The following is a 566214-nucleotide window of genomic DNA, read 5'->3' on the forward strand; positions in this document are numbered from 1 at the left end:
CCTGCTGTACAGGATGTTGTGAGAATCACAGAACATAACAAACATGTTCTCACAAAACAAAAAGTTAGATAAATGCAAGATACTATTACAGATTATCAAACTTCAATAGCAGAGAAGCTCAGAATTCTCTCTGATTACTGGAGAGGCAATGGGACTCAGGAACAAGGTCAACCAGTCAGCTAGGGGCAGAGTTCACACCAGCAAGTAGGTCTATATCCTCCCTGCTATTGAGACAGCTGGGCACATAGATCTCAGTTAAAAACATGTGAGCCCATGCATGTGGGCAACAGAGAAAATGTCAGCTGACCTTGGAGTATAACAGGAAGTGTCCAAACCTCCCCTCACTGGGATTTGTGGATGCAGAGTCCCAAACTCAGAATCATTAAGTGGCTCTCATTCTAAGGCCAGAGGCAGAAGGGGAGAAGGAAGACATTGGCAACTTCTCTTCTCACCATCCCCAGGGTGGGACTCTGGGTAGCACCCCATGTAGAGTAGGAGGCCAGAAGAACCCCCGGTGAAAAAGCCCCACACTTGCTGGGCTGATTCCCAGTCCTTGAACATGGACTTACTTGAAGGCATTATACTGTGCAAATGAACACTGTTTTTGCAAATTTGTGGGACCTGCCAGCTCTCTCAGTTTAACTCGATCTCTGCAGTGACATCCAGACATGTTCTGCATTAAATTAGAGCTGGTAATTTCAGAGGGAAACAGCTCTGAAATGGCATGAAAGACAAAAATCTGTTCCTTGAAAAATGACACCATATGTGCCTGCATTGCTGCAGTTTGGGTAAAAGGCTTCCCCTCCCTTTGTTACTCCTCAAGCCGCCAATGTTAATGTCAGATTTGCAACAGAACCATATACTAATGGAACCCAAATTAGCTCTAAAATTAGCTCTTAACAAGAAACTGGAGGCTAGCTTAAGGCAAGCAGATTTCTGACTGTGAGAGACGGAAAGCATTTTAGCAAAGCAGCCGCATATTGATATTCTCGAGTCTCAAAAAAGATTCCTCTTTGCTCTGAGTAAATGGCCCAGGAAGAATTGTGCACAGCCTGTCGTCTGCTTAGGCATCAGGAACTAGCAGCTTAACCTGCAGTTTTATGAGAACCTTCCCCTAAACAAAGAAGCTATTGAGAGGATGGAGTGCGGGTGAGAAGGGAGTTAGATCTGGTTGGAGACTGGGTCCTGGGAGTGGCAAGCATCCAAATTTTCAGGCGTGTTCCATTCTCACTGCTTGTCTTATACTTTTAGAGAACATGGAAACTACAAAAAAAGAATGTATATGGATAAGCAAATGGATAGCAGAATTGTACTCTACCATCTTGAAAAAAACTAAGAACTAAGAAACCAAAATAAAATTGTAGTTGGGGACCAACAGGAAGATGGCATTAGTTCACTCGTTTAGGTGTAAGGCGGTTTGAATTAGGCACCCTCCCATCAGGAAAAGTGTATCCAAATCTCAGGGAGGAGGGGTCCATTTTCCCATCCACCCCAGAAAGCAATGCTCCCCTGTTATGCCAGGGAGCACCTCTGAACCTGACAATTGGGGTTTGTGAATTCAATTCAGCGTCAGGACTTGAATGTGCGTTGAGCTCCTGAAGTTGTGCATAGTGGGGTGGGGGAAGAGGGGTGCACAGTGAGAGCTCCAAGAAGGACTCAAGGACGAGCTTTGGGGCTATAGAAGAAGGAGCAATTCGTTCTGTGGTGAGGGTAATTGGGGATTCTGTTCAGAAGAGGGGGCTGGAAGATGGGTAGAATTGGACTGGAAGATGGGTAGAACTAAATTATAGGATATTTAAGCCAGTAGAGGCCAAAACTCTAGGTTTGTTTGTTAAGAAAAAAGATGGTGTCATGGAAAAGGCTGTTACCGGGGTCCTAATCCCAGATCAGCCTTTAAAATGGCTGTATATCGTCAACCCATTTGTTTAACTTTTCTGCATTCAGTTTCTCCAGCCAGTAAGCAAAACGTGTGTGTGTGTGTTGTAAAAGGCACAACACTGCACAAGTGCTGGTTATTAGTAATGATACACAGACCCCTCCACAGGGCTGTTATGAGACTTTTTGAAAGTGCTGTTCAAAAGAAAGATATAAAAAAAAAACCCTCAACAAACAACATTACCAAATGTTTTTGAGCACATATGAGATGAATGATCTACAGCTCCAGTCTTCAAATTGCTCATGAGACCTTCCAGCTAGATGGATATGGGAAGCATAAATTTAAATGTATTAAATATACCAAAAAAAAAAAAATTCAGGAATCTTCTGGCCCCAGAAAGAACTGCAGATGTTAACAAAGGTTTATTGAATTATCAGCAATTGAGGGAAAATTGAAGCCCAGAACACACTATATTAAGTTAACTAGAATTATAACTGGCAGAAACATATTTCTTATTAAATAAAAGAAGAGCCTTTTAAGTAAAACAAATATCAAGGTCTCTAATGATGATTATAAATCAGTTTTTAAGATGAGGTGCTTGCTATCATAATTGCTCATTTTTCCTGGCACTACTTGGCAAGACAAATCTCAGACACTCACAACTTCCCATGTCTGGACACATGGGTCCGTCTTCTCTGCTTAGCCCCACAGTCTAGGTCCTACAGTGCAAATGAACCAACGCTGATGGGCATGGGCTAGTATTTTGTCCTTTTCTCAATCTGACAAGAACTTCATAAAGTCATTTCTAATAAACCTTACTCATCAATAAAACAAGCTCCCCTTGAATATATTTCTCAAACTCAAGAGAAAGAAAGACTCTCCCAATGAAGAAACGACAACCTCTACAGTACATAAGGTGGAATATATTAATTTGTTTGGGCTGCCATAAAAAATACCACAGGGCATCCCTGGTGGTGCAAGGGGTTAAGCATGGCACTGTGAAGCTATCTGCAGCCTCTGCAGCAAGAGTTCGATACCGGTTGGCCAGGGAGCTACCTACATGGCGCGGCAGACCTCTACTGTCTCACCCACTGCTCCCCTCAGCAGCACATATCAGTATATCTGCCTGTTCTGCTCCTGACTCTGTCTCTGGTGAATCCTCCACCCCCTACACTTCTGGCCTGTACCCCAGTTCTTGTATGCATAAATAAATAAATAAATCTTTTTAAAAAAATACCACTGACTGGGAGGCTAAAATGATAGAAATTAGTTTTCTCACTGTTATGGAGGCTAGAAGTCCAAGATCAAGGTGTCACAGGGTTGTTTTCTGCTGAGGACTCTCTCCTTGTCTGTCTTCTCCTTATAACTTCACATGATCTCTCTATGTTCAAATCTCCTCTTCTTAAAAGGGCACCAGTCATGTTGGACTAGGGCCTGCCCATACATCCTCATTTTACTTTAATTACCTCTTTAAAGATTTTATTTCCAACACAGAGTCATGTTCTGAGGTACTTGGGGTTAGAACTTCAACATGAACTGGGGGGAGGTGAGGGGTGGGTAGGGTGGGAGGTCATGATTTATAAGAGGAAGACACTCAGTATCTCATAGAACTGCTGAGAAAACAAAAGCTCCTGGATATCCACAATGCCACACTCTTACCTCTTTCTGTGCAGCTGCCTGCATCTGTGATATGTGTTTTGCCCACCCATGGGACTGATGGCCCAGGAAGGGCACAAATGGCACCATGCAGTGGATTTCAGTTAAAGCAGTCCCCTGGGAATGAGTTGTGGGAGAGGAGGTGGGGCTTGTCTGTCAATGTCAAGGTCAGCCGTGCCAGTATCAGAACAGCAGCTGCTGGAGCAGTGGGAAGAGATGAGGAGCGGGGAGCCAGGCCGCTTTTTTGGGAACCATGTCAGCTCTCCTTCTGCTAAAGGAATTCCTCCTAAAGCCAGGAAATCAGGGAGCAGATCTCAAGTCCCTAGAGACCTGACCCCCTCCCCTAACCCCTGAGCCTAATAGACAACATCTGATGGGAAGACAGAGGTGGAAAACGTTGTCTCATTAGCAGAAGACTGTGCCCTTTCAGATATCCAAAGAAATCTGCACAGAAAAACAAGTGCATTCAAACACCACTTTACCCCACCCTGCAGATGGGGGAAATGAGCCCTGCAGTCTGACTTTCCTGTGGGAACAGTGGGTGTGTTTTGAGGCACACTCCAGAATGCCGGTAATTTTCCACCTGTGGACCTCCCTGATAGATACAAGTCTAAACAGGAGTGGCAAAGGGAACCACACAAGCACAGCTTCCAGACTAATGAAATAAGGTGACCTAGAGACACTTGGAACTGAACCAGTCAGAACAATGACCAGATTTACTGAGTAGCCTCCAATGTGTGGGCATCTACAAGTGCTTATACAATTTAATCCCTTCGCTCTGAGGTAAAGATCATTACCTTCATTATACAGAAGAGGAGACCCAAGTGCAGTTAGTAAACTTAAGTTAAAGTTAGTAAACTTTCTTCCCCAAGACTGTGAACTGTAAGTGCCAGCACTGGGGATTGGCCCAAAGCTCAGAGAGCTGTCCAGTTGGTGCTGTCTTCCTGTACACCCAGGCCTACCATACCTCAGGGCCCCTGGTCCCTGGAGTCAGCTCCAAAGGGCCCTCTCTTCCATCTCTGCCAAGTGTAGTCTCTTGAGGTCACTCAGGGCCCTCTTAAGAAAGCACATAGAAGGCCCTTAACAAAGAATTAAACTCAAGATTTATTAGGTCACAGTAGGTGACTGGGATGAATGCCAACACCCTGATTCTGAACCTAGATAATGGGAGGCCCATGAAAGCCCTCCCTTGCTTAGTGCTCAGCTTTAGTCCTGCAGGCTGAGGATGTTGCAGTGTCATTTCCATAAAGAGGGGAGGTTCCATGTTTCCTGCCCACCTAATGAAGGGTGGAGCTGGGAGGCAAGAAATAGACTTGGAGAAGACTTGGAGGAGGAGACATGTGGAGCAGAGAGACATGCAAAGGTGAGTGTGCTTGCTTCTCAGCTTTGGACTTGCACCAGGGACTTGGTGGACATGGAAGGAGACACATAGCGTTGAGTCGCTTGGAAGAGACATGGGTGAGAGACCTGTGGAGTGGCTGAAAATAACAGCCATTACCTCGATTTAATTTGTCATGACTATGTTTCTTTTGCCCCAGACTTGCCTGGCCCCCTCTGCCCCTTTCTTATGGTTCCCTGCCAGAAGTTGCCTTAGACTTATGGCAGTTTTCAGGCCTCAGCAGCCCTGCTTCAGGCCAACCCTGTGTGGCTGAGCATTTACCCATGCTGGATGGGTAATTTGGGGTATTTCATTAGGAAACTATTACCCTTTCTTATCTCTCTGTGCACACTATCCTATTAAAGTTCTTTTACACTAAGAGTTTGCTTTGTCTTTATGTGGCAGATGGCAGAACCCATTTAGAGTGTGCAAGTTTGGAGGTCCCAGGGTACCCCTCAGTCTACACACTAACAAAGGAACAAAGGAAATGAACAAAAAATATTCCCAGACCCTGAAGGAATGACCCTCTATAACTGGGACCTCTGTTCCCCCCACTTCATAATAATAGTGCTAAATCCAGATTCTTCCTTTGATTTCTTGTCTGAAGTAGCAATTTAAGAAAACAAAGTGAAGAACAGTTATGCTAACACCTTCGCTGTGCTCTTTTGGACAAATCATCCCGCCATCACATGCTTTGCTTCCTTAGCTGCCAAACTATTGCTGACCACCTATTTCCCTTAGGGAAAGAAGAAAGTGTTTACACCCAGCAGAGCTTGGAGCTGGTGAGGAAAGTATCAGATAAACACTATACACTCAAATGGAATCTAGGCCTGTTTTTACTTTCACTGCCAAACATTTCAAAAGTGTCTGCAGAGCTTTAAAAGCTTTTTTCGGATCCCTCAGTGCTTTGGGAAAGAAGGTACCAATGTGTTTTTAGAAAACAATGCAATTTCTCATTGGGAATTTGCAATCTCTGAATAGGGAAGGGAAAGTCAGATAATGAAGTCAATCTAGTCATTAATTTCTACTCTCTACACACAACTCCTCCTTCTTTGTAGTTGTCAATCAAAAGTTTATAGAAACACTGCTAGAAGGGGAAATCCTGCATCAGCATCTAATCCTCATGGAGAGCAAGTGTTTGTCTTTTTCCTTAATCAAAACTGGTTTCTTCCCTAAAGTCCTTCCTAAATAGCAGCGATTCCCAGCACCCCCACCCCTGTTTGAATGGGCCATTGATAATGCTGGGTCCTCAGGAATCCCTTTCATGCCTTATCTTTGTTTAAGGTATTCTTTTTTGGCTCAGGCCCTCTGGGGTTTCCTTTCCCAGTCACAGGTGAGTAATCCAAAATGGGCATTCAGGTCAGGGTGTAGCTGAGGAGTGAGCTGCCTAGCACCCTCTCTACCCCAGCACCTCCACCCACAGACAAGCACACTGCTCCCAATGGTTTGTCAGCAGGAAGGTACCTGCTCAAGAGCTAACTGGTAACCAAGGAGAAATGCTAATATTGTTACAGGGCAGGGAGAGGGGCACCCCAGAAACCCCAAACTTGCCTGCTCTAAGTAGGTTCTGTCATCCCCACATCAAGACAAAACATCAGACCTTTAATAGAAAGGAACTTTAATACAATTAGTGTTCAGTACAGAAAAGACAAAGAATATAGTTTCTAAATCAAGCACCCAAAGTTACCCATCCCCTCGCGGGTAAAAGTCCATCCAAATGGGATTGGCCCAGAGCAAGGCCCCAAAGCCTGCCACGAGTCTAAAAGCACCTTCTGGCAGGGACCCATAGAAAAGGGTCAGAAATGATCAGACAAGTATGGGAGGAAAAGAGCAAAATCAAAATCCAGATAAATCTGCCTTTGTTAACCTCCCCACGGGTCTCTCATCCACATCTGTTTCAACCAGTCCACGACCAAATGAGCAAGGGCAGCTTCTTCACATGTCTCTCCTGCTCCACATGCCTCCTCCAGGTCTCCTTCTGGCTCTCCATCCTGCTTCCTTCCATCCCCAGTTTCCTCTTCAGCTTCTTCTCTTCCCTGTTCAGCTCCATCCTCCCTTGGGGGGGGGGAGGGAACATGGAACCTCCTTTTTCTTGGGGAGCCACTCTGTTACAATATGAAGACTGTCCCTGAAGGAGATAGCTCTTGGTCCCCTCTAATACTCTTTGGCTTCTCCAAACTCCACTTGTTTCAACCCTGGCTTTTCCCTGTAGTAACCAATCACATGGGCTCCAATAGCCTTCACTTGAGTCCTACCCCATAGAGCCTCACCTCCAGGCCACATGTTTCACCAGCAGTCACCAACAGGGCTTCAATGTTGACCCTGAATTTATAGTCTCTAACCCAAAAGAGTGGGTCCTTTTCCCTCTAAGGAAAGAATTTACCAGTGAGCGCTAGCTATATTTGAACCAAGAAAGGGTTTATTAGGGAATCACGCACAAGCGGAACCAGTCCTGGAAAGGACAATGAGCCTGGCTTCTCCAAGGGAGTCAGGAGATCCGTAAAAGGTGTGTCCACCAGTGGGGAGGAGAGCAGGGTCATAGCTTGTGCTGGGTAGGGCTATGTCTGGGCATGCACAGGCCAGTTACATTTCAACTGTGAGTGCAGGCTCTTGGCCTTCACCCTCCAGGAAACTGTGAGATAATCATTCATTAGGATCTAATGCTTTTGTCTAGCACGTCACCTTTTGTCAGCGTGGTGGGCCAAATTGTTTGGACAGGGCTCGCCTCTCCATGATTTAGTCCACCTGTTCAAACAGCACTTGGGGCAACTCATCCTATCAACTCCCAATTTCTTTTTCCTAGACTGTCTTACTGACACATAAAATGCCTCGGGTCTGGTGTTCACACAAGTGCAGTGTGGAGGAGGGGGGAATCCATGCCCCGTGGTCAAATGTCTCCAACCGGAGATGGAAGCCAGCATGTGCCTTCTTTGTTCATCCTCCTCCAGACTCAGCAGGAATGTTGTTATGGTGGTTGTATATCTCAGATGACCATCTTATTTTATGCAAGAGGAGTTGTAGTTTATACTGTTAAAAAATAAAAAAATAAAAGACCAGCCCCCCCAATGGAGTCCTTTATGCCAGACCCCCACCTAGACTTAACACTAATTTCATTGCAGTTTCAACCTCTCCCCAAAATTGAATCCTAAACTAATCAATATGGAATTTCCCAACCAGCTTGATAAGAAACCCCTGTTTGCCCCTGAGAGAAGATGTTTTTGCCAGAAAAAAATCTTTTCTTTTGCTAATAACTTTAACTCACCCTTATTCAGTCTACGAATACATTGCATTTTGTGTAACCTCTAGAAGTATCTAGACAGGATATTGCCTGATTTAGGAATCACTTGTGAACTTTGTTTTTAAAAATATCAGGTTGTGGTCAACTTGAAATCATGTCTTTCTGTGGGTTCACTCTTATCTTCAGTTTCTTTCCCCTTATTTTTTAGCTCCTTGGGATTACAACCCCTGATAAGCAGATATAGTTAACACCTCAGGCTCTGCATTCTAAGGAACCCAGGGTAGACAGTCCTTAAAACAGATGTGGGAATTTTAAAGGGGATGTCTTTTTTTTTTTAAAGATTTATTTATTTATGCATACAAGAAATGGGGTACAGGCCAGTGGGGGAGGGGTGAGAGGATTCACCAGAGACAGAGCGGGGAACAAAATAGGCAGATTGACTGAAATACACTGCTGAGGGGAGCAGCAGGCAAGTCAGGAGGGGTCTGCTGCGCCATTCAGGTATCTCCCTGGGTGGGGATCGAACTTGTGCTGCAGTGGCTGTGGCTTGCTTCATAGGTTGCATCTTAACCCCTTGCGCCACAAGGGAGGCCCTTTAAAGGGGATGTCTTTAAGGAAGAGTTGTGGAAACTTAAATAAAGATATCATAATGATGTGGTCAGTGGATTGAGGGAGGATAATGTCAATCCAGATTTTGGTGGGGAGGAGACTGAAAGGGGAGAGATAGAAAGAAGCGTTCAGGCTTTCTTTTGCTTCCCTGTCACCTTGCCAGGTGCAAAGGGAAACATTCCATATCCCTCCAAGCATCTCTAGGCTGGTAAGTAATCAAATAAGCATCAGACAGATTGATAAGAGACAAAGTCCTATGGAATTTAATAATAGCATGTTTATCTCTTGTGTACATGGGAGAATCCCAGCATGACTGAGTAACTTGCCTGCATGCTTCTACACACTCTTAAATAGCTTACCTAGGACAAGAGAGGTTGGAGAAAAGGAAAGTTTAGTTGGCAAGTTTATGGAGAAAACAAAAGAATGCAAACTTAAATTCTGTCTTCTCCACAGAAACGATAAGGAGATTATCCTGGGAGAGGTTCTTACAGCAAGAATTTTATATATTAATATAAAAAACAACTTTCAGTCAGCTTTTGAGCCCTTCCAATGATATAAACCTCTTGCCAAAAAGACATTTTGGGATGGCAGATTTTTGCTTCCCTACAACCTCATGCCATCTAGCCTCCTTCACCTTCTGCCCTTACCTTGACCCAAGCTCTCTCTGCTTCATTGTGCTATGACATGCTTTTCCCCCACTTGTACATTCAACTTCCCAAGGTGTTTCACCCCAGAGAAACACCTGCTCCCTCTGAAGGAGGTTGCTTGAGTTATAAATGAGCCTCAACAAAGAAAGACATGCTCAGGAGAAAGGAAAGAGAGAAAAGATTTAACAAGCAGGGCAGAATGTTTCTCTGAGCATCACTGCAGGATGCAATCTTGGCTTCCCCTTGGGTCCCTCATGGGAACTCTGAAACCCACCCCAGGATGTCTGCAGTCATGCTGACCACTGCTTTATTCCTTTATTCCCTTGTCTCACCTTCTTTCTGGTATCAGATGTGTCACTGAGAAAAGGGTGGAGTGTAACCATGGCTGCAGGAATGGGCACCATTTTCCCTGTTCCAACTTCCATAAAGCCAATATCTCAGATATCTTGGATTACAATTCCCAGGACTGGAGGCTTAGAGTAGAAAAATTTAGGATTGAAGGTCTCACAAGGATAAAGAAAGTCTATGATGGATGGGGTAACAAGCTTCCACATACAAGCTGTATAAAACCTTACCCTTCCTGGAAATATAGGTAAAACACTACGTGATATGCACATCAAAGACATCTTTACAGACACATCACCCAAAGCAGTGATAGTGAAGGCAAAGATCAACAGCTGGGACTACATAAAATTAAAGAGCTTCTGCACAGCAAAAGAGACAATAACAAAAACAAAGAGAAACCCCACCAACTGGGAGAACATTTTTGCACACAACACTAATGATAAAGGACTGATCACAAAAATCTGCAAATAGCTGATGAGACTCAACAACAAAGAAAATAATCCTGTCAAAAAATGGGCAGAAGAGCTAAAAAGAAACTTCTCTGAAGAGGAAAGGCAAATGGCCAACAGGCATATGAAAAAATGTTCAACATCACTTGTAATCAGGGAAATGCAAATCAAAACTACCATGAGATTCCATCTTACACCAGTGAGAATGGCACATATTAAAAAAACTAGCAACAACAAATGTTGGCGAGGATGTGGAGAAAAAGTCCATGACCATCCCCATTGTTTTGCACATCTGTTCAATGCCCTTTTACACAGAGGAACCCTCAAGCATATGTACTGTGTTATTAAAGACAAACTGTTTCTTTTAACCAACATTGCTTAAAGAGTAAGACCCTACCTTGAAGGCAGGGCTCTCTCAAAATATGGGTGAGGCATACTGGGCATCCAAATGGCCTTCTAAACCCATTGAATTCTCTGTTTGATGCAACCCAGGCATCCTGTAGAGTTGTCAGATAAAATACAAGGTGCCCAGTTAAATTTCAATTTCAGACAAACAGTAAACACATTTTTTAGTGTTAGGTATATTCCATGCAATATAGCGAATATATTTATACTAAAAATTACTGCTATTTATCTGAAATTAAATTTAACTGGCTGTCCTTATTTTATTCTTAATCTGGGGCTCCTGGAACCCCTGTTGCAGTCACTCTGGCATCCAGCTCCTCCTCTGGGCCAATGGAGCCAGAGAGAGGTAGTCAGTTGACTTAAGGGAATTGGGAATTAGGGATTGGTGATTTCTTTCCCTGAAACTAATATGCAACTAGAAAAGAAAGATTCCTCTTTTTTTCTCTTGGAATTACTTTTAAGATAGGTTGAGAAATATATGCTTTGTCATAGTGTATATTGCGTACACCAGAGAAACTTGGAAGGAGCTTACCACCTATAAAACATGGTCATAAAACCTTTGCTTCTCACTGCCAAGATCACCCCCAGAGGCACAGGATGGGAAGAGACTGCTTCACAGTTTTGATACCTGAGGCCCAGAGAGGTCAGTGACTTGCTGACAGTTCCAGGAATGCACAATTCTCCTCCCTCCTGTGCAGCCAGCCTCATTCTCAGGCCACTGGGCTCCAAGTTAATTAGGCAGCAAAGAATACTTTGGAGAAAACTAAAAGTGAGAGAAAGTGCCCTGGAGGGAATGGTGTGAGGAGAGCAAACCAGAATGGCATGTTTTAATTGATCTTTGATTGTGCCAACAACTGCCAGCTCCCAGGGCAAGCAGCTGCTATTTCTGAGTCAGCACCCTCGGGTGAGGCTCAGCCTGCCCAGAGAATAGGCATTTCTGGTTTCTCCCCACTCCCTGCCCCCCACAAGCTCTTTGTGCAGGAAGTGGGTCTACGCATAGCAAAAAGTTTCTTCTGTTTTCTTAATTAGCCAAGCAACTTTGGAGCCTGGAGTAATGGGAGTACTTGTTCAGGGTAACCAATAGCTTCCTCTACCCTTCTACCCAGTTTATCCTGGAAGCCCCAGGAGACTCTACTCTGCTGATAAAGCTAGACAGAGCTCTGAAGATACTGCTGGAAGCTCAAAATACTTTGTGAAAGAGTTTGGAAACTTCTGCACTGCTTAGCAAGCTCTTTAGCATTAGTAGTTATTCAGGGTCACTCAGGGTGCATATGCCCAGATATAACCCTGGAGAAAAGAGACAGCCTCTGTCCTGGCACAGCATAACTCATCCTATACCTCTCTGGGTTCTTCTTGGGCTGGACTGATACTGGAAAAAAACAGGGGGTACCCAGGGACCAAACTATTAAGGGGAAAATAAAACATGTTTGCATGAAAGCAAAGTAATGAAACTCTAATGTTTGCAATGATTTTTAACCAGTGAGAGGCTCGAAGGGTATAGACAGGGAGAAGAGGAGTAGAGGAGAGGATTTCAAAACAGGGACTCCTGAGCAAACACTGAAATCAACCATCCCCTGAGGCAACTGCCCAGCCCAACATGCAGGGCCCAAAGCAGGGTGGCCAAAACCTAAGAACATTGCCACCAGGAGAACGAATCGAAAGCTCCTCTTGGCAGAAAACACAAGTGAGCTGTTGCACAGGGCCCAAGGGGCTAAAAAAGGAGCGAAACAAAGTTCAAAATGTAGTGGCCGAGTAGAATCAAATATTAGATCAAGATGGCTGCTGCAACAGTCTCTCAAGAGAGCAGGATTATCCCACCTGCCAAAATGCTAAGGTAGGATAAGCGAGGAAAGACCAGAGGAAGCTTCTGTTCACATGACTTGAGTCCTTTTTCCTATTCAGCATGGCTGCCCCACTCCTTCCCAGCAGCCCTGTACCCCATTCAGGAAGCCTCGTTCATGGCATGCTGGGAGTGGCAATGCAGGGCACCTGAGATGTCAGCCACCTGGCAATGGAGATGGGGAAGATGGCTCTCAGTTACATAGCCTTGGCAAGTGCTCCTCCCCACACTCGCTCAATGCAGTGAATCTGTTAGCAGACAGACTGAGGGGCACCCCGAGACCCCCAAGATAGTATGCTTTAAAGGGATTCTGCCATCTGTCACTTAAAGACAAAGCATAATCTTACTGTGAAAGAACTTTAATGGCATAGAGAAGGAAGAAGAGAAAGGATAATAGTTTCTCAATAAAACACCCAAAATTACCCAGCCCCTCATGGGTAAATGTCCAGCCAAACAGGGTGAGACTCAAATAGGGCCACTGAGGCCTGAAGTCTTGCCCAAGTCTAAAGTACCTTCTAGCAGGTAACCACCAGAAAGGGGCAAAAGGGACCAGGCAAGTCTGGGAGCGAAATTAAAGTACAAATAAAGATTGGGAGGGGCCTCCCCAGTGGTACAAGGGGTTAAGTACAGCACTATGAAGCAATCCGCAGCCTCTGTAGCACGAGTTCGATCCCCGTATGGTCAGGAAGATACCCATATGGAGCAGGACATCTCTCCTGTCGCGCCCGCTGCTCCCCTCAGCAGTGTATTTCAGTCAGTCTGCCTGTTCTGCTCCCCACTCTGTCTCTGGTGAATCCTCTCACCCTCCCGTACTTCTGGCCTGTACCCCAGCTCTTGGACACATAAATAAATAAATCTTTAAAAAACAAACAAGCAAACAAACAAACAAACAAAAAAACAAATAGAAATAGGGGCTGCCATTGTAAAGCTCCTGGCATGCCTCTTGCCCACATGTCTTTCGAGTGTCTCTACATGTCCCAACTCCATGTGTCTCCTTCCATGTCCCCCAAGTCCCTGGTGCAAGACCAAAACCAAGAAGCAAGAGAGACTTCTTCACATGCCTCTCTGCTCTATGTGTCTCTGTCTCTCTCCACTTGTCTCCAAGCGCCCTATATCTTCCCTTTGCTGTTCAGCTCTGCCCCTCATTAGGTGGAGCAGGGAAACTGGAACCTCTTCTTTTTGATGGAGATTCCTCTATTATAATCTTTTTATAACACAATCAAAACAGCAGCAGACTGATTAGCAAAGGAAAAACAATTTAATAATGTATATAAGGAGAATCCACATGGCCATAAATTCTTAAGAATAATGGAGTAGGGCCTCCCTGGTGGTTCAAAGAGTTAAGCGTTGCACTATGAAGCAATCCTCAGCCTCTGCAGCACAAGTTCCATCCCCTGCTGGCCAGGGAGCAACCCACATGGCACAGCAGACCTCTCCTGACTCGCCCGCTGCTCCCCTCAGCAGTGTACTTCGGTCAATCTGCCTGTTCTGTTCCCCACTCAGTCTCTGGTGAATCCTCTTACCCCCTGCATCTCTGGCCTGTACCTGAGCTCTTGTATGCATAAATAAATAAATCTTAAAAAAAAAAAAAAAAAGAATAATGGAGTGGACCAGGAATATTTATCCTGCTTTTTAAGACCTGGGGCCTTTAAGTGGGGACAGTCTAGATGAGGATGACCCCATCCTTACTCTGAGAGTAAAGGTGAGATTCTTAGGTAGAGAGGATTTCTTTACTAGAGCTGGATGAAACCACCAAACTACATTCTTCTAGGTTATAAAAAGGAGAATAGTGATTTGCTCTTCAATTGGGGAAAGGGCAGAAGCTTAGGACATATTAATCCCTTCTTCGATTTGGGAGGAGCTAAGATCTTAGGCAAGAACAGAAGCTTCTCCTAGGGTCCTCACTACTCTCAACCCAAAATATTTGCATTTTAAAGTAAACTCCTGAGGCTCACAGGGCCTTAACTGACCTCTAGTTCTCATACAATAGGCTTACCCTTTGTGAGGGTACTGACCCCACTTAGCAAAATCTGCCATTTTCATATTTGTTCATCTGTGTTTATTTTCTCCTTCATCAAAGAGTAAATTCTAGAGAGCAGACTGTGTCTGCCTTGTTTTCTGCTAGATCTCTGGTATGCCAGTGTATTATTTTCCTAGGGCTGCTGTTGATTTATAATAAGAAATATATATTTGGCCTTTAGTTTTTGTCTTGTTTCTGGCACATAAGCTCCTAAAATTTCCTATGTGATGAGAGTGATAAAGAGATCTCTTACTATGTTAAGAGGGTGAATTTTGGAAATCCCCTAGGTAACCTAAGGATGGGGGCTGGTTGTCAGGAGACCCAATGATGTGACTAGAGGGTTGGAACTTTCAGTCCTATCCTTTGACCTCCAAGGAGGAAAGGACCAGAAATTAATTGAATCAACCACACCTTTATAGAGAAACCTCCACAAAAATCCAAAGGACAGGATAGTGAACAGGTGGTGAACATGTGGAAGTTCAGGGAGAGAGCATGGAATTCCATATCCCTTCCCGCAACTTAACCTGTTCTTATAACTCAGGCTATTCCTGAGTTATATCCTTTTAAAATAAGCCAGTGATCTAGTAAGTAAGATGTTCCTCTGAATTTTGTGAGCCTCTCTAGCAAATTTATAGAATCCAAGAAGGGGGTTGTGAGAACCTCTAATCTATAGCCAGCTGGTCAGAAGCACAGGTCACTACCTGAGCTTGTGACTGATATCTGGGACTGCCCACGTAGGGGCAGTCTGGGACTAAGCCCTTCACCTGTAAAACCTGATGCTATCTCCAGGCAAATTGTGTCAGAATTGAATTAAATGGTAGGAAACCCAACTGGTATCCAAAGCACCATTTTTTGCATCTGTGGAAATAGTCCCACACCACACACATACTCCAAAACTTGGTGATCAGGACACCAAAAGAGAGACCATAACAAAGTACTATTAGCATGTGACTGAGGGATACCCAGGGACCCCACTCCAAAATGTGTCCAACCATCCACACACACTAAGACAGGGAAGCAAACTCTTAGTATGAAAGCTCTTTAATAGAATAGAACTGGTGTGGAAGGGTGTGTGTGGAAGCATTTCAAATCATAGCTTTCCAAGAAAACTCCAAAAATTACCCATCTCCATGTGGGCAAACGCCCAGTCAAAAGGGCTCGGTCCTAAACGGGGCAACTCAGGCCTGAAAACTTGCCACAAGTCTAAGGCATCGTCCAGAAGGGTACCAGAAAAAAGGGGTTAGGCAGTTGTCAGAGACCTGGGACGGAGAAACCCAAAATTCAAAATGTACCATATAATCCACCACAAAGTGAAGACAGTAGCTGCCATTTTCTCTGCCAAGGACCAGGAGCAGCCACCCCACATGTCTCTTCCCCACAGTGCCTCCCCTCTTTCTTCCACCCCAATATATGTCTACCTCACCCCTTCCCAGCTGTCCCCCATTCAGCATGGCCGGTTAGGGATTACAGTTCAAGGTGGATGCATGTGAGTGGGGCAGAGAAAATGGGGCCGTGTTCACTGTGCTGTGCTGTTCCTTTCACTGAGATGCTTTCTGTAACCAAACCGACTGGCTTAAAACAAGAGAAATCCAGCCTCTTGTGATTCTAGAGCATGAACAACCAAAATGAAGATCTTGGTAGGGCCACACTCCCTCCAAAGTCTCTAGGGAAGGTTCTTCTTTGTTTCTTCTAGCTTCTGGTAGCTCTAGGCCTTCCTCGTAGCAGTATAACTCCAATCCCTGCCTTCCTTTTCACCTGGCATTCTTCTGGGCCTGGGCCACTTCTTCTAAGAATCCCAGTAATATTGCAGCAGGATAAGCCCTATGCCAGTATGACCTCATCTTGACTTGATTACATTTGCAAAGACTATTTCCAAATAAGGTCACATTCACCTCCTATTGGAGGTTGGGACCTCAGCATATTGGGGGAGGAGGGATGCACAGGTCAACCCATCACATCCTGGCAGAGTGGATGCTCAAAAAATATTTTGAGAATTTATGGACAATTTCAGTGAGAATGAGTAGACTACAGTGAGCTGATTTCCAGAAGAGCAAATACAAGGGTATGGTACTGAAACTGCAAGTAGAAGTAAGCCAGTAAATATATAATGATACAACAGCTCATTGAAAAGAGAACATTCAGTTGTAAAACAGCTATTTGGTATTATGCAATTTTTTTAATCTTAAAAATGGAACTAAATTTTTTCCCCACTGATTTCAGTAAGTTGGCTGACAAGACAACCTACAGTTTATTTTACAAAGCTCTACACATCTGTCTTATCTTTGGCTCCTTACAGGGGAGTGTACGTGTGTGATGGCTGAATAATCAAAAGCTCTAAGGGAGGATATGAATTCCCCAGAAGGAATCCAGGCCAGGGTGGAGTCCAGGTCAGATGGAATCCTGGACCTGGGCCTCTGAAGGCAGCAACTACATCTGATGGACCTTGTTAAGGTCCATCATGGAGCTGCATGATACATGCTGGAGAATGAGGATGACAAGATTGCAGGAATTTTGTTGAGAAGAATCCAGTTAGCCAGGACTTGGGTAGTCAGACACGAGACTGATTCTGTACATCAATTCCACAAAATAAAATAAAAAAGACTACTTTAGCGCCAACATATTTTGAGAGTATAGCTTCAGTATTTTAAAGCTGGAAGAAGAGACCCAGGCCCTGTGTTATGTTCTGGGAAGAAGAAGAAAGAAAATCTTAGACTGGATGAAGTCCCAAGTGGCTCTAAGACAAAGCAGAACATCTTAAAAATGCCCCAAACTTTCCAGAGGGACTCAGAAGTGAGAATGTGAATCTTTCTAGCTATGACCCTGAAGGAAGCTTCATGGGGGTCCTTTGACTTAGGTCTGGAGGGAAAAAAATGCAAGATTCATAGGTAGAAATACATTCTGAGGAGAGGACATAACTTGAGCAAAGGACACTAGAAAGAGTAGGATGTGTTGTAATGGAATACTACTCAGTGATCAAAAAGGGAAACTCTTGCCATTTGTGGCAACATGGATGGAGCTGGAATGGATAATGCTAAGTGAAATAAGTCAGAAGGGAAAAAAAATCAGATGGTCTCACTCACGGGGGAATATGGGGAAACTGAACAGAAGATGAGGAAAAAGACAAAAGTTGCAGGCAAACCTTAGATCAGGGGAGGGGGAGGGAAGAACACTAGGGACTATGATGGTGGATTATGGGTGCTGTGGTGGTAGGAGAACTATGGGGACTACATCTGAGGGAAGAAATCAAATATTATACAAAAATGAACAGCAATGTAAGAAAATTTAAAAATAAATTAAAAAAAAAAAATAGGGTATGTTGGGCCTCCCCTGGTGGTGAAGTGGTTGAGTGCTGGGCTGCGAGGCTGCCTGCAGCAGCATCTGCAGTGCCGGTTCGATCCCTGGCTGCTGGCGAGGGTCCCACATGGCCCACAGACCTCTCCTGCTGTGCCCACTGCTCCCCTCAGCAGTGTACTTCGTCAGTCTGCCTGTTCTGTTCCCCGCTCTGGCTCTGGTGAATTCTCTCACCCACCCGCGCTTCTGACTGTACCCAGTGCTTGTATAAATAAATAAACAAATCTTTAAAAAAAAAAAATAGGGTATGTTGGTAATATGGAAAGTAGTAAGGACTTGGCCCAATTGGGACTGATTGGGATAATCAGCTCATTCTTCATGATTCGTTCATTCTACTTTCAATGGGAACACAACTGTCTTGCACTTCCAACCCCAGCTCAGGGACTGACTCCCAGAGAGATCTGTCCCTGGGCCTCTGGGCCAGTTCCTCAACTATAAATAAGAGGTTCTCCAGAGATAAGAGTGTGGCCTCAAGTTCCACAAAGGTGCTGCCCTGATAGGCTTGCATGCTGAACTGCATCATGAGACTTTAAGAATGGTTTTGTGCTTTATAAATATTCAAAAGTCACTAGTCCCCATAAATGAGTTCCTCCAACTACATAATTCTATTACTTTCTGCTGCAGGCTTGAGGATTCCTCTGGTTTGTTATTCAAATAAAACATGACTCATTTAGGATTTACCAGGCCCCTCTGATGGTCTGACTGTACTAAGTCATTTGACCTGTTTCCAGTGGAAAATCCATTTTTATTTATATCCTTAGGAGAAAGAGCCTGGTGCTGCTGAAATAGTCCTGGGAAGCAAGTCAGCAGATCTGACTCCTGCTGTAATAGCAAATATCATTCTATAAGTATAAATAAACAATGAATATATGTTGAATAAATGCTAAATAGCAACAAGTCTCCTCACCACTGTAACTTTTGTTTTACCAGCTCAAAAATTAGAACAATGGCTGAATGACCTGCCTCGCAGCAATTTTGGGAGGATCAAATGAGAGAATATGTTTGAAAGCTCTTACCAAACATGAAGATTGCACACCAATAATGTTCCAGGGGGTGCTGGAGGACTCAGGGCATAAGAAGGCAGCTCTCCTGGGTGACTGCAGTGCGGTGGTTTGATCTGAAACCTCAGGAAGTGTCTTCTTTTGCTGACAAGAATTTCTCAGTTTGGTTGACTAAAAGAATAAATAAAAAATTACAATAACAATCATTATTATTATTACTATAATAGAAGAATAAATATATGTATCACCCACTTTAAATGTCTCACCTCACTCTAAGTCCCAATTAGCCTTCCCAGCTACAAGGTATCTGAAACAAAAGCCTGTTTTGAAAAGTAGTGGAAACATTTGGCCAAGACCAACCCCAAGGAAGATAGAGGCAGAAAGGCATTTCTGATTTCCAAAGATGTTTACCAGTTCTTTGCTTTTTTTGTTAGCTAAAGGTGGGGCTTTAAAAATAATTTTTGAGTTCCCAATTACAGCCACATCATTAGGACAGTGAACAATGGCACAATTTCTGTGTCAGTTTAAGGAAGCAGTGGTTCTACCACTATTATTCACCGACAAGTCATCTATTTACCAAAATTTAACCAATGATTTCTGGCTCCCTTTAAGCCTACGTTTCTTTTTCTTTCTTTTTTTTTTTTTTAAGATTTATTTATTTATACAAGCACTGGGTATAGTCAGAAGCGTGGGAGGGTGAGAGAATTAACCAGAGTCAGAGCAGAGAGCAGAACAGGCAGACTGACGAAGTACACTGCTGAGGGGAGCAGCTGGCGGCAGGAGAGGTCTGCGGCCATGTGGGACCCTCACCCTGCAGCTGGGAATCGAACCGGTGCTGCAGAGGCTGCGGGCAGCTTCACAACCCAGCACTCAACCGCTGCGCCACCGGGAAGGCCCGCCCTACATTTCTTTGACACTGCGTTGCTGGAGATATTTCACAGATAATTCAAATAGTCTACTCTCCTCATTCAAGGGATTGAAACATCAAGAGCTTGCCGGCCCATTTGAGCGGGCTGTCAAAGTGGAATGCCAGAAAGACTGCCTCTACCCAGACACATCGTGGCTCCTATTATCTCATGGTATGCATGTTCCTAGCCTGCAGGAGGGCGCTCCAGTCGGGTCCATTCTGGAGGAAGTCAAGTATACAGGCAAAGTTCTGAGCTGGGAAAAGAGAACATCCTCAATTCTTATATGCCTCTGCTCCTGAGAGCTTTAGCTTGTTGCTTCCACTGTCTGTGCCTCAGCCCAAGTTGGAGGTTGGATCAGTTTAGCTTTGAAGTTCCTTTCATCTTCAGGGGCATAAACACCAGGGCAAGAGGGAAGCCGAGAACACAAAGAAGTTCTGTTTTTAGCAGGTTGAAAACCTCTGAGTTAGGTTTCCTTGGTGAAGGTATGGGGAAGGGAGGATAGGCCCTTACCCTTACTTCTCAGTCTTTTTTGGCATGTCTAATAATGAAATTGACCGAAGACAGATTAACAGGGTAAAGAAACCAACTTTTTAACACATGTGCTTGAAGTTATCACATGAACTTGGGACCCTGGGTCTGAACAGAGCTGCCTGCTTTTAAACACTGAGTCAGAGGGACATTAAGTTTGTGAGGAATTAACAGCACAAAGAAATTTTTTGATTTAGACCCCAATTTAGCAAGGAACTTAGCAATGTTTGTCTACACAGAAAAAAACGGTCCTGGCAACCCCTCTCCAGCAATGAGATGCCACCTCCTTCCTGGGAAAGAAAGTATACATCCTTCACTTTGGAGATTTATTTCCTGCTTTTATTAGGGCATCATTCATTCACTATTTCTTTAATTCAAAATAATCAATGTGCCTCTTGGTGCATCTTGGGGCTGTTTGCTCTGGGACTGTATAAAAGATTCAGCTGTATAAAAAATGCTGTGCAAATACTGAACCCATAACTCTGAGGTTGCCCAACATTGTTCTTTCCCTCTGCCCCTGCGAGAAACCTTATATATTCTTGCTGCAGTGACTTTACTCAAAACCCCTATTCCAACATGTGATGCTGGCCTCCAATCCCTGCCTCATCTCCTCCAAGAAGCCAATGAGCCTGTAGGCTCTGCTTGTTTTGAATAACGCACTGGGTATAACCAGAGCCATGCCTGTATTGGGGTACCCTGTGCTGGGTGTTTCAAATGAACCCCACTTTCCCAACAAGACCTTAACACGCCTAAGGACAGGCACCAGGTTCTGGGCCCAGCACCAAGCCTGGGACACAAGGGATACCCAGGAAATGTCTGCAGATGTTGCACAAGGTGACATCATGACAAGGCCCTGATTGGAGAAGGTCACTCCCACCTCTGCATGTCTCCTCACCCCCAGAGTGGAAGCAGTGCACAGGACAGAGAGGAGGTGGGTTCCCAAGACTAGCAGCAAGTCAGAGACAACTCAACAGTTCAGACAGGCTCGGCTCCCTCAAACCCACCCCCCAACCCCCATCTTCCTCCCAACTGCTCTGGGTGCTCTGCGCTGCCCTGTGAACACAGGATCTGCAGCTGCACTGAATTTCCTCAGGGCCTTGCTTAGATCCTCCCTCCTCTTCTCTCTTCAGAGCCTCCCTCTCCTCTGTCTCTGGCCCCAACAGTCGGTGAACTTGAGAACGTCCCTCTGCTCTCTGGACCACATGGGCTCCTAGAATTCTTCCTCCCTTTGCACAGATGTGCTGCTCAGCCCACCCAGCCCAAGCCCTGCTCTATCTTTGGCTCAAAGCTTGGGTCCGACCCGGCCATCATCCCCAGCATAAGTTGACACCCAGCAGTTGGAACAAAGGCAGTTCTTGGCTCCTCTGACTTGTCAACATCACAGACCACAGGGATCACCTCCCACCCAGCCCCCGCTTGCTGTTGAACAGCAGATGTCTTCGGGTCTGATGGCATCAGTGCCGTTGGGCAATAGTGATAGGTAGCTCGGCTGGCTTAGAGCACTGTCTAGCGCTGGTGATGCTGAGAGGAAACCCCAGACAGAGGCTGGGTAGAAGCTCTGCCAGCTCTGCCACTACTACCCGTGTGACTTGGGACAAATGCCCTTTCTCTCCGCCTTTCCGCCCACTCATAAGCATTTATTGAACATCTATAAGTCAAGCCCTCTGTTAAGTTTTGGGACTTCATAAACATCATCCTGACCATCTAAAACCTTGAAATCTATTTATGGAAACAGAAGAGTCAGGCAATAACTATATTTTCCTCCTTGGGCCTCAAATTCCTTTTCTGTAAAATGAAGACATTCCGGCCCCAACTCTATGATCTTCTCAATTCAACTGCTACTCTGCGGAGCTGCCATCACACTGGACTTTCTGGCCACCTGTGGGCCACAAACAGCAGGGAATCCACAGGGAGAGTTGGGGATAAAGGGTTCCTGGGATTGCATTGAGGGCAGGCTGCAGCGTGGCTTGTTGGGGCCAACAGACCACTACGGACTGGTTCTAGCTCACCGCATAGCTGTCCCTTCGGCTGCCTCAGCCAGAGTGACACCCTACAGCTGTCAAAGACTTCTCATGACTAGGGGACCCAAGAGGGGGTCAGAGGAAAGTCAAATTAAATGGTTGGTGTTGAGCCAGCACACACGCCAACTCCCAGATGCTGTGCCAGGGTGCGTGCGGGAGCAGTCAGGTCCCAGGCTGGGAACCCAGGGACTTGAAATAGGGAAGGGCTGAGAAAGAGGTTGAAACTGCTCCACAGAATTTCTGAGTACCTTGCGTAGGTACTCAGGGTGGTGTTAATGTTTCCTGGCTGGTGGCCAGGGTTGCTTGGAGAATTCCTTTCTCTCATGCTCACATCTTCCCCTCTCTTTCACGCACAGCCTCCACACCACACATCTTTCCTCTTCTCTGTTCCTCAAGTCAAAACCCAGGAAAGGGCAACAAAGACATCCAGGTGAAATCATCTAGATGCGGGGACGGGGGGGGCCTCCTTGGTGGCCTACGGGTTGAATCTCAGCGCTACCACTGTGATGGCGCACAGTGGTGGCCTGAGTTTGGTCCCCAGCCAGGAAGCTACCCACATGGTGCAGCAGACCTCTCCTGTCTCACCGCTGCTCCCCTCAGCAGTACATTTCAGTAGATCTGCCTGTTCTGCTCCCCACTCTGTCTCTGGTGAATCCTCTTGTTAGGGGGAAGTGATGTCCTGAGTTAATCCCATACAGGCTTTGTGGACTCCACCCCCACTCCAGACTAAAACCATCAGGACATTGGGGAAGACAAATCCCATCACCACCAAGGGGAGGGTGGCTGGGACTTGAGGGTGGAGTTGGGCAGCCAGGTTGGATATAAAAAACCAAACACGTGGGCCTTGGGCTCTCTCTCTGGCTCGCGATCGCTCGCCTCCCAGCTTCACCGCTCCTGGCTGGCGGCAGCTCTCAGAGAGCCATTTTGGGATTCCTGATCGGCGGATCGGGTAGGACTCATTTAAAACTTTGTCTCCCGCTTTTCTCCCAGAGCTGTACATTTCCTCATTTCCCCTTCCCTTGTAAATAAACCTTTTATGAACCTTTCACGTGTGCCTGCAGTAGAGCATTGATAAGTCCTTTTAAGCGCGCGGGTGAGGACCCACAGTCAGGCACCCCGTTTTGTATCGGGGTTGCTCTACAACACTCTCACCCTTCACACCTCTGACCCATACCCCAGTTTTTCTATACAAAAATAAATTTTTAAAAATCTTAAAAAGAATAATCTAGATGGTAAAACAAAAGTTACAGGTAAAACAAAAGCCTGAACAATGTCTTTACGATCAGAGGGCCAGAGTGTGGCTCGTCATCCTGTGCAGCCAGTCAGGCCTGCAACAGGGACGTGACCAGGTGAACTCCAGGGCTGGCCTATCAAGAGTCCTGTGATGAAAATGTATCTAGAGGTGCTCCTGTCACTAGATGTGCAGGGTGCCTGCTGCCCATTCTGTTCACAATGGAGCCATGCTGACTTTTTTCCTGGGAGCTCCCAGAGGTGATAGGGCATACAGAAGCTGGTGGGACCATTGTCTTGGCCTTGCACAGCAGTTGGCTATCAGCCCTGATCGCAGGATTGTGGGACACCTCTTCAAGAAACTTTTGGGGGTGTCTGACAGGCTGGTGTCAAAATATCCAGCTTGACCCACAGTCTGTCTCAAGATTGCATTGGTTTAGGTTTACTTTTAGCCTCATGTTCAACAGCACTGCTTTTTCTAGAACAGCTTTTGATTAGGCCTCAGACAATAACTTGCAGTTTCTTCCTGAAATTGCTGGATGAACAATGAGGGTAATAATTAAGAATAGAGTTAAGATGCTCTGTGGTTCTGAGGGCATGGCTGTTGGCAAGGATTCATTGAGGAAATCTGGGCTGATGGGAGGCAGGAAAGATAGAATTTAGGGACTGGTGGGCCCTAGGCTGCCGCGGACCAGCACAGCAGTAGACGATGAGGCCACCTCAGGGTTGAGAGAAGCGTGCAGGGTGGTCAGGGCGTCGGTGAAAGAAATGACAAACAGACACACTTCAAGAGTGAAAATCTTAGTGTAATTTTCTTTAAGTTTGTGACCAGTATATATATGTTTTCCAAAAGCACAGGAATGAATATCAAAGAAATCAGCTTGCTCATGGGCTCAGTCTATCACCATCAGGGAGGTGATCTACATAACAAACAATGACCATTATAGAAGAAAGAAGGAAGTTTAGAAAGACAGATAAGGGATTAAAGTTTGTAGTTCTAGAAAGACTGGATAAGATTTTTAGCATTCTTGTGGTCTTGGTGGTCGTTATCTTTTGATAAGCTTCTGCCTTTTCAGGGAACTTCTGCTGAACTTCCTCTGCTTCAGGGTGTTATGCTGTTCCCCCCCCCCCCCCCCCCCCCCCCCCCCCCCCCGTGCGCGCGCGCTGGTTGCCCAGCCGGACCTAGGGACCATGGTGAAAGCCATTCCTAAAGATCACTGCGGGGGGAGGTGCAGCAGGTATGTAGGGTTTTGCTGTTCTCCCCCTGCGCGCTGGTTGCCCAGCCAGACCTAGGGACTGTTAGCCCTAAAGGCCACTGCAGGGGGAGGTACAGCACTAGGCCATGCCGGACAGAAGCAGATAGAATGAGGTCCACAGGACCCTGTCTCTTTCTGGAGACACCTGGACAGTGCCACAGGCAGACACACCTGCCAGGAGGAGTGCTGCTCTCTCTCTCATCTGTTGGGTTTGCAAATCCTTTTCTTTTAATATTTTTGTAAAAGAAACCTCTCTGAATTCTGTTCAGAGATTTTAATTAGGTTCTAGTCAAGCTTTCTTTAAAAATAGGAAGCATGACAGTTACTGAATAATCAAACTTTTGTCAATGTCAACATCATCATTATCAAAATATGATCCAGGTGTTCAGGTGACAAATTTCTTTCTCATCTTGGGTGATTTAGCTGAGAAGCAAAAAACAAAACTGGTGTGGATGAAAATGTAAAAAAAAAAAAAATGCAGACATACTCCATGTGCACAAAATCCAGACACATATCATAGAGGAGTGAAAGGTGAGGTGCCTTATCCTCAGCCCCACCTGTGACTGTCTGACGAATTTCATTTGGGGCTGGCTGAAAAGAGAAAGGTGAATCTGAAGGGTCACGCCAAACTCTTTTGGGTCAAAATGACCAGACGCAGAGCCCTTGTGGATCAGTGGACCACAAAGTGACAAAGTGACATTTATGTTTGAATCCAGGCGACCCAGCACTTAGGTGGCTGTTTGATTATTGTTTTACTCTTATTAAAATCTCTTAATCTCTTATTAATTTACTCATTAAAATCTCTGTTGTGAAAGTCCCTGTATCACCCACTTACTGTCTCACCACCTGCGGCTGCTGTAATGAATGAGGACCGATGCCCATAGACAGCTCCAACATGTATATTTTTATGGGAAGGATGCTGTAGCACTATTCTGAAAGTTCTTTTCCCCAGAATTCCAGGAGCTGGAGCATCTATGAATCCTTCCTTAGAAGAGTAACATTTGTGAGTACAAAAAAAGCAGATACCTTGGGAAGATGAAATTTAATGTTCTGATCAAACGATTAAATATATGTGCAGATGGGCCTCCCCGGTGGCGCAGCGGTTGAGCGCTGGGTTGCGAAGCTGCCTGCAGCCTCTGCAGCCGGTTCGATCCCCGGCTGCTCCCCGGCCACCGGAGGAGGGTCCCACATGGCGCGCAGACCTCTCCTGCCGCCCGCTGCTCCCCTCAGCAGTGTACTTCGGTCCTTCTGCCTGCTCTGCTCCCAGCTCTGGCTCTGGTGAATTCTCTCACCCTCCCGCGCTTCTGACTGTACCCAGTGCATGTATAAACCAAACAAACAAACAAATAATAAATAAATAAGACATGCCTCTAGAAAATTAAAAAAAATAAATAAATAAAATAAATATATGTGCAGGGCAGAATGGGTCATTATGTCCCTCTAAGCCTGACTTAGTCTGCGAGGGCTGCTAGAACAAATACTGTAGACGGAGTAACTTACAAACAGCAGAAAAGTATTGCTTCACAGGCTGGAAGTCTGAGATCAGGGTGCCAGCACTTCCAGGTTGGAGACTAGTTGTATCCACATTTGGCAGGAAAGATTCAGGAGCTATGTGGGATCTCTTTGATGGGGACATTAATCCCATTCATGAGGGCTCAAGTCCTAATAGCTTCCCAAAGACCCCACCTATTAATACATTTCATTTAAGGGTTCGGATTTCAACCTGTGAATTGAATGATGGGGTGGAGGCACACATACTCAGACTACATCGAATCCCAGTTTACCTCCTCTGCTTTTCCCTGGGGCCTGGAACACCAAAGCTTGGCTCACTCAAGGGGGAGGGGGAGCAGAGATTCGGTATGCACATTAATGCACAGGATACGCCTAGGGGCTGGGGTGCCCCGAACTAGTTTGGCTTACCTTACAGGACCAAGCGACCTGTTTTTCCCACCAGCGCTCACCCCAGTCTCAGCCCAGGCAGAGCAGAACCCCAAGTGACTAAACACCTAGCCTGTCTAGGAGGCTGTGGACATGAGGCAGATCCTGGGACTTGGAGCAGTAGAGAAGAAAGTCTGAAGGGGCAGGTTTTGGAGGAGGCAGTCACTGAAAGGAAACAGCATCAAATGAGAGGGGCCTGGGACCCAGGAGGATCCAGGGATACCCCAAGTCGGGTAGAATAGCCACTTCCAGGACCCAGCCTCAGACCTCTACCTTCTTTGGAAGAGATAGCTCATACTTACAGGGCTGTAGTGTACATTTTCCGGACTCCACACTACATGGCTAGGCTACTGTTGTGTAACAAACTGAAACCTGCTCTCCCCTTCCACTCTTCAGGGAAAAGTTCTGGATTTGCTTTATGTGCATTTTTCCTTTCTCCAATAAAGGGAATCACATTGTCATCAGTTTTCTAAATCTGTGCCCAACTCTCTACTTTCCCTGTGTCTGATGGGGGCCAGCTATTCACAGGGACCTCACCACACACATAGGGTGGACTTTCTAAGTGGACATTTGTGAAGCCCTGGGTACTGGTTAGACAGAGAATGGTCAGAGAAATGCAAAATATCCCAAGCTCTAGCCCTGGGAATTTTCTCCAAATCTCTCCTCCCCCTACAGCACAGCCCCACCAAGCTTCAGCCTTCCCTATTTAGAGATGAAGTAACCCCCAAACCACTCATGGAGTTTTAACTCCACTGCCCCAGGTTGAGAAAGAGGAAGAGGCTTGGTGGGAAGGAATGCTTAGCGATTTGTCATGGGGAAGGAAAAAGCAGAATTTGAGCAGCTGCCTCTGCCACGTCTGGAGAAAAGGTGCTTTTAGACCCATGAATTAGGTGGACAGGCAAGCTAGAGGTGAACTGGTGGCCAGTGGAGATAAAATTCCTGGAAGGTCTGCTTCCTGCACCCTAGGGCCTGCTCACCAGGGGGCCTCGAGGCAAGCTAGAGGGGCTGCTAGCAACTGGGCCTGACACCTTTAGTGGAGTCAAGATAAGAGGAAGGAGAAATGCTGAAAGGAGATGAAGGATTAAAATAAGTTTATAGTGTGTATATGTGTTCTAGCCTGAGGAGAAGCAGCACAGGAGAAAAAATGTACCTAAGAGACAACCAAACAAATTCCAAGGGGAAGTGGAGTGGGGTTAGGGAGAGCTTACCATAAGCAGTGTTTTTTTGTAAAAAAACAAAAGCAAAAAAACCCTGGAATAAGCCACTGAAGCCTCTGGAAAAAAACCCCTCAAATTTCAAGGACTCTGGAATGGAGCCAGGGCAGGGGCCTAGCCGATATCAGCTTGGCTAGTGAATTGCACTTTCCAAAGCCTGGTCACAACACGCGACAGTGCTGGGAGCAGGGGCACCGCACCCATGTTACAGATGAGGGAACAGCTGTGCTGCACTCACTGCGGCCCTGTTCTTTCCAGCAAGGCAGAGGACTGCTGGTCCACTGGTCGCGCAGCAGATGATCTAGTGCTAGATGCAGTGAGTGCTGCAGGGAGAATGCCTTTGCTTCTGGAGATGCCCATTTGCTGTAATGGCCTGTACTGATGGAACTAAAGCTGTCAAATCTGTGATTTCAGGGATACTGTTGCCTAGGCGAAGGCTGTGTTTCAAAAGTGAGTATATTTAATGTTTGTTTCAATAATTTTTAAATAAATAATATTACCGGTAGTAGTTGATTTTGCTTAAATTTTTTAAATGCAAAGGTGGGAAAAAGTACTGATGGTGATGACGAGCAAGACAGCAACCCACTACATCACATTGACCATGTGCCGAGCACCTTCTTATATAGTAAATCATCTGTTCTCATGACAGCTTCATGGGGGTGGAAGCATTATTATCCTTGCTTGACACAGAGGCCGGGGGGAGACCCTGAGAGGTGCAGGGTATGGGACCACAGTACACAGCTCCCAAGTAGCAGTGACAGTGCCTTGCTGGAGCCCAGGTGCAGGGGCTCTGAGACAGCCTGGGGGTGGGGAAGGGGTTGACATGCCTGCCCCACTTCTCACAGAGAACAACAGGAAACACTGAATTTCACAACGGCATTGCTTCCCAATCAGGTCAAGCCAGTGGCAACAGCGGTGAGGTATTTTCGTGACCAGCTCCAGAGAGGCCCATCTTCTGCACTGGGCAGTGGGTACAGTACTCAATTGATGTGAGGGCCTCTGGCAGAATCCGGGCTAACTCAACTTTAGGCTGGCCTTCCTGCCTGGCTGCTAAATGCTTCCAGATGATTCTGGTTGGTGTTGCAAGGCTTTACGAGACCAGTTGTCTCTGTGTTGGAGGAGGGGAGGTTAGTCTGGAAAATGCCTGGAGAGAGGAAAACAGAGAAGCTCTGCGTTTAAAGGCTTGCAGGACCCATGTCGACTTGGAGAGGAAAGCAGAGGCTAATAGGTTCTAGGAATCACTTAGCTGAGAGCATAAAAAACAGTACTTATTATTTTTCTTAGCAATTGTCCAGCTCATTCTTTATTTCAACATAGTGTTTAAGAGCACAAACTGTAATTTCAGTTTCACTGTTCGTAAGGCAGGAAACACTTCTCTGGGCCTTAGTTTCTCCATCTGTAAAGTGAGAAGAATAATAATGCTTCTTCCGGAGAGTATTATGAAGACTGACTGATGTCAGTCTAAGCACAGTGTAGGACATGTGCTAAGTAGTTGTTACTGTTACTGTTCTACCTCTCTGAGGGGGGCCAGTTGGGTCTTAAGTCTATATTGACCTAAAATTTTAGAAATTCTTATTTTGATGTTGCATACAAGAACTGGGATACAGGCCAGAGGTGTTGGGGGTGAGAGGATTCATCAGAGACAGAGTGGGGGACAGAACAGGCAGACTGACTGAAATACACTGCTGAGGGGAGCAGCGGGCAAGAGAGGAGAGGTCTGCACCATGTGGTTCAGAGGGGGATGGAACTCGTGTTGCCAAGGCTGAGGATAGCCTCACAGTGCTGTGCTTAACCCCTTGTGCCACCAGGGAGGTCCACTCCCAAAGATATTTTTAAAAAGAGGCACATGGGCAATGCACTGACTCAGTAAAGAATAAAGTGGCTATTTCAAAGGGGTTCGAAGTTGCATTTGTGACCTCTGCCTCAAAGCCTATGCTCCCTTTTGTGTTCCCAAACAGTAAACCAGGCCTCTAAGAGTTTGGCTTTTGGAGGTTAGGGGGATGGGTGGAGGAATTCAAGAAAATGACACCTTCTTCCATTTCCAGGTTGGAATGATGGTTTAGGATTCTGAACTGGTTATGCCTTCTCCCCCACCCCCCAACAGACTGCATGCAGGCTTCTACTTCAGGGGCAGATTGGGCTCCACTAACTCAGTGCACAACTTAGCAAACGAACTGGATCCATTTGGCTGAGGCTTAGAGTCACACTCCCAGTTTCTCCTCCCTCGAGCACCAAGCAGATAGGTAGCTGGGAGACAGCTCAGGTGTGTTACTCCAACAGCAATCCTTCTACCTGGAAACATGAGGAGTGGGTAACGAGGGTTCACCTAACACCATGTTAGGGGAACACCAAATCGCAAACTTCAACATCAACTTAGACACTTAGTCTCCCTTATCCCCCACTCCCACCCCATACCTGCTCATCACCAAGTCCTGGCAGTATCATTTCCTAATGACATCATTTCACTTCATACTAAGATTATAACTCAGTGGCTATAGTGGCAGGAAGGCACAGGGCAGGTTCTCTATGGATCTGGGCAGATGGGTAAAGGAGAGTCCTGGAGCTCTCAGTAGCTTTTTCAGACTTTTAATGATCATGCTACACCATTTGTAGTGAGCAGGCAAGGAGGCTTGGGGACTGGGGGGCAAGGAGGCTGTTAGACCTCCCAGCCACCGGTGAATCTTTACTCTCCTGCCTCTCTGGTGTTCGTAGTGTTCTCCTAGTCTCTCCACCACTCCCTGCCACACTCTGCCACTCACCATCCTCTGCCACTGCCCTTATAGGCTCAGTCTCTCAGCTCAAGGGTGCCCACTTACACATGCACACACCATACTCCAGGTGTCCACCATCAGGCAGGCGTGCACTGGGCCCACGCTTCCAAATGCCTCCTGCATTCAAGGCTGCCACATTCAAGGCAATAACCACAGAGGCCAATGGCACAAAAGCCTGAGCAATCTTCATTTACTCTACAGTAGCCCAAGACACTATTATCTCTCTTGTACCCTCACAAGCCATCCACTTTTGCTGCCTCAAGTGTGTTCTCCACGCTGTAAGCCACAACTCCTTCTTGCATTTTTTTTTTAAAAAAACAGTTCCTTGCTGCTCTTTTGTGAAGGCTGAAAATCCACAATGTGGGCCTAATTCTCTGCTGGTCTAGCCCCACCTACTTACTCAGCCTCAGGCAGCAGGCATTCCTCTCATGCATAGCAGGAGCTCCAGCTATTGCAGAGACATCTCCATTGTTAGGGGAGGTTCCATGTTCCCTGCCCCCCTTAATGAGGAGCAGAGCTGAACTGCCAGGTGAAGCTGCATAACACTGAAGGCAGGTGGGCTCAATGGGCTTGCTTGACTCTTGGCTTTAGACTTGCACTAGAGACTTGGGGAACTTGGGGGAGACCCATGTATGAGAGGCTGGTCGGGAGAGTGACAATGGCAGCTGTTACTTTGATTTATACTTTGATTTTCTCCTTTCATGCCAGAATTATCTGGCCCCTTCTACCCCTTTCCTATGGTTACCTGCCAGAAGGTGCCTTAGACTTTGTAATGGCTGGAAGGACACGGAGCAGGATCTCTATGACCGAGCAGACAGGGTAAAGGAGGAGAGAGTCCTGGAGCTCCCAGTGGCTTTTCAGGCTTTTATCGGGATTTACCAGGTACACAGCAGGCAGGGGTGCTGGGGGGCCAGCAGACCTCCCAGCCCCCAGCAAGTCTTCACTCTGTCTGGGCTCTCCGGCCTTCTCTTGTGGCCTTGTTCTCTGCTCTTCTCGTGGTTCTGCTGCACTGCTTCCTCTGGCGTCCCCGTGACGCCACCCTTATAAACCCAGTCTCTCAGCCCAGGTGAAAATCCCATCTACATTTACCCACACCCTACTCCAGGTGCCCGCCATCAGGCATGCATTCAAGACTGCAGGAATCCATCATCATTCCTAATGGCGGGAGGGCAGAAAAGCCTGATATTTTTTACCTTACCCTACAGACTTACAGCAAGTTTTCAAGCCTTAGTGACCTATTTGGACCAACCCTGTTTGGCTGGGCATTTACTCATGAGGGGATGGGTAATTTGGGGTGTTTTATTGGGAAACTACTATCCTTTCTTCTCATCTTCATGAACATTAATTCCATTAAAGTTCTTTCACACTAAGTATGTTTTATCTTTGTGTGCATGAATGGCCAGGCCCCAACAGAGTACGCAAATTTGGGGGTCTGGGATACCCCCTGATTGCCTGATAATATAGTCACCCTGCTTTCTGTGATTTCTGGGAGGAGACTAACTTCATTCCAGTTCAGAAACCTTTCCCATTCTGTTCCCTCTGCTTGGAAAATCTGCCTTCCTGCTTCCCTCCCTCCCTTCATCTATTTTTCCTTGTCTTCCTCCTCCTTCTCCACCTCCCTCCCTTCCTCCAGCTAACTCTTGCTCATCCTTCACACTGTTACAGGGCAGGGAGAGGGGTACCCCAGACCCCACAAACCTGTGTGCTTTAAATAGTTTCTGCCATCTGCCGCATCAACTCAAAACATATGAGACTTTAAATGAAAAGGGAACTTTAATACAATCAGTAAACAATACAGGAAAGGCAAAGACTATAGTTTCTAAAGCAAGCACCCAGTTACCCATCCCCTTGTGGGGAAAAGCCCACCCAAGCAGGATTGGCCTAGAGCAAGGCCCCAAAGCCTGCCACAAGTCTAAAACATCTTCCAGTGGGGACCCACAGAAAAGGATCATAAACAACCAGACAAGTCTGGGAAGAAAAGAGCAAAATCAAAATCAAGACCAAAACCACCATTGTTACCTCCCCACAAGTCTCCCCCACATCTGTGTCACCCAGTCCACGACCACAAGGCAAGCGCAGCTTCTTCACGTGTCTCTTGGCTTCATGTGCCTCCTCCAGGTCTCCTTCTGGCTCTCCATCCTGCTTCCTTCCTTCCTCAGTCTCCTCTGCAGCTTCTTCTCCTCCCTGCTCAGCTCCACCCTCCTTTTGGGTGGGGCAGGAAACCTGGAACCTCCCCCTTTCTTCAGGACCGCCCTTTACAACACCTCAACTCAAATGTCATCTTTCCAGGGAAAGAGGTGAGATCAGATCAGTTTCCCTAAGTAAATTATTCAAGATCTTCTGAGCTTTTTCTTCACAGTACTCACAGAGTTGGTAATGAGCTAGGGAATGGTTCTTAGGCTTCATGAAGATAGATTAGCCTAACCCTCAGCACCTGGCACAGTCACCGGCACATAGATGATGTATTGGATTAGTTGAATAAGGGAGCAAATCAGTTGGAGAAAATGGCACGATCCTAGTGAATGATTGTGGAAATCAAATGCTCTGCTTCTGGAAAAGTGGAGTGACCTGAGGAGACAAGGGATAGGGTGTTTGTGTATGATTGTGTTGGGGGGAGAGGTAATATGGTTGGTCTGGATTCAGAGGCCAGCTCCACTGGGTCTGTGTGGAAATGTGGTTATGGCTTCATGAGGGACAAATGGGGTGGAGCAAAGGAGATGACTCCTGGTAGAACCTTTCTCAGATGGGATACGCACAGGATTTGAAACTTGGCTGGAACAACAGGAAATGTAGAAATTGGTACCAGCCACAGCAAAAAAATCACCCACAACATTTCTCTGCAGGGGTTGACTCTTTCAGGTTGCTGTATCTACAGATGAGTGGAGATGCTGTCATTATGTGGGATGCATACCATCTAAATCTCTTCAGTTTTAGGGAATCTCTGTGGCATGAGTCTTTCCAGGAGGCAGCCAACTTTGTTTCTACCTGTTTTCTAAGTCTGGTGCTCTAGCCTTCCTGGTGAATCCCAATGCTTCCCAATATCCTTGTATACATTCTTTTCTGCTTAAGTGAATCAGACTTAGTTTCCGTTGCTCTCAGTCAAGCACCATAAATGCTATAGTCTGGGGCCAGTAGGGCTGTGACATCTGGCTTGTCTGTGTAGCCAAGCATGTGGGTGCCAAGCATACAGATGCCAAGGAGTAGGCAGGACACTCTGGCAGCCTGGAGGTTAGGGGCTCCTCAGGAACAGAGAGGGAGGGTAGCCATTTTGAGCCTGAGTCTTTGGACCAGAGTGGGAGTTCCACAGATTTGTGGGGAGAGCCACATCAGAGAAATCATCCTGTTATTGAAATATCCTTGCAGGAGTCACCTAAAATACCCCTGATAGGTGACCTGGGAAACACCTTGATAGATGGAGGCCCAGAGAACCCAACTGGCTCATGGCCTGGTGGAAATGCAAAATCCTATCTCTTGGGCCTCTTGTACTTATGTTCTTCCTGAAGAGACTACACTATGTTCAAGATATTTTCCACTTCTAGAAACCTGAATCTACTATAAAGAATAAAATGTGGGAGGAAATAAGCAGAGAGTCAGAGTGCATTTACCACACTTCCTGATGCCTCAAATAACAGGATGTCTGAGCAGGACGGGCTTAGGGAACCAGCCAGTCTTGTGGTCTCAAACAACACTGGGCCTCCAAACAACCCGGGGAGCTAGTCAACAATGTGGGTTCCTACAGCTTTCCCCAGCCCCACAGCTGATCCATAAGGCCTAGACTGAAGTCTCAAGATTTGGGTTTTGTACTAGCTTTCCCAGGTGATCCTAATGTAAATTATTTATGAATAGTCAGTCTAGTTCTTTAGCCTATCTTAACAGAGGAAGAAACAGAGACTCAAAAAGACCTATCGGTCCTCCTGACCAATTGTTAAGTCAGACACTTAGCCCTGGCTTCCTGGCTCCCACTCTCTGGACTGGCAAGGGCTAGGATGGACACAGAAAATGTTTCTTTTCGAAGTCAGAGGCATAATTTTTTTAAGATTCTTTAAAATTTATTTATGCATAAGAGATCTGGGGTATAGGCCAGAGGTGCAGGGGTGAGAGGATTCACCAGAGACAAAGTGGGAAGCAGAACAGGAGAATCCACTGAAATACACAGCTGAGGGGAGCAGCAGACAAGACAGGATAGGTCTGCTGCACCATGTGGGTTAGCTCCCTGGCTGGGGATCGGACTCATGTTTCAGTGGTTGGCGGTGTCTTGATAGTGCTGAGACTTAACCCTTTGCACCACCAAGGAGGCCCCAGAGGCATAATTTTTGTCTCCTAATATGGCCCTATCTTTTTGATTATATGAGGGCCAGCAATTCACAAGGACATGCCAGAAATATGGATGGAGACCTGTTCTTGTCTTTGCCAAGAGGCTGTGGAGACCCTTGCTGAGAAGGAAACCCCACAGCAAAGGCAAAAACTGATAGGGCAAGAGCCTCAACCTGACACAGCAGCAGACCAGGCTCCAGTTCTGGGCATTCCAATGCCAGGTGTGACCGTGGACAAGTCACTCCCTTCTCTGAGTCTTGGTTATGTCCAGTTTATAAAATAGGGAAACCCTGCTGTCTGGAGTGCCTACCTCTCTGGCCTCTAGCATGAATGTGCTTTGTAAACTCCCAAGTGCTGCCCAAGCAGCAGGGGTTACAGGCACTGCAGATGGGACTAGAATATTGATTTCTACACAGGGTCCCTTAAGGACGTGTTGGGTCCATCTTGGAAACAGTAGAGGAAGCTAAGAAGTTGCCAGCAATGCTCTCGGGAGATTCTCAGAGCCTTGCGGGCTCACTGCCAGGTAGAGCCCTTCTGCTCACACAGTGCTCCTGTGTCAGGAACGTGCCATGGATGAGGGCCTCTCATAGCCAGCTGCACGCACGTTGGGGTGGGGGGGGGAGGATGTCACTGAATCAGGGCCCTCCTGCCTCTGGCCTGGCACGGGCAGGACCCTCTGTCCATTTCTTAAAGTGTCCTGATTCAGGAGCCTTAGGAAGTGTTCAGAGGACCCCAGAGGACCAAGAGAAGTCACATTCCACCCTTTCATGCCCTGGCCTGCTAAGGCTGTCAGAACAGGTTCAAGAGGGTGGATTAGCTCACCCAGAGTGTACCTTTCCTTCTCATCACATCATACCTCTCAGAACCATTTCCCCAGCTGGCAGGAATCCCAGTTCACTTTAAATTATTAGGATGCCAAGATTCTTACACCATTCTGCCCAAAACTTGCTTTGTCACTTTGCTTAATCCCTTTACCTCTTTGAGCCTGTTTTTTTTTTTTTTTTTAATCCATAAAATGGGGGAAATAATTCCTGTCCCTCCCTCTATAATAGTGTTGCTGTGTCAAGTGAGAGCCCTGGTACGGTGTGGGAGGGCCTTGTTGTCATTATCTTGTAGAAGACAAGGAGGCCTGGATAGGGAGAAAAGAGTGTGATGGGCACACAAATGTCCTTCAGTCCTGCCCTAGGGCTGTCCTGGGGCAGTGGGTTCTTTGCTTTACGTTGCCCCTCCTTTCCCCCTGCCAGGATAGGCCTGGCTCCTTCTGTGAGAAGACATGTCAGAATCGGGGCCCAGCTGGTAATGAGGGGACTATAAAAAAGTTTTTACTTAGAGACCAAAGCAGACAAGTCCTTGATACAGGTGTGAGGTCATCCAGGCTGGTGATGTTCAAACTTTTGTTTTTTTCTTCTTTACACACTCTTAAAGCAATACCCCACAGACACATCTGAAGGGTTCACCAAGACTCCAGGTAGTTGCACTGATGTCCTGGGCACATGGGGCAAATGAATCTGAGAGGAGACGGAATGTGATCACGGTCACACAATTAAGAGGTTTAAACAGTCAAAAAAAAAACAGTTAAAAAAAACCCATCTTACTCCAGGTCTCTAACCCTCAGAACAGGTGTCTCTGGCACAGGGTGCCATCAGAGGAAAGTAAGAGGCTCACAGAGGGAGCTTGGGGGAGTACATGGAGGGAACATGTGGGCACAGCTGTAACAGACAAATCATACTGGGGAGCAGGGGACTTTTCTTTTTCTGGCAGGAAGCTTTTGAGGCAGTGAACCCCTTGTTGAAATAAAGCAGGCCAGAAAAACTGGCCAGTGGAAATTCTTTCCATCCCCCTGGCTCTGCCTTCTCAGTTAGGGGCACTGACAGCTAGGCTCTGCCAGTGATCAACTGAAGACACACTCTCTACCAAAGGGACCCCAGTGTCTCCCACAGATGGCCATAGGGCATTGTACATGAACCAGAGAGTGATTTTTTGGTGGGAATTTTGGCCTGGTTTCCTGCCACAGAAGCTGCCAGTCTGGGGTCCAAGCAGGTCGAGTCAGACTTGCAGATCACTTGTGGGATGTGGGCTACATATCACCCACCCAGCCAAGGAGAAGACCCACAGGGGCTGAAGCCCAGGCACAGGGCTGGTCTTTAAGAGGTTAGAGACTCGTCCAAAGTCTCACCTTCATGATTACAGTACTGGAGTAGGAGGTACCCCTGTAATGTGTCCCAGCTGCCCCATAGAGGGTGGTGGGATGCACTGCAGGCTGCTCTGCAGGCTGTGGAGTAGTGGGATGGCAGGAAGGGGCAGGATTGGGCAGCGCCAGGAGCTACGTGGAAATCGAAGGCCCTGAGACATGCTGCATCCTGCACCCCAGAAAGTCCTGGGTGCCAGTTCACGGTAGTCAGGTGGCTCCTGTGTGGAGAACAGAGATGCGAGGCAGTAGATAGGCGCTCAGGTGGCAAGACGCACCCCACTGCAGGGTGGGTGCCAGGGAGCCCACAGAGAGGCTGCTGTGTAGGTCTGCCTGAAGAATGAAGGACTTTGCAGCCTCCATGCTGCTGTTCTAGGGAGTAGGTGTTGCTGCTAGTTGAAAGCAGGGCTGCTCTCTGAAAGTTACTGAGGTTCAGCAAAAGGCCCCTAGATCCCAGCTCTCCTAGGTGGAGAGATTGTTAGAAAGCAGACAGGCTATTTGGGGAGGGCCGGTGGGTAATTCTCTTGTGGGGAACTCCCAGCTAGCTTCTGGCCAAGCCCTGTTTCAGCTGGCAGGTGGCAGGGTGCCCAGGTCTCTGTTCAGGGCCCACTCCTTGGCCCAGCCCTTCCAAAGTCCAGCAGCTCCTGGCCAAGAGAGACTCAGAATGTTCCTGCTGAAGACTAGAGCCTATTGATTTTCACAGCTTTCTAGAGCAAAGCAGAGGCGTCCAGGGCTGTGAAGGGGGTTGAACCTCAGCCCCATTTCACCCAAGACCTCCACTTTCATCTTTCCTGCTTTGAGAATCTGCATGAGACCTCATTTAAATGAGAGACTGTGTTACTAACACAAGTCTGAGGGCCTCTTTCAAGTCTATGGTTCTCATTTCATGCACTCTTTGTCGTATATGAACTTGGGCAACTTGAAATCCTCTGTGTCTCCATGTCTTTCTATAAAATGAGAATAGTCATGTTACTGTGCAGACTGGGGACCCTTGGGGACACCCAAGCCTGCATGCTCTAAATGGGTTCTGCCTTCTACCACATAAAGACAAAGCAAACTCTCAGTGTGAAAGGGCTTTAATAGAGTAGTGTGCATAGAGAGAAGAGATCTAGTTTCCCAATGAAAGTTACTCATCCCCTCGTGGGTAAATGCCCAGCCAAACAGGGGTGGCCCAAAGGAAGGCTGCTAGGCCTGAAATCTTGCCACAAGTCTAAGGCACCTTATGTCAGGAAACCATAGAAAGGGGTAGAAGGGGCCAGGCAAGTCTGAGATGAAAGGAGCAAAATCAAAGAACAAATCCAGGTAACAGCTTCCTTATCAGCCTCCCATGGGTCTCTCACCCACATCTCTTCCAAGTGTCTCTACATGTCTCAATTCTATGTGTCTCCTTCCATGTCTCTCAAGTCCCTAGTGCAAGCCCAAGGCTGAGAAGCAAGAGGTACTTCTTCACATGCCTTTGCTCCATGCATCTCCTCCAGGCCTTCTCTCCAAATCCTCTTCAGCCTCCCCTTTCTTCTCAGCTCCACCCTTCATTAGGTGGGACAGGGAACCTGGAACGGCCCCTTTCTATGGAGATAACACTGTGACAGAAAGAGGAGGGTTGTTGTTGGGCTTAAGTGAATTAATGGGTCACATTAAAGAAAATGTGTTCTTAGGCCTCTCTGTGGTACAAGGGGTTAAGCACAGCACTGTGAAGCAATCTGCAGCCTCTGCAGCATGAGTTTGATCCCCAGGCAGCCAGGGAGATACCCACATGGTGCAGCAGACCTCTCCTGTCTCACCTGCTTCTCCCCTCAGCAGTGTATTTCAGTCAATATGCCTGTTCTATTCCCTGCTCTGTCTCTGGTGAATCCTCTCACCCCCCACACCTCTGGCCTGTCCCCCAGTTCTTGTATGCATAAATAAATATTTTAAAAAATGTGTTGGTTGATGTTGTCTTATCATTACCATTTTCTTAAGACAAGGAGAGTGAGGCCCAGAAAGAAGGGATTTGCCCAGGGAACCAGTGCACTTAGTAGTAGAGCAGGGGTTACTGCCAAGGTTCCTATCGAGATGGAGTCCTTTTTCTTAGACATTTTGAGGTTGATACTCCACAGAAATCTTTGAAATTGAAAAAATGAATGCCCATTTTCAGGTAGACCAGGTTGTGCAAGGGCCTCTGACACAGCCTCCATAATCCTCAGGAGGCAGAGGATGAGGAGGAGCAGGGGCATGAGAAGGAAGAAGAGGAGAGGAGAGAAAGGAACGTGGGAAGAGGAGAAAGTAGAAGAGGAGACTTGAGACCTCTTAACTCAGCCACTAAACAGAAGATGGCATCTTAGCTGGGGCTGCTGTGACAAACAACATTTATATTTCTTTTTTTAAAATTTTATGTATTTATATATATTTTACATCACTGTTCATTTTTAAACAATATTTGCTTTCCCCTACTCAGGTGTAGCCCCCATAGAATTCCCTTCCCCAATACACCTGTGCACCGTCACCTCAGTCCCCTGGGCTCCTCCCTCCCTCTGATCCCTCCCCCGCCTCCTCCCCTGCAGGATGTCTCTGGTTTATAATTGTCTGTTATTGTTTTGTTTTATTGTGTTTTGTATTGTTATTTTTCCCCCATGATGTCTTATTTGGTTCCCCTATATTCTTTTTTATTCTTTTTTTTTTTTTTAAGATTTATTTATTTATTTATACATGCACTGGGTACAGTCAGAAGCACGGGAGGGTGAGAAAATTCACCAGAGCCAGAGCAGGGAGCAGAGCAGGCAGAAGGACCGAAGTGCACTGCTGAGGGGAGCAGCGGGCGGCAGGAGAGGTCCGCAAGCCATGCGGGACCCTCCTCCAGTGGCCGGGGAGCAGCCGGGGATCGAACCGGCGCTGCAGAGGCTGCGGGCAGCTTCGCAACCCAGCGCTCAACCGCTGCGCCACCAGGGAGGCCCTGGTTCCCCTATATTCTTATGTATTATATTTCTGAAGACTCTGGAGACTTGGAAGTCCAGGACCAAGTCACCAACTTGGTCCAGTGAGGATCTTCTTTCTGGTTCATAGCTGGTGCCTTTTCCTTGTGCTCACATAGTGGAAGGGAAAGAAGCTCTCTGGAGTCTATTTTATAAGGAACTAATCCCATTCCTATGTGCTCCACCTTCATGAATCAAGCATCTTCCAAAGTCTCCACTTCTCAAAACTATCATACTTGGGGGTTAAGATTTCATCTGATGAATTTTGGGAGTGGCACTAACATTTAGACTTAAGCAGATGGTCTCACTGGGATTACCCTTGAAGGGATACCTTCATTAGGTAGAGAAACTAGACCTCGAAAATATTTCAAGAATTTTGTTTGGGGAATAATGACTACAGTTTGGCTTACCCAGAGTCTCAGCTTGATTTATGGTCAATTTCAGTGCAGTTAAAGCCTCATGAATCTCTTCCTTCAGTCTAAGCTGAGCCACAGCCCCTGGTGTTCCAGTTCAGGGCGGGGTAGCCGCAGCCAGCTTGACCCTCCTTGTCACCTGAGGAACAGTCAGTGCTTGTGCCCAGCAGTCAGAGTGTGGTTCTGAAGCCTGTCACTTTCTGACTGACTGGGCGAGCTATTTAAACGTAAGCTTCAGGTTAGCCATCCATACAATTGGGATTATAAATCTTGCTTTATAGTATCATTGGGATGATCAAATGAGATAATACAAATAAAGGGCTTGACCCAGGACCTGCAAAAGCTCATTCCTATTATTGTCAAGTGTGGCTTCCTGGCCATGCGTGTGCAATGGCAGCACCATCTTCTGTCCAAATGGGATCTACTTTAGATAAGATTTTTTGGTCTTCAAAGAAATAGTCCCAAAATAGTGGTAGTGCACAAAAGACAGAAATTAATTTCCTCTCACATAGAATCTGGTTAGGTGGTCAAGGGTGGAATGCAGCTCCCCAGAGTCTGGGAGCCAAACACTATCTTTTGCAAAGTCATATGTGGTCTTGACTTCATGGTTCAAGATGGCAGCATCTAAGTTCCAGTCAGCAGAATGTAGGGATGAAGAAGACAAAGGGTGCTTATAAACTATATCTTAAAGAAGGTTCATGGAAGTAGCTGTGCTACCATTTTGGCTGATATACCATTTGACCAGGATATAGTTGCATGACTACCTGTAACCACAGGGAAACTGAAAAATGCAATTTTTATTACGGGCACTCATGTATACAGTTAAACATTGATGGATAGGGACCTACAGAAGAGGAGAATGGAGTTTACACACTGTAGCAATCTCTGCCCCAAGACTCTTATCTTGTCCAGGCCAACTCAGCAGCTGGGAGTCAGGTATCTGAGCACTGAAAAAGCCAGTAAGGGAGCACGCTATTAGTCCTCAGCCACCCCCAGCGGCCCAGCTACAACTGAGAATATGAAACTGAAACTGGAACTCTGGAGTACAGGCCTCCTGCCATAGGTCAGAGTAAGTCCTGTCCTGATTAACCACCCCCAGTGCCTCCCCAGCCTTAAGTCTAAGAGCAGGAAAGAGCCTGGAGAGGCAGCTGACTGCCCCCTCCTGGCCAAAGGGGTGACACTGAGCAAAATGGAAGTTCCAAGGGCACAGTGGCAGAGCAGACAGGTGGGCTTAACAGGGTTTGATGGAGGTGCCCACAGAAGGACACACACTGAAAATGACTGGGGGGCCAGGCTACTAGCCAGTGCCACTATTCAAAGTCCAAACTGGACAGACGAATCTGCGCCATGGACTTCTATCGTTTTCCTGATAACAATTGCTCACCAGTGGCCACCTGGCCCCTGGTGGGTCTCAGGGAATACCCAGTCCTCTCCCTCCTGGCCTTCTTTCACCCCCACCAAAGTCTTTGAAAAGGAAAATACAGCAGCATCTCCCTGCTCTGGGGCTTTTGCAACAAGTCCCCAGATCCTTTCTACTTCAGGAGTTTCCCTGCTAGCAGCTACAAAAGGACAGTCAATCCACAGTCACAGATATCCCTCTCGTGTATGCAATGAAATAGCCTAGACTCAGGGCAGGACACCGAGTTTCTGGCCCAGAGCTGTCACTAACTCCAGTTAGGAATCCCCTCTTCTTTCACTGTCGCTTTCCTGGCTGTGCCTTGACGTCACCTCTTAGAAATAAATTTCCTTGGCTCCACTCGAGACTTACTGATTCTGTTTTATAACCAATTCCCCAGGAGATCATCTGTACTTAGTTTGTGAACCAAGGAGCTAGATGGCTTTTGATGTCAACTTGGCATGATCTGACTGTGACGGAGGGTCAGGTGCCATTGGAGATGTCACCTCCCCCTCCATTCCCAGGGCTGGAGGTCATCAAGCAGGCAGAATTACTGAGACTGCATTTCCCTCTCAAGACTTCTATTCTTGGGCCTCCCCAGTGGCGCAGCGGTTGAGCGCTGGGTTGCGAAGCTGCCCGCAGCCTCCGCGGCGCCGGTTCGATCCCCGGCTGCTCCCCGGCCACTAGAGGAGGGTCCCACATGGCGCGCAGACCTCTCCTGCCGTCCGCTGCTCCCCTCAGCAGTGTACTTCGGTCCTTCTGCCTGCTCTGCTCCCCGCTCTGGCTCTGGTGAATTCTCTCACCCTCCCGCGCTTCTGACTGTACCCAGTGCATGTATAAAAAAACAAACAAACAAATAAATAATAAATAAAAAACATGCCTCTTTAAAAAAAAAAAAAAAAGACTTCTATTCTTCCAAGAGGCTGGACTTGTCCCCTGCTGTTCCATTTGTTGTAAATGCCCTGCTGAGTGTCCTGCCTCCTGGTTCTACCTGTTAATCCTCTTCACTTGCCAAAGTTCCACTGAAATATGACCTCTTTTAGTACTTGTCTATAATTTTCCCAGTCAGAATTCCCTACTCCCTTCCCTGGGGTCTCACCAATGATCACATGTCCCTTGTAGTGCAGGCCCTGCCAGTGGCTGGAGTCCATCTGCCCCACAAACTGGGGAACCCTCAGGGCCAATAATCAAACCTTACCACAGCTTCCCTGCAACCTGGGTATAGACAGCACTAACCCTCTGAACTTGGATATCGAAAGAGAAAAGACAGAAAGGAAGGCAGGCCTGGTTAAAACATAAAGGAAAGGTAACAGAAAGAATCCAGACACAGACTTCTGGGCCAGGAAAAACTGTTCCAAGCCCTGTCCTAAGTAAACTGCATGGGCCCATCCCCCGGGACAGTTTCAAGGGTTTGTGCTTCTGAAAATACCCCCTTCTCTCTCTGGGATGCACTTGGATGAGTTTTCGGGTTTAAGCCCTAATGGCCAATAACTTCTGAATCCATCTGGCATTTCCTTCAGGGATTGCTGGCAAGAAAGGATGTAAGGATTTCTGTGTTTAGCACTTAGAAGGGGGCTCTGTCCCCAGCCCCTGGAAGGAGCAGCTTGAGCAGGGAGATGGACTCGCTGCTATGATTCAGCTTAGAGTCTTCCTCAGTTTCCATTTGCCTAAAGCATTCTTGGGCTAAGTCTTGTGCATGCCTCCAAAGGTGAGTGTAGGGCGGGTGGGGATGGGGGAGGGTTATTTAGACTCTGGCTACCCTGAGTCCCTCCCTCTGTGGCAGGTGCTCTACTAAGAAACCTACATGTTCACCTGCCTAACAACCCTACAAGTCACCCACTGCTATCCCTATTTTAGACCTGAAGTAACTACGGTTGGAGAGACAAATGACTTGACGGTATTATACAATCCAAAGGTTACAGAACAGGATTCAAAGTCAGTTCTCTCTGGCTCAAACTTTCTGTTCTTTTTACCCAATCTCTCCAAGAAAGAAATTTCCAGAAATTTCTTTCCTGTACCTGTGGCTGCAGGTCATCACTAGTGGTTTCCTACCTTGGGGCTGCCAATTTGGTGACTCTCCAGATTTCCCCCTTTAACACTGCCGTAGGAAAACAAGACCTCCCCCTAAGAGCTCTTAGTGTTCTATGGCTATGGTTTTCTTTTATTGTGCACTTAGCCTTTCGGGAAATAAACCCCCAAGGAGAACACTAGAAAATCTGTGGCATTCCCTGAGGTGGTGTCCACACTTCCATGCCTCTCGCAACCCAAGCATCTGGTCTTGTTCTCCCTTTAGCCGCCAGACCACATGCCCAGGCCCTTGGGTCACAGGAGTCCCTGCCTGCACATTCTTCAGGTGGTCCCAGCACCGTTTGCTTGACCACCTCATGTTGCTGGTATCAGGCAAGGCCCAGCCATGCTTTTCCAGGAATGCTCACTTTTAATTTTCCCTTGAGAAAATCAGGGGCCTCCCCAAGTAGGAAGGGACCCCTGCCCGTTCATGCCACCTCACATCTGTTGTCCACCTGGGGCTCCGAGGCCACGAAGGGAAGAAGACAAATTAGGTTGTGGGTAGGTTGAGAATTTTATTCCTACCTCATAGAACAAAGCTCTTCACTTCCTCCCCGAGTGGTGGTATCTGTAACCCTGGGTTAATCTTTCCACCTTCCTGGGCAAGAGGTGAGCTCTGGGGGTCCAGGGGTTTACCTGCCAATGGAAGCTCTGTGCCCAGTACAGAGTCTGGCACAAAGAAGAGAGTCAAATAATAAAGGGTGCAGAGGGAGAGGAAGCAAGAGACTGCACCTTGAAATAGGGAAGGCTGCGGCCACTCGGGGGCCTCTCAGCAGCCACTCCTACATCCCCATCAAAGCCCCTGTGATCATACCATGCCTCCCATTGGAACAAGGCTGAGGATCCTGTCAGCCTGCAAGGAAGCGCATGACGCTCTTCATGATGTCACCGAACTTTCACCAGTCCCCAGCGGCCTGCTGCTCTTTACCCCGCTTCAGCAAAGGCGCCCTTGAGTCTCCCTCAAGTCCGTTTCTCAGCCAGCACCAGGCCTTCTTTGCTTCTGATGGCAGGTCTCTCTCAAATTTGCGAGCCTTGATCAGACACATCAGCCCAAACCTTTGGCCAGAACACAGCAGGAGGAGGAGAGCGAGAGACCCCGGCAGAGCAGCAGTGCAGTAACGGAGCACCAGGCCAGGGCGCCCACAGCGTCCCCGCCAGCGGAAAGCAGCCCCAGTCAGGGGGTCCAGTAAACGAGAGTGCCCGGGGTGGCCGCCAAGCTGGTTCCCATCTGAGAGCAGAGTTTAGCAGCATGGAGACCCTGGACAAAGGACCATTCCTCCTGAGACCGAGGAGCTGTCACTGGAGCTGGAAGAGCAGCCGGCCCACTGCTATTTCTGAAGAAGCCCAGTGTGGTTACTCAGTGAGCTGTAATTAAGCTCATCTATAATTTGATAAGTGGGAGCAGCCTCACATTTTATGGAGTAATTAAGTCTCACTAAGAGAGCAGCGCAAGGTATTTCTGGGATCAGTGTCCCCTGAGGTTAGTCCCCATTCACACGCTCTCTCTTCTAACACATGTTCTTGGATGCTGAGGCCAGGACAGTCCTCAGCAACATCCTGGGAGCGCTCGCTGGCCCCTTCTCTCTCCATTCAGGTGCTCCATAAGGGACCAGGCTGCGGGCAGAACACACAGACACGACGACACGCCTGCCCTGAGACATGGGAAGGCTCAGTTTCTCTGTGCTGCTCTCAGCAAAACCATGGCCTAGGAGAAAGCTGAGTTAAATGCTCACCCCCATCACTCCTCAGGTTACACGGCCAGCCTCTGACTGACAGGAGTCCAGCCCCACCCAAGGGCCCTGGTGGGAAGAATGAAGTAATCTGGCATAAAGGAAGGGGACCAAAGGATCGACCTTGGTGGGCCTGGGCTCCTGGCTCTGTGCTCTCAGCAAGTTGCCTTGCCTCCCGAGCCATTTCGCATTGGTAGAAAGGGCACAGTGGTCCTGCCAAACCTATAAGCTGGCTCCGAGGATCAGGAGAGAGGAGTGCTCAAGCTTGGCTGGTTGTGAAGGGGCAGGGGCACGCACAGGTGTCAGCATCTCACCGAATGTGCTAAAGTTCTTGGTTGCTTGAGGGGACTCAGGTGGCCATTTAGCCTGGTATGAGCCATCAGGACTGAGGGCTGGGATAAGCACAGCGAAACTTTGGGTGGTGAGTACGGAAACCTTGCTCAATGAGGAACCTGGGCCCTTGATTCTGACGTGGTCATTTCCAAATACCCAGTGTTGTGGGTGGTTCTGGGTCATGGCCAAGTGCCAAAGGAATTAAATTAGTAGTGGCAGAGTTCAGCTCAGTCTTTATATAAATTTTCTCTAACCAAGGAAATACCCTCCTGGGAAGTAATGAGTTCTCCATCACTGCAGGATGTCAAGGCCCGGCCAGATTCCAGGAGGCCGGGAGTCTGTCTTGATGATGGCTCCCGTTTCCTTGATTGAGGTCCTGGGGTTCCTGGGAGCCTCTCCCAGCCCTTGTCCCAGGCCCTGGCCCCTGGTGCCTGGCCCAGCAGATGGTCACCCTACACCTGTGAAGCTGCCATTCACAAATCACCTTCCTTAATGCCTACACTCACCAGGAAGTCTTACTTGCTCTGGGCTCATTGGCTTGTTTGTTTAGTCTCCACCAGAGTCCTGGAGCCTGGGGCCCAGAGCCCTCCTGGTGTCCTCTTATCTGAACACTCCCAAGACCTGTGCTCATATATCCTGAAGCCCTTTGGCGCTATCTCCAGAACATCTCTGTCCAGGATGTTGGTATTCCTAGAGCATGCCCTTGGAGACATGCGCTGTCAGCCGAGAAGCCGAGAGAAGGCAGATTTCCCCTTGGAGGGACCCTGGGCTACCCCAGCACATTCTCTTCTAGGATGCAGCACCCAGAGCCCAAAGCGGGAAGAAAAGGAGGAGTGAGTGCATGTGGCAGCGCTCTGTGGTTATTACAGTGCATATGCTTACAGATTTTTCGCTCTCTTACATAATTGAGGTATTTTTTCCCCTCCTTATTTTAGATCTTAGTGCCATCTGCCCTGCTTTTCATGCCTCACTAGCTCAGGCTGGAGGTTAGATCTGGTTTGGCCCCTGGCTCTATCCCTCCCTTGGCATGAGACTTGGGGTAATCTGCTTCCTTATGTGGAAAGTGAGATAATAAACCCCCCTTGCGTTCCCCCCCACCACCCCAAGGACTGCTGTGAGGATCATGGAGAGGAGGAGGTGAACCGGCAGTGGGCCATGACCGGCGCGGCACAGATGTGCCTGGTTGTCGTCTGGCAGCCTGAGCCTGAAGCTACCCAAGCTAGGAGCCTCTGCTTCTCATGTCTGCACCCACACCAAAAGAGCATCACATGGGTTTGCAGAGTCAGGCCTTGTTTGAAATACAGGAAGTGAACAGCACTTAGAAGTGGGGACTCTTTGGCAGACCCCTGCCATGGGCAGCAGAGGCACAGTCTGAGCAGCTTGTGGTAGGTAGGACCAGGCTGCCTGTCACCTGCCCACACAGCCTCATGGTCCCAGGAGGAATGGTCGTGTGCTCTATAGCAAGGCACCAATGGGGCATCTTAGAAAAAGCCCTCTTCCAGCCTATAGTCATCAAAAGAGGGTTAGTGTCCACGAAGGCACCAGATCATTGGTCCCACACAGAGAGTACCACTGGTGAAGCCCTTGGTCAAGCTGAGCCTAGCCTGAATCCCCTTCTCCAATTTCAGGCTTTGCAGGCTTTCTCTCCTCTTGCCTGAAGCAGCAACTGAGGTCCTGAACTGAAAGTCATTTATTCAAGGTCACGCCATAGGGGTGACAGAGTGGGACTGGCAGGGATACTGAACCCTGTCCCACCTCATGGGTCCTGCGGAGGAACAGATTAGATAATAAGTGCTTGGTTCCTGTCCTGGGCCCAGTGTGCGTACCTGCTAAATACAGGGCACATCACGGATTCTGGGCCCTGCTGACCTGTACCTGTTCTCTGGGGATGGGAGTATACTGCAGGGGCCCAAGCCCAGGGCTGCAGGTCTAGGTGGCAATAGGAGAAGAGTCTTCAGGCCTCACTGACCAAGGAAATCCCTGCAGAGTGGGGTAGGGGTGCAGGAGACAGTGCTGCCCAAGGCAGTGCCTGTGAATGCCATTTGTTTCCAGCAGATTGCATGGTGAGAGCTGGGCGGCAGCCTCTGGACGGCCTCCTAACCTCACTTCTGCAAGGGGCAGTTCGTGCCAATGGACAAGCAGTGAGGGTCTAGGTGCCTGATGACCTGACCTGCCTCGTTCCCAGGTTGTGGCTACAGGGTGAGGTGATGGTAAGAGCAGCACCACTCAGGAGACCCAAGTCCACTTCAAATCTCAGTATGTCATCTGTGAAACAGGAACTCCCACCTCTGTTCCCATCTCTTACGAGAATTAGACTAGCCCCTGCACCCGTTTTCCATAGTCTCATATCTCACTTCCACATATCTCATTTTCCACATAAGGAAGATTACTCCAATTTTCTGGCATCATTAAGCTGCTAGAAAGTGAATGGTAAATGTGGGGTTTTAATTAGCATGGAGACTATCAGGAGGGAAGGTGCTCTGGGTTTTTCAATCACTGGTGTAAAAAAAAAAAAAATAGGACAGCCTGCTGCAAGCAACAGGACCTTGGCGGTCCTGTCATACTCCTGGAGACCCCAGCAGGTGAATGTGCGGCTTCTCCTGTGTCCAGTTTACTGCTGATTCTAACCAGCATGTGTGACCATCTTCCCCCTGCTTCCCCCCGTTCCCAGGTATCCACATACAGTGTAATTCCAAGTGTTGCATCCATTTTCCTTTAATAAAATTAAGCATGAAAACAAAATCTCCCAAGATATAAAAAGAAGATTTGAAAGGCAAACTGTGATACAAGAGGATCTTGTTATGTAAACACAATGGCTGTCAAAAGTCCTTCTCTAGGCTCTGGAATTTTAGCCCTGCCTGGCCACGCTATCATCCCTACAGACAGGGAGCTTGGAGAGAGCATCCCTAACTGAAGACGGAGGAGATACAGGCCCAAAAGGCAGACTATAATTGCTCATTGTGAGACCCCCCCCTCCTTATTCTTGGCACTGCTTGAGCCCTGTGGCCAGTTCCAGCTGCCCAGATTCTTATGCTATTTCTTGGTGCCAGGCTCCAAGTTTAAGTCAGAAGAGCAGGAATGCTGTTCCTAAAGGGGCCTTGCTTCTCTGTGCCCAGACTGTTTCTGAGGTGGGAATCACAAATTTTTTTCAGGACCTCAGGTTTGGGAGCAAGCTCTGAGTCAGGAGCAGAGCCAGGCTGGGGCTGCGGAGGAGGCAGGGCGCACTCTAGTGGCAGGCCTGTCCCTTGCAGGGAGAGGCAAAGGTGCTAGTTTTGTGGGGCTGGCACTGAGGACCCTGTCCTAGGCCTGCAGCCACCTGGAAGATGGTGGTACCTGGTTTTTGTGCAGCCATCCAGGCTCTGGGCATAGGCAAGGATGGTAGTCTTTAAACCCAAATGCAGGAAATGATAACATTCTCTGTCAGTGACCTGGCCTTAAAAATAAGGCCATAGCAGGAAGGAGAGTCATATAGAACAGATATGTGGGGGTGGTGTGTGTGTGTATGAGCACCATGTGAGTCAGATAGGGAACCTGAATCCAGTCCTGGGGCTGGGAGAGGTGGTGAAGGGCAAGTGTATATGTGTGTGTGTGTATGTGTGTGTGTGTGTAATATGTGAGCACCACATGAGACTGGCAGGGGACCTGGACCCACCCTGGGGTAGAAGGTGCCACAGTGCTAGGCCTTTACCCCGTAGTTCCTGCCCAGGATGTCTCACCAGCACAGGTCATACCCAAGACAACCTAAGCTGACCCAAACCAGGTGCTCTCTAATCTAAAGAGCACCTCCACACGTCTGTCTTAAGTCCAGTGAGAGGTTGAAGAACTCTCGAATGGAAATCTCTAGAATGTCCCCATACCCTCCGCACAGTCAGCTCTCAATCACTGGCTGTGGGCTGACCAGTAAAATGCAGCACCGTGGACATGCAGAGGCGCACAGTGTGGTGGTGTGTAGGGCTCAGGTGAGGACACAGGTCATGGCGGGGGGCAGAGGGGTGGTCTCATATAACTGGGTGCACACAGCCCTGCAACACAGAATGTTAAGTTTCTAAAGCAGTGGCAGGAACACATAACTTGGACCATACATAAGTAAAAACGGGGTTATTCACATATACTCTTTGGGCTGCAAATTCTTTGTGTACAAAAGAAAAAAAAGTACTTATGAGGCTCACTGAAGGATCAGGGAAAAAAGTTTAGAGCTGATGTTTTGGTTTAAAAATATAAGGGACTTAGATTCTATTTTATAATAAATCTGCTTTTAATATAAAGATGTTTTCCCACAAATCTTGGTAGGAAATCAACTCCAGATTGATGGATGCGCCGAGTTTGCCCTGAGGTTTAGGGGCCCTGCCTGCCACTCACTCACGCGGGCCAGGAGGGGCTAACCCCTCTGGTTATCACGAACACTGCACGAGGGTTAGTGCAACTGGAACTGGGGACAACCCCCAAGTGGATAATCAAAAGATGACTACACAAGCTGCGCTTTCTCATCCCCTGTCCCCTCCCTCTTCCGCCCCACTCCCCCCCCAACCACCCCCCCATCACCTGCTGTTCCACCCAGACTCAGAGAAGGCAGGAAACTTCACTGTATGTAGATCCGGTCAGAGACTGCCCCGGGGAAGTGGGTCATGACCTGCATTCGCAACCACCAGTAGTAGTCCATGGGGTGGTAGCGGGTGTAGGGGGTGGGGGCCATCAGGGCGTGGGTGACATCGTTGATGACGGGGGTCGTGTCGGTGGAGCCGCTGTTGCAGTAGGTCTCCATCTTGGCGATCTTCTCATCAAAGTACTTCCGGCCATAGTCACTGCGAACCACCTCGGGCAGCTCGTCCCACATCTTGCTGGCGATGACCTGGATGCGCTCCGGGCTGTAGAGGCTGGTGGCAGCGATGAAGTTGCCGGGTTCCACCACACAGACCTTCACGCCCAGTGGGAGCATCTCGTAGCGCAGGCAGTCGGAGAAAGCCTCCACCCCGAACTTGGTGATGCAGTATGGGGAACGCGCGGGGTTGGCCATGCGCCCCAGCATGCTGCTGATGTTGACCACGCGGCCTACAAAGGGAGACAGCAAGCACCTGCTCAGGAGCCGCTGCCAGGTGCGGCAGAGGCGGGGGTCTCCCATATCTGTTTTGCTGTATGCCAGACCGGGGCCTGGCCTTCTGAACCACGCAGGCTAGGAGACTAGCTCAGACCTATACATCAGAATGAGCATCCCTGATATTCCTGGTCAAGGCAGGGAAGAAGAAATGGAAGGCAGGACTGCACACCTGAGGGCACAGTATAATGGGCAACACACCGCTAAGTGGTGTCTGGGTTGTACGATCTCCCATTGCATTTTCACCAGAGGCCAATGTTATCACCTGGCAGGGATCTGTCTGCAGGCAGGGATGGGGGGCAGAGGTAGGGTTCTGAACCTGACTTCAGGCTAGGTCATGTGAGTAGAATCTCCAGCACTCGGAGACTGGTGGCCTCAGAGAGACTCCCATAGGTCCAGTCTGGGTGTTCAGGGGCTGACCACAGCTTCTCCTAGTCCTGGGGACAGCAGGGAGGGGTGCAGCCCAGGCAGATCTGGGACCTGCACCCTGGAAGTTGAGGCACAGCCCCATCCTGGGCACTTCTAGAAGCCTTTTAGCTCAGCATTGCTGAAGGGTTGGGGTTTTCTTCTGAAACCCTACAGCTGCTCTCTGGGTTCAGCCTGACATTGCTAGAACTCTGGGCCAGATAGTATGACTCCTCCCCATTGCCTTTTTTTTTTTTTTTTTTCCTTTTTTTGGCCACAACTGCTTGATGGTGTAAGGAGAAAATCTGAGCCACTCCTTAGGTGGTTTGCTTACCTTTGACTTCTAACATGGTTTGGGTGTCCTGTTTGTCTTTAAACTCTCTAATCTTAATTATCACTTTATTATTTTTTTTTACTTAAGACCACATTTATATACTTTTATATGGCATAGTAACCCAGAGAATAGATATATCCAAGTTTTCTTAACCACACCCCTGGGGATACATCATGTGTAGGTAAAGCTCTGTGCACAGGGTGATTGTTTCTCTAGGGTAGAGCACAGGATCCTGGAGTGGGATTGCTGCTGTCATCTTTAAGTCTTTGCCACATAGACTGCTGACCTCTTACCTGCTCTGCTTTTTGAAAACCATACATCCCTTTCTGTCTCTGCCTGGACACCACCCCTCTGCTACTCACCAGCAGCCTGAGAGACACCTGGGAGCCATGTGCTCAGCATCTGCTGAGATCGCTTTCCATTCTGAGCAAAGATGAAAAGGTGGGGGCAGGAAGAAAGTCTCTTTCCAACTCACCTTTGGCCCTTCGGATGAGGGGAAGAAAGAATTTCGTTGTCCTCACTGTGCCCCAGAGGTTGACTTCCGCCACCTCCTTGTAGGTCTCCATGCTGGTGAACTCCACCTCCCCAAAGGTTGAGATACCTGCGTTGTTAACCAGGCCCCACATGCCTAGGAAAGGACAGAACCACAGTGGCCACATGGGCTTGGCTATCACCCAGTAGCCTGCAGGCCCTTTCTCTCCCCATTTTCATCTCTTTTCCCCATGACTTGCCACCCTCTTGTCCAAGGCTCTCAGAACACTTTATAGAGTCACCAAGAGTAGCAGGAGATAGAGAAGCCTGCAGTACTGGCTGTAGCCTGCCCTTACGTAAGTCTAGAATGTCTAATCCTCATCGCACTTCTATGTGCATTAAAGTTCTAAGCCCATCATGATGTAGGCCTGCTGGGCACCCTCATCCTGGAGTCCCACCCCACCTCGTTCACTGCCACCCTACTCCACCCAGTCTCACCCCACACCCTGCAGCACTGGTCACCTGTTTATTCATTTCTACCTCTGAGTCTTTGCTCACATTCTCCCTCTAGCCAGGAGCCAGAGGAACCTCAGAAGTCTTCTAGGCCCAGTTCTCTCTGGAGGGCCAGAGAGGGGACCCAGATCCAAGGTCACGCAGCAAATGAGAGGCTCAGCCAAGTCTTGATTTCGAGTTGGGCACCAGTCTTGCTCCACCCTAAGGCCCTCCTAACAATGACTTGCATTTCTGATGTCCCCTTTTTGAACCATACACTGCTTGTTGGTTGGGTGTAAGCCCCAGGACCTGGTAGCCTGCTCACCAGTGTCCCAGGTGTATACACCTGGTCTCCACAGTGGAGAATACTCCTCAGCCACTGGGCGGAGTATAGGCTCAGGGCGTGTGTACTCTATTCCAAAATACATGGCTTGAAAGACCCAGCTAAGGGACAGATGGCTTTTGTAGGCTCAGAACACTGGTGCTGGAAAGCTCCCTGGAGTTCATTTAGTCTGATTACTAACCTTACAGCTAAGGAGACAGAGGTCCTGAGGGGGAAAGACTGGCTTCAGTTTATCCAGTGAGTCAGAGGCAGAGCTGAACTGGGAGACATTGGCAATGAGGAGCCAGCCCCTTGTCCTGAAGGGCCCTCTGAGTTCCCATATTGGGGGTGCAAGGACTGGCTAAGCTGGAACCTCAGGACAGAGCTAGGCCCTGCCCCTTTGTTGTGGAAACCCTCAGTGCTTAGTCTCTAGAGGCCAAGGAAGCCCTGTGTTCCTTCCCAAGGCAGTCTCAGGGCAGAGCTGCCCTCCCGGGGCTGTCCCCTGCCTGTGGGAACTCTGGCCTGGCTTCACTTTCCCAATTAATCATGGAAATGAGTTTGTGTAAATGACAGAGTAATTGGTCTCTAGCTGCTTTCCTTCCGTGTTACCCAAATTAAAGCTTCATCAACTGACCTCTGGTGCCTTCTCCTTCAATTATGGAGAATTAAAGACATTTATTAGGAAAAGGAAATTGCTAGTTAACAAAGTGCTCAGAAGTTCTCATTCCCACTCCCCATGGTGCTGAGCAGAAGCTTCCAGTTTTCAGTCTTACCAGTAACCTCACAGTGACACTAATGATGAGATCAGAGTCAGCACTGCATCCCCCAAAGATTACCCCAACCCTGCCTTGCAAACTGCCTGAGGAGCAGTACCCCTTTCTCCTTCCCAGGAATAGCAGGAGGCCTCACCCCTGTCATGACTGACACTTCCCCTCCACCTTCCATAGCAAGCCATCACTACTCTCTCTTTTATGCTACCTCAGCTCTTCCCTTGACCCTGGCTTCCTCCCTTCAACACTGTACACATTAGGTGCTCAATAAATGTTTGTTGGGTGAGGAAATATCTACAGATCCCATCTCTCCATTTCCTAAAGAACCTTCTCTCAACCATGTTGCCCCTTCACGCCACTCTCTGCTCCCCACCCTCTGTGGTCAGGCTTCCGAGGATACCAGCTACTTTCTTCAGTTTCCCATTTCCCTGCCGTTCTAAGTCCCAGCCCTTCCACTGCTCCGGGGTGTCCAGGTGCACAGGCTAAGGATGCAGTTCCCATCACCACTCTCCGCAGCCTCTCCACAGTATGAGCACCACGGATGGTTCTTGACACTCTCTCCTTCCTTGGCATTAAGGATACCTAAGCATCATCTCTAACCTCCCTGAACTTTTTCACTACTTACCTCCCTAATCACAGGAGTCCCCCACTATCATTTCTCAGACCATCTTCACTCAGATGATACTCGGTGCTTAAGCAGCCTCGTCCTCTCCATGTTCATGGAATTTTCCAACTGCTTTGTGTTTGATTCATATGAGATAGTACCCCATGACCTAAGATACACAGTCCTTTTTCCATCTAAAAATGAATTAAATCTGACACTGATATCCAAAAAAGTTCAGCTGCACTTGACCTGTGAAAGCACATAGCTCCTGGATTCTAGCTCTGCTGACTTGAGAAGTAGTAACAGTTTGTGGATGTGGTAGCTCCCTGGGGTCCTCAGCCAACATTCTGCATCTAAACACAATTTCCTCCTAGTCTGGGTGGCAGCTGTTTTCCTGTCACAGCCCCAACACCACCTCCATCCAACAATTCCCACGTGCCCCTCATGAGTCACGGCTCTCTCCTGACCATCGCCTCCTCTGGACGGTCACTTTCACCTGGATGCCCCTCAGGTCCCCAACTCACTCTAACCACGATGACACATCCAGTCCCCAGCTGTCCAAGCCCGGTCCTCCTCTGTTAATGGTTGCATTTTCCTCTTTGACTCCACCAGCAGCTTCACTTCTCCCCTGTCTAACCAGTCACTGGATACTATTCATATTGCAGAGAAAGATCAAGAGGAAATCTCCCTGGTCCTGAAATTTGCATCTATTAATTCACCTGATGCTCTTAAACAGCCTATAAAGTAAATGATAAATTGTCCCATAGCTGCATGAAACAAGTGTGGCTCAGTGAGGTTAAGTGCCTTACTCAATGTCACCCAGACAGCAGGTGGACAGGATGGAATTTGGAGGCATGTCTATGTGGGGACACAGCCCTTAGGCTGTGGTGTTGGGACTGGTGCAATGAAACAGCTGCCACCCAGACCTGTGCTGTTTTGGCTTCCTCTGCCGTGTCACTAGAATTGGTGTCTTCTTTCCTAATTCCATGAATTGCTTGAGTCCTTGTGACCTCCCTCCCGTTACTGGAGAAGCCTCTCCCCGCGCTGCCTGTCTTGGTCTCTCTCCTCCCCCTTCATCCTCATTTCAACCCCTCAGACTCTCCATTTGTCAGCCACCCCGTTCCTGCTCCTCTGGTTCCCTTCTGTAGAGGGGCATGAGACCTCCTTTTCCATGCATCTCAGCCACTTTCCCTCACCATCCTTAAGCCTGAACAGCCCATCTGGCCCCTCTCCACCCTTTGAATCTTCTCTTTGCATCGTGGCCCCTCACGATGCCCCTCACCCCAGCGGCTTCCTGGCTCTGCTCAGCTCCCTGCCCTTCAGCCTGAGAGTAATGTTTGTTGAAATTCTACCTGTGCTCCTGCACTGATCAGATCTAGGTGTGAACACTGGATGACTTGTATAGATTTCCCCACCTTGCAGATGTGCAATCTGAGGCCCACACAGGTAAAGGCAGAAGCCCCAGGTCACACACCTAATAAAAACCCAGAGTAAATCCAGTCTTCTCACTCCCATACTGAGGGTACCCAGATACAGGGTGTTCCCTGTCTGTGCCTTAATGTCCCAAGTCCTGTAGCTGTGCCCCTCAGGCCCTGCTCCAGCCTCCAACTTCCACTCAGCTGGTGTCTAACTGCAAATGCCTCTGCCAGGTCAAACCCTCCTGGTGCTCAGCACACTGCCAAGTATACAGCACATACTCAACACATGTTCACTGGCAGCTTCAGGATCAGGCCTTGCCCACAGCCTGCTAGCTGACCTACTCGCTCAGAGTCCTGGGGTTGCAGTGGGGAGGGCTGGTCACAGACTCCAGATGTCCAGTCCCTCAGCATCCTGTTGGGAGCAAAATGGCTGGTGGCAGATGGCTCACCCGCCCTATCAGACAATCCCCTTCATCTTACCCCCTGTTACTGTCTCCCTTGGCTTTGGCAGCAACGTTCTACAGGACTAGGGTGAAAGGCATCAAACTTGCCATGAAAATATGCCCTCCACTCGCCTCCTGGAAGTTTCCTGCCTGGTGGAGTGAGTCAAAGCCACCCCTTAGGGGCTCAAACTGGCCAGAAAGCTTTGGGACGCGCCACCTGGTGTTCAGGGGCAGCACTGCCTGAGAATGCTGTGAATTTGCAGTTTTACCAGGAAAAAAGGGGGAGGAAGGAGGGGAATCTGAGCACACACAGATCTGACGGATTTATTTTTCAGACTTAAGTTTTTTTCCACAAAATGCAGTGGTTAAGTAAAGTCATGGTGAGTGATTTATCAACCCTTGCTGGAACGCTTCACGTGGAAAAAAACAACTGGGAAAAGTTTGTGCATCAGGGATGGTGCTGGGTTTGAGTCCAGTCCAAGCGTGGGGGTGAGACTGGTTAAAGCCCCCCCATCCCTTGTGGGTTAAGGCCCCTCCTTTTCCTGGTTAGGCTCGCTGGGCAAACCAGGACAGGGAATGGCAGGGCTCTGCCGCTGTGGCAGGGGACAAGGATCAGGTCCTGAGTGGCCCCCAGCCCTGGTGCAGCCCAGTCTCAGGTCCCCTGTGCCGATTCCCTCCCACAGGCATTTTGTTTATTTTTATTTTTTTGTTGTTGTTTATTGGTATATTAATTTTTTTAATTTTAATTTTATTTTTATATTCCCCATACAATTACAACCCCCTTATTTTGACCCCAATCCCTCCTTTCCCCGTCCCCCACTCCCCATAGAGTGTCTCTGGTTCATAGTTGTTTGTTGATTTTGATATTTTCTTTCTTATAGTTATTCTTTTCCTGGTCCCTTATTTAAGTTTTCTAGATTCCTGCTATGAGTGAGACCAAAAGTACCACAACCCGCTGGGTGTGACGAAGTGGCATTAGGTGCCGACTGCAGCTGCTTTCCTGCCCGACAGTCTACGAGGGCAGTATCCCAGCTGCCCAGGGAAGGCAGGCGGGAGGAGCCTGTACCACTGGGGCGGGGGCAAGGCAGGCGTCACCTTCCAGGCTGGTCAGCATCACAGTGGAGTCCAGCCTGCCTTTGTCAATGGGATAGGAGCCGTGGCTCTGCCTGTTAATTACTGAACAGATATTTGGTGAATTCAGAAACTCAGAGGCCTCTCCTTAGAGAGCAGAGGGGCCTGGGAATGGCCTGCTGAGAAAGAGGGGGCACTGGGATGACAGTGACACATAGGTGACAGGATGGCAACTTCTCTGAGAGCACAGCACTGGCATTTCTGAGGTGCTGCTGGAGGACAACAGCATCTCACCTGACTGATAAATGCCAGCAGAGAGCTGAGCGCAGGCCCCAGGAAGCCAGCAGCCTCCCTTGGGAAGGCATGAGACCCTCTGTCTACTGGTCCTCTAACTTTAATGTTTCTTTAGTTTCTGGGCACTGTTCCCAACCCCTGTGGCAGTTGTCTCTTCCCCTTTTCTGATCCCTAGTTGCTCATATTTCCCCACAGTTCCTATTGCCCCTCCCCTCCTACTTTGACCTCCATCCCTAGGTACCTGACCCCCCCTAACCCCAGCATGCCTTCCAGTGTGTCCCATGGGCACTTCAGCGTCTTCCATCCCTCAACCTGCTCTTCCAGTGAGGAGCACCAGTGCCTTGCCTCTTCCTCTTTACCTCGTACGTTAGTTACCAAATGCAGCCAGCTTTGCCTCTCCATTCTCCTTCTTTTTCTCAACACCACTGCTCTACTTCAGGACTCCCATGCCTATGCTCCCCCTTGAAGTCCTCCCTCTAAACTGACACCCCAGTCCCCAGAGTGAGCTTTCACAAATCTATCCAGGTCATCCCCTAAAAATCCCCTCTAGGGGCTCCCACTGTCCCCCAGAGAGCAGCTGGCACCCCAGGCCATGGTCATCTCCCTCCACAACCTCATTTGCTGCCACCACCTCCCTGAGACTTGGCTCCCTGACTTGTCGCCAGTCCACTCTGTGGGTCCCATACCCATGTCCATGCTCTCCCCTTCTCCTGGGATGCACTTCCCAGCACTCTGCCACACTTTGCCCTAGCTGATTGGGCTCCCTCCATCTTGTGCTACTCCCTGAGAAGGGATATGTAAATCATCTGGCTCAGCTCCCCAAAGAAATGCGTGGTCCCCAGGGAAAGGGATTGTGCCCAGTCTGTGTGCCACACTCAGCCCAGAACCTGGCCCCAGTGGGCATTAGGTTGACTGAACTGACCTGTACCAGCGCATCCCCACTCAGCACTCCTTTAGATTCTGAAACCATCTCTGGCTTTCTGTACAATCTCTTACTGCCCAGGCATGTTTAATATAGCCACCTCCACCTGCTGTGCCGCCTTTTACAGAATACTGGTGTCTGGAGAGCAGCAGTTAGCAAGGGCCCCTGGGAATGGCCTGTGTACTATCCTTGTAGCCCAAGGTGGCCCCTACCATTTTCAGGGTCCTCCAGGGTCGAGCGGACTTCCTCCACGGCTCTCTCCACCTCCTGGCTATTGCAGACGTTGAGCTGGATGGTTTTCAATCGGTCACTCTTCAAGCTGTCCAGCTCCTTGACGCCTTCACCCTCTGTGTCCTGGGGAGGAGAGAGGAGCTGTTATACCCTGCTCCTTCACACTCTGCCTCCAGGGTGAGGATCAGGGCCAAAGTGGGGAGCTGGTAGATCCAAATAAAAATCTAAAATCCACACCCATTTCCACCTAGTACTTTCACTCCCGTTTCCACCTAGTACTTTTACTTCCGGGCATATACCTGAAAGAATTACAAGTAGGTTTTCAAAGAGGTATTTGCATTTCTTTTTGTACCATGTTTACAATAGCATTATTCACTTATGTTGTAGAAGCAACTCAAGTATGAATTAATAGATGAATGGTTTAGCCAAATGAGATATATAATACAATGGAATACTATTCAACCTCAAAAAGGGAAATTCTGTAATAGACTCTAACATAGATAAACCTTAAAGATATGCTATGTGGAATACACCAGTCACGAAAACACAAATTCTGTGTAATTCCATTTAAATGAGGTCCTTAGAGTAGTCAAATTCATAAAAACAGAAAATGTAATTTGTGGTTGAGGGGAGAACAGACATTTATCGCTTATTGTGTATAGAATTCCATGTTATAAGATTAAAAATATTATGGGTGTGAATGGAAGTGATGATTGTACAATATGAATACATTTAATACCATTGAACTTGAATTATATACTTAAAAATGGTTAAGATGGTAAATTTTATGTTACATGAATTTTACTGCACTTAAAGAACTCTACAGAATGAAACAATGACTATGTGTAAAGGGCAGTGGTGACAAAGATGACCCATTTCTTACCTTCATCAAGCAACCAGCAAACACAAGGAAGCCTTTTGAATGCAGATGCTTGGCCAAGGAGAACCCAAATCCAGAATCACAGCCTGTGATCAGAACAGCTTTGCTGCCAACCTATTTTAGAAGGTCAGACCCCATGTTAGGAACCGAGGATCCTGAAAGCATGGTGATTAGGCCTCCTCTGAGCAAGAGGAGCGCTGGCTCTCCCTGCCCATCTCTTTCTGGAGGAGTACCATAGTAAGTGGAAAATACTGGACTCAGAATCAGGAGATAAGAGTTCTAACCCAGATTCTGCCACCAACTAACAATGTGGCTTGGGGAAGTTACTTCCCCTTTCTGGACCTGTTTTCTCATCTGCAATCACCATCACCCCATCATCATTGTTGTTATTACCACTGTCATCTTTAAAGCAACAATTATTATTTATGTGAGAAGCATGCATTCTTATTTAATTCCCATAGTAACTGGGCATGCATTCTTATTTAATTCCTATAGTCACTCCATATAGTAAGCATGACTATTATACATATGTTACAAGGAAACATAATTTGAAAAAATTCCCGACATTGTTCATGACAAGAGCCAGAACTGAAATCAGAACTGAGAGATTCCAGAGTCTAGATTCATAATCTCTGACTTCATTTGATGGGGAGAGTGGAGGTCGTGGTTAAACAAATGGGAAAGTGACTCCAAGTCTCCTGTGAGCCCTGCTCTAAGAGTGGTTCAAGGCCTAGGGGTCCAGTGGGAAGGGCTCTGACTGCCTGGCTGGTTCCACGCCAGCTGGGCTGCTACTCACCGGGTCCACCACATCCGCAGCATCAGCATAGGTCCTATGGCTCACAGGGACAAAGGACGTGGAGCAACACAGCAGCGTGCGTCTGCAAGAAAAAGGGAGCCATGAGCAGAGGGGGACACTCCTTGACCTTGTTCCCTGGCAGAAGTAACTCAGAGCACTCTTAGCCCTAGTGAGCAGCAGCGGCTGCCCCCATCTGAGTTTCCTGAGAACTCCCTGCCAGTACTACTGGTGCTACTGGGAACCCGGCCTCTTCTCCCCTGGGTTGCCAGTCTAGGAGAAAGTGGACAAGCAGCTGCAGTGGTCCTTTACCACAGGGTAGGGAGAGCTTCCAGTGACAGAACTTTGTTAACAAAGCTTTCTGCAAATTCAATGTATTAACCCTTGTGCTTTATGCTACCTGCTGATAATTTTTTAAGTTAAATTTCTTATTTTGAAATAACTGTAGGTCCATATGCGGTTAAGAAATAATGCTGAGAGATGTCCTGTACCTTTTACCCAATATCCCTTATGGTAATATCTTGCAAAAACTATCGTACAATTCACAACCAGGATCTTGACACCCATACAGTCAAAACACAGAACACTTCCATCACAAAGATGTGGCCTTTCCTGGCCACACCTACTTCCTTCTCACCCCACATTCTCTTTCACCATGAATCTGATTTCCATCACTGTAATTTTGCCATTTCAAGAATATCACATAAATGGTACAGTGTAAGCTTAAGCTTTTAGGATTGCCTTGAAATCACTCAACATAATTTTCTGGAGATTCATCCACATTGTTTCATGTATCAGTAATTTGTCCCTTTTAATTGTTAAGTAGTACTCCAAGGCATGGGTGTACCACAGTTCAACCATTCATCTATTTAAGAACATCTGGGGAGTTTCCAGTTTGGCCCTATTACAAATAAAACTGCTATGAACATTCCTATATAGATTTTTGTACAAAGCTGTTTCTGTCTTTCTTGGATAAATACCCAGGAAAACAATTGCTGGGTCTCATGGAGGCAATATGTGTAGTTTTTAAAGAAACTGTCAAACTGTTTTTCCAGAATAGCAGCAGCATTCTCATACTTCTTATCATGAGTGGGTATTAAATTTTGCTTCTCTGCATTGATAGATAAGATCATGTCATTTTTCTTTTCTGGCCTGTTAATTTGATGGATTACAATGACTGATTTTCAAATAATGAACCATCTTTGCATTCCTGGAAGAAACCCATTTGTTCATAATCTATTATTCTTTTCATATAGCAGAATTCTATTTGCTAATATTTTCAAGATCTTTGCATCTTATATTCACAAAGGATATTAGTCTGTAGCCTTTTGTACTGTCTTCATCTCATTTTGGAATCAGGGTAATATTAACTTCATAGACTACTTGAGAAGTGTTACTACTTGTTGGGGATGAGAATTCTGGCTCCCCATTTGATCGCCACTGATACCTCACTGGCTGAGAGGCATTGGAGTGCCTCATTATTGCTCCCCGCATGTATGGGAGGGGGTGTGGTCAGTCTCATTACCGCCTGGTGGTAGAGAAAGTCATGACTCTCCAGTAGGCCTCCTCTGATGCTCCCCCTCACCCACACCAGGCAGGCAGAGTGCCTAATTACTGCTGGGAAGGAACAAAAGTCCTAGACTATTTTGACAGTACCCATGATGGGGCACTGGGGTGAAAGTGGACCTCTAGGCCTCAGTACTGGTAGGGCTGAGGCCACAGCTTTTTCTGTAGTTTCATCCAAGTGATTGTTGTCCACTTTTCTGTTGCTAGGCAATGCTCTTTTGACTAAAGAGAACAAGCTTTTGCCGGGGCTGTTTAATGCCTGATCTTAGTGGCATTTGTGGGGTTGCCAGCTTCAAATCTGTGTCACTTCTTGGCTCTTGAGGTCCCTGACTGATCTACCTTCTCCAAGTTTTAGAGCCTTTTGGTGCTGGTTTTATATAATACCCAGAGAATTTTAGATGTACTTTGCAGAAGAAATAGAGAAAAGTACATTTATCTTCTAGAAGTGGAAATCCTGTTAGTTTGTAAATGAATATTAAACCAGAAACAGTAAGTGGAGGAGGTAGGGGTGAGTGCACAGCTGTCAACGTGGATGTGGGGTAGAGGAGTGGGGAGGAAGATGGAGATTTGTACCATTTGAATTCTGTACCATGTGATATAATACCTAATACCTATAATAGGCCAATGTGTAACCTCCTGTCCTTTTGAGCTGCCACAGAAGAATCACTTTGGATGTTCAAGCCCTCTGCATGGATAGTCTCAAGTGGCAGAACGTGATGGCTAACATACCCAACACTAGTTAATGCTTTAACCAAAGAGAATCACTCAGCCTTCTCATTACCACAGGTGCTGCTTGCTAAAGGAACAAGGTGTCCCTGCTAGAGCTAGATTATATGTGCTTGTCCTCTGCCTCCCCCTTAGCACTATCTGGTATTTTTAAAGTAACAAAAATCTCACATCAAAAGAAAGTTTATTTCAGACATACTTGATGCCAGATTTTCTCTAATCCACCTCCTCGATTCCCAAATATATCCAGACTCCCAGTCTCGAACTTGACTGTCCCTGGGGGTATTATAGCAGGCTCTACCTCTCATACCCAGCTGTCAGTAGAATATTTCTATTTTTTCAGAGAGCACAAAGCTCCATCCCATTCACATCAAGCCCCAAGAAGTAGAACCCTGAACAAAGCATGTAAGTCAGGGCCAAGAACACCTGACTCCAGCTGTAAGGCTCCAGCAGGTCTGAGAATGTCCTGGCACTGTTGGGATCACCTACTGGTCTTTTCTCTCATTTTGGAGTTCCTGCAGGTGCTATGGGATCCCTTCCTGGGGGCTGTTTCAATTTGCAGGAGCTTGGGCTTGGGAAGGCTATAGCACCCCAGCTCTCAAGCTTTAGTTAAGAAGCACGTGGGGAGCTTGCTGAAAGGCAAACCCCCAGATCCCTCCAATGATATTCTGATTCAGTAGGAAGGGGCGGCCCCTGACACCTGCATGTTTGATAAGCATCTTGGCTGATCCAAGTGCCCGCAGTCCTGGGGAAGAGCGGGTGGCTGTAAGTCCAGAGAAGTTGTTTTCGGGTTCTCCTTCCTGGTTACTAGGGTCACATAGAATTTGCTTCAAAATAACCCAGTAGAGGGTCCTCCCTGGTGGCCCAAAGGGTTAAGCCCCGCACTATGAAGCAATCCGCAGCCTCTGCAGCACAAGTTCTATCCCTGGCCAGCCAGGGAGCAACCCACATGGCACAGCAGACCTCTCCTGTCTCGCCTGCTGCTCCCCTCAGCAGTGTGTTTCAGTCAGTCTGCCTGTTCTGTTCCCCACTCTGTCTCTGGTGAATCCTCTCACCCCTGCCCCCCCGCATCTCTGGCCTGTCCCCCAGCTCTTGTATGCATAAATAAATAAATCTTTCAAAAAAACAAAGAAACAAAATAACCCAGTAGAGGGAGGGGAAGGAAAGTGGGTGAGTGCTGCTCTGCAAAGCCAGGAAGCAGAGTGGGCTGTCAGGGGTTGAGGAGGGGCTGAGGCCATAACTGGTTCTCATCTGGACAGTTGCTGTGTGCTGGGTGACTGCTGCTCTGAGACAGGTACATGTGGAGGTGTTTGGTTTGGAGCACCACATCCTAATAAGGAGGACAGGCCGAGGGGCATCTTTCTGATGAAAGACCGAGATGCTACAAGGTGAGACCATGGGAGTGAACAATGAGAAAACGCTCAGATGGAATAAGAGAAGTCAGGGCAGATGGGTACTGAAATCCCATGGCGTTCCTGGAATAAGGGATTAACTTGTTCAATCTGAATGCAGAGGGCAGACCCAAGAATGAGGGGTAGCATATATGGGGAAAAAATACACCTGTTCCATATAAAGAAGAACTTTATAATAGCACTGTCCAAACACAAGAGGCTTGCTATGAGAGGCACTGGCCACCCCATACTGGAGATATTCTACAGAGGCTATAAAATCACTTGTCAAGGATGCTATGACAGGATGCACCTGTATGTGGGGACTGGAGTGTGAGGCTCTCTGCACCTGAGGTTCAAGCAAAATGATTGGGTCAAATTTTTCCCCACCCAAGACCTTCTGACTGGTCCAGGCTCAGTGATCACCCACAAATCCATCCTCTTCACACCCCTAGTGTCTATCCTGACCTCTGCTGGTGCCTTTGCCCAAAGGATGAATGTGCTGCGATTCACCTTGCCCACCCCCTTCCACCTAATGAGGTAATTTCTACAATTCTTTCAGAAAATTCTGAATCTCCTGTAACAGCCTTTCTTCCCTCTTAAGTGAGCCAGAAGCCTCACCGATGCCTCATTTCTCTTTAATTTGGTGATAAAAGCTTTGTAAAGGAATTTAATCAAATCCTTTCCTTCAGGATTATTTTCTCCTGTATAAAAAGTATTCTCCAGGAATCTCTATGAGCCACATTTGAGATAGATCTTGCCACTGCTGTCACTCACTAAAAAAAAAAAAAAAAAAAAATGCAGTAAGTCATTCTCTTCAAAAGCCCTTCAACAGAGCCAGGCTCTGTTTCCTCGTTGATGGAAAGTTGCCTCTGTTGGAGAGCCATCTTAAAACTCTTTACATGGTGTCATCTGGTAGTTGAAACCCATCTCCAATTAAGCTTCTGTAGCCCATGGAAATGCTTTTACGCAAATGCTGCTAAGAGCCTTAATCCATGTTCTTTTAAACATATTTATTTGCAAGAAAATATTCATTAAGTTTCTAGCTGCTGGGACTCTGCCTTTAACCTAACACTTAATTTCACTCCTCTCAAATACCAAAAAGCAAGCACTATTTTTTTTCTTGTTCTGGCTGCAAAAGAAGAAAATGACGTAGCAGGGCACACTGAATCCCTTTGGAAAAGGCAATTCTAGAAGCTCTCAAAGAAGAAAAGATGGCTGTTCAGTTTGTACTTAACACTTCCTCTAAATCACATAAACTGTTCAGTGAAGTCTCAGGGTACTTGAGTAAACTGATTTCGGTGTGAGATTTTAAGAGAGCAGTTATCCAGGTGATCAGAGTAACAAGTCCCATTGTGTGCCTCCTAATAGGATGCACTGAGAAGAGGCTTAGGAGACATGACAATAGTGGGACCCCAGTTTGTAGACAGGAAAAGGTCCACTATTACGCCATTTGGAAAAGCTGGAATCTAGCCTGTCAGTTACTTAACAGTATTCTATCAATGGTAATTTCCTGGTTTTGATTATTCCGTTACGGTTTTGTAAGACATTAGCATTTGGGGAAGTTAATTGAAGAGACTACGGAAACTTTGTATTGTTTTTGAAACTTTTGTTTTTATGTGTGGATTATTTCAAAATAAAGACTTAAAAAAAAAAAATAAAGCAGTGGGCCTCCCCAGTGGCGCAGCAGTTGAACGCTGGGTTGCGAAGCTGCCCGCAGCCTTTGCAGCGCTGGTTCCATCCCCTGCTGCTCCCCGGCCACCGGAGGAGGGTCCTGCATGGCGCGCAGACCTCTCCTGCTGCCCGCTGCTCCCCTCAGCAGTGTACTTCGGTCCTTCTGCCTGCTCTGCTCCCCGCTCTGGCTCTGGTGAATTCTCTCACCCTCCCGTGCTTCTGACTGTGCCCAGTGCTTGCATAAATAAATAAATAAATCTTTAATAAATAAATAAATAAATAAAATAAAGCAGTGATGAAAGATGTTCTTCTGTGCTTTGTGTTCCCTGGAAAGGTCTCTGTCTTCCTAGTTTCCTTTGCAAGTGGGCAGCAGGTGTGAGAGCCATCTTCGAGGGTGAGCTCCCATTAGTGCCTGCATCATTCATGTGTGACGAGCTCTGCTTGGCCCACAAAGTATGACCTTCAAGGCCACCCCAGGCTTCAGTTTCTTACCTCTTTTCAATCTCTCTATTGTAGAAATTCAAGGTTCTCCCCCGGAGCTGTGACAGGGGTCTGGAGAGGCGGAGAGTCAGCATGGTGGCACGAGAAGTAGAAAGCTTCACCTCCAAGTAGGTTCTGAAACACAAAATGCACCCTCAGCATCACCTTGCTGCTTTCAGGGCTTCTAGTTATGCGATCCTGGACTCAATCCTATGCCTCAATCCTGGACTCATCCTGGACTCAACTATGCCTAGTTGACTCAATCCTGGACAAGCTGTCACCCACCTAGACCAGGTCAGCAAGGGAATCCGGTCTTAACCCTCGGGGATCAGACTCTGAGTCCCATTTTCCTGTCTGTGTTCTCCATATCCAGCTAAACATCACTCTCAATTTGCCCACATGCTTCTGCAGGCAGCTTTGCCAGTCCCAGGCGACATGTCATTTACTCAGTTCTCCATCTCTCTCCCGCACTCCACCCAAACACAGGGTCTGGCTCTAAGGCTGAATTTATCAGTAGCTGTATATAGCATGGAGGCTGGAGCCATAAAATGAGGCACATGCTTTAATCATTCTAAATTAAAATACACACACAGAGTCTCTCTCACCACCCCCTCCAAGATTAAATAAATCTCATTGCAACAAGCCAATGTTTCACTTGGTGTCACCTTAAAGCGACTCAGCACTGTGACTGGTCATAGATCACGTGACATGCTTTAGTTGCACTCCTGCTCTGATGAACAGTGATTCCTTCTGGCTTAAGGGGAGGAAGGGGTTGGGGAAGGAGTTGAGCAGGGCTACTACAGGGCTGTTCTTTCATTGGTGAAGCCTAGCTGCTCTTTGCACAACTCTTGTGGTTTGCTTTCCTATCCATAGCAACAAGGCTCTGGTGGGAGGAGCTCTCACCCTGCCCCTTTGCTGCCACCCCAAACCTGACAATCAGTTACTGGCTCAGAATTTCTGTAATAAGTTCATTAACTAGCCAACCACTGCAGCTTTCACAGCAGGAGGCAGATAGAAGTCTTCACTCTGTTTTATCCTTCGGAATGAAAAATAAATAGGGATCTTTTTGGTTTGTATGATCTTTCCCTTGCTTCCACTCCAGCCCTGACATCACACTCTATTCCCAGCACTGTAGGCAGAAAGATCTCTGTATAACAGGCCAAGTTGTGTGACTCCTTTGCCTAAAAGCCCCCTCTCCAAGACTGTGGGAGCATACTTCTGCTTCCTGTCCTAGCCTCGTCTGACTCCACTCTGCCCTGGCACTCTGCACTGAAGCCACATTGACCTGAACGTTTCTCTGATGTGCTAGGCTCTTTCCTGCCTCAGGGCCTGGCCTTGCTCACTGGTTGGGTTCTTCCAATACTTCAGACTTCCAAGAAGATGTCCCTGATCCTCCATGCAACACACAATGGTTGCTCTTTATAAAATCACTCTTCAATCTAAAAGTATCTTGCCTCCGGGCCTCCCTGGTGGCGCAAAGGGTTAAGCACCACACTATGAAGCACAAGCTTGATCCCCAGTGGCCAGGGAGCAACCCGCATGGTGCAGCAGACCTCTCCTGTCTCTTCCGCTGCTTCCCTCAGCAGTGTACTTCAGTCAATCTGCCTGTTCTGTTCCCCGCTCTGTCTCTGGTGAATCCTCTCACCCCCATCTCTGGCCTGTACCCAGCTCTTGTATGCATAAATAAATAAATCTTTAAAGATATAAAAAATAAAAGTATCTTGGCTCTTTATTTCCCTTTCTAGATCATAAACTCTTGTGTCTCTTGTTCACAACTGAATTCTGTGCCTAGAAAAGTCTTACACTAAGGCACTCAGCAACTCCCTGCTGAGTAGGGATAAGCTGTGTGCTTGCCCCCCAATTTGGCCCTTTGTGGAAGGTATGGGCCCACTTTGGGCTCAGAGTCTTTAACAGGGGCCCCCTCCCCACCTAAGTACTGAGAGCTGGCAGAGCACATCCCTCTCCACCCCTCCCAATAGGACTGGAGTCTGAGGTCACCACCACTGGATTTCAAATTGGATTTCAAATCCAATTGTCTATAATTAAAGCCCTTTCCATCCCTTCCGCTCAATGCCTGTGGCAGAGAAAGCTCCAATATTATCTCCAAATAGAAGGCTGCCTTCAATTTTGTTTTCCTCTGGTCAGCAATACCTATAAGTGCTAGAGTCAAAATAGTTTAAAATCCCTGAAAACTCAGCCCCTTGATGCCCTGTAAATGATGCACACAATTTAGTCTCATAGGTGGAATAACAGAAATTCAGACTTATTTTTCTTTTTTTGAGTTTCTTCATTATATTGCTATTCCCACTCTAAACACAATGCTATAAGCGGGTGGGATTCACCAGCAGTTCAAGGTTGCCAGCCATCTTAATGCTTTGGGCTTTATTCTCTGAAAATATTGTTCTCAACTTGAAAAACCACTCACTTGCTTTTTGGTTTGGAAACAGACAAGGCTTTGGAAGGTGGGTGCTGCAAGGAGACAGGCACAGCCCCTATGGGTGGGGGACAGTAGCCCGTACCTTGAACACAGCTGGCCCAGGTGACTTGACACAGTAGGCTTGACTTCCAGAGGCCAAATTTATAAGGCACTGTCACAAAATCAAGATGCTCACATATCAATGTGTAATGTGGGAGAAACTTCTAACACTGGGACTCTCTGGGTCTGTTTCAAAGGGTGCCACCTCCTTTCCTGCAGGTAACCCATGGAAAGCCCCTCTCCAAAAAATAGAAGTGTTTGCATCCATGACCCAATGCTGAACACCCTTGTTACATTCTGACAGGATTATCTTGTAGAGGACATAGCTGGCTGCATTCCTGTGAGTCAAGCTCAAGGTGAAAGTCTTTTCTGTAAAGGGCAGATGTTTCCAGTACTGACATCCTCAGAAGAGGCAGGAATTCAGCAGGAAATAGGGACTCAGAAGAAAGGCCTTGGGTAGGAAAGAGAACTTCTCTGTTTCTAGATGGAAACTGGAGGGGCCTTGGTATTATCAAGTAGGAGGGCAGGGTCTTGTTCCAGTGAGGAGGGCAAGCTGAGTTTAGGCAGAGACCGCACACTGAGGAAGTTGAAGACCAACAAGTTGAGACTCTAAGGTGAGACAGCTTGCCTCCAAAGTGTTCTTCTTGGATATTTTGTTTGGCCAGCCTAGTGTTTTAAAAGGTAACTGAGTAGCTAAGTTATACCTGAACTTAGTCGTTTGTACTTACTATCTAAAGCCACCCACATCACCTTTGTAAACTACCTGGGAACTGTGAGCATTCCAGATCTCTAACCAGAGAGAAGAGTTAATATCCTTTGGCTATCTCCCTTCTGATCATTTAGTGCAGCCTTGCCTAAAGCTCCAGCCTAGCTCAGCTATGCATGCTAACTGCGCAGTTAATGGGGCCATGCAAAAGGGAAACCTGATAACTTTTAAAGCATGTGTGCAAAAAAAAAAAAAATCTATTATTCCTTAAAGATATAACTACTCTGGGCCAAAAGTCTAACAACATTATAGAGGACCATCAAATGACATAGCAGATGATGTTCTTACCACCATTCTATCCTTAATGCAGAGGCGACTCATAGGTCTGTGTGTAACAGAGACTTCCAATAACAGTCAAGGATTCGACTTTGTAGCCCATTTCAGTGAAGGTAAACCTAACTCAGACACTTTGATCAGTCTAAGACACATTTTAGTCACCTTATTCAATTTAGGTGATGGCCAGTTCTCAGAGAACATATCACATCATCACAAACATTCTCCGCAGTGGCCATCTTTTGGGTGGGATGAATGTGATTAAAAATGGTCAGTCTGGCTTTGTTTTGAAGGTAGAGCCCTCTATAATTTACTGATCAATGCAGAATATTAAAGAATCACAGATATTTCCAATATCTTTGGTTTAGATGTTTAAAAATGACATTAGTATAGCTGACAAATAAGCCATTCTATTCTTCTGTGCTTAACACATTTCAAATCAGAGTACACAGTCTGGGCCTCTTGGTCCTCACCTGACACCTCCAAATCTCCAACTTTTTCTCATCTACTCACTATCCCATTTGCCATACCATCTCTCAACAAGTCCTGTACTTCCCATTTCTGTACCTTGTTCATTCTGTACCTTGTTCATTCTGTACCCAATCTGATGAAATCCCAATTCAAATAAAACCTCTTCCAAGATGTCTTTCCTGATCAAGAAAATTAAAAATCAGTCTGCCACCCATTCACATTCACTGCCTTCAGTGCCTCTGTAGCTGCACTTAGGTAGGCACGGTAGTGCTAGAGGTGCTTCTGTTGTAACCACTCATAACCCTCATCTGACCAGATACCCACCTGGACTGTGAGCACCCCACAGTGAGGACCCACGTGTTCAATCATTGACTCCTAGCTCCTCCCAAAGGTCAATTCTGGTGTTTAACAGCAAGCATTCTATATCTGCGTTTTGAGAGAACATGCAAGCTACACAAATTCCAAAAGCAGGCTTCCTCGCCGCCGAGGGTACATTCCCGGCGCAGGCCTTGCTCCTACGCTTCGGTAAGCAGGACCCCTGCTGCGTCATAAAGGATCCCAGCAGGCGGCCCTCCGCAACGTGCGTCTCTGCAACACCTCACAGGGCTAGACGGTGACGCTGCATCAGCTGACTGTGAGCAGACTGGCCGACCCGCAGGGAAAAAAGCGTTGAGCTCCAAGTCCTACGCGGAGCGAGACCGCAAACCCGCCTCCGGGCCCGCCCCGTTCCCAGCGAGGCGCGGCCCCCGGGCGGCTGCGCGCAGAACGCGCTCCCGAGGCGCGCGCACAGGCCCGGCCCACGCCCTCGGGCGCGCTCCCGCGGCCAGGCAAGGGGCGGGCGGCCGGGCGCGCGGGCGCCGCCTCACCCTGCGCCCCGCCTGGCCGCGCGCCCGCGGCACCGCCTGTCGCCCGGCGGCTCGCGGGGACCGCCGCGGGGGGGAGCCGAGGGGCTCGGCCCGAACCGCACAGTCATTGGCTGCGGCGGCACCGCCCAGGCGAAGCCGCCCGGTCCTCCCGCGGGCGAACTGCCCGGCTCCGGGCCTTGCCATCGGGGGCCCAGCGATCCCGGCAGCCCCCGCCCGCCCGCAGCGCCGCCGCCTCGCTCCGTCCCGCGCCTGCCCGGCCGGGCAGCCCCGTTCGATGTTCCAGCAACTGCCGGCCCGGGCCGTGCGCAGGGGAGCCGGCCTGACCCGGTCCAGCGTCCTTTGGAGGCGCGGTGGGAGGGCGGCGGGAGGCACCCCAAGCCCCCGAGAACAGGGCTCGTGGGGGACACGGGGTAGGAAGAGGGATGCGGGGCAAAACGGGGGACATGCGTTGACGGGAGCCCAGAATCCGGGGGTGGAAGGCGGCTCTTGTGCTCTCGGTCCTGGCTCGGTCTCTGGCCACGAGGTGACCTTGGGCCGGTTCCTTCCCTTCTCGAGACCGAGGTCCCTCTGGAAACTGCCGCGGCAGTTTGAGGGGGGCGCTGCGTCCCGAAGGTTCCCCGAGGCGCCCCTGGCAGCGCGTCAGCCCGGGGCTCCCCCTGCCGGGCGCTTTATTCCGAATAACACCTGCTGGGCCGGTTCCCAGCCCGGACAGGCGGCCCCGGAGGGCACCGGGGAGATCACCTGGGGCTGAGACGGGTCTGGGGGGCAGGTTCGCGTTCCCGGCCGGCCCACAGGGCCCGGCCCACGGGCCTCCGGCGCCTTCCCGCCCGCCTCCGGGCGCGCCGCCTGAGGGGCCGCTCCGGACCGCACCGAGCCGAGCAGAGGCGCCGGCGCGCCCCGCCGGGGCTGCGGGGCTGCGGCCCCTTCCCGCTCCCCAGCCCCGGCCCGGGATGCGGCTGCGGAGGGCTCGCCGCCGCGCTCACCTTCACCCCTGGTGTCACTAGCACCGGCGCTCCCGACTGGGCGACCGAGTGGGGGCGCTGCCGCCGTTGCCTTAGAAGCCCCTCTACCGACTCCCGCGCTCGCAGGCTCCTCTCGGCCACCCCGGCGCGCCTCGACACCTCGGGCGCGCGCCAGGCCAGCGCGGGGCGGGGCCCGACGGCCGCGTCGCCCGGGTTGAGGGCGCACCCGCCTCTCCTCCCCGGCCCCGCGCGGCCCGGACTGGGCCGCCCCCCACGCCGTCGCCAGGGCCCGACCGGCACACCCCCCTGCGTGCTGCCCGGCTCGGTCCTAAGCCCAACCCACACCTACTCCGCCGCTGGCCTTTCCTGGGGCTGGCGGGGAAGGTTACCCCGCACAGGACCGAACCCAACGGGGAACGGCCGCACCCCAGGAAGTGAAAACCTTAGTAAGGACGGCCCCTCCCAGCTCCTTTGCATACTGGCTGTCTTTAGAGGTCCTCAGGGTTGGTAGGTTTTGCTCTCCATTTGTGTTTTGATCTGATGAAATTTAATGATTTGCTGCACGGGTCTTTAAAAGCAATTTAAGAAGAGTACCACTTCCCAGAGTTTCAATAATAGTATATAAGAGGCCAGTGGGACAGATCAGCCTGCCTTTCCCCGCCCTACCCCTCCTCCCCCAAGTTTCCAGGATGAGAAACCGGCTGAGAGAAGGGAGAAGGAAACGATGAGGACAAATTTGTGGCAGAGCTATGTTTAGGACTGATTGGAGAGGGCCAGGCAGATGAAAATGGAAGCACTAGCCTGGTGGAACTTGGGGTCTGAGACTGAATTACTTTATCTCCAGCTCCTGGCAAATAGAGGCTTAAAAACTGGGAGAGTCGGGCCTCCCTGGTGGCGCAGGGGTTAAAGTCTCAGCACTATCAAGCTATCACCAGCCACTGCAGTTCAATCCTGGGCCAGGGAGCTAGCCCACATGGCACAACAGACCTCTCCTGCCCCCCACTTAGCAGTGTATCTCAGTAGATCCGCCTGTTCTACTCTCCACTCTGATGAATCCTCTCATCACCCCACCCTCCACTCCCAGCTCCCCCCAACTTCTGGCCTACACCCCAGATCTTGTATGCGTATACATAAATAAAAATAAATCTTTTTTTAAAAGATTCATTTATTTATACATACAAGAGCTGGGGTACAGGCCAGAGATTGGGGGGGGGGTGAGAGGATTCACCAGAGACAGAATGGGGAGCAGAACAGGCAGACTGACCAAAATACACTGCTGAAGGGAGCAGGGGGCAAGACAGGAGAGGTCTGCTGCACCATTTGAGTTTCTCCCTGGCTGGCTGGGGATTGAACCCGTGCTGCAGAGGCTGCAGATTGCTTCATAGTGTGGTGCTTAACCCCTTGTTGGGGCCCAACCCCTTGTTGGACCACCAGGGAGGCCCAAAAATAAATCTTTATAAAAAAGCTGGGAGAATCATGAAGTGAGAATGTGCTTAGTTCTCTGTGCCGATTTCCCAGACAGACTCAAGCCAGAGTACTTGGTTGAGTGCTGTATTTCAGAATAGGCTCTGCACATTTTCCCAGTCAACACATCATTAACTGCCAGGCTACTCTTTGAGGGTTATGTGTTGCTGGAAAAGGGATTAATTAAAGGAAGAATGAATAGGTTCACCTAGGAAAACCATACACCACCCTGCCTGTGGGCTAAGAATTAAATGGACAAAAAGATCTACTATGTGAAATGATGTTTGATGTGTTCACTTGTATCAGACTCCTTCTGGGGCTGACCTTACATCTCCCCAGCCCATCTTCTGACTCCAGCTTTGCTGTGGCAACCAAATACAGGTATAACCTTGAGTATCTTACCTCAGCTGCATCTGACATTTTCCTACCTCAGGGTTTCTCTGTCACTACAGACTGGAAACCCATTCTGACATGCAGCCACCTGGAAATGCAAAGGCCCTAACACCGCATGGGGCAACCTTCCACCAAGGCAGGCAGGAGTTGGTGAAGAAGTATTTGGCTCTTTCATCTGGCAGGCAATTCCAAGACACATTCTACATAGCATTTGGAGACTAGAATCCTGCTTGCCCATGATAGTGCCCAACTTGTCAACTCAACAATATACTCGTGGGTCCTTTGTTCCTTTTGGCTCTTCCCCCATTCTCCATTCCCAAGACTCATCCCCAAAGTAAACTACCTGTAACTCCCTCTACACTCAGGCTCCTTTTGGGGGGAACTCAGCCAAGCCAATAATTAGCCCCCAAAAGGCATCTCAGCCCACATTTCAGGTCTTGTTCTTCCCAGACATTTCCCAAACCTGTAAACGAGGATTTGTTTGGTTTGCGCTTTTGCTCCTTTTATTTCCCAGTTACCCTGGCCTCTAAGACATCGCTAATAAGTTCCAAGAGACAGGCAGGAAGTATCAGACTCTGAGGAGACAGGACCAGGTAAAGACCTGGAACTAGGTAAGAGTCTAACAAAAGCATTTTCAGCCCAACTTAAACCTCTCCCTGCCCTCCAAGGTCCTGGTTGCTGACTTTGAAACTGGAGAAACTCCTAGCTCAGTAGTAAAATAGGGCCTTGGAGATAGCGTGGAACCCAGGTTGCTTCCAACACAGCTTGCGCCAAGATTCTGTCACCTGCTTGCCCACCCCTTTCCCTCAGCCCGTTGTGAAAAATAAAACCAGTTTTTCTGCCTGGATACAATGTCTCAGGCCCAGGACCCAGTCTTCAGCACCTAACACATTTCATCTTTCAACACAAAAGGGATGCTGCTGCAAGTTACCAGACTCAGTTCAGGAGGGACACGACCTATAGTCCCTATCTTCAAGGGGGCAAATGAGACATGAGCTAAAGGAATTACTAGAAGTAAGTCTTCCAAAAGAGGGACATGTGAGTGTAGTAGAGTTCCTATGAGGGCTCAGGACAGACTAGAGAAGACGAACATCCTGAAAGACTCTCGGTTAGCATGAAGCACCCTTAAAAGATGCCCCTGCCCAGAAAGCCCACAGTGCTGGTTCCCTTCACTCTATTACCTCTCAATTGCCTCAAACCTCACACTCCTCTTGAATCACACTCCTCTTGAATCCCAGCACAAGCTAATCATTCCCTCATCTTTGCAGGTCCCAATTTTTCTCCTAGATGTAGCCCTAACCCATCTCCCAATACTCCTGGTCTTCTCTGCCCTCGGTGGTTAAGTATCAGATGTCTAATGGTGCAGGTTAAACCCTGCCCTCAGCCAATCACCTCCAAGCCCTCCAGGAGCCCACACTGCAGTACTTGTGCTGAGTTCAGCTGGGAGATAGAGAATAATGACCCCGTTCTAAAGTCTTCTGTTTGTGTGGGCACCACTGAATTTTCTGTTTTAAAAAATGTAGGGGTGGAGGTGTTAATATTAACATATCCTTAATCTGCAGAATTTTAGAAGTATCATGTAGCTTTTTCTATAACTGACAGTGAAAGAAAGACAAAGATCAATATATTATTTTAAAATCAAGTTGTAGTGCTCAGAATCTAGTCTGTAGAAAAGAAGCTTGATCTTTGCATGACTGTCATAATGAATTCTGCCAGTGAATGAAACTGGGAGGTCCGACCTTGTCCCTGCCGTGGATGAGTAAGCGCAAGAAGTGCTTGGAGCTTAAGGGATGTAAGGGGACATATCAGGCCCCAAATTCCCTTTACCTTTCTACCTCTTGACTCTAACATTTAATTTAAATGACTGTTGAAGCCACAGAATTTGTGGTGGGGATTGGACCAGAAATTTAGATACTGTTCTTTTGAGTTCTTTGAAGAGGGAAGCATATGTGGAGATAAAAAACAAGTGTCCCTGTTACAGGGCCACCCCAATGGGAAATGGGATGGCCTGCGTGTGAGTCCTCACCCTAGTGCTTAAAAAAAACTCGGAATAAGACCTAAGGGCAGGAACATGTAGAAAGGTTAATAAAAGGTTTATTTACAAGGGAAATGAAAAGAGGGGAAGCAGAAGGAGGGAGAAAGAGATATATTAATTAGTCAATATGTCCTACTGGTATTGCTACCTGAGCTGGGCCTCCAAGTACATGCTGAAAGCAGGCAAAATCAAGCCCCTCTCCAGGACCATGTTTTTGTTTTACACCAAGCATGTCTGCTTAACTCTACTCTTAGTTCCCAGCAATCCCCCCCCTTCCGGAAGTCAAGAGTCGTAGCTGATTTATGGCATGATGGGAGTTGTAATCCTCAGCACCTCGGATCTCTGACATGGGGGTGGAGGAAGAGTCCATAAAACTTCAGTGGGTAGAGTTCATTCAGGACCTACTGTTTCCCCAGTATCCCCACCTCTGTCCATCCCACTCCCAGCTTCAGCAAGATATAAACTACATCCAGTGCACATGGATTGAGCCCTTATTATATTCCAGGCATAATGCGTTGTTTTTCAAATGCAATGATAACTCAATGCTTGGTCCCTGTCTTCCATGACACAATTTAGCAATTAATGATTAATCACTGTATGCCAGACACTATAAAAAATGTCTTATATATTTTATATAATCCCTGAAACAACACTAAAAGGAACATCCACTTTGCAGTTGAGGAAGTGGAGACTAAGAGAGGTCAAATAACTCATGAACAGCAATACAACTAGGAAATGGTAGAAACAGAAAAAAGTCTGGCCCCCTGGAAAGACTATTTTCAAAGGTTCTTGCTTTGAAAAAGAAAAGAAAAAGAATCCCAGTTATAAGTCTATTTGTAGTATATAATTTAAAATAACCATTTCGATAACTAGCTGGACATTATTAGTGTGGGTAACCTAGTAGAAATTGGAGTTGCTTAGGTTCTTAGAAATTTCTTTTAATGCATATAATACAGAGCCAAGATGCAGTGCCCTCAATTAGGAAAAGTGATTCTAGGCTCTAATTGACCACTTAAACTGAAAGACAAAATATGAGACAAGATTCTCAACCCTTATATCTGATTTAACTTCCTGAATTTCTGTTTTTCAAAGAATATTTTACATATTAAACTTTTTTTTTGAAAAAGGACACAAACCCATATGCTTATATCAATATCTTTCCAATTTTTTCCAATGAATGTGTATTATTTCTATCTTCTCCTTTTGCTACCAGGGACAGAGGTTACTATTTCTGTAGGAAAATGAATATTGCAAAGTTGCTGCTTCTTTGTATTGGGTTGCCAGCACCTCTTTTTCCAAAGGACTAATTACTCCTCCCCAATTTCTTCCCCTCACACAAGGTCCTTCCCGACATTTGAGGCTTATAGTTCTCAGCCTTCTCTCACCTTAGCGGTCTGAGTGGAAGCAGCAGCCTTTCCAGGCACTGTCAGCAGGCAGGATTCTCTTCAAGGAAGTCACAAGTCAGCTACACCTGAAATCCTCTTCATTCTCAGTAAAGCATGGTGTACTGCCCTGGAATCCTCCTACAGGTTCTGTATGTATTATTTCAAGGCTTGCCTTTAGCTGGGAAGGGAAATCCTCACACATGTGATAAGCAACGTCAACGACCCTAACATACAATATTCAGCGTTCTGGATATTTGTCATTAAGTAGACAAAGTTCAGCTTTGTAACTGTTTGTTTTAAGCTTAAAATGTCTGTGAGTTTGGCTCTCTGACAAGCAGATGCCATTGGTTAGAGAAACATAAGAAAAACGGATGCCAAAGGTCAGCTCCAGCTTCCTCCATCTTGAGCTTGCTCTCTGCCAGGTATGTGTGGTCATGAAGGAGCAGAGAAACCGGCCAGAGTGGAATGGGACTATCTGGAGCATAACCTTAGCATGACCTAGAATTAGGACCAGAGAACGATTTCAAGCTAGTTCAGTGACTTAGGACTGGGTCAGCTGCAAGAAGATGGGGACCAAACACTCCTTAAATACCACATGGAGAGAAGAAATAGTAGCTCTGGAAAATAGGAGATTCCTTTGGCATCTCATAGATGGAAAATCATGACCTGTTCTGGAATACTGATGACGGTGGTCAAGAGGTAAAAACTTCTAGTTACAAGTTAGCAAGTTGGGGCATGTTGTGCTCAGCTTAATGAAGACAGTTACACAGCTGTGTGGTATAAGTGAAAGCTTCTAGGAGTAGATCCTGATGACAGTTACCCTGTATGGTATAAGTAAATCCTGAAAGTTCTCATCACAAGGAAAAACACATTTTTTTTCTTTTTTGTATCTACATGAGATGATGGATGTTAGCTAAAGTGATTGTGCTAACCATTTTACAACACATGTAAGTCAAATGCTGTACACCTTAATCTTACACAGTATATACATATACATACATACATATATATATATATATTCACACTTAGAAAGAACCAGATTGGTGAAAATTAAAAGACTGCAGAGGAAATGACAAAGCAGCACCCTTATGCTCTGTTGGCAAAAGTGAAAATGGCCATCCTTTAAAAGAATGATTTGGCAGGATACAGATGCCCTTTGACTCAGCAATTTCATCTTAGGACTCGAGCCTACAAAAACACTAATGTGTTTTGACAAAGATTTGTGTACATGTCACTTAAAACATTATTTCTAATAGAAAAAACCTGAAAATAACTAAATAATGGAATGTTTACATTGATTACTGTGCACTTCTACCATAAACATTGTTCACTTCATGCAGAACCCTCTGATCCTGGCCCCAGGAAGGCACTAGATGCAGGGAAACAGGCAGGTTCATGTATTGGCTGTTTTCAAATAAATTTTGAGAAAAGGACAATTCGGCAATATTTTCTAAAAGCCAACCTGGCAGTTCCACTTCTAGTATGTATAACCTAGGTTTACTTGTAGAAGTGCCCAGTAGTGTATTAATTATATTCACTATAACACTATAAGCCTAAAAGCTGAAAATAATAAAAATACTCCCCAAACTTGGTGAATGGGTAACTAAATTACAGTTAACTCATGCAGTGAAATATATTTCCCAGCCATTAAATAGGATAGCCAATGTGAAAGATCTTCCATACATGTTTTTCAGGTAGTAAAGTAATTCTAAGATCTGATATGTATACAATGTGTGTATGTATGTGTGTGTGTTACTGTTACTTTTGCTGAGAAATTGCTAGAAGTAATTATAAGAAACTAAAGTTACTACCTCTGGTTAGTAAAAGCAGGTATTGATGGGTGACAATTTTCACTTTATATCTATGTTTACTTGAATTTGTTGTCAGAGTATTTCGTACTTTCATAATTAAAGCAGTAACAAAAAAGGCACTGAGTAAAATTTCTCAGATGCAGTTAATCTAGTATCAGTCAAGGTCAGCCTCTGAGAACCTGGCACATGCAGGCAGTGAACTAAGCACCAGGATGAACAGCCACAAATCTGAGAATCTTCATTCCAGTTCAGTGGGATTTTTTCAGCCATCTGTTGCCAGGTTTTGTCCTTCGTTTCCAAGTTGGCAGGAATCCTACGAAACCCAGGAGAAATGTTACACATTGAAGTGTGTTTTCTTCATGAGCTTTCCTAGCAAGCTGCCAGCCTGGGCTATAGGAGGGGTCAGAACTGCTGGTTGACACACAGCCCAGAGGGGTGGGGCCCTGACCTGGTGTAGTCTCTCCAATATGGGCAGTGGATCAGAGGCTTTTTCCATTTGTAAGAAAACAATTCAAAGTCAACCCTTCTCAGCAGTGAGTAAATATCAACATCCCCAATTCGGATAGAGGCCCAAAGAGGTGACCTCTACACAGGTAGGAAGGCCTCCACAGTTAGACCTTGACAATTGCTCTGAGCTCCAGGACTTCAGAGACCAGAGGGATCTATGTCTGTGCACTGCAGGCGTGGAGGCGACACTGTGCAAGAGTTTGTGAAATTAACAGCAGGGTCAGGATACCCTCCCCTCCCTCCTGTGCCACATCACATCTCCTCTGCAGAGTTGACCTTTCCTGGCCTTCATTCCTTTGGTTTGGAAGTCAGCTTTGAAGATGATCCATCCTCATGTAGAATCTGTACACCATCTCCAGGAAAACTCATCAAACAAAGAACTCCTGATGAATTGCTCCTTTTAACACTGAAAGCTTGTTCTAGAAAATTTAGAAAATAAAGATGAGCAGTCAAGCAAGATAAAAATTCTATTACCCCCCCTCCTTCCTTCTCTAATAGAACTCCCCATGAACACACCGCACCGGTGGCTCTTCTGGCCTCACTTGACATATCTAATCGAGTGTGCTCACTCTCTTTGCCTTTTTAGTCCTTCGCTTCCCACCTACCAGGGCAATTTGGGCTGGGCATTTCTGCCTTGGCACTCAGCGGTGGCTGCCACTTACCCTAGGCTTCTCTAAGCCACTCCTCAGTTTGCCTTATCCCCTGGGGCCATTGCCTGGGTGCTAACTTCATTTTTTTAAGTATTTTATTCTTCCTTAGGACTGGTCATTTCTGATCTAATCTATCTTTGAATTTTCCATAACTCCAATGTCTGAAGAGAGTTTCACAGTCTCAGAACTCTGTAATGACTATTTACACTGTAGTCATCAGCACTATTTCCATCCCTTTGACGATGAAGCCAAAGTCAAAAGAACTGAAGTGAAATGGCCTGTCATCAAGTAACTGGGCTGAATCTGAACCAACTTCCAGTGTTTCTCCCACAGACACACCTTCATATCCATAGTCATTGGTAAGCAGTGTGGTAGGAGACAAGTTATGTTAACTTCAAGCTCTGATTTTCTGATATTTTATATTTATAGAGCACTTTTCAAAATAATCTTTTTAAAACAATCTCTTTTTCCATGGGATTATCACTTTTATATCTTGACCCAGGCAGCCGGGTTGGATGGATAGATGGATGGATGGATGGATGGATGGATGGATGGATGGATGGATGGGATGTCAGCTTGATGAGGTGTGGGGTTCAGTGAGCAGGGTACTTGGATTACCTGGGAAAAGTTCTGGCAGAGTTCCCCTTTCAGCGACATGCAGTGAATTTACCTAGGAGAGGAAGATGTTTACACAGACACAGGCAGACGAAAGTTACATTTTAAAAGGACTGGGTTATTGGGCCTCCCCGGTGGCGCAGTTTGAGTGCTGGGTTGCGAAGCTGCCCGCAGCCTCTGTAGCGCCGGTTCGATTCCCGGCTGCTCCCCGGCCACCGGAGGAGGGTCCCACATGGCGCGCAGACCTCTCCTGACACCCCGCCTGCTCCCCTCAGCAGTGTACTTCGGTCCTTCTGCCTGCTCTGCTCCCCGCTCTGGCTCTGGTGAATTCTCTCCCGCGCTTCTGCCTGTACCCAGTGTTTGTATAAATAAATAAATCTTTAAAAAAATAAAAATAAAAGGACTGGGTTATTAAAAGGAGAATGGAAAAGACAGGCACATGCTTAGTCACAGGCAGACAGGAGAGCTGCGTTTTGCCAGTGCAGAAATAGTATTGATATACTGTTCTTTTGGGGAGGGGTTCATTCCTTTGTGGAATTGTTATCTACGGTTAAATCAATCACTTCTAGAGTGTGACTAGGTTGATGTGTTACAACAGGTGACTCTTTGCAATGGCCCTCAGTCTCTATATCTCCACATCTGCTCTGCACCTCTATAGCATTCTGATACTTGCTACAGCAGTTGACACCTAAAGATTTTTCATTTCTTCCTTTTTTTTTTTAAAGATTTATTTATTTATACATACAAGCACTGGGTACAGTCAGAAGCACGGGAGGGTGAGAGAATTCACCAGAGCCAGAGCAGGGAGCAGAACAGGCAGACCGACGAAGTACACTGCTGAGGGGAGCAGTGGGCGGCAGGAGAGGTCTGCGCGCCATGTGGGACCCTCCTCTGGTGGCCGGGGAGCAGCCGGGGATCGAACCGGCGCTGCAGAGGCTGAGGGCAGCTTCGCAAGCCAGTGCTCAACCGGGGAGGCCCTAAAGATTTTTCATTTCTATAGCTGGTTTAACAAAGATGTTCGTCATTTCTACCCCTACCTCCAGTTTCTGGTCTTGTGATGCCTCCGTTCAAAATTTTCTACTCTCAGCCTCCATCACATGGATCAGGAAGGAATGGAGGAGTGAATGAATGAATAGATAAACGACAAAAAGCATACTTGGGCCGCCTTTCACAGCACTTGCTCTATGAATTAAGTGTCCTTTCTTGAGCCACTCAGTTCGTCTTCGGGAAGTGTTGGGGTTTATAGGGTTAAAACTCAGTCTCTTCCTTGCCTTTCAGACTGTAGTGGGAAGTTTTGAACAGATAAGAGGAACTGAAGGGTTACCCTGGGAACTGCTGGAGACTTTTGGCAAAGAGGGAAACTAGGCCATAAAGGCCAACCTGTAACCATTAAAGGTTGATGTAAATTCTAAACATGCAGGGACTAATCTCAGTCTGACATGGTAGTAGATAGCAGCCAGCACAGACCTATTCCTAAACCTTAGAAAGCCCACAAGTTTGGAGTATAAAAAGTGCTTTAAACTTACCTCTGCACAGACATTCTTGTCTTTCCCCTGTTTTTCTAGCAGAATAATCAATAAATCTGCCTTTTCTACTTTTCATACTGTGTCTGGTGAATTCTTACACACACACACACACACACACACACACACACACCCTACCCCCAGTGCCCACGACCCTGGCTTCCCTTCACTGTGTTTCATCTCCCTGTCATGGCGGCAGGGAGGGGCTCTCAGGGGCAGAGGCGTGGGCATCTTTCACCCAGAGCCCAGAAGTGAGTGAGAGGACATGGGAGAGAGGAAAGCTGCTTCAGGCTTCTCAGGAAGGCAGACTTCGTGGGGTACGGCAGAACTTGGTGATTGCCTTCTGGTGTCTTCACCAGGCAGGCCTCCACATTTGCTTTCCTCCCAGCCCAGGGAGGGCATCCATCTTTCTCATCTTTCTCGCAGTGGCTATCCTCCCCTTCTGCATTCAGGAATGAAAGAGAGTCACAGCCTTCTTCTCCTGCATGCACCACCCACCTTTTTTCCATCCCTGGAAGGTCAAAGAATCAAAGTGCCAAAGTGGGGTCTTTGGGGGATGACAGTTTCTGGTTATCTTCTTGTATGTATGAAGTGTGCATATATAGTATATTTTGTCTACGTTAAATGCATGCAGTACATATGTGTAAATTTGTAAGTGTAGCTTGTCTGCAAATGAAGTGCATGAGTACGTGGTCTCTGTATTTTGGATGCATGTAGCACATGTGCATATAGCAGGTCACATGCATGCAATGTGGATGCATTGAACATATTGGACATACATGTAATGTGTGTTGTATGCAGTGTAGCATGTTTTATTGTGTTACAGCTATGCACATTGCTCATTAAGCACTGCACACTGAACTCAGTGCACATTTCACACAACCACCTGTATGACTCCTGGTTGGCCTCTCAGTGGTTGGCCACCTTTCTCACCCCAGCAGGTGGGGGGCTGCCTCCGTGCCTGTGGGAGGGCACTATCACCCACCCACACGCATACCACTTGATCCCAGGTCCTGGGTCCCTGTTAAATTCATTATTCTAAGACAGTTGCCTCAAGTCAGCTCTTGTTAGCCAGTTTTACATCCCAGTCCCCAGAACAAGCACCAGTTGCCAAAGCAACCAGCTGTATTTGCTTAAGAAGCTATGGCCTGTTCAGTACTGCACTCACTACCTTGTATTTGCTTTGCCTCCCTTCCCTTTTTCTGTTATTCTTACTTTCCTGGAATTCAATCCTTTTTCCAAGAAAAGATTTAGCATGCAAGCTTTGCCTTTGGCTTTGTTTTCTAGGGAAACTGGACTAATGCTGGGATCTTAATGATTTAACCTGTTCTGAAGAGAGAAGCTTTCTTCCTGGCCCCAGGACTGGGGAGGACTGAAAGTAAGTCCAAATAGGCTAGAGCGGAAAACAGAAGGCCCACATTTTATGGAAAGCTATAAAGGTCACAAGAGGGTGAAATGAAAGGCTTACTGGATAGACATTTAACAGGTTTGAAATACAGTCTCTCCCTGAAATGACAGCAGTTTTTCACACTGAAAACAGTTAGGTATGGTGCTTAGCTGAGGTGTCTTCAGGAGAGGGGAGGGCAAGAGTGTGGACCATATACTTATATGGCTCACAACAGGAAGCATATTTCTGCTCTTCTCATGATCACTGATGCTCCAGATCCTGCCAAGAGTTTGGCAAATTACCGTGCGTAGAGGTGAGGGACAGAGTAACATTGAAAGAAAGAAGGGTTGTACATTAGGCAAAAATTGGTGACCACTCATCCAGTTCCTGTAAAACTCCAAAATCGTAAATATTCTTTTCCATGTAAGTTTAGCACAAGACCCTTTGTAGTCAGAAGAGGAGGAGCTTCGTAGAGGAGACAAGAGCTCACCATGCCTGGCAGGAAAGGAAAAGGTAGATTTGTGGTTATAAGTTGACAGTCTTTAAAAGGGCTTTTGGAAGGGTGCTGGGAGACACATTGAAGGGAGTCACCATATTTTGCTAGCGAGGGGAGATTCATTTGTTCATCATGTTCAACCAGACTGACCAGAAAGTTCAAAGTCAAGTGATAGGCCCATCTATATATCACATTATTAATAAAACCAATGAAATCTTCTGGGACTCCAAATAAGTATTTGATAAAAATACAAGACCCTAAGGGAAATAATAGATCCTGAGCAAAACAAGTTCAGATTCGGTTTTCACTTAGCACAAGATTCTATATCATGGTCCTCAAATGAAGGAAATATCAACCAAGAGGGGTTCATGCCTGGTGCATGGTTCTGCAAGAAAGGAAAATAACAGTTTCTGGAAGACATAGGTACTAGAAAGATGGTTCTCAACCCTGGCTGCCCATTGGAGTCAACCAGGAAGCTTTAAAAAAAATTGCTGATACCTCGGTTCCACTGAGGGAAATCCTGATGTGATGGGTCCTGGGCATGGCCGGGTGGTGGGACAGTGTGAGGCTGCCCAAGTGATTCTAAAGAGCAGCTCTGGGTGGGAACTGGTGTTCTAGATGAAGGATACTTCTATTCCTTTTTTTTTTTTTTTTTTTTTTGTGGGACCCTTCCCGGCGGCCAGGGAATGAACCTGCGCTGCAGAGGCTGCCGGCAGCCTTGCAGCCCAGCGCTCAACCGCTGCACCACCAGGGGAGGCCCAGGATACTTCTATTCTTGAGCCCTTCTTTACTTATTTCCGTCTGTTACATTTCTCTCAGGCCTTAAGTCATTTTCCCTTGGCTGCAGGCCTTGGCAGCTAGTGCCTGAGCTCAGATGAATTGTGCTGATAGTTCAAGACTGGGTGTGGAAGACCCTCTAGCTCCCCGGCTAGGAGCACAGGACACACTCCCAGCTACAGCTTTCCTCTGCAATGCCAAGTAGAATGAATTCCCACTCTCCCTGCAACACATTGCTTACAAAATAACACCTGGGGAAGAATGCCTGAGTAGTCCAGAAAGCTCTATTGGAAGTAAAGACCTGCAAGAGGACAATTTGAGGTTCACCCAATCATTTCCTTTTTGGTTTATGTGGAGTCAAGAAAGAAGCCCTCAGCAAGGAGGATTGGGGGAAGATTCCTTGTGATAAGTCTGTGCCCACAGCCCAGTCTGCTGCAGTGGTGGGGGAACAGGCAGAACCATCAGCCACATCATTCTTAGAAAAGTGAGTCACTATTGTTTCAAGCCCAAGTCAGTGGTTTCTGCCCAGACCCATTTAGAAATGTGAAAGGCTCTTTCTAGAAGGGAATTGTAGTTTCTATAGAATTCTACATTCAGGACTGCTATGGCTATTACTTCTTTGGAGAACTGATTACCTTTAATAAAAAAAAAAGCAGGGGACCTCCCCGGTGGCGCAGCAGTTGAGCTCTGGGTTGCGAAGCTGCCCACAGCCTCTGCAGCGCCTGTTCGATCCCCGGCTGCTCCCCGGCCACCAGAGGAGGGTCCCACATGGCGCGCAGACCTCTCCTGCTGCCCGCTGCTCCCCTCAGCAGTGTGCTTCGGTCCTTCTGCCTGCTCTGCTCCCCGCTCTGGCTCTGGTGAATTCTCTCACCCTCCGGTGCTTCTGACTGTACCCAGTGCTTGTATAAATAAATAAATAAATCTTAAAAAAAAAAAGCAGGTTTTTTTTTTAAATCTAACTAGACATCAGCAGCTCACAAAATAAGTGTTTCTTTTTTTTTTTTTCCTTGAAAAAGAAACTAAATTGGGCCGTCAGATTGTAGCACTCTTAGATCTCGCACATCTGATGCAGGTAGAGATCATTTTTATTATCCAGAGGTGGTGCTGGCTAGGCAAACCATCAAACAAAGGCTATGATATTTCTTCATTTTTGAGCAAGTCCAAGTGCTACAGCCACACCTGAAAAAGCAGTGGTGATTAGAAGTTAGAGGACAGCCTGCCAGGAGCCTGGAGGAGAGCAGCAAGCCGGAGAATTACCATGAATCTGCTTCTTTTGTCTCTTGAAAGTCAGACAGACAAGGCCCTAAGAATAGCCTGGAGCACCCATCCCAAACCTTAACATGAAACAAAATCGACCCCCAGGTTCTAACTCAGTGGGTCTAGGGTGAGACCGGCGAATTTACCCACCTAACAAGTTTCTGGGTGATACAGATGCCACTGGTCTGAGATCACACTTTGAGACACCCTGACCTGGAGAAGAAGAAGCTATAAAAAGAAAACTATAAAAGAAGATCAGGCTGTCATGCTGGAAACCCCCTGCTGGAACTAGCCTCAAAGGGCTGCGTTCCCAGAAACCAGATTGGAACGGCCTTTTCTTAAAGCACAAAAAGCAGATGCCTTGTTCTTTTCAGTTAGGAGTGATTCAGACATCATGAGAAGCTTTTTATTTTGCCAAAATAAAATTATATTAATAACATCTTTTTTTGATGATGACCTAAAACACCATTTGTAGGCACTATGGTCCTGAGGTTTCTAAACTGCTTCTTGCATCATCCCCTGCTCCTAACCTTCAGCCCCCACTGGTGGCCTGATAGAATCTCAATAATGTCTTGGTGAACAGTAATGTGAGGTTTTATTAGCATTTAGAGTTAAGCAGAAGTCAACCCGTTTTACCACTAACCACATCCCTTCCTCTCTCTGGACCTTGGCTTCCCCACCAATAAAAGAAGAGTTTGGATGAGATAACAAGAATAATAAAGATAATGTTTAATATTTATCATTTAGTTGGCCCTTGCTCATGTAATATCTCAGTTAGTCCCTGTGAAATAGTTTTTATTGTCTTCACATTTTTCACAGAGAGAGACAATTAGAAAAGCATAGTCATTTTTGACATTTTCATCAATATAAAAAAAATGACCATGCGAAATCTACCACTGAAGACACACCCCTACATTACTCAGGGTCCCTCCTATAACAATTAAAGTGAAATATAAAATCCTCCTAAATATCAGTATTCGATAAATTATGACCTTCTGAAAGATGTAATATGTGTCATTTTACAAGACAAAATCAGCTTCTTAAACCTTCATGTTTATCTTTTGTTCCCACTGCCAGGAAGCTTAGATCTAATTATGCACTAAAGATTATAATAACCACTTAATTCTCAAATTCCTGTTAACATTATCATTTACATCTTCTAAACCCTAATACCTAAGTGGTTTCTTACATAGATTATCTGTGATTAAGGTGACTGTGTAATTTACCATCTAAATGGGGCTTTTTTCAGACTTAAAGGGAACAATATTAATAATCATGTCAGGATGCCAGGCATCAACCAGGACTGCCCCAGGAAAAACAGGCTGTATGGTCACCTACCTATGATTGGATATAGATTGGCAAAAATGACATACAAATTACTCTCAATTTGATCTTGTAGGCATAGCAGTTTGGGGTCTCATGAAATCTCTAAGTAAGGTCACTTAGAGCTGGAAATAGATTATATAGGAAACACAGCAACAAAAAGGACCAGCACATGTTTGCACGACGTGGAGGGAGAAGGCATGCCTCTCCCTTCAGACACTGCTGCACCACTTCATTTTCCAAAGCCTCTGTCTCCTACGCATCACAGACGTCATGTCCTATGGCCAGTGGCAGCTCTAAATACCTTAAAAGAGGGGCTTAGACAAGGCAATCTGTTCAGGGTAGGAGGACATGGTTTAGCTGGAAGTGTGTAGTCCATTACTAAAGATGAGAAACTATGTGCATTGTTCATATCAAAGACTGGGGTGGTGTTGGAAGATGGTGGGTTCTAGAATGTTACAGTTGCTCTGCAGTCCTGTTGGTCTTTGCAGGACCACGGAGGCCACCTGACGGTTGGAGCTGTCAAAAGACTGATCCCACGGGACCTCACCAAGAGGAAGATGCTGTCTCTTCCAAGAACCAGCACTAGAGGTCGCTCTTCTCCAACATCAGACAGTGCAAGGACAGAAAGGAGCTTCTGCTTAAATTGTACTGTGGGAGGCCCGCTACTGGCACTGATCAGAAGGTGGCAGTAACTGGCCAGCTCACGTCGTGGATGGAAAGTGCTGCTGGGGACAGACAAAGAAGCAGAGCCACCATGAGGGAGGCTCCAGTTTGCTGAGAGATGGTGGTAGACTGGATGCTGGGTGAGATATAGGCCCGTGGTGGAGAGGCCCATCTTCACAGTCCTTACTGCTCTCCCTGGAGTGGAGAGGATGTGTACTGTGTGGGGTATCAGAGGATCTGAGGAGCTCCCAGGTGAGAGAACTGGAAAAGACCAAACACAAGTGGAAAAACTTTCCACACGAAATGAAACTTCCAGGACCAACTAAAGCCTGTGTAGTCTGGGAGCACAGGAGCTCACGTATGTGTGTGAATTGGTAAGTGCCCACTTTTAACTGGTCGTTTATGTTCTGCAACTATAAACACTGTGTGAGGAGGTCCGGGCCTGGCTCCCAGAAAGGTCTCCAGCCTGGCTTGCCTCTGGTTCCTCTCTCTGATGTTCTTTGTTGCCAAGATTTTTTCAGACACCTGGTTTGTGTGTGTATGTGTGTGCACACACGCACATGCCTGCATGTAGGAAAAGGGAGGCAATTCCATAATTTTTAGTTTTCTGATTATAATCTATTTTAGCTGGAAGCCAAACAGTCTTGTTCTACATGCAGATGGGAAGACTGAGGTTTCCAGAGTTCAAATACCTGCTGGAGTTCATAAAGAGGCTGGACTAGAATCCAGGCTGGCTCACTCTGAAAGTAGCACTCCCACACTGCACCTGGCTGTTGTTTTCTCATGGAAGAGCTATTTACCTTCTTCAGCAAAAGATGCAGAACTGAAAAGAAAACTCTTGCCAAGCTGAAAAGTTTCAAACTAACCAAAGGCCTCAAAACAAAAACAAACAGAAGTGAACATTACCTAGGAACTCTGGAAGCAATCTCTCAGCCACTGAGGCAGGGCCAAACTTGCATCACAAGGCCTCAGACTTGGGTCAGTCACTCACTTCGATGGCATCCAGACCTAATGGCAAACAGGCAGGGCTGTTACACACCACTAGTGCTTCATGTGGCCCAAAGGAGTGCAACTATTTGCTTTTTCGGTTGGAGAACAGATAGGAGATGGTTCTGTTATAGGACAGGGAGAGGGGCAGCCCAAACCCCGCAAACCTGCCTATTCTACATGGGTTCTGCCATCCGCCGCATCAACACAAAACATATGAGACTTTAATGGGAAGGAACTTTAATAAAACTAGGAAACAATACAGGTAAGGCAAAGAGTCTAGTTTCTAAATGAAGCACCCAAAGTTACCCGTCCCCTCGTGGGTAAAAGTCCATCCAAATGGGATTGGCCCAGAGCAAGGCCCCAAAGCCTGCCACAAGTCTAAAGCATCTTCCAGTGGGGACCCACAGAAAAGGGTCACAAACAACCAGACAAGCCCGGAAGGAAAAGAGCAAAATCAACATCCAGATAAAAGCTGCCATGGTCACCTCCCCACGGGTCTCACCCACATCTGTGTCACCCAGTCCACGACCAAAAGACAAGCGCAGTTTCTTCACGTGTCTCTAGGCTCCATGCGCCTCCTCCAGGTCTCCTGGCTCCATCCTGCTTCCTTCCTCAGTCTCTTCTTCAGCTTCTCTTCTTCCTGCTCAGCTCCACCCTCCCTTGGGTGGGGCAGGGAACCTCCCCCTTTCCTGGGACCACCCTGTTACAATTCCACAGAAAGTGCAACATAGCCTGGCAGATCCATAAATATGGCAGCTCATCCTCTTCCCATTAGAAGGAAAGAGTACAATCCATTGCCTAGTAATGGACCCGACGTCCTCCTTCCACAGGCGGTCCCAGCCAGGCACTCTTGAGGGCTCAGAGTCCTGCTACTGTTTCACACAGTGAAGGTCTATATCCTCACAGCACCAGTGTTGACTAAATGTTGAATTTATTCCCCCAACTGAGCACTAGCTGTCTCTGTACCTAAAAGTATGAGCTACTGGAGGACAGGAACCATGTTAATTCATCTTAGAGGTGTGTCCCCTTCACCCCCCAAAGCCAGATACAGATGTGCTTCAGGGAACACACCTCAAATCTAGTTGGCTACTGAACTAAATTACATTCTAGCTACCTGTCTTAGAAGAAAGTGGTTTTTTGGAAGTCAGGGAGGATTCTTAGTTGCAGCAAATTGACATTTTGAAACAAAATAGCCAGTTAGAGATGTCTGTTTAATTTTTTTAAATGAAAGGCCCTTTTACCAGCACTTCTGCTAGTCTACCAAGAGAACATATTGTTACCATTTTTCTCTCAAAAATCATCATTTTCCCCGAAAAAGTATCTTCTTCATTGTGTTTCACCATCCTTAAGAAGCTGGATTGTGCCGGGAGGGAAGGTATATGGTGGGAACAGGGTGTTATTCAGCTCTTCTTGACCTTGAAAATCTTTAACATATCAAGAAATTTTTTAAAAATCCTGAGGTATTTATGTGTTTTCCTTGCTCATAGATATAAGCAAGATTTCTGTTATTGCCAAAATGATGCCCTTATCCAAACCTGTGGCTACAAAGATCATGTTATCAAAATCTTACCCCCCTTCCATCACCCCACCCCAAGAATGTCTCCCACTTATTTCTGGGACTTTCCCAAGTAACTATTTTTTTTTAATTATTTCTTTATTTATGCATACAAGAACTGGGGTGCAGGCCAGAGGTGTGGGGGGCAAGAGGATTCTTGTCAGAGAGAGTGGGGAGCAGAACAGGCGGATTGACTGAAATACACTGCTGAGGGGAGCAGCGGGTGAGTAAGGAGAGGTCTGCTGTACCATGTGGGTTGCTCCCTGGGCAGGGATGGAACTTGTGCTGCAGTGGCTGAGGAAAGCTTCATAGTGCTGCCTCTTAACCCCTTGTGCCACCAGGGAGGCCCTCTCCCAAATAATTGAAACTTGCTCAAGATCAGCTCTGACCGCCTTCTCTCTCCAGGTCCCATTCATGTTCCTGCCACCAAAGCCTTCTGAAGAGTCCCTTCAACAAGTGTCCTCCCTGCACATTCAAATTGCCAAGACTATCAGGGGTGCCATGGCTTCCTGGGTTCCCTGCCAGGTGCCATAATATCTGAGGAACAGGGAGAACACTCCTCTTCGAAAGGCTCAGAAACTGTCTCCAGGCCAGGCTGGGCCTGACCACACTGCCCCTTGGTCCTTTCTTTCTCTCCCCTCTATGCCCCCACCCAGCACACACATAACAGCTGCTGCCCTGGGGCCCCTCAGGACCGCCCACCTATCAGTTCATCACCCAAACCAGACAGGTCTCAGGGAGTGCGGGGCTGCCATCCCCACTTGCTCATTCAGTTTTGTGCCAAAATAAGCACAACCCAAGAAACGGTTCCTTTCTCGGGACTGTACCTAGAATATGGAGTTAAAAAAAAAAAATGACTATGAGCCAGCTTCTTACAGACAGTGGTGGGTAAACGTGGAGTCCACTCTGTAAACTTTGCACCCACAATTCTCTCCTTGCCTCATCCTAGACCTGTCTCTGCTACTGGAATCCTTTTCTTGCTGCATGACACTTCCCATTTGGTCATCCCAGACCTAATTTTTCCAGACCATTATCTTTCTGAAAACCTGCTCCCAGAAAAGGTGCCGCCTTAAGGCACACAAGCAGTGGGGCAGACAGCTGCACTCTCTTCCTTTCAGCTGTGAGGCCACCAGCACCCGTGGGCAATGTCAGGACCTCATGGTCAAAGGTGCAGGGAGAGAGCGTCCTTGCTCCATCTTGTGCTGGTGAATTTTGGGAAAGTGAATCACACTCTCTGAGCCTTTGTTTTCTCTTCCGTTAAATGAGACTACTACCTGCATTTCTCCATGGAAGTTGTGATGACTAATTAGATACCTTATTTGAAAGCACTATCTCATCCTTTTCCCACATAAAGCAGGCAGGTGTGAGGTGTTTTCAGGGCAATGGGTGGCAGTGATGGTGGGGGTGGCAAGGATAAAGGGATTTTGAAAGAAATCGATGAATGTACTTTGTTTTAACTACTGAAGTGTTTCTACTCTTACACTGCTGAAGTTGAAAAGTATTCAATGTAATGTCTCCCAATAGAGAATGCTAATCAGTGTTAAGTAAGCAAAAGCTGGACTTAATAATATATCAAGATGCTAAAAGTTTAGCTAAGAGGGAAACAGAAAGGGACCCAGGACAGGACAGGACTCAAGGGCAAAATTTTGCTGTTTCCACCGACTGGTAAGCAAGAGGTTAAAAATATATATATATCCCTGATAACTCTAGGCCTGGATACCTGTTGCCATAAATTTCCTTGACCCATTGGTTTTTATTACTAATTTTCCCCAGCTTGGGCATTCCTGAGTTATCTTTCTATAGTTTATCAAGTTTGGCTGCTTTGGAAAAAGGGAGTTACAGACTGAGAAGAAAAGAATCTCAGACCTTGAGACCAGAACAGTTCAAACTGGCGCCTCAGGCACACAGCCTCCTTGAGAGTTCACCCTGGAGATGGTCATGACCCGGCACAACCCCCGACCACTGAGCCGCAGCTGGTGGTGCCCACAACTAGCTATAGGACATGGACCTCAGCCGAGTCTACTCTCCTTGCTTTCTCAGCTAGTGACGTTCACTTCCTTTGTTCTCAAACGCTGGTCCTAAAACCTATAAAGGCTCCTACCCCTGACACCTCAGGGAGTCTCTCATGCTCCAGAGTCTTCCTTGCTCTTTCACTAATCACTAAATGCTGACTCCTTGTCAGTCTGTGGGGTCCTCCTTTCAGTCTTGCCCACAGGCTTGGGGCAGGGTTCCTTGCTCTGTCCCTGCAGTTCCCAGGGGGTGGAGCAGCAGACAGTGACCGGTTCACTCTAAGACCATCTGAGTCCAAGAGCCTCGCCCTTGTCTGGTGACAAGATTGCATATGAGCAACCTAGTTACCCATATATAAAGCTGAATTTGGAGGATACAAAATCCAGGGTGAATTTTCTTCTATGTTTTCTCAGCCCCGATATTGAACGGGTTGCCTGGCTTTGTTTCCACCCCCCTCGCGCTTAAAAGGTACTTATTAATACTCCACTACAGGCACACACGAAAGGTTAATAAAAGGTTTATTTACAAGGGAAAAGGAAATAAGGAATATGTACAACTCAGGGAGAAAATAGGGAAATAAAGTCTTTAATGCGTCCTACCCGATCCGCCAACCTGGAAACCCAAAAAGCACTCTCCGAGCTGGCCGGACGCTGCGAGCTGGCAAAGAGTCAAAATGGGGGGACCCTCCAAAGCCCACATGTCTGGCTTTATACCAACCTGGCTGCTTAACCCCACCCTCAGGTCCCAGCCACCTTCCCTTTGGTGGTGATGGGATTTGGAGTTCCCCGTGTCTTTGGCTTTGGCCTGGGGTGGAGGTGGAGTCCACAAAGCCTGTATGGAATTAGCTTTAGGACATCCTTTTCCCCCTAACAATACTTTCTATTAAAATTGATTGAATTGTTAGTATGAGAGGATTGTTTGATGATGAGGTGATTACCTCAAATAAATGTTTACACATTCCCGCAGCAGGAGACTGACATTGCTCCCAGACCTTATTTCCTTGTAACTTCCTCTGTGAGGACAGGCCCTCCCACCTTATGCCAGGCCACTCTCAGTATCCACGAGACATGTAACAGATATGCACCTGCTGGGTGCCACTTTTCAAAGCTCTCATCTGACCACCGTTATTATTTAAAAAAAAAAAATGTCAAATTGAAGGTTATGTGACAAGGGATCCTGCAGAGAATGCTTATCTTGGGGGAAGGTACATTTCTCTCCTGTTTTTTCCATCCCTTTCCTGCTTGAAATAGGACTTGTGTCTTTCTGTGGGTGGATTGTGGTAAGTACTAAGCTAATCATTTTTCCCTCTGAAATTCTTACCTTTTGTCATGGACCTTTTCAAGTTGAAGGTTGTCACTGACAAAGTGTTTCTCTTCCCCACCTGTGGAAGGACATGAGAGTGATCCGCACCCCCGACCCCCATGAGGTGCTAAGTCACCCTGTCTCAGAGGTGAGCTCCCTAGTGTGTCTCTCTGTTCTTTCTTGGTTCTCTGATTGGGGAACTAACAGAGCCTCAGGACTGGTGGTAGATGTGCCTCTGGATTCAAGGCATTCTGGGGGGACCCAGAACACCTGCTCCTGTTAGAGAGGGTATTCTCCCCAAAGTTTCCTTATCAACACAGTGGGGGATGATCTGGACCAGCCACTTCTCACTGACAATAATGTAATAACCCTGAACACACAGCACCCACCACTCTCCCTGCCCAAAAAACCCTAGTCCCACGCCCTGGTTATAGAAGCATTAATCACCGCCTGCTGCTGGGCATGTACTGAAGGTTGTATGTGTATTATCTCTTCCCTGAAGGACAGGTGCTGTCAGGCACTCAGTGGACAGCCATCATGTTTCAGTTTTCTGTTTTCCGTCCCAAGTAGTGAGACAGGAATCTCATTAGTGGGTCTTTGTACATAATTAGGAGCCTCAGTAAGGGTTCTTCATCTACAGATCCAGTCCTGTCCTCCATTTGCTGTCATATATTTGTAAACTCCTTAAAGGCAACAGAAACTTACCACTTTCTCTATGCCTACAGTGCCTTGCTCTTGCATACAAGATGCCTTCAATGAACACAATATTGGCTTATAAATGAACATATTGGGGAAAATCTAGCTTGATACGTGTTCCTATGGTAAAATTAATGAACCACAAGCTTATTGTGTATCAGATGGTTAAAAACATACATATGTGATGTGTGGTAAAGAAGACACACATATTCAGTGACTCAACTGTTCCAGCCACAGCTACTGACCCTAGAGAAACCCACACAGCTGCAAAAGGAGTCCTATTCAAGAATGTCCATCGAAGCATTGTCAGTAATAGAGAAAATTGGAGACAACCTGAATGTCCGTCAATAGGAGTCTGGATAAACACTTCGTAGAAAAGTCAGCAGCTTGCCAAAAAGCTGTTAAAATTAATCACTATAGATAAATACCAAACGCCTAAGTTATAGAAAAATACATGTAGTGTGCAACAATTTGTATGAAATTTAGAACATGCAAAACAATTATATTTTTTTCTGATTTGGGAATTCTACTGTGTTAAAACATGCATGGGAAAAATGAACATCAAGTTTGTAACAATGAACTCCAGGCAGAGAGGGAAAGTTTGATGGGGGTACATAGGGGATGTCAACTGTAGCTGTAATGTTATAATTGAGGCATTACATTATATTGCCAAAACAGAACAGCTCCTTAGGTGATTATTTCATTCAGTGCTTGCTATATATCTGATGTAGGTCACAATTTGAAAAGCCCTTTGTCAACAAGGAGAGAGGAAGGCTTTAAATGAAGCTTAGGTTACTTTAACAAAAGCAGCACATCCCAGACTAGAACAGTGACTTGTCTCTCAATTCTGCTGCATGATGGCACCAGACTCCCCAGAGACACCCCAGAGCCCCAGAACCCAAGAAGGTAGGGGAGGGGTGGATGCTAAGGACCCAGGAAACATCTCTTGTGAGGAAAGTCAAAGGAACAGAAAATACTTACTTAACTTGGAAGACAAAATATTCAAAGAAGCTAAGACCACAGCTTTCAAATGTTTCAAGTGGGGCAGAGAGCGGATGTTCTCTGTGCAATCTTACCCTAGAAAATGAGGAGAAACCGGGAGTCAGAGGAAGCAGATTCAACTCACCTCAGAGTCCCAGCTGCTGAACTGTGGACCCTGCCACTGGGTGAAGTCTGAGCTCTCTGTTTTGCTCCCATTTTCTGTTCCCCTTTCCTCACCCACCAACACTTCAACTCCTTCTACCGCATATCTTTTTTCTTTAAGCATTATTTTGTGTGTATATATCTGAACATTTATTGCTTTATCAAGGGATAACTTACCTATAGTAAAATGTATTCATATTAAGAGTTTTGACAATGTATTCACTCAGGAAGTCACCACCACTCAAGTTAGTATTTCAGGCCCATCTCCCCCATTCTCTGGCACCTTGTAGTCGCTGACTCGATTTCTGTCACAATTGTTTTGTCCTTTCTAGAATATCATGTAAATGGAATGAAACACTATGTGTCTTTGTGCTTGGTTCCTTTCACTTAGCATAATGATTTCGAGACTCATCTGGTTTTGTATCTGCCGTTTGTTCTTTTTTCGTTACTGAGTAGTTTCATTTTATGAGTTTATTACCATTTGTGGTATTTGCTACATAGATAATCATCTACTCACCAGTTGATGGAGATTGTGGTTATTTCCAAGTTGGGTCATAAGAATAAGCTGAAATGGATATCTGTGGAACAGGTAATTATGTGGAGATATGTTTTATTTCTCTTGGATAAAGACCTAGGAGTGGAATTGCTGTCACATGGTGTATATGTGTGTTTACCCTTACAAGAAATTGTCCGACAGCTTTCCAAGGTGGATCTGCTATCTTGCTCTGCTATCCCACAGCAATGTCTGAGGCCTCCTGTTGTTCCACATCCTCGCTCACACTTGGGAGGGTCAGTCTTTTTAATTTTAACTACTCTAGTGGATATAAAGTATTATCTCATTGCTGTTTTAATTTGGATTTTCTTAATAACTAATGAGATTGAGCATTTTTTTTTCATGTGCTTATTACTCATGAATATCTCTTCTTTGATGAAGTTCATATATTTTGCACATTTCTTTAACTGAGTTAACTTCTTATTGTTTAATTTTTTTAAATTTTATTTTATTGAGGCAGCATTTGTTGTATATGAATCAGAGGTATAGAATCACACACTCCAGGTGCATGCCACCACCCCACACTAGCCACCAAGTACCCACAGTCTTCTACCACAGTTGATTGGGTGTAGACCAAGATATTTTAAGCAAGTCACAAGAATGGTAAAACTCATAAAGGGAAAATAATGAATTAATTAGTCTAAATTAAAATGAAGTATTGCTATTCTTCAAAAGATTCCATATAAGACAGAGAAAGGGTAAGTCCTGAAGTAGGCTGAGATATGTGCAGATGTAATTAAAAAACTATATCTAGAATGTATTTTCATAGCAATAAGCAAAAAACAGATGGACTGAACAACTTAAAGGTAACAGAAGACACCCAAACAGCCATATAAAGGACTCTATGTCATTAACCATAAATAAATGAAAATTAAAAACACAGTGAAATACTATTACACACCACCAAATTGCCTAATGAAAGAGACAGAGGAAGTTAACTAACTTCATTAAGTTGGATGTTAACTAGACTTACTGTGATGATCATTTTGCAATGTAATCAAATATGAAAGGCATTATGTTGTACACCTGAAGCTAATGTGTTATACATCAGCTATACCTCAATAAACATAAAATGACAAATAAACAAGTAAATTAGAAGAAAAGACAAACATTGAAAGTAACAAATATTGGAGGGAATGTATTTCAACTGTATTGCTGAGAGTTTAACCTGGTACACCAGCTTAGAAAAATGTGTACACATGGTCAGGCCCTGTAGTTCAGCAATTCCTTTCCAAATTACATGTATATGACTGCTCTGGATCAGTTTATAGAAAATCAAAATTATGGGTTCCTAAAGTCAGGTATAACTTGTCCCAAAAGTACATGATCCAAATGCCTGTTGAGAGAGAGATATTCAACTCCCTTCTAATTTCCTTCTATTTAACAAGCAGTAAAAACTGGACAGCACTTAAATGTCCATCAAAAATAGGATGAATAACTACATTATGGCATAGTCATACAATTGAAAACTATACATTAATACAAATAAACAAATTATAGCAACTTGCTATGACATAGGGAGAAAAATCTAGACACAAAAGTATAAACCATGTAATTCAGTTTATGCAAATTTTAAAAACAGGCAAACCTAGTTTATGACTGTATGATTACCACAAGACTTTCATCAGACATGTTTGCAAATATTTTCCTCCCAATCTGTGACTTGCATTTTCATTTTCTTGACAATGTCTTTTGAAGAGCAATTGTTTTAATTTGATAAAGTGTGTTTAGGCCTAGTACCATTTCAAGCTAATTTTTATACATGTTGTGAGATAAGGATGGAGTTTCATTTCCCCCTCATGGACATTCATTTGTATTAGCATTATTTGTAAAAAAAAAAAAAAAAAAGTCTACCCTTTACCCATTGAATTATCTTAGGCAACTTAGTAAAACATCAACCCTATATGCATAGATCTATTTCAAGACTCCATTTTTTTCTTTGATTTATTCATCTATCCTTTCTACCACTATCAAACTATTTTGATTATTATAGCATTTTAGTAGAACTTAAAGTCCAATAATGTCAGTTTCCAACTTGTTCTTTTTCACAATTACTTTAATTATTCTCCACTGTTTGTAATTCCAAATAAAAATTTTAATTGGCTTATCAATTTTAACAACAAAATCTTTAGGGATTTTGATTGAGATTGTGTTGAACTTACAGAACTGACTATGTTGAGGTTTCTGATTATTCTTTGTGTGACATATCTTTTCCTACCCTTTTGATTTTAATCACTTATGTCTGTATTTGAAGGCTTTTGTTTCCCAAATACATAGCATATAGTTAGGTCTTACTTTTAAAATACAGTCCAACAACCATTGCATTTTAATTAGAATGTCTAGGCCATTTGTATTTAATAAGCTTATAGAATGGAGATAAAATGAAATGATAAAAACTACTCAGTCTAAAAGACAACAGGAAAAGGAGAACAAAGAACACAGAATACATGGAATAAGGAAAAAACAGTAAGTTGCTAGTGGATTTAAACCTTGATATCTTTTTATGTATTATCACTATGTAAAAAATTTTTGGTTGATAGATTTTTTTTTATTGCAGTATTTTAAAGATACCATTTTCTTGTTTCTGGCTTTCTTGTTTCATCTAGTTCATGAAAGAAGTCTGGTGTCACTTTTATCTTTGTTCTTCTGTGCTTGTTGTTTCTGTCTTTCTTTTCTGTGGTTTCCTATAAGATTTTCTCTTTATCATTCATTTTCAGTAGTTTGGTGTGCCTGATACGTGGGAGGTGTTTTTGTTTGTGTGTGTTAAACTTCCTTCTGACTTTCTCCACTTTTTAATTCTATGGTTGGTCCTCTGTTTTGTCTTTCACTAACTTTGGAAAATTCTGTTATTATTTCTTCAAGTACTTCTATCATTTTCTCTCTCTCTTGTTTTCTCTTGGGGATCCAGTGGCATGTATGCTAGATCAATTGACTTTCTACCAGAGCTTTTAGATACATGTTTTACACTTTCACCTTTTTTACTCTTTGTGTTTCAGTTTGCATCCTTTCTCTTGACCTATCTTTATGTCCACTGATTCTTCTCCAGGGTCCATTCTGCTGTCAAAGAAATTCTTTTCTGGCATTGTGTTTTTCATATCTGACATTTTAAATAAGTGATTAAATAAAAAACCTTTTTAATCACACATTTGGGGCTCTGTATTCAAGAGGAGAAACCATTTCCTCTTTCAGGGTGTTTGTTTTTATTCTGTCTATGCTGAGGTGGGCTGGAGAGTGGGGAGACAAATGCAGCTACATGAATCTCAGACACTATGTCTTGAATGTGTGTATAATTCTGCTATGATGGTTAGGCCAATGCAGTGGGAGAAGTTAGTTCAAAGGTAGAATTTTGAAATGGTAGTCTGTTGAAATACACTCTGAGCAACAAGCCAAATAAAAAAATGACATAAACTTCCTCTAAGTACTTGAACCTTTCTAAACAACATTCTGGGTATCATACTAAAATGCCAGTGCTACACCTCTATAGGCTGCCTGCCCAGATTAAGCAGGTCAGGGCTGTGCTACCTAGGCCCTCCAGGGGTGGATTCCTCTAAGGTCAGAAGTGCGGTCAAATTTTCCTTTAAAGGTCCCTGGGCTGTTCATCAATACAGAGTCCCAATACAAAGAGTTTTGTAAATGTGTGTCATCAATTTGTTTAGTCATCTGTCAACTGCATTTCCAGCCTGGATTTTTTGAGTTCTACCTAGAGTTTTAAAATAATATAGTCTGGGCTGCACAGGTAGCCAGATTTTGTTATTAGATAAACTACATTTGGCAAGTACAGTCTGGGATGCCTCCCTAAATCTCACCCCCACAGATGCACATCACATAAGTTATGGGTGTGTTCAAGAAGAATAGGACTGGCATGGTTTTAGAAGAATAACTCACCGGCTGTGGCACCACAGTTCAGTAGCAGAAGGGAAGGTTTTGGCCAGGGTAACAGTCCGCAACTGTGGAGTTTGTGCTTTGCAAAAAGGCCCGGTAGAGTTGGAGGATGGGACTGAAATCCAAGCTGTGTGTCTGATTAGGAGATGGGTCTTCACAGAAAGGGCAGCACAAAGTGCCCTGTGAGCTGCCAGAGGCTGCACCAGATCAGTGTTGGATCCAAAAAGATCAGACTCAGTGCTAAGGACAGCCTAAGAGAATATTGCTATTCAATCCTGAACCCAGATGCTGTATTCTCTCTTGTTCCCTACAGAAATTATTTATTGGGGAGGCTACCTGAGAAATTGCAGATAAGTGCCTTGAGATCCTGGGAGAAAAGGGCTGTATCAGTTGTTATCAATGAAACAAGGAGTGGGGGGTTGCCCCCAAGGGATATCTGGCAATATTTAGAGATGTTTTTATTATCACAACTGGGGACTGCTGTGGTAGTTAGAGGCCAGAGATGGTGCTAAACATCCTACAATATATGGAACATCTTCACATAATAGAACCATCTCATCCAATATAGCCAAAGTGCCACTGCTGAGAAACCCTGGGTTCCATAAGGTAAGCGGAATGACTTTCTTCCATTGGTGGATGTGCAGTTAACAATGAAATTGTTTAATATTTAAAAGAAACCAGCTAAAGTTTTCCCTTGAAGTAAAGAGTCTTCCTCTGCCCCAATCCTATCGCATTCCAACTGCATTTCCTTCCCTCCTGTCCCATTATCATGGGAAGACATGATGCTCAGAGGAATTTTTATACATGCTCATGTGAGTCTATATGAATGTGTCTGCATGTGTATGAGAGAGAGAAACAGAGGCAGGCTGAAAAAACAGAAACAGACAGAGATAGAAAGAGACAACCCTCTTTCCCAGACCTTGTTTTCACCTCAGGAAATGGAAGTGGAAAAAAATCATAAGGAATGTCCAATTGTTCCATGTATAAAGGCTCTAATGAAATCCTGCAGCTTTATGACTTTGGAAGATCTATAGGTAATTTCCTAAGTAATAAAGTGAAGGAAGAAAGCATTCCTTTGTAATCCTCCCTAAGACTCTAGGCAAAGGCTTTTGACAACAAAGGATTTTTAAAAATAATTCATGCAATAAACACTGAGTTTTGAATTAAACCTCCTGGGCTCCAGCTATAGCACAAGGCAGATGCAGTCTTGGCCTCTGAGTCCAAGGTGGAAGCCAGATCACAGGCTTTCCTGGTACTGGAGGTGGGCGTTCAGGTTGTCCTCTGTCTCTTGGGACAGAGAGAAGGCCATCCTGGGGCAGACTCTACCATGATGTTAAGTATGTATTTTACCCAGTAATGCCTTATAGGAGGAAAGATTATGACTTATTTCATGGCTGAGAGATTTAGACTGGGTAACGCTGGGTTAAACTTTTACAGGTACATACATTTCTGCCCTTGTGCTTGAATTTTTGTGATTTCTTTTGCTCACCTGATCCATGACAGGTAACTTGCTGTATGTCAGGTAAAGGCCATTAATAGCCAAAATGAGTGAAGCATTGCAAGGTCACAATGGAGATCATCATATTTGTGTCTTTGCTGATCAGAGCCTGAGTGTGAGATTGAGGAACACGAGTGCTTTTACAGGTGACTTTGCATAGGTCCATATTTGCAAAAACTGTTAACAAAAATCTGTGAGATGTTTGGTGCTTAGTGTCCTGGGGGTATATGAACCATGAACCACAAAAACTCTGGCTATTCTGACCCATGAAGGGAACAGCAGATTCTAGGACAAGGTACTAACTTTCAAATAGAAACTTTAGCCTGGACTCCTCTTCCTGTTTTCTTTATAACCTGCCTCTGAGCCAGCACTTAGCTAAAGGCGCTTAAAGCAAGACTAGAAAAACTGAAGAATTATACTGGAGTATTATTTATTGAAATTGCCCTTCAAGCAGGTGGGAAGGATAATGTGGAATTTCCAAAACACAGCATTTGTCCTTGTGATGAAAGCAATGCCCCTATTGAGAAGAAAGGAACTTTAATCTGTTCCTCGTATTGGTGTGTCTGCTAGCTTTTGTTTTGAGTTATTGACCTAGCTGTAGCATTGCAATGAGGAGCATAGCTCTTTTGGATCCAGAGGATCCTAACCAGACCTGGAACCATCTTGACAACATTTGAAGAAGACCAGCTAGTTCCCTGATGGGGACCAAGTCCACACTCTTTAAAAGCTGACTTTGCACAGGTGGAAAGTGTTTGTATAAATCAATGAGTAACGATGCTCCTGCTGGGATCACTTTGCTGGGCACTGCGAGTGGACACAAAGCCATGTCACTCTGGTGACAGATGGGAATTATTCTAGGGTCACCAGGAAACCCTGACCAGGAAAATGACTAACTGGGGAGCAGTTCCAACTCAGCTGCTGCCTGGTGTTGATAGCCAGGCTGAGTGGATTTATTGTAGCCCTCCCCCCACAGTGTCGGAGAAATACAAAGCCATCACCTCATCCTTATTTCCCCAGAATGCACTGGTCTACCAGGTTTTCTGTGTAGGAAAAAGTGTGTGCCACACGCACCCAGTTGTTCGTCCCAAGGATGTCCTCTTCTCTTGGGGTCCACCCTGGGTCCCATCCTCCACTTCATTCCTGTCTCAATGGAGAGGTTCTTGATGGTACAGTCTGGACTCACTCTCAATAGATCATTTTTAATAAATATTGTCTGTTAGAATGACTTCTATTCTATGTATTCCCCTTTTCAACATCAGGACAAAAAGAAAGAAAATAAGACTGGACAGCTCCTGTTTTCCCACTGAGTCTTCTGTGATTGTCTCTTCTCCTGAATGTCTCTCTGGTTGCTAACTTGCATCTCCTTTCAATTTTTTTTTAAAGAAATTTAACCTTTATGGGGTATTTTTCAAATGTATAAATTCTTCTAAGAAAAATGTTTTCTTTTTTATTATTTTATGATAAGTGATGTATTCTGGTTTCCTTAGTTAATTAAAAGTAAAAAGCAGGGTGCAGTAGAGTGAAGGGTAAGCAATGGTGAATTAGGTTTTTGCAGAGTGGAATGAGTGCCAAAGAGCTGGTGGGGCTGACAAGTGGCATAAAGGTGCCCTTCATCACAGAGATAAATGCCCACTGGCCCAGGAATCAATGAACCAAGGAAGGACCCAGGGGCAGGAGCAGGCCCAGAAAACTTCCTGCCCACGAGGTGGACCAGCAGATGAACAACAATGTATGGGCGCTGCCAAGTGACTGCTCCTTCACTTCCACCCTCTGTGTCTCACATGAGGCTCCTTCATTTGGCCCATTGTAACCAAAATCATGCAAGAAAGGAAATTCTGGAACATGCACTGAATCTAGCCAAGTTGACACCCTACAACGTCACTGCAGCAGGCACTTGCTATTTATTGAACGATTGCCTAAAGGAAGGAATGAACTGGCAACAGCAAGAGGCACTTAGCCATTTGGTCTCACTAGAATGAGAGCTCCAACGTGTGTGTGTGTGTGGGGGGGATTTTTGTCTGTTTCATTCACTGATGAATCCCTAACACCTAGAATGGTACCTGGTCCATGTAAGTACTTAACAATTTTTTGTAGAATGAATATTGAGTAGAGCCATCCCAACGTCAAAGGGACCTGCATGGAATCATTGACTCCATGACTCATGACACGACCCAGTGAAAACCTTTCTTTGGTATAGGGTGTGGGAAATGCTGTGAGGAGCTGATGTGTACATTTAATAAAATGGGACATAAAATGGAACAAAGGGAAAACCACGTTTCCTTCTCTCACGACGCATCTCAGAGAAGCAAAGTATAAAGCTCTTGTGATGACTCTGGAGAAAATATCATAAGTAAAAAGTCAGTGACAGAGAAACTTGGCTACTGAGAACAATAAATCCTGGTTGGGGGGGGGGGGCGGGAGGAGAAGAGGGAGAAGAAAAGTTAAAAGAGTTCAAATCACTCCCCTACTCCTCACCTCCTGGTCCATGTGGGGCCTACATAACAGAGTAAATCCCAGAGAGACTTTGACCTGTGGTGAAACTTGGACAGGACATGGATTTGGATACCCCAGTACCAGAAGACCATTTAATTAAAACCAGGTTGTACATTCCCTGAGGTAGTTTAGAAGGCCAGACTCCTCAAACTTGGTCCTGAGATGATCTAAGATTTAGTTAGCTCAAATTTTCCACTTCTTGATCAGAAGATCGTCTCTGAATTCTGACGCAATTGCAGCGTCTCCTTCACTTATTGATTTCCCTACTTCATTGAAATCTCATTTTTGTTTTAAAAAAAATACATGCCTTTCACCTCTGTGATTATCTATCAGAAGTATCAATTGCAAATTGTCATTCTCTTTGACTGATGGTATCATTGGCTTTTATGTGCTTTTCTGTGTTTTCTACATTTTTGCATTGAACATGAATTATTTGTCATCACTCATGCAAAGCAATTATTTTTTTTTCATTTTTGATTTATTTAATCATGCATATACGTGCCAGAGGCGAGGGAGGGTGAAAGGATTCACCAGAGACAAAGTGGGGAACAGAACAGGTGACTGACTGAAATACACTGCTGAGGGGAGCAGCGGGTGAGACAGGAGAGGTCTGCCGCACCATGTGGGATTCTTGCTGGCCGGCCGGGATCGAATCCAGGCTGCAGAGGCTGCGGACAGCTTCACAGCGCTGCGCTCAACCGCCTATGCCACTAGGGGAGGCTCCAAAGCAGTTATAAAAGTATTTTTATGTTTTATAACTAAAGGCAACAGCAGCATGAAAAGGAGAACTATTGTTTGCATGTTTTTTCAACAACTACTGCCAGTTGCATTTTATTCTCAACACAAGCAACCTACACTGAAGAGGACACCTCTAAGCTACAATATCATAGGTAAGTGAGATGCCTGTGGTATATCAACATTACAGTGTTTGAACTTGGGACTAGACTAGACTTTCTTCTATTCTTAGCACCCTGAGGAAGTCTATCATCCATCAAATGTTGTTGGTTTTCAACTTGAAATGACTTTTTTGAAATTTATGGCTTTTATAAACTAAAAGGCTACATTTTTTATCCACAAAATATGATCAGTAATATAAAATAAAAAGAGAGAAACCTAGTGTCTGCAAAATTGCAGAGCTAGGGGTTAAAGAAAATTTCTCAAGAAATGATGTAAGGTATAAGTGGACATGAAAAATGCAATTATTACCGTGTGATAATTGGGTAGTTGGCTTTAAATTAAGACCGGGGAGTATTTGAGGACAAGGATTTATAATCCATCCTCATTTTCATGACTGGGTAAAAGGTACTGACAATACAAAGGATCAAAATTTCTTTACCAAAATCTCCCTAAACAAAGCTCTGGAGATAGCTTCAGTAAAGTGGATAGAGAAGATCATTCTAGACTTTGGAAAGCTAAATTTTACAAGTTTCCTCCTCCTTAATTCTTAGGATAAGTGAGCCAACAAGAGGCAAGTTCTCTTCTGTCCCCAAGGCATAGCCCTGGCCTTTCTCAGCTTCTCCTCATTTCTCAGATTTCTTCCTTATTTGAGCCCCAAGTTCCCTTGGTTCAGCTGAGCAACGTCCAAGGCCCTTCTGAGGGGTAGAGACAAACGTGAGGACACTGACCAGGCATAGAGGGGTCCAGGCAGAGGGGGGTGAAATGAGCATCATGGACAGACTTGGGAGGGCATGAGGGGTGGAGACTGAGGGAGACCCTCCACTGTCTGAGAAACGCGTGGAAGAACAAGACCAACACTCTTGGAAGAATTATGGGGATACTGTATGCGTGTGTCAAGTTTGGGCTGCACTACAGGAGAGAGTGACCTCTTTTCTGACACACAAAAAATAGCCTGTCCAAAATCATCCAGGCACTTCTTTTTGCCCTCTCCAGATTGGTTCAGTGCACTCACTAAAATCCCAGGGCTAGTTCTGATATGTCCACTAGAGGCTATCATAGAAAGGCTGCTTTTCTCCTGGAGTCCAAGGGTGACAGGTCTCAACCAGGCACTCAGTCATGTATCTCTGGCAAGTCCTCCCCCTCAAGTAATCAGTTCTGCAATTTGGTGGAAGATTACTTGCATCCTGCAAATAAACCAGCCCATGGAATGAATCATGGAAGTTTCCCATTCTCAACTAGTTGTTTTGTACTGGAGAGATGAATCTTTGCTTTCACCAAGTACTCACCCGATCGAGTGCTGAACAAATTGGTGAGGGTCAGGCCGTGAGAGCCACACATAGATGAAATTCTTCTGGTGTCAAAACAAACACTAGGAGGACAAGATGCACTTGGAGATTGACTCAGTCTCTTCTCTCTTGCAGTGGGTTACTACAGTTCATCGGGAAAATCGGTTGGAATTTGCAAAATCTCCAAATCCTGCCTTGGGGAGTCTGTGCTTCTTGGCTTCCTTACAGCTCCTTTGTGACCAGAAGATAGGTTTAAAAATCATGCTTTGGTTGCACAACTGTTATTATTCCCATCAGAGTAACATAGTGCAGAAAAACAGAACCGGGGTTTTGCATTTCCTGTTTCAGATCAACAATTTCATCTGAAGGGAATAACAGATTCTATTTACTCACAAGTACATTCCCCTCCTGATGCTGAGGCTGGAGGGACTGCAGCAAACAGTTTTAAAATAGAAGCATCTCCCCAGCTGTACTCTCCACATGCCCTCCTTCCTCACCCTACATCTCTGAATTTCCTCTCCCATAACCAAGAAATGGTGAGTGAGTTCTAGTGTTTCCAAGGCGGCCTGCAGACCCTGGTGAGAGCTGACACTTTGGGGAATTGAGTGCAGCTTCAAACATTTAAAGAGGCAAGCACAGTACTGAAGAGACCCAAGGAATTAATGGTCCCCAAGCTAATCTGACCTTACCCTAACTTCCCTTATGACTCCCCTGAGCCACCCATCTTCCCACACACATTACCAAGGTAGTCAGAGTGTCAGAGTGTCAAGGAAGAAGATGAAGCTTTGATCTGTGTGCTCTGCCCGCTTTGATCTGGGCTGAGGAAGTGCTTTGCCAAGGTCAGCCATGAGCTAATGACAAAGCTTGGCTTAGAACCAGCCTGGTGAGACCCACAGACCTATGCCTTGTCCATAAACCCTAACATGAAAGGATTCTTTTTTTTTTTTAATAATTAGTTTCAAACAATATCTATCTATCTATATATATATATTTAAGATTTATTTATTTATACAAGAACTGGGATACAGGTCAGAGGTGTGGGAGGGTGAGAGAATTCACCAGAGAGAGCGGGGAGCAGAACAGGGAGACAGACTACACTGCTGAGGGGAGCAGCAGGTAAGGCAAGAGAGGTCTGCCATGCCATGTGGGTTTCTCCCTAGCAGAATTGAACCTGGAAGCAGCCGGGAATTGAACCCACGCTGCAGAGGCTGTGGACAGCTTCATAGCACAGCGCTCAACCTGCTGCGCCACCAGGGAGGCCCAGGATTATTTATCTTAGTGAGGTTTTAGCAGTTTCAATTTCTGGGTGTAAATAAGCATGACCTGTCAAGATATCAGAATTGAAATAAAACAAAAGACGATAAACCTTAGTTGGCTGTAATATCACTGAGAGGTCAGACTCCCTTGTCCCCAAGAGTCTCAGGGAATCTGAGTATGGTCAAGCCATATTGTGAACGTGTCCAGTTGCATGAATTCTTCCTTTCCTCTGCTGTCCACTCTGTGAAGATTGGCGGTGTAGTATATCCCTATTACTGTTTATCTCTAGTTCTCTGTAAAATCATAGATTCTCAGGAGAGGAAAGGGCCTTACAGAGATTGTAGAATACCCCCCTGTCTGGGTGCAAATTAGATAGCATATATTAGAAGTAGCAGCTGGTCTGAAGGAGGCAGCTCCTTGGTATTTATTTATTTGTTTGTTAAAGATTTTATTATTTATTTTTGTGTAGAAGAATTGGGGTATAGGACAGAGGGATTGAGAGGATTCACCAGAGACAGAGTGGGGAGCAGAACAGGCAGATCAACAAAAATACACTGCCAAGGAGAGCAGCAGGCGAGACAGAGAGGTCTGCTGTGGCATGTGGGTTAGCTCCCTGGCCAGGGATCGAACTCAGGTCTTAGCGGTGATAGTGCTGAGACTTAACCCATAAGACACCAGGGAGGCCCTCCCCAGTATTTAAACCCAGGTCTTTGTCTACAGATCCCTATGAGGCCTGAGGGTTTGGCAGTTATCTGGTTGATTCATCAGAATAGGTAACAATTAAGCTGTATAATTCAAGCTGGGATGTTCACTGTGCCACTTGATTTATTCTTTTTAACAGATACATCACAGGATCCTATAGTAGAACAGAGAAGTACACTCCATTTATCCAATTTTCAAATCTAAGGTCCTGTAGTCACTTCTCTGCTCAGCAGGATGTCCTAATGTAGCCATTTGTCCCTTGGACCATTTCCTCAGCCCACGCTGTCTCTGGACCAGAGATGTGCTTCTTTCCAGCCCAACACAGATGCTGTGGGAGGCCTGGTACAGGGACCTGGGCCGGCTCAACCCACCATTCCATCTGCTCATGGGGACAGTGCTGCTTTTGTACCATTGTTTTTTTTTTTTTTTTTTTTCTTACTGTCTTGATCTTAGTTTAGTTTTTTTTTTTTTTCTTTCACTTTTCCCCAGTTTCAAAACCAGTCCCTCAGGGCCTCAGTTGAAACCAGCCATACCCAAGAACATCCCTGCACCAGAAATTGTAATTATTCCCTAAACAGAACATGGACATCTTTTCAAATGACCCACTTGAAGTATGAGTGTCCTGGGAAATCCAGTGATTTCCCCTTCAAATGGAAGCACCAGCCTCTGGAAAATTCCACAGCTCAAGGCCCTGGTTAATGGAAAAGGGAGGCAAGGGCGAGTAGGTTGACACTTTAATCTTTAGGACATCAGTTGGGTTCTTTTGAATGAGTTAGGGTAAATCTTCAGGGAATGAGATTCTCAACCTGGAGTAGTTACTATGACAACATGAAGATCATCTCTGGCCTAACAATAGAGAAAAAAAGATTTGTTAAGTGGGAACCTCCTTCAGGCCCAGGAGTCTTTCTTGTCCTTCATAATAATATGATAGGCCTTCTCTTCATGACTGAAATTTTCCTATTTCAAGCAAATGACATCTTTCTTTCATATATATTGCTTTTAAAATTTGTTCATTCTCCTAAAATTGTGTTATACTATAATCTATACAGACCAATTAAAAGAAACAGAATATACCAGGAAAGCAGACATTCGATATTAAGGGGAACATGTATGTAAGTCATGTTTACTTGAGAGCCCATGACACCAAAGGTGAAAAGATTACTGGCCAACTAGGTCAATAGGCTTTGCCCTAGAGACCAGGGTTCCCGTGTGATCCCAAGATGCCCATAGTGCATCACCAAGCTCGGCTCCTGAGGTCCTAAGGGCTCCTAATCTAGGTCCTTCTCTTGAGTGGAGATGTTGGAAGTAAGGGGAAGATAAGATATCACTTGTAACCCCCCTAGGGGGCAGAACAGAGTTGTCCGGAGTTCCTCTTGACAGGATGTGGAATTCCTGAGTCTCAGGAGCTTGTCTGGTTAATGGCCTTGTCTATCTTCTGGCATAAATGCCTTTTGATGCTTCCCTACTCGGGGAAGGGAGGTTTATGGCAGGAGCCCAGAGTGGCCATTCAGAGGGGAAAAGAACTAGGATAGCAAAACCCACAAGGGCGAGTATTTTATCTTGTTATATCTTCCTGGTGCTGGCAAAATACCTGGCCCTTAGGAAGTGCTCAGTAAACATTTGTTAAATTAAGATGATTGATTCATGGTCGAGGATTTAGGCCTGGGGGTAGGGGAAGCAGAAGGAATTTTACCAGTATTAGTCAGAATTATCAAGGGAATCTCAGCAAGACTCAGAATCACAGACTCAATAGAGAAATTTCCGTTAATCCAAGACGCAGGTCCAAATGCAGCTCCCACCAAGGTAGTGACATGTGGTGTGAACTCAGTGATATTCGAACTGTCATCTCATGTCAAACTAGACGGTGACCTGAAGTAAGGCATTGCCACTGGGGATGAGCGGGGATAACATAGAAATTTAGAAGGCTAGATAGAATTTGGAGACTGAGTGTATACAGGTGTTGAAGAAAAGTGAGTCAGAGGTAGACAGGGTATAGAGACAATATTACATCACAGGATTGCTGTAAGGAATGGATGAATGAACTGGACAGAGTCTCTAGACTAGTCCTTGAGTGCTATACAGTGAGTTTTTAACAGAAACAGCTTTTCTCCCTCTCTCCTTCCTTCCCCATTTTCATAACTCTCAGAGTGCCCACCTGACTGGGTATTCATCTAGATCTCATAATGAAGAACCTCCCCCTGCCTCTATGGGGGCCCCCCTGGACAGATAGAAATAAAAATGTCTTCTCTCCAGGGCTACATTAGGAAAACTCTGAAAGCCATTCTCTCAGTCAGAATGTTCCCTTTGTTCCTCTGAGACAGAACCAACATCTCCGTGAGGGACAAAGAGGCAGCCTGACTCCAGCCAGTAGCCACATGGGCGGGGTGATAATTTCACAGTGGGGGCTGGGGCTGCAGCCCTGAGATGTCAAGACTTGGTGTGGTACAGATCACACAACAGGTGGAAGACCTTTTAAAATACTGAACACATGTAATTCCAATGTCAGCCTCAGACTTCCCTGAACGCACGCACACCGAGTTCTCCTGGGATATGTCAGGGCCTTGGGAAATTGGGAAGACCCAGACATGAGTCTGGCTGCGCCACTGATTCTTTCCCCCCAAATATGTTCAACTTTTTGTTTATTCAACAAACATTTGCCGAACTGTTACCTCGTGTCAGACACTGCTAGAAGCTGGGACATCAGAGAAATAAAGCAGTGTCCCTTCCCATGCACAACCTCGTAGGGAATACTGACAAAGCAGACCAGCATGCTGTACAGTGTCTTACAGTGAGCTGGTGTGAGCAGCCACGGGAGCACAGAGGGTCACAGAGCCCAGTCAGGGTTTCAGAGAACACTGCCTCCAAGACAAATAAGAACTGGCTGAATAAAGTGGGCAGGAAGGCCTTCCAAGTAAGGGAACAGCAAACAGGATGGTCAACGGCCAGCAAGACCAGGGCTCGGTGGCTCTCAACCCTGGCTGCACACTGGCAGAACCTTGAACAATTACTAATGCTCAGACCCTCATACAGATCAACATACAGAATCTTTGGAAGTGGGACTTTTTTATTTTTTTAAAAAGATTTATTTTATTTATTTATGCATACAAGAGCTGGGGTACAGGCCAGAGGTGGGGGGGTTAAAGGATTCAGAGTGGGGAGCAGAACAGGCAGATCCACTGAAATACACTGCTGAGGGCTGCAGCGGGCGAGACAGGAGAGGTCTGCTGTGCCATGTGGGTAGCTCCCTCACCAGGGATCGAATTTGTGCTGCAGTGGCTCATGATAGCTTCATAGTGCTGAGACTTAACCCCTTGTACCATGAGGAAGGCCCAGGAAGCAGTATTTTTAAAAACACCCCAGGAATATGAGTCCAGAGTTAAGGACCACTGGGCTAAGGAAGAGTTGCCAACACAAGAGTTGGAAAAGAAAAGCACAAAGATTACTCAACAGTCCATTATACCAAATACTTCTGAAACATTGCCTCTTAGGGCCTAAGCACTGTATGTGAGACCAAAGGATACATTGGTCTAGTCTTGAATGTGTAATGGATCTGCTATATAGTCTCCACCCAAATCTAAACATGAGAGAAAGCTGTGGTGCTCACTTACCTTGCCCCCTGCCCCCACACCTACTCACTGGCTGTAAGGACAGGAAGGACCACAGTGCAGGTTTTCGGATCCCATGCAGACCGGGTAAAGGAGGAGTCAGAGTCCTCAGTGGTTTTGCAGGTTTTTTATTGGGGGTTCACCAGGCATATGGTAGGCAGGGGTGCTGGCTGGGGGGCTGGGAGGCTGGCAGGCCTCCCAGCCCCCAGCAAGTCTTCACTCTATCTGAGCTCTCTGGAGTTCGTTCTGATGCTTCTCAGCTTCTCTTTCGGCTTCGGCTTCGGCTTCGGCTTCGGCTTCGGCTTCGGCTTCGGCTTCGGCTTCGGCTTCGGCTTCGGCTTCGGCTTCGGCTTCTACTGCTGCTGCTGGCGTCCCCGTGACGCCGCCCTTAAAAGCCCAGTCTTAGTCCAGGTGAGTCCCATCTACCTATGCCCACACCCTACCCCAGGTGCCCGCCATCAGGCATGCATTCAGGACCGCAAGGATCCATCATCTATCCTGATGGCGGGAGGGCAGAAAAGCCTGACATTTTTTACCTTACCCTACACTGGCCCTCCAGGAGATGTAGCTCATGAAAAACTACTTACCATCTTAATGGAGTTTGCTCTGGTTCTCAAATCACTCTTCATGACACTAATGAGGACCTACTTGTAAATAACTAATTTCAGAAAACTCAAAAGACGACTTCCAGACCCCAGACCCAACACAGTACCACTTTGGGCAAAGTAAATCACAGATCAATTATAAAAAGAAAGAGAAAGAAAAAAGACTTGGCCATTTTCTTTGAGACTTAGATGCTGTAGGGTAAGGAAAAATGTCAGGCTTTTCTGCCCTCCCGCCATCAGGATAGATGATGGATCCTTGAGGTCCTGAATGCATGCCTGATGGCGGGCACCTGGAATAGGTGTGGGCATAGGTAGATGGGACTCACCTGGGCTGAGACTGGGCTTTTAAGGGCAGCGTCACAGAGATGCCAGCAGAAGCCAAAACAGAAGCCGAAGAGAAGCTGAGAGAGAAGCTAGAGAAGCAGAAGCCGAGAGAAGACCGGAGAGCCCAGATAGAGTGGAGACTTGCTGGGGGCTGGGAGGCCTGCCAGCCTCCCGGCCCCTCAGCACCCCTGCCTGCCATGTAACTGGTAATCCCAATAAAAGACCTGCAAAAAAAACCACTGAGGTCTCTGATTCCTCCTTTACCCAGTCTGCTGGATCAGAAAACCTGCTCAGTGACCATTCCTGCCCCTACACATGCAGACATAGAAATCCATCGCCTTCTATTTATTGATCTGTCATACCCAGCATTGGGAAACTGCCTTTCTCCACATTCAGTCAGATTTTGTTAAAGAATTTTAACTCCCAAAATACACGTTAATGGAAATTATATTAAGTAGGGACCCTAAAGAACTTCTGGCAATTTCCTACCCATTTTGTGTCATGAACCCTCCTTAGCAATTTACTAAAAATGTCCATTGATGTATAAAATAAGCTATACAAAACGGCAAAGGAATTCAATTATATTGTAATAGAATTCTTCCCATGGAGATCCAGAAGTTCCATGTTATAAGCACCTGCTAGCCACCCCTCGCCAAAAGCTTGGGAAATTCTCTAAGGTCACACAGCTAAAGAAGAGCCAGGGCAGGGGCCCCATCTTCTGATTTTGGGACCTGGGCTTTTCCCATCAATGTATTATTTTAGAAAATAAGAAAAACAAAACAGAATTCTTACTACATCTACATTAAAAATCCTGAATTTTGTCCAGGTTGGAACACATGGAGGTAACCCTGCTGCCCTTGTATGTATTTAAAAGAACTGACCTAGGGCCTCCCCGGTGGCGCAGCGGTTGAGCGCTGGGCTGCGAAGCTGCACGCGGCCTCTGCAGCACCCGTCCCGGCTGCTCCCCGGCCTCCAGAGGAGGGTCCCACATGGCGCGCAGACCTCTCCTGCTGCCCGCTGCTCCCCTCAGCAGTGTACTTCGGTCCTCCTGCCTGCTCTGCTCCCCACTCCGGCTCTGGTGAATTCTCTCACCCTCCTGCGCTTCTGACTGTACCCAGTGCTTGTATGAATAAATAAATAAATCTTTAAAAAATAAAAAAATAAAAGAAGTAACCTAATGTAGGGTAAGGAAAAAGTATCAGGCTTTTCTGCCCTCCCACCATTAGGATAGATGAGGGAACCCTGTGGTCCTGAATGCATGCCTGATGGTGGGCACCTGAAGTGGGTACACCTGGGCTGAGAGACTGAGTTTATAAGGGCGGCATCACGGGGATGCCAGCAGAAGCCAAGAACAAATGGAAGCTGAGAGAAGAAGAGAAGCAGAGAGAACGCCAGAGAGCCCAGATACAGTGAGGATTTGCTGGGGGCTGGGAGGCCTGCACCCACCCCCAGCACCCCTGCCTGCCCTATGCCTGGTAAATCTAAATAAAAGACCTGCAAAAGCCACTGAGGGCTCCAGGACTCCTCCTTCACCCATCTGCTGGATGAGAAAACCTGCTCAGTGGCCTGTCCTGCCCTTACACCTAATTTGATACAGGATTGCAAAACCAACTATGTTTCCCAATAAAGCGTAAGGCCACCATAACTTGACTGAGAATTCACCTCCCACACTGGGAACGCTTAGCAGGTGCCCCAGGTGCTGGAATTTGATGGTTACAGGGCTGCATTGTGGACTGAATGAATGGGTTCTGTTTCTCTGCCTTCAGGCAGTCTTTGTGGAGGTGTCTAATCACTAGCCTCCTAACCTGCTAGGGAAAACCTGGCCCTCCTGCTTCCCTCAACATTTCTTGGAACTAACGAGCAATTCCTAAGCCAGTGGTGTCATCTTCTCTGCTGAGATGTATTTAACTTGAGGGCATTCACACCCGTCCTCTCTCATAGCTAAACCCTTTCATTTCTTTCTGTACCAAGAAGATAGAACATAATGGTTAGAATTGTGGGTTTATTTATTTTTTTAAGAGGCATGTATTTTTATTTATTTGTTTGTTTGTTTATACAAGCACTGGATATAGTCAGAAGCGCGGGAGGGTGAGAGAATTCACCAGAGCCAGAGCGGGCAGCAGAACAGGCAGAAGGACCGAAGTACACTGCTGAGGGGAGCAGCGGGCGGCAGGAGAGGTCTGCGCGCCATGTGGGACCCTCCTCCGGAGGCCGGGGAGCAGCCGGGGATCGAACCAGCACTGCAGAGGCTGCGGGCAGCTTCGCAACCCAGCGCTCAACCGCTGCGCCACCAGGGAGGCCCAGAATTGTGGGTTTAGAGTCACACATCAGGGTTGAAATCCTCTCTCTCACTTTAGAAAAGCTGCTTGACCACCTCTTCTCCCCTCAATTGTTCCATCTCTCTAATGGGGATAGTACGAATGTCTGCCTGGCAGGGCGCGGGACAAATGGAGCTAATGTATGAAAAGCTACCATTCAGGACCTGATAAGTAGTGTGGATTAGACAGGCACAATTGTAATTAATCCTAGATGAGTTAGAACCTGCATCTTCCCCCAGATATCCTGTATGGAATCAAGCTGGCATTAAGATAGAAGTAATTAGTGGAATGTCCTGTTCAAAGAAGCCCATTCATCATGATCAGAGCAGACCTCGTTGTCCAGCGTGTCTCAACAAGATTGGCACCTGATCTTGGTCACACAAAGAGAAAATCCTGAATCTTTATGCCAGACCCCCCTGATTCTACTTGCTTATCCTCTTCCTTCCCTCTGGCTTCTCTGGAAGCCTGGCTCCTCTCAAATCCAGCCTTTCAACCTGTGCTCTGGATCGCAACCTCTTTCTCTACTTCCAGGGTTGCTCTTACAGCCTCACCTCCCTCTCCTGTGTAGTCAGGGTTTCTCCTCTACTGATCCATCCCCATTGTGCACTCTCACTGCATCTCCCCTTGCCCTGATGTTTCCTTTCACTGACTTAATTTTTTTTCTGCTTTCCTTCAACTTTAAAAGAGAGTTTTATTTCCATGGCTTCTTCTCAATGCACTCAGATTGCATTTCTACCCCTACTCTCCACAGAGACTGCTGTTGTCAAGGTCACCAATAATCTCCATGTTGCTAAATCCGGGTTCCATTTCTTTGTTCTTATCTTCTTCAAACCTTCAGCAGAAGTTGATTATTTCCTCCCTCTTGATAGCCCACTGTCTTCTTTTCCTTCTGTTCCTTTATTAGCTTCTTTCCTCTACTCAACCTCTGTAGGTTAGAGAGTGTCAGGGATCTGTCCTGAGCTTCCTTTTCTTCCGTTACTGTATGTTCTCCCTAGGTAACCCCAATCAGTTCCATGGCCTTGAAGGCAATCTGTATGATTGTGATTTCAAAATCTCCACCTCTAGTCTTGACTCTGCCACAAATTAACTTGAATATCCAGCTCATTTCTTAATATTTTCACTTGGATATCTAGTAGCAACTCAGCTATAATCTTTCCAGGAAGAACTTTCCACTCCCAAACATGCTCCTCATCAGTCTTCCTGGTTTTAGTCATTAGCACAAGCATCCACCCAATTCTTCGACAAAAATATGTAGGAGTCAATCTTGAGCCCCCTCTGTCCTCATCTTCCATATTCAATCCATCAATAAATCTTGTCCACTTTATCTTCAAAGCATTTTCCAAATTCATCCACTTTTCTCCTTTTTCATTAGAATTACTCTAGTCTAAGATACTGTTGCCTGAAAGAATGTAATAGCTTCTCAATTAATCCTTCTGTAACCATTATGAAATCCATTCTTGGCAGGGCAACCTGATTGATCTTAGACGCTCTTGCTCAAAACCCACTAATGGTTGCTCATTGTACCTGAAATAAAAACCAAATTTCTAAAAGCAAAATATAGATTTTGCCAACCTCTCCAAGCTTTTTGTTCCTTGAAAATATATTCCTACCTTTGAAGCTTTCTTCCTGCAATGATATTCTTCCAACAATGCTCTTCCCATAATCCTTGAATGACTGCTTCCTTTTTACCATCCACACCTCAGCTGAAGTCTCAGTACTAGGAGTGGGCTTTCATGACCACCAAGCAGAGGTAGTCACCCAGTCACTTCCTATCACATCACCCTATTCTCCCATAGTTACTTTCTGGTGTGTGTATCTGAGTCTCCTCTGGAAAGCAAGCCCCACAACAGCCAGCACCTTGTCTTTCATCTTCACCACCGAAGCTGCAGGATTTAACACACCACCTAAACATGGCAGTGCTGGAGATCTGTTGTTGAAAGAGTGAATGAATGGATAAGTGAATTAGTAACAGAGCTGGGCTGAGAACTCAGGTCACCTGACTTCCAGTTCAGCGTTCTTTCCCCCCATGTCATGTCAAATTGCAGTTTTCACCAATTTGATTGTTTTCTTACTGTTCACCAGATGCTTGGCACTGTTGTCTCTCCAGTGGTTCCAACCCTTAGGAATAAAGGAAGGTTATAAGAGGACAGAAAGGAGATGTAGAGGGCACCTGAATAAATCATGAGTTGCATAGTAATCCTGCAATTAATGAGAATTAGACATCCTTTTATTCAATCATTCAACATCATGTAGTAAACACTTATTATAGGTCAGGCATTATACAATTTACTAGGGATAAAAAGACAAACTGACTCAAACAGACTCTGACTATCTTCAGGAGATGATGAGCCCTTATGGTGTTGGCTAAGGTGTGATGCACCTGAGAACAAAGTCATGTGTGTCATAAGAACGCAGCACAAAGAGGGAGGAACGCTGCCGGATGAGGAACCAGGGATGGAACTTTTGAGCTGAACCTTAAAGAATGAATATGTGTTATAAAGAACTCTTAGTCTGGGCTTTCACATGAAAAGTTATGTTAACTGACAAAAGAAATATCACTTCAGAAGGGCACACAGGAGGACAATGGTAGTCGAGAAAACCGCTTATTTATAAATAGAAAAGTTTTCATCAGTGAAAAACTTTTTTAAACGATGGGACAGTTCTCTATTTCTTGTTACAAAACGTCCTCCAAAACAATTTCATCTGCATTGAGGGCCTTAGATGAAACCCCTGAGGCAATCACCCACATCGTGGAAGATCCCCCAAGCAAAGAACTGTTCTGCTAAGCCAAAGGCCGACTCTGGAAGAAATGTGCTGTCAGGTAATTGTGAGTTGAAATTTTGTAGCAAGTAAAAGGATGATGCATGTATTGATCAAACTGTGTGAAATGATAGAGTGATGCGTTATTACTGGAAAACAAGTTTCAGAACACTGAAAAGTGATGCTATTATTGCTATTATGTTAGAATAACAAAAGAATAAATGCAGACATAACAATGGTTACCTCTGAAGTGTGGGATTATGAACATTTACACTTTCTTTCTTTTTTTTTTTTTTTTAGAAGCATGTATTATTTATTTATTTGTTTGTTTGTTTATACAAGCACTGGATACAGTCAGAAGCGCGGGAGGGTGAGAGAATTCACCAGAGCCAGAGCGGGGAGCAGAGCAGGCAGAAGGACCGAAGTACACTGCTGAGGGGAGCAGCGGGCGGCAGGAGAGGTCTGCGCGCCATGTGGGACCCTCCTCTGGTGGCCGGGGAGCAGCCGGGGATCGAACCGGCACCTCAGAGGCCGCGGGCAGCTTCGCAATCCAGCGTTCAACCGCTGAGCCACCGGGGAGGCCCCATTTACACTTTCTGAGTCCTACATTTTGGTGCTATTTTAATTGTTTACAACAAACATGTACTGTTTTGGAATTAAAAAAATAAAGACTTGTTTAGAACATAGGTCTGATTTGTTTAATAAACCATGTTTAAGAACATGTGTTTGGCTCCATAAATATGAAACAGGTGAAGAAAGGATTTCCCTAAATTATGTTTTTTGCCAACATTTTCAGGATAAAATAAACTGAGACCCAGGAAAGAAATGTGATTTCTTTTCCTACTATAATTCCTAGACTAGTCCCTCCAACTTCGCCGTTCTTGCTTCAATGTTGAGGAATAAAATTGATAGAGATGATAGATGTAGATATTGATAGGTCAATAGATTGGTAGAATTTGATCTCCAGCTTACATATTTGGAAACATTAGCAATATTGCTTTGTGGAAACTACTTTTAACAATTTCCTATGTTAAACTACTTTTAACAAAAAACTACATTTAGCAATTTCCTATGTTAGGCATTCACTCTTCTTGTTGTAGCCAATATTTATAATGCCTATAAATATTGTGATGCAAATTTCCCTCTGTTTAATATTTTGAGAATGAATTCTAGAGTAGAGGGAGGAATATTCTTTTTATGAGGCTGAGGGATTTATTGTGTACCTTTTTTTTAACTTTTTGAGACAAATATGATTCAGTAAAGAAGACAAAGACTCTTACAAGCTAGTACTTTTCCTAGGCAAACAGTTCAAATAAAAGTCTCTTGAATATTTCCTCTAGTTCCTTTTGTATGTCTTAGAATATTCAGTAAATTCTTTGGGTAGGTCCATTCTATTTAATTGACAAGTGTTTACTGAGCAGTTATTATGGGCTCTAGCTTCTAGGGGTACAACAGTAAATCACCAAAGCAAGTTCTCTACACTTGTGGAATTTGTATCCTTCTGGGGAACACACTATTAACAAGAAAAGATAGCAATAAAATAAAGATGTAATAAGGATAAAAAGAAGCAGGTAAAGTAATAGTGACAAGAGTACTATTTTTGACAGGTCAGGAAGGCCTTTTAAAAGAAGTGACATTTGAGCAGAGATATGTAGGGAGGGGAGGCACGGAAAACTGAGGGCAAAGCATTACAGGAGACAACAAGGGTCAGAATTCTGAACAGGAAAAGAAAGCCTTTCTAGTGATGCAGGAGTTAAAGTATGAGTTCGATCCCTGTCCAGGGAACTAACTCAAATGGTGCAGCAGACCTCTCCTGTCTCACCCACTGCTCCCCTCAGCAGTGTATTTCAGTGAATCCACCTGTTCTGCTCCTTGCATTGTCTCTGGTGAATCCTCTCACCCCCTGCACCTCTGGCCTATACCCCAGTTCTTCTACGCATAAATAAATTAAAACAATCTTTAAGAAAAAAAAAAGTTTCCTGAAAAGGTAAAGAACATGCCAAAAATTTCCTATGTTAAGCATTCACTCTTCTTGTTGTAGCCAATATTTATAATGCCTATAAATATTGTATGCAAATTTCCCTCTATTGTTTAATATTTTGAGAATGAATTCTATTTAGGAATCTAAGTAAACTGCAAAGGTACTCTTATCTATATGCCACTAAAAATACTTCCAGTTTATCACAAAAACATAGAACCCAATTCTATGCTAAGAATCAAAGCTTTTCTTTCCAGAGAGAGAGAGAGAGGAGTCTAAACCGAAAGTGCCTGAAAACAACCCAAAAGCCCAAAAATAGATGACTGGATCGAGAAGATGTGGTACATATACACCATGGAATATTACTCAGCATTCAAAAAAGATAAACACATGCAATTTGAGGCAACATGGATGGCGCTGGAAGGGATCATGCTCAGTGAAATAAGCCAAAAAGAAAAAGAAAAATACCGGATGGTCTCACTCATAGCAGGAATCTAGAAAACTTAAATAAGGGACCAGAAAAATGAATAACTATAAGAAAGTGAAAATCAAAATCAACAAAAAACTATGAACCAGAGACACTCTATGGGGGGTGGGGGACAGGGAGGGGAGGGATTGGGGTCAAAATAAGTGGGTTGCAATTGTATGGGGAATATAAAAATAAAATTTATTTTTAAATAAATAAATTAATTAATTAAAAGGGGGGAAAAAAAAGAAAGTGCCCCTGGGCTTAAATCCACACCCTCCCCCCAGTTTTACCCCAAGCAGTGCTACAGGCTGGAGATCATCAGAGATACACAGAGAGGAGCTGCAGAAAATACCTTTGGTGTGCTCAGCTTTTAACCCCACTGCTACACAGCTGCTATTTCCCTTATGCACCAACTCCGGTGGAAACTGTCCACTTCCCATGGCTCAGAGAAGGGGTGGCTGGCCCAGGACCCCATAGAAAATAGAAAACCAACTCAAAGTTCTAACTTTCACACTGGTGGCTGAGCTGCATCCAGGCCAGGTCCACATGGGGTAGAATTCATGCTCCATTTCAGGAAATGGGATTGTTGATTTTTCATTTACACAAAAATGAAAAAATAAATACCAGATATTAGAAAACATGTTGCAAGTCATCTTATTGGATACCAAAAGTGCATTATCCAAGCACATTAAATTTTAAAATCCACATAGCAAAAAAGATGTTTTGAATGAAATACATTTTGTCTTTCTTTCACACACACAATGTCTCATTGTTTTTTCTTCAGAAACAGCTGTGAAGGAAATCGGGGAGGGAGATGGACATAATATCCCATCTTTGTGTTTCATACAGAGCTAAGCTTTTAGGCCAGTTTTTCTGAACTGTAGGGGGTGTGGCATGCATTAAAATTAAACATCAATGACCTGATGAAGCTTATAAAATAGATTGGGAGAATGCAGTCACCAAGACAAGGCATCTCCAATTGGAGGATTTTGCACATGAAAACTGCCTTTATCTTGATTTTTTAAAAAAGGTATGTATTGTTTTAATTTTCACTTATGATAATGCTTAAGATAGAGGTAGTCTTGACTTTTGATGGCCCCTTTTCAGCAGAAAATATTAAGTAACAAGATTGAGGGCTTGTGCCAGTAGCTTCACAGATTTGGTCTCATTTTTCCTCAGATAACCTTAAAGGTGGATATTATTAGTTCTGTTTTTCAGATGCGGAAACTAAGGTTCAGATATTCAGATAAGCAACAGTTCTAAAATAAGATTGCCAACAAACGGCAGAGGTGGGGTGCCTGCCTAATATTGACTCATCTCAAAGTCTTCTTGCACTATGCATTCCCCTCTTGACTATATGAGACAAGAGAACATTACACACGATACTGTCCTAGATGCATTTTCAGGGAGTCTCAGGAAAATTAACTGAAAAGTGAACTGGTATTCATAATATGTGTGAATAGAAAGTACCTTTAAAATATGGCAATAAAATTATTTTCTTAGAATATGTATTTACTTGTTAGGTTCAATAGCTAAGTGGATTTTAAAAATCCACTTATTCAAATACATTTTATTTTATCATATGAAATCTAAACATTTAATCCTTAATGTTCCGCAGCTCCTAGGTCCATGCTAATTGCATGTGTTACGAATACAGCCTCATAAGGAACCTGAGCATAAGTTCTAGATTCACATCTTGCCAAGAAGCAACCGGGTTGAGCACAGTGATCACAAAGAGAATGTCAGCACAGGTTTTTCCGAGATGGAGGGAGTGCCATGAAGATTCAGTGCATGGCACTGTAAAACGCTGAGGCCAGGGCATTGGTTAGGAACAAGGCTGCCCTGCTCTAGCAGACAAGAGAGCAAAGCCTTGAAGTCTGTGAAAGAGCTATGCAAAATCTGCTGTCTATGTTAAAGCCAGTCTTTTCAGTTCTCACTAGTGACCAAGGATCCAGATAAAGATTTAAACCATGAATATCCAGGCTTTGCATCTCCATGGTGCATTCCTCAGAAAGGAAGAGATTAAATCCTAGTATTGCCTTCCTCTGCACATAGATAGCATCAACATACCTTTAAGTCTACACAAGTTAGAAACTCCTCTGTCAAAAATAATTATATTTTGAATATTGATGACTTACTCTTCTTACTGATATAAACTAAATTCAACCTGTGATTGTTGGAATAGTTCTTGTAGAGTATGATATGTTAGACTCATTCCGAGGTTCAGATCTTTACTTTGATTATCTAAATAAGCTCTTTGTCTAACTATCATTGAGGCTTTTATTTCAGTTAACAATAGGTATATGTTAATAATGTGATTTATTCTCAGAAGCTGTTCTAATCAGTGTTGGTTGAATTAGAATGAAAGGGGCAATGCAAACAAAAAAAATTACTGATGCTATCAACTCTTTGGCTCACAAAAAGTTTTAATAAGAATAAAACTACTGCAATAAAGAGGTATCTTTGGAAGAGATGCAATCAAGAGTATTGCTTTGCTCTGCAATCCTCCTACAGAGCTAAAGAACACATTTCAGCCCACAACAGAACATTCTGTAATAGGATATTTGTCAGAAGACATAGAACTGACTTTTGGTATAATTGCCATGTGATAAGATGAAACTCATCAGGTTACAGAGGTAGGTGTTTATTGAAAGTGTTGATGTTGACCTCAAGCAAATAAGCAGCCAGTTTTTTCACCAGCAAAATGGCTTTATTCAGAAAGAGCAATAAAAAGCAGTTAGGAAGTATGGTCTCATGGAAGAACATATGTGTACATCCCTAGAACAAAAAAAAATGGAAGTTTTTCTACACCACCAGGGAGGACAGCAATGCTGCATGCCCCTGGAAGATGTAAGGCCTGTCTCTTGCAGCTGGAATCTGGAGTGTACACCAATGGTGCTTGCACAAGAACTGTCTGCTAGCCTCCCAATCTCCCGTAAATAGGTGTCTGTAAATTGGTTTTCACAAAAGCCATCAAAGGTGGTGTGCAGAAACCAGCAAGGCTCAGGGACACTGCAGGATGGAGAACTGGATATTGAGCTCAAGTCCTAGCTCTCTGTCCCTTCTGGGTCTCAACTTACCCAGTCGTACACCTGGGGTGGTGGGGGGTTGGATAAATCACTCTAAGATCCCGTCGAGTTTTGGGGGGCTTTTGTAGTACGTGATAACGTCAATCTTCTAGACAAGGCACTGAACTTGGAGCATACTGGGGGCCAAGGTTAGAGATCTGCAGCCTAAGAAGTTCTTGAAAATGGATGTGAATATTTGTGGATTTAAGCTGGGTTTCTGCAAATCCCCCAAAAAGATTAAAAGGCAGGTGTCATTTACACAGTGGTAAGGTCTAACGGGGGAAAAAGCCTCAAAATTAAGGAAGGGGTCCCACAGCACACTTTGTTCAAGGTGGGGCTCAGTGACCACCCCCCCAGCCCTCCACCTCTCTATTCTCCCAGCTGACAGCTTTTACTCATTATGTAATTGTTCTTTTGAAAACAGTGCAACAAAGCCTCCAGAAGAAAAGCTATTGATTATGAAAGGTTATTTGGAGGTTTAGAAACTCATAATAAAGTGGTTATAATTATTCCTGTTATGACACATCCTTTTTAATGCTCAGATCTGAGAACATTTTGCTTGCATTGATTCAATCCTCTTCATCACAGGGAGAAAGGCAAAGAGCTGGAAATAGCTCTTGTGCAGCTACAGGCAAGGAGTCACAAGGAAGAGAACAGACTGAAAGCAAGTCAGTGAAAGAAGCAGTGAACCGCTCAGGAAGCTTCCTCCCTCCAACAGCACTGCAGCCCCCTACCCCTGCTCACTGACCCTCCTCAGCAGCCCCCTGCCCGCTGACCTTCCTTAGAGCAGCTTCCCAAGGGCACATTGGGCTGAAGTACCTGTGGCACAGTTATACGTTAGCTACTAGTCTTCCTCTGGTTAAATGCACTTCAACTATGAAAACTATCCCCCAATAGAACGTTAAGAAAAGAAATTCAGGAAACAATTATTCATCTCTACTCTGCCAAATAATAATAACTAGCATCTAATGGGCATATTGTCTCTATCAGACTCTGCTTTTTCACCTCATTTAATTCTCATAAAGCTTCCTGAGGCTGGTGTGATGACTAGTTCCACTCCACAGACAAGGAGACCGAGCATAAATTGAACACAGTTAGTGGCAAGGTCAGCATTCACACCCGGCTGGAGCGACCCTCGAGTCCCCTGCATGCTGTTCCCAAAGGAGGTTTCCAGGCCGCTCTGTGGAGCTAAATGGCCCAGTAAGAAGTGGAAGGAGTGGGTATGGGAGAATTTTATGAGACACGAACGCTATATCTCTCCCTCTCTCAGAGTTCTCTTTTCTCTCTCTCTCTCTCAGGGTTCATTTGACTGCTTCCATCTCCCCCTTGGTCTATTCCTCTGGCCCCACTTTATTTCTGTTCATTCAGCCTGCACCTGACGCCAAACAATGGTGATGTCAAGGAGAATCAGGCATGGTGCCCGTTCTGGAAAACGTACAATTAGGGGAGGGAAGGGAGGTTGCAAAATAAATGGAGCTAACTCCAGTCCCAGCAGAGTGTGCTGCGATGGACGCACAAGGTGTCAGGAGAGGCTGAGAGGGAGGAAGGCTTCACAGGGGCACTGACAGCTCAGGTGGCCCTGTAGGATGAGAGATGCAGGGGACTGATGGGGCGTAGCCCCGCAGGACTGGCCAGCCAAGAAATCTTTATCTGTTGACCCCATATCCCTAGGAGGCTCAGAATAACTCTAGCTGCTTCCCCCCCAATTTCAGGTAGGCCACCCAGCCCCAAGATGGTGACGGTACTAGTGCTGCTGCTTTCTGCCCTGGCTGGCCTCTTCGGGGTGGCGGAGGGACAAGCATTCCATCTTGGGAAGTGCCCGACTCCTCCAGTGCAGGAGGATTTTGACGTAAATAAGGTGAGGTAAAAGCTAAGCTCCCATTTATTTCTCTATCTCTCATTTGATAAACATGTTCCAAGGTTCAGTTTTATTACTCTGCTTTGATTACCAAAGCAAGCCTTAGGGTAGGTATGTATCTTATTTGGGGTACCCCTCCCCCAAAGCAGACACTGAGAAAAGAACTGGAAAGCAGAGAGCTTTTAGCAGATGATCCCATGAATGGGTGTGAGGGGAAACTGAGGCAGAGAAGACAGAAAAGCAATCAGGCAGGTTACTCAGGGTTCAATGCTGCTGGGAATCCTCAGAGGAAATGTATAGAATGTGCCTCAAATTCTCACCATGATGATGCAAGTGGGTGGTGGGAGCTCCTATGGTCCTGGCAAAGCCCTTTGACAGAGAAGCAGAACTGGGCTGGTGGAAGGAAGCTGGCAGTGTGCACGGAAATTGTTGCCAGTGGTTGAGGCAAACCCAGTGGCGTGCTGACAAGATGTGGGACAGACACCACCAGCAGCTGCTACAGTACTATTGTCCGTAATCTACAGATGAAGCAGCTGAATGTTAGCGAGAGCTTATATCTACCCCAGTCACACCTGCAAAACGGGATTCAAAACCAGGATTCCCAGCAGAACACCCATGGGTTTCTCAAACAGGGTCTAGGAGAGGACAGAACTCCCCAAGGGGCTTTCTTGTTAACTGCACTAAAAAGGATGTGAATATATCTAGCTCCCCCTTACGTGGTTTTTCTTCTGGGGATCTGGCCCAGTTTGAGGAAATAATATAAAGAGGCACTTTCTAGATACTATCACTTAGAGGTTTCCACTACTGTTGACTCATACCTAGAATATCCCTGTCAAGAGATAGTATCCTGGTGGTTCACAAGCTTTACAAGAAAAAAAAAAATATGCAGGGTTTTGAGAACCAATTCAGTTTTTGGGTCAAGATCTCAAAATACTTTGGAAATTATAATTTATCTGCATTTACAAATCCTTTGAAAACTAAGCAAGATGCTTAAAGTAATAGTTTTATTGAGATATAATTCACCTGTCTAAAGTAGTTTTCACTATCAGTGACTTTTACTATATTTACTATATTTATGGTGTTAAGAAGCCATCACCAAAATCAATTTTTGAAAATTTTCATCATTCCAAAAGAAACTCTATGCCCCTGAACAGTCACCGTCCATTTCCCCACAACACTCCTTACCCCAAGTAACCAACTTTGTGCTTTGATGAATTTACTGGGCATTTCATAGTATTGGAATCATGCAATATGTGGTCTTTTGTGACTGATTTCCTATTACAAAGCATAACATTTCAAGGTACACCCATGATATAGTATGTTTCAGTAATTCATTCCTTTTCATTGCCAAGTAATATTCTACTATGTGAATTAAGCTGCATTTTACCTGTTCATCATTTGGCTTATTTACAGATTTTGACTATTAGAAATAATGCTGCTGTTAGCATTCATGTACAGGGTTTTTCTGTGTTTGTTTTTATGGGATTTTCATGGATATATATTTCCATCTCTCTTGGGTTTATTCCTAGGAGTAGAATTGCTAGTTCATATGTTAGTGTCATGTTTAACATTTTGAGAAACTACCAAACTGCCCCGTTTTACATTCCCACCAACAGTGTATAATTCCAATTTCTCCATTGTTATCCACACTTACTATTATTATCTTTTTCATTATAGTCAATTATAGTAGGATACAAAGTAGTATCCCAGTGTGGTTTTGATTTGTGTTTTCCGCTAATGATGTTGAGCATATTTTCATGTGCTTATTGGCCATCTTCTTTGGAGAAATGTCTATTCAAGTCCTTTGCCCATTTTTTAATTGGGTTATTTATCTTTTAAATATCAAAATAAAAGAGATCTTTCTATATTTTAGATATAATTTCGCTTATCAAATATTTGACTTGTAAATATTTTCTCTCATTCTATGGCTTGCCTTTTCACTTTGTTGATAAGTCTTTTGAAGCATGAAAGTTTTTAATATTAATGAAATCCAATTTATCTATATTTTTCTTTTGCTGTTGTGTTGTTGGCATCATATCTAAAAATATGTTGGGTATTCCAAATTTATAAGGATTTACTCCCATATTTACTTCTGAGAGTTTTATACTTTTAGTTCTTACTTTTAAGCCTTTGATCCATTTTAAGTTAAATTTTGTCTGTAGTGTGACATAGGGACCCAACTTCATTCTTTTGTATGTGGATATCCAGTTGTCCTAGATTTATTTGTTGAGAAGACTATTCTTTCTCTATTGAATAGTCTTGGCATCCTTGTTGAAAATTAATTTACTATATATGTAAGACTTTATTTTTTGACTCTCAATGTTATTCTATTGATCTATATCTCCAAACTGATGCCAGTACTATATATTCTTGATTGCTGAAATTTAGAGTGTCTAAGTTCTCCCACTTTGTTCTTTAGTCTATCCTGGGTCCTTTGCATTCCCATATGAATTGGAACTATTTGTCAATTTTTGCAAAGAAATCAATTGGTGTTTTTGATAAAAATTGCATGAAATCTGCAAATCAATTTGGGGATTATTGTCATCTTAACAATTTCAAGTCTTCTGATCCCTGAACACAGGATATCTTTCCATTTAAATCTTTAATTTCTTTCAGTAATGTTTTATAGTTTCCAAAGTACGTTTTTGTTTCTTTCATTAAATTTATTCAAAAGTATTTTGTTCTTTTAATGTTATTGTAAATGTAATTTTCTTAGTTTGATTTGTAGATTGTTCATTTTAAGTATAGAAATATACTTTATATATGTATATGGTCATTATATTGACTTTATATCCTTTAACTTTGCTGAATTCATTATTTATAATGGTGTGTGTGTGAGAGAGAGAGAGTGTGAGTGTTCCTTAGGATTTTCTATGTAGAAAATCATGTCATCTGCAAATAAACACATTATTATTTTCTTTTCAGAATTCTTTTTGACTTTGCACTCTCTTTATATAGAGAAATTGAGATCCAAAAAGATGAAAAGACTTTCACAAAAATAATAAGAGACCATAGGCAACATGACATAAAAAGCATTTTCCATCCCTGAATTTCCTCTGTTCTGGAAAATTATGCTTCCTCAGCTTGAATTGTGGAATGCTAAAATCACATCAATAATAACAGAACCATTAGATAGCACTAAATAAAATGGAGCTTTTTATGAGCTTGCCTGTAAAACCAGTTGACTTTTAACATTATTCCTTGATCAATGAATGTTAGGTTCAGTCATTTTAATTGAAAACTGTGCTTTAGTAAATTAATGGAAAATGTAAGTCAGAAATGTGCACAGATAGTAAGCAGAGAGCCCTGTGTCAGAAGCTATACTGATGCTGTTTGCCACATGGTTTCCATTTAAATTCTGACTTTTTGCATCTCTTTGATTTCATTTTGTCAAGGAATACATTTTTAAATTGCTATATAATTTCAATAATATCTGATTAGGTAAATGCAATCACATGGTTCAAAATCCTGAAGGTACAAGAGAACTTACAATGAAAAATTTCTCTCTCACCCCTGTAAACCAGTCTCAGTTTTCCTCCCCAGTAAAACTGGTAAAGGCAGCTTATTGTGTGTCTCATGGGAGACATTGTGTAAGTATACAAACAAATATGTACATAGCTGTGAGAGACAGAATTAGGTTTATCACCTAATTCACAAAACCTTTTCTTTACATAGAAAAGGAATTTTGTAGATGCGATTGAAGTTATGTACCTTCAGGAAGCAAGAGTATTCCAGATTATCCATGTGAGCCCAATCTAGTCATTAAAAGCAGAGGAAACTTCCCCAGCCGTAGTTAGAGAAGTGGGATTATGGAGCAGAAGTCACCAATGCAATGGGAGAAGGATTTGAGCCACTTTTGCTGGCTCTGAAGATGGGGAACTCAGTAGGCAAGGAATGCAGGTTCCCCTAGAACCTGGAAGGGTGAGAAGGCAGTTCTCCTCTAGATTGTCTGGAAAGAAACAGTCCTATCAACACCTTGACTTTAGCAAATGAGCCTTATGTCAGATTCCCGACCTACAGAAAAAAAAAAAATAAACGTGTGTTGCTCTAAGCTTATGGTAATTTTATTTTATTTTAAAGATTTATTTACTTTTATATAAGAACTGGGGTCCAGGCAAGAGGCACAGGAGGGTGAGAGGATTCACCAGAGACAGAGTGGGGAACAGAACAGGCAGACTGACTGAAATACACTGCTGAGGGGAGCAGCAGGCAAGACAGGAGAGGTCTGCCGCACCATGTGGGTAGCTCCCTGGCTGGCTGGGAATTGAACTGCTCTGCAGAGGCTGCGGACAGCTTCACAGCACTGGGCTCAACCCACTGCGCCACTGGGGAGGCCCCTATGGTAATTTTATAGCAGCAATAGAAAGCCAACATAATAATCTTTTCCCATATTTTTTCAATAAAAGGATACTAAATATATACACTATTTTGCACCTGGCTCTTTTTCCATTAACTGTATGGCAGGGATAATTGCACATTGCTATTTTAAAAGGGGGCGGATAACATTCCCCTGTATGAATGTGCCATCATTTACCCCAGCCCCTACTAATGCTCACTTAGGCTGTTTCCTGTCTTTTACTATTGCAAACAGTGCCTCAATCAATAACCTTATACATGCATCATTTCTGACTATCAGGAGGATACATTTCCCAGAAGTGAAATTATAGGGCCAGAGGATATATATTTTTAGTTTTGCTAGATGTTGCCAAATTGTCCTCCACGAAGATTGCAAATTAGAGCGGTCTATGCTGCTGTCTGACGCACGAGAGCACCTGTCTCCCCTTGCCCTCACCCACAGTGTACAGTTCCTTTAAGATTGACTCCATACACAGAAGCTATAAACTGAGATCCAGGCCCCCCATGGAAGAATAATACAAATCTTCTAAATCCTGGTCACCTGCCAAAAACCTTAGTGCCCAACTCCCTGTGTGGGTTCACATGAGGAGAATTCAACCGACTCTTGAACCTCAGCTTCCCACAGTGAACATATCTGACTTTGAAAACATTCAAGGATGCCTTATAGAATCACCAAATGTTTGAGATGGGAGGCACCTAGATCAGTCCCTTCTTTTTACAGAGTTTAGAATTTCACACAGATTCTGGCTGAAGAGGACACCGACAGCACATCTAAATAAAGAGCACTTTAGGAATAGAATGTGGCTTTTGCCCAAGGCCCACACATCCGATTCATTTCTCCTCCTTTGAATCAATATCTTGCTCGGTGGCACTGGGAACAATGCAGCCCATTTTGCCTGGTTTCCCCAGGAAAGGGCTCTGCTCTGAAAGACAACAGTGGTAAAGAGATGGCGGGTGCCCCAGAGAGCTACAGGTTTTGCTCTGCTTATTGTTGTCTCTGCAGTATCTTGGAAGATGGTATGAAATTGAGAAGATCCCACTGAGCTTTGAGAAGGGAAGTTGCAACCAAGCCAACTACTCACTAATGGAAAACGGAAACATCAAAGTGATAAATCAGGAGATGAGGTGAGTGGCTGTGGTTTCAAAGGCAAAGCACGTCCTGGAGCCAGTCCCGCAGAGTGCTGTCCTGGGGTGACTGGGTGTCCTTGCAATCTAGTTCAGGGAGGACACACACAACGCCGAGTCTGGAATGCCTGCCCGCAACCTGTCCTGAATTGAAAGATTTTGGCAGACAGGATGGTGGGAGCTGGAAGTCACTCATTCATTTCCATGGCCACTTGCTGGGCTTCTGATAGTGTACCAAGGCCCATGAGAACACACAGAGGCTCAAACCTCAGGAGTCCTGCTCTCAGTGCAAGATAGATACTCTGAGGGCAGAGGATGGTGAGGACCATCTTGTCTGACCTCCAAATCAAGAAAAATTCCTTTCTATATCCTCTATTGACAGAGGCACCCAACTTTGCTTGAATCCTTTCAGAAACTAGGAGCTCATCACCTTACAGGACAGTTTACCCTTCTCCTGACCACTTTAACTATTAGAAAACTCCTTATTAACAAATAATCAGGGCCTCCCCGGTGGCGCAGTGGTTGAGCGCTGGGTTGCGAGGCTGCCCGCAGCCTCTGCAGTGCCTGTTCGATCCCTCGCTGCTTCCCGGCCACGGGAGGAGGGTCCCACATGGCACGCAGACCTCTCCTGCCGACCGCTGTTCCCCTCAGCAGTGTACTTCGGTCCTTCTGCCTGCTCTGCTCCCCGCTCTGGCTCTGGTGAATTCTCTCACCCTCCCGCGCTTCTGACTGTACCCAGTGCTTGTATAAATAAATAAATAAATCTTTAAAAAATAATAATAATAAAATCTAAATAAAATTCATTAAAAAAACAAATAATCAAATGCATTTGTAGTCACATTCTAGGCTATGTGAACAGGATAGCTTACAGATGTGTACTCTACAGAGAGTTTCTAATAATGACAGATTGCTATTTGATTCAAAAATTCATATTTTAGAAAACAAACATAAGCTTAAAAAAAGCCCCAGGAAAAACTCCTTCCCAGTCAACAACAAAGATAAGAGCATCAACGAGATAAGAGCAACAATAAACAATAGTAGCTAATATTAATTGACCATTTCCTATGTGCAAGGCTCCATACTGCCTGTGTATGTGTATACAAATGTGTGTACATATATGTATGTATTTGTGTGTAGTAAATGAGTGTGCATATATATATATAATATTCAGTTATTCCTGTAACAATTATGAGGTATGTACTATTATTTATCCCATTTTTATAAATGAGGAAACTAAGGTTTAGCGAGGGAAAGTAATTTGCCCGAAGGTCACACAGCTAGTAAAGGACAAAGTTGAGATTCAAACCCAGGGAGCAGTGAAGGGAAAGAGCAGAAGACAAATGAAAGAAAGGCTGGGACTGAGGAGTTGTTCTTCCTCTTTCCTATCATCTCCAAGAAAACAACCACAGCCCAGCGTGGAAGTTACTCTGGCTCAGAGAGGCTTTCTGCAGCCTCCCTATTCCCACTAGGCATCCTGTGAGTCAAAGTTCAGTGGGTTGACTCCCTGGCCTTGTGCAAACCATAGAAACAAAGTAAGGATCTTGAGGGCCTCTGAAGAAAAATGCAGTTCATTTCAGAGCCCCGTTCATTTCAATTGCAGGAGCTGAAAAGCAGACACCCAGAGATCTCGTAATTTTGTAGGCTTCAAAGTTGCAACGACTTCATTTCAAATATTTTGTCTCCTTTTAAGGCCAAGAGTCAGACAACCACACAGATCCCCCAAACCCATGAGGTTCCCCACCTTTCCTCTGTGCTTGGCCATATCTCCTCTTTAACTGTACCTGAGTACTAGGAGGCTCTTCCTGTAGGGCCACATATATTTAACAGCAAGAGCACTTGGAAAGCTTTGTCTAATTGGACAAACCTGGAGAAAGGTTTGTTAGTTCAGGAAAATGGCATCATTTATTTTTCCAGGAATGTTGAATTCACAGAATAAGAGGACAAGGCAGGCAGTCTGAGCAGAAGACTCAGCCAGCACCAGAGAATTTGAGGGCCCAGGCAGCTGGCACAGGCCTGGGAGCTAAAAGACTCAGATTTTGGAATTAGGCTGGCCAGTTTCATTTCCTGGTTCTGCCACTTACTAATGTTGTGATCTTAGTTTATTTGTGATAATTCTTTAAGCCTCAGTTTCCTTCTCTGTAAAGTGGCAATGATCCAAAACCCTCCATCCAGAGGATTATGTGAGTGATTAAATGGAGAAATACAGATAAAATACCTACAACAGTGTTTGGCATATAGCAACAATTTAATGAATGTTACCTATTGTTGTTATTCTGCTGCTACCCTTGAAAATACAAATGCATTTTCCCCATGAACAACTAATGAGTTTATGATCAGTCACTGGTCTTTTGAAAACTATTCTGGAGCAAAAGATGAAGGATGGGGGAAAGGGGGGGAAGGCTGTTGGGAAGAGATTGGTTTGTTGCTAAGCAACTGTCTGCACATAGAAACCGAATATCTTCCTGGCTGAGTTCCAGGTGACAGAGCAGGGCAGGATCTCCAGCCTTATTTAATGATAAACAGACCAGGCATCCCGGAGCAGGAGTGTACATTTCCCACCCTCCCTTACCTATTGCTTATTGTCTGCTTTCTGGGACATCCATCACCACAAACCATAGCCTACTGACTTTCTAACATGTGCTATCGCTCTAATGTTAGTTTATCTGTCCCCTTGATGACTGGCAAACAGTCAGCTCCTGTGTTGGCTTCCAAGAAAGGGCATCCTGATGTCTGGACCCCCTCCCTTCTCTGCATCCATCCCCTTCTCCCCCAGGTCTGTGGGATCCCTGGGACTTATCCAGATATGGAGCCAGCTCCCTTCAAAAGAGTGAACGTGTTTCATCCGGTCTAAGATCACCACTCTTAAGACAGACCATAATGTCATATACCACTGAAAAATAATATGACACCGCCAATTATAAGCATAAGGTGGTGTTCACTGTAAGGTACCCATCTCTTCACATGTAATGCCCCTGAGAATCACTGATTGATGGCAGTGTTCCCGCACTGCCTGCTTTGACCTGGCCTGTGTGCAAATCTCCTACATTCTGTCAGAAGATTGCTGAGCTAGAAGGGGTCTTAGAGCTTAGGCATAGGGCCCCCTTTATGGGACACATGATATGGGACAGGCCCAACAACAGGGGAAGCTTGCCCATCTGTGAACCCATTTTACTTTATTTTCAGTAATCAAGCCAGTCCTTGTTGCAGTTTTTTTTTTTTTCTTTTGGCCTGTTCTTAGGTTTAAAGAAGCAAATCTTCTTAGATTATTGGGTTGTTTTGTTTGTTTTTCCCTTCTTTCTATTCTCTCTTTGGAAACTGGGAGCAGGAAATGGTCTTGTAGGTCACTGCATACAATGCAAAAAACAACATCAAAGTGCAAGGACTTGCCATGTTATTCTATTTTGGAGCATTTCAGTTTTCACTTTTTCTGGCCCTTGGCTGTCTTCCTCCACTTGGTCTCAGAGATGGTCACAAAGGAAAGGTGAGGATTGGATTTAGGGATTATCCTGCCTTCAAGAGTGGCCCTAACCAGAACTCAAGATGTTGGCTTTAATAGTCCTTAGTGTCATAGATCTTGCCTTTCATTGATTTTTGGCTTTTAATGAATTCAAGAATTTTTTTTTTTGACTCATTATAGGCCTGATGGAAGTGTGAATCAAATTGAAAGTGAAGCCACCCAGGGCAACCTCACAGAACCCGCCAAGCTGGGAGTTAAGTATTTCTGGTGTAAGTATCCACTTTCCTTAGGAGGTTTCAAGGACAGGTGATTTACAAAATGAAGACTAGAGCCCTGGTTTGGAGCACCCCATCACATCTGAGTGTCACCCACAATGATTTGATACATAATTATTTGTTGAGTACCTACTACATGTCACATGTTGCCTGTTGAGCACACTAGAGTTGCAATAATGAACAAAACAGCTGGTCTTGGTCCCTGAGGAGCTCAGGTCCCAGTGACAAGTAGCCAGGTAGTTTACTATAAAACGACAGTAGGTGTTTCCATAGAGGAAGCAGAGATAGAAACACAGAGGACTGAACACTAAGATGCCTAATCCAGACTTGCTTTCAGCGGCAACTAAGGCCTGGAAAATTAATAGTTATTAGCACAACAATTAATATGTGCAAAAGTGTGCAAGCAAGAGTGAACGTAAGTTTGAGTCCTGGCTCTGCCTGCCACTTTCTAGTTCACATTTTTGGGGTCCCTGAGACATCTTAATCACAGTCATTTGTCCTCTGAGTTCTGGAGTAACTGAGGAATGGAGAAAGGCAACAGACCATATTGCTGTTATAGACACACCGGAGAATTCAGCTCAGAAATGTGAGATTTTTCTAGTACAAATCGTGCTTGGGAGTCCCTCTCCCCACCTAAGTGACAGACACTGAAGCTGGCAGCTGCAAGAGGAGTCACTACCCACATCCCTGCCCACAAGTAGCCCTTTGAGTGGGGACAGAGAGGGTGTTCTTATCTTATAGACCAAGAAAGGAATGCTAAGAGGAAAAGAGTTCTTCCTGCACATATGACCACAGGCACCAACTTCACTGCTCTACGCAGTGATGTGAAGATAAACTAGATAACATGCTCTGGGAACTGTAAAGGGCTTTGTGCATGTCCATTTATCTTGCTCTGTTTACAAATAAGAAAGTTAAAGTGCAGAAAAACTAATGATATAAGTAAGGTCATTAGATTAATTAGAGGCAGAATCGGGAGGAAAACCTAGGTCTCCAAACACTCAACTAAAGGAAGGCGGTGGGAGTGAAGACCCAGTATTATATGCACAGCCTTCAGAAGGAAGCTGGCAATCAGAACTAAAAGACAGGCAGGAGCTTTTAGCTGGGGAAGCAGAGGACGATGAGATTTTATTCTGGTTGAAGGAATCAGATGTCTGCATGGGGGCTTACAGGGTTTATGGGAGAGGATGTCCCAAGTGGAGAAATGACAAAGGTCTGAAGAAAGACGCCTAGAGCATGGGAGGGTCCCTGAAAGGGGGGGCGGGGAGACTGGAAGACTGGAGAGCATCAAACACCATGATAGAAAACCAAAGTGCCTTCCGGAAGCAAGAGGAGACTGAGTTTTCTCATAAAGGGACATGGCAGTTTTTTTGACTAAGAGGAAATATCTGGGTAAGTTTATGCTTGAGAGCTAGACCCTGTGGGAGGAAGACAGAATGTGCGTGCTTGGGCATGTGAGCAAGTGCCGCTACTGGAGAAGACAGAAGTCACATTTCTACCCAATCGCTCAAGGCTGAAGAACTCTCAATCCAGCTGGGAACACACCAAAACAGTTGAAATTCAAAGGTAGCAGACAAATGATGAATGTGTGCTCTCACGAGTGAGCTCGGTAGGCAGCAGGCGGGCACAGACAGTGCTAGCAAAGTCAATCAGGAACAATAGTCTGTGCCCTGCAGCCTTGTCCAGGTGTGTGTCCAGACAGCCTGCAAGTATCCTTCTGTTTTTGTATTTATAAGCAGGTGGGAAGTCAGAGATAGGAGGGCCGCTGGTAGATGGTCACCTGGAGTAGCCCTCTTGTTCGTCCTGAGAACCTGCTGGGTCCTGGACACCCAGCCAAGCTCTGACCCCTCACACGCTGCCTCTGTTGTTCCCAGCTTCTCAAAGCCATTCATGAGTGCTGAGGTCTGGTTTGACTTTGGCAAACTGATCATTTTTTAGTGGAGGGCATGGAGAGCTTGAAACCCACGAAAGCAAATCACCTGTGGCTGCATATGTGTCCAAGTCTTTTATTCTTAATGGGGTCTCCACACAGCTTTCTCCTGCTTGGCATCATCTTCTACTTAATTTTAACAAGTGGGTTCATTTTCTTTGCTTTGGACCACAGGCTGTGGAGGTCACGTTCACAGAGACAGTTTCTGAGTTCAGATGGAGAAAGCAAATGCCCTTCTCTCTTTTTAAGAAACCCTGTAATGTTGAGCTTTCAATACTATGCAGATGTCAGTAATGATTTCTTACAGGCCCTTTGTGAGGAAGACTTTATCACTTGTTACCACCCAATTTGGCACATTCTTACAAATGCAGGAGTTTTTGAAGGCGGTGCTGGAAGAAAAAATAAAGCAACATTAACTTCTGTCTCTTTCTTTAGGTAGGTTCTAGAGGCAGCTATGAGATTCTGACTCAAAAGGCCAGGGGTTCTGGCCATACATTCTTGATTCTCCTTAGCCAAGGGGTGCCTCATATGCAGTAGTGCTAAGTGTGGCCTTTTAGTCCGGGATGGGGGGGGGGTGCCATTAAACACTCCAGTGCCATTAAACACAATGGGCTTCTGGAACCAGACCTGCTGCCAGGGAGAGGGATCCATAGTGATGGCTCTGAATGCTGGCTGCACATTGGAATCACTGTAGTGCTTTCCAAAGTACCACTCCAGGTCAGAATCTGAAGGAAGGAGTGGGAAGCATAGAGGAAGACTATTACTTTTCAGAGTTCCCATATGATTCCCATGGAATGAAGAACCATTGATAAAGTAGGATCTCAGAACCTGGCTTCCGGGTCCTGGAGATGGCTGCCCTGGCCCTGCTCCCCCTTAATAATACTCCCCTCCTCTGGTTTCCAGTGATGCCCTTGACTCCGTACTGGGTCCTGGCCACCGACTATGAGAACTACGCCCTCGTCTACTCTTGTACCACCATCATCTGGCTTTTTCATATGGATTATGTTTGGATCTTGGGGAGAAATCCTTACCTCCCTCCAGAAACAGTGACCCATCTGAAAGATATCTTGGCCTCTAATAACATTGACATCGAGAAAATGACTATCACAGATCAGGTGAACTGCCCTGACTTCCTGTAAGTAGGCTCTAAAAGGGAGGCTACATCCTCTCCAAGTTCCTTCTTTTGCTTTGCTTTTCCCCACCCCGCCCCTCATAAAGATAAACCAGGCAACCATGGCAAACCACTGTAAATACCAGAAGAGAAATGTGATAGCAGAAGCCAAAGAACGTCTCCCAAACACTTAGCCACATGTTATCCTGTTACCTCACATGCCTAATAATAAACTTATTGCTGTGACCTGCTGTGTTCACAAAAGATTCTGAACTGGATTAATTAATGTGGGTTTTTTTTTTAATTTTTTTTTTAATAGAGGCATGTTTTATTTATTTATTTGTTTGTTTGTTTGTTTTGTTTATACATGCACTGGGTACAGTCAGAAGCACGGGAGGGTGAGAGAATTCACCAGAGCCAGAGCGGGGAGCAGAGCAGGCAGAAGGACCGAAGTACACTGCTGAGGGGAGCAGCGGGTGGCAGGAGAGGTCTACGCGCCATGTGGGACCCTCCTCCGGTGGCCGGGGAGCAGCTGGGGATTGAACCAGCGCCGCAGAGGCCGTGGGCAGCTTCGCAACCCAGCGCTCAACCGCTGTGCCACGGGGGAGGCCCTTAATGTGGGTTTTTAATCATTAGTTCATGTTTGGAAATCCTTAAGCAGTTATGTTGAAACAAAACTAAGCCCTGATTTAGATTAAGTGTAGCGGTAACAATCCTATTTCTAGAAAGGAAAAGCTGATTGCCAAGGTGCATGCTGAGTGACCTGAATCTAGGGGACCCTGCAGTAGGTAACCACCTTAGGGGAACCATGGGTTTTGGGGAGCAGTTTGAGTCTCTTTGAAGTATTTACTTTCAGAATAGGAGGTCTCCAGATTGAGGCTGAAGAATGGGACCAATTTGGAGTCTTCCTGGAGAGAAGAGAATCTATGAGGGAGAAGATTATGGGGCTAATCTTTAAAACAATAAGTATTTTTTTTGTCTTTCATTCAACTGATGTTCATTGAGGCCAAACTGCATTCCAAACATTAAAACATATAAAACCCTCATCCTCCCAAAGAAGTTCACAGACAAGTGAAAATGACTAAGAAATCAACTTGCCATTATAATCCCAGCTGAGAGTTAGAAGGTAGAAGTGTGTGGACTGAACCATGAGACCTTTGCGAAAGCCTGAAGCCTGCAAGACACAGGTAACCATGAGAGTCAAACAGTCACATCTTGGGGTGTTCTACCCTCAGGAAGGCAAGAGCCTCTTTGGGAATTTTTTTATATTGTGAATTTTAAAATCAAAAAGACCTCAGAATTATCACCTGGCAACTTCACTTAACTCACAGAGCATTATAATCTAGTAATGTTTTGGGAAATGAATCTAGTTTTGGGAAATGAATAGGAAATTAAGTCGTGTAATTATATTTTTGCTTTTTCAGTATGAATATAAAATACTCATTTTCTTGAACTCTTGAGACTCAATACTTTTTTCCTTTCTCTAGATTATATATATATCCATTTATATATATATCCATTTTTATATCAATTTATATATATATATATCCATTTTTGTACAATGTTTGCTTTCTCCTCTCAGGTGTAGTCCCTGTAAAATTTTCACCACCAATACATCCGTGAACCTTCACCAGAGACTCAATGCTTTATATTAAAGTTTACAGAAATCCCAAGGACCTTAATAGTATAGCTTTTTAATTTTACTAAATTTAACCTCAAAATGCAGCTTCCAGTCTGAAATTCTTTTTTTTTTTTAAAGATTTATTTTTATATATACAAGAACTGGGGTACAGGCCAGATGCGCAGGAGGGTGAGAGGATTCGCCAGAGACAAAGCAGGGAACAGAACAGTCAGACTGACGAAATAGACTGTTGAGGGGAGCAGCGGGTGAGACAGGAGAGGTCTGCTGCACCATGTGGGATTCTTGCTGGCCAGCCGGTATCGAACCCGTGCTACAGAGGCTGCGAACAGCTTCGCAGTGCAGCGCTTCCGCCTGCACCACCAGGGAGGCCCAGTCTGAAATTCTTAAAGGCTGAAAACGATGAGGCTAAGAAGGAGGCAAGGAGGAGGTAGATGTTGAAGGAGTGATCCTCTCTCCCTGGCTCGCCAGCTGTCACACCCGGTGTTTTATCTCACTGCCCAGGCACTGGAGGTCACTTTGCTCTGCTAAAATATAGTTATTTCCAAGGGCATTCAGCTGCTTTTCTGTCTCTCATAGGACAAAATATGTTGCGATTGAGTTCCTCCTAACAGCTGTCTGGTAACATCAAAAACAATGAAAGGAACTGCATTTTGCACATTTTGCAGCATCTTGCCCATCACAAAGACACAAATTTTTTGTAAATGAATTGCTGGCTGATTGGCTGGCTGGCTGGCTGGCTGGCTGGGGCAAACTGTGAAACAAGTATCAGCTGTGAGTGAACCCGAAAAAAACTTGGGCAACACCAGAAGACAGTATAGGGACTTAAGTAGCTAGAGAAAAATGGGGGAAAATAGCCAAAAAAAAAATCTGAAAGGAAGAAAAGAAGGGAAGTGGGATAAATTATAAACTACAGACAATAGTGTATAACAAATCCCCACCTACTTATCATCAACTCCAATGATCCACAACCCTTCACCAATCTTGTTTTGCTATCACCAACCACCCTCCATTTCTTCTTCTAGAATGTTTAAAGCAAATCCCAGCTATCACATCCTATTATTTTGCCCATAACTTCTTATGTCTAAATCTCTAGCAAATACATATACATTTTAAATAAACATTCAAGGTTACATTTCATATTGTGAAGGTGCTCAGAGTATATAATTTCCATGTAATTTATTTTTTCCACATAATTTAAAAATTTATGCAATCCAGTTGAAAGGGAAGATGTATGCACAAAAATACTCTTCATTGTTTTACTTAGAGCAGCCCTCAAATCAAACAGAGTTAAACTTGATATACATGGTCAAATCTCTAAACTTAAGGAAGTGAAGCCCTGCTGATGCCGCTGGATACCTGCCACAGGCTCGGTGCTCAGTCTGCTTCAAGACACTCATGTCCCTGATTGACATGCACTGTCCTGCTTGACGGCTCTGTCCTCCTGGTGCTCCTCCCAGGTCTGCTCTCTGCCTCTTCTCCCTTTGCTCCTTGCCAGGCATCCAGTCTACTGGTTCTCAATGAAGGCATGTCACATTTACTCAAATATATCCCAGGATGGTGATAAAGCAAAAGAAAGCAAAGATTGCAAAAAATCCCCAAGTAATTCAGATTTTGAGAACCACTGCTTTGTGGAAGAGAACTGGCTATGTATCCCTGCTAGGGTCTCCCATTTTGGTTCATCTCTACACCTTTGGTGCACATCATTCCCCTCACTGAAATCCTGTTTCAAAATCCAACCCCCCAAGTGTTCACAAGTACTTTTTCAGAGTGATTGGCAGTATCTAGAAAAGTTGAGGATAACACAATCTCTGGTCTAGTAATTGCATTCCCTGGCAAATATCCAAGTCATACTCCTACACGTAAAAGGAACCATGTACCAAAAAAAAAAGTACATTGCATTCCTGTCTGAGAAAATAGAAACAACCAAAATGCACCTCAACAGCAGGATTGATTTTAAAATTGTGGCACATGCACACACACACACACAGTAACTCTATGTCACAGTAAAAATGAACTCCAGTTATATGTATCAATATATATATAATTTACAAAATATACTCCAACATGCATAAATAAAAAAATGCATAAGGATAAAATTTAAAATGTGGGTACAGTAGGATATTATATATAAAATGGCATTATTTCAGAATATATACATATGTAATAAAAGTATAATGAAATTCAGGGACTGATAAACTAAACCCAAGACCCTGGTTACCTTTGGAGGTAGAAGGAAGGAGGTAGCAGTCGACTAGGGGAACACAGGGTGTTTCCACAATTAAACAATTACTAAGTTGTATTAATTTTTTGTGGCTGCTATAATAAGTTGCCACAAACTGGAGTTAGAAAAATCATAGAAATTTCTCCTCTGAGAGTTCTGCAGGCCTGAAGCTTAAAATCTATGTCAGGGCCTCCCTGGTGGCACAGGGGTTAAAGACAAAGTGCTATCAAGCTGTTGCCAACAGCTGCAACACAAGTTCAATCCCCAGCCAGGGAGCTCACCCTCATGGCACAGCAGACCTCTCCTGTTTGGGCCACTGCTCCCCTCAGCAGTGTATTTCAGCAGATCCACCTGTTCTGCTCCCCACTCTCTCTGGTGAGTCCTCTCACCCCCACACCTCTGGCCTACACCCTAGTTCTTGTATGCACAAATAAAAAAATCTTTAAAAAAAAAAATCGATGTCACTGGACCAGAATGAAAATTGTGTGTAGAATGTGCTCCTCTGGAAGCTCCAGGAGAGAATCTCTTCCTTACTTCTACCTTCCAGGGGTCTCTGACATTCTTCGGCTTGTGGTTGTATCACTCCCATCTTCAAATATCTTTCTGTTCTGTTTTCACAGGGCTTTTGTGTTTGTGTGTGTGTGTACGTGTGTGTCTGTGTGTGGGAAGTCTCCCTCTGCCTCCATTGAGATGACATTTAGGACTCACCTGAATAAATCAAGATAAACTTCTCATCTCAGGATCCTTAATTTAATAATATCTGCAAAAACTCATTCACTAAATTAACATTTAGAAGTTTCAGGGAGTAGGGTCTAATAACTTTAGAAGGACATTTAATTTTATTTTTTTATATTGTATTTCTTTATTGAGGTAACATTGATTTATAACACTGCACATGATTCAGAGGCATAGACTCATACCTCATCAGATGTAGTCACTGCTCCACACCCATCCGCAAAACACCCATAATCTTCCACCATAGTCCATTGGGCCCCTTCCCCAATTTGTCCCCACTCCTACCTTCCCCCCCTAGTAGATAAACTTTACAGTCATATTTCTGGGGTTTGTTTGGCTTAGTTTTGTCTGTCCATTTGTTTTGTTTCTCTATATTCCACATATGCTTGAAATCGTCCAGTATTTGTCTTCCTCCGGATTTATTTCACTTAACATAAACTTGAAGGACATTATTAGCCTACTACAGTAATGCTTTATTTTTTAAGCAGAATGGTGGGAAATAGCAGACAGGGACTCTTGCCCGTTACCTTGAATTACAGTTACCTGTTCATATATGTCTTATATTTGACACAGACCATAAAACTCTCATGAAAAGAGTGGTCTCCTGAAAGCTGAAGAGCAGTGAGGTGGAAGTAACTCAGAGGAAGGTGGGAAGCCTCAGAGTTGTGCTCGAAGGATGGAGCGTACGGATGTTTTGTTTCAGAAGTGGGGCAACTCTGAAGAAGATGAGATCTCAAGTATGACACCTGTATTGTGACTTGTCATTTTTAGAATTTTTTTGTGAGTCCCTTTTAAGATGTTAAACTATGAAGTTCAAAGAATGGCCCCTCATTCAAAAATTAATGAGTGATCTGAATATAAAAAATACAAAAATATTTCAAAACTGAGGAGATTAGATGCTACCTTCTAGCAGTAAAATTTCAAGCATTGAGGACAAGTGGGGGAAGAAAAATTCCAGTCATATATAGACAACCACCAGCTCTGCCTGCTTTTAATTCAAGCCTTCTGTCTCCAAACCAAGAGCTGTCAGCACTCTGTGTGTCAGCTCTGTCCCCAGAAGGTGACAAATGGGCTCAGGAACTCCCTGGCTGGCTTGGGCAGGGCTGGAGAAGCAGGGAGCCACTCCTTTGTCAGGGCAGTTTGGCTGTGACTAAGCAGGTGTTTGTTCTTTGTGTGTAGCCTGGCCTGAGCAGGAATGATGAGTCCAGGGCACGCACCACAGGCTCAGACTCCTTGCATCCTTCCTCCCAAATAAGGGAGTGTTTGGTAAGAACCAGGACTAACACTACTGATGGTTGCTATGGAAATCTACAAAATTGAGGCTGATATCTGTAGCATTCTACCTAAGGGCATTTGTCAACCAAACGTACTGTACATGGGGAACAGTCTAAATGTGTCATTTTTGCACTCATAGATTACTGATATGAATAACCTCTCTACCTTGGTAAGCCTAGAAGCTAAGGCTGTTGGCATTTGATTTGTAAAGTCTCAGCCCAGATGGCATCTCAACAAGCATCTACCTCAAAGTGATTTCTCCTGTTACCTCCTGCCACAACACTCATTTCTTTTTTACTCTTTTCACAGTCTGCAATTATCTTGTTGATTTATTTGCTTATAAATTTGTTGTTTCTTTCCCACTAGAAGTAGGGTCTCTGAAGACAGGAACCTTGCCTTTTTTTTCTTTGTATATTCCTATATCCTCAGAGCTTAGGATAGTGCCAATAAATTTTTATTGAATGAATGAGTGCAATGAGTGAAGAAATGATTGAATACAAAGGCTGAATAAATGACCTAGGACTCAGAGGATATCAGTCCTTGAATTGAAAGCAGAACTCAAATAAATATAAGTTTCTTATATTTCCTATATAGGAACATATATCTTATGTTTGTCAACATAGTCGATAAAGATTGCTTCCAAATTTACTATTTCCACTATGTTTCCACACTTCTCTGCTGGAATATCATCCTCTTCAAATGCACATTCACTTTCTTTTCTTTTTTTTTTTTTAAGATTTATTTATTTATTTATACAAGCACTGGGTACAGCCAGAAGTGTGGGAGGGTGAGAGAATTCACCAGAGCCAAAGCGGGGAGCAGAGCAGGCAGAAGGACCGAGGTACACTGCTGAGGGGAGCAGCGGGCAGCAAGAAAGGTCTGCGCGCCATGTGGGATCCTCCTCCGGGAGCATCTGGGAATCGAACCGGCGCTGTAGAGGCTTCGGGCAGCTTCGCAACCCAGCGCTCAACCGCTGCGCTACCGGGGAGGCCCGCACATTCACTTTCAAAATGGAGAAAGTGCAGTCCATAAAGTGAAATGACTTGAGGGCCTCCCTGGTGGCACAGGGGGTTGAGACGCAGCCTATGAAGTGGTCCGCAGCCTCTTCAGATGAGTGTGATCCCCTGGCTGGCCAGGGAGCTGTCCACATGCCAATAAAGTAGAGACAGGAATTGAATCTTTAATCAGAAGCTGGCAATCTTGAAGATGGGGGGGGGTTAACACCCTAAAGAAACTGCCTTGAAATTTCATTTCCAGCTGCCTTTCAATAGTGAGTTGACAAAGAGATTTCAGCAGTAAGCAGGGCTTCACCACCGCCAGAAGCTTGTGATGTCCAGCCCCTGGAGCTCCTTATCACCCTCCTGGACACCTGGCCTCAGGCTCATCCCACTGGGCTGAGGCTGGTCTTCAGATAGCACTGGCTGCCCGCACTCCTCCAGACATGTCCTTGGGCTGGAAAATTAACTCCTGGCAGACAGGCCATAAACAATATGTGTGTGCAGATTTCCTACTATAGCAGCTTAGTGTCTCACCTGATCTCCGCTCCCTCCCTAGCCCCTATCAGTACCAAGTTAGTGTTATATTTGACAAGTTGATAACGGCTACACCAGGGCTTCGGTGCAAGGAATAATCACTAAGGAGGCAGCCCTCGCTAGCCCTGATGGCTCGCAGGTTTTTCACGATGAGAAGAGGACGACCCGCCCCACAGTGCTGCCAGGTGTGGGAGATGGTCAACATGCAAGTGTCGGACTCAGGCTCTGGTTATTTTTCCCATGAGGGATTCAGTTTCACCTGGCTAAGGGACAACTCTACTGAGAAGCCCATTGACTTCAGGAGACCCTCGCAGCTCCTGAGCCATCTGGAAAAGGGCAGCACAGGCAGCATGAAAATAGGGATTTTTAATACCCACAAACCCTCCTCTCATGAGACCATGCCGCCTCCTTGTGATTTGAGGGGCAGATGCTGATTGCAATTACTTAACACATCAACTGAGAAACTTTACTGTTCTCTTAATAAGTCTGAATGATTTACCTGTGTCCACTTCTCATTTCCCTTTATATGTTATAGAAAGTGTTCCCCAGCTCATTTATTCAGCCTTTCTATTTCTTTCTTCTTGAAAATGTCACCTGCCCTAAAAGCTGTTTTGAATTGTAATAGAAAAGCATTACTGTCTGTCAGTGAAAGGAGAAAGGACTTCTTTCATTTCAAAAACCCTGAGGTGCCATATCTTTTCACAAGTAAGTTCACTGCTAGCCGACAGCAAAAGAAGGGTAGTCTACAAAGATAATTATTTACCTAAGAGTAAGCTATCTTAGGGAACTTTCTGAGCTCTCAAACTAACCTCATCTTTAACTGATACTATGTCACTAATTATATGTAGAATTGTACACTACTTCTACCACCACCTTAAAGAAAGTTCTCTCCTTTAAAGTCACAAACTGTCCTTCACTGTAACCACCATCTTCCAGGAAATTACCAAAATGACCAACACAAAGGGAAAGTGGAGAGGTACCCACTAATGTTCTACAGGCCTTTTAGAAAACATGGATTTGCCACATACATGAAAATCTACAAAAAAGTGAGATTGCAGACTCCAAGAGGATGGGCACTGTTCAAAAAGGAATGTCCCACCCATGTTACCGGGGCAAATCACAAGAGTCTATTATGTCACCCAGCATGCAGTTGGCATTGTTGTGAACAAACAGAAGTAAGATTCTTGCCAAGAGTATTTGTGTTGAGCATAGTAAGTACTCTAAGAGCCTAGATAGCTTCCTGAAACATGTGAAAGAAAAGGAACGAAAGGAAGCCAAAGAGAAAGGGACTTGGGTTCATCTGAAGCACCAGCCTGCTCTACCCAGAGAGGCTCACTGGCCGAGAACCACTGGATAGCAGCCTACGCTGCTGGAACCCGTTCCCCAGGAATTCATGCCTTGATCGGTGTGTGTGTGTGTGGGGGGAATAAGAGTTTTGGACTATAAGAAGAAATAATAAAATAAAGTTACAAAGTGCACCAGTGGGTGGCTTCCTAAGAGAATTTTCAATATCCTACATGTTAAATACAAAACTGGGGGAAAAAAATCACCAAGCAAGGAAATTAAAAATGAAGAATATTTATTATTTCAGAATAATAAAAGGAAACTACTCTGGTAGTGGAGCAACTTTATAAAAACAGAATCCATAAAACATCCTAGAAACACTATATTAAGTTACCAAATTCAATACAGTCAAGAAATAGCGTGGTAGTGTAAGGGCCGGACTGGGCACAGGTGCAGGTTTTCTGATCCCATGCAGACCGGGTAAAGGAGGAGTCAGAGTCCTCAGTAGTTTTGCAGGTTTTTTATTTGGGGTTCACCAGGCATACGGAAGGCAGGGGTGCTGGCTGGGGGGCTGGGAGGCTGGCAGACCTCCCAGCCCCCAGCAAGTCTTCACTCTATCTGGGCTCTCTGGTGTTCTCTGCTTCGGCTTCTCCTTCAGGTGCTGCTGCTGCTGCTGCTGCTGCTGCTGCTGCTGCTGCTGCTAGTGCTGCTGCTGCTGCTGCTACTAGCGTCCCCCCGTGACGCCCCCCTTAAAAGCACAGTCTTAGCTCAGCTGAATCCCATCTACCTATGCCCACACCCTATTCCAGGTGCCCGCCATCAGGCATGCATTCAGGACAAGGATCCATCATCTATCCTGATGGCGGAAGGGCAGAAAAGCCTGATATTTTCTTTACCCTACAGGTAGTTTCCTCACTAAGTGCAAAGCTTGATAACCTTTGTTTTCAGTTATCTACTCTGAGGACGAGTTTGACTCATTATTTGAATTATGCCTACATAATTCAACAGTTCACATATTAGCTTTGGCAGGAAGGCTACTATTCTTGTTCTTAGAGTTACTATCTCCAAAGATAAATCCAATCTATCACCTCTACATTATTGACCTAAATTATCTCCTTGACTCTTGGTTGGCCAGTCTATCTCCCTCACTAGATGGTAAGGGACTTAGGAGCAGAACCCTGTCTTATTTATTTTAGTATCACCTACTTTCAGCACAGAGGAATGAAGTTAACAAAGAATTGAGAGTAGCAGCTTCTGGCTCAAAAGTCAATCCTCCTTTGAGTATCTTTTTCTTTTATTGGTGCTGTCCTGTGTTCTTTTTGGCATTGTAAGGACTTTTCAAAATGATTTGACAAAAACACTTCAGACTTTGTATTTTAAATTATCTCATAACAGATTTGCAACATTTTATGAGTGATGGCATTGTTAGTTCCTTTGTGGTTAATGTTTTTATTTACTGTGAATCAAGACCTCAAAATCACTAAATATATTTTATTGAAATGGTATAGTATAAATATTATAAACTATAAATACTTATTTGTCAAAAATGGCACAATAAAGTATAGGTGACTGAAAACGAGTTGTTTCAAGCATCTGCCATTGGGATCCCCACAGACAACAGCCTTCAGAGTCCCCACATAATCTCAATATCTCATCCACAGCAGTGCTTCCAGCTGCCTGCTAACTGCTCCACCCCCAGCAAGCAGGTTTTGTTGCTCAGCCTTTATCATGAGTAACTGCAAACAATACCTATTTAAAGGGGGGTGCCTTAGTGTCCACATCAAATATCCTTGGAAATTCAACAATTAGACAAACAAACAAACAAAAAAGCACTGGATACCACCCCCCACAGATGCCAAAAAGGCAGTATTTTAGGTACATTGCTTGTAAGAGAATTGACCTAGAGTCTGCTTGAGGTGTTCTGTCTAAAGAAAAAGATAAACAAGAAAATGAACCATTACAGTGTAGGATTTGGAGACCGCAAAGGACTAAGAGCCTGGAATGAGGTTAGAATAGGGCATTATGGGAGCACAGAGCACAGTCACCTGATACTGGCCTGGAGGACTCAAAGGTTTTCCTCAGTATAAAATCCTGAGTTGCATTTGGAAGAACAAACTAGAGTCAGCCAGAAATAGAAGCTTACAGGCGAAGAAAGACTGCCACACAAGAGACCTCAAGTAATTCAGGGGCATCTGGGGTCCAGGGTCCTGTGGAGAAACAGTGTGATATGAAGTTGGCAAGGGTCAGATGATCTCATCAACAGTCAAGTTCAGCTTCCTATCTGAAGGTGAAGGAGTTGATCGAAGGGTTTAGAACTAAGAAGTAATTTAGCTTGCATGTAAAAAATTAATTCAAAATTCCAATTTATTAATTCAAGGTAGAAAAAGGTCCCTATAGAGAAGATCAGATGCTGAAGTCCTGGCTACAAGGAACTCCAGGGGCTGATGAGGAAGCTGGGTGAAGCCTAGGCAGCCGACTAAGGCAACCTCACTCACCACAGAAAGAAGATAAACATACTGCCTACCCAGACACTTTCCCCCTGAGAACTGCATTGTCCTGAGCCACTAATTACAAGCCATGACTCTGTTAGCAGGGCAGCACAGAGAGGAAGTGAGTGAGTGGGGAAGCGGGAGGGCTGGTGAGGTAGCCATTGCAAGGTGTGCTGGGATGAGGGCCTGCACTAAGGCAGTGGGGATGGAAAGAAGGCAGATTTAGGAGATTGTCAGAGGTAGCTTTAGGTAGACAGGAACCAACTAAATGTGAGGCGTGATGGGGTCGTAGGAGTCCAAGATGACGGGAGAGTCAAGAAAGGAAGAGTAATGGAGGGAAGGCATGTTTCAGTGGCAAGAGGCAAATTTTATGACCTGGCTTGCTGCAGGAGGCCTTGTTGCTCCAGCCAGATAGGATACTGACAAGCAGCTAAGAGAAAAGGCCTCACACCGTGGGGCTGAAGATCTGGCATCCCTTTGCTTTTTGTTCTTGGTCATAGAAAAAAAAAATTTATCAAAAAGTATATTAGGCAATAAATTATATGTATCAACATATTGTAAATAAATAACATAAAAAATTGTCTGTTTAGAAATTAGTTGTTGGGCAGTTTGGCCCACTTGACAATGGGTGATGGTTTATTAAACATGCCTGACAAGCATTACAATACAATAATTATAATAGGTCCTTCTTTTGCCTTCTCTTAAAGTTTCTTGGGAAAGTTTTTAATATAAAACTATTTAAGTTAAGAAATTTCTAGGTAAAAAAAGTTCTAATAGCTAAGCAACAGCTGGTCTCCGGCTGAAGGTCATGTAAATAAAATAGTCCTTTGATACTTAGGCTTTAGCTAATAGGGATGCACTAGTGGTTATTCACTGTTTTAAATAATTGTCTAAATAAAAAAATAAGTAGCTTTAATGTTAGGTTTGGTTTATTATCTATTAACCTTAAAAGCTGCCGTCTAGCTAAGACCTGTAGGGGCCAGTAGTCTATGAAAAACATAATATACTAATTGTTTTTACTTTACACATAATAATATATTTCCTTATTATTATTACTAATAATGAATAAATAAAGACCTACTAAGTCTCTCGGCAAAAAATACTAGCACCTCACCAAGTGTCAGTGTCTCCTCATTCTACCTCATTTCCCTCCCCCTCAGCCCTTAAGTTTCAGCCCTTTCGTTTTCGCCTAGGCCGTCTCATCCTTTCAGGAACCCCTGGCAAGACGTTTTGCCAGAGGCTGGTCCCCGACACTGGCTCCTGCTGCATTTAGGATCATCTCTTGCCACTGCCCTTTACACCTGCCGGGCTGACCCACCTGCAGCTCCTCAGGTGCCATCCTCAGGCCACACTGCTCTAGATGACAGGACACTCTTCTCTGTCCCCTGCTCACCAATTTAGTCAAGCCAGACTTCTCTGGCCCTTCCCTTGCTTTCCCTCCTACCCAGCTATTATGGGTTGAATTGTGTTCCATACCCCCCAACCCACCCAAAGATATTTCGAAGTCCTCACTGAGACAGGAAAGATCCTGGAACAGGGACAGGACAGGACTCAAGGACAAAATTTTGCTGTTCAGTTTTGCCAATCCCATGGACTGGTAAATAAGAGGTTAAAAAACCTGATGACTCTGGGCCCAGACATCTGCTGCCATTAATTTCCTAGAACAATTGTTTTTCTTACTACTCCTTTCCACTCCTAAGCTATCTTTCTACAGCTTATCAAGTTGGCTGCTATGACCAAGAGAGAGAGAGAGAGAGAGAGAGAGAGAGAGAGAGAGAGAGAGAGAGAGAGAGGAACTGTAGAATCAGAAGAAAAGAATCTCAGACCTTCAGACCAGACCCATTTGAACTGGCGCCTCAGGCACGCAGCCTCCTTGAGAGTTCACCTTGGAGATGGTCATGAGCCGGCACAACCCCCGACCACTAAGCCGCAGCTGGTGGTGCCCACAACTAGCTACAGGACATGGACCTCAGCTGAGTCTACTCTCCTTTCTTTCTCAGCTAGTGACGTTCACTTCCTTTGTTCTCAAACGCTGGTCCTAAAACCTATAAAGGCTCCTACCCCTGACACCTCGGAGAGTCTCTCATGCCCCAGAGTCTCCCCAGAGCTCTCTTTCCTTGCTCTTTCACCAATCAATAAATGCTGACTCCTTGCCTGTCTGTGGCGTCCTCTTTTCAGTCTTGCCCACAGGGTCTCAAGAGCCCTTCCCCAGGCTTGGGAGCACCCCCAACACCCATGTCCATTCCTCTGACTCCCAGTGGGTAGAACAGTGACAGCAGCCACTGCTTCATTCCTGGCCTCTCCGTCCATGTTGCTGGAGGCTGGGATCAGACTGAGGGTGACAGTCTGATCTCCCTTGTCTGGTGACAAAACCCTTGTCTGGTGACAAAACCCTCCATACCTGTGAGTGTAACTTTATTTGGAAATAAAATCTTTGCATGTTTAATCAAGTTAAGTGAGATTATTTAACCTGACTAGGGTCCTTAAAAGGAGGAAATGCCACATGAGACGGAAACATATGGGGCATGGAAACAGAAATTAGAGTGATGCAGCTGCAAACTAAGAATGTCAGAGACTGGCAGTCCCCACCAGAAGCTAGGAAGAAGCAAGGAAGGAAGAACACCACCCAGAATCTCAAAGGGAGCGTGGTCCTGCTGGTACCTTGATTTCAGACTTCTGCCCTCCAGAACTGTGAGAGAATACATTTCTGTTGTTTCAAGGCACTCCGTTGGTGATACTTTGTTACAGCAGCCACAGATAGCTAATACCCCAAGAGTTTCCATGTGTCCTGTTTCCATGCTTATAAGCACTGCATGTGTGTTTAGGCATCCAGCATATTGACTGGCAATTCTTTATTATAGTGTTCCTCATTAAACTATAAGTTTATCTTTAAGGTTGAGAATTGTGGCTTACCCATCTTTGTACATACAGCACTTTGGCACAGTGAACACTTATTAATTAGTATTTCTTGAAAGAGAAAAAAAAATGAACCAAAGTTCCAGATGAAATGTAGAGCGCTCCCAGGAGTTTGCCAAATGGCAGCAACTGAAAGAGGCAGGCAGGGATATCAGCAGCTAACGTGAGCCTCAAGAAAGAGTTTTTACCAAGGAGGGTGGTTCCAAATAGGGGGAGTGATGGATCAAGGAGAAAGCAACCACCTTCCCAGTCCTGGGCTCATGGGTGAACAGTCAGCCATGGTGTGCAGAGCTTCATGGAGGAAAAACCCAGAATTCTGTTAAGGTGAGAAATACGGGCAATGTTCTGGGCAGGTGTCGGGTGACTGGTGCTCGGTGGGTGGGTAGAGCACATGGTACACCTGATACGAAGCCACTCTTCTGAGCCTCTATAGTTCCCCATCGCTTGGCCACCTTTGGGTCTCCCAACCCTGTGAGCCTAGAAGGCCTGTGAGTTATATGAACCACACTGGCATGACAGCTCTTTTTCTTTCTGCTTGGTTGGGACCAGCCCGTGTGACTTTGGTTATCAAATATTCTGATTCTCTCCCTGCGAATAAGCAGTTTGTGAGGAACAGAGGCGAGTGCGCCCAGAAGACAGAGCTGAGGAGAAGCAGCTCTGAGGTGCCTGAAGATGACATTGGGGAAAGCCCAACCAGAGTAGCTGAAGGTGACTGAGTGGGAGGCCTGGTGAGGGGCAGGCCTGCGGTGTGAAGAACTTGCCTACCACAAGTGTCTGAAAGCTGGCAGAGCTGGGAGAAGATGCACTATTGACCCCTGAAAGTAATCACCCCAGGAGAGAGAGACTAGGCCTTTGTGCTAAATTCTTATTTTAACACGGCTTAATTTTATGCTATTCTAATCCTTCAAGAAATATCATCTCACTTTTAGTAAGTGTGCTAATTTGACTAACCAGATTTTATTTCTGCCCAGTTTGTATAAATGTTCTTTATTTCTCTGTCCCCTTATAGAGGGGAAGGGAATATGGAAACAAAAGCAATTAATGTTTTTATGGATACTCTTTGACCCGAAAACATTGAAGGGAATTTATCCTGCAGACTTAATTCATTGTTTCCCATTCGGAGGGATGTAGTTCAGCTATGGTTACCCATAAATCTCCACAATCCTGCACTGCAGACATTTCTAACACAAAAACATGTCTCTGGACTCTCTTCTGAAATGAGGCAAATGTAATTGCCTTTGCCAAGCACAGTGAATTTAAGCATGTTGGGGCTATTAGGGGAAAGGCAGTCAGTGACTTATAAAATTAAGACAAAATGTCAGCTAAGAGCTTATCTAGAGTTTGGTTTCCAAGTAGGTAAACCAATAATGACAGGCATTCAGAAAGAATGTTCTAGTCTGTTACCTACCAAAAAACAGTGCCACACTTAAAAATAATTGCCACACTTAAAAAAATTCTAGGGACCATGTTGATTTTCACTTTGACTTCATTTTTAATTCAAGTCTCTGGCTAGAAAACCTCATGTAAGCAAAAAAGTAAGAAGTGAGTTTTTTGTGCCCTAGAATGTTCTTCATGGGAGATATTTTTAAAAAGATTATTGGAAATGTTCAGCATTTCCTGCTTTATGCTTCACAGATGAGAATGTCTGCACAGAAAACACCAACCCACATGGCTCCTGCTGCTGGTTTCCCAAACTGAGATTTCCTCCTAAGTCTCGCTTACCTTGTGCTCTCCTGACTTCCAGTCCGTGGGGGAGAAACTGAGAGAGACATTCACAATTAGATACCACTGCTCTTGTGAGAGCTAGATGGCTTCTCCTGAGGGTTTCCCATCACCTTCCTTAGCCACGGGAGGTCAGAGAGAGCCTGAAATACCACCCAGAGCACAAGACCCTGAATAAGAACTCCTGACAGACATAACTAGGAAGCTAACCCTTGGGAAAACAGCAGTGCTGTGCTCTCAGAGCACAGAACCAAAGCTAGGAGAGACCTAATTACAATTAGGGTGTGTGTGTGTGTGTGTGTGTGTGTGTGTGTGTGTGTGAACAGAAAAAAAAATTTAAAAAGGGTTCTGAAACAAAAATGAAAAGAAAATACTTGCTGTAGTTTCATTTGTGAAAGCCAGCAGTATGTGTGACCTAGAAAAGGGCCTGGCACATGACAAGCCCGTAATAAAGACTTCTGACTGTTGGCAGGATCACATCCTCTATCAATGCCTTCTCAACCTTATTCAGCAGTTTTTAGTTCATTACTTCCTTTCCAGCATTATAGCTGTTAATACCTCACGCTGCCATGTAAAACAAGATATATTTAATCAGATCCTTTTCCAAGAAGTTGATGTTATATAGGGAGGAGGGGAATCTCAGAGCAATGGACTCATTTATTCACTGACTCAACCAACACCTATCAAGGGCTCCTATGCACACACATTGCAGTTATTAAGCTATGTCGGTGAGGAGGAAGAGGAGAAATGTGGCTGCTCCCACAATGCAGAGATGCACCATAGACGAGAAAGGCACATAGAAAATTATGAGACTATGAGAAAGAGGAATGCAAACTGTTTCCTGAGATCTGGGATGGGGGCTGGTGGGGAGGAGGGAGTGTGGAACCAAAGATTAACTGTGGCTGAGTGGAGTGGAGAAGGAGGTGACCTTTGAGCTGGGGTGATTAGGGGCAAGAATGGGGAATGACATTTCACACAGATTAAAAAGTCATGGAAGAATGAAGGCATATGGGATGCACTAGCACAATGAGAAGGGTAGCGTGACTGGTGTGAAGAAGACAATGGACAGGAAGTAGAGGTGAAAAGACAGGGAGCCCAGAAGGACAGACAGGGCTAGATGGTAAAGGCCCAAGTGAAGACTGAGCTCCTTGAGTAAGGGGATAAAAGGGGAGAAGGATCTAAGCATTTTCTGTGCATCTAACGCTGCAGCTGGCAAAGCAGAGTCTTCTTATGGACATACACTGCATTTATTAAGAATCATTACATAATCTAATTTTTTAACAAGTTTTGTTTGTTTTTTTTTAAATTTTTTTAAAGATATATTTATTTATTTATTTATTTATTTAAGCACTGGGTACAGTCAGAAGCGAGGGTGAGAGAATTCACCAGAGCCAGAGCGGGGAGCAGAGCAGGCAGAAGGACTGAAGTACACTGCTGGGGGGAGCAGCGGGTGGCAGGAGAGGTCTGTGCACCATGTGGGACCCTCCTCCAGTGGCGGGGGAGCAGCTGGGAATCGAACCGGCGCTGCAGAGGCTGCAGGCAGCTTCACAACCCAGTGCTCAACCGCTGCGCCACCGGGGAGGCCCCATAATCTAATTTTTTAAATATGAGAGCAGTGAGAAGACCATGAAGACAATTGGACAGTAAGGGAAATGAAGATTGGTCCCTAGACCATCTGGATACTGTTATAACCAGTCAAGTAAAGATAAAAAGATTGGATGTTTGAGAAGTTTTGAACTAGAACAAATGCAAGTGAATATAAACACAACTAAAGTAAAACATCTTCCTATTGCAAACAATAACTATATAGACTTCAAAATGTATTTGGGTTTTCCATGAATTGTGTATATTAATGTCACATATATTCTGATTTAAAGTCTATAATCCTTAGTCCATGATGAGTTCATAGAATAATGAAATGCAATAGAATTTAGCAAAACTAGCACAATAAAATTATAACGTATGGCACTGCTTACTTGCTCCTTGCAATAATTTACAAACCAGGCCAGTAGACTTATAGAAAATTTACAGTCACAAAAAAACTGAGTGAATTCTAGCAGGCACAAGATGAATGTGTAGCTTAGCCAAGAAAATAATTCACATATCCTACTTACCATTCCAAGACTCCTCACACTACTTATCCTAGCTTCTTAGTCTTCTTTCTCTCTTTCTTTCTCTCTTTGTTTCTCTCTCTCTTTCTCTCTTTCTCTTTCTTTCTTTCTTTCTTTTTCTTTCTCTCTCTCTCTCTTTTTTTTTTTGTCTGATAGTTTTTGAAAAAAGCAAGTACTTCTCCAGAGTCCCTCAATTTAAATAGTTTAAAAAGGGGGCCTCCCCAGTGGCGCAGCGGTTGAGCGCTGGGTTGCGAAACTGCGCGCGGCCTCTGCGGCGCCGGTTCGATCCCCGGCTGCTCCCCGGCCACTGGAGGAGGGTCCCACAAGGCGCGCAGACCTCTCCTGCCGCCCGCTGCTCCCCTCAGCAGTGTATTTCGGTCCTTCTGCCTGCTCTGCTTCCCGCTCTGGCTCTGGTGAATTCTCTCACCCTCCCGCACTTCTGACTGTACCCAGTGCATGTATAAACAAAACAAACAAACAAACCAGCAAACAATAAATAAAGCATGCCTCTATTAAAAAAAAAAAAAAAAAGATAAAAAGGGTTGGGAAACTTTCAGGAACTAATGAAACCTTTGTATACCCAACAGCTGTGTATATGTTCTGAATCTCCTCAGAAAAGTATTTTGGGCAATTTGGAGGTTTTATTGGTGAGGCTAAGGAATCCTTTTGGTAGAGAGCTTTGGAAAGAAGGGGACAGTGGAGAGTGCCACAATTGCACATTAGTAATTTTTAACAGAAAATTAATCTTTGTCCTTGACTTTCTTTTATCTTTTTGATTCTTTTTGTATTTTGTCATGACTACCATGAATTTCTACCATGTACTATAAAATCTCTGATTTTATTGCCTCAGGGAGGGATTACCTGAAAAGAAAAAGAACAATGTGCTATTCTTGGCAAACAAAGACTCCCGTGCTTCTGACTCCTTAGCTGTTAGGTCACAACCTTTGAATATTTTCTTCCAGAGGTTCTACTATTCACTTCTCTGCTCCTCGAATCCTGGTTGATGACCTCGGTAGGCTGGATGGGGTCAGCTGCGGAAGTCCTTTTTAGTTTGGGAATTCGGTTCTTGGTGAGAAACCAGGTGGTATTGGCTTCAGTAGCTTATTCCAGTAAATAACTGTCTCAGTCACATAGTGGGTTTACTATGTGACTGAGGAGACAATATTAAAATTGTCCCCTGTCCTCCTCTGTAGAGGTAGCATCACATCAGGCAACCTTGATGAAGCTTTAGAAAGGAAGCAGAAATAATTGTCAAATAATCCTTAGACATGTATATATTTTTAAACATATGACATGCCTTGAGCTCAACAGCTATCTACACAAACTGAAACCAGAATGGAAAATTCCATCCACAATCCGTCTTTGGAAGCCAGACCCTTGACACACAGGAAATGTAACATAAATACAGACAATTCAGTGTTTTGGCTGTTTGGTCCAGATGACTTCCCACAAGAGCAGATGTCATAGGAGGCAGAGAAAGAGAGCTCTCTTATGGACATACACTGAGGCATTTGGAAATCTTTGGGCCACCCTGAAGAATAAAGTGGTTCAATTATTCTAAAATAAGGGAACCTGTACTGAAACTCACAGCCTTGCAGTCAAATTAATATTACATTATTACTTTTTTTTTTGGCATAGAAGAAGTGGGGTGTAGACCATAGGTAAAGGGGGTGGGAGGACTTACCAGAGACAGAGTGGGGAGCAGAACTGGCAGATCTACTGAAATACACTGCTGAGGGGAGTAGTGGGCAAGACAGGAGAGGTCTGCTGCGCCATGTGGGTCAGCTCCCTGGTCATGGATCAAATGCAGGCCATAGTGGTGATTGCACTGAGACTTAACCCCTAGGCCACCAGGGAGGCCCCTCATTATTATTTTTTAATATTCAGAAGGTCCTCTTCACTTGCATTCACTCTTAGTGGGGCTAGGAGTGGCAGAAATAATACAAGAGGCAAAAGTTCAAATTTTGATGAAGGTAACATTTTTTTCAAGGTTCTTCAGAGAACTTTTCGTCACTTGCTGTTCCAATGGTTTTTATTTTATTAACTGTAATAAAACATGTTATGTCATACTGTTGTAGCCCTTTTCATTAGAGGGTCTTAAAGCAAGGCTGTGCTTAATTAAGGACTCATAGTTAAGATTCAGGGTGGTGACTGCCAGGCCCAAGCGGGAACAAAGCAAATCTGCCCAATAATTTAGAACATGAAGGGAAGTTTTGCATATTTCCTTTGGAACATGATTACCACCCCTGGCCTAGTCTTCTGCTGACAGGACAGGAGAGGCAATACAGGTGTGGGTCCTGTGGTAGACTCAGGAAGGTAGGCAACCACCCTATTTCCCCTTCAATGAAAGCTTCCTCTCCGTCCCAGGAGATGGGCAGGACTAGTCAGGGCATAATGTCAGATCCAGTGAGTAGTCCTGGCTCAGGCTGGGAGGGCAGCAGGGGACCTCTGGGTAGGAACAGAGTGGGGGCCAAGAGCGGCAGCGGAAGGCCCTAGAGAAATCCCTAGGGGACACATGCAACTCTGACAGGCAAAATTGTTGCCCTTCTGCCCTTCCTGTGCTCTTCCCTCCATATCTCCACTCAGCAGCCATGCCTTTACTGGGGCCCCACATGCTAGGAGCTCAGCTCAAGGCTAAGGGTCAGGCAATAAAAACAGAACAGTCTGCAGGAACCCTGAGCTTGTTCATGAGTAGCATAGTTCAAAGGGAGATGAGATTTGGGGCCTAAAAGCAGGGGACTTGAATGAGATTACTGCCACCTGGGTAAAAATAGAATAGGGCATGTCCCCCACCCCCATTCTTTTACCCACACTGCTACACCAATAGATGTTGCTGGAAACCAGGTATCAGCTCAATCTAGTCTTTTTTTTTTCTTTTTCCTAAGCAACCTTTACTGAAGTATATGTTATATCTGCAATGATCCTACCTCCAAACTTATATATAATAAAAATTATTATATACCATACAATAAAATGCACTGATTTTTAAATGAACAGTAAGGAAGAATATTCTGAATCAGAGCTTTCCAAAGATAAAATGAGCTGCACTGGGAGGAGGCAAGCTTCTGACCACTAGGATTACTGGAGGAGAACCTGGGTGGATAGCTATGTGGTGGGACTGACAAGTTTCATTCACACCAAGTCATCTATTAAGTCCACAGGAGGTTGAGCAGCTAAAGGTGGTAGTTCTGAGTAAACTAGTCTGCTCTGGCCTGTCACAGGAAAGGTGGCCTGGAAAGGGTCATGGGAACGTGCCTGGTGATGAGGGAGTTGGGAACTGTGGGTAGAAGTGGGAAGGAATGGGGAGTATAGGGTTGCCATAAGAAAGTACCACAAACTGGGCCGCTTTAAGCAACAGAAATTTAATGTTTCACTGTTCTGGGGGGTAGGCATCCAAAATCAAGATGTCAGCAGGGTTGATTCCTTCTGAGAGTTCTGGCAAAGAATCTGTTCATGCTTCTCTCAGATTTGAATAGCCCCAGGTGTTCCTTGGCTGGTAGCTGCATTACTACAGTCCCTTATCATCACATGACCATCTTCTTATAAGGCATACAGTCATATAACATTAGGAGCCCATCCTACTCCAGTATGACCTCATATTAACAAATTATATCTGTAATAACCCTATTTCCAAAAAAAAAAAAAAAAGGTGATATTGTGAGGTATAAAGGGTTAGGGCTGCAACATATTTATTTTGAAAGGAACACAATCCAATCCATAACAGATTGCTCCATGCCTGGACCTCCATATTTTCCATCTCTGCAACTCCTGGTACTGGCATTGCTTGGAGAAAAGTTGTGCAGTTGGACTGGACTGTTCTCCCTCTTCTGGTCTCGGCTTGACTTTGGATATAGCACGGTGCTGAGATTGTTTCCAGGGCTTCAAACTTCTGGCCTTTCCTGTACTCCAGAGAATCCATTACTCCTTGCAATATACCCAAACTGGACCCCCACATATCCTGACACCTAGAGCCTCAAGCTCTGCCTCTTCTCTCTGAGAGTCCTGAGTTCTTTCATTCACATCCAGGCATGGGATAAACTGGGGAGAAAATGTGTGTGAAGGGTTTGTTTTTGTTTTTCATCTTTGGGTCTCTTCTTACAAAGACCTGCATAGCTCCGAAGGTTTCTGGACTATTTCTCCCAGTGTTGGACAGGTGAATACCTTAAATGAATTTCCTAGATTTTTGGGGGGAGCAGGGGAGGAGATAAACCACAATTCTAGAAACTCCTGCCAGTGATACCTTGCAAGTGATTACCAATACATGCACTATGGTAAAAGGGCGAAGCACCAGGTTAGAAGCCAGAAGTTTCCAGTTCTCTGACCACATGCTGTGGACAGCTTGTGTGGCTGTAGCGCTCAGGTAACGTTTCCTCTGCGTCCTTCAGCTTCTCGCATGGTACAAGCCTATTTCAATATTGGTAATATTCTATGAGTTCATAAAGTTAATATTCTATGATTTCACAACAGGCCTCTAAGTACCATTCCAAGGCTGATATTCCATGATATCATAGAGTTGAATTTTTGTGCGGGTTAAGTGGAAAAGGGACCTATTTCTCTAAAAGCCAACTAACATCTTGGGGAATGTTGTAACCTTTAAGCCTCGATTTTCCGATCTATAAACTACACAAATAACAATATGACCCTCAGGAGGTGGTGGGAGTCAGGGTGCCTGGGGAGATCCATGGCTGTGCAGAAGACCTCCAGGAATCTCGAGGAAGGTCCTGGGACCGCGCCAGGGTTCCCAGCCGGCCACACCAGCCAGCGCAGGGGCGGGGCGGGCCGGCCGAAAGGAGCGGCAGGGGCGGGGCCGGGAGGTTGGCTTTGTTCTCGCTCCGCCCCCGCCCCGCCCTAGATATCGCGAGAGGGCGGGCCCGCTTGACTTTGGCGTCGGCGTCGCGCCCGCGCTGGGGCACTAGGCCGGCTTCTCCTCGCGGGCCGCGGATAAAGTGCGGGTGGCCGAGGACGTGCGAAGGGCCGCCGGTCGCGCGGCGTCAGCTGTGGCGTCGCGGTCGTTGTGTCGTGACAACGACGCCGGCATCCGTCTCCGCGACAGCAGGCGCAGCCTCTTCAGCCCGGGGCGGGCTCCGCGGCTGCCTGGCGGGTGTCTGCTCGCGTCCTTTCCTTCCTGGACCCGGCACCCCGCAGCGACGCTGAGCCAACCGCCGGAGCGGCGGGCAATGGCGGCCTCGACGGCCTCGCACCGGCCCATCAAGGGGATCCTGAAGAACAAGAGCTCCACGACTACGTCTGTGGTGCCCGCGGCCGAGCAGCCCGGCAAGAGCGTCGACGAAGAGCTGAGGTGAGAGCCGGGAGGGTCCGCCGCTCTCCGCCCGGGCCGCCCGAGGGAGCCCCTCCTTCCCGGCCCGGGCGGCCTCGCCCTCCGGACCCGCCGTTTCCGACCCCGGCTCGGAGCGCGGGGCGGCTGCCGGGAAGCGACTCCCGCGCCGCTCGGGTCTCCCTCTCCGGCCAGGCGAAGGGGTGGAGTGATGTGAAAGAAGGCAGGAGCTATGACGTTTATCAGGGTTTTTGTTTTGTGTGTTTTTTTTTTTTTAAAGTGTATACGCACATAGGCTTTTTTTTTGTTTTGTTTTAAGTAGCATCATGAACTTTGGGGGCTTGGCAACCTTAAAGAATAAAATTGAAGTTTCAGAGCTTCACCTGTGAAGCTTATTCCTTAACTCAAAGTTTTCTAAAATTCTTCAAAAATGACAAGTGTATTCTCGTGGCTCGGGAGCCCTTTGTGAACTAATCTTTAAGAGGCCCTAACAAAAAAGAGATCATTTCTTCGTTTCTCTTAATTGATCTTCCGCACTCATTTCTTTTTAACGTGAACTGTCAAAAGCATCCTGCCCTAAGCCCTGGTTCGTCAGTATCTCTACAATCCAAGGTTCATTAGTAAGTGTGGGGAAATATTAATTATGGAACGTTTGTATTATGGAACAGTATACCCGCCTTTTAAAAAGAATGAGGTAGAAAAGGAGTCAAGGAGCTCAATGGGAAAAAAATGAAGTACAGTATATCGAGTGTAAAGTAAACCACTGGGTTAGAAGTGCTGAGGAGCTTGGGTGTTAAAAGATGTTAAAAATAATAGGATCTACATTCTGAAAGTAACTTAAAGTTGTCATGGAAACCTGTGAAGTTATAAAACTAAAATGGGGATGTTCATGAAATTTAGAATATTGGAACTAGGGCACACCTGTTTAAAGGATCGATTCAGGACTGTAAAGGAGACTACTATTTGGTGGTGATGATGTTTTTTACGGATTTGTGCTACCTTGAAGAAAATTAAGTAGGATAACCGCTTAGAATTGTGGCTTTTTGAGGTGGGGAGGGGCCTTAGTTTGTCTAGCAACACCCCCACACTTCCTCGACTCTTTAATACATTTTCCAACCTCTATTTGGGGTAAGATGCTTCAAATAGGAAAGGAGTGGGGTGGACAGGGCCACTGGTTGTGTAGGGATTAACAAAACAGCATCTCACCAGAACTTAGCTATAGTAGGAAGACTTAAGATAATTTAAAAAACAAAAACTAAGTCGGTAACGTCAGGATATTTAACAGCAGAAATGTGGTTCTCAATGGTATTTGTGTAATTTAGCTATTCACCAGTGGGAGCTTCCTTTTGTTTGGCTAAGTGATTTATTATTGTATTTCTCTGCTGCCTTAATTTATTCTTAACTTCAATGTGCCATAACTTCCTGTAGTCCAATTGTATGGGTTTACTTCTCTCAGTAATTAGCTGGGGTTTACCTCCAGGTCTTTCTGTCTCAAAAGTCACTATTCTGGACTGACTCACCTATATAAATGACTGCTCCTTTGTAAGAGCTGTTCACATAAGAGGGGCCTTTTGGGACATGAGTGACTTTGATTGACTTGTTTAGTTGGAGGGTTATAATCCCAAAAGGAGCTACCAAGCCTATTGAAGTTCATGATGTTTGGTTGAAAGTAATAAAAAGGATTGGGCTTGTTTATGATCACTGTTACATGACTTTGAAGCAAAGAAAATAATTCTCTTGGTAGTGCAATACAGTAGTTCCTCCTTATCCAACATTCTGTTTTCTGAGTTTTCAGTTACTCACGGTCAGTATTATCCACCATAAAATATTTTGAGAGATACCACATTTACGTAACTTATTACAATATATTGTTAGAATTGTTCATTTAATTTTTATTGTTAATCTCTTATTGTGCCTAATTTATAAATTAAAATTATTGTACATGTAGGGGAAAGCATAGTATATATCAGTTCGGTACGATCTGGGGTTTCAGGCATGCACTGAGATGGCTTGGAGTATATCTCCCACAGATAAGGGGGGACTATTTACAAATATTGGGTTGTTGGAAAAGTCAAAAACGCATTGTGACTTTCAGGACAACCCAGTATTACCTTTGTCACAGTATTAGCAACTTTATGAGTTGAGCACATAAAGGCATTGCGCACATTTGAAACAACCTTTTGTAATGTTTAATTTTAATTACAACTAGGATACTCCTTTATATAAAAAGAATTAAAAATAAATAGTTGGGCCTCCCTGGTGGCTCAAAGGGTTGAGACACAACCTATAAAGCTATCTGCAGCCACTGCAGCACGAGTTCAATCCCCAGCTAGAGAGCTACCCACATGGCGCAGCAGACCTCTCCTGTCTCGCCCACCGCTCCCCTCAGCAGTGTATTTCAGTCAATCTGTCTGTTCTGTTCCCCACTCTGTCTCTGGTGAACCCTCTCACCTTCCACACCTCTGGCCTGTACCCCAGTTCTTGTATGCATGCATAAATAAATCTTAAAAATAAATAAAAATAAATATCATTTCAGTTACAATGCCCTTAAAATTCAGGAACTACGTATAGTGTAATGGTAAAACTTTAAATACTGGAAGAGTATAAGGCAAAAGAATTTCATATTTATGTGATAATGACAAGGAATGTAAGCCATACTTGTTGTTATGTTCTATGAAGTGATCAAGCAAACCCCGAATTAGTAAATACTGAACCATTACTCCTAGGTTGGGTTACAGTTAGGTTCCTGCAAATTCTCGTCACAACATTTTCATCATAACCTTATTTTATTTTTGTTTGTTTAAAGACACCTTATTTAATCTATATTGTTGATTAATGTTGAGCACATGGCCAACAGTACTGTAACTCATGCCTGAATGAAATTTATCTAACAAACATTTTTCTCTAAGATGTGTCACAGCTTTCTTGTGCTTAGGAACACTAGTCTGCTCTTCCTCATGATACTTGGAAACCATTTTAATCAGTGAGTTCACCAACAAAAAGCAGAAGAGCAATACATTGTTTACTAAACAGTGTGAAAGTTGAAACAAGAAGATAAAGCAAGCATCACCTTAATTTAACCTCTCCTGGGAACTTGTGCATTGGGGCAACTCAAAATTCACTCTAGTCTGCTCTGTACGTGTCTTTGAGAGACAGAATGCCTTTGTTGATACTGAATGTAGTGTACACCTCATGAAGGTCTAATGTAACAGATCTAGTGAGTAGATATTTGTATTTCATAAAAGCAAGACATCGTGGGCCTCCCCTGGTGGCACAATGGTTGAGCGCTGGGTTGGAGGCTGCCCACAGCCTGTGCAGTGCCAGTTCGATCCCCGACCACCTGCAAGGGTCCCACAAAAAAAAAAAAAAAAAAAGGCAAGATGTCGATTATAAGGTGTACCATGATTTATGTACCACTAAGAAAGAAAGAAAAAAACTTATTTAATCTATATTGCCATCTGCTTTAAGTATATTGTTTTCTGAGATATTAAAATGAGCAAAATGTATATTTGTAATTGTTGAAAATGTGATATTAAATATTATTAAAGCTTATCTTATGAGAAATCTTTAATAGTGAATTTGAGGCCAGATTACTTGGGTTCATCCTGCTTGCTACTCTGACTTCCAGTGAGTTAGTCATTATATTCCTCCATAATATACTCATTAAATGAATTAATAAATTGTAAAGTGTCTAACTCAGTACCACATCCTCAAATGTTAGTGTTACTTTCATAGAAATAAATATAGAGATCTAATTTGTCCCTCATTTCAGTGAGTTCTATATAATATACTAGAAGTCAATATTATGCTCATTTTAAATTCTATAGTAGTCTTAGATCACACTGACAAATTCTGCTTGAAAAAAATTGTGCCTGAATTAAATTTCTTTTAATATAATTTTATGTAAGCATGCTTCAGCTGTTTTTCTACCTGTAAAAGAATATGGCATATAGTCAAAAATTCACTGAGTAAAGTTTTCCTAAAGTGACTTTTTGACTAATTGCTTTTATTGTTAAGTCTTAAATTGTTCACTTATTGTGTCATACTTCAAAGTCTTGTACTTTGTCATCCTACATAAGTTTAATCTTCATTTAAAGAAAGAACATTTATTGAAATGTGCAATTAAAGTTTTAACACCTTGAAGCAAAATCCTTCTTCCCACTCTTAAGTACAGCTGAAACTACCAAATAAGTTAAGTTATAAGCAACAAGAAGTAATAGCTCTTTGAGATGGCATCAAAGTGAAAGTGAGAAGTGGTGACTATCTGGACCACATTAGACTGCAGGGAAACCAGTCACCCAAGGGGGCCTGGGGAGGAAGAGAGCCTGAAACCAACGGGTGCTTTCACTTTTCCAGCAGACCTGCCCCCATGGATGGATGGATGGATAGATAAGAGAGTTGACACCCCTATTTTTTGTAAGTGGATATAACCCAAAGAATGATCACAATTAATCAGTGTGGGCATTAAATTTAGGTTCACTCGTAGTACCTTATTACTCCTACTGTTACTTCTATCAAAACACTAATAGCGATACTAATTTCCTTATCCAGTATCCTCTGCTGACAGTTTGTTCTTCACTATTTTCCATCTAAGAATTCCCAACATTCTTTGTAGCCTATTGTTTTATGCCCTTATTTAAAATTCATGTTTTGGTAAGATATTATTAACTTCTCTTGCTCTGAATAATTCTAAGGATTTCTTTTTCTCTTAGTATTGTCTTGAGGAAGCAGGGTGAAGCTTTGATTATATAGAACTTTAATTCTGTTTATAAAAAAGTAGACTAAAAGGCAAACTAGGAAAAATTGGGTTATATATAATGTGGTTTATACTTTATGTAATGTTTAAATCTCCTGTAATGAATTTGAGTTCTTTGCATTTATATGGATATTCATTACATTGTAGTAAAAAGAACTCAAATTTATAAGGTTTCTGATAGGCAAAGAATATAAGCATAATTCATACAAAAAAATAAAAAGCAAGCACTTTCGTATTATTTATTAGGTAATAAGCAAAAAGAACAAGTATATCAGTTTATTCTTGCTCAAGGTGAAAAATCACACACAAATATCCAATCTTGGCAAAGTTTTGGTAATTACTAGGGACATCACATATAGTCCTCTCTTTCAATAAAGCTATATGGAAACATAGAGTGAGTATAAGGCTTTTGTTATTGTTAACCCAGATATGCCTATCCTAGCAAATTTTTGTGTGTGATTGAATAGAAGATGCACAAATATGTTTATTTCTGCTTTATTTTAAGTAGGAAAACCTTGAATTCACTCTAAATATCTAACATTAGGTAAATTGTTTATCATTGGCTATTTTGCGGTAGTTAAATAGGTAAAGACTAGAAAGTACAAGTGGCTTATGATAAAATGTATGTACTGCTAGCTCCCTATTTATACTGATAGCTTATCTATTTTTTCCTTCTACATTACACATAGTGAAAAGAATATGCAAAAACCAGAATTGTGGATGTTTTAGGGTGCTAGGATTGTGATTGTTAAAATTTCTTTTTATTTTTTAGGAAAACATGATACCTCCTTTTATCCTGTAGTTCTTTTCAAACAGATTTACAGGTCCCACCCTCACCCCCATTAGAAATACCTTTTAAACCCTGACAGTCCACTTTCAGTCTTCTCATCTTAAGCAGTAATGATGATAAATTGTCATTTTTAATACAATAATACTAACATCATTTAAGGAATAACTTGTTTTATTTTGAGATTAGGAGCAAAGCAATTAATCATCATTTGTTTATTTTTTAATATTGTAATTAACATACAGAAGAGTGTCTAAATGTAATTTTAAAGCTTAAGAAATTATTATAAAGCAAATACTTTTATAACCACCATTCTGGGTAAGAAAAAAAAAAATGTTTCCATCACCTCAGAAATGTTCCCAGCCCCTTTCAATCACAATCCCCTCCTCTCCCTTAACCACTGTCCTGACTTTTAGCTAATCAAACTCAATATACATCTCGGCATACTTTACTTTTACCTGCTTTTGAACTTTGTGTGAATAGAAATGGGCTAGTTTTCTTGTATTTAATAGGAAATTTTAATAAAACAATGCAGTTTTTATGAAACTTTTACGTTTATTTTTCTTTTCTGACTCAGGCTTAACTCTTGGTTGTCATTTCAGAGGCTTTTACTTTGGGTTTCATGGGCTTCCCTTTGCATTTTTCACAAAATTAATCTACTTCTCTTAAAACTTGTATACATTTCTTTCATTATTCTAATTAAAAGCTGCTCAATCTTTTCTGCTATCTAAATTCCTTAGAAGTGTATCTCTTTTTCAGTGTACATTTCCTTATGTAGAATATGACCATGAGCAGACTTAATCATTTGCTTTCTAAATTTACAGAAATTTGTAGGTAATAGAACTACTTAGCAAAATAAAATGTCTAAAACTCTAGTCAAATAGAAGGGATAACTTTTTAGAAAAATTCCTTCTGTGGGCCTCCCCTGTGGCGCAGTGGTTGAGCGCTGGGTTGCGAAGCTGCCCGCAGCCTCTGCAGCGCCAGTTCGGTTAGATCCCTCGCTGCTCCCTGGCCACCAGAGGAGGGTCCCACATGGCGCGCAGACCTCTCCTGCAGCTCTCTGCTCCCCTCAGCAGTGTGCTTCGGTCCTTCTGCCTGCTCTGCTCCCCGCTCTGGCTCTGGTGAATTCTCTCACCCTCCCGCGCTTCTGACTCTATCCAGTGTTTGTATAAATAAATAAATAAATAAATAAATAAATAAAAATCTTTAAAAAAAAAAATTTCCTTCTGTGGGCCTACCTGGTGGTGTACAGGGTTAAGTTTCAGCACTATCAAGCTATCACCAGCCACTGCAGCATGAGACCAGCCATTGCAACAGGAATTCAATCCCCAGCCAGGAAGCTACCCCACATGGCACAGCAGGCCTCTCCTGTCTCTCCACTGCTCCCCTCAGCAGTGTATTTCAGTAGATCTGCCTGTTCTGCTCCCCACTCTGTCTCTGGTGAATCCTCTAACCCCCTACACCTCTGGCCTACACCCCAGCTCTTTATGCATAAATAAATTTTAAAAAATTTAATTATTTAAAAAAATTTTGAATCATTAAAAACATTTGTATGATGCTTTTAGAATTTGATTTTATAGATATTTCTCTCAGCAAGCTATATAATAAGAAAGTTATACTAAAACTCTTTTATTATATATTTTCATGCAAATATACTGCTAGAAAACATGTGTATTGGAGTTGTTGTCCTGAAAGGGTAACTGGAACTTGAATCTTATACATGTCTCTCTCTTATTTAAGTGGGTTTTTGTTTTTCTGCCTTAATACCAGCTATTGCTGTGATAAATAGAAAGTGAGCGCCCAAGGAATACAATAATGGAAAGCAAGTTCCTTTTTTACAATCTTTTGATAGTTCAATCAAATAAGGTTTTTATTATTACTGATATTTTAAATTTAAATAATTGAAAATTCAGCTGAGTTCCATGATGAATGAAAAAACAAATAAAGCAATTCTTTAAAGAAAAAGTCTTAATGACCAATATATCTTGATATTTAACTTCTTATAATCTTTTAAGATTCTGATTGTTTGATAGTGAAGGGACATTAAGCAACTTCTGGCTGTTTTGGCAGGGTGGGGGAGGGTGGAAATTACAGTCCCAGTCACCTGTATATTCATTCATCTGGGCAACCTTTGCCCCTTAATAAAATAAACAGTAAATCTCTTTGAAAGGAAATTATGTTTAAAAGACTTAGTCTGCAATTGAATATTACTCATATTTTAAAAGGAAGGGAATTTTAAAATGCCTCAACACAGATGAAACTTGAAGACATTAAGTGAAATAAGCCAGTTACAAAAGGACAAATACTGTATGAGTTCATTTACCTGAGTAGGTCCCTAGAAGAGTCACATTCATAGAGACAGAAATTAGAATTGTAGGTGCCAGGGTCTAGATGGGGAAGTTGTTCAGTGACTACAGTTTCAGATGGGGATCATAAAAAAAAGTTTTGTAGATGGATTATTGCATAACAATGTGAATGAACTTAATGCTACAGAATTAAAAACTTTAAAATGGTGAACTTTATGTGTTTATTTTACCATAATAAAAATATGAAGGGGAAAAGAAGTGCTTAGTATGATATTGTGGGTCCTTTAGGGTAGAAAGCAAGAAAACATAAAAATCAACTCACCTGCCATGAGTGGGCACTTGTAAATCTTTAGGAAACTCAAGGAGAAGAGAATATGATGTTAAAATTTAAGTATATCATTCTTCAGGATCTCTGGATATTGGTAGAGTTAGGAAAATTAAAAATATTCATAGTGACACCTCTCCACAATGGACCAAATGCAGAAAGATTATTTGAATCTGTAAACTCTACACTGATTCTCTTCAAAGTAGTTTTATTTTCAAATACATAACCAAGTCACAAATTGTGTGCCAGAGACATGTTTGTTATCCTTTTTAGGGAATAGATAAGGATTTGTAATTAGGGCATTTAATTATTGAACACCTTTACAGTTGTGCATATATTTTGTGGAATGGATATTGATAGGTGTTCATAAAGCAGTTAAAAAGCAATTCTCTTCCTAAGTAGATTTATCCCAGGTGATATGAATACAGCATTTTTTTTTTTTTAGCAAACCCTTATTTTTCTAGGTTAAAAAAAAAATGAACTATTATTTTCAGCTTAAACTGTACTTAGTGGTGTCCGAATTTAATGAGGTGTCCCCTTTGGTGTTATGGTCTAAGTCTTTTGATTATATGGTTATCTTTAAGAAAAATAACCAAAGCAATACTCTTTTTTTTTTTTTTTGGTCAAATTGTCAGTGTGTATAAGATCAAAAATCCTTGATTACTGAGATCAGGCAGTGTATAAATATCCATTTTTGCTATTATTCCATAGTCCATGTATAATTAGTGTTTTCAATGCTTGAAGATTCTGAATAATAAATGTTTAATATGTGGGCACCAAGTATTCTATAAAATATTTACTAGCATTTTATTGTAATGACATGGCTTTTGCCCTTACTCAATTTCTATTTCAAGAAAGTATATGTAAAGTTAGCAATTACCAAACTTCAAATAGAAGTTTGAAATGTGGGATTTGATATTTGTGAATTTTAGATGTGTACATTTTTAATCTTTTACTTCTTTGAGAAGAAATTTATTTCTTTTTAATTTTAGCAAAAAATCCCAGAAGTGGGATGAAATGAACATCCTGGCAACATACCATCCAGCTGACAAAGACTATGGCTTAATGAAAATAGATGAACCTAGCACTCCTTATCATAGGTAATAATTTATAGTCATCATTCTTGTTTTGACTTGTTTTTCCATTTTGCAGCTGATAAAAGCCTCTGGATAACAGCCAATTTGAATTTGTATTTTATTTTATATTTATTACTGGAACACTAATAACCCAAATGTACCTATTTGTGTGGTAACATATGGCTTTAAAATTATGGAATTGGGGCCTTCCCAGTGGCGCAGGGGTTAAAGTCTCAACACTATCAAGCTATCATTGCAGCATGAGTTCAATCCCTGGCCATGGAGCTGACCCACATGGTGCAGCTGACCTCCTGTTTCGCCCACTGCTCCCCTCAGCAGTGTATTTCAGTAGATCTGCCTGTTCTGCTCCCCGCTCTGTCTCTGATGAATCCTCTCACCCCCTGCACCTCTGGCCTACACCCCAGTTCTTGTATGCATAAGTTAATAAAAATAAATTTTTAAAAAAATAAAATTATGGAATATATTTTATGTATTGTAATTATCACAGTAAATTGTTTACTGGTTGTAGCTCAGTGATGTTACCCCTAGCTGCTGTTTGATGCACACAGATTAGTGACTTTCACCTTCCTTAAATCTGTTTATAGATAGGAAGATGAGGATTGGGCTTATGTGCTTCCTAAGTAAAAATCAGGGACTTCTCAGAAAATGAGAACTTCATCGATGGTAATACTGTTTTTTTAACCCATTCAAAGACATGATTATTGAGCCTCCCTGGTGGCACAAGGGGTTAAGTCTCAGCATGAGAGTTGCAAAGTTACTTGGTCCCCAAGTTATTGAAGATATATGTATCACGTGTGCGTGTGTGTGTGTATGTACAGATACCTGTGCTCAGCTTTTTAAAAGAGTTTAACAGAAGATGTTTTTATAGAAAGATATTATACAACCTAAATTATTACTTATATAAACAACACATATAATTCATCTGTAAATTTTACAGAAGTTTCTGTAGAACAGTTCTACAAATTGATAGATTATTTATTTTTTTTTATTTTTTTATTTTTTTTATTTTATTTTTTATTTTTTTTTTTTTTTTATAGAGGCATGGTTTTTTATTTATTTATTTATTTGTTTGTTTGTTTGTTCTGTTTACACATGCACTGGGTACAGTCAGAAGCGCGGGAGGGTGAGAGAATTCACCAGAGCCAGAGTGGGGAGCAGAGCAGGCAGAAGGACCGAAGTACACTGCTGAGGGGAGCAGCGGGCGGCAGGAGAGGTCTGCGCGCCATGTGGGACCCTCCTCCGGTGGCCGGGGAGCAGCCGGGGATCGAACCGGCGCCGCAGAGGCCGCGGGCAGCTTCGCAACCCAGCGCTCAACCTCTGCGCCACCGGGGAGGCCCGATAGATTATTTATTTTACCCTACTGCTTAATTATACCCAATAATGTAAATAACTTTATTTCAACTTCTCTTGGAAAAAACAGCATCTTCTAATCTATAGCAGTTATTTAACTTGTCCCCTTAGCTAACCAGGAAAGGTGTTATGCAGCAATTTTTAATATATAGCTGGGTTTGGCTTAACAGAACTTTCAGTGTCTTGAGAATTAAAGATCCATTTTGGCAGTGAAGTGGGAAGCAAAGGTTTCATTTGCAGGTAGAGGGAAAAACTTCCTGAGTATGGTTAGCACATTTAGCATGTGATTTTGGTATTTTACTTGACTTTATTATGGTAACTTTAGGTTGATAGACAAATATATATTCTAAAAGCAGGCAATGGATTTGGTTTTTTTTGTTTGTTTTTTAAGTTCCTTCCTACTGGGAAGACTAATTGAAGTATTTTTGTTTTTTTTTTCCCATGTGATCTGAGTTTTCAATATTGATTTTTATGGTCGTAGTAATGTTTTCTTAAAATTATTTTGAAGTGTTTCTTGATTGATAGTATGCTTTTAAATACTTACATTGAGTAGAACCTAAAATGAAACTTCAGAGAAAACAGTAGAACTATAAATATGTTGATATTTTAATTAAGTCTATAGAATTATTTTTCTGTTTGAAAAATTATAGTTCAGATATTAATTATAATGTGCTTGTCATCCCCAGTATGATAGGTGATGATGAAGAGGCAGTGAGTGATTCAGAAGCCACTGAAGTCCTTACCCCAGATGTCTTAGCTAAGAAGTAAGTACTGACATCTATAAGGAATTTTCACTTATACTATTTTTAATTGTGCAAATTTGAAAACATTTTACTGAAGCATAAATTTTAAAAATTTATACTAAATTTATCTGAATATTTCACAGCACCTTATCTAGTCTTGTTTCTACATTAAAGCCAAGGTATGCAAGTAGCAGAAAGAGTACCATAGCCTGGTACATAGAGTCCCTGTGTCAATTCCCTGTGTGGTTTTTTGTTTTGTTTTGTTTTTAATATCCTGCCACCTAGATTTTAAAAATAGAGGTGAGAAAGGCAAAAATAAGTGAATTCATAAACAAAAGTACTATTCCTTTGTTCTTTGATTTCTGTCATCCTCCATGCTTGTTGCTTTTTGGTTTCTACACCCATTCCTCATCAGGTTATAGTTAGCATATTAATCATTTTCAGATGTTTTTATGAGACTCAAAAGTTAAATAAGACATTCAGTAATTCAAGAATATCAGTGTTTCTTTCTCTGTAAATGATTGTTTTATAGATTAGCTGCTGCCGAAGGCTCAGAGCTAAAGTATCGGGTTCATGAACAAGAAAGCAGTGAAGATGAGGATAATGACCTCTCACCTGAAGAACAAGGTGGTTTGTTTACTACTTTCAATATTTTTCTAACAATTTGTGGTAAAATAAAACCACTATTTGGAAGATTGTCATGAGATTTTCCTCTTTGGGAAGTGAATGGTGGGAGATTATGGAGCAGCATTTTTAGAATTCATTGTATTTCTGTGGATTTATTGTATAACAGCTCTTCTTCCACCCCTGATTTCATGACTTTGGAAAACACTACCATCTTTAAAGTAATTATAACTGTACCTTTGTACCTTTTTACCTTTTTAGGGCCTGGAATAGAGTAAATCCAATAAATATTTATTAAATTAATGCTGTTAGAGTCACTGAATGTTTGGATGGTCTTAAAGAGATAGCAAATAAGAGGTAATTTTCAAATTGCTTGTGCTTTTTTATTTTAAGAGAGTGTAAAACTTATAGATGAACCAAGAATAGAGTGAAAGCAGCATAATGGGGAAAGGAGCTAAAGATAATCTTCTCAACAGGGTTGGAAGAAACTCTTGTAGCTTATACAGCTACTTGGTTAAAGCATTGGTACCTACTCATTGTTTCTGTTTGTATAAGTAACAGTGGTTATCTATGGTAAGATGAGGACAGAAGGAAGATATTCCATCTGTTGCTTTTTATACTTTCTGAACTGTGTGAATGTATAAGCACAAGAAAAAAAATTGTTGATGTAGTTTTCAGCTCTTTTAAAAAGAAAAAACCAAGCCTATGTATAGGTAAACAGGTGCAGGAAAAGTACACATACCCTCACAAAAAAGAAAAGGATAGTATTGTATATATACTTGAAAACCTTCAAATATGAGTACTACCTGTACTATAAAGAAATCCAGAAGCTAACTTTTTTTTTTTTTAAACATTTACACTGTTTTTTTATTTAATTTTTTGTTTGGCTCAAGGATTTATTGTCATACGTACAAAACAGGCTGCTAGTTGCATTAGCAAAAGATAGATGTAAAGGGCCTCCCTGGTGATGCAAGGGGTTAAGATATAACCTATGAAGCAATCCGCAGCCACTGCAGCACAAGTTCAATCCCCAACCAGGGGAGCAACCCACATGGCACAGCAGACCTCTCCTGACCCGCCTGCTACTCCCCTCAGCAGTGTACTTCGGTCAATCTGCCTGTTCTGTTCCCCACTCTGTCTATGATGAATCCTCTCTCACACACACACACCCCGCCGCACCTCTGGCCTGTACCCCAGCTCTTGTACGCATGATTAAATAAATCTTTAAAAAAAAAAAAAAAAAGTAAAAACACTCCAGAAATTCAGAAACTTTAGAACTAAAGTTTCAGTTTTTTTTGCTAACTGTCAGGAATCTTACCTTTCTTTCATTTTCAGATTATAATTTGCTCAACAAAATTATGATGGTCAGAACCTAATTGTCCTTCAAGAGAGAAATTTCATATATAGTATAATCTCAAGTTGTATTACATTAAATCTTTTCTACCCTCCATGACTTTCTTTTTTTTTTTAATTTATTTTTTTTTTAAGAGTTATTTGTTTGTTTGTTTGTTTATTATACATGCACTGGGTACAGTCAGAAGCGCGGGAGGGTGAGAGAATTCACCAGAGCCAGAGCGGGGAGCAGAGCAGGCAGAAGGACCGAAGTACACTGCTGAGGGGAGCAGCGGGTGGCAGGAGAGGTCTGCACACCATGTGGGACCCTCCTCCGGTGGCCAGGGAGCAGCCAGGGACCGAACCAGCGCCGCAGAGGCCGCGGGCAGCTTCGCAACCCAGCGCTCAACCGCTGCGCCACCGGGGAGACCCCCTCCATGACTTTCTGACTTATTTTCCCAAATTATATCCCAAGAGGCCCTTGAGAAAAGGTTTAAAATAGAAATTGTTTCTTTATTATTCTTTAAAAACCTGACGGCATATTTGAGAACAGAAGATATATTAACCTATGTGTTGTCAGTATTTCTGTAAGAAAATTTTCCCTCAAATTGTAATTCCATGAATTTGCCAGTAGGGAGAACCATTTGATAACTTACAGTTTCACAAATTCAGTTCATGAATTCAGACAAATTGCATGTCTGCAAACCTTGCTTATTGACAGAAATTCTTGGAAAAGATTATCTTATAACTGATAGCATTACAATTAAGATGTTGACAATGGAGTAAGACAGATCTAAGTTTGTATGTCAAATTTGCTTAATTTTTTGGAACCTCAGTTTCTTCATTTCTAAATTGGGAACTATAAAGTATTTAGAGTCATTGGTTAAATATTAAGAGAGATAAAAATTTGAAGTACTTCACAATAATTCTAGCATATTGTAACTGCCCAGTAAATACTAACTTTTAATAAGTTAAAATAATAGATACATTCTCCATTATATTTTAATAAAAGCAAATATAAAAAGGATAATTAACTTGTCAAGTTCACATGGATAATGGTTTATTACTAGAGCTGTGCCTCAAACGTGAATATCCTTGTATTGTTCTCTGCATTATATTGTTCTCCACGTAAGAATTATAAGTAAATGAATACAACTACTCCAGAAGGTTGAGATTTCTTGTATTAGCAGCTTTCTGTGAAATGAATAAAAATGCATGTTTTTAAATTAATAATTTTAGAGTATTCTATAATTATCTATAAAAAGCAAAACCACAGGGCCTCCCTGACGGTGCAGCGGTTGAGCGCTGGGTTGCGAAGCAGCCCGCAGCCTGCAGCCTCTACAGCGCCGGTTCAATCCCCGGCTGCTCCCTCCTCCTGCCACTGGAGTAGGGTCCCACATGGCATGCAGACCTCTCCTGCTGCCCGCTGCTCCACTCAGCAGTGTACTTCGGTCCTTCTGCCTGCTCTGCTCCCCACTCTGGCTCTGGTGAATTCTCTCACCCTCCTGCGCTTCTGACTGTACCCAGTGTTTGTATGTATGTATGTATGTATGTATAAATAAATAAATAAATAAATCTTTTTTTAAGAAAAAGCAAAACCACAAATTCAGTATCTGCTACAAATAAAAATAAATCATTTTCTTAAACTATGAATATAATTCACAAGAGAGAAGTACTATAATATCAACTCTTAGGAAAAAGGAACTACAAATCATGATACTTTCCTTTCAAACAACAAAGATAAAAATTTCTGGTGTGAATGGAGAAATAGGTTACTTACATACTTATATACATATCAGTATGGCAATATATGAGCCAAAAGTTTTAAAATAATGTGACACCCTTTAATGTAGCAATTCAATTTCTAAGATTTATTCCAATATTTTTCAAATATTTTTCACCAATATCAAAAGTCCCATTCAGTATACATGTATACATAGAATTACAAAAAAGAATTTCACAAAATGCTACGTACCTTTACTATATGTGATACAGTCCTGTTTTGTTTTGTTTTCTTTAAATGCTGGTTGTTACTTTTAAAAAGTCATGGAGTGAAAGAAAGGGTCATTACTACAGTTCCATCAGACAATATGCGTGAACTGGCACTTCCTGAACAGAGACTTGTCTACACAGTCATCCTAACTATATAGTCAGCGGAAAAACAATCATATACAACAACATATGAGTCACTGATACAAAAATACATTTTTAGGAAAAAAATCTAGAATCATAAAATGCTATGGTAATTTCTGAGTGAAGAAATTGAGTTTTTAAAATTTTACCATGAACATGTATTACTTTATAATGAGGAAAAAGTGTTGACTTTTTAGTAAACTTATATGGTATTGGAAATAGAACCCTTTTTTTGTTGTTTATTAATATTAGCCTTAAATCATCTGAATACTTGAAAGCCAGCCCTAAAAAGTCATGAGGATTTTGTCTTTTTATGAATGGTCTTTTTTTTAATTTTTATTTTTTTATTTTACTTCCCATTACATTATGGTACTCTCAAAGTATAAAATAAATCACAAAAATAATTTATGAGTAGAGAAGAAAGGTGCCTGGCAAGGTCCTAGTAGTTTGAAACAAATGCTTATAATACGATATATCTGAGAACTTCCTTCTCCCATTCCTAACAGAGGCTGAAAAGTCATTGATCAGTAGTGACATGAACTGTAAATGTAATTTTATGACTATCATAATAAAAGTGGTTGAGTAAGTTTAATACTTTGACATAAACAACTGGCAATTTTATGCTGAGCCCCTTTTTGTTTTTTAATGCATTGGTCTAAGAAATTTTCAAGTCTTAAACTTCATAAACAAAACTACTTCATAAACAGATATTTAAAATGCTATTTGGTAGTAAAATATGATCAGTTATGTTAGTTTGCTACTAACTTTGATTCTGTGGGGAAGATTATAAATGAAAGAATAGTCTGTAACTGCTTAACTATTCCTTCTAACAGATTTTTCTTACAGTTACTCTGGGGATGATGCTATGTTTTTAGCCAGCAATGTTTTAAATCATGGGTAATACAAAATTTTAAGGAATTTTTTTCTAAATAGAAAATGCAAAAACATGGATCATAGTTTCGTGACCCAAAATTAACCACTTTTAGTTATTGAGTTGTTTTTCTGTGTGTACATATATGCTTGCAGCCTTTGTACATTTTCTATATTTGTGTTATGTGTGTGTGGTGGTATATCTTGCTTTTTTTCCCCATTCACTTATTTCTGGAGAATTTTCCTGTATCTTTAAATTTTCTTCACAAGTATAACTACAAATGACTCATTTGTCTTTATTTGAGCCATGTAAAGCAGAAGTTGGCACACTTTCTGTAAAGGGCCTGGAAGTAAATACTTAAGGTTTTGTGAACTTATAGTCTCTTTTAGAACTACTTAGCTCTGCCATTGCGCACAAAAGCAGCATTAGACACAAACTATAGATTGCCATCTTTGCACTAAAAACTTCCTACTCTTATTTTTTGTATCTGGTAGAAAAAAAGCGACAGTTTGAAATGAAGAGGAAGCTCCACTACAATGAAGGACTGAATATTAAATTAGCTAGACAGTTAATTTCAAAAGACCTACATGATGATGAAGATGATGAAGAAATGTCAGAGGCTGCATCTGGAGAAGGCATGAATTCGGAAGAATCAAATCAAGGTTAGATGTTTCAAAAATATCACTGAGACACTATGATTCTTTGTGCCTAAATCATATATTTTATTGAAACATTTGAAGAACCTCATAAAATTTTGCCAAGATTCACTTTATTACTGTCCAAAAGTTTCTAAAATTTTATATTCAGAGTTGATTTAAGACTATGTTATGTGATACGGATATGGTTTTTTGTTTGTTTACATGGCTTTAAGCAATGTTTTTCTTCATGTTAAGATGTATTTTGTTTTTGTTTCAGGTCATATTTAATGTCATTACAATCTAAAGATGTAAATTTCTTTTTTTTATTTTTTTATATTCCCCATACAATTACAACCCCCTTATTTTGACCCCAAGCCCCCCAGCCCCCATAGAGTCTCTCTGGTTCATAGTTGTTTGTTGATTTTGATATTTTCTTTCTTATAGTTATTTAAAGATGTAAATTTTTAAGAGAAACTTTTTAATATGAAAGATTTGTTTTGATACCATTTAAGGTACGAAGTATATACTTTCCATGCTGATTCTTTGGACTATTGAATTGATCAGTTTTTTGGCATATCTTTGTTTGAAGTCTTGGACAGCCAGCCCTTGAAGCCTATCAGCTATTGATCAGGCACAACACATAGATTTTATTTATTTACTTATTTTTAATAAATTTATTCTGATATTGAATACAGATGACTCTTCTACATGATTCATGTGAATCTTGTACCCATTTGTCTACACTTTGTACTTACAAATTGATGCTTCTAAGTAGAATTGTAACTTTATTTGTTGTGTCTTGGATTTCTTAGGAGTAAATAACATTATTTTGGTGAGCCTAAGTACAGTAAGTGATTCTATGATAGAACCTGATGACTCTGTCTCACAATAGTGTCAGAACTGCAATACTTTCATTATTCCATATATACTTCATCCTTTCAGTTTGTTTCATACATTTCGTTTCCATTTTATGCACCATGGTTTTTTTAGCTCACATTTAGCTTGAATAAATTTCATTTTAAGTAGCTATCATTATAGGTTTCTCTCTTTCTCTTCTTAAAATTATTACCCATTTTTAGGAGACCTGTCTCTTAATTGGGTTTACTTCCCCATTTACCTATTATCTTGGTGATTTTTTTGGATACATTCAAAGTGAATGTTTCTTTGATTATAACTCATCAATTTCTACTCAGATTTTCAATTTTCAATCAATTTCTAGTCACTCTGCCAAAGCACCAAGAATCCTTCCCACTTGTCACTGGAAATTTGTACCAGCATCACTATGTGAGATGTCAAAGGATTTTTTTTTTTTATGGCAAGTTTATTAAGGAAAAGAGAAACAGGAAAGAAACACCTGCATAGACACAGGCCAGCAGAGGGCTGCATTTTGAAAGGGGTAGGTTTTAAGAAATAAGTGCCTCCATAGAAACAGGCGAGCAGTAAGCTGCCGATTTTTTTCAATGCTACAGCTTTTCAAAAAGAATTCTGGTCTTTGCTCTCCCTCTTTACTTATAATACATTAGAGTTCACATATTTAGTACATAAATATGTTTTTTCATTTATGTATGACAAAAATTTGTGTTAGCTCAGTACCTGGTTTTTCTTCAGTGCAGATGAAGTACTCCTTACATAAGAGTATATCCTACTTAGTTTCATAAAGTCCGCAAGAATAGAAAGACTACATGATAAGACATAGGCAAGTAAGTTTCCTATTTTTCTTGTACCCTTTTTCGACCCTTAGGAAATTTCACCAGCTTTTAAAATTTCTAGATTTTATAGGACCCATTACTTCTTGAGCATTGTTGTTATTCTCCCTCACCCTTGCTATCCCCATCTATTTTATACCTTTCTTTGTGAAAAGAAAGGTGGCATTTTAGACTCTGAGGAAATATTTTGTCACTTTGTCTTTTATAGCTTTGGAGATTTGAGTTGTAACAAACTCTTAGTTATCTACCTGTGATTTAGTCACAGAAATGATCAGTCTGAAACCTGTTTGTTCTAATGCCAAGTATACTCCTGTTCTGCTCTTTAAAATATTTGGGGGTGGGGGGGCGGAATAGAGATTCTTTCATATAATTAGTCACAGACTAATTATAAAATATACCTTTGATTTTTAGATACCTATTTGTTTATTATCCATGGCCACGTTAGGAAACTTTATAGCAGATAGTTCCAAGGTTGGCAATACACAACAAATAAATTATGTTGATTTTTTCCTTTTATCTTTGCAGGATCTACTTCAGGTGACCAACTGCAAAACAAATCACAGAGTTCATAGAAGATACTTGTTCAACACTGTAATTGTCACATACAAACCCTGTTACTATAATACACAGCTTCTTGTTCTCTACAATTCAGACCTTATGTACCAAAATGCATACCAGTTATTATATATTGCCAAGAATTAAATAACTTTAGAGACTAATTAGACTGAAAATGCCTAATTGATATATATATTCTTGTGCCTAGTACTTCACCACAAACACAGTGTAATGTCATCAGTCCAAAACCACATTAATTTTGTAAGAACACTGGTTAATTTGTATAAGATAATTACAAAGCTTTTTATGATTTAGAGGTAAAATAATATCTTGGGGGGGAGGGATCTAATTTATTTTCTTCACTTCTAGATGTGATGGTTCTTATAAAAAGTTTTTTTAAAAATCAAAAATCCCAGTTGGAACAAGATTATATAGACTGGTGAATATTCAGTCTACAAAGTATTTTAACAGGTGTCTTCAACTTGATTTGTCTGTTTAATTGAAAAGGATTATATTATAAAAGTTATTGTTGCATTTTCTGGCCTATTACCTTTAAAACTCCTGTTGTTTATGTTTACAAGGAAAGGATTGAACTTTTTCCTCATCAAAACTAGCTCTTTTCACGAATAAATTATCAGGTTAAACTTGCACTAATGTCTACTCTGACTTTTTTTGGTATACTTTATGGGCAGATTTCAGATCAATTTTTAAAATAAATATAATTCTAATACAGTCTCAGCATTCCCTTTTTCTTAACCTGCCTTTGTTTTTTACTCCTTTCCACACATGTGCACAAAATCCTTTGTAAAGCATCATAACGATTATTATGACATTAGGAACTCTTTCTGCTGTTACAAATTCTATCATTTGCTACACAATGGAATTTTTATTTTGACTATCAGTCCCTGTTCTTCTAATGCATGGAAAAAATAGAGTGACCAGCAGCCATACCGGAGATACAATTCAGCTGCAAATCTCTCCTCCTCTCCAATTCAAATCTCTCCTCCTCTCCAGCTTGCTTATTGAATTGCTGGTATTTATTGTTTGACTTAGAAAACCCCTAGGGTTTTTTTGGTGAGATGAGGCAGATGTTGTATGTAACCGATGTTGCTATGATAGTTACTGAATGTAAAAACAGAGGTAATCCTGAACTTTTTTTCATTTAAAAACTTCAAATAATCCCTGCTTTAAGGGAATTTGATAATGTATACTATGACAGATATACTTTATTCTTCTAACAGTAAGATTTGGATTTTTTCCCTGAAATGTAGTGTCGTTCCTTTGCTCTTTGTTTAGTCATGGTTTCATTTCTAGTCATTTATTTGTATCTCAATTTTTCATTAGTACCAAAAGAATCCATTATGTGAATAGACTTTTAAAATAATTTCTGTGTATTATGTATATGAAAAGGCTTTTTTGAACAGCTTGTCTTCCACTTGCAAATTTATGGAAATACCAGTAAGTCAAGATAAATAAAAAAGTGGGAGAATTCTCTGCTGTTCGAAGAATGTGCTTATTATTTTGAATGTCTTTTTTTCCTAATGGGATCCAATCAAAGTACATCTGAACTAACTGCAGGTGTAGTATTCTAATTAAAGTATATAAGCAAGTATCATTGATTTATAAACAAGTGTTTATCTTTACTTTCTGAAGTTAGAATTTTGAGTTATACCTGCCTAACACATTTGGGGAAACTTAAGTTCATGCCTATGTGTGTATATGTTCATGCACAGAGACCACAGTTTTTGGTTTTCTCATTTTATTCTTAGAAAGTACATACTCTTTATTTTTAGAAATAGCTGTGTACAATGAAGAAAAGGTTATACCTCTAACAACTGATTCTTTTGGTGTTTCCTATAAACTACTTCTTGAAACTTAAATAATAAACTTGTTTCAGGAAGTAGAGAGTTGTGTTGGAGGTAAGACACAGCAAATAGCATGCTCAGTAAGATTTTAAGTAGTCAAATGTAATTGAGTAAGACTATTTTCATCAAGTCATGAGTTCTACTTGACATGGTTTTGGACTACACAAAAAATGTAACTTTATGCTCCAAAGTAGACTTTCCTTTATAGAGAAAGTTACCTGCCAATGTTTAATTCTAGCCAAGAGAGGTTTAACTTTTTAACCAGTAGCATTTCCTCTGCTTAACTGTTTATTCATTTTTCAGTCTAAAATTCAGAAATGATCTTTAAAATCTGAGACATATAATGGTATAAATGGATTGTTAAAAATAACTAAGTTGAAGATTAAAGTTGAAGTGCCATTTTTCACTAGACCTTCATTTTGTTTACATTTTTTCCTTTTAAGTTAGTACACTCAACACATTGTAATAAAATACAATAATATAAAAATTATCTGTGTGTGGATTTTATTTTCTTGCTTTCCAGCTATCTTGGAACCATGTCCTCTTGGTAAGTTGTTCTATATTGCAGGAGAATATCTTGAACTGCACTGTGGCAGAGTCATTTTTTTAGTTATAATAGGAATGATAACAGGAGCTACCATTTATTGAGAACCTCTTCACCCTTGCTTGGTATTATAGGTCTCTAATCCTGAAAGCAACCATATGAAGCAGATATCTTTATTAGAAAGTGCTCTTGGCCAAGTTATTTATACTCAGTGTCTCATACGTGCTAAGTAACAGGATTCAAATCCAGATTTTACTAAATTACATGTTCTTTATCCAGGCATTTTTAGATGTAGGAAATCCATTTTAGAAGTTATACCTTACAAATAAAACTTTAATTGGATTATTGATATAAGTGTGCTTTAGGAATAAAATTTTTCAGGTGTTTGAGTTTTGATTTTTATCTTACTCTGAATAATTGGAAACTATCTTTGAGGTTTATATGACATTTTGGGAAAAACATTCCATGAAGATGTCTGTGATTTGGTTATGTTCTGCAAGTTTTATTTCTAATCTAAATGTTTCAAGCTTAGAATAAGGTGTCAAGCAGGCCTATAAAAGTTAGAATGTACATAAACTAACATTTCCCAGTGTGTTCCATGATACCCTCAATCCCATAACATGTTCCATGAAAGGGATTCCATGAGCAAATAAGCTTTGCACATGCTCTATACTTTACTCCCCTTGCCCCTTGGAGCTTTATAATAATGCATATTCATATTAAAAGATCGGAGACATCCTGCATAAAGAAACCATTTAAAACTTGGTTTAACCTAACATCTTTCAAACATCTCACCGTAACTTACCCATTTCCCTCAGGTAGCATCACAAATAGAGGTAGCAGAACAGACTAAGGTTTTTGATACTTGAAAAATGAATTTCTTCCTAAAGAACAGTTTGCCGTGGAAAGAGAAGATGTAGTAATAACAGCACAATATTTTTAGATTGTATTTAATTTTCCAAATAACATGACTAATTTTTGATAACTTATGCAGGAAACAAGAAAATAACGTCCTGGGCAAATGAGGGAGGGAGAGATATGGTTGGTTATGAGCTGCTGTGTTTTAGTATTGATATGACTGTTGTTCAAAGACTTAACTGTTAAAAGCAATTTCCCAAACTGCCTTGTCCTCATCAGCTTTTACACATCAGCCATTCACTGGGAAGATAGCGGATTACAATTGTCTTGTCTAGCTTACAGTCCCAAAACTTGGTTACCTGCCCTAACAAAATATTTTGCATTGGGTTTTTGGCACCTACACTTTAAATTTGGGATTGAGTCATTGTTTATTTGAGGTGTTATTGGTGGGGAGGTAATGCTGAGAGTAGGTCAATGAGGGTGGATTTGGCAAGTGTGCAGTCATGATTTTATCTTAACTGCCCAACTTGAACTTTTTTTCAGTAAGCCTGCCAAGTGAGTGTTTTAGTTCAATCCCATTTTTGTTACATTACCAGAAATTTACTGGAATTGAAGAGAACTATAAATTTTTGTTCTGTTTCTTTTCGAATTTATAAGAGTATTGACTATGAATAGAAGAGGATCTTGCAAGCTGATCTTTTTTATCTTAATATTATTGACCCCACTTTCTAGATAAAGGGGATTTATATAAGCAGCTTTGCAGTATCCCTTGTTCTAATAAAATGTTTCAGTCTAAAAAAATATTAACAATAATAGACCTAACAAATATAGGAAGAAGAAAGCTGAATTACACCCCCTGGTATATCTGTTACATAAGTAAAAGACAACATGTTTCCATCTCCTTATGTAAAAGAAATGCCAATTGAATAAGCAAGCGCTATAAAGTTCATTGGGAGATAGGGATGTAAGATCCCTGCCTTTAAAAATTTTCAAACTTTCATGTGTATAGAGCAGAGAGCACTGCTTTGGGTGAACAAGAAAGAATAATATACTTACCCTTAGCCATCCTGAGGAGGCCTTTATGGTAGGGAAGTTTGGGCCAATTACAACTAGGAAGAAATTGGCTGCTTAGGTTTCATGCAGTTTCCCCGGATGCCAAAGCTCTCCCCAGTCATCTACCACAAAAGTATTAGCAAGATAAAAAGATCCCACAAAATCAGAAATGCCAATGATTTTCTTCAACAAAGTATAATCCAAAATGTTGGATTTCAGAAGTCAAACTTAAAGCAAGTTTGTGGATTGTTGCCAATTAAACTTCTGCCATTTAATAATTCCTAAATTTATTGACAAGTTGGGAATGAAGTTGTAGGTGAAGACTACAATTTTGGAGATCCCACTCTAGTTTGAAAGTATCAGGAAATGTGCTCTGGTCCAGTGCTTATTTTGAAAATCAAATTGATCCCCACTCCCCGAGGGCAGGGTGTCTTGAGTTTTCATGGTAAATCACAAAGTACAGGATACAACCTAGGCATCTTCAAAGCAGCCCTAGAGGGAAAAAAAGTGACCAGGTTGCAAAGTAAACTGAATCAAAATATTATACTATTCTAAGCTTCAAGTGTGGTTCTGTAGACCTAGGCTAGAGTCATCTAGAATTTTATAGTTTGGATGAAGACACACTAATAAGTGTAAAGTTGAAAAGATGTTTATGAGATCATTATTAAATAAAACATTTTTTATAGATTTATTTATGCATACAAGAACTGGAATATAGGCCAGATGTGGGGTGGGTGAGAAGATTCACCAGAGACAGTGGGGAGCAGAACAGGCAGACTGACTGAAATACACTGCTGAGGGGCGTAGCGGGGGAGACAGGAGAGATCTGCTGCGCCATGTGGGTTGTTCCCTGGCTGGGTGGATCGAACTGTTTCTGCAGAGGCTGCGGTTAGCTTCACAGTGCTGTGCTTGACCCCTTGCGCCACTAGGGAGGCCCCGCATTATTAAACATTTATTAAACATCAACTATGTGCTCAGAATTTGCTGGGAGATGTGCATGAAAAGGTAAAAGGTGATTCTGAGAAAAAAAGTTATGCAATTATTGAGGTCAAAACCTAAGATGTAAGAGAGAGGCAGAACAGAGTTCAGTATGTCTATTAAGCAGTAGCATAAGCATAATTAAACATAAGATGTCACAAATACCAAATGCCATGTCTAGAATTGAGCTCTTTTTTTCCAGCTATTGCTTCATTTCCCACACAAGGCATTCTCCCCAAATCAATAACTTAGCACCATATTATTTCTCAACATCAAGTCCTTTCGTTCTCTCAAATATGCAGTCTTTTGATTCTTCCTCTATCACATATCTTTATTGCCACTTTCTCCACTCCCTGCCACATTATCATAGTCAAGCCAGCACCATACTTGGCCTGTATTACTGTAACCGCCTAAGTGGCTTCCCTACTTCCCTTGTTTTTCCACTCTATTTTCTATAACAGCAAGTATTGCTGCCCAATGTAAAGCACTTCAGTTATTTCTCCACCACCCACCCTTGAGAATGAGTTCAGATATCCCAGAATGCCTTACAAGATTACATGCATTGGCCCCCATCTACCTCTACAAATCTTGTGCCTACTTCCTTAATTATTATGGTCATACTTTTTTCCCCTCAGTTTCTCCATAAGTTTCTCCCACGTTTTAATGCCTAAGGACTGGCAAGTACCCTGCCTGAAATGCTCGTCACCAATTCTTTATATAGCTTTTCTAGTTTTTGGAGTTCAGATCTAACTTCTCCAGAAGTGCCATTTTCTACCCACCCTTTCTAAAAAAGATGTCTCTCTTGTTATCCTCAGACTTTTTCCTTATCTAGTTGGTTTGCTTGGTTGCTGTCTGACTTCCTCACTAAATAGAAAGCTCCATGAAGGCAGGTGATTTTTTACTAACTACAGTATTCTCACAGTTTTGTGTGGGTCAGCTCAGTAGAAGTCTCAATCAACGTTTGATGAATGAATAAAAAGGAATTAATTGTTCATAATGTGATTTACCTTTTCCTCCTTACTATTTCACCCTTTAACATCTTCATATAACTTTATTTGGATATTGGCTGGAGGTCAATTAGTCTAATGTCCTATTTTTCAAAGAGGTAATCCCAAGCAAAGAATTCAAGATTACACAACTGTTTTTTGGCAGGGGAGAGACTAGAATCCAGTTTCTCTGACTCCTTATTTTTACAATAAATCTCTCATCAAACTATGGCCCTGTCTTGACTTGGCGGTTTTATTTTTTCAGAGTTATGAGGAAGGAGTTAAGAATTAATCATTATTCAGAATTATCTGAAAATGAGCTCTTTCACCTAAATAGATTTCTCAGAACAACCTAGCCCAAGAACAAACGCTCCTATTTTTTTAAGCATCTTGGATGTAAGTCTTGCTAAAAAGCGGTGCATTTTCTACTACTCAGTAAGGACGAAGGGTCCCAGTTCTCATGTTTACTTGTTGACCCCAGTTTGTTCTTATGAATACTAATTGTTGTCCTCTCTGAAAGACAGTTTTGCCCTCAAGAGTCCATTAAAGGGATCTTCCCCAAGCCTTAATATGCCAACTTTTTTCAAAAGTAAGTCATCTGAGGGTAGTTACCATCTTCTGAGGGTGGGTTTGTGATTATTCTCCTTGATGCCAAGGCTTGTTTTCATTGTCAGCTTCCTGTCTTTGTTTCTGACTTTAATTGCCAAAAATCTCACACCAGGGTGAATGAATTGTTACTGTAATGTAATCATTCCTTCAATTCTGTACAGTCACAAGTGTTTTAGCAAGGTCTTTAACACTTTTGAGAAGGTATCAGTTGCTGAGTTCTGTAGTTCAACTAGAAGATGAGTCTAAAAAGTTCTTAAATATTAAGAAACCGTCTGGGGCCTCCCCGGTGGCGCAGCGGTTGAGCACTGGGTTGCGAAGCTGCCCGCGGCCTCTGGGGCGCCGGTTCGATCCCCGGCTGCTCCCTGGCCACCGGAGGAGGGTCCCACATGGCACGCAGACCTCTCCTGCCGCCCGCTGCTCCCCTCAGCAGTGTACTTCGGTCCTTCTGCCTGTTCTGCTCCCCGCTCTGGCTCTGGTGAATTCTCTCACCCTCCCGCGCTTCTGACTGTACCCAGTGCATGTATAAACAAAACAAACAAACAAACAAATAAATAAAAACATGCCTCTATTAAAAAAAAAAAAAAAGAAACAGTCTGGAATATCTTGGACACTTAACTTCCTCTTCTGACCCAACTCTGGAGATTTACATAACATATGTTCATGAGATTCGCTGGAGAATTAAAATGAAAGGATATACTTTGTCATATTCTCCTTGTGGCTATTTTAACTGTGTAAATACAAATGAGTATAAATATAATGACTTTTCAATTACTTTATTTTTTTTAAGGTTTATTTATTTGTGCATACAAGAGCTGGTGGAGACCAAAGATACAGGGGGTGAGAGGATTCACCAGAGACAGAGTGGGGAGCAGAACAGGCAGATCCACTGAAATACACTGCAAGGGTGACAGGAGAGGTCTGCTGCACCATGTGGGTAGCTCCCTGGCGGGGGATCAAACTCATGCTGCAATGGCTGCGGATAGCTTGATAGTGCTGTGTCTTAACTCCTTGCCACCAAGGAGGCTCTTCAATTATTTTAAATGATGAAAAGATCCATTTGCTGGACTTGCCTATTGTCCAAGGGTGTGGATGGGCCAATAAAAAAAAAAAAAGTGTTTGGAACATATCTTAAACATTTCAGATATTCTATTAGGTATATTGCATGATTAACTCATTTAATCCCCCAAACATGAGGGCTAACATAACAAAGTCTTCATTAGATTTAGGGTCACTAGATCATGGTGACCTGTCTGAGAACTGACTTCTTGAGCCATATTGTAGGAGACTAAGAAATAAGTAAAAGGCGAGAAAATGATACTGCATATGTAGGCAGTTAAGAAGTCTCACTGTAGAAGGAAAGATAGCCTAGAACAGTAGATGAGAAGAAGCAGAAATTTATGTGTTAATACTTTAGAAAGTTCATAATGTTCATAATGTATTTACTTAAGAAAGTATAGACTTAAGAGTCAGGAAGAGAATGTTTACCTTTTGTATATAGGTATAAATGCACACATTATGGGGTAAAGTTTAAAAACGAATCACTAGCAATAGTAATTTGAAAAGAGACTATGAAAGTAATCAAAATCCTGTCTTGCTGTTCTTTGAATAAGCTGTTTCCTTATCTGTGCACATACTGTTTATTAAGAGTCTCGTTGTAGCATTTTATCAGCCTGTTCTTTTAATGTAATGCCAAATATGCATCATCATTTTTTATACTGTAGGTTTATGAGATCTATATTAATATTTTCCATTATTTGCCTTCAAAAGATCATTTATTTTTAAACCATTAATTAGTCTCTAAACAGATGGCATAACAACTAAATATCTTTTTTAGAGTTGGAGGCCTTAATATACATTAAATTAGAACCCCAAACTATGTTTCTTTTTGTTCACACGTCTTATTAACAAAAACTTATTGCTTGCAAGTTCTAGTTATAATAAAAATTAAAATATCATCTGATGGCAACAAAAAAGCTATTGAGGAAAAACAGTTAAAATAACCACCCCCTATTTTTTGTTAAATGAAATTTTGGTGGCAGGTCTTAGAGAAAGGAGATATTCTAATGTCCCCAAACAAAACATTTGAAGCACAGAGCTAGACAGCTCAGAGCTAATTTTGGAACTCAGCAGTCCGAGCATTATTTTTTAAAAACATATCTGAGAAAAAGAAATTTTTAAGTTTACATTCTTTTGTTTAAACTCTGTGTATACAAAACTAGAATCATAAAATTTCCCTAGCAAACAATGCCATGATAGTGGAGCTGTGTCTTCCTGCACCAATGCTCTGCAGTCACCTTTGATGCCCTGCTCGCCCTCGCCCTTACAGTATGTAAATTATAAATCCCATCAGCATCACCTTCCAAATATCACTTGAATCCATCCTAGCTTCTCTGTAACTAGTCTCACCCCGATCCTGACAAACACCCAAAATCTTATTTCTTCAGTCCTCTTTCTGTCACCTTTGCTAATCATCCATCCTCTTCCTGGAAGTGAGCTTTCTTTTTAAACAAACATAACCATATCTTAAAATATTCCTGGCTTAGAAGCCCCTGGTTCCCTACAACCTGCAGGATAAAGTCAGGACTCAGTTTGCCCTTAGTTCCTTTATTATCTGACTTTCCGGCCACATTTCTTACTACCCTCATTTTGGAAACTGGCCTGCTTTTTTTGGTCTAACTTTCTCTTGCTTTCTTTTCTTTTCTTCATTGTTGGTCTTGTTGTCTTTTATTTGAGTAACTCATGTTACTCACCCTTAAGTAACACAACAGTTACTTAAGTACAACAAAGAAAAGGCATCAGTTCTCCAATATGTCAGACATGTTTTCTTCATGTTACCCCGTCCTTAGTCCATTTTTACTCTTTGGTAAAGAAAGTCATGTCCTGAATGCAAATCCCATGAAGTGGAGAAATTCAGCTCATCTCAAAGATATGTCAAAATAAACTTTATCCTATATATTTCTCTTTCCAACCCAATATCTATGAAGAGTTGGTATTGAAAAGAAATAATTGGATATAAATTTCAAAAATAAGATATTAGTCTGCAGCATGAAATATAATCTCAACATCATCACTTAATAAAGGGAATCAATATTGTATACATTTTTATTTATACATGTTTGTATTTATGTATAACTTAATAAATATGTATGCATTAGATAGAATATTTTTCAATGTCATGATGGACTTCTTATAGCTAGTTACATCTTTATTTTCTTCCCCTTATTTATTATGTATTCAATATGAAAAACCATTTCAGCAGGAAATTAGGCCCCCAAGAAGCAGAGCACAGGGACTCCCTGGTGGTGCAGGCCGTTGAGCACTGCACGGTGAAGCTGTCCGTAGCCTCTGTAGCGCAGGTTCCATCATGGCCGGCCGGCGAGAATCCCACATGGGGAAGCAGACCTCTCCTATCTTGCCGGCTGCTCCCCTCAGCAGTGTATTTCAGTCATTCTGCATGTTCTGTTCCCCGCTCTGTCTCACCCACCCGTGCTTCTGGCCTGTACCCTGGTTCTTGTATAAAAAAAAATAAATCTTAAAAAAAGAAGTAGAGCACAATTCCCCACTCCTAAGAGAGGGCTGCACATAATGACTTTCGTAGGGCAGAGTAACCTTACAGTGGGGAACCCTGACAAACTCTGTCTCAACTTGGTGATCAAGGTCAGCTTCAGCATTGATAAGTCAAGTTGATAGTGTGTATTATTGCTATCACAGGATGAGAATGGCACTACCTCTGTGGCTTTCTGGCCCAAATTTTGTGACTGCAATCTAATCATGAGAAAAGCATCAGGCATATATCATCTGAGGAATATTTTCCAAAATGCCAGATTAGTGCTTCTAAAAACTACCATTAAAGAACATTAAAAACAATGCAAGGCCAAGAACCAGTCATAGCCAGGAGACGCCTCAGGAGCCAGGAGGGCTGACTGGCATTTGTCATTTGTTATCCTGGATGGGATCCTAATTTTCCAGATCAACTGACGACGAACTGTAATGCTCTTCTGCCACCTCCCCCAGCTGGACTTCTTCCAGGCACCATCCTGGCATTCTTCTAGTTTTTCCCTTCTCCTAGTCAAGTAGCTTAGTTTTCTGGAACTGGGGCTAATTCTACCCCTTTATTTTCTGAGTAGATCCAAGGTTCCCTAATCTCTTCCCTGGAGTCCAGAGAAGCTGAATGAGTTCATGTTTTCTTACTCTTTTTCTTTTCTCTTTCACCCCTCTACCATTCTGGTCTTTTCTGTGAAGCTCAATCTTTTTCTTTAAACTTTTTTGTATGTGATTTTTTTTTCCCACCTTTGTGACCCTATAATATTATGCTGATTTCTCCTTCACTACATTCTGCTCTGTGTTGTAATTATTTGTGTATGTCTTTTCTTTCTCTAGACTAATCACACCTTCCTTATATTTTCTTACACATAAGAAGGCAGATAACAAATGATAAATTATTCTTGAAACTTGAGGTACATTAATCTCAATATTGCGATAGTATGTAATTCGATTCCAGTTTGTGATGATGGAGCCCTAATGTCAATTTACAGGTAGCTTTTTGTGAGGGACCAAACAGAAAGATTGTGTAGATTCCAGTTCCTTGGGCCTGTTCCTCTATGGGATATAAAAGAACTTTGCAGCTACATTGCTCTTCCTTCCTCTTTTCTCTGGACATAGGCAAAAAGGATTGTCAAGGTGTTATCTACATGCAGATTCCAACAGATGGGATTTGGGCTACCAAATCAGTTTAGCTGGAGCTGAATTTATCTGCCCTGAATAAAGATGTGCATGGTCTTATAATATTCAAAGGCAATAACATGGTCTCTCTCTCAGAGGGCTGCAATAAGGTTGACTTGAACAGCTGCCTTCTTCCAAATGCTGGTTAGCAAGAAGAACACAATGATATTTTATATTTCTCAGTGACATGTGGGCCATGGAGATAAAAAATGTTAATTTCAGCAGATGTGTCAATTTTACTGAAGGAAAAGGTGTCAGAACACTGTAACATCACCAAAAATAGCTTCTTGAAGGCACTGGTTGCCTAGATTTAGAAAGGTTAAAAATAAAAACAAAAACATTTTTACATAGTTTTCAGTGCTCTTATTTATTATCAGGATATTTTCTTGCATGACCCAAATGATAAACATCTTTGCCAAGTTTTCAAAAATTCCCAGGGATTTTTCATTTGCCTCTTTCCTTTCAAGCTATTTATTGATATGGGAAGACCTGTTTAGCAGCACTTTGTTATCCACATGCACCTTAATCCATTTTTGAAGAGAATTTGTTTTTGGCTGCTATTCAATTCCAAGACAACAAATTAAATAAGATGGGTGACTGAGTAGCTGGTTGGCAGCTGGGTTTTAGAATAGCTTTGTTCTTAATCTGGTTTGCTTCAATTACACTCTACTCTAATTTCCTTTGTACATTCAAACAGCAAAAATAAAGTTCTGTTGAATATTGTGAAAACGAGAAGTTATAAAAATATCAAACGGCAAATTTGTGGATATGGAATCACATTACACTATTGAAAACACATGATGTCCTTGTATTATTACACAACGATGGCAGAAATAGCACCACTGTGATACTATAAGTATTAGATTTTTAAGGTTGAAATGAGTTTATCTGAAAAGTAACATACAAAGACACTTGATATGTCACAGGTCCTTCATGAGTGTCCCCAATACTAAGAAGAGGTGCTCTGTAGATCTGGTAACAAAGTCTGTGCTTTGGTTTCTCAGCTAATCTGACAACTAATTTCTGATTTTTATCTTTATTCACATTGTCAATTCAGTATTGATTATTTTTTTAATTGGTCAGAATGTTGATGCATTTTATAGACAATCACAGATTATCTTGGAAATTTGGGAGTATCTTTCATAGAAAGTATGTATACGGAGAATCTTTTGATGTTAAGTGACAGAAAGCAAATTTTAAAAGGACAGGTTTTGCAGGTAAAGGAGAAAGAAAAAAAGAGACACCTGCATAGTCACAGCAGGCAGGACAGCTGCCAGCAGGCAAATTCTTAAGCAAAATATGGATCAATGACTCATAGATCCAGAGGTAGATCTGGCTGTAGATGCAATAGAATTTTCAGCAGGCTCTGCCTTTATGAATCTCTTGTCTCTGTGGACTCTGCTTCTCTGTGATGGCTTCATTCTCTCCACCTGGTGGTAGTCGGCTGCTGGCACCTGATCTACATCATCCTTAGAGTTTCCGGTGTTGGCAAGAGAACATCTTTCCCCCATGTCTGGCAAAATCCCACAGAGGACTCTGATTTGGCCCAGTTTGGATCTTGCTCATATTTGAAACAACCATTGTGTGTGTCCATTGGAGTAGGAGGCAGGTGGCAATGGCAGAGGGCAGAGCTGGACTCTGGGCAGAGCTCACCAGGAGGACATGGACCAGAAAGAATAACCAGAGAAGAGGATGAGCTGGCCCCTTAAAGGAGCAATGGGCTGATATGCCCTCATGTGTGCCTATTCAAACCCTTTATATTTTAGCATTTTAATATCATTCAGAACTTTGGGGGAGGATAACACTAGGCTAACACTAATGACTAACACTTATTGAGTACTTTGGGTAGGCTAATTTCACTTCCTGTCTGAATTCTACAACACTTTATATATAAGAAATACACATTTACTTTTTCTGCTTAAAAATGTTTTCCCTTTATGTGTCATTTTTCTGCTTAAAAATAGATTCTCTCTCGGGCCTCCCCGGTGGCGCAGTGGTTGAGCGCTGGGTTGCGAAGCTGCTGGCGACCTCTAGGCGCCGGTTCCATCCCCGGCTGCTCCCCGGCCACCTGAGGAGGGTCCCACATGGCGCGCAGACCTCTCCTGCCACCCGCTGCTCCCCTCAGCAGTGTACTTCGGTCCTTCTGCCTGCTCTGCTCCCTGCTCTGGCTCTGGTGAATTCTCTCACCCTCCCGCACTTCTGACTGTACCCAGTGCATGTATAAACCAAACAAACAAATAAATAAATAAATAAATAAAACATGCCTATATTAAAAAAAAAATATTAAAAAAATAGATTCTCTCTCTTTTTTAAAGATTTATTTATTTATTCATGCATACAAGGGCTGGGGTACAGGCCAGAGATGTGGGGGGTGAGAGGATTCACCAGAGACAGAGTGGGAAACAGAACAGGCAGACTGAGTGAAATACACTGCTGAGGGGAGCAGTAGGCGAGACAGGAGAGGTCTGCCTCACCATGTGGGTTGCTCCCTGGCCAGCTGGGTATCGAACTCATGCTGCAGAGGCTGTGGATTGCTTCATAGTGCAGTGCTTAACCCCTTGCACCACTAGGGAGGCCCCCAAAATAGAAAGATTCTTAATTAGAGAATTTTGCAGTAATAAACTCAATCAGTTATGCAATTTGGGCATGTTCTGCAACATCAGGCCGGGTAGGTTCATCATCAGTTCAGGCAGCTTGAAGGAGACCCTTGGAAGCCTTGGGAGACAGCAACTTGGGTCGCCCTGCAAATCCCTACGTGTTCTTTCTTCTCCTAGCCGCTCTCTGGCTCTCCACCGCTCTCCACCATACTCTGCTTCACGGTCCTCTGCCGCCCTCTCCTCAGCTGGCCCCCTTATATGTACAGTCTCTCAGCTCAGGGGTGCCCACTTACACACACCCACACCACACTCCAAGTGCCACCTTCAGGCCTGCCTATAAGGCCACAGGTGTCGATCATAGATGCTAATTGCGGGAGGGCAGAAAAATCCTGATAACTTCCATTTACCCTACAGTCACTAAGAGCGAAAATCACTAACACTTATTGAGTACTTTTGTTCTAGAAATTATTCTAAAGTTATAGGTATATGTAATATGTCATTTGATCGTCAAAACGACCCTAATATGAGCTACTATGATTACCACTATTTTACAAGTGAGGACACAGGGACACCAAGAAATCAGGTAAGCTGTCCAAGGCCACACACAGTGAGTGGTGTGTCCAAGATTCCGACCCAGGTGATCTCAGAGGCGTGCTCTGACAGGCATGCCAACATGGCTGCCTAAGTCCATTGACACTTTCATCCAGTGTATGTGCTGCTCTTTACACAATTTTGCTCCTATTATCTTCTTACCATCACAATAAAATTCAAACTCTCTGTGATGATCTGCCTAGCTCTGCAGCATCAACCCCCATTTTAGTGGCAGGACAGGACACTGAGCAGGTTTTCTAGGATCCCATGCAGACCTGGTAAAGGAGGAGTCAGAATCCTCAGTGGTTTTGCAGGTTTTTATTGAGATTACCAGGTACATGGCAGGCAGGGGCGCTGGGGGGCTGAGGGGCCGGTAGGCTGGCAGGCCTCCCAGCCCCCAGCAGGTCTTCACTCTGGGCTCTCCGGCCTTCTCTCTGCTTCTGCCTCTCTTGCTTCTCTCTCAGCTTCTTCTGCTTCTTTCTCGGCTTCTCTTTCAGCTTCTGCTGGCGTCCCCATGACGCCGCCCTTAAAAAGCCCAGTCTTAGCCCAGGTGAGTCCCATCTACCTATGCCCACACCCTACTCCAGGTGCCCGCCATCAGGCATGCATTCAGGACCGCAAGGATCCATCATCTATCCTGACGGAGGGAGGGCAGAAAAGCCTGACTTTTTTTCTTACCCTACACCCATGCTCCCCACTTGCTGACTCCCTGCTATTCCTCAGCTATGAACCCCAACTTTATTCTGACCTTACATTATAATACTTTCTATTCGTTCTGCCTGTCTAATTTACTCTTTTTCTATTCAAGTCTCTGTCCAAAATTATCTCCTTCTGGCCCACCTACAACCCCTTCCCCATTTCATTTCTTCATAGCATTTATCACTCTTGAAATTATCTCATTTGTTCTTGCTTTGTTTTTGTTTTTAATCAGGAGAGCATGAAGGCAATCCTCCACTACCACAAATTATGCACTCAAGTTTCCCACCTTTGAGGAAATCGCAGCAGCAGTACATCTGGAGTGCACTGGGTAAGCCTTGCCCTGGGAAAACCACCTTCGTGGTTTGGTATTTTAACCAGATTTGAACTGTTGTCCCTCAGGACTTGCTATCTAATAAGGAAGTAGTTAAACAAATAAACACATATGTCAAGTATTCTTTTTTTTTAAACTTTTTTTAAGATTTATTTTTATTTTATGCATATAAGAACTGGGGTATAAGTCAGAGGTGTGGGGGATGAGAGGATTCACCAGAGAGTGGGCAGCAGAACAGGCAGATGTACTGAAACACACTGCTGAGGGGAACAGCGGGCGAGACAGGAGAGGTCTGCTGTACTATGTGGGCTGCAGCCTGGCTGGGGACTGAATTTGTGCTGCAGTGGCTGGTGATAGCTTGATAGCACTGTTTTTAACCCCTGGGCCACCAGGGAGGCCCTATCAAGTATTCTAAGGGGAGACATGAGATCATTCAGCCTTGGAGTTATCCTTGAATTGTTTCTCCCACAACCCACATCCAATCCATCAACAACTCCTGTCAGCTCCACCTTCAAAAGTATCCAGAACTTGATCCATCTCACCACCTCTACTTTAGCACCTGCCCTGGGCTTCAATCAGCAATCACCTGGGCTGCCCTGCCAGCCTTCTACCTGGTCTCCCTGCTACTGCTCTTATCTTCTACAGTTTATTCCCCACAGAACACCCAGGGTGATCCTGTTAAAACTTAGGTTAATCGCATCATTTGTACACAGAACAAGGCCCTCCCCAAAGATGTCCACATCCCTATCCCTGAAACTCTGAATCCCTTACACAACCACAGGACGGTGAGATTTAGGACTTTGGGATACAGAGACTATCTCCATGATTCAGGAGATCCAACTTAACCACACAAATCCCCCTAACAGTGGATAATCTTTCCTGTCTGTGATCAGAGGGTGATGTGGCCACAGAAGAATGATCAGAGGATGTATATTACTAGCTTTGAAGATGGAAGAAGAGGACCTCTGGACACAAGAAGGTGCAGGGAAACATCTTCTCACCCAGGACAGAAATACAACTTTGCTGATGCTTTGATTTTATCCAAGTGACACTCATGCCGTGTCTAAGTTCTGATCCTCAGAACCATCACATAATAAATTTGTGTTAAGTCACTAAATTTGTAACAAACACTAATATACCATTTTTCTGCTCAGAACCTTGCAGGGGTTCCCCATTGATACTGGAATTGTCAGGCCTAGTCTCTCAGACAGGAACAGATCCCAGGCTGCAGGGGCAGCGCTGAGCCCCAGCCACTAGACCCCCACGGGTTGGTGTCTCACAAAGCCCCTGCAGGAACTTCGCAGACGCTCAGGCAAGCAAGCGAGAAGAGGCAGGTTTGTTTAGAGAAAGAAAAAGTTTATTGAGGAGAAAAAGAACAGAAATAAAGTAGGACTCTCAGGCCATGAAACCAGGCCTGGGAGGGGCAAGGAAACCAAAGTGGAGTTGTGTCCCAGGGAATATATACCTTCTTTCCCTAATTATTCTAAAGTTCCACCAGTCTCTTTGTGATTGGTTAGTTCTCGGCTGGCTGTTTCACTTAATTTGCTACTGAGCAGGGGATCTTCACATTCCTTATCTAACAGCTTTCTCTTTCCCCATTTGTTACTTCTTTATCTTTATGGCCCAGTCCTCGGTTGAGCATCTCTGCATTGAAGTTAAACAGCTGCCCTTTTAAGTTGTCCATAAATTAAACCATTCTCCATTTCTCCAATCTCTACCTCCCTTTATCACCTGAAGGAAACCAAGGCCAGCGTTAACAATGTTGTCCTTGGTCCTGGGATGTTTGTTTTTCCAGGTGCCATTAGTTACATTCCTCTTGCTGCCCTTATTTCTGAAGCCTTCCTTAGTTCTCCCAGGTCCCCTCCTGCAGTGTCCCTAAAACTGCCTAATTCCTAGCTTGCCCTGTGTCTCATCATCTTATAGGGTAAAATGTTCTACATTATCTGGTCCCCTGTACCTCTCTGAACCTCACTTTCTTGCTCTGCTGCAGCCACACGGGCCTCCTTACTGTTCCTTGAGCCCACCAAGCACTCTCTCCACTCAGGGTTTATGCACTCACTGGATGCTCCTCCTTTGAACTGTCTCTTACTGCCTTTGAACTCTGCTGAGTCGTCACCTCCTCCTGTGACTCCTTCTCTGGTCTCCCAGTACAAAACAGCCGCATGCCCCTTGCCCTGTGCACACCCAGTTCACTTTACTCTGCTTCATTTTTCTCATTCACACTTATCGCTGGCTTGCATATTATTCAATCGTTTATTACCTGCTCCCGTCTCTTTTTGGAAAGGGTGAGGTCAAGAGGGCAAAGACTTGCTCGCTTCTGTTACTCTATCTCCTTGCCGGGAGTAAATACCAACAAATAGGTGGTAGATGAATTGAATGGATAAATGAGGGAGGGGGCAGGGGTAAAGAGAGATAGCCAAGAGCGCAGAGACATCTCGGCATAAAGGAAGGGTCTGGGGAGAGACCGAAAGTGAAGCTTACATAGGACTGAACCAAAGCAGGAGGTGACTCATTTTAGTCATAAGGAACAGCCTGTGTGAGATCACAGAGCTGGTCGAGAGGCGAGAGCACAAGGGGCGGCTGATGTGGCTTCAAGACTATTTTAAGCCATTGGATTCCCTTTAACTTCTGAGGGGAAGGGGGGAGGGGCAAGGGTGTTGATTCAAACCAAACTGCAGCTTGCATTCAATTCCTAGCCCTGCCTCTGGGGCTGGCTGCTCATCTTGGTAAGACAATACCTGGCCATTGTGAGGAAGGGATGGGCGAGACACCCTTAAGTGTTCGGAAGAGAGCTGGCCGTTGAAGACCCGGTCTGTTAGCTAACTACCGAGGGTGTTTTGTGCAAAGGACTGACAATGTAGGACTTTAAAAGCCTTGCTATGGTTACAGTGTTGGAAGTGAATAGAGAAAATAATTGTCTGCTGAAAATGGCTTTACAAGAAATATGAGGTCTTTTTGAATTAAGAGTCATGATGACTCTCATTTTCAGAAAGTTTTACTACATGGTTAAAAGCAACTTGGACGGTTAAGCATGAAATAGCACAAAGAGTCTTTGCTTATGTTTAGGGTGCTGTTCAAAAGGCAAGTTGTGACTCATTAGTGGGTCATAGACCAGTTTAGTGGGTCAAAACAGCTTTTTAAAAAACAATAATAGAAAAGAAGACAGAGCACAGCATTTGGAAAGAGTAATAATATGTCACAGCACTTCTGTTCCGATTGACAGAAATGTGCATGTTAATTCCGCATATGTATATGCCACACTCATGTGCACTGGTCACCAGGTAGAATGTGTTTCAGACCACAGAGTTTAAGGAACACAAGTTTGGGAAACACTGTTTGAGGGGCCCTGCTCTAGTTCTTGTTCTGCAGGTTGGCCATTCCACCCTGAGTGAGTCATTTCCAGGATCTTTAAGGTTCTTATGGGTATGTAAAATCATGACTCTAGATGTAGGAAATGCTGCCTGTTTGGGTGTGTGGCTAAAATAAGTCTTGCTGTGACCTTTAGTGAGTAAAAAGCCAAATCCCAGCTTCTCCTTGAGGGCCAACCCCAAGGAAGCAGTTGGTAAAGCACAAGCCCTGGCAGAACAGCTGCGCGAGGCTGATTCCAGATCCCAAAAGTACCTTGTGTTTCCAAGTTAGGGAGTGGGAGGCAGGATGGGGAGGTGTGAATTGCTTATCTCCATAGAGCCACCCACCTCTGCTGCCTTCCAGAGTCACTGTTACAAGCTGCCAACAGCTCAGTGGCTGTGCCCATGCCCACCTTGGCCCCTTTCAGCTGTCAATTATGGAATCAGAGACGACAGTCAAAGCCGGAACGTCTCTTAGGAAACTGGCAAACCCTACTTGTCTCATGGTCATCTCTGTGGGACGTTTTTCCCAGAAGTGGCCTGGCAGGTCAGCTGCTATGTGGGTGCAGGGGAGAATTGGCTCTGGCTAATTGATATGTGTGCAGCAATTTAACCACTGTAGGGCTATACACCCCTTTTCTCTGGTGGCAGCATGTCATGGGTCCACCTATTACTTTTATGTTAACCAATTTTCTAATTCTCCAAGAGGTAAGAAAGCTGGAAGTCAGAACCGTGAGGACCTGGAGCAGTGGTGACTGGGGCCAGGAAGCTGGACAATTTCTGTTCTTTGAATTGAGCTATGTTGTGACCAGTCATGTGGATTCACATTACATTGAACTGAATACACTCCAAGATGCTAGGGTTGGGGAGGTGTTTAACCCCTTGTTCTCCTGAATGCTGCTACTTCTCCGACTTCTGGCTAATTTCATTAACTGGAAACTTCATCCTTTCCCTTGCATTCCCAGAGCTCACACTTCTGGTGTTTTGAACATGTAGCTTTAGATTTATAGCATTTTGGCAAGCAGTTGTTTTGGTGCAAAAGTCTATTAGTAATGCCAACATGACAACATTTTAAAAATAGAGACCTCTCTGGGTGAGAAAAACCTCTCTTAAAAAGACGTAAATTTAAAGTCATAATTGTAACGCAGATCTGTACTATGATGTAGGCAGTGTATTCAAAACTGATAAATTGGAAACATTTATCCTTCCTTCCTCCCCTTTTTAAAAACAACAACAACATGCCACCTTGTGATTAGGAGAGAGTAAGGAAGCGGGTGTCTACAAACCATGTTTGGCAGATAGTCTGGGGTAGGACAATTTGTTACTTTTCTAGCATAGGACATATTTCGCTCTATTCTCGTACAGTTGATAAAAATTGAAATTTTCATTTCGGCCCTGGAAATCAATAACTTGGTTTGATCTATCAATACCTATTTTCTCACAAGAAGGAAGAAGGGAAAAAGAAGACAAATTTATTTGTATCATCTTATACTTTCCTAGCACCTCCGCCAAGAATCTGGAGGCAGTTAAAGGGGGAGAAAGAGCTTCAGAAGAAAAGCAGTAGGTTTTCCTGCTGATGGCTGTGGGTGTCCTGTGACAGTGGAGGAGAGGAGCAGAAGCCCAAGCTGGGTGGTCTCTGGCATCAGTGGCGTGGGAGGGGAACCTACTCTGCTGCGCTCCCTTTGGTACAAACGCCTTAAATCAGACTCAAGAGCAACAAAACTAAAATCCCCTCATATCTGGATTAAACCTTCATTTTCATATTTGGGGGTACCAGATTTTCTTTGAAATACTAAAATTAAAGAAAATAGTGTGTGTGTTTTGATGCCTACGAAAGGAAGTACCAAAACTTCCCGTGCTAACCCCACATCCTCCTGTGTGAGCTCTTATAAAGCCATGGATTCAGCGCTACAGAGAGGTTCAGGGGACCAGCACCGTAGTTAGCCAACAGTAAAGGGAGGAGAAATGAAGCTTGTATAAATTCCTCTGGAAACTCAGAAAAATGTCATCCTTGAAATACTGGTATGAATTCTTACCTTAGTTAATTAAAACCATGTAATAATGCATTTTATTTTAACCTTGTCAAAAAGCAAAAACCCTAGGTCCTTGGTATAACTTTTTACTCTCTTTCACATAAGGTTTTCATTGGAAAAAACAAACAAACTTTTTTTAATAGCCTTGTTATTTAATATCTTAAATCCAGGAGATATGCAAAATATAAATAATTAAAGATAACTAAGTAGATAAAATTGGAAACTCTTTAGTATCTGCTCTTCTTGGAATAATAGGTCTGAAAATTTTTTTCTGGTTATGAAAAGTAATAGACATGTTTACAAATAAGGCAGAGATAACATAAAGGAATAAGGCAAAACAAATAACCACTGTCAACTTGGGGTTTATTTTCTTCTCTTTTTCTAAGCATAACTGATATTACATGGTATTCTACATTTAGCCAACCTATTAGTAAAAATTTAGAACATGTCCCCGTTCTGTAGAAACAACACTGCAGCAAACATGCGTATGTATCTCGTATTCTTTTGAGATAAATTCAGATGCTACCCCCTCTTTAGCATTTTTGTTTGTTTGTTTCATAAGTATTTATTGAACAAATGGGTGATTGGTTGGCTCAAGTGCATGCCTTTTTTTTTGTGATCATACTAGTTTACAATTCTGTACAAGATGTAGAGGTTTTTTGATGCATAATGCCAAAATGTCCTTCAGAAAAGTTCTATAGTCCTATGAACTATCCATGATAGCTTCTATCTGCACAGTCTCACCATTGTTTACTTAATGTTTTCCCTTTATACATGTTTCCTGTTTCCTTTCTGGAGGTTGTTTATCTTCTCATGAAGCAGGGCCTTCAGGACTGGGAGCATACCAGCCATGCTCCTCTAGAAGGGCAGCCTTTCCCCATGTGCTGTGCAGAACAGAGGGAAGGCTGGAGGACTTATACTGGCTCACCTCCCCCTGTCCTAAGGAAGCCCCTTTCCCACAGGTGTGCTGGTTATTTACTTAATATCAAACATGAATTGAGCCCCAACTCTCTGCCAGGCCCTGTGCAGAATATGGTCATGAGCAAAACAGTCAGTCCATGCTCTTGGGGCACTTTCCTTCTCATGGGTCACTTCCTTTTTTTTTTTTTTTTAAGATTTATTTATTTATGCATACAAGAGCTGGGGTACAGGCCAGAGATGCAGGGGGTGAGAGGATCCACCAGAGACAGAGACAGGGGAACAGAACAGGCAGATCCCCACTGCTGAGGGGAGCAGCGGGCGGGTCAGGAGAGGTCTGCCTCGCCATGTGGTTTGCTCCCTGGCAGGCTGGGGATCGAACTTGTGCTGTAGTCACTGCAAACAGCTTCATAGGTTGCGTCTTAACCCCTTGTGCCACCAGAGAGGCCCTCTTCCACTTTTTAATACAAGCATTCTTGACCTTTTCCTTCTCTGTGATTTATCAGGGTTAATCATATCAATCCTTTGCCATTGTGGCACACCCAACACCCCTCTATCTTTGCTAACCAGGCCTTGCTTTTGTTCAGGTGCTGGATGACCACAGTAAGTGAAGCTCAACTCGGTGCCTTTAGGAGAAGCAGGAATCAGGGTGCCCAGCCACTCTTCTCCTATGTCCCAGTGTGATCTCCTTAGTACACAGATCACTCTTGCTGGGCCTCCATTCCCTCACCTGTAAAATACAGGGTTTGACAAGAAAAGCAAGTTCTGTTCTTTCTAGCTCAGACTGTCTGTGGTGTTACAGACTTAAGAGGACAGAAGCAAGCAACAATATGTATTGGATGTTGACAGTGCAGGAACTATGGTAGGCACTGAGTATCACAGGAAAATAAGACACTGTTATTGCTTTCAAAGGATTCATGGGCTACTAGTGGGACATAGACGTGTAAACAAAAAGCAATATACTGGAAGGGACTTTGCTGTGCATAGCACTGGAACAACATGACAAATAATCATCAATTTTTTAAAAGGTATGCTATCTTATACTGTTGGCCAAAAATTGAGTCCACATGGGATTCAAGATGTACATGAAACAAAAATTGTAGATCTTACAAAATAATATCCTCATAATCCCAGGGTATGGAAGAATTCCTTCAGACACAAGAAGAAGAACAAATTTTAAAGGAAAAGATAAATTTAACTACATTAAAATTAATTGTTTTTTATCAAAATGCACTATATATCTATAAAAGAGCATTTATAACTGGGAGAAGATATTTCTAACACATATAATGACAAGAGATTGATATGTGCAACATAAAATGGTCTACAAGCAAAAAAATTAATAACTACTAAAGCTGGGCAAAAGACACAAATAGACAATTCACAGAGGAGGCAATATGAATGTGTAGGCATGTGAAAAGATGGTCCATCTCAATAATTAGGGAAACTGATTATATAAATCAAGAAAACTTTATATATATTTGTAAATTATAACTCAATGAATTGATTTTTATACCTGCAGATTGACAAAGAATAAGCATCTGACAGCAGCAATACTGGAGTGGACAAGGAATGGCCTCATCTAGAAGCTGATCTATAGGCTGTGTGGAGGCAGGTAATATAAAGTGGTTTAGCATTTGGCAAACAAGCTGCCTCTAATAAAGTTGAGGACACTTGTACCCAATCACTCAGCAATCCCACTCCTGAGTATGTGCCCTTGGGATACTTTTGCAACATGCACTAGGAGACATACACGGGAATACTCACAGTAACACTTTTTCTGAAAACAAAGAACTGAACAACTCAAATGCTCATGGAAGACTTCATAAATGAAATTATATTCATATAGCTGTGAAAATGTATGACATGGAACTACAGGCATCTATGGGTGAATTTCAGAAACACGATTTTAGGGCCAAAGAAAAAGTACAGAAGACATAGTAGTTATCCTTTATATCATCTTCAAAAATACATAAATATATAAAATTAAATAATATATTGTGTAAATCTAGAAAAGAAAGAGTTAAACACACAAAATTCGGGATAGTAATTTCTGAGGGGGAAGAAAGGGGAAGGCAATCAGGGAGGAATTCACAGGGGTGAGTCCAACAGTGCTGGTAATGTTCTATGTCATAAGGTGAGCAAGGCATTTGTTATATCATTCTTATACTATGTATTTATGAACATACACATACATACATGTATACTTACATACATTTTACACACACACACGAGGGCAGCGAGGAGGGAGCATGTTATTTCTTTTGTAAAGCAAGCAGCCTATGCAGAGGTCCAGGAACCTTAAATAGCATAGTATACCTGGGAACTCTGGATGGTTTATTACTTTAGCATAACGGTGAAAAGAACAATGGAGAGCGGCTCCTTCAACACACATTTGTGGAGCATTTACTAAGAGCTAGGCACTGGGCTACACACCAGGACACAGAAAGAGGGTTGGCTCCTGCTGTTGAGTGCAGGGACAGTACAATAAGTATCAGACACGGAGTATACATGTGGGCTTGCAAGTAAGGGGTCCAAATCCAGAGGGAAGATTTCCTGCTGAAGATCTAGGAAGGCTAGTCTAAGTGCAGGGAATGCTGTGTGGAAGCAAGCAAATAGGGAAAGTGAGGGAAATGAACTTTGTCATCATTTTTTGGTTACTGTTATAAACTGAATTATGTCCCTGCCTCCTCCCTTCCCAAATTTAATGTTGAAACCCTAATCCCTAATGTGCCTATATTTGGAGACAAGGAGGTAATTAAACTTAAATGAAGTCATAAAGGTAGGGCCCTAATTCAATATGAACTGGTGTCCTTATAAAAAAGGAAGGGACACCAGTGACACACACACACACAGAGAAGGCCAGGGAAGGGTACAAAGAGAAGACAGCCATTTACTAGTCAGTGGCTTGATTTTGGACTTCCAGGGTCCAGAACTATGAGAAAATTATTTCTGTTGTATAAGTCACCCAGTATGGTATTTTGGTCTGATAGCCTTAGCAAACTAATATACTCCCGGTCTCATTTTCTCCAATTTAGTCTCTGCACTGCTACTGCAAATTAACCTTCTAAAATGCTTACCAGGTCACATCACTCCTGGCCCAAAATACGGCAGCGTCTTCCCTTTGTGTTCTGGGCCTGGTACACAGGAGATGCTCTGGCCTTTCTCAGCAGCTCTGCCTTTTGTACTTACACCACCACTGCCAAAACAGCAGTCAACAAACCATTTGAGTCCTGGTTTTTAAGTTTAACAAGCAACATAAACCAACTCTGGCTAATTTAAGCAGAAAAGGAATTCCTTAAAATGCTGTTTGGTGTTTGTATTAGTCTGCTCAAGCTATCATAACAAAATACCAACGACTGTGTGGCTTAAACAACAGAAATCCATTTTCTCACAGTTCTGGAGACGAAGTCCAAGATCAAGGTGCTAGCAAGGTTGGTGGCTGGTGAGCACTCACCCCATGGGTTGTGGCTGGCTGCTTTCTCCCTTGTCCTTAAATGGCCTCTCCTCTGCTTATGTGGAGAGAAGGGGAAAAAGAGCAAGCTCTCCGGTGTTTCTTCTTACTAGGACACTAATCCTATTTGATTAGAGTTTCACTTTTATAACCCCATTTAACCTTAATTGCTTCCTTAGAGGCTTCATTTCCAAAGCCATTTCTTGCCAGGCCAAGAACACAAAGGGAAGATGGTGACTAATACAAACACATCATTTCCAAAGACATTAGGGTTAGGCCTTCAGTTTTAGGGGGATACAGGCATAACAGTGTTCGTGGAAGCTTAATAATAAGAGACAATGCAAATACCCCTCAACAGGTGAAAACAAATTATGGTATGTCCATACAGTGGAACACAACTCTGCAATAAAAAGGCACAAATTACTGAAACTCAGTCTGGGGATAGATTCCAAAAATGTTACTTTGAATGCACGAAGCATATGCTTGTGATTTAGTTTCTTTAAGAAAGGCAAAACTAATCTATAGTGACTGAAAATGTATCAGTGATTGTATAAAATGGGGAGTAGAGAGAAGAGTGACTACAAAAGATCACAGGGAACTTTTTGGGATGATAGAAACATTCTATATTTTGTTTGTGGTGGCAATTTAAGTATTTATCAAAGCTTACTGAATCATCAAATGGGTACACTTTAGTGTAAGTAAACCTTGCTCAGTAAAGTTAATTTTCTAAAGTAAATTGTAAAAAGCTGTTGGGTAGGCCCCAAGGTCCCCAGGACGATGGCGATCCTATAATCACAGCCCAGACTGATCCTGTGAACACGCCTCTGCCACCCACTACAGACATACAGCCTGCACCAGCACCAACACTGCCAAGAAATACTGCCTCCCTGAGCCACTGCCACTGAGCCTTGAGAACCAAGATGCATCGCCCATGGCTGACAGTCCAGTCCCCAGATTGGATCCTGGAACTACTGGGAAAGAGAATGACACTCATCTTCCAGCATTGACAGTGGAAAGTGTAAAGTGGAGGATTCCCCAGACATTCAGGGCATTCAAAGACAGTGATTATACTTGTTTTCTTTGATAGCCATAACAAAAAACCACAGTCTGGTTGCTTTAAACTACAGAAATTAATTTTCTCACAGTTCTGGAGGCTGGAAGTTCAAAATCAAGTTGTTGGCAGTTTTGTCTTCTCCAGGGACTTCTTTCCTGGTTTATAGGTGGTTATCTTCTTGGCGTATCCTCACATTGCCTTTTCTCCACATGTACACGCTCCTGATGTCGCTACCTCTTATTATAAGGACTACTCTCATATTGGATTAGGGAGGGCCCCATCTTTATAACCTCATTTAACTTTATTGCCATCCCTAAAGGGCCCATCTCCAAATAGAGTCACATTAGAATAGATACTTAGGGGTTAGATTTCAACTTATAATTTGGGGGAGAACACAATTCAACCCATAATAGCCAAGCAACCCTATAAGGGTGCTATTTTTAGGATTATGAGTGTGTTGGTGGTGATGGTGGTGTGGTAACATGCATGTGAAGAGGTGTGAACCTATTCTTCTAAATCAGATATGTTGTTGTCAAACAATATTATCTTAATTTTTAAAAAGTTACAGGAAAAAAAGAGCTGTTTGGAATAATCCAGGCAAAAGGTATTGAAAGCTTAAACCAAGGCAGTGTCCCTGAGGTTTGAAGGTGGGCATCAGTTCAAGAGCTATCACATGGGGAACAGTTAATAGCATCTGTGGATCAATTAAATGTGGTTGTGAGGGAGGAAACCTTCCAGGAAAGCTCTCAGAGATAGACCACAGACAAATCAAGAAGCCAGGAAACAAGTGCTTCAAAACCTTGATGTTCGGGTTCCACGGGGATTATAGTTGGGCAGAGCACTTCTTCCAACTAAATAATAAAGGCAGGAAGGTGGGAAGGGGCTGGAAGGAAGGAAGAGCAGCAGAAGGTTCACAGGAGCACAGACTTAACAATGATGGACAGAAGTAAGTTGTGGTCTGGGACCCTTTAACCTAAATCTGCCTTTTTACCTCAAAACCTTGGCTTGTTAAATACAAAAATTGTTGTGCTCTGAATGTTGAAAACATTAGTTCATTTTTACCACAACCTATATTAAGTGAGCACCTACACTGCTGATCTCTGTGCTAGATACTGGAGTTTCAAAATGAATATTAGTAGCTAGTATTGTTTCAATTATGAAGGTCCTATATCAGTAGTCATCTGTGGGACTTATACCCAGAGGCCCCCTTTGCAATATCTGATTTACCAGATAAGGCCCAGGAATCCATGTTAAAACAATGAAAAATTCTATGAGGGATTCTGTTACACCGCCAGGATGAAAAATTACCAACAAGTCTGGCATTGTTAGGTACATTTATGTACGTCTTATTTAATTCTCACAATCACCCTAATATGTAAGTATCATCTCAGCTCACAATCTGGTGGGGGAAATACACACATGTGCATGAGGAATCATGGAGATTTGAATAAGGAAAAGAACACTATGGGACAGAACACTAGTGGGCAGACTAGGTTCTAGAGCTGCCAGGTGATAAGGAATATAATGTCACCACCCAGGAGCTCCAGGTCTGCAGAGAACAACCAGGGCACAAAGATGTCCTGCCACAATGGTGGGGAATTACCTGAGGAGATCCCATTGAAGCATTTTTAAATGGTGACTTGGAGCCCAGTGGGCATTCAAAATCAGGGGGCTCATTCAGGCAGAGTAAGCATCATGGTAGTGGCTTACTCTGAGAAGCACATGGAAGAGCAGAATTCCTTCATGAGGGATGAGCCAGTTTAGAGTAGAGAGATTGGCAGCAAAGAAGGCAGGAACAGTTGGCAGGTGCTGGACTAAAGAGACCTTATGTACGGAATTAAGGAATTTGGAATTTATCTTTGAGATGTATGGTTTTCAAGTCATACTCAGTGGAGGACTCCTTGGAGTCCACTCGCAGGTCACCTGAAGGAAAGGAGTATTGTCACATGGGAAGGGTCTGAGTCTCTAACCCTGTTCTGACTACACCAGCTCCATTTCTATCTGTTAATGGTGGGAATCTATGAAAAACTTTTTCTTTTAAGTAAGGGGTTCCGTGATTAAGGAAAGATCAAAAACCATAGCTTTAGGTGATGATAAGCCACTGAAGAATTTTAATTAACTAAAAGAGTGCTTTGAGTTTCTGGGTAAAAAGAGCCGCCAACAGTGTTAAGTGCTGAAGAGATGTCTAGAGAAACAGTTACAGAAAATTGTCCTTTGGCTTGAAAATTGGCCAGTGACTTTATTGAAAATCAATTGATGATAGTGAGTAGGAAGCAGAACGTAGAATATAGTGGACAGTGGCATAAAAAGGTGGAGACAACGTGGAGACTATGCTGTTAAGTGTTTCAGATAGAAAGCAATGGAGGGAGATTTGGCAATAACCAAAGCAGATTTTATCCAACTCAGATAATGTATCCAACTTCTTGCTAACTGTGTCCCCACCCACATAGTGAAGGGGTGGACTTCTGGAAGCTATTTCTGTACATGATTGCCTCTTTGACTGTAGTTGATTGGTCCTTAATGGGGTACATGTGCAAACTGTGCCAATATTTCCCTAAGACATTTAGAATTTGGGTCAATAGGAAAACCATTTTCTCTTGGATTGTTTGGTTAATCTTGGGTTGGAGAGTCAGATGAAGTGAGCTATAGGTATGTATCAGAACAAAGAAGATGCATGCAAAGTGCAGAGAGGAGGGAGCATTGAAGATTCGCAAACTCTGATTCCAAATCCTTCCTAAGTTTCATGGAAAGCCTGTCATCTAGGTGAAGACTAACCTATCTTATCATGAACTCTCTATGTTTACCTTACTCAAATTGTTTCTGTTATAGCAAAAATTATCTTTTATGACACAGAGGGTATATGATTTTCTCTTTTCTTCTTAGAGAAGAAAAGTCAGTTGAGAAAAAGGTTGAGGATTCAAAGAGTGAAGATAATAGGTGAAATCATTCTCAGAGGAGAATGGAAGGGGTGAGGAGCACAGGAAGGGGTGCATGTCCCTCTGAGAAAAGTGGACAAGAAGGAAGGAAAATGGGAAAGATGGGGATGTGGGTCGGGGTTGGGGAAAATGTTCCCACTTAAGGACTCTTGTTTTCTTTGTGATGAGTCAAAAAAATCTACAAACCATGACAGAGGTGGGCCACAGCTTGTGTGACAAAGTTTGGAAGCAGTCATTGTGCCAGTGGGCCAGGAATCAGGCCACAGGTAAACATTACAAAGGCACTTGAAAATCCTAAACTATGCAGCGTCCAGGTCTGTTATTTTTGATTACAGTGATACACAGTCTCAGCCCTAAAAGCCTTCACTTCTTGCCTATAAAGCCAGCCCCCTTTAATATAAAATCAGATCACATCACACTTCACTGCTTAAATTTTTATAATGACTCCTGATATTTTAATATATAAATTATTGGGGGCCTCCCTGGTGATCTAGGGGTTAAGTCTCAGTGCTATCAGCACTATGATCTGAGTTCAACCCCTGGCCAGGGAGCTGACCAACACATGGAGCAGCAGAATTTTCCTGTCTCACCTGCTGCTCCCCCCAGCAGTGCATTTCAGTGGATCTGCCTGTTCTGTTCCCCACTCTGTCTCTGGTGAATTACCTCACCCCCACGGCTCTGGTCTACAGCCCAGTTCTTCTATACAAAATTAAATTAAAAAAATATTTTTTTAAAAACGATTTAAATTTTCTCTAGTATTGCTCAGCAACTAGTAGGGGGTCACTAAAGAAATGTTTGCATTGATGCAGGCCTGAGTGTATGGAATTGTTACAGAATCCCAGGACCTAGACCTTCTTTGCCTAACCTTCCAGTTACTGAGATCCCAGTTCTGTAGAGGATGCTTGCTTTTGGGCAATGGCACCAGAACAAGCTGAAACCTAATGGTTACACAGGTAGCAAAAGACCTGGCCTAAAAGTGGCCCATCACTTGTTAGAATGCTAAAAAAAAAAAAAAAAAAAAAAAAGATAAAAAAAAAGAGAGCACCCCTGGGTGGAGACTTAAGATGCTAATGCAACATTGAGGAATATAGAAGCATGTAACCCTCTGCACATGCCCCAGGGTAGCCCAGCCTAAAACATGCTTTGACACTGCTGCCTACTACCTGATTATCTTGCCATAGTAACCAGCCTCATAAAACTAGGATACCACTGCTCTCAGGTCCAGAGCATGGCTCAGGGTGTTAGCATGCGACCAAGGTGCATCCATGGACCCCCCCCCCCCAAACTACAGGAATGCATGCTTTAAAATGGGTCTTACCATCTGCTGCATAAAGACAAAGGAAGCATATTTTCAGTGTGAAAGATCTTTAATAGGTTAGTGTGTATAGAGAGAAAGAGAAGAAAGGATATTTCTAATAATTTCCCAGTAAAACTTCCAGAATCACCCATCCCCTCATGGGCAAATGCCTAGTCAAACATGATTGGCCCAAAGCTGGTCCACTGAGGCCCAAAATCTTGCCACAAGTCTCAAGCACCTTCTGGTGGAAAACAGCAGAAAAGTAAGTGGTAAGGCAAAGAAGTGGGACAAGAGGAGCTACCACATCATGATAATAGCTGCCATTGTCAGACTCTCCAAATGTCTCTCACTCATGTGTCTCTTTCAAGAGTTTCTACATGTCTCTTTTCCATGCATCTCCTTCCAAGCCCTGGGCACAGGTTAAAACCAGAGAAGCAAGAGCCCTTTTGGGCCCAACCTGCTTTCTGGGTTATATAGCATCACCAGACCGCTCAGCTCTGCCCCTAGTTCCCAGTAGCCAGTCCAAGGTGGTACATGTTAGTGGGGGAGGGGAACATGGTACCTCCCCCTGCTACTCCTCTTCTATTATGTGATCCACAATAAACAGTCTTCTCTTGAAACCAATTGGCTCAAAATTTGTGGGGCATAAAATGGTGAAAGCCAAAGAACCCTGGGAATCTATAACAGAATCTGCAGGGAATGACCTAGGAGGAGTCTTTCAGGCATTTTAGAGCAAGTTGTTGAAGTGGTGAAGGAGACAGGTGGTTACCAACAGTCTGGGCAATGAAAATAGTCTTAGGTTGGGGTTGGAAGTGTGAAGTGAATGTGTGGGAGTGAGACAGCAGGAGAGATTCAAGGTTGAGCTTGTGCATGGAATGTTCTGGGTGAGACAAGGTTTAAGGTGGGAACTTTTAAGGACTTTCTGAAGGGGCATATTTTGAGGAAAAGATACTTTCTTCTATGTAAATGTCACCACCCCTCACCCAGTCACCCAAACCTGAAAACTGGAGTCACCCTAGGAATTTAGTCTATTTTTTCCCTCCCTCACATTCAGTTGGCCATAAGCTTCCCTTCTCTTAATTTTATGAGCTAAACATCTCTGGGTTGCAATTGACTTGATTGAAAACCTCAAAATTGCTTAAATTTATTCTAAATGTTAAACACACCAATCCCTCACCTAGCTCTCCTTTCAAATTCAAAATGATCAGAGCAATCCTATGTGTAAATTCCAGTGGCTTTCCATTGCCTTACAAATTCTTCAGCACCAGACAATGTTCTTTATCTGGTCACTGTTTACATCTGTGCTTTAGTCACAAAGTTCTCCCTTGGAAAGACCTTCCTTGGATCTTTTCCCAAGATTACTCAACCCTGCAGAGATTTGAGAATCCTTATTTCCTTCCCCAGGAGAAATGACTGTCAAAGTATGGGTAGCCCCTTATGCATGCTCCTGGCTCAGAAGGTGTCACATGTTGCCCTTTTAGGTTTGAGAGCTCTACAGGGGAAGCACTGTTTATTTTGCCTGTAAATGTCACAACCTACCATAGGGTCTGGTCAGAGTACATGCTCTGTGGATATTCCTGGATGAAAGAATGAGTGGACATTGAAATCACCTTAGGAGTTGGGATGGAGGACTGTGAATCAGAGGCCAAAGTCCCAGATGAACGTGAGAGTTTACTAGCGTATTTCATGTGGTCTGGACAGTGATACCCCCTTTTAGGGAAATTATCTACCAGTGAGTTGTCCTGTAACCCCCATCTTGACCCCCATTCCCTGTACAAATAATTAGGTCAAGGGACACCACCCAATCGGCTTGCCAGAGACCTGTGTGACCTGTCGTGGAATGACGACCTGGGTTAATCTGATCTGGGAATTCTGGGATCTGGGAATTGAGAAACAGATCAAAGTGATAAGCTCCAGAAGTTCTGGTTGAAAGGATACATCAAGAATTGTTAAAAAATATATAGCAGAAGTGGCAGAAGCTTAATTTTATGATCTGTGGAGTATCTTCTAATATTTTGAAAGAGTTAATACTTGAATAATGGGAGATTTTTACATTAGAATTTGGCTATTTGGCTTCTCTTGTAAAATCTGATCTAGCAAAAATGAAACAGATATGAGTAAGTGCCCAGGGCACATGTTTGCCTTCCCCACCCTCCCCATTCCATACTGCTTCCACCTGCCTAGCTTTTTTCATTTACTTTACCTACTTGGCTCTGTAGTCATCTGACAACCAACTTGTTGAAGGAACCAGTAGCAATGAGGGATAATATGCAAACCAGGTTCATAGTGGCACAGACCCACAGAGGGCAGGGAGGAAATCCGGCAGGAGTTGGGGAGCAGGAGAGAAAGAGAAAGGATACAGACACCAAGAGAGGAAAACCAGTGGTCAGATACGTGGGTTGCGGGGCTCCAGTTTCAGTACCTGTCTACAGCTACCCTCATCGTAATGCCCTTTTCTTGAGCTAATTTGTAATGCAATTAGCTGGGCCAAAACAGGAAGTTATTAGGAAAGTGGTAGGTAGCAGCAATGAGAAAGGTAAGACAGTGGTATAACTAGATGACATTAGGTTCAAAAAATAAAGGTGGAATGTAAAATATAAATTGCTGTCCAGAGTCTGGCTTTTGGTCATTATGCATCCTGGCCCAGGAGGCACAGAGAATGAGCAGTGAACAACCTCTGTTCAAAAGGATAAATAGTCAAAAAAAGTATCCTCAGGAGGAAGTAAGCAGCATTGTGGGAAGGGCTACTACAGATATGCAGAATTCCAAAGAGTTTGGAAGAAGGGGCTGGGAAGACTGGGAAGAAGACATTTGGAAGCAATTTAAGGTTTGATCTATTATATACTTCAACAGTGTAGATTGGCCTGTAACTAGCTTTCAGGGTGCGTTGTGAGCAGAACTTTGTATTTCAGCAAACAGAGAAGGCTTCCTGAAAGAGTAGCATTTGAGTTGCATTTTAAGGAGGAGATGTAAGGGAAATATTTCACAGAGCCGCAACTGCAAAGGCAGAATTCTAAAGGAGAGAGTAGGCAGTATGCAGTTAAAAGCCTGGTGTCATGGGGCCGGCCTATAATAATAATATTGTATTTCTTGTATTTTAAGATTCACTATTCCCACCCTATCCCACCTTTAATATCTTAGTTTAGGATTTATCATACACTGACATTCTCAAATGCATACATTACCAGAGAACAGAGTAGAAAAATTGTGACAGTTATCACTAACTGGGTATATTTAAATTTAACCAGCCACAGAAAGATGTTCATTTGATAATTGCTTAGTTGCATTATTTACATTGATGGTGTCATGCAGCTGAATTTTAATTTAAATCCTGAAGTGTCACCTTAGGTCTAATCTTTCAAAAGTCTACACTGTGATGAAGCACTGGAACAATAAGTTATTGTATGTATAAATTAGTGTCATGCATCAGGAAACACAAATATAGCAGCCATGACCAACTCTCTAAATTTGACACAGAAGTTACAAATTTAGAAGTGCTTGACTTGACCAACCTAAGCGTCTGACATCCAGGACACTGAACATTTAACTGTCAATAGCTTCTAGTTATCAAGAGAAGCTGTGCAGATTCAGGGATATATAACTCAATTAAAAAAAAAAAAATCGGGCCTCCCTGGTGGCGCAGCGGTTGAGCACTGGGTTGCGAAACTGCCCGCAGCCTCTGCAGCGCCGGTTCGATCCCCGGCTGCTCCCCGGCCACCAGAGGAGGGTCCCACATGGCGCACAGACCTCTCCTGCCGCCCACAGCTCCCCTCAGCAGTGTACTTCGGTCCTTCTGCCTGCTCTGCTCCCCGCTCTGGCTCTGGTGAATTCTCTCACCCACCCGCGCTTCTGACTGTACCCAGTGCTTGTATAAATTAAAAAAAAGAAAATAAATAAACCAAGCTTATTAGTGAAAGAAGAGACATATATAACATAACTTTTTGAAATGTGTAAAAATTATAGTAACTTTCTAAAGGTGCTAAAGAGATCAGGATATAACTATAGGTTATTAAAAAAAAACATGGAATCATGCTATACTTAGCCCATGGTCAAAGGGTTATATAAGACTGGTACTGAGGAAGAAAGTGGTACAGTTATGATAATAGCCAACATTTACTGCTTTTAGAAGTGCCAAGTGCTTTTAGAAGTCTTATCATTTTCAGATTCAGCAGTTCTATCAGATCAGTGGTGTCTTCATTTTACAGTGAGAAGTTTGCTTTCAGACTCTCAGAGTCACTATGAGGTCCGAACATCCTACTGGTACATTTCTATGGACATGCCTATGCTTTTTAGGTTGGGTTTAAAAGTATACATTTAAATATATTGTACCCATTGTGGAGAGACATCCCCTGCTCATGGATTGGAAGAATAAACATTATTAAAATGGCCATCCTTCCAAAAGCAATATACAGATTCAATGCTATTCCAATCAAAATTTCAATGTCATTCTTCAAAGAAATAGAACAATTATTGATGAAATTGATATGGAATCACAAAAAACCCCGAATAGCCAAAGCTCTCCTGAAAAAAAAAGAAGGGAATGGAGGCATCAGACTCCCAGACTTCAAACTATACTACAAAGCCATAATCATCAAAACTGCATGGTATTGGAACAAGAACAGACATACAGACCAATGGAATCGAATAGAAAATCCAGAAATAAACCCACAGATTTATGGTCAACTAATCTTTGACAAAGGAGCAAAGACTATGCATTGGAGCAAAGAAAGTTTGTTCAATAAATGGTGCTGGGAAAACTGGGTCGCTACATGCAAAAGAATGAAGCTTGACCACCACCTCACACCATACACAAAAATCAACTCAAAATGGATTAAAGAACTAGACATAAGACCTGAAACCATAAAATATATAGAAGGAAATATAGGCAAAACACTACGTGATTTGCACATCAAAGACATCTTTACAGACACATCACCCAAAGCAGTGATAGTGAAGGCAAAGATAAACAGCTGGGACTATATCAAATTAAAGAGCTTTTGCACAGCAAAAGAGACAATAACAAAAACAAAGAGAAACCCCACCAACTGGGAGAACATTTTTGCACCCAACACTAATGATAAAGGACTGATCACAAAAATCTGCAAAGAGCTGATGAGACTCAACAACAACAAAGAAAATAATCCAGTCAAAAAATGGGCAGAAGAGCTTAAAAGAAACTTCTCTGAAGAGGAAATGCAAATGGCCAACAGGCATATGAAAAAATGTTCAACATCACTTGTCATCAGGGAAATGCAAATCAAAACTACCATGAGATACCATCTTACACCAGTGAGAATGGCACATATTAAAAAAACTAGCAACAACAAATGTTGGCGAGGGTGTGGAGAAAAAGGAACTCTTCTGCACTGTTGGTGGGAGTGCAAACTGGTCCAACCACTGTGGAAAGCTGTGTGGAGATTTCTGGACCTACTAAACATAGAGCTTCCATATGACCCAGCAATTCCACTCCTAGGTATTTACCCAAAGGACACAGAAACATCAATTCCAAAGAACACCTGCACCCCTATGTTTATAGCAGCACTGTTTACAATAGCTAAGCTTTGGAAACAACCCAAATGCCCAAAAATAGATGACTGGATCAAGAAGATGTGGTACATATATACCATGGAATATTACTCAGCATTCAAAAAAGATAAACACATGCAATTTGCTGCAACATGGATGGCGCTGGAAGGGATCATGCTCAGCGAAATAAGCCAAAATGAAAAAGAAAAATACCGGATGGTCTCACTCATAGCAGGAATCTAGAAAACTTAAATAATGGACCAGGAAAATGAATAACTATAAGAAAGTGAAAATCAAAATCAACAAAAAACTATGAACCAGAGACACTTTTAGGGGGGCGGGGGCGGGAGGGGAGGGATTGGGGTCAGAATGGGGGGCTGCAATTGTATGGGGAATATAACAATAAAATTTATAAAAAAAAAAATAAATATATTGTACCCATTGTACTTACAAATAGCACTTAGAATCAGAAACATGGTAAGTATCTGCCTTGTAGGATTATTGTGAGGCTCAGATGTTGAGTATGTAGTGCTCCTAGAAAAACTGCGGATTAGAGGCCAGGTATTATAAATTGGAGTAAGTGAGCCAACTTTTCAGAAGCCTATCATTTTAGAACTGGCAAAAGCTACTGAGAGAAAGGTGTCAGTAGAGAGGAATGTCTTCTGTGGTTTTGAGAGCACTTCCTCCCCAGAAAATCTAAATCCTTCTGATTTTTTGACATCCACTCCCAATGCCAGCTCCTCAGAAGTCTCTGGTAATATGAACAGCTCTCACTGGAGATATTTCCAAATTATTAAGTGAGGAAGCCAAAAACTCAAAGACGGATTTTATCATTAAAGTTACCCTTGCTCCCCTACTGGCCTCAGTTTCTCTGACCTAAAAGGAAGTGGTTGCTTGGTTAGCCAAGCCATCTCTTCCTTTTATAATTTCTACCGTAGCCTCTTCACATTTCTGCCAAAACTACTTTAAAAGGCAACTTTCCTTCCCCAGACCTGCAGGCGGCGGCTCCATCGCTTCGGCTGCCCGGCAGGGCGGGGCTGGGGAAGCAAAAGAGGCGGGGGCTCGGAGGGAAGCGCGGCGCGCGACCACGTGACTTCCTTCTCAAGCAGCCTCAGCTGCCAGCCTCCCAGCAACCGGAGCTCCCGCCTAACGACGGCCGCGCGTCCCGGTTGGCCCGCGGTACGTCCGTGGCGAGGAGGAGCCCACGGTCGCACTGCTCATTGGTTCGAGCTCCCGTCGCTCAGGCGCGTTGCCGGAGCGCCCGCAGGCGGCGCTGCCGGAAGCCCCTCCCATTGGCCGCTGGGTTCGTGGCTGGCTGGCCGATGCTGTCACTCCGGGGCCGTTTTCCTGAGGCCGGCGCGCTGCTGGGGGCGGGAGGAAGAGGGGCCAGGCTGGGGCCTGACGAGCCGACGCTGCCGCCGCAGTCCTCGCGGCTGCTATGACCAGCGGGCGAGGCGCCCTCCGCAGCTCCGCGCAGCGCTAGTGGCGGCCGTGCGCCCGCCGTCGCCGTCCGGGCCCGCCGCGCAGCCGCGCCCGCGGCTCCCCCGGCTCCCCCCGCGCCGCCCGCGAGCGAGGCGGAGGTAGCATGAAGATGACGGTGGATTTCGAGGAGTGTCTGAGGGACTCACCCCGCTTCAGGTAACTGCGCGGCCCCCCGGCCCCGGGCCGGCGGCACCCGGGCTGCCTCCCCGGGCAGCGGCGGCGCGAACGCCGGCCCCGCATCGGCGGCGGGCCCCGAGCTTCGCGCCTTCCGACGGGGCGAGCGGCCGTTGCCGCTGCTTCGGGCCGCGTCCCGGGCACTGCGGCCGCGGCCGCCCGTCCTGAGGGGCGAGGGTGAGCGGGCAGGGGCTGTCGCCTGCTCGTCGCCCCTCCTCGCCCGCCGGCCGGGGCGGCGCGCCCCCGAGGCCGGGCGCACCCTCTGCGCTTGCAGGAACTGGGGTGCAGCCGCGTCCCCGAAGACAGTGTCCTCTGCGGGAGCGCGCGCTCGTCCCCTTCCTCTCGCTGCTCATCCTTTCCCCTTCCTTCCGCTCCTTCTGCGTTTCCACCCCCCGCTCCACCTCCTCCGTGCGGCCGAGGGAGCTTGCGAGGCGGCCGCTTGCAGTTCACTTAGTTCCTCTTTGCGCTTTTCCGCTCCTCTAACCCGGGCGGGGGCAGCGGGGGGCGCGCCGGGACGTCCACTCCTGCGGCCTGCGTGGCCCCTGCCCGAGGGGCGCTCGGCGAGGCCCTGGCGGCCGGTGTGTGCTGCAGGCGGGGGCTTGACCGAGCGCACTCTGCCCACCCTGGGGCTTAGGGAACATCTGCTTTCCTCTCTGTTTCAGCTCCTGGAAGGGGGTGCCGCTGTCGGGGGGTGCCCCTGTCGAGAGGTGCTGGGCTGGAGGGTGAGGACCAGGATAAACAGTGCATTTATGTTTTGGGAACGGAAGTAGGAGGGCCCTGAGGATTGCATTTCTGTTCCTCTTCCAGCAGCCTTGGGCTGGGAGGCCTCGGGTCCCAGTGGGATGCGCCCAGGGAGTGTCACACGGCGGCCTCTGATTCACGCGGGCCGGCCCCTCTCGCGGGTGAGAGGCGGCCGTCCCGAGGGTGTGCAGAGTACGTGCTCTTTCCATTTAGGGCAGCGTAGGGAACTCGAATTGTTTCGGAGAATGGAGGTTTGCCAGGTCGTATGGTACATTTGCAGGGCTGGTCTTCGAACTTCAAGAGGAAAATGAAAAGGCCTTAAAACTTCCGCTAGTGGCATTGCTTGAAAGCTTCCTCTGAGCTGGGGTGTGCGCGGTTTGTGCGCACCCGCAGACCTCTAGGTCCAGCCTGGCTTGTCAGTGCTTGCATCCTCCACCTGGGAACTACCTGTTCTCATCCTGTCACTGTAAGTTTGACTTCCCACTCTCTTTTGAGTGAAAAGCAGAGAAAAGAATTGAAGAACGAAGGAACTGCTACTGCTAAAAGAAAATTTAAGAACAGTTTTTTGGTTTTGACCTTTGATTAAGGAAATTGGTGTTACTTTTATTTGTCGCTTTGGGCTGTTGCTTGTGAAAGATGACGCCTGCTTTGACTGCTGTTGTTGGTGTTAGTTTTGGAAACTCTTATGTTCTTTGTAACTTGAAGAACCCAAAGGAGATACAAAGGGTTTCTCTAGGACAGCTTTGGAGTTGTAGATTCCATGATAGTATGACAACTGAAACCTTAGAAAGTCTTACTGGTTTTGTGTGTGTGAGAAATTTTTCTTGCTATAACTTAGCTGTTTGTTTTTTAATGAAGTGATGACATTTTTCTCCGAGAGATTATAGCTTTGTGCTCAATTTGTTTCTCGTTTTAAGCTTGATTTAAAAAAAAAAAAAAAAACAAACCCAAGTTGACAGAAGTGATTTGGAAATACTTCTAGACACTGGTGTAGGTCACAGACTGTGTGATGTATTTGTTTTTTTTTTTTAAAGGCATGTATTATTTATTTATTTATTTGTGTGTTTATACAAGCACTGGGTACAGTCAGAAGCGCGGGAGGGTGAGAGAATTCACCAGAGCCAGAGCGGGGAGCAGAGCAGGCAGAAGGACTGAAGTACACTGCTGAGGGGAGCAGCGGGCGGCAGGAGAGGTCTGCGCGCCATGCGGGACCCTCCTCCGGTGGCCGGGGAGCAGCCAGCAGCCGGGGATCAACCACTGTGCCACCTGGGAGGCCCCATATTTGTTTTTGAAAGAGAGGAATCATTGAATGTAAAGCAAGAGAGAAAGATTCTGATTAAGTTGTATGGAATATTATAGTAAACTTTTGTTAAACATGAATGTAATATTTATTCTATTTTAACTTAGATTTTAGAGATTTTCAGGAGTTGTTTCTAGTATTCCAGCTATTGGCTGCAAATTGGGAATAGAACCAAAATTCAGAGAACTCCCACATCTTGTATACATTTTGGCGACTAGATTAGTTTTGCAATCGAGGGAAAAATGCCTAGGAATGTTTCATCATTCACATTCCTCATTTTCATAGTTTCTTTATATCCCTGTTACTCTATAACCCTGTTCAATAATTACTATAGTTATTGAAATGAATATTTCAGAAGTCTTTATTCACATGCTTTCATATAAGAGAAACTTGGCTTATTAGAGTACTGTGCATGTTATGAGTGATATATTGAATCTTTCATATCAAAATAGAAGTTTGTGAGGGCTAAGCTTTTTTCCTTTGATAGTAAGGCATTTGCACTTTATTCCTTGTAGTGTTCTGATCAATTGTGACATTTTAAAACTAATTTTTATTTTTCTTCACAAATGAGTCTTGTGTTTATGTCTGGCTGCTGGAATAACTGCCTTGAGTACTACAGGCACGCAAGTAACAAAAAGGCAGATTTTGTTGAAGAAAACTTCAGTGTTTACAAGTGCCTAAAAATAGATGACTGGATCAGAAAGATGTCGTATATATCCACAATGGAATATTATTCAGCAATCAAAAAAGATACACTCATGCCATTTGCAGCAACGTGGATGGAGCTAGAAGGAATTATGCTCAGTGAAATAAGCCAGCAGGAAAAAGAAAAATATCGATGGTTTCACTTATCGCAGGAATATAGGGGAATCAAATAAGATATCAGTGTAAAAAAATAATAACAGTACAAAACACAACCATGCAAAAACAGACAATTATAAATCAGAGACATCCTGCAGGGGAGGAGGCCGGAGAGGAATCAGAGGGAGGGAGGGAGGGAGGAGCAAAGGGAATGAGGTGATGGTGCACCGATGCATTGGTGAAGGAAACTCTAATGGGGACTACACCTGAGGGGGTGGAGGGAAGCAGATATTGTTTAAAAATGAACAATGATGTAAAAAAAGGGGAAAAAAGAAAATTTCAGTGTTCAAACTTTAAACATTTATTTTCCTGTTTGTAGACATCTTACAAAATTTAATTTTTATTCAACTGTATTTTTTATTTTATTTTTATTTATTTATTTATTTAAAATTTATTTTTTATATTCCCCATACAATTACAACCCCCTTATTTTGACCCCAAGCCCTCCTTTCCCCGCCCCCCACCCGCCATAGAGTGTCTCTGGTTCATAGTTGTTTGTCGATTTTGATATTTTCTTTCTTACAGTTATTCTTTTTCCTGGTCCCTTATTTAAGTTTTCTAGATTCCTGCTATGAGTGAGACCATCGGTCTTTTTCTTTTTCTTTCTGGCTTATTTCGCTGAACATGATCCCTTCCAGCTCCATCCACGTTGCTGCAAATTGCATGTGTTTATGTTTTTTGAATGCTGAGTAATATTCCATGGTGTATGGCCCTCAGCTGTATTTTTTACTTAAACATATTAAACATTTGAAAAAGTTGAAAGTGTTTTCTGAATTGCGAAAGATACTGGCATTAGTATGCCTTCAAACATTAGTCTTTTTCTGATACATTTACTTCAACATTTTTATTGTGCACCATTCTAAATATCTTTCGTTTGTAAAGTCTATTTCAGATATGATTTTTATTCAAGAACTTAGATTAAATTCTTAAAAAACATCGAGGTTTGGGTTGGAAGGTTTTATTAATAAGTGAAAGACATTGGAATCAAATGTTCTCTATATATGTTCTCTATATAAATATATATGTCTTGTGTATGTTTTGCTATGTTAAACCGGCACTAATCCTGGCTACTTTCCCACTTTACTTTCTATCTTTAGAACACATATACTAACAACTGTCACTTTATACATGGAAAATATAGTGGGCAAAGGAGAGAGGGAAATGTGTTTTCATTTCAGAAGTGATAGAAAGGAAATAGAAGATACTTTGTCATTCACCAATATACAGTAAGGTCTGATGTGTCAGATCTCGTATTAGATGTAGTCTAATTTTGTTTTCTTCCTAGTGGAAGTCACTTGTCCAAACAACTTTTATTGAATTTTCCATCTTCTCCCCATTAACGTAAGATTACAAATATATACATATATAGCTCTTTTCTGGATTTTACTTTTTTCACTAATGAACTTGGTTTTTCTTCTTCAAAAATCATTAATACTTTACTTATAATACTTTATAGTAGATGTCCTATTTGGTGGGGCAAGTTCTCCCTTGGGGTTTTTTTTTTTTAATTTAATGACTATTCTTTTAATTAATATTTTATTTTATATAATTCTCACATCATTTTTAATTTTTGCATAATGTATGCATTATAATTTTGGTCATATTCTCCATGCAATTGCACCCCCCTTATTTTAACCCTAGTCCTTCCCCCCTCCTCATGGTGTGTCCCTGGTTTATAGTTGCTTGTTGAATTTAATTTTTACTTTGTATTAATTAGTCTTTTTCCTGGTCCCTTATTTAGGTTTTCTAAATTCCTGCTATGAGTGAGACCATCTGGTATTTTCCTTTTTCTTTCTGACTTATTTTGCTGAGCATGATGCCTTCTAGCTCCATTCATGTTGCTGCAAACTGCATGTGTTTATCTTTTTTGATTGCTGACTAATATTCCATTGTGTATATGTACCACATCTTCTTGATCCAGTAATGACTGTTCTTGAGTATTGTGTCTTTACAGAGTTTCTCCAGTTTCAGAAGAGGGATGTCATTCTATGTATTTTGGTTCTGTTTACTTAAAACTTTATGTTACATGAAATTTCAGTACTGATCCAACTACTTGTACATGCTGTTTACAAGAAACAGTTAGGGGCTTCCCTGGTGGCCTAGGGGTTAAGTCTATCACCACTATAGCCTGAGTTTAATCCCTGGCCAGAGAGCTAACCCACATGTGGCACAGCAGACCTCACCTGTCTCGTCCACTGCTCCCCTTAGCCGTGTACTATAGTAAATCCAGCTGTTCTGCTCCCAACTTTGTCTCTGGTGAATCCTCTCACCCCTCACACCTCTGACTTATACCCTAGTTCTTTTACTAAATAAATAAATGTATAAAAAAAGAAACATTTAAATTCAAAGATACACATGTTGAAAGTAGAAGCATAGAAAAAGATAAGCCATGCAAGCAGTAACTGGAAGAGAGCTGGAATGGCTATACTAATAGCAGATAAAAACAGACACTAAGGCAAACTTTATTAGAGATAAAGGACTTTTTACAGTGATAAAAGATAAAACCCATCAGAAAGCTAGAGCACTTATGAACATATGCACTTAGCAGAGCTCAAAATACTTAAAGCAAAAAAGTCACAGAATTGAAGGGGAAATAGACAATTTTAAAATTGTAGAGACATAAATATTTTCAGTAATGCATAGAACAACTAGCAGCTGATCAGTTAAGAAGTAGAAGGTGTGACCAGTGCTGTAAACCATTAAGACTTAATAGAATTCTCATTCTTTTCAAGTGCACTTGAAACATTTTCTACCACGGACCGTATGTTAGACCGTCAAACTAGTTTCAGTAAATTTAAAGGGTTGAAATCATGCAAAATGTGTTCCTTGGCCATATGGAATGAAATTGGAAATTAATAACAGAAGCAGGTAGTGAAAAAATCACAAATATGTGGAAATTAAGCAACATACCCATAAATAGCCAGTGGATTAAAAAAGACGTCATAAGAAAGTTAAGGAACAGTTTTAGACAAATGAAAGCAAAAATTCAACATGCTAAACTTATGGAATGCAGCTAAAGCAATGTTTAGAGGGAAATTAATACCTGTAAACAGCTCTATTAAAAAAGAAGAAAGCTCTCAATTCAGTAACCTCACCTTCCATTTTCAGAAACTGGAAAAAGAAACTAATCTTGCAGCAAGAAAAGGCAGGAAATAAAAAGACTAGAGCAGAAATGCATGAATATAGAAACTAGAACTGTAGAGAAAATCAGTGAAACTGAATGATGGGTCTTTGAAAAAGGTCCACAAAGTTAATAACAGCTTTAGCCAAACTGACCAAGAAAAAAAAAGGAACTATATTCATATTTGCTAGATTTAGGAATGTGAGGGGATATCATTACTGTCTTACAGAAATAAGGATTATCCACAATCACTATGATTAATTCTATGATAAATTAGAGAAGATAAAGTGGATATATTCCTAGAAAGATGCAAACTACTGAAACTGACTCAAGATTTTCTTATCTGAATACACTTATAAAAAAATAAAGAAATTGAGTTAGTAATCTGAAAACTTCTTAAAAGAAAGGCCCAGGTCAAGATGGTTTCACTGATGAAAGTGACCAAATATTTAGATGAATTAGCAACAGTTCTTTACACATTCTTACATGGAGTAATTGGGGAGGTATCACTTTTCAATTCATTGCTCTGCTACTAAAGCCAGACAAAAATACCACAGGGGAATTACAGACAAGTATTCTTTATGACTAGATACAAAAATCCTCACCAACCAAACATAGGAATATATTAAAGGATTGTACACCAAGGACCAGGTGGGATTTATCTCAGGAATGCAAAAACCAATCAATGTAATATGCTCTTTAATGAAACAAAGACTAACCCCACCTAATCAAAGTAATGGATGCAGAAAAAGCATTTGACAAAATCTAATACACTTTTTTAAAAAAGATTTATTTATTTATGCATACAAGAGCTGGGGTACAGACCAGGGATGTGGCGGGTGAGAGGATTTACCAGGGACAGTGTGGGGAACAGAACAGGCAGACTGACCGAAATACACTGCTGAGGGGAGCAGCAGGTGAGACAAGAGAGGTCTGCTTGGTCATGTGGTTTCTCCCTGGCCTGCTGGGGATTGAACTCAGAGGCTGTGGGTTGCTTCATAGTGCGGTGCTTAACCCCCTGGGCCACCAGGGAGGCCTAATACAGTTTCTTGATGAAAATATTCAATAAATTGGAAATAGAAAACTTCCTCAATCTGATGAACATCTATAAAATAGTCTTAGCTAATATAATACTTAATGGTAAAACTATGAGTTTCTCTTAAGGTCAAGACAGGAAGTCTGCTCTTACCACTTACATTCAATGTATTAGGAGGTGATAGCTAGAATAGGAAATAAAAGGCATCCATATAAGAGCAGTAGTGACACTATCTTTACTTTTAGATTATGTACCTTGTATACAGAATCCACAAAAAATATATGAGAACTAATAAATTCAGCAAAGCTACAGAATACAAAATCAGTGTATAAAAGTCATTTATATTTCTAAATAATAGCAGAAAAATAATTTCATTTAACAGTGGCATCAGAAAGAATAAAATACTTAGCAATAAATTTAACCAATTCTTAGGGATAATTTTTAACGTTCCTTGTTCATGGATCAGAAGACTTAATATTGTTAAGATGACAACACTCCCCAAATTGATTACAGACTAAACACAGTCCCTATCAAAATTCCAACTGGTTTCTTTGAAGATTGGCACAGCGATCCTAAAATTCATATACAAATGCAGTGGCCACGGGGCCTCCCTGGTGGCGCAAGGGATTAAGCACCTTTCTATGAAGCTGTCTGCAGACTCTGCAGCACAAATTTGATCCCTGGCTGGCCAGGGAGCCATCATACGGCAAAGCAGACCTCTCCTGTCTCGCCCACTGCTCCCTTCAGCAGTGTATTTCGGTTGGTCTGCCTATTCTGTTCCCCACTCTATTTCTGGTGAATCATCTACTTCCCACCACCCCCACATCTCTGGCCAGTGCCCCAGCTCTTGTATGCATAAATAAATAAATCTTTAAAAAACAATGCAGTGACCCAGAATAACTGAAACAATCTTGAAAAAGAATAAGGTTGGAAGCTCACTTTCTAATTTAAAAACTACTGTAAAGCTATTTAGTAAACACAGTGTGGTACTAGAATACAAATAACATATAGATCAAAGGAATAGAATTGAGAGTCCAGGAACCCTTACATTTATGATAAACCAGATTTTGACAGGGGTGCCAGTACAATTCAGTAAGGAAAATGGTGCTGAAACAACTGGGTAACCATATACAAAAGAATGAATCTGACCCCTTGCATCACACCAGATGCAGAAATTAACTCCAAATGTGTCATGGGAAGGGGGGTTTGAAAGGAATCACCAGAGACAGAGTGGGGAACAGAACATGTGGATTGACTGAAACACTGCTGAGGGGAACTGCGGCAAGACAGGAGAGGTCTGCTGTACCATATGGGTCAGCTCCCTGGCCAGCCAGGGATGGAACTTGTGCTGTGTTGCAGAGGCTGCCAATAGCTTTATAGTGCTGTGACTTAACCCCTTGGGCCATCAGGGAGGCCCCATTCTGCATTCTTATTTCATCTGTGTGTCTATGCATTTCCACACATCCCCACATCCTAACCACCAATCTGTTTATTCATAGTTTTGGTTTTTCCAGAATGTCATATAGTTGATGTCATATACTATGTAGCTATTTCAGATTGACTCCTTTCACTTAGTAATACACATTTATGATTCCTCCATGTCTTTTCATGCCTTGGTCCTTCATTTCTTCTTACTCCTGAATAATCCATTGTCTAGATGTCCCATGTCCCAAAGTTTATTCGTTGCTTCTCAGTTTTGGCAGTTATGAATAAAACTGTATCTACATCCCTATGCGGATTTTGGTGTGGACTTAAGTTTTCAGCACCTTTAGGTAAACACCAAGAAGCACAATTGCTGGATTGTAATGTAAAAGTGTGATTAGTTTTATAAGAAATCCCCAGGGCCTCCCCGGTGGCACAGCGGTAGAGCGCTGGGTTGCGAAGCTGCCCGCGGCCTCTGCGGCGCCGGTTCAATCCCCGGCTGCTCCCCGGCCACCGGAGGAGGGTCCCACATGGCGCGCAGACCTCTCCTGCCGCCCGCTGCTCCCCTCAGCAGTGTACTTCGGTCCTTCTGCCTGCTCTGCTCCCCGCTCTGGCTCTGGTGAATTCTCTCACCCTCCCGCCCCTCTGACTGTACCCAGTGCATGTATAAACAAAACAAAAACAAGCAAACAAATAAAGAAAAACATGCCTCTATTAAAAAAAAAAAAAAAATCAAAAAAAAAAAAAAAAGAAATCCCCAAACTACACAGTTATGATGCCAAACATCAAAAATAAATGAGAATTGGGCCTCCCCGGTGGCGCAGCGGGTGAGCGCTGGGTTGCGAAGCTGCCCGCGAACTCTGCAGCGCCGGTTCGATCCCCGCCACCAGAGGAGGGTCCCACATGGCGCGCAGACCTCTCCTGCCGCCCGCTGCTCCCCTCAGCAGTGTACTTCGGTCCTTCTGCCTGCTCTGCTCCCCGCTCTGGCTCTGGTGAATTCTCTCACCCTCCTGCGCTTCTGACTGTACCCAGTGCATGTATAAACAAAACAAACAAACAAACAAATAAATAAATAAATAAATAAAACATGCCTCTATTAAAAAAAAAAAAAAAACTTTAAAAAAAAAAAAAGAAAAAAAAAATAAATGAGAATTCCTGTTATTTCACCTTCAAATCAGTGTTGTTGTCAGTGCTTCAGATTTTGGCCATTCTACTAGGTGATTAGTGGTTATCTCATTGTTTCCTTAATTTGCATTTCTCTGTTGACATAAGATGTGGATCATCTTATCATGTTAATTTGCCATTTGTTATGGTCTTTGGCCTGCTTTTTAATTGGAATTTTAAAATTGAGTTTAAGAGTACTTTGTATATTTTTGAATAACAATCCTTTATCAAATATGTATTTTGCAGATATTTTCTTACCATTTATGGCTTGTCTTTTCTTTCTCTTTATTCCCTTTATTTTTGATATGGGAATTCCCTCTGCCTTTCTATTTATTTTGATTTGGCAGAGCATAGTTTCCATCATCTTCCCTCAGAAAGGTTTTTTTTTTTTTTTTTTGAGATCTTACATGTTTGGAAATGTTTGTAGGATTGTTGGTTAAAACCATTTTGCCTCAGGGTCTCCCCGGTGGCGCAGCGGTTTAGCAGCGGTTTAGCGCTGGGTTGCGAAACTGCCCGCAGCCTCTGCAGCGCCAGTTCGATCCCCAGCCACCGGGTGAGGGTCCCACATGGCACGCAGATCTCTCCTGCTGCCCACTGCTCCCCTCAGCAGTGTATTTCGTCACTCTGCCTGTTCTGTTCCCTGCTATGGCTCTGGTGAATTCTCTCACCCTCCCGTGCTTCTGACTCTACCCAGTGCTTGTATAAATAAATAAATCAATCTTTAAAAAAAAAAACCAAACCATTTTGCCTCAGACTTCTCTGGCATTGCGGCATTGTTTTCTGTTTTTTCAGTGTTGCTGACATATGTGCTGTTTTGATTTTCTGACTCATTTTTTGTCCTGGGAGGTTTTTTAATATTTGTTCTTCATTTCTGGTATTCTGAAATTTTATAATTTGCCTTCTGGTGCATCTTTTTTATATATTGCCTTGGACACATTCCTTTCAATTTGAAAACTCCTGTCTATTAACTCTAGGGAGTTATATTATTTCTTTGATAATTTATTTTCCTCTTTTCTGTTATTCACATTTTTAATTATTTTTATATTCATGTTTTGAATTAATCCTCTTGTTTCCTCCCCCACCCCCCTTTTTAATTTCTTTGCCATTTTGTCCTACTTTCTGGATGACATATCCAACTTAAATTCTAACCCTAGTTTCCAACAGTTCTTTCTTACTTTGAATATTCTTTTAAAATATCTACCCATTCTTTAAGAGCCTTTCTTATACATCTGAAGAAATAAGTCATAATTAAATTTTTTTCTGTGTGATTTATCTCTTTTCTCCAAGTATTATTTTTTGTGTTTTCATCTTTGGTTTTTTTTTTTTTTTTTTGGTGACAACTTTGCAGTATTTAATTTTTTAACTGATTATTTGCAGTATTGTCATCTGATTTTTTGAAAGAAGATTTCCTTAAATGTTTCTGTCATTCTTGGCTCTGTTCACAAGAGAAAATGAGACACGTTAGAAGGTTATTGTTATGACCTACTTTGTTATGACTTACTGCTTGGTGGGTTTCACTACAGTATTTTCATTGGGGCCACTTCCATATGTCAGTTTCTTTGTCTTGTCTTGTTTACCTGACAGATGTCCTTAAGGAGTCTGCTCTGCCAGGTAAGTGTAGCCTAAGTTCTCACTTCCTAGGAGTTGAATTAAGGAAGTAGGTTCTGGAGAGGGGCTGCAGGGTAGGGAGTTCTCACTGATGTTTCTCCTAGGGAGTTTTTTACTGACTTCTTAATGCTTTTGATTTCATTTTGTCAATATTTACAGAAAATAAAGCTCCCATCCTTTGTCAGGGTTAGGAGAGGGGTGATCATGCCAGGATGGAGGAGTTGGACTAAGGATCTGAGGAATCTTAATTTTTCCTTATAAATACAAGATTTCAAGTGATCATCCTGTTTTCACCCCCTTTGCACTGGCATTTTGAGACATACAGTGTCTTCGTGCCTCTAACCATCTTGGAACTCTGTTGTGAATTTTCTTGCTTCAAGTTCATTTACCAGTGTACTTTGAAGATTAGATTTTGGCTTTCTCTGGTTTAAGTGAGTTACTGTTGTTTTATCTGCCATTCAATTTCTAGAATTGTGTGGCTTCTGTTACTGCTTTTGTTCTTTGTCCTTGTGGATTAGAGCTTTCTTTTTCTCAGTCATTTTTAGTTGGAGTTTTGGAGAAAATGGAGATAAATGTGTGTATTTAATCTATGATGTTTCACTGAAACTTTCTGTTCTGCTGATAGGTTAAGTACAGTATAATTTAAAGTGAAGCATACTCTTAGTCTGCGTGACTTTGTACCATGTATGTGGATTCTGGAGGCAGATTCCTGTTAGACTTTTGTCTTTTTTTACTTATTAAGGTTATAAGACCTTAGGGTTAGTTTCTTACTTTTTCCTAGACTCAATGAAAGAACAATACTGTGTTATTGAGAATTCAAAAGACCTTTCACAGAGTAGGTAGGAAGTACTCACTTAATAATGCTACTTCCTCTTTTCTTTTATATCCTTGTTGATAAGTTGGGATAATTTAGTTAAGGATGTTGGGTTTCCCATGTGGAAGTAAATATTTGGTTGGTAACATATAGAATACATGAAGGATTAGGTCTATGCCACTTGCGAATTTGAAAATCATCAATGTTCTGAATCATGAGCAATGAAAGTAGATGTACAAACTTCAGTTAACTTTGTAGGATGAGAGTGATAAAGGTTTTTGTTTATTTTTTCAGAGATTTATTTATTTTTATGTAAGAGCTGCGGTACAGGCCAGAGGCGTGGGAGGGCAGTGGGAGGGCGAGAGGATAAAGGTTTTTAAAAAGGACCATGTGGAGATTTTATGATGAGAATATTCAAGAAGGAAGAGTGAGCAAAAGGGGAGAAAACAAAACAAAAACTGAGGACCACAGTAGCTTAAAGATTTAAATCTGAAATGATGTCAGAGCAAAGATAAAAAGAAGATCTGAGGGACACAGAAGAAAACTTGTAGGGAAATATATGTGCTTATTTGAGGTTACATGAAACCTGTTGCCATTGAATTGTATCTGAAAGTATTTGGAGCTTAAACAAGATGAGAAGCAATGTGATTTAAACATGAAGATTTGAGTAAATGCATGTATCACTATTTCTACAAGATACAGAAATTCACACAAAAGAAATTGACTTGATTATAATCTTGTAGTAATTTGTAACTTAAGTAAGTCAAGATTCAATTTTTCCCTTTAAATTTTTATATTTTTTGTGATGCCACAGACATACTCAAATTTAATAAAAAGTTTTTTAATTTCCAAGAAATACAGTCCAGTATGGAAGTGTAAATCATGGTAAAAATAGTTTAACGAAAGGCAGGCAGTGGAAAGAGCACTGGAACAATTATTATCAAGGATTTAACTAAGGATTTAACTATTAATTTAAGGCCATTTTTAGATAAGACTTGAGTGGAGCATATATACTTTTTGTTTGACTCATGCAAAATCAAAGTTGTTGGTACTAATAACCATTGTAATTTTTATAGTTCTAGCCAGAAATGTGTTTACTTTTGAAAAAACAAAACTTCCTGCTGATCTTTTAAAAATTGTTTTAACTTGATATATTGTTTTATCTTGACTTTCAGTTTTCTGTTCATTGAGAAATTTTGTATGGTAAGTTAAAAATAATTTATTTGAATTTAAACTAACATAATTAAGAGACTAGGTTTTATTTCTTCTTGTCAGTAATAATTTCATGTGGATAAAACAAATAAATATACTTAGTAGCACATATCATTTAGTATTTCTTTAAGGGCCTTATCTGCTGGCTAAGAGCCACCTCAGTTTTTGTCTGAAAGTGCCTTTGTTTTTCTTTGATGTTTGAAGGCTATTTTCCTAAAGCATAGAATAATAGGTTGATTCCTCCCCTCCCCAAAAGCACAATGACATTTCATTGTCTTTTGTTTGTTTTTTACATCTTTATCATTTATGTTACAAGTTTGTCAGTCTTATTCTTTCTCTTTTGAGGATAATGTGTCTTTTTTCCCCCTCTAGCGGCTTTTATGATTTTTTTGTTTGACTATGGTTTTCAGAAGTTTTGTCATGATGTATAAAGGTGGTTTCTGTTGTAGTCATCCTACTTGGGGTTTGTAGAGTTTCTTCAATATATGAAATTTGTAGAATATCTTTCATCAGTTTTGAAATTCCTGGCTATTATCCCTTCAGATATTGCCTCTGCTTCACTTCTCTCTTTCTGGGACTCAGAAAGAGTCCATGTTAGAATTTTTTTTTTTTTTTTTTTTGGTTGTGTCCTACATGTCTATTACGTTTTTTCTGCAATGTTATGCTTTATAGAGAAATAAGATATTTTTCATTATCCTAATTTCTGTTTATTAAGCTTATCCTCTACTGCATATAAGCTGCTCCTGAAACAGCATGACTAAGTGGTACCAAGGGACCCCCAAATTGTTAAGAGAATTTTGCCTTAGTTTTAGGGGTCTAGCCATCTGTGCCCGCAAAGACAAAGAAAGCAGACTCTTAGTGTGCTCAAAGATCTTTATTCAGTGAGGAGATCAAGGGAGAGGAGGGGAGAATTTGCATAAGAGAAAAGCTTTTCAAATAATAGATTCCTGGATCAAAACTCCAAAAATCACCCGGCCTCTTCTGGGCAAATACCCAATCGAATAGACTGGTCACAGACCTGGGTAGCTGAGGCCTGAAAGCCTGCCCTGAATATAAGGCACCTTCCTGCAGGGAACCATAAGAAAAGGATAAGCAGATCCCGGAAAGCTGGGACAGAAGGAGATACCCTAACTTAAAAATGTAACTTTTGAACCACCACAAGGTCAAGATGGCAGCTTCTGTTTTTCTGCCTGACTGCCAAAAAGACAGCCTCTCCACTTGTCTGTCACCCACGTCTTTATCTATCATCTCACTCCTTCCACCTTCCTAGCTGCCCCCCATTCCTGACATGCTGGGAGTTGTAATCCAACTGCATGTAAGTGGAGGCAGGGGAAATGATGCCCTTTTCAGTGTCGCTAAAATCTTCTGTCTTTGGCAGAGTTGCATTCTGTAACACTAATAAACCTAACAGTGGAGTTCTTAAGTTATGTATTTTTATTTTTGGAAATTATCTCCCTGTAATTGTAGTGCAAATTTGTGAATGCTTTTTTTTTTAAATTGTTATAAATTTTTAATATTGCTAGGATGGTTTTATAAACTTAAAAAAATGCTTCTACACCTGCACCTCTATGTTTATAGCAGCACTGTTTACAATAGCTAAGCTTTGGAAACAACCCAAATGCCCAAAAATAGATGACTGGATCAAGAAGATGTGGTACATATATACCATGGAATATTACTCAGCATTCAAAAAAGATAAACACATGCAATTTGCTGCAACATGGATGGCGCTGGAAGGGATCATGCTCAGCGAAATAAGCCAAAAAGAAAAAGAAAAATACCGGATGGTCTCACTCATAGCAGGAATCTAGAAAACTTAAATAAGGGACCAGGAAAATGAATAACTATAAGAAAGTGAAAATCAAAATCAACAAAAAACTATGAACCAGAGACACTTTTAGGGGGGCGGGGGCGGGAGGGGAGGGATTGGGGTCAGAATGGGGGGCTGCAATTGTATGGGGAATATAACAATAAAATTTATAAAAAAAAAAAAATGCTTCTGTCATATGTTCTATCAAGGTGTTCCACACTGCTTATTCCTGCTTTGGACATGTTGATCCCTACTTTTCTGGATTTTAGACAATATAGCTAACAAACTAATGTGACTCTTTTCAAAAGAGTGTAGACAAATTATTCTGTAGACTGTCCTACATTCTGAATTTGTCTGTTTCCTCTGGATAGCATCAGTTTAAACATTTTGGGTAAGAATACTCATAAGATGGTGATGTATCATTTCTTTTTTTTTTCTTTTAAAGATTTATTTATTTATTTATACAAGCACTGGGTACAGTCAGAAGTGCTGGAGGGTGAGAGAATTTGCCAGAGCGGGGAGCAGAACAGGCAGACTGACGAAGTAAACTGCTGAGGGGAGCAGCGGGCGGCAGGAGAGGTCTGCGCGCCATGTGGGACCCTCACCCGGTGGCCAGGGATGGAACCGGCGCTGTGGAGGCTGCGGGCAGCTTCGCAACCCAGCGCTCAACTGCTGCGCCCCCGAGGAGGCCCAAGTGATGTATCATTTCTATTGGAAGGTCCATGATTTGATTGTTGTTCTGTTGATCGTGCAAAGTATGATCACTTGTGCTGTGATTAGGGACAGTGGGGTAGGGAGAGGCTTATAGATCAACAACCTTCAGATGGGAATGAGGTTGATCTTCAAGGAACAAAAAGGCTAACAGGAACTGAAGCAGTATGACTAAGAAGAACAGTAGAAGTAACTTCAGAGGGAGGCAAGGGACTGGATCATCTTAGGTCTTATAAGTCATCTATAATACAAAGTTTGGATTTTGTGATTAGTGCAATAGGACGTCTTTAGAAAACTTTCTGCAGTGATGAGAAATGGTAAGGTTTGTATTAAAAAAATATTTTGACTACTGTTATAGAGGGACAAGGGTGTACATGGAGGGTTAAGGAAGCCATTCCAGGAAACTTATCAGAATGATAGAGTTTTGTCGTAGAATTGATAAGAATTACTGTTGAATTGTTTGTGGGGAATGAGAATAAAAAATTACTTTTTGACTTTAGTAACTGGGTAAATGCAGGTATTGTTTGATAAGGGGAAGGCAAGGGAATAACTGGTTTTTGGTAAAAATAAAGATTTCTATTTTTAGAATTAACTTTGAAATAACTAGTAGATACTCAAATGCTGCATATATTAAGGAGAATTATAGCCTTTCATATTTTACCTTGCAAACTGATATATCCCATCCTTATTCCCTTTCAGATTATAGACACTCGTACAGAGACCACAAAGTGTCTTTATATTCTTTTGCTGTTGTCAGAATTTTTTGCACACATTGGTTTGACTGCAGACTTTCATTAAATAGTCATACTTTCTCCATTTTCACATAACATGTTATAATTTTTATTGTAGGAGTTTTCTGTTACAGCTGTATTGATTAATTGCCAAACTATATATAATATAGCAGTAACAGCGGCTAGAGTTTGTTTAAATTTACTTTCACAAGGTAAAAGTTAAGTCAGAATCTTTATGTTTTCTAGGAAAGTTATCACAATTTTTGAGACTCTGACTAGACTGCTTCTAAGCTACCAGAATATTTTTATATGGGGCTTTTTTTTTTTTAAGGATTTAGTTTTATTTGGTTATGCATACAAGAACTGGGGTGTAGGGCATAGTTGAGGTGCTGGGGGTGAGAGGATTCACCAGAGACAGAGTGGGGAGCAGAATAGGCAGATCTACTGAAATACACTGCTGAGGGGGAGCAGCAGGTGAGACCAGAGAGGTCTGCTGTGCCATGTGGGTTAGCTTCCCGCAGGGATCGAACTCATGCAGCGGGTGATAGCTTGATAGCTCTGAGACTTTAACTCCTGCACCACCAGGGAGGCCCTATATGGGGCTTTAAAGGAAATACCATACTTAATTTCACAAACTAAACTACTGAAGTAGTTAAGACTTGTTGTAGTTGTATAGAATATTTTTAAAATGTCCCATAGCCTGTCACTTTGATAAACATACATTTTCAATTGACATATCTTTTGAAAATCTAAGATAGTCTTTTTGAAAGTTTTTTCCCTGGACCACAACAATCAGAATAAGGCATTTAAAAAATAGTTAACAAAGGCTTCTAAGTGATTATAAAAGTTGTTCTTTAGATTTTTTTTTTCAGTTGCAAAATCATTTGAGTAAGTGTATTTTTCTAAGTTATCTTTGAAGCACATATCGATTTGCAGATAGATGATCTTAGAATTTCTATCAGTGTTTACTTTAAATTGCTCTATAGGGGCCTCCCTGGTGGCGCAAGGGTTTAAGATGCAGCAATATGAAGCTACCCATTCAATCCCTGGCTGGGGAGGTGTGACCCACATGGTGCAGCAGACCTCTCCTGTCTCACCGGCTGCTCCCCTCAACAGTGTATTTCAGTCAGTCTGCCTGTTCTGTTTCCCACTCTGTCTCTGGTGAATCCTCTCACCCCCCATACCTCTGGCCGGTACCCCAGTTCTTGTATACAAGATTTTTAAAAAATCTTTTTTAAAAAATAAATTGCTTTATAACAAACCAACCTAAAATTTAGTGTCTTAGAAAAGCCAATTTATTTTGCTCATGACTCATGGGATAGGGGTTTGGAAAAGTCTTGATTGGATGTTCTGGGTGGCTGAGACTAGAATGCCCACTTCCATTGTGAGTTCTTCATTCATATTCTTGATGCATTGGTAATCCTTGCTCTTTCTATCCTCTCCACAGGCATATCTCATCCTTCAGGCTTTCTCTACAGTACTCCCCTCAGTGTATTTCAGTCAATATTAGCTATATGTCAGCTCATTTTCAAGAGATGGGAAGTTGAAGCTATCAGGTCAATTAAGGACTAAACCTGCAACAGGGACAGTATTATTTCCACCATATTTTGTTAGATCAGTCACAGGGCTCACCCAGATTCAAAGGAGTAGAGAAATAAATTCACATTTTGATAGGGCAATGGCATTGTCATTTTGCAAGTTGAGTAGATACAGCTGTCTTTAGATAATACCATCTTCTACACATTGTGTCCAAAAGTACCATGGACATGATGATGAGAAAAATTATTAAGATACAAGATTCAATATTTAAAGCTGAAAGGAGTTATTTTTTTGCCTATTAAATTGAGATTAAAAAAGTTCCTTTTTGCTGGGAAAGGTTTGGAGGAATGTGGTTTGGTAAAGTAAAGCTTTCCCAAAGGATAAAGGAGTAAAATAGCTCAGAATTTCAAAATACTTGTATTTTGACTCAGCATTTATACATCTAGGAATTTCTCTTGAGGAATAATAGGAAAAACATGCAAAAGTTATGTGAAAAAGGATATTTATCAGATAAGTTTATCAGATGATTGTGAGTAGAAAAATTGTGAGAGGAGAATGTGGACAAAGTAGAATATTGTTTATTTAAATACATATAATGATAGGTAGCATTTAGAAAATGCTCAATGTATGAGAGAATCGTTGTAGAGTACCTTATGTAATTTTGGATACTCAGTAGGGCCCCACATTTTGAAGGGTGCTATTTAATGCTTTGCTGTCAGGATTTTTAAAAAAGATTTATTTATTTATGCATACAAGAACTGGGGTACGGGCCAGATGTATGGGATTCACCAGAGACATAGTGGGGAGCAGAAGAAGTGCATCTACTGAAATACACTGCTGAGGGGAGCAGCCGGGCAGGTGAGACAGGAGAGGTCTGCTGCACCTATGAGTTAGCTAGCTCCTGGCTGGGGATCTGTGCTGCAGTGGCTGCGATAGCTTCATAGTACTGCTACTTAACTCTGTGCAGCACTAGGGAAGCCTTGCTGTCAGGATTTTGAAGTGAGAATTTTAATCTCAATTTTTAAATGAGTGTCCCCTCTGCCCCCGCTTTTTTTGATGCTGGTCCCTGAAAATAATGTTGTTATTTTTACCTGTCAACTAAGTTTATACATTTTTAAAAGTTGCAAAAAACCCAAAAGACAATTTCATGACCCACAAAAAAGATACAAAATTAATTTTAGTATCCATAAATAAAGTTTTATTGCAATACAATTCTGTTTATTTATATATTATCAGTGAGTGCTTTTTTGCTCCAACAGCAAAACTGAGAAGTTGAAACAGGGACTCTGTGGCTCCTCAAGATTTAAAATTTATAATATGACTGTTCATGGAATGTTTGCCCACCCTTGTTCTAAACCAATGCACTGTTCTTCTTTCATAAAATAATGAGTTATAAAAAATATTTATGGGACTAATGTCCATGATTTATTGTGTGGAAAGAAAAAATGGAATATAGGATATAGTTTAGAATTTATATGACGTTGCATATTAAAATGTCTGGAAAGACTTAACAAATTATACCTCTGGGAAATTGGAGTATGCTTCTTGGCCTTTATTTTAAAAGTTTTGTTTAAAATAGTCAGTGCTCTTGGTAAAAAACCAAAGTTATAAGGGGAAATGAAGGCAGTAGTCTTACCTTTTCCCTCTGCCTCCACGCTTTTTATTTTTTCCCCTTAACTTTTTATTTTAAAAATGTTTAAACTTTTCAAGAGTTGAAAGGAATATACAGTGAACACCTATCTAATATTCTACTGGGTTCATCAGTTATTAATATTTTCTTGTGAGATAGAGTAAGTATAGTATACCACAATTTGGTATAAAAAGATAAAACTTTGAACAAAACTAGAAATACTTTTATGAACCATTTGGGAAAAGTCAAACATGAAATGAGTGAGATATTAGAAAATTATAATTCATATTGTGTGTGGTAATGATACCAGTCTGTTAAAAAAATTCCTAATCTGTTAAAGATTAACAAAGTGATGTCTGGAATTTGCTCTAAAGCACATCAACAGAAAAGGGATAGGACAATACCAATGGCAAAAGTTTGATAGTTGTTGAAGTCAAGTGATGGGTTTATGTATGTTTGGTTCATTATTTAAGAGGTTAAAATATACAACCATTGATAAAATGCATTTTTTTGACACAAAAATGAACTAGAAGAACTTATTTGTGAAAATTGTCTGGTATCCAAAGTTAGTTACTCTCTGGAGTTCTTTTAGTATAGTGTCAAAATACATATTTCAAAGAGATTTTTAAAAAAAAAAAAGTGATTAGAGAGTTCTTAGCAAAAATATTTTAAAATATTTTATTTTCTGCTTCTGAATCTCTTGAAAACAATCTGGCATTTTAAAGGTATTAAGAAATAATTTTGCCCTTACAGTATTAAAAAACTGTAATTCTTGCAAGTATGGCACAAAGCTAGCTATGACAATGGAAAAATTCTGTACAAATTACAAAACTGTTTAATTCAAACCACTACTCACAATTGTTGAACACTATTGTTAAGATTTCTTGCTTTCAATCAGCTATTGTGTAAATTGTGTGTAATCTTTCCTATGATTACAGCACTAATGCATTACTAGTACTGCTTTACTACAATTCCAAGAGATAAAAACAATGGCCTCTCTTTTGATTTGAATCCAACAGCTGTATTCTGGCCACAGGTGCTGGTAGCTATCGTTTTGTGGTAAAAATATGAAAGTGGTATGAAGGTAAAGTTTGAATCTAGAAAAGAAAGTTAACAGATGACTTTGTGTCAAGTCGTTGCCCTCTATATTAAGAATGTTTTAATTTTCGGGCCTCCCCGGTGGCTCAGCGGTTGAGCGCTGGGTTGTGAAGCTGCCCGCAGCCTCTGCAGCACCGGTTCGATCCCCGGCTGCTCCCCGGCCACCGGAGGAGGGTCCCGCATGGCGCGCAGACCTCTCCTGCCGCCCGCTGCTCCCCTCAGCAGTGTGCTTTGGTCCTGCCTGCTCTGCTCCCCGCTCTGACTCTGGTGAATTCTCTCACCCTCCCCCGCTTCTGACTGTACCCAGTGCTTGTATAAATAAATAAATCTTAAAAAAAAAAAAAAGAATGTTTTAATTTTCTTTGATTTTGATGTCAGTTGATGAGAGGCTATTCATGTGGTCAAATAAACAATTTTTAACCTGAGGTACATGTCAGGATCATCTGGGGAGCTATTCCCAAAATATCTTTGTTGGACTCAGCTCTCAACCCTCTCAATCAGAACTTCTGGAGAAAATAGGAACCAAAGAGATACTTTGAAAAGATTTGTTAGGTAATTATGATGAGAACTTTTATTCAAGAGTGACTGCTCTCAGAGTGTCACAATTCTTTAATATCTCCAAGCAAGTAATACAAGCTCAGTGATTTTTCTACTGTCTTTGGCTATAACTCCTTCCTTAGTCCTGTCTCTCTGGAACAAATAAATCACTCAGAATTGCAATGGATGGCCATTAAATTGTTTTTAGTAAGCAAATGATGTGATACCATTTGTGTCCTACTTATTAGCACAATTGTGTAATACCTCAGAATGATCTCAGTAACTCCCTACTTGGTTTCAATAACTCCCTGCCATAGACAACCTTATTATACTACGTCGTTGGGTGGCCTCTTCTTGCACAATCCAACATTGCCTATTACTATTGTATTGTATTGACAATAATCTGTCAAGATACTCATTTCATCACTTGAAATTTTATATACAAAAATTCTCAATTTCTCAACATTGCCTTTCATGTAAACCTTGCTAGAGTCTTCTAATTTACTCCTTCATATGTCTTCGGCTTTTTAATTTTGTCTTTTGTGTTACCTAAACATTGCAGTGTGACAATTCAAACTTTACATGCAATGCTCTTCTCTTTCTTATGCCTTTATAAAACTTATGAAGCTTTCTTTTTTCTCATACGAGTTTAAAGAAACAATTTATATTTATTGGAAAAATAATGCAATACAAACATTTAAAATCTAAGAACTAACAACTTAGTGTTTATGCTTTCAGATGTTTTGCTCTATTTATGCTAGCACACTTATATTTCTTCCATGAATAAGATTAGATCAGTCTGCTGCACTTGGCTTATTTTCACTTAAAAAAATAATCTTTTTTTTTTTTTTTTTGTATAGAGGCATGCTTTATTTATTTGTTTGCTGGTCTGTTTGTTTGTTTTGTTTATACATGCATTGGGTACAGTCAGAAGCGCGGGAGGGTGAGAAAATTCACCAGAGCCAGAGCGGGGAGCAGAGCAGGCAGAAGGACCCAAGTACACTGCTGAGGGGAGCAGCGGGCGGCAGGAGAGGTCTGCGCGCCATGTGGGACCCTCCTCTGGTGGCCAGGGAGCAGCCGGGGATCGAACCGGCGCCGCAGAGGCCGCGGGCAGCTTCGCAACCCAGCGCTCAACCGCTGCGCCACCGGGGAGGCCCTAAAAAAATAATCTTAATCTTTAAATGGCTGTGTACTAGTTGTTGACTGGTAATTTGATTAAAAATTTTTAGTTTCTTTTTTTCTATGTGCTTCCTTTTTTTCTATGCGTGTCCTTCCTAGTATGTTAACCTTACTGCATCTATAGCATAAATACTTTAAGGGATCATAATAATTTGAGTCAGAGAGGTCATACACTTAAAATTTTAGAAGATGTCGCTAAATTTTGCTCCAATAAAAGAAGAAAGCTGAGGGAGTATAACATAACCAAAATTTCATGCTTTCTTCTCTTTCTTTCTTTTTCTCTCTTTCAAGAAAAAAATACTTTTAAATAAACAGGGATTTTAAATTAGGAGTGGATTTTTATTTTGTGAAATGCTTTTTTAATCTGAGACTGTCATAATCAATTTGGGCTGCAATAGCAGAATATCATTCCCTTGATGACTTAAACAACAAACATTTATTTCACAATTTTGGAGGCTGAAAGTCCAAGATCAGAGTGTCAGCACTGTTGGGTTCTTCATGAAGACCTTTTTCCTGGTTTACAGGGAGAGCTCTGATTCCTTCATATCCTTATAAGGATACTAATTCCATCTGGGGGCTCCCCACAACCCAGTCTAACCCTAATTACCTCCCAAAGGACATACCTCCAAATACCACATTACTTTGGAAATTAGGGTTTCAACATAGGGATTTTGGTGTTATACAAATATTCAGTCTGTAGTAGAGATAGTCATGTTACTTTTCTTACTTGAACTATACCACAATAAATTAAATTAATGGATTCCTTAATATTTATTATTATAGTTCTGTAATAATCTTCATTTAGTTATAATTTATTATTTTTTTAAAGATTATGTATGCATACAAAAACTGGGGTACAGGCCAGAGATGCAGGGGGTGAAAGGACTCACCAGAGACAGAGTAGAGAACAGAACAGGCAGACTGACTGAAATACACTGCTGAGGGGAACTGCGAGGGTGACAGGAGAGGTCTGCTGTGCCATGTGGGTTGCTCCCCGGCCAGCCGGGGATCGAACTCGTGCTGCAGAGGCTGCGATTGCGTCATACTGTAATGCTTAACCCCTTGTGCCACCAGGGAGGCCCCTGGTCATAATTTTTAAAACACAACTGGATTTTGTGAATATTTTATGATTTTTCATTAATATTCACAAGGTATAATGAGCTATTGCTCTTAAATTGCTAATATTTTTTAAAATGAAAAAAAAAAAGTCCACTTCTTCATGCTCTGGTATAATTTGATCTTGAATTATTTGTTCTTGAAGTCTTCATATAATTCACCTAGGCAGCACCTTTCTGACTGCCATTCTTTGGTAATTTGTTCTATCAAAAAGTAGCTGTTATGGGTTGAATTGTGTCTCCACTCTCCTGAAATACTAACACTCAGTATCTAAAGTGTGTTGAAGTGCTAACCCTCAGTGTCTAGAATATGATCTTATTTGGAAATAGGATCTTGGCAGATATGTATGTATGTATGTATAATGAATATGAGGTTGTAGTGGAGTAGGGTGTACCCTTAATCCACTATTATTGGTATTCTTGTAAGAAATAGGAAGATAATGTGAAGACAGACTCACAGGGAGAAGATAGCCACATAATGATGGAGGTAGAGATTGGAGTAATGTAGCTGCCAGCCAACAATTGATAGCCACCCCCAAAAGCTGGAAGGAGCAAGGGAAGATCCTTCCCTTCAGGTTTCAGAGGGAGCATGGTCTTGCTAAACCTTGATTTCAGATTCTAGAACTGTGAGGGAATAAATTTGTTGTTTTAAGCCACTGAGTTTGTGGTAATTGTTTTTGGAGCCTGAGGAAACTAACACAGTATATACATTTTGCTCAGACTTTCAAATTTGTACAACATAAGGGTCATACAAAATATTGTGGCTTCTTGGTCTTCATTCTTAATTTTTTTCATTCTGAATTTTTTGATTCATGGTTTTCCCTTTTTGTTTTGATATTATGGTGGCAACGATCTTTTTTATCTACTTCCCCAAACTAGTTCTTGAGTGCATCAATTTCATTTTTTATTGTTGTCTTTATATGATTGTGTCTTTCTACTTTTCTTAGAATAAAAATTATCTAATTTTTAAAATTAATTTGCATGCTTTAATATTCAATATAAAGTCTTAAAGAGTGTAAGTTTTTCTTTGAGTTTAGCTTTTGTTGGATTTCACATTTTGAGAACAAAACCTTTTTTGTCATTATTTACCATATTTTGATACTGTGTAGTGTTGATTTTTCTCTTTAACTCAGAATGTTTAAGAGAAGCTAAAACTATTCTGAAGTGATTGGGTTTTTTTTTGTTTGTTTGTTTCTATTTTTAATCATTACATTGAGTTCAATCATTGTGATACATTCTATTTTCATTTTATGACTTTAGGAATTTTCTTTGTGCCTTAATGAATCAGTTTTTGAAAGAAGCCTGTGGATGTTTTAATAGAATGTGTAGACTCTAGTTGTGGGGTATAATTCTTTGTTGGTATTTATAGATCTATCGGATCAATCTTATTAATAACCTTATTTAGTTCCTCTCTATGAGAGGTTACAAATTGGCTAGCAGGTCTTACTTGGCCCATAGACGCATATTTTGTCTTCCATTCATTTTGTTGGCCTGCATAATGTTAAAAATTAACAGTGATTAAAAACTTGCCAGGATTTAAAAATTGAGAGATTTTTATATAGCTGTGAATTTCTGGTTTCCTCAGAAGGCAAGCTTTTCAAGCATCTCTTTCTCTTGCTTCTAGGTTTTGAACAAACTGTTCCTTTGCTTGGAAGGCTCGCTCTACTTTGTCCTAACTGCTCCTTTTCCATCTTTTCTGTCTGTGTAAACATTACGGCCTCCCAGAAATCTTCCTTTGCCACCTTACTAGCTAAAGATGTAAGAAAAGAAAATAAACAGGTGAAAAGATGCTCAACTTCTGTGGACATTAGGGGAATGCAAATTAAAGCCACACTGAGATGCCATTACACACCCAGTAGAATGACTAAAATGAAACAGGTTGACTATACTTAGTTTGGCAATATGTGGTGCAACTAGAATTCTCATATGCTATGTGTGATATATAGATATGTAAATGGAAATTTAAATATGGATATATAAAGTGACAAAAGTACTTTGAAAAAAAGTTTGGCAGTTTCTTAAAAATTTAAACATACACTCAACCATATAATGCAGCTATTCCACTTCTCTCTCATTATTTATCCATGAGTTAAACACATGTATGTATAAAGATTTACACATGAAGGTTTATGGCAACTTTATAATAGGTGAAAACTCCAAAAGCCCATCAACATGTGAGTGAATAAGCTAGTATACTCTTAAAATGGAAACAATGAACTATTGATATATGCCACAACATGGATGAATCTCAAAATAAGTATGCCGAGTAAAAGAACTCAGATCAAGATGAATACATATTAATACATTTGTGTAAAATTCTTGGAAATTTAAGCTAATATGTAGTGATAGAAAGTGGCTGGGGGAAGGAAAGGTAGAAGGCAGAGATTACAAAGGGGCAAAAAGCAATTATGGGGTAGAGTGCCATGTTTTTAATCTTGATTGTGGTGATGGCTTGATGAGTGTATGCATATGTCAAGATTGATTGTAGCCTTTAAATATGTGCAGTTTATTGTGTGTCAGTTAAATCTCAAACTGTGAGCAAACTGAGAGAATATGTTTAGACTCCCATTATTGTTGCTCCCTAACCTACATTAATGAGGAATTTCTGCTTTTCTGAAGTAATAGGCAAATCCTTCTTGTTGGGCTGGTTGTTAACAATATTTTTGTCAGCCCCTTAGTGTCTAATGGTACACTTCCAGCTCTTTTCTGCAGAAGTTTCCTCATTCCAGCATATAAAACAAGCCAAGACAACTATCAAATGACTTGAATCTTTTGCAGGGGCTGTGAGAGGGGTGGGGGAGGGGTGGAGAAAACACAGGACACACCTTGGCCAGCTGTCAGTGATAGTGCAGCTACTTGGCAATTGTGTTCTGCTCTGCTAGCATGGATCACTTCAGTCGAATGACAGTTTTTGTTTTTTTTTAATGTCTCAGAAAGTCAGATAACCAATCCACAAAGCCCCTTACTTTCCATAAGATAGTCTTCAACCTTCAGAGTGGTATCCTTTGAAGGCTTGCTTAATAGGCTAGAGGTAAGGGTAAAACACTAGTCCCCCCCCCTTTTTTTTTGAAAGTGTTATTGACAGCTTTTTCTAAAGAAATCTCTTCTCCTTGGTTTCATCTCCTCTTGAGATCTTTCCAAATCCTTATTTCCACCTTTAAAAAAATTTTTGAAGGTGGGTGACCAGCTGAGTGGTAAGACTGCATTTTATTTATTTATTTTTTAGCCACTTACTTGGCAGGTCTTGTTCATGTAATCTAGAACTTCATTTTGCATTGTGGAAGTAGTTTAAAGATAATAGTGCCTTTTAGCCTAAGTTAAAAATGAGACAGGGATTTGTTTGTGAATCATGTACTATGCTGTTAACAGGACTTTTCTGAATTCTGATTGAATGAAAAAAATCTGTACTTTGCTTGAGATTAGAGAAATTGTGGAAGTTTTACTTTCATTTTGTCTTTAGTTCATGGTATTGGATATATATTCTTACCTATGGTGGGACTGTAGCCATTTCTTAGTTTAATAATAATTGGTGACATTTCCTATAATTATTTTTTCTTTTTATATTTATTTGTACATTTTAGAGAAGAAAGTAAATGTGCATTTTCTGCCTCTACCCCCCTCAAAAAAACCTTGAAGTCTCCTTGTTCAGTCATTCATTCATCTCTTCATTACAGTCTCACTGACTACCATCTTCTCTAAACTATAGAATTTCTTGGTTATAGTTATTCTTTACCCTTATTGGGTGTTTTATTCTTTTGCATCTAATTCTTTTTAAGTACCTCGTGGAATTGACTTGGTTTTTATATTCTTCATATGGAAGAGTTAGAAGGGGTTATCAGCTTTGATATCCCTCAGCTAAGAGATTTTAGGATTCTTAAAATTCCTTTAGTAGAAGTAGGTGAGAATGTGTCAGATATAAGGTGGTTGGCCAGTATGATGTGACACATTGATAAGAGTAAAGATTAGAACACAGTATGTAACAACTCCATTCTGTTGTCTGAATGCTAGACATTTTAACATTTTGTTTATACCAAGTAATGTTGTCCTCCTACTGCCTGCTTTCTGTAATTGGTTTATTACTGCTAGGATAGTGGGTCATGCAGGAATGGTGAGATCATTTATTAAAAGTCTCATTTTATTAGGTGTTTCATGTTCTCTGCTTTATATAATGCAATGGTGAGTTATCAAAGTAATAAATTGATCAGAAATGATCAATAAATTTACTTGCACTCCAGACTAATTGATAGTAATTCTAAGTAAAACATTTAAGACATGACCAGAATGTTGTCAGAGTGAATAGAAAGAAAAACAATAGGAAGCAGTGCTATCTTTTTTTTTTTTTGTTAAGATTTATTTTTATTATGCATGCATACAAGAACTAGGGTGTAGGCCAGAGGTGCAGGGTTAGGGGAGGGTGAGAGGATTCACCAGAGACAGTGGGGAGCAGAACAGGCAGATCTACTGAAATAACACTGCTGAGGGGATCAGTCAGTGAGATAGGAAAGGTCTGCTGTGCCTTGTGGGGTTGCTCCTTGGCCTGGAATTGAACTCTGGCTTCAGTGGCTGGCCATAGCTTGATAGCGCTGAGCCTTAACCCCTGAGCCACCAGGGAGGCCCAGTGCTATCTTTTTGTCCTGCCTACACCAATACTAATTGGCCTTTAACAGTCTTAATAACAGGGAAACTTTGTGTTGGATACTTTAGGAGCAGCATAATTAAAAGATCATGTGTTTGAGAGTGTAACCCATGACAAAAAGAAGGAAAAGCAGCATAGTTAGCCTTTTCACCCCCAAATGAGCATTGTAACACAAAGATCGTTCCAGATGGTTCACTGAAAGATTTTCTTGATTTTTCTATAATAATTTATTCCAGACTTAGTGAAATTCCTCTTAAACAAGGATACATTTTTGTGGCATGACAATTTTTTTTTTTCTGGGAAAACAAATATATGTTACTTTGTAAGTCAGTTTAGTATTTCAAAATTAAGTAGTAAGAAACATTTTTAGATTGAAAGTTATGGTAGATGGATTCTGACTGGAATAGGGCCTTTTCTTTTTCCTCTTCTCCCAAGTTCAAGTTCCCAAGTCTTTGGTCCTCTTCTCCCAAGTTCAAGGTTGTTTCATTTTTTTCTGTTATTTACTTGGAAATGTCTCTGATCTTTCTTGAGTAATTTAGCTTGTTGAACAGAGGTGAATGTATTTCCTGACCATGTTTCTGTATACTTTTTTCAGCATACAGTATTTAGGTCTGGTTAAATATAAAGCACCTTATTATATAAAGCATTTACTTCCTTTTTTCTTTTAAAGATTTGTTTATTCATACAAGAGCTGGGGTGTAGGCCAGAGGGGTGGGGGTAGGGGTCGGGCGAGACGATTCACCAGAGACAGAGTGGAGAGCAGAACAGGCAGATCTACTGAAATATACTGCTGAGGGGAGCAGTGGGCAAGACAGGAGAGGTTTGCTGTGCCTTGTAGGTTAGCTCCCACGCCGGAATAGAACTCTTGCGGCAGTGGCTGCCAATAGCTTCATAGTGCGGAGACGTAACTCCTTGTGCCACCAGGGAGGCCCTAATTTCTTTATTAATGAAAATTAAAATAATTAAGGCCTTTAAAATATGTATATACATTAAATAAAGTTAGTAACTTTCCTTTATACCAATAAGCAGATAGAAATAAAACATTGTGTGTGTGTGGAAATACCATTTATTGTATTATTTTTTGAAGATTTATTTATTTATGCATACAAGAACTGTGGTACAGGCCAGAGGTGTGTGTTTGTGGGGGGTGAGAGGATTAACCAGAGACAAGTGAGGGGAACAGAACAGGCAGACTTACTGAAATATACTGCTGAGGGGAACAGCGGGCGAGACAAGGAGAGGTCTGCTGCACCATATGGGTAGCTCTGTGGCTGGCCAGGGATCAAACTCATGTTGCAGAGGCTGAGGATAGCTTCATAGTGCTGTGCTTGTTAGCCCATTGCACCACTAGGGAGGCAGGAAATACCATTTAAATTAATAACAAAAGATATAAAATAAATAGAATGAAGTCAATATAAAATATGTGGGAGTTTATAAAACAACTGTACAACTTCCTGACAAAAAGGAGATGCAATATTATAAAACAAAATTTTTTGTTAAATTTATAAGTTTAAATGCAGTATTAAATGCTAGTAAACCTAGGAACAAATGTGTGAGACTCACCAAGCAAATTTTGAAAAATAAGAGCGATGAGACTGATGTCCCCTATTAGATTTTTTTTATAATACTTTCGTAATTTTCTTTTTTTTAAGATTTATTTTTATTTATACAAGTACTGGGGTATAGGCCAGAGGTGTGGGAGGGTGAGAGGATTCACCAGAAACAGAGTGGAGAGCAGAACAGGCAGATGGACCAGAAACACTGCTGAGGGGAGCAGCAGGCGAGACAGGAGAGGTCTGCTGGGCCATGTGGGTATCTCCCTGGCTGGCCAGGAATCGAACCCATGCTGCAGAGGCTGGGGACAACTTCACAGTAGTGCTCTCAACCTGCTGCGCCACCAGGAAGCCCCCCCCCCCCATTGTAATACTGAGATGATGTAGTGTATTCTGGAGTCCGGTACTGAGAAATGAAAGGAATAGAAAATTTAAATGTATGTAATAATTTGGAGTATGATAAAGGCAGTAAAATCACAGGGAAAAGAATACTTACTTGAGAAATAATGAGGGACAGCTTGCTCACTATCTCGTGTAAAAGAAAGTGGGATATGTATGCTTCCCCTTGAATTTTAGGTGGAGTAATAATTTTGAATTAAATTTTAAAATTAAAGCCATACATGTACTAATGGACAATATACATGAAGTATATATTAAGTAGGGATCAGGACAGTTTTTAAAAGACAAAAGCCTTAAAAATAGACTTAACTGGGCCTTCCCGGTGGCGCAGCGGTTGAGCGCTGGGTTGCGAAGCTGCCCGCGGCCTCTGCGGCGCCGGTTCGATCCCCGGCTGCTCCCCGGCCACCAGAGGAGGGTCCCACATGGCGCGCAGACCTCTCCTGCCGCCCGCTGCTCCCCTCAGCAGTGTACTTCGGTCCTTCTGCCTGCTCTGCTCCCCGCTCTGGCTCTGGTGAATTCTCTCACCCTCCCGCGCTTCTGACTGTACCCAGTGCATGTATAAACAAAACAAACAAACAAACCAGCAAACAAATAAATAAAGCATGCCTCTATAAAAAAAAAAAATAGACTTAACTATATAGTAACATTTCCCTTTCATAAGTGAAAGATGGAGAAATATTTGGAAGATGTAAAAGAAGCTTCAAAAACTATGTATTTAGAGAGCTCTTAAAAATGTCATATGGGATCTTCTGGGTTGGTGAACATGTTGAGACTTAGGGAGGCTGGGATACTTACAGAGCATGGATGCTCCTTGCTCCCCTCAAGCATACCTTGTCCTAAATATTTCTTCTGCCTCGCTGTTCTTGAGTTAAATGTATTTCTATTGGATCTTGGGAATGCCCTTGCTAATCTGTGTTGTACTTAGATAACCTGTACAACAAGTGTGTGTAATTTGATTCAAGAATTTGTTTGGTCTAAAGTGAAAAAAGTCCTCATCTAAAAATTGGAGACAGAACACCTCCTCAGAGATCTGAAAATGTCTATATAATAGTATGGTGAAAATACGCTCTGATGTAACAGTTCTCTCCCACTCTTACCAAAGGAAGGCACTTTCTGGCCATTTAAAAACAAATCCAAAGCTGTGTGTGAGCCTGTATGTTTCATATCCTCTCCTGTGTTTGGTACTGTGAGATTTTAAATTTTCTATCAGTCTAAAAGGTGTGAAATGGTATCTTGTGATTTTAAATTTGTTTCCTACTTGTTATTGAATATCTTTTCATTATAATTATCCTTTTTGTTCCCTTTAAGTTGCCTATTCATGCTCTCCCCCCTCCCTAAGAAACTTGATAAACTTATTTTCCATTGCTTCTTAATTTTTTTTTTTAATAGAGGCATGTTTTATTTATTTATTTATTTATTTATTTGTTTGTTTGTTTGTTTGTTTGTTTGTTTTGTTTATACATGCACTGGGTACAGTCAGAAGCACGGGAGGGTGAGAGAATTCACCAGAGCCAGAGCGGGGAGCAGAGCAGGCAGAAGGACCGAAGTACACTGCTGAGGGGAGCAGCAGGTGGCAGGAGAGGTCTGCGCGCCATGTGGGACCCTCCTCCGGTGTCCGGGGAGCAGCCGGGGATCGAACCGGCGCCGCAGAGGCTGCGGGCAGCTTCGCAACCGAGCGCTCAACCGCTGCGCCACCGGGGAGGCCCTCCATTGCTTCTTGATTTGTAGAATTTTTGTATGGGCACAACAATCCATTGTCAATGAAAATATCTCTTCCCAATCTGGTTTATCTTCACTTTTTATTTATTTTTTTACCCTAAAACATCTTTTATGACACAAGACTTTAAAAGTTTACTGCTTCGTAAATTATACTTATCATCTTGCATATATACCCCATCTTATTTTTAAAGTTATTTTTATCTTTCATGCATAGACACATTTATCTTGAATCTACATTTGAAAAATGCTGATGATACATCAGCAAATTTTTTTAGTAGATTTTATTTTTAGAGCAGTTTTAGGTTCACAGTAAACTTGAGCAGAAAGCACAGAGAATTCCTATGTATTTTCTGGCCCCCACACTTAAAACTTCCCCATTGTTGATAGTAGGTTTATTATCATCAATGAACCTACATTGTACACTAATGTCCATAGTGTACATTAGACTTCACTTTTGGTGTTGTATATCCTATTAGCCTAGACAAATGTATAGCGAAATGCACACATCATTGTAATAACATACAGAATAGTTTCACTGACTTAACAATTCTCTGTGGTCTGATGATTTATCCCCTCTCCCTCTAATGCCTGGCTACCACTGATCTTTTTAATGTATCCATAGTTTTGCCTTTTCTAGAATAATCATGTAGTTGAAATCATAGTGTGTAACCTTTTCCAGTGGTTGGCTTTTATAGTTTACCTAAAATCATTCCTTACTCCAGACAAAGTATTGAACCTTTGAGCAAACAAGCAGGTTACTGGCAATAGTACCTTTTAACTAGAGGCTTTTGAGTAGTATACAGGAACAAGCTCCTCCACTCAGCTCTTCACTGGAGTTTAAGACCCTGCAGAGCAGTTCAACAGGCATTTTAAGACATGAATGTATCATCATCAGGACAAGCTTATTCATCCTGAGAGGTAACTGAGCTTTTCAAAACTGGCAATGAGTTGCTGGAGATAGAAAAGGGAGGCATTGTATGTATCCAAGAAAAGACATCCAAAGACTTTTCCTTTTGTACTCTCGGCCCACTTCTCAGCAATAAGAACATCACTTTTAAGTCAGTCATATGCTCATCATTTCATGTTGATCATGGAATCATTGTGAATTCTAATACAACATATTTATGTAATTTTCTGTAAATATCTCAGTGGTTTGACCTAGAAATTTGAAATTGATCAGTTTTAGTGATATGCTGGTTACAGGGGGAAAAAACTAAAGAATAGAGGTTACCAAGGAAATAGCTAAATGAAATGTGTATATGATATATTTTAATGTGAATAAATTCTTATTTTTAATTTATTTTCCAACTTTTTATGGGGGTAAAATTTAACAAAATGTACTGTCTTATCTACTTTTTTTTTTGAGATTTATTTATTTATTTACAAGCACTGGGTACAGTCAGAAGCGTGGGAGGGTGAGAGAAATCACCAGAGCCAGAGCGGGGAATAGAACAGGTAGACTGACGAAATACACTGCTGAGGGGAGCAATGGGTGCTGCAGGTGAGGTCTGTCGCGCCATGTGGGACCCTCGCTGGCAGCTGGGGATCGAACTGGCGCTGCAGAGGCTGCGGGCAGCTTCGCAGCCCAGCGCTCAACCGCTGCGCCACCAGGGGAGGCCCAGCCCATGTCTTATGTACTTTTAAATATACAGTTCACAGGTATAAATACATATTGTTGTGCAACTATTATTACCATCCATCTCCAGAAGTCTTCTCATTTTGCAAAAGTAAAATTCTGTACCAAGAAAGTAGTAACTCTCCGTTCTTCTCTCTCTTTAGCCCATGGCAGCCACCTTTCTACTTTCTGTCTGTATGATCTTGACTATTCTAACTGGTGCTCCTGTAAGTGGTATCACATAGTACTTTGTCTTTTTGTGACTAACTTATTTTACTTTATTATGTTCCCAAATATCATTCACGTAGTAGCATATGTCAGAATTTCCTTCCTTTTTAAGAGTGAATAATTTTCCATTGTATGTACATACCACATTTTGCTTAGCCACTTGTTCATTTGTTCATGGACACTGTGCTTTTTACTGGTCTTTATCCAGATGATGGGTGCTTATTCTCAGCCCTTACATTATTTGAATTATCAGTAGTAGCTTTTAACATAGTTGGTCATCCCTTCCTCTTTGGTATACTTTTTCTACTGGTCTTCTATGCCATACTATTTCATTCACTGTTCCTTTTCAGTTTCTTTTGCTGTTTCCTTATTGAAGTGCCCCAGACTTCAGTCCTTAATCTTTTTTTTCTGTCTTCACATGTTTTTGGTAATGTGACGTCTCATGGTTGTAAATACTATCTATATGCCTGTGATTCCTAAATTTATAAATTTTTTTTTTTATAGAGGCATGTTTTATTTATTTATTTGTTTGTTTTGTTTATACATGCACTCGGTACAGTCAGAAGCGCGGGAGGGTGAGAGAATTCACCAGAGCCAGAGCGGGGAGCAGAGCAGGCAGAAGGACCGAAGTACACTGCTGAGGGGAGCAGCGGGTGGCAGGAGAGGTCTGCGCGCCATGTGGGACCCTCCTCCGGTGGCCGGGAGCAGCCGGGGATTGAACCGGCGCCGCAGAGGCCGCGGGCAGCTTCGCAACCCAGCGCTCAACCACTGGGCCACCGGGGAGGCCCATGTGATTCCTAAATTTATATCCCCAGTCAGATTGCTAAATTATAGACTCTTAATATTTATCCATCTATATAATCTCATCACTTGTATATATAGTATTGCAGAATCAATACTAAGACCAGACTCTGTTTTTTTCTCCCCAGACCTTTTCTGCTCATAGTCTTTCACCTATGTCTCTTACTGGATGATCTCTAGCCTCCTAATTGATGTCTTTATTTCCTCTTTGGTTTCCTATAATCTCCACAGAGCAGTCAAAGTGATTCTTGGAAAAATAAATCATATTGTATCTCTTCCCTGTTTCAGACCCTTCATTTCTCCCTCTCACTTAAAGCTAGAATCTTTGCTCTTAGCTAATACAAGATGCTTAGGACTTGTCATTACTTGTCTGACTTCCTCTCCTATATCTCCTTTGCTTGTTTTGGTCATGCTGGCCATCATGCTATTCCATGAGTATACCTGGGCCTTTGTATTGCTGATTTTTTCTGACAATAATGTGACTCTGCATGATTCACTCTCTTTCAAAGAACTGACCTTTTTCCTTGTTTTATAATGAATCTAGTTTGAAGTTTATACAATTATTTGTGTTTGTAATTTTTTTTTTCTAAAGACTTTTATAGTAACATCTAGATGAGGCTGGAGAGGTCATGGCAGATTAGAATAATTAAAAGCTAAGCAAGAGAGAACTGTAAAGTTACATATAAATACCTATATAAGCTGAGATATAAATAGCCATATTTCTAACCATCATAGGTGACCTGGTTCCATATTACATAATTGTAATGGTAGCTAACTGAAGAAGGGCTACAAAGCTAAATTAACCTCAGTCTATGCTTAAGGTCTTTTAGTTTAGGCACCCAGGCCAATAGCACTTTTGAGTGTCAAGTGCTCTATTTGAATTGAGCGAGCATAGAGTGCTTCTCTGTGACAGTGGTGGTGAGGTGCTCTTTCCATTGAAATGCAGAAGGTGCTTCGCTGTCACAGGTTTAATATCCTGACATGGGTTTATGGCATGCATGTTGTCTTTAAAACATTAAGACTATTTATTAGGCTCTTAAATTTGCATTCTTCTGCATCCTGTTTACAGATCTTATAAAATTGTAGGGGTTTAATGGAGATGAAATACTCCGTGAATGCTGTTCTAAACATAGCTGCTATACTTTCATTAAACAATTCTGACTTTCAGTAATTTGTTAAGGTTTTAATCCAATTCAAGATACTGTGATTCTGGGATTGTTGCTCATTTTCCCCTACTGTTTTTTCTCTTTATTATTTTGCATTACTATTCTATGTTCTCTTAATAGAGCAAGTATATATCTTGCATGAAAAATTTAAAACACAGTAAAGGCAATTATTTTCATTATTTATCAATATGAATTTTTTTTTTTTGTTAATGGAGATGCCTGGGAAAGTTATAGATGTGATTTGTTTAGCAACCTATGATGTGTCATACATGGTATTCTAAAAGGCCCTTCCCAGATTTGTAGGCTATCCTGTACCTTAATACCATTTCCAGTAACGGATAAAGGTTATAGGGAACAGCCATGAAAGGTCTCTGATGATCATTTTTTGACAGTTTTATTTGGATCTGACCCTGGGTGTTCCTACCATCTTGTTTCTTTACTTTATGTAAGTCCCATCTTACCTGAAATACTTGGTAATTCCACCAGTATTATCACTCACTGTGTTTCTTTTATAGAAATCCCTACTCTCTCTACTAATGAACCATGGAGTTTACAGTGCTCTCCTCTTAAAGGTATTTCCCAGGATCCCTCCACTAATGATAAGCATTGCACTTTTTAAGTACTTTGGTCAAACGTTTACTTAACTTTTTTTTCCTACTCGCCCGCTGCTCAAACGTTTTAACTTTTTAAACAGTGATGATAGCTATTTTATTTTCTTATTGTGTGAAAACCTATTAAGTGATAAGAAATCTTGGGAAAGAATTTTATAGAAAGTCAACTTAATTTTTTTTTTAAGTGGATCTTTCTGAGTTGTGATTTCAAGAAGAAATAGCTCTCTTTCTTTATGTTGTAGTTTTCAGGACCCAGTTGAAGGCTTATATAGTCTATAAATTTGTAGTTTTTTCTCTTAACCCTAATTTTCATTTCATTATAGTAACCTTATACCTCATTAGGTAACTAGTACCTTCATTCTAGCTTTATAAACCCCTTCTTTGAAAACTGGAAGGGACTTAAGTTGGTCCAACATAACATATAGAGCATCTTTTCTACCACCTTCTTTTACAAGATAGTAGAGGGATGTTAACTCTCATTTTTAGTTATAGTGGCCTTCTACTTGCTTGAATATGCTACCTCCTTAGACAAGAAATTCAGGCTGTTAATGGAAACAGCTTTCTAAACTAGTAGTGATTTTTTTTATGAGAAAAAAAATCCTGTCTAATCAAATGAAAGCACTACTAGCATTCCCTTAGGTTGGTTTCCTTTATATAGGGACTATTTTTCCACTGCACAGGGTAAAACAAACAAAAAACCTTGTATATGGCTCTACTTTGTAGAACAGATTTTGGAAGTGAAGATGGAAGTCATATACCTGTTAAGGACAGAATCTGGAGCCCTAGCTGTGCTGCTCCCACCTCACTTCTCTGTAGGATGATGATCTGGATAATATTTTAAGTTATCTTTTTCATGATGAGCTTGAACTCAGAGTTATTGACATCTCATTATGACTTGAAAGTGTAATATTCATTCAGCTGTTCCACACTGTTTGCAAATCAACCATAAGCTAGGATTTGGTTGGTTTTTTCAGTTATACTCCTCTTGCCCCTGATGGCTTTACTTTAGGTATTGTTTATTGACAGGGGAAAATTTGAGGGGAGAAGAGGTATATGTTCCTTAACTACATTTAAAAAAAATATATATATATATATTTTTTTTTCCTCTGCCACTTTTCCTCTGGGAAGTGGCAGAATGTTTATAGTCTTAAAAAAAGAAATATAGTGGCACTTACACAGAAAGATACATGTGTAGGCATAAGATAAAATCTTTTTCCTCCTAAATTGTTAAACTGAACAAAAAGCTTAAAAAACAAACAAACTCCATTATTTCCGTCAATAGTCATTATTTTGTCTTTTGAGAAATATGTAGAGAAGGCTTTTGAAAGGAAGGGCTGATACACATTTTGGTGAGGATTTTCATGGCTTAAAGGTTTTTCTTGTTTTCCTCTGTTTATGAACGCATGAGTGAGGACCTAGAGGATATCTTGCTTGGGAGAAGATAATCAAAACTACCTTCTAGCCTTCCTTTGAATGCCCTTTTTCCTCTCAGAACAGTAGGTTAAGATCTGGAAGTGACGTTGAAGGATGTTGCACTTGGTTCCTTGCTTTTTATGAAGGATTGAAGTGATGTCTGGAGAAAGTAAAGTCTCAAGGACCCATGTTAGTTATGTTAAAATTTTGGTTTCTGAAGGTATCTCAGAAGGTATTGCTTCCTTGAAATTTCTAGTCTGATTTCCCACTGTTTTCTTTCCTGTCACAGGACTGAGCAAATAGGAGCAGTTATAACATTTGTAAGATAATATTTGGAGACAGAACTTTCAATTCCGCTGACAGTTCTATAAAAGGCACAGACTTTTTAAAAAGGTGGCTTTTATTATTGTGTAATAAATGTACATTTCAGAGCCTTAATGCTCCTATTTCCTAACTATGTAGAGAGATAGACTTTGATAATCCTGGAAAACCAAGTGGATTTTCAAATAATATTTTGTCACATTATGTAGTCTTATGGGTAGACTGAAGTTATGAAGAAGTTAGGAGAAGATTTCAATGTGTATTTTTGACATATAAGAGTGTTGAAGTGTTTTAAAGGAATTTGGACTGTATAGACCTCTTGTAACTTTTTTGGTTCCTTAGTCAAGCCATTTCAAATTCTTGCTGGAAGTATAAGATAACTTAATCTTATCACTGCTTTCCCCCCTTTTTGTCCCATAAAATGAAAATGAGGTTGTGTATTTTCTTTAACACTGACTATAGTTGACATTCTCTACTGTCAGGAACTGTGCTAAGGTTTTATATATATTTTAAAATTTAATTGTTCATAACATCTGTTTGGGAGAGATTGTTATTACCTGTATTTTATAGATGAAAAACAAAGAACTTGTTTGATGTCACACAGCAAGTAACAGTAAATACGGACTAAAACACAAGTAGTAGCTTATAAAAACTCCATTCTTTTGCCTGTCGACGTAACATTGTTACAGAGACCCAATATACTCAGAACTCACTGAATAAAGGGGTACTTATTCACATTGCAATATCATTTAAGGAGTGAATTTTTAAAGAATAGTTTTCCAGTGTGTGTACTCTTTATGTTCTTTATTCAAAAACCAAGAGTTCCCCCCCCCCCCTTTCTTTTAACATCTCCTGTAATGGGAGTTTTTGCCACCTGGTTTTGCCATCTGTTGAGTTCTAGGGCTTCCTTTGGATTAGTGGGCTATCCCTGACCTAGTCATTGTTCTTCTTTTGTAAAGAATCGCATAGTGTTGTTGCCCATGGTGGAGAAGGCTGTGGAGCTGAAAGAGAAAGTTAGTTGGGGATCACAACCATGGACATTTATTTAAAATATATTTTACCTCATTCATCCTTTTTGTAGAATGTATGCTTTCTCCTCTCAGGTGTTGTCCCTGTAAAACTCCCTCCACCAATTCACCCGTGCAGCATCACCATAGTCCCTTGTGTTCTTCCCTCCCCTGTTTTGATCCCTCTCCCTTCCCCTCCCCTGCAGAATGTCTCTAATTTATAGTTGCCTGTTAATTTGTTTTTAATTTATTGTAATAATTTTTTCTCCTGATTACTTATTTGACAACCATGGACATTTATATAGGACATATGGGCAACTCTTCAGAGTATCTCAATGGTTATTCAATTTATAGTAACTGTTAGGAAAATATCTGTTATATAATATAAAACAAGGAATTTAAATGCTTTAAAATCTGTTGTTTGTAGTATGAGTATCTGATAATTCTTAAGAGGGTAGTTATGACTTCCATCTTCAAGTCATCTTTGTTTGAAGATAGGTATGTCTTATTAGTGATCTTGACTGTCCTATTTTTACATTTTAGATTATATCACCATGTGACTGAGTCCTAGATTATTAATTCCATTTTAAGGATATTGTCAGGTTAGAAGCAGTTGTTGTTGTTGTTGTTTTCCTCCAGATCTCAAAGAGATGGCTAAAATAATTCTTTATTGTACTTTGTTTCTTTCAAATCATTTTCTTATGTGAAGAAAATGTAATGCTCATTTTATACATACTATTTAGTTATTTTAATGGATAATCTTGTAAAAGCACTAGTTTAAAAGTTTATTTCTCTACTGGGGTGTGCAATTATCTGGGTGGAGAGAGTTCTATTTTTGTGCTTCTCATAGAGCTTCATTTAATTCACGGCCAAAAGTGATCACTGTGATTAAAAATGTCTCAGTGTTAATATTTGCTGCTAGATTTTTTTCCTATTCTAGTTTTGTTTTTAGTTAACTATTTCCTGGTTGATCATAAAAAACTGGCATAGGAATAGATAAAAGGATGAAGCTATTATTAATAAAAATAGACTTTTTCTGAATTTTAGGCTTGAGTTTCTTTCTTTTTTTTTTTAATTTTTTTTTTTTTTTATAGAGGCATGCTTTATTTATTTGTTTGCTGGTTTGTTTGTTTGTTTTGTTTATACATGCACTGGGTACAGTCAGAAGCGCGGGAGGGTGAGAGAATTCACCAGAGCCAGAGCGGGGAGCAGAGCAGGCAGAAGGACCGAAGTACACTGCTGAGGGGAGCAGCGGGCGGCAGGAGAGGTCTGCACGCCATGTGGGACCCTCCTCTGGTGGCCGGGGAGCAGCCGGGGATCGAACCGGCGCCGCAGAGACCGCGCGCAGTTTCGCAACCCAGCGCTCAACTGCTGCGCCACCGGGGAGGCCCTTAGGCTTGAGTTTCTTAAGGTCTAGTCATTGAGGACTAAATTCTAAAAATTACTTTCTTGTATATATTTCACATATGAGAAAGAATTTTTTTTTAAATAATAAATTTTATTTTTATATTCCCCCATACAATTGCAAACACCCCATTCTGACCCCAATCCTGTCTCTGGTTCATAGTTTTTTGTTGATTTTGATTTTCACTTGCTTATATTCATTTTCCTGGTCCCTTATTTAAGTTTTCTAGATTCCTGCTATGAGTGAGACCATCCGGTATTTTTCTTTTTCTTTTTGGCTTATTTCGCTGAGCATGATCCCTTCCAGCGCCATCCATGTTGCTGCAAATTGCATGTGTTTATCTTTTTTGAATGCTGAGTAATATTCCATGGTATATATGTACCACATCTTCTTGATCCAGTCATCTATTTTTGGGCATTTGGGTTGTTTCCAAAGCTTAGCTATTGTAAACAGCGCTGCTATAAACATAGGGGTGCAGGTGTTCTTTGGAATTGATGTTTCTGTGTCCTTTGGGTAAAGACCTAGGAGTGGAATTGCTGGATCATATGGAAGCTCTATGTTTAGTAGGTCCAGAAATCTCCACACAGCTCTCCATAGTGGTTGGACCAGTTTGCACTCCCACCAACAGTGCAGAAGAGTTCCTTTTTCTCCACACCCTCGCCAACATTTGTTGTTGCTAGTTTTTTTAATATGTGCCATTCTCACTGGTGTGAGATGGTATCTCATGGTAGTTTTGATTTGCATTTCCCTGATTACAAGTGATGTTGAACATTTTTTTCATATGTCTGTTGGCCATTTGCATTTCCTCTTCAGAGAAGTTTCTTTTTAGCTCTTCTGCCCATTTTTTGATTATTTTCTTTGTTGTTGCTGAGTCTCATCAGCTCTTTGCAGATTTTTGTGATCAGTCCTTTATCATTAGTGTTGGGTGCAAAAATGTTCTCCCAGTTGGTGGGGTTTCTCTTTGTTTTTGTTATTGTCTCTTTTGCTGTGCAGAAGCTCTTTAATTTGATGTAGTCCCAGCTGTTTATCTTTGCCTTCACTATCACTGCTTTGGGTGATGTGTCTGTAAAGATGTCTTTGATGTGCAAATCCCGTAGTGTTTCGCCTATATTTCCTTCTATGTATTTTATGGTTTCAGGTCTTATGTCTAGTTCTTTAATCCATTTTGAGTTGATTTTTGTGTATGGTGTGAGGTAGTGGTCAAGCTTCATTCTTTTGCATGTAGTGACCCAGTTTTATAAGAAAGAATTTTCACTCATGTTCTTATATATTTTTCAATGTTATTATATTTGATATTCACAATAAGGAGACAACAAACTTGATGTAAAGGGGCAAATAGTAGTAAATATTTTATACTTTTGGGCCATATGGTCTCAACTACTCAGCTCTGCTATTAATATAGCATGAAAGCTGCCTAGGCAATATGTAAACAAATGAGCTATTTCCATAAAACTTCATTTATGGGCACTGAAATTTGAATTTAACATATTTTCATACATCATACTTTTAAAAAAATTTTAACCATTTAAACATGTAAAAACCATTTTTAGTTCACTGTTCAGAAGTAGGTTCTGGCTGAGCTTGACTGGAGGCTGTAGTTTGCTGTGAGATTTGCTGACTGATATCTTTTTTCCCCATTTAAAAAAAATTTTATATTTTGCTACTTGTTTTCTCGTGTAACTTAAATTTTAATATTTAAAAGGTTTTATAATTGACTACTGTTAAAGTTTAAGCTATGGAGGGTTAGGATTTAAAATACTGGCTATTTTAACAATCTTGTATATTTATAAAATTTATGCTCAAAAGGGATTTGGAAAGGAATAACAGTGCTCTCCAATATTTGAAAGACTTGTTTTATTTTACTCATTCATTCACTTATTAAATATGTTCTAGATTGATTTACATGCATTAATGAATAGAAATAATAGGTGGCAAAACTCAGTAAGCAGTGGTAAGAGAAAGGAGAAAGTAGTGCATTTATTATGTTGTTAATTATCATTTAAAATAGAGCCCTTTGTAGTCATGTGTTCAAAGATTCTGAAAGTTTATCTTGGAGGTCCTTCAATTCAACATTTCACCTCAGAGTTCCAGAGTTGGAGCAAGTCCAGTCCAAGGGAGCTTCAAACAAGACTCCGAGAGCCCAAGAGTACAGCAGTGCTGGCCCCCTGTAGGGGGCAGGAAGGGGCATAGGGCAGGATTTCTAATCCAGCAGACTGGGTAAAGGAAGAGAGAGTTCTCGAAGTCCTCAGTGGCTTTTGCAGGCTTTTATTGGGATTTATCAGGTACACAGCAGGCAGGGGTGCTGGGGGGCTGGGAGGCTGGCAGGCCAGCCAGCATGTCATCACTCTTTCTGGGTTCTCCGGCATTCTCTGGTGGTCTCTGCTTCTCTGCTCTCATTCTGCTTCTACCCTGTAACGCTGCCCTTAAAAAGCCCAGTCTTAGCCCAGGTGAATCCTATCTACATATGCCCACACCCTATTCCAGGTGCCCGCCATCAGGCATGCATTCAGGACCGCAGGGTTCCGTCATTTATCCTAATTGCGGGAGGGCAGAAAAGCCTGATACTTTTACCATACCCTACACCCACTAAGCTGGTGTCTGAGTTGGCTCCTGCCCTGCTTTATAAACTCTTTTAAGAGTTCCCCCACAGACCAGTCTGATTGGAACATCTACCAGTCAGCTCACAGCTCGCACCTGACTAGTCCATTCCATGATCCAAATCCACAGCCTCTCTCCTGCCTGCAGCTGGAGGTAGCACTGTATTTGAAGCTGTCGGTTTAGGGTCCCATGCCCTGGGGTAACATGGTAGGGGAACCAAAGCTGTCTGCCATCACTGCTGGCCTCTGCCAGCTCCCTGAGCTCCATTGGGGCCTCTGGTGGTGGGTGCTGCCACTTGCATTGTCTGCAAGTAGTGAAGGGTCTCCTGTTGTAATACTATGTATTTGTAACTTGGTTTCCCCCCACTCTCCATGTAGTAGTCTATCATGTGTGTTGTTGCCATGAAGTAAATATAGATCAATTTCATGTAAAGACTTGATGCCACACCTAATGGGATTGATACACCATTAATTTGTTTCCTATTGCTCCACCTTACAGGTTTCTTATTGCAAACAGTTGATATCCTTATACGCACATCCTTATACGCACATCTTTGTTTTCTTTTGTGATTTAAGTCTTAACAGTTGAGTAGCAGTAGGCAGATGAAGGAAGTGAGGATTAATTTGAAGGCAAAGTGTTTTTTAGGCTAAGAGAACAATATATTCTGAAAAACAGCTGAAGAAAATGACAAACTTTTGGTTAGAGGAGAAGCATTTCTGTTTCTACACTGTGGAAGTTTAGCACCTCCTGTTTTGTTTTTTTAAATCAGATTTTTATTGATTTGCCATATGCTTACACCTATTTCCTTTAACTGAATGCTAGCATATTTCATTTTATGTAATAGACATTGCTTTACTGAATGTTTCATAGTTACGTAATTTTCTTATTCTGGAGATCAGAAACGTTTTTCAATAGATGTTACCAGATGGAGAAGTGGAATCATGAACTGATAAAAATGATTATTTAGAGGTCATTTAGGGTTAAGTGAGTCGTTCTGTGTGTTTACTAATTATGTATCAAATAGGTATAAAGTAGATGAATGCATTTTGTTATACATTACTCTTTAATGTAAAGTCTTATTATACTTTAAAAGTTTTGTTACTGTCTTATTCTAGACAGAGTTCCGATTTTGTAAGATTTCAAGTGCTAATTAATTAGCATTGTAATTTTAGCATTTCCCTTTGACAGTGAGAGTAACTGCTGATTTCTTACAATTACATTGGAAACAAAGTGGTGCATTAAACAAGGGTTTACTTCTGAGTTATTTCTAAATGTAAAAGCTTTTCTTTTTGGTTGCTAAGGATGCTTTTCTGTTTAGTTCCATGTGCTTTGTTAAACAGAAATCTGAATCCTTGTGAGGCTCAACTTTTGAAATTTCTTACTCCTTAATAAAAGACACATGTTAAATAGTTCATTAATTTGACTGCTCTGAAAGCTTTGAGTATATCAGCTTAATATATGCTCTAACTACCTTAAACAATAATTGTTTTACCTGTTGTATTACATGGTTGTATGAAGTATGAAATGTTCATACTTTATCCTAAGGTAATCATTACTTTATATGAAATGTAATTTTTAAAGCATTCATATCTTTTATTTATTTTTCAAGACGTATTAAAGTATATACATTTAAATGCACAAAATAATTTTATTGAAATTTTTTTTAGGGCTGCTTTGGAAGAAGTAGAAGGAGATGTGGCAGAATTGGAACTAAAGCTTGATAAGGTAAATTTAACTTTTAAAACATTAATTCTCATTTTTCATATATAATGGTTTATGTTACTTTTTTTGTTATCTCTATAAGGGTATATATTATTATTGTTCCAGTCTTACACATGAGGAAACATTAAGTAGCTTGTTGAAAAGCTATGCCAGAGCAAGAGTTTGAATCTATTAAATCTCAGTATAAATCCTTTTTGTTGTTAAAAGTTTGTTTCTTTGTCCAGAAAAAATACTGTGTCTTACTGGACATGTAATAGATTTCATACAGAACTTCACTGTTCTTGTTTATAAATTAGGGTGTGGCCGTATTCAAGAACAAATAAAATTTAAAATACTCATCTTGTTTTTTTAACCTAATGCCTAATATATATTTAAATATTTTAACCTAAATGCTTAATATATGTTTAATAATTGATATTAAGTGGTCATAATTTATGGAAGGGTAAATGTACATTGATTCCTGTTTTCTATATTAATTATTGATAATTTTTTTGTCTCTATCCAAGAATCATTGTCTGCTCTATAATAAGCAGAAACACAGGAATAAGACATAGCTTCCGATCTCAAGTAACCATTTCTCTTAACATGTCTTAAAATTTTCTCAATTTCAGATGCAGCTATTTGAAATTCTATTTCTGAAAATTTTACATTTATTTATATTTACATCCTCCTTATAAAATATAATTGTAAATAGTATTACTATGCTAAGTAAGTAGTGCTTCTCAAACCTTACCTTGCATTGGAATTACCTGGGGATCTGATCTTGTGAAAATTTAGATCCTGATTCAGTAAGTCTGGGGTATCTGAGATTCTTTTTGTCTTTTTTGTCAGATTCCACTTGATTCCAATGTTAGTGTTTCATGGGCCACACTTTGAGTAGAAAGTATAGAAAATGTATTAATTAGGCTGAAGATTTTCAAATGGTTTGAAATCATGAAGTATATGTACATAATATAAGCTGTATGTAAACTATATAGTTACATTTATATTAGTTACATGTGTAAAGCAAATAAAAATTTTAGAAAATGTTATTACTACATTATTTTTGTATAGTACTCTATAGTTTTCAAAGCAGTATATATATATATTTTTAATACAGTACCTTTTTAAAAGTTTTGTCACAATCCTGTGAGGTAGGTAGGAAGAGTGGTGTTATCTCCATTTCATAGCTGAGGATACCAATTCTCAGAAAATGAATGGGATTTGCTTCAAATGATGGAATAAGAATTGATAAAAAACAGGGTTAGAACCCATATGTTTGATCTTAATTCAGTGTTCTTCTTGGGAACCAATGTACTTTTGGATCCATGGTGGGAGAGCACATGCCACTTGGAAATTTCTCAGGAAGCACCCACAAGCTTCCAGGCAAGTGGTTTTAAAAATTAATATTATAATTTTTGGCAAGTATATTATTTTCAAGAGTATTATTTTTAAATATTTTATTTTCTATATAAAATTATATTATTATTCTCCCTTGTGGTATTACATCTATTTTTAAGCACTTTTTGAAACAGTTTTTAAACCCTTGAACTAGGCAACAGATGGTGTGGCTTTGATTTTCTGGTAGATTTATAAGAATATATGTGTAGGATAAGGAAATATGTCAGGCTTTTTCTGCCCTCCCACCATCAGAATAGATGATGGATCCTTGCGGTCCTGAATGCATGCCTGATGGCAGGCACCTGGAATAGGGTGTGGGCATAGGTAGATGGGATTCACCTGGGCTAAGACAGGGCTTTTAAGGGCGGTATCACGGGGACGCCAGCAGAAGCATAGAGAAGCAAGAGAAGCAGAAGCCGAGAGAGAGAACGCCGGAGAGCCCAGATAGAGTGAAGACTTGCTGGGGGCTGGGAGGCCTGCCAGCCTCCCGGCCCCCCAGTACCCCTGCCTGCTGTGTACCTGGTAAACCTCAATAAAAGCCTGCAAAAAGCCACTGATGGCTCTGACTCCTCCTTTACCCGGTCTGCTGGATCATAGAAAACCTGCACCATGGCCATTCCTGCAGTATGGAAGGACAAAGTTTTCTAAAGAATCAGTAGTAAAATAAGGATATTTATTTTCTTTGGCTAGATCTGTATCTAAATCATAAAACACCTTGAATGTGGGAAGACCTCAAAATTTGAAGTATTTAGACAGATGGACTCTACTAATGCCCCATAATAGAATTCAAAGTAGTATTTTTTTTTTTTTTTATACAGTACCTTTTTAAAAGTTTTGTAACAATCCTGCGAGGTAGGTAGGAAGAGTCTTTCAGTCTATCCATTTCTGATAGAATTATGGGGCATTAGCTTAGAGAAGAGAGCCTATGAGGAGCAAGAAATGGTTATTATTGAAGGTGGTGGCACTGCAGGACTAGTAGAGCCGGAGGAGTTGTCTAAGACTAGTTTGTGATTTCGTAACTTTGTTCAGGGTCTGCTAAATCATGCCAGCAACAAGTTAAACCCGCTTGATGACTTGGCTTGTATTTATTTTGCTTATAATACATGCCACTAGTAGTTACATTCTTTCTGGTATCCAGTATTCCGACTTAATACTTTATCAATGGCATTTCTTTATGATAAAATATTGTTTATTCTGTCATTGGCAGCATCATAGTCTCCATCTAGATAGAATTTCTGAATCTGTTGCATCTTTGACTTGAGTGCTTATTCCCTATTTGTTAAGCAAATGCTCTTTAAAATAGCTCCAATACTATCAGACTTAGGTTCTTTTTCTTGTATTGCATTGTTTCTTGCCTGTACTTCCATAAATTGTTATAAAATTACTGTAATTTTTGGTTTGTAGTATAGCCTTTTAGTAAAGAGTACACAATTGAGAGTAAGGCTGACTGCATTTAAATCTGGTTTTACTGCTTCCTAAGCGTGTATGGCCTTGGGCAAGTACCTCGACTTTCCTATGCCTCAGTTTCTGCATCTCCAAAATGTGGAAAATGAGTATCTACCTTATATGGTTATTAGAGTAGGCTGTGTTAACACATTTCAGTGCTTAAGTTCTAAAGTAATGTTAATAATGATATGTCTGCAACGGACTTTTAGCTCCTTGAAAATAGAGACTGTCTTTAAAGAGGAAAAAAACCACCCTCGGGCCTCCCCTGGTGGCGTAGCGGTTGAAAGCTGGGCTGCAAAGCTGCCCGCAGCCTCTACAGCGCCGGTTCGATCCCTGGCTGCTGGCGAGGGTCCCACATGGCGCGTAGACCTCTCCTGCCGCCCGCTGCTCCCCTCAGCAGTGTATTTCGTCAGTCTGCCTGTTCTGTTCCCTGCTCTGGCTCTGGTGAATTCTCTCACCCTCCCGCTCTTCTGACTGTACCCAGTGCTTGTATAAATAAATAAATAAATCTTTAAAAAAAAAAAAAAAACCACCCTCATTTGTTGTGTGCTTACTGTGTACCAGATCCTGTGTTTTACTTACATTATCTCCAATCTTCATAGCAATATTGCAGAATTGGTATTATACCCAGTTTGCACATGAATAAATGAAAGAGAGAATGTTTCTCAAGGACAGTCAACAAGTACTTTGTAGCCCATTCTTCTGGCAGAATGCCTTAAACTGTTGAATGAATTGGAGCTACTACCTTGATAAATTTTGACTAATTTGACATTTATTTACTCTTAGTCTTAGGTAAAAATCTTCCCTCTCTGTAGACTTATGTTAATCAGTTATCAGTGTCATCTGTCACTGATAATTAGTCATCAAGGTCATCTAATAAGGATTTTTACAAGTAACACAGTATCCATTACCAAGCCAGTCCTTTCTTCTGGATAGCTGCAGTCTAAATGTGGTTTAGTTTTATGACACTTTCATTTTCTGACTTGTGGGGTAGTAACCTCTATTCTCACTCTGATATGCGTTTTCATAGCCAAAATTCTATGCCTCACCACTGAAAGTTTAATCTCTGAAATCTGGAATGTTGGTATCTTACTTTCCGACTTAAGTCTCTAATCCTTCCAGTTTTCGTCTTCACTCCTACAGCTTCTATTCTTCAAGTGTATCTAGAGCTAGTCTTTCAGTCTATCCATTTCTGATATTTCAAATCCCTTTTTAATTCATTTGCCTCTCAGTGTATTTTTCTTTTTGGTAATTTATATTTATTCATTCATTTTAAGATTTATTTATGCATATAAGAACTGGGGTGTAAGCTAGAGGAGCGGGAGATGAGAGGATTCACCAGAGAGAGTGGGGAGCAGAGCAGGCAGATCGACTGAAATACACTGCTGAGGGGAGCAGCGGGCGAGGTAGGAGAGGTCTGCTGTGCCATGTGGGTTGCTCCTTGGCTGGCTGGGGATCGAACTTGTGCTGCAGTGGCTGCTACCAGGGAGGCCTCCATTTTGGTAATTTTTAAATTGATATAAAATTTACCTAACAATTTTATTTTACCCACTCTCAATTTTACCCACTCTCAATTCAGTGGTTTTGTTTTATTCATAGGATTCTCCAGCTCTCACCTCTCTTTAATTCCAGAACATTTCCATTATGACAAAAGAACCATGGTACCTGTTAGTAGTCTTTCTTTTCCCCTGCATCTTCTGGTAACCATTAGTTTACTTTCTGTTTCTGTGGATTTGCTTATTCTGGATATTTTATATAAATGGAGTCATGCAATATTTGGTCTTCAGCTACTTTCACTTAGCGTAATATTATTAAGATTCATCCATGTTGTAAGATGTTCTAGTATTTCCTTTTAATGGATGAATAATATGTCATTTAATGGCCATACCAAATTTTATTTGTCCATTTATTGATTGAAGGATGTTCTGCTTTGGCTATTACGAATAATACTGCTATGAATCTTTTCACTCTTAATTTAATTATGTCATTTTTTTCTTTTCTGGAGACCTTAATTTCATTTCTGTGACAGTTCTATAGAACTCTCATTATGTAAGTCTGGCCATCTATATATTTTTTGCCCTATATCTGGGCTATAAAACCTTACAGAAATTACATAACTAGTTGATGAAACTGATTGGCGGGGCTAGAGCTGTTCATTCCTGTACTTCTTGATACAAAGCACGTTTTCCAAGACTTAATGAGGTAATCTTGTTATTTTTAGGAGGCCTTGTACTTCACTGTTTTGTCAAGACTGACCGCTTTGTTCTTCATTAGATGACCATGGCTCTTTATTTCTAGCTTTTAATTAGAAACAGCAGAATCTGCTCCTATCTTCTTTTGTTTTTTCCTTCCTTTAAGTGATAAACTATCCCTTTTCCTGTGTAATTCTAAACTCTCATTCCTCAGTACTTTGCTTCCCCCCCCCTCGAGTCACTGAGATCTTTTTATTTTGCACACAAAACCTATGGAGGTCTTGCTTATGGATACCTTGGTGATTTCAATATGAAAACATATGGCTCCAGACACTTGATGGGAAGTGAAATGAGAACAATTTGGGCTAATCATGTTATTACAGAGCTAGGTTTCCAGCAGGAGTCAGGTGGTCAAACTTGGCTTCTGCAGCAGCTCCGAGGAAGCTGTGAGAACATCGCATGGGTAGGAGAGATCAGCAAATGACCAGAGATCCTGACAGGGTGGACTGGAGACCTTAAGCTGCCAGTATATCAGGAGCAGAGGTCTGAGTAAACACTAGTGCGTGGAGGACTAGGGTCTTACACGCCCAAAGCTTACTGGCTAGAGGGTTTCTGAAGTTTCTGCTGGCAAACAGCCTTGCTGTCCAGTTCTTCAATTCTGAGGATCTGGTTGTACATAATACAAGTGCATGGATCAGCAAGGTGCACCAGTCTTGATCTGCCTCACCACTAGGTGAGTGATGAAAGTGTCCTCAGTCTCTCTGGAATGATAAAACACCATTGCACTGGACCAGCTTGCATGCCTGCAGAGACTTGGTCATGGAACCATTCTGGTTCACTGCAGGACTGGACAGTTGCAGGACTTCTCAGAATTTACAGCTAAGATGTCTGAACCCAGAACCCTGTGATTTTAACCATAATGTTATAGTGCCAATTACCTTTTTCTGCTTTTATTGAAGCTTTGATTATTTTTGAATTTTTAATTTGTTGAATAAGTAATAGCCACTTACAAAATTCAAAAGTACAAAAATGTATATGCAGTGAAGAATTAGCCATCTTCTAATTTCTTTCCTAGAGGAGAGCACTGAACTAGTTTCTTGGGTGACTTTCTAGGGAGTTTTTAAGTATTTAAAGGATTATATCTGTTTGTATTCTTCTCTCCCGATTTCAACAAAAGTATTAACTTTTGTTCTTCATTTTGCTTTTTTAAAAAAAATTATATCTTGCATGTTGCTTCTGTTTAATGATGAGCTGCCTCATTCATTGTATGTTTATATCCATCAGATGTGGGCCTCCCCGGTGGCGCAGCGGTTGAGCGCTGGGTTGCGAAGCTGCCCGCGGCCTCTGCGGCGCCGGTTCGATCCCCGGCTGCTCCCCGGCCACCGGAGGAGGGTCCCACATGGCGCGCAGACCTCTCCTGCCGCCCGCTGCTCCCCTCAGCAGTGTCCTTCGGTCCTTCTGCCTGCTCTGCTCCCTGCTCTGGCTCTGGTGAATTCTCTCACCCTCCCGCGCTTCTGACTGTACCCAGTGCATGTATAAACAAAACAAACAAACAAACAAATAAATAAAACATGCCTCTATTAAAAAAAAAAATATCCATCAGATGCTTACTGATGGGTATTTAGATTGCTGCCAGTGTTTTACTGCTGGGTCAAGAATGGCCTCTCATGTGTAGTGTGGCTTATATACAAATAAATTTGTATGGTACATTTTTGAAAGTGAAATTGCTAGGTTAGAGGGTATGTTTAAAATTTTGATAGCTCTTGCTAAATGCCCTTTCATAGAAATTGTACCAATTTACACTCCCACCAACAATGTGTGATAGTGTCTGTACCCTCTCTAAAATAGCATATCATCAAACTTTTTGGTCTTTCCTGTTCTGTAAAAAAAAAATTTGCATTTCTTTTAGCACTGATACTGAATTATTTTCCACGGGCATATAAAGTGTATCTGAATTTCCTCTTTTGGCAATTTCCTGTACATTTGTGTTAGCCATTTTTTTTTTTCTAGTGACTGGTTAGCTTTTCAGCGATGATTTGTTCTTATCTCAGGGAAATTAGTCACTTGTGATTTGTTGTTGTTTTGAAAATTTTGAATTTTTCAATTTCTTCTATAGTTTTTGAGTTTTGCATTTTTTCCAGAAAGCTTTTTCCTACTTTGAGATTAGAAGAAATATTATCTCATGTTTTCTTATTTAATTTTTGGTGTTCAGATCTTCATTCCATCTGGAATTTATTTGAGGGTTTGGAAACTTTCTTTTTTCCCTTTGAGATGGCCCTTCTTTCCACATATCCCCCACTGAAATGTTACTGTCAATAAGTAGTGGGTATTTGCATCTGTTTCTTGATTCTGTTCTATTTCCTGGTTCTTTCATATCTATTATCAGATTTTTAATTATTGTACCTATATATATTAATAACATACAGGGCTACTGTTTCCATTTCATTATTCTTTTTCAGTTTTTTCCCCTCTTCTTGCATGTTGGTTATACTACATGGATTTTAGAATTACTTTTTCTAGTTTTTATTTTTTTGATCTTTTTCTAGATCTTATTTTTTTGTAACTAGAGAACTGTTTAAAGATTAGTCTCTGCCAGCATTTCTCATAGTGGGTTTTGTAAAGCATTGTTTTTTATGAGAATACTCCTTCTAAAGTGAATTCTATAATCACATATTTCTGAGAAATGTTGCATATTATACATTTTCCTTAGAATTCATAATATACACTAATATATTAAAAGCTTTTAAAAGTTTAGCAATAAAGAAATCTGTTTAACTTTTTAAACCCAGAGTTCCCCAGATTTATTAGATCACAGAATTCTTGTTTTGGTACAGAATATTCCTATAGCATATTCTGTAGAATATATTTTGGGAACCACTAATGTATCAGTATGTCTTCATCTATAGTTCATAACTCACTATGATATGGCTGCAGAATCCTAGTCAGTTTCGCTTAAAACTAATCTTGCAGGGATGCTGATGACTTCACCAAACTTAATTTTTTTTTTTTAAACTTCACCTTTATGAATTCTCAGTCTAGTCATCAAATATCTGGTGATTCTTCGTTCTTTCTTGACTTTAGTGAAATTATTCTCTTGCGTTTCTCATTAATCTCCTTGGCAGGACACTCACTCTACAGGTTTTGCCCTCTGCTTTTTGTCCAGGATATAACTTTATAGCATTGACACTTTATTTGCTGAAGAGCCTGTGCTGTCTGGGCAGTCTAGTGACCGCCCAAATTACTATTTTATATCAGATGTAACTCTCAACAAGCAGTACTAAGGCTGGATTTCAGACCCAACTTTTCCTCTTGGTAGGACACAGTCTGCATAACTATACATGGATTCTTGCTTGTAATTCTTGAATTGTTTCCCCTCTCCCTACATACTGCCTTAATCCAGGGTCTTGTGGTTTTTAGTCTAATCTCTTTATCTTTATTTTTTTCTATGTCCTTGTTTTTTTTACTTTTTTCTCCATTTAGGTCATCATTCTAAAATGGAACTCTGATTAACTCACCCAATTAATGTCTCTAATTGTTTCCTATTTGCTTGCATATAAAGTGTGAAAATTTTAGCATTGCACATATGCTTTTTCTGATTTGATCCTTGTATACATTTTCAGCATCAAGCTTTGAATGCTCCACATTTTCACACTGCACTAAACTACTCAGGACTTACAGTTTGCTATGCCCTCTAAGGTTCTGGGGATTAGTGTGCTAAGTGTGTACTCTTCTTAGCATAATATTTTAGGGTATATTTATTTCAGATGGACTGAAGATATAAACATAATAAATTGAATTAGAAAACAAAGAAAGAGGGGGTAATTTTTTTATAATCTAAAAGTGAGAAAAAACTTACTGAGAAAGGTGCTAACTCAGAAGTTCTTATCTGACTGATTAATTCCTTCGATTCTTCAGGGCTTTTCTCAGAATGCTTCACATCCCAACCATGGATTAAATGGCCTTCACTCACTCTCTTATGCATGGTTTTGTTATTCATAACAGTTGTGTTTGTGCTTTGTAGAAATATATCTGCTTTGTAATATTTGACTAGTCACTCAAGATTTTGTCTGTTTAAAGAAAATATTATGTATCTAAATGAAAGAAAAGAAAGGAAGGAAGAAAGAAGTGAACAAGAAAGTTGAAAGAAAAGTTCAGCCCTAAGATTAAGTGCAATGTCTAGAACAATAGGCTTTGGAGATATATGGGTAATTAATCAATTCAGATATTCCTTTTTAGACTGATATAAAATACTACAAACCAACCGCGTATACCAGTTTACTCCAACATACCACATTTTTTAAAAAAGTTAAAATACCTTTTATCATACTGCTTTTTCTGCCTAAAATTCCTTTTCTTCCTTTTAGGAGGTGCTGAATAAAGTTTTATGAAGTCAATTTATGGGTTTGAATTTGACTCAATTAAATTATTTTTTGTTGTTATCAGACACCCTCTAGGTCCTGAAAGGTTAACTTTTTGGGTACCTTATAAACTAAAGGAAAAAAACAATTTTTAATTAGTCTATTTTGGGTTTATTGTTGAACCCTAATTTATCTTAATAAGGGTAACTCCTGGTTACTGCTAATAATTGTTCAATAATTGTAAAATTATTTTCAACTTGTAATTTTTTTCTTTTCCAGCTTGTGAAGCTTTGTATTGCGATGATTGATACAGGAAAAGCTTTTTGTGTTGCAAATAAGCAGTTCATGAATGGGATTCGAGACCTGGCACAGTATTCTAGTAAAGATGCTGTAGTTGAGGTTAGTATTATTAAAATTACAGTTAAAATGATACATTTATTTACATTTATGTGAAATTTACATAAATTTTATTTATTTAAAGATAAAATGATAAATAAAAATTGTATGCAGTGATGCTATTTTGTATAATCCTCTTTTCTAGGATAGTTAGAAATTGATGGTTGATTTACATTGTCAGTGTAAGTTTAATTGCTGCTCATGGAGCTGAAGTATCTCCCAGGGGCTCTGACCAGGGAGAGCAGGATCATGCTCTAGTAGCAGTTTACGGAGGTAACTGGAGAGGGCATTAACCTAAGAATTAGCATCTAACTGTATGTATGGGGGCCTTCAGGTTCAAGTCTTGGTAAGCTAGCTAGCTATGGTGGGTTAGCTTAGGCTTCTTGGTATACTGTGTGGTATTATGATCTTCCTTTCATGAAGAATAACTGTTGGAACGAGTGTGGTTTAATGATTATTTGATCCATAGATACCTAAGTGGACACAGAGTTGATAACACTTAATTTTACCTTTAGGTTTATAATGCCAATTTTATTTATTAGCTTAATAGTATTAATAGGGTAGCACTTTTTTAAAAAAACTATTCTAGGGTTTCAATTAGTATTTGTAGTCTTAAATTCTCTTTTAGAGCATGTCCATGGGTTAGTGGGGATTGCCTTTGGAAATAAATGTTATTGTTTACACTCTAACTTGGTCTTTATGCAGAAATGGTAAAGTAACATATTTGTGGTTGATTTTAACAACTCTTAAAATGACTTTGTTTTCTTTTGGTTTCTTTTTCATAGACAAGTTTGACTAAGTTTTCTGACAGTCTTCAAGAAATGATAAATTTTCACACAGTAAGTATCAGTAAGTAGGTGTTACTATCACCATGTCAATATTTTAGTATTTTTCTTGAGTGGCAGTATTTTATAAAATTTTTTTAATTTGGAATTTAATCACTTTTGATTTGTCAACAGCTTTTTCATTCGGTGGCTATAAAGTGTGTGTGTGAAAGAAGTATATAAATTTTTTTCCCATTCTGTAGTGAATGTAACATTTTTTTTTGTTTAATTTGTGCCCTTGTATGTTTTTAAGCAGTTATTACAGTAATAAAGAAGTATAAGTCATCATTCTAAATTTAGCTTGCAAGAATAAAGAAGAGTCCTCCTAAACTTACCTGTTTCTTTTAAGATTGTTGCAAATATATTTGCCTTTGCTAATTAATTGCAAATATCAAAGAGTCCTTTACTTTGAGCTATTTACCCGTGTTTTTAAGATTTGAGAGCATTTATCCTTCAAGAATGGGGAATACATACTACTTTTGAAATGGCAGGAAATTCCTTTATAAATTTTGTGAAAGTTTACTCAAAGTATATAAGCTTATAAACTAGATATACTTTTATATCTTTTAAAAAAGTTTAACTGTCATAGAATTTTCCAGTGCTTCAAAACTTGTCAGTAGCTGTCTATAACAAGAGTATTAACACTTTTTTATAAAATCTGCTAATTTTTGGTTCTTAGTTAATTTTATTTTTTATAAAATTCTTTTGTGAGCATATTAAGGATGAAGTTAGTTGGTAATATTTATTTTAATTAAAGTTCAAATTATAACTATCAAAATTAGTATGTACAAGTATTTGTTTCAGTTCCTGCTTTCAGTTCTTTGGGGTATATATCTAGATATGAATTGTTGAGTCATGTGGGAATTTTGATGAGTCTTTGAGAAACTAGCAAACTTTTCCATAGGAGCTGTATCATTTTATATTCCTAACAGTTTTCCATATTCTGTCAACACATGCTAATTTTCATTTTTTTAAATTAATCTGGTAAGTGTGAAGTGGTATCTCATGTGGTTTTGATTTGCATTTCTCTATGCAATTCACCATCTTTACATGAGCCTTTATCAGCCACTTGTCTATTTTCTTCTATTGTCTATTGTTGTTTATTCAAGTTCTTTGCCCATTAAGTTTTTTTTATTGAATTCATTATACATCATGGATATTAAATCCTTATTAGATAGGATGTATAATGGTTTCTTCCATGCTAATAATGTCCTTTGGTGCCCAAAAGTTTTAATTTTGATGTATTCTAGTTTTTTTTTCTATTACTCTTGCTTCTTTGAGGATTATATCTAAGAATTCATTGCCAATTCCAGATCACGAAGATTAACACTTTTTTCCTTCTGAAGATTTTATAGTTTCATTAAAACAAAAACCAATTTAGTAAAGTAGCAAGTTTATAAAGTCAACACACAAAAATAAATAGACGTTCTTCTATAAGCAGACAATAAGTCTGAAGAGGAAGAAATAAAGAAAAACATCCCATTTACAACTCTACCAAAAAAATTTTAAATATCTGGAAATAAAAGTAACCAAGGAGTTGAAAAGCTATACAAAGAAAATCACAAAACATTGTTAAAAGAAATAGAAGAGGAGCAAAGAAATGATATAAGAGCAAGGAAAGCGAAAGCTGCATACTTTTCATGATATAGCCTCAGAAGCACACACGATCACTTCCTCCATGTTACTGTTTGTCAGAAGTAAAGTCACAGTGACCAGTACATTCTCTATGGGAGAGGCAGATTGCCTTTTGAGGGAAGAATGCCATCTTTGTGGACAGATTTTAAAGTCTCCATAGTGAACACTTGAGATACTTCTGGGTTTTAGCTTTTAAGAATAAAATTGCTTATAAAAATATATGTAAAAATCTTTATAGACATACATTTTTATTTTTTTGTGTGTACATAGCTAATAGTAGAATAGCTAATTTGTGAGATAGGATTATATTTTACATTTTCTAAAACTGTAATGCAGACTGCAAAACATTGCTAAAAGAAATAAGGAAGATTTGTTTCCTTCTATTAATATTTATAATATCAGTGTTAGTGTTTTATAAAATTTTTTTTAAAGATTTATTTATGCATACAAGAACCGGGGTACAGGCCAGGGGTGTGGGGGTTGAGAGGATTCACCAGAGACAGAGCGGGGAACAGAACAGGCAGACTGACTGAAATACACTGCTGAGGGGACCAGTGGGCAAGTCAGGAGAGTTCTGCTGCTCCATGTGAGTAGCTCCCTGGCTGGGATTCGAACTCGAGCTGCAAAGGCAGCAGACAGCTTCATAGGTTGTGTCTTACCCCCTTGCTTCACCAGGGAGGCCCTATATATTAAAGTTTTGAATAATTATGATTTCTCTAAAGAAATTAAACCTGGTGAAAATTGGGAATTGCTTTCCATAGTTGTTTGTGTCACTTTATACCTGTGGTTTGTGAGAGTTGTTACTCTATATGATTTGTCAGCAACTTGTTGTGATCATTCTTTCAAATTTACTGTGGTATGAATTTGCATATTTCTTAATAAAATGACTCTCTGCATCATCTTTTCATGCATTTATTTGCAATCCATGTATCTTCTTTAGTGAAATGTCAGATCTTTTGTCCAGGTGAAAAAATTGTTTATCTTATTTAGTTTTAAAAGTTCTTTCTATATTCCAGGTGTATGTCTTTTGTCAGATAAATATTTTGCAGCTATTTTCTCTCAGTCTTTGGTTTGTTCTTCATTTTTGTAGCAGTATCTTTTGAAGGGCAGTACTTCCAAATTTTGATGAAATTAATTTATTGATTTTGTTTTCCTTTTTTTTTAAATTTTATTTTTATATTCCCCATACAATTGCAACCCCCTTATTTTAACCCCAATCCCTCTTTTCCCCGCCCCCCCACCCCCCATAGTGTGTCTTTGGTTCATAGTTGTTTGTTGATTGATTTTTTTTTTTCTTTAGTAGTTTTCTGTTTGTGTTCTGTTAAGAAATGTTTGCCTTACCCAAGTTCACTAAGATTATATTCTATGTTTAGTTTAGGTCTGTGGTCCAGTATAAGTTAAGATAAATTATCTTTTCCCTATTGATATCTTTTATTAAAAAAATTGACCATATGTGTGTATCATTTCTGGACTCTGTTCATTTTATTTGATCCCTTTTGTCTGTATTCTAATATCACAACAGCCATGATTATTGTAGCTTTCATAATAAGTCTTGAAATCAGGTAGGACAGGTATTTCAACTTTGGTCCTGTTGTTTCATAATTGGTTTGGCTATTGTTTGCATTTCCATTTCTACTAAAAACCTCACTAAAATTAGGAGAGCAGTTCCAATGAATATTTAGATCAATTTGGTAAGAGTATCTTACTAATATTGAGTCATCTACTCTGAGAACATAGTATATCTCTCCATTTATGTAAGTTTCTTTAATTTCTCTTGGCAATGTTATGTGATCTTCACTATATAAGTCTTGTGTATCTTTTGTCAGATTTATTCCAAGCATTTCCTATTTTTTTGGATGCTATTGTAAGTAATATTTTTTAAAAAGTTCAAATTATAACTGGTCATGCTAGTTTAAAGAATACTTATTTTTATGTATTAGGTTGGTTTCTGCAACCTTGCTAAATTCACTTATTAGTTCTAATAGATTTTTCTGCAGATTTCATAGTATTTTCTATATAGTCAATCCAATAGTCTATAAGGATAAAGACAGTTTTATATTCTTCTTTTCTAATATGTATGCTTTTTGTTCCATTTTTCTTTCTTGGCTCTAATGCTCAGATATTTAGTACTATGTTGAATAGAAGTGATGAGAATTTGCATCTTTGCCTTGTTCCTAATCCTAGGGTAAAAGTAATCCTTCATCATTAAATATGAAGTCAGTTTTGCATAATGTGCCCTTTATGGAATTGAGAAAGTTCCCTTCTATTTCTCATTCCTGAGAATTTTTATCAGAAATTAATGTTGAATTTTGTCATGATTTTTTCCATCTATTAAGATGGTTGTATAATTTTTTCCTGCTGTTAACATGGTAAATTATTGATTTTTTTGGATGTTAAAGCAATCATGTATTTCTGGGATAAATCCTAATTTGTCAAGCTGCATTGTCCTTTATTGTTACATATCATGAAGAATTTTTGCATCTCCCTTCATGAGGGATGTTGGTTTGTAGTTTTCCTTACCATATCTGGTAAGGATTTCTCATAAGAATTTTTCAGAGAATAGATTTTCTTGGTAAGAGTTTGGGTAGAATTAGTATTCTTTCTTCAAATGTTTAATAGAATTCCAAGCCACTGAGGACATCTTTGTAGAGTTTCATTTTATTGGGAGTTTCCATCCATCCATCCACACATCCATCTATCTCTCTATCTGTTTGTTTATTTATTTGGGGTAATAACTTTTCCTGGTACTCTTTACCACTAAATAAATTTACAATGAATATTCTTAAAATCACCTGCTAGCTATATTTGTGCTATCTCATATCTCTCCATTACTTTACCCTTCCTTACATTGCACCAACCCACCTGTTACTGATGCATTTCAAAATAATTTATAGACCATAGTATATTTCACTTAAGCACATTGTCACGCATAATTTATGAGTTTAGTATTTTTTATGATTTTATTTCTTGAGGTAAAATCTAAATATAGTTAAATTAAGTATTTCTTAAGTACACATTCAGTGGATCAGTGACAAATGTACACACATGTATAACCCAGATCCCTTTCAAGATGACAGTCATTGCCATTACCCAGAAAGTGCTCCGTATCTCTTCTCAGACTGTCCCAACCCATACCCCCACGGCAAGTACTGTTCTGCTTTTTTTTTCCATAACTCGTTTTGCTTGTTCTATAATGTTATGTAAGTGGTATCATATAATATTTGTGTGTGTGTGTCTTCTGCCACTCAGCATATTTTTCTACCTGGTGTAGGAACAATGTAAATACAGGTCAGTTGCACTGAAACACTCCTGTTAATTGTAAAACAAAGGGCTTGTGAACATGGTGGGGTGCAGAGTGCTGTGGTCTAAGCCAGCAACAGTCAGTGCTCTGGGCAGGACCATGCAGTCCAGACTCCAGTGAGGAGGGGCAAGAAGGACCAGTTACAGCAGAGTCTGTGGTGGAGCATGAGTTTGTTGGCTTCTGAACTCACGTGCCTGCTTGATGAAGATGATCAGATGATAAGTAGAGGAATTGTGAGAGGTCACTAGGCTAATGCCATGAAGCTCAGGCTCAGTTTTCTTAGCCAGCTGCTTTCCTAACTCCACTCCCCGTTGGTCAGAGCTGTCACAGGGTATCATCTTGGTGCCTTGGTAGATGAACTGGTAGAAGGCATGCTGGCCATTTGTCCCTGGCTCCTGCTGCACAGTGATACCCACTTGGTGATAGACTTCCCATTGGATCCATGTCACCCTGCTGGAAGTAGGCAGCTTCGTGATACACGTACTGGTCTTAGGGCAACATGGCTTACATCTCACACACGAAATAGTTAGTGTGCCAGACATCTACCAGAGCCAGCAGGATGGGGGCATTCTTCTCCAAGGGCTTCACACGGAAATGATTGTCCATCCAATTAACACCCAAGAACAGTTGGTTGAAGTTGTTGACCCCTCATACAGGGCAGTGGAAAGTCTGATGGCTGTCCATAGTGAGTAGTGCCCTCCTACCCAATTCTAGAACTTGGACCTTGTTTTGTGGGTCAGTTTCAAACTTTTTCACTACAGTAGTGCAAACTCTTTTACTTCAGTTGTGTTGGTAGACAGGGCAACAAAGTGCTTCGAAACCTCAGAAGGTTCTTCAACCAACAGAAGAAAGCACTTGTTTGGCTGCCTCTGTGTTTGTGATAGTCTCTTGGGTGGTTAAGATCCTAGAAGTGTTGATGAATAGGGAGGTTTCAGGACTCAGTTTCAGGACTCAGCCAGGGTTTTGGCAGTATGTGGCTGGCCCATTGATGTTGGAGACTTCCTGAAGAGTATAGCTTGAGGGCTTCTGTTACCACGAAGGGTCCCAGGTCAGAGGTGTTGATGATATCCTTGATAACCTTGCCTGAGTACGCCTTCCAGTCAGCACTCTGGCTGTGCTGGCAGAAAGGCCAACTTCTCCAAGACGATATTAACTTCTGGCATTGCATCCTTGCCATCCACCAAAATGGGTGTGTTTGACCGGATCCACAGGGCCACGTGCAGCACTGCTCGGTCTTCAGTGACGTAAATCTCCCCACTGAACATATGATCCCTGGCCGCCTCCACATCCCTGGACTCGGCCAGTTCACCAGCATCTGCATTACATTCTCCATCACAAAGTTCCTGGAGGAATCCAACAGAATACGCCCATGGTTGGTGTTGAGGGTCAGGCTGAAATGGTTGAAACGTTCCTTGTCCCCTTCAAAAAGGTAGTGTAAGTTGAGTTTTTTTTTTAAAGATTTATTTATTTATTTATAGAAGCACTGGGTACAGTCAGAAGCGCGGGAGGGTGAGAGAATTCACCAGAGCCAGAGTGGGGAGCAGAATAGGCAGACCGATGAAGTACACTGCTGAGGGGAGCAGCGGGTGCTGGCAGAAGAGGTCTGTACGCCATGTGGGACCCTCGCTGGCGGCTGGGGATCGAACTGGCGCTGCAGAGGCTGTGGGCAGCTTCGCAGCCCCAGCGCTCAACCGCTGCGCCACTGGGGAGGCCCAGTTGAGTTTTGAGCTGTTCGTGTGGTGCCATTCCTGCAACTTCTGGAACTGCTGATCTTGGGTGAGCATAGCCATGGCAAGACTGGTTTGGTACATGGACCAGGATGTGAGCTGAAGAAGAAAAGGGGGAGTATGGCATGCAGCAAGCCAAACAGAGTTGTTGAATTGATTTGTATTGTTAATTGTTTATCAGTGGTTCTCTCCTTTCATTATTTGTAGTGTAACTTAATTTCATTGAGATCAGCAAATATCTTCTATAAGATACCATACTCTTTATTTTATCCCTTATTACATGATTAGTGTTCATCATGTTAGTACTCCTTAAAAGAATCTGTATTTTATTTTTGTTGACTTAATGTTTCTATGTCTGTACTTTCAATGAGCCCCTGTCATGCTATTCGTTTCTCCTTAATTCTTTTGAAAATCTGCTGGTTCATGTCTATACTGTTACTCATATCTTAACTTATTTTAAAATTTACATATAACAAAATTGATTCCTTGTGAATTCCAATTTTATGAGTTTTGACAGATACCTGAAGTTGGGTCTCTGCACTGTGGTCAAGAGGCATGATAGTTCCATTAACCTTAAAAATAGGCTCATGCCTACCCCATTCTTAGTCTTTTCTTCAGTACCCAACCACTGAAAATCACTAATTTGTTCTTCATCCCTACGGTTTTTTTTTTTTTTTTTTGCCTTACTAAATGTTATGTCAGTGGAATCATAGAGCTTGTAGCCTTTTGAATGACTTATTTTACTTAGTAAAATATATTGAGATTAGTTTCTGTTGTTACATGTATTACTTTTCATTGCTGAATAATATTTCTATGGTGTTCCATTGTTTCTCTAAGGATATTTGGATTGATTCCAGTTTTTGGTAATTAGAATGAAACTGCTGTAAACATTTACAAACAGGTTTTGGAGTGAAACTAAGTTTTCATTCCTCTTGGGAAAATATCTGGGGGTGGGAATGTAGGTTTTATGTATGTATAGCTTTAATTTTTTGTGTTGTGGAGGATTTTAATTGTAGATTCTATTTCTTTAATTCTGTCTAGGTTATCAGTTTCTTCTTGAGTAAGGATTTGTTATTTTTGTCTTTCAAAGAATTTACCCATCTCATTTGTTGGATTTATAGGAATAAAATTATTTTCTAACTCCCCTTACTATACTTTATCTTATGTATAGAATTTGTGATATTTAAAATTTGTGTGTGTGTGTGTGTGTTTCTGATTGCTTTGCCTGGAAGTTTATCAATTGTTCAGATTCTCTTGAACTAGATTTTGGTTTCATTGAGTTTTGATATTTTCTGCTTTCTATTTAGTTGACTTCTATTATGATCTTTGTAATTTTTTTCACCTCTGCTTACTTTGGGTTTATACTTTGTGTTCAATATAAAAAGCTCCTCTTGTAACAATTTGACAGATTTTAAAATCTGTACTAAACCTATATTGTGTGTGTGTACATGTGTTTTTGTGTTATTTAGGAGAGAACATAAGATTATACTAAAAGCAAGGTTTCAGAGAATGAAATTGGCACTCTTTTTAATTAGTAGAATGACAGGAGGGTTTATTTTTCACTTTGAGTATTGATTTTTCTGCCTTTTTATCTGACATCTGTTTCATACTCTGAATAAAGGAAATCTGTAAATGAAAGTTCTTTGAATTTCCATTGGAACCCTGTGAAATCACACAGAAAGCTATCAAGAGTTAAATAGGTGGCTTCATTTAAGTGGGGCAAATTATTATTGTAAGGAATAAAATGTTTTTCCTGTCTCTAATCTTAGCAGTCTTTTAACCTAAAAGAGTATGTAATGTTTACTTGAATTCAAGGTGTAAAATATTTAAATCCCGAGGTCTTCTCAAATGTCTAGCCTCTATCCAAGTTATAAAGAATTTCTGCAGTTACTTTCACTTGGGTTGTTCTGATATATTGCAATAAGTACATGGAGCAGAATTTTTTTTTTAGGTTGTTTCCCAGAGCTTGAATTAAAATGAAGGTATTGAGTCACTTTACTGTTTGAGCATTTTATTTAAACATTAAAGTAATTTGTTTTCCTTCATAAATGGAAGTGATTTTTTTTTTTTAGATGAAATTGGCTTGAAAATCAGTTTTAATTTCCTATTTATTTTTAAAAATATATTTTGTATGTATGTATGTATGTATATAGCTGGGGTGTAGGAGAGAGGTGCGGGGGTTGGGGGGAAAAGATTCACCAGAGACAGAGTAGGGAGCAGAATAAGTGAATTTACTGAAATACACTGCTAAGGGGTACAATGGGCAAGACTGGAGAGGTCTGCTGTGCCATATATGGGTTAACTGCCTGGCTGGGAATTGAACTCAGGCAATAGAGTCTTTTTTTAAACTGCTTTAATTTCCTTTTTATATGTCTATTTTTAAAGTAGTTTTTAATAAAAAATATAAGTGTTACTAGAATCTGACTCTTTGATGGAAGGATGTGATATTTTATAGAACTACCTGAAAATTATTTACTTTGTTTACCTTCTAATTGTTTAATGTTGTATTTTATTTTTTAGATCCTATTTGACCAAACTCAGAGATCAATTAAGGCACAACTTCAAAACTTTGTTAAAGAGTAAGTTAATTGCAGTGAGGAATAAAAAGAACAGCATCTAGCTAATGATCATGTTTGGGAGTTGGTATCTTTTTAATGAAATTATGGACCATGAATTCTTGAAAATATTTGAGGTTTTTTTTTTTCTTTTGTGAAATGTATATTGCATTTCTTTCAAATTACTCTGTAAGGGAATCAGAGTTAATGTCTTTCATTTATACTATGAAATATATGTTCAGGTCATATAACTAGAATTGCTTTGGGTTAAAAATATTTCAATGTAAATAAATGGTCTTTCAAAAACAAAGCAAGTCCCAAAAGTGGTTGAAATATTATTAGTTTATTATAGTTGAGACTAATTTTTCCATTGTCTTAGTATAATATGGAATTTTATTTGAAGAAAAAAATAACGGAATATGTGAGGATGAATAATGAAAATACATTCTTTTTGCCACATAAGTCTTTTCTGCCACATTCATCCCATTTTATATGTGAAATAAAATGAAGCTAGAAATAAAAAAAATCTGAATTTTCCAGATAGGAAAGTTTTCTTTTTCTATATGAATAATTGTTTTCTCTTTTAATTCCTGACTGAAACTATGAACTATATAAAATTACAGATAAATTATGATACAGCATTCAGGATTAATTATAGACATTATAAGCTATAAATAGTGTCATATCTCATGAAGAAAATTCACTGCTATCTTAGGAGGTTAGAATTGTATTAAGGGTGATATTTTGCAGATTCTTTATAAGTTACTTCACAGTAAACTAGGTTTCAGAATATCCTGGCTTCTAAAAAAATAAGGCTTTTTACAAAAAGTTAAATTTTTCTTAAACATATTTTATTATTTTTAAATCATTTGTCATCAAATTATTTTGCTTAGTCCCTTAGTAGAAAAAGTAAAAGGTTGTTATGCGACTTACCCTTAGATCATTAATAAATCAAGGGTTTTAGATTTCAGTCTTTGAAATGAAATGGTTATTGTTTCTCTTTATTGGTACAATTCTTTTAGAAAGCACTGTGTTGTATATGTTTTAAGAATACATTTATGCTCTTTTACCCAGTAATTCCTTCAGCAAGAAATGAATGTATCTTGAATTGTGAAATATATACTATCCATAGTAGTAAAATTAAGGGCATGTCTTAAAAAGATAGTCGTCAGATTTCTAGTATTTATCCCAAAGACCAGAATAGTTATCTCTGGAATTTGCTTTTTTTTTTTTTTTTAAGTTTTATTTATTCATGCATGCAAGAACTGGGGTACAGGCCAGATTTGTGGGAGGGTGAGAGGATTCACCAGAGACAGAGCAGGAAACAGAACAGGCAGACTGAAATACACTGCTGAAGGGAGCAGTAGGTGAGACAGGAGAGGTCTGCCACTGCCATGTGGGATTCTTGCCAGGCCAGCCGGTAATCGAACTGGCGCTGCAGAGGCTGAGGACAGCTTCATAGCGCTGTGCTCAACTGCCTGTGCCACCAGGGGAGGCTCGAATTTGCATTTTCAATAGGCTTCTTACAGTGATTCTTATGTATACTACTGTTTGAAAATCATTTGGTTAGAGAAGGTAAATGTCCTGAGATTGTTTTTGGGATAAAAAAAATTAACTTTGCTTTTTATGTTTCTTAAGTGTTAATTTGATAATTTAGTTTCACCTCAAATTTCACATATTTATTTTTTTTTTTAAAGAAGTGCTTTTTTTTTTTTTTTATAGAGGCATGTTTATTTATTTATTTATTTGTTTGTTTGTTTATACATGCACTGGGTACAGTCAGAAGCGCGGGAGGGTGAGAGAATTCACCAGAGCCAGAGCGGGGAGCAGAGCAGGCAGAAGGACTGAAGTACACTGCTGAGGGGAGCAGTGGGCGGCAGGAGAGGTCTGCGCGCCATGTGGGACCCTCCTCTGGTGGCCGGGGAGCAGCCGGGGATCGAACCGGTGCCGCAGAGGCCGCGGGCAGCTTCGCAACCCAGCGCTCAACCTCTGCGCCACCAGGGAGGCCCAAATTTCACACATTTAAAGAAGGAAATGTTAGCTGACTATATTGGAAATGATTTATCGTTGAGAAACAATATATATTTTAGTTGGAAGTTCTGTTGGAATGTCAATATATAGTGAATCAAATAGAGAAGCATAAGAATTAAATTCTAAATGTTATGTTCCTAAAGTTTTTGATCAAGATAGTTTTATGAAAGTTTCACAAATGTTTTATTTTTTAGAGATCTTAGAAAATTCAAAGATGCCAAGAAGCAATTTGAAAAAGTCAGTGAAGAAAAAGAAAATGCATTAGTAAAAAATGCTCAAGTACAAAGAAATAAACAGCATGAAGTTGAAGAAGCCACAAACATTCTCACAGCAACAAGAAAATGTTTTCGACACATAGCCCTTGACTATGTACTACAGGTATATTTATTGTTTCCAAAAAATGCTTATTAAACATGTCATTACTTTTGAATAATTGTACTGAAAAAGATAAACCAATACTTTTTTAGTTTAACATTGAACCATGATTTTTTGTGAAAAATTGTCATTGACCTGTGTGTCTATCCATATATGCACATATATCTATGTGGATATGTGTATACCTTTGATTCTTAGTTCTTTCCCTTTTCACTTACCATTAAACTTTCCTCCATTTTTAAATGCTATAAAAAGCATTATTTAAAAATTTTTTTTTGTTTTTTTTATTTTATAAATTTTTTTCATCGTTCTTCATTTTTGTACAATGTATGCTTTCTCCTCTTGTTTGTAGTTCCTGTGAAATTCCCACCACCAATTCACCTGTGTACCATCACTATAGTCCCTTGTGCTCCTCCCACCCCTGTTTTGATCCTACTCCCTTCTGCCCCTGCAGAATATCTCTGGTTTATAGTTACTTGTTGATTTTGATTTTCACTTTATTATAATTACTTTTTTTATAAAAAGCATTTTTAATTGTGGTATTTTATTTTATGGAATTGCTGTGTCAATTTAATTAATATTAAATTTTTAGACATTTATAGTGTTGCCAGTTTTTACTGGCAATGCTTATATTTTCAGTAATTTTAAATGATAATAACATTTTTGTATACAATTCTTTAGCCACATTAATGATTACTTCTTTAGAACAGATAGATGCTTAGAGGTACTTAGACTCACCATGTTGCTGAAGGAAAATATTTCTAGAAATAGTGTTCTTATATTTGTACTAGGTGCTTTTTAAAACTGGAGAGGTTGGTTTTTGATAGGTTGCTTGGTGATTTTCTGGTCTAATGTATAATTGAAACTAGTGTGAATGTGATCGATCTGTAAAGGAATTTGAGACAAAAATGAAGGCATGCTTTATACATTGTTTTACATGTACATTATGTCTTCCTATATTATCATGGAGTGTGAAGCCTGAAATTTCAATTTTTTTTTTTGTTTTTTTACTTTTTTTTGACATTTCATGGAAATTTTTACCCTGAAAAATTTAACAATGCAGACATTTTTAAACAGGTAACTTCTGTTTTTCAGTTGACAGTTAACAATTTTGAAATTCAAATTCTTCTTATTTGGGTTATCAAAAAATTAATGGAGGGAAAGTTTACATAGATTCCTGTCCCCCAATCAACAATTTTCTTTAATTAGTATTCAGAAAAAATAGGAAAAACTAGCATTTAAATTTCCTTTGCAAAGAAAATAAATAACTTTTACATAACAGTGTTATTTTTAGTATCTGCTATGGCCTCCTCTTTTGAATTGACTTCCCCCACAACCTCCTCTGGAATACCAGTAAAGCTTAAAAATTTTAAAGCTTAGGGAATTATTTTGTCCAAATTTCTTTTTTAGAAAACAACACTGGAGTCCCTAGAAATTGTTGATTCAGTGATAATCGCAGAGTATTTCTTAAAAAATATATTAGCAACCATATGTAAATCAGTGATTAAAACCTATTTAGATAACTGTGTAAAACAGTAGAAAAAGGCTTTTAGATTTTTTCTATTATGTTCCTGTTCAGTAAGTGGGAAGTTAAATTTTTAAAAACGAACTATAGTCCATAGTCAATTTATTAATGAAAGATTTCTAGAATGGAATCCTGTAGTTCCCCCTTATCTGTGTTTTCCTTTCTTCTCATTTTTGCTTTCTATGGTTTTGGTTAACCATAGTCAGCCATGGAATGAAAATATGAATGATTTTATATTCTGAGAGAGAAAGATGAGACCACTTTCATGTAATTTTCTCTATATTTATTCTTACAATTGTGCTCTTGTTAGTTATTATTAATTTCTTACTGTGCCTAATTTATAAATTAAACTATCGTTTGTATGTGTAGGAAAAAGCACAATGTATAAAGGTTCCTGTACTATTCATGATTTCATTCGTCCACTAGAGGTCTTGGGGCATATTCTCTGTGTCTGTATTTCCCATCTCTTATTACCTACTTTACATTCATACTACTTCCTTCCATTAGTATGAGTCCTCAGTCTTTCTATTGCGTTCCACTGAAAAGGCTTATTTAAGTTTTTATTCATTAGATTAGTTTTTAGTTTTTATCTAATTTATCTGTTCTCTTTCATTAAAGTGGCAGAGACCACATTCTTCTTCTTGAAACATACTTTTGTCTTTATCTCATATTACTTTAGGTCATCATCTTTTTTTAAATTGAAGTAATGTTGGTTTACAATATTGTTGGTATTTTGGAAATAAAGGACACTTCTCTGCCCTACTCAGATATCACCACCATACTGTACTTGTTCCAAATCGCCCATAGTCCAGCACCACAGCCCACTGTATTCCCTTCCGTCTTTGGACTCCCAACACCCCCTCCTACCCCCTAGTCTTCAGTTCTAAAGTAAACTTTCAAGGGTAGTTTTTAAGCTTTTTTTTTCTTTTGACACATTGGATGCTTTATATTCTACATATGATACCATCTAGTATTTATTTTTCTCCCTATGACTTATTTAATTTAGCATTATCCCTTCCAGCTCATTCCAAGTTGTTGCATATGGCATGAGTTTATCTGTTTTGATTGCTAAGTAATATTCTAATTTGTGGGTATATCTATATATATGGATACACAACACACCTAAGTTCCAAAGATAAATATAGGTTCAATGTTACGGGCTGGAAAACAGTCCTACAAGTGAATGGGTCATCCTCTTAACTTCTATTTCTTTTTAGTTTCTACCAGGGGCTTCTCCCCTTTGTCCACCTTTTCAGTATCTCTTTTAGAGTTCTAGTGTTGGTACCTTTACTTTGTAATATCCCTGACAGTTTCATCATATCCCTTGCTTGAAGTGCTACCATGCATAGATTACAAAATCTATTTTTCACAGAGGTATCCCATTCCTACTGTGTCCAAAATTGAAATATGTTGTCTTCCTAAATAGCTGCATTACCTGACTGTTGTTACCTTTTCATTCAATTATAGAAATTTAACATTGGAGAGTTACATTAGATGTTCTTCTCATTCTCAACTGCTATATCTAATAACCAAAAAAACTGCCTTGAAAAATCCTCTTTTATATTTCTTAAATCTGTTATTTCTCATCCTTGCTGCAGCTCTAATACCTGTCCTCTTGTCTAAAATAGTAAGACAATTTCATAAAATTTGTCTTCCTTGAATTTCTTTTACCTAGCCCATTTCTAATTCATTCTTGTTCTGTGTTCAAAGTTACTCACATTTCTCCAGGCAACATGAATTATTCTTGCCTCTGCCTTATTTATGCTGGTGTAATATTGTCATATACATTGCAGCTAGAGAACTTGTCCATTTATTGCAATTACTTATATGTTTATTCTTCTCCTACATTGTATCTCATCTTTGTAATCCAGTGCTTGGAAAATAGATAAGTAATTTTTTTTGGTAAAGATTGAATGGTTCAGCTATACATTTTATTTAGAGAGGGGATTTAGCTAATCTTTTTTTCCCCCAGAATTACACATTATATGTAAATTACCTATTTCCTTTGGTGTCTATCCAGTAGTTTTAAGCTGGGACCTATTTATTTCTCTCCAATATGGTTATAAACTTGTCTGATTTTCCTGATGAGAACCATTGTTTTATTATATGGCTAATGTGTCTACTTTATAGAATATAAGTAATAAATTTACAAATTTGTAAAGTTTACTGTGCTTTAGCATTAGATCTACTTTTTTTCCAAGTAAATGCTGTTTTTCATTGCCAAACCAAAAAATAAACAGTAAAACAGGCAATTTAACATTTGTCAAGATTTGAATAAAAGTTACTTGCAGCCTACTTGTTTACATTAGAGCATTAGAAGGTTAATATGTTTTTTTAATATTTTATTTTATATAATTCTTACATCATTTTTCATTTTTGCACAATGTATGCATTTTCATTTTGGTTATATTCCCCATACAATTGCACCCTCCCTTATTTTGACCCTTATCCTTCCTCTCCTAGCAGTCCCCCCCCCCACCCTGTAGTGTGTCTCTGGTTTATAGTTGCTTGTTGATTTTGATTTTTACTTTGTATTAATTAGTTAGAAAGTTAATATTTTAAAGTGAAAAATGAATAGGAGTTGATCCGGATGTGCAATAGAAAACTAGTGCTTAGTAAAGTTATTTAGATTTTTTTTGACCTGTTTTTTGTCTTCTGATTTGGGCTTTAATATTTTCTTATAAAATAACAGAATATTCAATGGAAAGGACATCTGAAAAAGTCAGATATTCTGATAGTTGGGGGGGAGTCAGATATCCTATAATGTTTTGACATTATTAGTAAAGAGTGAATGATTCTTTTCTTTTATAGATATTTTATTTCATGAAGCTGATATGAAAGAATAGACAATAAAATACTGTTAATTTCTGGAGTTGGGAAAGATCCCATAAAAGGCAAATTTCATAATTTATATGTATTTTGATAATTATCATTTAATTAAAATAGTTATTTAAGTTCTATGAATTTATTTAACAACTATTTATGAAATGCTTACTATGTGCCACTGGGGGAATAGAGCTGGGAATAAGAGCTTATATTTTACTGGGGAAAAGACATAAATGAATGAATATATGAATGGATGAATAAAATTAGTTATAGGTGCTGTAAAGAAAATAAATAGGGTAGATGTACAGAGTGCATGAATGCTTGCTTTAGACCTTCGTGAGGAGGGGATATATAAGCTGGGACCTGGTTAGTAAGAGAAAAAGTTTCCAAAAATCTTGAAATTTTTTTATTTGCTATTTTGGAAAAGTGTTAAGCCACTGGATAAGCAACTCTTGGAATACTGCATCACGGATTAGTTTTTAAAATCATGAATGATTAACTAATGCATTTTCCCTCAGATTAATGTTCTTCAATCAAAAAGGAGATCAGAAATTCTAAAATCAGTAAGATATTTATTGAAATGTTTTGAATATTTTAATATGAAACTAAATGTATATATTTGTTTAAAGCAGAATCATATCTAATGTGTATATGTGTGGTATATATAAATAGGTATATATGTATATATATTTACTTATCTATTCTGGGTTCATAATTAATCTTCTTACTGACCTTTATTTGTGTTTCTTTCTTTCTTTCTTTCTTTTTTTTTTAATAGAGGCATGTTTTATTTATTTATTTTATTTGTTTGTTTGTTTTGTTTGTACATGCACTGGGTACAGTCAGAAGCGCGGGAGGGTGAGAGAATTCACCAGAGCCAGAGTGGGGAGCAGAGCAGGCAGAAGGACCAAAGTACACTGCTGAGGGGAGCAGTGGGCGGCAGGAGAGGTCTGCGCGCCATGTGGGACCCTCCTGCGGTGGCCGGGGAGCAGCGGGGATAGAACCGGCGGCACAGAGGCCGTGGGCAGCTTCACAAACCAGCGCTCAACCGCTGCGCCACCGGGGAGGCCCTCTTTTTTTTTTTTTTTTTTAAAGATTTATTTATTTATTTATACAAGCACTGGGTACAGTCAGAAGCGCGGGAGGGTGAGAGAATTCAGCAGAGCCAGAGGAGAGAGCAGAGCAGGCAGACTGATGAAGTGAAGTACACTATTGAAGGGAGCAACGGGCGGCAGGCAGGAGAGGTCTGCGTGCCATGTGGGACCCTCGCCCTGCAGCCGGGGATCAAACCTGCGCTGCAGAGGCTGTGGGCAGCTTCGCAACCCAGCACTCAACCGCTGTGCCACCGGGTGGGGGGGGCCCTATTTGTGCTTCTTATATGTAACTTAATACATTTTTGTCTCTTGTGTGTTATTTATATGTATCTCATATAACTGAACTTAAAGCAACATTTAATTTAATTTAGTACATTTCATACATGTATTTGAGATTGAGGACATACAAAAATAGTATCAGTTAGATAAATTTTCCATTAGGGTTGTAGATGATCTATTGACTTTTTGGTTTGTTCTTTGGTGTGCAGTTAGAAAACTAACGGGGGCCTTCATGGTGGCGTAGGGGTTATTTTATTTTATTTTTTTTTTTGTCTTAACACTAACAGGGAAGTGGGCTGGGGATGGTGGTGAAATGATATTTAACTCATTCCTGTTTTGAGAACCTTGGAAATTATTTCGTCTCTCTGAATTTGTTCATTGAAATTATTTTTTTTCTTGAAAGCATATGCTTAAATTGCTTTTGATAGTACTCCCTAGCTAGCTTTTACCTAAATTCTGTCTGTATTTTTTTATTTCTTATTAGGTAAGTCCATTGTATTTCCAGTTTTTCTCCACCTCCTTTTCCAGATTGAGAATAATGTATGTTAATAGTAGAAAATTGGAAACTAAAATGTATGAAGAAAAAAAAATAACAGTGTTCCTACTACCGAGGGCACTCTGTTAATATTTGGCATATCTTTGTCTTTTTCCTTCTTTCTGTGTGCATGTGCTTATGTGTATACTTTTTAAAATATTTTATATAATTCTTACATCATTTTTCATCTTTGCACAATGTATGCATTTTCATTATGGTTATATTCCCCATACAATTGCACCCCCCCTTATTTTGACTCTAGTCCTTCCTCTCCCCGCCCTTCCTCCCCCTCTCCCCCCCCATGTGTCTCTGCTTGTGTGTATACTTAACACATATTAGTACCTTTTAAAATTGCAAACTTGCATTTACACAATAGGAATCATTCATACATGCTGTTTTGTAACTCTTTTTTACTAATACATAGTAGAGTCACCATGTGTAGTTAAATATTATTTATTTACTGGTTACTTTTGTGGCCTGTAGAATTCTATCATGTGAGTATATTCCAGACGCGGGCATAGTTTTTTTTTAAAGGAAGAGATAATAAATATGGTAGGTTCGATGGCCCATATGGTTTCTGTTGCAACTACTCAATCCTACTGATGTAATGAGAGAGCAGCCATAGACAATTTGTAAGTAAAGAGCTGTATTTCAAATCAAACTTTATTTGTAGATGCAAAGATTTGAATTTCATATAATTTTCATGATAGATGAATTTTGATTTGATTTTCTTTCCATTATTAGATATGATAAACCATTGTTAGTTCATTGGCAATTCAAAACTAGTTGGTTGGGCTGGATAAAGCCTGCATACCATTGTTGACCTTGAATATACTATAAATATACTATAAACACTTTGAATATACTATAAATTTATCCATCAAATGCATAATTAATTTCCATGCTTTTGATATTAAAACATAACATAATAGTGGTCATTCTAATGAATAATATGATTATTTTCTTAGGATAGATTTAGCAAGAGATTAGTCAAAGAGCTTAAACATGTATTAGGACTTTAGAAATTGTTACCGTACTGCAAACATTATATATTTCTACTAACAATGTGAGAAAGAACATTTCCCATCTATACTGGCTAGGAGTTTTCTCATCATATCCACAATTTGGTAGATAGAAAATGTGATCCCATTGTTCAATTTTGCATTTCTTTAATACAAATGAGTTGGAATGTTTCCTACTCTAATCGTTTTTTTGTCCACTGAGTTCTCGGTTTATGTTCTTTGTCTCTTGTTGGTATATTCATTTTTGAGATTTGTAGCATCTCATATATTAAGACAGTCCTTTCGCATGTGTATTTTACTAATTCATAGTGTATCTTTTAAATACATTTACTATATGTTTTGATGGCAGACATATTTCACATTTTAATTGCAAGCCTATCTATTACTCTCCTTCCTCTTTTTTTTAAATATAACTTATTTTTAAAAATTACTTTCACAAAGTTGACAACCATAGTTATCTAATGCCAGAATAAGCTTTTAGTGAGCTTTGTCCATTTGTCTTTGTATTCTTATTTAATTGGTTTTTTTTTCTCTTTAAAAGATTTCTTTTGAGGGCCTCCCCAGTGGCGCAGCGGTTGAGGACTGGGTTGCGAAGCTGCCCGCAGCCTCTGCAGTGCTGGTTCGATACCCGGCTGCTCCCCGGCCACGGGAGGAGGGTCCCACATGGCGTGCAGACCTCTCCTGCCGCCCGCTGCTCCCCTCAGCAGTGTACTTCCGTCCTTCTGCCTACTTTGTTCCCCGCTCTGGCTCTGGTGAATTCTCTCACCCTCCCGCGCTTCTGACTGTACCCAGTGCTTGTACAAATAAACAAACAAATAAATAAATCTTTAAAAAAAAAAAAAGATTTCTTTTGAGGAATTCTTGAGTGTGAAGGACCTTATGGCCATTTTAGGTTTTCAGAGAATTTAATAGATACCTCTTCTTGCTAAAAATAGCATGGATATATATATATTTGGAAGTTTCTTTCAATATTTTAATTGTTTAATTTCTTCCCATGTAAAAGGCTTAATACAAATAAGGGTATATTTTTCTCTCATGAATAGATTAAATATAGGAAAACTTGGAAAAGCTCTCAACCCATTAAATGGCATTTTTAAATTTTTGGAGTGAATATTAAAGAAACCTTTAAATTGGCAAAGTCTGTTGACTCATTTTATTTTGGAATCTTGAGGGTTAAAAGTGAGCATTTCTTTTTTTTTTTAAGATATATTTATTTATATAAGAATTGGGGTACAGGTCAGAAGGGTGGGAGGGTGAGAGAATTCACCAGAGACAGAACAGGCAGACTGACCGAGAGCACTGCTGAGGGGAGCAACGGGCAAGGCAGGAGATGTCTGCAGCATGGCCATGTGGGTTTCTCCCTGGCAGGCTGGGAATTGAACCGGCGCTGCACAGGCTGCGGACAGCTTCACAGTGCAGCACTCAACCCCCTCTGCCACCTCTGGGGCGCCGAGCATTCCATTCTTGTACAGTGTAAAGTGTTCATGATTGTTTTATTTTGACAGCTTCATATTTACCCTTCTAACCTTTTAGTGTCTTATTTGTAAGGTATGACTTTGCCAATGGGTTTGATTGAAAGACATGAAGATATTCTAAATATACCTAGGAAAATGGCAAAGCTATTGAAAACTTGATTCTTTGAATTATTACTATGTAAAGTTTGATCATCCAGATAAGCCAAACTACTAAAATTTGGGGCCTTATTAAGATTTTGAACTTGGAAATTTCTTTTAAATGGAATTTATTGTCATATGTAAATATGAGAATATATTACTGAATTATTCTTTTAAGAAAATGACCCAGTTTAATTTTAGATTGGTTTGGCTTTTTGAGCTGTTGTGGAATAATTTTTAATCATTAGATAGTTCTCTACCAAAGTCCATTAAGCACTCTCTTCTTTTTTGCTCTCAGATGCCTTAGCAGTGGATACAATGTGGAAACACACATCTGAGGAGATGTGAACTTATGGCTCTAAATTGTATTGTAATTAATTGTATTGTAATGTTGTTACCTAAGAAAACCAAAACACTGACTAGGATCAATATTTTTTGTTTGTCTAAGAATTAATTTTAACATGCTTATCTTTTTTTTCTCTTATTAGATGTTATCCTTTATGTATGCCCATTTGGCCTTTTTTCATCAAGGATATGATCTATTTAGTGAACTTGGGCCCTACATGAAGGATCTTGGTGCACAGGTAATCTTTTTTATGGTTATATATTGATAACTGTATTTTTTTTTTTTTAAGGTACAATTGGCTTATACCATTATGTTGATTTCAGGTGCATAGCATAAAGACTCGTTATATGTATATATTGTGAAATGACCACTCTAGTCTACTTAACATCCATCATCACATATAGTTACAAATTTTTTTTCTTGTGATGAGAACCTTTAAGGTTTACTCTCTTAGTAGCTTTTACATATCTAATACAGCATTATTAACTATAGTTAGCATGTTGTGGGGTCCGCCTTCATGACTTATTAATTTTATAACTGAAATTTTGTATCTTTTGACCACATCACCCATTTTTTCCACCCTCTAGCTATCCCCAATCTGTTTGTTCTCTGTATCTATAAGTTTATTGAATAATATTCCATGCTGTGTGTGTGTGTGCGTGCACGTGCGTGTGTGTGGTCACACCACATTTTCTTTATCCACTCACATATCCATGTACTTTTATGTTTTTTCCATGTCTCAGGAAGCTCTAGCATACAGGTGACAAGACTGCCAGTCTTCGTATTTTCCCAACTCCAACCTTCCCATGCCCCACCATGTTAAAGATATCTAATAAGAGAAAAAAAACATCTAATAAGAGAAAAAAAAGATAAGCATGTTAAAATTAATTCTTAGACAAACAAAAAATATTGATCCTAGTCAGTGTTTTGGTTTTCTTAGGTAACAACATTACAATACAATTAATTACAATACAATTTAGAGCCATAGTACATCTGCCCCAATAGAGAGAGAGAAACTTCCCAAGATGCATTAGAGGAATTTACTACCAGTTTAGCAGGCAAAAAATCATCACTTAAATTGCAGTTCTGTTGTGGCAGAAGATACTGCTATGTGAGTTCATACATATTAATTTGACTCTTGAGGGCTGCATTGCACTGTGCTTCAATCTGAATGAATGACTAATAATTTGTCATTTAATTAAGATTATAAAACCATGGTATAATGGTTATTCCACTCATTCAGTATAAAAAACTATATAACTTTCTTAGTGTAGCATGTGCCAGCATTACCCACTAAATCAGTGTTGTATGCTACTATAAGGTATGAATGTATTACATCTTAAGGTGGAGTTTAGTGTAATTGTCATCTAAGTCAAACATTTGTAATAGTGGTAGTTTTGTTTCAGCGTTTTTTTCTTTTCATCCTTTATAACTATCTGGTAATATTAAGATGATCCTGTGTATAGAATTATTTTCCTATAGGGAAAAAAATTTGTGCTAATGAGTGTATAAATGATCAAATACTTTAAGATTTTTTAAAAATTTAGTTTTTAAAGCTTATCAAAACATTTGTACATATTTTTCTCCACAATCCTGTTGCTATTTACATTTTTATTCATTTATCATACATATATTAATCAGAGATGATGGAGGTTCAAAGATGAAGCAACGTACTGATGTGTCTAGAGGAGTAGAACTATGTCATGAAGTATTATTTTATAGTCTGGTTGTTTATTATTCAAGTGAAGAGGAGTTTAAGAAGCCACTGCATTTGTAATGATACTGGAAATTAGATTATTTCCTTTTAATGAAAAAATTATCTTTTTGATGGAAAGGATTAGGAAACAAATGGGATTTTTTGACTTTATAAGTTTTTTTTATCTTTATAGACGAACCTTTGTTATTGGCGATTTTGTATCCTGGTCTTACAAATGAATGCTATCCTGTTGCTCTTGTTGTTGTTGTTATTATTATTATTATTACTATTATTGTTTTTTTAAAAGATTCATTTATTTATGTATAAGAACTGGGGTGTAGACCAGAGTTGTGGGAGGGTGAAAGGATTCACTAGAGAGAGTGGAGAGCAGAAAAACTGAAATACACTGCTGAGGAAGGCGGCAGGCTAGACAGGAGCAGTCTGCTGAGCCATGTGGGTTGCTTCCTGGCTGGCTGGGGATGGAACTTGTGCTGCAGTGGTCAATGATAGCTTGATAGTGCTGTGTCTTTAACTCCTGTGCCACCCGGGAGGCCCTACTATTAATGTTACTTAGATTTCTCTTCTATCTGGTGAATTATTTTTTCTACCGCTGAGATTTGATTATGACATTAGGAAGCCAACTGGAAAACATGCAGCATCTTGAGTCTTTGAAAGTGTCTGTCACCTTGAATATGGGAGGACTAGGCTGCACTAACTTGGCTGCTTCTTTTACTGTTTGGGGAAAACAAGTCACCATTCTGTCTTCTTCCTGTCTTTGATTGTGACTACCAGAATCGCTGAGTAGGTCAGGCAACTTAAGCTAGCATCATTTTCCTTATGCAAAGAGTGACATGTTATCACTACTGTGCCTTTGACAAGGCTTCCTGTCACATTCGCTGGGCACCATGATTGTTCTTAGAAATATTTCCCCTCAAGGAGTTATAGACCTTTATAAAGAGAATTTGATACCAGGGTGGAAGAAAAGAACTTCCATATTAAAATTGTAAATGCCCTTAAAGTAAATTTAAATACCCTTGAAGTAAAATTAATTTGCCTCATTGGGAATAGAATTTAAAAAGATAATCTTGACCTTTTTTTCTTTTATATGTTTAAAACTGTATAATTTTTACTTTACCCCCTTGATAGTTGGATCAACTTGTTGTGGATGCAGCAAAGGAGAAAAGAGAGATGGAGCAAAAACATTCCACCATTCAACAAAAGGTACTTTCGGGGGGGAGGAGGGGGAATAAAGGGGATTAATTCCCATTTAACACAATTGTTTGGTTATTTGTTCAGTAAGATAACATTGTGTTCCAGCTAATCCTTTCAGTTTTAATAATTGTGTAGATAAATTCCTCCCTTTATGTGAAAAGTAAAATGTTTTTCAGATGTTCAGGCATGTATTTTATTCTTTCACATCTCTTAGGGTTGTTCACATCATTCAGTATCAACTGATGTAGTAGTGACTCTTAGTTAGGATTTAAAGCACTATTCATAGTTTTAATTAATTACCACTAGTTCCTATAAAAGTGTGTGTGTGAGAGAGGGCAGGGAGGGATCAGAAGACCACTTTAGCATCAAGTATGTATCTGGTATTAATGACTTTTCAGCATGTGCACTCTTAAGGCAGTGCTCTCACACTCACGTGATGGCCACATTTCACTTGCATTTCTTGTTGATTTGTCAAGTCTAGCTAAAGTAGTATTTGAAAACATACTTTTTAAAATAAAAATTTAAATATGAAATAGTTTTAATTTCAGTATGCTAAAAGTTTTGAATATGACATACCTGGTACTATCCTAATAATATTTTATCTTACATAGTTAGTAATATTTTTTGTGTATTCACCTGAAAATAAAAGGAATTAGAGTTTCAATGCAATAATAAGTATATGACAAAATGCCTGCTAGTATTGCTTTAAGAATATTTACTGGTATTGAGCTGTCAAATCAACTTTATTATCATCTACTTAGAATTTAAAATGTCAGTGAACTACATCTGACATAGAATGTCATTGGGAAAAAAATGAAAGTGAAGTCAATACTAAACATAAGGAAAATTTTATTTGTGATGAGTTATTAATACTCAAAGAGAAACATTGTTTAAAAAGGAGATTTTCTACTAGAACATCTTTAAATTAGTTACTTCTACTTATAGTCAAGTAAAATGTTTTGCTTTGTTCAAAGTTGGAATCACTTTTGATTGTATGACTTGTTTTAATGATATTACTATGAAAAGATTGTTAAACTTGGGACTAATGACTTAATTAAAACGAGAGATCAGGATGTTTGTGGAAATATGAATACTTGCCTAAGTTGAATTGTTTAATGACCATTATTATGCATCTTTTACTAGTCTCTCTTTGATATACACAGCTCAGTGTTGTACCTTATGTCCAAAAGTGGTTATTATTATTATTGAATCTAAGGTTGTTTGATTTTAAAATAATAATCAACTATTTTTCTTTAAAGAATTAATGCTAACTTTGCTTGTTATGAATACTTACCTTTTTTCTGCCCTTAAATGCTGACAAAAGGCTGCACTACAGGTAAACAACAACAAAAAAAGAGAGACAGATCCAGTCAGTGTGGTTTTAATTTACATTTTGTTTGCTAGGAAGTTCGGGTACCTTCCCCTGTGTCTATTGGTTATTTGGATATTCTGTTTGTGAGATGTATAGTAGTCTTCATGCCATTTTTTCCATCAAGTTGCTTAACTGTTGAACACATTCTTCAAATATTCTGGGTGTAAGCCCCCTTTTGGGATATATGTATGTGCTTTAAATTTTCACATAGTTTCTTAGTAAGTCTATTATGTTTGGTACTTTTTGTGTCTTGTTTAATAAGCCCTTCCTAACTCAAGATCATGACAGTATATCTTCTGCATAGTCTTCTAAAATTAACACATTTGCCTTTTATGAGAAGATCTTTAATCTATCTGTAATTGGGTTTTTGGTGGTGTGAGGTGGAGATCCAAATACGTTTTATTCTAATATTGGTAGCTAGTTGACCCAAAATCAGTTATTAAAAAGTTTCTTTTAATATTACTTTTCGGTAAATCATTTCCGTACATGTGAGGTTTGTTTGAAGCTCTCTATTCTATTTCATTGGTGTTTTGTCTTAATTGTACTGGTTCTTTGCTGTCTTAATTGTTTTAGCTTTATAGTATTTTGTGACATCCAACAAAGCCAATCTCCTATCTTCTCTTTCTTCAAAAGTGATTGGTTAATTTTTTCATTTCCATATAAATTTTAGGATTTTTTTCAGGTTCCATAAAAATAGTTTTTGGGATTTTGGTTGATTGCATTGTATCTATTCATCAACTTGGGGAAGAATTGATAGGTGCCTTAAGTGTCTTCTAATCCATGAACTTGAAATATTTTTCTGTTTATTTAAATTTTCCCCAGTGTCTTATACTCTTTTGTTAGATTTGTTCCTAGATACTTGTATTGCAAATGTTACTATAAATGTTATCTTTTAGAAACTTCTTTTCTCACTCTTTACTTTTTTTTTTTTTTTGTATCGATTTTTGCAACAGGTAGTCTTATTCACCTCTGTTTAATTCTAATTTATTTCTTCATTCTTTTGGGTGTTCTATATGCCAAATCATATCTTCAAATAATATTTATTTCTTCCTTTTCAATCCTTTCCTATTTGTTTGTAGTCTTGCTGCCCAGGACTTCCAATATAATCTGGAAATGATGGTCCTTGTATCTTGCTGCAGTTTCAAAAGGGAAAGCTGCTTTTAGCAGCTTTGGTCTTCTGGGCCAACCTGGATTTTGCCTTCTAATCTCTGGGCTTCAGATGAAAACTTCAAGTTCTCCTAATTTAGGCAAAAGCCTTTGTAGTGAAAGCTGGCTTCCTTACTCTGTTCACTTCTTTGGCTACCAGTTTCCACTTAATCATTTGCCTTTGGGTATTCCTTCCAATTTTGTCAGTTCATCAATGTATTTTAATTCTAATATTATATATCCAACATTAGTAGTTACTTTCATTATAAATCCATGTAATATGTCATGTTTTAAATATTTATGCATGCATGCAAGGTGAGAGGATTCACCAGAGAGAGTGGGAAGCAGAACAGTCAGATCTACTGAAATACACTGCTGAGGGGAGCAGTGGGCGAGTCAGGAGAGGTCTGCTGCACCGTGTGGGTAGCCCCCTGGCCAGCCAGGGATCAAACTTGTGCTGAAGTGGCAGTAGCTTGATAGCACTGTCTTTAACCCCTGAGGCACCAGGGAGTTCCAATATGTCACATTTTAAATGCTATAAAATATTGATTTTAATGGTAATTTAATTGAAGACAGTTTATCTCAGGAAATAAAGTTGAAAATTAGAAAATACTTAAAATACAGGGCACTTTCAAAGAAATCTTATGTTTTAAGTAGCAGAAAGGTTATTTAAAAACTGCTGATGTTTCAAATGAAACCTGTACTATGTTTCCAAATTCAGTATATCTATTGCTGGCTTCTGGATAAAGATCTGTAATGGAGTCTCAAATAAATTTTAATGATGAAATTAAAATTTTCCTGACTTTTTTCCAAAGGAAAAATAGGAAGAAATGTAGCAATTCATTTAAAGATTTTGTTTAATCTATTTATTTTGGATTACTATCTTTCTATGGTTAAATTTTGAAAGATGTCAGGAGAGTTTTAAATTCTGAATTTAATCTGTTTTCTTTTCCTATCTTTGTAGACTCTTAGATTTGGAAAACCCTTAAGTGATTCTCACTCTGTCTGCACTCCAGTTGCAGGAACCCCACATCCCAGTAGTCTTGACGAGTAGTAGTCAACCTTTGCTCAACTCTTTCTCAAGATAGAAAATTACTGCTTCCTAATAGAATAGTAATGAAAATTTTGATCATTGGGCCAGAAGTAATTTTGAAAGTTCTGAGATTGATTTTTAGAGTTTTAAATTTGGAAATAGTAGCAGTCTTGCATTTTGTTTAAAAAAACTTTGAAGTTCATCAGGAAATATTTTATTTTATTATTATTATTTTTTAAAGTTTATCTTTTTTTTTTTTAAGATTTTATTTATTTATTTATACAAGCACTGGGTACAGTCAGAAGCGTGGGAGGGTGAGAGAATTCACCAGAGCCAGAGCGGGGAACAAAGTAGGCAGAAGGACCGAAGTACACTGCTGAGGGGAGCAGCGGGCGGCAGGAGAGGTCTGCGCGCCATGTGGGACCCTCGCCGGCGGCTGCAGAGGCTGTGGGCAGCCTCGCAACCCAGCGCTCAACCGCTGCGCCACCGGGGAGGCCCCAGGAAATATTTTAAATATAGGATATTGGATTTCAGATCTTTACGAATCCTTGTAGGAATATTGGAAGTTTGAAGTGCATTTGAGTGAAGACTGTAGTGATTAGGATAGAGGTGATGAATAATTTCATAGTTCCCTCTAAAGTGAGTTTAGCATGCCCACTTCAAACTGTGGTTTTCCTTTGCAAAAGTAAATGTTTATAGGTAAAAAAAGGCCATAAATTCCTTACTTTATTTCTGAACTTCCAAATAGTAGAGTTATTACTTTTGTCAGATTAAATCACTTACATAATAATAATATATTTAGAAAAGATTGGTACATTTAAGAAATCTCAAACATGTACACATTCCTTTTAAAAAATTATTAGTGTATGTATTACCATGAAATATTGAGATAAAATGAAAACATTTTAAATGTAGTCCCCTGTATAATATAGTTCTTCCTTTTGTCTATATATGTACATATTATTTTGAAGTTTTAATCACAGTGTATGTACAATTTATGTTTTTTCTCTTTGAGTATATTCTATGTAATCACCTGTGCTTTTATATCAACATCATCTTCAAAATCATCACCACTATTATTGTTGTATAATATTCCACTATTGATGTGTTGAAACAATCCTTTTATTATTGATCATTTAGGCATCCCTTTTATGAATATTGTTGATATAACTATCTTTAAAGCTTTTCTACAATTTGAGCTATTTTTGTAGGGTAAACTTGTTGTTTGGGGAACATCATCAAATCATCTGAACTTTTTTTGTTTTTTTGTTCTAGGATTTCTCCAGTGATGATTCTAAGTTAGAATATAATGTAGATACTGCAAATGGCATTGTTATGGAAGGATATCTGTTCAAACGAGCTAGCAATGCCTTCAAAACTTGGAACAGGTAATATATTTCAAATGCTAGTCTTGATTTTTCCATATTCTCAGTTTTCTGACTTTCCCTGTGATTTGGCAACTCTTTCCTTCATAATACCCTTAAGCCACAGTTCATAGTAGCTTTCCTGAACCCAGTCCTGAATCTTATTGAAGATAAGATTTCCTTTTGGGAAAAGGGACAATGCTAATTCTAAATTATAAAATTTAAGCAAAGTTTAAGTAAGGAAAATTTTTATAATACTTGTTCTGTAATGACTAGATTGTTACTAGGAATGTGAGCTTCCTTCCATGTTTGTTATGAAATAGATTTGATTACAAATTATTAAATATAGTGGGTGGGTAAGATAAATGAACTTTGTTTTTAAGTTTGGGTTCCTCTCCATCTCATGTTTACTTTTTACTTTGTGTTTACATGTGAATCTTTGAGTTAGATGATCCTGATCTTTGCAGTAACTTTAACCATAAATGGGATTTCTGGAAATGGGATTGTTTTTGTATATCAAGTATGTGTGACAGCTGGCACACCTTTTTTCTAAACTTGATGGATACCAAAAGCACTGAATTTTTTTTTCTTAACTGCGTTTTATAAGATATAAAGCCAGCAAATATCTATTAAGTGAGTGATTTATAATTTTTTAAATTATATTTTCTCATGTAGTAATAATAAAGTGAAATAATTTCAGAGATGTAGGCGTTAAAAAAATAGATTGTTATTTCAGGATCATCCTCCTGAATAATAGCTATTAACCTTTTATTCAAAGATGCTTCTCTATGCAATAAAAAAGAATTTTATACTAAATTAGAATAATTTTAGGTTGTGGCTACTTGATTTACTATTATATTATTGGTTGAGTATGTATATTTTATTTACTGCTTGAACAGGATATGAATTCACTTAATGATAGAGAAGATTGTTTTCTTTTTAAAACATGGACATTAACAAAATAGAGTTTTCTTGGTAAGTTTAGTTTGGTATACATTTTCATTAATTTGAATGGAAGCAATTATACTTGGATATCAGTATATTTAATTGAGTTTCAGTGCACTTAATTTGGTTTCTTGGTTTTGAAGTTTTATAGAAAAATTTACTGATATTTTCAAATGTTGTGATATATTGAGCTTTCCTTAGCATTTGATATTGCTGGTGTTAAAATTGTATATGGTTTTTTTTATTAGAAATGATTTTTCCATATGAGAATGAATATAAACTGCAAATAATATAATATGTTTATATTTGCTATTGAACCTCTTTGTATTATGTAGAACTTTAAAAATAATACATGAGTGTAGAAAGACCAAGATAGTCTGGTTAGAAATAATGTTTCTGATTATTGTAAAGTGAAAATGAAAATTATATTCTCTGGGCAGTAAAAGTTAGTACAATGATCTTTTAAGTTTTTCCTGGCAAATTTCCTAGTCACAGTAGGAAGTTGAAATAAAAAAGTGTGATTATCAGATTTTTCTAATAAATAAAGGTTTTTTCAGCCAGTATGGTTTCATGAGGTAATGTTAGAATTGAATTTTAACCTTCAGATTTCAAAACAACCTACTTAAAGTTTAACACAGTGAAAATACAATAAATCCATAGAAACTATACCATTATGTTAAGAAGAAATGAAATGAACTTCCATGGACTTCTCCAATAAGAAATGCTCTCAGACTTCAAAATGAAGCACAGTAAGTGTTAGTGGAAAATTGTGTTGCCATTTAGAGCAATAGACAAAAATTAATTCTGATTTAAGCATGAGCCTTTTCATTTTTCACTATGTGCTTTATGAATTTGATTAATTGGCATAGATATTAAATGTAACTAAAATCAAGTAGGGAATAATTGTAACATTCTCAGCTGTAAACTTGTTAACTACCATTTGCAAAGTGAAAAAGACAATACCTTAAGAAATGAGATAGCTTATTAAAGGAGGAGCCAACTGTATGTAGAGGGATGGTAGTTATTGATTAGAATTAAGGACTGTAGTTCAATTTTTAATTTTTTAGTAAAGTAATGAAGACGTACAGACCATATAACTGGTCTGTGGCAAAACTGAGGCACACAACATTGTGTTTTTACAAATTACTTTGGACATTTCAAGCAATCTATAGCTTGATAAAATATAACTTCAATTATTAAAAAATTAGTTTTAAAATGATTTAAAAATGTATTAACAAAAAAACTTGCATTCTTATGGAAAAATTATGGCTAGCTAATTAATTTCATTTTATATGCCTTTAAATAACATTTTGATGGAAACATCAGTAAAAAATAGACTTGCAAGAAATGTAGCATATCAACATTCTGTAAAACTCTTCACATTCAAAAAAACAAAAGTCAGAACCTAATTTCCTTTAGGTTACAGATCAGTGACTAAAAGGAAGAGGAAGGAGTAAATCTACTAAATGTAACTTAAATTTTTTTTTCTCATTTTCAAGTTAAAAATAATTTAGAATTTATATTGTTTATATGAAGTTTATCAAAATCTAATTTAGGAAATGTCAGCAAATAATTTTCTTTTACCTATTTATAACTTTAAGAGTCTGTCCTACCTCTGTAATTAGTCCTCTGTCCAGTTTGATGTAATATATTCTAGCCTCTGAATAAAATACTCTGTATTTGTGGTATTTGCACCTTAAATTTAAAAATCTAGGAATTCACCATTCAAATATAATGGTTTTTCTGCTCATTGTTTATATATATATATTTTAGATTGTGGATTAATTTTAATTGATTTTTCCCCTTGCAGTCACAATAAAGTACCAATCATAAGATGACAAATTTGCCATTATCTATAGTTTTTTTGAGTAATGGCATATTATATTCTTTAAAAGCAACCTTTTAAAAAGACCTCCTTCCTGAGAGAAATGTGAATATGATTAGGAACAGCAGGTTTATAACCTGCTGTTCTTTGTAAAATCTAAGTATATCTTGACAACATCATTTTGTAACTTGAAATTTAACTGAAGGGATAATGTTTTGTGTGATGTGATTGAAATAAAACAAGGAGTGAAAGTTTTATGGCTTATGTGGATTGTTGAGCTTGTTTCTCATTGGTCTCAGATATCTAGCTTTTGTGTGTCCCATGAGATTTTTATGTCTAAAATACATATTTTTTGGAAGACACATGTGAGATCTACCAAGATAATCTTTTCCATGCAGGTCATTTTCTCATGCTGGCAACTTCACTTCAGGCTCAAACAGTGTTAGTTGGATTACTAGTACTTGTATATTTCTCTTTTTTCCCCAATGGTAAATTCAGAAAAGATGAATGAACAAGGAAAATAAGTGAATATTAGTATTAGTTAGTAATGAGGAATAAAACTAGCTTACATGCTATGATGCTCAGTCACCATTGAACTAGAAAATACAACTAAGCACAAGATGTGTTATCCAGTTTTTTAAAGCATAGTATTCCCTATGCTGCTTGACAAATACTAAGTTTTTTCTTTTATGGCCTCTTTTAAAAAATAAGAAATGTGTATATAGATTGAAGATAAACTCAAGTTATTGTGACCTTCGGGTTTCTGTTACCATTTGATGAAAAGAGGGCGAGCAAGTGGAAGGAAGTCTTACTACTGAAAATACTTTATTATCTTTGAAAGTTTTATTTTGTAATCCACTTTTCTTATAAAAAGTTTTCATTTGTTTCAAGTTTATATAGATATATCTACAGTGATTATTTCCCTTAATTTTTCAAGAGCAGCTTATTAAATTAAGGAAATGTACTGTCTATATGTTATGGCTATGACTGTAGAGACAAAAAATAGTAGTAGAGGGATATGCCTGGTGTGCTCAGTACTATCAGAACTTTCTATACTATAGTACTCAAAGGAAAACTTTGTATATTTCTGAAATATTAGTGTTTCAGATTTCTAAGAGTTGGAATTAATTGTAGAGATGCACATATGTCTAATATGAACAAAATGCAGCAGGTATTTTTTATTATTAGGTTATGAGCTTAAGCTTGTTCCTTTAATTCTTGCTTTATTTTCATATCATGCTAGTCCTTTGCTTATTTTGCACATTTGCATTTTCATTCTTTTACTACCTTTCCCTTTTGTTTTAATCCTGCCCCGTTTTTTCACATGACAGGAAAAAGCCCGATCATATCAGGTACCAAATGGCTTCCTTCCCCTCACCCCTACTTTACTCCAGTTTCCTCTTTGGCACGAGAAAGCTCATAATTAACCTGCTTTTCAGATGGATTACTTGCAATGGATCTAAAGTCTCACATGTTTTAAATTGGGAGGAAAATATAAATGAAATTATACCTTTTCATTGTTTATCTCCTCAATTTGTTTTAATCTGGAAAAGAACATTTGATGTTTATAGTTACTCAAAGAAGGTTTAGATTGAGTTCATATATATTTATAATTTTTAAGGGAAGTAAGCTCGTAAGTGCTTTTTAAAAATTATAAATAGTATCTAAGGATTAGTCCTTTTGGTAGTAACCATATTAGTTATGTTGAAAGAAAACATCAGTTCTTAGATTTTTCTTCTTTGTTTTACCAGTTAGCTCTTTTTTTCTTGTGAAAAATTGAATTTGAAATAAAGGAACATACTATGCAAACTTTTATTTTTGTTAAATGTTCACTTTCTTGGCATCTATATGGATGTGTGCACAAGTCCATCACCAATATCCTTTAGTGATGGAGTGTCTACAGAATTAGAATTTGACTTCACCCATGTTTTTTTAATTTCAAGTGCAGTTCTGGGACTAAGTGATCAAACATGCTAGGAGATTACTGATGTATTATTTTATGTATGTTCCCCCTCCCACCTCTTGCTATTTTGTCATCTGGAAGCTCTCACTGGTATATAAATATTAATATTTATTTAATATTTTGGTCTAAAATCTTTATTGAGTTAATTCAATTTGAGATGGCGATAAAGTGGTTTCTCATTTTCCTTAATGAACCATGAGATTTTCTTTCTGAAAAACTTTTAGATTGTGGTTTTGTAGTTTCTGACTCTTATAGAATGTAGTGTAGCTGTCAGCATTGTGCTTTCCAAAACTTGTCCTTTTGATTTAAATACACCTTTGAAGTATCTTAAAATTGCAGATAACTTGAACTTAAAATATTGAGTATTTTTTAATATTCAGTAGACTAGAAATTGTCTCATTTTTCCTTTTATTATAAATGTCCATAATAGCTGTGATTATTCTACAGATACAATTAAGAATATATTCTATTTTACTTACCTGACTAAAGTCTTGATCAGTATAGATGAGTATAGTTAACTCCTTTTTTATATATTTATTTTTAGGGCAGAGAAGGAGAGTGTTATAAGACAGAAAAGATCTTAGTTATTGAAATTATTTTTCTCCCTAGCATACACATTATGCAAATTTTTGCCTTAGAAGATGTGCTCAAATTAAAATTAATTTGTAGTGTTTTTGTTTTTCCTGAGAGTGCAAAAATTAATGATATGAGAAAGTTACCTAGAAGCAGATAGTTGGGAGAGAAACTGGGTTTCAGAAATATTGATATATGTCATCTATTGAGTTAATAATGAAAGGTAATAGTCTGACAAAAAGTAAAAATTTGTAATATTTTGTTACTATTTTCGGAGGCCTGTATCCTAATATGCAGTAGGTCAAAAGAAATTTATGTTTTGAAGACCTCAGAAGCATGAAAAGTTTACATGGTTATATGAGTGTTTTCCATAGTATAAAAATCTTTGTATTTTTTAATAGCAAATTATATAATGATTTCTATACTAGAAAACATAAGAATTTTCATTAATATAGTTAGTTCACTCTGCTTCAAATTACTTAAAAAGTCACTTTAATCAGTGTCAGAGATTGTTTCCATTGCATGTCATCCCATGTTGGCAGGGCTGTACTATTTTGTTTATAGGTATTTCCTTTAACATTTCTAACCAACTATGTGTCCCAAAGCAAAGAAACCCAGATGTTCTTCCTTTTCTAGCCTCCCTGTTGATGATTTGCATTTAAACTCAACCCACTTGTTTTTATCTAGATGCTTATTTAACAAATCTCTATTTTAATGGTAAAGGTAATACCTTTTTAAGTAGCAAGAGAATCTAACAATCTGTCTAGTTTTAAAATAGAAAAGCATCTTGTAATCATTTTCTCAGCTTTGGAGAATTAATTTTAGAAATAGAAATTCTAAATATTCTAAATAAATTCTAAATAAAATTTCTTGTATTTTGTATTAGTATCAATGAAAAGGTAGAATCTCTATCTGCTAATAGATTAATAACTAATGTTTACAAAAGAAATCATCTCACATGAAACTAATTTTAAAATAATGACTCAAATATTGTTTTACCTTTCATGCTTTATGAGAATTTTTGCTTCCTTTCATGAATGGCTTTTGGCTGTGATTTTTTTTTTTTTTTATCTTTAGGTCCTTTTACTGTTTTAATAAATTAGAAATAAGTATGCCATATGTAGCTTAACTTTTTCTTGTAAAGAAGACTCCAAGTAAATTGTTTGCCTAATAATTTATAATAATGAACTGAACAATATAGGTAGTTGGGTGAATCACTTTTATTAATAACTTTGATTATTCTGGTTGGGAATACTTTATATGACAGAAAGGTCAAGTTAATTGGCAATTATCTACTGTTGAATATTAGTTCTTAAATGTTGATTAGTTTTTTGTTTACTTAATCAAATGCTTGCTGAATTATCTGCAGAAAGGTTGAAAACCAGCACCATTTACTTCAGTGTTTTACTGTATACAATGGTCAGTCTTATTTACAATATAAATCCATTTATTTACAATATAAATCTGTTTAGCACCAAAATTATTTGGTGCTAGCATAAAAGATAACAGCTTTTGTTAGGATGTACATTTCTGACAAAATAAATCAAAACACAGTAAATTTCCTAATCTGTGGTTAAAATTGCTTATTCTTTACTTTGAATTGTTACTGACATCAGTTTATATAAAGCAAAACAGTGCACTCTCAAAAAATGTAATTGCCATGACTGATTTTTAGTGCTTTTCCAACTATTTCTAACAACTGGAATTATATATGTGAAAATTTAATCTATTTTTTATTTATTTAGACGCTGGTTTTCAATCCAGAACAATCAGTTGGTTTACCAGAAAAAGTTTAAGGTACGTGTTAAGTGATTCAGTGAAACTCCAGTGATTCCCCAGTTCTAGTTCATCTGTTCATCTTGGTAAAAAATTGAAGTTCATAAATACTCATATTTGAAAAATTAGTATTTATTAGTTCTATGTTTTTGCAGTGTAAAACTCCAATGGAAAGTATCAACATTTATTCCTTATTCCTTAAAAGCAGTCATTTTGAATCCTTAACTCTTAATCCCTAGCTTTGAGATGGATTTGTGTGTGTGTGTGTGTGTGTGTGTGTGTGTGTGCGCGCGCGCGCGCATGCGTGCCAGAATTAATACTTTTTATTTCTTTATGTATCTTTGTCCAGCTGTGTACAGGAATAACACTACCATACCATAATACTATTTTGAGGGTGAAAAACAGGATGCCTTTTTAAGAAATATTACCTTAGGACCAAATGATATAGAGTTATAATTATGGAAAGATGATAACATCAAAAGGTTAAAAATGACCTTAAATATAAGTTTGAAGAAATTTAAATAGAACCTTTAAATTTGCTGTTCATACTGTTTTTATACATATATTTTTTTTTGACCATATTTTAAGGTGAGGGATTTTTATTCATTGAAAGGAATACTGAGATTGCATGGAACTTTAGAATGTCAAAAAAATAGAAGAAAAAGAACCATTTGTTAATTTGCTGACTTTATTTTTACTTAGCCTTTGTGAATGATAAATTCAACTATAAATTTCAGATTTTTACTGTACTCTTGAGATGATACAATATGAAATTTGACTTGTTTGGTTCTATAATAGCAGGTTGGTTCAATACAAAATCTTTCATTCTGACTATAATTAGTTCATCATTTCTTCTGTGATAAATTTGCCTTTGAGTTTATATATTTATTAAGTACTAGAAAATAATGAAAACCTTTCTTATTTTCTTAGGTATTTTAAGAAAGATGTATAGGGATTTTTTTTTGATAGATATTTAAAACTTCATTAGATCCTTCTTTTTGGAAGAAAATAATAGCTTTTATCATGTGAGATAGGATCAGGAAAGTAGTGAATAGGGAAGAAAGTTAATAGGAAGTTAATATTTATTGAGCACTTCCTAGTTAATTACCAAGTTTTGAATTAAGCTCCTTATAATCTATTTTGTTTAATCATTTCACAGTAATTTTATGAGCCAGCTAAAATTACCAATAGGACAAAATTGGATTTAATATATGTATATTTGTAGCCTATATCTCTAAAATACATAATTTGAAATCTTTAAAGTTAGGACATTTTTTCAAGTAATGTTTGAAAGTATGCTATTATTGGTAGTAGTATTAAAACCTAGATTGATAGATATGGGAGTTTTGTTTTGTTATTGCAGGATAACCCCACTGTGGTAGTGGAAGATTTAAGGCTCTGCACAGTGAAACATTGTGAAGACATAGAAAGACGATTCTGCTTTGAGGTGGTCTCTCCAACAAAGTGAGTGGTTCTGAAGAATCTGAGAGTTGCATGTATATTTGTATAGTTTATCTCGACTTTTCAGAGTAGAGAAAGATTTGTGTTTCCCTTGTGATTATTTGTACTAAAGAGGAATAAAATGTTGTAAAATTCAATAGTTTGTATTCAAGTGTTATGATTAGATATTTATGTAACTATTCAATTATCATTCGTAAAATACTACAGAGATTATTAATATGACCATGTGGAAACTGTCTTGATGAATTGAAGTCATATCAGATATTATTGTTTTTTTGCTAATATAGTGTTTGAAAAAACAATGTTTTCTTTTTATCTTTTAGAAGTTGTATGCTTCAGGCAGACTCTGAAAAGCTGCGCCAAGCATGGATTAAGGCTGTTCAGACCAGTATTGCTACTGCTTATAGAGAGAAGGGTGATGAATCAGAGGTTAGCTAACAATGATATCAAATGGCATATTGCAAAGAGTTTTAATATTAGTTGCAGAATTATATTTTTACAACTGTTTTTTCCATGAAGGATATGTTAAATGTTAAATGCATTTTATTTTTTAAAATCTAGATTTAATTTTTTGTATGTTTCTATATATATTTTAATTCAGTGTTTGAATGTGTCCCAGATTGACATAATAAGCATTCTAATGCATTTCCCCTATCCCCAGTTTTTTAATTCTAATAAAGTATAAAATAATGACTGAAAGGGCATTAAAAGTAAAACTGGATAAAAAGCTTAAAAAAAAAGGGAAAACACAATTTGCCTTAGTTGAGATCTTCCTGGGGAAGACAGGCTTAATATTGAGTCTTGGCTCATTGTCTGACTTCAGCTTCCCAATGAGTTAAGAAACTCTTTGGAGCAAGGTCATGAGTGAGTCTTGAGAAATAGCGCTTTACCACTCTAGGAACTTCCTGAAAAAGATATTTGTGAGTCCACTTAAAAATATGTCTTTATCATCACATTTGTATGATAATTTGGTTGGGTATGGCATTTTTAGGTTGGAAATAATTAGTTCTAAAGGATTATGTCCATTTATTTTGTCTATTATATATATGTAATTTATATATAAATAAAAAACAAAATACTCAATGTTTATGCATTTCTTCCCTTAAGACTAAATGCAAATTGATGGAGGAACTTACATCTTTTCATACTTGAACTCTAATGCCTAAAACTTAGTTCCATAAAAGGCCTTCAATTTATTTTTTGGAAGTTTTTGTTTGGGGCATGTAGTGTGTAAGAGTATTTTGTGTGTGTGTGTGTGTGTGTGTGTGTACACACAACACACATATATATTGTGTTATTTTTCCACACACACATACACACATACATATACATACATATATATACACATATGTACATATATATATATATTTAACAAATAATTCTTGATTCTTTTAGAAGCTGGATAAGAAATCATCACCATCCACAGGAAGCCTGGATTCTGGAAATGAGTCAAAAGATAAATTATTGAAAGGGGAAAGTGCCCTGCAGCGAGTCCAGTGTATACCTGGCAATGCCAGCTGTTGTGACTGCGGTCTGGCAGACCCACGGTGGGCCAGCATCAACCTGGGCATCACCCTGTGTATCGAGTGCTCTGGGATTCACCGGTGGGTAGGCCTGTGCAGGGTGATAAGCACACAGTGTAAATTATCATGGCCCTTTGGGTAGAGGACCTTTTCCACTTGCCCAATTACCAGTTAATATCTTTTTGCTTTTATAAAATGGATAAAATTCTAATTTGTAAAATGTTATCAAGTATGTTGTATCACCATTCATTACTAACCAGAGATCTATCTCTGTTTATATGTGCATTGAGGACTATATTAGAAACCTCATCACATAAAAAGAAAAATAAAAAAAAAGCATAAATATGCAAATTGAGACTTGCTAGATTATTATTAATGCTCTTTCCTGACTTCCTTTAGGAGTCTTGGAGTTCACTTTTCAAAAGTGCGATCTTTAACTTTAGACACCTGGGAGCCTGAACTTTTAAAGGTAAGATAAACATTTGCTTAAAAATGTATCATTTTCACAAAAATGTCAAGATTTTATGTTCTTGGCTTACGAATGTATGTGCTGCTCAGGGCCAGCAATGAACTAAATTGTATTGGGACATATTTGAAAGTATACTGGCAAATCCAGTGTTTTGAAAATTGCTGTCTGTGTAGCACTAGTCACATTTTAAGAAAACTGCATTCCTATGTTTTCTCAAAAAAATCTTAGATTCTGTATCTTAATGCTACTCTTTAATAATTACATAGATTTTTGTTATTAATATAAGAGAGATTTTATTGTAATAAGCTCCATAATGGATCGGAATAGCATGTTGTTATCATTGGGATATTTTAACATGGGATCACTTGCAGACGTGTATTTGTTAGGATAGTAGTCATCAAGCTATGATTCCTTTTTCCCATGTAAGGATTGATAATCTATATCACAGTTGGGTTTCTGATCAGATTTACAAAATTCATAACAGTGAATAGTATTCTTTTAATTACTCATTGTTTATTTTTCCACATTGTAAAAATTATATTAAAGGTTGTAGTATAATCAGTATTTATTTCTGTCTGAAAATTGTGTTTTTAATGTGTTTGTATTTCAATTTTAGTCCACAGGTAAAATGGTAATCTATTTAAGTAAAATAAAAAAAAATTGTGCAATTATTGTGTAAACATCTAAGTGAAAGTGATAAATTTAACCCTAAGGTGTAGCCCCATTTAGATAAGACTCATTTATTTATTTATTTATTTATTTATTTTCCACAGGGGGAAGTTAATAAGGTTTATTTACAAGGGAAATGAGAAAAGGGAGAACAGAGAGAGATTAATTGGTTCATACATCCTACAAGTAATGTTGTCTGAGCTGGGACCCCAGGTGCACACTGAAGGCAGGCAAAGCCAAGGGAGCCCAAGGTCACATGTGTTCCGTTTTATACAAAACATGGCTTCCCAGCAAACCCCCGCCCCCACACCCTGCAGGAAGTCAAGAGTCATGATAGATTCATGGCAAGATAGGGGTTGTAGTCCTTGGTGCCTGGGATCTCTTTGGCATGGAGGTGAGGATGGAGTCAATAAACATCAGTGGGTGGAGTTCACTCAGGACAGACTCTTCCTCCAGCAAAATGTAGATAAGACTCTTTTAATGGTTATGAATGAAAGAAGAAAGTGGAGGATGAGGGGTAGAAATGTCATTACTACATTAGCATTATAGAACTCTTTTGATTCAATTTAGAAAACTTGGTTGAAACACATTTGTCTGATACATTAAAATGAATGACCAAAATTTTTACAGTATTTTGAACTACTTACATACCAAGGATAAGGAGAAAGTAGTTTGCTTTGATTTTTGTCTGAAACTTTAATTGTCTGACCTTAGACTTTATGCAGTCAATGTACCAGACATTATGAATAATGTGCAGCTTTCTACCAGTTGTAGTACAGGGACAGAAAACTAGTAGAAGATGGATGAGGAGAAACCCTTTCTTATAGGAGTGGTAATCTTCTATGAGAGGTTTTCTGGTGAGGAAGGCAAAATAGCGATACTGCTCACACTGCTTGTTTTTACTTTGTTTAACCCTTATACTTATTTGTGGAGTAAGCAATTGCAGGATATGCACAGAAATTCATTAGCTGTGTTTGCTTATGAACTTTTATGAAAGTATTTTCTAAGGCATTAATAGGCTATTTTTTTATTTTCTTATTATATAGCTTATGTGTGAGTTGGGGAATGATGTTATAAATAGAGTTTATGAAGCTAAAGTGGAAAAAATGGGGATCAAGAAACCACAACCAGGACAAAGGTATTTATTATTTCAGTTGTCTTAATAGGTTCCCCTTTCCTCTGCAAATCAGGAATATAGATAAACTATGATTTCTTTTTCCACCATGACTGAGATGTAATATTGAAACAGACTGTTTAGAAGAGATAATTACTGCTTCTGTTAAAATGTAACTTTCTTTTACTTGGGTATGTTAATTAGATAATTATATTTACTGAGCAGATAATCAGGTAGTTTTCAGATGACAGAATCTTAAAACTTAAGGCTTTTTACTTAGGAATGTGACAGCTCTTAGCAATTAAATCAGACCAAAGTTTTATTAGTGGTAGGTCTTTAAAAGAGATAATCTGTTTATTAATGTCTCCAAGGTCAAGTTTCTACTATCTGTAATGAATAATTTTTACATTGTTTGACTTAGCTCAACAAATATTTGTTAATTATATACTTCATACATGGCATTATGATGTTGAATTAATTATGAAAAAGGTAGCTTCTGATAGTGGGAAAGTATTCAATTGCTGTGTTTGAAATTATACTTCAGTGTTTATGGAGGTTCATTGAATGAAGTGACTAAGACTGTCTTCAAGGTACATAATTCGTTTTTGTTATTGATATTTTCAGTTTAGATATTTTTCATTTTAGCATTACAGTTGTATTTGCCATAATCTCATGTTGGGATTTTATGTTTGACTACATCTATATATATGTATATATGTGTGTGTGTGTACATATATATATAATACACACATACACACACAGAGAGAGAGAGAGAGTCAATATTAAAGTTATTGCTCTCTAAATGAGTATCATTTAAATCAGATTTTGTTCATTTGCTAAAACGTAGTGGATTTGAAAAATAGCCATTTTAGTCAAAGATCTGAGCATTTTCAAGGTTATAAATAAGATATAGATAACAGATTGGGCATTTTATGATTGTATCATAAATCAGAAGTTTAAAATATGACATCTCGTCTTCCCTCAACATAGGATGCTATGTTGTTTTTAAGTGGTTGTCTTCTGAAAAATTATGGCCTCAAGTATTGATATTCCAGTATGTGACATTTATTGGATTTATGTTAATATTTAAATATTAATTTCTATACATTTTTGTAGTTTTCTTGGTTTCAGGGGAACATATATAGAAAGTGAATGGGCATAGAAATTAAGAGAAAAAATGTGGCTTGTTAATAGTTGAGATTTTTCAGTTAATTATTTGTATTTTATTTGAAGATGTTCATTAAATATTTTGAAGAAAAGCATTTTGCATAATGTTCTAAATTCAGTTTTAACTTCTATTACGTTTTGTGACTTTAGTTGTAAATATTCATTACATGGCTTCTTTTCAGTATTAGTCATGCTAAGAGATTAAGTAGAAAATTATGGCATTTTTATGTATACCAGACAGGAGAAAGAGGCATATATCAGAGCAAAATATGTGGAGAGAAAATTTGTGGATAAATATTCTATATCATCATCACCTCCTGAGCAGGAAAAAAAGATTGTCTCCAAAAGTTGTGAAGAAAAGAGGCTGAGTGTTTCTAAACTTGGGCCAACTGACCAAGTCAGAGCATCTTCTCTAAGTTCAGGTATTACAACTTGTGTATACAAACATTTTCTTAAGTTGAAGTGACTTTATAATTGTAGATTGTAGATTTTTTAAAATGCTATAAACTGTTTCCTCTACATATTTTAAGGAAAATTGGATTTCTGTGGCTTTACAACAATTAAGTTTAGTGTCTTGGTAATTCACATGTCTAGGTAATGTGTATATTCTAAGGAATAAAAATACTTAAAATGCAAGGGGAGTTGGGAATTATAAATCTGTCATGCTAAAAAGCCCTAAATATCTGATTAACCACCTAATATCCTTCCTATTTTTTTCCTCCTAAATTTTTCCCAGTAATGTTTTTTCCTGCCCTTTTTCCTTCTTACGGCCTGCTTTGTGCTTTGCTAACTTGCATGTCCCCAGTGGTTGCTGTAAATAGCGACGAGGCCAGGCGGGAGTCTCTGTTCTGTCCTGATGAGCTAGATTCACTCTTCTCCTACTTTGATACTTCTTCAAAACTGCGTAGTAGTAAGTACTACTCTTGGGGAGCATTCCACGTCTGTGCCAGTGGTCATTGTGCGTGTGGCCATTTCTCTAGATGTTACCCATTGTCTCAGAATTACACATTACTTACAGTCACATGATAAGTTAAGCTCTTTACCACCCCTGCCATAGTATGGAGTAATGAAATGTGTTATAGTTCTGAAAATAAGTTTATTTTCAGATTTGGTGATTCTCATTTTGATAAACTAAGTGTTCAGATGGATTAAGATGGTGTTAAACGTATTCTGCTGGTGGTGGCTAAGTTCACGTTGATGTATCAGAGCTCATTTTAAAACTTTGTTTGTGGGAGGTTGTTTTCTAAATGACATGAAATTTAATCACTAGCTGATTTTTTATTTTAAAAAACAGTCAAAAGTAATGACAGTGGAATCCAGCAGAGCTCTGATGATGGAAGAGAATCTTTACCCTCCACAGTGTCAGCCAATAGTTTATATGAGCCTGGTGAGTTTTGGTGAAATTCAGTGTTAATTGGTATTATTTGCTGAAAAATAATATGATAAAATGCCTAGTATTGATTAAGTAGTTTCTACAGGGAGGAGGAATACAAATGAGAAAACACCTATTTTTTTTTTTAATTTGGCAGTTTTCTAGCTACAGTCTTCTAAGCCCTGTGATATGTGCAGAAGGTGCTTTATCAGTTGCCAAGGATAAATTTTTTTTTTAAGATTTATTTATTTATTTATACAAGCACTGGGCATAGTCAGAAGCGTGGGAGGGTGAGAGAATTCACCAGAGCCAGAGCGGGGAGCAGAGTAGGCAGAAGGACCGAAGTACACTGCTGAGGGGAGCAGCGGGCGGCAGGAGAGGTCTGCGCGCCATGTGGGACCCTGCTCTGGTGGCCGGGGAGCAGCCGGGGATCGAACCGGTGCCACAGAGGCTGCAGCAGCTTCGCAACCCAGCGCTCAACCACTGTGCCACCGGGGAGGCCCAAGGATAATTTTTAATATACAATAACTGTATATCTTACTCTTCATTTTTTCTTTTTTTTTTAAATTTTATTTTTATATTCCCCAAACAATTGCAACCCCTTTATTTTGACCCCAATCCCCCCCGCCCTTCATTTTTTCTTATGCTGTCTTTTCTTACTAGGAGAAAGAGATCAGCAACCCCATTCCCATTAGGTTTTACTTCTGACTTGTGCTTTACTTCTAAATTTTCGTTTTATGATTTCAGTGATTTTGGTCTTACAAAATACTCAGTATAGTAAGCATTCTTCAAATTTTTTGATCTGCTTTTCCTGGAAATTGTGATGGTATTGGGCCATCCTAGGAATAAAGAAGGGTTTGATCTAATGGTAGCATTCTTTAGGAATTGTTAGACTTTAAGCCCAGGCTTATAGGAATATACCTATTTTAATATAGTACAGAGTAATTAAAATGCCTATTGGGTACTGGCAAGACCACATTGGTACTGAAATACCAATTGGTGTCTTCATAAGAGAAGATGGTTGACTGGGAAGTGATTACTGTGGGAAGTAAGATAACTGTGAAAACCTCCATTACCTCATTATGTTAAATTAGTGGGTTTTTTTAAGTGAGAACATTCACACTGTGATATAAATAAGAGTTTCATTTTTTAAAAAATTGTGGTAAGATACACATAACATAAACTGTATTATCTTAACCAGTTTTTAAGTGTTTTGGTCAGTGACATTAAGTCTTTTCGCATTGTTGTGCTGCCATCACCACTATCCATCCACAGAACATTTCATTTTATAAAATTGAGACTTTCAACCCATGTAACAAACACTTTCTGTTTTCTCTCTTCCCACCAAGAGCTCATTTTTATTGCTGTATTTGTCTTTGCTTTTCAGAGGGAGAAAGGCAAGATTCTTCTGTGTTTCTCGACTCTAAACATCTTAATCCAGGACTTCAGCTTTATAGGGCTTCATATGAAAAAAATCTTCCTAAAATGGCTGAGGCTTTGGCTCATGGTGCAGATGTGAACTGGGCTAATTCAGAGGAAAACAAAGGAACGCCACTTATTCAGGCTGTATTAGGGGTAAGAGTTCATACATTGAGTTTGTTATTAGTAGTATGATTTAAAAATTATAATTTGTTCTAAACATAGCTTTAAAATTATTTCTAGCTTTAAGAGATGGGTTGGAAAAATACAAGAAGTAAGTAGTGGTTTCTGAGCATCACTTTGATTACATGTAAACTCAGTTTTTTTTCTTTTTCTTTTCTTTTTTTAAAGATTGATTTATTTATGCATACAAGAGCTGGGGTACAGGCCAGAGATATGGGGGGTGAGCGGATTCACCAGAGGCAGTGGGGAACAGAACAGGCAGATTGACCGAAGGGAGAAGTGGGAGCAGTGGGCGAGTCAGGAGAGGTCTGAGGGGAGCAGTAGGCAAGTCAGGAGAGGTCTGCTACGCCATGTGGGTTGCTCCCTGGCCGGCTGGGGATCGAACTTGTGCTGCAGAGGCTGCGGATTGCTTCATAGTGCAGTGCTTAATCCCTTGTGCCACCAGGAGGCCCTTACTTTTTTTCTTACTGGAAGAAAATTCTGCTAATGAAATAAGTATGTTTTGCTAGGTCACAAATTGCAAATGGAAACCTTATTAGAATTAATTCCTGGGAAGAAATAATACATGATTTCTGTGCTTTTGCTGGGGATATTTTTCTTTTTTGTGGGGAATGAATTAGACAATTAGAGTAACAATTTGACATATATACTTTGCTTTTTGTGTACATTGTTGTTTTCCTTTTTTCTTCTAAGGGCTCTTTGGTGACATGCGAGTTTCTCCTGCAGAATGGTGCTAATGTGAACCAAAGAGATGTACAAGGGCGGGGGCCACTGCACCATGCCACTGTCTTGGGGCATACTGGGTAATCTATTAGTGTTCACATATTTTAGTAGATTTTATTTGAAAAATTACTTTGGAATACTGTTACGCTTTTTCTTAGGTTCAGGCCCTTAGGTAGAGTTTGTAAAGTTCTACTTTCCTATGACATATTTTAATGAAATTAAATGAGAAAAATCTTTCAGAAAAATCTTACTGTTACTTTTCAGATATGAAAATTGCTAAACTGTGAACTTATAATTTATATAGATATTTTTTAGTATTTAAAACTGTTACTGACATTGTGGCTTTGCCAGACAACTTAAGTCTATGTGTGTATTTGTGCATGTATTTATACATATGTACATAGCACACACATTTTGGGAGAATTTTATAACTGGAAATTTTTAGTTCCCACAGGGTAGCTAAAGTAAAATTCTAAAGTAAATTCTTAACCTGTGGTATTGACATTGTAGCTTCTGGAGCAATTTTTAGGCTTCCAGAACAATAAAGCCTTGAAAATGAATTTCCTATTAATGCACACAAATGAAGCAAGCAAAGTGTTAGTCTTGTATGAAAACTTTGTGTCAAAGTTGATTGTGTTTTAATAAAACATCTCACATAGTCAGTTCTCTTTTTTTTTTTTTTGAGGTAACATTTGGTTCATAACACTGTAAATTTTAGTAGTACAGCTTCACACATTCATAAATGTATATACTACACCATGCCTACTTCCAAAGGGCTAGTTACCATTTACCATGCTGCATTTGACCCCTTCAGCCCACTCCCACCCCTTCCTCTTTGGTAATTAGAATTTGTTATCAGAATACCCAGCTCTTACTGTCTTGCTAGCAAGGAGCTGTTCTTTTAAAATATTCATTTTTTGCATCTTCTATTTTTATTATAGCTTATTTTCTTTTCCTTCATCAGCAGAGATTCTGTTCAATATAACTTCATCATAACAACTTTTCTACACTTAAGAATGATAATCAACTCATCCTTTGTATTTTCTTCTTAAATAATCATAATTCTTCCCATATTATTTCATAGGTTCCACTTACCCTTTCATATTTTTTCTTTTGTATTTTTTCATTTTTGTCAATTTCTTCAAGTTACAAATGGCTATTTGTGTAGTACAGTAGGAACATTCTTATTTTTTTGCTGTGGTATTATCATTAATGCACTATAATGATAAGCTTGCCTGGGCTTCCTTCTTATCCCAAAATGACTTGTGTGACTTTTATTTTATTTAAATTTATAGATAACTGTGCACATACTTTTTTATGGTAAGGACCATAATTTACACATCCCACTATGGCATAATACCAGTTTAAATATGAAAATACCTTGATATTGTAAAATGCTAATCTTGGTAAATTATTATCAGTGTTCAATAAATATTTGTAGAATGAATCAAGAATTTCCTAATGAAAATGTTTTCTTTAAATTAAGTATTGCATTTTAATTTTTAAAGTAGATACTAATTATTTTACTGATAATATTTGAACAATACTGTTTCCTTAAATAGGCAGGTATGTTTATTCTTAAAACGAGGTGCCAATCAACATGCTACTGATGAAGAAGGGAAAGACCCTTTGAGCATAGCTGTGGAAGCAGCCAATGCTGATATAGTGACATTGTAAGTGTTTTCTTTTTACTTGATTATTTCCGATATAATATTAGTTCTGCAGGGTGTCAGCATGGAGTTTCATGTATCAGTGTGAACTTTAAACTTGATTATATACTCTATGGCATGTCCCTCTCTAAGCACATTAACTATATTAAGCAGTTTGTACATATGAACTCATTAGTTCTCACAACATATGGGAAAGTTAATATTACTAGTTTCGTTTTATAAATAAGGAAACTATGTCACAGATAATTTGAGAAACTAGTAAGTGGTGGATCTGAAACCAAGAAATCTGACAGAAATACCCATGTTCTTAGCCACTATTGGTATACTGCATTACCAGTAGGAATAGAAAGCCAGAGACTGCACTAAAATGGATTCTTTAATTCTCACTACAGAACTGGGGTGAGGGCTGAACTTGTGTACCAGGCAATTATTAGACCTCGGGAATTACAAGATTATAAAGGCAGCTGCATTGATTTAGAGGCTTTTGCAGTTGTACTGCTTTTGGGGAGGGATACTTGGGGAGGAGGGTCTGTTTGTGCTTATTTTTTAAAAGAATTATTCAAAGAATATTCTTATTGTTCCATTTTTGTTCAGTGTTTGCTTTCTCTTGTCAGGTGTAGTCCCTGTAAAATTCTTCCTCTAAGTAAAATCATCTGATATTTTTCTTTTTCCTTGTGACTTATTTCACTGAGCATAACCCCTTCTAGTTCCATTCATGTTGCTGTGAATGGAGCAATATTCTTAATTTTAAGATAAGAATTTAAAAATATTTGCATACAATTTAATATGATCTGTTAAGGAATTTTGAGGTCTTAATTTGATTTTCACCTTAGGTCAGAGTTGTTTGTTAGACTTAAAATCTGGAAATGTGATCGTCATCTATAGTTCATTATCATGTAGGAAACCTTTAGCATGTGTTGTATAAAGTCACTTATTCATTCTATTTTGTGCAGAATGAAGCCCAGAATTGTTGATCCTACTATATGAGTACACATAGTTCTATACTCACTGCAGGATCTCAGTCACTTATAAAGAGAAACTCCCTCATTTCCTTGAACTCCTGAACTCACACTGAGAATTCTTGACTAGCTGTCTATCATCCCTCCCTGAACCCTGCCAAACTAAAAAAAAAAAAAAAAATCAGCAAAACATATGTCCTCAGTGCCCATTGTCTTTCCTGCCCTGGAAGAATTATTGTTATTGTGCATGCCATTATAGGGAAATTTAGATATTAAATCATTAAAGATTTATAATGGAGAAAGATAAATTATTAAAGGATCAATAGAAATGATAAAGAGAAACTAACCCTGGATGAAAATCCCAGGAAATTCTTATAGTAATGATTCATCTTCCTTAAAAATATCTGTTCCAAAATTTTCTACATTTTCTCATTTTACTTTATGTGAGGATTTCATTTTCACTTAGTAATTTTTGAAAATAGGGCCTCCCCTGGTGGCGCAGCGGTTGAGCGCTGGGCTGCGAAGCTGCCTGCAGCCTCTGCAGCCCTGGTTCGATCCCTGGCCACTGGTGAGGGTTCCACATGGCGCACAGACCTCCGCTGCTGCGCCTGCTGTTCCCCTCAGCAGTGTATTTTGTCAGTCTGCCTGTTCTGTTCCCCGCTCTGGCTCTGGTGAATTCTCTCACCCTCCTGTGCTTCTGACTGTAACCCAGTGCTTGTATAAATAAATAAATAAATCTTTAAAAAAATTTTTTTTTTGAAAATAGTTCTTTTCTCTGAAAAGTCCAGACACCGAAGCTGGGACTTGTGATGCTGTTATTCATAAGCACAGGGGTTAAAAAAGGAGATGAAGAGAATTGTAGTACTTTGGGAATACAAAAAAGCCATGCAGATGCTGTAGTTGCCAAAGAGAGCATATTAATTATTTTTTTAATTTTTTTTTTGCATAGAAGAACTGGGATGTAGGCCAGAGGTGCGGGGGTGAGAGGATTCACCATAGACAGAGTGGGGAGCAGATCAGGTGGATCTACTGAAATGTACAGCTAAGGGGAGCAGCAGGCGAGACAAGAAGTCTTCTGCGGTCCCATATGTGGGTTAGCTCCCTGGCTGTGACTCGAACTTAGGCTTTAGTGGTAATAGTGCTGAGACTTAACCTCTAGGCCACCCGGGAGGCCCCCCCAGAGAGAACATATTAGAGGGGACTAGAGATCTGGGAGGGCAGTGGGTGATCTGCACTATAGGTGAGCAGTACGCAGTAGGAGAGGGGTACCAATGGCAACATTTGCTGATCTAAAAAGATTATTTAGTGAGTAATTAAATGGGAGGAAATTCTTGTCTTCTTAGTTCAATCTACATCTCTTCCTACTGCCAGGTTGAATAACCCAAAACAGAATGTATAACCAATATTGCGTGCGTGTGTGTGTATATATACACACACACACACATCCCTTGGTATATGATGTATAAGAAGCTACACTCATTTTTATAATGCTTATATAGGATAAAGTATATAAAAATATACTCCCAGTATTTAGAGATAACACACACTACTTAAATATGTTTGGAACTACTTCACTTCAGGGTGAATTAGAATGTACTTTGGCAATTGCTTCCATAATGTAGAATCAATAATTTCAGCAGTGGGCAATTAAAGTTTGACAAGTTGCAGTAGAAACTAGGAACTTGTGGGACTCTGGAGGAAGCAAGTTGCTGGAGGTGTTGAAAGAATCCTCCTTAAACAGAGCTGAAATGCACTTGTTAGAAATCTTTTGCTGTCTTCTCACACACGCATTGCATAAAATAAAATAGTTGTTTTTGTGTCTCAGATTGATTAATTTGACTAAAAATTCATTTATTTTAGTGGCAAATATGGTAAAGGAAAAAAATTACATCAGTTCATGTTTTACCTGTTTATATAATTCATTAGTTTGTGAATATTTATATTGTATAACTTCATCTAAAAAAATCATCTTATTTAATTTTAGGTTACGTTTAGCAAGAATGAATGAAGAGATGCGGGAATCAGAAGGACTTTATGGACAGCCAGGTCAATATTCCACTAATAACCATACTGAAATGCAGTATAAGAAATGCATTCAGGAATTTATCAGTTTACAATTGGAAGATTCATAGTTCCTTAGCAAACTAACTTAATAGTACAGAATTTTTATAACTTACTTGTAAATTGTGAATTGATAGTATGTACTGTACTTACTGAATCCTCGGGGGTTGCTAACTTCCGGGTCTTTAAAATTCCATAACTATTCCTATTACAGTACACATTTACTTGCTCTATTTAACTCTGGCTGCTGATTTCTTTATCTACTGTACAGATGTCTTCCATATACATTCCAGTGAAGTGAATGGAATGATGATGTGTCTTTATACATTTACAGCAGCACAATAGTCTTTTTCTTTTTGTAATTCTCTTTAACTATCAAGTGAATATAACAATATTATTTCTTTTTGTTATTCAGGGAATTTCTACAAATTGTGTTCAGGGAAAAAAATCACCATGTATTTGGCATATAAAAAGTATGGAAAATCCCTAGGAGAAGTTGATTGAATTAGAGTTTTGCATTCTGATTTAAAAATGAGTTGAAGGTTTAAAAATAAAATTAACAGTAGGGGAAAAAGCCCATAATGGGAATGGAATTAATTTAAAAGGTAGAGGAAAAGTGTCTCATTTTATCTTGTAGATTTGCCCGAAGCAATTGTACAATACCTGTTGGATAAATAGAAGTATTAGAAATATATTTTGTGAACCTGATGGCAAAGTATAATTACTAGAAAAATTTAAACTCAGGATCAACTCAAGTCTCATTTTGAGTAATTTTCACCTTTGAGTCAAGATGTCAAGAGAAGGAACAAATGTTGGATTAGATTTCTTTCTTTGTTGAACGCGTTCTAATTAGACAGTCTTCACAAAGAAGCGATTGTAATTATTGGATCTCCCATTTCATGAATAGAGTATATGAATTACTAATTTAACTGTTGAATTCATAAACATTAGTAAAACTTTTCAGGAATTTATAACTAAAATACTTGAGAATGTTCAGTTTGCAATGAGTATGTTTTTTTTCAATGAATACTAATATTTTTAAAGTGGCTTGGTAATATATTCTTCTTTAATATATTTTGAATTTCTGTGCTTTATGCTTGCTTTCAGTCATTTACTTTTATTTTAATTTATATTAATATATCATTAATATAAATAAGGGGCCATTCTTTCTCAGAGGATTGTACTTACTACTTATTTTTGGTCTAATTTAATAGGGAATAAGTAAGAACTTTGAGAATAGAGGCACTTCAGCTAGATACTTGTAATCTAGGGTGTCCCACTTTAATCCTATGGATCATACAATACTTCTGACTCATGATTTATGAAGATGTAAGAGTGCTGATTAGGGGTGAAGTCTCAGCGTTAATTCTGAATTTCACCTATTTGTTTTAAACTTGAATGTTAGATATTAAACAAGTTATAATTTTGTAACAGATATACTTAAGTAATAGTATTACTGGCCATTTATGAGGCCTTTGTGTTTAAGCACTTTAAAATAAATATTATTTAAAGGTAATGATCTGATATTTGTGAGATAAGAGGGAACATCAAGATTTTATGTTAAATAATTTTTTCCCCTGAAATTTTAAACCTCAATGTTTGGTCAGTTCTTTTTCCTGAAGGTGTTTGCTGATGAAGTTGTACCCAACTGATTAGCCACAAGATAAGTAATTGACTTCTCTCTGCAATTGGAAAGCTTGAAATAGGGCTTGTATGTTCTTGCAGACTCTGACTCTACTCAGATTGCTTAGGGTTCTGCATCCACCATTTAGGAGCATTGAAATGCTACTTTCACTGTCATTTTATGAATATGCTTATGAGTATATTATATATACCTTGTATTCATCAATAGAAAAACAGATTTTTTCCAATTTATTTGAATAAAAAATTGGGAAACAAAAGCCTAATATTAAGAGGTCCAACTATTCTCAAATTTAGATTAGAGGTTAAAAAATAGAACAGAATTCTGGAAATTGTGTATTATCAGAATAAAAGGATTTTGATCTATTTGAGGATCATCTTGATATTAATTAGATTTTTAGCTTATTTAGAGGCTTTCAATTAAAGCAGAATGATTTTACACTTATAATAATGGTGAAATGGTGCAGGAATTGCTTTCTGACTTTTTCTTTTATGAGCCTTTGGAGAGCAGATAATGTTTGTTCAGGCAGCAGGTCTTTATTTTTTTGCCTCTGCTTTTCACTGTAAATTTTTCTCTCATGGATTTTGTTGGTTGTTTTATTAGCTCCCTTTTTTGCTTAGCAGTAGAAGGAAAACCCTCAGAATTTTGGATAACTTTAAAATGCAGTTATTTCCAATATTTTGATAATGAAGACTCCTATCATTTAAAAGACTGAGATACAATCTTTGGCAATCATGGACCCATTTATAGGAAACTCCACTTGTGAACTTTCTATCTACAACTCTAAGGACCTGTGACTCCCTATTTTATGCAAGGCTATGTAAGAGCACACATTTCTTAAAGAAAAAGATTTATCCATCTTTATCAATTCCTACAACTTTAAGAGGACTGGGTGGGTGAGTGAAACATAGCCTGCTCTCCAGTTGTTGGAAACCAGTTTGGTGTTTTCCAGTCTCTGGCTCTATGACTTCACAGCTTTAATGAACCACTGCTGGTTATATGAGTATGTTGTTGGCAAAAGTTGACCACTGGTCTAATGAGGAAGGAAGCTGTAACCATCCCTGAAGTGTCAGGATTGTACACATGATCATCTGGGGTGGGTTCTCACTCGCTGCCATCTCTTTGAGGGGGAGTACATTTCAAGAGCAAAATCTTGGATCATCATAATGCTGTTGCAGTGGATATCCTGACCACTAAAAATCAAAAACTGTTTTAAACAGTCAGTGGAATATGTAGCAGTCCACATTTCAAAAACTCAGAATTGTCCAAACATAGAAAAGTTAATTCTCTAAAGAGAAAAAGAATGTGATTAAGTAATTTAAAGGTTATATGCAGTGTTATAAATGTTGACTGACTGGTTGTTTACCATATATAGTAAACTGTTAAGTGTGCTCCTAAGAACTTGCTGGGGCAACATATTGGGTTGTTCTTTATTGTATTCTAGTGTAGACAAGTTATATTTGCCTTGGGAAAATTTTTAATGATTGAAATTATACATAAAATTTAAAGAATCACATTGAAGTTCAATTTGTGTTAACTATATTAAATATTGTAGTCACTATTGTTATTGTAATGTTTGCCCTAACAACATATTTGGAGATCCTAGAAAGGTATTATATTGGTAGTCCATTAATGTTTTGTTAGAAACTGAATGTTAACAAGATGTGTGTGTGTGTGTGTGTGTGTGTGTGTGTGTGTGTGTGAAGGTGAGACTTCCTTTTGCATTGTATTAACTTTAAAAAAATTTATTCAGTCAGTGAAAACAAATGATTAGTGTAGCACCAACACTTTCCTTCAAGGAACTATTTAAATTCAGTGAATAAAAGATCTTACAATGTGTTTTGCATGGTACAATGGTTCTACTAAAATGTACTTGTGTAATAGGTACTAGGTGATTTAAAAACAAAAACTGGAATACCACAAAAAGAAAAAAAATCACAGCTTGTTATATATAATATGCATTGCTAATAGTAGAAGCCATATATTGCCATTGTACTTTTGTAATACTTAAGAATGCTCATCTGGTGCTATCTGTAAACTATTTGGCATTAGCGTCTGCTAGATCCTTCTTCCTATTTCTTGAATGTATAACGTGTGCCTTTTTAGTTACTTCTGGTGTTGAGTGATAAAAATCAGTGTGGTATTTTTGTATTATAATCTGCACTTTATACTTTCTTGGGAAGTAAAATAACAGACTCTCCAGTTTAAATAGTATTTTAAAAATATTTATAATGTTTACAATAAATATTTTAAATATTTTAATTCAGCATCTAAGGACAAAATTTTTTTTTAAAATATTTTGTATGGTTTGTTGTTATTTAATGTTGGTCTCTTCTTAGTTTCTATCTTTTAGAATGGCTGAAATTGGGAATAGATTGTAATTTGTCTTTTAATATGGGAGCGAACTTTTAAGGAAGCTTGGATATAATTGGATTGTTTTACCAGTTGTCCTAGCATATTAACCTTTATTTTGATTGTTTTAATAACAATAATGGGTTAGTAGTTACTCTTAGTCACCCTATTAAGATTCTCTTCTTACTGTATTTTTTTGCTTTTTAAAGTAGATTGATTCAGGTCATGAGGAAATTTCCAGGGCTAAATGAAAACTATGTATAGATTTGAATAACTTGCTTTTTACATAGACTAGACATTAACAGTGACTAGATATTAAAAGTATTAAATAATTTTTATTGAAAATCTTGGATTGTGCTGTTAGACCTTTTATTATCATTATCCCCTTCTCCCAACTTTTTTCTAATGCTTTAGCTTTTAGTATGAGATCTGTTTCCTTAAAATATTTGCTTTATAAAAGCTGACAAAACTTACTGCACTGTTAACACCAATTATAGCATTGAGTTTGTAATAAGATGGATGCAAGGTATCTTATGAGAAATAATGATAAAATCATGTTGCAACAATAAATATCTAAAACAGTATTTGACAGTCTAAATCTTGAGAACAGGATCATGCCAAGATTCTGTATAAAGCTAATGTTTAATAGGAAGCGTTCGTGATGAATGATTCACCTTGAAAATAAGATTTTACTTTATACAGATCCTTTCTGAGGCGTTAATCTGTATGTGTGTGTATATATTTAAGTTTCCATAGCAAGAAAACTGGTAATTAAACTGCTGTATCAATATCTCTAATTCTCTATAATATATTTGTATGTATATATACATATATATTATATAAATATATTTAAATACATTTGTATGTAATATACATATTTAAATATATTTGTATGTATATATATATATATATATATTACTCTGATTTTACAGATGTCTTTGATTTTTAATCCCATTCTTGTTCATATGACCTAGTTAAAAAAAAAAACAATTTAGGACTAAATGTGAAACTTATATTTTATAGTTGTTTTTAGGCTTTATCATCTTATAAATTTAGTAGGCTATGGATTAGATGCATTAGTTTCAGTTAAGCATTAAAATTTGAGTGTAGAATTGCTTTTCACATACTATTTAAATTAAAGTATCTTTTAATTAAAAGATAATATTAAATAGAAGGATTTTCCCCCACTTGATTATCATTTTTGTTTTGGTAGTAACTTGCATCCATCAGAAACATTAGTATTTGTTTTTGAGCTTTTCTTTTGGCTTTGATGAAAGGAACACTTACAGAATGCCTTGTTTACTATACCTCATTTAAAGTAACTTTCATTTCTCATGTGTTAATAAATGTATTTCTTTACATTGCTTTAAAATACTTGCTTTTTGCTCTTTTCTAACTCTGAACTTTCCTCTGTGGCTGCATCTGAGGTGCTTTTTTCAGGTATAGTTTTTTTCTTTCACTATATACTTTTCCAGTACTAATATTTAGGTGGTCTTTTTTTCTTCAACAATGCTCATCTGAACAAATTTTTAATATGACAATTACAAAATTGTTATTAGCGATAAAATGATTGTTCTTTATTAATACTTTAATTGTTTATAATTTTAAAAAGTGTCTTTATTTTACTTTCATACAGGTGATGAAACTTACCAGGACATTTTTCGTGATTTTTCCCAAATGGCATCCAATAATCCAGAGAAACTAAACCGTTTCCAGCAAGATTCACAGAAATTCTGAATGTTTCTTAGAAGAAGGGGAAAATACTAAATTTGATGATCCCTTAGTGTGTACATCTGAAAACTCAAATTCTTTCTGCTTTAATTCTACTTTTTTAATTTTAGCAGACACTGAGTGATTTAGAAAAAAGGTACCCATTTTCGATATTTTTATAAGTAAAAATACAGATCTCTAGTAGTTGGGAAAGGAGCTTATTTTAGAATCTTTTTTACTAAAAATAACCTTTTTTAAAGGGCTGTGTTAGCTAGATTTAGGCCCTCCATAGATCATAAGATGCTAAGAGTTTAGACAATATTTCTTCTTTTGCCAGTGGATGGTAGCATTGAATTTTTTTCTGTCATTCGGTCAAGCATGTCTGCATCAAGTGGGAGCCTCCTGACTATCCCACTGGCCTTGAGAGGATGTCTTTTCTTTAACTTCCCTGATCATTTTTGGTGGTGCAGGAAGATTTTGTGTTTTTATTTTTTGTAGCTTAGCTATTAGTAGACATGAAATTTAATTGTTAGAACTAGAGAATATGTTTCCCCCATTTGCTCATTGATGCAGTTATGCTCCTTAGCTGCCTGGTTATTGTCCAGTACTTTTACATTCATACAATGGTTGTATAGGTAGACATAATTCAGCCCTTTAGATTTGTTCCAAATATATGAAGTGAAAAGAAGCCCTTTAATTTTAAAGAAAATCAAAATAATCTCACTTATAGAAGTTGTAGTTCTTTGTTGTTGGGCTGATTTTCTAAAATCTTGACAAATTTATTGATGTAAATAAAACTGTTTTAAAGGTTACTTGAATGTTGCAAAATTATGCTTTCATCAAAATGTAACTTTCAAAGGAAAAGTTGATTTATAAAATAATGGAGAGCATTTTTATATTTGAAATTTATTTCAAGATACATTTTTACTGTTGCTCCTAGTGAAAGAAAGACCACATTTTTCTTCATTTATACTAAGATATACAGCAATAAATTGCTTTTTAATTTTTCCAATATCCTGTGTACTTCTTGTACACAGTGTATATATTTTCAAATTAAACATAGCATCTATATAGTTTTACTATTTGGTTATATGAATCATAAGCCCTTGAATTGCAAAATATTATACTTTTTTAATCATATGTACTACAGTTAATCTGATTCCATCTTTGACATCTTGTGAGGTGTATAAAATACTGAAGTATTTGCTTTATGGCTTCATTCTAATATTATCAACAGTGAAATTTAATCTTTTAAAGTTATATGCATAGCATTATTACTTCTCAGTTTCTAAATAAGAGAGATTTAAAAGTTTTGTTGGCTAATACATTGAGAAATTACATTTTTCTCTTATAAGTAGATTTTTGTAAATGAGCATCAAATCAGAATCTGGCTAAACATCAATTATACTGAGATAAATTTACATTACAGAAAATGTTCCATATTTGGCCAAATTGCATCAATATAATGCTTATTTAGTAATAATCATGCTTATTAGATAAGGATAAAATATGTGAATTATTTCTAAGGAAATGCTAACTTTGAAAGCCTTATACTTTACAACAATAACTGGAACATTAAATCTTTCCTGTGTCACCTTAGAGTCATGTGGCTTTGAAAAAGTCTGATCTGTGACATTTTTATTAGCATACACTTTGAAATGATCTAAAAAATTCAAGGATAAGGAAATATATTAAAAACAAACCAACAAATAGAAAAAGAAGAGAGAACCTCACTTTACCTTTATAGTGCCTATTCCCGTTTTAATCCTAGGACTTTATGCCTAATGCTCCTAACCTTTATCCTAGGAAACCTAGGCAGTTCTTTTGGATCCAGCCATTGGTGCTTCATATCACCTCTGGGATCTCTGACTGTAAAGGCAATTCCATTTGACACTCATACCTCTTATAGCTTTAATCATGAGTTGTTAATGTGGAAGTAATTAGTATCTACAGAAATGTAATATTTAGAGATGTGTTGGAAGTGCACTAAAGAGGATCATGGTTCTGAATATCTTCAGAAAAAGGCAAATCTTTAACAGTACAGGAAGACTGACAATACAAAAATACATTTCTGTGGCAGAATTTCTTGAATAAGCTAAAACCCAACTTGAATTAAATTTGGCAGAAAGAATAAGCAGCAAGGCTTTAAAAGTAAGCTTGTAGGTAGTAGTTACAAAGTAGTTTAGTTCTTATCAAGGTGAATTTAGCTGTGGCAACTAGTAGCTTTTATTTAGTATGTAACAAATCTGAGTTTCATTGTGCTGTGAATTATCAATGCATTATGAGAAATTACAGTGTAAACATTGTCTATCATATTCTTAGGCTTTATAAATCAATGTGATTGCCCATTTTTTTCTATCCCTAACTGATCATTGTTTCTGATTTCTTATCATTATTCTGTTAGCTCATTATCATTAGCTCATAACTTAAAATTTAGACTAATACCAATAAAAGAATAGCAGTACTATGAAGAGCTCATAAAAATGGAATTTCATGTTAGAACTAGACTAAGGATAATTGGGTAGTTCATGTTAGACCTAGACTAAGGGTAATTGAGTATTTACCATATTTCATTGTAACAATATGTTTAATATTTCTGAGGTCTGAAAAATTAACTTTGGTACAAACCTTAGAAATGGTGAAATTTGCAGTGATTCACTATATTACATTGGCTTGCCTATATTGATCTTTACTGTAAACTTGTGTTTACTTTCCAAAACATACAGATTTAATTCGGCATATGTGCTTTGGTTCTTCATGAGTACATTTTGGGAAAAAAAATTGTATCTTCACAGTCTGGACCATAAAAGTTTGTGATATATTAAACAGTATTTTAAAAACATAATCTTAGACATGTAAGGTGTAAACCAAATTGTATTTAAGACTAAATTTATTACCCATATTGAATAATAATACGTTCCCATATCACTCTTAATATTGTCAAACTAACTTTTCTGTTTGATAGCACTTTTGATCATAGATATGAGCTGGAAAAACGATATATTTTTATAGAACTGTAACTGCAGAATATCTTCAGACCTGTGTGATAGAGTGGAAGGAGCACTGATAAGTAGTTACTACCCTTTTTAGATTCAAAATTACTCACAAATAAAGAGTGGACTGGAACAAGGCGAAATGGTAACATCACTTTGTATACTATTCTGCTGCTCACAGTGTACTCTGAAATACTTTATGTCAGTTGATTCTCCTAGTAGGACTCATGAGATCTTAATCTAAGAGTTACAGCATTGTCTTTTCAATGATCTTAGGTTACTCCCTTGTTTTATGAGGGAGTCCCTTTGTTTGCTAGTTGGGGGCAGAGTTAACACAGAACACCTGTCTGACCGACTGCTATTCAGAGGCACTTTGGTTATATCATGAAATGATTTGAAATCATAGAATAGCAGCAAAATCTAATAATGACTGCCAGCTTTCCTTGTGTTTTGATAACAGAGACTCCATATATTTCGGAGAATCTGCATATGAAATTACCTTGAAGGAATAAATTTAGGATTTGAAGATATTACATTATAGAAAATTATATTTTTGCAATAACATTAATGAAAACAAAACATTATAAAGATAATTTTAATTCACCATATGTTCATCAACTTCTTGATGTTTCCAAATGAAACACAATGTGGCTGAATCCCGACATCCATTCTTTTTTGTTTACATAAATATATAGACTTTAATGAGGTAATGAGAAGAGAGAAGCAATGTTTGATTAAACTTTTCTGCATTGATCTTTTCACTATCTTATGTTCTAGATTTTCTTATTTTTCCTTGGATGTTAATTTTAAACAGGGAAAGCTCGCTGCATTATAAAGATTGTCAGCACCATTTATTTTACATAAAGGCTGAAGGTTAATGTTTGAAATGATGAGCTAGTTTTCTATATATGTTTACTTGTGCTTTGTGATACTTCTGGATCATTCCAGTCATAAAGACTTATTACATGTAATATTTCTTGCTACCTGTGAAATGGTATATTTGAAAGAATGTATAACCAACACTCCATTTACTTTTTAGTAGTATGTAGAGGATTTGTATCTAATTCATGTAGTTTTACTGTAGTTTGTCATTGTAAATGGAACAAAGTACATTATCTTTACAGTTATCCTAAAATGTACATTATGTAAGAATTGTAAATATTATACTTGATTAAATCTTTGTATGCTGAAAAATTATAAGAAGTCAATAAAAATCTTACCTCTGGTATAGTTCTTTTATGTTCAGACTTCTACTTTATTATGAACTACAGCTATGTGAACTAACAGGTATGTTAATAGACATACCTGTTAACTGTCATGCTTAAAGTCCTCTATTTCCAGACTGATCCTGTATGCTGATTGCTGCAATCAAGACATCCATTTAGATCTTTTTAATATTTTCTTCTGTCTTATCACAGAGCTGTATGGCTCCCAATTCATTACCTTTAAAAAAAAAGTCCTTTTTTTTTTCTCTAACTCTGTATTTTTCCCATTATGATGGACATCTTGTTTAATCTAGAAACTCATTCCCACTGAGTCCTTCTTAGTAAGCAAAAACATGTTTATGTGTAAATTGAAATTAAAGAAGTAGAGAATTGAATGAACAGATCTGGACGTGAATTGACTGTTCTTGCCTTTCCATTACAAAGTAATTGAAAGCAGTCACATAAAACTTTCCTATGTAATTTGCCTTATTCCTCTTAATATCATTTTCAGAATTATTCTGTAAAGAGAACCTACACAGATAGTGCATGTTTTAAATGAAAAGAAACAAAACAGCCTTTTTCCTTTCTGCAAAACAGTAGTTTTTCACTGTAGAAAAATGTTTAAATAATGATAATTTTAAAAGAAGATGATCATCCAGAATGCCATCATCTGCCTATGCTGTCCAGTATGGTGTTTATATACCAAATGTGACTACTGAAATGTAAATTAATTAAAATTAGACAAAATTGAGAGTTCAGGTGCTCCATTGCTTTGCCACATTTTAAGAGCTTACCAGCCATGTGGCTAGTGACTACTCAGTCTGCCTGTTCTGTTTCCCACTCTGTCTCTAGTGAATCTTCTCACCCTCCTGCACATGTGGCCTGTACCCCAGCACTTGTATAAATAATAAAAAAAACCTTAAAAAATTTTATTGTGCGATATTGAAGGAAAAACATATTTTTGCTATGTACTCTTCTAGAAGGCCTCGGCATGTGTATTTATACATGTGGGCTCATAGTCTTTGTTACCTGTTTTCCCTTGATAGGGAAGAAAATTCCAAATCCTTTAGTATTCTACATAAGTTTTAGGGGGAAATTAAAGAGTAAAGTTTCACACATCTACAGAAGTAGAATACCTTATAGCTAATAGCGCATGGCTAACATTGTTTTCCTATACTCCATTTTTCATCTTCCCAATTTTTTCTAGCCAAATCCCAAATACTTGATGAAATTATTCAACATGTATCTCTAAGGACTCTAAAAAATTCTGTAATATCACACTTCCTTAAACTATAAAACTATATTAAAAACTTCCTGGTTGTCTCAAGTATATTTTTAAAAATTTATTCTTCAAGTCAGAATTCATGTAAGTTCCATACATTGTACTTGGCTAGTATGTCTCTTGAGTATAGGTTCTTCCTCCACTTAGTATTTTTTTTTTAATTCCAATTGTGGTTTTTGAATACATTTTTAATGACAGCATTATTATTTGTCACTATTTTCACTATCAACAATATAGGAAGTTGCAGTTTAATTTATTTTGATACTTATTGGATAGCATTCTTTTTTTTTTTTTAAAGATTATGCATAAAAGAGCTGGGGTACAGGCCAGAGACACAGTGGGTGAGAGGACTCACCAGAGACAGCAGGGAACAGAACAGGCAGAGCAACCGCTCTGAGGGGAGCAGCGGGGCGAGACAGGAGAGGTCTGCTGTGCCTTATGGGTTGCTCCCTGGCCGGCTGGGGACCGAACTTGTGTTGTGGAGGCTGCAGATTGCTTCACAGTGCGATGCTTAACCCCCTGTGCCACCAGGGAGGCCCTAGATAGCATTTTTTTGGGGGGGGACCCTCGCCGGCGGCCGGGGGAATGAACCAGCGCTGCAGAGGCTTCGGGCAGCCTCAGCCCAGCGCTCAACCGCTGCGCCACCAGGGGAGACCCCCTGGATAGCATTCTTAAAAGGAATTGCAAACAACTATGAACCAGAGACACACTATGGGGGGGGGGAGGGGCAGGAGGGAATGGGGTCAAAATAAGGGGGTTGCAGGGGCCTCCCCGGTGGCGCAGCGGTTGAGCGCTCGGTTGCGAAGCTGCCCGCAACCTCTGCGGTGCCGGTTCGATCCCCGGCTGCTCCCCGGCCTCCGGAGGAGGGTCCCACATGGCGCGCAGATCTCTCCTGCCGCCCGCTGCTCCCCTCAGCAGGGTACTTCGGTCCTTCTGCCTGCTCTGCTCCCCGCTCTGGCTCTGGTGAATTCTCTCACCCTCCCGCGCTTCTGACTGTACCCAGTGCATGTATAAACAAAACAAACAAACAAAATAAATAAATAAAGCATGCCTCTATATAAAAAAATAAATAAATAAAATAAAATAAGGGGGTTGCAATTGTATGGGGAATGTAAAAATAAAATTAAAGAAGAAAAGGAATTGCATAGTTTATTTTTACCAAGTGTTAGGGCACTGTTCTGCTCTTTATATATTATCTTTCAAGTCCTATGAGGCACAGGTAATAGTATTAGCCCCATTTTCTGAATGAATAATTGAAACTCAGATAAAGTAGCTTGTCTGAGGTCTTAACAACTTGCATGTTGTTAGATTGCTTGATTTCCAGCCGAGACAGTCCACTCCAGAGCTTGTTTCCCTAATCACAGTTAACTGTGGAAGGGTGTGGTAAAGTACAACTCAAAGCTGGAATTACTGCTTTCAGTGCTAGTCTTGGCTAAAAATTTACTATTTGGAAGAGTTAAGACTTGGGTTAGGATCCTTGCTCCCTAACTTATTAGCTAACTAGATTTTGGGCAATTCTCTAAATCTCAATTTTCTCAATTATAGTGGGAATGACACCTGGATCTCTTGGAGTTGGGGGGAGTAAATAAAGAGCCTGTTACTCAAGTAACTTCTGCTATTGAGTCTCTCCCTCCACCCTGCTAACTCTCAGCGATAATGTTTTTCTAACCAGGCCTGCATTCAGAAAGTGTAGCTAAAATTGAACAAGAGTTAAAAATTGAGATGAACTGTGGTTTTGGGAAAGGTGTACTCCACCCATACTTTGAGAAAAAATGGTAGGGCACAATAAACTGGTGGTGAAAGATCAAATCGTATGTCTTTGTCCATGCATTCCATTTTCATCTGCACACCACTTGTGTGACTTACGCACTATAGTATATCATCAGACCTTAAAAGATTGTAGTTAATTGAGTTTTTAATATAGTTGGCAGTACCAAAACTGCGAATATGTGGCTTTGGACCAGGTTATGTCAATGTGTCTCAGGTAAGAATTTGCCAAAATACCTGGTACAAAGTAAGTCTTCCTAAAAAGTGCATATATATATATATGAATTATACAATATAATAAAAATATAAGAAAATAAAATACAAAATAAAAAAATATCACACTGACTCTAATCCCTCTGAACGCGAACTAGGACCCTGAGGGCTGTCTGTCAGTTCTTGAAGTTTTGGGCTGCGGGGTTCTCTTGCAGGACATTCTTCCCATTTCCTCTAACGCACCTCAGAGACGTCAAGTGGGGTGGGGAGGCTGTTTTCACCGAAGGTGTCACTCCTACTCTGACTCTCATAGAGCTTGCTAGTGTAAATTCCTTACCCCCCCAACCCCCAGCTAGTCTCCACCGTGTGAAGGCGGTGGGGGACAGGGCTTAACGTTTTCAAGCAGTTAGGAGAAATGGGGTAGAGATAAAAATGTTCCCCCCTTTGTGCGTTCAACATACTTTTGCCAGCCTTAGGTCCTGCGGTGGGGGGAGGGGGGGTCAATGCCTTTCAAAGCTCATCCCCGACTTCTAGCGTTGAGGGCTGGGCACTGAAAATGGGCCAGTTTCCACCGACCGGCAGCCCGCGGGCGTCTGCTTAGCACCAGCGCCCCCCTGCGCAGGAACCCCCGGCGGCCGCCGGCGCGCGGGCCGCCCTGGCCCCGACCCCGCCAGAGCTAGGACCCGGCGGCGGCCCGGCGGCCCCGGCTCCGCCTCCCCACGCGTCAGCGCCCGCGGATTGGCGCCCGGAGGGGCGGCTCCGCCTCCGCCATGGCCGCCGCCCGCCGCCGGGGCGGGTAGTGGCTGCGGCGCTGCGGGGTCGGCTGGGTGTCCGGCGGCTCGGCGCGCCGGGGCGCGGCGCATGGGTCTCGTCCGCGGCGGGCCCCCGTGCGCCCGGGCCATGGCGCGCCTGGGCGCCGTGCGCTCCCACTACTGCGCGCTGCTGCTGGCCGCGGCGCTGGCCGTCTGCGCCTTCTACTACCTCGGCTCCGGCCGGGAGACCTTCTCCAGCGCCACCAAGAGGCTGAAGGAGGCCCGCGCCGGGGCCCCCGCCGCACCCTCGCCGCCCGCGCTGGACCTGGCGCGGGGCTCCGTGGCGCCGGCCCCCGGCGCTAAGGCCAAGAGCCTGGAGGGTGGCGAGGCCGGGCCGGTGGACTACCACCTGCTGATGATGTTCACCAAGGCGGAGCACAACGCGGCGCTGCAGGCCAAGGCCCGCGTCGCGCTGCGCTCCCTTCTGCGGCTCGCCAAGTTCGAGGCGCACGAGGTGCTGAACCTGCACTTCGTGAGCGAGGAGGCCAGCCGCGAGGTGGCCAAGGCTTTGCTGCGCGAACTGCTGCCGCCTGCCGCCGGCTTCAAGTGCAAGGTGAGCGGGCGCCGCTGCTGGAGACTTCTGGCGGGTGGTCCACCTCTTCTCGGGTAAGGGTCAGGGTCAGGGGCGGACCCAGGGGCGGGTTCAAGGTCCAGGGCCGGGAGGTGGTTGTCCGCGTAGTGCTGCACACTGCCAAGGACTGTGGAAGCCTGACCCCTCACACTTCCCTCCTCCCTGCCCAAAATGTGCGTTCACGGCACGTGGAGGCTTCGTTCAGGTGCGTGTCTGGGAGCCAGAGGCACTGGGCAGGTGCAGGTGCGGAGCTGCGGTGTTAACGCGTTACCTAGCCCGGGTCTCGGCCCTTGGAGTGCTGCGCCTCAAGAATCGGCGCGCCCCCTCTTTGCAGCGCGGTAGGATTCGCGGTGTCTTTTGAGTGGACACGTCTTTTTCTGTTCTGACTTTTGAGGTGGAACAGGTCATTTAAAGGCATCTGTAGTAGTCTTGTGCAGAATCTGCTGGAAAGGGTATTATGCTGCAGGTGCTACTCGAATTGTTGAAGCTTTATTTCTCATAGGTCTTCAGGGGTTTCAGACAGAACTGCCAAGCCCAAGTCCGTACGGTCTGAACCATCTCCCCCACTCTCTGTGTACCCTCCTTCCTTGCCCTCTTCTCTTTTAAAGAAGCTGTGGTTTTCTCCAAGGAGGGAAGAGAAAGCTGGAGAGGTCTGGTTATGACCTGAGGAGGTAGAGCCGCGCTTCCACCTCTTGTTGCAGGCAGACAGCCTGCTTCCCGGGAAGCTCCCACCTCTCCCCATCACTTCTCTTCACTTCCTGGCTCTGCTTGTCAGAGATTGGGTTCCTGGCTTAGTCCTAATGGTCTCAGTCAAATTGTTTGCCTCATTTTGACCTCGTAGTTGCATAGAGGGAATCTAAGGTCTTACTTCTGGATAGGAGTAGAGAGTGTTCGTTCTTAAAGAAGGAAGACAGATATTGGCAGGAGGAGGGGCAGCAAGGCAAGAGTAGTATGTTTGCACCCTGTGAGTGATTAAGGGGAGCTGCTGCCAGAATTCTTCAGGGTCAAGGGGTCTGCAGTGGCTCTTTGTTGCCTAAGAATCAAGTCCCATTTTCTGGGTAGGACTGTCCATCTATGGGCCTGCCCTTCCTCTGCAGCCTGGCCACCTATATGCTGCTTAGATCTTTTTTTTTAATTTTTTTTTTAAAGATTTATTTATTTATTTATTTATACAAGCACTGGGTACAGTCAGAAGCGCGGGAGGGTGAGAGAATTCACCAGAGCGGGGAGCAGAGCAGGCAAAGTGATGAAACACACTGCTGAGGGGAGCAGCAGGCGCGGCAGGAGAGGTCTGCGCGCCATGTGGTGGCCGGGACTTGAACCTGTGCTGCAGAGACTGTGCGCAGCTTTGCAGCCCAGCACTCAACCACTGCGCCACCAGGGGTGGCCCACTGCTTAAATCTTAACTATAGTGAATATTCCTTTACACAAGCTGAAGTCTTGCCCAGAATATCCTTACTTTTGGGGCTCTGGGGCACTCTTTATTCAGTTTTCATCTTCCCTTAAAATGTCCCTACACTCTGGGAACAGTCTGTGCCCAGTCCTCTACAAGCTCCAGGACACCCGGATTGTTGGCTTCTGATAGCGTGAAGTACAGGTATGAAGTCCCTGACCCCGGGGAGTGTTCCTGATAGCTAATTTGTTCTAGGCAGGACACAGACCTTGGATGCTGTGGAGGAGAGGGTGGGGGGCAGAGTTGGGTGGTGAGAAATGGAGAGCTGTGGAGTCTTTCATTTTCCAACTTCCTTTCTATGCGGACTCAGTTCCGACAGCCATAATGGGCACTCAGGGCTGGAGGTGCTGCAGGTGACCTGAGGGAATTGATGCCATCCCTTTGACACCAATCCTAGCAAGGTAGGGAAATATTCAATAATTATGTAATAATATAATTATGTAATGTAGCTGCATATTATATATATATTATACATATGATTTTATATGACATGATATAGCTGTGATAAGTATTATCAAGGAGAAGTGCTTGGTGCTATGAGAGTGTGTGAGGGCTCAGGAAAGATTTAACAAGGAAGTAACTCTTATGCTGAGACCAGAAAGCATAGTACCAGTTAAAGATGGGGTTTGTGGGGGGTCTTTACTCCAGGCAGAGGGAAGGGCATGAGGATCTGGGGAATTCTGGCCAGATTGCTGTGGTCAGATGTGGGTTTGTCAGTTCCAGCATAAAATTACTCCTATGACTTTTAAGTTTGTATTTTGTGAGTCTGTTTCTGCTTGTGACAGAATGTGCTCTTTTTTCTTTAAATATGTGATCCTAAAAGGTTTGTCTCATTTGTGATTTAATTTTTGCTCAGGTTGGAAATGCTCCTAAAAAGAATATTTTTCCAGCACCACTTCACACATGCTTTCCCCCTGCCTGGAGTAAGCCTCCACCCGCACCCTTAACTGCTGCTCTGCTTTCAGCCTCAGCATAAATGTTATTTCTTTGGTAAATCCTTCCTGAGTCTGCATTGCACACTTTCCTAGCACCAAATCCAAGCATTTAGTATATTTATCACAGCTGTAATTCTACAATTTTTGAATAAAATATTTGCCTATCTTGCCAGACTGTAAACTCCTTAAGAGCATGGACCCTGACTTTCCTGACTTAAATGTTTGCCCAGCACAAATTACCATGCTTTTCGGAGTATTTTATACTGAGAATTATTTCTTCAGTATTAATTAGGAAGAATGACATTGCAGAAATTCTCACCCCCAATCTGAAAGATACACTCAGCATATAGCTCTGCATACAGCATATAGATGCTCAGCATATAGCACAACAGGTGAGGAAACTTGTCCAAGGCCACATGGGGAATGCCTGACCCAGCTGGGGCTGTACCTTGGGCCAATGGCTTTCCCTTTGCACCGCATTTCCTGTGAAGGGGCTTTTCTCTCCTGTGATGTAAGGCAGAGAAGACAGTTTACTCCCAGAGAGAGTGCCATGAAGTGTGTTACTGATAGAATACCTTTACTCCCAGAGAGAGTGCCATGAAGTGTGTTACTGATAGAATACCTTGGGAAGGGGAAGTGGCTCATTATTCACCCAGCTGTTGGAGGCAGCCTAGGGGCTCTCCTCCCTCAGGGGTGGGTTCTGTGACCGCACCAGGTTTGCAGGATGCAGGGCAGGGTGCAGTGAATGTAATGCAACTCCCGTTCACATCCACAGACTCTTCATGCCATTGTCAGTGACATAGTAACACGTGTAACTGAGAAGCTTATAGAAGTAGATTGAACATTATTAGTGACTTTAGATTATATTTTGGTGAATTAAATATGCTAAAACACCATTCACTTCACTTGAAAAATCTTTTTTTGATTATTATGGAAAGTCTTTCAAAACCTACTGAGAATGTGAGCTCTTGGGTGTCGAGAGAGCAAGCTCTGGACAGAGAACTGCATCTGTGAAGGCCACTGGTGGCGTGTGCTCTGTAGGGTTGAGAAAATAACTATCTTGTTTTCTTGTTTGCAGTCTGCCTCTCCCTACTAGAATACAATCTCCGTGAGGGCAAGGACATACTTGCCATCTTCATCTCTTGAGGCCTACAGGAGCCCCAAAATGCTATTCCTATTCTGGCTTAAGTCGCAGGTGATGGACACAGAGACAGGCAGCCTAAGCTGGAACACAGGAGCCAGACTTCTGGAGGGACAGGCAGCCCCGGCTAGTCATGGCCTCTCTGGAGGCATGGACGGGCTCTCCGCAGGTAATTCCAGAGGAGAAAAGAAGGAAGAGAGGAGGGGCCGGAGAAGACATGCCTCCCAGACTCCCCCACTGGATCAGATTCTCCACTGTCTTAAGAGAAACATTAGTACTAAGGGTGGGGAAGGAGGCCTGGGGTGGGAGCAAGGGACCAGGAGGGCTGGTCTAGTGGAGCATCCTCCATATCGGAGGCTATAGCTCCCAGCACCTTCTAGGCTCTCAGTGCATATTTATAGTTGACTGGGGGCTACGTTGATTAAACCCAAGAAATTGAGTTCTCGGTGACCTGCCCCTCTCCATCAAACCTCAGCCTTGTGGGGCTGAGCTGCTCAGTCTCCAGTCAGGAAGTTAAGAATTAGGGCCTCCCCGGTGGCGCAGTGGTTGAGCGCTGGGTTGCGAAGCTGCCCGCGGCCTCTGCGGCGCCGGTTCGATCCCCGGCTGCTCCCCGGCCACCAGAGGAGGGTCCCACATGGCGCGCAGACCTCTCCTGCCGCCCGCTGCTCCCCTCAGCAGTGTACTTCAGTCCTTCTGCCTGCTCTGCTCCCCGCTCTGGCTCTGGTGAATTCTCTCACCCTCCCGCGCTTCTGACTGTACCCAGTGCATGTATAAACAAACAAACAAACTAAATAAATAAAGCATGCCTCTATAAAAAAAAAAAAAAAAAGAATTAGATGGAAGCCCGGTGCATTGCAGCTTAAAAACAATGGTTAGATTCTAAGAAGAGCGTTGCTGAGAAATAGGAGTGACTAGACTAGTGTTAAAGCTCTCTGCACATGTCGGGGAATTTCTGGTTTCTTTTACAGCAAGAATAAAACTATGAGTGGCTTTGAAATATGAGCACCTGAGCTCATAATTGGGGCTTGAAAGAAGCCTGAGTATAAAGCTCTCCTGCCTGCTCTCTCACTGGTGAAGCTCATGACAAACAGCTGACTCCGCCAGCTTGTTACGGCAGCGGGCACCTTGCACCGGAGTGAAAGTTTTAGGTTATGACTGTCTGAGAAAGAGATGATAGGCTGACGTTTTATACTACAGAACTGAGAGAACAGTGGCATTCTACCATATATTTTTAGCTGTGGAACTCTAAAATTATGTTCATGAAACAACTGTAGTAGTTTGTGTGTACCAGCATATATTTCTTATGGATCTGTAGGGAATCTCTCTGTAAGGTACCTATACAATAAACTGCAGATAATTGCACAGGTATGTGCTGAAATTATAAGGCAAAGCCCTAACATAGACCCCAGAGATGATCGTGTAGATGAAGTGTACTGTTAGGTGTGTGATGTGTATTTGGTGTGGGCCCCTATGCATAGATGACCTGTGCCGGCTTCAGACATCTGTAATTCTACACAATTCCCTTGCTGTTCTTTGTCCCCATAGGCCATTATAAAAAGACAGATAATTACATTAGTTTTGTAGTTAAAAAGGACCAGATATATAATTCATATACCATAAGATTTACCACTTCACTGGCTTTTAAATATATTTACAGGATTGTTCAATTGTGACCATTAATTCTACATTTCATCATCCCCAAAAGAAACCCCATACCTATTAGCCATCATTCTCCGCTCCCGTTTCTTCTTAGCTCTGGATACCATTAACCTGCTTTCTGTCTCTATTCACCTACTCTGAACAGTTTTACAAGTGGACTCTCTACCCTGGGTTTTGTGTGTGACTTCTTCCACTTAGCATCATGTCTTTAAGGTTCACATCATAGCATGTGTCAGCATTTCCCTCCTTTTTTGTGGGCAAATAAACAATTTTTGTTTATCCACTCATTAGTTGATGGACATTTGGGTTCCCACTTTTGAGTTGTTATGAATAACTCTCTGAACACTTGTTTACAAGTTTTGGTGTGGATATGTTTTCAGATCTAGGGGAGGTGTGGCTGGGTCATATGGCGGTAACTTTTGCAGCAACTAGAATACTGTTTTCTGCGGTGGCTTTGCCATTGTTCATCTTCACCGAAGGGTTCCAGTTGCTCCACGTCCTCATGAGCACTAGTTGACTGTCTTTTGGATGCTAGCCATCCTAGTGGTGTGAAGTCGCATCTCATCGTGGTTTGAATTTGCTTTTCCCTAATGACTACATAGAGATGATTCCAGATTGATTACAGCTACATCAATGTATATGGAATTTTTCTTAGCTTTCTCAAAAAGCATTTTACGAGAAAAGCCAGGTACCTTGACTCTCCCTTCTCCACCCTGAAAGATATAACATCTCTGGAAATGCTTGTATGCTGAAGAACACCTTGTGGAGTTTTCTGACATGTACAGGAATGTTTCACTTAGAATCACTGAGAGCACTACCAGTATGAAGTCTTGATCGGGAGAAAAATAGTGACAACACTTGTTCAGCACGTCAGAACTTGTAAAAGTGCTTCCACAAACGTGTCTTTAGAGCATCACTGCCACCTGTGAAGGTGCCCCTAAGCGAGACTTGGGTCACTGGTGTGCTCCCACACTAAACCATGGGCTGGGCTGTGTGGAGTGGCTTGGGGAGTTGGGAGCATTCAAGGCAGTGGGGACGTGCCATCGTCCACCTCACAGCCGGTATCATCTTCCTGGTTTAATCTTACTTGGGCTTGACAGAGCCTCATGGAATCATCAGGCATTGCAACAGCAAGGAAACAAACTCTTCTGGCGCTGCCTCCTCCCGGTGAGCTGACAGACCCAGGGCCTAGGGGGTGGTGACTTACTCAGTGCCACGTGGAACTGGCGTTAAAACCAGCCCAACACCTGCCTGATTCCTCTGGAGTGTCATCCTCAGCCTCCACCCCCACCATTTGGAAGATTGTGTTTAGAGCCAGTTCATGAACCCCCACGGCAGCGAGGCCTGTGTCTGGGGCTTGTCTTCATCCCAGTCCGACCTCATCTTCCTGTGTTCCCACGGAGCTCTCTGGGACGGGAAGGAGCACGAACCCCTGCCAGTCCCTTGGGCTAGCTTCCCAGCTGCTCTGCACTGAGCCTGACCAGGGAGTCAGTATCAGAGGAAAGCCACGAGGTGGTGCGTTCTCTCCTAGGGGTGCTCGCTGGAGGGAGCTCCAGGGCTATAATCGCTGCGCGGGCCTCGCTAGGAGTGCAGCCCACAGTGGACCACCAGCCTCCCCTGCAGGTCGCGGGGAGAGCGGCGGGCAGTCAGGGTAAAACCCCCTCCCGGCGCGGGGCCACCTCCCCGGCCCGACGAGCTGAGTGCAGCGCCCCGCGCGGCCGCTGGAGGGCGCCGCTGCACCGCGTTTGCTGGGGGCGAGCGCTGCGCCCTAGGCCTTGCCAGGCCGGGCTTCTCCAGCCCGGGGAGCCTGCGGCGCTCGCAGAGCTGTTTGTTCTTTTTTCCCCAGCAGCGTTTCCCCCAGTTTTATAAAGATTAAAATAAAAGGGAGTCTGCGTGGCGATTGTGGGCGGTTGTTTCCTTCCTGCGCCCAGGGTAAACTTGCTTTGATGAGGCCCTTTGAAAAAGGTAGATGAGAAAAGCTGGGGTGGTTGGGGATGGGCTGTGCCTCTGCTTCCTGAGCCTCTTTGCCCCTCCTTCGTCCTCTCCCTGGGACCCCAAACCGCTCGAGCCCATTGGCCTGAGGCTTCCCAGGCGCATCCTTTCTGGTCCATCTGGGATCCCCATTAACCCAGCAAGGATTTTTGGTGAACAGAGAGGGATTCTGTGTTAAAAGAGGACATGGATCTCTCATCCACGACTGATCTCCCTGTGCCCAGGGTTTACATCCGACAAAATGAAACATGGTGACTTGGGATAAGCACCCCGGTGTCCTTAGTAACAACCTTTTTGCTCAGTTCCTGGTATTCAACTTAGTCCCTGATATGAATCTCAGACCATGAGGCAGGATGGACCTGGGGGGAGTCCCATGAGTACTGACCCTTTGCTCACATCTTCGTATGCAGCTATACGGTTCACCTCTTGGTATGTAGCCACGTCCTATCTGACCATGTGTAGTTGCCAATGTAAACCCACCCGGAACCTTGTAGAAACTGAAACTGCCTACAGACAGGGCTCAGCTTTGGGATATGAATCTGCTGAGTCAGGACTGGTGCATCAAACCTGGCTTCTTGTTAGCTCTGGGGTGCATTGTTTCCTTTGTGCCATATAACACTATGACCCAAGGTATCCTGGCACTTGGTGGGAATTTGGGCAAGTGACCTAGCCTGGGAGAGTCACACATGCAGTGTGTGTACAGTGCATGCAGGTGCAGGTCCTGGCATACCAGGTGGCTATGACCCAGTTGCGCGATGGTGTGGAACCTTCCTGTGCTCTGCTGTCAGGTGTCCCGAAATTCCTACCTGACCATTCACCACGTCACAGTGGTGTATGGGAGCTTCCCCAGTCACTTCTGGTGGAGGGAGGCTGCTACGGGGCTGCTTGGGGGGTGTCCTGCCTCTTTCCAGGCAGCTGATAGGCAGGCGGGCACTCCAGGGCACCTGGCAGGGTAAGGAGTGCCTAGGAAGGACTCCCTGCCCCCCTTCCTTGCATCCTTCCCTGTCCAGGTCTCTTGCCTTTGGTCTCGGGCCACTCACATTGGCCGTGGGTTGCTGAGGACCAGTGAGGGTGGCCAGGGCAACATCACCTCCTAACCCTCTCCCCCAGGCTGCCAACTCTTTACTGGAGGCTTTGTTCCCAAGAGGCCAGTCTGTGTGCTTCCATCTTTGTTACAGGTGCCTGTTCTGAGCAGCTGAGCCAGGCCCTGTCAGCTGGCACAAAGCCTGTTGTTAACTTAATGTGTTTTAAATTAAAGCCATTTGTTTTATTTATTGGGGTAATTACTGTTAAGCAGCCCCATTAAGTGATCCTCCTGCTGTGGGATGGAGGGTCCCAGAGGCTGGCCTCTGCTACCCTGCTCTGGTCTCCCCTCTTCCTCACCTCACCAAAGCTTACCATGTTGCCTCACCTGCTGAGTCTGTCCCTATGTGGCTGGAGAGCCCCCAGGGCTGGAGCTTGCTGCTTAGAGCTTGAACCTGGGCTCAAATGCAGCCTGTGACATTTGGGAACAGTGTGACCTTGGATGTAACCCCTCTGGCCCTCCACTCCCTCACCAAGGACCTTATAGTGTGGCTATGAGATAAAAATGAGGCCTCACCGAAGGCCTGGCCCATGGCAGGTGGCTAAGGAGTCGCTGCTACTAATGGTACTGAGTGGGTGCGTGGGGAGGAGGAGCCCTTTCCTTGTCATTCTGGGAAGCGCCTGTTGATTCTGTTGGCGGGCAGAGTGCTAACCTGCAAATTGGCATTCTGCCAGGCTGCTGTAACAGACACCACCGGCTGAGTGGCTTAGAAACATGAGACCTTTATCTTTCACAATGCTGGGGGGGGGGGGGGGGGGCCAAGGTCAGGTGCCAGTGTGGTTGGGCCTGGCACAGGCCTTCAGTCTGTAGACTGCCACCTTCTCGCTGTGTCCTCAAGGTGGGAGGGGTGTGTGTCTCTTTAGGGCTGCTTTTATCAGAGCACTAATCCCATCATGACCGAGCACCTTCCCAGAACCACCCCCCCCCCACACACACACACAGGTAGGATTAGGATGTCAACATAGGAATTTTGAGGGGACCCAAACATGCAGACGATAGCACAGGATGTCCTCATGGTCATTAGGGACCTCCTCAGGCCCTTACCTACAGTGGTTCTCTGACTCTGCCCTCCAATAATACACTGTTTGTCCCTCTCAGAAAGCACTGGACACTGTGGCCTCATACGGTGCTCAGTTGTGCCCATACTTTCTCCTGCCTTGGGAGGGAAGAAGCCAGAAGCTCCATCTCTCCCTTCCCCACAGAGCTGGTGCATGTCTGGCCCTGGGCAGGGGCTTAGCAAATCCAGCCGGAGTTGTCCTGCGTCCTGGTGCAGGAGCTGCATTCTTTGTAAGGATGGCAGAGCTGGGCTCTGATTTGTGGTGCTTGTGTAGGTTCCATGCGTGATCCCGCTGCCTCTTGTGGGTGACGGAGTCTTGTCTGTGAATGATTTTTAGTTTCTAGAAGTTTCCTGTTCTAGCTTGTTTCTAGTAAACCGCTATGAGCATTTTCATGTTTTATTCACCTCTTAATGGTTTTGATTTGTTTTCATGGTCATTGCACACACCAACTTTTCATAGTCTTTTTAAGGAATTCAGCAAAGTATAAACTATAAGTAGTTTTGGGCCTCCCCTGTGGCGCAGCGGTTGAGCGCTGGGCTGCGAAGCTGCCCGCAGCCTCTGCAGTGCCGGTTTGATCCCCGGCTGCCGGCGAGGGTCCCACATGGCGCACAGATCTCTCCTGCCCTGCTGCGCCCGCTGCTCCCCTCAGCAGTGTACTTCGTCAGTCTGCCTGTTCTGCTCCCCTCTCTGGCTCTGGTGAATCCTCTCGCCCTCCCGCGCTTCTGACTGTACCCAGTGCTTGTATAAATAAATAAATAAATAAATAAATAAATCTTTAAAAAAAAAGAAAAACAAAAAACTATAAGTAGTTTTTTTTTTTTTATAGAGGCATGTTTTATTTACTTGTTTGTTTGTTTTGTTTATACATGCACTGGGTACAGTCAGAAGCACGGGAGGGTGAGAGAATTCACCAGAGCTAAAGCGGGGAGCAGAGCAGGCAGAAGGACCGAAGTACACTGCTGAGGGGAGCAGCGGGTGGCAGGAGAGGTCTGCGCGCCATGTGGGACCCTCCTCTGGTGGCCGGGGAGCAGCCGGGGATCGAACCGGCACCGCAGAGGCCGTGGGCAGCTTTGCAAGCCAGCGCTCAACCGCTGCGCCACCGGGGAGGCCCTATAAGTAGTTTTTAAAAGCCAGGCTACAGGGGAGACTCACAGACCCGCAGAGCTTGCTCATGCCCCCCATGCCTACCCATCCTTCTGAATGGGGTCTTGGGCTTCTTCTCTGTGGTTTGTCCCCACTGAGTACTGTGAGGGGCCCTGCTCTTGGCAGGTCATCATGGCGGTCCAGGAAACAGGCACGGAGACCTGCTCAGAGGCCCTGATCCTGAGGCCTGGTCAGTGTGGGATTCTGGAAGGCTTTGCTTGCTCTGGCACGTGGGTAAGTGTTTGAAAACTCTGCCCAGGATCAGGCATAGTGCAGCTCTGGACAGTGTGTCCCAAGCCACCTGGGGGGCAGGAAGACCAGGGCGGGGGTTCCCAGGTGTGCCCATGCTGGCTTTGTGAGGATGGAGGAGGTATATGGGAGGAGAGAACCAAGGCAGCCGGGACTGCAGAACAGTCAGAGGGGCCATGTAGCCTGTGTTGGCCTGGCCGTCACAGCTGTCACATGGCTCGGCCTTTGCAGACATGCCTGGAGTTGTGGTACACCTCGAGCCACCAGGACTTTCACTCAGGTGTCCTCTCTCCTTTATGTGGTTTATTCTTTTCATCCTTCAAGATTAAGCTCTGGTGGGTGCCAGTTATGTGGGGAAGCCATCCCTGACCACCCCAGCCTGGAGCTGTAATTGGCCCTCCGGGGGGAAGGGGGCTCCACCTTACAGGTGTCCCCTGCTACCTGAAAGTAGGTGGTCCTATTGGGTTTGATGTGGTAGGTTACTAGGAATCTGAGAATGCTCAGAAATTCTTCCCCATATAAATTAACGATAATAGTGTTCCCATACCCTAAAAATAAACTACGTCATCTTCTCAGATAGTCACGTCCTGCTTTGGGGGATAACAGGGGAAAACCTATGTTTCATTCTGTGTCTCTGGGACATGGGCAGCACAGGACCTGGTGTAGAGTAGCTTCAGCACAAGCTTGAGCACTGGAGGAGGTGATGATGCCAGGCCAAGTGCACTGTGGTGAGGCAGGGGGCGACCAGAAGTGAGGAGGGACTGCCCTTCAGACCTCCTGAGAACGTACTCTCATAGCTGGGATGTGGACGGCCATATTGGTGTCCTGGGCCATCTGCAGAGGCCTCTGGATTTAAACAAGGCTTTCTTTTAATGCAGCTTTTTCAGACAGGAAATTGTTCAACCTGACACCAGTTGGGAGGACCCAGGTGTGTTTTGGGGACTTCTCTCTGGGTTTCAGAACTATGTCCCTTGTGTTACTGTAAAGAAATAATGCTGGCTTGGGTGATGGAAGGAACTTGGTTTGTGTTTCCCTCTTCAGGCTTCCCTTACTTTCATCACTTACAGAGAGCGGGAAGTGGGGGCTACTGTAGCCCCAGGATCACCCAGAGTCCCCAGCAGTTCCTGGGCCTTCCATTTAGCTCCTGTGGTAAGCAGTGCACCCACTGCCCATAGACACTCACTTTGAGCCGAGGTACAGTGGATGGAGTCCAGCCCAGGTGTTGTGTTCTGGGTTTCCAGGTCTCTCTTCACTGGCAAAGCCCCTCAGTGTCTCAGAGCCTCAGCTTCTCAACTGTCAGATGAGAAGGGATTTCCTGACTGAGTAATATTCCATAGCTCCCTGACTGACACAGAAACTGGGTGCTAGGGAATTGTAAAGCATACCTCCTTTCCAGAATTTGCTTAAGGGCAGGTAAGAGACTGGCGGGCCGGAAGCCATTGTTTACCTATTTTTGGAGTCATCAGTATAATGACTCTGACCAAGTCCCCCTGCTGCCTCTTCTTTCTCCCTCTGGGAGGTTGTGATTCCCATCTCTGCTTCTTCCCCGAGCCAGCCTGCACCTCAGGATGATTCTACACGCCGGTCCTCAGAATTACCGGACCATTCAGACATTTGCCATCAACATCAATCATAGCACAGTCGCAGCACCTAGCAGAAACAGCGTAGGACCTGCCATCATGCTGTGAGGAGGGAGGGAGGTTTTCTCTCTGAAGAGGTTCCAGAGATGAGGCTCTGGAGGTTTTGTAGCTTGCTTGGTGTCATGCAACTAGGAAGTACCTGAGCCAGGACTGGAACCCAGCCTTTCTGAATAGTGTCCATTTCATTAGATGGTTTGTTCTGTTCTCTCCCAACAGGGATGCTCTGTGAGAGTGGGGATCCCAGCAGCAAGGTTCTCGTGGTGCCTGTGCTCCTTGTGGCCTTGCGCATATGAGCTCTTCCCCTTATCAGAAGGTCGCTGGCCCCTTGGGGGACTTGCAAGAGCAGGGGAACCTTAGCTCATGCGTGGGGCAAATCTCTCCTCTTCAAGGTTCTGCCCTGTGGAATCAGCTGGGAGCTTCTGTGTAGACGTGGGGTCTTAGAGGCCTGCGATTGCTCAGAGCCCGTGGCCCTCATTGGGAAGTCAGCGCTGGAGGGAACTGGGAAGATCCAGCCCAGTCACTTCATGTTACCTGTGAGGAGCTGGGGCCAAGAGGGGCCATTAGACTTCATTTCATGCCATCCCCACACAATACTTTAGATGGATGATGTGAAGCTTCAAGGCCCCACAGCTAGTGAGTGGACGAGGGGCTGGAACCCAGCTCTCCGGTAACCTCCTCTCCCCTCAACCCCTCCCCTGCCTCTTTTCCTTCTTTGTTTCTGAAGCCTGTTCTGGGTTCTACTGGTCTTTGGGCTTGCTTGTCCTCTGTTTTTGTTCCTTGTTTGACACATTTTCAGATCTTACCCACCTGTGACACCCTGCACTCGCCTGTGTTTTGTGTACGTTGAATGGCTTTGCTTCACGTCACGCCCCACTGAACAGCACTGCAGAATGAAGCTGAGTGGGCCTCCTCAGGTGCAGGCCCCAGAGCCATTCTGGAAGGTGCCCACTACCCCTTTGCCTGGTCCCGTTTAGCCTGTCTTCTCTCAATGCCCTGCCTGACTGGGGCCTTCTGAGGAGTAAGTGTGTGTGTGTGTGTGTGTGTGTGTGTGTGTGAGAGAGAGAGAGAGAGAGAGAGAGAGATTGAGAGAGAGAGAGAGATGGGTTGATGCTATTAGGAATCCCACTGCTATCTCCTGCTTGGGTGTGTACCCCATCAACCCCCATTCTGCTGGGTTCATTATAAGAATATCTGGGCTGGGGAGTGGGCTCCCCATCTCATGAGCTGACCTGCCTGACACACAGTAGGTGCTCTTTTTCTGCTGGTTTACTGTCCAACTCATCTGCAAGATGCAGCTCAAATACTGACCTGGAGAGCCCAGTCTGTGAAGACCTGTTGCCTTTATTGAACTTTCCTTTGCCTCTGTGATCCCGGCTCTGTATGCAATGTTGTTGAAGCTGCCGGGGTGGGAGGCCTCGAGGGTGGGGTCCTTGCCTGACCTCTCTCCTTCTCGCTGCAGCCTAGTGGAGCAAAGGCCACATGTTTCTTGATTGCATATGGGGTTGACTACAGATGGATCTGCGCCAAATTCCAGCTCTGCCTCATCCTTCTGGGAGGCATTGATAGGTGTTTGCCTTCTCTGATTTACTTCCTCATCTGCAGAAAGGACACAGTAATATCACCCATCTAACATGGTGTGTGGAGATGAGATGGAATGAAGTCTAAGGCCCTGTTCATGCCCAGGACAACCCGGGGGTCCGCTTTGGTCTTCAGGCCCAGCTGCCCCATCTGCTGTACAGACTATTTCCAGGTCTAAAACCTTCCCTCCCTTGGCCGCACCTTGTCTGGGTCCCCCTGGATTTGAATCTCATGGCCCTGCCCTCCTGGTCTGCACCTGCTCATCCTGTATCACAGGTCACATCCTGGCAGGTAGCCACACCTGAGTTAACCCTGTGGATGCCCAGATTTGTCTTAGAAAATGAGCCCGGAGGGGTTGGAGGAACATTATTATCCTCTGTGGTCCCTGCTTTTTTCACAGTGGAAAAGGAACAAGCTTTCAGCTCAAGAGAATGACCCATGGGGATGAGACAGTGATTTGGAAGGACCCGAGTAGAAAGTGGACGTGTGCCCTGTGGTTGGCAGACAAGATACTTGTAATTTTGGCTCCTGACTGCTTATTTTAGACTTAAGGTACATTTGTCCCATGTCAGCATCGGGTGGGACTTTAGTCCTGAGTCTGGGGATGGGCACTGGAGAGTCATGGCCAGACTCTCAGGTCCCTGATTGGCCACTCAGCCAGGAGCAGGACAATGGATCGGGCATGTGGGGTGCCCTTTGGGATCTGGGCCACATGCTACTAGCCAGCCTTAGGGGCACCAGTCACCTGCAGTCCATAAGGGAGGGTGTTCTGTGGTGTGAGCTGATGGCGGACGCCACCGTGACCTGCCTGAGAGTGCTGTTTCTCCTGCATGTTCCAGTTTAAACCTCTCCCTGGTGAGTGTCTTCTTTCATGGGTGACGGGTGAGCATTGAGTCATTCACTGGGTTTGGTGAGCAGTGTTTGCAGAGGCTGTGAGACATTATGTAGGTCAGTTCCCTTTACTTGTCTGTTCTTCAGACTCACCCAGCAGCTTTTGCTTTGATCTGAAACATGAACCACTCAAGTTATTTACTGACACAGCTCTCTCCGAGTTGCAAGACTTTGACAGCAAATGCAAAATGAGAAGCTTTTTCTGTACTTAAGGCGAAAAGTCTATCTCCAGCAACTAACTGGATTTGGGAGGTGAAATGTTACCTTGCTTTTCACTCTCCTGGCTTTTGGAGCTATTGACTTCAGAGCCCTTTTCTGTGACATGTGCAGCATCTGGAATTGATTCATGGAAATCTTTAGGGGATTTGTTATGGCCTGGAAATATGAAAGGGAATTCTCACTGCCCTCATGGGTGCATTCAGCTCTGAGGAAGCAGCCTAGTGCCAGGGCCATGGGGTGGGGAGGACAGAGTGCTTTGAGAAAAGAGGGCAGGTGGGGGTTGCCAACAGACTCCACTGAGAGCCCTATGACCTGCTCTACAGAGAGTAGAAAACTGTAAATCTAACTCCAACAAACCATCTTCATTCTTTCATTCCCTTTGAGCCTGGTCCATTTGCAGATATACTTTTGGAGTAGTAGGAGAATTGGATTCTCTGCTCACTTCTCTTCCTAGGTGACCCACATTTGATTTTAACTTGAACTTGTTTGCCAGAGTGGCCTATAAGTTATTGTCATATATTTTTTTGTAAGCCATTCTGGGAGTTTCTGATGCTTCATAATATAAATAATACCACAGAGAACAGCTTTCTGTAGTTTTTTTTATTTTTCCTCCTTTTGAAATGTTCCCAAGGACACTCTTCATGAAGAGCCTGTCACCACCCTCTGTGGCCCTGAACCCACAAGTTAGCATGGAGCACTGCTCCTAGTGGGAGCATTCCTCCATGGCCACTCCCTCAGCTGCCCTTAGAAAAAAGTTCTGCACCTAATTTACATCATACAGCCCTTTTTCCCTCTCTTCTTTATGGAGTACTTCTTAAAATTTTCATTTTATAAGTAATTTTCATACCTTTGAGTTATGAATCATCAAAATACAGAAAAATTCAGAAAAGTGTAATCGGTACCTGGTTTCCTAAATGAGACAGGTGCTAACGCTTCATGGTATTTGTTTTGGGTTTGTTTCTTTTTATTTATTTATTTATTTATTTATTTTTTTAATTTTCTAGAGGCATGTCTTATTTATTTATTTATTATTTGTTTGTTTGGTTTATACATGCACTGGGTACAGTCAGAAGCGCGGGAGGGTGAGAGAATTCACCAGAGCCAGAGCGGGGAGCAGAGCAGGCAGAAGGACCGAAGTACACTGCTGAGGGGAGCAGCGGTCGGCAGGAGAGGTCTGCCGGCCATGTGGAACCCTCCTCCGGTGGCTGGGAAGCAGCCGGGGATCGAACCGGCTGCAGAGGCTGCAGGCAGCTTCGCAATCCAGCGCTCAACCGCTGCGCCACCGGGGAGGCCCGGTTTGTTTCTTTTTAAAAGAATAAAATATTAGAGCTATAGCTAGTGGCCACTGCTGTTTTACCCTGACACCCCCCTTCATGGCTGTCCACTCTTGTATGCAAGACATTGGTGTGTTTTATGGAATTTGAGTTTTGTGTTTTTACTAAATATATGTGTCCATAACTTAAATAAATAATTTTTATTATGGTGTATATTTTGAATGGTTTTATAAATGTTCTCATTCTATACCCTTTTGCTATTTCTGTTTTCATTCAACATTATGGTTCTGAGAGCATCAGTGCTGCTCCATCTAGGTCTCATTTGGTCATTTTAACTGCTATGTCATGTCTACATATATACTTAGAGGTGTACCTCACTTTATCCACTGTCCCCCGACCCCAACCTCCCAGAGATGGCTCAGTGATTTCCACTTTTTGCCACCCCTGACATTGCTGCTGGGACATGGCTGCAATACAGGGATGTGTGTGAGTTTCTCCAGGCTCCACTCCTGGAAGGGCCTTTCCTGCTGTGGGTGCGTGTGCCCCCCAGGATCCTGCTGAGCCACTCTCTGGTGCAGTCCTACTTCCCATGCCACTTCTGCCCAGCACTTGCTGTCCACTCCCTTTTCCTGGTGTGGGTCCTGCTGCCTTTGTGACAGGAGGTGGGGACAACTTTGGAAACAGGATAGGAGGGAAACTTTGAGGGCAAACTTGAACGTTCCTTAGCACCACTCCAAACTAGTTGTGTGTAGACTTGGTCTGATCACCCCCAGCATGTTCAGACTCTGCAGAGAGGGCAGAAAAGAGAGTGCTGTCAGCTTAAGTAGAGCAGCCTTTACTCCAGTCTCCCTGGGCCTCAGTCCCCCTGTCTGAAACATGGTGTGTGGAGTCAGTGATCTGTACCACCCCTTGACTCTATATGTATTGCTCACCCGATTTTACTTCTCAATTAGCAAAGCAGTCGCCACTTTGCTAGCCATGGCTGCCAGGTCAGAGCTGGTGCTCCCCGACGACCTGGCTATTCTGTAGTGAAATGGTCTGTTCTTTCCTGCAGCTTGAGGGAAGGGGCCCAGATCCCAGGGGCAAAAAGCCAAGGGATTAATGCTGATAGAGAGGAGGCCAAGGCTGCTGCTGTCCTCTAGGAGTGCCCGTGAAGGCTGGCACTGAGGAGTGCCACTGTCTTTTTAAGGCCCGTGCAACCCCATCCAGTGTTGCTGCCATGTGAAACCTTCTTGAGGCCAGTATTTACTGTGTAGGATTAGTTTTCATTTCATCTCTTTGTTGTTCCATGATAAGCAAATGAGTAAACCGCACAGTGTCCTAGGAGGTGAGTATGTCATGCAGTACACCAGCAGTGTGCGTGTGTCAGGTGTGCAGGGGTTGGGTCAGGCAGGGACATGGCCATTGAGAAGGTGGCATTTGAGCAGAGGACAGAAGGAGAGAAGGAGCTGAGCAGGCAGCTGCAGAGAAAGAGCAACTAGGTGGGGGACTCAGGCTGAGGCTGGGTGAGTGAGCGGAGGTGTCTGGCGTGTTTGAGGAGCTGCAGGGAGGCTGCAGGGGAACAGCCAGGGGGACATGAGGGGAAAGGGCATCAGTCCTGGGGGGAGGAGGGCAGATCTCAGCACCAGCCCCATGAGGGTTCTGGCTTCAATCGAGGGAGTAGAGTGAGGTTACTCTGGCCGCTGTGTGGAGGACAGAATGAAGAGGAGACTGTTGGGGCCCACGTCCTTGCCCAGGGGAGAGAGGATAGAGACCTGAGCAGGTGGGAGTTGTGGGGCTGGCCAGGCGGAGCGGCATTCTAGACCCATCTGGAAAGGAGTCCTTGACAGGTCAGGGGAAGGAAAAGGCTTTTATACCCGAGTTGATTTAATCAATGAGTGTGGCCTCAAAAGGGCTATAAACAGTCTGTTACCTCTTTGACAGATTTGGGTTTGTAGTACATACACTCATGGACACTGTTCCTCTGTGAGGCATAAAGTAGAGGGAAGGTAGAGGAAGGGCAGTGTCTGGTACTGAGAGGCTGGAATCAGAAAGACCTGAACTCAAACCATCCACTAAGTTGCCTTGAACAGGTGACTTGGCACCTCCTTTGTGCAGGGCGCGGCTGTGGGAAGGACGGGAGAGCTCGTGTTGTTGCCCTACTGCCTGACATACATTTCATTTCATTTCTTTGTGGTCCTGTGATGAGCAGAGGCGGACACCTACAAGCCAGGGTCTGCACCTCACTGGGGCCAGCTGTCTTAGCCTGAGGTTACAGGAAGGAGCTAGTGGAGAGGCTTTGCATGAGGATCAGGAGTCAGGAGATCCGGTCTGACGTCAGCCTGTGTGACCTTGGGGAAGGCAGGGACTCGGTCTGTGAACACTTCCTGCTGCCCGTGCTGTGCTCGGCATTTTAAACACATCATCTCACCCACAAAAGAAGGCACTGGACAGGCGGTGTCTCCAAAGTCACGTCGTCAAATGTTTCCTTTGTGGTTTTCACCAGTATCCCAGAACTGCCTGCGGTGTCACTTCCTTCATAAAAATGTGAGGCTATTATTCTTATTTTTTTCTGAGCCTCTTATTAGGTAATATCTGAAAACATGGCACTAGTGTTTTTATAATTTTAGCAAGTATTTTGTATATTGAGAAAATCCATAATGTAAAACTGAAATGGCTGGTCTGTGTGCCCATTGGCGGTCTCTTTTGCCCCCCTCAAGGTGTGTACCACAAATTGGGGACCAATTGACAAAGGGGTTTCTTGAAAGCTAGGAGAGTGAGCAGCCTTGGAAAACGAAAGAGACTTGGTGTTTGGCTGGTCTGTGATCAGTGGGACACTTGGGGGCCATAGATCCCCCACTTGTATGCCACTGCCACCCATCCTGGAGAGGCAGGGGGGCCGGTGTGGACTGAGGGCTCACACACAGGACCCTGACTGAGGCCTCTTCCCTGACTGCTTGGCTGAAGCAGGAAGCTGGCTGAGTGTGTCCCTTTGGTGTCACTTGTGGTAAAATTGCCGTGTTGTGTGGGAGGTCATAGGTCATGGAAGATCACCATGCAAAAACAGATTAAGAAATCTAGTGAAGAACATCTGCTAGGCCTCCAGCTGCGTGAGAGGTAGACAAGGATGACTTACCCAGGTTTTCATAATAAAACTCCAATACTGCAGCTTCTTCCCTTTCTTCCTTCTCTCCTCCCTTCCCTGCTTTCCTGCTCTCTCATACCTTTCTTATCTTTTGGGGTGGAAAGTATTATATTGTGGAAAACTGGGTTCTACTGTCAGGAAAATTTAGTTCAATAAATCCTCCCTTAATGTGGTCAATAGGTCCTTGGAAACTGTGACTTTCAGTGAAACGACATATTGTGAAATCAACTTTACCACAGACTGATATAAACAGGAGTTATGTTCCTATGGTGAGTTTCTGATCACAAGGAAAAAAAAAATCACCAAGCTTCTGAACAAAGACCCAAACACTTCTAATATTAGTAATCATTAGTACTCATTTATCCATTCATCCACTGATCCCTTCATTCATTTTTCAACCAACTTCCAGTTCAGGGGCATGGGTGGCTGGAGCCTGTCCTGGCAGCTCAGGGCACAAACCGAGACTCACCCTGGCCAGGACACTTTCCGTCTCAGGGCACATCACATCCCCACTCAGGGGGACAATTGAGACACACCCTTAGCCTGACATGCCCACCTTTAGGGTGTGGGAGGACACCCAAATACCTGGAGAAGCCCGCACAGGGAGAATATGCAGACTCCATCCAGTGGCTCTGGCTGGGAATTAGTTTTTTTTTCCATCAACATTATTAAAACATGTCATTGAAAGAAACAATATCATTGAGGACCTGCTGTATTAAATGGAAAGAAACAAAGCTTCATAATTTATAAAAGTGGGAAAATAAAGAATGAGTATGCCCACTGTACGAGGATTATTTGTTTTAAAAAGAAGTCATTCAATGTACCTTTTGTAAGTGCTAGAAAAAGGCAAGGAGTGACCAAGGGCGCTTGTTCTTAGGAATGACTGCTCAGGGTTGACAGAGGAACCCAGGCATGAGGTCCAAGCAGCAGGTGGTGAGTGGTGGGGTCAGATGGCCTGGGAGCTGGGTGAACTGCACTGTGGAAGTTCAGGACATTTGCTTGTGGACCTTTCAGCTCTGTCAAGAACACCTTGAAGGGTGAGTGCTCACATCTGATGTCACCATTGGATGCTCGTGAGCACACGCAGACTCAGAAGCTGGCATGGACCTCTGCCCCGCCTTTCCTTTGCAGTTAACTCTGTCTTATTCATGATCAGCTGGGAGGAGAGTGTAGGCCCCTTCCTCTGTCTCTGGCTATTCTTTCCATCGTCTTTTCGCTGGTTCCTCCTCCTCCTACAAGGATGTGGTTCCATTGTCCTGGCAAATGGGTCATCCTGGAAATTCATTTGGAAGCTCAGGTGTTTGCTGCTGGCCAGAAAGAGTTGTCTTTCTTGCTCATTCTCATGCACACAGTCTCCACACATTGCTATGCTAACAGGTCTTTACCTTTGCTTACTGACCCTACCTACCCATCACCCATCCACTGGAAGAGAGGAGCACGGGGACAGGGAGAGGGGGAGGAAAATTTGGTGCAGCCACACTGTGCGCACCCAGGGCTCTGGAGCAGTCCCTGAGCCCGGAGCAGCCTGCCCTCCAGTCAAGGTGGTTGGCTTTTCCTTGATTGCTCTGGAGGGGCTCCCAAGTTGTCAGAGGATTGAACTTTAAAAAGGGAGAAGAGGATTATCTGCCATTCTCTCTCCATTGCAGGCTAGAGAATGAAGCATTGTGGGGACAGATGGAGAAGCAAGACTGGCTGGAGTGTGCGGTTGTATTGTCCCCCTGGCTCTGCCCCCTGCCAACCAGGGCAAGTCCCATGGCTGCTCCTCAGATGAAAGGGTTTCTGGACTTTTTGGCACCATGGTCTTCTCCTCTGCACAACCTGTAGAAGTTTGCCCATAGCCTTCCCACTCTGTGGTGTCCAGAGATGATCCCAACTGGAGGTCTCACTGGTGAGATTAGAGTGTGACCACCCCCACCTCCCTTCTCAGAGTGTCTGGGGACCATTTGGGGTGATTTTTAAATGAAGATCCCTGAATCTCCCCCAGACCTTGACTCAGAGTGTGTGGGGTCAGGGCCCAGGTCTCTGCATTTTTACAAGGCTCCCCAGCAAGAGCCTGGGTATACTGAGATTAAGAGAACCTTGGATCCAATCAGCTCCTGTTAGGGGACCTTGACACACATCTCCCCCATTCTGTGGGTCTTCCACAGGTGCCAGGCCTTCTGTCTCCTCCTTGCCCAACCCTCCCTGGTCATATCAAAGTTTTAGAAAACTGGAACATGGTCCAGCTCTGCTGATATGTTGGGAATCTTGTAGGGTCCCAGAACGTTAGCTGTTAGCTGCACATCTGGTTATCTGGAAGCTACCAGTGATGCAGTAAGTGTGAGGTGTAGATGGGGCAGGACAAACAGTTCTGCCAGACTGCATGCCCTCAGTGAGGATGGCAGCAGGGGCTTTCCATTGAGCTGTTAGTAAAGTAGGTCATGAAAATGGGTGTTGAAACTGACTGGAAATTAGATGGAACTTCTTTTTTTCATCTTCAGCCACTGTGATTCTGCTTGACAAAATTAAAGCATATCTAGGACATCTTGCAGATGTGAAAAAGTCACCCTAGGAAGGGTCCTGATCTATGGATTTATATTTTCCTTTTTTCATAAAAACTTTATATCAATGATAATTTTAGCTTTTCCACTTAAACCTAACAAAGAATGTTTTTCACTTATGCTGGGGTACCTGGGGTCCAACGTTTATTCAGGCACGAGGACCTGTTGACAGAGTGAGAGATTGCAGCCCAGCCCTGCTGGACATTGTAACAGGCAGATTGAGGTGAAAAGAAGACCAGCTTCCCAAAGATTGAGCATAAGTTCCATGCGAACAAAATTCCTCTCTTTTGGGTAAGGACTGGGTTGGAGGTGGGGAAGCACATGACCTGACGGTCTTTAGGAGGGTCTTCTCAGGACCAGACCCCACAGGCCACCACTCAGTGTCCTAGCTGGTGCCTCACCCTTCCTTTCTGAGTGCGTCTATCTCTGCCCTTTCTTTTGCTCATTCTTCCTCACAACAAACCTCCACGGATGCTCCACAGGGTGAGGCATTTGCTGAGACCTGGCTGCATAGTGGTGAGCAAGACAGCCAAGGTCCCTCCTTCACAGTGCCTGCCACTCTGGTGGGAGCAACAGGGAGTGCACTTCAGAATATAGCAGTTGGTGATAAGTGCTATGAGAAAATAAATTTGGTGATCAAATAGCCAGCATTGGTTGTGTTGGGGGAGCTGGGTTAGGGGGTATGATTGATTTGCTCTGGGAAGATTGTGGGAGGTGACATTTGAATGGAAGGATCTAGACATGTGAAGATGCTTGGGGAGAGACTTGCAAACAGAGGAAATAGCCAGTGCAAAGGCCCTGAAGCATAAAAGTGTCTGGCATATTTGTGGGATCGAAGAGTGGCAGTCTGTTAAGATTTTCGTTTCTCGTCGTAGATATATGCTTCCACTTCATAGTACAAATCATGAGAAAACATGTTTTTTCCAGAAAATGATTTTTCCTCCAGCTCTTGTTGGAATCGATTACTAAAATCACACAGATTAGGAATGTGTTTGTGAGAACAGAGCAGCCTATGATGGGGGTCATGTGTCTCCACCCAGTGTTATCAGAGCAAGTCACCAACTGATCCTTGTCCCCCCACCTGTCCCAAAAGACGCTGTGGGGCCCCAGGGGCCCTGGGGCACCTACCCTTGCTCTGAGAAGGCATAAGCAGATCCTCTCTGGGAATGTGCCCAGTATTGTCCGTGTCTGAAAGACCTGCCTGCTTCTTCACTTGGGAGAGGGCTGCCCTCCTGCTGTTTTCTCTGGCGGCCTGCCAGCCTGCCAGAGGCCCGTGAAGAAGGGACCGGCACCTGGGACATGTTATTTCTAATTGTGACGCCGATGCCCATCATTAGTGACTTCTGATGTATTAAGACTGCTTCAGTTCAGAATTGTGTTTAATCTGCCTACTGGCATGGATTGTCTTAGTAACTTTAGAAACATGTTTGCAAATAAGTACTTCATGCTAAGCATGAAGGGGGTGAGAGGAACCTGGTTGGGCTCAGGTGGGGTGTGGCTTGAGTGCAGCAGGAGGGAGGGCCTGGGACCTCCTTCCATCCCAGGCAGCACCACAGAGCCAGGCAGCTCTGATAATTGCTGGTAGTATCCTGGGCTATTTATTACAGAACACATTCTTTTCTTTTTTTTTTAAGATTTATTTATTTATTTATTTATTTATTTATACCAGCACTGGGTGCAGTCAGAAGCGCGGGAGGGTGAGAGAATTCACCAGAGCCAGAGCGGGGAGCAGAGCAGGCAGAAGGACAGAAGTACATTGCTGAGGGGAGCAGCGGGCGGCAGGAGAGGTCTGCGCGCCATGTGGGACCCTCCTCCGGTGGCCGGGGAGCAGCCGGGGATCGAACCAGCGCTGCAGAGGCTGTGGGCAGCTTCGCAACCCAGTGCTCAACCGCTGCGCCACCGGGGAGGCCCTGGAACACATTCTTTTCTTGAATCTAGGTATTTATGGGAAAGCCCTTCTGACTATGTGGGAATGGGGTGGAAATGTCACTGCTTTTTATTGAGCTACTACTTTCCTCATGAAAGCCCTATGAGTCAAGGCACCATGATTCTTTCCCATTTTATAGCTGAGGAAGAGTTTAAGTATTTTGACCAGGTTGCTAGGTGACTAAGTGGTGGAGTTCGCATCTGAACTCAGAACTGACCACCCAATGGCTGGGCTTGAGTTTGTGGGGGCACTGACTGCCCACCCCTGGTGTGATTCTAGCCCAAACTGGGTGCCAGCAGGGATGGGGTAATAGCTGCCCAGGACGCGAGTTCTCTGGGCTTGCTGGAAGACATTGTCATCAGTGAGGCCTTGTCCAGGCCTTCACAACAGAAGCCTTCCTCCCAGTGCTCTGGCGAGTGGAAACCTATTTGCTGTTCCTGCATTCCAGTGTGTGGCTGGTGTACCAGGAGTGTTAGCTTAGGGTGGGCTTCCCAGAACTTGTTCTGTCACTCTTCCTCCAGCAGCTTCTCCAGGCTTGAGCCTGGGGAGGTGACTGCCCTCCTATAGCACTGCTGACAGGACTGGAGGAGCTGCTGATCTCCAGGAGCTTTGGTGTTTCCTGGAAACCTGGTGTCTCCCTGTGCCCAGCGCCAGGCCCTTCCACCTCCTTTTTTGGCTTAGGAGCATGGTGTGACCTGATACTCAGTAGGGCATGCCAAGTGATAAATGGCTTTTCTAACAGTTGAGCTGAGGCTTGGCATGGCCGTCTGTTCCCAGTGGATGTTGAGGGGAGCGATGAGCAGTGACCTGGCTGTTTAGGCCTCTCTGTGTTGGTGATCCCAGTGCCAGGCTGACAAGGCGTCTGCCTCTGCCCGGCACCACATGCTGCCCTTCTGGTTGCTTGTGGAAATGTGGAGAATGAATGTGCTGTCATAGTTGCATCTTTCTAGTCTCTTAGGTTACATATGAGAGATTTTGACCAGAGATTTGAACTGCATGCTTTATTTTGAACAACAAGGTCCAACTTGAGAACCCCTTAGCCTGAAACAACCTCAGTCATTGTTGGACTTGGGTGCCTCTGGAAGTGGCATGACAGAACTAATGAAAAGTAAAAGAAGGCCAAGAATTGAACACAAATATATTCATTATCCTGGAGTTTTGATCTTGTAAGTGTGGGATATGATACAATCTTTTTAAAAGATCATGTAAAAGGAAGCTAGTAAGTGACTCAAAATAAGAAAATGAAAAAGCCAGCTGCCTCATGATAGGCACTAGGTTCTGGTGGGCTGCGATACCATTTCCAGAGACAGCGTCCTCCAGCAATTCCCTGCTGTATCCAGAACATCTTAACTGGATGATGAGGATGAAGTGCTCTGGAAAGCTGCTCTGGATGGCTCAACAGGACTTGGGTTGATAATGGTTTTAATGTTGAGGTTGCACAGGCAGTTTGAGAAGAAATCATTTTCTAAGCTGGGTATTGGAAAGGGTATTTTATAATAATAGGAATTTTCATTTTAAATACGTATATAATAGATCAATAAATTAATCAAAGTTACAAATAGTGATTTGACTGTTACCCTCAGCCCTAAAAATCATACAATCAAGAAGGGGCAAGACATTGTTTCTTCTCATTGGCAGTTGCCTTCACTGCTCGTGATTCTGTTGGTTGTGTGGTGATTCTTCCTGCAGCCTGTGAGGTGGGGAAGTTTGCAAGGGGGGAGGAATGCATTGAGGGGAGGTGTTTTCTCTGCCTGTCCCCTTTTTTCCATCTTTCCTTTATTCTTGGTCCTCTGCCTTCTGCCGGGTGCCAGACCCAGGACTGAGCTGTGGGCTTCAGAGTGTGCTGGCCTCGCGCCTGGCCTCCAGAGATCAGGGCTGCAAACCTGACATTGGGAGGCTGGGTGTTTGCATTCATATTTGAAGTGTCTGTGCTTTGCTTCTTGCTGCAGAAAGTATATTCCATGGAACATATTAATTCATCTTTAAGTAGATTTATGATATGAAATATTCATTGGCATCAACTTCACAGACAGCATTTGGAACAATGTACTAAGGACAGTTTGTCCTCATAAATCTATTAATGCTGAAGGGATGTGATTGTCTCCTGTGAAGCTTTGGGGAGAAATGAGGGCCCAGGTAGGGGAAGAAGCTGGCTGCTGATGTCTCTCTATCTCCCCTAGCTTGGCTGTGACAGGCCAGCCCAGCTCCGAATGAGTGAGTGAGTGTGTTTGGTGTACATTTCCATTCTCCTTGCCTTTTTATTCATTATACAGATGCTTCTATTTCTGAGAGATCCCTCTCGTCATCTTCCAGCTTCTTGTCAAATTCCAGCTTCCTGCAGTGGTTTGGAGGTATAATGAGGCTCAGGGGGGAAAGCTGGCTCATGAGTGAAGACTGATCTGTCACGAGAGGGGGATCAGGGGACTGAGGGAGGGGGACAAGGCAGGATGTTGCCTCTGAGAAATAAGTGCAGTGTGCAAGCCCTGAGCTGAGTGCTTTATCTGCTTGTTCCGGATGGCTCTAAGTAGAAGTTGATTTCTGTTGGAGACTCAGAGAGGTCTAGTCACTTGTTCACAGTGAAGTTCATTATGTTCAATGCACCTGTGCTGGTGGCCATAGTGTGTCTAGGGGCCGGGCCCAGAGCAATCCTGCGGCTGTCTGCCCCATCCAGCAGATGTAGCTCCTCCTCCTGTGGAGGAGCCAGGGGTGATGTGGGGTACAGAGGAGTGTGTGAGGGATTGTGGGAGGCTGGAGTAGGTGTCCCAGCAAAGTTGGATGACTAGATAGGGATTAACCAGGCAGAGGGTGGTTGGGAGGGAGAGTTGGGCTGGGGGAAGTAATTCTAGATGGTACAGTCACAAAATTACAAGAACACAGGACACCAGCATGTGGTGGGCAGGGAGGACTGTCCAGTTATGCACAGTCCCCAGAGGAGGGGAGGCCACTGTGGCAGCATTTTTTATCTGGGGAATTTGGACTAATGGAGGGCAGTGAGGACACTTCAGAGGTCTTGAAACCACGGAGAGAGAGAAATGCACCTGTATATTTAGCAGATTGCTCTAGGGATATGACAGAGGCTGGGTTGGAGAGGTGGAGGCAGGAGGGAAGGAAACCTGTCAGGGCTTGTGATCTGCCTGCAGTCAGAAGTCCTGGGGCCGATGAGGGGAGCAGATGGGGTGCAGGTGGCAAAGGATATAATTTGGGGTCTGTGTTGGGAAAGCACAGAACTGGTCTAGATTCCCCATCTCAAGCTAAGAGGTCACCAAAAAAGAAAAAGTCAGAGTAAACAAAAAAAGCAGTCAGAAAAAGATTAAAGAAAACAAGCACATTAGAAATGCCAAGAAATTTTTGAAAGGCTTTTATAAATAGAGACAATATTTAAAGAGTTACAGTTAGGGAATGATGAAGATTCACACCATATAAAAGTTGTTCTCGGCTTAATAGTGTTTTAGAAATTTATCTAGACCTAAGGACAAAAGCAAACTTAAGTGAGTTAAGACAAAAACAGGTTTCTGGCCAAAAGCAGAACCAAAGTCAGGAAAAGCTGAAAGTGGTTTTCCACCATTGCAGGGCCCTGAGAGGTGGTTATTTTGATGGTCGGGTCACTGAAGGTTCCGGAAGTGCCGACTGGGCAGGGGGCTCATGCGACTGGCCTGGGAAGGAACCTGGCTAAGTACAGGGGAAAGGCACAGGCAGATGCCCAGGTGGAACCTTCCTCTCAGTTGCTCCTTCGGCAACCCCCACACCTGCCTTTTTTCCTGCTGGAAGGACCATTGAGGGGGAAGTGCAGTCTGGGTCTGTGTGGTGTCTCCTTCACTGTTGGTGCCCTTGTCCGGTAGGTTCTTGGCCCTGGAGTGAATGAGCTGGTGGCTGAGCAGCATGTCCTGTTGTGTTAGCTACAGGGAAGAGGGAGGTGGAGGGTCCTCAGAGAAGGCTGAGGAAGGAGGAGGAGGAAGAGCCAGGCTTCTGATACAAGCTGTGTTTATTGAGTAATTTCGTGTGCAGTGGAATGTTCTACAGTAGATGCTGTGGGGCTCACGGAGTAACAGGGAAACGTGTGAGACGTGTGGATTGAATGGTAATTTGATACCTTGTAGAGTCTGGGGCTCCATGTGGGGATGCATTTATAACCCAGACTAATGTCAAACAAGGAAAACCAAGCCTTTCGGGTCCTATTAGTGCTCTTGTCTATGCCAGTCACCGGTCGTGCTTATGGTGCCCCTCCCCCCCTCCATTGTTGCTGTCAAGGAAGGAGGATGCATTTATAGTAAAAGCGTGTAGGACTTGGAATCTGGAGACTGGGGTTTAAGTTCTGCCTCTGCCCCTATCAGTGTAGGCTCCGAGCATCTGCTTTCTCATTTGTAACCTGGAGCTATAACGGTGGTGTGCCCTTGCTGAAGCAGGGCTCCATGTGTGCAGGAGAGGGCTTCATGGCCTGCAGAGCTCTGTTCAGCAGCTGGTGACATCTTTAGACTCTGTGTTTTGAGGAAAGTGGAACCTGGCTATTCCTTACACCTCTCACATATCTCAGTTAACTTGACTGAGTTAATGAAGGAGTTTTTTTTTGCCACTCTAAGCATTTTCCAGTAGCCAGAGGCTCTCATTATTCACCCACTTGACAAGGAAAGTGGAGCACCTGCTTGGCTGGCATGTAGTTGCCACCAGCAGTGGCGGAGCTGGGGTCAGCTGCCGTCACTCAGACTTGCTGATGAGTCTGAATTTTAGGACTAGACATTTTTAACGGTTTCCAGTTTCAGGATGGCCCAGCTTGAAGTTCAAAAGTAAAAGGCAGACTGGGGGCTACTTTCACTCCTGGTCCTAACTCCCATTTCTCTCCCTCACACCCCCCCTAAATGCATATCCACACACCCCTCACTCACACAGTTCCTAGTCCCGGGGCCAACCCCTGCTGGCTCCTGACTCTCACTGGCACCCCCAGCTCGTGCTCCCAGGGCATTGTCAGTTTCCCCTTTGGGAGCCCACGTGGGTGCTGGGTTGCCTTGCCCTTTGCTCACCTGTGGTTTCCTCTGCCTGTTGTAGGTTGTCTTCCACGATGTCTCTGTGCTGACAGACAAGCTCTTCCCCGTGGTGGAGGCCATGCAGAAGCACTTCAGTGCCGGCTCGGGGAGCTACTACAGCGACTCCATCTTCTTCCTCTCAGTCGCCATGCATCAGATCATGCCCAAAGGTAAACTAGATGGCCACGGGCAGCACCCCTGGAGTTGACTTTTCCAGGCTCTGAAATCGCTATGCCTTGTATCAGAGAGAAGAGTTCTGTTGAAACACAAGGGAGAGGGAGTGGGTGCCAGGGTGTCCTTTGTGTGACAGAGTTTACCACACAGAGTCCCGGGCAAGCCCGGGGCCGCATGCTTCCGGGGCCTATTCGCCAGGATGCAGCCGAGTTATGCTCTGTGCTGTCTCTGGACTCAGGGCATCTGGGCTCAGCCCTGATGCTGTCCCTGGCATGCACCCCCTTGGGTCTCAGTTTGCTCATCTGTAAAATGGTTGGTTGGACTAGATGGCTCTCCATCCAAATTATTATCTTATGCTTTCGTTCTTTCTAGTTTAAACCTGTACATATCTAACTTTAAAATATCTCTCTAGATATAACAGGTGCAAACTGACTGAACTGGACTTTTTTTTTTGAAACTCTGATGTACAATTAAAGGATTTCCTGGGCTTTGGTCCCGTCAGGGAGAAGGACACTTTTTCCTGGTCTTTGGTAGGTTGGGCTGGTGTGGAAGTGCTGGCAGGTCTCGCTATCCTTGGATTGGAAGCTTAGGGGTGAGAGAAGCTTGTGTTACCCTGAGTTATGTCTGGTGTTTGCCCCAGAAATCCAGGTTATTTCTCTGCATCAAAGCCCGTCCCTACTTCCACATTCTGTAGCAGGAGGGTTTCCTTTCTGTGCCTGAGCCATCTTTAAAGTATGTATACTCCTTTTTCTATTTAAAAGTAATATCTATTAAAAAAAATCTGAAAGCTACATTAAAATACAAAACTATTGTCCCTTTACTACCACATAAAAATCATTACCATTTATTCTGTTGTAGAGCTTTTTAAAAATGGAAGCAAAATAGGAGTTATACTATATATTTAAGGTACTCTGAGTCTTTTTTATGTATATCAAAATGTGAAATGGAACCATCATTTAAATTCCTAATGAAGGACATGGCACAGGGAAAACTGTCTGATGACTTTCAGTTAATGTCACTCATCACCATTTTCTGTGCAATCACAGGCTTTGAAATTTTATTGAATGATTCCTTTGAAGTCGATGAACCTTAGTTCACTGTATCATTTTCCTGTTCTCAGCTTCCTAGATGCTTTCTAGTTTTTACGACCATAAATTTTACTGTGCTAAATATCCACATGCATAAAGATTCTTTTCTCTCATTAACATTATTTCTACCCCGACAAGCCCGGGGCCGCATGCTTCCGGGGCCTATTCGCCAGGATGCAGCCGAGTTGTGCTCCGTGCTGTCTCTGGACTCAGGGCATCTGGGCTCAGCCCTGATGCTGTCCCTGGCGTGCACCCCCTGGGGTCTCAGTTTGCTCATCTGTAAAATGGTTGGTTGGACTAGATGGCTCTCCATCCAAATTATTATCTTGTTCTTTCGTTCTTTCTAGTTTAAACCTATACCTATCTAACTTTAAAATATCACTCTAGATATAACAGGTGCAAATTGACTGAACTAGACTTTTTTATTTTTTTTTTTGAAACTCTGATGTACAATTAAAGGATTTCCTGGGCTTTGGTCCCTTCAGGGAGAAGGACACTTTTTTGGTCCCTTCAGGGAGAAGGACACTGTGCGGCAAGCTCTGCCACACAAAGGACACCCTGGCACCCGCTCCCTCTTCCTTGTGTTTCAACAGAACTCTTCTCTCTGATACAAGGCATGGCGGTTTCAGAGCCTGGAAAAGTCAACTCCAGGGGTGCTGCCCGGGTAGAAATAGTGGGCCAAAGGGTAGAAATAGTGGGCCAAAGGGTAGAATTATAGAATTACTGGGCCAAAGGTGATTCTTCCAAAGTCAATATGTATGAACCCCCTGCCCCGGAACTGTGTCTAGTGTCCTTAGCTTGCACTTGCACTTAGGAGAGGCTAACAGATGTCTGACCTCTTGTAGGGGCCTCAGGCAGCCACATAGAAGCTTCAGGACAGTTGTTGTCACCACTTAACAGGAGAGGAAGTGAGAAGCTGAGGTCAGGCCAGTTTTCCACATTCTAGTGCAAGCTGGGCCTCCTTCCCTGGTTTCTGACTCCTTGGCCATTGCTCATTCTGTTGTCCAGAGCTGGATGTCCAGCCCCTTACACCCACACAGCCCCCAGTGGCTTACGTAATCATCTTTTCTCTCCATCTTGGCCCGTCTGTGCCCTGAGCAGGGGGCCTGTGCAGGGTAGGTAGGTTGTGGTCAACCCAGTGCGTTTATTTCCCCTGGACTAGCACTGCCCAGACCACATCTGCAGGGTGCTAGACAAAGGGGCCCTGCAGGTAGGACATTCCAGCTCAAATTTTGGTCAGACCTTGTTTTTCTCAATGTTGCTTGCTTGAAGGGGGTGTGTGTGACCAGTTCTGCTGCTCACACTTGCCTGCCCATGTGTCCAACACGGGCACACAGACCCCTCTGTTCCTCACTCATGCCCTTAGGGCTTTTATCTCCTTCTGTCTGTGGAGTTAGGTTTGTCACCATTGGCAGCATCTAACACAATGGAAAAGAAACCATTTTTTTATCCAACTGGCGCAAGATGGAATGGAGAACAGCTCCATAAGGATTAACAGCTCCCTTCTCCCATGTCCCAGGGCTCTAAGGACCTGTTTGCTCTGATTTGGTGATAAGGGGCCTAGAAACAGTCCCTTACAGAGACTGAGCTCTATGCCTGGTCCATGGTTGTGGGGGGCTTCTCCCTGCACAGGGAAGGCAGGTGCAGTACATGAGGCTGGCCAAAGCCCACACACTTTTCTGGAAGACTCTGTCTTATGGTCAAGCTTTTGACAATAGTCCTATGTTTGCATGACATGGTGCTGCCTATCCTGGGTATCTCGGAGATATTTGCTGGGTTGCTATTTCATGAGCTCACAGGGGGTGGCATTTTCCAGCAATTGGGCAGTACATCATGAGGGCTACAGGGGAGAACCACTCAGTGCTAAGAGTTTAGAAAAGAATGAGTCACAAACATTTGGCAGGAAGGAAAAGGGCTCCACAGAGGAGGAGGTATTTGAGGGGGGTGTGTCCTAGCCCAGGTTCACAGGCAAGATGAAAAGAATGGAGAGAGGACCAAAAACCTGCACACTGTGGACAAAATCAAAATGGAAAAATCCAACTGGGCGCTCTCATTCAGTCATTCATTCATTCAATCATTCATTCATGCTTCAAAACACAGTTTGCAGCTTTTTGCAGAAAGCCATTAAAATTCCATCTCCTTTTTCCCTTCAGTGAAATTTGAGAAATATAGTAAAAGCTATTCAGTTTGGATTTCTTTGCTCTCTGTTTTTTGTATTTTTACTCACTGCCGTGGGAGTTCTTATATGCTCTCTACTGTGCTTTCTTGGCAGTCTCATAAAACAGAGAAGGCTTTTAAGGCCAGTGTATGGAACTTCATTACTTTGTTCCGTTTGAAACCAAATCAAGAAGCTAATTAAAATAATCAATGTTTAATTACCCATCAGTGAAGCAGACAAGGATCTTATGGGAGGGGTGTTATAGGGGGATGTATATGCATTCTGGAACCTGGAATGTGGTAGAAAAGGGTTGAGGGTCCTGGGTGGTCTCTACTCTACCCCATCAGCCTCAATATCAGGAGAAAGCAGAAACAAAGGAACCCTCTAAACTCATCGATAATGTTTCACTTGGTTTGCCAGACTCTGAAATCCTAATGTGGCAGGGTTGGCTGCCATGTGCTGTACCCACAGTTAGTTCTATGGTCTCTGCTTATAGCAGGGCGGGAATGGCCAGAGGACAGATGGGGGGGGTGGTTTAGAGTGAACATGGGGTCAACAGGCCTGGGAGTAAGTTCACACTCTGCCTGTGACTATCTGTCTGTCTGATGTAGGGAGAGGGAGAGCTGATGTCGTTTCCTGACTCCTCACCACGGGGGGTGAGACAGATCCGAATCTGCACCCCTGTTCACTGGTAGGCAGGGTCACTGTGTGAAAAGTCACATGCACATGGGTGACTGGCCTTCTCTCTCTTGGAGTTTCTTCTCCCTCCTGACACACAGGAAGTGGCTCACTGAAGCAGCGCCGGGGAAGGGGCACCTTTTCTTTCTCTCTTTACCTCTCAAGCTTACCAGCTGGAGGAGGGCCATGTCCTGCTGAGACTTGGGCCTAGGCCACATTCTCCAACCTGGGCTGAATAGCCTAACTTTTCTGAGCCTCCATGTTTTCTTTAGAAAACTGGGGTGGCATTGTAGGTTGGATGAAGACTGAAGGAGATGGTATATGAAGAGTCATAATGCCTGGCACGTCGAGACACCCAGTTCTAGATGTTAGTGCCTTTCTCCTCAGAGGGTTAAGTACATGGCAGCAAATCAAAAACTCTGACAAATACTGAGGTAAAAAAAAAAGTTTTGCTTTGTTTAGCCCAACATCTCTCAATTTATCACAGAATACTTTTTCAAGGAATACCTACTCACATTCTGAAATAGGCTTGTTTCACTGAGCTCCCTTTAAGAAATGTTGCCCTAAAATCAGAGTAATTCATAGACAACACTTGTGCAGCTTTCTGTTGGTGCGGTGAGGCCAAGAAGCCTCAGTTTTCAGAGAAAGTTCCTCCTGTCAATGTGTCCTTCCTCTTCTCACTCATGGAGCTTGTTAGTGAGTGTGTTATTTCCATTACTCACTTGCTTTGTTGCTTACACCTTCACCACCTCCTGAATGGATTTGAAGTAGCCTTGGGCATGCCCAGGTTTGCCTCAGACCCAGAAGCTTAGGAAGGCTTGTCCCAGATCATGAAACATGAGACACAATGGTTCAGAAGGAGAGAGATGTGTGTATGGTGGCACTCTGTTGGCAGGGCACCCTGGGGGTACTGACAAGCTGGAGTGACCCACAGGGCGGCCAGGGATCCTGAAAGCCAGCCCTAAAGTAACTTGGGCCACATGCCGGAGCTGACTCACTGCCTTCTACAGGGCCTTCTGAAAAGAGGAAGCAGCCTGTTCGGTGTGTCTCCAAAAGGTCACACCAGGTGCAGCTGGCTAGAATTTTCTAACTTTGTCACCACTGACTGTGACTGAGCATGACCCTTCCCTGCCCATGTGGGAAGTCCTCACTTATAGCTGAGGGGCTGGAAAAAATCCAGGGTGCAGATTGGCCTCCTATGGCAGTAGAGCACAATATGTTTGACCCCACCTGGGACTGTAAGCTGCAGTGTTTCTGGGTAGGGTACCTGACAGAGAAAGTATTTTATTGTTTTCACCTTCTCCCACCCACCTCAAGTCAGCTGTACCATGGCAGGAAATTTTTTATTTTGTTTACTGTTGAGTTCCCAGTGCCTAGAACACAACCAGGAACTTTGTAAGTATTGGTCAAGTGAATTAAATGAATAACTTTTTGTTAGGATTGTATCTTGAACTGTGCTGTTTTGGGAGTCACCTCAGTATACCAGATCCAACTTACAGTTTCAGAACTTTTTTTTTTAAGATCTCTTAGAACTGCTTGGGGAGAGAATCCAAGAACGAGGGTTTTTCTCACGGGTTAGCACAACCAGGGACTTGAATTTTCTGGTCATCTGTTTCCTAATGGGTCTACTAAGACCCAAGGATACAAGTGGGTTCCTGGTGTCTGCAGTGGTGCCCCATTCCAGCATCGGGCATGGCGTGAGGGGCAGGGGTCTCGTGTGGAAGAAACGAAAGGGAAAAGCAGACATTCAGGAACTTGACTGAGTGAAAACATCTGAGTCAACACTGAACAAAGGTTCTAAACATGTGTCCAGTGATTTTAGTGAAAACTCTTTTCTGGCAGGTTCAGTGGAGCAAACTTGAAGCTTTTGAATTCTTTCATTCTTAAGAGGGACAGATGAGCAAATTTGTCATAAAATGCTAAAAATAGAATGTGATGGAGACCACTTCCTGTTAGTGCTGAAGCTCCTAGTAAGTTAATGAAGACAGTTGCCAAAATGATTGAATAGTAATAGCTTCCATTTTGGTCCCTTCCATTAGACTATGCCTTTTAACTTTCAGGATCCTATTTTAAATTCTTGGCTACCAGTCAGACATCAGCCCTCTTTTATTGCTGTCAGGAGGTCAAGCAGTATTTATCATAGGCACCTCATCACCTGTCACCCGTGAAGGGTCTGCTCTCCTCCCACTGTGCACAGGGTGCTGGGGTGGGTGCTGCCACCCTGCCCTGGGGGAATTTACCTTCTGGGTGTGGGGAGGAATCCAAACCAGTGGATGTTCATAAAGCCAGGGGTGGAAGTTGGTGGAGCAGCATTGGTACTGGGCCTGAGCTCAAAGGAGCTCATGTGGGATTATCTGCATGGAGAATGGACCAGATGCTGCCAGTTCTGTCAGAGTTCAGAGCAGAAGCTTTTTTGAGAAGGGTGACTCGGGTTTGTGCCTGGCCTTGAGGAACTAGGGGTCAGGGGTGGGGGAGGGGAAGGGCTGGTGTTCTGGGTGAAGGATATGCCGGGCAGTGTGGTGTCAGCCTATCATGCCCTAGGGATGTCCCTTCAGATGGTGTCAGACCCCAAAGCAGTCAGTCTAGTGTGTTTGGCAAGCACCTCTGTGGTTGACAATAAGGATACATTTTCTCAGCATTGTCTCCTGGCAGGAGAATACTCAAGTTCTCTATTTAAGCTATGTGTGTAATTGCCGGTGACCAGGTCCTGTGGGTTAACCATCTTGGACTGAATCTCTGGCCTGCTTTTCTTTTCATTTCCCCACCCACTTACTCTGGCTCTGGACATCCTTTGGAATGTTCCTGGCTATGTCTGGGCCTCCAGAGAGAGCTGCAGAGACTGATACCTTGACCTTTCTTGTCTGACCCATTTCTGCCATCAGCGTAGTTCCTTGCTGCTCCCCCACAACCAGCTTGCCCTCCAGCCAAAGTGGAGTTCTTGGTCAAATGCACACTCTGCTTTCCTGGGCTTGCTCAGCTCTTCCTTTGTCTGCCCAACCCCCCACTCACCAGCTCTGCCTATCAGAAGGGGTCCCCTCTGAGGGCAGATTACCCAAGCTCACACGGTGTCAGCAAGGCTGTGTCTGCCTGGACTGTTAGGGGTGAGAACACCCCTGTAGACTCTTAAGTGAATGGAATCAACATGTGGGTGTGGAGTTCTGAGGATAAAACACCTGTATCACTCGTCTCCCAGGGAGCAAGAACAGCTCTTGTTTCCCTCCAAGCTGGGTTGTTCTTCTCTCCCTCATACAGCTCTTCTTCAGCTCAGGACTGACTTCTCAACCAGGCTTTGCTGGTTCCTGCCCTGCTCCCACTCGCCCCTTAAGCTCCGGGACATCTTTCACTCTCCCTTAGAGTTGAGTGGACATGCAGGGTACGATTGGTCAGTGATGGTTTCCCCTCTGTACTGTTAGGGGGGCCATGAAGGTACAATGTTGACTTTTTAAAATTTTTATTTTTTATTTTATTTTTTAAAAAGTTTTTTTAAAGATTTATTTATTTATCCATACATACAAGAACTGGGGTACAGGCCAGATTCGTGGGAGGGTGAGAGGATTCACCAGAGACAGAGTGGGGAACAGAACAGGCAGAATGACTAAACACACTGATGAGGGGAGCAGCGGGCACGACAGGAGAGGTCTGCCATGCCATGTGGGATCCTCGCTGGCCGGCCAGGATTGAAGTGGCGCTGCAGAGGCCGTGGACAGCTTCACAACACTGCGCTCAACCACCTGCGCCACCAGGGGAGGCCCAATGTTGACTTTTTTTTTTTTTTAAACTTTTTTTTTTTTTATAGAGGCATGTTTTTATTTATTTATTATATTTGTTTGTTTGTTTTGTTTATACATGCACTGGGTACAGTCAGAAGCGCGGGAGGGTGAGAGAATTCACCAGAGCCAGAGTGGGGAGCAGAGCAGGCAGAGGGACTGAAGTACACTGCTAAGGGGAGCAGCGGGTGGCAGGAGAGGTCTGCGCACCATGTGGGATCCTCCTCCGGTGGCCGGGGAGCAGCCGGGGATCGAACTGGCGCCGCAGAGGCCGCAGGCAGCTTCGCAACCCAGCGCTCAACCGCTGCGCCACCGGGGAGGCCCTGTTGACTTTTTTTTTTTTTTTTTAATATTTATTTATTTATACAAGCACTGGGTACAGTCTGAAGTGCGGGAGGGTGAGAGGATTCACCAGAGCCAGAGCGGGGAACGGAACAGGCAGACTGACAAAATACACTGCTGAGGGGAGCAGCGGGCGCGGCAGGAGAGGTCTATCGCGCCATGTGGGACCCTCGCCGGTGGCCAGGGATTGAACCTGCGCTGCAGAGGCTGCGGGCAGCTTCGCAGCCCAGCACTCAACCACTTTTACCAGGGGAGGCCCCCAATGTTGACTTTTTAAAAAGCATCTTCTACCACACGATTAAGATTTGTCCATCCTAGTCATTAATCACAGATTCGTGGCATTTGGGAACTAACAGTGCCTGGGGTAGGCATGAACACCTGACTGAGCCAACTGGGTGGCTGCCCCCAAGTAAATGCTCTGTCTCTTGCAGCCCTTTGCCCCAGGTACCCTGGCCCCTGCTGGTTACCTCCCAGGAACTCTCCATGCCCTCTCCTTCCCTGCTCTTTCTCCTCCTTGTCCTCTTCTTTTCCTCTTCTCTTTCATGCAAATCAACACAAGAAAAGAGGGGTTTTTCATGGGAGGGGCTGGAAGTCTGAGGTCAGAACCTGGGGCAGCTCTGGGACATGTCTGTTTTGGGAGTGTTTCTCGTTCCCTCTCGCTAATGGTAACTTTCTATCTCTGCTTCTCCATTTTCTTTTCTCTCACTTCTTTTTAAAAATGTATTTTTTTTTTCCTGTTCCCTCAGAACTGAAACATGTGTGAGACTTTGGTTTGTTGTTATTTCTCCAAAACAGGCATCAACTCTGCTATTTTCCATTTCAGAACCCAAAAGAGAATCTCTGGCCAGCCCACAGGCCTTAAATTGTTGGTCTTTTGTTATTGTTGCTGATCCAGTCAGCTGGGAACAGACCAGGTGGGGCCATCTGGTACCAAACCTGGCCACCTGGACCTGTCTCTTAACAAAGGTGTGAGGTGGCCAGGCGTGTGACTGCTGTCTCAAACACAGAGCAGCCATTGGCACAGGAGGGGAGGGGAAAAGCTGTGGATTAGATGTGGGTTTTGACTCACGACTTCATATTCTGGAAATTCCTGTCTTACAGATACCTTCTAGCTTAGAGGACATTGTAGGCAGCCTCCACGATGGTTCCTATGTCACTGCCTCCGATTTTGTGCCCATGGCTTGAATGTGGGCTGGATTTAGTAACTTACTTCTAGTGAATAGAATATTGCAAACGTGATGACATGATGCTTCTGAGAGTCATGGATACCTTCTTCCTCTCTCTGAGCCCTTACTCTGGAAGAAGTCAGTGGTCTTGTCATGAACTGCCCCATGGAGAGGTAAGGAATTGACATCTCTGGCCAATAATCGTGCGGCCATGAAGACATTGCAGCCTGTGAGCTGTGCTTGCTTTGTCTCGAAGAACTGTGAGCTAATAAATGTTGTTTTCAGCTGCTAACTTTTAGGTTTACTTGTTATGAAGTGGCAGTAGGTAGCTGATACAGGGGGGATGAGCACAGAGGTGTGGCAGTGGAGAGTATATACCCCTGGCTGGAGAAGTCGGGGAAGGCTTTCAGCAGGATGTCACTTTTGAGTGAGGCCTACCTCTGGTCAGGAGATTAGAGTGGTCTCCTGTATAAGCAGGCCATCTCGGCAAACAGGACTGGGTCACCCATCTTCCAGGATGCCCTTCTTCTACTTTTATGATGGAAATTTCAAGTCTTTAAAAAGGTAAAGGGACTCACTTATGAACTGTGTAGCCATCACCTGGCTTCAATAGTTACCAACTCATGACCTATATTATTTTATCTCTGCTCCCACCTACCACCTTCCCCTATAAATATCTCTGCCAGATACTCTTTTTTTATATAAACACAATATTTATAATCACATTTATCCTAAATGATTTACACACCAGTGTTCCTCAAATACCAGTTTGGGGAACATCATCATGGCTCATAAGTCCACAAGAACATCTAATTGATAATATCTTTAATTCTGCTATTTTCAGTGAGCACATGTGACCCAGGGCAGGGCTGGCCCTCTGCTAAAGTCTAACATGAGTCTGTTGCAGGGCCGGGGATCTGTGCAACCTGAGGTTTGTCAGCATAACCATCTTTCAGGAGGCACCTGGAATTCTAGTGGGGAGACAGGCAGATGATAATGGGGATGGGGAAAAGATTTGTTGGAAATGACTAGTTCTATTGTAGGTGTACACAAAGGTTATTTTGAGGGGCTTTGGATACAGTTCCACTTCCTTTTTCCAGAAGTTGTGAGAAGAACCCTGATCCAGTGGCTAAAGGAGGGAGCTGTGCGCTTGGGGTCTGGATTCTTCTTCCTTCCTGTGACAGGGCCTCTTCTGTGGGCCCTGCTTGCTCCCATCCCAGGCTGACTACCAAGCATGGTAGCATCCCCATGTCCCAGCTCGTCATTGCTTTGGAGATTAATTTCAGTCCCTGGTAATGCATTTGATCAAAATGTATCTGTAAGCAGTAAGCCTGTATCAGTGGATTTTTATTGAGGTTTGTTCTTTCCAGTGTGCTTGGCAAAATGTCTACTAATATCTGCTCATTAACTTGAGAATTGGTTTTTGTATCTATTCGGAGAACTCTGTGCCTTTCATCTGCATTTTCCATTGTGATCAATGTTCTCTGTCGGATGGAGAAGGGATATGTCGCTCCTGGTACAGAGAGTCACTTTCTGAATTGACTCAAGAACTGTGGCTGCTATCCTCTTGAACCTTCTCCCTGGTAACTGGACTGTTCATGTTTAGAGGTTTTGTCGTGTGGTATAAAACCGAAGAGCACTGAATGTCATCCCCATTTTGAATGCATCTCTGCCGCTAAGTTGCTTGTGATTAATTGAGTTAATGCATATAAAGTGCGCAGATGATACCTGGCACATTCTAGGGGTTAGATAAGCATCTGCTGTTCACTGCTGGGATGTGTGTGGTATCTCTTGGGATGTCCCCACAACCAGCTTCCCTGACTTCCAGGCTTCTGACTCTTTGTACTCATTAACCTTTCCTTACTGTGGAATCAACGTGACCTAGAACTCTTTCTTCAGGCACGTGGCATTTCCATGAAGAGATGCTTATGGGACTTGATTCTGATGGACGCTTTTCTAAGAAAACTCCTGGAGAATGGGGAGACAATTCTATATGAACGACTCCTCTCTGCGCCTGCTTGCTGTTTTAGAGTTACTCATTCTTCTTATGAATCACCCGTGCCTCCTTAGATTGCATCCTTCCCTCCTAAGAGTGCACCAGGATGTTTCCCTCAACAGCTCTTCCAAGTCAGGAAATGTAACTTAGCTTTTATAATCCCAAGCCAGACTGAACTGGGCAAACGTGGTGTACGTGGTGTATTTTCAAGTCTGTTAAATAGCTGCTGGATTACTGGCCATTATGAATTTGTCCTACTCTGGTAGCCTGATTTACGGAGAAAGAGCTGAGTGTGAAGCTGGTGATTAGTGCGAGAGTGGCTCTTTTTGGCTCCTCTCTCCAGCTGAATGGAAGGTAGCGGGTGAGTGGGGCCCCTGTGAGCTCCCTACCCTTGTACCTGTAGTGCTTTGCGGGGGGGGAACCTTGGGGGTTTCTGGTCTGAACTTGGACATGAGACCAAGTAAACAGAGCCTTCCTAGAGAGGGAGAATGATCACTTGTGTCAGTTGCTGACAACGGGTAAGTGCGATAAGGAAGGCTGGTTTGCAGCATGGAGGACATCCCTGATCTTGAGAAGCAGTTTCATTGGGCAGTGAGCAGTGTGAGCCTGAGTGCAGTGGTTCTGTTTTTCCTAAGATGTGTTGCTGAGAGATGGTCCTCAGACCTCTGTGACACACTTGTTACTCCAGGGGGTATTTGTCCATGTGGGGGTTGCTGGTCCAGTGGGAATGCTGGCTGGGATGGAGAGAAGGCCATGATCCTGTGTGCTCTGGGAAGATGAGGGTGGGGTGAGTGGTATGAGATTAAGAGCTCTTAACCCTGCTGCCAGCAGCCCCCCTGAGGAATAGCTACGCCTGTGTTCAGTAATGAGCTGAGCTGTGCTAGCTAATACGGAGGAAGCTGCTGGCCACATGTGGCCATTTACATTTATATTAATTAAAAGTAAATAAAATGAAAAAAAAATTCCTTTTCAAGTGCTTCACAGCCAAATGTAATTAGTAGTTATTGTACTGAGAGGCACAGATATGGAACATTTTCTTCATTGTAGAAAGTTCTATTAGTCTTATTCTGGAGGGTGTGGCAGCCCCCAGGGTGGTTTGGGAAGCCAACATTTAGGGTACTTGCTCATGGCAGTTCCTCCTCAGGCCCTTGTATGGGGCATGTGTTTCAGTCTCCTGTAGAAGGGAAGTTGTAGGTGATCTGGGAAAGCAGGAAACTAAGGCAGAATCCCAGATAAAATGGGGTTAGCCTAGTGTGGAGCAAAGAGGACTATAACTTGGAGGTTATGATGAGGCCCAGACTCACTGATGTATCCTGGATACTTTAATAGCAGCAAGACTGAATGGAGACCCCTGCAGATGTGTCCAGGGCTGCTCAAATCCTGCTTGCCTGCTCAAATCCTGTTTGCCTGCTGGAGGCACTGAGCCTGCTGGGAAGGGCTTTGTGAATGGACTTGGTGGGGTGGGCAGAATGGGGACTCTTGAAGAGTTGAGGGACTGGAACACAAAAGGCTTGTCACTCAAGTATCCTTCATTTATAACATATCAGGAATGGTCTTGCCCTAGGCATCTGGATGGTTGCAAGAACAAAAGAACAAATAAGAAAAAGATGACTTTTCAAAAAAAGCTGAAAGAAACACAATCCAATGGAAAAAATGTGTCTACTCAATGGGACTCCTAGGAACAATTCTGACTGCATGAGAGCTTCTAGGGGAGAAATCCACAGTAGCCACCCTGGAGGACCCAGTACCACCCTCTCAGAGCTCTTCAAAACTTGCCCGTCACAGTGATAATAATACTAATTACATTAAGCATGAAAATAATAATAATGATAACACTCAATTTTTATAGAATGCCTACTAAGACCCAAGCATTTTTCTAAGTGATCTCTATAAATCCATTTAAGAGAACACTTATGAAAACAGTAGCAAAGTTTATCACTGAAGGGTTCCCAATGGGAAAGGCCCAGCTCCAAAGCACTCAGTAGCTTGCAACTAGTGTAACAATAGCAGCTGCTATATTTCATGGTTTAAAAAGAATTTTACATTGTCTCCCCCCCCAACAGCTTTATTGAAATATAATTTACATGTCATGAAATTCAAACATTGTAAATGCACAATTCAACAATGTTGGTAAAATGATCAGAGTTGTGCAACTATCACCACAATCCAGTTTTAGAACCTTTCCATCACTCAAAAAAAGATCCCTTGAGCTTGTTTGCACTTAACCCCAGCTCCCAGCCTTAACCAGAGGCAGTTGCTGATTTGCCTTTTTCTCTATAAATTTTCCTTTTCTGGAAATTTCATATGAATGGAATCATACAATATGTAATCTTTTGCATCTGGGTTCTTAGCATAATCTTTTTGAAGTTCATTCATATTGTAGCATGTATAGGTAATTAATTCTTTTTGATATCGTTTAGTATCCATTGTATGGAGATCCCTTTTTTGTACATATGTTCACAAGCTGATGAGCATTTGGCTTCCTCTAGTTTGAGACTATTATAAATTATGCTCTTATGAACATACCATGTATGTTTTTGTGTGAACATGTTTTCATTTTTCTTGGGTAGGTTCTTAGGTGCAGTGAACTCAATGTATCTCCCCACACCCATTCATATGCTGAAATTTTAATCCCCAACTGTGGTGGTATTTGATTAGTTCTAGCAGTTTTTCTGTGTGGATAGCTTGAAATTTTTAACATATAGGATAATTTCTCTGTGAATGAAAATAAGCTTCTGTTCCAATCTTCCTCTCTTTAAGAATTGAATACGTTTAATTAGATGATTATATATATATATTTTTTAAAGATTTATTTATTTATTTATACAAGCTCTGGGTACAGTCAGAAGCACGGGAGGGTGAGAATTCACTAGAGCCAGAGGAGAGAGCAGAGCAGGCAGACTGACGAAGTACACTGCTGAGGGGAGCAGCGGGCGGCAGGAGAGGTCTGCGCGCCATGTGGGACCCTCGCCTGGTGGCCAGGGATCGAACCTGCGCTGCAGAGGTTGCGGGCAGCTTCTCAACCCAGCACTCAACTGCTGCGCCACTGGGGAGGCCCTAGATGATTATATTTTTAATTTTTTTTTTTTGCCTTATTGTACCAGTTAGAACCTATAATACAAATGTTGGATAGAAGTGACAAAAGCAGACATCCTTGTCCTGTTTCAGTTTTCTTGGTCAATGCCTAATATTTATTGAGATAATGAATACAATGCTTGGCATGATTAAGCAATAAATGCTGACTTTGGATTCATGGTACAACAGGGCATGGAAACCCAAGAATTAACACATATATACACGAAAACCATGAATATAGCCATGATCTATAACATTTGAGTCTGTATATGAATGAAATCAATTAAATGAAGAACTCATTTTTCAGTGAGAGTCTCAGCAAGGTGTGTGAGGGCTGTCAGAGCTGTCATGGGGTGGCTGGGAGAAGACCAAGCTGCTGTCCAGAGGCTTGGTTTCCTGTAAGACCTCTCTGCTTGGCTGGCTGTTGTCCACATTCTCTGGGAACCTCACATGATCCTTCCTCTGTGCCTGATCACCCATGTGTCCAAGTTTCCTCCTCTTATATGTGCCCCAGTTTGATTGCATTAGGAACTCCTACCTCATGCCCTCATGTTTACTTAGTTCTTTTTTAATTAAATTTTTTTTCTTTTATTGAAGAAATGTGCGTATAACTCTTTAGGACAATAACACGAGTTGAAAAATCTAATTCATATGAGCAAAGAGGTTTTTTTTTTTTTTTAATAGTATAGGTATTTTATTTCTATTGCTTTGGCTTCTCCAATTTTTGGAGGAAAGCATTAGTCTCTCATTATCTTTGTATGATGAGTGGCTCTAGGTCTTAAAAACCTGATAGATACCCATTATCAGGATGAAAACATTTCCTAGTTTATTGAAAGTTTTAATTTTTTTAATTGAAATGAGTGGTTTATTAGTATGGTACATTATATTAGTTAATATTAGATGTTGTACCAACATTGCATTCCTAGGATAGATCCCCCACTTGACTCTTCTTTTGTATGGTTTTTACATGTTCATAGATAGGGTTTACCAATATTTTGTCAAGAATTATTTTTTGATGTTTGATCTCATAGAAAGAGTTGGGAAGTATTCGTTCTTGAAATATTCTGAAATGTTTTGTGAAGGGTTGGTATTATTTCTTCTTTAAATATTTGATAGGATTCACCTTTGAAATTATTTAGGTCTATGCTTTCCTTTGTGGGAAGATTTTAAATATTAATTCAGTTTCTTTTCTTTTTTTAAGATTTATTTATTTATACAAGCACTGGATACAGTCAGAAGTGCAGGGGGATGAGAGAATTCACCAGAGCAGGGAACAGAACAGGCAGACTGACGAAATACACTGCTGAGGGGAGCAGCGGGCGCGGCAGAGAGGTCTGTCATGCCATGTGGAACCCTCGCCTGGCGGCCCGGGATCGGAACCAGCACTGCAGAGGCTGCGGGCAGCTTTGCAGCCCAGTGCTCAACTGCTGTGCCACCAGCAGAGGCCCCTTAATTCAATTTCTTGTACATCTATTCGGATCATCTTTTTTTTCTTGGGTCAGTTTTGGTAATCTATGTCTTTCTAAACAGTTCCATTTTATCCAAGTTTCTGTTTACTCTAATTTGTTGGTAGAGGTTGAAACTGCAAGATTGTATATGTTTGTTTGGGGACCTGGCCTTAGCATGAGTGACTCTATTTTGAGCCTGTCATTTCTTTTTTAAACAATTCCCCCTTTTGATTAGACTCTCAAGTCAAATGAAGAGAGGTGATCAAACTTTAAGGCATTAATGCCACTTCCAGCTACTGCTCTGGAGTTCTCAAGTTTTCACTGATGCTCTCTGTAGTCATTTAGATTGGATTCACATTTATTAAGTTGGTCATTCTTATTCCTTCTCTGACCTTCCATCTCAGGGAGATCACTCACTTGGTGAATGATATATTAAAGATACATCATTTAATATTAAAGAATATATTAAATATATTGAATATAAAGACTATATTATAATATAAAGAATATATTATATATATTAATATATTAATATATTAAATATTAAAGAATATATCATTTGTTAAGATTCTTGGATGTGGTGTACATTAATGTTTTTCATCAAGATGGGAAATAATTATTTCTACAAATATTTTTTCTACTCTCTCCACTCCTCTGGGACTCCCATTGCACACATATTGGTATGTTTTATATTATTCCACAGGTCTCTGAGACTGTTTTTCTGTGACTTTTTTCCCCTCTCTATTCTTCAGATTAGATAATTTCTATTTCTCTATATTCCAGTTAATTGATTCTTGCATTTGCAAATTTGAATCTTCTAGTGAATCCTTTTTAGTGAGCTTTTTTTTTTTTTTTTTTAACAAATCATTTTATCTCATTGTTGTTCTTTGGAGAAAGCTAACTATTTATTTTATTTTTTTAAAAAATATTTATTTATTTATTTATACAAGCGCTGGGTACAGTCAGAAGCGCGGGAGGGTGAGAGAATTCACCAGAGTCAGAGCGGGGAGCAGAGCAGGCAGAAGGACCGAAGTACACTGCTGAGGGAGCAGTGGGCGGCAGGAGAGGCCCGCGTGCTATGTGGGACCCTCCTCCGGTGGCTGGGGAGCAGCCAGGGATCGAACCGGCGCTGCAGAGGCTGCGGTCAGCTTCACAACCCAGCGCTCAACTGCTGCGCCACTGGGGAGGCTCCTTTTGGTGAGCTTTTATTTCAGTTACTGAACTCTTAAGCTTCATAATTTTCATTTGGCTCTTTAAAAAATTTTTTTCCCTCCTTTTTGAAATCTAATTTGTTGATTCATTATTATAATACTCTTATATTACTTTAGTTTTTGGACATATTTATAATATCTTTGATGTTTTCATCTGCTAAAGCCAACATCTGGGTATATTAAAATATAGTCTTTATTAACAACTTTATTTCCTATATATGGGCCACAGTTTACAAATGATAATTTTACACTGCTGAGGGGAGCAGCGGGTGGCAGGAGAGGTCTGCGCACCATGTGGGACCCTCCTCCAGTGGCCGGGGAGCAGCCGGGGATTGAACCGGTGCCGCTGAGGCTGCGGGCAGCTTCGCAACCCAGCGCTAAACCGCTGCGCCACCGGGGAGGCCCTCAAATATGTTCTTGACCTCAGTTTTCTTATGTAAAATGAGAATGATATAAATGGGACTATAATGCAATTGGGAATCAAAGTTCTCAGGATTACCTAATTAAATTACCTAATCAGTGTAAAGTCCTGAGCATAGTGACTGGTACCTATTAAGCGCTCAGTGGATGTAAGCATTGCTACAAGTGTATGAGAAAAATGAGACTCCTAGAGAGATGAAGTGACTCTAGATCACTCATCTGATCAAAGACCGAGTTGACTTAGAACCTAGGTCAGTCTGATGCTGTTTTGCCAGGCGACATCTCCTGGTTCTCAGATGCCTCTGTCTAGCTAAATCCCAAAATGTCTGAGTAAGTGCTTGATGTTTACATAAGAAAAATCAAGCATTGGAGTGCAGACTGGAAGAAATCTTGACATTTCAACCCCAGGATTCTCTTCCTGAGATTGTACACAATGGACAGATATGGGAGCAAGCAGTTTTAGCTATAGAACCTTCAGCTGGTTGGTCCTCTATGGTGACTTGGTGCTGGCAATCAGAGCCTCAGATTCTTGAGGATCTAAAGTGGGGTGGCCATGTGTGCCCAGGAGGTGTCTTGGGCATTTAGTGTGGAAAGTGCCTGGCAGAGCTCCCCGCATCAGGCCTATGCAGGAGTCTAGATTTCTGGAGAACAATCTGGGGTCAGAGTACCTTACGTCACTGTCTGCCCAGCTCAGGAAACGAGAGGAAAGCAGAAGAAAAACTGTAGATCAGATAGAGCTGTGGCTGGAATGCACAGCTCCTGTGGTCCCGCTACCCCAGGCTCCTCCAGCCAGCACACAGGATTATTTAAGCATCACTTCCTGGAGTTTCTTCCCTATGGAGTAAAGGGCAAGCCCTACATTTGTGGTGAGCTGGCTAAGACTACTGCTATTAAAACTATACCTTGGGGAGTGCCGCCCCTGGTGGCAACGGTTGAGCGCTTGGTTGCGACCCCGGCAGCCTCTGCAGTGCAGGTTCGATCCCCGCCCATCGGCGAGTGTCCCACATGGGCGCAGACCTCTCCTGCCGCCCGCTGTTCCCCTCAGCAGTGTACTTCGGTCCTTCTGCCTGTTCTGTTCCCTGCTCTGGTGAATTCTCTCACCCTCCCGTGCTTCTGACTGTACCCAGTGCTTGTATGAATAAATAAATGAACTTAAAAAAAAAAAAAACTATACCTTGGGGTGATTAACTAATTTAATTCTGTCCCTTAGACGTCTTTCCTGTCTAGAAGTGGTGTCTCCTGGGATGAAACCTTCCCTAGACTCAGGTGTTTACTCTTACATCTAAACTTAGTGCCCAGCAAACTCCTCGAGGCATTAATTGAACTCCATTAGATGTCCTTGGCATGCATTTATATCATAGAGCCTGTTTAGTAGGGCTTTGTCAGAAAGAAAGGATTTTTTGTTTTTTCTTTTAAGTGGTGGGAGTTAAAAGGTTGACAATAAACAACGACATGGCTTTGAAGTGTTTAGTAAGAAAGGGAAGTTTTAAATATTTCCTGGCATTCATCCAATTTACAAGTGATTTTTTAATCATGTCCAGGCATGTCCTTAGCGCCAAGTCTCCCCATAATGCTAGGAGCGTGCTCACCAGAACGCAGCCTGCATCATTCACTTCTGGCTGCAAATGAAGAAAGTTTCAATCAACGGGACTATGCCTCAATTTGAATGCAAAGCAATTAAAATCAAAGCAGCTTAGAGGAATAGTTTCCAGGGGCTGAATCTCATTTTCTGCTCTTCTGTATGTTCGGCTCTTACGTTAAGCCTCTCCAATAAATGTTAGGACAAGATATTAGGAGGAGATTGCTTCTTTGATTGATGGACTATATTCTTACAGTTCCTCATAGTGCTATATGGATAATTTGAAATTTCCTGAAAAAATTGAATGGGAGTAATGGCAGTTGAGGCAGATATCAAAAGAAGGAATGCAGGAGAGGAAGTTGGAGTCAGAAGCAAAGCTTTAGCCAGTATTGCCAGTAAGAGGACGGACGCAAGTAGGTGGAGAAGTTGTCACCGGTACTTCACTGACTCATTTATTCATAAAGATTTATTGAATTCTAACTGTGAACCAAATCCTGCCCTAAGTGCTGGGGACAGAGGTTAGAAAAACAGATGTGGTCTCTCTCTGTCTTCTTGGAATGTACAGTACAGCTAGACATTAATCAGGTCATTGAACAGGTGGTTAATTCATGGCACTTGTGATAAGGACAGTAAAGGGGAGCTACAGCTGCTGTGTTGGTGGGGATTTTGGTCATGTGGGAGTGTTAGGAAAGTCTTCCTTGAGAGAGTGACATAAAGATGAGACTGATGGGTAGGTGGGACTAGCTGGACTAGGTGGCAAAGGAAGAGGGCTACTGATCGCATAGTGAATGTAAGGCTTTGGGGATGGCGGGACCTTGATGTACTGGAGACGCTGAGGCTTAGCCAGAGTGGCTGGAGCCCATGGAGCTGCAGACCAGGGCTGGAGGGGTAGGCAGGGCCATCCAGGTCTGGTGAGTTGCTCTGAGTATGGGGACTTTACCCTGGGTGCACTGGGATTGAAACCACCGATGGAAGTTTAACTACTCGGGAACATGGTTTACATTTTCATTTAGGGACTTAAATGCTTTTTCAATTTTCTTTTGTGGGGTGTTCCCAAAGAATGACCTGGACTTGTGGATCCCTCTGGAGCACATCAAAACCCAATGAAGAGTTCTGTTTTGGGGTATGGTTGGGAGCCAACACAGGTTGGTTCTGAAGGGAATGTCATAGTTTGAGAAGCAGCTTTGTGGTGGCTACACATTCTTGGGACACTGCAGGGGCTTGGGCATGGAATTTTTAAGTGAGAGGGGAAGTCTAACACTCGTGGCAGGTGTCAGAGGGCTCATGGAATGGGAAGGTTCTGGTCTAAATTCAGAAATTGGGTGCTAAGGGGGTAGAAGGCCTTTGTAGGAAAATAAAGAGGCTACAAATCTGAGTGAAAGCCATTGAGGAAAGGCAGGAAGAGAGAGGGAGGGACTTTGGGCTTGATTTGAAAGGAGAGGGATCTATTGAGTAAACAGAGTTATTTGAGCCCCTTTTTAGAGATAGTTAAGGCTCACTTTTAAGCCTTCAGGGAGGACCTGAAGAGAGAATGAGAAGCTCCCCCTCTCTGCTGTCACCCTCAGCATCCAGAGGGAGAGTTGACCTGCCTCTCAGGTCAACCGGTCAGCCTGGTTCTGGTACTGCACAACCTCAGAGTGGAGGGCTCATACAATTTGTGCTACATCTCTACAGTCAGAAGCCTAATTTGTATAAATCAGCACAAATTGACCTCATTGCTGCAGTCATTCAGTGACTTCAAAGGTCAAACTAAAAGACCAAAAACTGGTCAAAAACTCTTCCAGACCACAGCTTTGCTCCTGAAGCAGGACCCAAAGATACTAGTGGAATGTTTTCTGCTCAAGTCTTCTGTCCTCATGGTTTTGGTTCTGGGGAACATCCCCTCAGTATCCTTTTTCCTCCCCCATTACACTGCACATGTGCTCAAAGTGTCGTGTTCCACTAATCAGATTATCATGCTGGGACATTCCCCAACTGAGCTGCTTTTTCCATTCTTTATTCTTCTAAGTTCAAAGACACTGAGCATTCCAAAACCCTGATTGTTCTTCTCTGTTTCGCAGAACAGACCTTCCTCCCAATACTCCAGAACACCCCAACTTTTCTGTCCTTCCCCTTCTTTTTATCCTCCCCCACCCGCGCTGGCCCCGGGTATGGGAGTGAGGTTGTCTATGGAGCTGTCACTGCTCTGTAAGAGTGTAGGGTAAGTGAAAAAGTATCAGGCTTTTCTGCCCTCCCGCCATTAGGATTGATGGTGAATCCTTGTGGTCCTGAATGCATGCCCGATGGCGGGCACCTGGAGTAGGGTGTGGGCATAGGTAGATGGGATTCACCTGGGCTGAGACTGGGCTTTTAAGGGCGGCGTCATGGGGATGCCAGCAGAAGCAGAGAGAACAAGAGCGAAGGAGAAGCAGAGACCACCAGAGCACACCTGAGAGCCCAGAAAGAGTGAAGACTTGCTGGGGGCTGGGAGGCCTGCCAGCCTCCCGGCCCCCTGGCACCCCTGTCTGCTGTGTACCCAGTAAAATCCCAACAAAAGCCTGAAAAGCCACTGAGGGCTCCAGGACTCCTCCTTTACTCCATCTGCTCGGGTCATAGAGATCCTGCCATTTCATTTGGTGTAAGTTGGCAAGATAATCCGAAGCAGACGGGTATGGAGCCCTCCGAAGACCTCTGGAGGGACTGAGGAGTAGCAGACCAAGAGCCTGTGACAACGCTGGAGGCATCATGGCAGCACGGGAGGTGGACAAGGTCCAGGAGCTACCGGACGAGACCTCGCCTAGAGGAGGAGATGGCCTGTGAGGACCAGCCCACGGCCCCTGAGGCAGCAGAATCGTTGGGGAAGAAAGGACCACAATTCGGAGCTTGCCAGTGCTGATTCAGGGACAGGCCAACGGACTTGGGCTGACAATCCCGCCAGAAGGCGGAGGAACCTTGGCAGGTTGATATGTTTCAGGGACCCTGGGGGTGGATGGTATCGTTTGTAAACCCCAGGACATAAAAATCAAGGCATGGCCAGTGGGCCTCGGTAGAAGAGTCCAAAATTGGCTGAGGGAGGAAGCCCTCGCTAAGTTCTCTGCAGCCAGGCAGAGAAAAGCCAACTTAGAAAGGCAAAAGCTGTTGCTGAGATTGGGAAGCCCTAAGCAGCTGTTAAACAGCTTGAATATGTGGAAGAAGGCCAGTGAGTCTCTTAAAATCACCTGTGGGTGATGCCCTGCTCATTGTTGAGTGAGGGTGAGGAGCTGAGTCTTTGGGGGACGGGTGGGGAATGTGGCTTGTGGTGGAGCCCAAACCTAAGAGGGGACCCAAGAGAGGCAGCATGTGGAGCTTGTATCCATGAAATCCCAACCCGTGTGCTTGTGCATGGGTTGGCCTGAGTGCAGGGGTCTGCAAGTCGCATTGGTGGCTATGAAAGCCGAGTGTTGGAGCAACCGCAGACAGAAACCCTGAGGGTTGGCGATTACCCCCAACAGTATAGAATCGCCAATCCCAGAGCGAGTGAGTCCTGGGGGTGGATGCAGTGTGTGGCTTGTGGCCAAGACCACAGCCAGAGAAGGCCTACAAAGAGGTTAGACAGAGGGCCGCCAAGTCCTCCTTGCTTCAGACTCCTGATTTGTTCAGACTGTAAAGTAAGCCATATAAAAATACCCAACATTTGGGAAAATGAAACACAAAGGTTTAAGATACTGGGATATACTATAAACTTTTCTTTTTAATGAAAGTCGTTTTATTGGTAAATATAAGAATGATTTGACATGAAGCGGGGGACTTCAGAGTTTTTTTCCTTAACTGAAGTGTGGCCCTTCCTCTGGACTAGTGATTAGGTGTTTTCCCAGTGTCTGTGCTGTTTAGAATACTGGATGTTTCACAGCTGTGTGGGCGTGCGGAGGGGATTGTGTTGATGGCCCAGTGAGACCTGAAGAGGGAGGGACCCTGTTTCTGGTTAAGTAGACCTGGATAAGATAGTTTCACCAGGTTTCTTTATTTTTCAGTGGGGAGAAGAGGTTTCTTCTGAAGCATATGAGGAGTTTCCTAACATTCCAAAACTGGGAGGTCATTTCATAAGATGGTCTGAGGTTTGATGATAGCCAGTGATTGGGATTTTAATTATGCTTTCAGTTTAAGCAAAGACAGGGAAAATTGGGGCTGTTGCTTAACTCCTGGTCCTGTGGCATTTGACAGCTTGGCATCCAGGAGGAAGTCAAGTCAACGGAAGCTCTCAGTGCTCCACATGTTGTGCTGATGACGTTCTGCACCCCACATGTAGCGTTTTTGGAAAGGAGCTACTTGAAAAGCTCTGTGTAGTCTGTCATTGCAAAAATGCAGTCCCTGGGCTTGTCCATTACTCCTTAGTACTGAATTAACTTGCTGTGAATAAAGAAGCTGAGTGGGTTCCCCACAGATGGTCTTGGTGCAGGACTCGTCTGTGCCTATTTCTCTGCCTGTTCCTGGTGTATCTCAGGGCAATTATGGAGATTGAATGCATTTTATATGCTGGGAAGTAGTACACAAGCTAGCCATTGGTTCATTCTATCCTTTTCTGGATGATAGACCCAGCCTGTCTTCTAATAGGAGATTTCCTTAGGATGGTGTTCCTCTCTCAAAATGAGTGGCCTCGCATATGACCCAGGGCCATCAAGTATATCATAGAGCCCTTGGGCCCTGGGTATCTCAGATTTTGTTGCTTTTTCTGGCCATTCAACCCAAACATTAGTTCCCTGCAAGTCTTGGGGTGCTGAAGGGTAGAGTCTGAGTCCCTTCCTAATTATTCCTTCCTGGGCCCCTTAGTAATTTCCCTTCCTTCTTGTTGACAACCATAGCAGAGCCTTGAGCCCACTTTGGAGGGACTTGAGTTCCCTGGATTCCTGGAACTGACTTGATCTTCTTTCAGTGGCTACAGCACATGGAAGCCAGTTTCTCAGAGAGCCCAAGAGCAGGCCAATCCCACCCTGGACCCCAGTGAGTGGACCAGAGTGATGGGTTTCAAGTTCTCAAACTCAAACCACATTCTAGCTTTGCTACTGACGGGTTGTGGAGAATTCATCTTTATCATGCCTGAGCCTCAGTTTCTTGATTTGTTAATGTTGATAATATACACCTTATGGGGTTTTATAGAAAATAAAGGAGGTGAAGTAAATGAAAACAGGATTTATGCTTTAGCAACGTACTCGAATATTTCTATTCTCTCTCTAGATTTTCAAATTCTTTTATCTTTGGTACACATTTTAGTATCTGGCATATGAGAAGGTTCTTGGGAAATCTTTTTGCTCTTTGGGAGTTGTTTTGGTAGCATATTCCCCCCCCCCCCACCACCCCACCATGGTTTTCATCTGACCTTTTATGGAGAGGTAGTTGTTATTGTTGGGAGGGGAAAAAAATAGATTTCACATAAAGGGATGAAAAATGTAAGGTCTTGTGTTGTTGTTTTAATTTCCTTCCTGCCACCAATGGCTTTTTGTATTAAGAGCTTTACCTCTTGATGGTGAAAGCAGACCTTGGCTTATTGCTAGTTTCTGGGAGGGGAGGGAGAGAAGGAGAATGAAAAACAAGCAGGATGTTTTCTCCTCTGAGGAGTAGTTGATGGGCTTCTGGCAGTAGGCTCACACCCTGTGCTCCTTTAGTGAGCTGCCTCTGTGGCTCTGAGACTTGCCGACCTGACCACCCGGCTCATCAATTTGCTTGAGATCGATTTGAGATTAGAACTTTTAGAATGGAGATGCTCCATTCCAGGCCCTTGGAGAATGAAAACTACTCTTAGATGCTTCCATAGATAAACAGGTTGCCCGAAGTAGTTGTCGTTGCCAGAGAATAACAGCAGCAACAATAGCTGATGTTAATTGAACAATTATTATTAATAGTTAGTGACTGTTTTGATTGCTTTATAAATTATGCCTAATTATAAGTTATGCCTAATCTAGACAGTACCATACAAGATGAGAAAGTAGGTACCTTAAAGGTGAGAAAATCTAGTGCAGAGGGATTAGGTGACTTGCCTATGAGCACCCTACTGGTTAAGTGGCTGGCACTGTGTTTGGAAATATAATGACTGGTAATCAGGGGACTTAGATGAATTAATTAGCATGCCCTTTACAGTGTCCTGCTCAAGGTAAAAATTCAGCATGTGGCAATTTTTAGTTATATTGGTTGGAATTGGGCTAGGGAAGTGGGATGTCTTGATCTAGAAAGAGTGTGTACTAGTGTGTTTCATTGGAGATCTTGGGTGATCAGAGCTACCAAAAAATATTAAAGCTCATTTGGAACTAATTTTGGAAGTTAGCCTGAGAGCGTAACCGTTGCCTGTGAGTTAACTGGACAATTCATCTGTCTTCCTTTCCTATTTCCCTATCCAGCGCAGGGGGTCAGGGTATAATCTGTGCAGGACACTGGTGAAAGCCTCGCCTTGCCAGATATCTCCTGTGGGCATTTAACCTCTCCAAGCCCAAGCTTCCTCCTTTGAGACATGAGAGTAATGTTAATATACCCAGCTCAAGGGTTGTTGTCATAATCAGTTGAGTTAATATAACGGAAGAGCTTATCACGCTACCTAATACATGGTAAGCACTCAAGTAGTGCAAATTATTAACATCACCATTCCACTTAACCTTATTCCTTAGAAAATTTGAAGTGTTTACTAAAATAACACAAAGTTAAGAAAGTACTCGGGATCGGGAGTGATTATATAGACTATGAAAGCTTAGGCTTCTTGGAAAAAGAAAGACTTTCATTGTTGCAAAAGAAACTCCTGAGCCTGACAGTCAGTGCAAAAAGGGAGACTGTCCTATCATGTCACAGCTGTCATTACCAGAGAGAAGGAAGCAAGATGTTCTGAGCATTGACTTCTGAAATATATTTACAGTTTTATTTCTCTTTTATTAGAGAAAATGGGCTCTGATTTCTCAACATGGAGCCCATCGCTGGGCGGCTGTTACCTCTTACAGTCTTTATCTCTCACACCCTGGGCTCCCCACCCGAGTCTTTTGTCTAAACTTAATTCTTTGGACTCAGTTGGGCATATTTTATTTTGGTTTATGGTCAGCCCTGCCTAGCTAAACAGAGATAAAGCTTTCACTTGCTTTTATTTTATGACTCAGGGTCATCTTTGAAAACCTCATATGAACAAAATTCAGTGATAGGCATAGGGTTCGCCTTGTTTTTCCTCTAAGGAGTGTCTGCTTTGCTGTTGCTCCTGGAAAGCAGATGTGATCTGTAGGGTGAGGGAGCGGCGGGTGCCTTTCCAGACTGCTCTTGGTGTGTGTGGCGCCGAGGCCCGTGAGCCTGGTCACGTTTGCAGTGGCACTTGCTGCTGGGGCCACCACTGCTGCTGCCGCCTGGTCTCATAGGGACACATACTGCTCTGGTGAGGGTGGAGGGACTGTGGCCCTGGAGGCTAACCCTTATCTGTTTGTTTGCTTATTTCTAAGGGCTACAGTGCCAGGAAGAGGAGCGCAGCCCCCCCCCCCCCAGAAAAAAAAAGAAACAGGAAATTGTTCAAAAGGGGATGATGAAATGAGAAAAGCAGCAGGAAACAGATCAGGAACCAGGAGAGGCTGAGCCAAAGGAACTAAGACTTGAGACCAGGCAGGCCTGAGGGCTAAATCCTCTAACTGCTGGGACTCCTTCCCTCTTGGCCCTGACCAGCTGGGTCTCCAGGACAGAAGTGACTGCTCCTGTTACCGAAGGACAGTCCATGTCACCCATTCCTCTGGCCTCAGTGCAGAGGTGGGAATCTGTGCCATCCTAGGTATCCTATGTGGTGTGGCCTGTACAGTGTGGCCTGTACCCTTCTGTCCACCCCCTCTACTTCTGCTGCCAAGTCTGGGGGTGCTCTCTGGGGCCCCCAGAGCCCCAGGTGACTCCTTGATGCTGCTCAGAGATCTCTGTCCCTCACCAGTGGTTCTGTTGTGCCACCCTGGAGTGCCACCCTGGCCCAGAGCTGCTTGCATGAGGGAGTCAAAGCAGGAGGGTAAGGGGAAAATGAGGGTCCAACTTGGAGGCTCCCAGGAGCGGTTCTCAAAGGCACCCACACGTCACACAGCATGCAGGTTGCAGGTTTTTCCCCAGCCAGAAGCCACACTTCAGAAATCATTGGTAATTTTGTGGCTTGCTTTTAAATTTGTGCCACAGCTATATGTCTATGAGTGAAATTTGGGAAATCACCTTTTTGTTTCACAGGAAGGATGACATTGAGTCCCCAGTTAGATACTGCCTTCTGCCACCTATGTCGGGCTAATTTGTTTCTGTTTCTTGGGATTGACTATGAATTTGTAACATAGCAATACCCATCCTGGGGTTGGTACCTTCACTGTTCTGCCTCCTGTGCCCCTTTGTTCACAGGTGTGCACGCAGAATGCGCACGCTCTGCAGCCTTCCAGCTCAACTCACTGATCCTTTGGCTGGGATTCAGGTTTAGTTTAAATGGGACGCGACTAGTCTTTGAATTTCTATATCCTTTTCTTGTCAAACTGTTGAACATTAGCAGAGATAAGAAAGTTGTTGAATTGGGTCAGAGCATTTCAGGGTTGGAAAGACTTGATGATCCCCTCATCAGTTCTTGAACCTTTCTTGTGACATTCCAGGAGAGTGAGATTGTCCAGTGCAACCTGCTCAGACTCGTGAATGAAAGCTGCCTCTTTCATCTTTTGACATATTTTGGTTTTAGAAAGTTCTTTCTGACATTGTCCAAAACCTGCTTATATCTATTAATGCTTATACCGACTATTGACCTCATTGAAGAAGCCTGACTCCTTTCAAAAACACAAAGGCAGGTATCAATGAGGAGGAATAGCCCCACTTTCCTCGTGTGTTCCCCACAGGATATATTTCCAGACAACTCACCATCCAGATGGCTTATTTTCCCCTTAAAATTTGGGGCCTAGATTTGAATACCATGCTTCATTTGAGAGGGGTGGATGCCAACCAGATACAGAGTAAGGTGATATTCTCACCTCTGCCGGTGAAAACCAGGCCTCTGTTGATATGACTGCATCCTGCATCCCCTGATAAGGAAATGCAGTGCTTATAGTCACAGTAAGTTCTGTGCATCCCCTTTGTGTGGCCACCCCAATGTACCAGAATAAAACTGGATTTGGCTGGTTAGACCCCATAACGAGATATTCTTGGGAGAACAGGGCATGCTTCCTAAACTGCTCTGAAAATGACTTGGGAAAGGGGGGAAAAGAGACTGGGGGGATTATTTATGGTGGTCGGGTACTGGGGCAGGGTGTCATGCAGGCCGGAGCTGCTTGCATGGTTTAAACTTTCCACTGGCACCAAAGGAGGGGCTTTCTTATCTGCTTGCCCAGATGTGGAACAGAGGGAAAAAGGGAGGTGTGGGGCTTGAGAGCTGTCAGCAGTAAATGTGAAAAAATGGTCACACCATTACTTTCCATTTTCATTTATTTTCTATTTTTACATACACTGAAGTGCACAGATGCTCAAGTATAGCCAGTTTTGACAAATATAACTAACCCCCACTCAAGAGAGGTAATGTTTCCATTTTTGAAGCTACAATCAAGGTGGGGCTCATGGTCACAAGCTGGTATGGCTGGTTAGCGTGGTGCCATCGCATGGCTTCCTGTTTATGGCTGGGCTGGGCCCACTGACCTGCCTCTCTGGGTGGTGTGAGGGGTGGGCTGCTTTGCCCTTCCCACCATTCAGTGTCTGCTTCATGACCACTGCAGACCAGGCGGGTGTGTTTGTGTATATTCTAACAAGTCCTTGGTGAAATATTTAATAGAGCAGGGCAGAGAGAGGCCTGATTTTATTCAGTGAGGACAGTTGAAGCCCCTTTTCTGATCCTGTTCCCAGGACTGGGGATAAAAGGAGGGTGAGCCACAGTGCTCACTTTCTGGGGCCATCCCCAGGGGAGCATCGCCAGCTGACCAACTTAATGTCACATGTGCACAGTTGTATCTTGTAAAAAGTACATAAAGGATTAATTAATTCTGTGTGGATAGTCAGGAGAGCCTATGTGAGGATGAGGAGTTTGACAGGACTTTCACTGAAACCCGAGGAAGGGACAAGGCTTCCAGGATCCTCTCCCAGAGGAAGAATTCCTGGCTGTTCGTGCTGATGTGAAGGCCCAGAGAGAGAGGGTGGCAATGGTCTCTGACATGCTGTGTCAGCCGGCTGGAGTGTTAACGCCCAGGCAGGCCTTTGAGTTCCCTGCCAGGCTTCAGTAGTTGGCTGAGTCCTATATCTAAAATCACGCTTTCAGCAGACTCCTTGGGCAAGTGCCGTGTGAGGTCAGGAGTGTTGCTGTGGGAACAGTGACTCTTCTGACTGAGATATTCATACTGTCAGTTCCAGCCCCAAACATGGGCCTTTGCCTGTTTGGAGGCCCCAGGTAAGCATAGGGAGTTGGCACATGCAGGCCGTGGTGCTTGATACAGGCCCATGTTTACTCCAGGGCTCCAGCCACATCCATTCCCATATGTCTCTAGAGGAAATTGAGAAACCTGGGGAGCCTAGTAGTTGTGATAAATAAATCAGATAGTATCAGAGTATCAGCCAGTACTGATGGTTCACAAGCATGGATGGCTGTGTTTGGCATTAAGTAACTCTAACAGAAGTGGAATTCATATTCATTTAATCCCAGTTATTTTCAGATTGTGGGAGCAGAGATGAGTACAAGGGTATCAGAATTATCTGGAGGGTATTCAAACATTCTGTATAGGCCCAAGAATATGAAATGCTCCCTGGAGTGGGACCAGAGTTTCCCTTCTCCCTTCCAGGTCATTACTGGAGTGTGGTCCTGTTAAAGTGACTGAAACAGGGGCAGAGAGTAACCTCTTTCAACTGAAACAGGGGCACAAGAGACCACAGGGTCTTTGAGACCAGAGCGCCACCCAAAAGCCCCAGAAGGCCAAAAAGGCCAAAAACCAAAAGCTAAAGGACAGTGCCTGATAAGAGGACATGCCACTCTCTGTGGCTTCTCACCCGTGCGCACAATTGCAAGAGACCTTAGACTCCAGGAACAACCACCATGGGGTTTATTTACAAACAGGGGAAATAACAAGCTCACTGTACCCACAAGCGGCGGCTGCCTCACCCAGGTACCAACAACAAACAGCTCTTAGAGGCACCAGGCCCAGGGCCTGTGGTGCTCCTTTCAGGCAGTGTCAGACAGGACCGAGGCCCAGTCCATGAACAGTCCCTCTGCTTCTCTTCCCTCCTTGGAGGGCAGCTGCTGGTTGCTGCTTTTCCTCTTTCTTCAGAGGGTGGAACCAGCTTTTCGGCGGGGGGGGGGGGGGGGGGGGACTTCGGTCATCTCCTTTTCTGGGGGCTCCTTAGCTTCCTCCAACCGTGGCTTATATCCTCTTTCACCCACAAGTCTGATTAGACCATTTAGCATCAATCAACTCACACCCGATTGGTCCATTACAAACGGCAGTTACTAGGTTCTGAGGAGCAACTGCCGCAACTGACTTATGGTGGGCCAGCGGGGTCGAAAGGACATCACTGTCCTGCCGGCTCCCACCACTAAGATGGCTGGGTTCCGGTAACAACAACATATGTTTAAGATTTGAGGACAGGTGTAAGGTTGTGTGTCCCTTACCAAGGCTTGACCTCAGCTATTACTTGTCTCTGATGACGTCTGCACTAGTAAAGCTAGGTAGGCTACACTGAACTGCAGGATCACACAGGGACTAAAGTCTCAGTGCCTTTTTTCCCAGGAAATGTCACTTTGGGTATAATGGCTTTCTCGGACAACCTATTTTCAAGCAGCAACCCAGGAATCCAGGCCTCATCCATTCTGTAGCCATGCTACCTGGAGTACGTGCTTGCAAGGGAAGAGGGAGTCAGGTTGGGCAATGGCTTTTCACTGAGTGCAGAGGTTACACCCATCACTTCTGTTTGCAGCCCGTCAGCCAGGAGCTGGTCTATGGCCACCTAATTGCAGGCATCAGAGCAGGGTAAGGGTGAACTCTAGAAATGTTCTTAGCACTGTGTCCACCTGAGACCTGTTTTGAAAGAGTCCAGACCCAAACCCAATTGTCCTGGAAATCTCTATGATGCACACAGAACTGATTCTTTCTCCAAATTTGCCCTTTTCTTATCTTGGCAGATGATGGAGTACCTGAGCCACAAAGGAATCATCGTAGATTTCTCTTCCTTCCCCATTGCTCCCTGTATTGTCACCAGTTCCTCCCTCCCCCCACATTTCTCTTGATAGTTTCTGCTCTCAGTTCCTGTCCACAGGGTGGCGTTCACCAGTGCACATGGTGCCTCTGCATGGCCCTGCCTGCCAACATTTTGAAATACTTACATTCTGGTTAAGTTGACATACCCCCTGCTGCCCACTGATGCTGGCCTGACCAGGCCTCTGGATCCTGCACCAGTATTCCAGGAGGCTTCCCTTCCCATTGGTTGGTCTTGCTTTATACACTCTTGGCCTGTGGGTGTTCTTGTTACTTGTCAGGTCATGCCACTTGTCTTCTAAGGGCTTGAGTTGAGCTTTCCTCCTGTGTGTGCTTTCCTGACCCTTCTCTCCCCAGCAGAGTTTGCTGGCCACCTCTCTGGCCCAGAGCATATGGCCATCACTTGGGATGGCCATTTGAAAACCATCCCAAGATGCTTTGAAATGATGTCTTTAATCATTGAGAAAATGGGGTTCAGTTAATGAAAATACAGTTTCGGGCCTCCCCTGGTGGCGCAGCGGTTGAGCGCTGGGCTGCTAAGCTGTCCACAGCCTCTGCAGCACTGGTTTGTTCCCTGGCTGCCGCGAGGGTCCCACAAAAAAAAAACCAACTTAAAAATACAGTGTCATGCCAGCCTTTAGGCACATATTGCGTGCACCCTGGGAGGTGTTCTTGCACCAAGTCTTATGCAACTTGGGAAATAATACCACCCAGGTCACCTGCTTGTGTGGTACAGGTATTGAGATGGTGGGCATGGGGTTAGAACGGGCCTCAGGAACTAGCTAGGTCTAGCTCCTTTTTCTACAGTTTTACACACTCTGTGGACTCAGGCCACAGAGAGGCAGACCACACATAACTGGGCTCCTGTGGGTAAAGCTGACTTGCTGGTCTAACCAGAAAAGCAGAGATCTCTGGTCTGTGCTGTCAGGAATACTGCCTGCTGGGTTTCAGGGACACATCTGGCTCCATGGAGCCTTTGATGATCGCCTTGCCTTCCCATCCAGGAGTTGGCAAGGAGCTGGAGGGCAGCACTAGGGGATGGGTTGGTAAGCATTGGTTCTGTTCTTTTCTGCAGTTTCTACATTCCACAGGTCAGCAAGACAGGGCATGCTAAGGCTGATTAGAGAGGACCCCACTTATGAATCTCCCTTTGGAGACCTAGCCCTTTCATATGAGCCCCACCTGCTAGCTGAAAGTGCCACTCCATGCTGTGCTATGCAGGGCCTCCTCACTGGGAAGCTTGAGAGCAGGGAAGTGTCCAGATTGTCAGTCAGATTCTGGAGCCCAGGAGGAGTTTGGACTCCACTGTCCCAGCTCTGTTCCCACCACCCAGGCTGCAGCAGTCTGCCAGCCATCTGTAACAGCATACCCTTCTCAGCCATGGCTTTGATTCAGAGCCTCATTCTCTCTTGTATTGACAAGGACACCTGCCCTTTAGCTGCTTCCCTCTGCAGTCTGGTCTCCTGCTGCAGCCTGGAGAGGGTTGCAGTGTGTAGACCTGGTCCTGTCAGTCTTGTGACCAGTAGCTTCCTTGGCTCCCTGCCCAGGTGTGGCACTGGAGCACTCCCTGCCTTCACTGTCATCAGTCCCTCCTGTACTTTTAACTCTGTCCTAGAAAGATTCTGGCTTCTATCTGTCTTTCAAGGTCTATTATGGATTGAATGGTACCCCCTCGCCCCACAGCCTGGTAATTTCATATATTGAAGTTTAACGTCCCCTGTGATGGTATTTGGAGATGGAGCCTTTGGGACAGAGACACAGAGAGGTGCCATGTCTGCAGAGTGGGGAGATAGCCAAATCAGACCTTCCCTGCCCAAAGCCCCACAGTGGGTCTGGTGCCCACTCAGCTCTCCACTTAGACTTGTATACTCCTCTCTCCTTTGTTTTTACTCAAATGCAGTAAAGGCATCCCCTAACTTTGCACTGGTAGCTCCTTGGCTCTCTCTTGGCCCAGACCTTTTGCATATCTGAGCTCTTTGAGGTCTCACTTCCATGTTGCTGTTCTCCACCCCTCACCCCCGCCCCCTGCAGTCCTCCAGTGCCCTGCTGTGTGCCCTCACTGTTCGTCTCTCCATAGCACTTCCTGCTGTCTGAAGTCATCTTCTCCAGACAGTGAGGGGTACAAAGCAGGATGCTTGCCTGACTCTTTCCTGTGCTGTTTGCTGTGGCTAGGATGGCACCTGGCACACAGTAGGAGAAAGTAAATATTTGTGGTATGATTCAAGGAGTGCAAAGTTGTTGGTCATGAGTGGGAAAGGTACCCAGCATCACTGCTGCGTCTGCAGTTGCTGGGACAAACAGTCTGAGCCCTGCTTGGTGCCGCCCCCGACTTGGGAGAGAACACAGGGCCTCTCACACTGGGCAGTGCCGCAGTCAGCTTCCGGAGTGGAGGGAATGTTTTTCCCTCTAGAGTGATTTACTTCTAGCAATGTCAAATTTCTGTTTTTATTACAGCATCTCAAACCTGTCATTAGATGCAGAAGGAAAATTTGGTGCAGTTCCAGAATTTCCTTTTGAAAAGGAGAAGGATTCCATCCTTGGACAGAAAAAAAATTACAGTTCTGCTGAGGGGCATGTTTTTGACTCCTAAGAAAACGCTGACTTTTTAGAGACTTTGTTTATATGAAAGGAATTAAGGTTACCAGGCATCATGGTTGTAAGGAAGATATGAATGGAGGTAAAAGTGTTTTAAATAGAAAATAAAACTCATCCTGACTTCCATGGAAAAGGAGCGTTCTTTTTTCTTTTTCTTTTTCTTTTTTTTTTTGATGCTCGTTGCTTCTGTGACCACATAGTCATGGCTGGCTTTATAATTGAATTGTTTGGCAATAGTCTAAAGATTGTTCAGCTCTTCTGTCACTGGCAATTATCAAGCTCTGTACCTGGATGTTTATCACTAATGACTCCAATAAATCACAATCAACTGTTGTACAGACTGTACAGAGGCAACTTCATCTCTTAATATCAGACTGGAACACTAATAAAGCAAATTGGCCCTGACCCAGCACCCTCGTACCCAGACCCCGCACACTGACCTGCCTCTGTAGAGGAAAGAGGGGCAGGTCATGTCTCCTGGTCACTGCTCAGTCAGGTCAGGGTAGGTGTAGACAACAGTCAAGACAACAATAACCTGGACACCATCCTGCAATGAAAAGGTTAAAATGTTGTAGGTTTCCATGGGGATGCTGAATTTTTTTCTTTTACAGGCATGCAGGAAATTAAACCACAAGAAAGGCCAAGTTGAATTTCTTAATCTACCCCAAACAATGAAATTCGAAGTGTGGGTTTATGGTTGGAAAGTGACTGGGTAAAAATAGCACTGACTGACTCAACAAATCTGCCTCCTCAGTCTGCCAGAGCCTCAGACTCAGACCCAGAGTGTGTAGACTCAGGGAACAGATCCCCGTGCTTGGTTGGTCAGAACTTGCCTCCTTGGGGAAAGCTAGGGGTACCAGGGGGGACTCAATTTCTCCTTTACTATCTCCTGCCAAGGTTCACCACCTTCTCCATACTCAATTCTAGAAGTTTCCAGCCCAGACTCACCAGTGTCCTTTAGTGGATAGCTTGGTCTTGGCCTTACATGGTATTTGGGCAACAGCAGCCTTATTGCCTCAGTTTACCGCCCTTGCCATGAAGAATTGACTGAACTTTCTGGTTTACGCCCTTGTGTTATATATCTCTAAGGCTGCTCTTTCCTTTTTTTTTTTTTTTTTCTCTTTTGGATTCTTCTAGGCCTAAACCTCTGAGAATGAAGATTGACTTCTGGGAGAAAGAATGGGCCCAATAGACTTGAGGGTTTTTCTGAGTCGCTCAGAAACCCAAAGCATCTGTCATTAGCCCTGGACATCCAAGATGTACTTGTCAAGGGATGATGGGAAAATGTAGCACAGATGTGTTAGATGAATGACTGCAAAAGAAAACAGATGAGAATAACACCCATCTATTATGTGCTTTAAAAAAAATTCCATTTTTTAATTTAAATTTTATTTTATATATATATTTATTTTTTTATTTATTTACACAAGCATTGGGTACAGTCAGAAGCGCGGGAGGGTGAGAGAATTCACCAGAGCCAGAGCGGGGAGCAGAGCAGGCAGAAGGACCGAAGTACACTGCAGAGGGGAGCAGCGGGCGGCAGGAGAGGTCTGCGCGCCATGTGGGACCCTTCTCCGGTGGCCGGGGAGCAGCCGGGGATCGAACCGGTGCTGCAGAGGCTGTGGGCAGCTTCGCAACCCAGCGCTCAACCGCTGCGCCACCGGGGAGGCCCTATTTTGTATATTTTTTACATCATTTTTCATTTTTGCACACTGTATGCATTTTCATCTTGGTTATAGTCCCCATACAATTCCCACCACCCTTGTTTTGATCCTACTCCCTCCTCCCCTCAGCCCCTCCCCACCATAGTGTGTCTCTGGTTCATAGTTGCTTGTTGATTTTTCTTTGAAAAATGCATTTGGAAATCTAGAAAACCAATCCTCTCGTGGTGAAGGAGCAGGAAGGCAGAAATTTCTAAATGCATTTGCCTTCGGAAAAAGATGATAAACATGGGTCCCTCTGGCTACCTGCGAAGGCTTCCTAAAGAAACTTGAGGTCATGGCCGAATGCCTTAAATTGCATATACTTTGCTGGAAAATGGATTTTTTCCTATGAGACAGTTAATGTATCCCTTTAATAATGCTTTTACTCTAAAAGCAATACATGCCCATTTTGAAAAGATGAAAAAGTAATTAAAAATGCACATTTTTTTCTAGTCTCATGTGTATACACACACACATATAAATACACAATTCACTAATATATTTGACAAACTGGTGGTTTTTTATTAGGTATTATAATATTACATATTTTAAATTATTTCTGTGATTACTATATATGTGATGTATACATATATATGTTAGAATTCTTAGACTGGTATAAAAAGAAATTTAAAATAATTTGTAACTTTATTATGGGATCAGGGTGTGTGGTGGCTGGCCTCCAAAGAGGACTCCTAATGAGCCATGCCTCCTGGTATTGACACCTCTGTGTTGTCCCCCTTCTTGAACTTTCAATGGCTTGTGGGTTGTTTTTGATGAATAGGATACAGTGGAAGTATGCAGCATGACCTTTAAGGCTCGTCACCAGGAGCGTTGTGCAGCTTCGGCCTGGGTCTCTGGGAACACTAGTACTTGGCAAGCTCCCTTTTGGAATCCAGCTGCCCTCTGGGCAAAGCCAAAACTCCAGGCAGTGCCTACATGAAAGCACTCTGGTTGAAACTCCAGCTGAGCAATTTGCCAGCATATGCAACTACTAGCACATGTGTAGTGTGCACATCCAGCCTGGCTGGGCCTTTAGGACATTGCAGCCTCAGCACCCACTTTCTGGTGTCCACATGAGAGACCCCACTTGAGAACTACCTGGCTAAGCCTAGCGGACACACAGAACCATGAGGGATAATCATACCCTGTTTTAAGCTCCTCGGTTTGGGGGTGGTTTGTTACCCAGTAGCAGATAACTAGATAACTGGCATAGGGTGTGTGCTGGCCTCAAAGTCAGCCCATTTAAAAGGAGTATGCTGAGGCGAAAGAGCTCAGACTGTAGGGCCAGGTGGCGTGTGCATCTTGCTATGTCACTCATGAGCTGTGTGACTTCAGGCAGTGATGTACTCTGAGCCTTGGTTTGCTACATGTGTTAAGTGGAAATTGGCAGGAATAAAGAATTCCAATGTCTGGCATGTAGTATGTAGTCAGTAAAAGATTTCAGAGGGGAATAGTTTGTTGCCATGAAGAGTGATGGAGAAGATGCAAACAGCAGGGGCAGGGACAGCGACCATATAATGAAAATCCTACTGCATTTGCACTTCTCAAGGCTAGGTAGAGTGTCATTTATTTTTGGACCTCCTCAACCCTTGGGAGAGTACTCGACTCACTTGGCTTGAGGTGACTGAGGTAACACAGTGTGGCATAACATTTGTGCCTCCTATATACACAAGCAGGTGGCTTATGAGGGAGAGGAAAAGGGCACCTGGGTTCAGAGTCACAGGTGACAGGGTCGGGAGGGGTGTCAGAGCGCATCTGTTCCAACCCTCTTGTCTTTGCAGGCTGGGAAACTGATGCCCAGAGGGGAAATGACTTGCCCAAGGTGGGACACTGTGGCAGAGCCAGCCTGTGAGCCAGGACTTAACCCAGTGCCCTGTACTCACACCTGCCTAATGTTCCTGAGTTCATGTTTCATTAATTAAGTCAGAGCCCACTGTATTGCCTGCTTTTAAAAATGAGGGAAAGCAAAGGTGTTCTGGTGTTGCCTTTTAGAAGTACCTCTAATGGGCGTTTATGTGATTCATTTGTTTATTAAGCGCCCTCTCACCTGATACTGCTGGAGAGTTTTTTTTTTTTTAAAGATTTATTTATTTTTACAAGCACTGGGGTACAAGTGAGAGGCACGGGAGTGTAAGAGAATTCACCAGAGACAGAGAGGGAACAGAACAGGCAGGACCGGAATACACTGCTGAAGGGAGCAGTGGGCTGGAAAGGAGAGGTCTGCTGCGCCATGTGGGAATCTCCCTGGCTGGCTGGGAATTGAACCAGTGCTGCAGAAGCTGCGGACAGCTTCAAAGCACTGCACTCAACCCACTGCGCCACTGGGGAGGCCCAGCTGGAGAGTTTTCAAGAGGGTCATTGCCACAAGGATGGCAGCTCTGACCCTGCCTCCTTGCCCGATCTCTGCGGTGGGCAGCACCAGAGCCTCCCAGTGGGGGAAGAATTAAGTTGGCACCATCTGTCATGAGTGGGATAGCCGGAAAGCTTTTCTTGACAGCAGAATACCAGCTCATAAGCCTAGCAGGAATGAATGCATTAGAAATTCACCCTATGATAATAGTCATTATTGTAATAATTTATTCAGATGATAAGAATCAATGGAGGCTGGACCAGAGCAGGTAAAAGTTTGTTTATGAATAGACTATTTTCGTAGTCTCAAAGTATGTTCCCAAAATGGTATTGTTATGAAGAAAAAAATAGTGACTACAGTCAGCAGAATTCACCTCGCCAACAATGAGACGAGGGGACACCTGGGCCTCCTGGTAGGACAGCGAGCAGACACAGCATCAATTCTGCCGCCCAGGGAGCCCTAGGCAAACCCACACTGAGGGACATTTTACTGAGTAACTGGCCTGTGCTCCCCAAGTTGTCCCAGGTACATAGGAGACAAACAAAACTGAGGAAGAATTTCACATGGAAGAGACATGACAGCCATAGCCACCCTGGACTAGAAATTTTGCTTTTGGACAAGTGACTGTAGATTAAATGGTGGTGATGTATTAATGTTAATTTCCTGTGTTTGATAGCCGGGCATTAAGAACAGGTCCTTGTTTTTTAGGAAGTGCACACATATTTAGGGGTTAATTTTTTTTTCTTTCTTCTGCAGTTATGTCCATTTGACATTGTATTTTATGTCTTTAAAAATTAAAATAACTTGTTTTTTCTTTCAAGGAAGATAGAAATAACTGTCTTTTTTCTTTAATTAAAGGAAGATAGAAAGTAAATTAAACAAACTGAAAATTTAATTCAAACAGGAATTAATTGGTGCTTAAGGACAACATGGTAGACAGAATCTTCTGGGCTGCAGTCTGAAGGAACATGTACCTAGAGGTTTCCAGGGGATGCCCACACCTGAGGAAGCAGGTTTGTGTTTCAGGTGAAAATTGGAGTCTGGACTACCAGCATCGGGGCCAGTCTTCTGACTTCACGTTCTTGGGGAATTCTTTTCCGACTCATGGTAGGAAAGACTCCTCTTCATCTTGGTAAACAGGAATAAAAGCCATGAAATGTAAGAACATCTTGGGTGGGAGAAAAGTGGGGACTATGAACCCCACTTGAGTGGATTAAATGAAGTAAATTATGTGAAGGTAACTAGACTAATACCTGGCATGTCAGAACTTTTTCATTTTATAGATGATGATTAATAGTTCATCTTTTTTTAAAATATGGTATAGGGCCTCCCCGGTGGCGCAGCGGTTGAGCGCTGAGTTGGGAAGCTGCCGGCAGCCTCTGCAGCGCCTGATTGATCCCTAACTGCCGGGTGAGGGTCCCACATGGTGCGCAGACCTCTCCTGCCACCCGCTGCTCCCCTCAGCAGTGTACTTCGGTCCTTCTGCCTGTTCTGCTCCCTGCTCTGGCTCTGGTGAATTCTCTCACCCTCCCGCACTTCTGACCAGTGCTTGTATAAATAAATAAATAAGTCTTTAAAATATGGTATAAAAATTAGTAAAATAACCTAACATTTTGGCAAGATGCCTCCCTCAGGAGACAGGAATCCTGAGGACCCACTGACCATTGGCAAGTCAGTTTGCAAACTGTCACGGGGTAACAGGTGTGGTTACTGAAAAGATTAAAACTTCATTTTTCCCTTCTGCTTCAAATTGTGAGGGAATAAGTCCTTTTCCACATATAAATCTCAGTGAGGTATTTCTGGGTTCATAAAGTGGAGAAATTGGTTTTTCTCCTTGGAAGGTGCCATGATATAGGGTCACTGTCTCCTTAGCTGCCTCTCCAGAGAAATGCTAGGCAGGTGCCCGAGCACAGGCTTCTTCCCTGGAAGAAGCTGGTCATCCTCTGCCTGACCAGCTCCGCAGGAGCCTTGTGCAAGCAGCTCAGCCATGCACTTCCCTCTCTCGCTGCAGGTCCTTCTGCTGACACAACTGGGAGGAGGCTGGAGGAGACTTGCAGCCACACATGCATCCCTGGATGGCTGGCCTGAGATCTTAGGGGTGTTTGAACCATTGTTACTTTTGGTCTCTGTTATATGTGGTTGGACCCAAGCTTATGGATGTGCCTGCCCCCTGCCCCCGGGGGGAGGGTGTTGAAAGAATTTAATGAGCTAAAATCTCATCTGATGTGCTGCTATTGTCACTGCCATCTGAGCAACTGAAGGTGCACGGCCACAGTGGGAAGACCCTGACAGGTGGCCAGGCCCACGGGCAGAGAGTGGGGATCAGTTGCTGGGGGATGTGGGATATAACCTTTCTTAGTTCCCCTGATTTTACACCGATTCCTTAGGTGTTGTGGGCTCAGATGCCAGCAAGGAGGGAGTAAGTGGTAAGAAGATGTAAAGAGGGGGCAGATGAGATTAGAAAGAGGAGCCCCCATCTTTCCAAAAATGAACCCTAAAATGAGGGACTTGGGAAGTTCAATTGTGACCCTTTGGGCAGACCAATGGCATCTGAAGGCCATTTTCCAGAAAACACCTATTAGTGCTGTCCAAGAGGACTGCATGCTTCAGTGCCACCCGTGTTTCTGGGAAAGCCTGCTGGGGAGCAGCACAACTCAGTGTTTGTGAGCAAGGTCAAATTGTGGTCCTGCCCCAAATAGGAAGGAGACAGCAGAGGAAGTCGGTGGCGGACACCAGAGAGTCGCAGGCTGGGAGAGGCCCAGGCACCATGTCTGTGTCATAAAATGAAAGGAGGGGTGTATTCTGCTTTTCAAATCCAAAGTTCAATTTCCCCTGCATGTTAAACTTCATAAAGAAGTACGTGAGCCCTAATTTCATTTTGGCATTAGAAGAGAGGAAAATTGAGACCAGGTATTTGTTGTTTTATTATATATGTCCCTAAAGTTTTTCAGCCGAGTTTGAAATAAATTCTTCCTGATCCTAAAGGGTGTGATTTATAACCAGTCCCAGAAGGTGCTAAAGGCGAGGGAGGGAACTCTGCACTGTTAGTGAAGCAAAAAACCATGTCTTTTCATAATAATTTGTTATGTCCACAAAACAGGAGCTGAGGGTTGTAAAACATGTTATGGCTGAGTTACAGCTAACACTCAGTTTTTTCTGTTTAATTTTGAGAGAGCAAGTAAGGTTAGAAGAATGAATTTGTTGTATAGCTAATACATAAAACTGACTGTGGTCATTAATTTCAACCTCTTGGCCCCAAAACCTTTTAGCAGAGCTGCTAACAGGTTGTGTAAATCATTCTTATGAACTTCATTTCCTTTCCCCTCCTCTCCTCCCTCGGAGGTGGGGGCAGGCTGCTAATGCGGAAAACACAGATTAGCATGGTGAGAAGCAGGGTCTTCCTGGCTGGGTACCTGCAGAACTGAGTGCTGGTTACACAGGCCCCTCCTGGGATCCAAAGGCAGGGAAGCCTGGGGTGCAGAGCAAGCATGGTGCTTCAGGGCCCAACACATCTGAGTGTGAAATTCCACTTCTGCCTCTCACCAGCTGTGTGATCTTGATTACCAAGCTTAACTTGATTTCCTCATTTGTCAAACAGAAGAAGTAACACTAATCTAAGAGCTCTGGGATGATGAAATGAGTATAATATATTTATGCATGTTGGTTATTGTCATTAAATTCTTCCAACTTTTGTGGCATGAAGCTCTTTTTTTTTCCCTGAGAATTTCTCCATTAGTCTCTGCTTAACAAAAGGGAACCCCAATAGTGTTCAAATTCCTTGGGGATGGAGATCTTGAGTGTAGTGGTAGGGAAGTGGGGTTCGATTGTCTGTTCATAGGAGCCCCAGTCACTGTACCCAGACTAGAGCTGTCTGCCATTTTCATCCTGGAAGTGGTAGCATTTCTTGTTTTTAAGATAGGATGATTTTTAAAAGACTAAAGGATAAAGGCTTTTAAAGAAAATTATATGTGATGGAGCAGCAAACTCTTGGGTAAGGCAAATCTGTGATGGCTCAAAACTGATGCTTTCTTGCTAGTTGTCTTAGAAAGTTACCAAAACGCTCTGAGCCTAGGATTCTCCATTTGAGAATGGTGGGTACTAATAATACCACCGTGCAGAAGCATAGAGGTGATTCACGAGCTGAGCTAGTAAATATGCAGCCTGAGCACGGCCCTGGCACACAGACATGCTCTCTGTATATTAGGGGGGGAACGTTTGGCTGATCAGGCTGGAGGAGCCCCAGGAACCTGTGCCCAAGGCCTTGGACCCTTGGCATGTTTCACTGTGTACCTTCATAGCAGCTCCTCTCAGCTTAGCCAGCTGTCTCACAGCTGGGCCTCACATAGTAGCAGCTTTGGAGAAGGAAAGAGTCTGGCTGGGAAGCCACCAAATTGCCAGTTGGATGTAACAACCACTGTAGCCAATTCTGACCTTGGACCCCTTCAAGGACACAGCTTGGGGTTTGTGTGTTGTGGTGGCAGGCCCTTCATTACAGCCTGAGCCTCTCCAGTGGGAGAAGCCTGTCAGTGTGGCTGGCGTGGTTGGCATGGCCAGCATGGCACAGGTTGGGACTGTACCTGTCCCTAGGGCCTCAAAACAGCTTCTCCCAGATGAGCCTCTACCATTAGAGGAAGTCTCCACCCCTATCCGTTGCCCTTTGGCTCCTGCAGGCCAGAGGTACTGCCAAACAGCAATTTTAAAATGCCAGAAGATGACAAAGCAGGTGGCAAATTGCTGCAATATTTCCAAGTGGACAATGGGAAATCCAGCTCCCTTTCCAAGCAGCTGCTTCCAGGTCCTCAGCCTTACATAGCTTGGGGTTGTCATAATTTCCCTTCTCCCTGAACCCTCTGCCTATTTGTAGAAAGCTCAGGCTGACGTTCTGAGGGGAAAACCCTCTGCCATGTCATAAACATTTATCTTGGGAAGCTCTTACGATACAGAAAGGCAGAAGGAGAGGTGCTTTCACGTGGTTCATCTGCCCCTCGCAGAGTCTGGCGTGTTCCCACGAGAGCGGGCATGTTGCTTTGCATGTGTTGAGATGTGTTTACCAGGAGTTGTTTCTGGAGATAAAAGGGAGCCCAGAGTAAAGGATTTTTTTCCCCGTTGTTTGTTTTCAGAATCATTAATTACTTACTCCAGGCTGTAATTCCATCCATGGTCAGACGACATGCCTTGTGGCTGGTTTAATCGGAGGCTGATGATGAGTTGGCCAAACCTATTTCCACTGGGGAATGTTGACTTGGGAACCTCCCAGCCAGTTCTCAGGTGGTGGCTGTTGCCTTCTGTCATGCTCTTGTACAGAGGAGTCACCCCTGCCCAGCCAGGCTGCTGGGGGTGGGTATCTGGACCCTAAGAACCATCGCCTGGTTCATCACCTGACTCTTCAAGGCCCCAGATGCTGACGGTGGTCGTGGGTCTCAAATGTCTTGAAAGCTGCATCTTCAACCAGCACTTTTGATCTTGTCTTTTCCAACTTTTTAGAGCCAGGTGGCATCTTTTTATTAGCCTGAAAAGAGCATGAGAGGATGAGGTGATCAGACATGTCCCTTGTGAAGACAGTACCACACATTTTTCTGCTCCCTGAATTTAAAGTTCAAGTGGAAATGTATCTTAGACCAGAAAGTCTGCCCAGGTGCTTGGCATCTTTTCTCACTTAGGGTTGACACTTCAGTGTCTCCTGTCTTGTGTCAAGCATGCATCAGTCTTGTGTCTGAGGGCTTCAGCCAGGGCCCTGGAGGCAGCACTTTTTCTACTTTCTGAAATAGCCCTGGTCAACCTTCTGGATTTCTTACCAAATATCATTCCTCATGGAAACCAGTGTTGAGAGCTCTGGCTGCCGACACATGAGGTGGGGATGCTGGAAGCAGTGCTGGGTCCCCTCGTCTACCAAGACACCTGGTCAGTTAGCCCCAGCAGTGGAGCACTCTGAGGAGGGCACCCAGCACAATGTGTCCCTCAAATACCAGGTGCCCACAAAGGGATTTTCCTGACACATGAGCAAACTTCCTGCTGCCTGAGAAAATAACACAGACACAATGAAACGTCAGCTCTTTTGTGATTTAAACACATACATGAGAAGATTTTTATATCTGAGCAGCTATTTGGAAGGCCCCTCATCCAGCTAGTTGGCTGTGGCAGCAAACACATTTCCAGGAATGACTGGGTCTAACTAGAACAGAGGACAGCGGGGCGGGTGGTGGACAGTGCTCTTCTGTGGTCACTGCGCCTCACTCTGGTCGCTGAGCTTGCGTCTCTACGCAAGCATCCATGACTGCTGATGCTAAGTCAGATTCCTGCCTCCCTTTGAATGAAGCAAGGCTCAATTCAAGAGGAATGTAAAGATTTGTTTTGCTTGTTTTTTTTTTAACATCCCTCCCTGATGAAACTATGGAGAGTAAGTTTCTCATTCCTAAAAGCTGGCTATCAGGGTGTGGATTACGGAGGTCTCTGATTTCATCTCCTTGGCTACTGCTTATTAGTCTTCAGTTTTACATGTTCATGGGGTGATGTACAGATACTCGGTGGGGGCCTGGCAAGTCTTGTGCACAACCCTTTGGGCCATTACACAATATTTTCTGTTCTCCCATATTGGGAGTTGGTGGTGGGAAAGGGAGCTAATTAATACAAGAGCAATAGCATCTTTTTTCCAGAATGAGTCAGAAGACCTGAGCTGGGATCAGCTTTGCCACTTACCTCAACTGTGTGATCCCCTGATAAGTTCCCTTTCTTCTTTGGTCCTCAGTTTCCCCATCTGTAAAATGGGTAAAATTGGCTTCAGTTACTATGAGGCTCTCTTCAGATCTGTTATCCTGGATTATTCTGTCCTCTATCTTTCTGTTATCTTCTCATGAGATTCTGACATGGTAGTCATCACCAGCCTTAAATGCTGGTTTTTCTCTTGATTTTTGGAGCTGTCTACTCCTCCCTTTTCTCAGACATTCTTCTTCCCTGTGCTTAATAGATCTCATCTCTTCCTTGCTTGTGTAGCAAATATTAATTTTTTTTGTCCCATTTCAGTGGGCCTACTGCTGTCATTGTAACTGTCCTCCAGCCAGTGTCCTTTCCTGGCTCACTGTGCCTGTCCTTCCATACGCCAGTCTCCTTTCGTCCTTACAACAGCATTTCAGCATATGTATAAAACCTCCCAGATGCAGTTCCCACCAAGAGATGATTATACCAAGGACCAGGACCCTTAAAAAAAAAATCCCATCCTAATGAATTCCAGCATTCCTAGTAAGCATCTTCCTCTTTTCAACTTGGCATCTTGCTGCATAATTACATAAGGGGATAGCTGTCTGGACAGATGCCCACGTGACCGTGCAGGCTGTGCTGGGATTCCCAGCCTCCCTCTAGAAGGGAGTGTCCTGCCTCAGCCTGAAAGGTGACTGCTGGATCAGTCCTTTCCCATCCGTGTGAAAGGGTCACACTGTGTGGAGCTGCTGCCCCTTTCCTTCCTCATCAGTTAAACCTGTTTGGTGGGGCCCCGTTTGAAAGAAGCGCGAGCCATTTTTAGCAAACCCTTACTGAAAGATGCTTTAGAAATGGGGAATTTTAAAAGATGTTAAGAATCTCTCAAATTGACCTTTGTCTTAGGACTGCCCAAGAGCTCCCAGGTTCACTCCTAACTAGTCCTTAAAAGGCAGGGAAAGTGCTCAACTTTAGTGAGGGCTTTTTAAAGACAAAGCCTGGGCTCTTCCAAAATGAAGGAGCCAGTTTCTTCAGAGACTTCTGACTTCCTGGGGCAGGCCTTTCCAGTACATCCCCCACCGAGGGAGCATGCTCTCTGGCAAGGGCGGTGAGACAGGCACAAGGGAGAGTGACCTGGGCGGGGAGCCTCCACTTCTGAGGAGGGCTGTCATGCCAGGAATGGGAGCATTCAGGCTGCTCCATGCAGAATAAGTGAGATTTAGATGACCTGAAAGTTCAGAGAGATAGCATGTGGTGGCTTTCAGGAAGAATTACTGACTGACTGACTGACTGACTGACTGAATACATAACCTCTGTACCACCAGGGGTTTCTTCAGTTATAGTGAAATTGCCATTTTCATGTAGAGGACTGCTCTCACACTTACCTGTGGAATATACAGAAACAGACCACAGGGTCAGAAAAAGCTAAGCCAATAACAAATCCTAGACTCTGTGGGTGTCTAAACTGTAGAATTGAGGCCACTGGAGTGAGTGAGAGGGAGGGCAGAGTGGAGGGGGCACAGTGGGCTATGGGGGTGGGTAATGGGTGTGGGTGTGGTAGCAAACAATACCTGAAGGAGGAGATCCTATACCTCTAAAACAGTGTTATAAACCTATATGTCCTCAAAAAAAAAAACCCCAAAAACAGGGCCCCCTGGTTAAGACGCAACCTATGAGGCAATCTGCATCCTCTGCAGCACGAGTTCGATTCCTGCCGGCCAGGGAGCTACCCATTTGCACAGCAGACCTCTCCTGTCTTGCCCCTCACTCCCTTCAGCAGTATACTTCGTTCGATCTGCCTGTTCTGTTCCCCACTCTGTCTCTGGTGAATCCTCTTACTCCCCGCACCTCTGGCCTGTACCCCAGTTCTTGTACACATAAATAAATAAATCCTTTTTAGAAAAAGACAAAAAAACACACCTTCATTTGGCCAGCTTATTGCTGTGTTCCAGAATGCTTTTTGTCTGTCAAGGTCTTTGGCACTTTTCCCTGCTTCTGGGTGCCCTGGGTAGGTACCAGTGGAGCCAAAATTCACCTCCCTGGAGTTCCTCTTGGATCAGAGGGGGAATCAGTAGCTATTGGAAGGAGTGTGTAGGGCCCTCGATTCCAAGGACCAGGGTTAGAATCCCAGCTCCAACACATGCCTGTTGGGTGACCTTAGGCTATTGTTTTTAACCTTTCTAAGCTTCCATTTCTTTGTCTTAAACATGGGAATAACTCCACTTAATGTGTTGGGTGGTTATGAGAAATAAATAATTGTGTGGGCAATGCTAGACACTTAAAAACTACTTAGAGAGAGGGTGTTTCCTTGTGCCATTGTTGATGTGACTGGAAATGTTCTCTGGGCCTTGAGGATGAGATTTTTCCTTCTTCCATTGACTGACAATGCCACAAAATTACCATCATATATCCTTGAGGTTTCCCATCTCTCTATCCTTTTATCAGCCAAACCTGCAATGATGTCACTGTCTGCTTGGGATGGTGGTGCTATCCTGTCCCTTTCATTAGGACTCTGCTTTGCCTTAGTTAGGAGCTGTCTGGGACCCTGGGAGTTGGGGCATGGAGGTGCCCCAAAAGAAAGTGGACAAATGGCTGAAGAGGGGATGTGCTGCGAGTCATCTCCATCAGAACTTCTTTTTTTTTTTTAATAGAGGCATGTTTATTTATTTATTTGTTTGTTTGTTTTGTTTATACATACACTGGGTACAGTCAGAAGCACGGGAGGGTGAGAGAATTCACCAGAGCCAGAGCGGGGAGCAGAGCAGGCAGAAGGACCGAAGTACACTGCTGAGGGGAGCAGCGGGCGGCAGGAGAGGTCTGTGCGCCATGTGGGACCCTCCTCCGGTGGCCGCGGGCAGCTTCGCAACCCAGCACTCAACCGCTGCGCCACCGGGGAGGCCCACCATCAGAACTTCTTGATGCTGCAACTCTTACCCCTCCATGTTCTCCCCTGTGACACAGTGTCTTTCCCTGGGGTCACCTGGTGGTTCACCAGGCAACCTCTGAGAGCAGCAGGTGCCCGAGACTGTCCTGTGGCAGGTCTGTATCCTCTGCACTTAGTTTAGGGCCACTTTCTGGGAGACAGCCAAGTCACCATGAGAGCTTCCTGACATCCAGGCTCCCAGGCCTTCACTTTCCCAGTTGTTAGTGCAAGAGGGAAAGTAGCAGTTTTACTCATCACATGTGGGATGGGCAGTTTGAGGCCAGTCAGGCATCCACTGTGGCCTGGGCAGCCTTGTACTGTGGCCCCCTCCCACAAGGCTAGGAGACCCAACCTGGGGTCTCTCACTTTACTCTGGCAGCTGGATATTTACTTCTGATTTTTTCAGATTGTAGATTGTCAACTAGTGTTGTGTTTCTGCAGCACAAAGGCAAATAGAACAGGCAACAAAGGAATCCATTTTTCTTCAGTTGAAATTTGCATTCATGTGCTCTTACTCCCTGGTCAGGCATTGTCCTTAGTACCAAACACCCTCACTTCTTCAATCCCTCGAGGAGCACCGGGGCCCCTCTTCCATTTCATGTCAGCGCTACTTCCCCATATGTCTCTCCTCAATGGCAGGGTCCCAGTCAGCAAGCTTTCTGTCCCCTCCTTCCTGGTGTCGGCTACCTACAGCATAGCGCTTGGGCAAGCTGGGTTGGGTGAATGACCAGGGGAGGAACTTGGCCAGCACCTCCTTCCTGCCTTCCCAGAGCCAAGTCCCTGGAGGCCAAAGAAGCAAATGGCTCTTACATGTCAGGTACTGTTAGCCTCTCTTTGATTCGTTATTATAACTGTTTGTCTTTCAGGCAGTGGGCTAATACTCACAGTGTCTGAGGCCTTTCAGATGCTTCTCTGAGGGCTTGTCCTGTGTCAAGGTGTGCAGCATGTACTAGAAGGGCCTGAGAGAGTAACAGCTGTCACCGCTCTTTCTGTGAGTCATTTACCACCTGCATGCTTCGAGTTGTCATAGGGAGTCCAGAGTGTATCATCCAGTCAGATACTTCTGAGAACTAGATGTTGTGCTATGCACAATTACACCAGAAGAGTAGGCTTCCCCTGGAGCAGGTGGTTACCTAGTTTGAAACAAAAGGTATGTCCATCAATGGAAGGAATTCCATCAATGGGAGAACTGTTTTGAAGACTCCACTGCTAAGGGGTTGCTGTCTAAGGAAGGGCCTTGTTTCCTGCTCTGCACCAGTCAGTGACAGGAGAATCACCCTGGGCCTGTTTCTGTGTCCTCCACTTCATTTCCACCAATGACTGAGCCTCCCAGGATGTGTGTTTGTGTATTATTGTTGTATTTTTCTTTCCTCTAGAAATCCTGCGAATAATTCAGCTGGACCTAGACCTAAAGTACAAGACCAACATCCGAGAATTGTTTGAGGAGTTTGACAACTTCCTGCCCAGTGCTGTCATTGGCATAGCGAGAGAGATGCAGCCAGTGTACAGGTATGTGGCAGCTGTAGGGGGCACCTCCGGGACCCCTCCAGCCCTTAACCCCTCTCTTTCCTGCCACCCACGGCAGACTGAGCTCATTATGCAGTCTTTCTGTATTTGATATGGTAAGGACACATTTGCACTTATTTCTTATGGGGGGGAGGTAGTGGGATATGTGTGTGTGTGTGTGTGTGTGTGTGTGTTTTGGGGTCCAAGGTCTGCTCCAAAACTGTAGTTGCTAACTTGTTCTTTCTGGAGTATTTGTGACATTTCTCTTGTGGAAAGCCTTGCTATTTGGTTGTTGGTTCTGGTGGAGCTCAGAATTTTTAAATTGTGGGCTTTGTCTTATAGAAGAGGTATCAGGGTATGACTTTAACTTGCTGTTCTGGTCGTGAACTAAGCCTTCTTGGCATCTGAGTCACCAGCTTCTTCGGTGTATAAGCTGAGTGCCCATGCAGCCTCTGTAAGGGGGAAAAGGCAGAACACCTTTGGGCCCAGATTGCCATCACCTAGTTAAGGGGAAGAAGCACATTCTTCAAGAGTTGGTGTTTTATTGTCCTGCAGGATCCTAGCCACATTCTAGTGCCTGACAATCTGGAGAATGTTCAAGAATATTCACTGCAGTATTGTTTGTGGTAGCCAAAACCTGAAAATAGCTTAAGTGTCCAAAGAGAGTAGAATGGATAAAGAAAATATCTTTATCCAGTTGAGTACATACAGAAACAAAAATGAGCCAACGGTAGTTACATGCACAGGCAAAATGAAGCTGTGATCTTTAAGGATACAGACACCAGAGGTAAAAATGAGGAAAACCAAGGAAATTATCTCAAACTCCCCCTGCAGTTCCTTCTGGGATGGAGGGGGTGGGTGTGGGGGCCGGGGCCATGGGGTTTACCTCTGGAGTGCTGCAGTAGTTTTAGTTTGGTGTTTGCAAGCGCACTTTCCAGTGCAATTTATCTCTTCCAGTTGAAGGAAAAGGAAACAGGTTTTTGTTAAAATCTGGGCCAATGGCCCTGGGTCCCTAGAGTTCCATGTTGCTGACTCTTCCTGCACAAAGCCACCTGGAGCTGGGATTTTCCTGTTCCCTGGCCACTCTTAGTCCTCCTGTGGACCCTAAAGTTTACTCCCTGGGTGCATTCTTGGAGCTGGCCCCCCATCTTTGGAGAGCTGCAGGCACAGGCGACCAGTGACTCAAGAGGAGGCATTTCTCCTAAGAGGGAGGGAAGGGTGACAGCCTCTGCTTAGTTGTGGTACTTGCAAAACCCAAGTCACATAACAGGAAATTCCTGCAAGGCCTCTGAGTGAGCTGATAAGTCCTGGGCCTTCTGGGCTGTTCTGCCTTTCTCTGTCCTCTTACTCTGCTGTGGAAGAAGGTCTGAGCACTCACCTGCTGTTTGAACTCACAACAGCCTCCTTGACTCACACCTTTACCTTCCTGTAAGGTAGATTTTTTTTTTTTTTAAGATCTATTTGTTTGTTTATACAAGCACTGGGTACAGTCAGAAGCGCGGGAGGGTGAGAGAATTCACCAGAGCCAGAGCAGGGAGCAGAACAGGCAAAAGGACCGAAGTACACTGCTGAGGGGAGCAGTGGGCGGCAGGAGAGGTCTGCAAGCCATGTGGAACCCTCACGCGGTGGCTGGGGATCGAACCGCGCCACAGAGGCTTCGGGCAGCTTCATAGCCCAGTGCTCAACCGCTGCACCGCGAGGGGAGGCCCCACTAAGGTAGATCTTGTGTGTAGGTTCCTGATTTCACAAAGGGAGGTGACAGGAAGAGCACTGATGTGCTAGTCCCACTCGCTTGCCTTGTGGGGGCTGGGCTTCCCCATGTGAGAATGGGAGCAGGGCCACCCCAAGGCCTCCCTTCCTAGTTCTGGCATCTGTGAGCCCAGTTCTTCTTGTTATAGGACAGGGAGAGGGGCAGCCCAAACCCCGCAAACCTGCCTACTCTAAATGGGTTCTGCCATCCGCCGCATCAACACAAAACATAGGAGACTTTAATGGGAAGGAACTTTAATAAAACTAGGAAACAATACAGGTAAGGCAAAGAGTCTAGTTTCTAAATGAAGCACCCAAAGTTACCCGTCCCCTCGTGGGTAAAAGTCCATCCAAATGGGATTGGCCCAGAGCAAGGCCCCAAAGCCTGCCACAAGTCTAAGGCATCTTCCAGTGGGGACCCACAGCAAAGGGTCAGAAACAACCAGACAAGCCCGGAAGGAAAAGAGCAAAATCAACATCAAGATAAAAGCTGCCATGGTCACCTCCCCACGGGTCTCACCCACATCTGTGTCACCCCGTCCACGACCAAAAGACAAGCGCAGTTTCTTCACGTGTCTCTAGGCTCCATGCGCCTCCTCCAGGTCTCCTGGCTCCATCCTGCTTCCTTCCTCAGTCTCCTCTGCAGCTTCTCCTCTTCCTGCTCAGCTCCACCCTCCCTTGGGTGGGGCAGGGAACCTCCCCCTTTCCTGGGGACCACCCTGTTACATTCTGACTGTCACTCCCCCTTGTTATCCTGAAGCTGCTTGTCTTCAGAGTCCCTCATCACTCCACTGAGGCCACAGTCTCAAGAATAATCAGACCATGCTAATTATCATTATATTTTCCTCTCAAGTTTTATTGATTTTCCACATTTCCACAACAGTATAACTCGGGGGGCAGACCTTCAGACCTCCGCAGGTTCATGCCTCACTCACCCTTCTCCTGATCTGCAGGGCCACAACCCTGTGACCTTCCCTCCCGTTTGGTAACCAGTTTTTCCCTTCCCTCCATCCCCTCTGGTAACCAGCTTATTTTTTACAGAGTCTGAGGATTATTCTTGTCATTTTGCCAGTTTGTTTTCTTTGACTATTTATTTTCCAGAAGTGAATGAAACCATCTGGTAACTCTCTTTCACCCTCTGACTTATTTTACATAGCATCATCACCTTAGGCAAGATGCATCCATTTTGCCCCTAAAGGCACCATGTCATCTTTTTTTAATGGTCAAGTTGTATTCACTGAGTCTGTATTCCACTATGTCTTTATCTAGTCGACTCTTCGTGGGCATATAGCTTGATTCTGTGACTTGGCGACTGTGAATGATGCCGCTTTTCCTACTAGCGTTTTCATAGTCTTTAAACCTAGTTAATTATTAAATCACACTTAATTTAAATGGTGTTGGCCAGAATTTATTCTTTCTGTAACTCTAAGATTTTATGAAAAGTGAAACTTAAATCAATTTAATTGTCTGGCCTTCTCAAAAGAAATCTCTGAAAGAGCTTAGATCCAAAGTGATATTGAGTTTTTCTCACCTTCAGAGATATTAATTGTCATTAAGTGCAATGAAACAATGGGACCTCAGGGCTACCTGTGAGTCCCCAAATGCTCTGTTTGCAGAGCTAGTGCACTCAGAATCAGCAGCAATGGAGACTCCTTCACGCGGTGCTCTCCCCTCCCTCCCTGTCAGTGCCCCTGCCCGCTGAACTGCTCTGAAGGCCTCTGGTAACTCAGTCTGCACTGACCTGCATCCTCCTGGCTCTGGGCTTGCCCTTGAGCACCTGCAGTTGGTAAAAGGGCTGGGCTGGTGGGGTGCTGGCTGGGGCAGACAGGGGATGGGGCGTAGTATTTGCCATCTTCCACAAGAAAATTCTAGTGGCCCCAAAGATCAAGTATAATTTGTCTGCCACTTTGGAGCCTGTGCCTGGTATGTGTGCTTGTGGGGAGGCAAGTGGGAGAAGACAGAGGCAGAGTGGAAGGGGAGGGAGGAAACAGCGGCCACAAGGCCTTAAGGGCAGACAGAGCTGTCTCAGCCTCATATCCATGAACTCATTGTCCTTGGACTCGGTCTTTGGGAGGGTCCCCAGCCGCCACCCCACCTGCCCACCTCTGCGGGCATCATCCCTCTTTGAGGGTGACTCCAGGAACTGGCAGTGGGGTTCCAACCACCAGGTAGTCTCTCCTGAGTGGTGAAGTGTGACGTGGGCAAGTGATCACAAGCAGAATCTGCTGGCATCTGTGAAGAGAGGAAAATTTAGAAACAAAACAGGACTAAATAAAAACTCAATTGGTTAATCAAACACATTTTGATCTGGAAATTCACTAAGCTGAAATAAATTTGAATCTCCTCAGCTATTATTTTTCTATTTACTTGTCCGACAGTCACCGCACTTCAAAAGGGCGCAGGAGAAGTCATCTTTACGGCTGTTTCCCCTCTGTTGTGCGCCACAAATGTTAGCAATTTGGAGAGTGACAGGGAAGTATTTTCTACTGTCTGATAAATAGTTTTGAGATTTTTAAAAATTCTTACACAACTTTTTCCCCTGAAACTCAAGCCAAACTGACTGTGTTTTCTGGAAAAGGATGCTGGGATGCTGGGATAGTGGTAAAGGAGGCTTTTTCTCTTGGGTCCCTGCCAGGTCCTGTTGAGTCAAATATCCTGTGACCTTCCTCAGTTGAAATTGGGGAGCTGTGGCCATTTTGGGTGGGACATTGCTCTTTCCTCACTGACCTCTGCTTCATTGTCAGGGAATTAGACTCTGGTCACGTCCTCCTCAGTGGTGTGTGTTTAGTCAGGATGACATGGCTAAGTCACAAGGAGAGAAGGCCTAGTGCTTTCTTTGTAAACAGAATGGTCTCTGCAAATAGCTATATTCTTCAAATGTGTGCTGATCCAGGATGCTGTTTTGAATTTCTTCCTTATGAGTATATCGTAAAGAAAAGAAAACCCTGGGGCCCTCTTGAGGAGAACCTGTAAAAAATGATTAAGGTGTAGGGGCAGGTAGAGCAGCTGGCTGTCCAGTACGCAGGTTCTACTCAGGAGCCGTGGGGAAAAGGCCAGCCCTTCACGAATTATCTGTGTCACACTTTGCAGGTCCCTTGATTCTCTGGTTTCATCTACAAGTGGGGCTCAATATGTCTAATGTGCAGAATGACCGGAAAACTCAAATGAAATAATGCACTTGAGGATTTCTGGTGTCAGAGGCCCTGGTAGAGTGCCCCTCGCTCCTTCCTGTAGTCCTCACAGCACCTTTTCATGTTTTACTTTCAGATGATTTACTCTGGATGCCTCATCCTCCACCCTACCCCCAACCATATAGGGTTAAAATGCAGGCCCTCCATGAAACTGAACTTCAGGCAAACAACAAATAATCGTTTTGTATAAGTAAGTCCCAGATGCTGCGTGGAGACGTACTTGTACGAAACGATTACTTGTTGTTTATCTTAAATTTAATAGGATGTCCTGGTTTGGTTTGGTTCTGATTTGTTTTTGCTAAACCTGGCAAGCCTACCTCTTCCCAAGGTTTAAAACAGGCCCCTTGTTTTAGCAGAAGCCCTGCTTTGACTTTTCTACAGATCTTTGAATGAACAAGAAAAAAGAATTGGAAATAGAGCTCGTGAGGGTTGGAGAAGGAGGTGGGATGGGAAGGGTGGGAGGATGGGGGAGTAAGGGGGTGAGAGAGGAAGCAGGTGGGAGGCAGCCCTCTAAGTCTCCCTAAGGCGTCAGGCCTGAGGTCCACTGCTGTGCGGGAGCTAGGAGGTCTGGCTGCCACCTGGGGGGTATAGGGAGACCACCCGTGCTGGCAAACCTGGCAGTGGCTTAGCTTCAAGAACAGGGCCCCTACTGAGCCCAGAGGGTGTGTGTGTGTGTGTGTGTGTGTGTGTGTGTGTGTGTGTGAGTGAGAGAGAGAGAGAGAGAGAGAGAGAGAGAGAGAGACTGATTGTCTTGAAGAGCTGGGGTCACAGCCTTGGTTGTGGTCACTCTGCCCTGGAGCTGGCCACCTGAGGAGCTGCTGAATGGAAGCTTTGTGTTGGGGGCCTCAGGCTTCCGGTCCTTTCTTTATTGGCTCCAAGGCTGACTGTGTGCTGGTTTGAGCCCAGCCCCACCATGAGGTGGAAGCAGCAGGCTAATCCTGTCAGCTGCTGATAACAGGCCACTAGGCAGGAATTTATTTTTGTGTTAAATATTTTAAGAGTGTGTCCACTCTGTTACCTTTTTAAGTCACATGGGGTTTTTGTTGACCACAGTGGTGCCAGCCTAACCTTGCAGATGCCTGGAATGAAAATGTCCAGTTTATCTACAGACTGCCTAGATCCTGTCCCCAGGACTGGGGAAGGGCTTGCAGGGGAGTTAGCGAGAGTGAGGACATAACAAAGAGGTAGGAGGGGCAGGTGGATTAATGCTAAGTCTACCACCCAGTAGCTGAGTGACCCTGGGCAAATCTCTTGCTGTCTCTGAGCTTTAGTTTCTTTAGCTGAGAAATGGAGATTATAGCGCCACGTAACACGATATGGTGGAGGTGATTGGGGGATTGAATTAGAAAATGTGTTTAGAAATCTGTATTTGGCACAGAGCAACACTCAGTAGTGGTGGTAGCAAGTTTATGCCGTGGCCCAGTTTGGCATTTTACTAGTTCTGTATCCCTAGGCAAGTCACTTAACTTCTGAGCTTCAGTTTCCTTATATGTCATATTGGAGCTACCGATAACTTAGCATGATTAGTCTAGCTCTTTTGGTTTCTCAGCATCTGAGCCTTCCTATGAGGATTTCTGTCACATAAGCCTCCTTTTGAACGCAAAGGCTGGGAACTGTTTCCTTGCCCCCTTGCTGCAGGGTGTTGTTGCCATTCCTCTCCTCCTCTGCCTCGCCTGAAGCACCACCATCAGAAATTTAGTATCTCTGCAGGCTGGTTTGTAGACTTTACATACCCTAAGTAATATAGGGGTTTTGAAAAACCGAAACTGATAGTGTTACAGGAGAAAACTAGTCTACGTTGAGAGAGGGGAATTTTAGCATGTCTCTAGTGCAAAGCAAGAACTGCAAATAGGGATGGCATGCCCCTAGAAAGTTGGGGTACAACTGTCACAGAGGAGGAAAGGAAACGGGCGGGGAGGAGGGAAGTGCCAGAACAGTGCCTGAGGCAGGTACCCCATTCCTGTTTCTTGCTATGAACCTGGCTGCTTGGGGTGTTTTGGCCCATGTTACACTATAGAGAGCAGGTTCTGGCCTCCTCACCTGCTTCTAGACTCCAGCCTGAGGCTCTAGCCCGGATCGCCAGTGTGGTTTCCATTCTGTCGTGTCCCTTACCCTTGCTGTACCTCTTGAATTAAAAAAAAAATTATATTTGTCACATATTTTCATTAAAAGCATGCAAGAATTATTTTCCCAGCATTTTCTATAGATTTATTGCATTGTGTATATATGTGTATATGTAAATGGAGTTATGCCTTATACTCCTAAGCATCTTTTTGTTTACTTATTGGTATGCCTGTGCCTAGCTCAGTTCCTTTACTAAGCATTGCTAGTCTCCTGATTTAATTTTTTTTTCTTTTTACTTTTTACTGCAGAAAACTTCTAACATGTACAAAAGGCTATGGGTGCTTCAATATTATACTATTCACAGAGCTTCAATAACTGCCAACTCCCCTTTTTTAAGATTTATTTTTATTTATGCAAGAACTGGGGTATAAGCCAGTGGTGCAGGAGGGTGAGAGGATTCACCAGAGACAGAGTGGGGAACAGAACAGGCAGGGCTACTGAAATACACTGCTCATGGGAGCAGCTGGTGAGTCAGGAGAGGTCTGCTGCACCATGTGGGTCAGCTCCCTGGCTGGGGATGGAACTCATGCTGCAGTGGCTGCCAGATAGCTTCATAACACCTGCGCCACCAGGGAGGCCCACTAATTGCCAACCCTTAGCCAATCCTGTTTCATCTCCACTGCAACCCCCCCCCCATTATTTTGAAGCAAATTTTGGATAGCATACCATTTCGTCTGTAAATGTCATTTTAAATATATTATCTAATAAAAAGAGCCCTCTCTTCCATTGCTGAATTTAAAGCTGAGGAGGGTTGTATGAACTCACATTGTCATCTCATCTTCAAGTTCTTCAGTTTGAAATCAATTTGTATGAAGGAGGAAGACAGACAGGGCACTAATATCTAATCAACCAGCCTTTCTACCTCTTTCTAGATTGTCTTGCTCAGGATATTAATGTAGCAAGCATGTCTGAAAGCTTTTATGGCTGATATAAATTCAGATGCATTGCTCACTTGAACATGAAGCTCTGCTGTATGAGATCCCCCTTCCCCCCATCATTTCAGGATTTGTAAGCCTAGGACTTGAAGATAAAAAAGTAGTAGATTCTCTTCTTCCCTCTGACACCTGAGGATGAATTTCTTCACTCTTGTTCTTGTGTTTTTGTTTTTTTTTAAAAGTAACCAAGATGGAAAATGTCAGTTTCTATTAGCATTAAATCTGGGTAAAAGAGAGAGAAACCTGCCACCTTGTAAAATAGGTAAAGATACCAGTATTCCTTTCCTCCCTGGGAGTTAGAAGGCCAGGCTTACTTTTTCCATGGTCTGCATAACCTAGAGGCAGTGATGTAGTCCCTACAGGAATAAAAAGAGAATATCCATTGTGAGGTTATTTTATAATGACGCCACTGGGAAGATGCACCTTACAAGGAGATGCTGTATACAGAAGGGCCCAAATGGAATTGTGTGGCTATGAAGTGATCATTTCCCATCTGCTGGTGATGCCCCAAGGGTCAGCAGGGAGCACCCCAACACCATCTGAAGGCCGTGGGAGTCAGTCAGGCCACTGAAGTGTGCTCAGGCTGGGCACCTAGTTGAACATGGAAGGGGCTCCCTTCTTTGAAAACACACTCATTTCAGTTGTTTATCTTTCTGTACTTTTTGGGGTGCTTTGGCACCACTTCTGCTTTTGGCACCAATCCATAGAACAAGATCTATCACATGGAGCCTGACACAGGTGTCTCGAAAGAGCAGGTGAGGCCTGAATGAGCAAAGGGCCTGGGACCAGGCTGCACGTTCTCTTCGGGCTGTGCAGACCAGAAGCCACACACATAGGAGATGTTTGCTGGAAACGAAGGAGCGGGTGTTTATTAAGAGGATCCTCCTCAACAGTGCTGGTGCTGACCAGCCTTTAAGATGGCGCCTGGGCAACCCTCATGTGGGTCATGTCTCACCACTAGCACTTGTGCCGCCATTGCTTTCACATTTCTTTCCAAAGACAAGCCTGGGAGACATGGTGGTTCTTCATTTCTGTTGGGCTCACTGTGTACCAACCACATGAGTGAACCTTGAGGAGTTGTGAGAAGCTGGTCCTGCTTCTAAGGTGGTTACAGTGTGAGGGAGATAAGGTGACTGAAATGCAAAGACACGCATGCTAGAGATGTGGATACCCAGTCAGTACATCTGTTTGGAGGTTTCCCGTGGACGAGCCACAGAGATGTCTTGTGGCAGAAACTGTGAATGATACTGTGTGGACCATGTTGATCCCAAACAAAAACAATCAGTTATTCTAACAGCAAAATAAATTTTTTTGGAAACAAACAACAGAAAGGATTGGAAAGTTCATTCGTGACGAGACCCATGTACACCTAAATCAAAGCTAACAACACCCTGCAGGGCCTCAGGTGGAGGACTCCCTACTCCCTGCCAACTTCTGCTAGAGGGGGAAGCGTGTCACCTCCCATGGGAGAACCAGGCACACTGGAGAGTGTAGTTTGCTGACTTACATATGTGTGGATGCTCTCTGGCTTCCTGACCTCATTTAAAGTGGGTTTCTGTGTACTAATGTTCACACGCACGTTCTCAGTTTAACATTTTGCTTTTAGAATTCTAAGAAGCATGTGTCATGATTTTTTTCTTTTCTTTTCTTTTTTTATGAAAGGAAAGGTGGAATGGGATTTGGGATGTGGGCGTAGCTTCCAGAAAGTCCAGTTAGGATAGATTTAGCACTGTGCACAATTAGTAAATTCACTCCCAGGCTTTTGTTGAGGGCCTGACTGAGTATTAGACAGAAACAAAACCCCCATCTTCCAGAATCTTGCTGCCTAGTTAGAGGGACCACCTTCCTAGACGTCCCTCCCGGGAGGTGGACTGGGTATGTATCTCCTCTGAGGCACAGCACAAGATGATGGGCCTGGGCAGAATTCCTTTGTTTGCAAGAATATAAGTTTTTTTTGTTGTTGTTGCTTTTCTTTTTTCCCAAATTAACATTTCATTGAGAGAATCACATTTATAATCTAGAAATCTAGACAACAAAAATGACTTACCTACAAGTACCTTCCTGGGGAAAAACAACAAAATTGCATAGTTGAATTACAGTGGCCTATCTACAAGAGGACCGTGTGACAAACTATGTGGAAAGGGCTGAGGAAAGCGTGACCAGCTTCACGTGAGGGGAATTTCAACATGCTCCTGGGCTGCTCAGGTGCACGTTCCCACCACAGGATGGCGTTTCTGCAGGTGACTAAGTGAAATGGATATTCAGTCCCCGGGCCCTCTGCCTCCAGGTTAGCAGCAGAATTGGTTATTGCAGAAATATCAAGCTTCTCAGCGGGAGCTGAATTTGTAATGAACACCTTACCTCCTACTCCTCACTGGGTGGCTTTTTAAAATGAGCCATAGGCTGTTGCTCATAGAGACCTCCTTTGATTTTTCTCTTTGGGGGTGGCAGAATCCCCCCAACATCAAGAAGCCCATGGGAACACTTTGATCCAGCGACCTAGCCTTCCTAATGTCCCCATCTTCAAGATTTTCTGTCACTACTTGTAGAAGAGGAAACTTAATTAGGAGCCAAAATAATTTCCCTGGACATTCACTGTGCCCTGCCTTTATAGATGCACACTCATTATGAGGCTAGCTGGGGCTCATGTACTTTCAGGAATGTGATGCCAGACGCTCATGGGACCTCATTACTGTCAGTGTGGCTGCTTCGTCTGGGCCCCTATGATCCCCCTTGTCCCAGTAAGGAAACACTGCGTTCCTTAATCAAATGAAGTCCATGTCTGCTCTGAGTGTAAGCAAGGGCAACCCTTATCCTACTGCTAGGACCACCTTATCTTGATTGACCCAAGCATCATGAACTTGGAGCTGTAAAGAAAGTAATAAAATTCTAGCACTCTGCTTGGCTCCGCAGTGAGATTTTCATGTTCATAATAATGCAATGTGACTGTAGTTCACTGGTGTTTCACTTTCAGGGAGCCTGGAAGATCATGTCTGAGCAAGAGAAAGACATAAAGATGGATTGTGTCATAGAGAAGGAATAACTGGAGCAGAGAGAAACATTCCTGCCTGTTCCTTCCTCCCAGGATGTCAGCAGTGTGATCTTGGCCCTGCAGGTCACCTCTCCACTCACACCTCAGTCACATCCTTCTTGCTGCTGTCAAAGGTTAAAGATCTCATACAGATGATCAAACAGTATGCTTTTGTATGAAAGGAATGCAGAGTCCTGGGGGCCTGTCAGTGCAAAGGAGCCTGAGATGGCCAGCTAGAACCTGGGAGAGATTTTGTAGGTGAAACGGCATATCTGGATAACACATGACTGGGTGCAGGTATAGGTATCCCCCAATCACCTGCACAAGTCAGAGAAACCAGTCCCCAGTCCACATGACTCGTTATATTCAGATTAGGTGGAGGTGGGTGGTGGCTCTATAAAATGTTGTAAAATGAGAGCCCATCTGACTAGACTCTCTAAAGGAGAGTGGGTCTCTCAGTGACCGTAACGTACTATAACAGGTACAAGAAGAGGCCATTGGTGATTCAGAAACTCTAGTTTTAGCCCGGAGCTGTTTAATTTTAGGTAAATGCCTCCAGGTAGCAATACACATTTTAGAAAAGTTAGAAATCAATTGTGAAAGAGAAGGAAAGAAAGCAATTGTTTGAAAACCCCTGGTTTTCTCTGCCTCTGGTCTTGACTTATATTTCTGATGTTCATGTTTGTGTTGCTTGAATATGGACCCAGTGTTGCTAGATCTCTGATTTTTTTTTTTTAAGAGAAGCAAGAAATCTGATTGCAAAGACTCCTCATTTTAAAATATTGATAATTAAGTGAACAATTTGCTGACCACATGAAACACAATGGTACCAGATTCTACCCAAGAACTCCCAGTTTGAGATCCTTGGCTTAAAAGTTCATCGAGACAAGAATTGATCAGTGTGTCGGCCAGTAGCTGGGTCTTTCATAAACCTCTGGTCGGCTGGTCCTGTGATGCTGTTGCCAACAGGTTTTAGCGCTCAAACTTTGTTTTTCTCAAATGTTTTCTCCCGTTATTTGAAATAGTTGATTGTTATCTGGTACTTTAGAATTCCGTCATGTACTTTTCTAACTAACCTCAAAATTATCTAATATCGCAATACAAGGCCAACCATAATTCTCACCCAGAAAAGTAATTTTGGAAGAAAACCAAAAGACTGCTAGACTTAGCGTTTCTCAGAGCTGGCAACTATTTTAATGTATGTACGAACATCATTAAGCTGCTCTCAGCATTTGAAGATGCTTTTGGGAGATTGAAGGTCTAGGCAGAGAGGAAGGGAAGGAGAAAAACTCAGAAGGGACATGGGAAGGAGAGAACAGGAGGCTTGGGAATGAGGCACAGCTCTCTGCTCACTGCTCTATGCACATTTCTCCAGCCCGTCTGCTCAGTGTGGCCTCTGATTAGCCCTGGCAGTGCTGAATCTGTGGAGACCTGTGTGTGCAGACGCCAGCCTTACTATCTGTGCAGGCCTAGTGGTGAGGAAGTGGTTCAGGCCATGCAATGTGGCTTCCTTGGGCCCATCTGGAGGCTCTTTGCCCCTGTCTGAGAGTCACGGATAGTTGTGTTCCTCCTGGATAATTAATTGGTTTCTTCTCTGTGTGCATGACTGGTATCCTTTCCTTTTAGGTTGACTATAGGAAACGTCATGTCACATTTGTGGTGTACTGCAGCAAGCTTATAACTCTTCAGAGGATACATTTCAGCTTCTTTATCACCTAAGATAAATTCCTTCTGGAACAAAAGGGGGCATCAAATTTAAGGAGAGAAGGGGAGAAGGAAGATCTATGCAACCTGAATTAGGCCCTACCACATAAGATTCCTTTTTTGGCTCTTAGTCTGTAGTGATGAAAGATGAACATCAAGAGAAACAGCCCTGGGAGGAAGTGTGGTGGCCATTTAATTTCCCCTTTAATTTATTGTTTAAACTAGAATATTTTGATAGTGACAGGGGGTACTGTGAATAATGACACCAGGACACATAAGCCAGGGCTGTCTCAGCCACCCTAGCATGCAGCCGCCGTGAGCTCAAGGTAGTGAAGCTGGGGAGGAGTGAAGAGGAGGTGATAGAGCATGATAAAGAGGAAGAAACCTGGGAAAGGAAGACTTATTTAGGGTCACAAATGCTGCTGAGGTTGACAACGTGTCTGGATCTATTATCTGTTGGAAGGAGAAATGTGTCAGCCCCTTCTTGGCCTGGAACTTGGGTTTTGACTGGACTTTCAAGGTGAAGAGTAAAAGTACCCTGTGGCTATAAATGCATCTTGCCATATCTGTCCCCCACACCTTTTGGTAATGTGCGTCAGCTTGCGAGATATAATTTGGCCCTGGATTGCATAGGAAGAGTCTGCTTTCTCTGTTGGTGGTGCTGAGATGTGCTAGAGACTAATTTGCTGATTTTGAGAGTTAACCATGCCATGCTAACATGACCTGGCTGTGATCGCGTGCAAAAAGAATCCAAGAACAGAAGTGGAGATGAAATAGTTGCCTCTCAAAGGTGTGAATGCTTTGTTTTCACCATTGAGTTTTGGCTGGTCTCAAAAATTCCCAGGAGCTATTTTTAGTGTGAATGAGCTACACATCAGGGTTTCCCCAGGAATGCTTTTGCTTGTGACTAAAAGGGGACTCTCGTGCTTTTGTGCACTCCAGAGAGCCTAAGGAGACCTTGCAGAGAGAACTCTACTCCTAGGACGAGGGTTTAGAGCTCAGGAAATGTCACCTCATGCCTCCTGATGGGCTTGTACTGTTTGGAGCAGAGCTCCCAGAAGCTGGAGGGGTGCTGGTCTAGGAGAAATCAACAGGAGCTGTGAATGAAAGCTGTCCAACTCAGTCCAGCCCAGCCCAGCTCTGCCCAGCTCAATACTATCCAACACAGCACTGCCCAGCTTTGCCCAGCACAGCTCTCAGAGGGAAGAGACTGTAGATGTCACCCATGTGGCCCAGCCCTGAGTTACCCAAGATGATGGAGACCTTAGCAAATTAATGTGAGTTGGGCTTCAGTCTGATTGCATTTTGGGGAGGTGCTTTCATCACAACACAGCTGCGCTTATTAAAACTTACTGGTGATTTTACTAGCTCAGTTATTAAGAATTCCACAGGAACTTGTTGAGGGCCTACTCCACGCCAGGCTCTGTGACCAGGCCATGCCCTTGAGTATACAGTTGGGAGGGTGGCCCCATGGCAGCTGGGGCCCTACCCTACCTAGAAAAGTGCTGCTCTCCTGTATCTTGCTTCTCTCCCGCTGTTTCTTCTCATGCTGGGGCCCTGGTTCCCTCTCCAGTGTTTCACACCAAGTTCTTGCCTCTTGAAATACTTTCAGCCTGACCTCAGCCTCATACTCACCACTGGACTTTCAATTTCATTTCACACCAGACAGTCTCTTACATCTCTGGTCTGCAATGAAGGAACAGTCTGTCCCATCCCTGTCTCCAGTCACTGAGGACCTGTTCTCTCACACTGTTGTGTTTTTTTTTTTTAAGATTTATTTTATTTATACAAGAGCTGGGGTACAAGCCAGAGGCACGGGAGGGTGAGAGGATTCACCAGCAACAGAGTTGGGAACAGAACAGGCAAACTAACGAAATACACTGCAGAGGGGAGTAGTGGGCAAGGCAGGAGAGGTCTGCTACGCTATGTGGGTCTGTGTCAGGCATTGCACTAATTCTTGTGCCCCCTGCTGTTTAGGGACCTGTGTGATTTGCCCCTCCCTCCACTCCTCCTAGCCTTCTTCCACCAGCTCCCCTGTGCCTCTTGTTTCAGCTGCACCGAACCCTTTTCTCTCCCAAATAGGTGCTCCCCAGCTTGTGTGGTCTTTGGGTATGCTCCTTTCTCTGCCTAGGTTGCTCTCTTTCCTTCTTGCTCTTCTGTTTACCTTTTCAGCCTTCAAGGCCAGGTGAGATGTCTCCAGTTCTAGAATGTCTCCTGAGGGCCCCCGCATTGCCCTGTAACCCCCACTCCCTCTACTATCTGCTCTTAGGTCATTCAGCAGATCACCGCAGGGAGGGCAGATGCCACCTATGCTGCATTTCTCCCCCGACAAGGCTGTGAGCTCTTTGAGGACAGGGCCCTTGAATAATAAAACAGTGCCAGTCTCACAGGTCCTGTCTGGAGACCTTGACCCAAAACCACTCCTGCAGCCATTGGCCGGCTTTGCTTCTTTGAGAACATGGTGGAGTTATAAGAGTTGGTTATTTGTCTCAAATACTGACATGAAGGATCAAGAAGCAGAGGGAGTGAATGTTAGCCAAAGGGTAAATCCAAATCCTTTAGGGTTCTGGGATACACACACTATTTGCACTATGGAGATAGACTAGAATGTTGGGCAAGTCTCTAGCCTTGAAGTCAGACTGGGGTTGACTCCTGCCTCCACCACTTACTAGACACAGGACTTTGCATGATCTTTAAAAGCCTCAGTGTCTTCTTCTGTGAAATGGGGATACACCCAGCATACGGGTTATAAAATGATTTCTGCTCTCCCCTGACAGCACATGTGAAATGTAAGGCCCACGTACTTCCATGCAGGCAGAAAGGGTGCATTTGAAGAAGTCTGCTGGTGAATCTGATGTGCTGGAGTTTGTGTCACCTCTTTCCCCCATTTCAGATACTGACCTAGATTCTTGGGGATTGCTTAGTAAAGAGGATGAAACGTTGTCACACACATATTACACACCAGGCATGGGAGCTCCAAGAGAGCTCTTTGTCCGCTACCTTCCTCCCTGCCCCACACAGTCCATGACCAGTGCTGGTCAGAAGTGAACAGTGTCTGCAGAACGTGGAGAGGTTGCTGCAGAGTAGAGGTGGGGCAGCCTTCTGGAGCCACAGGCAGTTAGTTGGTCCTGGCTTGGAAAGGGTGCGTGCTGTTCAGGAAGAGGCCACATCCTGCCTTATGATGCTGTTGCTGGCCCTTTTCCTTCATGGACTTTGAGGTGACAGGCCAGTTGTATGCCTTTGCCCGTAATGAAAAACATGAATTTGTTTTTCTGCTCCATGGTGCAGAAGAGCAGTGTGGAAAGCCCAAGGGCAAAGATGCAGAAACTGACCAGATTGGAGTAGCCCGTGAGTAGCCATCTGTGTTTTCTAAACTTGAAACTGAAAACGGCTTAAAACAATACGGTATCAAGATTTTCGAGGTACCAGCATTGAAGAATTTCAGCTTCTTCTCATGCTGGGCCCATCCCAATCTGCCACACAAGCCTCAGAAGGAGGCATCAGCTTTGCTGGCCTTTTCTCTCCACTTTCTCCAGACTTGGTGCCCTTTTGTGCCCACACTTGGAGAAAGCAGCCGCAGAGAACACTTTCTCTGCTGTACATGGGCTCCATGCCGTGCTGTCCTGAAGGGCCTTATATTTCGCATGTGCCGTCAGGGGAGAGCAGAAATCATTTTATAACCCACATGCTGGGTGTATCCCCATTTCACAGAAGAAGACACTGAGGCTTTTAAAGATCATGCAAAGTCCTATGTCTAGTAAGTGGTGGAGGCAGGAGTCAACCCCAGTCTGACTTCAAGGCTGGAGACTTCCCCAACAGTCTGGCTTGCAGCTAGGTTAGGCTTATGCACCACTTCACGTGACTTGACCACGTTGAAGTCTTACCATCTTCTTCTAGACGCTCAAGCCCTGTATTCATTTCTGTGAATGAAATGGTCTTCTGGATCAAGACTTGTGATTAAGGTCTTACCACCTCAGGCGAGAGTGAAACAATGGGTTGTTTCCGTCTTTGGAACTTTGCTTGGTCCTTCTTGTCCAAGCCTCTGACAGATGTGCCAGTGCCTTACTGGCCACCCAGGTGTGCACCGTGAGCTGCAAGCCCTTTAGGCTTGAACAGTGCTCAGCTGTTTCCAAATTGGGTTGATATTTGCTCTTCAGACTAATTCAGCAAAGTCGGACAGTATGTAGTTTGATTTAGCCCCACTGGGCAGAGGAGATCGAGTTTGGGTGGGTTAGATTTGACCAGAGTCACGTGGTCACTTGCTCAGGGCTAGACCATTGGCCCTTGGTCTGGGTGCCCTGTCTGTCAGCACCTGAGTTCTTGGGTGCATGGTCCCAAGACCTTGCACCCAATTTCCTGAATTATGAAACAGCAGATCTAAAAGGGCTTTGCAGCCTCCTACTTAGTCACGTTAGCGTCTGGATCACTGCATTCCCTGTTTGGAGGCTTGGCTTGTACTTGCATATTAAAGACAATCACATCTTTTCATTAAAGCATTTAAGAGCACTCAAGTTCCTGTCTTGGCATTTGCGCCTCTGCAGACCGCCTTCCAACCTCCGTCCACAGTCACATTTGGCAGTGTCTGGGTATTCTGCTCCAGTGCTGGGAAACAGGGCGATAGGGGGGCCATAGCCATCCAAGGGCAGTGCCAGGTAGTGGCTGGGTTACTGTCCGTGGGTTCTTTACTGCACCATTGCAAGACCATGCAGGCTCAGGGAGCAACAATGGGGTTTATTTAATGTACAAGGCAAACAAGTTCTCAAGGCACAAGTGGCCTACTATCTCACTCCAGACAGTGTCCACGACATCCAAAAGTCCTGAACAAAAGCTGCTCATCCAAGATGGCGCTGTCTTGTGAACGAGGGTGTGGAGCGTATGGCAAGCAGTGGGCCAGGATCCAGTTGACCACAGCTGGAGGCGCTCACAGGTGGGCCACTGAGATGATGTGGCAGCAGCTCACAGCCACAGTCTGAAGGTTAGAATGGAAAGCACCGGACCCTGGACTGGGAAGGCAGCAGCACTGGGAGGCGATGCTGCCAGGTGATGATCAGCTCTCAGAAGTGACCCAGACAGTGTGCCAGTCACCTGTCAACAGTCCTGGACAGCACTGGCCAGTGGTGCCAGTCACCTGGTCACCAGCATTACAGCTCTTTGTGAATTGTTGGCCCGCGCCAACAACAAACAGCTCTGAGACACTGGGCCTGAATCCTGGTGCTCCTTTCAGATGTCAGAGGTAGGACAGAGGCAGGCAGCAGTCCCAGCCTCTGCAAAGCTCTTTGGCTTCTCTGCAAAGCTTTTCAGCCTCTTCCTCCTTTGGAGGTCAGCTGCTGGATGTGTCTTTTTTTTTTTTTTTAAGATTTATTTATTTATGCATACAAGAGCTGGGGTACAGGCCAGAGGTGTGTGAGAGAATTCATCAGAGACAGTGGGGAACAGAACAGGCAGTCAGATTGACCAAAGTGCACTGCTAAGGGGAGCAGCAGGCGAGTCAGGAGAGGTCTGCTGCACCATGTGGGTTGCTCCCTGGCCGGGGATCGAACTTGTGCTATGGAGGCTGTGGATTGCTTCATAGTATGGTACTTAACCCTTTGCCCCATCAGGGAGGCCCTGCTGGATGTGTCTTGAGAGCATCCAGTCCGAGCGAACGAGTGTCCAGTCCAAGCAAGCGGGTCCAAGCAAGTCTCAGAGCATGCAGAAGCCCAAGTGCTGGAGTCAGAGTCCCCACTTGGCTTCTCCCAGAGTGGGAGAGTCCAAGCAAGTCTGAGAGTCCAGTGAGGGAGCAAGCGTGTCCCCAAGCTGACTGCTGCCCTGCCTTTTCTCCTCGTTTAGGGTCCCCCACAAACCAGTCTGATTGGACCAGTTTCAACCCTATGCCTGATTGGACCATTTACGCCAGCTCACAGCTCGCACCTGACTGGTCCATTCCATGATCCAAATCCACAGCCTCTCTACTGCCCGCAGGTGGAGGTAGCACAGTATTGGAGCTGTCCACAGGGGCCCCGTGCCCTGGGGTGATATGGTAGGAAAACCAATGCTGTCTGCCATTACTGCTGGCCTCTGCCAGCTGCCTGAGCCCCATTGGGGCCACTGGTGGTGGGCTGAAAATCGGATTTTCTTGGCATAGACACATTCTTTTGGAGTCCAATAAATGCTATCACTTATGGGTCATTTTCTCCAGAAGATCTTTGGTCCCATGTCTGCCTAAAATGCTTCCAGAACTCTTGGGCACCTATTAGATGCTCCAATTATTTTTTTTTCCTACTTAGGGAGAAAAGCCTCACTCATTCTTTCCCTCTTCAGCACTGACCTGCTATCCACCTGCAGGCGTGGCCAATGTAACTCCAGTGTCATGCAGGAAGCATTCACTTTCCACTCATCAGCAGAGCATCTCTCTGGCAGCTGCCTGTCTGGCCAGCAGGAGCTTCGGCTGCCCTTTTCTTCCCATTTCATGTTCCTAGGCCCATCTGAGTCCTTATCTCCTCTGTCCTGTCTCCTCAGCCTCCTGGGGCTTTGCTCAAACCTCTACCCCAAGCAGATCTTTCTGGCTAAGATGCTATAGATTGTTTCACCACAACTCCATTAACTTGAGAATTTGGTTTACAGAATGTAGCTACATCTTCCCCTGTTAACTAGAAATTCCAGTCCATCCAATGTAAAGTTTTGGTAGAAAGACTTATGTGTGTATTAAGCAAACCAAATTAAAATCTTGCTTCACTTTCTTCAGTGGTAAAATGAGAATAATATAGTGTGTCTCACAGAGTTGTTTGAAGATCTGTGTAAACCTTAAAGGACTCCATACATCTCTGAAAAAATTATTTTATTTTAGCCTCTAAGCATTCTACTTCTCTGGAATCTCCCAGAGTGAGGGGTACAGCTACAAATCCTTCTGTAAGCAGAATGGATGAGACGTAAATATGCTCCTTAGCCCTTGAGCACTGATTTTGTACGTGAAGAAGGCTCTAGACCAGCTCCCCTGGGAAGGCTGATGTCACGAGTGCCTCAAAAATTTTGTTTTCCTTGACTGCATTTTAAATTCATGGTGAACAGAAATGTAGTTTGTGATGATACTACTATAATTATTAATATTTTTAACAGACATATCTCATATGCCAGGCACTGTACAAAATGCCTGAATGTTTAATTATCCCACTTCATGAGGTCAATGCCCTTCCTATCCCCATTTTATAGGTGGGGGCGCAGGGGCACAGAAAGGCACTCGGACCCAGGCTGTCAGAACCTGTAAATGTGGAGACAAGGTTAAACCGTGGCACTCCCAATCACTACCCTTGTCCCCTGGGACAACTCACATGTCTACCAACTGCTGGATGGGTAAAGCAAAAAAATGTGCTATAGTCGTAAAATGGAATATTTTTATGGGAATAAAGTATTGACACATCTTATGATATGGATAAACCTAAAAATATTATGCTGAATCAAAGAAGCCACTCATAAAAGGTCACTTATTATATGCTTCCATTTATGTGAAATGTCCAGTACAGGCTCAAATGCTTGCTTGGTGTTGGGACAGCGGGTTAGGGAAGTGTGTGGGAGTGATAGCTAAAGGACATATATATTTTTAAGGTGAGGGAACTGTTCTGAATGGCATAGTGGTGATAGTTGCACAACTCTAAAGATACTAAAAATCACTAAAATGTACACTTTAAGTGGGTGAATTGTATAGTATGTGAATTATATGGCAATAAAACTGTCATCAAAAAAATAAGGGCAGGAGAAGATGTATCACTACAATATAAGTGTAGACTTCGATGTATGTGATAAACTCTCTTTTTAATGGAAGGTGACATCTTTAAGTGCTGTCCCTGTCTGCCTGTCGCCTACCATCTTCCTCCCACACAGTATTTTGCCCAGATTGGAAGAAGCCTAAGTACTGACAGATCTATATAAAGTTGTCTTTAAAGATGAAAATTTTTATTTCATTTTTATGAGTTAGTTGCCCGTTTACTTTCTGAGAGAATTAAAATAAGTCAGTTTGCATTTGGATTTCTTTGTTGGCCACTGGGAAAATGCAGTTTTACCAATCTTAGTAGATTGGTTGGTACTTGCATTAATTCATTCATTCAGTAGTCAGTTAGTTATTCATTCATAGCAAACATGTTGTATGCCAGTAATTTAAGATCTGAAGAGACGGAAATAAAAATCTCTAGCATAAGGAGTTAAAAGCACAATGGGGGAGATATTCAAGTAAACAAGTTATGGATCACTAGTATGGTGGGTGCCCTTAAACACTTCAGAGACTTCTGATCGTAACAAGGGGTAATCATGGAAGGCAACAGGAAGAGATGACTTATTGAAAGACAAGCATGGGGCCTCCCCGGTGGCGCAGTGGTTGAGCGCTCGGTTGCGAAGCTGCCGGCGACCTCTGTGGCACCGGTTCGATCCCCGGCTGCTCCCCGGCCACCGGAGGAGGGTCCCACATGGCGCGCAGACCTCTCCTGCCGCCCGCTGCTCCCCTCAGCAGTGTACTTCGGTCCTTCTGCCTGCTCTGCTCCCCGCTCTGGCTCTGGTGAATTCTCTCACCCTCCCGTGCTTCTGACTGTACCCAGTGCATGTATAAACAAAACAAACAAACAAATAAATAAAACATGCCTCTATTAAAAAAAAAAAAACATTTAAAATAAAAAAAAAAAAAAAGAAAGACAAGCAGGTATTGCCAGGAAGAAAGGATTCTTTGGTAAAGGTTGCTGCAGGGGTGTTTCAGGGAACTGTGACAGTTCAGTTCGGGGCACCAGTTGGAGAGGATAGGAGTAAGATGTGTAGGGCCTCATAAACCAGGCAAAGGCATTTGAACTTTGTTGTGTAAAGAGGGGGGAGTTCTGGTTCATTTTCATTTTAGCAAGGTCAAGTTGGCTGCTTGATGGAGATTAGGTTGCAGAGGAATGAAAGCATGAATACCTGGTGTGGAGGTGATAAGGGTGCCACGGTGTCAGTGGTTCTACTTAGGCTTTTGTCTTACACATCCTGGTGGGTGTGCATGTGAGCTAGGAGGCACTGGAGGATGCACAGCTGGTTAGCTATTTGCCTGCTTGGAAGGCTGCTCTGATTCTGAGCTCTTAATGCTTACATAAGGAAACCTGGACTGCATGCTACAAAGTGACCAGAGTGTTTCTGAACTAGCCCCCAGCAGCGGTGGGGCCACATGCAACCTGCCCCCCCCCTCACCTTGGCACAGGTTCTGGGTTCCCTTACTCTCCTGCTTCTTTCACCTGCGTGTATTTGGGGCTCACTTGCTATCTGTACGACAAGGAGATGAATTTACTGATCTTGAAGCTCCCTTCCAGCTCTGACATGCCATCATTTTACGTGATAAGAGATTAGACATTTGCAAGAATCACCTCTTTTGATGATTTACATAATCATTTCATAGCCACTTCAAATTTATTTCTGATCATTGTCCACTGTTAGATAATTCCAAAAGCTACAATTTCAGTTTTGCTGTCCCTACCTTCCTAAGACTGGCTTCTCTTTCAAAGCTCATCTCTGAACATTCATATATACTGCGGAGAGGTGATGAAGGCTTTTCTCAAAGCAGTCTTTTCTAGAAACTTATGCCCACAGGCTGCTCCCAGCTTTACCTCACAGGCCCTCTTCTCTCAGTTTCCCAGCCTAGTTCTCCACAAGAAGAATGCTCTGTAAAATGGACCCAGGGTCAGTCGCTTCACTGGCTTGACGGAATGGTGTGTGTGAATGTGAAAAGATTCTTTTTCCCTGCTTCCCTATGAGAGTTTTTTGGCTCTTCAGCTTTGTACATCATAATTGCATCACAACCAAGCAAGAAAATCAAATCACCTCCCACCACATGTACAGTGTTTTTCCACTAAGCGACCAGGGCAGGACAGGGCTGCCGAGCCCTCCCCCGCCGCCTGACAAACAGTGTGCGTGGTTGTTGTTGAACAGTCTGTTTTCTCCAGGGAGGGCAGTGTTGGAATCAGCTTGAAGGAAGGAGGAGGCACCCTCCTGGCTGTTTTTCTGCATCTCCTCTTTCTCAAGAGTGGACATTCCGTCCCCGTATGCTTCTTCCCCTGAAAGTCACTTTGTCCTGTCGGGTCTCTGCCAAGACTATCACAGAAATGAGGACTGTCAGAGTTGGAAGGCCCAGTCCAAATCCACCAGCTCCTTCCTAGAGAGCAGGAATTGCATGCTCCTCGCTGTCTGTCTCAGCACTCAGCACAGAGCCGGGCACGCTGTCTCCAGGAAAGTTCACAAATTGAATGAAGGCATCACACGGTGCCCGATCTCATTTACGGAGATGGGGGGACTTCTGAGCTTGACGCATGCCCATTGGGCCCTGTGTTCTTCAAGGCACAGGTGTCTTGGCCACGTCTGCATCCACGGCCAGCCCAGGGTCCGGGGCGGGTGGGTGGTCCCTTTGCCACGCTGCTGTGCGGCCCCTCCAGGCCTGGGCGTGGCAGCGTTTCACATGGCTTAGGGCGAGTGGGTTTCTCAGCCTTACCCTGTGAATCAGGAGTAGAACGCAACTTGTTGAAAGAAAGAGAAAAGCAGAGAACTGCATCAGCTTGCTTGAAGAAGTCTGTGACAAGGAGAAGTTTAAAAATAACCTTACGGTATGTGTGATGTGGCCATTTGTCACTAAAGACATTTTTCATTTGCTGGCAAGAGCAGTAGTTCCTAGATGTGGTTTTATGGTACTCCCTGGTATGTTTCTCAGTGATCCCAAGTGTTGTCGCGAACTTGCCAAAGCATTGCTTGAGACAGAATCTTAATTCACATATTGATTTATTTATATTTTAGGCCTCATCTACTTGCAAAGATTTCAAGGTGGCATCTACTAAAGAAGGTATAGGCAATGTTAAGGTTTTTTAAAAAGATTTAAAAATGTGGAAAATGAATGCAAAAAGTTAGATATTTTAATTGTTTTGATTGAGGATTTAGTTCAACAATTAGTTTCTTAAAAGCAAGGGAAAATGTGTGTGGTGAAATATGTGATCCATTTCTTAGCAGAAGCCTGTGATACCCGAGTCAGATTCCCTCAGCAGCCTCCGACTTCAGCTCAGCTGCAGTGGAAATCTCCTTAGAGCAGGGACTGCACCCCCGGGCCTCTCTCCATCTGGGGGTGCCCACTTGTGTGCAGACCAGAAATGGGAGTGGGTGTGAATACCCCAGGCCATCCTCAGCCTGTTTGCAGGCCAGCTCTGGAGGCATGGCTATGTTTCTCTGGAGTCCTAGCCGGACTGGGCCCCCAGGCCTACAGGGCAGTCTGGATGGTGCACCCTGAGGTTTGTTTCCCCTCCTTTTGGGTCATGTTGCCCCAAAATCACACCATCTGCACCCAAACCCTTATCTTGGGCTCTGCTCCAACCCTTTCCCCACTCACATCCCACAATACTTTGGTCAGTAAACAGGCAAAAACCAAAAAGCAGAAGAGGGTCTATCGGACACTGCCATGCTCTCGGGGCCGGGTAGGACCAGGGGCACTTTGAAAGGGCCCTTCTTTGTATCCAGTCTAGTGTCTCCTGTGATCAAGAAAGAGTATGCTCTTCATGCAAACCAGCCCCAGGGTGCCCCTTGCCTCCCTGACCCCTTCAGACCCAGCCACCCCAGTTCCTGGGCAGATACTGTTTTCCTCCAGGTCCTGTGTTCCAGGCTGCTTGGGGGGCATGTGCAGTAAGTAGCCCATAGGGCCCTAGCCATTGGGTTGGACCCTCAGGAACAGTGGCTGCCATATAACCATTTCTATTTTCAGGCGTCCTTCCCTGGGACAAAGCAACTCCATTTTTGCTGTCTCTTTTTGAGAGAAGAGACTTTTATGACAGGACTAAAGGAAACCACTCATGGACCAGTGCTCTCCCCTGTGCTGCCCAGAGCCGCCCTCCACCCTCACGCCTCCTGCTGGGGGTACTGTGCTCAAAGACCAGTGTGGCTGAAGTCACTGTGACTCCTGGGCTTGTCCTCATGCAGGGGCTGGGGACAGAGCGCAGGTCGGTCCATGGGCCTTTGGGTCTGATCCTACCTCCGGCCACAGATTCTGACTGAGGATAATTTAGCTTATTTCAGGAAAAACTGAAGTTGAACATCACTGTGATTTCTTCAATTAGCTGGAATAATTTGCATTTGAAAGTGGGGTGTTCTGCATGCGGGAAGAAGATGTTTCAATCTGTTATCTGTCAGAGGATTGAGCTTGGATTCTCATTGAAAGTCACCTGGCCAGGGATCGAACTCAGGCTGTTGTGGTGACAGCACTGAGACTTAACCCCTAGGCCACCAGGAGGCTCCTTGGCCTATCTTTGTTGAACATAACCTTTTAAAAAATTTTGAACCCAGATCCCTTTTTTCCCAATGCACTGTTTTCCTGAGGCCCCGGGACTGCTGGGAGCCTGCTGGTCTGGGGGCCCTGGAAGGCCCCTCTGCACTAGCTCTCTGTATTAGGGCCCTGGTGGTGCGTGCGTGCGTGTGTGTGTGTGTGTGTGTGTGTGTGTGTGGCCCAGACCCTGTAGCACTGGCACCCTGTCCTCCTCTGTAATGATCACGCCTGTGTCCAAGGAGATGGCTGACCGAATTTCCTGATTGGAAGACACTCAGTGGTGGCAGCGCTGCCTCAGAATCCACAATCATTCTTAATTGGCCTCAGAACTATCAGCACGCAAAACCATCTGTCAGGGGAAACCTGAGCAGTATTCAGAGTCCCATTAATAATTCAGGCGACGAGCTTCTTCAGACACAAGCCTTCCCACCCTCGGGACTCACTCATCTTCTGCTCCAGAGATGTTCAGGGAGGGGTCTCTGTTATATTGCAGATGTTAATGACTCAGGCAGTAGGACCTCCATGATATCCCAGATCCCCAAAGTCTCATCAGTCAAGGGAGGGACGATTGAGACAGGTTAATTCCACTCTAATTATATCAGCAGCTCGGAGAGGGTGGGCTTGTAGACAGGGAGGCCTTGCGCTGAGCTGGGGAGGGGGCTTGTCTACTCTGACGGGTGAGATGCCCTACGTATATATGGGATCTCCCCCCACCCCATTAGAGATAGCTAAAAATATTTTTTTTTGTAATGTTTTAATTGTGGTAAAACAAACATAATGTAAATTTACCATCTTAGCTATTTTTTTCTTACATTGTTATTCATTTTTTAATTTTTTTAATTAATAAATTTTATTTTTATATTCCCCATACAATTGCAATCCCCCCATTCTGACCCCAATCCCTCCCCTCCCGCCCCCCACCCCCCAAAAAGTGTCTCTGGTTCATAGTTTTTGTTGATTTTGATTTTCACTTTCTTATAGTTATTCATTTTCCTGGTCCCTTATTTAAGTTTTCTAGATTCCTGCTATGAGTGAGACCATCCGGTATTTTTCTTTTTCTTTCTGGCTTATTTCGCTGAGCATGATCCCTTCCAGCGCCATCCATGTTGCTGCAAATTGCATGTGTTTATCTTTTTTAAATGCTGAGTAATATTCCATGGTATATATGTACCACATCTTCTTGATCCAGTCATCTATTTTTGGGCATTTGGGCTGTTTCCAAAGCTTAGCTATTGTAAATAGTGCTGCTATAAACATAGGGGTGCAGGTGTTCTTTGGAATTGATGTTTCTGTGTCCTTTGGGTAAATACCTAGGAGTGGAATTGCTGGATCATATGGAAGCTCTATGTTTAGTAGGTCCAGAAATCTCCACACAGCTCTCCATAGTGGTTGGACCAGTTTGCACTCCCACCAACAGTGCAGAAGAGTTCCTTTTTCTCCACAACCTCGCCAACATTTGTTGTTGCTAGTTTTTTTAATATGTGCCATTCTCACTGGTGTAAGATGGTATCTCATGGTAGTTTTGATTTGCATTTCCCTGATTGCAAGTGAAGTTGAACATTTTTTCATATGCCTGTTGGCCATTCGCATTTCCTCTTCAGAGAAGTTTCTTTTTAGTTCCTCTGTCCATTTTTTGACTGGATTATTTTCTTTGTTAAAAATATTGGTTGAATTAGTTCTAGCTAATTAGAGCTGATTCTTATTCCCATTTAGTAGAATTATAGACTGTCACAGAAATCATCTTGTCCAGCTCCTTCAGTTGTCAGTATAGAGAAATAAGACCAGCAGAAGGTGACTCTGCAGGTTACCCAGCTGGCAGAGTGGGCAGTACCTTGGCCTCTGGCTCTACACCCTTTCCAGCCACTCATACTCCACTCCGGGCACAGTGAGTGCAGCATCTTACTTGGAGTGCTGCAAACAGTCCCGGAAACAGTGACTAGGACCCCAGATGCTCTTTCCTTTCTTCTCTGGTGCCAAGGGTGATGCCAAGGGTAGTGCATCCATCCTGGCTGTCACGCTGATGGGATCGGGAAGCAGTTTGTTATGTGCCATTGTTCAGTGAAGGTAAGAGCTGGAGACTCCTCCCTCCTGATCCTCCTCCTCTCACCTTCCCTGCTAATTTGTGGCGATCCATGCTGGCTATTACCTTTCACGTTCCCTCCTATAGCTGTGGAGTCGAACATACTGCAGGGACCTTGGAAATCGACCCTTGGTATCCTTTTATATGCCCTGCTGTTTCTGGGTACAGGGTGTGCGGGCATAGGGTGCTTTGGCTAGACAATGAGCTGGTTCTTCCACCTTCCCCTGCAATTAGGAGAAGAGGGAGATGAGATCTTCCCTTCTCTGTCTACATGGGGGTGGAACTTGGCAAACGTGGGGCCCTGGAGGCTGGAATTTCTCTTGGTCTTAGTACTAGAAGCACCCACAGAGATGGTCCAGCACCCTCAACTTATTGATGGGGGGCTTGGAGATCTAGGGTACCACTTATAAGTGAGGTACCACTTATCTAAGGACATGGGGCTGGTTGATGACAGAGTTGGGGTAAAACATAGGCTGCCAGACACCCCTTTTGTGGGTCTGGCCAGCTCAGCCTTTTTATTTGGGGTTCTCCCACGTAGGACCAGCATGTCTCATAGCTCCAAGCCCCAGTAGTTAGGAAGGACAGAATAGGTTGAGGAGCAGACAGCAGTCTGGTGTGGTGATGGGGCTTTTGCAGTGAGGTGTAGGGCCAGAGAAGATAGGAAGGTTATTTGGGCCACGCAACCAGAAGCCTTCAGGGGCTCCGTGGGAGAGGAATGAATACACAGAGAAACTGTGGTCACTGAGACCTCTGAGGGATGTGAGGCCAAAGGGAGGTAAAAAACAGACATGGGGACAAGGTGAGGGTCCGAGGCCCTGCTCCCCATCCATTCTGGACTCAGAGATCAAGGCTGTTACTTCCTTGTGCGCCAGAGGGAGCACCTTCTCGCCTAATTTTTTTTTTCCTTTGACTTTCAAGCTGGCATGGCACTTGGCCCAGCCTCTGCCCAGAAAGCTTAGGGAGATGCAGCAAAGCCGGCCTGAATGCAGGACTGACCACATCCTCCGGGAAAGACAGATGTCTTGCTGACTTGGTAGCCTCAGATCCCCTGGGTGGCTCCCAGCCCCTTGTAAGCTCAGCAAGACTGTCAGCAAGTCCAGTGTCGCCAATGACAGGGTGTTGCTGAGCTGAAGATGCCGCAGTTGCCAGGTGCTCGGAGCACAGGGGAGGGGCTCAAGGAGGAGGTAGCAGCAGGCCAGACACAGCTCACGGGCTACCCAGCTTCAGTCTTGGCTACCCCCCAACTCTCAACACACACTGCTCCACCTGTGACTCATAGAACAGGGAGCACTGCTGACACCCCGAGGCAAGTGAGAGCCCTGGGAGATAAGCAGCGCCCCGGACACTGAACGGGCTGGGGAAGGGGGGACTAGTGTGCAGGGACTGGGGCAGCCCAGGGCCTTGTCCTTCTCCAGTGCTGGCAGAAGGGCTTACCTTGTCCTCCTCTCCAAGACTCCACATAGTAGGTGCTCAGTAAGTGAGCCACAGAGAAGGGAAATCCCGAATGAAATCGGAGGGATGAAAACAGGTTAGCTAAGCTTTTGCTTTAGCCATTAATGAGCACTTTTCATGGACTCCAACTCCTTCGAGGGCAATGCTGAATAGTAATATAATGTTAATGATACTAATAGCACCCCAGCCATGCATGTCCTCATATTGTCACTGCTGGCATCATGCTGTGATGCTGTTGCTGGTGTTATTGGGCTGCCCCCTGTGCCAGGCACTGTGCTAAGCTCTTTATGGAGAGTTGCCTAATCCTCAGCAGCAATCTCTAAAGTCATTATTAACGTTATCCCCATTTTCCAGATGTGAAAACCGAGGCACAGGTTGCTTACATGCTTGGTGAAGACCAGCCCGAGAGCTAGGATTCCATGTACACTCTGAGGCTCTTAACAAGCTCTTCTGTCTGTGGGGGTGAGGGCATCTGAGCACGGCAGGCAGCTGTGGTGTTTGGAGGGAGAGCACCCCAGGATGGCACAGCTGCTGAACCTCTGGGCCCTGATGTCTCTGAGCCAATCACCCTCCTTGGTGTGGGCCTAACAGAAGGTGGTGGACATCGAAGCCTTTCATTTTCAGGAGAAATGAGAGAGACCATGTGAGTCTTGACTGGAATCCAATCCTAGAGAAATGCAGCAAGTGCCCTAGTCATCCAGCAGGAATCCCGCAGACGCAGTAGGAACTTCCCATGCCAGGGGGAGCGCGGGGACAGATCCTGCACCCTGCTGGCGCAGCCTCTGACCCTCCTGCCTGCTTCCCTCTTTCGGCCAGAAACCCCTCAGCCTTGTTGTTTCAACTGCACAGAGCAGCCTTACCAGCTATTGTTCTTGGAAGCGTTTCGGTGATCTTAGGACCTTTGAGCAAAGAACAAACAGCTAGAAAAACACAGGGCAGTTGAAAGTGTTTGTGATTTTCGTGCTGTATGGAGCAAGAGAGGCATTCAGGAGACTCAGCATTGTTCTGGAGAGCTCCTCTGGGCCCGCAGCTGCTGGCAGTGGAATGTCTCAGGGCCGGCTCCCCGGTATCTGGCACCTCCTCTGCTCCAGGCTTGGGCTGGGGCTGTATTTACACTCGCAGTCGCCTTTCCGTCTCACCAGTTTCTACTTCCTTCTTTGCACTTGTTGGGACAGGTGGCTCGGGGTGCTCCCCCAGCCCCAACGGCTTTGTCTAGTTCCTAGCTACTCAGCTCTCTTACTGGATACCTTCAATTGTCTATCCTCAGCAAGAATAATACAGTTGCGTTCATGCAACAGTCCATAGAGTACATAGTAACTTCCCTTCTTGCTCTTTACTTGTGTTTCATCATATAGATGCCATCTCCATTTTACCAAAGGCATAACTGCCCTTTGATGAGCAGACAAGTGGTCTGCCTGCTGCTGCTCTGCTAAAACCAGCAGAGCTTCCGTGAACACAACACTTTTAGAGCTCTCAAGATTCCTTCTTCTGGGGACTAAGTTTTAAAAGCTTACTATCTCAGCTTCCTTGGAAATCCAAAAGCATTACGGGCCCACTGTTGTCTTTATCCTTGAAAGGTGTTTCTAGGATCAGGGCTCTAGAACTCCAGACCCAGGTCTCTAATTCTGAATTGGCTTATTTCTCCCTTTGCAGCTCCAGAGGCCTGGGCGCCTTCAGCAAGCCTGTGAAGTCTGGCATGCCCAGTGCCCCTGCCACAGCCCACAGCCAGCTCCTGTGAGGGAGCCAAGTGTTCATTTGCCTTCTTGAGGACACATGGCAAAAAGCATCTCCCCATTCCTCCTGCTGTGCCTGGCTTGATCTGTGCAGCCTTTCCTGTGTACTCCCGCCAGACAAGCTCAGTGAAATGCATTTGGAGCTGGGTGTGGAGCTTATTTTTAGCCATTTATGCTGGAGCCCAGGTAGTGGGCTTCTTTCATCTTCTACGGGGGAGGTCTCCTAGGAAATCAGAAGGGCCTTTGGAACGACCTTCTTCCCCACCCACACCATATCTCATTCAAATTTCTTCTGAGTGGTAGAGATTTGTTCCTTGAATTTTGGGGTCCTTGCCTGTCTGCCTGTGTTTCACTGGAGGAGTGACAGCTCGACCTGCCATCAGGAAATTCCTGAGATGTGTGCTCAGCACCAGTTGAAGGAACTGGGCATGTTTAGTCAAGATAAGAGAAAATGCAGGGGGCAGTATCACTGTCTTTGTGTGAGAAAGGAAACAGTGTATTCCTGGTGGCTCTAGGGGTAGGACTTTTGCACCAGCAGCTGTGGTCCCTGAGACCCCTGAGGGATGTGAGCTTTTAGGGGTGAAATGCAGCATTATAAAACAAACAAAACCTCACTAAACAGCATAGTTTTCAGAAAATAGAATATGTGGTCTTGAGCAGCGTGAACCTTTTCTTCCTGCAAATTTTCATTCCTTTGATGGGGAAGCTCTGACCTAGGGCCTAGGGACTGGCTCCAGCCCTGAGAGGAGAAGGAGGGGACCATTTCCCTTTACAGCTGGCCTGTGCCACACCCTCCAGGCTGTCCTTCAGGGTAGGTCTCACTAGGCCTGAGCCAATCCACAATGGGGCCCCCAGGAGGCACCCCCAAAGATAAAGAGGATCAGGGAAAGAGAAAGTCACTGACCCCTCTTTCCATGTGGGGTCCATGCTTTGGTCTCAGTTTTACTCTTCCTGCACGATGAGGATGGTGACAATGCCCCCTGCAGCAGGTGGTGGTGATGGTGGTAGTTGTGATGCTGCTGTTGTTACTGGTGGCTGCAGAGACATTATCGGTGATTGCCATAGAGAAGCACAACTGAGTTTGGACACAGCTTGGGTTCTGGAGAAAGAGGGAAATGCATAACATCACATTTCTAGATTCACACCTTGCAGGCAGTGGAAGAAGTTTGCTGAAAATGGCAGGTGGCGGGGTTAGGTCTTCCTGTTATCAGCAGGCTTGTGAGTTGGAAGCATGCGCTGGAGGAGAGCAAGTTCCCTAAATTGTGACCTTTTTTTTTTCATTGTTCATCATTCATTATTCATCACTGAAGGAAAGTGTGTGTGTGAGAGAGAGAGAGCCAGAGAAAGAGAAAGGGGGAGGTTGAAGGGGGGACAATGGATTTTGTTTCCTTTGTTATCCAGTCTGAGCTCCCCCACACTAAATCACTTATTTTAATAACTTGGTTATTTCATACTTTTATCTATGCTTATAAAATTATATGGTTGTATACACACGTAAACACATAGGCATATATAAGCTTTTAATGAAAATCATTATTTTATAAAAATGGTATCATCACATTTTCTGCATACTCTTTTTGTTGTTCATCAATCCTTTATAGAAAAATATCTCCAAGTCAACAAATATGCCTCTTATTTCATTCTTTTTATTCCATAGAAAGAGTGCCCAGGGCCTCCCCTGGTGGCGCAGCGGTTGAGCGCTGGGTTCAAGGCTGCCCGCAGCCTCTGCAGCGCCAGTTCGATCCCCGGCCGCCGGCAAGGGTCCTACCAAAAAAAAAAAAAAGAGTGCCCATATTTTTGTATTGGTGGGCATTCCTCTTAATCTCCAGGTATTTTTTTTACATATAAATAACTACCTCCATAAACTACCCTACATTTTGTAGGCAGCACAAGAACTTCTTCTATAAACATTCTTATCCACGTGGGTGTGTGTCCTTACAAACTCCTGCTTTCATTTCCCAGGGACAGATCCTAAGAGTAAGCATGCTAAACTGATGGGCATAATATTTTTATTTTTGATAGATATTTCCAGATTGTTTTTCCGACAAATGACAATTCTCATTTCCATCACCAGCTCATGAGGGCGCCCCCTCTCCTACCCCACAGCACTCACTGCCGCGTCCTTGTTGGTACAACCGGTCAGGTGGGGAGAAGGTAACTTTTCTTTGTGGCTTTGATTTTCATTTCTCTGACAGCAATCAGCGACAGGAGCATCTGCCCATAGACTTGCCCATTTGTGTTGCTCTCCCGTGGATTACTTGTTTTTCTTGAGGATTCCGGGAGGAAGGGCTCCCCAGGGCTGGGTCAGCCAGCCAGCAAGGGCGTGTTCCCGTGACAGCCTTCACCTGGGCTTATGACCATTTGCTTGCAATTACTTTTCCTCCCCTCCTCCTCTTCTCCTGGCACACTTTTTTAAAGTCCACAGAAGTAAGAAATTAAATCTTACTCTCCTGAGAGTCGCAGAAAAGGGAAAAGGCAGCAGTAAGCAGGTGATGGCTGACAGGCTGGTGTGAGTGTTAGTTGCTTCTCCCTGGTGCCGTGTGGGACAAGTTCCTTAACTTCTTGCTGATACAGAATCTGCATCTGTGAAGTAGGAATGGACACTTGGCAGAGTGTCCTATGGAAACCCATTTTAAGCAGTTCAGATCTGATGGTTACGAAGCTTAAAGCCTTGCTACTCAAAGTGTGTTCCCTGGACCAGAAATGCAGAATCTCAGACCCCACCCCAGAGCTGCTGAGTCAGAATTGCATTTTTAAAAGGTCCCCAGGTGCTGCTTGGGCACATTAAAGATTGAGAAGCACTGGCTTAAGGAACTATGATTAGAGTTGAGAGAAAAAACCCAGGGCCTTCCTGGTGACTGTAGGGTCAGGAATGGAACCCAGAGCAGATTTTCTATGATCCAGCAGACCGGGTAAAGGAGGAGTCAGTCAGAGTCCTCAGTGGTTTTGCAGGTTTTTATTGGGATTGCCAGGTACATGGCAGGCAGGAGTACTGGGGGGCTGGGAAGCTGGCAGGTTTTCACTCTGGGCTCTCCGGCCTTCTCTCGGTTTCTGCTTCTCTTGCTTCTCTCTCAGCTTCTGTTCGTACTTGGCTGCTTTTTCAGCTTCTACTGGCGTCCCCGTGATGCCGCCCTTAAAAGCACAATCTCAGCCCAGGTGAATCCCATCTACCTATGCCCACACCCTATTCCAGGTGCCCGCCATCAGGCATGCATTCAGGACAAGGATCCATCATCTATCCTGATGGTGGGAGGGCAGAAAAGCCTGACGTTTTTTCTTACCCTACAGTCCACCCCCTCAGGGTTTTCTGCCATACAATCTACATATATGCAATTTTCTTAGCAAACATAAACAATGCAGCCATGGTCCACAAAAGCAAATACATCACAATATAACAATACAACAGAACACAAATAAGTCCTGGCAGGGCCCCAACCTAGTGGCAAAAGACAATTATTGGTACCAGCAGATGAGCCACCAAATCTGCTGCTGAAGGCACTGCTCATACGAGGGAGGGGAACCACTCACGGCATCTACTGTAACACATCAGGAGCCGTCAGTCTTCCTGGCCTTCACTGGCTGTAGTCTCGGCTACAAGCCACACACCACATCCACCCCCAGGACGCACTAGCTCTGGGATTGGCGATTCTATTCCGTTGGGGGTAATCGCCAACCCTCAGGGTTTCTGTCTGCTGTCTCTCCAACACTCGGCCTTCATAGCCACCAATGCGACTCGCAGACTCCTGCACTCAGCCCAACCCACTGCACAAGCACATGGATCGGGGATCCAAACTCTACATTCGGCTCGGGCTCCACCCCAAGCCACGTTCCCCACCTGTCCCCCAAGGACGGGTTCCTCAGCTCCTCACCCTCACTCAGGAATGAGCAGGTTATCACCCACAGGTGATTTTACAAGACTCACTGGACTTCCTCAGCTTAATTAGTGCTTAACAGCCACTCAGGGCTTCCCAAACTTAGCATCAGCACCAGCTTTTGCCTTCTCGATTGGCTTTTCTCCTCCGCCTAGCTGCTGGGCATACACAGGCTGCTTTTGGCCATCAAGGCCTACTGGCCACCCCCAGATTCCCATCTCCTGGGGTGTACAAATGAAACTATTCTACCCCCAGGGTCCCAAAACATCAACCTGCAAGGTCCTCCGCCTTCTGGCAGGATTGTCAGTACAAGTCCATTAGTCCAAGTCCATCAGGCCTCTCCCTGCATCAGCACTGGTGAGCTCCGAATTGTCCTTTCTTTGCCGATGATTCTTGCTGCCTCAGGGGTTGTTGGCTGGTCCTCTCGGGCATCTCCTTCATGCAAGGTCTCGTCCTGTAGCTCCTGGACATTGTCCCTCTCCTGTACCACCATGATGCCTCCAGCGTCATCACAGGCACACACAGTCTGTTACTCCTTAGTCCTTCCAGGTCTTCGGAGGGCTCTAATACCCGTCTGCATGGATCATCTTGCCGACTTACGCCAATTGTAAGGGCAGGACAGGACACAGTGCAGGTTTTCTATGATCCAACAGACCGGGTAAAGGAGGAGTCAGTCAGAGTCCTGAGTGGTTTTGCAGGTTTTTATTGGGATTACCAGGTACATGGCAGGCACTGGTACTGGGGGGCTGGGAGGCCTGCTGGGAGGCTGGCAGGCCTCCCAGCCCCCAGCAGGTCTTCACTCTGGGCTCTCCAGCCTTCTCTCGGTTTCTGCTTCTCTCTCGGCTTCTGTTCGTACTTGGCTGCTTTTTCGGCTTCTACTGGCTTCCCCATGACGCCACCCTTAAAAGCACAGTCTCAGCCCAGGTGAATCCCATCTACCTATGCCCACACCCTATTCCAGGTGCCCACCATCAGGCATGCATTCAGGACTGCAAGGATCCTTCATCTATCCTGATGGCGAGAGGGCAGAAAAGACTGACATTTTTCCTTACCCTACAGTGACCTAGGGGTTAAGTCTCAGCTCTATCACCACTATGGCCTGAGTTCAATCCCCAGCCAGGGAGCTAACCCACATATGGCACAGCAGACTTCTCCTGTCTTGCCCACTGCTCCCCTCAGCAGTGTATTCCAGCAAATCCACCTGTTCTGCTCCCCACTCTGTCTCTGGTGAATCCTCTCACTCCCTACACCTCTGGCCTACAACCCCGTTCTTCTGTGCATAAACAAATCTTTTTAAAAAGAAATAAAATCTAGCAGAAATTGCCCATAAAATTTGCTGCAATTGTGAATTTTTTAGCTGCTTAAGATCCCACACAGTGTGGATTAAACAGCTCTCAGTTACTTGAGTTCTTGTCTCTTAATCATGACGTCTCTTAGCGTGTGTCCCCTAACAGACAGGGTGATGGGGTTACCTAGGTTTAAGAAAACTTAGTGTGCCCAAGTCCAGCTGGTCCTCTTTGTCCTTGACTTTGCAGTCACACAAGTCCACACCGAAAAACAACCCTCTCCAGCCCTGCCAGCCTCACTCATGCGGACACCTGATGCTGCAGCTGCCAGGACTGTGGGCTTCTGCATGACTTCTCCAGTTTTTATGTCCAGCTTCTTCCATTGCCCCGAGTCACCACTACCAGTCACCCTCAAGGTAGCTAATGCCCAGACCTGGCTTTGACCCACTTGTCCTGCACCTTCCGCTGTCCCACCTCAATTTCCATGCAGACATACCCCCAGACCTCCCAGCGCTGATTCAGCACCTGCTCTCAGGTGAGCTCACATGGGGCCTTCCTCCAAAGGCACACAAGGACTTGTGTCCTCACCTCACACTGTGACCGTGTGGCACCCCTTTTAATAGCAGCACTCAGAGCATTACTGCCATGGGTCCTGTGGCCTCTGAGCATGCTTGATGAGCCAGGGGTCAGTGGAGTAACCTGGAAAATGCCTTTCCAGGTATTTTCAGCAGGGCTTTTACTGGAAATTAGATGTTTATAGCATTGTCAGAGGGGCTGAAGGGGCAGCTGCTAGGCCCCTAGATTGTATGGAAGTCTCTGCTGCCAGACCAGCAGCTCTTTCTGGATTTGCCAAGAAGCTGAGGGGCAAACATGCTGAGTTGGGCATGTTGGAGCTGGTCAAGAAGCTGCCACCACAACTCTGGGTTTTGCTTGTTTGATATCCAGGGAAGCTTCAGTGTGACGTCTGGGTTCAGGGTGACCATGACCTTGTTATGTGCAGTGAGAGCCCTCCTCACCTGCTGTCCACTTGATTGGCAGGCCTGACTTGTGCAGCGCTCCAGCTGCCAGGGAGCCAGGGGAACAGTTTCCCTTGTTTCAATCTCTCAGTAGCAGTGTTCCAGGGCAACCCTGCTCTAAAACAGGTTGCTTGACTGTGGGTCCTCACCCACACACTTAAAGGGGACTTAAACTGCAGGCACACGCAAAAGGTTAACAAAAGGTTTATTTACAAGGGAAGGGGAATGAGGAAATGTACAGCTCAGGTAAAAAAGAGGGAGAAAAAGTCTTAAATGCGTCCTACCCGTTCCACCGACCTGGAATCCCAGATGACCTGCCGAGACCAAACCTGGCTGGCCAACAGCACGAGCCAAATGCCCGAGACCCCACTAACATGGCTGGTTTTATTTACAAACAGAGAAAATGGCTGCTTAACTCCACCCTTAGGTCCCCTCACAACTTCCCTTTGGGAATCATGGGATTTGTAGTTCCTAGTACCTTGATGGAATGGGGGTGGCATCCACAAAGCTTGTATGAAGTTTGCTCAGGACATCCTTTCCCCCTAACAGCAGGAGGATGAAAGGGAGGCTTGGAGGGAGCCAACCACACACCTACTGGTAGCATTTCACAGGTGGAAATAGTTGGGGGCATTCTGCATTCATACTCCAAAATGCTGCCTCTGCTCAGCCCCAGGGGTGACTGTACTGAGGCCACCCTGATTTCTTCCTGCTGGGTTTCAGCACCTCCTGCCCATGGCCGCCTCCTCTGTGGGGTCAGTTCTTCCTTCCCAATAGAGTTGCCACCAGAACTCTGGGTTTTGCTTGTTTGATATCCAGGGAAGCTTCAGTGTGACGTCTGAGTTCAGAGTGAACATGACCTTGTTATATGCAGTGAGAGCCCTCCTCACCTGCTGTCTACTTGATTGGCAGGCCTGACTTGTGCAGCACTCCAGCTGCCAGGGAGCCAGGGGAATAAAAAGAAGATGTTCGATGCAGGTGGGCGCTGGAACACTTGTGCCTGTCTCCTGGCAGCAGCCACCCCTGAGCCCTCAGTGTGGGGGGCTCCTTGTGGAGCCCAGCAGTATACAGGGCTACTTGTGCAAGAGAGAAAAGAGGCACCCCTCCTGTCACACACACAGCTTTCATGGAGAGCATTCAGAACAGGCAATTTTTGCCGGGTGATAAGTTGCCACCTTATGGAACAGAGGCCAGGGTACGTCTTCCTGCCTTCTTAATCGAATCTTGGAGTGCATTCTGCATGCTGATCCCTGGGGCCTGCCATTCAAGGCCTTCGGATCTGGTTCCTTCTGCTTCAGCCAAATTGGACACTGAGGCTGTGTCAAACTTTCACCTTCTCATCTTTGCTTGTACTGTTGGCCCTGCCCAGGCAGGGGCTGAGTGTCTCCTCACCCTCCACCTAGAAGGAATCCTCTCTGCTTTCATAGCCAGCTCAGTCATGCTTCTTCATGGCGTCCCTTGAATGCAAACACAAGAGCACCCTATTGTCCAGCCTGAACACCCATAGCACTTTCCTATTACCCTCCCCTGGCCTGCACCCATGCTGCCCTTCCATTGACTCCTCTGCATCCTGTGCAGTCTCCCTCCTCGCCAGACTCTGCATCCTCAAGGTCCAGCTCAGAGTAGGTGTCAACACATTGTGGAGTGAATGATTAAAGTATGAAGTGAAAGTCCATAAAACAGAGGGAGGACACCCAAGCCAATTAAAGAGAGAAAGGATGCTGACGGAAAAAAAAAGAAGCTCCATCCAAGAGTGCTGGGCTCACCACCTGTTAGCTCTGTGACCTTGGACAAGCCACTGAACCTCTCTGAGCCTCAGTTTCTTCATCTGTTTCATAGGGATAGGATAATGCCTACCTCACAGGGCTATTGTGAGAATTAAACTATTTTAAAGTATTTAAAGTTCTTAGAACAGAGCTTCACAGTGTGTATTCTTTTATAGACCACCCCTGCCACCTCCCTGAAATAAACTTTCTAACCATTCTTACTTGCTTGTCAGAAGACAATGTGCCAAAACTTGGGGGTGTTCTGAGTTCTCAGTAGATCTCCACCTCGGCTTAAATCTCATACATGTGGAGATTTTCTGAGAGGGCTGCATCCTCACCATGGAAGGAAGGACAGAGGACTGAGGACTGGTGATGGCCAGGCTCTGTGCAGGGATAGGCATATGAAATGCAGTCTAATCTTTACGGTTACCTCTAGATATGTATTAATATTTCCATCTTATCAGAGGCTGAAGTTCAAAGAAATCTGGCACATAACCAGGATGACACTGCTAATGAGTGGCCTAAGTGCAGTTGAAACACAGATCAGACTCTGAAATCCATCTCCTGGCTGCTTCCTGCAGTTCTCCACCTCCCTGGGAGATGGGCATGTGTGTGGCCTCCTAGGTGAGCAGTACAGGTGCTAGCAGTGAGAAGAGTAGATCGTCCAGGTCCTGGAAAACCCACAAACCTCCAACCCACCCGTATCTGTCAGTATTAAGCATGATAATAAGAACCCATTGTGGATTCTGCAGCCTTCTGCTGAGACAAGCTGAGATGTCAGCCAGCCTCGTGTCAGTGCTGCAGTCCTTGGATTTTCTTGGTTAGAAATGGTCTTGTTGGTTTTCAGAATAAATAGAACCATCCCCCTCTCACTTCAGCTGTGTGGTGAACCAGTTTGCTTCTTGATAGCAGGACCCACATTGTCTGTATGCAGCCGCGGCAATGCCAAATAAACTGTAGAAGAAACAGTTCCTGAGACAGCCCCTCTGCACCCCGTTGTACACTGCGGGTGTACCTGCATGCTCTGTTTCACACCAGTGTTACGGTTGGGGCAAGCAGACGATATTATAGATTTACATAGCTTTCCTCAGGAAGCATGGAGTAAGGCCAGATGACATTTATGTTAAATAAGCTGACTTATATTTTTGGAAATTCTATTCTGTTTTAGCAGGTAATAGGCCCCAAGGCTCTCTGTGGACTATGTGTGTCAGAAGCTTGTCTCAGCCTCACTGGCAGTGGGAGAGCAGGCCATCAGCTCAGTGGTGTTCAGAGTTGCTCACAATTAGCAGGTGCCTTACCTACTGTGGACAGATGTTCACAAAGACAGGTGCACCCCCTTCTTTAGAAACACAGGGCACCACGGCACACCTGCCCCTGAAGAAGTGTTCTGGCTGCTGGAGTGCACCCGAGCCCACCCACAAGTCAGCTCAGCCCTGCACCCTCCGCTCACACCCCCCTCAACCCCTCCTCCCTCCACCTCTCACTTTCTCCCTTCCTTGCTCCCTCTCCCCACCACCACAATGTCCAGTTGGATTGTGTTCCCTTCAAAATTTATATATTGATGCCCTAACCACCTCAGAATGTGACCTTATTTGGAAATAGGATCATTGCAGATACAATTAGTTCAGATAAGATCATGAGCAGCGACCTTAATCCAATGTGAATGGTGAGAAAACTGACACCGACGCTGCCCCAGGGAGGATACCATGTGAAGATGAAGGCGAGATGAGGCTCCCCTTCTACAAGCTAAGGGACAGCAGAGATTGCCAGCAAAATGCAGAAGTTGGGAGTGCAGCATGGAACAGTCAGGCTCTCTCATGTTCCTCAGGAGGAGCCAGCCCTGCCAACACCTTGGTCTCAGATTTCTGGCCTCTAGAACTGTGGAAAACACAAACAGCAACCATAGTAAACACAAACACACACACGCACACACACAACTCTGGCTTGAGAGAGCCAGACCCCAGATTTGGTATCATCCCCTCTCACACTGCTTCTGAAGAGGTCAGGTGACTAGAACGTCCTCATTGTAATGGTGGCAGCTGCCGTGGTCACTCTTTCCATGTGCTCACATGTGTCTTCCCTTTTCAAATTGTGCTCCTTTTCAAGACTGGAGATCTGCCAGAAGAGAAGAGAAAGGATCTGGTGTAATGCCGAGCATGTGGGCTTGGGGTTGATGGCCTGGGGTGATTAAAAATCCTAACTGCCATGTTCTAGTTTCTTAGTTTCCCTGATACTTCAAAATAAAAATGATTCCTTTGAGGTAGCTGTGAGGACTAAGGCAAATACATGCAGGTGCAGGCTCTGAATATAGTGCTTGACTTATGATAGCTGCCTTAATTATTATGCTTACTAAATACTTGAGGGAAATGACTTTAACAATGGTGTGTCATAGAGAACATTCTCTTAGGGCAAAATACCCTATTCTAGCTCTGTGTGTGTGTGTGTGTGTGTGTGTGTGAAAGAGAGAGAAAAAGTTCTATATAATATTGTTCTTTATGGTTAATAGGACTTTCCAGCTTTTTTTCTTTGAAAATGTATTTTACAAATATGAAATTGACTTTAAGGAGAAATATTTTGCTAAATCTCATGGGTTTGATCAGCAGTTTGACAACAGTTGAAGGTTCTTGAAAAAGCCTCCAGTTATACCTGGTTCTTGGGATTTTTTTACGTGGTGCTCAGATTGTGTTTTTGTAAATACAGTGGTTTGCATTTCTGTGTGTATGCATTTGAATGTGGTTTGCATTTGAATGTGTATGCCTGGTTGGTTCCAATAATGCAGTTATATTTAATAAAGGAAACAAGAATGGATGGGAGAGCAGTATAATGTGATTGGTTTTGCCCAGAACTGGGACGCCTCGCCAAGGTGGCCCCCAGTGGTTCCTGCAGGCACACAGAAGGGGCTGATGCCCACACGGGGAGTGACATGAGTGCTTAGATTTGTGTCACGCTGAGAGAACTGTGTTTCTTCAGCACATGCAGAGACCCTCCCTGGCACCGGCAAGCAGCGACTGTGGAAAACAGGTCCAGCTTTGCAGGCAGCTAGGGCTGACAGGGGATTCTCTGTGCTTGAGTTTCCATCTTTACCTACTGTGCTGCCTCCTGAGACCAGAGGGGTTAAAGGCTGACTGGGCTTGGTCAACCACTTGAAGTGAGATACTCCAGGAGAGTCTTAATGGGAGGGAGAAAACTGATTGCTGTTGTTAATTTTGCCCCCTGTCACTTTGTAGCCCCAACCCCCTGTGGTTCTTTTTGAAAGGGGTTTATAGGCAGCTTTTACTTTTGTTGAAGCGAAGCTGTCATAGAAGGTCTTTCTAGGGAAAACAAATGGTCTCTCCCCACCAGGAGAAGGGGGAGGCAGGTAGGGCTTGGTGTGCTTAGTATTTATTTTTATTCTCTAATCCTGTTAGCAATAGAAAAAGACTCTGCAGAGCCTCTGATGTTATTACCATCAGGAACAGTTGTCTGTGGTCCATGGGGGCCTCACCAGATGTCCACAGACCCAGGTGTTGCCTTCCTTCACTCCCTCTCCTCTAGGGGGTGGTTTGGAGAATCCGCTGGGGCCTGGGAGTGCGGATCTCTTCCCTTTCTCAAGGTGGGAGCTGGCCAGCCCGTTGGGATAGTGAATGATATCCTGAGGTTCAGGAAGACAGTGGTGAAAGAAAGGTAGAGAGAGGACCTGGCCCTTCTTGATTCTATTGGCGGCCACCCTGGGAACTCTACCAAGAGCACCTCTAGAATGTCCTATTCCCCAGACCCTCCTCATCTCCTACCTGAGCACAGTCTCATGCCTCCCCAGCAGGAGTCTCACCTGGGTGGCGTTCCGGGCTGCACTTGGGACCTTCCCTGGGCTCCTCCCTCATAGCAGCTTGGAATATCCTGATGAGACTGAGTTCCCACTTCGAGATGGGAGAGAGGAGTGGAGTGGCTAATCCTTGACAGAGAGGGTGTGTTCGAGGCTAAGGTGGGTCCAGAACCTTCATGGTTCTGCATCTTTGCAAGAGGCATCTCTCCATCATGAACATTAGTCAATGATGGAATGAAGGCATATTTGGCTTCCATGAAGAGAGTTTACTGTTTTCCTCAGAGTGAGAGGATAGAGAAACTTTATTGATTATGACATTTTTAATTGACAAGTTAACACACTTGACACAGAGGATCCACTTTTACCTTAAAGTATTCCTTTTCCACGGTAATCGACACCTATGGTATTCAAATCCATAGTTAGATACAACATATCAATGAAACATTACAGGAGATGAATCAGAAATTTTCACACTTGCTATAATGTAAATACTCCAGGAAAAGGCAAGATCTTAAGCTTACTAAGAAGTGATGATGATGATAATAAGGCAAGAGGAAGTAGGGATACAGGAGGTGTGGTTTTAAATGCTGGTGACAGTTGGAGGTGTTACCACAAAAGGAAAGGTCAGCCTGGCGAGGCTGGGAAGACCGGGGTCCCCCCACGACCTCACAGCCCTGGCTGCACAACCTGCAGGAGCTCTGCTGTGGTGGGGGTGACACCCCCTCATCTCTCTGCCCCAGATGGTGGTTGAGGCAGGTCTCTGAGTGTTTGCTCCATGGCCTGTGTGTGGACCTGAGGTGTTCACAGGGCTGGCTCTTCCAGGGATGGACTGGGGTTCAGAGGAGTCAGCTGTTCACAAAGTCTCACAGTGAGCAAATCCTCCCGAAGTACCCTTGCCACCCACAGGAGCAGGCTGGAGAACAATTTACGTGCTTAATTTTCTTTGACTGCTTCTTTTTATGAACAACGTAAAGAAACCACTCTTGAGCCACTAACCTTTTAATGTTGATAAAGGATGATTTCTTGTTATTTTGCCATCATTTTCTCTCTGTTTAACACACACACACACACATACACACATGTGGTTTTTTTTTTTTTTTTTGTGGGGGAGAGGAAGGAGAGTAGTAGCTTTTTGAATAGAAGTCTGTTAAAAAATTTTGCATGTGAAACTCTCTGCTATGGCCATCATATGGCATTTTGCCATTGGTCTTAAATCAAATGAAGTAAAATGGCATCTAGATAGAAGTCTGTGCTTCTCAAACTTTGGCAAATGTCCTGAGATCGTAGTACTTGGGGTACTCCAAATCCCAAGATAAATGGCCCCATCTTTCTGAAGAGTCAGTTTTACTCAAAGATTTAGTAGAGGGGAAATTGGTTTGGTAAGACATATATTGATGTATCATAGAATAGAACAGTCCAGCTTTATACATCATTTAAATTAAGACAGTTTTATACATTCACCACCAGCTGTGCACCTGGTTCCCTCTGGCTGTCTCTAACTTTTCCCTGGAGGGGTGTTTTAGAGACCCTGGTCAGTATTTTGGGTGATAGTATCCTTTTACCATTCTTGTAATATTACTGTATCAGTATGAACAGAAGGATGAGACAGAAGTGAGTGATTATACTTATGAATACCAGGAAAGTAGAAATGCAAATGAGCCAGTGGCTTCCAAATATGAGTGCGGCCACATGGACATTCACCCAGGGCACCTGTCAACATACAGCTTCCTAGGCCTTCTCCCTGGGGCATTCTTATTGTGTTGGTCTAGGGTCATGCCTCCAAATCTGCATTTTGAACATGCACCCCAAGGGATTCTGGCCTTTAGCTAGATTCAGGAACCAAAGAGCCACATAGATTTTTCTGACCGTAGACACTGGGAGTATTTTTCGGTATTATATTTTAATCGCAGTAACGTGTTTTACAATTCTGTATATGATCCAGAGGTGCAGGACCACACCCCTCAGAGTATGTTGCTACAACATGCCCATCACCAAGGCTCCCAAAGTCCTCCACCGTAGGCCATTGGGCCCCCTTCACATTTTGCTCTCTACCTTCCCCCTCCCTCTCTGCTGTCCTCAATTCAAGTCAGAATTCTGGAGTTTGTTATTGGTTTGGTTTTGTCTGCCCTTTTGTTCTTGTTTCTCTAGATCCCACATATAAGTGAAAGCCTCCTATACTCCTCTTTCTCCTTCTAACTTATTTCAATTTGCATAGCCCCCACCAATTCCATGCATATTGTTACAAATGACAAGAGCTTATCTTTTTTGTAGTTGAGTAATATTCCAATGTGTGCATATTCCACATCTTCTTGATCCACTCATCTGTCATTGGGCACTGAGGTTGCTTCCATAACTTAGCTGTTGTAAATAGTGCTGCAATCAACATGGGGGTACATACTTTCCTTCATTTTTTGTTAATGTGTATTTAATAGCCTGTATTTAAAATCAGAATAGGGCTTCCCCTGGTGGCGCAGGCGGTTGAGCTCAGCACTGTGAAGCTGTCCACAGCCTCTGCAGCACTGGTTCAATCCTTGCTGGCCGGCGAGGGTCCCATATGGCGAGCAGACCTCTCCTGTCACACCAGCTGATCCCCTCGATAGTGTATTTCATCAGTCTGCCTGTTCTGCTCCCTGCTCTGTCTCTGGTGAATTCTCTCACCTTCCCGTGCATCTGGCCTGCACCCCGGTTCTTGTATAAATAAATAAATATTTTTTTAAAAAGAATTGTATAAAAAAATAAAATAAAATCAGAATGTTCTGTAGCTTTTCCTTAAAACTCAGAAGTTGGAACTATACCGGGCCAGCCTTCTCTCCAAGGCCAGAGCTAAGCAGTGGCAGCTGAGTGTGTGTGACCTGCGTTTGCAGGTCTCCAGACCAGGGTCTCCCCCAGCCAGCTTCACTCTTTCACATCCCCGCCTGGCCCTCTGAACACGTGAGGTTTTTATTCCCTGCTCAGAAAACAGGGGTGTGCATCATGTTCCTTGATCATAACTTCAACAGCTGAGTCTCAAACAACCTTTCCCAAAGCAGCGGGAGTCAAATGCTGCCCCCGCCTCTCCTTTCTTGTCCTCAAGGAAGTAGTCACCTTTGTTTCCACCTGGGATACCATCTCCTCTGCTTGGTTCTTCTTTCAGTCACCTCCCTATGTTTTTGTTTCTAGAGCCTGATCTTTCTCTCAAGGACCCTCCCACAAAACACATGCACACACACACCCCTCACAGCAGTCCCAGACCGCCCCGCTGAACAGTGCATCTCATGGCGTAAGCACCCCCTTTCCTTTCGCCATTGGGTCCATTCTGTGTGAAATTTTTATAATGCAAACAGTGCAATGTAGGAATACAGCTAAGTGCAGAATGGTGGCTTTTCTTTTCAAGAGACCATGTTTCCCATTCTAGTAAAATGAAGAAGCCACACATGTTGAAACGTTTAGGTTGGCTTCACCATTTCCAAAGGTGGATGCAGCCTAGAAATGATCTAGAAATGGGTTCCCCACTTTCCCTCTTGACCCCCACTACTTACCATAAAGTACAAAAAGGGAATTAAAGGAAAGTGTCCTTGTGGCTCCTGCCACTTGAGAAATGCTGTACCCTATTCAGCAGGGCATTGGGCCTATTCTAAACATAGACCTATCAGGTCTATGTTTAATGTATAAAAAGGAATCCAAACACCATTAGGAGATGGTTTTTGTAGGCAAGTGTGTTCAGAATTTAAAACACAGACTTGATGCTGTGCCTGTTAGAGCATCAAGCTTTGATTTCTTGTTGGGGAGGGTGTGTGTGAGCTCATGGCTCAGCAGGAGCAGCAGGTGTTGTGAACCTGGCTGGGCTGTTCAGGAGTCAGAAACACCACCCCTACTTCTGTTTTAGTCAGATATTAGTGGGCTCTCTGTTGCTCTGTGAGAGCAGAGATGCTATTAGCGCTGATGACTTACCAGGATTATGCTATTTCTCTAACTTTTTCTAGTTTCCAAGGCCTGAATCATAGTCCTCTTGCTTAGCAGTCTCCCCTTGAAGGATTCCAAAGGTCTCACAGAGCAGCGCCTCTTCCCTCAGTTATCTGAGTCCAGATGAAGGTGCAAAGGTGGTGAATGTCAGTAACTTTGAAGAAACTTTAAAAGACAAAGAATATTTTCCTTTTTAAAGGAAATTATCTAGACTGACTTAACTCAGGCGGCCCCTAATTGTTCTAGGAGTGATAAATGCATTGCTGGGGTGCAGGTGCATTTCTGCGTGCCTCTTTTTCTTGGCTGCCAAACCAACCATAGCACGGGGACACCACGTCCAGCCTCAGGCCCCCAATCCCAGGCTCTGTTGGAAGTAAACCACCATTTCCACGCAGGATTCCCAGCCTGACTTTGTTTTCACTGCCCACAGCACTGACGGTCACTAGTGGGGGTCTCCCCGTTCTCCCCATTAGGTGCCAACTTTGGGCAGAGCCTGCCTCTTCATTCCTGAGAGATGTAAAAAGTAGGCAACATCATGTCACCCCAACTTCACTGTTGGATGTAGGATTGGAGCTTCCAGGTATTTTTTTTGATACATTCCGATTTCATGTATTTCATCTTCATAAGGACTGGCCGTTCTTATTTTCATTCATAAAATATGTTAATCAGAGATTCATGGTAAACACCACTTTTACCCAAATCTAACTGAAATGACTAATGTACAAAAGGAGTATCTCTGGGACTAATTAATGTTTGAAAATATTTACTTAAAGCAGATAGAATTTTTGTATACATTTCTAGAAAAATTAGTAAGTGGGAAGGGAGTAGTTTTATGAAAAGAGGATGTTTTTATCAGTTTCATCATATGAGTGTAAGTATTCCTGAGGATCTGAGTATTAACCCGCCGGGGAGAGTCTGGTTTTTTTTTTCCCATTATGAGTCGAGTGGCGTCGGTGAAGGCGGCAGTAGGGGCACAGTGTTTATTCTGTGCTGTAGATTAATTAAGCAGATTATGTTCAGTCTGGCGGTGCATGACCAGACTCTGAGGGTGGCGCGGCACTGGCAAGTAGCCCAGCGGGTTCTGAGGGTAACATGGTATTTATTGGCTGGAGCCTCACTGTTATCTGCCAGGAGGTGCTTTTGGCCGCTGAGGCTGGGGCACAGCTGGGGCCTGGGCCATTTGTCTATGGTGTGGAGCCTCACTGTCTCAGCAAAGGCAGGTTTTCCTTCAGCTCTTTTTTTTTTTAAAGATTCATTTATCTATGCATACAAGAGCTGGGGCACAGGCCAGAGGTGCGGGGGGTGAGAGGATTCACCAGAGACAGTGTGGAGAACAGAACAGGCAGATTGACTGAGATACACTGCTGCAGGGAGCAGCAGGTGAGACAGCAGAGGTCTGCTGCACCATGTGGGTTGCTTCCTGGCTGGGGATCGAACTCGTGCTGCAGTGGCTGTGGATAGCTTCATTGTGCTGCATCTTAACCACTTGCACCACCATGGAGGCCCTCTCTTCACACTTTGATGGGGAGAGTATATCTGTCTGTAATCTGTAGAAGACCTCACTCAATAAATATGATCTCAGTTCCTACTTGGTGCCAGGGAGTGGGGGGTTCAGATGTAAAACAACAGACTCTGTCCTCCATAGTTTAATAGGACAGAGAAGCACGTGGAATGACTTTAAACACCACAGCCAAGGAGGTGATTCAAGGTCTGGAGGAGAGCAAAGGGAGCTTCATAGCAGATGTGACCTCTGGCTGGGTTTTAATGGAGAGAAGGCCACTGGGCATGGAGGGAGAAGACCCTGCATGGAAGAGCAGCCACTCAGAGGCTCTGCAGGTGGCACAGCTACTTGGGTTTGGATGGAACACAAGGGGAGCAGAGGAGAATGTGGTAGGATGGGATGGGGCCAGATGGTGGGGCTTATGTGTGGTGCTAAGGAGTTGGCGTTAATTCCCCTGGGATTTAATGTGGAGCATGACGTCACTCCTGTGTCAGGGTGGAGGACTCCAGGGACCCCTGCCTGCAGGGAGGGGGCGCACTCTGACTGTCCTAGCTAAATCTTGTTATCTTGGCAGTCATGCCGAGCTGTAACTCACTTCCAGCCCACATAGGCCACGCTTTCTGAGACAAGACCCCACGCTCGTGTGTGGCAGGAGATTCAGAGATAAATGTTATGGTGCAGCCGTCCATCAGAGGCCTGAGGCTGGAGGGGAAGAGAGAGGCGGGCATGGCTGAGCCACGCTGGAGAGAGCCTTATAAATGCAACATCTCAGAAGACTTGACTTAGGAGTAAAAAAGTCCAGATTTCCCAACACTTCTCCTGGAGAATTATTCATGGTACTGTCTTTACTCTGTCTTTTTTTATTTTTTTAAAGTATAGACAGGAAGACTTTTCCTTTTCCTCCTCCCATTTGTGCCCAGTGAGAAACAGATTTCCAACTATTGCCTAAGCTACATGTAAAAGATTTTTTTAAGAACCTGTACATTGAACAAATTTCAGATATAGTAATGGCATTTGATCCTTCATCAAATGGTTCTGTTTTTGCTAAATTGCACAGGGAAAGGGGCTTGTGAAACAGTTTTGTAGTGAATAATGGATTTCCCTTTCAGCTGCCTGACCGCGTCTAGGCTGACAGAGCTGCCCCTGGCCTGGCTGGGTTGGAGGAAGTCTCGGTGTGTTTGCTGAGTGTGTCTGTGCATGAGACCTGGAGGCAGAGCCCACCTGGCCAGCCGTTACCTCAGTGTGGGTCTATGCACAGGTGCCAGGGTCCATTTTGTACGTGTGAAAGCCAAACAGGTTTCTTGCTTTCTTCCTCTGAGGTTTATCACTCTAATCCCTCAGGAAGGGAGGAGAGAAAACAGTCCCTCTTCAGTAGAAAGCAGTTGTTATCAGAGAACCTTACCTCTGTCCCACATGTCCTCAGCTTCCTTGGAACATTCCACATTAATCATACAGTACACTGCCACCGGGTTTCCTGGCATCCACAGCTTTGGAACACAGATAAATCGTGACTGCACAGTGGTCTGTGCTGGAGGCAGAGAGATCGAACCAGGGAAGCAGCAGCCCTGCGGGAAATGAGGACCTAGAAGTGGCTCAGAGAACACTAGACTGAGGGGGGAGCCCAGGGAGGGGCCATGCGCAGGTGGCACTGGGGGTGCAGGCAGAGCCAGCCTTCTAGGCCTTCTGGTTCCTTCTCCAGGCCTCCTTCTCAGAACCCTGTGGAAGGGGAGAGGTGGCTGCAGGGCCCGTGCAGGAAGAGTTCCCCAACATCTCACCAGTGTCTGGGCCCTGTGCCAGCTTCTTTGCCTCTAAACTTATTTTCTGTGTGTGGTAAAACATATATAACATAAAATTTGTCATTTTTAAATGTTTTTAAGTCTACAGTCACTGGCACTAATCCTATTCACAATCGAACAACCACCAACAGTATTTCCAAAATTCTCTCATCACCCCAAACACAAACTTTGTATTCACAAAGGAACCACTCTCCACTCCCTCTTCCCCTGATCTGGTAACCTCGAATTTTCTTTCTGTCTCTATGACTTCATCTATTCTGCATCGCTCACATGGTGGGCTCATATGATGCTAGTCTTCCCCACCACTCTGCTGTCCCTAGGACTGGGAGCCCAGCCCTCCCCATGCTGGGCCTCAGGGACTCTGCCAGCCTTCTTTCTCGTTCACCCCTGGGGTTCTGCTCTCCATGCACCCTTCTTGATCCTCCTTACCTCGCCCAGTCTCTCTCTGTCAGAAACTCTTGGTTTGAAGCCTTCTTTCTGCCCAACCCGGCTGCTCTGTATCAGGTTATCTGTGCAGAGGCTTTCCTCCAGCCTCATGCCCCAGCTGAACTGGGAGCAGCCAGAGGCAGGTGGGGTGAGGCGGGAGTGTACACAAAGCAGGTGCTCAGGGACACATGTATCTTGTGGGCATGTTCACAGGGCCTTCAGTGTGCACTCAGGGGGCAGTGGAGGATGGGTTATAAAGAGGGGGCTCTGGAGCCAGGCTGCTTGCATGCTTACCCTGGCTCCCCTGGCTGTGTAACTTGGGCTAAATTCTCAGGTTTCTCATATGTAAAATGGGGGTGGGACTCATGCCTACTTCACAGTATTGTGAAAAGTAAATGAGTTCAAGTATTTAAAAGCACCTACAACAGTGCTCCCACGTGCTGGCATGTGCTGCTTTACAAGTAGTTACCATTAATATTGCCATTACCACCTATGTCACAACGTTGTGAGGATGAAATGAGGTGATTCATATAAATGGCTTTAAAAATGACTGGCATATAACAAGAATTTAGTAAATGTCAGCTACTGGTATGTATATAAATGTGTGTGTTTGTGTGTGAGTATATGTGCAATTGTATGTGTGTATGTGTGTGTCAGTGTGTGTGTGTGCATACCTGCATGTATATATGTATTTTGACATCATATCTAGCTCAGCACTTGACAAGTTTCAGGGACTTTCTCCAACTTGAAGTTGCCACTCATCTGATATAGGGGAGTATATCCCCCAGGGGCAAATAAAAAGAAACCTGCCTCCATTTCCTGGCCTTTTGAAGAAAGAATAAATAATAGCCCCAGAAGATGACTAGCAAAGAAAGGTATTCTTTGAAGTCTGATTGGGTAAAAATCAGGGCACCCTGAGTTCACAGCCCAGTCTCAGCATTTCACCTTTTTTCCTTTTTAAGTTTGGAAACAGATCATGCAAATTTGAATTCTTTCTAACCTCAGGCAAAAGATCCTCACATTCCATCTCAATTCAGAAAACTGAGTGGGCTTTACTGTTTATGTGGGTGCCTACAGTTTCAATCAAGATTCTCATTTTTTTAAACCCACAGCAGAAAAGTTATCCTCTATGAAAACCAAGCTTTACAAAACTTGTCTCTGTGCTCTGATTTTAATTGCCAGCTAAATGAAACTTCATTCCTGTTTGTTAAATAGCTGCAAAAAAAAGTTTCCAGGGCATGGAGAGGGCCTGGGGCTGGACAAGATATGACTTTCTGCAAATTTGTACTTCTTTCTGAAGAAAGGAAGACTCAGAACTAACTGGGAAGTTGAACTTCATTTTCCTGAAGGCAGAAGAAATCTTTGTGTGTATGTTCATGTGTGAGTGTGCATGTGTGTGCACCTGCATATGTGTGCATACATGTGTGCATTTGTGTATGTGTGTGTGTTGGTGAATGCAGTCTGGGATCAGAGGTTGGTTTGGTGGACTCACATGCCATCTCTCCCACTCGGAGCCCTTTGAACTCAGTGCCACTGCCAGAGTACTCTCTCTCCGGCCACACTGTGGACTTGGGCTAGGGCCATGCCAAAGGAATCCCCCAGTCTCCCCTAGATAGTCAGCAGGTATCCTTACAAGTACATATGTTGAAGCAGATCATTTTCTGATGAAGGGCAAAGGGGTTTGCTTTTGCATGTATGGGGGACTGGAGGCCGGGCTGCTAACTGACTATAATAAATGCTGAAGAGGCATTGGGTGTCACTCAGATTTCCTCTCTTGCCTTCACTTTAGACTTTAGGCTGAAAATCAACACTGCTATACAACACCTAGCCCAGCCACTCTCCTGTGAAATAAGCAAGACCTTTCTGAAGCTGCTTGGGTCACAGACCCATTGAGGGACTACCCCTAGACCTGCAGATAAGCAAGCAATGGAGCATAGGACCTTACCCAGTGCTGTCCAGGGTGTCTGCTCCCTGCAGGCCCAGTTCTGCTATGGCCCCTCCCACAAGCTAGAAGCCATCTTAACTCATGCATGAGCCCCCAAATAAAGCCAGGTGGGGAATTGCCTGTCTGCATGATCTAAACAACACCTTTCCCAGCAACACATGCAAAAGCACTCAGAATTAGGTGTGGAGGCTTGCAAGAGAAAGGGCTTGAGCTCTGTGCCACTTCCCCTCCCTGCCTCTATGGGGTACTAGCGTGCTAGGCCCAGGATTAGATAGCCAGAGGCAAGGAGGGGGAACGCTCATCACTGTTCACCTGCTACATGTTATTTCATTTAATTCTGTATCAACACTTCTCCTCAGAGGCGACATGTTCCCTACTTACAGGGAGAAAACTAAAGAAAAGAAGAAGAGAAATTGCATTTGTGAGTGCCCACTGTGTCAGGGGCCCTCGGGCACTGCACCTCCTCATGTAATCCTCACAGCACCTTTTCAGGTGCGATGGTTCCAGTGGACTTGGCATCAAGACACAGTTTGACTCAAAGCCCCCTCTCCTCCTGTCATGCAGAGCCGGGCCTGTGCACCACAGCATCCTCATCACTTGGGAGCTTGTCCGCAAGGCTCGACCTGCTTCTCCCACCTGCTGAATCCCTATCTGCATTTCAACTAGATCTCCAGACACACATTTTGCACGCACGGTGGAGTTTGAGAAGTATTGCCATTCCCTGCACAGCTTTGGGTTTGGGAAAACCTGAGAGGGGAAGTGGAGGCAGAGGGGGCTTGGCTGAGAAAACCTTCCTGGTGGACCTGGGCTGAGCTGCAGAGGAAGAAAAGCAGCACTTTCTAATTAGAAGGGCACCCACAGATACCCTCCCTGCCTGTGCAGAGAGGGGCCTCTTGGCCATGCAGCTGCTGCCCAGGTGGAAGGGGAGATGGCACGAAGGTGGAAGAATAGACATCTGCACAGGCCTCAACTCCCTGCATATCCAGAGGTGGAGCTGCTGGGAGGGACCCTCAGCTAGGCCCACCCTTAGTGAGACATTTGCACCTGAGAAGCCCTTCTGAGGAGGAGGCACATGAAGCTTGAAGGGCTCAGTGGGGTAAAGGCTTCTCAAGATCCCATGAAGAGCTCGACTCTGAGTGAGGTGTGAGGGTAGGTCAGCCTGTGGCCTCCTGGGTCAGCAACCCTGGCACATTTGTGTCTGGACAGAATGAACGGTGAGGAGGCCTGGCCCAGGCGCTCTTGGCTGTGTGCTATGGTCTTGGGCAAAGGGTGAGGTGAATGAGGAGGTGAAGGTGGAGGCCCTGACAAGGGAGGGAAGTGTTGGGACACCGGCAGGCCCAGGGACGCAGATGTGGGTTTAAGCAGAGTGCTGACGGGCAGCCAGGGCCGCTGGAGACCTAGGGCCCCTTGGGACCTGGGCAGTTTTCTTCCTTTCCTCTTTTGCTTCCTTCCCAGTTATGTCCACAAGTGGGATTTCTTTACGCTTTTCCTTGGACTGGACACTTGTAGCCTCCCCAGTAGTCAGCACTATAGGCACCACATGGAGAAAGGAGAGAGAGCAGCTCAGACCCGCCCCTTGGTGGCACCAGACTTGTGGTGTCAGTGCCGCCGTGGGCACGGTGGGTGAAGACAAACTGCTAATTAGTTTGGATGTGATTCAGGTCGGGCTTTTCCTCAGCAGCAGGTGAGAAAGGCAGAAGGAGGGCAGCCAGGGGCCTTGAGGAGGTGAGGCTGCCCCTCAGCAGACAGAGAACTCCCGAAGAAAGGTGTCCAGCAGAAGTGTTGTTGCTTCCAGAGGATTCTGGTTACTTTCCTCAAGTGGTGGCTGAGACTAGCTCTAATTTTAATACCAACTTTGATCTGGTTTTTTAAAATTCCACTCTTCACACTTAACTCCAATCCCGGTTGGCTGTACTGGTTAGGCCCAGGCTGGTACACCACCCCGGAGACAGCTGAGAGCTGCAGGCCCCATGCAGCAGGCCTGGATTTCCTCCCCTGCAATACTCTGCCAGCTCCAGGCAGTCCTGCAGAACTCCCGAGCACAGCACTAGGTGGGGAGAGGGGGCAAAGGTAGATCTGGCTCCTCGCTGCCTTTTAAAAAGCACCCCAGGCACAGCAGGGATTTGGAAGAACCATCTGGAAGGCACGCAGAAGAGATGTGGGCAGAATGGATCCAAGGAGGAACTCAGGGGACACTTTGAGTTTAAAAGGGAAAAAAATCTCCCTAGGAAATTGGTATAACTTGGAAGGGCGGCTCTGGGTGCCTGCCCTGGTAAGAGAGAGGTTGACCACGGACCTGAAGGAACAGCAGAAAGGCAAGTTTTCTCCAAGCCATCTGGAAAGAGGGTGGCATGTGAAAGAGCTACATAGGGCGTCTGCTCCCCATCTTCCCAGCCTAGAGTTTGGAGAAATGAGCAAAGGGTGGTGACCCCGAGGCAGTTACTAATGGCATGCGGTTAGGAAGCAGAGCCACCACATATTGGGATAGGAAGGCCAGCAGGCTGTCTCCTTGTTGTACAGGTGCAAGAATAAGGCTCAGATGGGGTGGTGTGGCCAGTGTCCCTGTGCACAAGGTCAGCCATAGTGATCACAATGCTATTGTCTGAGTGCCAAACAAAACCCGGAACACCAAGCCCCTCTTCCTCACCCCCACATGTCTATCAGTCCTCAGGGCCGTCTTGCACCTGCAGAGTCTCTCCTGAATCCCTTGAATCCAGTGCTTCTCTCCCTGACACCACAGTGCTCCCCTGGACCACCTTCTTGCTACTCCCAGCCCAGCCTCCTCCAAGCCAACCCCACCCCACTAGGGATCTTTGTCAGACTCAAGCTGCCCTGTGTTACCCTTAGCATTAAGGTCAACCTCCCTGACCTTCCTCAGAGGACTATCCTGTCTGGCCCCTGCCCATGGCCCAGCTCTTGTCCAACCAGGTGGGACTGCTCTCAGCCCCCCAGGCTGGCTTTTCCTCACTACCTACCTCCACTGTTCCCTGCCTGGCTCTTCCTTGGAGTCTGGGCTTAGATGCCAGCTCTTTAGGGAGCCTTCCTTGAACTCCCTGACTGGGGAAAGATCCTTTCCTTTTAGGATCTCAGAGCTCCACATTGTTTTGCCATTCTACCTCTTGTCTCCAGAGTGGTGATTGCCTGTTGGCTGGTCTGCACCTCCCTGTTCCCCAATGGTAAATTCCACAAGGGCAGGAATCATAGTTATTTTATTTTGTGTTTGTCTCCCAGGGCCTAGAGCAGTGTCCCGCACACAGTGGGTTTCATAAGCATTTCTTCACTAAATAAACATGCCAGAATCTCCCCTGGCATTTTGCCTACATTAGCTTATTTAAACTTCATTAGAAGTCTAAAAGAGATCTCATTCTCTCAGTCTTCCAGATGACCACGGCTCAGAGTCCATTAACAAGCTGTAGGACCTCTGGGAAGGGGCAGCCTCACTGTACCCCGGCTTAACCTCTGTGGTTAATTACAGAATGGAATTGCCAGACTCCCCTGCAGACCTGTGATGGCCGCTGACCCGCTGGTATGCTTAGAGATCAGGACGGAGCCTCAGTTTCAGGACAAGGCTTTGGAGAGCAGCTGAGATTCCAGGTCACCTTTGAGGAGTTGTTTATTTTCTGAACCAGACAGTTCTGGTAATGTTGCTCCTTGATTCAGCCTAGAACCGTTGTGATCTGAGCTGCCCTGTCAGGAGGAGCAATTGTTTTGTGGATTTTCTTCTTTCCCCAACCCCCTTCTTAAAAAAAAAAATAAATGTAAAAAAGGACAGCAACACAGCCGAGTGCCCAGCTGTGAGGCTCCAGCGCACGAGGTGCCGCCAGCTACGCGGGGGATGCTGGGCAAGTCGGGGACAAGCTGGATGTTTGGGTGGGCTGGTGGCCAGGCATGTTTTGCTCAGATGTGCTCTGTTGATACAAACGCCCTCTAATGCCGCTGCCCCTGTGCACAGGCCCTGGGCAGCCCCGGGTGAGGGAGGCTTCAAAAGGCAGGAATGGTCTTTCTGCCTCTTGCGGCAGAGTGGTAGGAGGCAGGCGAGCACGGCGTCGGGCGGCTGCCTCGGGCTAGCCTGCGGTGGAGGACAAGGTTAGCCCAGCCAACCCCCAGGGGCCTCTTTCCTGTGATGAGTGAGAGCTTAGTAGTGCTCAGAGCAGTGATGTGGCATCACGGCCACAGGGCAAGGCTCTGGGGCCTGAGAGCATGAACTCCAACCCAGGCAACCCCTGGTGCAGCGATCAGGGTGAGCCCAGGGGTAGCAGTGGCCTCGCCTCATCGGTCCTGGACTCTGCCTCTGCTAGGTTGCCACCATACACAGCGTGTGGCTTTAAACATTCACCGCAGCCACGGCCATGTGTATGTGTGAGGGGCACAGGGAGGTAAGTGCCAGCCCTGTTTCTCTGACTTCACTGCAGCAGGTTGGTGTGGTGGGAATGGGATGAGATGAGACTGTGATGCCGGTGCCAAGTCACTCTCCCAGGCAGAGACCGGGAGGGGGTGGAGCCATGGGAAAACCCAGTTGATTTTTCTCAAAGCTCCTACTTCTTTGCTGACCCATGCTGCAGGGTCCCACTAAGCCACCCTTTGTCCTCAACTTGAACTCTCAATGGCCACAGATTGTCTTTCTCCTTGACCTCAATCAGAATTTAGAATGCTTGAGTAATGTGACCCCCCCAGGGAGTGCCCTGTGCTTTGGAGAAGGTTACATCCACATGAAGACCTCGTGGCGATGCTGAGGAAGCTTGGGCTCTGGAGGTTTTCTGTATGCAGAGACAGTCTGGAGTGGCTGCCTCTGTGGCCTCCCTTCTTGCCCTGCTGTGTAGCTCGCAGGATACCCATTGACACCTGCTGAGAGCCAAGGTGTGCTGTCCCCGGCATGGTGACTGGCAGGCTCCACAGGCAAGCATCTCTTTGATGAGCCTCACATGCCCCAGGCCTCTGACACTTGACTGAACAAACTCCTGTGGTTTAGTTTCAAAGGCCAGTGGCATCCTGTGACTGTGTGTTGTGGTGGGGGTTTTGCTGAGATTGTCCTCGTGTGTAAGCTTACTAGGTGATGGCAAATGAGGAACAGGCAGGGGGCAGACCTATATAGTTTATGATCTGAAGACATTATGACCCCATAACAGACTGCGATTTTCCCTAGTTGAAATCTGAAAATCGTGAGGCCAAAGCTGAGGCAGCTACTTTGCTGGTGGGAAAGGCCCGGGCCGCTCTGTGGAGCCCTGGCCTGTGGGCTGTTACATTCTGGCTGGGGGACCTTGAGGGATTTGCTTCCACTGTTTTCCCAGGTGCTGTCCGCAGGTGTGTTCAGCTATGGGACTTCGGCTCTAGGGCCAAGGCCATGCTGCCTCCAGGAGCACCTGGGGCACGCAGGCCGAACCATTTCCTGAACAGTAAGCAGAGGACTGAATTTAAGCCCACACAATCGATGCTTAGAAGCTGCATTCTTGACTACATACTACATTGGCACTTATTTTGAGGTTGTGGCCTGGGTGGTCCGGTCTCATCTCAGCTCCACAGTCCTGCTTTTTCTCTGAAGTTATGCTGAGGGAGGGACTTTCACAAGGATGGAGACAAAGCCAGAGTCACCTTCATAATCGGCTCACTACCCCCAAAGGCCCCACGGCACCAGGGCACATGGGAGGCCGGGGTGCATTCCAGGACAGCTGAACTGAGACTAAAACTAACACATACCTGTCTCCCCCCTGTGCTCCACACTGATGGCTAATCCCTGGCTCCTGAGCTGTGTGGCAGGGGCCAGAGCTGGGCTCTCCTCCGGGTCCCATAGGCATGTTCCTTCCAGCAGGCATTTCCCCGGTGCAGCGCACCTCCACCACCTGGCTGCGACAAAGTGAGGTGATACAGCAGCATTAAAATAAAATTTGTATAAAATTTTTTAAGTGGCCATTTTTAGGAAAACATGATCTTGCTGCTACTCTTGTGGTTTTCATCTCTATAAAACTGGGAAAAATACTCCTTGCTAGTACTGATCCCCTACCAGGATATCAGCATTACCTGGGAGCGTGTCAGAAATGCAGCATCTGAACGAGAATCCGCATTGTAATCAGATTCCAGGAGGGTCCTCACACAATGGTGTCTGAGAAGTGCTGCTGCCCACCACAGGCTCCCGGGGGCAGGCCCATGTCTGACCTGGCACTGTCCCCTCGCAGCCTTGCCCTGTGCCTGGCAAGTAAGAGATCGCAGTGTTTGTGTTATTGTGCCAAACATTTTTTACCCTTGGCCAAGACCCATGCCACAAATGTGTGGGACAGCAAGCAGAGGCCAAGAGAGAGGTCAGCTTAGGTAGGAGGCCTCTCAGGCTTTTTTCTGCACCTTTTGCTGTGGCTCTTTTGTGCCTGGGTCATCCACGCCCCAAATCTCTGTGGGTTGGAACACCCCTTCTGTGAGGGTGAAGGACACCATGCTGGGTTGATTGAGCTTAATTCTGGACACAAGGTTAAAGTCCGCACATATGCCTCCCTATCCCCCTTCCGTACCCCCTGCATTGTGCTCACTGTCCTGGAATGTACTCCGGCCTCCCTTGTGCCCTGGTGCCATGGGACCTTTGCGGGTAGTGAGCTGATTATGGAGGTGACTCTGGCTTTGTCTTCATCTTTGTGAAAGTTCCCCCCTCAGCATAACTTCAGGGAAAAAGCAGGATTGTGGAACTAAGATCTGACCACCTAAGCCAGGCCTTCTGCCCTGTGGTCCTCCCTAGCCCAGCCTGCTGGCTGCAGGCCCTGCTGGTCTTGGTTGCATCCTGTGTCTCACACCAGATTTGAGCTGCTCCCTAACAGTGATGTTCAAGCCCTGTACCTGGGCTCAGGGGCCTCCAGCATGAGTACTCGGAAGCTCATTGTCCACGGGGCTGTGGGCACTGCCAGCTCAGCTTCCCATCTGGGCTCCTTCGCGGCTCACCTTTGTCACATGTCATTTCATCACACTTGCTCATCCCTGGCTCTTGGGGCCAACTTTCCTGCCTCACCTTTTCTGTCCTTCCTTCATGGAGATCTGCCTCCATCCCCCTTTTTTAAATTTCTGCCATCTGATTCTACAGTCTCCCCTCACCCTCTCTTCCTCCCTCCCTTCCTTTCCCTCTCCACCCCCCTCACACTTAACAGTTCCCAGCATCTGCTGTGAATCAGATGCCCAAGCTAGACCCTCAAGATATAAAGATGAATAAGGCATATTTCAGTTATCAATCCCAGGGGTTCCTGCCTCCATTCATGTCCTCAATTCTCTGATAAATTCTCTCTTTCATCTTTTATTGATTCTTTTTTTTTTTTTAAAGATTTCTTTATTTCTTTATTTATTTATTTATACAAGCACTGGGTACAGTCAGAAGCACGGGAGGGTGAGAGAATTCACCAGAGCCAGAGCGGGGAGCAGAGCAGGCAGAAGGACCGAAGCACACTGCTGAGGGGAGCAGTGGGCGCGGTAGGAGAGGTCTGCGCGCCATGTGGGACCCTCGCCGGAGGCCAGGGATTGAACTGGCACTGAAGAGGCTGCGGGCACTTTCGCAGCCCAGCGCTCAACCACTGCGCCAGCAGGGGAGGCCTTTAATTGATTCTTTATTGCACTTCGCAGGAGCCCTTGTAAACAATTTCTCAAACCCTTCTGTGTTCCCTGGTCTTTCTCCATAGATGACTTCACTTCTTACCTTCCCAAGACTTAGGTTTCATCAAAAATGAGCTTTTTCAATATCCCTAATTCCCACCGCAGAGCTGCTGCAACTTCTCACCTCTCTTCCTCCTCTGGCCCCAGATGTACTCCAGGATTTCCTTCTTCTGGGCACACTGCCCTAGCCGACCTTTGCCCTTCCTGGCCTTGGGAAAATTGTATCTCTTACCAGTCTGTCCCAATCGTACCCACCTCCCTTATTTGTTGCAAACATTAAGTGAATGAATACATTTGAAGACTTAAAATAGGTCCTGTCGCATACTAACTACAGTTGACCCTTGAACAGCTCAGGGCAGGGGTGCTGTACGCCCCAACCCGGTACAGTCAAAAATCTACCTGTAACTTTTGATTCCCTCGAAGGCTTAACTGTTAACCAGTTTACTAACAGTTTATTTGGTAATATAAACACTTGCTAACACATAATTTATATGTTATATAAACTGTGTTCTTACAATAAAATAAGCTAGAGAATGAAAATGTTATTAAGAAAATCATGCACAAGAGAAAATACATTTACATATTTATTGAAAAATCACATCAGTGGCCCAGTGCAATTCAAACTGTGTTGCTCAAGGGTCAGCTGCACCCACTGAATACGAGCCATCGTCATTATGTCATGGCTCAAAGTCTCCCCCCTGCCACCCCCCCCCCCCCATGCTTCTTCCCTCTTCAATCTCAGGCACACACACTCCTTTCCTCCGCATGTACCCATGCCCAGCTCTCCCCCTTTGTGAATATTCTTCCCTCTGCCCTCTGGTGGCTGGAGGGCCCCCCTGCCCCTGCCTTCCCTGCTGCCTTCCCTCCTGCTCTGTGCTCCCCAGGGCAGAGTGTCCGCCTCTCCCTCCACCACTCCCTTTTCCCAAAGGCCTCAGTTTCCTCCTGCAGCACCTCCACATGCTCATGTCCTGTGGCTTCTTGGCATGTTCTTGGCATGTGGTAAGGTGCTGGGGGAAGCAGTTTCGAGTGGGCAGGAAGCCAGGAGGATTCAGGAGAGGCTCACTACCCAGAAAACAGGGAGAGGTGGGTCTCCAGAGGCTGTCTCAGGCCCTGTCACCAGAGCAGAGTGTCTTCTGGTGGCGAGTTCACGGAGAGCCTAATGGGTAGCTCAAGTGGGGTTTGAATAACCCTGAGGTCATCATTATAGCCATAGAAATGATTGAGGGTGCCTTCACTGAAGCACGGACGGGGGCAGGGCTGAGAGCAAGGGGGTGAGGAGGCAGCTAGGCTGGCGATGCAGGCTGCGAGGACAGCTCAGGAAGTGTCCCTGGAGCCTGGAGGGGGGGATGGTGGTGGCAGGATTGGTCTCTGCTGGGGGCGGGAGGTTTGGAGATATTTAGTGCCTTCTGGCATGCCCTTCTGTCTGTCCAGATCAGAGTGTCTGAATGAGAGGCAGAGAATGGGTAGTAGCTCTGAGTAGGAGTGTGTGGAGTGCCACAGCTAGGGAGAGAACACCCACCAGTTAGGACGGGGATGAGGAGGTGGGGAAGGAAGGTGGCACTGGGGTCACGGGGGATGGGAGGTTGGAGTGGACATGGTGGGCCCTCAGGTCCATTGGAGGTTCTTGTGGGGTTCCCATGGCCTATATCAGCTCCTGCCTCCAGGTTGGGGGACAGTAGTTGGATCTACTGATCTCCTGGCTCCTCTTCCATACCATATGTGTCAGAACTCTCCAGAAATCCGCCATGTCCACTTTCTAAGCCATGCTTGTGACCTGTATCCACCACCTGCTCAGCTTTCCCACATGGTACCTGATCAGGACTGCATGGTCATTCCCTCAGCCCCAGGGTCGCCCCCGGCAGAAGAAGACTAACCCTCTACTGCCTCTTCCTCCATCGTCTCTGTTCCTGTCTCTCCCTGAGTTCCTCCCACAGAGCCCTCCAGGCCTGGTCTGCTTCAGCCACATCTGTGCTCTAGAGCTGAATGATGGTGAATTCCCCAGCCCCACCTGCCTGTCCACAGCTCTGGGCGGGTGTGGGAGGAAGCCCATGGGACCGAGGTGTCCCAGCAGCCTGGGTATGGGGAGGAGCCAGTCAGGAGTTGCGCCTGTTCCCTGAGTGTGTAAGAGGCAGGCTGAGTTTTTGAAGAAGAGCAAGAGGCACAGGGGAGCAGCCTCGGGCCAGGTTGTGCCCTGTCATGGCTGACCGATAGTCCCTCCAGAGGGCTCTGGAGAAAAGAGGGCAGTGGGCATTTGGAGGGCCGGCAGGCTCCAGAATTGGCCAAGCTGACTTGTGAGAGATTGGAGGCCTTGTTGGCAGGGATGTTCACCCTCCATGATTCCAAAGTGGGCCAGGTTTTACAGAGTCCCACAGAGATGGATTGGTCATAGCTGGTGCTGCTTTGGGAGTGACTAGACAATGTGGGTCAACTTTTCATTCCAGTCTCCCCAAAGGAGGAAACCATGATGAAACAGAAACAAACCTCCAAACAGCTGGCTGGGTGGATCACGGCTGGGCTCTAGGTACCACCACACCCTGAGAGGAACCAGGCAGGGAGTGGCTGAGCACCCATGGTGACAGTCAGGGCCAACCCTGCAGGCATGGCAGTGGGCAGGTGCAAGCCTTCACGCCTAGTGTCCCATCACGGCCCTGTGGGGCTGCTCGTCCCCATCCCCATGTTATCACTGAGTCAACCAAGGCCCTGGGAGGCCCAGTGGTCACACAGCTGACTGCTGGCCCATGCCCCCAGCTTCTAGATGCAGAACCTCCTGGACCCCCTTCATCTCATGGCTGCTACTGTTCATGCAATTACATCAGGGTGTCCTCTCCCTGCAAGCCACCAGTATCTTGAGGGCAGGGGTGTTCTACTGCCCCCAGATCAGTTAGATCCAGTAGGTGCTCTGTTAAATATTTGGATGATCACTGGCTGAATTCTTCCCAATTCAGTGTGCCCCCCCCCCCCCCAGTGCTCCCACACGTCTAGGAGACATCACAGTGTGAACTTTGGGGCATCTTTCTGCTGGCTGAGTGTCATGAGACATCTCTCCACACCCCAGTTTCCAAACCCCTCCACTTTTCCCTGCAGCTTGTGTCTTGAACCATCGACACCTGCCTCCTGCCAGCCCCCTGGACAGAGGCTGCCCAGCTGTCATGCCTGCTCTGTCCTGCCCACTGGGAGCCATAGGGGGTGTGCAGGGAATTTGCCTAAGGTGGTTCTGGACACAGGTACCCTCAGAGTCTGACAGTGACAACAAAGATGAAGATGACCTGTAATATTTTCTTCTTGTTGGAGGGTGTTAGGGGCTGAACTGCGTCTGCCACCTCCAACCCCTAATTCATATGCTGAAATTCTAACGCCCCCCCCGCCCCCCCGCCCCCCCCCCACCTTGAATGTGACCTTGTTTGGAAATAGGGTCGTTGCAGATGTAATTAGTTAAGATGAAGTCATCCTGGAGTAGGGTGACCCCTAATGCAGCCTGACTGGTTCTTTATGAAAAGAGGCGGGGTTGGAGACTGGCAGGGGAACGCTGTGTGAAGATGAGGGAATGACAAAGATTGCCAGCAAGCCACCAGACACTAGGGGACAGACATGGGTCAGATTCTCCCTCACAGCCCTTAGAAGGCAGCAACCCTGCAGCCACCCACTTCTCAGCTTCCAGTCTCCAGAATGGTGAGACAATCAGTTTCTGTTGTTTAAGCCCCCATCTTGTTACAGCAGCCCTGGCACACTAAGAGAGCTCAGTGGTCTTGTAGGTAAAGATAAAGAGCCCTGGTGGGAATAGTCAGATCTGGAAAGTTCGCTTATGGAATAGCTACCCCAGTGCACAGCCATGACCTGCAGCTGAAGGCACCAACATGGCAGAGTTCAAAGAGGCAGACTTTGGGCAGATATCCTCAGCAGTGTTAACTCCTCCCCTTCTGTCCCAGAACTTTCTCCAAGTCTCACTCCATGAACCCCCATTCTTTCAAACTGCTCTGGGTGCAGAGATGTCAGGCATTTGTAAAGCGGGCTCAGCTATAGCCTCCAGGATAGGGACAAGCTCAAGTGAGGCTGGGGATGGGGAGACAGGGGAGGCTAAGCAGGAGGCCATGATACTGTTTCCCTAGTGGGAAGAGGGGAGCTACTTAAGTGGGAGAGGGCCCTGAGGGAGCCCCTGCAGTGTGCCTCTCCTGCAGGGTTTCTGTTGGGTCTCAGTACCTCAGAAGGGCTCTCCCTTCTTGTCATGGAGCCAGTCTCAGCACTGACACTCAGGATCCGGGAGCCCTGTCTGCCTGTGATACAGCGGCCCTGCCTCAGCACCCTGCCCCCCAACCTGTGTCCTGCATCCCACACCCTGCACCCCCACTTGCCCTCCTCTCCGCATTCTGGGCATATTATTATGGTGTGGAAACTCAGTTGTTTACTGCTAACAGGGTAAGCATTTGAAAGCAAGCACATGTTTCCTACAAAGTGCTGCAAAAAGTGAAGCACACGCCACTCCTCCTTCGACTCCAAGCAAGTGCCCTGCTCCCCTTCCAGGTGCAGGTACACCAAGTTGAAGGGGGGAGGCCCTGCCAGATTGGAAAGTCCAAAGTCTGTGCCTCCTGAAAGGCTGGCATTGTCTGATCAGGCTGCCTTGCCTGGCCATTGGGCTTGTTTGGGGATGAGAGGGAGCAATTGCTGGTGCTGAGCAGAGGCATCTGTGGAAAACACACATGATATACCTGGTTGTGTGTTTGAGCACGGCACACTCCGAGCCTCAGCTGCATGGTCCATAGAACGGGAACCTGCACTAGGAATCGCCAAGTGTCTTCAGGCTCTGACAGGCTGTGGTTCCACGAGGGGTCTTTCTTGGGTTCAGACTGAGTTAATAGCCTGTGTGACTTGGGGAACAAACCTTCCCTCTCTGTTCAGCAGAGCTAGAGACCTAACCCTGTTTCAGGCCTTGCCAGCAAGAGATCCTGATGAACATGATCTGTGCTTGGCCCTGGAATGTGCTAGGGAAGTGGCAATGAAAAGCCAGGCTCCAGTTTGACCCCACAGGCAATGTTTCTCCCCGAAGAACAGAAAAATCAGTGCCATCCCACAGAACCTCAGCCCCATCTCCAGGTGGGACCAAGGCACCATGCTGTTGCTCCGAAATCAGCTCTGCACAAGCCACCAGCGCTGTCCCCAGGTCACCTCACAGGAGCTGGGGAGGAGAGAACGCCGCATTGCCCCCGCCGCTCTTGCTCGGCCTTTCCTCTCAGAGGACTGGAAGCGCCTTGACCCTTCCAAGTCAAACAAGAGCTGATTGGGCCTGGTACACAGCATGGGCATCAGGGAAATAGTGCTTCCTGATTCTGGCTTCCGCTGATTAGACAGCATCCAGCTTCCTCCCAGGAAGGTGAGTCTTGCTTGCCCAGTAGTGGCTTTGGAGGGTCAGTCCTGGCAGGAGACGTGTAGCAACTGATGCTTCCTTAGGACTCTGTATCCAAAACACAATCTTCCTTGTCTCAGAGTCTATAGCTTGAACTCAGTCTGAGTCAGCACAGGATTCTAGAACCTTCCTGGAGAGCCTTGTGCAACTGCCTGGACTCAGTGTATATTCCCATCCCTGCTTCTTCCCTCTTGGGAGTGAGAGTGGAAAGCTCTGAGCCTTAGGCGCTGTGAAAACCAACGTGGAGAAGAAGCTCATGACGAGACAGGGAGGTATGTGGGATTGTAATTTGGGCTAGTGGGTGGAGGAGAAAGGGATTTCATGGCAACTTGTGTTCTTTTCTGGAGAACATGAGCTTTAAATTCTCTGGCCGGGGTCTATCATTAAGAGATTTAGAGTGACCTTGGCGATGATTGTCAGGGTAAGACCTGAAGAGAGAAAATGACTTTGCTTTTCAAAATCATTTCTAGTCAGTAAAGATGGAGGTTTTTTTTTTTTTTTTTTCATGAAAACTGGCTTGCTGGTTTTTAAGTCTTTTTAATGGTTATTAATGAGGACATACTTGATATAAAAAATTTAGAAAATTCATCATCCATAAATGGAAGGATGTGCATGAAGGTTCTTAATTTGTATTTTCCCAATGAGCCTCCGTTTGGAAGATCATTTGGAAGGAATCTGTCTTTACAGTGGATGATCTGCACCAGGGACTTGTTTCAGGGTTGAAATTATTTCCAAAGGGGAAGAAACCTTACCCTCTCTACTGAGGGCCTCCAAATAAACTTGAGGAATGGGAACTGGGTCAGCACAGGCCCAAACTCAGACAATTAGTCAGGGTAACATGACTAGGCTGTGGATGTGGGAGGTTAATTTGAGAAGCTTCTGGAAGTCCCAGTACTCAGACCAGGTCCCTCTATTCTTGCAGAGGTTTCCTGCAGCCTCAGCACGTGCCCCTGGCAGTGCCTGTGAATATAGAAAGTCAGCTCCAAGTCCTATAAGGATGGCAAGGGTCTGGGGCACCCACGCACCTGGCTTTCAGGTCTGGCCCCTGAGCCAGTGAAGGCAGACCTAGGCAGCTCCTTCACTGGGCACCTGGCGCCCGGTGCCCGTGGCCTTAGGTTGGACCAGCCGATGTCAGAAATAAGATTGCAACCCGAGTGCTGCACCTGTGGAATCTGAGCAAAGATGAAAGGGACCTTTGAGATTAAAAGCCCTGCTTTTGGGCCTCCCCTGTGGCGCAGCGGTTGAGCGCTGGGTTGCGAAGCTGCCCGCGGCCTCTGCAGCGCCGGTTCGATCCCCGGCTGCTCCCCGGCCACCGGAGGAGGGTCCCGCATGGCGCGCAGACCTCTCCTGCCGCCCGCTGCTCCCCTCAGCAGTGTACTTCGGTCCTTCTGCCTGCTCTGCTCCCCGCTCTAGCTCTGGTGAATTCTCCCACCCTCCCGTGCTTCTGACTGTACCCAATGCATGTATAAACAAAACAAACAAACAAATAAATAAATAAAAGCATGCCTCTATTAAAAAAAAATTTAAAAAAAATAAATAAATAAAAGCCCTGCTTTTGAGTTGGGGCTCTCCCCACTGATGACGTCCATCCACTCTCTGTTAAAATGTCAGCAATGATGTCCCCACACTGCCTGGGAGAAGGAGAGGTGTCCCCATGCCGTGGTGGATAATGAATTGGTGAGACCACCTGCTGGACCCTGCCACGTGGCATCAGACCCCTCCCACGAGCGCTAGCCCTTCCATGTCCCCAGGTCTTTCTCTCTACCCCGGGCTGGCGCATGCCCCACAAGAACAGGCTGACATGGAGCCAGAAAAGCCTGCTGCTCCCTGCGTGGCTGCTGTTTTTCTGGGTTCATTTTGGAGCACAGTCATGCATCACTGAACGACAGGGCTGTGTTCCGAGGGATGTGCTGCTAGGTATTTCATCACCGTGCAGACGTCACAGAGCATCACGACACAGACCTAGGTGGTCTGCTGCACAGCTCTTGGGGGGACCACTGTGCTGTGGGCTCCCGTGCCAGGGCCGGCTGTCATCCCGAGCACCGGTGTGTAGCTGTAGCAGGGACATCTCAAACAGGGGTGCACTTGACAGAATTTTGTACCTAGAGAATCATTGCTTTATTTTCAGGCTGTTTCTGCTTCAGCAGACACCCTTGGCCGCTAGCATTTCCAATTTCCTGTCCCTCCTTTTTCATATCACAATGTGCTGAAGTCCCAGACCTGGTGCTTTCTGGCTCTTGGTTATACAATGCCTCTTCGTCCTGACCGACGAGCTTGGCGTTATGTCCCCACAGAGCCACGAGTCCCGGCCTCCCCCTGGGAGGGTGTTCTGCTCCCCCTCTTCCTCCAGCCCCTTCTCCTGGGCCCAGTAACCTCAGTGCCAGTCTCTCTGGCTTAGAGAGGGAAACTGGGGGAGCTTGCTGCCAAGGCTGCTGAGGAGCTGTGCATGGCCTCTGTGCCTCAACTCTCTCAAGAGTAGAAACCCTTTTCAAACCTCTGGGCTCCTCTCCAGGCCCCCGTTCCTCAGTTCTGGACTGAGCGCCCCCCTGGGGGAGCTGCAGGTTCGCTCTCAGCAGCTGCCACTTTGTGTCCTGCCATTTTCCTGCCCCTGGTCCTGGCTGACGTGAAGACTGGGCAGCCTGGGCCCCCCTGCTTCTTCCTCATTCCTGGGCAGTCCCTCCATCGTCCCCGAGGCCTTGCCATGCTGGGTTCCTTGCCAGGTGCTGAGGAGGCAGAAGTGATGGCAGTCCTGGGGAGACCTCACAAATGGGGGACACTGGACTGCCCACATCACCATGCCACCAGCCAGTCCAGTCTTCCCTGGTTGGCTGACCCCCTGTGAAGGGAAGAGATGACACCCTGGGGGCAGGACAACAGGCCTAGTGGGCTTGAGGGCTTATGAGGTGGTCTGAGGCCTCCACAGGCACCTGCTGCTCCCTGCTGCTGTCTTTCCCCTTTCCCATCTCCTCCCTGGTGAAGGCTTCTGTTCTCACCCCTGAAGGGTGACAGAGGGCCCTGGCAGGAGAGGCCCCCTACCCCTGCCTGGACCCCCTCGTGTCCTCTGCATGCTGTGGTGGCCCAGGTCTGCTTGGTAGAACTTTAGCTTGTTTGTAACCTGGTCCTGAAATTAACCATTTCAAGAAAATGTAGTTGTCAAACTACATTCCAACTCCCCTGGAGCCCATCACCCAGGCTTCTGCAGCTAGAAAGACTCCAGCATCTCAGTTTGCTCTGGAAGCTTAGATTTGCCGAGGTCGTTATCACCAGCAGGCGCCAGAGCTCTGTTTCTCTCACAGTCAAATTATGGCAAAGCTCAAACAGTGAACCTGTGTGTTCTGCTTGTAGATTATCCAAGGGGACGGCTTCTCTCATTGCCACAATCAAACTCTCTGCGCCCTTTGTGATAGGTGAGCCTTCAAGGAAGGTTTCTCCTTTCTCAGACACGGAGAAATATGTTGGAACTGGACAATGGGTGCCTGTGGCCTGCTCTGGCCGGGGCTCTGGGTTTTTTTCCATTGCATCCCACACTTCCCACACTACCTAGCTTCTGAGTGGTGGTGTGTGTGTATGTGTTGGGGTCAGGGAGGGGAAACCTTTGTGAGAGGCTGGGAGCAGAGTTGGTTTTGCCACCATGCAAAACCATGCCGATGACTCTGTAGGAAGGGGTGAAGCTGGTAAAAACAGATGGGCTATCATCTGATGCTGGATACGCCCCTGCCCACTGTCCACAAGAGAGCGCCCCAGTCCTCCCCCCATCTTCCAAGTCCCAGGCCCCCCTGCTGTGTCCACATTTCCAGAGATGTGGAACCAGACTCAGACCCTTCCTGCCGCCCATGCTGGAAGCACCCACAGGAAGTTGCCATCAAGAAGGATGGAGAGGGCCTCCCTGGTGGCGCAAGGGGTTAAGATGCAACCTATGAAGCAATCCGCAACCTCTGCAGCACAAGTTCGATCCCCGGCCGGCCAGGGAGCAACCCACATGGCTCAGCAGACCTCTCCTGACTTGCCCACTGCTCCCCTCAGCAGTGTACTACGGTCAATCTGCCTGTTCTGCTCCCCACTCTGTCTCTGGTGAATCCTCTCACCCCCAACATCTCTGGCCTATACCCCAGCTCTTGTATGCATAAATAAATAAATCTTTTTAAAAAAAAAAAGAAGGATGGAGAACAGAACAGCCCTCTATAACCATGCTCACAGATTTCTGGAGCTGCCTTCCCTTCGCCAGGTAGAAGCAATTGAATAGAGGACAGACCAGGAAGGACTGTATCATTGCAGGAACTTTGGACCTCTATTGAATGTCTGCCTGGAGGAAAAATGAAATTGAAGTGACAGTCCCTCTGAAATAACCTTACTGTCCACTGTTTTCCCACCCTAACCCCTGGTGTGTGCTCTGGGCTGTGCTGAGCTCTAGCCCCAGCCCCACCCTTCAGAAATGCTGGCACGGGGGCATTAACAAATGAGAATTCTTCTAAAGCAGAAAACAATTTTGTTTCCATCTGTGTTTGGCTTCCTACATCTTTGCCTCTCTCTGTCCTCTCCTTTTCAAGATCACAGACAAAGACAGAGGGATAGAAAGCTCTGCTGGTTTTGTTGCTATCTTAAGAAAGTGGACTCTGGAGCCAGATGCCTGGATTGGGCCCCTGCAGCTGCTGCTTACTAGTTGTTTGATTTGGACAAGTGACTGGCCCTCCCCGTGCCTCAGTTTCCTCAGCGCAGAGGTGGCCTATCATCTCATAGACCTTCCATCTCACTGGGCTGTGAAGAGGGGTGTAAGCTGACGCGTGCAGTCAGCGGTGCATATGAAACCTATGCCAGTGTTGGGGACAACTAAGATGATGTTCTGCAGTGGCAGAGGATGGTGGGGAGAGTATGAGGTCTGGAGTCAGGAGGCCAGAGCCCAAGCCCCAGCTCTGCCTCTGTATGATGCAGATTCTGAACCTCAGTGTCTCTGTTCTTGTGGCTGTAGAACTGCGGTGGTCTCTCTTTCTCTCCAGGGTAGTGGCAGAGACCCAGGGAAATAGGCCTGGGTAAAACTGTTGCGCCACTCTAAACTGAACTAAATCTCTCGTCCCCCTCCTCAGGCACACGTTCTGGCAGTTCCGCCATGAGAACCCCAAGACCCGTGTTGGTAGCCCTCCTCCCGAGGGACTTCCTGGCTTCAACAGTGGGGTGATGCTGCTGAACCTGGAGGCCATGCGCCAGTCCCCCCTCTACAGCCACCTCCTGGAGCCCACGCAGGTGCAGCAACTGGCAGACAAGTACCACTTCCGCGGCCACCTGGGAGACCAGGACTTCTTCACCATGATTGGCATGGAGCATCCCGAGCTCTTCCATGTGCTGGACTGTACCTGGAACCGGCAGCTTTGCACCTGGTGGAGGGACCACGGCTACAGTGATGTCTTTGAGGACTACTTCCGGTGTGAGGGCCATGTCAAGATCTACCATGGGAACTGCAATACCCCTATCCCAGACGTCTAGGTACCTTGCCACCAGCCATGCCCTCCGACCTCTGGATCAGAGGAAGAAAAGGGGCACCGCTGGGACAGGCCCCAGGGCAGTGTCTGGACCCAAAAAAAGACACAGTGGAGATGTCTGATGTGATAGGTGCTGCAGCTTTCCCACCCAGAGGGGTGTTCTGAGGCCACCCAGGGAGAACAGACCCACTCACTGCTGGTGCTGATGACCTTTGTCAATGAGGGGGCCAGGCATTGTAAAGAGCAATCATGTAGAAATCTTTTTGTGGGCTGGAAGCAAGCCTTTGGGAGGAAGGGAGAGAGAAAAAGTACCCCTGGCCTTTAGCCCTCAAAGAATAGAAGTCCTTGTAATAACTGGCCTTTCTTGGACCAAATATAAATTTATTTTAAATTGATAGGCTTCCATTTTTTCAAGAAAGAACAAGCAGTACAGCTGTAGCTCCCAGTGAGCATTAAAGGAGTGAACCAGGGTTTTAACAACCAGCCCAGAGCTGAAGCATCCAAACATGCATGCCCTAGTGGGCTGTGCACATACTCCTGTGGTGCTCACATTGCTTGATGTAGGTGGAAAGACGACACCTCTTTGGGGAGCACCCTTAAGGCCAGCTGTGGTCACATAAGAAAACTAGTCCCATTATTTTAGTGATCAGAGTGTTTATCTCCCAACTGCATTGCAGAAGCTCATTACACCTGTTTCATCAAGCCAGCTCTAGGTGACCAAACTATCCAGAAATCAAACCTCCCATCAAAGGACAGAAATTGCCACCCCCAAGGACGTGCAACAGAGTCACCTGGCCTGGGGAGACACATGCAGACAGGGCCCTAGCAGTTCACCAGGGTGCCCGTGTGGCCAGGGGTGTGTGGCGCCTCCACTAAGCATTCTGGTCTGCTTAAAAAGTCTTTTATTGCACCGTGTCCTGCCCTCTACCAAGAAGAAACTAGGGTGTCCTTTCCTAATTTCTTCTTTTAATGAGTTCTCCTCTAAGTACTCTGTGAACACAAAGCCCCTTTTGTATCGTCCAGCTGAGGTCCTTGGGGAAGAAACCTGGTTGGAGTTTCATCTCATTTAATTTCAATTGAATATGCTTTTTTTTTTTCACTTTCATTTATTTTTTACCTGAATAAAAATAGCTAATAAACAATCTTTGAGAACACAGTGATTTATGTGTTTGTTCTCCCAGCACATTTTTCTGTTTCGTGAATGTTCTGAAGGAAGAGTGGAGCCAGTGCCATTCACGTGATGAAGAGGGTGTGCTGGCAGCAGCGGGGGTCTCAGGACGGCAATGCTGCCTTGGGTCCAATGTGGAGAGTCATTTCATTCTGGGCATTGCAGGCCCATTCGCCCTGAGAGCAAAACAGCCCCATGCTCTGATCCTCTACCCCAGCCTGTCCAGTCACATCATCCCTGGACTCATTTTTCCCTAATTCTGCTCTGACAGAACCTGTCTGTTCTCTTAGGGACTTGCTTTTCTGTTTCTAGCTGCCAGGATGGAATGCCTGCTGTGTGCCAGGCATTATATCAGGGGATTTATATTCACTATTGATGATTCTCATGAAAACCTCCTGAAGATAATTCGTATTTTAAATTTTATTATAAGAAAATTATGAGAGATTGGGACAGAGAAGCACTGTTTATTGCAGCACTTTTTATAGTCAAAAAGAATTGCGAGCAGTTTAAAATGTTAAATAGGGGAGTGAATAAATAATGTATATTATATTCACATAAGGAAATACTTTGGCATTAAAATCATATTTTTTGAAGAATATATAATGCCTGAGGAAATGCTTGCAATGTGCTGTTAGATTAAAAAATGCAAAATGCAAGATCATTGTAGGATGATCCAAATTTTATTTTTAAAATTACATATATGTATATATATTATATATGTACGTGTGAATATGTATATAGAGAGAAAGCCTATTCTGCTATATTAGTTCAACTCCTAAAAAGTCGTGTTTTGAATGCTTTAAAAAAAGAATTATTTCAATGGAAAAAATAACAAGGGTTCTCTTTCCTGTAGTACTTTCATTGAAGTTTCTATAGCATTGAGTATATTTTGTTATTATAAAAAGAAAACAAACAAACTGGTTGATCAAAATGAGCAAAAGCCAGACAAAATATCCTCACTGACGTTCAAGATCACCTATTTGAAACTAACCTCTTCTCAAAAGAAGAGGTGACCTTGACCTTACGGCTCCACGGTGAACAGCAAAATAACATCAACAGGAAATCCAACAGAGCTGCAAAGTCACCATGTGCTCCTGTGCTTTGACATAAGCAGCTTTTTGACAAACCTTGGAAGGCTGGTTCCTGATTGGGAGCCTGTTAAAATCAATACAAGGCAAACATAATTAATTGTGCTGTGTTTAATTTGCTTTCTGAAAACTTCACCATACGGCATATGGCTGTACATCTAAATGGGACAGAAATCTGAAATGAGAATATTTCCAGGTACTAGGGTTCAGGTGCTTTTTATATTTGCCTGTATTTCTGTATTTCCCATAGTAAATATTATTTAATAATAAAGATAGGCAATGCTGTAATATCTGAGCTACCTGCCTCTCCGCTAATTACAGGTACATCTGGTCACCTTCCTGCTCACAGTTGGCTATGGTGAATGTCACCCACAAGAAAACATAATCTCAGCTAAATAGGCTCTGGGTTTTCAACTTTCGCTATGGATGCCCTAAATAGTTTCCTAAATAAAAGTGACCTAATAATAGCATCTCCAGACTGCTTTCATTTCTGATACCATCATCTTCTGTGTGGACGTAAAAGATAATGCCTTTGAAAAGCGCACAGGCTTTTTGAAGCAGTTTATTCTTGGACATGTGTCAAAACCAAACAAACCACAGCATTTCTTTCAATAGCATCTGATTGAGCCGAAGAGTGACGTATGGTATCAGTGGGCCCCCAACCTCAAGAGCCCAAGAGTTACGGGAGGAAATGCAGCTGACACTCGGCACCTGCTTTGACTACAGGCCAAAATTCTGCTCTTTCCAAGACCCCCTGGGAGGCTCAGCGGTTGGGCTGAATGTGGAGTTAGGTGGGGCAAGCAGAAATGTCTAAGCCAGCAGATGGTGTGCTAGAGAGACCCCAAACCAGAGACAGAGACCTGTCTTTGAATCCACGTATACCCTCGTTACCAAAGTGATCGTAAACAAGCGAGGCTGCCCCATTCTCCTTTCTGCAGACATAAGCGATAAGCGCTTCTCAAGGAAGCATAAGGAGAAAAGAGATGTAGGATGGGTTGGCCAGCTGAGAAATAATACAGATGCATGGGAATTCTTATGGTTACTGCTCAGAAGATTTTTTCACTATTAAATGACAACTGTTTGTGGTACATTTGATGTTTTGGTGGCATCTTCCTAAGCCCAATAGATGACCAGACACATGCTTGTACATTGTGTGACTTTATGCCAACTACACCACTCTTCAGAAGCCTGTGTGTGTCCAGGAGGTCAGGGGGCCTTGGATAAACCCTTTTCCTCTTGGGCTCAGTTTCTTCATTTGTAAAAACAAGAGGTAAAGGGATTGGATTAGATCTCCCAGCAGCCACCTGCCCGGCTCTGGTTGGAGGAACAGACGTGTGTGCATCCATGGGCTTCATGTGTGCCCATAACCGGGAATCCAAAATCTCCAAATGCAACTCATCATTCACCAAGTTGGAATTTACCACCATTCAAACTGAAACTCACTCGGAAAGTACTGTGTGTGGCCAACAGCCCAGACTTCTCCCACACAGGGGCTTGCAGACAGCAGGGACCTGGGCATGTCTGTGGAGAGAGCACTGTGCAACCACTCAACCCTCTTCCCTCTTCCTGTGCTGTGGGAAGTCCCCAGGACGCACAGCAGGGAAGCCCCAGGCTCAGCTGGAGAGTCTTCACCCCTGCCTCACACACACTCCTGAGCTGAGACCTGGGGGTCTGGCCGCCCTCAGACTCCCTTCTAGTCAGGCCCTTCTCCCTCTCTGTGAATTCCCCACTGCGTCGTGGTGCTCCTGCCTCTGGTGTGTACCCTTGTGAAGCCCTTCCATGGCTCCCGCCATATTCAGAATGAAATCCCAGCCCCAGAGCATGGCACTCAAGACAGCATCTTCTCTCAGCTTCCTCTGCGGCACTAACAATGTATGGGTGGAGCATCCCAGTGCTTGGTTAAAACCATTCCTTCTTCCAGTACTTTTCCTCAGTGCCCTTCCCAGCCACCCTGAGGCCTTCCTCATGCCCGGGCCAGAGGGGGGCCAGCCCGCCTGGACTCCCACTCCTGCCTTCCTCTTATAGGAGGGGCAGTGTCCTGTCCTGTCAAGTGGGTATTTGTGTGTTGCTCTCACACCTGTGCTGGCTTGTGAGCAACTCGAGAGCAAAGGTCTCATGAACCTTCCCTCTGCCTGTCCTCAGCACCTGCTCAGGCTGTGAGGGGTACACTCCCTGGGTGCTGGGTGCTGGGTCAGTGCAGGATGTGGGTGAAGCCCAAAGCTCCCAAATTTCCCCTCTCGTTTTTCCTTCCACTTTATCCTCCCCACTCTTTTTAACCTCTGACATAGAGGGTGAGTTTACGGCTCTCAGTATATGGCCCCTCCTGTGCCCATGAGGCCCCTCTGTTGTTTCACTCATTTTACCTCAGCACCATACCCCATATTCCCACAGACAGTCATTCAGGGTGCTTACTGGGTATCTTTCATGTTCTGGCAACATGGGGTCATTATTGCTTTGTGTCCATGTGCTTCTGTTCAGTTAACTTGGGATATCCTCATGCTTTCTTTTTCACTCAGCACTGTGTTTTTAAGGTACATCCATGTTAGCACCCAGCCTGCTACTCTGAGCCATGAGCCTACTACTTGGCCTGCCCACGTCGATGGACACCCACCTAACGATCTCCCCACCTACTCATCCCCACCCTGCGTGAACACGTTGTCCTTGTTTCTTCCGGACCTGCTCAGAATGTTTCCATGCTGTGTATCCCAGCATGAGGTATGTACTAGTTAAGTTTCTAAGTGGCATCCTTGCTCCCCTGAGGGTCACCCCTCCTCACGCGCCCCTTCACTTTCTGAGTGTCTGTGCTCAGGTGCCCGAGTCTGTCTCCGCACGTGTGGACCTGTGTTCACACTGATGTCCTCCAAATTCCTAGCCTGAGTCCTGGCTTCATGCCCAGGACTGGTAGAACTGGGTATTCCTCCTTTATGACACCCTGCCCACCCAGGAAGGCCCCCTGTCCCACACCCCAGGCATTTGGAAAGCTCCAGTCCTCTGATCCTTATCCAGCCTGGTCCTGGCATCCCCAGCACAGGAGATACAAACCAGGAGCCAAGAGTTCCCACCAGGTGAGTGTGCACCTTCCATGCTCGCAGGCCTTGCTGTCAGGGATGCAGGGAGGGAATCCTCCTCTGTTCACGCAACAGCCGGACACAGAAAGTGGCAGGAATTTCGATAATCTTCCAAAGCTAAGTGAACACATACCTTGAAAAATGTAAGTCCTTGTTCACGGTCACGGGCAGGCATCTTCATGATGAGCTGGGTCAAGTGTCCTGCCAGGGATGATGGCAAAGTTGTAAGCCTCTGGTGGAGCTGTCACTGCTCACAATGGGGGAAGACAGAAGAATTCTGTGCAAAGAGCATGGGCTTTGGAGCAGGGGGACCCAGATTGATACCCCCGTGATGATACTGTTTGTTTGTGCATATCATAGAGAATGCTGAGTGCTCCCATCTGTGAGCTGGACTCCAACGTCACAGTGGTGAGAGAGTGGGTCAGTCCCACACAATGAGGTGGTCTGACTGTCGTGGCTAAGTGCTCTGAGAGGGGGCCATGGGCTACGGAGGGGTTTAGCCCAGGCTCCACACTGGGGAGTGGGGTGAGGGATGCCTCGTGGAGGATGCAGCAAAACCCCAAGACATGAGCCCAAGTTGTGGGAACAACCTGTTGTGTGCCCAATAACAGATGAGTGGATAAAGAAGGTGTGGTATATACACACCGTGGAATACAACACAGCTATAAAAAGGTGAACTCTTGCCCTTTGTGACAGCGAGAGTGAAACTGGAGGGAATGACGATAAGCAAAATAAGTCAGAAGGAGAAAGACAAATATGGGGTAGTTTCACTCATGTCCAAAATATAGAGAAACAAAAACAAAAAGGGTCAGGCACAACCAAACCAATGACAAACTCTAGAATTCTGACTGTAAAATTGAGGCGACCAGAGGGGCTGGAGAGAGGGGCACAATGGACTGTGGTGGTGAACTGTGGGGACTGTGGTGGAGGGTGTGGTGTGGTAACATCTGAAAAGGCAGGAGTCTATACTTCTTAAACACATACAGTGGTGTATACCAACTTTGCCTCGATAAAATAATGCAATTAAAATTAAAAATAAGCTTTTTAGCACTATTTGGCTTCTTAAAAAACTACTTGCATGCAATGCTTCGCAAGAATAAAAAAATCACTGGTCAATCAGGATATTTAAAAGTTCAGCACTAACTGAAATCTTTAGGAAGAGTATATACAGCAAGGAGCGGAGGGCCAGTGCCTGAGCCACAGACACCCCGACCTTTGGATGCTGAGCCGAGGAGGAGGAAGAGTCAGCACAGGAAGCCAGGATGGGAGGAAAGTAAGACGGGAAGAACAAGAGGGGCCAAGAGAAGAAGGGGTTTCAGCAAGGAGGGAGTTGTTGATTGAATGTTACTGGTGCTGGGAAAGGAAACATAGTTGAAGTTAGTGTGGGTAATGAATGTAATAGAATTAAAGATGACACTTTAAATTGTATTTAATTCTGACTGATAGCTAATCCAGACTGGTCTTCTCCCTTGTTGTAGATTTAAAGACTTGGCTATGATACCATGTGTGTCCCCTTCAATTCCTGCCCCCAACAGAGAACAACTTTCTCTTCTGAACCCCAGATGTACCCTGCACAGGAGCTGGCTTATAAGAGCTTGCACCCACTGATTGCTAATTTGTCAGGAATTTTGCGATCTGGTTATTAAATACAACCATTGTTTAAGATTAAGTTATATAAGCTTTTTTTTTTTTTTTTTTTTTTTTTATAGAGGCATGCTTTATTTATTTGTTTGCTGGTTTGTTTGTTTGTTTTGTTTATACATGCACTGGGTACAGTCAGAAGCGCGGGAGGGTGAGAGAATTCACCAGAGCCAGAGCGGGGAGCAGAGCAGGCAGAAGGACCGAAGTACACTGCTGAGGGGAGCAGCGGGCGGCAGGAGAGGTCTGCGCGCCATGCGGGACCCTCCTCCAGTGGCCGGGGAGCAGCCGGGGATCGAACCGGCCGCGGGCAGCTTCGCAACCCAGCGCTCAACCGCTGCGCCACTGGGGAGGCCCAAGTTATATAAGCTTTTGATTAAATGAATTATTTAAATGAAAAATAGCCAGTAGTCTTACTCAACACTCATTTCCTACTTTCCTACATTTCACAATCACCTACTCTCTTGAGGTTATATTTCTATATGGTAGGATGGTAGGAATAGTGTATAAAACCATGCTCCTATGCATCGTTTTTAATTCTGCATTGTTGCCATCATATTGGTAGCTTGAATTCAACCCAGATGGGAATATTTATACCACAGAAATTGGCAACTGGCACAAATCAGGGTTTTCTCCCAGGCTGACGGTGGTTAAACATGTACCAGTATATCACTGCTTACACAATTCTTTGCTAATTTATCTTGGATGTGCAAATGGGTGAATGGGTAGATGTCTGGCTGGTTGGTTGCTTATGTGGATACATGGGTGGATAGAATGATGGATGGATGGATGGATGGATGGATGGATGGATGGATGGATGGATGGATGGATAGTTGGATGAATGGATGGATGGTTGGATAGATGGATAGTTGGATGGATGGATGGTTGGTTGGAAGCTTCCCTTTCTGACACACAAAACTGTGCTTTCAGTGCTTGAAAATAAGGCCAGACTAACCTATGTTGGGTGTGACTGGTTAAGCTAAGAAAGGGAGCAGGGAAAGGTGAAGGATCCATCCATCAACCTAGGAGTCCACACTAGGAATCAACCTAGGAATCCCCATAGCTGCATTTATTTCAAAGAGGTGGGATAGGCAGACCCAGACCAGGAACTGTACAACCTCCTCAGTCATACTTGGTGTTTCTAAGACACCTTTTTTGAGGGAGCCAAGGCATCCAGGAATAACAACAAAAAATAATTATAATTAAATAATAATAATAATAATATTCTGAGGTAAACTGATATTGATTTTAAGTGAAGCCAGACTGAATGTCCTGACTCACACCTTGTGAGGTCCAATGTCTTTCCCCAAGACCTCCGTAAGTTCTTAAGTTTCACATTCTCATGGGGCCAGTGTGAAGCATCCTCCTTGTACTCGCCACCTCTCTTCATTGTCACTTCCTGGGTCAGCTGTTTTGTAGGAGGCCTACAATTAGGATCCTCAGATTAGGTTGACATTGCACATTTTGGGCAAAAATTTTATAGAATTGGTAATGTCTCCTCACTAAACTCTTATCGCTGGGTTTAGTAACTTTGTTAAAGAGGACCAGCCAAATCTAATGGAAAGATATCCTCTCCCCTTCGTAATAATCTGTGGAGTGACATTTCAGGACTGTGTAAATATCCTGTTCCCTAACAACCTCTTACCCAGTGCTTTTAGCATCTATTGACTTAACAGCATCAATTATTATGTTGACATTGTAAATGGTGATTTAGTAATTCTTTCTTTTGGATTTAGTAGCTCACATTTTACCATAAAGAGGAGCTTTCCCTCTCTTTACTTTACCCTTTAGACTAGTGGCTCTAAGATCAGGTTGCATATTTGAATTGCCTTGGATCTTTGAAAAATGATCAATGTCCTCTCCCACCCCCTTTCTGATTTATTTGCTTTGGGTAGGGCTTGAGCATTGGTCTATTTCTGAAGCTCTTTGATGAGTCTGTTGTGTGTTCAGGTTTATGACCTACTTTGAGTACTGTGGAGCCACAGAAGGGTTTGATGTAGAGGAGTGAAGGCCCCACTGGGATTTTTGAAAGGTCCCTCTAGAATGGAGGATGGTGCTTCCAGAAGGAACACGGTTGAAGGCAGATTGGGGGCTCCACAGGGTGAGAATGCTGTTGCATTAATCCTGCTGAAACATGATGAAAGGGAAATCTAAGGCATAAAGCTTATGTTCAAAAGCATTTAGATGCAGTCTGGGAGCTGTTTTTGAGGAAGTTGTGGGCTGAAGTTAATAAAAAATTAATAAACAAACCCTTTCATATATGTGGTGCTTTTCAAACATTTTCATATCCCTCAAAACTCACATCTAAAAACATCTGGGAGAGTCTAGAAGGACTGAGAGGGCAGTAAGATGTCAGAGGCATGTGTTTGCATTACCCTCAGTGAGCTGGGCAGCCCACCCTCTGCCCCTCACCTGCAAAGTGTTAATGACACAAAAGAGGGAAATTCTCCTTTTGACTTATGATTCTCATTAGTAGTAAGATGGCTCATCGTGGTTGGCTTTAGTCTGTTTAGTTATTGATTGACTGATTGATCTATTATGTCTTTGTTTAAAATTGTGTATGAAGTAACACGGCTCATAACACTATATAGGCTTCAGGCGTGTGTCATAAATCAGCACCGTGTATACTACATTAAGTTCACCACAGAGAGTCTCGTTCCAGCCTTCACCATAGAATTGACCCCTTCTATGTGATTCACCCACTCCCTTTCCTTTCTGGAAAATATTAATTTGTTCTTATAGTCTAAAAGGTTATTTTTTTTAGTTCATTCCTTTGTTTTGTTTCTTTATCTTCTGCATATGAGTAAAATCATCAGTGTTTGTTTTTTCTCTCTATTTCATGAAGTTTGGTTCTTTACTTAAATCTCTCTCTCTCTCTTACACACACACACACACACACACACACACACACACTCAACCTATCAAGAACAGAAGAACAGAAGGCAGGTGGGAGCCCAGAGGGTCAAGGATTTGGGGGAAAGCCCTACACTGAGCCCTCTGTGGCTCAGAGTGTGACCACAGCAGCATCTTGATCTCTGGAGCCGAATCCATCATTCCTGGCTGACATCAAGGCAGTTCAGGAAGAGGAGACAGGCTCTGGTTTGGCACCTCTCCTTTGCAGATCAGGGGTGGCATGGGCTTTCTGGTGACATTTGAAGCATTTGCCACTAACATTTCCTACAGGGCTGTGACTACAGTCACCAACATGCTGATGGCAGGTGATTCATGGACCCCTCCTCTGGGCTCAGCGAATTCCGCAGGGACAGACCTGGCTTGGAGCACAGCCCAGAGGCTGGGTCCTCCCCACTCCACCAGCCTTCCAGCTTTGTTGTCCACTGGCTGCCCCCCAAGGCCCAAGCATTTAGCCAAGTACTTTAGCCCAGCAGCCCATAGCCAGAGCTAATCTTGTTCTACCACATCTCTCTCTTGTGTCTAGGAAACCTGAAGTACCTAAGCATTTGGGCCATTCCCTGGGGAACACCCAAGGACCAGGGAGACTAGGTATATGTCAATAATTATACATGACTGAGAGAGAGAGAGAGAGAGAGAGCACCAAACATTGTAAGGACAAGCAATATGGGTACAGGGGAGACAGTTAGGACTTTGTTGGATAAGGCAGGGCACTCCAGTAGCTGAGAACAGTGCTGCCTTTCTAGGGAAGTCAGTCTTTGATGTGCGTCCTTATTAATGGGAAGATGCCAGAAATTTCTAGATTACATCTGTGTCTGGAAATGAGATCTTCTCCATTGTTAAGACAAGAAGTGACTGCAGTACCGACTTTCCCACTGCCCTTGTTATATGAGCTTGGGTGAGTCCTGTAGGCCTCAGTGTTCTCACACTCTTCGAGACACTTCAAAATCCAGCAGTTCATGCTCCTGGGGTTATACATGGGGCCCAGAGGCAGAAGAGAGCTGACTTGGATTCTTTCTGTCCTCACTTGCTCCTCTGTGATCTGCACTTTGGGTACAAGTATCAGGGAGCACCAGAGGTTTGCAGGCTGGTAGGCAGATGAGGTTGACTGTTCTCCACAATTTATCTACAGCAAGATGCCCCTGAATGAGCTGCAGGCAATGTGGGGGCAGGGATATTTGGGCTCTGACTTTGGTGCCGTGTGACTTTGGACAAATCACTTTCCCTCTTTGGGCTCCAAATGCCTCATCTTTGAAAGGAGCAGTGCCTTCCTTGGTCCTCAAAGAATTGTGCAGATAGAATTCGATAACTTTTGGACCCACTAGAGAGCCATTGGTTGAATGCGGGGGATGTTGACAGTTATTTCCATCTAGGGGAAGAACGCTTAGGTCCCTGCCACCCCACAGGAGCATTGTAGAACTGGAGCAGTGGATTTTCCTCATAGCTGTGGATTTTCCTCATAGTTGTGGATTTTCCTCATAGTTGTGGATTTCATTTTATTTCTCCTTCCTCAGCTCTCTATCCCCATCAAAAGATGAAATTACTAGCTGCCAAGTCCAGGGGACTGCTGTGAGGTTTAATGAAGTAATACTTGCAAAAACAGTCTGACTATGAAATCAGCCCCCTTTTCTGCTTTTCTGGGGCTCTTCATGTCCCCCAGTCCCAGAGAGGGGTGCTGGTGGGGGCGGGGATTCCTCACTGAATCCCTGGCTTCCAACAACCCTCCCCAGTAAGGTCCCTGCCACACTGGCCTCTTACAGCTGCAGCTCTAGGTTCCCCAGGATTGGTTGCAGCCTCAGAAACCCCACAGGCCGCTTCATAAACTGCCACGCCCTGGCCATCACTTTTCTGCAGGCTAAGGATTCACCTGTGAGGACCAAGTGCTTTTCTTTCCTCATAGTTTTTCTCTCTTTCTTGGAGAATGTCAAGCAGAGAAATGCAGTTTAGAGGAAATCAATATCCTTGGATGGAAGAGAACTTGCTGCATTTACAGAAAATCAATTTGGCACAAATATACAGAGCACCTGCTGTGGGTGGGGCCTTCAGTCCTGGAGAGATCCTGAGTTGAATCAGCCCCTGCTGGGCCGCAGAGCAGCTCAGGGGCAGGAGAGATGGATGCAACCATTAATTCATAGTTAACTGAAGAGTGTGGCTAAGCCAGAGAGCCATGGACCCTTCTGAGAGGCCACATCCTCATCTGTGGTATGTTGGCAGTAACTGCTGACCAGGGGATTTATGCAGGAAACATGAAATAAATGAAATAATGCATGTGAAAGACTTTGCAAGCAGCAGCACAAGATACTTCTTTTCATAAAAATCTATCAGTGGTAGGTGACTTAGGGCCAGAATTACAACTCCACAGTGTGAAGGATCCATAGTATTCTTATGTCCTGTTGCTTTTCTCTATATGGCTTTAGTCCTAAGATTACCTCATGGTCCAAAATGGCTGCTGTAGTTCCAGCCATTATGTTCACATACCAGCCACCAGAAAGGAGGAAAAGGGAAGGAGAAAGGCACAGTCCTTCCATTTAAGAAAATGTCCCTGAAGGGGCATATCTCTGTTGACTGGACCTTATCACATGACCATATCTACCTCAAGAAGTGCTAGGAAATGCAGTCTTTATTCAGAGTGGCCATGCTCTTAGCTAAGTGGCCCATGAAACAGGGCAGGGAGGGGGGACGGATATGGGACCAGCAAGCAGTGCGGTGGCTGCCACAACTGGGCAGGCATCTGGCTGCCTGCAGACCTCTCCCCAGTTCTCCTTCCCTTTTGCTTTAAGATGTCTTTCTTTCCCTCCTTTCTGGTATCCAGAAGAACTAACCTTCAGGAGATCTGCAGGCTGGCTCTGAATTCAGACTTCCCTGGGAAGGCGCATCAATTACCTGGTTCAGATGCTTCAAAGAGTTCTGCCAGGCGTGCAGGGTTGTAGAAGGATTGTGCCCAGGTGTGACACAGTCAATCTGAACATTTTCTCCAAGACAGGAGGAGTCCTCTCTCTCTGAGGCTCGGCTAGAAGGCAGTCTGAGACGCTAGTGACCAGTCACCCTTCCTCTCCCCAGTGATGGGAAGGAAACTATATCTCTTGGACTTTCCTCCACTTGTCTCACATGGACAAGTGTCACCTGGCCAGGCCCTCAGACCCCCCTCGGGCTGAAGAAGAGGGAGCCTGGGCAGTTGCTGGGAGCAAATGCAAAAGGAAACGTGTCTGGAAGGACTCACTCTGCTTCTTTTCTTGGGGTGTCCTGTGAGTCTCTTGTCCTGGCCTTGGTACCTGCCTTGCCCCCTGTCCTTCGTGACCTGTGAAAAAGTCTATCACCTTTGCTCAACTGATCCTTGGACTGGAAGGCCCTCCTGACCCCACCGCCTCGCAAAGACAAGCCCGTCCTCCAAATTTCCTGTGCCTCTTCCTTCAGTTCTCTGCTACTACCCCATTTGGCTGTGACGTCCACCCCTGTGCCCCAAACTTGGAATCCCATTTGTATTCAATGCACACCTCTCCTTATTGCCTTGGGTGTGGGTATTTGGCACCTGTCCTGAGATCTTCCCCAGTCTAAGTCCCCTGAGGAGGAGGAGCCATCTCTGTGTTTCTCCCTAAATAAGGACTGGGCTCAGCACAGGTGCTCGGTGGGTGGATGGCGAAGGCACACCGGGTATAGTTTAGCCTACCTCCACACAGCCCCCTGAATGAGGAAAACTCTGAAGTGTTTGTGGCACCTAAGTGGGAGGCCCATAGATAGATACTGGATGGATATGCGTGTACATGTGAGTATCTGGGTGGATTAAAGAGACTTGGGGCCAGCTAGCCACTTGGCATTGTTTAGGGTATTGTTTGCACCTAACGTGACTCTAAGTCCTGAACCCCAAGTCCTAAGCAGCCTGATTCGCAATAAGCTTATGCTAAGCAAAATCAGAAGGAGAAAATCAAATACCAGCTAGTGTAACTTATAGATGGAATATAGAAAAACCAAACAGTCAGATAAAACCAAACCTATAATGAACCCTAGCAATCAGACTAAAATCAAGGCTACTAGAGGCCAAGAGGAGGAGAGCCAAGTGGGGAAGGAGTACAATGGACTGTGTAGAGGACTGTGGGTGTCTTGGGAGTGGGTGCGGTGTGGTGGTACACCTGAAGGGAAGATCCTGCGCCTCTATATCATATACAATGCTATAAAGCAATGTTACCCCAATTTAAAAAAACAAAACAAATAAGCTTGTGGAAGTAAGCAGTCTTCGGTAAACCTGGGGGCTCATGAATGTCAAATAGCCAGACCCAGGGTCCTCCTCTAGAGATCAGACATGATGAGAAGAATATAAACATGTCTGAAGTGGGAGAAGCAGATGTGAAATGGGAAGATCTCCAGCCTCTTGTCCCTATCCCTGTAAACTAATAAGGTCTGAAAACCATCTCCCCCCTTCACCCTCCTGCACTAGAAATTCCGCAGTGGCTGGATTACAGCTGTCTGTTTCACTGTGTTCTGAACATACTTCTCTGAAGCTTGAAGGTCAATATCACAGCACTTCCTAGATCAGAATAAAATGCTCAATCTGTAGGTCCAATTTGCCACGGTGCATCTTGGAGTATGTGGGTGAGGGTTGCACCCCTACCCCCTATTTTAAAGCGTGCATCAATCTTGATGGAATTAGCCCCATCTGACTCAGGCCTTAACCTGCCAGGTGTGTCTGTTCAAGGCCATTGACCGAGCTTGTGGCTGCCTGATCATGTGTGCTGCGATCCTCACTCAGACTTGCTTCTCCAGCTCAGTTGTTGCTGACATGCATCCGTTCAACACTGCTTCTGGGAGAAAGTTTTTATACCTTTCAGCCCCTGAGGAACTTTCTCTAGGACTCAAATCTAGATTTTGCACAGACATTTTTAGCATCTCAACTTTTCTTATTGGTAATATTTTTGAAGCCTGAGAAGCCATTCACCATTTTAGGTTGTTACTGACCTGTACTGGACACACAGAAGAACTTACTTAGGTGTACTTGATGCATCTTCGCACACTGAACATGTCTGTGTAACCGTTCTGTCATCTTCAAGCCCTGATTTATCAAGAAAATTTTCCACCAGGAGGGGACGCCTGACTGGCAAGCTGGATGGTAAGTTTAGCTCTCTGCCTGGTGCAGAAAAGGAACTACAAACTTGGAACCGAGTGGTCACCTGGCCAGATGTGGCATGTGGTACCACGGTAGCCACACTGACCAGCCATCCAAGCACCCTCTCTTTCCCTGCTCCCCCTTGCACCAGATGACCTGCTCTCCTGCCTTCCTGTAGCTGATGTGCCCAAAGCGTGGTACCCAAACATGGCAGAATGGACAGACAGATGGACAGGCTCTAAGATGGGGGGTCGTGAGAACAGCAAGTTTATACTTTCCTTTGCCTGTAGGTGTCCTTGGAGTGGCTTATGCTGTTTGGCTGGGGACCCTGTACATGTGACAGGCAGCAGACTACATATTTCCTTGCTGAGAACTCCCTCGGTCCCCATGTATATGGGGGAGGGGGGAATAGCCCTTACAAGGCATCTGCTGTCCTTCACCTCATCTACACTGAGCTGGTTAAATGTCCCCCCACTTGGACATTTAACAGTGACTCAGCAGTGCAACCAGACTGCCAGCCTCAGAGTGGACAGCATTCTGGAGGCCCTGCTAAGCCAGGGCCACCCTTTAAATGGTGAGGAGTGAGGTCTGTGGGGAGATGCTAGGCATCTGGATGGAGGTGGCGCTCCAGAGCTCAGACAGCAACTGCACGGAAGAACTTCAATACTTTAACAAATGACCCGACTCCTTGGTGCATCCTAATGGCCACTAACCCTGCTTCGAGATCCCCTGAAGAAAAGATTCATCCCTCATTCCCAGGGAGTTTACTACCCAGCTGAGGAGACAGGGGAGAGGCTGACAACCAGAGAGAATAGTTCTTTAGTCTTAACTGTTCATTGTCTTTATCTGTTTGTCCATCTCATGCCCCATAGGTCTGCTGTCTGTCAGGCCTCGAGGGTGAACATAAGATGTTCCCTGACCTTAAAAACAAACTATTTATAAGAAGGGTGAGGTAGCTAATCAGATAACCACAGTGTGATCCCTTGTTTGGGCTGACATGCCGAGTTGGAGATCATTTAGAGAGTTTAATGGGAATTACAGAGCCACATAGCACCGTTGCTAACTCCCTTCATTTTCATGAGGAGCCTGGGTTTCAGGAAAGGAAGTGACACACTCCAGGTAGGAGGATAAGTGGCAGGACCAGACCTCCTTGCCCCTCACCCAGGCTGCCATCCTAGATTGGCTTCAAGAGAGGAAGAAACTCTGGGGGGCTGGGGGAGGTGGTGGTGTTTGTGTGTGGGACGTTGACAGCTTGACAAAGGGGAGGTCAGAACTAGAAAAGTTGATGACTGAAAACTCAAAAGCCCAACTATAGGGTAAATGATGTTATCAGGTTTTTTTCCCAACCTCCCACCACTAGGTGGGTGCCCAGGGCCAGGGGACATGGCCAAGGGAGCACAATGCCTTTGATTGGGGACACCTGGGCCCAGGGAGCACCCAGAGTGTGCATGTTTGAGCGCTCACGCCTGTGCTGAGAGGCCGACAATAAAAGGGGGTGTCACTCAGAGACGAGACTGTGGCTACGGGAGGACCACTCTCAGGTGAGGCCATGAGACGACATGAGGCTGAGAATGCCAGAGAGGCCAGAGAAAATGCAAAGATTCATGTGGGACTGGGTGCTGCCAGCCTCTCAGCCCCCCAGCCTGGCCAGACCTCTGCTTCCCTGCCTTCCTCCCCATCCTTGTACTTCACCAACCCTGGGGGTACCACTCTTCCCACTGGACCTCAAAGTGGTTCCTCAGGTAGCAAACAGGGTTCAGTTTATTTGCATAATAACTTAAAGCAGAGTGCAGCATCTTTAGGAAGTTCTACATCTAAATTAGTAAAAGTGTTAGTTTTAGAATTTTGAGTCTACCACCGTCTTGTCTGTGGAGGCCCCTGTTTCCTGGCAGTGTCTGATAAGGGATTTTCAGGAACTTGGTAGAATTCTGTGAGAAGTCACATAAGAAACTTCACTGTCTGTCCTGAAGGCCCCATTACAGTCTAGTTAATTACCGACTTACCAAAGTACACTGGATCAATCTCCTTTTCTTGCTCTGGCCTGAGCACTTTTTTGAAAGAAAATGGGCTTTTGATGGAAGTGGCTCTGTGATTGTTCCACATTCCTGGGACTTTAGACCCTCAGTCCCCTCTGAGAGCGGAGATTCAGAAACTGATAGCTAGCTTCCCCAAACCGAGGCCCCTCCCGCCCAGAGAGGCACTCATCAGTCAAGGGGCACTAGGGTGCTGGCAACCCCTCACCTGGTGACTAGGAGACCCAGACTTTCTTACAGGGAAATTCCAGGTAGTCCAGACACCATCTCAGCTGCTTGGAATCCTGCTCTTTGACCTGTCCGGGCTGGCTCAGGCTTGGGGCAAAAGGAAAGTAAATAAATATAAATCTTTTGATCACAGGCAGAACATTTATCTTTCAACAGGAAGCTTCCAGAGGAAGAAATGCAAAGGGATTTGGAATGAGAGTGTGCTGCGTGTTGGCCTGTCCACCCTGCTTGTCAGGGTCCTGCCTGGTATGCCCTGGGGAAGCCTGGCTGGGAGTGGCTTCTCAGCAAGCTGGGTCACTCTAGGGCTCTTCCTCCTTCCGTCAGACCAGCTAGAGCACCAGGAGCTGTGTCTGCTCCCTGTGGCTTTCCAAGCTGAAGAGGAAATGGGTTTTCTATTGAAGTCAAGGAAATATCTTCCTCCAGAATCTGGGTCTTTCTTAGGGCTGTGGAGGCAGGGGAAGGTTGGGAAGCCAGGGGAAGGTTGGGAAGCCAAACCTAGGTATTCCCTGTGGGGATGTCCTTCGACATGTAGGATCCTGAAAGAGAGGTTTGTCCCCATCTGATCTTGGCCTTGGGAAGCACTTGCCTGGAGCAGTGGTCACTTTCCCTTTAATTTTCTGTCCTTGTCTGGCTCTGGACAGGAAACTTATATGGTCTTTAGATTCTAAAGAACAGCAGGGGCCCCAGAAATCTTTTGCTGGTGCTCAGAGGAATCTAGTGGCCTGTGTTCCAAAGCTCACTTGTTAATCAGCTCGTGGAAAGTCGTGGGTCTCTCTTGGCTCCACCCAGTAGATGATGTCTACTCTGGGTGCCTCAGACTTACCAGAAAAGCAACTACATGCTTGTCCCTCTTCCCTCTCCTCATCCCACTCTCTGCCATTCTTCCTTCTGCTCGACATCTAGGGACTCAACGTTATTCCACATTCCTCAATCCTCTTAGCAGTTTAAGTCGGAATCCAGCTGATGAAGGATATTCTTTGTGACAAACCCCGTTTCACTCGATTTGGTTAAATTGAACTTTTTTCCTTCCTTCCTTCCTTCCTTCCTTCCTTCCTTCCTTCCTGCCTTCCTGCCTTCCTGCCTTCCTGCCTTCCTGCCTTCCTGCCTTCCTGCCTTCCCTCCCCTCTGAAGTGCCAGGCATCCTGCTGGATCTAGTGTCACAGAAGGGAAGAGGATCCAGGCTGTGCCTGGGGCGCACAGGTGGTAATAACACCCACACAGGGGCAGGAAGGGTACTGGGCGAGAGGGGCAGCCCCAGGGGGCTCCACACTGATGCCTCACCCAGACATTGACCCATTCACCAAAAATGCAACAGGAAACACAGGCCACAAAATAATGGCCAGCATAGAACAGAGAAGCAAGAGGTGGAAAAATGGAATAAAATGGGCTCTGCTGTCACCACGCACTTTGAGAAAAAGGAGTTCATTCCATCAGAAGCTTATGGATCAATGGTGTGGGTCAGCCAGGAAGAATACAGAGAATAAAAGCCCCATTTATGGAGTAGGTGAGACCTACTGTGATGCTGGGGCATCACATGCCTCATTATTTGTGATCCCCAGAACGACCCTGTGTGGTAGGTCCACAGATGAAGATGTGGCGTCAGAGGTTATGTGGCTCGCCTGCTGACCTAACACCAGTATTTGACCCCAGGTCTGTCTGACTAGGGTGTTTCTGCTAATTATAGTATTGAAAGGATTCCTGTTAACACCAGTTTCCTTTTAATCAAGGTGAATAGGTGTTCATGCATTGTCTAACCTACCCTGTGGATGCAGTGTTATTTAGCACCTACAAAGCAAGATTAACCATTGCATCTTTCTTTTTTTATTCTGGGAACTGACTGTTGGTAATTACCAGTCAGGCTTTATCTTAAGTTATTTCTCGAAATCTCAGCCCATATTTACCTTACTCACAAAATGGAAACGGAATGGACTGGAAGTCAGGTGACTCAAGTTGTAATCCTGGCCTTGCAGGTGATTAGCAGTATGACCTTGGAGATGTCAGTTTTCTCTGATTCCAGTTTCCCCATTTGAAAAGGAAGAAGTTGCAACAATTCCACTTCTAGGAGTAGGAGAGTTCATCAGGAAGCATGCTAGGGAAGCTCAAAGCAGCCCTGCCTGTGACCGTGCCGACATGAAGACCACCTGTGGTTTCACACACGGTAACCTCACATGACAGCCTCTGAGTTGGGCCTCATACTTCTCACCTTCTAGAATATCCCAGGTATAGTCCTGTACACACTGAACTGGCATTGCTTTGCATGACCCATTGCCAATAGCACACGGCAGAAGTAATGGCATGCCACTCCTGAGCTTAGGTCATGAAAAGACAGCAGTTTCCACCTTGGTTCTCTCTCTCTCTCTCTCTCTCTCTCTCTCTCTCTCTCTCTCTATCTCTATCTGCTCCTCTCTCTCTCATCACTGGGAAAACTGCCTTATGAGAAGCCTTGTAGAAAGCACAAGCACAGTTTCTTAGTCTCCTTGAAGCTGCATCTTCCAGGATGGGAGCCTGAACGTGGTCTGGGTGAGGGGCAAGGACATCTGGTCCTGTGGCTTGTCCTCCTTCCTGGAACACAGGTTCCTCGTTTGAGAATTGAGTCCTCTTGCCAGCAGCCATGTGAGTGAGCCTTGTATGCCCATCCTCTAGCCCCAGTCAAGTCCTCAACTCACTGCCACCCTGGCTTATAGCCTCAATAGAGACCCTGATCCGGAACCAACTGGGTAAGCTGCTCCCAGATTCTTGATCTCAGAATTGCATCAGATGACAAATGTTTGCTGTTTAGAGCTGTTGGAGTTGGGGAGAAATTTGCTTCCCAGCAATAAATAACTAATATACTACATACTGTGGGATACTATGCAGCTGTTAAAAGATGGAATAAATCTGTGTGTACTGATATGGAAAGATTTCTGAGACTTGTTAAAAGAAAAATAATTACAGAAAACACATAAAGCTATATATTTGTAATGTAAAATACCACCACCTCTGGCTCTACTTTCTAGAAATTTCCATATGCATGTGCATAATAGTAAATGAGTACTCATGATATACCAACTATGAACATCAGTTTACCTCTTGGGTTCAGAAGAGGGGACAAAAGATAACTTTCATTTTTCACTCAATATATTGGAATTTTATTTATATTTTTACCATGCTAACATGCCTTTGAATTACATATCTACAATGTGATATCCTGAACAAGTGCTCCTCCCCCATCTGACATCTCAGGTATCTTGCACTACAACTCCTGGATGCCCTGACTGTGCTTCCTGAATGGGGGCTGCAGGGAGGGAGGAAGGAGCTGGGCAACCACACTGAACACAGAGGAGGAGCTTCTCCTGATCTTTTCTCTCTTTTCAGGTTTTAGAGCTGTGGCAGGCGGAATGATCCTGCTCTCCTGAGAGACTGTGGTAGCTGCCATCTGGACCTAGTGGTGGATTCAACTTAGGTGGTACGTTTTGAACTTTGGTTCTTTCTTTCTCTTCCAGGCTTTTGGGCCTGTGCAACCTCTTGCTTGTGTTCGCTGGTGGGAGATTGCCTTGTATATGTTCTCCTGGTGGTCCTGCTCTTGGGCCTTGGCTGCTCCAGTTTGGGCCCTGCATGTTTGACTCAGGCCCAACAGATTGTTAATTTCCAAGTCCTTCTCTTCCCTACTCCTCTCCCCCCACCCTCCATTCCCTTTAAACCTCTCACTGATTGAAAATCTTTGAACAAACGAGTTTGATTGCACGGATGGGCATGAATCCTTAGAACAGGCAACTTGGGTTTTTCTCCCCAAACAGGCAGTTTGGGGTCCCCAGGCACCCTTTAGTATCAGTTGATGTTGCGTTTATTTACATAAGTGCTGTACTGTGGGGAGAATCCTGTGACGTGTCCAAGGACACACATGTGAAGGGCTTGCACAAGCAAAAACATAGACATTACCATGAGTACGTAAGTTGGTGTATTTTCATGCCATGAAATGCTCTAAAATTCTTTAAATGAATGAGTTAGGCTTACAAGTCACAGTATGAATAAGTCTTTGAACTACATCAAGTGAAAAAGCACATTGCAGAATTTAGAAACACAAGCATGCAATGCCATTTTGTTCTCTAGTGTTTCCATGAAAAATCGTAGAAAGACGACTGTAATGGTACAAGCCAAAGTCATAAGGGCAAGCGTGTGTGCCTCTGGAGGAAGGGTCGAGAATATAAATGAGGGATCATTAAAAGGGACTTAACCTTTATGTGTGATGTTTCTATTTGATTAAATAGTTACAAAGCACTGGTAAGCACTATGTAAGAAATGTATTTAAATATTCATGTGTCATTAAAAATGGACTTAGAAATAGCCATTTGCTGGTGCTAAGAACTTTGGACATGTAGGAACACTGATGTTTTAAGACTGGATGTCTCAAGTCTAGTTGGCTGTTCATGGAATCACCTGAAACTTTGGGGGGAAAATGATGCCAGTCCTGTTCCTACGCAGTAACTCTGGTGTAGTTGTTGCTGTCCCTCTGGTCTTGGTGCTTTTAAAAGTTTGCTGGGTGATACTAGCAGATAAGGTTAAGTGCTTGATTTAGAGCACTTGGCACAGACATAGGACACTGAGGAGATGTGATGATGTAGTCTCCTGGACTGAGTGCTGGAACAGAAAAAGGACCTTAGTGGGATCCATCGAAAGTCTATACTTTAGTTAATAGTGTGTTCCAACCTCAGCTATTCGATTTGATAAATGCAATGTAGTTAACTAAAATGTGAACATTATGGAAGCCAGGATCCTATAGGATCCTTCCTAAGAGGAAGGAGGATCCTATATAATCTATTTCTACAACACTAAATCTAAAACTATTTCAAAATAAAAAAGTGCTAGACAGCTTGGATAATTTTTAGGTTATATTTTAATTCTTGTTCAATTTTAGAAAGTCTCGCAAGTCTATGGTGTTTTTGAGTGTTGTGTTTTAAATGCTGGGAGTGGGGTCACCAGATCTGACTCTCAGGAGGTTTTGCGTATGAACAATCATCCAGCTAGGACCTCAGGACCTTTCCCTCTAGCTGGACCCGAGAATTCATGCTGGGGAGCAGCTTTGGTGAAGCCACACCCATTATTCAGGGGCACAGACTACTGACAGTGAAAAGATGCAAAACAAAGCTTATTCTTCAGAGGACATTTTCCTGTGGTCAGAAGTGTCCATAAAGCTTGCTGTCTGTTTCACGCTGAGTGGGTAGGGGAGAGAGAGAACCTTCCCAGAGGAAAGGAAAAATCCCAGAAGCTTTAATTTTTTTTTTTTTTAAATTGAGGTAACATTGGTTTAGAACACTGTGTGATTCAGAGGCGTAGACTCACACTCCTCAGAGGCTTGTCACCACTCACACCCACGCCCGAGGCACCCAGCCCTCCGCCGCAGCCCATGGTGCCCTGGCCCACTTTGTCTTGCAGTCTGAATTCCACAGTCAGATTTTTAGGGTTTGAGCTGGGACAATCTCAGCATTCCCAGTCTGGATTGGGAGAACAAAGGCCAGGAGGGGACTGGGTGGGGGTTAGGGAGGTCAGGCCACCGCCTGCAGGTTGTGAGGGTAAGACAGTGCTGGTCTTTAAGTCCAGTCCCTTTGATCTGTGACTCTAGGGCCCTTTCTGTGATTTCGCCTGTGTCCCTGAACTTGCTAAACAGTCTGTGTATAGGGTACTTGTCTCTGGGCTGCAGAGAGCCCATAACTTAAACTAGGGCTCCTTGTATCTCCCTCTTTTTTCACTGACAGTTTCCATTGTTTATAAGCAATGGGCTCTGTGGGAGGGCTCTAATCATCCTGTGGAACTTGTAAAACCTGGCACTTCCTCCACAGAGTGCTGGGCCCAGTTCCTGCGGGTCTACTTGGCTGATGAGCGGTTTACTCTAGTTCCTAGGGAGGGCCAAGGCCTCTCTCAGAATATGTGGGTATCAGTGCAGATGAATGGGCCGAATTGCCAAGACTATTTCACTGGAGGTGGTGCCACGCCTCCCCCAGCCTGCCAGGCCATTTGGGTCTGAGGATCTGCCTCCCCAGCCTTGAACATCTCATTGTGGGTTGGTCTGGGCAGAAATGGCCTTGGGAAGCAGTGATTACTTCTGAAATCATATACAGTGAAATGCCTCTGATTATCTTACTTGAAGCAAAAAGAAAATTTCTCTGGTCTGTGGCTTTGAGCAGGAATGTTATGGGGAGATTGGAGCAGTGGTTCTTGGCCTGGTCAGGAGTAGAATCACCTGATGCCCCCCCTCCCTGCAAATGAATTGATTTGGGGATGCAGGCATGTTACTTTTTGAAAGCACCTCAAGTGGTTTTAATAAACAGGCAAGGTTGTGAAGACCTGAATTGGAGAGGGAAGGGAAAAGAACTCTGAGTCAGTAGACAGGCTTCATAATGTCTGCTGTCAGCAGACTTTCTAGAGAGGAAAGTGACTTGCCCAAGGTTCTGAATATTGTTGGCAAATTGAATTCAAGTTGCAGTTGAGCAGATCTGTGGGCCTCCCTACTCTGTGCTGGGTGCTGAAGGAAACCCAGATGTAAGGGGCGGTCTCACCCTGCACTCACACCACTATCACAGAGAGCAGCGGAGGAGGACCAAGTTCCAGCCCACAGTACTGTGAGAGACATTGCGGGAGGTGGCACCCAGCTCCCATCACATTCTGTCTCCCCAACTCCTCCTGCATCTTACTGCAAACCTGAAGCGTTGAGTGTCTGCTTTGCAAAGTCCCTCCTTTGAATGGTAGGAGAGTATGGTAGTTTGTCATATGCCCAGGTTTTACTCAAGCTCAAGTGTTTCCAGGCTGTGTGACCCAGAGCATATTACATAACCTTTCTGTGTCTCAGTTTCCTCTCCTGTATAATGCAGATTATGAGAGAATATACTCCAGAGGGTGTGGAGGGTTATAAGAGTTAGTGCTTACATATAAAATGTTAACACAGTGTCTAGCACACAATATGCTCTCATTAAAAGCTATTCTTATTAGGCTTGCAGGCATCACACTCATGTTTCCTCATTGGGAGGGAAGGCAAGTTTCTCTGTAAAACAACTATCTTATTAATGCATAAGCTCTGTCTAATGCCTGGTGGCATAATTACCATCCTCAGCTGCCTCTTTCCTATACCACCCATCTCCTTCTCTCACGTGTACCTGGGCCCAGCTCCAAATGCAACCAGAAACCACTGCCATCTGTGCTCAGCCCTTCTTGAACCCAGTTCCATGTCTGCCCACCACCATGCGTTTGTGTTTGGGAAGCATGTTCTCTTACTAATCAAAGTCAAGTATGTGTGGAGTGAACTGACATTAGCAGGCAGGGGTTGGAGGCCTCACAGATGCCTGGGTCTGAAGAAGAAAGGGCATTGACAAGGCGGGATGGTGACATAGTTGCCCAGTCAAAAGAACTGCAGCGAGCAATTTACAGTGATGGCCTCTGAAAAGTAGCAAAGGAAACAATCATGGAAGCAGGGGAGTGAGAATGTTCTTACTCTCCTTGCTTCCACTCTTGCCCAGAGTACCTACCCTGGGAAGTCAAAACTGACCTTTGCAAGATAGGGAGGAAGAGTAGAAGCAGCAGAAGGGAAAGGAAGACACTTCCTGTCATGGCTGAGTTGGCTCTGTTCCCCCCATTCATATGTTAAGGCCCCAACCTCCAACCCTCAAAACATACTTGGTGAAGAGAGGTGATGGCATTAAAATGAGCTTGTGAGGGTTTCGTCCTAATACCATTGGACTGGTGTTCTTATGAAAGGAGGAAATTTGGAAACACTGAGACATGGGGGATGCAAACAGGGAAGACACTTGAGGACACAGCGGAAGGTGTCTGTTGGCAAAAGAAACCAATGCAAATCACCTGCACTGCAGTCATACAATAGATTAGTCAGCACTAGAAAGAAATGAGACATCAGGTCACTGAAATTTTTTTGTGAAATTTTTTTATTTATTGCTTTTTAAAAAATTTTAACATTTATCATTTTTTAATTTTTTTAAAACAATATTTGCTTCCCCCCACCCCCTCAGATTGAGTCCTCATAGAATTTCCTTCCCCAAGGCACCCATGCACCATCACCTCAGTCCCCTCTGCTCCTCCATCCCTCCCTCAGATCCCTCTCCCTCCTCCTCCCCTGCAATTGTCTATTTTTGCCTTGTTGTGTTTTGTACTGTTATCATTATTTTTTTTTTACATTGATGTCTTATTTGGTTACCCTATATTCCTGCTATAAGTGAAACCATCTGATATTTTTCTTTTTCCTTCTGGCTTACTTCACTGAGCATAATTCCTTCTAGCTCCATCCACATTGCTGTGAATGGCATGAGTTTATCTTTTTGATTGCTGAATAATATTCCATTATATATATATATATATATATACACATACCACATCTTCTTGATCCAGTCTTCTATTTTTGGGCATTTGGGTTGTTTCCAGGTTTTACCTATTATAAATAGTGCTGCAATAAACATAGGTGTACAGGTGCTCTTTTGAATCACTGTTTTTGAGGTCACTGCAAATTTAAATGAATGAACTTACATGCATATTGCTTAGTGAAAAAAGCCAATCTGGAAAGGCCACAAACTCTATGATTCCAACTATATACAGAACATTCAGGAAAGTAAAAGTTTTGTTGGTTAGGTTGGCTAATGGTTCACTTTTTCTCCCAAATAAATTGTTCTCAGATTTATTAATTTTATCATTTTTAATCTAAAGATTCACTAATGTTTCATGTCTTTTGAATTTATGCTTTGATAAGATCATATTCTCAGATCAGAGAGAGCTAGAGGATTATATGGTATTCCTTTGTTCCTCTCTAAGCAAGTCATTTTGAAAATCTGCATGAAATGGATTTAGAGCAGAATAAAAATTCCCAAAATTTATCCCCCAAATAGATAGAACATGTAAGTAGAAAAATTTACAGAGAACAAAGTGAGAAAGGATTATCAAACAGCTACCAAAAATATCAGGAGACTTGGATGCTTCACAGAATTCTGTGAAAATCTAAAAGACTAGATAAGCAATAATAGTAGTTGTTATTCCAGAGTAGAATGGGAAAATGCTTTTTCTGACACATAACACTGATACAAAAACTCCAAAAAGCACACAAAAAAGAAAGCTACAAATCAATTTACTTATGAATGTGAATATGAAGAAATCCCAAATGAAAAATTAGCCAAAAGGATACAATGGTATAATGAAGGTGTTTCAGACAAACAATAAAAACATGGATTACTTAATAAATATAACTGATATAATTGTTACCTGTCTGGAAAAAAATAAGTTGGATCCATATCTCCTATATTACATCAAAATAAATTCAAATGGATCAAATATGTAAATATAACCACATGAAGGAAACCATGATATATTTTTTTTCATTTTCCAGAGTAGGGAAGTTATTTCTCACAATAGCTGCAAATCCAAAATCCATAAGAAACTAGTAAATTTATGTACATAATTTTTTGGTAACTTCTATATGGGAAGAAACACCAGAAATGAAGTCTAAATATAGATTGAGAAAAATTCTTTACAAAACTCTGTCATAGATTAAAAAAACCCTTAAAGTTCTAAATATTTAAAGAGCAGATGTAAAAATGTAGAAAAGAGCCACGACCCAGTAGGAAAATGGACAAAGCATATGAATAGACAATTTGCAGAAGAGGAAATACAAATGAACAAATGAAAAGATGTTCAACTTCACTTATGAAATGAGATTAAAGTTGTTATTGTATAATGACTACAATATTTTCCCTGACAGGATAATGTGGTAAGGTGGTGACAGAGGGAAGGAACAAGCCCTGTTGTGATATTACTAGAGGAGATGAAACAGTTAAAACCTCTTTGAAGAACATTCTAGCAACATAACCCTTGGATTCAGCTAATCTACCTTTATGAAATTATCTTACAAATATACTCATACACGTAGGATAGGACTCTTGTAAGAGTATGGATTGCAATGGATTTTGTCATTGCAAATGATTATAAATGGTCTACATAATTTTAATAACTATCAGTAGTAAAGGATTGGTTAAATAAACTGTGGAACATCCATATGGGGATTTTATCATCTGTTAGAAGGGTACTAGGGAAATGTAATGAAACTGCACCATTTTTCCAACTTTTCTGTAAATGAAACTATTCTAAAAGCAGAGGCAGCGATGGGAGTCAAGGAGACAAGGTTGGGGCCAGTTGACATAGTCTAGGTGGGAGAAGAGGAAGGTATGAGGCAGGTAGGTGGCCATGAACAGGGAATGAAAGACTTGATAATAATAGAATATAAAAAGAGAAGAAAGTGTATTAAAGAAAAATTGGATTTTTAAATCCAACTAATTCAAAGGCTGGTTGGCACCTCTACACAAACATAGATTTTAGAGGAATGAGCAGGTTTGATAAAAAATATGATTTTTTAAATGTGTTTTAAGTGTGTGAACAAATACAGGTAGAGATATTCCTTATGAATGTGGGTAGGGAACTCCAGGAAGGAAAATATTGAGATTAGAGGTAGTACTGCAAGAGTGATATTAAATGGGACTTTTATTTGCAAGAGAGAGAAGCCTGCTTGCCAGAGTGCAGGTGGGAAATCTATTTATGTATGGGTTGGTGAAATCAAAGGAATCCAGCATCTCTCATGTATCTCTCTACCCTGTTTTCCAATAAATGGCTTTGTTTACTTCAAGTTATCTGCACAAGGCAGCAAGATAACCACTGTGAAGTCTGTCTACTCCAATAGAAAGTTCATTTTCCCCTTTATTGATAACTTTTGCAGAAAAGTTCTGAGGAAGACTATGTTTGGCTTGGATTAGATCGCCTGTAAAAAGGCAGAAGAGTCAGCTAAGAATGGTGTCAAGGGAATTCCCATGGAATAGTCATTGACATCAAATACTGAGAGAAAAACTTGTAAAAATAAACATCCAGTTGGTATATGTTGAACAAAGAATACATATTTCTTCAAAGAAAAATAATTATGAAACATACACACATCGATTAAGTGTATTGTCTATCTATTGCCATGTAAAAATTATCCCAAACATAGGGGATTAAAACAACAGAATTTATCATTCCAGCTTCTGTGGGCCTGGCTTAACTGACACTCTCTCTCAGAGTCAGTTATAAGGTAGCAATCAAGGGAGCCATCAACTGTGCTCTCATTTGAAGGCTCAACTGGGGACAGATCCACTTCCAACCTCATTCACATGGTTACTGGCATGTATCAGTGACTCACTGGGTGTTGGATAGGGGCTGCCTAAGTATCTTGCCAGGGGGATCTTCACAATAATCATATAATTTTCATAAGAGTAAGCAAATGGGGTGGGGAGGAAAAGAGAGGAGTCATCCGTATTAAGCCATAGTCTTTTATAACCTTAGCTTGAAGGTGACATCCTGTCACTTTTTTCATTCACTAGAAACAAGTCACTAGGTCCAGCTTGCATTTTAGGAGAGATTATACACATGCATGAATACCAAGAGGCAGGGATCATCGGGAGCCATGTCAAAAGCTGCCTCCCACATGAAATCATTATAAAATACACCATCCGTTTTAAAAGGAAGAAAACTTTGAGGACGTATTTTCTTGTGTAGCATTGACTGGTAATGCTATTTAAGAAAAATAAAATGGACCTCAACTTAAAGTAAGAAAGGTTCTCTTCCTCAGACTTAAGGAAAGTAGAAGAACAAATGCAGAGATCAATAAGCCAGAATATAATAGAATTAATAAACAATGCCAAGAACTCATTTGCGGAAAACAGTAAAATAGGCATCTCGATATTGGAGAGAACCAAGAAAATAATGAAAGACTTATATCTAACATTAGTTATAGCTAACATTCATTAATCCCTTTCCTTTCATGTGCAAAGGAACTTGTTTTCAAATAAAAGAGAACACTATACCAAGTGTTTTCTAGTAAATGAGAAAATATCCATAAAATGAAGAATGACTAATTGTAGAGAAGCTAAGGAATTGGAAGAGTCAAATAGATTTCTAAGAATAGCTCCATGGTGAATTCTGTTAAAACTTTAAAGCACAATTTGTGTGTCTTTTATCTCAGAGTCTAGAAAACATGTCCCATTCAGTTCTATGAGGATAACATCACCCTAAAGACACCTTCTTAACCTTCTCCCCTTCTTTGACAGTGCTCCTCCTCAGACTTTTGGTTTCCTCTCCCTCTTGTTCTTGGAATACGGTGACTTTCCCCAGGCCTTGTGCTGCTGGGAAAGGAAGGTCATGCAGACACATCACTTCCAGGATCTGCTCTCCCTTCGGGATATCCTGTGTCTGCTCCAGGGCCCAGGCAGGAAGATCTGGCAGGTTCGGACAGAGCTAAATATTTCTGTTGCCTGGGGTAGCTTCTCCCATCTTCTCTAAAAAGAGTGTGTTTGATTTTAGCCTAGCTGGGACTTGTGGAAACATTCATCTCTGCTGGAGAGGTGGGAACACCACAGACAGACCTCCAATCTGGTCCAAAAAGGCAATTTTAATGTTTTATACCCCCAGTATTTTTAAGCATGAAATTCAGATCTTACAAGAGAAGGTACCTTTCAAATAAACTGGACAGATAAGAAGAGAAATTGTGAGTCAAAGGAGAAGAGGAAGTAAGTAAACTGAAATAAACATTAGTATGTTTCCCCAGATTTATTGAGATATAATTGACATATAATGTGTAAGTTCATGGTGTACAATGTGTTCACTGGAGACCCATATTGCAAAATTATTTCTACCCAGCAATAGCTAACACCTCCAGCATAAATACCATTTCTCTTTTTTTTAGTGAGCACATTGAAGATTTACTCTCTTAGCAACTTTTGAGTATACAACACAATACTGACAACTATAATCATACCATGTTGTACCTTAGAGCCCCAGACCTTAGTCATCTTTTACTTCAAACTTCGGAACTTTATACCCTTTGACTAACATCTCCCCAATTCCTCCACCCTCAGTCCCTGGTAACTACCACTCTATTGTGTTTCTTTGAGTTTGACTTTTTAACGTTCTATTTATAAGTATATATATCACTGTCTGTCTCTATCTAAGATTTTTCTTCCTCTATCTGGCTAATTTCACTTAGCGCTATGTATGCCCTCAAATTTTATCCATCTTGTTGCATATGGCTGGATTTCCTTCCTTCTCACAGCTGAATAGTGTGTGTGTGTGTGTGTGTGTGTGTGTGTGTGTGTGTGTTTAGTATATCCATTCACCCATTGGCAGACACTTAGGTTCCTCTCTTGTTTCTGTATCTTGGCTATGACGACTAATGCTACAATGAACATGGGAATGTAATATCTCTTTGAGATACTGTTTTCATTCCCCTTAAATACGTACTGAGAAGTGGGTTGCTGGATTAGATGGCAGTGTGATTTTTAATTTTATGAGGAACTTCCATGTTATTTTCCATCAACTTACATTCCCACCAGCAGTGCACAAGGGTTCCCTTTTCTCCATCTCCTCACCAATATGCTCTCTCTGTGTTTGTTTATTTGTTTGTTTTATGGTGAGGCGATTTATATTTAAAATTAGCTGGCTAGACTCAGTTTAGATGATTCAGTTTCAATGATTCCACTTTCAATGGTAACGTCCAGCACATCATCAGGATCAAGTCAGTCAAACGTACACCTTCTTCTCTCCATCAATCTGATCAGGATGTTGGCCTTGACCACATCAATGCCATAGAGCTTCTTCAGAGTCTATTGATCAGCAACTCATTGACCTTGACATCCACAATGAACACAAGTGTGCCGTACTCCTCTGTCTTCTTCATGGTTGACTCTGTGGTCAGGGGGAACTTGATGATAGCATAGGGTCAAGCTTGTTTCTCCTGGGGCTCTCTTCCAAGGACATTTAGGTTGCCTTTGGAGCTGCAGTGTCTTGTGTTGCCAGAAGGTGGGTGATGTGTGGATCCTTTTTTCTGTGACTATGGCTGCCTTTCAGCACTGCTTTCTTAGCCTTTAAAGCTTTTTCTTTAGCTGGTGTGTAGAAAAGCAACAAATCTCTGTACATTTATTTTTATGCGACTGACGTGCTATCCACTGTGCTAGGAAGACAATTGTATGTTGATTTTTATAAACTGAAACTTTGCTGAATTTGTCAATTTTTTTTTTGTCAGTTATTTCTAAAGGTTTTTTTTTGTGTGTGTGTGTGTGTGTGTGGCATCTTTAGAATTCTATATAAGATCATATCACCTACAAAAACAATTTCCCTGTTCCTTTTTGATTTGAATGCCTCTATAAGTATTAGAATTAAAATTGTTTGGTTCCAAGTTTCTTGGTGTCTGGGATAAAAGCCAAAGCATGGAACATTATATAAAGATACTAACATGTTTTCCTAGCAGAAATTATACTTTAGCTATTACTAAACTGCTAGATTATTTTTCACCTAGAGTTTATGTAAGGAAAATAGGGGCATATTGTAGACTAATCCTTCAATAAACATTCCATAGTAAATGCTGAAAATCAATTTTAGCTGTTAACTATAGTGATTGTCAAGAAAAGCCCTGAACAAAATATTAAAACACAGAATTCCCAGTGAAGGAGGCTGAATTCTGCAGGAGGCTGAATTCCTATGGTTCAACTATGAGAAGCCAAGACTATCAGGTGTCACTATTGAAAGAATGAACATTTTCAGGAGCCTGTGGAGCAGAAGCCATCTTTAGGACTTAAGGAACAACTACAAGCAAGGAAGTGGAGACAGAAGACATTGAATCTGTATTTGAGGAAATTGGTGAAGGTGTGGTAAAAATCGTCTGGTAAATTTTTCCAGCTCATTCCTCCTTACCGGTACAGGAAGAAAATTTCTTTTCCCCCTGGAGTAGGGATGGGTTATCTCTTCTGTGGCTTCAGAAGTGGAGGAGGGTTTGTGTGGGGAAGAGGAGGCTAAAGCAACCTGCTTTGCTGGGTCCCTGCATGGCAGAAAGTTGTTCTAGTAAGTCCCTCCGACCTGTAGTGGGCTCTGTCTGAGTCAGAAAAATACAATGGTTCTTTGTAGTGTTGGATTTTGAGACTTTTATTATAGCCTCATAACCTAGTCATACATTCAGCATGAGGCAAGAGGGATGAGTGGAGAAGCAAGGTGAAGAGAGCCTATTCTTAAGTGTAGGAAAGACCTGAATATATTTATAGGTTGAGCAGTGTGACCCAGAAGATGTGGAGAAGTTGGAGATAAAGGAAAAAAGTGGACCTAACTGATGTGTTATTTCTAGGTATAGAGAGAAGTTGATGGGTTCTGGTCCAATACGGTGACATAGAAGCCTCCTGAACTCACTTCCTTACATGGATATATGGAAATCTGCAGCCACACACAGAACAATTTCTTCTGAAAAAAATTGAGACACTAGCTGAGCAATTTCTGTACATCAGGTGAATGAGAAAATACCCACATTGAAATGGATAGAGCAGGCTTATAACAGGCTCATCCTAATCCTCGCACCTGGCAGAGTGAAAGACATGAAGAAGAGACTAGGGATAAGCAGAGAGATACTCTTCTTTGAGCAAAAGGGAAAGAAAAGGATGAGCAATGAGAGAGAGTTGGAGGAAGGACAATTGTTTTTGTCTGGTGGTCTTGATTTCCTCAGGAAATGCAGACCTGAAGATGCCTGGCAGAGGTTGGAGAAAGAAGTAGTGCAGCAGGATTTGAGACAAAGGGGAAAGGTTTGGGGAACTCCCAAGAGGTGAGGCAGAAAGTCATGAGTGAATAGAGGAGTCTGCTACGGTGGGGTGGCTCAGCATGGATTTGTTGACAATCTGGTTTTTGAGAAGCTATGACCTTCCCTAGGAAATCTTGGCTTCCTTCTGAGGGAGTAAGTATGGTCCCATTAACCTTCCCGAGGAAAGGCAAGTTCCCCAGACTGAGGCTATTGAAGCAGATTTTGTATAACCAATTGGTAGGGATATTATAAAGGAGAGCCCTGAACTGGATGAACTAAACAATCTTTAAATTTTCTTCCAACCTTGAGATTGTATGATTCTATATTCTAAGTATTATAAGAAACGTAGTAAAATCATTTTACTTCTAGCCTATAAAAATGATAGTGACCTGCCTTTCAGCTTCTCCCCTGCCCCCCGATCTGTGCACTCAGAGTAGATCATGTGTGTCATGCATTCTTGTTCTGGGTCAGTTCTCCTAGGACTAGAGATTTGACAGAGCAGATGTAGCATGTGCTGACTGATAAGTTAGCACAGTCCTCATCTCTCTTGAGCAGACCTGATGAATGGCTGGAAACAGAGTATCATTTTGATTGGTATCATTTTTGTGTTTGCTGGCAACTTTTGGAATTTTCTATTCCTAAACTCAGCATTTCCCCTGCTGATTCTGGGTGAGCAAAGTATTGTTGTTTAAAAAATGTCATTTAGTTCTTCAGTCTTGGAACCATCTCTGCAAAGAAAGAAGCAGATGAGAAAGGAGAGGTCAATGGGGGGGGGTCTAGCTCCACAAAGGTGCCATAAATCTCAGATTGATGACAGGACCCCCATCTGAGTACTGGTTACCCCCTGTGTCCTGGAATAATACAGAGAAATGAAGACTGTTATGATGCTTGTTCATGCAAGATGGAGTTATATATCCCCAGCCCATGTCAAAGGATAACCTTTGGAACAGGTCGTATAAGTCACAAAGTCATCAAACATTTTCAGATCTATTCTAGTTCTTTTGACCTTCCCAATCCCTTTTATCACCATAATAATCTATTCAGTGACCAGCAACAGATGTATTCGTAGGAGAAATTGGGAGGCTTCCATCGGCTGTTCCATGTGACCTCCATTTCCTATCTGGAGATGAGGTCTCCTATCTTCTAGTTAGCTTGTAGCTACATAAATCATCTGCCCCATGCACTAAAATATTTCCATATGGAGTGGGATTTTAGGCCACTCTTTGTCATAAGAAATATTGCTGAGTCCCTCCTCGAGTACAGCATCAGTAGTTTAGGGAAATGTCAGCATAAAGTAGGTACATGTCAAGTAAGAAATGAGGAATGTGAACCGGTCTTTGATGTGACTTTTAGAGGAGGTGTCTGAGCTGGGTCTCTACAGAGCAGTGTCTATTATGTCTCCCATGTGCTCAATCCTGAACCAGGCTTATGATAAGAAAGATGAAGCAGTAGGACACAAAGAAAGCAGAGAACACAGAGGGAGAAAAGACTGAGCTCTCGGGTTCCACTTGATAAGAAATATTACCTCTAAGATCTCTTGGGGATTCCATAGTTTGATGTTTGTGAAATGTGCTTTGTAGAAGATAACTCATTAAATAACCTGTGTTAGTAGCCCAGCTCACTTAGAGGTATTGGTCCTGGATGTGAGTTTGGGGGTGCACATGTGTAGTGGGCTGAATAATACCTCCTAAAAAGCTATGTACCCCCTGGAACCTGTGACTGTGATCTTTTTTCTTTCTTTCTTTCTTTTTTTTTTTTAAAGATTATTTATGCATACAAGAACTGGGTACAGGCCAGAGGTGTCAGGGGTGAGAGGGTTCACTAGAGACAGAGTGGGGAACAGAACAGGCAGACTGACTGGAATACACTGCTGAGGAGAGCAGTGGGCAATACAGGAGAGGTCTGCTGCACCATGTGGATAGCTTCCTGGACGGGGATCAAAATCATGCTGCAGTGACTGAGGATAGTTTCATAGGTTGCATCTTAATCCCTTGCGCCACCAGGGAGGCCCTGTGACTGTGATCTTATTTGGAAAAAAGAGTCTTTATAAATGTAATTAAGGATCCTGAAATCATCCTGGATGATCTGAGTAGGCTATAATTAATAATAAGTGTCCTTATAAAAGACAAAAGAGGTCCCTACCCAGACCACAGCCAGGTGACAAAAGGAGCTGCAGAAGGTTTTGGGGCCAATTAATCCACGTTGCTGAGGCAAAGATGAACCATCTTAACAGCGCATTCCAGCCCACCAGAGCACATGACAGGAGAGCCTGCTTGCTATTGATATTCAGGACCTCGTAACTGGAGAAAAACCACATTTGGAAGTAAATAGAGTTGTAAAATGAATGAAACATTATGCAATATTTTGTATGTGTAAAGAAAAGAGAACTGCTACATGGATGTTGACAGGCGTCTGAGTTTGGAGAAAGATCCCATTCATGCCCAGAGGATCCAGAAAGCCTGCCCGCCAGCCGGTCTTCCCCTTCTTTCAAAACATATTTGTTAAGCTCTGAGTCTGTGCCAGGCATTGTATTAAGTGCTGGGGACATAGCTGAGAACAAGAAAGACAGCCTTTCTCTTCCCCGGGCATGTGGCCTAGCAGGCGTTTAACAAAAATGTTAGACACGTCACTTTAAATGACAAATGGTAAGTGTTACAAATTTGTCAAAATTCAATGACCAGAGATGTATGGGTCTGCTTGGGGGTTACTTGTTCTGCCCTGTAGCCCCAAGTTGCCCCATTCCAATACCACATGTGCCGTGGAGGTCTTAAAGGCAGGGGGTGGATTTCCTCCAATTCTGATCTTTGTTTTGTCTACCCCCACCCTGATCCTACATTTTCCTATCTAAATTGTAGAATCAACTTTTTAGAATCAACTAATTGCACATGTCAAGTGTTATAAAGGAAAAGTCGATGGAGCTGAAGAGTTCCCATAACGAAGGATTAGCAATCTGACTGAATGCTGGGCCATAAGCAAATGATGGGTGAGGTTAAAATCAGCTTCTTCTTTTTCTGTTTTAGATCTTTTACAAGGCACTCTGAGATCCTGCCACCCTGTCACAAATGTTTGAGTAGCTGATAGTTGGGTGTGGGTCAGCACTGCGCAGAGCTGTCCAGCCCATCATTGTGCATTTTCGCTCTTTTACTCATCCTTGATAACAAAGCTGTAGGAGATGCCAGAGCCAGGGTATTGGCCTCAAAAACAGAACAGAAGAGGGTAGGGGAGAAAGAGGCCATTGGGCACCCATGGCCTCAGACCAGACCACAGGGTTCAATGTGCAGCCTGACAGGTTCTCAGATCCCCTGCCCTCCTGTGTGGGCCTGGGTCCAGATCTATAGTGCCCCATGCAGGGATTCAGGGGTCTGCCGGCCAGGCATGCCTGGCAGATTCAAAGATGAGAAAAGGTGAATTGGTCCCAAATCTGGCCAGATGTGAGGCTCTGCTTGCCCTGGGAGATCTGAGGGCCCTCCCCAGGCTTTGAGCTGCAAAGACCTCCCTTGAGAGGGCCAAGAAGGACCCCTTCTTGTAGATTATATCCTTTCAATGACCTGATCCATAGGCCTAAGATTTCATAGGCCAGAGATTTCTGCCTTCATTAAACTTTTCTGTGCTTAGCAAAATTTTTGAAGCTGCAAGCTTACCTAGGGCCATGTAGCCACCAAGACTTTAGTGTGAGGGCGTTTGGACCTAGTAAGGAGCATGTGGAGGGTACCAGGATGGGAGAAAATGAAGAAAGAGACTCTGCAATTGGGAAATTAGAAAGAGTGAATTTTGACGACTTACTGGTTTCACCCACAGCTGGACCTCAGAGAGGCAGCCTGCACAGAGACCTAGCCTTACCAGGGGCCTAAGATTTCTGGATTTATCAGTCAGGAAAGCCTCACTGCTATGGCAAATGATCTGAACATTTCAGTGGCTTTAAAACAATACAGACTTATTTCTTACTTATGCACAGTCTAATGCAAGATGTGACCTTGGCTCCACACAATCGTGCTGGGCCCCGCTGCTCCGAGGCCTATCCATCAGCCAGTAGGGGAGGAATAGCAATGGGTACTGCATGTGGGATATTTGTGTGGTCCTGGCACTCACGCCTCTGCCACTTTCGTTTGGCCAGAACGTAAGTCACCTGGCCACATCGTCTTACAAGGGGAAGCCAGGAAAGGTACTCTGGCTGTGTATCCAGGAAGAAGAAGCAAAGTAGTTCCTGCTCCTCTAGTCCCTCTCCTTCCTATAAAAAATGAATCAGAGCACAGTTTTGGGCCACTAGCAAGACTACATGGAGGAGGCAGTGTTGGCTCTAGGCCTGGAAGACCAGGAGGCTTCCCCATGAGATGGATGGGTGATGTGTGCAGAGGTAGAGAGTTGCTCTCCACACATAGACTCTTCCCTACTTCGTCCACCCCCACCATTGTGCAGCTCCCAGGGCACGTGGGGACAGAGATGGCCCAACCAGCCTACTCAGGATGAAGCAGTGTTATTTGAGGAGACCAAGGAGGTAGCCCAACCCAATATCTCAGTCTGTCTGACCTGCACGAGTAAGCACAAATCTCATCTCTTCTTGCAAGGACAAAAGATGGTCATTTTGTGAGTCAGGAAGGTGCTTTTATAACTGATAATTACATATTCATTGGGGAACTGTAATAAAAATCATTCCTCTCTTCATTTACTTAAATGCGATCTTTCTGTAGTCATTATGTAATTACTGCTATTTTTCAGCAACATTATTAAGAATAAATGGGCCACCGTTTCTCAATTGCCATACAACTTCAAAAGCAAGAAGCGGCTCATTAGACAGGGAGATTGGGGAGGAAAGGGGCCCTTTTCTTGGAGAAACTGGCAATGCTTGGGGCATATTTAGCAGGTTATTTGAAACAAATGGTTTGCAGCTGCCTCCAATATTGGGCTCACTTCTCAGCACCTGCCCTCACATCCCTGGACAAAAAGCCTTGGAGAGAATTTACTTGGCTGAAGCAGACCTGCCAGTCATCTGAAGCCCAAGTGGCAGGCCCCCCAGAAAAGGACAAGCTGAGCGCATATTTTAGAATTTCTCCTGCTGTGTCTTTCTCCCCGCTTCCCCCTTGTCCTAGATGAACGAGATGGAGATCGATATCCTTTTTCCCAGAACATAATTTACAGACTGTTTCAAAAGAGCACATCTGTGACCACTTTGAACTGTCCACACCCAAGGCCTGCACAGCTGTTTCTCAGGCCCTTAAATTATTCACAAGGAGCATAACATGTATTGCTGTGCGGCCTGGGGACAGGAACACAGCATGCAGCTGTTCAGGTTGTGCACTGCAGAATTCCAGGGGCCCGCTCTCACAAACTACAGTGTATATCAGTTGCATGACTGTAGGTGAGTGGCTTTAATATAGATCCTAGACGCAGAAAGGGTATAAGAAGGCAGCCAGGAACCCCCTGGATTAGGCATTCTCTAATTCAGTGCTACAAGGATGTTCCACACTTCTTGTCAGTAGCCAATATGAAGGCAATGGCATTTGGGTGACAGGACCTGGCAGCCACTGACTGAATTTTACAGTCTGGGCAAAGCCATGCCACATACCACTGTTCAGACAAGCTGCCCTAGACTCAAAAGAGATAACCTGATGGGGTAGTCTTCGCCTCTAGGAAGTGAGACTTGTAAAAACACAAGGGAAAATCCTGAAAAATACAAATCTGAGGGTCTAAGGAGAGAAGCTTTTAGCAGGCCCAGAGAAAACTACAGTCTTTGATGCAAGACCCCAGATTTAGAGCCTTCAAACTCAATTTGGTGCCAAACTCTCAGTGGATGGGCTCAAGCAAGCCAGTGATTAGTTTATCATTTACCTACAGTCATTTCACATGTATTGAGCCCTTTCTTCATGCCAGCCCCTGTGCCGATGTGTTATCTCACTCAATCTTCAGGAGCCCCTTTGAGGAAGGTGTTTCTGTGATCTTAGGAGGAAACTGAAAGACAGACTCAGTAACTTGCCCAAGATCATGTAGCACAAATGTAGTGGAATTGGGATTTGAACCCAGGCTCTCTGACCCTAGAGCTTCACTTCTAATCTTTGTGCTAATCTGTGACAATAGGAGGTGGATGTGAGGTGGGTGGATGGATTTGTCAGACATCCTGATTGGCACCTTTTAACTCCTCCATATACTTTCCTCTCTTCTTCTTTTCCTCTCTAGCCTCTTCGCTTGCTTCTTCATGCCCTACCTTGCCTTCCAACCAGGCTAGTTCTTAACACCCTGCCAAGAGGTATTTCCCTGGTCTCCACCCTTTCCTCTCTGTTGACACTAGGTCTTCCCTTTCAGAATTGCTGCCAAGTTTACTGCCCTCAAGAAATCTGCATAGATTCACTTAACTCATATATTCAATCAATACCATTTGAGCACCTTTTGCATGAGGGACCATTCCAAGCCCTGAGATGCAAAAAGGAATGAAAGGTGGCCCCTACTCTCAAAGAGCCTACTATGCAGTTGGGGAGACAGGCCAGTGGATGGCATCAATATAGAATAAATAAATCAATATACAGTGGATGGAATCATTATAGAATAAACTAGATGTACTTGGAACAGCAGCTCTCAATCATAATGTGCAAATGAATCACCGGGGACCTGGCTAAAATATCTGGGTGGGATCTGACAGTCTTTCTGCCTTTCCAACAAACTACCAGGGATGTGATGCTGCTGCTGCTGCTGAGTGCCCCCTTTGTGTAGCGAGATCCCCATGCCCGTGCTGGGGCGGGTGCTGGGAGGATCAACAGGGCAGGGGAACCTGGGAAGGAGTTGAGGCCTGAGCCAAATCCTGACTACAGCTGAGGGGGCGTGAACTCTGTCACCTCTCAGAAATGCATTGCATTCAAGACAGCAGCCAGGGGGCTAGGGCAGAGTGGATAGTCTGCCTGTCCTGTCTTGACTTGCCCTGAAGAAGTCACTGGCTTCTGGAAAGTATGGAGTTGGGCTAAGGTCCTTCCAGCTTTTAGGAGTCTAAGCATCCCATCAAAAGGAACAGAATCATTACATTTTGTGGAATAGTCCTGAGCTTGGTAGACAGAAGGCACCTTAAAAATGACATGCTCCCTTCTTTGACTTTGCAAATAATAGGGCAGGCCCCAATAGGACAGGTGGGGGAAGGGGTTATTTCCAGAGGCCACATGGTGGGTAGGGGCCAGACTCCAGGCCCCAGAGCTCACAACCACCAGGCCCAGCCTCCTACCCATGGGCCCCTGTGTCCATTCACAATTCCAGGGGGTTCCATTTCATCATATTCATGGGAAACCTCTCCCATGGACCTGTATCCCAGGGGTCCTGTCTTCCAGGGTCCCAAGCTGCCATTCAGAAAGAGACAGATAACTGAATAACTCAGCTGGGAAGAGTTGAATGAGCACATCCATTAGGCGCTGGAGACAATCAAGATAAAGAGCACGCAGCCGACTGGGTTGGGTTCCTGTGAGAGAAATTTTACCCTGGAATGATCATCACAAAGCCTTCAGCGTAAACACAAAGTCGCTCTCTCTTTTAATCTCAAGTGGTCCCTATGAGCAGTACAGCTTCCCTAGTGCTTTCAGCTCGACACAGAGCAGATGGAGCCCGGTCCCCCTGCCAAGAGCATCCACCAGGGGTGAGCTGTTAGGGAGCTGGGACCTGTCAGTCGTACAGACACAGCTGTACATGTGCACCCACACCAACAGGCTCAAGGGCTCAGACAAGCACGCATGTGCACGTGGCTCGCAGGTACAGCACTGCATACACTGCCGTGCACCACAGTGCTTGCGAGTGTTTAGGAGCCCCACCGAAGTCATTGGCTGTAGGTGCCCAGCAAATGCCCTTTGGAACTCTGAAAAGTAAATCAACAACCTGTAAGCAGAAACCTTATCCTTTTGAAAAATAAGGCCCACCTCTCCCCCAGAGGATTAGCCGGGCACACCTCATCCACTGTTTTAATTAATACACAGTGCAGCTGGTGCATGGGAGGCAGTAGCTTGAGTTGTCTGAATGCAGAATTTCAAATATGTCAACAAGCTTTGAAGACCACTGTGAACAGATGCAGCAAGAAATGCCAGTAAGTACAGAGTGTCTGGTGCACATCTATAGGGAGGCCGCAACTGTCCCCTCCACCTTTGGCCACTGTCCAGGTCAGCCCTGCTAGGACAAAGGGATGAAAGCCCTGCCCCTCCCCAGCTCATCCAGCTCATCCAGCTGGTAGGTCTGCCACCTGCTGGCTCCGTCCCCACCGAGAGGGTGGGGAGCCCCTGAGGAATGCCCCCTCCTGATGCAGCCCCTTTTGTCCAGTCCCTCTCTCCTGCAGGTAAATTCCTAGACTTGCTGAACTGTGTGTGTGTGGTGGGCAGGGGTGGGAGAGAGGGCTGAGGCTTATGAACTGAGGAGTTCATGCCCCCCCACCCTGAAGTCCCTGGTTAAGCTGCAGAGATAGACCTAAGCCCCAAAAGTTCTTCTTTGGGGCTGAGGACTTTCTATGCTTGATTGCAAAGCTTCAGCCCGTGCTTGGCCCCAGCGTGGCTTTGTGAGTGGAGCTGTGTGAGGAATGTGGTGTGGAACAAGTGCTATGAGAGAGATGGAGGTTATGTCTCCTGAAAATGCCAGGAAGATCTGCTTTGTTGGTCTTTCAGACAAGTCTTGCAATTTTTCATGAATTTATGTAATTGTTCATTTAATGTGTCTCTTACAAGGAACTGTGAGCTCCATCAGGCGAAATGATGGTTCTCACTATTATGCCGAGTCAAGTACCTGGCACATCACTGGTGCAGTAAATATTTTTCAGCTGAATGAATAAAGGATTGACCGATTCATTCTCCAGACTTGTTAAGCATCTACTGTCCTTGATCTCTTGATAAGGCCAGGTGCCTCATGGGAAGGAAGCTGGGCGGGATTGTTCCCAGGCGGATGGGCTCAGGACATGATGGCTGTCGTATGGGGAGGACAGGGTGAGTCCCTGGAGGGTCCTCAGACTGAGATCGGAGCTGGCAGCACAGGGTACTAACCAGGGAGCTGTGTGGGCAGCAGGACACACCAAAGGGCCCTGGTTCAGGCTTCTATGCCATAAACAGGGTGATGAGGCAGTGGGTACAGAACAAAGTTTGTACGTGTGTTTTTAAATCTGTTTTTTAATAATATTATAAATTAATGAAAGTAGAAATCTGAGGGGCCAGTAAGTGTATGAAAACCTCTTTAATAACCATAGAAATGCAACTTTAAACACAAATGAGATACCATTTCCATTTTTCAGGTTGGGCAAAGGAAATGGCCTGACAGCGCCAGTGCTGGTGAAGAGGTAGGGAAACCCATCAGTACACTGCTTCAGAGCTATTTGGGGGTATATGGTTCAACTTAAAACGTGCATCCCCAAGAACCCAATGATCCATTTCTGGGTAGGTATTCTAGTCTAGAGCAGTGATTATCAAACTATAGTTTGTCTGACCCCCTAGGATGTTTGTTGCCCAACCCCAATGCCAGGGTTTCTTTTTTCTTCTTTTAAAAGATTTATTTATTTATGCACACATGAACTGAAGTACAGGCCAGAGGTGTGGGGGGTGAGAGGATTTACTGGAGACAGAGTGGGGGAAAAGAACAGGCAGATGGACTGAAATACACTGCTGATGGGAGCAGCAGGCAAGTCAGGAGAGGTCTGCTGCACCATGTGGGTAGCTCACAGGCCAGGGATTGAACTCATGCTACAGTGGCTGTAGACAGCTCCATAGGTTGCATCTTAACCCCTTACGCCACCAGTGAGGTCCAATGCCAGGGTTTCTGATTCAATCTGGAGTGGGGGTGTGTGACTGTGGGTAGGGAGGGAGAGATGAGAATTTGCATTTCTACTAAGTTCTCAGGCTATCCTAACGCTACTGGCCCTGGAAACACACATTGAGAACCACTGTTCTATTTAAAGTCTTGTTTCATGTACACACACACACACACACACACACACACACAAATGCTCAGTGATGTTCATTGCATTTCTTTTAGCAAAAATTGAAATAAACCCAAAGTACATCAATGGAGGAGGAGAGAAAGATATCATGGAGGATTGTACAGCAGGATAGTACAGACCAGTAAGTGAGAGGAATAAATCTTTCAAAATGGATAGCTGTAGAAAGAGTTAAGTTGCAGGGTGTTATGTATTGTGCATGACTATTTTATTGGTAGGTTCAAAAACAATTTTAAGAAATTGCTATGTAATTGCCAATGCTATGTAATCACTATATGATGGTAGTAAAACCTGGAGTGAATACGCATCAGATCTATGAAAGCTGTTGTGTCTGGAGTGTAAGGGACGGGGCGAGGACTAAAGAAGAGAAAATAGAAACTTCTAGCTAGCCTGTTTTATTCGTTAAAAAAAAAAAGACCTAAATAAAATGACTTTTATTTTATGGAGCAGGTACATGGTTCTTTTTTGTTGTTTTATTATGCTTTGTGCTTTTCTATATTTTTAAGTGTATTTTTAAAGACTAGTCTACTCTCATTGTGGAAAATTAGAAAATGTAGAGAAATTAGAAATTAAAAGCATTCATAGATCCAAAGTAAAGATTTTGATATTCTTTCCAATTGATTTACTGACATAAAAGAGGCGTCATATAATATTATTTACATTGTTTTTGCATCCTGCTTGTGTATCTACTATATTTTCTCTTTCATTTAGTTATTTTGAGTAATGCCCTTTTCATTAGCTACCTCATCATTCTCCAGTGGCAGCATTTTATTGAAGCAATTCCTGCTGGTCTCTCAGGTTCCTGGATTTTCACTGTTAGAAATGACAAGGTGATACCTAGCTTGGTCTAGGTTTTTGCTTTCTCTGCCTGGGGGCACCATGTTCCTGAATGTGGGTTACAAAGCAGATGATCCCATTTGTCACAATGGCCTGGGATGGGGTGGCACAGGGAGTGTGTGACACAGGTCTGTGTGGGAGGGCCCCTTGGGCACCAGGTAATTTCCTGGGGCCCCTGAAGTCCTGAGCAATGTGCCTGGTTCATGGAGAGAGCCTGCAGGTCACCTCTGCCCTCCTTCCATTCATTCCCCTGGGGCCAGGCTTACCTGTTGCTCCTGTTCTTGGGACCTATGAGGCCCTGGGGCAGGGACAGTGTGAGGCAGGCAGCAATGACGAGGCCTGGTCTGGGTGGGAATGTAAGCACAGGCACAAATACTACTCTTTGGGGTATAAAGTAGGAAAGAGCCCAAGGAAGGGTTGTAGGAGTTCTAAGGAGGGAGTGGACCGCTCTGTACAGTGAAGACAGCTGGGGAGTGCTCAGGGGCAGGTCACATCAATAGCGTTTTGCCAAACTCATAGGCACAGAAAACAGAGTAGTGGTTACCAGGGCGGGTGAGGATTTTTGGGGTGTGTGTGAAATGGATGAAGAAGCTCAATAGGTACACATTTCCATTTATGAAATAAATAAGTCATGGGGATGTAGTGTATTGTACAGCATGGGTCCACAGGCAATAATATTATATTGCAAATTTGAACAATTGTAAAGAATTGATGGGAAATGGGACTTAACATTTCATATTGTATACAAATGTCAAATCGTTATGCTGCACACCTGAAACCAATATAGTGTATGTCGATTACACTTCAATTAAAAAAAAAAGTAAAATGGTTAAATTTAAAAAAGTAGATTTTGGGCCTCCCTGGTGGCACAGCCAGTTGAGCGCAGTGCTGTGAAGCTGTCCGCAGCCTCTGCAGTGCAGGTTCGATCCTGGCCAGCCAGTGAGATACCCACATGGTACAGCAGACCTCTCCTGTCTCGCCCACTGCACCCCTCAACAGTGTATTTCTGTTGTCTGCCTGTTCTGCTCCCTGTTCTGCCTCTGGTGAATCCTCTCACCCTCTTGCGCCTCTGGCCTGTACCCCAGCTCTTGTATAAAAATAAATAAATAGGGCCTCCCTGGTGGCGCAGCGGTTGAGCGCTGGGTTGCGAAGCTGCCCACAGCCATGCAGCGCCGGTTCGATCCCCGGCTGCCCCCCGACCACCAGAGGAGGGTCCCACATGGCGCGCAGACCTCTCCTGCTGTCCGCTGCTCCCCTCAGCAGTGTACTTCGGTCCTTCTGCCTGCTCTGCTCCCCGCTCTGGCTCTGGTGAATTCTCTCACCCTCCCACACTTCTGACTGTACCCAGTGCTTGTATAAATAAATAACTAAATCTTAATAAATAAATTAATAAATTTTAAAAAAATAAATAAATCTTTAGGAAAAAAATAAAATAAAAAGTAGATTTTTGTCAATTTTCATTTTTTCTACCAGCTTTATTGAGTTGTATTTTACATATCATAAAATTCAGCCATGTCAAATGTCTGATTCAAAGATTTTTAGTAACTTTGCTGAATGACACATCCATCACCATAAATCAATTTTAGACCATTTTCTTGTTTCCAATAAGATCCCTCATACTATTTACAGTTAATCTTTATTCCCAACCCCCACTCTTAAGCAAGTCTTAATCTGCTTTCTCACTCTATAGTTGCAGGATTACTTTTTGAAGGCTGGAAAAGGAAATTTAAAGTAATACCATCAATTGTGAAACCTGGGGACACAGGTGGTTACTTTGTTACAACAGAAAAGCAGCTCCATGGCCTCTAACTGCCATGTGGGGTGAAATTCTGAACTTGGAAGGCTCAAAGTAAGGGACTCTGCATGCCTTACAAGCACAGCGACTGAAATCCATACAAGCACAGCCTTTGATCAGATCAATCCTTGTACCTGGTGGGTTCTGACTTCCTATTCTTCCCACAATCCCCACGTTTGCTCAGGTGAGTGCAGTGCTAATGTTGGCTTTGCAATCTCATTTGGCTGTGGCTTCTCTGGTCCGGGGGTCTGGGAAGTCCCTGGAGGCCATCATATGGCTGAAGGATCTTAGCAGCCTACATGGGTCTCTGGTCTCTTGCCTTGCTGTCATGGTGTGTGCACGATATCTGCCCACATTAGACCCAAACATTTTACACCCTAAAAATAATACAGTATGAGCAAATTATCCATCTATCCACCACTTTTTAATCAGGGGATGCTCTGATTCTTTACATGCAAGATTCTTTATTTTTTGTCTAATTTCAAACATGTTACAACGTCATGCAGAAAAATAGCAGAGTAAAACAAAAAGTGGGCAATCCTGTTATCTCACCAGAAGATGATCACCGCTACATTTGGCAGTATGGATTTCTAGTCTTCCTCCCAACCCCACATTTTCCTTGCATTTTGTTGGCTTCCATTAACTTCCCATTTGATGTGTGTTTTGTGTGTGTGTGTGGGGGGGTGGTGGTGTTTGGATGATTTTGCCTCTCACTGGTTGCAAATGCCCCTCGCCCTGGGGCTCCCACTCAGGCTTGGATATAGGATGCTTCTGGCACATTGAATCAGTTATTTATCCTTGATCTTGGTTTTTCTCTTTGACACTGGGCCAAGGTCTTGGCTCTGTGGAGAGTCCTTCTGCCTGGGGGCATAATCTGCTGGTAAAGGAAGACAGTCAACCTGAAGCGATTAACAGCTCTACACTCTCTAAAGAGTAGCTGGGCAGCAGGTTGCAACACATCTGAGATAATTCAATTTTTATGGAAGCTATTTCCATTAATCATTTATTAATGACTTTCCCAACTGAGGCAATTAAGTAGACCAAGGATTAAAAAGGAGTCCCATATTCATTTACATCTGTCTAATTACCTGAAGTTCATGGATCCTGGAAGTACGTGAAAAATGAACTCCATTATTCTCCTTTATACTTTGTTTTTCTCTATGGGTTTGGCCTCAGCCCAAAAGGAGGCAGTCTCGGGGGTGTGTGTGTGTGTGTGTGTGTGTGTGTGAGTCCGAGTCCCAATGATCGAGGCTCAGAGGGGAAGGACACTGTGATGTCTAAGGAAACTTTTGAGGCTGGGGGCGGGACCTGGGACACAGATTGCCTGAGGAAGAGAGAGCCCAGGGAACTGAGCTGGCCTGCTGGGATGTGAGGGTTAGAGGTAGAGCAATAAAGTAGCAGACAGGGCAGGAAGGAGAATGGGAGGATCCTGATCCTGAGCTAAAGAGCAGGGCACAGCAGGACGACATGGATGTCACCTGTCTCCAAGCTCTGTGTTAGATACTTCAGGCATGTGCTCCACTGAATCCCCCTAAACTCTGGGAGTAAGATATCAACATACACATTCTGGACTTAGGGAATAAATGAATTAGGGCTCAGAGAAGTTAAGCAATTTTCTCAACACCACACAACTGGTGAGACAAGGTTGGAGTGTAGCTGTTCTGACCTCAGTGTCTTGACACTGCTCTGACCCGCGTTCCTGCTAACTCATGCAGCCCAAGCCGCACACTCTGGGATTCTGCCACGCAGAGAGAAAAGCCAAACCATGTGGATTTTCCATGGCTGTGAGGATAAAGCCCTCTACCTCACCTTTTCCAGCGAATACAGATGGTAGTTAAAGAATCCCCAGACAATTTAGTAGAGCTGGGAAAGAGGGATTCTTGTCCAATACGCTGCCCTAGGGCAGGTCCTGACGATGGGAACTGATTCTAGCTTTCTAGCAGTTCTTCCCACCAAGACAGCGGACGTTGCCCAGGTGCACTGAGCCTGTGTGATGCTGGACACTGATGACTTTTTTCACGGGAGGGCTGGGGCCCCAGCCTGGAGCAAAGGATGGCAGCACAAAGGTAAAAGCCAAGGGTGTAAGTGTGGGGCAGCAGGGCAGCTGGACCTAGAAACGCAGTTGGAGCTGCTCCACGGAACCGAGGGAGGCGGGTGGATGGTATCTTGGATACCAGTCCTTAGGGAAGGGATGTTCAAAGGGAGGGATACAAACCCTTTTGGGTAGAAGATGTAGCCTCAGGGCAGCGGCACAGTGAGTCCAGATGCTCAGCTTCCCATGGTCTTTTTCCTTAACTGATGCACGCGGGTTCATGTGGCCCTTCCTTTGCCGTGAGAAAGCAAGAGATGCTGTCATCCCCAGGGACGTGCAGCCTCCCAGTCTATGCACAAAGGCTTCTTTCAATGATCCATCGAGCCACCGGACAGGCTCAGGGCACACATTTCTGTTAAAAGGGGATTCCTGGAGTTAGAACTGGGGAATCTAGATGCAGGTTAGGGTATTCTGAATTCAGATACATGCAAGTGCAGTGTGGTAGTAATAAACATTTTTTTTTTTAAAGAATGTAACACTTCTGTCTCCCAAATATAACTGAAATCTTTCCAGAGACTATCATGTTTTTCAAGGTACACTGAAAAAAATTACAGATAAAACTTTGATTGGATGTGTTCCTATATATGTGCATTATTCAGTGCAGTAGTTAAAATCTTTTTTTGTCAAGTCAGATCATAAATTATTTATTCCAGGTGTAGGTGTCATCTATCTTCATCCTATTTTATCTTGTAAAATGCTTCCTATTTTCTATGTTTCATTTAAAGTATGCTGACTGTGAGCCACTTATTTTTTATCTTTTCTCTTTCCCTAAATATGCAGAAAAGTTTTATTATTATGTCCCATGAAATTAGTGGAATTACTTTTTATTCTTATTTAATTGATTCCCACAGCCAAACACCAGAATTCAAAGAAGTATGTTGTCTACCATAACTGTCAGTTCCTAAAACACTTAATAGTTTCTGGCCTCACATTTCAACATTATTATAAACTATAAATTAAGAAATCAGAAACCACATATTGAGTTTTTTTATAGTTTATAAAATAGCTGAAATAACATATTGGATAAAAAGCATGTAAATCTTGACCTGACTACTTCTAGGACACCATCTTATGGGATTTATTCCAAAATTTATTTTCCAGTTTGTTTTATTCTATTCTTTCACATGTCCATTTTTTTTTTTCCAATAGGAAGTAAATCTGATTTGGTAGTTAGGTTTTACAGTAAGGACTGGTATGAATATTACATTGCATGAGATTTTTTTTTTCATAATTTGATGAACAAAATTTATAGTTTCTAAGTATTGTGAAAGCATATTCAAAGCAAGTGATAATATAAAAGCATTTTATTAAAAATATATTGGTGATATCCTATTTAAATTGACATACTTAGAGTTTCCAAACCCTTGCGTAAATAACAGGTTAAATCAGGAAAATAACTCAAAAGATGGTAAAAATCCTTTTGCAAGTCAAGTGGTTTCCAGTTTTCCTGTCTCATATTCACTCCAAGGTATGTGTTCTAGGGTTGATGGCACTATTTAAATAATCTCTCGCTGTCTCTCTTTCTCAATCCCCCAGTAGATTTGTGGATTTCATGGGCTGCATATGTGTCTGATGAAGCCATGGTCCTTCTCGAGTCCTGAGGACCAGATACTATTGCAAAGGCATTTAGTGCTTCACCAGTCTGCCCAGGAGATACCCTTTCTTCCTCTGAGTTTGCTCTTTTTCCTCCTCCAGCCACATGTATAGATTGCAAATGACCCCACCCTTCTATGCTCCTCTCATCAAAAAGCAAAGTCTGTCTCCCTGCTCCTTAAACCTGGACTTGCCCTGTGACTTGCTTTCACCAACAGAATGTGGCCGTAGCGATGCATGTGGGTGCCAACTTAGACCTCCAGAAACCTTGCAGTATCTGTTCTTGTTACCTTAGAAGTCTGCTCTCACTGGGATGACCGCCTGCTGGATATGCCGTGTAGAGAGTCCAAGATGCTCCAATTCTCAGCTCAGGGCCAAGCCTGTGTGCGAGGCTATCCCAGCCCATGCAGGCCCACAGAGCTGCCAGCTAACTGGCACTATGTGAGCCCAGAGGAGCCCAGAAGAAAAACTACAGATGGCTTCAGTTCATATTATTGGCAAACAGAATTGTGAACCAATAAATGTTTTTTTAAGACACTAAGTTTGGGGATGATTTGTTGGCTGTTTACAAAAATCTGTGCGCCTTTTCCATATTGTGGGCTTGTTACTAGGGAGTGGCTACCCAGCCAGGCCCAACCCCACCCGATGCCCTCTGTGCTCAGGAATGGCCACAGAACTGGCTGTGCCAGTGGAGTGTGAGTGGAAATGATATGTCACACCTCTGGGCTGAGGCTTTAGAAGAGCATGAGGCTCCTTCACTCTCTCTACCCCTCTGGAAGAAAAGGACTCCCAGCTCATAGGAGTGGTCAAACCATACAGTCTCATGATTCTGGATTTCAGGTCACCCATGTGGTAAATTACTCACCAACAAGGAACACTGGTGTTGGAAAGCTACAAGAGTGATATATAAACTTCTATTGTAAGCCTGAAAGTTTGGGATATATTTATTGGAGCAGGTAAATAATATAAGAGCCCACAGTTACAAATGACTCTGCTGGGCACTGTTTCAAGCACTTTACATATATTACCTGCTTTATCCTCCCTGTAGCCCCACAAGGCAGTGCTATCTCCATCACTTTAACAGAGGAAGAGACTGGGACTCAAGGGGCTAAGTGACTCCAGCAAGGGCACACATCTAGAATAAAGTAGGCCCAGGGGCTGATCTGGAAAACCATGCCCCGACCTTTGCACTCAGGTCCTGGTCTCTGCCCTGTCACTGATCACTGTGGGATCTCAGACAAGTCCTGTTCCCTTCTGACTTCCTGTTTTCTCATCTCTAAGACAGCTTAGAAGTGAGGAGGCTAACACCTCTGAGCACTCCTTCATAGCCCCGGCATCCTGGGTTTCTGTGATTTTCAGGTTTGAAACTAACACACAGGCAAAGACAGGTCAAGTCATGAAGGGAATCCACAGCGGAAAGTCTCTTTCTGAAGCCCCCGGGGATCTGTCCTGGTCTCCCCACTCTTAGGTGTGCTCAGCAGGGTGATTGGGGGGCCAGGCTGACTTTGCTAACAGGGGAGCTGCAGTTTCTGTGATTCAGAAGACGGGAGAAATGCTTGTGATACCTGCGCACAGGTGTCTCTCAAGTGAGTCCAGACCTGGAGTGCTACCCGCTCAGTACTCCTGGAAACTTTGTACCCAGTTTATTGTTGCCTGGGGCTGGCCGGGTCATGGAGGTGCTTTGGGATCCAAGAAAGCAGAAAGGGCAGAATAAAATGCCTTTCCCCTCATGGGGAACAAAAAGCCCAGAAAGGCTCAATGGCCCATCCTGAATTATCTAGTGGGTGGTAGGCCAGACCCAGAGCCCAGCTTTGGCTGCTCGTTCTGGGCTCTTTTCTGCCTACACTTTACTTGCTGGGTTTGGGCTGAAGGCAGCAATCTGGTGCCATTTTTTAAAACTGTGTTTTTGTTCAAGTTTCTAGTGCAGGGAATTTTTTTGCAAATATAGCTAAGTTCATGGTTTTGGGAAAATCTCCTATAAATGACCACAGCTGGAGAGGATGGCCCTATTGATCCCAGGGCCTTCAGCTGCCCCGTTGCTCCTATAGGGGCCTTGCAGGAAGTTGTGTCACACTGATTGTAGGGGCAGGACATGGGCAAGGGCAGGTTTTCTGATCCCATGCAGACCGGGTAAAGGAGGAGTCAGAGTCCTCAGTAGTTTTGCAGGTTTTTTATTTGGGGTTCACCAGGCATATGGCAGGCAGGAGTGCTGCCAGCCTCCCAGCCCCCAGCAAGTCTTCACTCTATCTGGGCTCTCTGGTGTTCGTTCTGCTGCTTCTCGGCTTCTCTTTCGGCTTCTGCTTCAGCTTCTACTGCTGCTACTGGTGGTGCTGGCGTCCCCCCCGTGACGCCGCCCTTAAAAAGCACAGTCTTAGCTCAGCTGAATCCCATCTACCTATGCCCACACCCTATTCCAGGTGCCCGCCATCAGGCATGCATTCAGGACAAGGATCCATCATCTATCCTGATGGCGGAAGGGCAGAAAAGCCTGACATTTTCTTTACCCTACACTGATGTTGGGGGCTGCTAGCTGCGGGGTCTCTGCCTTCCGTGAGGTTTCAGTTCAGCCAAACCCTGGACATTCTGGAGAGAGGACCTGGGCCCTGCTCCTGACTTACAAAGTCCCCAGCTGCATGAGAAGCGAGGTGTGTGTGTGTGTGTGTGTGTGTGTGTGTGTGTGTGTGTGTGTTGTCTCTTAGACCCTTGTTCCTACAGGAAGGGGAAAGGTATTCTGGATTGGAATTGTTCTTATCTCAGCAAGCTTTGAAGCCCATTTCTAAAGGAGACTGCCTAGGGAAAGGAGGACCACTAACACAATCCTGGAACCACAACACCTGTTGTCTACACATTTTCTAACAAATGGGAGAGAAAAACTGTACAGAGCAAGATTATGCTTTGGACCCTGGGATGCAAGGTGAGCTATATTCTTTTTTTATTGCTTTCCTTTTATGTTTACTTCTTCTATTTGATGAGCCATGACTCTGCATGGCTTCTCTGCATGGCTTCAAGTGCAGTGGCTCAGTGCTAGACCCTTTCATAAACAAGATCTTAGTTGACTTCTTTTCTGTGCAATTAGTTTTGCTCTGCAGAGTTTCTTTGTTTCTGTCCAGAGGGGCATGTGATTTGTCTCCTGGCATCCCAGGTCAGTAGTGTGATGAGACATCACAGAGGAGCTGCTGTAGTCAGTGAGGAATTTGACTAGAGAGGGCCTGACTCACCTTGATTCTACACGACAGGACTCTGAAGAGCTTAGCCTCAGTCATATTAGTCAGAACTCTTTGGGTTAAATGTGACAGAAACCAATTCACATTTGCTTAGCAACAGAGGGGAATTTTTTGGCTCAGGAAATTGGGAAATACAGTGTGGAGTGGACAGTGCGGTCATGACTGGTTGAGGGCCTAGTGCTGTGGTCAGCTCTCTCTCACCATTGCTCAATCTTTTTTCTCTCTTTGTGAGTTGTCTTCATTCTTTTCTACTAGAGTTAGGATCACTTGGGGAAGGATGGCAGCGTGGCTGCAGACAACCCAATTTAAATCAACCCAGAAATGACCCTGGAAGAGATCTCAGTGTACACGAGTCCGGGAGAGGCTCTAATTGGCTGCCTTAGGCCATGGGCCCATCTCTGGCACCTACACCATATCCAGGCCAGGGTAGGGCACAGGGTACTGCCATGCACAGTTAATAAAATCGTATAAAGGGAGGAGTTTTGTAAATGAGGAGTATATTGTCATCAAGGAGGAGGTCAGAGGGAGAGCCTCCTCTGTGAGAGAGATGGAAACACTATGTGTTCAGGAAAAATATTGTTTCAGTCGGTGTCTAGTATCAAGAACAGAGAGAATTTAAAAGAACTGTTAGGTAAAGTTGTTAACTGGTAACAGAAGGGTAAAAGGAGACCCTGAATGTGAAACAAAGGTAGCAACTGCAGGAAGTGGCCACCATTTCTCTGGCTGAAGGGGCAAAGGGAAAATTTAGAACTGCAGGGAGAAGCTCTGCAGAGGTGAAGCTCAGACTTGTGAGGAGAGAAGGTTCATGTGCCTGGGACCCAGATCTGAGAGCACAGGTAGGGTGAAACTGGCTCTGTGAGAGTTGGGAAAGCTGCAAACTTTCAGCTGCTGCTTCAGCTTGGCATTGCCTACAGCTGGGAGAAGAACAGTTGCTCAGATGGTGCGCACAGAAACAGGAAGCCCACAGGAAGCAGACTGGGAATAAACAGGAAAGAACCAGCCATGTCTCCCTCCTCCAACCTTGGAGCCTCCCTCTAGCACCCCCTATTGGCAGAGCCTAACACAGAGCCAGCTGGCACAGCAGACGGAAGAGGTGGACTCTGAATCCTGCTCCAGAGCACAGAGACAGCCCGCCTGGCAACTGACCCTGACCACAGACCCAGATGTCTTATGTCAGGAGTTCTGGGACTGTGAACTCCGGGAAGTCAAGGGCTTGCCTGATCTCTCTGTCCTCCTCAGGGCCTGGTACCCTTCCCCGGTCAGAGCACGTCCTTGTCTGTGTGTTCTGCTGAAAGGACTTGTGTGGCAGGAGCCTGCATTGGACAACTGTCTGGCTCCCCTGTAGTGTGACCAGGCCTACAGGGGCCTGACCATTGATGATCACTGGACTGTGAACAACCTGGGGTATGCCTGCCCAGGTCTGTTTGATGTGCCTATAACCTGCTTTTCATCCTCACCCAGATTCTGATAAAATCAATAGTAGGCTCCCAGCTCCACCATTAAAAGCTGTGTGGCTTTAGGAAGGTTACTAGACCAATCTAAGCCTCAGTCACCCCAGAATTCTCCCTTCATTCCCTTAATCCCTGTAGGGTAAAGAAAATATCAGGCTTTTCTGCCCTTCCGCCATCAGGATAGATGATGGATCCTTGCCTGAATGCATGCCTGATGGCGGGCACCTGGAATAGGGTGTGGGCATAGGTAGATGGGATTCAGCTGAGCTAAGACTGTGCTTTTAAGGGCGGCGTCACGGGGGGACGCCAGTAGCAGCAGCAGCAGCAGAACCTGAAGGAGAAGCCGAAGCAGAAGCAGAGAACGCCAGAGAGCCCAGATAGAGTGAAGACTTGCTGGGGGCTGGGAGGTCTGCCAGCCTCCCAGCCCCCCAGCCAGCACCCCTGCCTGCCATATGCCTGGTGAACCCCAAATAAAAAACCTGCAAAACTACTGAGGACTCTGACTCCTCCTTTACCCGTCTGCATGGGATCAGAAAACCTGCACTGTGTCCAGTTCCTGCCCTTACAATCCCTATACCAGGAGACAGAAGAGGTGCTTGGTTTTCTCTATCCCTTCCATTCCTTCCCTTCTGGCTGTGTGATGTGATGTTGGGGTTACCTTAGCTTTCTCTAAGGGATAGACAATATCTGGGCAGCTTTTATTTGTTTCTAGACACAGGCCATCACATCATACTGGTTGTAAAATACCTGTTCAAATCTTGATAGCACACAAACTAGAGGTTCAGATAAAGTTAAATGGCCTACCTTGTGCTCAATATTTGCATTAGTAAACAGAGTTTTCTAATCCCGTTTCCTAAGTAGGAAAACCCTTTCTTGATTCCTGGTTTTATTTGAGTTCAGTTCCTATATCTCTGCTATTTGCAATACTACAGCCTTGATATCCCATCATAGGTGAGAATTACAATTGTACCCTCTCTACACACTGTATGGGTCCACTTTTTTGGAATTGTGGAAAAGGCAAAATGAGCAGGAAGAACAGATCAGTGTTTGCCAGGGACAGGAGGTGGAGATAACTATGAAAAGCAGAAGGGGGTTTGGAATTGATGAAAGTGTTCCATCCCTTGATGGGGTGGTGATCACAGGGCTGTACATGGGTCCCCTCCTGGGTCTCAGCACCTGAAAATGACAGTGCAGGCTGCAAGTAAGCAGCATGTACCATTCTGGGGGACCAGGACTGCCCTGCTCTCCCATCCAGATGGCGGGTCTTTACCTTCTTCCCTCCATTCCCCCAGAGTTCTGCTTCTGGTGTCTATGGGGTGCACTTTGCCTACGAGGCCAGGTCCGTCCTGCAGCTGCTGAGGGCAGATCACATGGAAAGCCGAATTTCTGTGGCTGGTGCCGCGTCCATTCTGTGTGCCTCAGGGTTTGACTCAGAATCCTCAAAGGCATCAGCGCTGGCATCTACTTTCATTGCATGCTGGTTGCCCAGTAATTTGGGCAAGTATTGTCATTGCATTTGGCAAAATGAGAAGCTGTGCCACTGAAAATAACCCAACTCCAGGAGGCAGCACTACTTCTGCCTTAATTACCCACACTGGCTCAGGAAGTGAGCTAAAGCTACTAAAATCCAAAACAGATTAAGAGTGAGGTGGTTAAGGAGTTAGAAATCTTTCTCTATTCCACTGCAGATGAGCTTTCCACATCTCCTGCAAAGAGAAATAGAATCATTTAAAAAATCATTAGGAAGTATATCACTAATAAATTATTTTTTCAAAATTGAAAAGCATGTTAAAAAATGTAGAGCAATATAATATTGTGGCTCTCAAAATAAACATGAGTAGATAAACTAGGGGGAGAGAGAGGGTATGGTGGGGAGAAAGGGAGGAGAGAGTCATGTAGTGAACCCCCTAAGCAACATCAATGGTCCTCTGGCTTGCCTGACAGGGAAATTGAGGCTCACAAAGGAAGAGTGACTTACGGAGGTTCACACAGCTACCAGGAGACTTGTCAGTAGGTGAGTGGAGTCCAGTTTCTTGACTCCTAATTTAGGGCTTGTCCTACAGGGCTGCCCTGCCTCGAAGTAGCAAATCAGCTGTGCAGATGGGGGTGGCAGAGGATGCCAGGGTTCAGGGATCCTGGAAGGTTTCCCAGCCTGTTCATGAAAGAAGGGGAGCACCTCTATAAAAGGTGAGAGGGGCTGTAGGGTAAGTGAATTAATCAGGCTTTTTTTTTTTTTGCCACCAGCCTCTGTGGTTATCACCTGTGGCCTTGATGGTGTTAATGCAGGAGGCGCTTGGTAGCGTGGGCACAGGGCACGTGTGCCTGACTGTGGACACCTGGAGCATAGGTGTGCGCATGCGTCCATGTGCACACGTGCGCCTAGAGGTTAGGGACATAAGGATGGCAGCACTCAGAAATGGAGGACAGCTGCGGGAGGACGGCTAGGAGAGGATAAGTGACTACAGAAGAGGTGAGATCACGAGAGAACACCAGAGAGAGGGTAAAGATTCATGGAGGGCCGGGGCTTTCATTGCCTCCTGAGTCTTCCAGTCTGGCCGTCCTGTGCCTGGTTGCCCCGCTGTAGGGGTGAAGGCCCAGCAGCATCTGTTGGCATCAGACAGGCAGAAGTAGAGGCTCCTGCTCTGGGCTGCTCCTTTAGCCAAAAGGGGTCCCTGAATGTTTGACGCTTTGACACTCTCAGGAAACAACACCTAGGTCATTGCACACTCACTGCAAATGTGGGTTTTCTGAAGGGGAAATTGTCATTCTCCCCAACAATGTCTGGCTGATTTGCACAGACTGGTTTATACTTCATCTTCGCATTGGAACAGGTTGGCCTTTTATATATCTGGGGGCTCCCCTCACTAGTTCAGGAGCTCTCAAGTTGAAGGGCGGGGGTGTAGCAAGGGGAGTTTGCCCCTGGCTGTGGTGCCTTCACTGACATTGCTCAGAACTGCTGGTGCCCAGTGAGAGAAAAAGCAGACTGACTTTCGGTCAGTTCCACCACTGCCTTAAATTCTCCCCAGGCAATGTACCCCATCTTTTCTGTACCCACAGGGGACTTCTCTCATGCTCCTGTCCCCTGCATACTAACCAGAGCCCCCTCTCAGATTTCCATGTGGTTGTCTCATGGCTGCAGGGCCACTCCTGGGTGAAGCTGGGGAAAGCTGGAAGGTGGCACAGGAGGGCCTGTGTAGAGTAAGTGAAAATTATCAGGATTTTCTGCCATCCCTCCATTAGCATTAGTAATAGACCCCTGTGGCCCTACATGTATGCCTGATGGCAGGCACCTGGAGTGGGGTGTGGGCATGCATAGTGGGCACACCTGGGCTGAGACTGGGCTTATAAGCAGAGTAGCAGAGTAGCAGAAAGAAGAACCACAGAAGCAGAGCAACATAAGGAGAGCAGAAGAAAAGAGAAACAGCAACAGCAGCAGTAGTAGAAGCAGCAGCAGTAGCAAAGAAGCAGAGAGAAGAGACCTCCAGAGAACGCCAGAGAGCCCAGGAAGAGTGAAGACTCACCGGGTGCTGGGAGGGCTGGGAGGCCTGCTAGCCTCCCCCCCCCACCCCCCCCACCCCCATTTTCCCTGCCTGCCGTGTACCTGGTAAAATGGCAATAAAAGCCTGAAAAGCCACCAAGGGCTCCAGGACTCCTCCTTCACCCGTCTGCTTGAATCACAGAGAACCTGTTTTGTGCCTTGCTGGCACCATAGCCTGACAGGCTACTCTTCAATCTTTGTACCCCAAAAGGTGGGTGTAGGGCAAATGATTGTCAGGCTTTTCTGCCCTCCTGCCATTAGGATTGATGATGGATCCCTGCGGTCCTGAATGCATGCTGGATGGCGGGCACCTGGAGTGGGGTGTGGGCATACGTAGGTGGGTTCACCTGGCCTGAGAGACGGGGCTCATAAGGGCAGCGTCTCAGGATACCAGAGGAATGGAACCACCAGAAGGGGACAAGCGAGAGAGCAGCCCCAGCAGGGAAGCAGAGACCACGAGAACGCTGGAGAGCCCAGGAAGAATGAAGATTCGCCGGGGGCTAGGAGGCCTGCCAGCCTTCTGGCTCCCGGCACCCTTGCCTGCCGTTTACCTGGTAAAATGGCAATAAAAGCCTGAAAAGCCACCGAGGGCTTCAGGACTTCTTCACCCTTTTGCTTGGATCATAGAGAACCTTCTTTGACCCTTCCTGCTGCTACAGTGGGATGTTAACCCTTAGCACCTTGTGGGCAGAGACTGTGGCCAAGAATTGTGAGTTTTCACACCAATCAATGGTGTCCCCTGGGCCCCACCACAGCCAGCTTTATTGAACAGCTGTTGCTGAGCCACCCTCCTACCCGAGACAAAGTTGGGGGACATGTGCACTGAAGAGGGAGACCTTATAGAGACTGAGGACATGTTTTCTGGGTGGAGTGTGACTGGAGCATCTAAATGATCCACCTGTGGATAGATTGGCCAATGGATGGTAATCCAAATTTCAAATGTGTTTGCAAGAAGCCCACATTAGCCTAAACTGTCTCATCCCAAATACTGGCACCAACTAGAAAATTCCAATAGAAAAGCTATTTGGTTGCTGCTGTTGAAGTGTACTTTTCTACATATGTCATCATCAGTTACCAAAATTGAACGCTGCCATTAGCGATGCCAAGTGTTCTGTTGAACAATCCAATAAGTGAATTAGATACATTTGGCCAAGCGTTTGCTTCGCAAATTGAGTTCTGCAAATTGGATCGCGGTGAATTGGTTTCGGCTTTCTGTGAACTGGCATCTGCTGGGCTGACCTAGACTCACCTTCTGGATGAAGAGAGGGAGGGCTGGATTTATTGAGCCAGCAGCCTGGGGATGAGAGGGACACTGTGGCTAGGGAGTGGGGGTGTGACCCCCAATAGTTCTCACACTGTTTCAGTAGCATCAGCTTGACTCAAGTGAACTTTCTGCTCAGCTTTCAAGAAGTTGGAAGAAATTCACAGCAGGAGACAATTTGGTGATGCTTATCCTTGAAGCACGAGCAGCTTTGCAGGATTCCAAAGTCTGAGTGAGGGTCTTCCTCTCTGGCAGAGGAGACTGACACTTAACCCCGGTGACGACTAACGCGAAGGTTCTGAGAACCTGAGTCTCAGCCAGGCGACCGCATACCAGCAAAGGCCGGATGGAGGAGGTGAGTGAGGCAGCTGCACCCACTTGCTGCGGCTGGTCTTATGGGAAGGGGGGAAGTTGTGCAACCTGCTGCCTCCTAATTGACCCCTGAGAGCACCAGTGAGTGCGGGAGCTGGCGCAGGCAAAACCAAACTTTACAAAGCATCTCCCAATGACAAGGCCACATTCAGTCTCGACTAGGATCTCCACACTATATGCAAAAACTGCACTGTGTTTATTTATTTTGCAAACAATCGCAAGGCGTTAGGTGTGTGTATTGAGCGGGGTGGCTGGGGCATGTGGGCAAAAGAGGACAGCATGGCCAGCTTTAGAGTATTGCTAACCTGGTCCATTTCTAAAAACAAAACACATATTTTGTGATTGACTTGACTGTTAATTACAGTTTTGCCTGCCAAGCTGTACAACTACTTGAGAACAGCAGAAGACCTGCTTACTCATTGTTGACATTTTTCTAAGTGTAGTGTTGGCAGAGTTCAGAAGTTTTATAAATATTCTTTTCTGGATAAAGAGGCTTCTTTATCTGCGGGTGGGGTATGGTTTATAGGGTAAAGAATCTAAGCAGTTTAGACAGCACTGGCTTAAGGTGTGCTGTAATGGACTAAAATAGGATTTTATTAAATTGCTGTGTGTTAGGAATTGGAGCAGATCCCGGGCCATTGAGAGAGACTCACTGTGCTCTCTGGATGTCTGGGGCCACTGTGTCCTGACAGGCCCGCGGCCCTGCCCCTCGCAGGGCTCACACCAGGCACTTGCCCGCTCCCATGTCTTTTTAGAGTGCCCCCAGCTCCAGCACTAGCCAGGAAGCTTTCCTTATACTCCAGTCCCTCCAAACAGTGAGAGACCTCCAGATCATCTCCAGCAACACATATATGGGAAATAGGTCACATTATTTTAAAAAAATTCACAGTGGCCAGGAAAATACCAGTTCTGGCAAGGAATACAGCACAGAAAAAGTGTTCTTAAATACACAAATGGCTCAAAGTGGTTCTTGGCATGTCTCCATTGCCCACACGGTGGAATTGATTGGGTTCCCAAAATAGAGAGGAATTGTATGGACTATTAGTAGGGGTAATTATTTATTGCTGCATAACAAATTATCCAAACCTTAAAGACTTAACACAGCAACCATCAATTAATAACTCCATTGGTCAGGAAGTCAGGAGCAGCTATGTTGGCAGTTCTAGTTTGTGGTTTCTCTTGAGGCTGGGTGTCAGCCGGGGCTACAGTGATCTGACTGCTTGTCCCATGCTAGAGGATCTAGTTCCAAGGTGGTAATGGAAAGTGGGTGCTGACTGTTGGTGGGAGCCCCAGTTCCCCTCCCTAAGACTGCTTGAGTGTCTCCCTGACATGGTGGCCACCTTCTCCGAGTATGCTATAGGCCAAGGAGGCCAAGGAGCTGACATGCCTTTTATGTCTTACCCTTGGATATTACACAATATAGCTTCTGGCTTGTTCTGTTAGTCATACAGACCAGCTGATTCACTTGAGAAAAGACTTTAAAAGGATTTGAATACCAGGAGGTTAGGATCACTTGGGGTTGTGTTGAAGGATGGCTTCCAGTCAGTACAAAAAGCAGACACTCACAAATCAGACTTTGACTGAGAGTCATTGAAATGGCCATTACCTGTAATGTACCAGCGTTGGGTTGGCTGGGCTGTGGAGCTGGTTAAGTTCCTGGTACTATAAGGGTCATGCTTTAAATTCATAAATGAGAACTTAGACTGTCTTTTGCTTCCTCTGCCAGGTTTTGTCTATGTTGGAATGCTTTGATGTCTACAGGGATCGCTTTGACAAATGCAGTATTGCTGGGGATCAGCTCAGTTAGAGTTTGTTTAAGCTTCTCATACTTAATCCAATCCCAGGTTATTGTCGTCTCATTATAGGCTAAATGTTTGATTGCACGTTAGTCAATTATAAAGGAGACATTTCTCAATAAAAGAAACATTTCTAGTTAGTCAAACTTCTTAAGTGCAACAATAGAAACCATTTGTGCTCATTTAAACCAAAAAGTAATTTATGAGCTCAGAAAATAGTCCAGAACAGAGAAAGCTAGCATTGCTCAGTTTCACAGCCAAGTCACATCTAGAACTGGGAGGTTGCTGTTGTCAGACCTGCTGGGAAACACAAAGCCTCAGCTGGCATCTTACTACCCACTGCCATCACATCACATCTGGGACACGGAGCACTCTGCTGCTAGCTCTGCTGCCTCTGTGCCACGCCTCCCACCCCTATCCTTGGGTCACGCTCACTCATTTTGCCATCTCTGACAGGCTTTTACTGTTGACCTTGTTTTTCATCATCAGATCCTGGCACGTCTGAGGCAGGTAAATCTGATTGGCTGAGTCCAAACCATGTGCTCCTATCCTAGGTACAAGGGAGGCTGGAACAATATAAGTCTGCTTTCTTAGCTCCATAGAGGGAGGGGAGCTCTGTTTCCCAGCTCTGGGAAAGGGTTCCAGATGCTGGGCTATCAAAACTACCAGGACAAATGTCCTCTAATTTGTTCTTGCTTTTAGAATGACAAATGTCCTTAATACCCAGAGAGGATCTAAAAAGTTAATCTGGACTGACTGGTTTGTCAAAAGACCAAAAGTTCAATGGAAAATAACAATATCAAAGCAAGAAGAAATATTTAAACTCAGTATAAAAAGACAACAGAAATAAAAATTCTAAAGTGAGCAAAGTGCTCGAATAAACTCTTCTCCAGAGGAGAAATACAAAAGGCCTAGAAGCACAAGAAAGGGTGGCCACTGTCACTATTCATGTGGTTGGAAATGCAAATCCAAACTGCAAGGAGACACCACTCCACCCCCAGTAGGATGGCCGTAAGCAAAATGACAGGTCATAGCAAGTGCTGGCAAGGGTGTGCGGCAATGAGAACCCTGGTGCACTTCTGGTTGGAAGGTAAAATTGTGTAGGCATTTTGGAAAATAGTTTAGCATCTCCTTACATGACAAAACATACAAGTTTCATATCACCCAGCAATTCTATTCCTTGGTACATACCTCAAAGAAATGATGCACACAAAAATGAGTACTTGAACATTTCTAGCATCATTCTTCATACTAACCAAAAGATAGAAACAACCCAAATGTTCATAAATCAATAAATAAAATTATATACCCATATAATGGCATATCATTCAGCCATCAAAAGAAATGAAGTGCTCATCTACACGATCACTGGGATGTACCCTGAAACATCATGCTAAGTGAAGTCAGTCACAAGATGTCACCACACATAAGTTTCCACTTGAGGATGTAGGAGTTGGACAGTGATAGATAATATATAGGGGTTTTTTTTTGTTATTAATAGTAATTTTATTTTATTTTATTTTTTTTAATTAATAAATTTTATTTTTATATTCCCCATACAATTGCAATCCCCCTATTCTGACCCCAATCCCTCCCCTCCCGCCCCCCACCCCCCTAGGGTTTTGTTTTTTTTTTTTTTCATCTGATGAAAATATTCTAAAATTGTGGCAATGGTTGTATATGTGTGTGTGTATATATATGAAAAAATTGAATTATATAAGTGGTTGAAATGTATGGTGTGTGCATTGCATCTCAATAAGGCTGTTGTTTAAAAAAAGAAACACTTTCCTTTACAGAAAAGCCAAAAGGGGAAATGAAACATTCCTCAGTGTCAACACTTTGGGGCAGCACATTTCCTTTCACTCCTTTTCTAGGCAGTTTTTAAAAATGTATTTTTACACAATTTTGAGGATAGTACTTGTTTATTTTATCCTGATTTTTTGCTTAAACGGCTTCCATGTTTTTATTACTCTTGATTAACATTGCTTTAAAGGATTATATTTCACCAAGTGGATATTCTGTAACTTTATTTAAATTGTCTCCACATTTTTCATGATCACAAATGTGCTTTGAGAATATCTTTATGCCTGAAGTTTGAGATTTGTAAATTGTTCCTTAGGATAGATTCAAAAGTTGTAATTATGGGGTTTCTTTCAAGACTCTTGAAACATAGTACCAACTTGTTATGCAAAAGAGAAATACCAATTTGCATCTCGAAAATGTTGTTTTAGGAAAAAGAAACCCCATGCCCCACTCTCTTGTGCCTTCAATTTGGTGCTCTTTTCCTTTAGTCTCCTGCTTTTTCTTTGGAAATGGAATTGCATTGTTAAATGTGCAATCAATACTAGCTTTTTTCTCACCTGGACCCTGAGTTGATCATTATCTGGTAACATTCAAGATAACGTATTGGATTTTTTTAAGTCATAAATGCCCAAATAGATAGGGCAGGAGGCAACAGCAAAAAAAAATTGGAAGCAAGAAGCAGCTGGACAAGTAGTAATTGAGCAGATACATAAAGCTGAGCGCTGAGTCAGTGGGAAAGTTGAGAGCAACTCAATCTGGGGATGGGTCACCTAGTGAGAGCAAGGTAGTTTTCAAAGGAGAACAGCTTGCAAGTAGATTTTAAAGGCAGATGGATTCCCAAGACCTCCTCCCTCACCTGGAACACTCTGACACCCGTTCATTTGCACCCCGGTTGCTTCATGTCTGGAAAGGGCAACACAAGGTGCTGGGCTGGGAAACCCTACACCCAGCTGACAGCAGCAGTGCTGTGTTGAAATGAGGATGGGGTGAAAGTGTCAGTGGGGTGAGCTGGTACATGCTTGCCTTCTTCCCCTATTTAACTCTGGAATATGTGCACACTCCAGGCAGGAGTTGGTGAATCTTCTCCAGGACCCAAGCCCAGAGAAAATCCCTAAAGATTATGACACTGGGGAATTTTTTACAAAATGACCTAAACAGATTGCCTTACAGTGAAGCCCACAGCCTACAAGTCACATGCACTTGGCACTTTCAGACAGCATTTCCCAGCTGCACCCTGAAATATGGTCAGACAGTTAAGGATATTTAAGTTTCCCACTGAGAAGCATGGTATGTTTCCCCGTGTAGCCAAGTTACTTGGGACTCTGAGTAAGGTTTTATATATTAATGTCTTACACATTAATTATTAATTTATACGTTTTGTCTAGTTTTTGTTGTATGTAAAAGGAAACTCTCCTCCACATATTTCCTCGTTGTATATTGGATTTGCATGTATGAAAGTTACTGCTTTTTGTGTTTCTTTTGTATTCTGCTACTTTATTGAACTTTGTTATTGATGCTAAAAATTTTCCAATGAATCTTGGATTTTGTGAGATAACAATTATGCCATCAGCAAATTAAAACTGTCCTCTTCGTTTTCTATAGCTACACTTCTTATTTCTGGTCCAAGTACTTGGCCCTCCCAATTTAAGAGTGTTAGTTTTGTGGTGAGAACAGACATTCTTGTCTGACTTTAATATGGTTGCTCCTAATATTTTGCCATTAGTTTTACACTTGGAGTCGGTTTAAGAATTATATATATATATATATATATATATATATATATATTATCACACAAAGGGAATGTTCTTTTTCCTTTTTTGGGGAATAGATGTGAATTTTATCAAATGCTTTAACAGTACTTGCTAAAATGTACATGTGGATTTTCCTCTGACTTACTGATATGCTCTGCAGAATGAAGTCAATGAACAGCCTGCCTTCCACGACTAGCTTCTGAATGGGTCAGGGAGACCTAGAGCAGAGTCACGAGAGGATGCAGGTGGCATCCCTGCATTCTGCCCGCCCTCCCTCCCTGGTGTCCTCTGCTTCCTCTGTAGTTTCTAAGGACCCCTGAGAGGTGGGGATGTCAGTCTCATCTCATGACAAAGTCTGGCCTATGGACCAGCAGTTTCAGCATACCCAGGAAGCTTATTAGAATCTCAGACCCCAACCCAGACCAGTGCATCAGATTCTAACATTTAATGAGACTCTCAGATTAGTGTGACCCTGAGAGTCTTAGAAACACTGCTTGGGGACAGCGGTGCAAAGGTTTTCCCTGGTTTCCTTTCTGTTAATAGGGCGTCCCTATAATCCCACCCAAGAGCTCTAGGTAAGTTCTAGGGTAAATTCATCTGTTTGCAAGAGACAGACACAGAGGGAGACAGAGAGAGAGAGAGAGAGAGACAGATCAGGCTTAGGATGAGCACCCATGTGCAAGAGCCTTTTCAGCATCCTTGGGCCATTATGACCAGTGGTCCCACACTGAGCTCTCAGTGTCCATGGGTGCGGAGAGGAGTGCCCCTGAGTGAGAGTGGGGAACAGAACAGAGAGAAAATAAAATAAAGGGCGAAACTTTTCCTAGGAAGGGTTACCTGGTGTTTTGCTCTAAGTAACTTCAGATGGTGACCCTGAATCATCAGGGTGTGGATGGTTAGCAACTGTTGAAGAGAGGCTCGCCTCTGGTTTTCTCAGGACACCAGATCTGGTTAAGAAGGCATAAGCATCAAGCCTGTGTATTTTCTTTGTAAAGCGCTCTTTCTGAATTTGTTTCCTCATTTGTGAAACAGTGATAGGCATCCCCACCTCTAACCTGGGGGAGAGAGGGAGGTTACTGAAGACAACTTAGAAAGTTCACTGCGAGTTCCATAAGAGGGAGTTGGTGGTGAATCAAAGATGTCCTCAACTTGAATCACAGCTACAGGAAGGTGTCATCAGCTCCTTTCACAGAATCGATTTCCCGTGCTTCTTCAGGGAGCCCCAAATGGAACCAAGGCAAATGGAATCAGCAAAGCAGAGAGCACGGCTGTCTTTTCAACTGACACTCGGGTTCATATGAGAAAGAGCCATGATGCAGAACATCCTTTTAACTCTAGAATATAGATTGAGTTGACTTCAAAGAAGCTTGCGTATCGAAAGCATTTTGCTAGTAAGATTTACAAGTGAGACCAGCAGCTTCATTTAAGATGGTGCTGGAGAGAGTGTCTGATGACACAGCTCTGATAGGGCCAGTGGGGAGAAGATCAAAGAGTGTGATTAATCCACTGCTCTACAGGCAGAAGAGGAACGGTGGCATTGGAGAGACATGCCTGCAAAGAATTCACTTTGAAGAAGTGGATGAGAAAGAGAATAACATTTATTGAGCCTCTGCCACTGGCCAGGCACTGTGCTAAGTATTCTATAGCCATATTTCTCCAACTTTAATGTGCTTAAAATTAGTTAAGTGTCAGAGTTGGAATTCAAGTTCAGATCTGGTAGAATCTGGAGGTCACACCTGAAAACTCCACATTACCTTATGATCTCCCATAAAGCAGTATTCTTCAAATTGTAGGGTGGGTATCAATAACTGAGCATTTTCTTTAAATGCAGATTCTGATTCAGAGCATCTGGTGTAGATCCTGAGATTCTTCATTTCTAATAAGTTCTCAAGTGATACTGATACTGCTGCTACATGGACCAAAATTAGGAAAATGAGGCCATGGAGATCGTATATTCTAGTGATTCATATCCTTGAATCTACAACAGCTTTACCTGGGGGTAACCAGACCCAAGTACATTTTAGAAGTTCTCTAGTCGATTCTAATGTTCCACTATACCTGAGAATTTCTGTTCTGGTTCACAGGTTTTCAATCAAAGTGTGGGGTTGGAGGTAGTGTATAGGTGGGAGGTAGGATATGACTTATAACAGAACCATCTTTTCAAATTATGGGGTATGTTTATTTCTTTATGAACATAGAAAGTTTCCAAACTCTATATACCCCTATATTTTGAGAGTTGAATGAGTTTCCTGAACTCACATCCTTTGCTTACTTCCTGTTGACATATGAGGGACACTAAAGTCATAAAGGTAGTCCCAGAAAAATCAGACATAATGCAAGAAACCAGCAAAAACATTTTAAAGAAATTGTAAGTAGTGTCCTCAGAGAGAGCAAGAAGACATATCTCTAAAATAAGAGTAGCCTTGTTTATCAGACATGAAAAATCATCTGAGAACCAGAACAAAGAACTAGAAATTCAAAGCACAATTGAGAAAATTGAAAATCCAATGTAGTGACAAGACTAATAATCAAATTGGTAACTTGGAAAAGAAATTACTAGAAATTTCTAGAAAAGGAAATTGTGCAAAAGTACAAAGAGAAAATATCAGAGAAAATTCAAGAGACAGGCAATTCAGAAACTTCAAACTCTGTCCAATAAGAGCTTTAATAGAAAATGGACATTTAAAAATAAGGGAAACCTTTCCTGAACTGAAGAAAGCAGGAGTCTTCAGACTGAGACAATGTAGAGTGTCAACAAAATTTGTGAACTAAAGACCAACATCCGGAGAAATTCTGATGGAATGACAGAAACCTAAGGATAAAAACTAAACCAAAAAATAATAAATGCAGAGCAAGGAAAAATTGCTCCCTTTAAAAGTAATGAGCCAGAATGACATGAGATTTCTTTTCACCAGCAGCACTGATTGCTAAATTCATGGTGCAGAAGCTGCAGGAGCACAGTGTGGTACTTATGGATGTTCCTGGTGTAATGTCCTTGATGCTCTGAGAAAAAAAAATGACTTTTAATATAGAATTTAGAATTTTATTTCTAGCCAAATTGTCAACAGGAGGATGACACCCAAAACAGTAATTTTCAGACATGAAAGAAATTGCAATGTTATTGTATTAGTTTCGTGACTGCTGTAAAACTTGGTGGTTTAAGACAACAAACTTGGTGGTTTAAGACAACAGAAATTTATCCTCTTTCTGTTCTGGAGGCTAGAAGTCTGAAATCAGCATCACCAGACTAAAATCGAAGTGGCAGAGACACACTCCCTCTGGAGACTCTAGGAGGAACCCTTCGCTGCCCTCCCTTTCCCAGCTCCTGGGTAGCAAGTGTTCCTTGGCTTGTGGCTGCAGTCTTTAAGGTCAGCAGCTTTAAATCTCTATGTTCCATCTCCTGCACTGCTGGTGGGAGTGAAAACTGGTCCAACCACTATGGAGAGCTGTGTGGAGGTTCCTCAATCTGCTTAAGATGGAGTTTCCATATGATCTAACAATTCCACTCCTAGGTATTTACCCAAAGGACACAGAAACATTCATTCAAAAGGGCACCTGCACCCCTATGTTTATAGCAGCACTATTTACAATAGGTAAGCTATGGAAACAACCCAAATGCCCAAAAATAGATGACTGGATCAAGAAGATGTGGTACATATGCACAATGGAATATTACTCAGCAATCAAAAAAGATAAACACATGCAATTTGCAGCAACATGGGTGGAGCTGGATGGGATCATGCTCAGTGAAATAAGCCAGAAAGAAAAGAAAAATACCGGATGGTCTCACTCATAGCAGGAATTTAGAAAACCTAACTAAGGGACCAGGAAAAAGACTAATTATATTAAAGTAAAAATCAAAATCAACAAGCAACTATAAACCAGGGACACACTACAGGGATAGAGAAGGGAGTAGGATCAAAACAAGGGTGGTGGGAGTTGTATGGGGACTATAAGCAAGATGAAAATGCATATGTTGAGCAAAAATGAAAAATAATGTAAGAAATATATATATATAACTCTATTCCATCTTTCTGTGGCTTTCTCTATGTTTGTGTGAGGAATCTCCATTTGTTTCATATAAAGAAGTGCATGATGGTAATTAGGGCCCATTTGGATAATCCAGGGTAATCTCCCCATCTCAAATTCCTTAGTTAAAACTTCATAGACCCATATTTTGTCATGTAAGGTAACATTCTTGATTCCAGGGATTAATATCTTTGAGGGGGCCATTTTTCACCCTGTCACAAGCGACCAGTCACAAGCCCTAGTTGTTTTTGGATCTTCACTGAACACTGTTCACAGTCACAATGCTGTTTATTGACTTTCAGTCTTGAGCATTGTCTAAGAAAAAATGTAGAGCAGAACAGATTACAAAAATTAGAAATCTTGAAATTACAAAAAAAAAGTAAAAAGAGTGAGAAGAAGACAGAAAAGAGAGGTTTACTGATTTCCTTAACTTTCATAGGGGGCGATTAATGAATGCTATAAAGTAGAAAATCCAGAGAGATTTTTAGGTAGATTGCTAATAGTAATGAATAACCAGCTAACGAAAAAAAGAGTAATATAACTCACCAAATTGAGAGGTAAAAATCATGTGGAGAGGTGGGGTAGGTGTGCTGTATTCCTAATCCTCTCTAAAGGGAAGTCAACAAATGCTGTCTTAAGCCCAAAAATTAAGGTAAATATGTATTTTTAAAAATTGTTAATAAAAATACCACAAGAAATAAAGACAGAAACTTTCAGCCGAGGTTTTCTCTAGGGACTGCCATTGGATTTGGAAGCGGACAGGGGAAGATTATACTATTTTGCTTTAGATTCTTCTGGGCTATTTGAACATTTTTAACTGTGTCCATGGATTACATGTACAACTAAAAAATAGTTTAACAATACAAACATAACACTTTAAAACATGAAGCATTGCCTGAGAGGCCTTAAGTCTCTTGCTATAAGAACTGTTACTTGCTAAAGGATACAGGACAGTGATGGCGGGGGGGGTGGTAAGAGACCGGAGTAGTTGGGGTGTTGGTTTACATCCTCTTGGGAATTGGAGACGCGCTGGAGACAGATCAGCCTTGGGAAGCAGAACCTTATCCCAACTGAGGGCCTTCAGCAAGCATTTGGAGGTTGCCAAGGGGCTAGAGGGCATGGATTCCTTTTTGAGACCCCAAAGTTTAAAATTAGTACCAGGTAGCAAGACCTTTAGAAAGATTTCAGCTCATCATAAGGAGCCCCAGGACAGAATGCATGTCCTCAGTATGTGGTGAGTTATCCCTCACTGGAGGTGTTTTAGCCCAGAATTTGGTGGACAGAACCGCGAGAGGTGGCACATAAAGGCAGAAGGAATACAAATCTGGAGCCAGATGGCTGTGAAGCCTCATCCTTGCCATTGTTTTTTGGTGGCAGCATGACTTGAGCAGAGCAACTATCTTAACCTCTCTGAGCCCCAGTTTCCCTCATCTGAAAACAGGATTAACAACTGTTCACTTATCATACCGCTACGAAGGCTTAGGTGAAACACTCTATGGAAAACGGGCCTTGTAGTGCCTGGCATTCAGTAATTGTTGACTAAATGGTACATGTCATTACAGAGGGCACTGATGGCATATGAGAGAGAATAAGTCAGATCACCTATATGGTCCCTTCATCCTGAGATTCCTGGGCCTTGGGAAACAGAGATTGCACCAGGGCCCTGCTGGAAAATGGGGGGTCTGTGAGCGCTCCAATCATTTCTAACTCAGAAATCACAAAGCCAGATCTAGGGTGACTTCTCCTACTTTGCCCACTGGAGCTTGAGGAAGTTCTGAATCATACTATGAGTCAAGCATCAAATAGAAGAAAGAGCCCAACTGTGGGAGGGTGACAACATGATCTGGGGCACCCCTTCAAAGGAGAGTTAGGAGGCTTGGAAAATTACTGACTTAAGACCTTCAGAACTTTGGGGCAATAGCAGCCGCCCAAGAGGTAAGCCAGCTACTAGCAGCTTTCCCACATCTGCCCCTGGGATAGGCCAGAGTGGTTCCTGCCTTCCATTCCAGCATGCTGCCTGAAGTGTACCTGGGCCAGGAGGGCACATTCTCAGCCACAGGCATCATGGCACAGCCCTGATGGATTTTCCAGCCCAGACACTCGGGCAGACAACATGCTCTCTCGGGCCATAGCCATGGCCATTTATAAAGGCAGCTTCCACATAATTGTACCATTGTCGCCTGCAGGGACATGACCTGCCAGCGAGCTGGAAACTTACATCCCACACCCTCAGCCCCACAACAAACATCACATCAGAAGAGACAAAATTTGTTTTCTTTCTTAGGCATTTAACTGTGAGTAGCCACATCCTATTTATTTCAAATAGGAAAGCAATGGAGTCCTGGTCATGGTCAGGCCCTTGGTGCCAGGACCTAAGTTCACCAGGTCTCTGTCTAGTCTCAGAAACCTTGGGTCTGGTCATTTCCAGCAACCCATTTCCATGGGCAGATCCTGGTTACGTCACCTCAAGGGCTCAGGGGACCCAGGGAGTATGGGGATGGTCTTCCCACCAATCCACACACAAGCAAAAGGTTTTCTAAAGCACAGCAATAGAACCCTGGTCATTGGGAGTGTCCCATCCCCCCCAGCAGGCCTTGGGTAATCCTGACTGCCTTGAGGGTAGGTAGATGCCAAGATTCAAGGAAGCTAGGGGCTTTCTGTTTGTCCTTTCTTCATTATTAAATTTGTGGAAGGTCAGGCACACCTCACATTTACATATTCACTGTGCATGATTAAGCTAAATGAAATTTGGGGGTTTACATTCCACCCCATGGCTCCTTCTTATCAAGACAATATGACAGGGAACTGACTTCCCTAATCCCTGCCCACCCCATCCCCAGGTCACGTCCCATGGCCTTCCCTGGGTGGCAGTGTTATGTGTGCATGTCTTATGGACCCTACAAGATGGGGGGAGTGGGGTTCTGGAGGGCAGAGATCGTATCAGTGGGTATCCTCCCTCTACCCCCATAAGATCTAACCCAGCAGCCCACATACACTGCCCTGAATAGGACTGATAATGAAAAAATGCATCAAAGTCCCCTTTCCATTGCCTTGCAGAGGGCAGGGGCTTGAGTTGTTAGGGGCAAGCATGAGAGTGTCTTCCCTTTTCTTCTCAATCCTAACACTTCATAGTTCTCTCCCTTTCTTCCTTCTTTGTCTTCCCCCAAATTAATGACAACTGATGCAATAAATAGAAACTACAAGGAAAGGACTTACTCTTTTCATCTCATTTAACCATCATATAACCCTACCAAGGGCATTCAATTCTTGTCTCCCTGCCATGGATGAGCGTTTGAGTCAAATAATTTGACTGAAGTTGTTACAGGCAGCCAGGAGAGGACTTGGGGGAACAAACCAACCTATATCTGCCTGACCCAAGGACCACCCCTCTTGCCTGCCTCTCCCCTTCCTGGTCATTCTCTCATCTCCGCACCCACCTGGCTTTCATCCCTTCTGCTGACGGAGCACAGGACAGACTGGCAGGCTGCTCCTGCTTCTCTCCAAAGGGTAGGGGAATCTCATCTAAATCTGTCCCTCTGGTCACCCTCTCCCAGGGCTAGCATGCTCACTTGCTCCTGATCAGTCAAGTTATACTGGACTGTGCAAGGACTGGGATCCTGGATGTGAGCTCTGTTCACTAAGAAAGTGCTTATGTTCTCAAATCAGACAGACCTGGGTTCAAATCCCAGCTCTGCCCTGTTTTAACTCTGACAGGTCAGCTAACCTCTCTGGACCTGTGCCATCAGAAATGGATTCTTGGGAGAGTTCACTGAAATAACATGTCTCCAGCACAAGGGGAAAGAAATGTGAGAGCTAAATAATCCATGGGACCACTGACCTGGTCCAAAGTCCTTCTCAGCCTGAGAGGGGCCTGGGGCAGCCTCTGGGCAAGTGTCCCTACTTCGGAGCCACACGCTACATCTTCAACTTATTTCTGTGTATCAAGCAATATCTCCTCTGTCACTCCCCGCCCCGGCATATTTTCACATTCAATTTCCTTTCTCATCTCAAAAAAAAAAAAAAAAAAAAACGAAAAAAAAAAAACCAAAAAAACAAAAAAACCCAACACAAGTTTATTCATTGCCCAGCCCATCCTTATCAATTTCAGTTGGAACATTCAGTTCCAGCTCCTGGCCTGTTTTACAACGCCCTGTCAAGTAGCACACCTCTCTTTTATTGATTTAGTAATTGGCATTTCCCAATGAAGTGGAGACTTATATGAAAAGATAGGGAATTAGTGTTCTTAAACCCAACAACAACAACAACAACAAAATTTGAGGGACCAAAGGGGATGGAAGGGGCAAGTAAGGTCAACCAGTTCTATTCATTCCAGAATTCTGCAAAATGGGTCACTTCCATCTGGACTTCTAAGGCAGATCTAATCTGAGATGTGCCTGCAATTTAGAAACTCTTAAAATTATATTTACCTATTTATACTACAGGACAACTTGCTTAGAGTCCTACTCTTTTCAGTGGCCAGGTTGGGGATTGGCAACTAGATGCCCCAGGACCAAGACAGAGGTCAGGGTCTTTTCATTTAGCCCTTCTTAATGTTGTAGGGTACCTATTTCTTTTTTTTTTTTCTTTTAAAGATTTATTTATTTATGCATACAAGAACTGGGGTATAGGCCAGAGGTGTGGGTGGTGAGAAGAGTCACCAGAGACAGAGTGGGGAGCAGAACAGGCAGACTGACTGAAATACACTGCTAAGGGAAGCAGTGGGTGAGACAGGAGAGGTCTGCTGGCCATGTAGGTAGCTCCCTGCCAGGCTGGGGATCGAATTCATGTTGCAGAGGCTTCAGGTGGCTTCACAGTGCTGTGCTTAACCCCTTCCACCACCAGGGAGGTCCTGTAGTGCACCTATTTCTATGTTATGTAAGCATGAATGTTTTTATCAAGATGTCCAAGGGCTAACTCATGTATAGCATATTACAAACTAGTTATTCAAAGTACATTGGGGCCTCCTCTGGTGGTGCAGCGGTTGAGCGCTGGGTTGCAAAGCTGCCTGCAGCCTCTGCAGCGCCGGTTCGATCCCAGGCCACCAGTGAGGGTCCCACATGGTGCGCAGACCTCTCCTGCAGCGCCCGCTGCTCCCTCAGCAGTGTACTTTGGTCCTTCTGCCTGTTCTGTTCCCCGCTCTGGCTCTGGTGAATTCTCTCACCCTCCCGTGCTTCTGACTGTACCCAGTGCTTGTATGAATAAATAAATGAACTTTAAAAAAAAAAACAAAGTACATTGATTAATTACATATACAGTTACCATAAAAACAATGACCATTGTATATTTAAATGAAGTGATGGCTTAGAAAAATAGTTAGACTAGCAATGCAAAATTGCATCACTCATGTACTGTATGCTAAATGTATACAATAACTCACAGATGTTTTCAATGGGCTGAAGTGAAAACTCAGAAAGGGGAGGAAATTTACAAAATGGAGTTGCTTGGAGTTTAGGCAGAAGCCACGTGGCAATATTAGACTGCCCAAGGTTAGCTGGGCTGCTCTAATAATGTCTGAGCAGCAGGAGATGAACTAGGCCAGGGGATAGTGGGGCTGAGAGCAGGCGCATGACAGCTGAAGCTTCAGGGAGGATGCTGGAAGAAGTTAGAAATGGAAGAAGGAACACAGAGTTTAGCAGGAGGAGGTAACAATGGCTAACCTTAGAGTAGCTGCTATGTACAAGAGACTCTGCTAAGTGTTTCCACACACTAGCTAATTCATTCTTTGATGGTATTGTCACCTTCACTTCTTATCAATGAAGAAAGTGATGCTCAGGTAGCTGAAGTAATGTCCCAAGTTGCAGGTAGTTGCTGGTGGTGAGCAGTCTATACACTCTAGGTCTGACCCCAAATCCAGGGGGCCCAACTGTGTCTGTGAGGCTCTGGGTCAGTGTCAAAGCTCTCCCATTTCCTTGGGTCTGCTCCACATTATGAATCTATTGAAGTGTTTTTTGTTTTGTTTTTTTGCGGGGGAGACAAACCCCTGTAATGAGCATTTATTTGTAAATTTGTGTTAAAATAATAAAGATCTCAATTTATAGAAAGCAAACCTGACCAAAATAGCATGAGGGAATTGGCCTTGAACTCTGCTCAGAACCCTGTGGGCAGATCTCAATTCTGGATTGAGCACCAAGGAGGAGGTTCTCCTCAGGGAACCAACCTTTGAAGACAAACCAATGCAGAGAAGGTTGACTTCCCCAGTTGCTAGGAACTCATGACTACATAAGCTCTACATTTTTTAAAATTAGATTTTAAGATACTTTTCCTTAATTAACAGTGGTGCCTCTGACTGGGGCAAAGTGTGCTATACAGGCTCAGACCTGCTCCCACACATGGGCAAAAGGAGGCTGCCTTTTAAAATGCTTTAATTACTACTTAGTGTATGTTGTTAGAGAGGAAGGGTGCCAGATTTTCTCACTAATGTTTGAATATTTTTACTTGAACCCATACAACTCCAGTCATAACCCTTACTAAGAAAAGCACAGGTGCTAGCATGCTGATTCCTCTAGCCCAGCTGAACCCTGGGTAAATACATAAAATGAATTTCTGTATTAGTGGGGATTGGCTAGGTGCTGTTACAAAGGAGCCCCAAATCAGGGGCTTAATTCTGTGAAATTTGCTTCCTCAGATGCAGGGAAGCCCAGGTTGGAGAGGAGGGCTCTGCTATAGTCAGCTACTCAGTTGGAGGCTCTTCGCATTTTCTAGAACCTCTGGGTCTTTCCTGGATTCTCTGTGTTAGTCTGAGGCAGGAAAACAGAGACCAGGAAGGTCTCATGGGTGGTTTTAGGGCCCAGACTGAAATGGAGTATGCGACAGGGGCCTACAGCCCATTGTTGGACACGGCATCCCTAGATGTGAGTGGCTGGTATATATGCACCTCGGATCATGTCCTGAGAATTCATGTGTTGAGACCCTAACCCTCAGTGACTCGGAGTGTGATTGTATTAAAGAGGTTACTAAGTAAAAATGAAGCCATTAGGCAGGCCTTAATCCAGTCCCACTGATGTCCTTATAAGAAGAGGAAATTTAAAGATACAGAAAGACACCAGTAATGCGTACCCAGAGGGAAGATCCTGAAAGTACACAGTGGGAAGTTGGCCATCTGCAAGCCAAGGGGAGAGACCACAGGAGAAACCTGTTGACACCTTGATCTGGGACTTCCAGCCTGTAGAGCTAGAGAAAACTAACTTCTGTTGTTTAAACTACACAGTCTATGGTGTTTTGTTATGGCGGCCTGAACCAAAAAAGCACAGTCTTCCAGTAGTGTGAACTCAGTATAAGAGCACACTGTCAGCTTTTGCCATAGACCATCTGTTTGCCTTGCCACCCCCATCCCAGCCCCTATATCATACACCCTCCCCAGACAGCCTAAACAAAATCCATCCAGTCACTACATCTAGCTAAAAATTTAGGGTCTTCAGGTGCTTTGGAATAATCCAAGGCCGTTTAAATCCAGGCTTCTGGTTTCATTGGCATTATAATTCTCTCAATGACTTAGAAGGTTTCTAATATATTTGCTTCTAGTCTATTCTGTATGCTCATAACTGTACCCAAAGGTTTTTTCCAAGTCATAATTCTCAACCCAGCCTTATTTTTATTTATTTGCTCACTGTTCTTTCTCCACTTAATGGTGGCTACCTTGAGGTGCTCAGGAAGGTACAGTCCATGAATTGATTTTTGCTGAGTCACTGTGCTTAGCTGAAAAAGTTATTGGATCTTCATTGTTTAATTTTTTTAAAAAATTCAGACATTGGACAATGAGACTAGAACCTTCATTGTATGAAACCTCTGAGATTGTTTGCTATAGTAATTAGCAGAGCCCCAATAATGGAGAGATTGATTTTATATGGGGAGGTAAAAGGAAAGACCCAAAAAGAAAGAGTTTCCTAGAAAAGGTTGCTGTGGTTTTTATTCAGCTACATAGAGGTTTAGTTGACAAAACTGTAATATATATCAAGTGTGCAATGTGATATTTGATATGCATGTACACTTGTGAAAATATTCTCACCATCAAGTTAACCATCACAAGAGGTTGTATTTTCCTATTGCTGCAAGGCCTTGAATTTCAGGCTCTTCCTATTCCATTTCTTTCCATTTTGCAAACTGGCTAGTTCTTTCCTGAGCTCATCTTTTTTCTTTTTTCCTTTTTAAAAATAGCTGAATGCAGTCAAAGTAACCACCACACGCCATTAGCATTCTCATTTTCATCCTTTCCTTCTAAAATATGTTTTTGACTAGCAACAGCAAATGTTGGCGAGGGTGTGGAGAAAAAGGAACTCTTCTACACTGTTGGTGGGAGTGCAAACTGGTCCAACCACTATGGAGAGCTGTGTGGAGATTTCTGGACCTACTAAACATAGAGCTTCCATATGATCCAGCAATTCCACTCCTAGGTCTTTACCCAAAGGACACAGAAACATCAATTCCAAAGAGCACCTGCACCCCTATGTTTATAGCAGCACTGTTTACAATAGTTAAGCTTTGGAAACAGCCCAAATGCCCAAAAATAGATGACTGGATCAAGAAGATGTGGTACATATATACCATGGAATATTACTCAGCATTCAAAAAAGATAAACACATGCAATTTGCAGCAACATGGATGGCGCTGGAAGGGATCATGCTCAGCGAAATAAGCCAAAAAGAAAAAGAAAAATACCGGATGGTCTCACTCATAGCAGGAATCTAGAAAACTTAAATAAGGGACCAGGAAAATGAATAACTATAAGAAAGTGAAAATCAAAATCAACAAAAAACTATGAACCAGAGACACTTTTTGGGGGGTGGGGGGCGGGAGAGGAGGGATTGGGGTCAGAATGGGGGGTTTGCAATTGTTTGGGGGAATATAAAAATAAAATTTATTATTTAAAAATTAAAAAAAATAAAATAAAATATGTTTTTGACTTCCAAGTTGTCACAAATAACAGTCTTTACTAAATGTTTTGTCTCAGCATTAGTCCTATCTCCAACTGCCTAGCCTGCTGTGTTTCTTTCCACCTATTTTGGACAAGGACACATATTTCAGTTTTTGTTATGACAGTGTCTCACATGAAAACTGGTATTAGTCAAGGAATGCTAATTTCTGAAACAATTAGCATGTCAACTACCTTGACTGACTCAGTGGTAGGGATAGGACAGTGGAGTGCTCTGCTCCATGTTGCCACTCCGGATCCTAGGCTCCTTCCTTTGTGTGATTCAGGTATGTGTTAAGGCACTGAATCTCTTCACTGGATTCTGGTGTCCAATTGGCAGGCGAGGGAAGAGAGATCATAAAGAAGCTTGATGGAAATTTGGGGGGCAAGTTTACAAGTGCTTTTCATTGCCTATTTACATGGCTCCACTAGATGCAAGAGTTCTTAGGAATTCAACCTCATGGTCATCCAGGAAGAAATGGAGAGATAGATAAAGGTATATAGGAGCATTTTCTGAATCTTCCCTCCTCCCCCATGCTAGGGTTGTGATGATAGGTATACCTAGTTCTCCCTTTCTCAGGAGGTCTTTAGCCAATGACTGACCAAAGCAAGGATGCAAAAGCCCAGTCATTTTGATCCTAAAGTGGAAAGCTCTGACATAGGGTAATTTAGTTCCAGACCCCTGTGGGGTTGGCTGATGTTATTGTTCAGTCTGCTTTGCAACTGGACTCCTCCCTCTGTCCATTGAGCTTTCCTTTCCTTCCCACGGGTATTAACCCTAAATTCATGCCCCCCAAAATATCTGGCACATTATACTTCACTTAGAGTTGACTTTCTAGGTGAACTTAACCTCCAACAGTAAATATATAGGGTAAGTACTTCTATTATAGTTCTTTTCTGTTATGCTGTTTAGTTGTTTCCTGCTATGGTGCAAGCACCTGTACCAGTGCCTGACACATAGTATAATCTCACTAAAATAAGTAATTAAAGGAAATTTCTATTTAAGTAGATTTGTAGGCCTATAATTCTCCTTTGCCAGGCCATCATCTTCTCAAGGTCAAGGTTTGTGTGGTCATCTCTGTGTCACTAGCTCCTAGCTAAGAGCTGACACTTTATCATTACTCATTGTTTCATTTTGGTGAATACGTGAATAGTGTGAATATTTGCAGAATGGATGGGAAGATCTTCTTAGATCAGGGAATAGTCTAGAATTTGTATGAGGGAAAGACTTGGGTGGAAAACTGGTGGTGAAGGGTGTGAATGCTTGGTGATTTGTCTTGAACTGATGTTTTCTAAATGGGTGTTCTTTTTACTTAGTGTATTTTTATTTGGGGTGGACATGGAGATTATTAGTACATAAAAGTCTGGTCAAGCCACTCTTAGAATGACACAAGTGGAAGGAATTTCACCAGACAGTGAGGGTAGAAGCCTGTGGTGAGAAGAGACACCAGTCTCTCTACACCCAGTTACTAAGCACCTATAGGTGAGACCTGGGTCATTGGGTGACGATGAGAAGCTGGTAGGGTGAGTGGATGCCAGAAGCTATGGATTCGATCCTTTGGATTCTTTCAGGAAAACTGAGGGAGACAAGACAAGTTCATCATGAAAAATTAAGCCCCTGGGATGGTGAAAAGAGACAACTCAAGCAGATCGGATACAGGCCCCTGTGACAGGTTGTCTCAGAGGCTGAGACTCAACAGACCACTGCTCTGAATTGAAGCATTCATTATCCATTCAGTTTTCAGCACCATTGACACACAAATAGAGATGGATATCAAGAGAGGAATGGAGATTATGAAGATTCTAGATGGAGTTGAACTGAATAGAATAAATGATTAATGAGAGAAAAGCTGAAAAGCCAAAGATACATGAGAAAATATATTGAGAAAGTCTAGA

At 43.3% G+C, this 566214-nt stretch overlaps 5 protein-coding genes across 6 annotated transcripts; 4 read left to right on the forward strand and 1 right to left on the reverse strand.

Annotated features, from left to right (window-relative positions):
* Window positions 1-50649: 50649 nt before the first annotated feature.
* Window positions 50650-66541, reverse strand: BDH1 (3-hydroxybutyrate dehydrogenase 1; the record flags this gene model as incomplete). Its single annotated transcript, XM_084231300.1, has 6 exons — window positions 50650-51119; window positions 52377-52529; window positions 58921-59062; window positions 59823-59933; window positions 60625-60697; window positions 66459-66541. 6 exons carry the CDS (start codon window positions 66539-66541, stop codon window positions 50650-50652), a joined length of 1032 nt encoding a protein of 343 aa, XP_084087426.1.
* A 59122-nt stretch (window positions 66542-125663) lies between these two features.
* APOD (apolipoprotein D) lies at window positions 125664-138496 on the forward strand. Its single transcript, XM_084231804.1, has 4 exons — window positions 125664-125798; window positions 131158-131279; window positions 134917-135005; window positions 137842-138496. The coding sequence occupies exons 1-4, from the start codon at window positions 125673-125675 to the stop codon at window positions 138075-138077; spliced, it is 573 nt and encodes a 190-aa protein (XP_084087930.1). The 5' UTR covers window positions 125664-125672; the 3' UTR covers window positions 138078-138496.
* A 22574-nt stretch (window positions 138497-161070) lies between these two features.
* On the forward strand, window positions 161071-180491 carry PPP1R2 (protein phosphatase 1 regulatory inhibitor subunit 2; the record flags this gene model as incomplete). 2 transcript variants are annotated; one of them, XM_084231301.1, is made up of 6 exons in its annotated part: window positions 161071-161275; window positions 170418-170525; window positions 172559-172636; window positions 173148-173245; window positions 178070-178237; window positions 180445-180491. In XM_084231301.1, exons 1-6 carry the CDS (start codon window positions 161154-161156, stop codon window positions 180489-180491), a joined length of 621 nt encoding a protein of 206 aa, XP_084087427.1. In that variant the 5' UTR covers window positions 161071-161153. The 2 variants fall into 2 exon arrangements, with proteins under 2 accessions (XP_084087427.1, XP_084087428.1); XM_084231302.1 differs by having other exon boundaries at window positions 173148-173242.
* Window positions 180492-218457: 37966 nt separating this feature from the next.
* On the forward strand, window positions 218458-330283 carry ACAP2 (ArfGAP with coiled-coil, ankyrin repeat and PH domains 2; the record flags this gene model as incomplete). Its single annotated transcript, XM_084231659.1, has 23 exons — window positions 218458-218510; window positions 263297-263354; window positions 273007-273126; window positions 273909-273962; window positions 283131-283189; window positions 285391-285574; window positions 290441-290485; window positions 294954-295049; window positions 297654-297728; window positions 302546-302658; window positions 309686-309737; window positions 311080-311180; window positions 311501-311606; window positions 312573-312781; window positions 313100-313169; window positions 314885-314976; window positions 316357-316541; window positions 317414-317506; window positions 318879-319066; window positions 319787-319896; window positions 321379-321489; window positions 324430-324491; window positions 330137-330283. The coding sequence occupies 23 exons, from the start codon at window positions 218458-218460 to the stop codon at window positions 330235-330237; spliced, it is 2337 nt and encodes a 778-aa protein (XP_084087785.1). The 3' UTR covers window positions 330238-330283.
* An 8248-nt stretch (window positions 330284-338531) lies between these two features.
* On the forward strand, window positions 338532-487105 carry XXYLT1 (xyloside xylosyltransferase 1; the record flags this gene model as incomplete). Its single annotated transcript, XM_084231920.1, has 4 exons — window positions 338532-339035; window positions 368001-368148; window positions 416855-416987; window positions 486709-487105. 4 exons carry the CDS (start codon window positions 338532-338534, stop codon window positions 487103-487105), a joined length of 1182 nt encoding a protein of 393 aa, XP_084088046.1.
* Window positions 487106-566214: the final 79109 nt, after the last annotated feature.

Source organism: Talpa europaea (genome assembly GCF_964194135.1).
Source record: "Talpa europaea genome assembly, chromosome: 4".
Classification (NCBI taxonomy): Eukaryota; Metazoa; Chordata; class Mammalia; order Eulipotyphla; family Talpidae; genus Talpa; species Talpa europaea.

Coding starts and splice junctions, on each gene's coding strand:
- APOD (XM_084231804.1), top strand. CDS start 125,673: ATGGTGACGGTACTAGTGCTGCTGCTTTCTGCCCTGGCTGGCCTCTTC. Junction 125,799..131,157: donor AGGATTTTGACGTAAATAAG/GTGAGGTAAAAG, acceptor TTGTCTCTGCAG/TATCTTGGAAGATGGTATGA. Junction 131,280..134,916: donor GTGATAAATCAGGAGATGAG/GTGAGTGGCTGT, acceptor GACTCATTATAG/GCCTGATGGAAGTGTGAATC.